Source organism: Sus scrofa, chromosome 8, assembly GCF_000003025.6.
Source record: "Sus scrofa isolate TJ Tabasco breed Duroc chromosome 8, Sscrofa11.1, whole genome shotgun sequence".
In the NCBI taxonomy this organism is placed as follows: Eukaryota; Metazoa; Chordata; class Mammalia; order Artiodactyla; family Suidae; genus Sus; species Sus scrofa.
The window spans coordinates 80,218,764-80,673,176 of record NC_010450.4 but is presented as its reverse complement, the minus strand read 5'-3'; the positions used below and the strand labels follow the sequence as shown (position 1 = coordinate 80,673,176).

At 40.6% G+C, this 454,413-nt stretch overlaps 1 protein-coding gene and 1 long non-coding RNA gene across 7 annotated transcripts; one reads left to right on the top strand and one right to left on the bottom strand.

Annotated features, from left to right (window-relative positions):
- Positions 4,127-370,005, bottom strand: NR3C2 (nuclear receptor subfamily 3 group C member 2). 4 transcript variants are annotated; one of them, XM_021100657.1, is made up of 9 exons: positions 369,580-370,005; positions 359,187-360,945; positions 176,999-177,150; positions 109,198-109,314; positions 76,011-76,361; positions 74,650-74,794; positions 42,073-42,203; positions 34,861-35,018; positions 4,127-6,571 (listed from the first exon to the last, which is right to left on the bottom strand). In XM_021100657.1, the coding sequence occupies exons 2-9, from the start codon at positions 360,941-360,943 to the stop codon at positions 6,416-6,418; spliced, it is 2,967 nt and encodes a 988-aa protein (XP_020956316.1). In that variant the 5' UTR covers positions 360,944-360,945; positions 369,580-370,005; the 3' UTR covers positions 4,127-6,415. The 4 variants fall into 4 exon arrangements, with proteins under 4 accessions (XP_020956316.1, XP_013834294.1, XP_013834293.1 ...); XM_013978840.2 differs by having other exon boundaries at positions 177,011-177,150; positions 368,872-369,957; XM_013978839.2 differs by lacking the exon at positions 369,580-370,005 and adding an exon at positions 366,522-366,886 and having other exon boundaries at positions 177,011-177,150.
- On the top strand, positions 368,918-426,895 carry LOC110261980. Of its 3 annotated transcripts, XR_002346406.1 has the most exons (4): positions 368,918-369,027; positions 382,440-382,666; positions 394,206-394,264; positions 395,458-395,862. It is a non-coding gene; the product is annotated as an uncharacterized LOC110261980 (long non-coding RNA). The 3 variants fall into 3 exon arrangements; XR_002346407.1 differs by lacking the exons at positions 394,206-394,264; positions 395,458-395,862 and adding an exon at positions 426,262-426,895; XR_002346405.1 differs by lacking the exon at positions 394,206-394,264 and having other exon boundaries at positions 395,458-395,860.

Genomic DNA, 454,413 nt, shown 5'->3' with positions numbered 1-454,413 from the left:
TGTTTTACACAGGCTGAACAGCTTCATGTCCCCAGAAAATAAGTGGGAGGTGGTCCTTTTTGTGTGTATTTTTGGTGCGTGGGTGTGGCCCATGCCCTGAGCATCTGCCGAAGGCTGCCTGAGCCAGGACCCTGCTTCCCTCATTCAGCACCAGCTGCGGCTGCTTGGACCAGGTTTCAGCTTGTGTTCATCCAGAGGCACGCTGTGGGGGCAGGGGGGCAGTTTGGGCAAAAGAGGGCATACAGATTTTGTTCTCTTCTTGCAGTAGGGCTTGCAGCCGATCGTGTTACCCAAGGGCTAGCCCTGGTGGTCTAGCCCTGGAAAGGAGATGCCAGGCTAGAATAGAACCTGGAAAGGAGATGCCAGGCTAGAATAGAACCAAACAGCCTATGGCAACTGTGACCCCCCCCCCCCACCTTCTTTGTAGTAATAGAAGAATCTGTAGGTGGGAACCATTGTGGGGAAAAAGCATTGGATTGTCTGTGCCAATGGTGGGCCTTTGACTCATTCTTTCCTTGCAGGGACGAAGCCAGGAGAATTTAGCCTGTTTTATTGGAGGCTCTCAGAGCAGGGAGCTTTGTTCAGGTTCAACAAGTCATGTTCTTTTGGTTCTACCATTTTGCCTCTGAGGGCTGGTGGGGGATAGTGGCTGTGATGAGTTGAAGTGTGCACCCCCTTCCAAAAGTCCTATGTTGAAGCCGTAACCCCAGTACCTCAGAGTGTGACCTCATTTGGAAGTAGATCATTGCAGATGCAATCAGTGAAGGTGAGGTCAGTAAGCTTGGGCTCTAATCCAGTGGGACCGGTGTCCATATAAAAATAGGAAATTTGGACACTGAAACAAGCATAGAGGGAAGGCAGTGTGAAGAGACACGGGGAGAAGATGGCCAAGTACAAGCTGAGGAGAAAGGCCGGGAATAGATCCTTTCCTCACGGCCCTTGGAAGGAAACCACCATGAGGACCTCTTGATCTCAGAGATCTGGCTTCCCAAACTGGGGGACAATAACTTTCTGTTGATGTTAAGCCACCCCGTTTGTAGCACCTTATTACAGCAGTTCTGGGAAACCAATACCGTGACTAAAAGTCCATGTTTTGAGTTAAAAAACAACATATTTCGAAGTCCTAGTTGCACTCCTTTATACCTTGCTGACCTCAAACAAGTTCGCTTGACCTCGTTAAGCTTCAGTTTCCATCTCTGAGCTGGAGAGAGTGGTACCAACCTCCGTGGGATGTTGTGACAAATGATGTTGCGTGCCTGGAGGGTACATGGCAAGCAAAATGGTTTCGTAGACAGGGAAGCTGGGAGGAGGTAGCCATAGGTACCATGGTAGGGGGAGGGTTAGTCTCTGCCCCCTTCTCATCCTCTGGCCACACCCCGTTTCCCTGCAGTGGACTTTCTCTAAGGCCACGCCTTGCTCGTTCCCTCTACCCTATGTTCTTCAGCCTTTCGCTGCCTCCCCAAAGGCACGCCCTGCCTCTTTCATCTTGGCCTTGTCTTCATTCCCTGTTCACTTAAATGCTGGGCCCCTTCTCACTGGTTCTCCCCTCACGTCTCTCAAAGCCAGGCTTGGTGACGCCTTCCTCAAACAGCTTTCCTGCGCCTAGCTCTGCACATGTCTTCTCAGATGCTGCTTGTCAGCACTCTTCTTCCTTGACTGGCTTGGGCAGTAATTTATTGCTAGCCCATCTGGGTAACCTGGCATGGTCTTCTAATGCTTTACTGTCTGGCTACAAGTATCTCAATCTGCTGGGAAGATGACCTTGGAGAATTCTTTCCTATCAGAAGATCAACTTGATTGGAAGGCAGACTTTTGGTTTTTGCCCAACGAGAGACCTGCACTCTAGACTTGGGCAGTAAGTACGTGGGATTTGAAGCCACTCAGTACCAGGTGTTAGTGTCTGGATTTTTCCTTTCTTGGAGGATTTAGCAGCTGAGGAAACTGTAGGTGGAACAGCTCATAAGTGGGCAGAGCATGATCTGACTCAGTTCAAGCCAGTTTTCAAAAGAACCACGATCCTCTCTGGACCATGTTGGCCCAGGGTATGAAGATCCAAAGAAATGGGTTTTTCAGACCATAGAAAACTTAGAAATCACTGTCTTGGCAACATAACGTCTATGAAAAAAACAGCTAAAAGTAAGTCATGCATTGGTTGAATGACTCCAAATTTTACCCCTCCCTGGAGCCAGGCCCTTCTGTGGAGCCCTCCCATGCCAAGTCTAGACTTGACCTTGCAACTGGCTTTGGCCATTGGGATAGAAACAAACTCGATGCAATCAGAATCTTGGCGAGTGCTATACTTCTCCAGTCTTAAAGCAGTGCTTCTACCACGAAAACAGGCCCAGGCTAGCCTGCTGGAGGAAGAGAGGCTACATGGAACAAAACCTTCTCAGACCACACAACCCAGCTGAGGTGTACACCAGATGGCTGTCTCAGGGGCAGAGACTTAGTTCTTAGCTAAAGATTCCTAAACGTGCAGCTGGATCCTTTGGCCCTGAGAGCGCTTTTAGACATTCTTAGAAATATAGTCACCCTTGACCCCAAAACAAGCCTACTCTATTCAGGGAGGGCACCCACTTTAACCAACAGTGCACACTGGTGGGGCCCGCCAGCCTCGGCACTCACAGCCCACGATGGCTTTTGTTTCAAGTTCAGGGCGCTCTGTGACAAACTCTGCTCCCTAATAAGTCAGAATGCGTAAATTTTAGGATGTAAAATTACCTTCAGTGTGGAGTTCCCATCGTGGCCCAGTGGTTAACGAATCTTACTAGGAACCATGAGGTTGCGGGTTTGATCCCTGGCCTCACTCAGTGAGTTAAAGATCCGGCATTGCTGTGAGCTGTGGTTGCAGACGTGGCTCAGAGCCTGCATTATTGTGGCTGTGGTGTAGGCTGGTGGATATAGCTCTGATTAGACCCCTAGCCTGGGAACCTCCATATGCCATGGGTACGGCCCTAGAAAAGACAAAAAAAGACCCCCTCCCCCCAAAAAAAATTACCTTCAGTGTCAATGAATGTCTTACAAATTGTGTAAAGTTTTTTAAGTGGCTTTTTCCCTGTGCTGTGTTTCAGTGCTATGTTGTGTTCTAGAAATTTATCCATTGTGTTCAAGCAAAGCTGTGTTTAACTCTCAAAGAGTCTTCTAGTTTGATCCCTGGGTTAAAGGACACATTAAAAATGTGCATGAATTTCTCTTGTGGGGAAATGTTTTCTCGTTTTAAAATGAGCTAACTGCTTACTGCTCTTTTTGTGGTATTGATGCATGAAATCAAGGAGAGCAGCCTGTAAAAAGTGTGAGATGCTTCATGACTGGCGGGGAACTGAGTTGATTGCCTACAAGGACCTGGGGTAAGAAGCAGACCCTACTTCATGGAAGAAGACCCGGGAATAAGATGGGGCATCTGGTCTACCCAGGTGAGTCTCAAAGTCTGTATAATGAACAAGCTTCTGTGTGGTTGTAAAGATAAATGAGGCAATATACAAACAGTGTTCAACAGCTACACTGGTAGCAGCTACTGCTATAAAATTGTTATAGGATATTTCAGTGAACCACATATTAGCAGTAAGAGACAAAATAGCTAACCAGTCCCCAAAGAGGATAAAGGATATATGGCTAACACAAGGCTTTCTAACATGGAGGCGGGCAGGTGTCTGTGTATGTGTGTTTGGGCCATCGTGGATGTAGACAGGAGCACGTATAATCAAGATTTAAAAGGGCACAAGATCCATGTGTTCCTATAGATGTTCAAATGAACGGTTTCCAAAACAACAAGTGATTAAAGTAAAGGATTTATTGTAATCTGCTTACAGTCCTTTGCAAAGACAGACATATGTTTTTGCATAAAGATATAAATTGCTTCATTTTAAACTAATTTAGTGTGTTTTTTAAATTATATGAAGACGTTTTGGTGAATTATGAATTGTACCAAACCAAGATTTATTTTTTAAGAGCAATATGGTACAAAAATAAGAGCAGACAGACAATTTGGACTGGGACAGGCATTCAACAGTGAATTTAGAATATGGCTTTGCTGTTTAATCAAGCAAAGTTACCCAGAGACACACAAAGAGCCAGTAACTTTGTTAATACAAAAAGCTGATGCAGACTGTCTCCATCCCAAACCTGGTTGCGTTGAAATTCCGATTTCATAAAAAGTCAGTCTGAGCTAAAAGCTGCTCTTGTTAAGCCATTTCTTCTCTTAGAAGCTCCCAGTCTGCATGCTGTGTATTGATCACCTTCCAAATGTGGCTTTCATATTGCTGTGCATGTAAGTTGGCTGTATTTAAAGATCTGCCTATAAATTAAATTCCTGAAATTGCAACTTATGTAAGAAAAACTCCTCCCTCTGAGTGCAGCTTTCACAGGTTTCCCCTTGCATAAGGCAGATGTCTTCTGAAAGACAGGGTAATGTTGCCTGCATGGTGAACCCTGGAGAAAAATGTTGATCCCAACGCTGCCATCTCCCGGCCTTGGGCTTCTGCAGCTACAACTTTTAGGTTTTGGAAAATAATGCGATTTCACTGAGTACCTGATGATTATCATCACTTTTACAAGATTAATTTGGACTCTATTCAAAGTAGTTTATTTAGTGCAATCATACTGTTAAACTTCCCCAAAGATATTTGTGATTTGGGGCAGAAAAATCACCAAAAAAAAGTGATTTGGAGAGAAAGCCATAAATTGCATCAGTTTCAAACAGATTAGTGAATTAAAAATTTAAGTGCCACTGTCTTGCTTATATGATCTGTAGTTTTTTTTTTTTTCCCCAAAACTGTTGACGTACAAAATTTATTTTTAAAACCTACCTTTTAAAAATCTAAAAACCCTCTAATTATTGTGCGGTCTCCACGCCGTCCTGACTGAACCGTGCCCACTTGCATCTTCCCAGTGCCTCTTGCCAAGACCTACGTGTTCCCATGACCGGTTCCAGGAGTGTAGGATCCCCCCCCCCACCACCCTCTTCCAAGACCGGAAGTGGACAGTTCACCTTTTGCAGACGTAGAGAGTGCACGGAATTTTTTTTCCTCCCTGAAGGAGAAAATTCAATTTTCAGAAATGGGATGAGGATATATGCTCTCTGAGTCGTCGAGGATCCAGTCTCTCTTTCCTAAAGCTGATTCTGCTTCTTGAGAGAAAAGAGGCAGCTTTCGTAAACCTGCAACCCTTCCGGGACATCCTCTGACAGCTGTGTCGTCCAATGACGCCTTCCCGGAGCTGCAGGCATCACAGCGCTTGTCCCCGATGGAAGGAGGATGAAAGCAGAAGCTGGAAAACGTGCTCAAAGCCCCACGAACACCCCGAGCGGGAGACCAAGGACGAAAGTACAGAAAAAGTAGAAAGGCTTAAAGACAACCAAAGAGTTAAGTTTTAAGGGTGGTTATTTACAACAGAGACTGTAAAATGGTAAATTAGATATGAAGCTAAAAAAGGCACAGCTTTCCCTTTCTTAAATACACTGTAAACGGTTCATGATGCATGCAGAACATTACACTTTACAAAAAAAAAAAGTATTTTTTACCTTGTTTAGACAAAGATAGTACTTAAATAGTCTCCAGCAAAATAGAATTCTTTCAAAAATACTTTCCCATTCATCCTATTAACCATTAAAGTTTTTTTTTTTTTGTATGTGTCTCATTTACAAAAGCTCCTTATACCTTATTTTTAGGTCCTTCACAATTTATACATACAGTAATGTACAGCACAGCAAAAGACTGCAAAAATTATTTGTAAAGCCAACACAATAGATACTAGAAATTGAAACCAAGGCATTTGTTTTAACATCTTACCATTCTAATTAAATAAGAAATGGACGAGAGGGGGTGTGGATACCAGTGATGCAGAGAGACACGGGCGAGGCAGAGCCCCCTGCCCCCCCAGGGGCCACCAGTCCCCGCCCCGTGCTCTGTTATTACACAACAGGAATCTGTATATATTTTCTTTTTTTGTTGTTTTTTTTTTAAATAACAAAAGAATATTAATGCCCCATATCAACTCTACGTTTTATGTGCAAACCAGGGGTGAGCTTGAAAAAGTTCGTTAGTCCGTGAACCCTTTTAAAAGGAGCGAACGATACCAGAAACTACACGGCAGAGTTAAAACCTCCATCTGTTAAAGTATCAAAATCAAGAGAGTTATTGACTAGATATGGCTTTTCATCCAGAGGAACGGGAGCGTGTTTTTTAAGCGCTGGGGCTTGGAGAGGGAAGAACCTTCCAGATTGCGCAGGTCTCACCAAGTCCACGTCACCCTGCTTGCCCTGCCTCCAAACCCTCGGCAGGATTTTCAACTTGAGAAACTGCTGGACAAGTGGGGATCGCCCCTCATGTGTTAAAAATAGGATTTCTTGGGTCCTTCGTGGGTGTGGAATAAACACGGGGAAACTTAAGGCAAAGTTCTCCTGGTGAGACGCCTCCCGTCACTTCCTGTGAAAGTAAAGGGTCTTGGCGTTCCCAGACTCCACCTTGGGCAGCTGGTCACTGATGATCTCCACCAGCATCGCGGGGAACTCCACTTTGAGGGCCTGGGACTCCCGGAAGGTGTAGAAGCAAAATTCCAACAAGTCGCTCACCAGCTGCAACACAGACAGACAGGGGCCATGACCATGGGGCCTGATTCTCACCCTGTCCCTGGGCCCCTCTGCATCTTAACACTGCTATAAGCTTACAACAACCTTCCCAGATTCAACCATGTCTAGGAAGCTGCCTAAGTGATGTGGCTAAGTCACCTGCTTTGTGGAAGGAAGAAGGATGCTGGTGTCTGCTGCATGGAACGTGCCTTTCCTGCAAAACAGATTCAAACAGGAGCTGTGTGCTTGTTGACTATTACATGTATCAGTGGCAACAGGGCCAGTAACAGAGTTCACGGAGGCGGGGTCACTGATGGCTCTTTTCAGATTCTCAATTAGAAATGTGTGAACTGGGTGGGACATGCCTGTAGCTTTGGACACTGGAGCTGGGCCTTCCTCAGCCCTGTAAGGGCAGGTGCTGTGCCCCCTCCCCCAAACCCCTGCCAGGCCTGGCTGGGCCCTGACAAAAGAGCAGTGGCCATGGTGGCAGCCAGCCTTCCACCAGCAGCCCCCCAGCCCTCATCTCACGACTGACCTCCTCCCTTCAGGCTCCCCGTCCTGAGCTGGGAGCAGGGCACCACATGCAAAGGGACCTGTGAAGACTCTTGCCCACCTGTGCACCTGGTATTATGCAGACAGACCTTGGTGTGGGCTCTGGAACTGGGAGAGCAGCAAACCTGCCCCCAACCCTTCTTGCCATGGTTGGGAAAACAGCTGAAGACTGCTGACCTTGGCAGATACCAAGAAGGGGAAATTGCAGAAATCCAGCTTTCCCAAGGGGAAATTCCAACACACCATTGGGACGACAAAACTAAATGAATTTGGAAATACTGCAGGTGAAAAGAACTTTACCAATGTTGCCCAAACCCCTGTGAGGCAACACTGCACAGGGCCAAGTTATAAGGTGGTAGCCACCTCTCCCACAGGGGGAAACGGAGAGTGAGTGCCCAATTACCCTAATGGTGCAGGGCACAGCTGGTAAAACCTTCTCTCCAGCAGTGCCCCAAGTACTGAGGGGGGGGGACCTCTATGACTGACAGAAAGAGGGAGACTGGGAAAGAGGCAGATAAAAATACTAAAGGAACAAACCCCTTGAGCTTCTGGGAGTACCATACCTAGGGGTCTCCCTATGGGGTCCACAGTCACCCCCCCAAGCCCTGAGTGCTAAATTCACACCCTCCCCACCCCAAAATCTGTGGTTAGAATCTTGTGCATAGTCCTGAGTGTTGTGGCAAGAGTTCCAGCAGACAAGAATTATGCTCAGAAAACAGGCCGAGATCTGTGGGCCAGGGAGAAACCACAAATTTGAGCCACCTTCTGTAAAACAAAAGAAGTATCCAGTAGCCATAGTGAGGTGTTAAAAACAAGAAGAGGCATAAAAGCTGAAGAATTCTGCCACAAGAGGAAGCAAAAAGAGTGGCACAGGTGTATCCATACAAAGGCAGATAACCCTCAGGTAATGATACCACTGATGAAGAGAGTGCCCTGTCTGAAGGCAACCGGCAAAAATTAAAGGTGGAACCTGTGACTTTAAGTGAAGGGGAAAAAAGCAATACAAAACTACAAGGAACACACAAAAAAACATGTCATCATCTCAAAATAATAATTCTCCAACAACTGAGGTCAAAGGCATGGAATTCTGCAATCTACCTAAATTTGAAATAGTTGTTCTGAAGAAACTCAATGAGCTATGAGAAAACTCAGACAATTCAACAAGATGAAAAAAACAAAAAACAAAAAAACAGGTTCAAAATGAGTTGTTTACCAAATAAATAGAAATTGTAAAAAGAAACAAGCAGAAATTCTGGAATTGAGGAGCTCAAGGAATGAAATGAAAAATACTATGGAGAACATCTGCACTGGACTAGAACAAGTGGAAGAAAGAATAAGTGAGTCAGAAGATTTCAAAATACCCAAGTTAAAGAACAAAGAAAAAAGAATGAAAAAGAGTGAAGAAAACCTATGTTATCTAAGGGATTCCATTAAAAAAAGCTAACATTAGAAAAATCAGGATTCTAGAAAGAAAAGAGATGGAGAAGGGGGCAGAAAATTTATTTAAAGAAATAGCTAAGAACTCCCCAAAGCTGGGGAGAGAAATGGACATCCAAATTCAGAAAGTTAATAGGTCACTCTGTTTTCTCAATACAAACAAGATTTATTCTAAGACATAATGAAACCGTCAAACATCAAAAAAAAAAATCTAAAAACATTAGATTTCTGAGACAAGATGGGGGAGAAGGACTTGAGTTTACCACCTCTCACAAAAACATCAAAATCACAACTATCTGCCAAACAACCACTGACAAAATAGACTGGAAGCTACCAAAAAAGATACCTTACACTCAAAGACAAAGAAGCCACAATGAGATGGTAGGAGGGCTGCTTTCACAATATAAGAAATACCATGCCCACTGGATGGGAGACCCACAAATGAAAAATGTGCCAGAGGCTCTCCCACAGCACTTAGAGTTCCAAACCCCACGTCAGTTTCCCCAGCCTGGAAGCCTGGCATTGAGAAAAGGCGCCTCCAGAGCATTTGGTGTTGGAGGCCAGTAGGGCTTGAGCTTAGGAGTGCCACAGGACTGGGGGAAACAGACTCCATTCTTGGAGGGTGCACACAGGTTTCATGGGCACCAAGTCCCAGGGCAAAGCAGAGACTCCATAAGAATCTAGGCCAGACCTACCTCCGTGTCTTGGAGAGTCTCCTTGGGATACAGGGGTCAGGTGTGTCTCACTGTGGGGGCTGGAGGTGGAGGTCTCAGGGAATAATCATCAGTGTAAACTCCCCTGGGGGCTGCCCTTTTGGAAAAATCTGGCCCCACTCAACAGCACACCAGCACCAGTGCTGAGAAGCCCCAGGCCAAACAACAAACAGACGGGCTGCCCTAAGTCCTCCCAGGTACCCAGCTGCCTCTAATTACACCCAGTGACACAGCCTGCCTACCAGGGGGACAAGACTAAGTTCTACTGGCAAGTGGGCAGGCCCTAGTCTCTCACATCAGGAAGCCTGCCACAAACCCCTGGGTCAACTTCACCCACCAGGGAGCAGATACCAGAAGTGAAAGAGGCTACAACCCTTGCAGCCTGCACAAAGACCACAAAGGCAAACATCTAGATAAAATGAAATGGCAGAGAAATGCATTCCAGACAAAGGAACAAGACAAAACCCCAGAAGGATAACTAAGTGAAGTGGAGATAAACAGCTGAAAATCTGCCGGCCAGAAGGAAGTGGCACAATATACTTACAGCAATGAAAGGAAAAAACCAACAACTAAGAATACTCTGCCCAGCAAGGCTCTCGTTGAGATTTGACAGAGAAGTCAAAAGTTTTACAGACAAGCAAAAGCTAAGAGATTTCAGCACCACAAGACCAGCTTTACAACAAATGAACTTCTCTAGGTGGAAAGGAAAAGGCCATAATGAAAGATCTTAGAGGAAAGCATAGGCAAAACACTCTCTGACATAAATTACAGCAGTATCTTCTGAATCCACAGCCTAAAGTAATGAAAATTAAATAAAAAATAAACAAATGGGACCTAATTAAACTTAAAGGCTTTTACATGGGAAAGAAAAATCATAAACACAACAAAAAGACAACCTATAGAATGGGAGAAAATATTTGCAAATGAAGTGACCAACCAGGGATTAATCTACAAAACATACAAGCAACACATGCAACTCAATATCAAAAAAAAAACCAACCCAATCAAAAAAGTGGGCAGAAGGTCTAAACAGACATTTCTCCAAAGAAGCACACAGATGGCCAAAAAACACATGAAAAGATGCTCAACATTGCTAATTATTAGAGAAATGCAAATCAAAACTACAAGGAGATATCACCTTACACCAGTCAGAATGACCAGCATCAAAAAGTCTACTTAATGCTAGAAAGGGTGTAGAGAAAAGGGAACCCTTCTATACTGTTGGTGGGAATGTAAATTGGTACAACCGCTGTGGAAAACAGTATGGAGATTCCTCAAAAAACTAAAAATAGAACTACCATATGATCCAGCAATCCCACTCCTGGGTATACATCCAGAGAAAGCAATAATTTGAAAAGATACATTACCCCCCCCAATATTCCCTGCAGCACTATTTACAATAGCCAAGACATGGAAACAACCTAAGTGCTCATCAATAGAGGAATGAATAAAGAAGATGTGGTATGTGTAAGAAAGAATGAAATCATGCCATTTGCAGCAATATGGGTGGACCTAGAGATTATCATACTAAGTGAAGTAACTCAGAGAAAGACAAACATCATATGATATCATTTACGTGTGGAATATAAAAAAAGGATACAAATGAACCTATCTGGAGAACAGAAACAGACCACAGACTTTGAAAACAAACTATGGTTACCAAAGGCGACAGGTTGTGGGAGGGATGCAATGGGGGTTTGGGATTGGCATAGGCACTGTGGTATATGGAATCATTGGCCAACGGGGACCTGCTGTATAGCACAGGGAACTCTACCCAATATTCTGTGATAATATATACAGAAAAATAATCCAAAAAAGAATGGAAGTGTGAATATATATAACTGAATCATTTTGTTGTACAGCAGAACTTATCACGGCAGAACTATACTTCAATAAAACTTTAAAAAAAAAGAATTCCAAAAACAGCCAGGGGAAAAAAAGAATACAATCGACAAAGGGACTCCCATTAGGCTATCAGAAGATTTCTCAGCAGAAACCCTATAGTCCAGGAGAGAGTATAATCACATATTCTAAATGTTAAAAGAAAAAATTGCCACCCAAGAACTATCTAGCAAAGTTAGCTTTCAAATACATAGGAGAAAGAGACCTTCCAAGACAGACAAAAGCTGAGAGAGTTCATCACCACTAGATGCGCCCTGCAAGAAATGCTTAAAGGTGTATTTCAAGCTAAAATGAAGAGATACTAATCAGTAAAAGGAAAACATATTAAAGTATACAATATTCTGGTAAAAGGTAAATATACAGCCAGACTTAGAAAATTCTAATTCTATAATAGGATGGTATGTTAGCTACCTGATTCTAGGTAAGGTCAAAGTACAAAGGTCAAAGAAAAAGAATATTAAAAATAACTATAGTAACTATATTGTTAAATACATAATATAAAACAGGTAGATAATGACATCAAAAATATAAAAGGGGTAGCTTGTGTAGACAATTGAAGCTAGGTTGCTATGAATTTGAAATGGACTGTTTTATTTATACAATGTCTTATATAAGCTTCATGGTAAACCCAAACCAAAAAACCCAGAGTAGATAAAAAAAGGTGAAGGAAAACAGAGCATACCACAATGCCATTTATGACAAACCCACAGAAAATATAATACTTAATGGAGAAAAGCTGAAAGCCTTTCCACTAAAATATGGACAAGATAAGGATGTCCACTCTCACCGCTGTTATTCAACACAGTACTGGAAGTCCTAGCCACAGCAATCAGACAAACAAAAGAAATAAAAGGCATCCAAGTAGGAAGAGAAGAGGTGAAACTTTCACTGTATGCAGATGACATGATACTATATATAGAAAACCCTAAGGACTCAACCCAAAAACTACATGAACTGATCAACAAATTCAGTAAAGTAGTAGGATATAAGATTAACATTCAGAAATCAGTCGCATATCTGTATACTAACAATGAAATATTAGAAAAGGAATAGAAAAATACACTTTAAAATTGCACCACAAGAAAATCAAATACCTTGGAATACACCTGACCGAGGACGTATATGCTGAGAACTATAAAACATTAATCAAGGAAATTAAAGAAGATGTAAAGAAATGGAAAGATATTCCGTGCTTCTGGGTTGGAAAAATTAGTATTGTAAAAATGGCTACCCAAAGCAATCTACAGATTCAATGCAATCCCTATCAAATTACCCATGACATTTTTTTCACAGAACTAGAACAAACAATCCAAAAATTTATATGGAACCACAAAAGACCCAGAATTGACAAAGCAATTCTGAGGAACAAAAACCAAGCAGGAGGCATAACTCTCCCAGACTTCAGGCAATATTACAAAGCCACAGTCATCAAGACAGTGTGGTACTGGTACCAAAACAGACATGCAGACCAATGGAACAGAATAGAGAACCCAGAAATAAACTCAGACACCTATGGTCAATTAATCTTTGACAAAGGAGGCAAGAACATAAAATGGGGAAAAGACAGTCTTTTCAGCAAGTATTGCTGGGAAACCTGGAGAGCCGTATGCAAATCAATGAAACTAGAACACACTGTCACACCATGCACAAAAATAAACTCACAATGGCTGAAAGACTTAAATATAAGACAAGACAACATCTAACTCCTAGAAGAGAACATAGGCAAGACATTCTCTGACACCAACCTTATGAATATTTTCTCAGGTCAGTCTCCCAAAGCAACAGAAATAAGAGCAAAAATAAACCAACGGGACTTAATCTAACTGACAAGCTTTTGCACAGCAAAGGAAAACAAAGAGAAAACAAAAAGACAGCTTACAGAATGGGAGAAAATCGTTTCAAATGATGCAGCTGACAAGGGCTTAATCTCTAGAATATACAAGCAACTTATACAACTCAACAGCAAAAAAGCCAACAACCCAATGGAAAAATGGGCAAAAGACCTGAAGTGACATTTTTCTCAAGGAAGATATACAGATGGCCAACAAGCACATGAAAAAATGCTCAACAGTCCTGATTATTAGAGAAATACAAATCAAAACTACCACAAGATACCACCTCACACCAGTCAGATGGCCATCATTAATAAGTCCACAAATAACAAATGCTGAAGTGGGTGTGGAGAAAAGGGAACTCTCTCGCACTGTTGGTGGGAATGTAAGCTGGTACAACCACTATGGAGATCAGTATGGAGATACCTTAGAAATCTGTACATAGAACTACCATATGACCCAGCAGTCCCACTCTTGGGCATATATCCGTACAAATCTTTCCTTAAAAAGACATATGCACCCACATGTTCATTGCAGCTCTATTCACAATAGCCAAGACATGGAAACAGACAACTGGATTAGGAAGATGTGGTGTATATATATACAATGGAATACTACTCAGACACAAAAAAGAACGAAATAATGCCATCTGTGGCTACATGGATGGAACTAGAGACTCTCCTACTGGGTGGAGTAAGTCAGAAAGAGAAAGACAAATACCATATGATGTCACTTATATCTGGAATCTAATATAAGGCACCCATGAACCTTTCCACAGAAAAGAAAATTATGGACTTGCAGAATAGATTTGTGGTTGCCAAGGGGGAGGGAGTGGGGTGGGTGGGGAGCTTGGAGTTAATAGATACAAACTATTGCCTTTGGAATGGATTAGCAATGAGATCCTGCTGTGTAGCACTGGAAACTATGTCTAGTGACTTATGATGGAGCATGATAATGTGTGAAAATAGAATGTGTACATGTATGTGTAACTGGGTCACCATGCTGTACAGCAGGAAAAAAGTATTGGGGAAATAACTATTAAAAAAAAACAATGGAAAATCATCCATTTACAAAGGTAGGCAGAAATAGGAAACAGAAACAATGGAAATTCAAAACCATCAGAGAAAAAAAATAGGATGGCATCACTCAGTCCTTACATACCAATAAAAACTCTGAATGTAAATGGGTTGAATTCACCATCAAAAGACATAGAGTGGCTGGATGTGTGAAAAAACAAGACCCAAATATGTGCTGCCTACAAGAGACTTATTTCAGTTTTAAGGACACACAGAGGCTCAGAGTGACAGGACAGAAAAAGATGTTCCATATAGGTGGAATCCAAAACAAAGTGGGAATCACTATATTTAGACAAAAGCGACCTTAAGCCAAAAATGGTAACAAGACATAAAGGTCAATATATGATGATAAAGGGGTAAATTTATCAAGAAAACATAACAATTGTACATATATTCACATGTTACACCAGAGTACCTAGATATATTAAGCAAACGCTAACATATTTGATGGGGGAAATAGACAAAATACAATTAAAGGACTTAAACAGGACTTAAATACTCTACTTGCAGCAATGAACACATTGTCCAGGCAGAAAATCAAGAAGGAAACCCTGTACCTTACTCATACATTAGGCCAAACAGACCTAACAGCAATTAATAGAACATTCCATCCAATAGAAGCAGAATATACATTCATGTCAGGTGCACATGGGACACTCTCCAGGATTGACCATATGATAGAACATAAAATAAGTCTCAGTATATTTACAAAGAGTGAAATTATACCAAGTATCTTTTCTGACCACAATGATATGAAATTAGAAATCAATAAGAGGAGTTCCCGTCGTGGTGCAGTGGTTAACGAATCCGACTAGGAACCATGAGGTCGCGGGTTCGGTCCCTGCCCTTGCTCAGTGGGTTAACGACGATCCGGCGTTGCCGTGAGCTGTGGTGTAGGTTGCAGACGCGGCTCGGATCCCGCGTTGCTGTGGCTCTGGCGTAGGCCGGTGGCTACAGCTCCGATTCAACCCCTAGCCTGGGAACCTCCATATGCCGCGGAAGTGGCCCAAGAGATAGCAACAACAACAACAACAACAACAAAAAAAAAGACAACAACAACAAAAAAAAAAAAAAAAGAAGAAATCAATAAGAGGAAAGCTGGAAAATCTACAAATGGGTAGTAATTAAAGAACACATTCCTGAACAACAAATGAGTCAAAGAAAAAAAAGATATCTGAAAACAAATGAAAATGGAAACACAACATATCAAAACCCATGGGATATTGCAAAAGCAGTTCTGGAAGGGGATTAGGGTGATACAGGTATTTATCAAGAAAATAGAGACTTCTCAAATAAATTACCTAACTTTAAACCTCAAGGAACCAGGAAAACAAAAAGAACCAACTAAGCCCAAACATATCAGAAGGAAGAAAATGACAAAGATCAGAATGGAAATTAAGACCAGAAAAACAATGGGAAAAAAAAAACTCTCAATGAAACTAAGAATTGGTTTTTCAAAAAGAGATACAAAACTGACAAACCTTTAGCTAGAAAGGTAAGAAAAAAAGAAGACTCAAATAAAATCAGAAATTAAAGAGAAGTTACAACCGATTCTACAGAAATACAAAGACTCAAAAGAGACTACTATGAACAATAATGTGCTTATAAGTTGGATAACCTGGAAGAGATGGATAAATTCCTAGAAACATACAACTTGTTCAGATTGAATCAAGAAGAAACAGACAATATGAATTAATCAATAACAAGGAGACTGAATCAGTAGTAAAAAATTTCCAAATATAAAAACCCTAGACCAGATGGCTTCACTGATAAAATTCTACCAAACATTTAAAGAATTAATGTCAATCCTCAAACTCTTCTGAAAAACTGAAGTAGAGGGAATACTTCCAAACTTATTTTGCCAGACCAGCATTATCCCAACATCAAGGCCAAAGACACTTCAAGAAAACTATAGACCAACATCCTTGATGACTACAGATGCAAAAATTCCCAACAGAAAATTAGCAAACCAAATTCAACATTACAGTAAAAGGATTATACACTGCAATCAAGTGGGATTCATCCCTGGGATGCAAGGATGGTTCAACATATACAACTCAATAAATGCAGTACACTAAATTAACAGAATGAAAAATAAAAATTATATGATAATCTTAATAAATTCAGAAAAAGCATTTGACCAAATACACCATCCTTTCATGATTAACAACCCTCAACAAATTTAGTATAGAGGGGAATATACCTCAACATAATAAATTTACATATCACAAACCCACAGCCAACATTATATTCCATGAAGAAAGACTGAAATCTTTTCCTCTAATATCAGGAACAAGACAAGGGTGCCCATTCTCACTCCTCTTAATCACTATAGTACAGAAAACCCTAGCTAGAACAACTAGTAAAGACAGAGAAACAAAAGGCATCCAAATCAGAAAATAAGAAGTAAAACTATCTGTTTGCAGATGATATGATCTTACATATATAAAATCTTAAAGACAAAAAAAAAATCCCAAAACTGTAGGAACTAATTTAAAAATGGAACAGGGAGTTCCCATTGTGGCTCAGTGAATTAAGAACCCAACATAGTGTCCATGAGGATGCAGGTTTGATCCCTGGCTTCTCTTAGTGAGTTAAGGATCTGGCCTTGCTGCAAGCTGTGGCATATGTCATGGATGCAGCTTGGAGCCAGCATTGCTGTGGCTGTGGAGTAGGCCTGAGGCTGCAGCTCTGATTTGACCCCTAGCCCAGGCTTCCATGTGCCACAGATGCAGACATAAAAAGAGGAAAAAAAAGTAAAAATTGAATAAAGTTGCAGGATACATAGTCAACACACAGAAGTCCACTGTATTTCTATATACTAACAATGAAACCTGAAAAAAAGAAAACTATCCCATTCACAATAGGATCAAAACAATAAATTAGGAATAAATTTAACCAAAGAAGTGAAAGATTTATACACTGAAAACTACCAAGACTATGTTGAAAGAAGCTGAAGAAGACACAAATGGAAAGACATCCTGTGTTCATGAATCAAAGAACAATATTGTTAATGTGTCCACGCTACCCAAACCATGTATAAATTCAATACAATTCCCATCAAAATTCCAATGGTATTTTTCATAGAAATAGAAAAAACAATCCTAAAATTTGTATGGAACCACAAAAGACTTCAAATAGACAAAGCAATCTTGCAAAAGAAAAATAGAGGCATCACTTTTCTTCATTTCAAACTATACTACAAAATCACAGTAATTAAATAATGTGGTAATAGCAAATAAATAGATGCATAGACTGGTGGGCCAGAAAGAGAGCCCAGAATAAATCCCTTCATTTATGATCAACTAATATTTTACAAGGGAGCCAAGAACACTCAATGGAGAAAGTATAGTCTCTTCAACAAATGGTGTTGGGAACACCGGACAATCACACATAGAAGAATGAAACTGGACCCCTATCTTATATTACTCACAAAAATTAGCTCAAAATGGTCTGAAGACATAAGACATGATGCTGCAAAATCATAGAAGAAAACACAGGAAAGAAGCTCCCTGACATTAGTTTTGGCAATGATTTTCTGGATATGACATCAAAAGCTTATCAAGTAACAAAAGCATAGTTCAACAAGTACAGCTCCATCTAGCTAAAAAGCTTTTGCAGAGCGAAAGAAACAATCAAAAGATGAAAAGACAAACCACAGAATAGGTACAGAATAGGAGACAATATCTTCAAATCATGTATCAGATAAGGGATTAACAGCTAAAACATATAAAAACTCATATAACTCAATAATAAAAATTTGATTAAACAATAGGCAGAGGAACCGAATAGACATTTTTCCAAAGAAGACATCTAAATGGCCAACAGGTACATGAAAAGATGCTCCACATCACTAATCAGGGAAGTGTACATCAAAACCACAATGCAGTATCAACTCATTGGTATTTCACTGATAACAGATGGTGACACCTGTTAGAGACAACAGCTATTAGAATGCGATCACCAAGAAGAGAAGAGAAACAGGTTAGTGAGGATGTAAAGAGAAGCGATCCTCTGTGCTGCTGTTCGCAGGGACTGCAAAGTGGTTTGGCCACTATGGAAAATGGTACGGAGGTTCCTCAAAACATTATAACCAGAACTACCATATGCTCCAGCAACTCCACTCCTGCAGATGTATCTGAAGGAAAGGAGAAAAGAGTATCAAAAAGATACATGTTCTCTACATGTTTGCTGTCCCTCCATTCACAATAGCCAAGATGTGGAAACAACTTAAGTGTCAACAGATGAATGGATGAAGCAGATGTAATACACACACGCACGCACACATGGAATTTTTCAGCCATGAGAAGGAAATTCTGTTTTTGCAATAATTTTGATGAGGGCATTATGCTAAGTGAGGTGAGCCTGACACAGAAAAACTACTGCTTATATGTGGAATCTAAAACAGCCAACTCCTAAAAACAGAGAGTAAAGTGGTGGTTCCCAGGGGGATGGGGGAATTAGGGACATTTTGTTTGGGGTACAAACTTGCAACCAGCAGTTAAGTCCTAGAGATCGAATGCATCCATAGTGATTATAGGCAACAATGCTGTTTTATAAAGCTGCTAAGAGACTAGATCTTAACTGTTCCTACCACAAAAAAGAAATGATTATGTGACATGACAGAGATGTTAACTAATGCTGTGGTAGTGATCACATAATCATTATGCAATATAGAAATGTATCAAAGTAATCATACATTTCTATCTTAAACTCATACAATGTTACATGTCAATTATAGCTCAATTTAAAAAAGGTACCATCAGAAAAATCTCTCAAAAGAATGGTTTTTATTTTTTTTTGTTTTTTAGGGCCACACCCATGGCATATAGAGGTTCCCATGCTAGGGGTCTAATTGGAGCTACAGCTGCAGGCCTACATCACAGTCACAACAATGTTATATCTGAGCCAAGTCTGCAACCTGCACCACAGCCCATGGCAACGCCAGGGACCAAACCCGCAACTTCATTTTTCCTAGTCGGATGCATTTCCGCTGCGCCATGATGGGAATTCCAAAAGACTGGTTTTTAAATCCTCACCAAAAAGCATTTCTTGGCCAAAAGCTTAGTGGTGACTATGTTCAGTGTATCAGCTAAATTCTTGGCTTATAGGAGGCATTTGGGGAACTTAGTGGGGTGTTCTGGGGCTCTGAGCTATTATCACTGGCAGCAAAGTTGCCATCTAGAAGGGGTATCTTTTGTTGATTCACTATTTTGAAAACTGCCCTCTGTCAAGGGCCAGCCCTCATGGACTCGGACATCTGGATTCACGTGTGCCCCTGAAGCAGGAGACAGGCCTCAATGGGGCTACTTGCTCTCAGGTGAGCTCTGCTGCAAATGCTGGGCAAATGGACCCCCTGCAGGGCTTTCCCATGTGGTTGCACAGGGCTTGTTCCCCACCTTAGGCTGGTGTGGGCTCGAGCAGGTGGGCTAAACCAGGTGCCCAGAAGTGGGCTGCTGTGGGAAGTAGGCTGCTCAACATCTCCTGCAAAGCCAAGGAGATGCTGCAAAGTTCACCCCCGCCCCCACCCACCAGCATCTGATTGTTATTTGAGGTTGCATTTTACATTCCTTCTTCATCACCATTTTTATAAATTCAACACCAGCCACTGATCTCTGGTCAGTGATGAATATTCAGTCTTCAAAATATGGTGCTTCACTGCTGTGCTAAGCAAGATGGGTTCAATTTCCTTCTAATTTTTTTTGTACTTAAATTTATTTAATTTCCACCCTGTTTAAGTTTCCTTGTGTTACGAGCCTCGTTCTAGATCGCAGTTCCGCCTTCTCGTGAATAAGGTCTATTGTACATGTGAAAAACACAAAGAAAAATGACACAATGGAAAAGCAGAAAGTAGAGCTTAAAGATAAAGGGATAATTAGAACATTGCTGAACAAAGGAAATCTAATGAAAGGGTTGTGTCTGAAATGCATTGGCATGTTACTGTATATAGAAGTATGAACTTTGGCTAATTTTGTTTTCAATATTTCCTAGATCCTTTGTGCAAATGTATACTTCACAAGGCAGTGGAAAAATCTAAACCAATTCATATTTAGAAGTTACCAACTTTAATATCTGGTTAAATCAAGATTAAGCTTAAATCAAGACTAAGCCATTCAATCTTTACTTCAATGTCTGAAAGAAAAGGAACACTGAGCAATGAGGTGCAGATGCCATTGGCCAAGGACCAAGGGCTCTTCTGAGCCAGGTAGGATCCTGCAGTAGAAACCAAGGTGGCCGAATTTCTTTTTTTGACTCCATCATGCCACTGAAGGAATGAGAGAGTTTGGCTAAATATGGCTTCCAGGCCAAATCTGTCCTAATAATGATTTTTGTTTTTTCCACTTTTAAATGGTTGGGGGCGGGGGAGGGGGAAGAGTATTTTGTGACATGTGATGATTAGATGAAAAAGTTTTACTGGGACACAGCCATGCCCATTCATGTAGATACTACCTGCAGCTGCTTTCAGGCTACAATGGCAGACCCGAGTAGCTGTGACAAAGCCCATGGGCCCACAAAGCCTCCAGCATTTACTACCTGATCCTTTGTGGAAACACTGCTGGCCCTGGACTGAAAGGCACACCAGGGATTTAGTAAACAGCTATGGGAGAGCGGGTTTTGGGTGTTTGCGAAAATAAATAAATCAGGAGTAACATGTCTCCTGATTTCAGAAATGTTAAAGGTGGTGGTGGGGAAAGTCTATGAATCAGGTGATATGGTGGTGGCGAGATCTGGTGTTCCAAATATTATACAGATCCTCCCAGCCTTTAAGAAACGCTTTAGAAAGAATTCTTGTCCATAAAGGGGTTGAACTAGGTAACTGAAGACACTGTCCTGCTTAAAGGCTCCAGCATTTGTCATTTACATGGAGAGCTGCCATCACTGCTTCCAGTTTGGGCCATGTATTCAGGAGTTTACAGTTGATTCTCATCGTTTTTGCGGTAGTTACTTTCTATAAAGTCGTGGCCAAGAGTAAATTAGCCAATATGGAACCTCGGCTCCTAGGGAAATGCAGGGTTAGGTTCCCACAAGCTACTGATCATGACATTTTTCATTAGATAATCAATACCTGACATTGTTTTATGTGTGTTTCTTTTTAAAGACGCCTTATTCAAAGTACGCTGCCAATTCCTTTACACAGAACTCATGCCTGAACGAAGCTTGAACACACTCATTTTCTCCAGAAGGCACATCATAGCCTCTTGTGCTGAGGAACATAAGACAGTGTGTGAGGGGGTACATTTAGGAACAATTTTAAACAGCAAAAATCACCAACAAAAATCCAAAAACAAACCAACAAAAGACATATGGCACTAAATAGTCCACGACAAGAACACTTAACTGTACTGAGAGCTGAAAGAAGAAGGCAGAATGTCACCTTGCTTGACCTTGTTGGCAACGTACTCATTTGATGACAAAGTTTTCACTGCTCTGTACATGTCTGTGAATGAGTGTGACAATGCCCTGAGTAGTGACTGATTTGAGGGTTACAAGTACATTTTAACGAGTCGACAAATTCATAAATACAGAATCTGCAAAAATAAAGATGACTGGCTATGTGCGAAATCATACACACTTTCTAATCCCATGAACCATGACCTTGATAAATAAAATTGATCCACTGGCATCTTCCCAGCCTTTTACATCTCAGTCATTTAAAATGATGAGCCCAGGTCTAAAACAATACTGGTAATAACGCTCCTCCTTTCTATTGCTTAACAGCATTTCCTTCCCTTATGAAATTTCTTCACTGCTGTTTTCTGGGTGTCAAATTCGGCCTTTGTGTTTAATGTGCAGTGATTTACTTTGAAAACTTCTATTAGTTCCATGTGTCTTTGGAGGTACAATTTTTTTTCTAGATAGTGTTTAAAATTGCGAAAAATATAAAAACATTTGTAATAAATGAAATGGAATTGGCAGATTTTTTAAGAGTGTTTAACCCTGTAAACTTTCCTAATGCTAATCTAAATAAGATATTCTCATTTAAATTTTTTTTCCCCAGACCTTTAGCCTCTCTAAGATTTTAGACTACTGTTCAATCGTGTTATGTAATCAATAATTTTTGGATACCTGGATAATTTCCTGATAAGAAAAATACACTGTATCCATGAAAAATAGCTTTACATTTCCCTTATTTACTTTCATATAAAGAGTGACTATAAATTAAGGAGATACACAAATGTCTTTTTTTTTTTTTTTTTTTTTTTGGCCGCCTCCACAGCATGTGGAAGTTCCCAGACCAGAGACTGATCCTGCCCCACTTCAGTGACAATGTTGCATCCTTAACCAGTAGGTCACCAGGGAACCTTGCAACTATCTTTAAATGATATTAAATACATTTAGCTTACCATCTTAAAACTCATTTAAATAAAATAAAAAATGTACGCTCGTAAAAATATTAGCTATGCTGACTTTGGTTCCTTCTAGATTTTTCTTGGAGCTTAAATAATGACAGTTAGTGAATTTTGTTAAAAGCCAAAAAAACCGCAAAACTGGCCTGAGTTTTAAGTTCCCTTTCAGTGTATCTGTGTCTTGTTCTCTTCGGTCCTCATGCCTGGATCCATTGATGCTTCTGCCTTTCACAGCCCTGCAACCTCCTCTCACAGACACATGTGTTCAGGCCCCACACGCTGCCAACTGCTCTTCATATGCATCCCCCCACTGATCAACACGATCATAAATAGATTACATGATGCTTGGGACAGGCCGCGTTATTTGTTGGGCGCAGTGCCAAATGAAACTAGGGGGCCCCTTGTTCAAAGTCCACTAAGAATTTCAAGATGGCATCAAACCAGAGCATCAAACCAAGAGGGAGGCTCTTTCATGTGTGGGGTCCCGACGTGACAGCTAAGCTCCCAGGAGCCACAGGGCTCACCAGGTGCAGGGCTGGCTCTGCACCGTTGGCCCCACAGGTGCTTCTCACCCTCGCCGGCGCCTGCCTCCTGGGCCTGCCTCCCCTATGCGCCAGGGAGAATGCATTTAGCCACTCCCTGCCTTAAGCCTTTTCTCTATAAAAAACATAAAAAATGAGTAAATATTACTAGTACTCCCTTTTTATAGAGAAAGGAATTAAGGTGAGGTGATGAGGTGTAAATAGTAACATTTACTCATCCTTACCTTATGGAGATAGTAGAAGGATTTAATGACAGAGCTTACTGAGAAAGGCACAAGGTAAATCCCAGGTATTATATAGTTATTTTAAATTGTAAGAAGTGGGATTCAGGCCGCATAAGAAGGGGGATTTCTTGACACAGGTGTTAGACAATGAGATAATTTTCCAAAATCTTCCCTAGGCAGATTTCAGATTAGGAGGAGATTTCTGGATGTCAGATGTGATGTTCTATGCACATGGCTTCTCCGACCTTCAGTGGATCTTAATCCTATGACATCATAAATCTCATGGAGTCAGGTGGAAATGTGCAGTTCCCTTAACCTTCCCAATCAAGGCAAGGTCTGAGTTTCTACCCAGCGTTCCTACAGGACTTCATTCTCTTGCAGATTGCCAAAACTAGCCGTAAATAACAGCACAGGTTCGATGGGTATGCTTAGGAAACTTATGAAATGAAATACAAAGCCAAAGGAGTGGTTATCATAACAAAAATGCCTTTGTCCCCGCTTGAAATAAATTGGGATCAGACACAACTTTTAATTCTGCCAGTTAAAGATGAAAAGAAACAAACTACCATTATTATAAGTTCATAGGAGAACAAGTTTGACACCAAGAAAAAATCCATGGAATGGGAGAAAAATAAACAAAATAAGGAAATATATTTTTTATCTAAAACAAAACAAAAACACTCATGCAATGGGAGAAAATACTTGCAAATTATATATTGGATAGGGGTTAAAATTCAGAACACATTAAGAATTCCTACAGCTCAACAACAACAACAAAAACCGAATTTTTAAAAATGGGCAAAGAAATTGGACAATTCTCCAAAGATGACACACAAATGGCCAATAAGTACATGGAGAGATGTTCAATATCACTAATCACAAGGGAAATGCAAACCAATACCACAACGAGATACAAGTTAAAAGCCTATTAGGGGAGTTCCCACTGTGGTGCACTGGGTTAAGGATCTGGCATTGCTGCAGCTGTGGCGTAGGTCACAGCTGCAGCTTGGATTTGATCCCTGGCTCAGGAACTTCCATATGCTGTGGGGGCAGCCAAAAGCAGAAAAATAAAAAAACCAACCAAAAAACCCCAAACAGATAAACCCATTAGGGTGGCCACTATCCAGAAACCCCAGCAAAAGTAACAAGCGTTGATGAGGATGTAGAGAAAGTAGAACCCTTGTACCCTATCAGTGGGAAAGTAAAAAGCTGGAAAAGGGTTTGATGGTTCCTTGACAAAATTAAACAGAGAATTATCCTATAACCAAGCAATCCTATTTCTAGGAACATACCCCTAAAACTGAAAGTAGGGTCTCAGAGATACATGCACAACCATGGCCATAGCAGCATTATTCATCATAGCCAAGGGGTAAAGCGATTGTCTGCTGGCAGACGAATGAATAAACCAAATGTGGTCTAGACATACAGTGGAATATTATTTGCCTTAAGATGGAAGGAAATTCTGACACATGCTACAACCTGGATGACAAAGGAGGATATCATACTACGTGAAATAAGCCAGTCTCAAGAAAACAAATACTAGGGTGATCAGATTCAGAGACAGGAAGTAGCAGGGTGGTTGTTCTGGCCGGGGGAGGGGAAACAGGAGTTACTAGGTATGGCGTTTCAGTTTGGCAAGATGAGTTCAGGAGATGGTTTGCACAACACTGAGAATGTACTTACTACTGAACTGTAGAGTTAAAAGTCATTCGAATAGTAAATTTTATGTTTGTGTGTTTTACCACAATTAAAAAAAAAAAGGAATGACAAACTCCCATATTGAAGTTTTTCCTCTCATTTCTCTCAAGTCACATAGAACAGCATCTCAGAATGCTGCCTGGTGATTGATCAGCAGTTGGTAAGCACTCTCTTTAATAGTCCAAACACTAGCCACTGAAAATGTTTAAATGTTTTAAATCAATCTTTTCTAAGGAGGTAAGGAAATAGCTCAGATTTTGCATTAAGTCAGCTGCAGAAAACCATGCCAAACACAAAAGAAAAAAGGAGATCAAGTTCGTGGCTGCAACTGGAAATTATTATTATAATTATGGTGTAATGTGAAAGGATGGGTGAGAAAGCACTCAGGATTAACATTACTGATAAAGGTTGACTTGAAATCCAAGATGAGCTCTGAAGCATCATGGCTGCCTCTGTTACCAAATTCTCATCTGTATCCACAGCTCTTCAGTGCCAAATACTCATATCCATCCATCCATCCATCCATCCATCCATCCACCTGCCTGCCTATCTACCTAGCTACCTGTGTGTGTATCTATCACCTACCTACATATCTCAATATAAATATTCTATACACATGTATATAGTACATTATATATGTGTATATAATACATAATAAAGCTTTCACTAATTCAAGATTACTCATACATGGCTCTAGGTCCGTAACAGAGTTTGATTTGGGGTTATTTATAGAGTTTGCTTTATTTAAACACAAACACAAAATTTTGCAAGTTCTCTCAACCACATTCAAAATGCTCACATCACAGAAAGACTCATACTTCTATTTTATTAAAGCAGTTTTACTAAGGAGATCTACTGGACAACACCTTGACCTTCTATAAAGTTTACTGTAGTCCTATTTGCTTTGTGGCTTCTGACAGAGTTCTTGGAAACAAGTGAGCATTAACACAGGCTGAAGCAATCAGTTATTCCTCACAATAACCTTCTTGTTGCTATGGCTACTGAATAGTTTCAGACTGTTTGCTAACTGACCTCCCTGCAGCTTCTGCCCCCTGACCCCTCATTTGCACAGTGGGGGACACTATTTTGTGGCTTGCCCCGTGCCCCTCTTTTTGCCTCCTTATCTCACTTCAGCAGCAGTGCCTGCCCAGACTTTCTGCAGATGCCTTCCTGTTTTGGGTCCCTTAGTGGTTATCTTCCTCTGGGTCCAGGTCAACATGGTTACATGGACGCCCACGTGGTACCATGGGCTCCAGGCATCAGTGACCACCACACACAGTATCTCCTGAGGCAGCATCGGCACTTTGCTTCATCATCCTCACCTACACAGAGCCCTGAGCTCACCTGACATTTGCCCTCGGATTCCACAGGGCACCTCCAATCAGTACATCCCAAACATGCTCCCTATCTCCCCTGACAAAGTTCCTTCCCTGCCTCCCCCTGCCCAGGGCTGGTGCTGCCCCACCCACCAGCCTACCTCCAAGCCCTGAGGGGCCAGTGTAAACTCCCTCCCTCCTCTCTCAACCCCCATGTCCTAGCCACCACCAAGAGCTGTCCATTCCACCATCTGAATCTGCTCTAGGTCCCCTTGCCCCTGCTTTAACTTAGCTCCCAGCCCCAGTCTCTTACTTGGACCACTGCACCAGCATCCTCACTGGCCCTTTGCTCCTCCTCTAATAGACTCTCTAGATCAGCCCTGTCCAATATGACTGCCTGCGCAGCCCAAGATGATGGCAATGGGCCACCTGTGGCTGCTGGGCACTTGAACTGTGGCTAGTGGGCCTGAGGAACTCAATTTTAAATTTTACTTAATTTACATGTCAATGGCCATGGGTGGCCAGTGGTTACCATGTTGGAAGGAGCAGCCCTAGATTCTCTACAGATGTGCTCAAAACCCCTCAATAGCTCCCTCCAGGTGCTCCATCCTCACTTTTCTCTGTCCCTCGCTGATGCTCTAAGATACAAGGAAATTCTCCCTTCCTCAAAATCACCATGCACCCACTCCCTTGGGACAATAATTCCTTTGGCTTGGGTTAGCTTCCCTCTGTCTGTCCAGCCAACTCCTACTTTGCCTTTGGGATGCAGCTCAGCGATCACTTCCCTGATCTCACGCCCTGGCCCATCTCCATGCGGCTGCTTCACCTTCTGGACACCCCAGCCACGGGCCTTACAGTCCATCTCGAGCACCCATCACACCGCTGCATTCTAATTCCCAGTTGACTTATCTCCTCTATTCCCCATCAGACCGCACACCCTGAGGTCATGGACCAAGTCTCCTTGGCTGCCACTGTATCCTCAGTGCCAGCCCAGTGCCTGGTCCAGTGGAGGAGGCCATGCCTGTGCCTGCCTGTCCAGGGCTCCTTGACACGGGTCTTGGCAATGACTTTTTGGACATGACACCAAAAGCACAAGTGACAAAAGCAAAGTTCAACAAGTACGACTGCATCAAACAGTGGCCTCCCAGGGCATCACGAGGGAGCCTGGAGAAACACAGTTGTGATCACTGAGCAGTGGTGCCCTTAATCATGAAAGTGGTGAGCAAAGGAACACACAACAGGCAAGGGCACCCTGGAAGTTACAGAGACTTGCGTCTTCCAGCTGGGCCTTGTGGGCCCAGCTCCCAGCACATGAAACACACCAAGCCTGGAACCATCTAGACCTTTCCGCACCATACCCAAAGTCATTCTTTTCCTTATTTATCCACAATATTGAAAAAAAAAAAACATTCTTACCTATATTTTTCCATTTCCCCCCATTTTTAAGTATATTTGATGCATTTCCTTCAGTTATACACACACACATTTTTTTTTTTTTCTAGATGAAAAGCATTCATGGGCACAATTCACCCAGGGCAATGCAGTCTGAACTCCACGCTGCCCTTGACAGGAGAACTTTATAAAGGCAAACGCAAAAATAGGGCTACAGAAAGAGATGCCGTGAACTGTTAATAATCGGCCTGTTGGTTTCACCGACTAGATAATGAATAAGATCTGCCACATCAATGACTCTGTTCATCTGAAATCTTTACCTATGAAGACTTCTTCTCCAGGAGGAATGGGTCTTGCCCCTCCCTGGTGCCCTGGAAGATGAGGCTTTGCTCACTTCGCTGACTCTGGCATAAACAACTCTTCCTTTATTTAGAATCTTTCTTAGTCACGGTTTTGTCAGAGAAGAAGGCAGTGAAATACCACTAAAAGTTGTACTAAATGGTTGTTTCACTCAGTGAGGACACAATATGATTTTGAATCTCAACCTCTCTCCTTTATTTTTTTGGCTGCGGCATGCAATGGCTTGATCTCAGTTCTCAGACCAGTGACTGACATGGGGCTGCAGTGGTGGAAGTGCTGGGTCCTAACCACCAGACCACCAGGGAACTCCCTTCTCCCCCTCCTCTCGTTCTCTCTCTCTCTCACACACACACCCACATACACACACACACCCCACTCTCGTACATACACACCTGGGGGTCCTTATTGCCAGCACTGAGTACTTCCTGTCACATAGAGAATCACACAGTCTCACTTCATGGTCACCAGAGCAAGAGAAAGAAAAAGAAATGTCCCTCTACACGCTGAGGCAGTGCGGCCAGGCTTCAGTGCTTATTCAGAGTGACAACACCGGGGCAAGGGTTTCATTCACCAACATTGCTCCCTCCTCATGGTGACCTCACAGCCGACTGCCCTTGTCTCCATCATCAAACACCTTTCATCCCATCAGTGAATCAGAAAGTATCTCAAGCACACCCAACATGTTCTAGCAACACCAGCCTCCTCTGGTAACCAGAAGGACACACAGAGCATTGGGACCGGAAGTGACTTGGAAAGGCTTAAGTCTATGTGATTCATGGCCAGATGACTGTCTTACACTGTGGAATGGCCTTTCCTGCCCACTGCCCTGCTTGGTCTTGCCCTCTTCAGGCTGTCATCTCCTTGAAGGCACCTGCTATGGGCTCGTTTGAATTGCCTCTGCTGAGGGTAAACTAAAACTGCCTGATGGATGATGATCTTTGGTGGTGCAGAGACACGGTTTTGGGGAAACTCGGTTTGGAAAAGGGGAAGCAAAAGGGTTAGCATTTTTGGGTAGGTGCTTGTTACACTGTGGCTTCCTTAGGACCTGGTATTTCATGCAACTTTCAAGTATTCCCTAGAAGATGAGGATTCCCATCTTACAGCTGAAGAAACTGAGGGCTGAAAAATTTAAGCAAAGCGCCCAAGTTTACAGAGAGAAATGTTGGTGCCGTAGCACAGACCATGCTGCTGGTCACCAATCTGCCTCGAGCTCTTATTTGGATCTCAGAACTTTTCTGGAGGAGACCTTGAGTGCAAAGAGGTGAAACACAATCAGCTATGAAAGCTGCAGGCACCCCAAATGGTGGATCCCCTCTACCTGGGGCTGTCATGTTTCAGGGTCGGGGGAAGAAAAAGATCTGCATCGCCCTCAAAACCACCCCGGGTGAAGTCAGAACAGAAACTGCCACTATCACCACCTGGATGCAAAAGCACCCGCTTGTTAAATGAGCAACAGGGATCCCAAAATAATTTCTTTCTAGTCCCAAGCGCATTCAGCGGTGTGTCTTTTGTGGGTGATCCTGTCGCTGCACGGTAACGCCCTCTCCACGTGGAGACTGGAGTCTCCCATTGTGCGCATGCGCGGGGCAGGTCCTGACTCACCGCTTGTCCCACTCTCTTTGTGCCTGCCTCCCCCTCACAGAAGGGAAGCTGAGCTTCGAGACCCTGGCTGGAGGACAGCTACCTGGGCAGTGTCACCGCCCCTCTGCAACCAGAGAAGGCAACCGCATGCGAACAGGATTCTGGTCATGCCAGGGGACAGGCCGGTGCCCACCCAGGCAATGGGTAGGTTCTCAGCCAGGTTTAATGATCACCAGCGGAGGTGAAAGCCTCTCCACCCAAGCTGCCTCAGACACGATATTTTGTTTTGAGAACTGCTGAACACATGTGATGTTTTAATATTACACCAGGATCGCTGCCTTCAAGCTGTAACCCTGCGCCTCACGAAACCTAAGAGATTTCCAAAAGATGCCAGAGAAGAGCCCGAGGAGACTGGGGAGCCGGGGAGCAGTGCAGCTGTGTTCAGTGTTGCTCATTCTAGCTTTCTGATCCCCAAAGATGTAGCCCAGCCTGAAACCCACCAGCTGCCATCCGCCTAAAGCCCTCCTTCATCACATAGGTAGAGTGGGCAGCACCAGTCAGTCAGTCAAGAGGGTTCCCGCTGCCACTGGCTCCTACGGACCTTGAGAAATCACTCCCTGGACTTCTGTCTCTTCTTCCATGAAATAAAGGCAACCCCACTCCGCCATCCCCGAGCCTTCCATGTCCGCTACCCAGCACGGCTGGTTCCTAGACCTTCTCCACAAGACTTTCCAGCAACTCAAAAGCAACACCAGTGAGCCCGCAAGTCTTGGTGTGCTCATCTCTGCAGAGGCCTCAGCCTGCTGCCCTGTCCAGTGCTGTTTGATTGAGCAGAATGAAAGCTGCTGGAGGCCAGCTTGGGTCTCTCCCGCTTAGTGCACTGCCTGATGCTTTTAGATACTTAACTTGTTTGTTGAATGGGAGGAACCTGTTTCTCTAACAAAGATAGGAATGGAAATAATGAGACTAATACCCATCTTAGAGGGAGGTTTTAGAGTTCCCATCTGCCTTGCGCTTTGCTCTTTCTAGAATCTAAGCAATCTGAGGCTGGGGTTGGTGTCTTATACTTATTTTGTATCCTCTGTGGGCTCATCAGTTTTTCGAGACACGAAGCACCGTTTATGGAAAGAAAGTCGATTACAACAGGAGGACCCTGAAACTATTTAACAGAACAAGGGCAATTTTTTCCTTCCAAGAAACACTATTAATATCATCATTTAATGTTTACTAGCTGATAATAACATAAATAGTCCTTGATTCCCATGAATGAATAGAGGGTGCCAATCAATTCATTAGAAATGTGCCTCTTACATTCATAGGAAATTAACTGCCATTTCAAGCAATGGCTAGAGGATGACTAGTAATTCTCGATTCTTTCTAGAAAAAAAATAAGGGATCTGTATTTACATATAATGCGCAAATATTCACAATGCAAAAATACACCTCTTCCTAGGATCCTGGCCCCAGCTGCTTTCTTGGAACCTTTTGGGAAGGAAAGATTGATGTTTGGAGGGCTTATGATTTAGTAAAGGTGCTGACCGACTCAAATATGGAACTGCCAACCCGTTGTTCTGTTCTTTCAGAGAATGTTCCTTTCAGCACCTTGGCACTGCTCTGCCAACACGTGTGTGCGTGCATGTGGGGAAAAAACCATGCATCTCGAGTGTTGTGCGCGTGTGACCCCAGATCAATGGCTACGTCCCCGAGGGCGGGCGTACTATGCAAGCTCTTTAAGCACAACTTTGATTTACATCCACGGGGTTCTTATTTGTGTGACCCTTAGGAACACACGCTCTTTTTCCACAAGGTGCCAGAATGAAGCTCTGAAGTACAGAGCTGGTCCTTGTGTAGCTTTTTGTTCCCTGGAAGAAAATTCCACAAATGTTGACTCACTAATTTACTCTAATGAAAAAGCTGTAGGCAGTCTCAAGTCTGAGTAAGCGTGAATGTTAGAAAGGTCCCTCTAGACTTACAATGCATTTTTCAATGTTCTGTCTGGGATGGGAATATAAATAGAGCATTCAAGATGCTTCTGTTAGGCTACTTCTAAGAGCAAACACTTTTGATGATTTAAAATAAACATTTTTAGAATTAAAGTCATTCCAATCATTTCCCCAAAGAATGTTCTCCTTCCAGCCAAAGTGGAGTAAGGTGGATTGGATTTACCCTTCCACCAGAAACAACCAAAAATGCTCAGGAAAAAATAGGTGAAAAAATGACTTTTGAGATACTATATATCGGTCGGTGAAGGACAGTGATCTCTAGAAGAAAACAGAGGAGAAAAGCTTTGTCACATTGGCTTAGAGATGGATTTCTTAGCTGCAACACCAAAAACATGAATCATAAAAGAAAAAAACAATCCACTGGACTTTGTCAGAATTCCTAACTCCTAGTCTTGGAAAGACATTGTTAAGAGAATACAAAGAGAAGCCACAGACTGGGAGAAAATACTTGCAAGTTATATATCTTATATAGGAATTATATCTTGAGTATATGAAGAACTCTCAACACTCAACCATCCAATTACAAACAAACCAGTTTTCAAAAACGAGCAAGAGCTGAACAGATAACTTCAGCAAAGAAGACATAAAGATGGTACATAAGCACAAGAAAAGATCATCAATCATTGGGGAAATACAAATCAATCCACAAGGACACATTACCACATAGCTATCAGAATGGCTAAAACTAAAGAGACTAATGGTCCCGAGTGTTAGCAAGGATGTGGATTTGAACTCACATACACTTCTCAGGGGAACGCACAACTGTCTAACGACTTTGCCAAACAGTTTGGCAGTCTTGTAAATAATGAAAACACACCAACCGTATGACCAAGGTCTTCCAATAGTGGCTTGAGAAAAAGAAGACAGTGTCCACACAAAGGCATACATGTGATGTTTAGTGCAACTTTATCAGTAGCAGTCCCTGATGTGGAAACCACCCACATGTCCATCTACATAGGTGATGGGACTACTGAACCTTGGAATATTTTCATGATGGGATATTACTCAGCCATGAGGAGTAATGAAGTACTGATATATGGCAACAGCATGGATGAATCCCTAAGTAATTACACAAAGTGAAGGAAGCCAGATACAAAAGACTTCATATATGATTCCATGTATAGGAACCACTACAATATCTAAACTCATCTACATTGCTAGAAAGCAACATGGAAAGCAACTGGGGAACAACGAGTAGGTAGCAGGAAAGGTTATAAAAAGACACAGGGAAACTCTAGGAATGATGGAGATGCTTGTCGTCTTGACTGCGATGACAGTTTCATGGGTGTATACGCGTGTCAAATGTCTCAAATGGTACACTGTAAATATGTTTGGCTTACTTTGTATCAATTATACCTCAATCCAAAAAAAAAAAAAATACTAAAAAGACACTGATTTGCCTTGGGGGATTTTGCAGAAAATCATCACTTAGGATCTAGCCATTTGGCCACTGAGTTCCTATCTTGTGCCAAGCATTGTGCTGGCGTTGAAAACAAGCCCGCAGAGGATGGTTTGAGGCCGTGGTTGCTGGTGAGGCCTCTGAGAGGTTCCACTGTCCTACTGTGCCTTTTTAAAGACCAGAGACCCCGGAAAGCTGCAGATAAACAAGTTTTAACTCCTGCTGTCAGTCTCATTACATGCAAACTACTTCAAAGTGTACCATCTCTTCTCACATGACGACCTTTAGGTACTCATGTCAAAATTGCACTTGTGTCCATGCCCTCATTTGAACAAACAGGAGAATCCATCCAGAAAGACTTGCACCTCCTACGCACTCTCCTTCCTCCACTAGGAAGAACTTTTGACCAAACCAGCAGAAGAAAGAAACTGTGCTCCTTGTTCTCTGGTAGACAGAGGATCTCTGTTCCACGTTTTAGCTTCCTTGCTTTTGGGAGAGTCGTGGAGAACATCATTTGCCGTGTTCTCCAAAGTCTGGTTGACCATCATCCTTCATCCCTGAGACTTCCCATTAAACCATACTTCTAGGCCACCGATAATTAGCAAAACCATCTACTGCTGAGTTTACCTTAAGGGAATGTGACTCCTATATGAAACGTTCAGAGAAAGCAAAGCCCAACGTGAAATGCACTGGGTCTTTGGTCTAAAAACCCTGGCAAGTGACATTCTTTTATCAACCAACTCACAGAAACATACCATTGCACTGGCTTAAATGAATCTCATAAGGATGGACCATTATTTCAAGAGTAATGCTATTATAATACTGGGCATCAAGCCTGTCAACATTTCTGTAATAGAGAAGTATGTGAAAGGGGAAATCATACAGGCTGAACTTGGGCAATCGATTTTCCAAAAGAAAGTAGGGAAACATCCCAAATATTAAGGAAAAAAAAAAAACCTAAATTAGCTTGACTGTGTACAACTTTTTTGAGCCAGCACTGGAAAAACTGCTTGCAAAATGAAGCATATTTTAAGTGACATAACAAGCCAAGTTATCCACGTCAGTATTGGGGAGAAACTGTTAAACTCCTTGACTACATCTGTAATTGAGCAAATGAGAAACAAACTCAGAGTTTATTTTCCATATTTACACAAGACAAGAGAGGTGACTCCTATGAGGAATAGCGAATATAAGATTCAAAATTTGGCAAAGAATGAGATGATCCCAGCTGGCCATGGACCACTAATAATGTTTTTGAAAGATTGGGTTATTAGATTAATGGTTGTAGAAGATGGATACTATTTATGCAATGTTGAAGCAAACATTCTTATTAACCAAACATTTCCTAAATTGCAAGCAGAAATGGGAAACTTGATCTCACACCTGTAGCCAATCTGAGGGCCTTTCTGGTCCAGAGCTTGGTGGGGGGTGGCGGCGGGGGTGCTTTTATGGCACACGTTTCTCTTCTGCTCCGCTCAGGAGGGAAAAGAGCCACAACTTTTACTTTATTTTTTAATTTTCTTACTGCTGCATGTGTGGCATATGGAACTTCTGGGTGAGGGGTCCAATCAGAGCTGCCACTGCCGGCCTACGCCACAGCTTGTGGCGATGCTGGATCCTAAACCCCTGAGTGAAGCCAGGGATCAAACCTGCATCCTCACATAGACAACACTGGGTCCTTAGCTTGAGGAGCCACCAGGGGGACTTGCCTATCTTTTACTTTAAATGAAGTTTGTCTCAAAGGTATTCTGAAGAAACACGTCATTCCAAATCAGGTTCCACCTCTTGCTGCCTCCCTTGCATAATTTACCCTTATTCTTCCCCAAGCCCTAAGGACTTTGTCAGCTCTCCAGTTTCTCTGGATCCACAGTGTGTGGCTGTGGACCCTTCATTTAACAGGCAGCAAGAAGCTCTACTTACATCATGCATGGAGTCCAGAAGCTTGGTCAGTTGGTAGAACCTCTGCCAGCTCTGTCCAGAGTTGTTGGGACACCTGGTTACCATCTTCCTCAGTTCTTTGATGTAATTTGTCCTCATTTCTTCAAATGCAGCCTGGCTTTTGAGGCCATCTTTTGGAACTGTGTATAAAGAATACAGTCATGTAAATCCTAAGATGGAAAACAGCTTTAGCATCTTTTAATGTTAGTTTCAAAGATGCTTTCACATCTTTAAAAGCATCGTTAAAAGGCTTAGACTATTTTGAGGTCATTAGGCTCGCACTTTTGGGCTGATACTGAATCTCAGTGACTGCATTTATGAATAATTATGGCAGTTTTACAACAGTTAACCCCCGTACACACACATATACAAAAGAATAATAATAACTGATTTATCAGGTATATGTTATAATGCACTCTGCTTATATTAGCTCGCTTTATCTTGATATCAATATGCATGACATAAGCATTCTATTATTCTCATTTTACAGATGTGGAAACTGAAGGCCGAAGGTTTAGTCACTTGCCCAAGAATACAATAAATAAATGGCAGAGAAAGGGTATAAACCTAGGTCTATTTCAAAAACCTGTTTTTTTAACTACAATGCTACCCTGCCTTGTGGCCTGTTATCAAAGTTTTATGAATCCTAACTTGCCAGTACCTCCAAGGTAGGAAAATATACTTTGATTTTCCAGGACAACTGGAAGAGCCACAGACCATTTAAGCTGGGGCTGGGATCAGAGAGCAACATTTTCAAGTTCAAATGTCAGAGACACTTGGCTGTCTACTAGGGGGAGGATATGCTGCAAGGAAGCACTTTCCATCCTCTTTGCTCCAAGATCACATGACCACGGGGGCGCTGTCATGTGACCACCCAGACAACCTGATGGCATGGCGAGTCTGTGCGCTGGTTTGTCTGTGTGATGGGTAACACCACAGCGCTCAGCATGCAAGGCCAGATCAAAAACTCTCAAAGACAATAAACCATGTTCATCTTTATCTTCTGTCTAATTAACCATGTTCATCTTTATCGTTTGTGGACAGAAAGTTAAGGATTATGTGTTCTTTTTTCCTTTTATGTGGTGACTAGCTTTTCTAAGTTAAATGAAAAAAAAAAACTCACTAAAAATAATACTTTGAAACTCAGCACTTGGAAGCGAAACAAGTGCTTCTGTGACCTGCTGCAAGGAGATGCTCTTCCTCAGGACACGTGGACACACTGCAAGAAGAAGGGGTGCACCTGTGCCTGCCCTCTGGGAGGAGATGCAGGGCAGAGAGTAAGCAGGTGTCCACCTGAAAACCTGCTTTTCATCCACGTTCGCTTCTTTTCACTACACCCAATGTGTACTTATGTTTTAACCTTGAGAAACGAAACCACTTACAACTTTAATTTTTGGAAGATGAAGACCAAAAACTTCGTCTGTGATATCAGTATTCTGAGTCTGAAATTGCTCTTACTTTCACTTTTTTTTTTTTTTGTCTTTTTAGAGCCACACCCACATAGAGGTTTCCAGGCTAGGGGTCAGATTGGAGCTGTAGCCACTGGCCTATGCCACTGCCACAGCCACAGCCACAGGGGATCTGAGCCGCATCTGCAACCTACATCACAGCTCACAGCAATGCTGGATCCTTAACCTGCTGAGCGGGGCCAGGGATCGAACCTGAGTCCTCATGGTTATGAGTCAGATTCGTTTCCACTCAGCTAAGGCAGGAACTCTGTACTTTCACTTCTTAACTGTACATCCTACTTGCTAATTTATCATAATTGGTATAAATAATAATTTACTTGGGCCATCAGCACTTTGGAATGGCTGAGTGACTGAGTGTTATGGGTAACCCTGGGGGTCAGGAATACCACCATTTCCAAATTCACTTCACATATTATGCTAATTGTCCTCTCCTGGAGTTTACTTGTTGAGGCTTCTGATTTGTGGTTTATCTATTTTTGGGGGGAGGACAATACACCCCTAATAGCAATTGTACAAATTTTAAGGCTGCCACAATATTAGTTGTGGTTTCAAATATTTGACATTAACATTAAGAGTTAAAGGACATCTGTTATGTAAGAAACGGTGTTTTTAATCTTTAAGACTAAACCCTCGCCTTAGATGTATAAAAACATAAAGAAGGATGGTAATAATAAAGACGTTAGTAGTAAAACTATAGATCCACTTTCTGCCAGAATTTTAATGTTCACCCAACACTTTCTAAAAGAAACTGAAGTTTGCATTTAAAAAACTCCATCAAAAAATGGGCAGAAGATCTAGACAGACAATTCTCCAAAGAAGACATACAGATGGCCAAAAAACACATGAAAAGTTGTCAATATCACTCATGATTAGAGAGATGCAAATCAAAACCACTCTGAGGTACCACCTTACACCAGCCAGAATGGCCATCATCCAAAAGTCTACAAACAATAAGTGCTGCAGAGGGTGTGGAGAAAAAGGAACCCTAGTACCCTGCTGGTGGGATTGTCAATTGGTGCAACCACTATGGAAAACAGTATGGAGATTCCTCAGAAAACTAAACATAGAACTACCATTTGATCCAGCAATCCCACTCCTGGGCATCTATCCAGAGAAAACCACGACTTGCAAAGACACATGTACTCCGATGTTCATTGCAGCACTATTTGCAATAGCCAAGACATGGAAACAACCTAAATGTCCATAGACAGAGGAGTGAATCAAGAAGATGTGGTACATATACACAATGGAATATTACTCAGCCATTAAAAGAAACAAAATACCGGCATTTTTAGCAACATGGATGGACCTAGAAATTATCATGCTAAGTGAAGTCAGTTATACAATGAGACACCAACATCAAATGCTTTCACTGACATGTGGAATTTGAAAAAAGGACAGACTGAACTTCTTTGCAGAACAGATGCTGACTCAGAGACATTGAAAAACTTAGGGTCTCTGGAGGAGACAGTTTGGGGGGTGGGGGGATGTGCTTGGGTTATAGGATGGAAATCCTGTGAAATCAGATTGTTATGATCATTATATAACTATAGATGTGATAAATTCATTTGCGTAATAAAAAATAAAATAAAATAAAATTCAAAAAAAAGACTAAACCCTCACCTTAGAAGTATAAAAACATAAAGAAGGATGGTAATAATCCAGACGTTAGTAGTAAAACTATAGATCCACTTTCTGCCATAATTTTAATGTTCACCCAACACTTTCTATAAGAAACTGAAGTTTGCATTGAAGTGTCTACACTGCCCACCCAGAGATAAATATTTATTTTTTTTAGTTTTAAAATTTTTATGGAGTAATACACCTAAAGTTTTTCAATACAGATACGTATGGATGTCATACGTTAAAGATTTACCTAAAATCAGAACAGAGTGAATACATTTCACTACCATATTTGAATGCTACTTGGTCTAGCTACTCAGATTAACCAAAGACCTTCCTATTTCTGATATTCATGTTATGGAAAATTCCCAAGATTATGAACAACTTGTGTAAAATATTACTTGTATTTTACTGCTGTGACTGAAATATATTGTACCATTTTCCCAGCCAGATATTTTTGAAGTTGAAACAAACCCACAAATAGAGAGAACTCAGGCAAAACCTCAACTTTTGGAGGTCTGCCTGATTTTCTGAATTTACTTATTAAATGCAGCGGGGCTCCTGGAAATCATCCAAAATGTATAGGCTGGAGAAGAGCAGCGAGACGGCGGGGTGGGGAGTTGGTCCTGCTTTCCTCTGTGAGCAAAAAGAACATGACCTTCTCTGGATGTCATTGCTTAAAAACTTCCCTGATACACTGGACCTCGGGTGGGTAATTTAACCTTCTAAATAAGAAAACTTTTCATGCATTCTATCGCGGATTTGCAAAATAAGTTTATACTAAAGCCTGTGGTTTCCATGATTCAGAAAATTCCTAACTTCTGTTCTCCTACTGTTGGATTTCACTTTTTCTGCCTCTACAAAAATCGTCATAGAAAGTACTGAGCTACTTGGAAGCTAAAACCTTAATGCAGGGAGCTTCAACATGCTATGAGAATTGATTACAAGCTGCCTGATTAAATGGGTAGAAAAGGATCAGACTCCAATTACAACCGAGTGGTCAAGATTTATAAAGGATTAGTATCCCATGCATTTTTAGAAAAAAATTTAAATTCTCTCATCTATCTGGTATCATTTTTTTTTTTTGCATTTTTCTAAGAGTTGATGACATAGCTTGGAAAAGGGAATAACATCACTGACACTGCATTTAAGGATTATTTGTTTCCAAAGTTATATTCTAGAGAGGATAACCTGGGAGCTTCAGAGGCCCTGAGGAACCGTGGAGCAGGGAGAAGAAGCTGGTTCTGTGGACTCTGCAGGCAAGGGGTGGCACACAGCTAAGTGCACAGTGAGGAGTGCTGGGGCTTGCAGCAAGCTGGGGGGAGCACAGGCTACCCCACAAAATTGAATGCAATGCAAATCAAACAAGACACAAGGCCAAAAGCAACTTTAAAAACCTTGCTGGCCAAACAAAACACAGCTGGGAAGTGCTGGCCCCATCTGCCTCCCAGGTTGCTGGAGTCCTGCCTGGCTGCTCACTCGCACCCACCCCTACTGTCCCTGCTGCTGTCACCTGCCACCAGCCTGCTTGGGGCAGAGTGGGAATCACTGGGTGCGAAGGCCCAAGCCCTGGGTTCGAGTCCTAACTCATCAGGGAGACTGCAAAATACACATTTGCGTGCCTCCGCCCTGTCTACTGTGGAAGGGGGCTGGCAATCTCACAGGGTTGGGGAACAGATGGGAAAAAACTCTTTGGAGACAGAGAGGTGCCAAATACACGTGGCGCAGACAGTGACCCACATCTGCCACTGCCTGCCCCCTTCCTGCTCTACCGGACTCAGCCTTGCTCTCCCTCTGACCTGATCCCTCCTCGCTGGGAAGAACATCTGATCCACTCTATCCTCCGTACGTGGCTGGTGATGCCACTCGCTTCCAAATGACTCTCCGGCAAACTGCCCCTTCTCAGAAGCTGCTGATTCCTGGGTCAGGGGGAGGACTGGGTGCGTCCCGGATGCTCTTTTCGGCTCCCAGGCTGACTCCCTCCCCTTTGAAGTCCACGCCACTCGCCCTGGCATCCTTGGCATCCAGGACATTTGTTTCCTCAGTGGCCACGGCGCTTGGCTCCGAGGTTTCCTCTCCATCCTGTCCCCTGTCGTCACTCTAGGTCTCACCTTCCTCTACGGGAGCATCCTCAAATTCCTTCCTGTCTGAAAAGGCCCGAGGCCCTGTCTGAGGAAGACACACGTGGTGTCCTTGGCCAAGGCTAATCCCACCCTCCCACGTCTCCTCTGGCACCTGGCACCATGGACTTCTCTCCTCCCATGCCTGCTTCCAGAAGCCTGAAAAAGCTCCCCTCCACATGCAAGTCTCTACCATCTGGCACCTGCCCGAGGCCAAAGGGGCAAACCCAAGGAGGCTGCTCAGTTTTCTCTGGAAGCCGTGTCTCTGTCACGCCCCTTTGGAAGCCTTTACGTCTTGGCCTCCGTCAGTGCTCTTCCTGTCCCTCAGCCTCTGCCGGCCCCTCTCATGGAGCTCCGCTGGGTCTCTCCTCTCCTCTCTGTACCAGGCCACCCCCACCAGCCATTGAGTATAGACTATCATTTCCTACTAGGATAATTACAAGTTTCTATTTCGATTACCCAAACTTGTCGTCTGAGTTCAAGCCTCCAAATTTCTCCCCCACTTCGGCCTCTCTATTAGGCACCTTGGGAAATCAACCCATCCAAGAGAGAAGTCATTTTATGCTCCACAACATCTGTTCCAAGTCCCAATGTGAAGATATTTCTCTTAATGGTATTACCACCATCGTGGTCATTTCTCTGCCCTCAAAATCCACGTCATTTCTGCTCTAGGCCACTTTTTTTTTTTTTTTTTTTTTTTTGCTTTTTAGGGGCACACCTGCAGCACATGGAGGTTCCCAGCCTAGGGGGTCCAGTCAGAGCTACAGCTGCCGGCCTACACCACAGGCACAGCAACATCAGATATGAGCTGCGTCTGTGACCTACACCCCAGCTCACAGCAACGTCAGATCCTTAACCCACCGAGCGATGCCAGGGATTGAACCTGCAACCTCATGGTTCCTAGTCAGATTTGTTTCTGCTGCTCCACGACGGGAACTCCTGCCCCAGGCCACTTTTATTTCAACCTCTCATCAGTGGCCAAGGCCAGTGCCATGGTGTTTCCTGAATGCATTCGCTGCTGTCCATCACGCCACTGACCATCAACATCCAGACTGTTATTTCAACAGCCTCGCAGCAGGTCCTGGACTTCCAGGCCAGCTAAGTTCTCTGTCTGGCTTTGCTTCTCTCCCTCCCCGTCCTGCTCCCTTCCATCCAGGGCCAGATGTGTCTTCCTAAAACCACGGAGGCCCCCTTGAATCCTACCAACCCAGAGACTTCAGCACTGTGCTCTTCTGCTCACGTAATAAACACGAGGTATCTTTAGCAGACAGGATCTTCTGGTCTGATCTACATGCCAACCTTATTCCCCACTCCTCCCAACCCCAATACCACCCGACACACCTTGAAAAATGGATACATAAAAAAGAGAAAGAAATTAGAATGTTACCAGGCTAAACAACTCCCCAGAACTCAGTGCCATGGCCTGGGTCTGCTCCCTGGCACCCCCGGCTGCCACACTCCCTCACGCTGTTCCCCGACGACAAGAAAGCCAGCTCATGCCTCAGATTCAATGCCTCACCCTGGCAAAGATCTCCAAGATTCAGCTTCACCATGAGTCCTTCCCTAATGCCCAGAGCCAAGCATGCCCTTCCCTTCCCTGAGCTCTCACGACACGCTTCATCTTTATCATGGCAGCTGATCCTTTTCCACAAGGTATTAAAATTACCTTGGAATTTATGTTATGGTAAAACTCCCTGAGGGTGGAGACTGTGCCTCACTCACCCTTGCAGCTCCTGGATGGCCCGACCCCACCATACACATAACAGACACTTAACAAATATGCAGTGATCAGATGGATGAAGAAATGAAGGCAGATGCTCCACCCAAAGCTTCACACTCTGCCAGTAACTTAGTTCTTCAGATACTAAAGCCCACCTCCTCCTGTTTCTTGTATACCGACTACCCAGCACTACAACTAGGCTACTTTCCTAAATAAGATGATGTGACGAGGTAGGCAAAGGGCTGAGGGGATGTCAATTTACTTGTGCTCAGCAGCAGCAGCACTTTCATGATGGTGTACTCTTCAAAGGTGAGCTGCAGGCGGACGAACTGCAGGCTGATCTGGTGCATCCCCTGGCAGAGCTCATACATGGCAGACTGGTGCATCTTCTCTCTGCAAAGGAAAAGCAAAGCTGTTGAGAGGGCAAGGTCCTCAGGAGTTCCTGAATCATGGCTCAGCAGGTTAAGAACCCAACTCGTATCCAGGAGGATGTGGGTTTGATCCCTGGCCTTGCTCCATGGGTGAAAGGATCCAGTGTTGCCGTGAGCTGTGGTATGGGTCGCAGATGCAGCTCGGATCCTGTGTTGCTGTGGCTGTGATGGAGGCTGGCAACTGCAGCTCTGATTCGACTCCTAGCCTGGGAGCTTCCACATGGTGCAGATGCGGCCCTAAAAAGCGAGAGAGAGAGAAGGCAATATTCAGGATCAGACCAGACCAGCAATGGACCACTGGATGAGAGAGCTGAGTCAGAGTTTTGCTTCTGGCTTCAACATGGAGCAGATGTGGATTTGAAAGACAAGTCAGCTGCCTCACAAGGTGTTTCAAAGTGTTTCTAGACCAGTCCTGCCAGGCTGTTTACTTGTCCCCAAGGAGAATGTGGCAGAAGCAACCGAAATCAACCCTTCTCAAAGTGTGTCATGATTTCCTTTTACGTCAAGAGTGGTATGTATGATGGCAGGATTGTCCATGCAGCAGAGAAGCTGCTGTGGTGCGGGGTGAAGCCCAGGGGTACCTGTTCCCTTTGGCCAGAGGTCCCAAGTGCCTACCCCTTGGAAGAGCTGTGTTAGATGCTGTGGACACAGGACCACGATGAGCACCCTTATTTCCACAAGGACCCCCTTACAGGGGTGCTGTCTGCAGCAGGGCACTGAAAAAGGGAAATCAGCCAACACTTTAAAAGGGGAGAATCTCAAATGGAATCTTTCTGGTTAGAGAAGAATGTGACATGGGGGTCTGCGCGATACATTCACATGTCCAAACAACCAACAAGGGGCTCCCTCTGCCAAATCCAAGCGTTTCCATAAAAATCCACACGATGCTACAACAGAAGTCATCATTTTCTCTCTTCCAGAGGGAAGTAAGCAAGACATTATTTAGTTGGTCAGATAAATGAATGAATCTTTTGGGAGGCCGTGGGTAAGTATTCTGTTATGATGACTAGAATGGAACTGATAAAAAAGAGACTACTGGTGAGGAACGGGAAAGGACTGGACAAAGGCCACAGACTCAGAAAAGGTCATGACAGCCGAACAGTTTCTATGAGCTACTGCACGCAGGTGGGCCTCTGTACGAGAGCACGATGCACTCCTGGGTTCAGACAGCAGAAATCTCTCATCTCGAGTCTGAAAGCCTTTTGCAAAGAACTCATCATGTGAGAACAAGAATCTTTCTATCTATATATAGACATATGACTGGGTCACTTTGCTGTACAGTAGACATTGACAAAACACTATAAATCAACTATAATGAAAAAAGTAAAAATCATATTAAAAATTAAAACAAAAAAGAACTCAACAGGGAACTCTACAGAGCATTCTGCTTGGTGTTACTGCTGTATGTCTTTCCTTTTGCAGAATAAGCTGGGAGCTATTTTTAATTAAGAAAATATTTTAAAAACACACACATGCACAAACACACACAGAGCCTATGGGTCTACCCTGCAGAACGATGCAAATAAACTGCTAATATTTTTGCCGCAGTTGCTTTAGATCTTTAAAAATTAAACACGGTCAAGTTAAGTGCCCCTGCCCCCCAAATCCATCTTCCGCATTCAAGAAGGGGACTGCCCACTCTGGGAGATGAACGTTTCCTCTCAGACATGCAGATTTTACGCACACACACACGCACACACACATATATTTATAATAACAGCACACAGTACTGCTTTGTTTTACGTAAATCTGAAATCAGATATGCACATCCTTCTGCAGCTTATTTTTATTTCATGTGATGATTCGGCAATGGGTCTGTTTTAATAGAGGTAATGCTGAGCGAAGTCACTCTCGCTGCTGTGAGTTTCACGTGTTTGAGTCCGTCCCAGCTTACGCATCCCGTCCCCTCCGGAGGGACCCTTGGGTTGTTGCCACTTAACTGCTGTTACAGATGGTGCCCAAGGGAACATCCCTGGGCATTTCTTTGGGATACAGAAAGGAAGCAGAACTGCTGAGTCATAGATGGATGGACATCTGCTGCTTTCATTCCAACCCGTCGGAGATGAGCTGTCCTTTTATTCCTCATCCCACCAATACTTGTCATTCACCAATTAAAACCATTTTTTTTTTTTTTGCCATCTGATGGGGGTTCAAAGGGTCGCCCCCACCCTTGCTTTTACTTGCATTTTCCCAAAGGTTTTCTGACCATGTGGGTTTCTTCTTTCATGATTTGTCTCTTCATTTCTTTACCCACTGTATTTTAAGCTTTTTGCCTCCTCTCACTATCATCATCTTTATTCATAATACTTTTTGCCTTAAAAATCCCGTCTGATGTTAAGATTGTCCCTTCCTTATTCCCTCTCTCCCTCCCTCTCTTTTTTCCTTCCTCCTTCTTTTGCGCTCTCTGTAGCATTTGCCTGGAATGCTCTTTTGAAAAAATCTCATTTTCAAAATTTCCACAAAATTCTACTTCACACATGTTGCTTATAAACAGCAAAAGCTGGAATAAAAAAAACCTGAGAGTCTCTGTATTACAGCAGCTCAGTTTAATCTGTTTTCATTTATCATGATTACTAATAGATTTGGATTTTTTTCTACCATTTTAATTTTCTCCTCTCCTTTCCTTCTTTCTTCTTTCCTTCCTTTGATTAGATGGAGCCAGCTTTTTATTTTTTAATTTTTTTTTTTTTTTTTTTAGCAAAAGAACCTCTCTTCGCTCCTGGACCTGGACAGGATTTAGAAGCTATATATTCCATTTTGACCCTTCAAATAATTATTAAGTTATGAACTTGCAAACTTAAAAGCCTATAGTTAATCAATAGCTTTTCCATGAGAAACAGCACTTTATCTTTGGTCTCCTGCTTCCCATCTTCCATGTTACTGCTCTTTAGGTTTTTTCTTTTTCCTTCTCTTTTTAGGGCTGCACCTGCGGCATATGGAAGTTTCCAGGCTAGGAGTAGAACTGGAGCTGTAGCTGCTGGTCTACACCACACAGCAGCGCAGGATCTGAGCCATGTCTGGGACCTACACCACACTCAACAGCAATGCCAGGTCCTTAACCCACTGAGTGATGCCAGGAATCAAACCCATATCGTCATGGATACTAGTTGGGTTCATTGCCACTTAGCCCCAATGGGAACAACTGTTAACGCTCTTTAGAATATACATTTCAACTTGTTTTCAAATCACACCCAAAGTCAGACTCCACGTCCCATGTCTGTTTAGAGTGGCAAATCTATTTCTCTCATCATCATCGTTTCTGACACTCCACTCCATGCTACTGGGTTCAATTTCTTACCTATCAAACAATTTTTTAAAATTCTTTTCAGCAGCAGTTATTGCATTTCAAATATGCCAATCTTGATATCTCTGAACATGTCTTTATGTCACCTTCATTCTTGCATGCTAGTTTAAAATGTGATAGATTTCCAGGGTGACAGGTGACTGACCTAATACCCTGAAGATAGTGTGTCCACTCCCCCTGGGCCTTCACTGCTACTCTGGGGAAATTTCTTCTTTGACTGTCATTCTTTTATAGGCCAGGGAAACTGCATTTTCTCTTTGGTAGCTTAAAAAAATCTCCTTTTTATTGTTATTTTTTTTTTTTCACAGCCACCCCTGTGACACATGGAGGTTCCCAGGCTAGGAGTTGAATCAGAGCTACAACTGTCAGCTTATACCACAGCCACAGCAATGCCAGATCCGAGGGGCACTGGACCTACACCATAGCTCACAGCAACACCAGATCCTTAACCCCTGAGCAAGGCCAGGGATCAGACCCGAGTCCTTATGGATACAATGTCGGGTATTTTTGAGGTCTGCAGTTTCAGTGTGATGGACCTAGGTACAGACTGACTTTTATTTCTCCATCTCAGGACTCAGTGTCCCTATTCGATTTGAACATGTAGCTATTTCTTCAGTTCTGAAATGTTCTTAGACCTTTTTTTCTTCAAATATCACTTTCGCCCTATTCCTGCCATTTTTCCTTTTAGAACTTTTATTAGCAGTGTGTTGGACCTCTTCATTATATCTTCCACATTAACCTCTGCTTCTTAGTTTCCATCTTTTTATCTCTCTGCACTGCATTCTACGTGATTTTCTCAGATCTGTTTTCTAATAATTTTTCCTGTTTCTGTGTCCAGTCTGTTGAATGTCTACAGTGTCTTTTAATTTTTATTTTTCTTTTTAGGGCCATACTTGTAGCATATGGAAAGTCCTAGGCTAGGGGTTGAATCAGAGCTGCAGCTGCCCACCTATGCCACAGCCACAGCCATGCAGGATCTGAGATGCATCTGCGACCTACACCATAGCTCACAGCAATGCCGCATCCTTAACCCTCTAAGCGAGGTCAGGGATCAAAGCCACATCCTCATGGATACTAGGGGGGCTCTTAACCTGCTGAACCACAAATGGGAACTCCCTCTACAGTGGTTTGATTTGAATGTTTTTCATGTCCAGGTGCCTAGAAATGTTCTATTTGGTTCTTTCTCAAGTATTTCTGTTCTCTTCCATGAGCTACTTCTTACTTTATCATCTCCTTTCTCTAAAGTATACCTTACCTATTACAACTGTAAATACTTTAAACATGTTCATTTTATGGTTTCTTTCAAAAAAATTTTTTTGGATTGTGGGCCAACACTTCTTTTTTTTAAATCATTTTTATTTTTTCCATTATAGTTGGTTTACTGTGTTCTGTCAATTTTTCTTTCAAATTTTTTAAGTTCATTTTTTTGTGACCCTCATCTGCTCACCTAACATGTATTGTTTTGGCATATATTGTTTTCTGGGTGAATCCCTGGGGCCCTGTCTGTGGGAGGTAATCTTCAGGAAGTTTCAGCACGTATAACTATCAGGGGTACACATGCTTTCCCCTTGTTCTGGGCCAGTTTTTATGCTCATCTCTCAGCCTAAATGCTTTTTTTTTTTTTTTGCAAGACTTGCATAGTTTAAATTTAAGACTGCACACTTGATGTGGTACAGGCTTGTTTCTCATTTCTTTGGGCTTCCCTGCCATGTCCCTGGGCTGGCTGGCTTGTTGAGTTTCAGTGTCCTTGTTAGTGGAGAGTGAAATCTCTGCAGAATCTGGCTTTACGCAGGGGGCTCCAGTTCAGGGTCCAGCCTTGCTGGAGTCAACATTCTTGTCTCCTATTCCTGTTGTGTTCTCATACCCACTTCTAAGGCATTTTCCTACATCCAACAATCTGTGGGCCAGTGTAGCTTTAACTCCAAGCTAAACGACTCCGGCTATGAATGCCATTCTTGCACCTGGTTTTTCTTTTTCTTTTGCACTTGGTTATATATTTAAGACTTTTTTTCAATGTAAAATTTCTATGTGTTTGGAGGGGAAAAAAGGCTCAGTTCACTTTCTCAATTCTGATTGCCAATGACCCTCCTTAAAGGTAGGCTCCATGTCTGACTAAGCTGAATGTCACCAAATGCCATGCATCAATCTTTGCTCAAAACTCTCTCATGAATGAATGAGGGAGGAGGAAAGAGGACAAGTTAGGACCACAAAATGAGCGGCAGCCATACAGGTGTGCATATGATGGTGCTGATTAGACCAAGGTAATGCTACAAATTTACAGAATGTAGGAGCAAATGGCTTGTGAAACAGATAGGATAGATGTGAAGTTCTTGAAAATGTTCTTTGAAAATAAAGTGGGGGGGTTTAGATTGTAACATGGTGTGAAATGGATTACAAATCTGGACCTCCATAGAATATAACCCAACACGCTTTTGACACCGTGCAGTTTATTTACTTATTTATTTTTTTGTCTTTTTGCCATTTCTTGGGCCACTCCTGCGGCATATGGAGGTTCCCAGGCTAGGGGTCTAATCGGAGCTGTAACCATCAGCCTACGCCAGAGCCACAGCAACGCGGGATCCAAGCCACGTCTGCAACCTACACCAACAGCTCACAGCAATGCCAGATCCTCAACCCACTGAGCAAGGCCAGGGATCGAACCCGAAACCTCATGGTTCCTAGTCGGATTCGTTAACCACTGCGCCACGACGGGAACCCCGACACTGTGCAGTTTAAAGAGGGCACTCCTATGCATTTGGTCCTTTCAGCTCCCTCGTACTGGAGGCAGGGTGGGCATCCTTGGTTTTGCCACAGCAGGGCCTAGAGACGTACGGCCCACCGGCCCCGCGGGGTGCAGCTTTGTGAGCCTGGCGTCGTGTCACTTCTGAGGCCCAGACGTATCCTATCATTTAAAATTGTGAAATATTACAATTTCCTGCTTTGCTGAGATGCAGGGACTGAAGGGATGGGAGCGCCTAATTTATAAAGTGCTGTCCAAAGGTTAGCTTTTGTTGTTGTGGATATCATGTGGAGAGTAAAATGCTTCTTGAGAGACCAATGGTCTTTTTGGTTAAAACAAACCAAGAGATAATCAGATTCTTAAAATGACGTTTTACAAAAATGATACTGTGTTGTTAGTATTACTAGACGTAGGATGGTAGATGGGGAGAGGAACCAGAGAGAAGGCGGATTTTTCAAGAAGGCGACGGACGTGACTCGCCCAGAGTAGAAAGTGAAACGCCTCTGTGTCAAAGTGTCAGGCGTGTTAGCCAAGTATCTGCACGCAGACTCAAGGTTCAAGAGAGACCTCAGATTCTACCTGAACACAGATTAGAGGGTCCGTGTGAAACAACACACCTAAAAAAAAAGCCCCCCTTTTTTTGGTTGCTTCAGTAGGAACAGCATCTCTTTGCCTCTTTCTCGAGTGATTACGACCTGAACAACCTCCAAGGCTTTCACAGCGACCATGGACGGGGGCGCCCACCATCAGCACCGTGAATTCTGCCTCTTGCTCATTCCCACAGCGCCTTGTAAAGTATGCTCCTCGGTGTCCATGCAAAAGGCAGAATTAGGTACATGATGTAGCCATGTACATAAATCCAGTTTTCTTACTTCAAAACCCAAGCCTTTTCCTCTCTCCATGCTGTGGGCTCCATCGTGTCTAGCTCTTTTCTCCAAAGAATCTTTTTACAGCTATAAAGAGAGATTTGGTACCTCAGATAGTTTGCTATTCGATTCACTCATTTGTTTATTTTTTGTTCCCCATTATGTCGTCCGATTTTGTCCTTTCAAATTCCATTGCTGCTTCCACTGCATGAAATTGAGTTCTCTAAATGAAGACTACTGTGTCCTCGATATAGCTTGAAATTTTCAGAAAATAGGCCAACTTAAAAACACATTTTACATCCCATCATTTTTGCACAATTAGATTAAATGCCCAGAAATGTACGTCCAAAGAAGTTGAAACAAGGACAATTTTGCTGGTGTGATACTGGGATTAATTTTGCAACATGACTTCACAGAAATACTCTTTGCTACACACTTTTGTTCATTTAATAATGTTACCTCATTTTGAGTAAAAAAAATGTAAAACTATACAGCCTCCTCTGGGAAAGAAATTTGTATAATGGCTTTATAAAATAAAAGTAAAGGCAAAAGTCATCCTTGAAGAGTGGGCTAATAAAAAGGCTGTAGAGGGTTCTAAAGTAGTAAATATTCCTGTATTAAACTGAACATCAGACTTAAATAACTTCTGAACATGGGTATATGCAATCCATTTATAAACATCATCTCATGTGCAGTAACAGCATAAACTCCACTTTTAAAAAAATAAATACAACAACCAAAATGGCTATAGAGGCCTAGTTCCTCCAATTCCAAAGACCTTGGGTTAAAATCCATGAGAAGAACAGATTTAAAATATTTTCAAAGAAACACTTCAAAAAAAAAAAAGAAAAAAGGAAAGAAAAATCTCAATAGTTCTGTCATTTTCTCAAACTAGGAAACCAATTTTATTCATAGCTGTAACTTTATCTGGTCCTCTCTTAGGACATCCATTATACTAAACTGCAATCGTATGATCATTCAGAAATAGTTTTAAAATATTGAATTAATCTTGGAACAAAAGTGAATAGTCAGAGTTAATGGGAACCCTTGTACACTGTTGGTAGAAGTGTAAACTGAGCAGCCACTACAGAGAACAATATGGAGGCTTCTCAAAAAACTGAAAATAGAACTATCATATGATCCAGCAATCCTCCTCATGGGCATATATCTAAAGAAAATGAAAACACTAATTTGGAAAGATTCATGCACCCCAACGTTCATAGCAGCATTATTTACAATTGTTAAGATACAGAAGCAACCTAAGTATACATGAACAGATGAATGGATAAAGATATGACTGACACACACACACACGCACATATATATATATATATTCCATGGCTCATATATATATATATATATATATATATATATATGAGCCATGGAATACTATTTAACCATAAAAAAGGATGAAGTTTTGCCACTTGCCATAACACAGATGGATTTTGAGGGTATTGCACTTAATGAAGTACATCAGACAGAGAAACACAAAATACTGTATCACTTATATGTGGAATCTAAAAATAAAACAAACCAGTGAATATAACAAAAAGAAACAGACTCATAGATAAAGGGAGCAAACTAGTGGGGAGAGGCAGGAGAGGGACAAAATAGAGGTAGAGGATTAAGAGGTACAAACTACTATGTATAAAATAGGTAAGCTACAAGGATATATTGTACAACAGGGAATATAGTCAGTATTTTATAACTATAAATGGTGTGTAACCTTTAAAAATTGTGAATCACTATTTGTATACCTGAAACTTATAAAATACTGCACATCAACTATACCTCAATTAAAAAAAAGAATCTATGCAATCTATGATTCTACCTGCCATACTTTGTTGGGGATTAAGAAACTAAGATTAGTGTTTAATTATGTAACTTCCTTTAGGGTTCAGGCTTTTCATTCTTTTTTTGTAATAGATAAAATATCTTCTTTCTTCTCTATTTTGGCTACTTGCCTTCTGCCTTTTTGTGTTTTGATGCATTTTGTCTTACTGTATCAGCGTTTTTACTGCAAGCTGTGTTAAATGCTTTTGAAAGCAGGAAGGGTGAAAATTCTTTCATATACGGTAGTCTCAAAAAGTCAGTTAGAAACAGTTCCTTAAAGGCCTGTATGCTGGAGTTGTGGCAGGTACCCTACGGGGGAAGGGAAAAGAGAACAACCTTTATCACCCCGTTCTCTTTCTAGGAACTCACATTTAATCAATGTAATTCCTTCACACTGGCTGATTTTATAAATACCAAAGCACAAGAGGTTCCCAGCTCTTCTACCTCTGGAGCCTAAGAAAGGGACAGTGACATTTTTAAACTTAAGATCCTTTAGCAATACTGCACAAAACTGTACCTTTGCTACCTAAACACCCTTTAGGTGTGTAGGACATCACTTTACTTAGTAAGGAGCTAGAAAAACAAACCTTTGAAATATTTCACTTTAGCCCTTCAATCCAAGGGCTATGCTACTGTTTAAGCAATGGGCAACAATCACCACCTGCAAAGTCTCTGTCCTTCTCCTGGATACTAAGGGACACAGCTTTCCATGATTGACTTTGGTACAGTGCATAGATCCAAAATTACCTGAGTGCTAAATAAGCATCTGATAGCTACAGAGAATAGGTAAATCCAATGGATTTCACAGACTTTTGACTGCTTATCAATTATAGATATAAACAAAGAAAATCAGTGCCCATTCAGGGCTGGGCTCTTTGAAGTCTCTGGAATCTCAAGAAGAAGCATCTTCATAAACCTGTTTGCTAACATACTATTCTTTCCTGAATCACCCTAGCAGTGTGTGTGTGTGTGTGCGTGTGTGTGTGTGTGCGCGTGTGCGCACACGTGTATGAAAGAGAAAGAGAGAGACATTGTTGGGATACCTACAGCAATAGTGTCAGTCCTACAGCAGAGTTAAATCATCTGCGTGGTGTGGTGCACACAGATAATCACAGCGGATCTGAAGGACCAGCCCTTACATCTGATCCTGCAAACCACATCATTATGTCTGAATAAATCTAACATCTTGTTACATGGTCAGTGTAACAGATGGTCCCCGTCTCAAGCTTGCTATTTTCCCAAAAACAGCATGCAGAAACAGTTCTTTTTTTCAAGTCTTAATTAGAATAAAAATGACCTCAATTTGAGCATTCAAATTATTCCAATTTATGGTTTTTGTGGTTTTTTTTTTCATAGTCTTATGAGAGTTTTCCTTAAATGACAAGCAGATATATCTGTAGGAGGACCATTTTGCTGGTTGCAGTTTTGATGCCTGTTCATTTTTATAGTATTTACATCATTTATTAATAGCCAGGGTAGAACTCGGCTGCCTGGGCATCGCTGGAGAATGCTGTGGTTTGTTTTTCTGGATGGATATGCCAGAGGGAGGGTGTACCAGCGGTCTCTATAACATGCATGTATTCTCTATGAATTTTACATGGTCTAATCTAGTAATAGTTAAAAGCGAGTTCAATGTTTTGTTTATTACCTTAATTGACGTTCCAGAAGGGATATGTCTCATAGCCCTGCCCCTGACTTAAGCATCACAATTTCCATTGACTTTAATGAATATTACGTAGATCAAAAGAATATGTGACTTAACAGATACACACTCCTATATATAAAACAGAAAAGCAACAAAGGCCTCCTGTACAGCACAGGGGACTCTACTCAATATTTGGTAATAATGTATCAGGCAGAAGAATCCAAAGGAGAACAGAAGTATATATAACTGAATCACTGTGCTGTACACCTGAAACCAACACAATATTGTAAATCAACTGTACTGCAATTAAAAAACATATGTGACAATCTAAAAATCTAGAAGGGGCCTGGTTATACGGCAACCACAATTTACCATCAACAACCCTAGAAATCTAGACTCTTTTAATTTTTACCATAAATTTGATATTTAATTTTGATAAAACATTCCTTTGTACCTTACATTTTTTTTTTTGGTCTTTTTGTCTTTTTAGGGCATATGGAGGTTCCCAGGCTAGGGGTCTCATTGGAGCTACAGCTGCCGCCCTACACCACAGCCACAGTAACGCCAGATCTGAGCTGCATCTGCGACCTACACCACAGCTCACGGCAACGGATCCTTAACCCACTGAGCAAGGCCAGGGATAGAACCTACAACCTCATGGTTTCTACTGGGATTCGCTTCCACTGTGCCATGACGGGAACTCCTACCTTACATTTTTAAATGCTTACAGAATTAGCACACTTTCTTTGGGGGTACAGGACACGTGTTTTTGGTAGCGGAAGGAAAATCCAAGCAACCATAGCCCAGTGTGAAAATGTCAGACTTCAGAGCAAGTTAAATTGGGGTATCTCTGATAAATCTCGTGACAAAAATGTTTCGGCATGACCCAAGGTTTAATCTTAGTACTCACTGCAATTGTGAATTTCCATAGGCCAGTTACAGTATAATTCATTTTAAAAACATCATTTGTAAGCAACATTTCATGCCTCTACCTATTGTGTCACATGAAATACACCTGTTCCTGAGAGGTGTGATACAGTAAAATGAGGCATGGAACACAGCAAACTGCAGAATGTTTATGGGAATAATGCTCTCGTTCTATTATCTATACCAGTAGTGGGAGCTTTGGGCTCAGGCAAGAGGGTGAATGTTACTGGTACTGCACTCTTACTGCCAGCAGCCACTCTAGCAGGGGCACAGGGACCGGCCTGATAACTTCCTGGACATTTAAAGACCGAGCGAACCACATGTTTCAATTCGTGGCTTCGGTAGGAAGTTTATCTATATCCTTGACAAAGGAGCAGACTGTAGTTCTTGACTTGACAAAGTGACTGACTTATTCCAAGTAAAAATAAGAAGCTCAAACCTCACTGCAAATACTGTTCTAGGATTTGAATCCAAGCAATCTGGTCTCAGAGCCTGTGCTCAACTGCTACACTAAGGTTACAAACCCAACAGCACGTTTGGAGCCTGATGAGACTTCATCTGTGCTAACCAGGTGAAGACTCATCACCAGAACTGCTCTACACAGAGAAAGAATACAGAAGAACAATGTTCTCTCATGCCAAAAATTTTTTTAAAAAATTATCAAGCCTCATTTTTGTAGGCTGTAGACTTTAACAGTAAACTTCTGGACATTTCACAGTATGTGGACTGCAAATGGTTCAGTAGAAGTCAGAAAACCTTCAGTGAGCTATTCTTGTTTCAAACAGGGGCATTTGGAGTATATACTTAAAGATAATGCTTATTTCTTTTTATCTTTTGCTTTTGCTTTTTAGGGCTGCACCCGTGGCATATGGAAGTTGCCAGGCTAAAGGTCAAATCGAGCTGCAGCAAACAGCTTACATCACAGCCACAGGAACACCATACCAGAGCCACATCTGTGACCTACACCACAACTCATGGCAACGTAGGATCCTTAACCCACTGAGCCAGGCCAGGGCTCGAGCCCGCATCCTCGTGGATACTAGTCAGGTTTGTTACCACTGAGCCATGTTGGGAACTCCCATCAATGCTTAATTTCAATAAATGACCACAGTTTGCTCCCTTGTAAAAAGGAGCTGTAGAAAGGCAAGATTCCCACTTGCTATCTACTGAATTTCAAGAATGTGAACAAAGGGAATTGCTGAATTTAGAAGTGTCGCCAGACTATTGTTTGGGTAAAGGGAGAAAGCAAATTGCTTTTTCCTAGTACAAGATAAGGTTTGCATTAAGCTGCAATTGATGGAGTTGCTTTCTTTTGCAGGCAAGAGCTGCATTATCCTGGCAACCAGAGCCTGGCATAGGGGAGAAAGAAGGACGTTCACCCGGATGAAGCCGGGTTTGCAGCTGTGCTTCCAAGGCAACAGCAGAGTGGCTCACCCCGGGGAAATGGTAGCCCCAGCAGTGCATTTTTAGGATGGGAATGCGGGAGGTGGGTAGCAACTGGATCACAGCTTCCCTTTTCTATCTTGAGAGCCTTGCATTGGAAGAAGAAAACAGCTAAACCTCCAGAGACTGTTATGACAGACCCTCTTCAATTCATTCATCAAACTGAGGGACCTAGAAAACATATTTGGGTGTGATGATGCTGGCTGAAAGGTAGTTTCTTTTGGTGGACTCATGCTAAAAGCTGATAGATCATCTACCTAAATTTTTTAAAAAAGATGATGTTCGGCTTGATTAATTTATCAGAGATTAGCCATGTGTCCTCTCTTATTATGAATTCTGAACATCTGGCACAAAGCAGATTTTGTTCAGGACACTGTGAACAACTGCATCATTCATGACGGGTGGGGTAAGTATCACGCCACCAGACCACCCCTCCAGTGGTCCACCCGTCCCCACAAGTGTCAACACTTGCACACACAGGCACACACACACACCCAATGACAGGCACACGACGCAGATTCAAAGGACAGCTGCAACAGGGCTTCTCCTTTTCATCTGCTTGCAGAAAGCTGCTAGTCAAGAGAGCCGAGGAGCACAGCTGATGCTATCTAGCCTCCTCTTCTGCTCAGAAATTCTGTGAATGTCTGAACTTCCTCTAATCAGAACAAAGTGGCCACTCTCTCTTTAAATGACCGACCAATGATTCTTTGGGTTTCTGTGTTCAAAGAGAGTTAAAGCCCACACTTCACAAGTGCTGACTCCCTGGGGTCTCCTGAGCCACCAGGACCACAGTCCCCAGCCCGCACCAGCACTGGCACCTGTTGGAGAGAGGCCAGGGCCAGTCAAGCCTCCTCCCTGTGTGCTTGGCACCGGCACTGCGAGTGCGGTTGGGGGTGCGGGCAGCTGGTTGGCAGCAACGTCCTCTGCAACCAGGACAGAGAGCAGCCGTCAGGAAAAAGAGAAAGCACGGTAAAAATTAGAAAAGCAAAGTCATTCCTTCAAGTAACATCTGGGGCAGACATGTCAACGATCCCAAGACCAAGGCTGGTGGAGCTCATGAGAAAAAGTTCTCCATGTAGGGCGACTGCCCCAAAGAAAAGAACACAAGGGTCACAGGGAAGTGAAAAAGCAAGTTTGTGCCCTCAGATTTCTTCTCCCTGAAAATGTGTCAAAAAGCCTTAATGCACTTAATTTCAGTGTTAAGACACTGGAATGCAATGTTTTTACTCAATAAATGCAGTATTTGGTGATATCAGTCTACGTGAAGGACAGTGAAAGGAGAAGAGAAGGAGAAAGGAAGGGGGAAGAGACAGCCAGGAGATGGGGAGGGAGGGAAGGGCCAGGCAGTAGTGGGGGGAGAGAGAGAGAGGGAGGGGGAGAAAGAGAAGGAAGAAGAAGGGGAGAAAGAGGAGGAGGGGAAGGGGGAGTAAGGGGGAGAAAGAGGAAGAGGGGGAAGGAGAGAGAGGGAGGGGAGAGAGAAGGAGAGGGGGCAGGACGTGTAGGGGGAGTTGGAGGAGGAGAGAGATGGGGACAGAAGAGGGAGGGAGAGAGTGTGAGGGTTTGGGGGGGAGAGGGAGAAGGGAAGGGCCAGGGAGAGAAAGGGAGAAAGAGAGGGAAAGCAGAGAAGGCTGATTGTAGGGGAAAGCAGGTGAGGGAAGGCAGAAACAGCCAGAAGAAGAGGGAGAAAGCAAGAGCCCCCTGCAACCCTGCACTCTGGAGGCTGAGCCCACAGCACTTTGGACCCCGTGGTTCCCTCACTGCAGCTCTGCACCTGAGCCCCTCTCCTGCTCTGGGGGGTTCTCAGGCCTCAACTGCAGGCACCCGCTCTGCACTGTCCCCGTGTGCTCCTAACTCCCCTGGAAAGGCGGACACGGCCTCCAAAGCTAGACGGTTCTGTTCTGCCAGCAGCTCTTGTTGAGGCGTCACTCTCTCCTTAACTCCTGGAGCACCCATGGTGGCAAGAATTCCTTTGTCGTGTGTCACTCTGGCTTCCTCTAGTCAGGATGCTATTCCTGTGCCTTTGTCTCCACCCCCACCTCCCCAAACAGACAACTGTTTATTGAAGTCAAGTGGATTGACCATGTTGTATTATTAGCTCCAGGTGCACAGCAAAGTGAGTCAGTTATACGTATTTATGTTCTTTTTCAGATTCTTTTCTATTGTAGGTCATTACAAGATATTGAATATAGTTCCCTATGCTATAGAGTAGGTCCTTGTTCTTTATCTATTTTATTTTATATGTGGTAGTATGTATATTTTAACCCCAAATTCCTAATTTACCTCCTCTTCCCTTTCCCCTTTAGTAATCATAAGTTTGTTTTCTATGTCTGTGGGTCTGTTTTGTAATAAGCTCACTTATATCATTGTTTTTAGATTCCACATATAAATGGTGTCATATGATACTTGCTTTTCTCTAACTTACTTCACTTAGTATGATAATTTCTAGGTCCATGCATGTTGCTGCAAATGACATTAATTCATTCTTTTTTTATGGCTGAGTAGTATTCTACTGTGTATATCTATCACATCTTCTTTATCCATTCCTCTGTTGAGGGGCCTTTAGGTTGTTTCCATGTCTTGGTGATTGCAAATAATGCTGTAATGACCACTGGGGTGCATGTATCTTTTCAAATTAAGAGCTTTCTCTGGATAGATGTCCAGGAGTAGATTTGCTGGATTAAATGGTAGCTCTGTTTTTAGTTTTTAAAGGAACTTCCATACTGTTCCCTATTGTGGCTGCACCAATTACATTCCCACCAACAATGCAGAAAGGTTTGCTTTTCTCCACATAATGTCCACCTCTTAACTCACCAACCCCATGATAGAATTCTGAACCATGACTGTCACTGTGTCACCAGAGAGCCTGGCACCTAGCAGATATTCTCAAAATTTACTCCTGACTAGCGAAATGCCAGTCATTTTGTTCATTATTTTCTTGGCTAAATGATAAAAAAATAAAGAGATTTATATTTCACTTTAGGGGAAGCGACTTGGATAGTCTTTATAATATCGTCCTCCTCCTTTTTAATCAACCTCATTTTAAAAAACTGAAGTAGAGTTGATTTACAATGTTGTGTTAATTTCTGCTGGACAGCAACATGATTCCGTCGTGCTGATATACATACATTCTTTTTCATATTCTTTTCCATTATTGTTTATCACAGGGTATTGGATATAGTTCCCTGGGCTCTTCAGTAGGACCTTGTTGTTTATCCATCCTACATGCAGTAGTTTGCATCTACCAATCCCAAACTCCCAGTCCATTCCTCTCCCACCTCCCTCCCTCTTGGCAACCACAAGTCTGTTCTCTCTGTTCACCAACATTGTTCTAACCACAAATTCTCATAGCTCTAAGTTATCTGACTGGTAAAGTAGAACTGCAGAATCATAAACCATAAGAGATTGGGAGGGACCCCTGAGACCCTTCCGTCTCCATTACTCTGTTGATGAGGGGAGGCACATGATGTAATGAAAACAGCATGAGCTTTCAGGGAGGACCTGGGCTCCTAGCTGAAGACCACCTCTCCAGGGCTGTGTGATCTGGGAGCATCTAATGAACTGCTCTCTGCCTGAGGTAGCTGCACTGTTTACAAAACTGTGATAATTGTGCCTGTTTTAGAAGAGGCTTGTCTATAAATCTGTGATCCTATAAAAGCACCAAATGGAGCTATTGGCACACAGCAGGCCCCGTGAGTGCCCTGCTACTGGAGAGACAGAGCCTTTGCAGTCCAGAGATTTTTTTCTGCTGAGCTCTGCCTCCCTGGAAATGCAGATTAGCAAAGGAGGAAACAGGTCTGGATCTCGAGAGAAGCTTCCTGAAAGCCAGGCTGAATCACTGTCTGTGCTGGGTTTTAAAGATCACCCAGACCTGATGTTCTCAAAATGTGGTCTAAGGACACAGGGGTGCTGCCAGGACCCTTTCCAGAAGTCTGTGAGGTTCCTCTTCTGAATACACATTTGGGTGAAACTGAAGCTTTTTCCTATGTTTCCACCAAACAACTTTTTTTTTTTTTTTCTGCTTTTTAGGGCCACACTTGCGGCATTTGGAAGTTCCCAGGCTACCAGTCTCACTGGAGCTACAGCTGCCAGCTTACACCACAGCCACAGCAACACCAGATCCTAGCCGCGTCTGTGACCTACACCACAGCTCACGGCAATGCTCAATCCTTAACCCACTGAGCAAGGCCAGGGATCGAACCCGCAACCTCATGGTTCCTAGTCAGATTCATTAACTGCTGCACCACGATGGGAACTCCACCAAACAACCTATTTCAACAGAGTGGATGTGAGAAGCAGATAAGAGAATGCAATTCATACAGAAGGAACTTACAAAATGGCAAAACAATGCCACTCTACTAATTGTTTTGTGCATTTGGGGAAAAAGAGCTCTTTCTCATAAAATATTTATGCTGTTATATTTACGTCACATTATTTATATAATATGTAACAGCTTATTGGGGTTTTTTTCTTTGTTTTGTTTTTGTATTTATGGCTGCACCTGCAGCATATGGAGCAGCATATAGAAGTTCCCAGGCTAGAGGTCAAATTGGAGCTGTAGCTGCCAGCCTACACCACAGCCACAGCAATGCCAGATCCTTAATCCACTGAGGCCAGGAATCAAACCTGCATCCTCATGGACACTATGACAGGTTCTTAACTTGCTGAGCTACAACAGGAACTCCAAGGTTATTGCTATTTTAAAAGGAATCAAGAAATCAGTATTTCTAAAAATTTGTTTTAATCTCTAATACAGCTAAATACCAACAAACATAGCTTACATAAACAAAAACTCTTTGGGGTCCTCGATTCTCTTAAGAGCATAAAGGGGGTCCTGAGAACAACAACCTTGTGAACCACTGACCTGGTTCGGTTCTCTCATTCTGCAGAAGGGTCAAGGGTCTAGTGACGTTTACTCACTCACTGGACAAGATCGACAAGATTGAGCTCCTTCTCAGCAAAGTTAGGGACCGAGCCCTAGGTCTTCAACAGTGGAGCTCTTAAATATTGGCATGCCATCGGAAAAGAAAGAAACAGATTTGGAGGATTAACTTACACATGGAACCAAAGTTCCACTTTTTCTAAGAATATCTTCTGTTCCATTTGTGTTCTGTATCCATTGGACATATTCGCACCCATTTTAAAGACAAATAAAAGATGAAAGATGAGATATGATTGATAGGTCAAAGTTCTAACTATGTAGTCTCTGAAACCACCTAATGAAACCAATATTAGAGCCAAAGGTCCGCTCTGTGTAACTGCTTGAAAAATCAAGTTCCGGGGTCACGGTTCAAGTCTTGATACATCTGAAAAATTCTGAGTTTTGGATGCAGAGACATCTCGGCTCAAAACTTGGAGCCATCTTTGAAAGCGGGGTGATAAAATCCCATATCACAGGACTATAAGGATGCAATAGGATAACGTGTGGGAGACAGCATATAGCATGATGCCTTTCACAAGCTTTCAGCATCAGCTCATAATCCTTCAAATTCCCCTCTAAACTACTTGATTAAATCTTTGCCCTCTAGTATCCATATAATGGAGAGTGTAATGGACTGAACGTGTCACCCCATTCATGTGGTGATGCTCTAACCCCAATGTGATGGCATCAGAAAGTGAGATTTGGGAAAGGTAACTGGGGTTAGATGAGGTCATGAGGGTGGAGCCCCCGTGATGGGATTAGTGCCCTTCTCAGAAGCAGCAGTGACACCAGAGCATCCTCCTTCTACCACGTGAGGGTAGTGAGAAGACAGCCCTTCCTCAGCAGGCCATGAAGAAGACCTTCCCAGGAGCAACCATGCTGGCATCCTGAGCTTGGACTTCCATCCTCCAGCACTGTGAGGAATAGACATCTCTTGTTGAAATCATCCCCCTATGGGGTTTTGTTACAGAAGCCTCCAGGTGCCTAAAACCAAGAGGGGTATCATGCCTATAGCACAAAGGGAATTGGGAGTTTATAAAGTACTCATTCCATTGATTCTATTGAGGCAGCATCTATATCTAGGTGGAGAGGAACAGAAGATGGGCCCAGCTAGACAAAGCTGGGGCAGCATTTCTGTTGCAGCGCTAATGACCCAAAGAGACAGATGAGCTTTAACTAAGGAGGCCGAGGGTCTCCAAACATGACCATCTTTTTTTGGTTCCTCTCCCTTCTCCACTTATTTCTTTCAGAAGACGATTATCAAGCTCACAACTTAAGAAAAATTAAATAACCTCTTCGGGGCCCTCCAGAAACACAACCCTATTAAATCAGCTTGGGGTTTCATGGGTGGAAGTGAAGGACAGAAAACTAAAATCATCTCTCAATGTGGTACAACAAAAATGGCCAATCGCGTGGCTCAGATTGGGTTTTAGAAGCATCTGAAAATACAAGTACAGAAAATATGTTATATATCAAGACACAGCAAGTGTTTTGTCCTCCTTCAATGCAGAGGGCCACCCCAAACTACCATCTTTGTGTCTTATGGCCTGTGTCAAGGGACAAAGCCTGGAGCCCTCCTTAGCTTTGTTAATTGATTATTACATTCGCTGCCACCTGCCCCATCTTGCAGTATAATCACTGTATCAAAACTCATTGTTCTCCATCCATTTTTCAATAAAGAAATTCACTCCAGTGATTTTATTTTATATTGAAAAGGAGAGTGTTTTGGGCTGAAGAGACCAAAGTCCATGAGTGTATTAACTGAAAATAAAGAACAACATGCTAATATTAGCCACAGTAAGCCTTTTAAACATAACAGATGATCTTAAACTAGTTTTGTCTTTATTCAAAACGAAAAACAGCTCCCTCGAGAGCTCTCCTCCACTGTTGGTAGGAATGTAAACTAGTGTAACCACTATGTAGGTCAGTACGGCAGCTCCTTAAACTAAATACAGAACTACCATATGGTTCCACAATCCCATTTCTGGTCATCTATCCAGAGAAAACCCTAATTCGAAAAGACACATGTACCCCAATGTTCATTGCAGCACTATTTACAATAGCCAATACTTGGAAGCAACCTAAATGACCATCAACAGAGGAATGGATAAAGAAGATGTGGTACATATACACAATGGAATATTACTCAGCCATAAAAAAACATGAAATAGTGCCATTTGCAGTAACATGGATGGACCTAGAGGTAATCATACGAAGTGAAGTAAGAGAGAGAAAGACAAATAGCATACAAAATCATTAATTTGTACAATTTAATAAGGAATGATACAAAAGAACTTACAAAACAGAAACAAAAATTTACAAACCAGCCTATGGCTGCCAAAGATAAACATGGGCGGGGGAGGGATAAATTAGGAGGTTGGGATTAATATATACACACTACTGTATATAAAACAGATGAGTAATAAGGATCTACTGTATAGCACAGAGAATCAACTCAATATTTTGTAATAACCCAGGTTGGAAAAGAATCTGAAAAGGAATTGATATATGTGTGTGTATAACCGATTCACTTGTTGTACACCTGAAACTAACACAGCACTGTAAAAGTCAACTATATTCCAATAAAAAAAATTTAAATAAAAAATAAAAGAACAACAAAAAAATAGCTCCCTCTAGATAGAATAAAGCTGGGACATATTTCTTGCATCATTACAACTCTGTGATTCCAATACACTTATAAATAGCTTAAACAGGTCAGTCCACTTGCAGTCTCCTATTTGTTTTGCTTTAATTTCATACTATACTGGCAATTACCCAGCTTCATTAACTGCTTCGAAAATTTCTCAGCTATACCACAAGAAACACAACACAAGAAATATTAACCTCCAGCAGTGCTCTTGAAGGAAAACTTGAAAAGAGAAATCCCTTATATTAAGCTAACAAATCCTTTTGATGTAAATCCTTCACATCAAGCCCCAAAATCACTGTGGTGTCACCTCACACCAGGAAACTTGTTTTTGACCCTTGTACTGGAAAGACGACCCATTAATAAACCCAAAAAACTGTCACTGAGTGCCAATTACGTAGAAAGCATTTTGCTAGATATTAAGAAAAATAATTAAAAATACACCTTGTATTCTAGTTCACAGTATATCTGGAATAAAAATGTATATACAAAGCACAAAAAGGGGAGGGGGAGGGAGTGGGATGGACTGGGAATTTTGGATTAAAACATGCAGACTATTGCCTTTGGAATGGATAAAAGCAATGAGATCCTGTTGTGTAGCACTGAGACCTGTATCTAGTCACTTAAGATGGAGCATGACAATGTGAGAAAAAAGAATGTATATGTGTATGTGTGAACTGGGTCACCTTGCTGTATTGTACAAAATTGACAGAACACTGTAAACCAGCTATAATGGAAAAAATAAAAATCATTATAAAAAAATGAAAAATTAAAAAAAAAAGTGCAAAAATCCCCAAAGGACTGATAATGAAAAAACTGATATAGGTCAAAAAACAAAAAACAAAAAACAAACAGGTTTGTGGGAAGAAGTCACTCTTGACTTTGATGGTAAAAGAAGTGATCAGAGAGGAAACATCCTTCATGTCAGGCTTGGTGGAGGGGGAAGGGGGGGCGGGGGGCGGCCAGAGGGAAGAAAACATTAGGAGCAGAGGCACAGCCATGGAAAGACAGGATGAAGGGAAGGGGAAGATTGAATTGCCTGGCCCAGAGCTGACGAGGGGGAGCAGCAGGAAATAATGTTGAAAAGAGCATGTTGAAATTAATTAGTTTACTGAGTATTTACTAATGCCAGACAGTATCGCAGGTGCTGGCCATGCAAAGGAGAACCACAGAAGCCAGCTTCCTCACCCCCTTGAGCCTAAGTTACAGGGTCAGGGGACTTGCTCTGGAGAAAATAAACATGCGACAAGAAGGACTGGGTAGGGGGGAGGGGGAGGGGTCTCCTCTAGGTCTGGTGATGGAGCAAAATCTGTCTGAATAGGAATATTTTGAGCTGAGACAAGATGAGAAAACACCAACGGCCTGCACAGGGCCAACAGCAAGTGTGATGGGCCTGAGGCAAGCATGACCTTGGGAATCTGAAAAAGCACGTATAACTGAATCACTTTGTTGGACAGCAGAAATTATCACGACAGTGTAAATCAACTATACCTCAGTTGTCATGGGTCAGCAGAAACAAATCTGACTAGCATCCATGAGGATGCAGGTTGGATCCCTGGCCTTGCTCAGTGGGTTAAGGATCCTGTGTTGCTGTGGCTGAGGTGTAGGCCAGCAGCTACAGTTTTGATTCGACCCCTAGCCTGGGAACCTCCAAATGCTGTGGGTGCAGCCCTAAAAAGCCAAAAAAAAAAAAGTTCATTTGTATCTTTTTTAATATTCCATATGTAAGTGAAAACATATGATGTTCGTTTTTCACTAACTTCACTTAGTATAATAATCTCTAGGTCCCATCCATGTTGCTGCAAATGGCATTATTTTATTCATTTTTTATGGGTGAGTAATATTCCATTGTGTGGAATATAACTTCCACACATCTTTTTTATACAGCATATATATGGGTCTTGTTTTTTGCATGCATTCGGCCATGTGGTTAGAGCATTTAGTCCATTTACATTTAAGGTAATTATTGATATGTATGTTCTTATTGCCCTTTTGTTAATTGTTTTGGATTTGTTTTTGTTGATTTTCTCCAGCCCTTTATCGCTTGGTCTTTTTTCTCACCTTTTGTTCTCTTCTCTTGGGGTTTGATGACTATGTTTAGTGTTGTGTTTGAATTGCGTCTATTGTAGATTTTTGGTTTGTGGTAACCATGAGGTTTTGATATAGGAGTCTATATGTACACACACAAGATTGCCTTAAGTTGCTGATCTCTTAATTGCAAATGCATTTCCAGGATCCTGCATTTGTACCTTCCTCTTCTCACAATTGCTGGTTTTGGTGGCATATTTGTATGTGGATGATTTCCTACCTTTACTAATGTTTGCCTTTACTGGTGAATGAACTTATTGCAGAACAGACACAGACTCATAGACTTTGTACACAAACTTACGGTTACCAAAGGACACAGATGGGGTGGGGGGAGGGGTGAACTGGCGATTTGAGATCGGCACATGCACACTGGGGTATACTGAATGACTGGCCAATGGAGACCTGCTGTACTGCACAGGGAACTCTACCCAATCAATATTCTGTGATAATCTACATGAAAAAGGATCTGAAAAAGAATGGATGTGTGTAGATGTGTAACTGAATCACTTTGTTGTACAGCAAAAATGATCACAACGTGTAAACAACTCTACTTCAATAAAATTTTTTTAAATGGGAAAAAATAAAGAAAAAGAAAAAAACTTTAAAAAATGAAAAAAAAAAAAAGAGAGAGAGAATGACCTTGGACTCTTTAAAGCACCAAGAGGTCATCCATGGGGCTAACCAAGGGCGCTGGCAAATCCTCCGAGAGAGCTCTCAGACTGCATCTTACTATTTTCAATACCACTTTTTTTGTGTGTGTGGTCCTACCAAAAAAGGTCCTGCAAAAGAGGATGATGTATGTTACCTGAGTCACACTCCCTGGGGATGTGGCAGGTGGGATTTCTTCATGACTCGGCTTTCACTTTTCCCACCTTTCCACCCACCTGCCACTAGAGCCTCAGCCCCAGGTTTTGTTTACTGTTGAACTCCCAGCACCTGGAACAGTGCTTGGTGTATTCAAGTTGCCCGAGAGATATGTGTCCAATTGATGCACTGTGGGGACAGCACTTGTCTCCTCCTCCCCAGAGTGGTCCAGAATGAGAGGCAGGGTTTGAACGCCCACCTGCAAGAACTTCCCTTCTCTCATTTACTCTGCTGAAATATCTGGAAGTAACTTTGGATTCCAACTCTGCCTGGCATCAACATGCTAGGTTGATAAAGGGGAAGAAATATTTTTTAAAAAGGGAGAGAAGGAGTTCCCATTGTGGCTCAGTGGTAATGAACTGGACCAGTATCCATGACAATTCAGGTCCGATCCCTGGCCTCACTTGGTGGGCTAAGGATCTGGCGTTGCCCTGAGCTGTGGCGTAGGTCACAGACTCAGCTTGGATCTAGCATTGCTGTAGCTGTGGCTGTGGCCGGCAGCTGTAGATCCAATTCAATCCCTAGCCTGGGAACCTCCATATGCTGCGGGTGTGGCCCTAAAAAGCAAAGCAAAAAAAAAAAAAAGGAGAAAAAGAAAGCATTTCTCACTTGAGCACTTAACTTTGCTCTGCTCCCTCTACACGACTGAATGATTCTTTCTTGTGTGTAGCTTATAAAACCTCCTCAGGCCCCACTGCACATGCCCCCCTCCCCCAAGTCCTCCCTGCCTGGCCTCCTTCGGGTGGCAAGATGTCCTTTATAACTACTTTTGTGCAAAAGAAATTTCCACTTTTCAGTGTTTCTGCCCTTTGCAGACCAAGAATGCCCATTTTCTATTTAGGTGCTGTTTGGAGGTGTGTGTGAGACAGAGAGAGAGATGGAGAGAGACAGAATGAGAGACAGAGACAGGGGTGGGGGTTGGGGGGAGGAAGGAAGCAAAGAGGAAGAGGTGGGAGGTGGACGGGGAGTGAGGAGGGCAGGCCACGAGGAACGGGGGAGGGGAGAGGGGAACAGGGGTGGCCGGGGGTTATAAACTACAGAAAGCACACAGTTCAGGGTCCCAGTGAGCAGAGGGAGGTAAGAAATCCCATCTGAAAGCAGAACTAAGGGAACCAAAGAGGGAAAGCGAGGCAGGGGACAGAGGGGCCGGCAGCAAACTGCGGGAGTGAAGAGGATGCTGAACCAGGTTCCCCCGCGCCCCTGGCCCCCTCATCAGCACCCCTGCCCCGTGTCTGTCACGGGTCCTTACCCTGGTGGAGCCAGGGTCCCGGCACAGAAGTCATTTCCTGTGGCTCAGGAATATCAAGCAGGCCCCTGGGGAGGCGAGGGTGGGGCCTGTCGAATGCTCCCTCCACCCCCCGTGGGCTCCCTGAGGACGCACTGATCCCAGCCCGGACAGCAGGGATGTGGCCTGGAACGCGCAACAGCTGGAGCTTTAGGACCTTAGGTGCAGGGGGACCTTAAGTGAACTGTCCCACGGGCAAAGTGGCCTGGGGTGAGCTCCTCCTAAGGACAGCTGGATGATGGCAGCGTGGTGACAGCCAGAGGGGACACAACACCGACAGGCTGCGCTCCCGGAAAACATGGCCTGAAACGACTGATAATGGAGTCCTGAACTTTTCTACTGGTGCTGCCAGTACAACCAGCACTGAACACAAAGCCAGTGTGGGCTGAGCTGCCCTTCCCTCCCTCCTGAGCAAGCAAACATGTTCCCCTGAGGTCACCCTGAACTGGCACTAGAGGCACTCAGACAGTGTCAGGAAGACCTAAACTCTCCCTCTCTCTTACCAACAGTCTCTGAACCCAAATAGTAAGAGGTTCAGAACTACAAGGACAGCAAAAGATCACCTCAAATACATTTTTAAAACTGAATTTTTTTTTCTTTTAAAAAAATTAAACTTAGTTTTTATTAGAGTATAGTCGATTTACAGTGTTGAGTCAATTTCTTCTGTACAGCACAGTGACCCAGTCTCATACACACATTCTTTTTCTCATGTTCTCTTCCATCATGGTCTAGTCCAAGAGACTGGATATCGTTCTCTGTGCAGTACAGCAGGACCTCATTGCTTATCCATCCTAAATGTAATAGCTTTTTAAAATTGGGCTCTGACTTGAAACAATATAAACATGCTTTTAAATATGCTTTGGTCAAGGGGGAGGGGTGGACGGGGAGTTTGGGGTTAGTAGATACAAGCTATTACATTTAGAAAGGATAGAAAATGAAGTCCTACTGCACAGCACAGGCAGCGATATCCAATCTCCAGGGACAGACCATGATGGGAAAGAACATAAAAAAGAATGTATATATATGAATCACTTTGCCGTACAGTAGAAATTGGTACACTGTAAATTAACTATACCTTCATAAAAAATTAAAAAAATAATAATATACTTTTGATTCTAAAATATTGGCAGAGGCTTAAAAGGGTGTAATACTCAACCTTCGTTTCAGAAATTCCAAAAAATTGAAGAAATTTCATTACAGGCGTAAATGGGAGTTTTAATATGTGTACTGAACTTGATAAGAAATTCGTATACTGGCAGTGATCTGGAGCCATATGTGATAAGCTGTTTCAAGGTAAAATTGAATAATGAATCATTTAATACATATTTGAAAAGTTTTGCATTTATAATAGGAAAAGTTCTATTCTAATTTAAAGTATTAACTCATGGCTTCACCCCAGTGTTTAATGAAAATCAGAAAGAGTGTTTTCCTTAATTATCCCTACTTCCCGTCTTCCCTCCAACTCCAATAAAGCCAGTACACAGCTGAAGGATAAGACCTTTGGGGATTTTCAGATCTGCTTCACGTCTGAAAGCAAACAAAAATGATCAACGGTCCAAGTTTTTGTCACCATTTTAAATAAAGCAACTCCTCTGATGGTGAAAACAATATGCTCGCACATCCCACTTCTTTACCAGCAACTTCATCCTTTTATGTTCCTCAGCCTAGGTCAGCTCTCCTCCTCCTCTATTTCCTCCCCCTGGATGTCACTAGCTGAACCCATTCCAGGGAAACCTTCCCTGTCTAGTCCAATACCTCCAATTAATTGCTAGCAAAGCACTCTTCTTTCTTTTTGCATATATATATATATATATATATATATTTTTTTTTTTTTTTCCTTTTTAGGGCTGCACCTGCTGCATATGGAAATTCCTAGGCTAGGGGTTGAATGGGAGCTGTCACTGCCGGCCTACACCACAGCTACAGCAACATGAGATCTGAGCCTCAGCTGCCACCTACACCACAGCTCATGGCAATGCTGGATCCTTAGCCCACTGAGCGAGGCCAGGGATGGAACCCACACCCTCATGGATGCTACTTGGGTTCATTACCTCTGAGCCACAAAGGGAACTCCTCTTCTTTCAATACTTATCATGATAATCATTTTAGGATTTTTTTGATAATTTCTGTCTCTTCTGTTCAACTATAAGGTCCATGAGATAGGATATAAATATTTTTCACTATGCTAAAATCACTGCTCAAAGAATTGACAGCAGTTAGTAAACATCTCCTCAATAAATACAGGATGAAGGATGCAAAAGAGATTAAACTTTAGTTGCAGCCCATCCTCTGCAACTAATTTGTTTCCCTACAAAACACAGGTCCTGTAACAGTACCCTGGGATGGAGGGACAACACACAAGCTCTATTCATTGGTGAGATTTTATCAAAAGGCTTTATGTCATTTCTAAATGTTTAATGGGAATAGGTCTCCCCTCTCCCTCTGAAAAATGCAGCTCTGTACCACTCTTTCTAGATGAGAAAAAACTTAAGTCTAAACTGGGGTTAAGAATAGAGGACAGACGCTCATTCTAATAATTATATCATATTATTTAACTACTTATAACACAAGTAGGGTTTTTGGGTTTCCATTTTATGTCAGTATTTACTAGACAAATACATGGATCTTATGTGACCTTTTTAATTTTTCTTTTTTTTGGGGGGGTTCTTACTTCCTGTTTATTTCTAAAACCCTTCAATGACATTAATTTTCCCAGGCTTCAAACATAAGGTACTGGAGTTCCCATAATGGCACAGCGGAAGTGAATCTGACTAGGAACCATGAGGTTGTGTGTTTGATCCCTGGCCTCGCTCAGTGGGTTAAGGATCTGGCATTGCCGTGAGCTGTGGTGTAGGTCACAGACATGACTTGGATCTGAGTTGGTGTGGATGTGGCGTAGGCAGGCAGCTGTAGCTCCGATTGGACCCCTGGCCTGGGAGCCTCCATAGGCCATGGGGTGCAGCCTTAAAGAGCAAAAAATAAAAAATAAAAAAAAAAAACAGGTGCTTTCTCCTAAGTTCCACTTGTTAAAGAGGATTCTTACGATTTTGCACTTTGAAACCTGTACACTTGGATGTTTACACACAATTAAAAATTAATGGGTGACACCAAAAGTATCAGTACCAACAACAAAAACAGATGAACTGGACTTCATTAAAATGGAAAACCTTATTTAAAAAGCACATCACAGGATACTATCAAGAGAGTGAAAAGACAACCCACAGAATGGGAGAAATCTGATAAGGGTTTAATATTCCAAAATACAATAAAAACTCCTACAACCTGAGGACAAAAAGACAAACAACCTAAATAAACATGGGAAAGGACTGGAATGGACATTTCTTCAAAGAAGCTATACAAGGAGTTCCTTTCGTGCCTCAGTGGTTAACGAATCCAACTAAGAACCATGAGGTTGCAGGTTTGATCCCTGGCCTCACTCAGTGGGTTAAGGATCCAGCGTTGCCATGAGCTGTGGTGTAGGTTGCAGACGCGGCTCGGATCCCGTGTTGCTGTGGCTCTGGCATAGGCTTGGCAGCTACAGCTCCAATTCAACCTCTAGCCTGGGAACCTCCATATGCAGCCCTAGAAAAAGGCAAAATGACCAAAAAAAAAAAAAATAAGCTATATAAATGGCCAACAAGTTATGAAAAGAGGCCCAACATCATCAGTCATTAAGGAAGTGTAAATCAAAAACACAATGATAGCACTTTGCATCTATCAAGAGATAAGTCAGGCAGGGAAAGACAAATATTGCATGATACCATTTATACATGGAATCTAAAACATCCAAACAGAGAGCAGAATTGTGGCTGCCAGGGGCTGGTGGGTGGGGGACGTGGGGGCAGGTTGCTTAAAGGGACAGAGTTGCAACTAGTAGACAAATAAGTTGTGGCAATCAAATGCACAGTATAGTAAACATAGATAACAATACTGTATTTTAATCAACAAATTGGTCAAGAGACTAAATCTTAATTATTCTCACCACACCAAAAAGAAATGGCAATTATGTAATGTGACAGAAGGGCTAACTACTACAATGACAATTGTGCTACAAGATATAAATGTAGCAAATAACATCTGTAGACATTAAATTTACAGTGCCATACGACAAAGATATTTTGTTACTTGACACAAAAATCCCGCAAATACTTTACCGGACTAGCATAGCTATTTAAAAAATGAAAAAAAACAAAAAACAAAACAAAAAACAAAAACTCAGAAAATAAGTTTTAGCAAGGATGTGGTGAAATTGGAACCCTTATTATCTTGTTACTCTTTTAACTTGCACATTGCTTGTGGGAATGTAAAACTGTGCAACTGCTGTGGAAAGCAGTTCAATGGCTCCTCCAAAGTTACATGCAGACTTAACCATATGCCCCAGTAATTCCATTCCTAGGTACAGACCCAAAAGCAATAAAAGCAGGGACTCAAACACGTACTTAGATGCAAACAGATAATTATATACAAATGTAATATATACATATAGAGCAGTATCATTCACAATAACCAGAGGCAGAAACACCCCAAGTCTGCAAATGTATAAACAAAATGTGGTCAATTCTCTTTATTTGGTAAAAGTAACCACGGTAGTCAAAGTATATAAAGTTGTTGCAGACACTGAATTAGCTCAACAGCTGCTCCTCTGAGGGGACATACAGGTTGAGGTTCATCAGGGTTCCTGATCACAACATTGTCACTGGCTGATGTAGACACAATCTTGTTTTATGTATGTTTTGTTTAAAGACCCTTATTAACATACATTGTTGATCCATTAACACTGAACTCACAACCAGCAGCACTGTCACTTGTGTCTGAAAGACGCTTACCTAACACCTGTATTTTTTCCCTAAGGCACATCATAGCCTTCTTGCACTTAGGAATAGAGTGCCTGTCAGCACTGCTTGCGGGTAATTTTAAAGAGTGAAATCACCAGCAGAAAGCACAGCAACGCAAGAAAGTTGGCACTCACTAGACCACAGAAAGTATACTTATTAAGAGCATGAGAGCTGAGCTGACAGGAGAAGGCAGAATCCCAGATGAAACATACAGGCTGGGTGACTTAAGTATACTGCCTCTTTGCGCTGCAAGTACTGACTTTTGGATTACAGATAAATGCAGCTGCAGGCCAATTCACAAGTATGGAATCTGGGAACAATGAGGTCAAGTCTATACATGTACAATGGAATAGTATTCAGCCATGAAATGAGATTCTGATACATGCTATAATAAGGGTGAACCCTGAAAACATTATGCTAAGTGAAATAAGATAGAAAAAAAAAGGACGCATATTATATGGTTTCATTTATATGAAATAGAATAGGCAAATTCATAGATCAGAGGTTATCAGAGGTTTGGGGACAAGGAGGATGTGGAGTTACTGCTAAACTGATCCAGAGGTTCTGTTTGGGATGATGAACCAAGTACTGCAGATGGATAGTGCTGATGGTGGCACAGCAGTGTCAGTGCAATTAAGGCTACAGAATGGTGCACGAGAAATGGTTAAAATGGAAAATTTTATATTGTACCTATTTGATGACAAAGAGTCAACAGAGTCACTGAATAAGATTAAACTACACTCTGGAGTTCCCGTCGTGGCGCAGTGGTTAACGAATCCGACTAGGAACCATGAGGTTGCGGGTTCGGTCCCTGCTCTTGCTCAGTGGGTTAACAATCCGGCGTTGCCGTGAGCTGTGGTGTAGGTTGCAGACGCGGCTCGGATCCCGAGTTGCTGTGGCTCTGGCGTAGGCCGGTGGCTACAGCTCCGATTGGACCCCTAGCCTGGGAACCTCCATATGCCGTGGGAGCGGCCCAAGAAATAGCAACAATAACAACAACAACAACAAAAAAGACAAAAGACCAAAAAAAAAAAAAAAAGATTAAACTACACTCTAATAAAAAAATTTTAAAACTATATGAGAGCTTAGTAGTAAGGCTGTCATTACAACTACTGTTTGGTAATGATATATCAATATAAAGTTAATAAGTTAAAATCCCACTCAAATCACTCTTCCTTTCAAACTCCTTAAATTCACAGTATTTTTGGTCCAGGATTACTAATTACTTCAGCCATAAAAGAGATTCTTAAAAGAAAAGAAAAGGATTAAATGGGTCACTTGAATCTTCTGTTAAAACAAAATCTAAAGGAGCCCATGCTGGATGGTAGATTCTGGTTTTTTTTTTTTTTTTTTTGTCTTCTTAGGGCCACCACCTGCAGCATATGGACGTTCCCAGGCTAGGGGGTCTAATTGGAGCTGTAGCTGCCAGCCTACGCCACAGCCATGTCAGATCCTTAACCCACGGAGCGAGGCCAGGGATCGAACCTGCAACCTCATTGTTCCTAGTCAGATTCGTTAACCACTGAGCCACGACGGGAACTCCTGGATGGTGGATTCTTATTTACCCACACTTCCTCTTAAAATAAAGACCCTCCTTAATGTGTTTGGGTTTACAGACTATATTTAAAAACAGGCTTATTATTTAATAATATCAGATGATGACTGTGGAAAATAGGTAAATTAAAATGTGCCTGTCAGTTGTTTGGCCTCACTTCATGCTTTTGGTGCAAATTTATTCAGCAGTAGGTTATTCCTTCTGATTATCTGCCAAAAGAAGGGTCAGCCCAAGAGCCAACAGCTGATGTTCCTAATCTGCCCTGGAATGAAACTGCCTCCAAGGTCCACCATGCCAAGGGGGGAAGGTAACTCCCAGGAAACTGCTACCAGGACAATTTAGGCATCTTGGCACCAAATGGACACTTTTCACCTTTTCCATCTTCCACTGCCCATCTATTTCTCATCTGCTTCCTTCCATGATGAAAACCCCTATTTTGATATCTCAAGGGACAGCCATCTGTTAGGATACAGCTGTCATTTCTGTCATAATTCAAATGTTCCTTTTAAAGTATTTCTTGACCCAACAATCACAAAGAAAGGTGCTCATGTCAAATGCAAACAATATGAAAAGGGAAAGTTAACACAGAGAGGAACTCACGGCCAGAGAAAAAGCTATTATAATTCTTTCCATCTTCTTTAGAAGCATCCTACTACGAAAAATGTCTCACTACTGAAGAAGAGTTTGGCTTCTTTTATGACTGCAAAGAGGGGTAATTATGATTGTCATGAAAACACACTGAGCAGCTGTATACTGTTAACAAAAGAATCATTATATGAATGCGCTCAAAACCTGGCACTTTATACATTCACATTTCCTAGAAATACGACAGTCTTCCCAACCAGAGTAGATACCAAAAGAGACTGTTTTGGATTAATTGCGGCTTTGTACCAACCAAGTTTTGGGAGCCAAATGAATCATTTTTCTTTGGGACAATTCTCACATAATATTATATGAGATCTACCTACACTGATTTATACATACTCAGACATGTGCACTGTAATTTTGTAAAAAGTAATTTTTAAGTTCTCAACTGATAGATTTTTCTTTTTTCCTTTTCTTTTTTCTTTCTTTCTTTTTTTTTTTTTTGGCTTTTTAGGGCCATACGTGCAGCATATGGAAGTTTCCAGGCGAGGGGTTGAACTGGAGCTATAGCTGCTGGCCTATGCTATAGCCATAGCAACACAGGATCCTAGCTACATCTGAGACCTACACCACAGCTCATGGCAACGCCAGATCCTTAACCCACCAAGGAGGCCAGGGATTGAACCCACATTCTCATGGATACTAGTCAGATTCGTTTCCACTGAGCCACAATAGGAACTCCAGATTTTCAACTCCTAAAATGTGTATCAGTGGAGTCTTTCACAAACAGACAGCTGTTTAGGAATCATTTAAAAAAAAAGCATAACGAATAACTTCAGCTTATTTTATGAAGGCTAATTAATAGGTACTTACTCATTAAAGACTAGGTCTGGTGCAAAATAGAGAAACTGGCTGTTCGTATGTTTGTACGATCTCCAGCTCAAGGCAAATGATGACAGACACATCCAAGAATACTGGATTAGGGTAATTTGGTCCTCGAGAGGCAAGTTTTTAAATCCTGAAGAACAGAACAATTAATCACAGAAATACACTTAGCATTTAAGTACATTTCAGGAAGAAGCTTCTTAAGCCAACCCCACACAACCCTGTTTCTCTAAGTGACGCAAATCAATTCCACAGTGATTTATAAAGCACCTATCGTGGGCCTGGCTCTGTGCAATGTTTCATGTTCAATTCACCCTAAATGCTCCAGGGGAAAGAAAACTGAGATGCTCCTGGGAGTTTCCCTGGGGATGGTGGCCTATGACCCTCTGTTAGACTGAATGAAGTGGTGTTGAGCTGTACGACTTACTTCAGCCTACTCACAATCAATAGTTTTCAAATAAAGGATAACTGAGTGACTGTCAGCTCCTAAATATCTGCAATACAGGTGGAAGACTTTAGTTCTCATGAGTTTGCAGTGGTTGCAGAAAGTACTTCTCCTTGCTTCCCCTTGTCTGGTGTAACACGAAGCTTCAACCAACTTTGGAGGCAGAATAAGCATTCCGGACACTTGTCTTCCTTTTGCCCATGGCCTTCCTTTCTGGGCCTCAAGCTCTTGTTTTGTTTCTTTTCTCACCCTCTGAATCCCCAGCATGCACCAGGCCATTCTTTCGTTTATATAGTTTCACCTGGGCAAGCTACTCTCCCAAAGCTTTCCCTAATCTTTTTCCTTATGGCTGCTCATTGACCACAGGTCATCTAAGAAATTGCTCTGGATTAAGCAACTGAGACCCTGCAACTGTAATTCTAAGTGATAATATTACCACAGATTAATAGGGGCCTTATTAATAAAATCCAGCAGCACAAAAATGGCCAGAACAGGAATTTCAAGGACAATTTAGAAGGTATTGGACCTAAGATGCTATTTCTAGAAAGACCAGGCTTCAGTTTGCCCTGCTTATGAGTTGCTCAGAATGGGCTCAGTCTGTGCTTCCACAAACAGAATGTGCTTTACCTTATTAATCTTACTGGGATGAAACTTTCCATTTCAGGCCTCAACATAAGGACTATTTATGCTATGTGCACACTCGAACTCCTAACTCTTAACTCAAGAGACATGAGCACATTCCCCAGAGTTTTTTCTACACACTTGATTACCTTGGCCTTGGGTGGAAAACTGGGTGTCAGGACTGAACAGAGAGCCAAGTTACTTGCACTGTGGCACCTGGTGCAGTCGCTGCCCTGACTCGCCTAGCTCAGGACGCAGAGCCTGAAAGCAGAGGCCGTCCTACCTGGAAGTACCTTTGCCCACTTCACGACCTGGATCATCTGTTTGCCTGCTAAGCGGTTTAGGGTGGAGAGCAGATTTTCGGCTGTATCTGGTTTTGAGCTGTCATAGCCTGCGTACACAATTTCGGGTTCGATGGTTTCGAGGACCATAGACGGGGAAGGCGTGAGCGCGCGTGAAATTGTGGAGAGCTGAGGGACCAGCGCCGAGTTGACCGAGGGCTCTTTTGCGGGAGCGATGTATGTCGTCCCCTCCTCTGGGCTCTGGGGGGGTGGGGGGGGAGGGGGGGGCTGTTGCTGCTGGGACTGTTCCTCGTGGATCCCTTTCAACTTTCCTAACTTCTTGGACTTTCGAGCTGTGAAAAGAAAAAAAAACAAAAACAAAAACAATAAGGGCCCATTATGATTATGTCTGGCATGATCCATATCATGTAAAGGGCAGCATTTCTGTATGTTATTTACAAAGTTGTAAATCCTGAGTTCTCACTGCAAGCAAAAAAATATTTAATTTTGTATCCTCATGAGATGCTGAATGGTCACTAAATTTACTGTGATAATCATTTCAATAATGTATGTAAGTCAAATCATAATATCGTACACATGTTTAAAAAAAAAAAATTCTTTTTAGGGCCGCACCCGTGGCATGCGGAGGTTCCCAGGCTCGGGGCTGAAGCGGAGCTGCAATTGCTGGCCTATACCACAGCCACAGCAATGTGGAATCTGACTCTCATCGTGACCTACACCTCAGTTCACTGCAATGCCACATCCTTAACCCACTGAGTAAAGCCAGGGATTGAAACTGTATCCTCATGGATACTAGTTGGATTCTTAACCCGCTGAACCACAATGGGCACTCTCACACTATGCACTTAAAAATTATACCGTGCTGTATGTTGATTACTATCTTGATAAAATGAATACATAAATAATAAATGGCACCACAAAAAGAGTTAAAAAAGATTATGTTTGTGATCCTTTACATGAGGTAAACTATAATGAAATTGACTTCTATGGAGTAAAACATCCTTTTTCTCTAAAGATGTCTTGTTATGCTAGTAGCTTAATATCCTTTCGTTGTTTTTCTGATACCAGACACTGTCCTAAATGCTTTGTATATATTAACCATGTTAATATTATGACTAGGTATTATTATGAGTCTCATCTTATAATAAGGTAACTGAGACCAGAGGGTAGAGAAATCTGTCCAAGGTCACACAGCTCCTATGTGTAAAATAAAGAGCTCAGAGAAGGGTAAATTGCTTCATATACTAATAAGTTATATATGCCTCAATTAAATCTTATGTACACCAATAATTCCCACCTATTATCCACCAAAGAGTTGGCAATGAGGGCTAGACTGGCCTGATTGAGTTTATTAGCGCTGTCTCTGCTCCCTTCTTCTGTATTTCCTTTTTTTCTTTGTAGGGCCATACGACAGCATATGGAAATTCCTGGGCTAGGGGTCAAATTGGAGCCACAGCTGCTGGCCTGCGCCGAAACCACAGCAACTCGGGACCCAAGCTGCATCTTCAGCCTACACCACAGCCCATGGCAATGCCGGATCTTTAAGCCACTGAGCAAGCTCAGGGATCAAACCCGAATACTCATGGACCCTATGTTGGGCTCTTAACCTGCTGAGCCACAATGGGAACTCCTCTGCTCCCTTCTGCTTTCCCGGGCCCTTTACTTGTTCTCCTTTGGTGCTTCTCCAGCACTAACTCTTTCTGGCACAGTCCTGTGCAACCACTTGCTAAGGCAGAGTAGTGATTTTGTACAGATGCCCTCAGACCAATATCCCTGCTTCTACTGTGAACTGCTGAGACAGAAAGAGTGGGTGTTCCTTCCCTTTCACAGACCCCACGGGGGTACCCTGGTAAATGCGATGCCCACACACAGTGATTTAAAATTTCTACTGACTAAAGGGGGCCACAATCAATGCCAAAGCATGGCAACAGAATGGAAGGAAACAAGTATCTGGAGGATTCCAAACTGGAGCCCTAACTAGTAAATGTACAGGAATTAATGCTATTAAAGAAATCATGTGCAAGTTACACCATTACAAATGCAATCTTTAAAAACCTCTCCTAGTCTATATTTTTAATGTAAATAAGCATCTCACATATCACATAGCCTAGAACTAAAAAAAATACCTCTGCACAGCGATACCACTTTAGATCTTTAGGAGGATGTATGTACAAGGGACCACATTCTGATTGACCCAGAAAAGTCCTGGTTTGTGCTTGCTTCCCAGCATAATTACCAGTAAGTTTACCCCTAAAAGCGTCACATTTTAGACAATAACGAATGTGTGCATCTTAATTAAAGAATCCACATAAACATTAATAGCAACTGCTTTTCTTTCACATTTCTTTTTGAGGACTCTTACAATAGATATGGGAAAGGAAAGACTGGGGAGGTGGGAGAATTGAGAGGTGAATGCGGGGGCTGGGGGCCGGATGGCAGGTGGGTGGGGTTGATGGGTAGATGGATAAATAATGGGGAAGATGGGTAAATTGTTAAATGGGGATGCATGGATAAATTGTTAAAGGATAAAGAGAGCTCAGAAGTGTCAAGTGGAGCTTGGAGCTGTGGTGATAAGTTACTCTGCAATTTTAGGGTCTTCCATTGTATTGAAGAATTTATTTTAAAATTCTTGAAGAAACAGACACCTTCTACTTAGTTCTAACATGCATGAGGGATTCGCAGGATACAAATTAAACAGCAAGTAGGGCTATGCCACGCCAATTAATTTGATTTTTAAAATAACCATTCATACCTATAATTATGGCATTAAGTATCTACCACCTTCATCACAGAAACACTTACTGCTTCAGATAAAAGACAAACCACTACCCACCAAAAGACATATCTGCCACACATTTGCTAAATACTGGAACTACACTTAAGAAATGAGCAAGATATACCTACTATCTTTAAGGAGTCTAAAATGAGCAAAAAATTAAAAAATTTCAATTATCTTAAATCATTTCATTTCTCACAGACTATCTCCTACTATAAAAGAGTTGAGGCAGAGATTTCCCACTGTGGCTCGATGGGTTACAAACCTGCCTAGTAACTATGAGGATGCGGGTTCAATCCCTGGCCTTGCTCAGTGGGTCAGGAATCCGGTGTTTCTGTGAGCTATGGTGTAGGTCTCAGATGTGGCTTGGATCCTGTGCTGCTGTAGCAGCTGCAGCTCTGATTCCACCCCTAGCTTGGGAACTCCATACGCCGCAGGTAGAGCCCTAAAAAGCAAAAAAGAGTCAAGGCAGAAAAATCTGAGTTTTAGAATTGTTTGAATATTCCATTCTTGTATGCTAATACATAGTGGCTGACAAAGTCCTGCCCAGCAGTGCTGGATGTACAGTAGGTGAGCAAGATGCTTCTGATGAGTGAATGAGCAAATGAACCAAAGAAAAAATAATCAGCACAGCACCTCAAAAACTAGGCAAAATAAAGAAGGAGAAGAAAAGACACAAACACGCAGATAATCCAAAATGCTGGCCAACGGCTGACTCCATACGAGCTTTGAGAAAACCCTCAACAGCACAGACTGGTCATTTAAAGAATCAGACACTTGGAACCAACTACCTCTGTGTCACATAAACTTTTCTCTAAGTCTCAACTGATTCACCTGAAAAATGAGAATAATAGTGCTTTTCTCTCCGATCTCACAGAGGGTTAAAGGGATGAGAAAACTAAAAACAATGGTTGAAAATCATTACTAACATCTGATTATGCTACTGTGTTACTTCTATTCTTTCACATAATTTTGCAGATATTAAAACGATTCCAGTTCGTTAAGACATCCTTATCCTTTCTAAGACCACATTCAATGATAACCATCATTTGATTGACGAGACATAGCCAAGGGTGATATTCTCAAATTTTATTAAAAGTGATATTTGCTTGCAAATTAATTAGAAAATCCATACTTGTTTTAGGCTTTAGGTCTATAAGGCTGTGTTTATTCTCATGGCTGATTTAAGGTCAGTGCTGTAAAATACCATGACGAAGAATGCTTAATATTTTCTTTAGCATTTAGACACAAAGCTGTGGCCTGTGGTAGAACCTACTGAACAGATTATCAATATTATGCTTGGCATTTCAGTTACATTTAACTTTATGCTGTGATGTTATGAATACATATGGTACGCTTGGAGTTGAGTAATTATCTCTATTTCATTAGGTAGTTCAAGATAAATAAATATTTTAGGTGTGCAGATTCTTTAGCCAAGTGCATGCGTCCAGTACCTTTTTCTTAGAGCATTGGGAGTACAGTTACATAATAATAATACTTACATTACTCAAAGTAGCCCTTCTAAGATGCCTGAAAATTTTATACTGTTCTTTTAACACATGCTGCATTCTAAAATTAAAGCTCCTGAAAACCGTTCATGTCTTATGTATTCCTAAAACATCACTTTCCATGATGCTTAAGGGTACTTAATAAATGTTTGTTGACTAAATTTATTTCATCTTCAAATTTTAATAAACTGTTATATAGGAAGCATTAATTTACTTCCGTGCAGGAAATGTAGGCACATTTCTGAGATTTTAAGATAAAATTTCTGGGTTGTTAATTATTATTCCTTTTTAAAATTTCTACTGTGCAATGATCCATCTGCAGCGCTATTTCTCTTAAAATGCCACTAACCAAAATAACAGTGAACTAAAACGTATTGAGCACTTGTGAACCAAAACACTTTCCAGAGGTCTTAAGCATCCCAGTGCTCAGCAGGACTCTATGATTAGGCAAGATGAGTTCCATTTGACAGGTGCAGAAGATGAAGCACAGAGAGAAGAGTACTTCTTCAAGGCTGAAGAGCTGCTAAACATCAGAGGTCAGTTTTGAATCCAGCCGTGCCTCAGTGCTCACACCCTTTTGTCCTTTTTTTGGGGGGGTATCACCGTGGTGTATGGAGTTTCCAGGCTAGGGGCTGAATTGGAGCTGCAGCTGCAGGCCTACACCACAGCCACAGCAACACGAGATCCAAGTCTCATCTGCAACCTACACCATAGCTCACGGCAATGCTGGATCCTTAACCCACCAAGTGGGGCCAGGGGTCCAGCCAGCATCCTCATGGATATTAGTCAGGTTCATTACCACTGAGCCAGGACACGAACTCCAGAGCTCCTACTCTTAACCTCTCGGCTGTGCAGTCTTCTCTGCCAATCCTTTTGTTTATATCTAATTTGTATTTTTTTAAACTTTCAGATTAGCACCAGCCTCAAATCCCAGTACATAATTAAGATGTGTGCTAATTTTACAGGAAAAATCTCTAGCCAAAGATACTTACATGAGCTTGTTTCCATTATTCAAAGAATCTGTGAACATAAATTTGGGGTCTTATCATTCACTACCTATCATCTTACTGAATTCAGATGGAGTTAATGGCCTTTGGGCTTGGGAACTCATGTTCCCAGGTAGCCTCAAGCTACATTTCATGTCTAACTGCCAGCAACAGTTGCAGGATGTGCGTGCGTGTGTGTGTGTGTGTGTGTGTGTATGAATACGATTGTGAGCGTCTCCCAGTCCCACTAAATTCCCAGAGGAGTTTGACTTCTACTTGGACATGACAGTAACAGTACCTGCTTAGTGGCTGCCCCCAGGTGTCAAGTCCTCTATGACCAGCAGCATCTTGGCAGCCGCTTTCTCGTGGCACAATTGGGAATCAGAACACTAAAGGTGCTCCAAGAACTGTTCCTCAGGAGCTGCGCAATGGGCAGGTCCTGCTTCCTATCTCAACTGATAAGCAGAACAGCAAGCAGGGGCAATGGGTGGGACCCTAGAAAAATAGTAGAAAATTCCTGATAGGATCTCAAGATTCACAGAGGCCTTGAAACATGGCCTGACTTCCTTTCTGCTTTGCTCCACCTCCTGAGGCTGGTCTGGTGTGGTGGGCTAGGCTGGGCTAGGCATGGCATATAAGGCCTGTGCCACAGCCATAGCAATACTAGATCTGATCTGTGACCTATATGGCAGCTCATGGCACTGCCAGATCCTTAACTCACTGAGTGAGGCCAAGGATTGAACCTGAAACTTCATAGATACTGGTTGGGGTTCTTAACCCACTGAGCCACAACAGGAACGTCCCTGAGCATCTATTTTCTGTTTCTACTGAGGTCAAGATAAGAATGAAAGGGCTTAAAGGGCAGTAAAGCAGGGATTTAGATGAGACATTAGGAGAATTTCCTCCAGGTTTTCTGGAATGTGTTATGGAGAGAGCCTGGAATGCATTACCAGCAAGAACATGTAATAATATTCTTTTCTAAAAACTCTCAAGTAAGAGGTAGGCAGGTTCTCTGCTTGCCTGAGCGCAGTTCTGCCTGCAGGAGGATGACAAAGTGAGTTACTGAGATCCAATGGCCCTAATGTGGAAGGAAGTACAGCCTCCAACATACACTCCAGCCTTCTGTGTGTGTGAGAGGAGCTTCCGTGGCTCATACTTGTCTGAAGGACAGGAATAAATCCCTTATATTTAGAAGTGTGTTAAGAGATCATTTCAGAAATGCTTTTCCAAAATATACTCCCAGGGTGAATACTGCGATCTCAAAATGCAGGCTGGGAAGAAGGTCCTGCACCATGAAAAAAAAAACCACCTGAAGTTCTATTCATTCTCTTCTACCCTACTCCCCAGCATTTGCATGCCTTTGTTTGTTTCTTTTATTTTTTAGTTTTACCATTTAAGGTACAGCACTATTTGCTCAAGTCTGTATTTAAAATGGGCTCCGTGGTTTATCCTGATCCTGAGATTACATAATTTTTTTTTTTTAAAGTGGGGAAGAGTTCATAGTAAAGAGCTATCATTAACAGAGACTCTGTATATCAGGTACTAGGATAATGGCATCTTTTAAAATAATACGTTATCCCATTCAATCCTCCTAAGTGCCCTGTGAGGTAGGTACCGTGGTCAGTGCTCTTGTACATAGGGGTAAAGTGGTTTGTCCAGGATGACAAGGATGGTATGCAGATGTTGGAGTCCAGTGAGGAGAAGGGGACTTCTTGTAATGATGTAAAAGAAGAAAAAAACCCCATTGCATGCAGAGGTGACATCAAATAGAAGGTCGGGGGCGGGGGGACGGGGGGTGGGGTGGTGGTGAAAAGGACCTAAAGGGCAAATGACTTTTCTAGATTATCAGCAGGGTTTCCGCTGGATCACCTCTAGTAAAGAGATTAGCCTTTTTAGCGGGAGGCATAGAACAGCCTGTACCAAGAAACATGATGTCTTTTTTGCCTAATTCCCTGGGCAGAATAGTCAACTTCTGTGTACTTGGGGGCTGTGGCTGCTTTGCTCCTTGTTTTGACACCTCAACTCTGATGGGAAGAAAAAATCAGAGGAGGCAGAAATCAAACCAGTCTGTATGAAAAAGCAGGATTTAAGAGCTCTTGCTGTGGCTCAGTGAGTTAAGAACCCAACTAGTTTCCATGAGGATGCTGGTTCGATCCCTGGCCTCAGTGGGTTAAGAATCTAGCATTGCTTCGAGCTGTGGTTCCAGATGCAGCTTGGATCCAGCATTGCTGTGGTTGTGGCATAGGCCTGCAGCTCCAATTCGACCCGTAGCCCAGGAACTTCCATGTGTCACAGGTGTGGTTATAAAAAAAATAAAAAAACCCAAATGAAACCAGAATTTATTGGAAGAACTGACTACTTCTGATTCAAAATAGTTTCCTTTTTTTTTTTTTTTTTTTTTTTTTTTTGTAGGGCTGCACCTGAGGCATATGGAAGTTCTCAGGCTGGTGGTCTAATTGGAGCTGCAGCTGCTGGCCTACACCACAGCCACAGCAACACAAGATTCGAGCTGTGTCTATGACCTACACCACAACTCATGGCAATGCCAGATCCTTAACCCACTGAGTGAGGCTAGGGATTGAACCTGCATCCTTGTGGATACTAGTCAGGTTCTTAACCTGCTGAGCCACAAAATGAAACCCCAAAATAAAGTTTCTAAGCTCCTTTGCAACAGACAGCTGAGTTCTTCAAAGAATTTTTTTTCCCCCGAATCAAATGAGCATTCCTTAGGAAATACAGATAATACATCTGCTTTGTAAATTCTTTGGGAATAATTATGCTATGCTCAAGACTGATGTGTGTGTGTGTGTGTGTGTGTGTGTGTAAAACAAAACACAAGCAAATAAGCAAAAAGAAGACAGAAAAGCTCCCTCTAGTTTTACTATCTACTTAAAGTAAGAAAAAGAGCACGAACAGCTGGGGCCACCCAGCAAAAGGTCCTTTCCTCAGTTAAAAAGTTAATTCCTTAATAGCTGAAAGAGCTGCCTTCTTGGCATACATTGGAGCAGAGAATTTATTTCATGAAGCACAATCTCATTGGTTATGCAAGGTAAATGGTCTCATTAAGGATGTTTTATGAAGAAACATGACTGTTCTAACAAGGTCAAGGGGTGAACAAGGCATGAGAAAGAGGCAAAAGGCAGTGACCTGGAAACAGACTACACAGCTCAGCTTAATTTACTGTGCCTTCCCCAGTCCTGGCGTGATTCTCCACAGGCTCAGGTCTAAAAGAACTGGTCAGATGCTAGAACACCTGCTGGGCAGAAAACTCAGAGGCATGGCCCTGAGCACACACACCTCCTTACACAGCCAAGTCTGCTCATCAGGATCCACCTTAAGCAATACTATATACAGGAAAATAAAGTTTCCCCAACAGCTAGATTAGGAGGGTGTTTACACTGGCTGTTTTTCGTTATAAAAATTTCAGTGGAAGATTCCTTCCCTAAGCTCTCAAAGAACAGATAAAACATAAAGCATGAACACTTGTTTGCACATCATTTTTAAGGTATGTTTCAACTATTCTGATGTCCCCTCTTAGCATTTGCTAGTACTTTACTGCCATGATTTTCTCACTTTGGTCCCTTTAATTGCAGCCCTACAATTTGGAAGTATCAGAGAATTCTAAAGCAATCAGGGAAGTTGCCTATATTCCATTTCAGAAAATTTTTAGTGATTAGTATTTGCATATATTTAAGACATTGAAGACATAGGAGTTCCTGCTGTGCAGCAGGACTGGTGGCATCTTGGAAGTTCCAGGATGCAGGTTGGATCCCTAGCCTGGTACAGTGGGTTAAAAGATCCGGCACTGCCACAGCTGCATGGTGGGTTGCAACTGCGGCTCAGATCTAATCCCTTGTCTGGGATCTCATCATACCACAGAGCAGCCAAAAAAAAAAAAAAAAAAAAAAAAAAAGGAGTGGAATGGAAAAATACATAGATGTAGAACAGTTTTATCTCCAGTATGCATTTTCTTCAAAATATTTCATCTCTCTTTGCTCAACAGTTTTTCTGTAAAATAATTACTTACAGCCACATTATAATTATTTTTTCAAAAACTCTTATTCAACAGCATTTTTATACAAAAGCATCTTAACCTTAATCAAATTATAAGTAGCGGGCTTTACCTTATTTACCTGCTAAGTAAACTAACAAGGTTGTCGTTGAGATTCCCAATGTTACGGTTATAACGGAATGATTAAAAATGATTAAAATCGCTTCTTAAGAAAAAAAACTGGTGCAGCAGATAACCAAATGTAAAATAATCATCCCAGGAATTGGTACAAAAACATTTTTTCCAATGTTTCACAACTGGTACAACACAGAGAATGCTCTGTATTTCTGAGTATGGTCACTCCAGTATTAAGAATGTTTGGCTTTTTTTTTTTTTAATCTTCATGTTAGAAGCTAACACCAATATCAAGAAGAATGAGCATAATAAGGACATGTTAATGAGTTGACAGGATGCCACTCAAGTTGGGGGAAAAAAATAAACAGGCCTGAGGAAAAAGGAAAGGAATGTCAATGTTTATAGCTTTCATGCATTTTAAGTAAATATTAGCCTGCATTTTATTCCACTGACATTATCAGAGTGGGTCTAAATTAAGAGTTATTAGTAGCCAGTGATGCACGGACTTGGAGGGGAAAAAAAGATTTTTATAGGCTGGGATCTCTTCAGGATACAGGCAGGATTGGTCTGGAAATTCCCAGAGAATGCTGAGCCAAACCAGATGGCCTTTTTTGAATAAGTGATTCTCTTGCCTTTGCGTCCCTGTTTTCATTCCAGCTTCTCTTTGCACAGAGGGTTCATGCTAGAACCTCTTAAGACACTGTGATGATGTCTTGTATTGGCAGGTGTCGGCCACTGCTGGGGAGGAGACCTCTCAGCTGCCTGGTGGTAAGCAAGGCCATGCCAGGGTCCGGCAGATGTCCAGGCCTGACCGCTCAGCTCTGCTCAGAAGACGAATTGCTCTTTCTTTGCTTGGTATTCTGCTGCAGTGTCAATCCCAAAGCTTTCGGTGACTCTCTCAAACCCAGCTCAGCATAGCAGGCTGAACAAAAGCATCTTTAAAAGATCATCCTTTCCATTTAGGTTGCAAAAGATTCTTCAGATGTACATTATTTGGCTGCATTAAAAAAAAAATAAAGGTCCAGGAAAGAATTTAGGAAAATTCTTAATATGATGCTAACCCGTTACAGAGAAATTTTTAGGGGAAGGAAACATGATATGTCTTTTTATTGACAGTGTATTCCTTATCATCTGTATTTTTCTTCCACATATGAGATGGAACCACAGACTTGGATGGAAACAGCCCTTCTCCATCAGAGCTTGCAGATGAGCTGTCCCGAGGAGGTCTTCTGGAGGCGATTTAAGTAGTTCAAGAAGGATAACTGGGCTATTTCTGAAAGCTGGTCTTTGGGGCCATCATTCACATTTAAGCCACTGCTGGTAATTTTTCAAGTAACACTGCATTTCCAATAGGAAGATTAAATAAAAACAGTTATTTGTTTCTTCTCACAATATTGCTTGCCATTTTTTCCTGTTAAAATGCCGCTTATGTTCCAAAGATAGGTTTCCCTTCATTTAAAACAAAGTTCGCGAGCATGCTGTGATTTCAGTACTCCTACATGTAGCGCTGAAGAGCGGATGCGCCATTGATGATGGATTTCACTGGTGGCTGTGCTAGTGTTAGAACAGCCTCATCTGCACTTGCAGGATGGCCCATGGTGGTCATCGCAGAGCAGATGTCTTGACCAGGAATTGGTTCTTCACTGCTGACTTGGGTTAAGGCCAACTTCATGCTATGGTGTTCAAATGGATGATGGTGTTCTAAGGTAGGCACCACATGTCACACAACTCTTAACCCCCATAATAATTTTTAACTTCCACGGTTGAAAGCAGATGACACAGCCTATAATATATTCCCTTCAGAGGATTTCTGCCCTTTCATGGTATTTTCTTTGGGTTCACAGTGAGAATGAGAAATTCTCTTTTAGATCCCAAGAGCCTCCCTTTACAGATATGACCATGGAGCAGCAAAGTCATGAGACCATGACCAACCTGATGAAATACTTGGTATTAACTGGTTTCATTTCTGCATTCTCGGGCTTAGAACTTGTCTGAACATCCTACTGCATGTCACATAGGAGGTGTTCAATAAGTGCTTGGTGACCAAACGGAAAGGAAGTGCAAGAAAAGGAGCGAATGAATGCTTTGCTGACATTCCATAACTGGCTCCACTCCTCAATGTGATGACAACAGCTTCCATTCTCTAACAAAGCTTTTAAGGGAAATGCAAAGGATGTTAAATTTCATCCCAAACCCCAATGAGCTAGGCTGTATTATCTGGGAAACAACTCCAGCCAAGATTCAATGCAGCCTTAGGTCACAGAGGCAGGTCAGACATCCTGCAAGAAGCAGCAGGCCACACAGAGCAGTGGAGGGCAGGTAGCCTACCATGTCTAACCTTGAGAGAGTCTAAAGAGAGATGAACAAGGGAGAAGCCAAAAAGAAGCTTTTTACCTCTTTAGATTCATGGAGGAAACTTACTCCAGAGATAGAATCCGGGAAAGAGTCACTCTACATCCATAATCTTAGACCCAATTAGTATCACTGCATCAGATATGTCAGCATGGGTTTGTTTTTGTGGGTGGGGTGGAGGGAAATGTATGTGCCCTTGATCTTGACCCATTCTTAGGGAAAGGGCAGGGATGCAGAGAAAGGATATGATCTTCCCCTGCCTCTAACGACTGTCATCAATGCAATATTCTGAAATCCACAATGTGAACACTCAAACAGAACCACAGGCTTGGAGAACCAGGAGGGGCATCACTAAACAACAAGTTTAACCTCATTGTAAATAGAGGGAAATCAAGTTCTAGAGGGTGAACTGGATTGCTCAAGATTCCAGTTGGTAGAGATGAAATATACTCACAGCCTCTTCAAGTTTAGTAGCCAGCACCAGAGCCGTCACAGAGGTGGGACTTAGAGAAACATGTGAAAACACATTTGCTCAGTGAGACAGTTACTTATGTATTTATTGTATAGAAGGTTAGAAGGCATCCAATGAAAACTAGAAGGGACAGGCTAGGGCCCTCTCCCCAGGTCATCTGACAACCACTTTATCTACATGGAATTTCAGCTTCCTCAAAAATAGTTTCCTTAGGATTGTCATGAGAAGCAATTAAAGGTGGATCACAAAATTATCTATGACTCTTGATGGTAAGCTGGTAACCATGTATGGTTGTGAGTGGTCTTATCCATGTAGAAAGACGTCTATGTGTTGATAATAACATGCCAGAGGATGGTTGTAATTTCAAGAAGACACATTAATTATCAAAACTCTGTGATTTGAGTTCAATACATTACAACACATACCATGTCAGACCTGAGTTGAAGTCCCTCTGAGGCAGGTACATACAGGGGTGGAAACACATAGTTTCCTAGGTGCTGCCCAGCATTTGGGAGAATAGTTCTTATGGACCCTACAGTGGCCCTCACCATTTTGCCCACATGGAATAGGGACATAGCATAAACTAACATCTCCTGGGACTCAATATTCTGTAACATATTATAAGCATCAGTGTGACTTAAGAAATCACTTACATGGATTATTGTATTTGTATTGTATTGTATTTTTGGCTATAATAGCACATGCCTTTTTTTTTTAACTAGTTCATAAGTTTAAAAAAACAAATTTTTAATCTTTCTGCTTTCAGGGAACCAGTATCAACTGATTTTTTTTTTTTTTTTTTTTTTTGGTGGGGAAAACACAAGGTATAATACAAAAAAATGGAGAAGAGACTAGAAATTTTGGGAAAAACTCTAAGATATAAGATACACTACCCAGCTACTTGGATAACTCATAAAGATCAAATGTGATTATATATACTTTCAACTCTTTGTTCATAAATACATTTAAATTTACTTATTTCCCAAAGGGTAAATACTTATTAAAAACTTAAGGGATTATTAAACAATAGGATATAATTGAGAAGTTCAACTATCATTCAAAAAGATACATGCACCCTTATGTTCACTGCAGCACTATTCAAAATAGCCAAGACATGGAAAAACCTAAATGTCTATTAACAGATGAATAGATTATGAAGATGTGGTACATATATACAATGGAATACCACTCGGTCACAGAAAAGAACAAATAAATGCCATCTGCAGCAACGTGGATGCAACTAGAGATTATCGTATTAAATAAAGTAAGTTAGAAAGACAAATACCATATGATATCACTTATATGTAGAATCTAAAATGTGGCACAAACGAACCTATCTATGAAACAGAGACAGACTCACAGATGTGGAGAACAGACTTGTGGTTGCCAAGGGGGAGGAGGGAGGGAGTGGGATGGACAGGGAGTTTGGGGTTAGTAGATGCAAACTATTACATTTAGAATAGATAAGCAATGAGATCCTACTCTACAGCACAGAAAACTATATCCAATCTCTTGGGACAGAACATGATGAAAGTTGGTATAAGAAAAAGAATGACTGGGTCATTATACTGTACAGCAGAACTGGCACAACATTGTAAATGAACAATACTTTAATAAAAATAAAAAAGAACAAAAATGGAAAAAAAAAAGAATTTCAAAAAGTGAAGAGAAGCAAAGGGCCTGAGATGATGAAAATGAAATGAAAATGAATATTATCACTCCATGTCTATAACTGTGGTCCAAGGAAGGTCTTCCTTAGAATCGCCTGGGAACTTATTCAACATGCAGAATCTTGGGCCATCCCATCCCGGGTCTGCATGTCAGAATATCTACAAGTGGGGGCTGGAACTCAATTTTTAACAAACTCCCATGTGATTTTTTTCTCACATTTTGAAAATGAGACCTACTAACCTAAAGGTTCTAAGAACCAAGAGAATCTTGGAAAAGTTTCTTTAAAAGAAAGACAGGAAGAAAGGGAGGGAGAGATGGACAGGGAAAAAAAAAGACATGGCCTACACCAGGGTTTCTCAGTCCCATCACTATGGATACTTTTGGCCATATAATTCTTCATTACAGGGTTCTGTCCTGCGCAAATGTAGAATATTTAGCATCATCCTTGGCCCTCTGGTCCCTATGTGCCAGTAGCATCCTCCTACGCCAAGCTGTCCCTGATTGAGAACCACTGGTCTACGCTAAGGAAGCTGATAAAAATAAGAACAGTTAGCTTGAAAGATAATTAAATCCCTAAATTATATAAAAAAACAATCAAATAAGAGCTGAGACACATGCTAATTCGTTAGGCTCCTCAACTTAGCTTCCTTGATAGCAGAAGTCATAAACTGGAAAGTGAGCTAAGGATAATTTCAAAATTTCATTTTCATCTTTCAGAATTTGGCATAGTTCATGCAAAAATATGTATTTCTGATACATCAAAAATGTATCTGCCTGGTCTCCTGGAGGCAACAACTGGCTGGAGCTAAGAAGGGGCTACTCCCTTCTAATGGAGCATGGAAGATTCTGCCTTATGCTTTATAGACAGGTCCACACAAAATTCCCAGTATAGGTCATGAGGGTTGTAAAAGATTAGAACCTATCCATATAGTTAACATTTACATTTAGTTTCCTTGAAATCCAAATTTTATTATCAGTGCCATGCTTTTTAACTACAAACGTAACTCACAAGCAAGGCAGGCACACATGTACAGCATACAGGAGAGGTTCCAGAAATCTAGTGTTGTCATAGCAACAGGTTTACGATTGATGGGGTAGATGGGGCAAGTCCTCCACCATCCACAAAGGCGTGCACCTGACTGACAGGTGCACATCTTGTATGTTATCATGCTTATAAACAAAATGGGTAAAGACTGACCGATTTTGACATTCTTACATTGAAATTCAAGCTGGGCTTTCTACAATAAGTTTCCTTATTATCATCCATTAAAAAGAATACTTCCTTCTGGGGTGAAACAGCAATCCCCACCCCTGGGGAGCTAAAAATCCCCATAATATTCTTTCAGTGACCATAGGCAGTGTGTCCTATGGTCGACTTCCTGCTGACACCACCTGGAGGGGAAAAAGTCTATAATTTCAGGTTTATAACCTGTTTCTCATCTTTGGAAGGTACACCTTCCCCCGCCCCAGGAATGATAGCTCTGCATCCAGCCAATATAAGTGGGTGATTAAACATGACTACAACGCAAAGGGATTTTCAGGTATGACCTGCGCAGAGGAGCCTCAACCATGAGCATAGTTTCATGCTATACGGTTATGCAGGCACTCATCTTTCTCATGAATGAAGGTCTTATAGACCCTCCCTGATGACACTTTTTTTAGCTGGTATAGGCTCCTTTACTTCCCAGAAATGGGGCTGCAAGACTCTCTTTGTGCTTATGGTCATGAACATAGCATTGCTAGCTTCCATGTTATTCAACCAGACACTCAAACATGGACAGAGGTTTCTATCAATCTTGGTGAAGAGTTCTTGGGAAGACAGATTCTTCTCCCACCTGAAATCAGTACTTATCCCTGACACTGACCTTGGGTTACACCTGGATTCCACTGATTTAGTAAAGAATCTTGGGATTTATTCCCCTAAGGTCCTCAGCCAAATCTTCATCTTAACTTGGATTTACCTCACTTCTTTGTTTTCTTGTCTGTACAGTCCTTCTTATCTTTTTTTTTTTTTTTAACATTTATTTTGGAGGCTCATTCTTCCAGCCCTTAGTCTAGGTCAACTCACCCTACCTACCCTTGACCTTGAATTTAATGTATCACTATGAACTATCAGACCAGGGCTAGAACTCTCACCTTAATAGCAGTTAACACCTGTTCTCAAATGCCACTCTCCCACGAGCCTGATAAAAACTGTGTGTAAATAAGCATAATCATGACATCACTTAAAAACTCTCATCCAGGAATGAAGAGATATGCAAAAGTTTTTCTTATCATTTCAGAAGTTGCCAAATTATACCGCAGAAGTCAATATAAGATCAAGATTTTTATGTTTCTTGGAAACTTCACCTTCCTGGTGCAGGAATGAAAAATATTTATACTAGATATTTCTTAAAATATCATCCTTTGAGGAGTCCCCATAATGGCTCAGTGGTTAACAAATCTGACTAGGAACCATGAGGTTGCAGGTTCGATCCCTGGCCTTGCTCAGTGGGTTAAGGATCCGGTGTTGCCATGAGCTGTGGTGTAGGTTGCAGACGCGGCTCGGATTCTGCATTGCTATGGCTGTGGTGTAGGCTGGTGGCTACAGCTCCGATTTGACCCCTAGCCTGGGAACCTCCATATGCCGCGGGAAGTGGCCTTAGAAATGGCAAAAAGACCAAAAAAAAAAAAAAAATCATCCTTTGAATCTTTGTTATGGTTGTGGGATTGGTTTTATAATGAAATCCATTGTGTCTTTAATACCTGTATAACCAACCTTAAACTTAGAGGTGTTTTTTGTTTGTTTTTTGCTAAATTTGGTTTAGTCATATGTGAACAAGGTTTGACTTCCTACTCACTCGTTTATTCATACAATAGGTATTTATTAAGCTTCTACTTGTGCTAAGTGCCTCTGGATATGAGGACAAAAGGATAACTCCGTTCCTGAGAAAAAAAAAACAAAAAACTATTTATCGAGAAATACCTATAAACAAATAGGTACAATAAAAATCTGTGAAGCGGACTTCCTGTGTGGCTTACCCTCAGCATTTCTTCTTCAGTGGCTGTGGCTCAACCCCTGGCTTGGGAGCTTCCATATACCAAGGGTACGGCCGCTAAAAAAAAAAAAAGACAAAAAATCTGTGAAGTGCTATAATAGAGGTTTTAAGCACAGAGGAGGTACAAATTAACCTGACCTAATGAAGTCATAAAAAGCTTTATGGAAGAAGTCTTGGTAAATTATATACATACACAACATCTTAAAACTGTGTAAAAGACTGATCTGTGAGGGGTACAATTTATGTAGAGGTGGAGGTGATGAGTTTTTTGAGGTTGGTCCAGGATGGTTAATAGGGATTTATTAGGCCAGGGGAGGGGTATATAGGCCATTGAAGAACAGTGTGGGCAAAGGCACAATTGGAAGGTTGTGAACCAGCCATCAGGGTGGCTTTTCATAAAGGAGGGGAAGTGAGTGTCAGCAAGTAAGGTGAGACAGGGAGGAGGGGTGGGTGAGTATGTTAAGAGAGTCAACATTAGGAAGGCACCCAAAAATCCCACAGTGGTGGCTTATATCCAGAAAAAGCAAAAATGCTAATTAGAAAAAATATATGTGCCCCAATGTTCACTGCAGCACTATTCACAATAGCCAAGACATGGAAGCAACCTAAACCTACCAAGGGAGGAATGGATAAAGATGTGGTACACACATACTATGGAATATTATTCAGCTGTAAAGAAGAATGAAAGAATGCCATTTGCAGAAGTGTGGATGGACCTATAAATTATCATACAAAGTGAAGTAAGTCAGACAGAAAGAAGAATATATAACTTAAATGTGGAATCTAAAAAAAGTGATATGAATGAACTTACAAATAGAAATAGACTTAAACTCATGGTTACCAAAGGGGAGGGATAAATTAGAAGTTAGGGATTAATAGATATAAGCTACTATATATAAAACAGATAAAGAACAAGGTCCTACTGCATAGTGCAAAGAACCATAGTCAATATTTTCAACATGTTCAATATCCTATAATGGCAAAGAATCTGAAAATAATATGTGTAACCAAATCACCTTGCTCTACACCTGAAACTAACTGATTTACATACTGTAAAGCAAGGATATTCAATAAAAATTTAAAAATTCCAGCATGGCAACATGTTTTTGTTGGACATAGGTCATTTCATAGGTGATGGGGTCCCAAAGGTGTGTTCTCCTAATCCCCAGAAACTGGGAATGTGTTCACCTTACAGGGCAAAAGGAACTCTGCAGACATAACTAAATTCAGGATTTTAAGATAAAGTAATTATCTTGAGTTGTTCAGGTGGGCTCAATATAATCACAAGGGTCCGTGTAAGTGAAAAATGGAGGCAGTATTGGCAGAGAAGGAGCTGTGACAACAGAAGCAGAAGTAGAAGTGATGCATTTAATTGGGCTTTGAATATAAAAGGGGACCAGGAGCCCAGAACTGTGGGTGGCCTCCAGAAGCTGGAAAAGGCCAAAAGGACACTGCCTGCTGACACGATGATTTTAGCTCAATGAGACTCAGTGAGATTTTGGACTTCTGACGTCCAGAACTGTAAGATAATACATTTGTCTTGTTTTATGCTTGCAGTGCTTTGTTACAGCGGCAGGAGGAAACTCATACACACAGGTATACAGGTGGCTCCCTCTTGGCCTTCCTATGTCTGCTGCAAATGAAAGGCTTTTGCTGTGCCTGAAAAAGGGAGGCCGGTCACTCGAACCACCAAGGGGGACTTGGCAGAACTGTCCCACAGCCCTGAACCAGAGGAAGTTGCAGGTAGAGAAGCTGCTGATGGTGGAGGGCACAGCAGAGCAGATGGCAGGACTGGACCCACAGGACAATGCCCAGGAGTGGCTCAGAACCCGAAGGGGTGTGTGTGAGATAAAAGCAAACCAGCATTGTGTTTCCTGCTGTATGATGGGTCATCGGACCCCGTTTATTTTGAATTTCAAAGAACCCAAGGGGAAGCTTCAGATTTTTAAAGAGGAAAATAAGTTAAATATTTTGAGAAAAACCAGCCTACTAGATACGAAAACCTGTCTGGGAACAGAGCAGTGGGTGAGCCTGAGACTGAATAAATCAAGGGCGACTAGGATCTTTTAAACTTTTAGTCCTAATGTGTTTTCGACTCCAGAGTATTTTAATCAAATCTCTTCTACAATACTTAAAGCCTGATAAGAACTGTCCTTTAACCATTAAACAGCTGGAAAGCCAACTAATATTTTCTGAAAATATTTAACGATGTGACCCAAACCAACTCTATTAAGGATGGAGAAGTGGGTCAAGAGGCAGAGAACAGGCTCAATTGAGGGCTTGGACGACATGTATACAGACTTCTCCTTCTAACCCCCTGAGCACAAGCGGGAGGGGGGACAAGCCTGGTGAGACCTGGGCACTGTGAGTGTGGGGACAGGATGCAGCCCAGCATCCTTCCCTCTGCACTTGCCACTTCCTGGGGGGTTGAACATCTCTACACCGGTCCAGAGAATGTCTAAAGGGTAGGGCGGAGGGAAAGGAGCAGAAGTGAGGTACCACTGAGGGTGGCATTTATACATTTGTTTCCTCTCCTGTGACAAATCACAAACCTCACGCTTCTTTCCCCCCTCCATTCCCTTCCCCAGATTATTCCCACCTTCTCTCTCTTAGCCCACTTGCATCTCCCCACACAGAACGTTAGGGTCATTGTTGCAGTACCTGTGCTCTCAGGAACCTACCTTCATCTTTGCATTCTGAACACTCTGTCCCAGATAGTTAAGTACACAGCTTATCAAATATACTTAAAGTTATTGCTTAGTAAGGCACAAAGCTCACAATGTCAGGGGGCTGAAAGCTAGCATGGCCCTCCATGGGGCTGTGTTAGGGTGGGTGAGAAAAATGGGAATACATTAACTTAAAATATTTTTAGGGACTTCTCCTGATGAAGAAATATTTACCAGATACTGATTAAGGATTTATTGGAGAGAAACAAAAATAACATTATATATATAGAGGAAAATATTAAAATGAAAGGGCTTGATACAAAAATCAATGAAAAGGTTTTCTTTCTTCCTTTTTTTTTTTTCTAATTCTTTTTTGCTTTTTAGGGCCGCACACGCAGCATATGGAGGTTCCCAAGATAGGGGTCAAAATGGAGTTGTAGCTGCTGGCCTACACCACAGCCACAGCAACTCGGGATGAGAGCCAGATCTGTGACCTACACCATAGCTCATGGCAATGCTGGATCCTTAACCCACTGAGCAAGGCCAGGGATCAAACCTGTGCCCTCGAGGATGCTAGTCAGGTTCATTTCCGCTGAGCCATGACAGGTACACCCAGATTCTTTTCCCATACAGATTATTAGAGAATATTGGGAGCTATATATATATATATATATATATACATTTTTCTTTTTTATGTTTTTCCATCATGGTTTATCACAGGATACTGAATATAATTCCCTGTGCTAGAGAGCAGGAACTCACTGTTTACCCATTCTAAATGTAATAGTTTGCATTTACTAACCCAAACTCCCAGTTCATCCCACTCCCTGCCTTCTCCCCCTTGGCAACCACAAGTCTGTTCTCTACATCTTTGAGTCCGTCTTTGTTTTGTAGATAGGTTCATTTGTGCCATATTTTAGATTCCACATATAAGTGATGTGATACGGTATTTGTCTTCCTCTTTCTGATTTACTTCGCTTAGTGTGAAAATCTCTAATTCCATCCCTGTCATTGTAAATGCCATTGTTTTGTTTGTTTTCATGGCTGCATAGCATTCCATTGTATATTATGTACCACATCTTCTTGTTCCATTTATTTGTAGTTGGAAATTCAGGTTGTTTCTATGTCTTGGCTATATCGAGACAAAGTTATAATTCAAAAAGATACATGCACTCCTTTGTTCACTGCAGCACTATTCACAAAAGATGCACTTTTTAAACACCTTGATCCTTTCCTCTATAAATCAATCTTAATACAAAAAATAATCACATCGTAACAGAGTAACTGCTTATCTTCATCACTATTTAAACATATTTTTATATTATTATGCTCTCAAAACAAATGCTGTACAAAATGCTGAGTGAGGAATACAGAACAATTAATTATATTTTGAAGTTTCCTGTTTTCATGACCTAACTGAGCAACTGGGTTTACGTTGTTGTTAATAGATTTTCTTTTCAAAAAAATAAAGCAGCATATTTGGAAGAAATCATTTTCATTAGCTCTGTTAGTTCAGCTTTAAAGAGCCTTCCCATAAAAATGTAAATCATTATTTTTTAATCTGCAAACATCTTGACTCTTCTTCCATCTTCATTCCCCCAATTTATTACAGAGAACTTTTTACTCTCCTTTATTAATCACCATAATGAGTATGTATTTTATAACTTCATAAATCAATAAAAATATTTCAAAAATCTGGTGGAATTGGGTTAACTGTTAAAAAGTGTGTCACCTGTCCCAGAAAAATCATTGCCAATGATATTAAATATCATACTGACTTATTCCTAAAGACTGAAGGCTTTTCAAAAAAATTATCTTATTGGAGTAGAGCTGATTTACAATGTATGTTAATTTCTAGTGTATAGCAAAGTGATTCAGTTATACATATATATATATCCTTTTTCCTATTCTTTTCTGTTATGGTTTACCATAAGATATGAATGGCTCTTTGTTAATAGGTAGTTGAATGATTTTCTGTACATTTCAGAGGTGAGAACAGACGACTTTACTGTAACAGAAATAGCCCCCTCCCCTCATGTGATGATCACAATATGTTACTGTAAAGAGGGGAGATGAAGACATTTATTCAGAAAGCCAAAAAGCAGCAGCTCACTAATCTCTAGATATTTCAAAAGAAAAGGAAAAAAAAAAAGACTAAGTTATATCCCTGCTTTTTGTTAATTGAACATAAATGAAATTCATGATTACAACTATGAGAAATCAGAGTCTGAGATGGATGATCCGCATGAATTGTACAGAATGGGCAGGGACTTTGTCCAGAGTGACAGATCAGACCTTCCTAAGACGAGCGGGTGCAGTTAACTCTGATGCTTCGTTTGCCCTTCCTTCCGTATTATCTCCACTTCCCTCATCCTGACTCTTCCATGAGCCCAGAGCTCCCCCTCAATCCTACAGCCTGGCGTTTAGGGGCAGAGAACAATTTGGGTTTAGAGAGATGTCCACCTGACACATTAATAGGTGATTTAAAAAAAAATCGACAAAGAATTGCATTATGTATGATTTTTGTTTTTTGTTTGTTTGTCTTTTTAGGGCCATACCTGCGGCATATGGAAGTTCCCAGGCTAGGGGTCGAATCAGAGCTGCAGCTGCCAGCCTACACCACAGCCACAGCAACATGGGATCCAAGCCTCATCTGTAATCTACACCACAGCTCAGGGCAATACCGGATCACCCACTGAGTGAGGCCAGGGATCGAACCTGCATCCTCATGGATACTAGTCAGATTCATTTCCACCGAGCCACGACAGGAACGTCTATATATGATTTTTGTGTTTCGTTTTGGTTTGTGTGTTTTCAAAGTAGCCATTTCAAAAAGTCTTGAACTCTAGGGAGTTCCCATCATGGCGCAGTGGTTAACAAATCCGACTAGGAACCGTGAGGTTGCGGGTTCGATCCCTGCCCTTGCTCAGTGGGTTGATGATCCGGCGTTGTCGTGAGCTGCGGTGTTGGTTGCAGACGCAGCTCGGATCCCGCATTGCTGTGGCTCTGGCGTAGGCCGGCAGCTACAGCTCCGATTCAACCCCTAGCCTGGGAACCTCCCATATGCCGCGGGAGCAGCCCAAGAAATGGCAAAAAGACAAAAAAAAAAAAAAAAAAAAAAAAAAAAAAAAAGTCTTGAACTCTAAAATAAAGCCTTAGCAGTTCTGATCCAAGAGGCATGAAAAGCTATAATTCTGTTTTGTCCATCAGCATCCTAAAAGTGGATACTTTTTTTTTTTTAACTTCTAAATATATGAATAACTTGTGTGGATAAAAATCAGGGTGTTGGAACAACTGCTATGATTTCAGGGATATTCCACAATGAACAAGGTGATGGTAACTGTTACAAGTTTGTATTGGATCTGCTATGCTCTGATCAGTCTCTACACTTAGAGCTACTTTCTAAAAAATGGGATCAAAAGGCTTCTTGTCACATGTTGTCATGTTCTGTGCCACAGAGACCTCTAACCAGCCATATCGGCCTGAGTGAGGTGAGGACAGCGGAGGTAAACGGCTGTTTGCTAAACCCTGAGGATGACTCAACCCACTCAGAAGCTCCGACTGGCGGGGACCTTCTTTGGGGACATTTGAATACAAGTCACTCAGGGGACAAGGAAGCTGAGAGACAGAGAAAGAAGGCAGTACGTAGAAGCATAGGTAGTGAATTCCCAAAGCAACAGGGTGAGGGAGGGGAGAGCCTGGCAGAAAGCAGCAGGTAAAAAGAGAAAAAAAGAAAAAATCAAAGAGAAGAAGCCCTAGAAATTGAAAACCTACTGTGTCCTAAATGACATTCCAGTATTTCCCAAAGACTAAATGTGAAACTAGCAATATTCTTATAATGAAACACCATCTGAGGAAACCTGAAAGACTATAACAATAATAGGAAGCACCGTGAGCCAAACAAAACCCCCATTATTTTACCAGGGTTAGAAAAACAATTGTGTAATTACAGAAAATACCAGCGAGGGTGTGGAGCTGAAAGGCAGCTGTAGACCAAAAGGGACCTGTTTGTCTGAGATGCTTCTCAGAAAGAGGAAGGATGGCTCTGAGTTCAGGACAATTGAGACCACCAAGGCCAAATGCAAAGATGCCCTGAACCCCAAAGGTGGAAAAGTTAAGTTCTCGAGCCCCTGGCCCCTTAAAGTCAGATTGGGATGACAACCCACTAGGACAGATTGCAAATGAAAACGGAGACAGAAGCAACAATGGGCATCAGTGGGCATCTATATACTCAGCAGATGGTTTCCAACATCCCTAGGTTTTACATCTAAAAAGTCTCAAGATAAGCAGCTTACTTGGGTAGGCTCATCAGGGTGCCAGTGAGCACCTATGAATATGTACATTCCTACGAGGGATGAACGGCTGCATCAAATGCCTGCTCTTGCTTCTCTTCTAAGATGTCATCAGTCACAAAACAAGACATCAGCTTAGAGTTTCAAAGGAAACCAACAAAAATTAAACAGACACATTGGTTGCAAATGATAATCACTACAGTGAAAATCTGAAGGAAAAAAATGCATTAGTGTTGAAGAAATAGAGTAAATCTTTAAATGCTATCTGCCTGGGGACCAATCCTAAACGCTCCTCTGGAAATTCTGCAGGATCAAAATACCCATTGTTTTATTCAAGCTGGATTACTGTGACAATTAATATGGCTTAACTTAGATATGAAGATTCAGAAAACATACTTTCACTGATTTATGGAAGTGTGTTATTTTCCCCTCCACGTTTACTGTTCAAAAGTCCCATTGACATTCTTCTCGTCTACAAGCAAGAACAACAGAAAAGCAAAAAAAAAAAAAAAAAAAAAAAAAAACCAAAAAACAAAAAAATGGTATTTCTTCATAAAACTCAGTACGCATGGGCTTTCTAAACTTCTATGGACTACTGCATTTCCGGCCTCAGGAGACCCTTAAAGATATAAAAATTGTTTCTCTTATTGGATTTCAGATATTAAACCTCCTTTCTCACTGGCGTTGATGCTGTGATTTCTCTCCCCAGACCTGTGCTGCATGTTGAGTTTTGCAGGTGACCACCGAGCTAGTCAGAGCGAGCTGCTGGCAGGTGAAGCCAATTTTCCTCAAGTAACATGATGGCTCTCTCTGGGCTTCCCTGTGTCATGGTTCTGTCATTCTGTGCATCCTGGGTCTTTTGTTTTCCACTCACTTCTCTACTTCAGTTTTTAAAGCATTCCCCAGCAGGAGACTTACTGATGTCCATAAGTCTTTTTTTTCTCTCTCTCTCCTGTTCTCCTTCTTCCTGTTTGTCTCTGTAGGGCTAATTCATCTGATGCTCAGTAGCACAATTCATCTTAGGTTTCCCTGTTTTTATTCAAAATGGAGAAGGCTATTTTCTTTAAATTTCATAGGATCTATAAGCTAGCAAAGAGAGAAGCAAAACCGTATCCGTCATATGACTTCACAAACACAAACGTATCGTATTCTCCCACTTCCTCCGGGTCTTCTGACTCAGGCACAGCTTCTCCTAAAGAGCTGTCATCATGGAATAAGGAATCTAAGTAATTGCGCATATTCATTTTTCATTATTACTTTTTTGCAGGAAGTATTCTGTGTTGTTATAAATTTTCATAGCCATAATTTTATTGGCTGATTAATATTGCATTATGTGGATGAATTTTCATTTAAATTTTTTCCTCTCTTTGGCTCTATTCCTTTTTTTTTTTTTTTTTGGTCCTTTTAGGGCCGCACCTGCAGCACATCAAAGTTCTCAGACTAGGGGTCGAATTGGAGTTATAGCTGCCAGCCTATGCCACAGCCACAACAACACCACATCTGAGCTGCATCTGTGACCTACACCACAGCTCACAGCAACACTAGATCCTTATCTCACTGAGCGAGGCCAGGGATCAAACCTGCAACCTCATGGTTCCTAGTTGGATTCGTTTCCACTAAGCCACGACGGGAACTCCTCTTTGGCTCTATTCTTATCAGGAATATAGGAGTATCCATTTCTTTGAATGGTTCCCAGCATTAACCTCACTTTTCTCTTCCTTTCTCGCCTTGCTGCCTTCTCTGCAGTCTCCAAAAGAGCAACCATGAGGTCTGCCATTGCTACTGCTTCCTGTGTCTGAGGGTCTTTTTCTCTTTTCACAAGACAGGATCCATTCCAAGGGAGAAAAAAAAGGTGGATCTGGAGTTGGCCACCTTTTAAAGGCTCCGGCTCAACCAAATAAAAGTGATGGTCGGGATTAAGGAAAGCTGTAGATAGCTTGGAAAGAAACTGAAACCAGAATTAGGAGTAGCCTGTGGTTTGTGAAATTGACATTTTTAAAGCTACCGGAAGAAAGAGTCTGCTATTTTGGAGTCTTTATGAAAGGAATGTGAAAGTGGACTTGAGCCTATCTGATAAAAAATGAACTGGGTTGGGGGGGGCTTGGAAAAGAGAAAAGACAACTGTATTAGACTCCTTAGGTTGTGTTTTTCAAGTCTCTGATGATATAATAATCTTGGATTCCAAGTTCCTCAGCTGTAAGCAGGAAGACTGGAACAGAAGATCTCCTCTATATTCCATGGCCGGAATGCAGTCAAGTTGAAACACCACAAAAGGACTCATTCTTCTTCTTTTTTTAAAAATTTTATTGTATAGTTGACTTACAATGTTGTGTTAGTTTCAGGTGTACAATAAAGGGAATCAGTTATACATATGCATATATATTTGTTGTCAGATTCTTTTCCCACAGAGGTTATGACACAGTGCTGAGTAGATCTGAGGGCCACGTAGCCTTAACGCTGTGCTGAAGACACATACAATCTAAAAGACAAGTAGAGCCTCCTCTTGAGATTATTGGCCTGTAACAGCAAAGTGATGAATTCCTTTGGAAGAGGCTATGCAAAGTAGTCAAGGCTCATGGAAACAGACCCAGGCCTTTTTGAGATGTACTATTAGGGGACTATAGGGGGTGTGGCAGGCCCAACCAGGGGCCAGAAAAACTGCTGATTTCCTTTCAGTTTCTCTGTGGACATTCTCACTTCTGCTCTATTTTCCTTTGCATGCAGCCTAAAGTACAGTGGGATTGTAAGGCAAAAGGACAGTGTCTGGGAGTTCCTGTTGTGGCTCAGTAGTTAACAAATCAGACTAGAAACCATGAGGTTGTGGGTTCGATCCCTGGCCTTGCTCAGTGGGTTAAGGATCTGGCGTTGCCGTGAGCTGTGGTGTAGGTTGCAGACGCGGCTCGGATCCCACGTTGCTGTGGCTCTGGAGTAGGCTGGCAGTTACAGCTCCGATTAGACCCCTAGCCTGGGAATCTCCATATGCTGAGGGAGTGGCCCTAGAAAAGGCAAAAAGACAAAAAAAAAAAAAAAAAAAAAAAAAAAAAAAAAAGGACAGTGTCTGTGACAAGAGGTACTGTGGAAGGCTTTTATTTCTGATACAAAGAAACCTGCTCCTCTTCTTCCTTCCACTTTCAAATGGAGTGGCCTATCTGGGGACACAGTTAGGTTGACATGCTAACCAGCTGATAGGATAGGAAGAAAAATATTCTAAAATACTTTGGATTCCCAAAGTCTTTAGAAAGGGGACAGGCTAATTTTGTCCCCGAAAATGGGCTAATTTTCCCTAACAGAAAATTAGCATTTATGGGGTTGTGTCTGCCTCAACTCCCAAGAGAGGTAGCTGGAAAGAAGGTGGATAAAAACTCTGGGAAGCCCTGCTTTGCTAGGAAAACCAGAGTGAGACTGGACCATGTATAAAAAGGTTTTCATTCAAATATTTAATTTAAAAATTTTTCACTCATATATTTAATTTCATTCATATATTTAATTTAAAAAACTGCTTCACAAGTTCCTTGGTGGCCTAGTGTTTAAAGATTTGGTATTGTCACTGTTGTGTCTGGGGTGTGTCCCTGGCATGCCCAGGGACTTGCACACACCATGGTGCGGCCAAAAAAAAAAAAAAAAAAAAAAATCACATTAAAACATTAAAATTCATATTATCTATTTTAATATAACTAAATCACTTGCATTACTTTTTGCCCAAATTGAAACAAAAAGCAAGGCTTCAAAATAAATTATAAAAGAAAAATAACAATATTATGTTACCACAACTGGAGAATTTGTGAAAGTTAATTATTTAATCCACAAACCAAATGTAGTTAAATTATAACTTGAACCTAAATACTTTCATACATATTAATTTCCACTGCCCATTTTTGACTCATAACTTTCAATGACCTCAAGGTTCAAGGGCAGCTTCTTCTCTAAAAAAGTTTACCAAACTCCATATAACCTCTTCTGTATATACAGAAACCAACATCAAGATATGTGAGTTCTGTATCATGTACTGTGAACAAACCTTACTTACAGGCCATCACGGACACAAGTAAGAAGCCTGGGTGCCACAGCTGCCATTAATAGGTCACCTGGGCTATTTTTAATATGCCAATCTATCAACAGTGGACCTGTGTCATACAGCAGAGTGATGCTGGGCACGAGCTTTGGTGCCAGGAACAGAGATCTCAGTTCTAGCTCTACCACTCCCTGGCGCTGTGGCCTTGGGCCAGCTCTTTAACCTCTCTGGGCCCCCCTTGAACTCACTTCTAAAACACACAGGTTACTAGTATGTATCCACACAGTGTTACGTGGGGTTTAAAAGGGATGATATATAGCTTTCTTTGGCTTAAGCAGGATGCTTGGAACACAGAACCCTCAAAAATGCCAGTTAACCATGCTTATATCCAACAAATAACTACTGAACACCTACTTTGTGCCAGGCACTGTTCTAGTCACTGGTGATAAAGCAATGAACCAAAGAGATCAAAATCTCTCCTCTGATGGAATACATATTTTAGTAGAAAATATCTCATGATTAAATAATGCTTACCATTATTTACTATTATTGCTAAACCGCGGGTCCCAATGCCACCCAGGGGATATTTAGCAAAGTTTGTCTCAAGTGGGGGGGAAAGGGGAAGCTACTGGCCTCTAGTAGGTAGAGACCAGAGATGCTGATAAACATCCTACAACACACAGGATGGCCCCAGGACAAACATCTATTTGGCCAAAAATGTCAGCAGTGCAGAGGTTGAGAAACTGTTTTAAAGTTTATGTATGATGAAAAAATGTTCAACATCGCTGATTATAAGAGAAATGCAAATCAAAACTACCATGAGATACCACCTCACACCAGTCAGAATGGCCATCATTAAGTTCACAAATAACAAGTGCTGGAGGGGCTGTGGAGAAAAGGGAACCCTCCTGCACTGCTGGTGGGAATGTAAGCTGGTACAGCCACTATGGAGAACAGTTTGGAGATACCTTAGAGATCTATACATAGAACTTCCATATGACCCCGCAATCCCACTCTTGAGCATATATCCGGACAAAACTCTACTTAAAAGAGACATATGCACCCGCATGTTCATAGCAGCACTATTCACAATAGCCAGGACGTGGAAACAACCCAAATGTCCATCGACAGATGACTGGATTCGGAAGATGTGGTATATATACACAATGGAATACTACTCAGCCATAAAAAAGGATGACATCATGCCATTTGCAGCAACATGGATGGAACTACAGAATCTCATACTGAGTGAAATGAGCCAGAAAGACAAAGACAAATACCATATGATATCACTTATAACTGGAATCTAATATCCAGCACAAATGAACATCTCAGAAAAGAAAATCATGGACTTGGAGAAAAGACTTGTGGCTGCCTGATGAGAGGGGGAGGGAGTGGGAACTTGGGCTTATCAGACACAACTTAGAATAGATTTACAAGGAGATCCTGCTGAATAGCATTGAGAACTTTGTCTAGATACTCACGCTGCAACAGAACAAAGGGTGGGAAAAAAAAAAATAAAGGTTATGTATGGACTCAGTTAATCCCGAACACAACCCTGTGAGGTAGGAATTGTAAGTATGGCTATTTGATAATAATCAATAGTAATTATATTTAATAAAGTGTGATTATATAATACTTGTATGAGATCACTTATATGTGGAATCTAAAAAAAAGGATACAAGTGACCTTATTTGCAGAATAGAGAGAGACCCACAGAATTTGAAAAAAAACTTATGGTTACCAGAGGGGACAGGCAGGGGGTAGGGATGGACTGGGGGTTTGGGATTGGCACAGGCACACTGAGGTCTACAGAATGAGTCGCCGATGGGGGTCTGCTGTGCAGCACAGGGAACGCCACACAATATTCTGTGATAATACATATGGGAAAAGAATCTGAAAGAGAATGGATGTGTGTATAAGTGAATCACTTTGTTGTCCAGCAGAAATTATCACAACATTGTAAGTCAACTGTACTTCAATAAAACTTTAAGAAATGAAAAAAATATAACTGATATTCACAATATATATACAATTATATATCTCTTATAAATGTATGAAATTTGCAAAGTTATATAAAATTACATAGAGATACTTAGCCACATACCTCAGCAGTGTGTCTGTGTGTTTAAATTCAGATGGTAGATTTTACAGACCTGATTTAGAGTTCATTCTATAACCAACAGCTGTACCATCCATGGTGCCATTTTGATTCTACATTATTAATCTCTTCTGATCCTCACACATAACGCTTCGGAAAGTGATCTTTGGTGTCACATTGGCGCTGATTCAGATGTTAGGACGAGGAAGCTGTGCGGTACATCGGAAACTCCAGACCAGGAATCTGGAGATCCAAGATCCAGCCTCATCCTCTCACTGGCTGTGGCATCTTGGGGCAAGTGGCTTCACTTCTCTGGGCATCTGATGTTCAGCATCACCAGCACATGGGGTAATCACACCCCTCGGGTCATGTATGAACGTGCTATGGACCTACACCACGGACGCACACTGAGTGGTGCCCTGTTTCCCACTGTACCCTGACTCATTTAGTCCTCATGACAGTCTAGGAAGTAGGTATGCTGATCAATGCACGTTGAAGAGAAGGAAGCAGGGGCACAGAAAGGTGGTAACTTGCCTCTGAGGTTACAAGGTCCGGAAGCAGCAGAACAAGGTTCCCCGCCCCCTCAACCCTCCCCTCCATCCGGGGAGTGTGGCTCCAGAACCCTCCCTCTTGACCAGCGTGGGCTGCTCTGGCTGGGCTCCAGGCATCCAGGATACGCTCTCACAGGAGCAGTTCTGGTCCGCTGACCACAGGTCATCCTCCTCTTGATCCCTAAGTTGCTCTGCTCTGCATGCAGCCATGTTCCTCCCTAGTCCTGACTAGCCCGTTGGTTCATTCATCAAAGCAAAGGATAATGTCTCTCTGTTTTTTCCCCAGTTATTTTATTCCTTTTAAGTAGGTCAATTGTGTATACAATACAGCAAGCAAAATTCAAAGGCACAGAAGAATATGCAGTGACAATTAATTGTCCTTCCTCTCCTTGTCTGTCTCCCAACTACCCAGTCCTTTCCACTGAGACAACCTCCAGCACTAGTTTCTTGTATGTTTCTTCAGAAATGTTCTATACTGTATATATTCTGTTTTCAAAGTAGATACATAACTTGCAGTAAACAAAACATACTATTTTGCAACCTGCCTTCTTTCACTAAGCTGTATTTTGGAAATCAGTCCTTTATGCGTATTAATGTCTGAAGAGGATTCTGTAATTTATTTAATCAATTCTGAACAGATAAATATTTAAATTATGTCTGATATTTAACAATGCTTCAATGACTATCTTATGCAGCTATCATTTCTTACATTGCCAGAATATACTTAGGATAAATTCCTACAGCGGAATTGGCCAAAAGGTATATGCCTTTTAACATTTTACTGAAATACCTAAATCACTCTCCATAGGGATTATATCAATTTATACTTCCACCTAAAATGCACGAGATCAACACTGAGTTTCACTTTCATTTCTAAATTCATCTATGTACCATAAAAATGTTTGATCTTTGCCATTTGTAAAAAATTACATCTCACATTTTAAATTTGAGTTTCTCTTATTAGGACTAGATTGAGAATCTTTTTCTGTGTTCCAAGAACCAACTTCATTTCTTTTATTATTCTTTTATCTATGAATGTTTTATTCATATTCTGTTCATTCTCATTTTTCTAATGAGTTGGTTTCTTTTTCGTACGGAATTATAGGAGCTCTTTATCTATGTGAGAAATAAACCCTTTGTCTGTAAGTTACATACATTTCTCCCCATTTTCTTATTATTCACCTTTGAAGTAATATTTAATTCATAAGCAATGTTGACTTCCTCAATTATTTTCTCTTTGAACTTCTGGGTTTATTTCATAATTAAAAAGTATGCACAAATGAACCTTTCCACAGAAAAGAAAATCATGGACTTGGAGAATAGACTTGTGGTTGCCGAGGGGGGAGGGAGTGGGATGGATTGGGAGCTTAGGGTTAATAGATGCAGACTATTGCCTTTGGAATGGATTAGCAATGAGATCCTGCTGTGTAGCACAGGGAACTATGTCTAGTCACTTAGGATGGAGCATGATAATGTGAGAAAATAGAATGTATACATGTATGTGTAACTGGGTCACCATGCTGTACAGTAGAAAATTGACAGATCATTGTAAACCAGCTATAATGAAAAAAATAAAAATCATTATATTAAAAATAAGTATGAAATACTTCACTTGCAGAATAGTAAAATAATCCATGTTTTCTTTTAGTACTTCTGTGTTATATTTTAAAGTTTAAATCTCTGAAAGAGCAAAATTTATTTTGGAAGATGGAAAGCATTTGGATTCAACTTTCTTGTTTTCTAGATGGCTTCCCAGTTGTCACAGTAATTTCTACTGAATAATCTATCCCTTCCCCACTGATCTGAAATGCAAACTTTATTACATACAAAATTCTCATATTTTTTGAATCTATTTCTTGACTTTCTGTTGATCTGATCATCAGTAAATAAACACACAGAGTATTTTAATTACTGAAGCTGTATCATATGCTTCACTAGGTGGTAAAGCTAATTGTCCTCATTATTTATCTTTTCTAGAATTTTTCTGGCTGTTCTTTAGGAACTTAGAATCACCAAGCGGTACTTTTGTTCGGCTTATGTTACATTATAAAATGACTTGAAGGAAACTGCTGTCTTTAGGATGTTGAATCTTCCTGTCCATGGACATTGTATACTTTTGTGTTTGGTTCCAGTCTTTACCTCCCCTACTCTTTTGGTGAGTTCCTGTAACATTTTAAACATTTTTTCCCCCTATAGATCTTCCTTTATTACATTTCTTACTAGAGTCAGGGGTATATTCCTATCTGGTTAATGTTATCATATATAGGTCTTATTTTTACACAGACACCATAATAAAACCTGTTAGCTACAGTTCTATATAAAACATCATTCATTTTTGTTTTTGTTTTGTGTATGCACCCAGTTCTTGGAACCTTAGAAAACTCCCCTAGGACTTGAAAATTCCCCTAGGACTGTAGGCACATCACATACTTCTTTTTAACTCCTTCTAAGAAATACTATTCTCCTACAATGTTTTAGCATGAATACAGAACTTACTAGATTTTTAGAAATCTTTGCTTCCTTCTGGTTTCATCTGCAATTTTGAGAATACATGGAACCTGGTAGTGTTGTATCATGTATTAACAATTCCTTATTGAACTGAAAACAAAAAACTCACCTCCTAAATTCATTCCAGCTTGAAGACACTTCTGAAGTCTGCAGGCAGGACAATTCTTCCTTCGAATCTTATCAATGATGCAATCATTTCTTCCAGCACATAAATAGTTGTGTTGCCCTGAATAAAATAATTTAAAAAATTGTTAAAATAAAGACTATTCTAGTACTAACTGTATTAATATGTATAATTAGATAATTAAACTTCCTATTTCTGGCCTTGAAATCTCTTCTTCAAAAAAGTAGAAGGGAAACAAAACTTGTAAATAATATAGGCACAGGAATGGTCAGTTTAGGTTACGGATGATAAGCTTTAACACTACATTTATTTCCAACGGGTTCCCATATAAGTAGAGCTGTGCTCCCCACCGTCTGAATTTCCTGGCATGCTCCCTTTCAGGTGATGGGGCACATTTCATTCAGACATCACTCAGCACAAATCTAAACAAAGCCCTGCTGCGGCTGTTTTTGATTTTTATTTTTTAATGTATTTAATTCAAGTATCGTTGATTTGCAACGCTGTGTTAATTTCTGCTGTGCAAAGTGATTCAGTTATACTATATTCTTTTTCATACTCTTTTCCATTATGGTTTACTACAGGATATTGAATACAGAGAGTTCCCTGTGCTCTATGGTGGGACCCTGTTGTTTATCCATCCTATATAATAGTCTGTATCTGCTAATCCCAAACTCCCAACTGCTGCAGCTACTTGAGCTTCTCTGCCTGCTCTTCATTTATAAATGTGATTTCAATGGGAAAACTCAAATCATACAACTGAACTATTCATACTGCAAGCCAAACTGGCACCAAGAATTCAGATATGGAATATGCTTTGAGAGTGACCTCTACTGGCAAAATGTAAAACTGCACCCTAGCTCTATTGTTCATTGGTGTATTAAAAAAATATTTACTGAACCTCCACTAGGCACCAGGCACTCTTAGACACACTGAGGAAACAGTAATAAATAAGACCAAACTCTCTGCTCTCCCTGCCTTTCAGTAAAGGTGAGACAGTCAACAGACAAGGTAATCAGGTAAAATGTAGAAATGTTGGGCAGTAATAGGTGCTTGGGAGAAAAAAGAAGGGAAGGGACATAGAACAGGGTGGGGGCGAGGGAGGGTGCTGACATTTTAGAAAGAGCTCAAGGAAGGCCTCACCTGAAGCTGATCTTTAAACAAAGGTCTGAAGAAAGCAAAGAGGCTAACAGTGTGGACATCTTGGGGACAAACTGTCATAGGGCAGAGGGACAAGCAAATGAAGGGAGGGCAGGGATGGGGGTGGGGGGTACCAGCATGCTTAAGGAACAGCCAAGCTCAAAAGACAGAAAGAATGAGTGAACAGTAAGAGCTGAGGAGGAAAAAGAGCTAACGTGAGTCAGATCTCACAGGGCCTTCTGGATCATGTTCATGACTTTAAGTGAGATGGGAAGCCACGGGGCCTAGACGGCTTTGAGCAGAGAAATGACTTGATGTGATTTACATTTAATAGGATCACTCCAGCTTCTGTGTAGACTGCCCTGGACTAAGGTCCCAGGCAGGGAGATGGGGTAGCAGGCTGTCCCTATAACTAGGGGAAGATGGATGGAGGGTTAGGTGAGTGAGGCAGCAGTGACAGCAATGAGAAGAAGTGGTCAGATTCTAGGTGCATTCTGAAGGGGGAGCTGCTAGAATCTGCGGAGCCATCTGAGAAAAGGGGGGGAGCTCAAGAGGCACTGGGATTCTTGGGCTGAACAAATAGAAAAATTGAACTGGCATGACTAAAACGGGAGTCAGGAGGAGTATGCGGCTGATGGGGAACTACCCCAGCTCTGGCCTGGACATGCTAAGTTTGCATAAGTGTCAAGGGGGTGATTAGACTCACGGGTCTGGAGTTTAGAAGAGGCAATCAGCTCGTGCTCATTATTTTCAGCCAGGAGGCTGGATGAGATCATATGGAGACTGGAAAGGGAGGCAGTCTGAGGACTGAGTCGGGGGTCACTGAAAACATCCGGATAGAGCAAAGGGAGTCTCTCCTGATGACAGAGAGGCAGGGCACAGGCTCTAAAGCCCTCCCTTCAGCCTAGCAGCGCTAGGCTCTCTCGGTTGAGAATTACTAAGTACATTACAGCAAATACTCAATAAAAATAATGTGCATTGCCTAATGATATTAAAATAATTTAATCTAGAGCTCATTCTCGGTTACATTATGGTAAACCTTAGGAATGATGATTGCAATAAAACTACAGGGATAGAAGAGGGAAATCTATCAAAGTGAAGAAATGAAACTCCACCATTACAATAATCTAATGACTTCTTAAAGAACTGCAGGCTCTTGGGGAATATAGGTAGGTGTAGATAATTACACAAAGGCAATCAATACCCATGGTAAACACTAGAACCGATTAATATAATATTTCATGTTGCTGTGCAATATCTTAAGTTACCACTTTAAAAATAAAAACGTAAGGCCCTATTACAGCACTATTTTATTTAAGCCTCACAACAACCCTACCTTAGAGGTAAGGCAATTATTATTGCCATTGTTACCAAGAAGAAATTCATGGTAGAACTGCCACTTCCCCAAAAGGTGGAACCGGAAGCAGAATTCAGTAAGTCTGGCAATGATGCTGTACTTTGAGGCCAGAGGCTTTTCTGCACATAGCTTGTAATGTGATTTAGTGGTGGTTCAACAGGATGTTTTAAGTGCTCTTTGGAAACAATAAGCAAAGGCAAAATGTAAAACTGTACCCTATCCCTATTATTCACTGATGTATTCAAAAAATATTTGCTGAACCTCCACTAGGCACCAGGCACCATGAGACACACTGAGGAAATAGTAACAAATACGACCTAACTCCCTGCTCTCATTGCCTTTCGGTAAAGGGGAGACAGTCAAAGAATGAGGCATATTCTACTTTATCACCCAGTATTCCACTGGCAACCAGCATTATGAGCCTTTTTTTTTCATGGTGTGAAATTAAATACAAAGCCAAAGATTTTATCTACACTTCACACTCAACTGAATAAACTTTCACATCCAAAGAAATAACTAAAAGTAGCTTTAATTGATTTCAATTCAGCAAATATTTACTGGAAACCTACTATGTGTGCCAGGCCATAAAACATTTGGCTGGGGGTAGGGGCAGGCCATAGTTCTTTCTATTCCTGTGAATCTGATAAGACATGACTAAGTCCCTTAGTTGTAGGCATACAGGAAGGCATAAGAAATGGCCGCTGACTTATGCAAATACTAGAAGATTTTCTTTTCTATGTGTTTAAAAACAGACTTGTACAAGTTAAGATTGTTTTATAGGGATTTTTTTGGGCCACACCTGTGGCACAGGGAAGTTTCTGCGCCAGGGGTCAAATCTGAGCCACAGCTGTGACCTATGCCACAGCTGTAGCAATGCCAGATCCTTAACCCATTGGCCTGAGCTTGGCAGTGACTCAAGCTGCTGCAGAGACAACATGGGATCCCTGACCCCTGTGCCACAGCATGTGTTTCTCTAAAGATTTTTAAAAATTGAGCACCATTCAAAAACCTATGTTACTGTTAATACCTGCAAAAAAATTCCTGCCTGGTATAATATCTGAAATAGTGCAGCTGGTTTCTACCAACCAGTGTGGTCCCAGCCACCAATTCATCTTTCACAAGCAGGACGGGAGGCTTGTAAGGGACAGCTGCAGGGATATCACACTAGTTTTAAGATGATTCTCCGTCATTTATAGTTTTAGCTGTGTAAACGTTAAAGATTTGAATTGCACCTACACAAACAGTTAATATGTTCTATCCTTAAGGGGTAAGCGATGATTTTCTATGTTGAAAAATTAAAATAACAGCCACCAAAAACACCCATAATGAAAACAAGGGAATGCATTTAGAAGACAAAACTTTTGATCAATTCTTTTTTTTTTTTTTAAATACTATGTTCTCCTAGGATAAAAGAGCTAATCCAGAATAAGTCACACCCCAGGTCTTCAAGGGCAAGTGATTTTCTACTGTAACGCTAACACAGAGCAGACACGCAGAATGCTGGGGACCTTTGAACGACAAGCTAACAAACTCATTTGATTCAGTGACTGAAGAAATTCTTGCTGACAGGATGTGAAGTCCTGAGCTGAATTCTATAAACATTCATCTGAAGGTGAAGCTCTACGTAGGCAAAGTGGAAGCAGAGGACACGCCTAACATTCCACTGGAAAGTTCTCCAAGAGGGCCTCCAGGCAAGTTAAAGCTATATGGTGGTCAGAACACAGAGCCTCGGGAACAATCCCATGGATAAAAAATGGCCGTGGCAAAGACAACAAAGACGTATTCGGATCACACGTCCACTGAGGGGAGAATTCCAGTTCTAAAAGTGGCAGAATAGCTTGAATTAGATAAACCTACAGAGAACAATAAAAAAACATCCACGGGAGTTCCCATCGTGGCTCAGCAATAATAAACCTAATATCCACAAGGATGTAGGTTTGATTCCTGGCCTTGCTCAGTGGGTTAAGGATCTGGTGCTGCCGTGAGCTGTGGTGTAGGTCACAGATGTGGCTCGGATCCTGTGTTGCTGTGGCTGGGGCGTAGGCTGGCAGCTGCCGCTCCAACTTGACCCGTAGCCTGGGAACTTCCCTATGCTATGGATATGGTCCTAAAAAGACAAAACAAACAAACAAACAAGAAACAAGCAAAAAAAAAAAAAAATTCACTGAAGGGGAGAAAAAGCGATGCGAAGGCATTGGGGAGCCACCAAAAGCAAGCAGAAGCTGGAGGATAACCGACTCTTGACAAAAGAGAATCATCCTAGACATGACTCATGTTTGAATGGCTTTTTCCCTGAGGGCCTTGGACTCTTACTCCATTTGGTGGAGGTTGGAGAGAAACCAAGCAAAATCCTCAGTCCTGTTGGCCGGAGAAAGCAGAGAACAGACTCTGGGACTCTCGGAACAGCGAACAATAGGAGGAGGATATTTATTCTGGAAAGGAGGGTATTTTGAGGGGTGGACAAATTAACTGCCCTCAAATGTGAGGCTGACCTCTGCCCCCAGCATGAGACTCCAATCAGTCCAGGCGGGAAACAATTTAAGGTTTGAAAGAGCTGGGCAGGCATTTCAGCTACTACTCATCACCGTGGACACAGAGTTTGAATCCTACTAAATTAGAAGGACTCAATAAATACATTGGGCTTTCTACTAAAATTCCAGAAGGTCCCTGCCTTAGGAGGACCACTGTATTCCAGGACTGAGACATTCACCTTAGGGTGAAAGGCACCACCAAAACAGACCTACCCTAAAAAAGCAGAAAGCAAAGGCCCTATAAGGTCAAAGTGACCTGTCTGTAATATAAATGACTCAAGTTCAACATTCTCCAGAGAATTCTAATAGAATCTGGAGTCTCCAGAATGTCTAGAATAATAATTACCAGGGAAAAAAAGAAGAATGCAAGCCAAAGTCGATAAAAAAATTAATTGGCAGGAACAAACTCACAAATGACCCAGAGGTTGAAATTACCGTTTTGCCAGGTACGGGGAACAGATACTTAGGGGCAAGCAGACTGAGGACCAAGACCCTTGCAGCAAAGAAAAAGAGGTTTTGGGATTTAAAATGAGTTCCCTGACCGTGAGTTAAGTCCATTCAGCAAAGATGTTTAAAGCAAGATATAGAGAGGCAAAACACGGTCCATTCTTTCTGAGACTTTATGTTCTATGGAGTAGGATAATTCAAATGCTTAAGAAAAATCATATGGTGAAGGAAGCCAGACAAAGACAAATACCTTACTTATATGTAGATTCCCCCAGTCTCTCCTAAATCCTACTGCTGTTCAATATTTTCTCCCCAATTTCAGGCTCTCTTGGTTCAGCTTCTAAATTATGAGGACTGAACTCTTGCTTACTATTCATGACCTCAGACACGTTTCTCAACCTTTCTATCCATCAGTTTCCTCATTTAAAAGAACTTTTTTTTTTTTTTTTTTTTTTCCTCTTTACAGCTGTACCAGAGGCATGTGGAAGTTCCCAGGCCAGGACTGAACCTGAGCCACAGCAGTGATAACGCAGAGTCTTTAACCACTAGGCCACCAGGGAAGTCCTCCATCACCTCTTTTTTTTCCTTTTTTCTTTTTAGGACTGCATATGCAGCACAGGGAGGTTCCCAGGGAAGGGGCCAAATCAGAGCTACAGCTACCAGTCTATGCCACAGCCACAGCAAGGTGGGATCCAAGCTGCATCTGTGACCTACACCACAGCTCACGGCAACGCCGGATCCTTAACCCATTGAGCGAGGTCAGAGATCAAACACGCAACCTCATGGATACTAGTCGGGTTCATTACTGCTGAGCCACAATGGGAACTCCCATTACCTCTTTTCTGGCTTCAGGAGCAAGTCCTATTTCTGCTCTTATTTGGCTCCATTAATTTCATATTCGGTGGTATCTAGGTATATGCACGCATAGATATTAAGTCTCCAGCAATGTTCTGTGCCTCTACCTACATCATCTAGAAAATACTCTCCCTTCTTTTCTCCCACGTGGCAGCTAAGGCATAAGCATGGCTGACAATAAAATTACTTTATTTTATCAAGTAAAATACTAAAGTTCTCAGGTCGAATTAGATATGGAAAGAACCAGGTACTAGAAGCCGTAAAACCATGGTGAACACCTAAAACTACCTTTTAGAAACTCTAAAGAAAGACACACGGAGAAGGAGGTGGTTGATCTTGATCTTATGAGCAGGCATTTAACCAGGCAGGAAATTAAAGGGATTTCAGATTGAACAGAATGCCCCAAATTCTACATCTTGAAAAAAATGACTTTTCTTATGATACTGAACACTGCCATTTGGTCCTGCTTAGCATCCTCCCAGCAAAGCTGTGCCTGGGACCCCAGAATGAGCACCCCCAAAGGGGTTCACTTCTGGCCCCCTCCCCATGTTTCGTCCCAGTGGAGGGTGCCCCACTTCAGGCCTCACTCCATCCTTTACTCACTCTGCCTTGACTAGTAAGTCTGAGAAGAATAATCTGACTTGAGTGCCTCAGCACCAATCTTGTCCTCCTGGGGGAAAACTCCCTCAGGGAGCAGGTACAGCCACCAGCTGTGTTTGTGTTGGCGGGGGGTGGGGAGGGGTGCCTTGATCCAGCACTACCTATAGCTGTATCTAATTCTGGGGCTCAGGGCCCAGGCCCCTCCCTTTTTGGTTTTTACCATTAAGCCTTATCCTTCAACTTAATTACCAAAAAAAAAAAAAAAAAAAGTTGCTATTTTATCTTGCATCCACCATCCCTTTGTTTTAGTTCTCTGTTTGCTCAGAATCCAGGTGGGGAAATGCAGTGCTAACTCACAGATCCCTTAGAGATGCTGAGAAGACCCCAGGAGAGGACCTGAGACCCAGAATTCAACAGGGACAGAAGCCCAGCGGGCTCCCACGTGCAAATCCTGCAACTGGGGGATCCTCTGGTTTCCTCTATCCACCTCCCTGGGATCTTGCTTCACAATTCCTGACTCCCCAGACCTGCAGCCTGGCAAAAGGCAGGGGATGCAGAGGATGTGATCACTGTGGGAATCCAAATCTTAGGATGCAATCCTCTTGGTGACAGTTAAGACAGATTTTAAGCCCTTTTCTGTTGCTGTTTTTGTTTCCCTTTTAAAAAACAATCCGTCAAAGAAATTTTACCCAAGAATCCTGTTTTCCTTTAAGACCTTATTTTCATGCATACTGTGTTATGTGAAATGTGATTCTCTCTTTCACACCTTGAAGCTACCAGAGAATTTCAAAGGGACAGTGGCATAAAATAGTTCAATATTTATCACTATCTGAATGATTCATCGCTCAATAATTGGTTATACACCCAAAGACATTAACAAATCAGATGGCTTTATCGTGACTGTTCATTAAAACAGGGGAACTCAGCCCTTTAGCAGTAAACCAAACTTAAGAGTCCTTTTCACTTAGCTACCTCTGCTGGATGCTGGAGAATAACCAGATCTTAGGTACAATGTAAGTTTCCCTTTTAAAAAAAAATGTCATTCATTTTCAGCAGGAGAAAGGAAATTTCACCAAATTCCTTTGACAATGAACTTTTTGCTTACATCTCTTTTTCATTTTTGGAGGTCCATTTGTTGTCCTGCTGGAGGATTTCTTTTTCTTTTTCTTTCTTTCTTTCTTTTTTTTTTTTTTTTAAAGCAGTTGACAACAGCCCAGCAACAGCAGCCTGTGTTTGCAGACACTATTTTGGGCTACATCACATGGCACTTACATAACCCTGTTTAACTGCTCTTGAACTGGTTTGAACAACCTGGGAAACAGATTAAGGCAGTCCCAGTAAATTCCCCCATTGCAGATTCTGATGGGCGCTTTCCCATCCTCCCCCCCCCCCCCATCTTCTAATGTTGCCTGGTAAGAGGGTGTCCAATCAGAACTGGTTATTCATGGTCAGAGCCAGCTAAAACATTTGATAATTAACTTCCTCTGCTCAGTTGAAACCAGTCCGGTCTGCTCTTAATAAACCAATGAACAATGATCCCCTGCTGCTGAGGTTTATGAGTGAGGCTGGATTAACAGGCTTTAAACTGCCGAGGGGCGGGGGGAATAAGTCACTTGAGAAGTAAGTATAGGTTGCCTTTGCCACCTTTAAACACAGATCTTTTGAAGTTATGATTTTAGGATTCGAAGATTTTCATTTAGAAGTTGGATTGGACCTATTTATTCCCTGGGGTGTTTTAAGAGTTCTTCCCACGTGGGTAAGCACAAAATTCCCAGATAAACATTCCTCTCAGTGTGAAAGGTGTTAGTTTTTCATTAAAAAAAAATATATATATATATATGTATATATATATATATATATAAAACTTCTAATTATCATGACTTCAATTTTAGGCATGCTGTATATTTTAAGGAAAGATAATCAAAGGAAAAAAGCCAAGTGCCGTAAGCCTTTAACCTTGAGAAACATTTCTTATGTGTAATAAGTTATCGACGGGGATCAAGGAACATTTTTTAAGGAGGAGTGACTTACATCCTACACATTCAATAGGAGGAATTTAACATAGCTGTACTTGACTATGCAAAAACATCTGTTATCTAGATAAACTAATAAGTTATTCAGGGCAGTGGGCAGAGAACTAACATTTGTTGAATTCCTATTACATAACAGGTGCTTTACCAATCATAGAATTTAATCCTTAATTTAAAAATTCTATGGGGGGTGCTGTATGAGATGGGTCATACTATCCCAACTTTGTCAATGAAGACACAGAGAGGTTCAATCACATGGCTAGGCTTAGCTGGGTTGCATACTTGGAGCTTTTTCATTAGAGCACTTACACTTTCTATGGCTTCAGATGCATTAGAAGTATGCTTCAAATATGTATATCTATGGGGTAATATGGAAAAGAAGCAGAATCTTTGCAGTGAAAAACATTTAGGCTGCCATATAATGAATACATCTTACACGAAAACATCAGGAACCACTCTAACACGTGGAAAAGGAAACTGCATGAATGGATGCCTACCCACAAGTCCAAGCCTCAAATGCAACACGATAGGATGGCAGACTTTTGTGCCACCTAACTCACCTCCTTCTGATGGATCCACATGTACCTCTAAGCCCCAGACCTCGAAGCAGACACGTGCACTGCCCCACAGGACTGAAAAATCCTGGGCGCTGAGTTTTTCATGATCCGATTTTATCCATTTTTGCCCAAGATCTTTTTTTCTTTTTCTTTTTTTTTTTTTTTTTTTTTTTTGTCTTTCTGCCTTTTCCAGGGCTGCTCTCATGGTATATGGAGATTCCCAGGCCAGGGGTCCAATCGGAGCTGTAGCCACCAGCCTACGCCAGAACCACAGCAACTCGGGATCCAAACCTCGCCTGCAACCTACACCACAGCTCACGGCAACGCCGGATCATTAACCCACTGAGCAAGGGCAGGGATCAAACCTGCCACCTTATGGTTCCTAGTCGGATTCGTTAACCACTGCGCCACCTCGGGAACTCCCCAAGATCTTAAAAGTAGAAAGGCGACCTGGGCAGACAGAAGGGACTCTTGTTCAGCCACTCTGGCCTCAAACTACTTAAGATCTGAAGGTCTCAACACAGCTCAAGAGGTCATTATGTGGCATCTCGGGGTCAGACTGGTTTCCAAATACCCTTAGAACTTGAAACCCAGATGAGCGCGAACGGGTGAGAAAGAGGACAAATGCATCAAAAATCTACTAACAATCTAAATTGTTCCAATCTAAATTATTCCAAGATAATGACATGATGGATAGGAGTTTGTTTTGCTCACACCCCCACACACATTACATACATGAGACCTGTTAGGTGTATAATAATTCAGCACAGGCACATGGTACAGAATTCAAGAGGCACTGGCAAGGTGCCTCTTGCCAGTGACAAGGTCCTCTGTCCTTCCTCTATCTGCCAGCCCAGTCCCCAGCCCTAGAGGCCCCATTCTCTGCCCTAGAGGCTACTGCTATTACCAATGTCTCTGTACCCTTCCAGAGGTTTTCTAGGACATACACTTTTTTTTTAAACCTTCACAATCATAATTTTTTTACATTATTTTTATGTAATGATTTTTTACATTATTTTTATATAATGATTTTTATTTTTTTCCATTACAGCTGGTTTACAGTGTTCTGTCAATTTTCTACTGTACAGCATGGTGACCCAGTTATACATACATGTATACTTTCTTTTTCCTCACCTTACCATGCTCCATCATAAGTGACTAGACAGAGTTCCCTGTGCTACACAGCAGGATCTCATTGCTAATCCATTCCAAAGGCAACAGTCTGCTTGTATTAACCCCAAATTCCCAGTCCATTCCACTCCCTCTCCCTTCCGCTTGGCAATCACAAGTCTATTCTCCAAGTCCATGATTTTCTTTTCTGGGATACAAGCTTTTTCACCACAGTAAATCTGTTTTGTTTGTTAAGTTTGGCACTACAAATTCATTGCCTGCCTACTCTTTTATTAATGAAATCAACAAATAATTATTGAATGGTTATTATCCTAGTCGCTGGGATCAGAGCAGGGGCAGAGAAGTCTCTGTCCATGGAGGAGTCAGACATGGCCCTGTGTGGGAGATGGGGTCCTAAATGCATCAAACCTTGGGACCAGAACAGCACCCGGCCAGAGAAAGGGCAAAGGGACTACTTAAGTCCAGGGGTTCAGATGACTCAGAGGAGATAAGAGATACAGTTTCCAATTAACCATCTGCATCTCTGCTACCCACTAGCCCCAAACATGTTTTTTCCATATCTCAATAGCTTCAATATCTAGTCATTAGCCAAATGAGAACAGCTGAAGCCATTTTCTTTTCTTTCTTTCCTTTCTCTTTATTTTTTTTAAGGGTTGTACCTGTGGTATATGGAAATTAGGGGTTGAACTGGAGCTGCAGCTGCTGGCCTACACCACAGCCATAGCAACATCAAATCCGAACTGCATCTGTGACCTACAGGGCAGCCTGTAGCAACACCAGATCCTTAGCCCACTGAGCAAGGGCAGGGACTGAACCCACATCCTCACAGACACTAGTCAGGGTTAACACTGAGCCACAATAGGAACTCCCAGTTGAAGCCATCTTAATTCTTTTTTTTCTCATCCTCTACACCAATATCCTACATCTTTCTGATTTTCTAACTCAAAGTTGTTGACTTCCGTTTCCTAGGTCCCATCATTGTCTCAAAGAAATAGATAATGCATATGCTTGAGATAAAAATGGCAGCCTCTGAATTAGCGCCGAGCTTGCCAAAGCAGAAGAAATATTTTACTTTTTAACATTCTACACTGGCCAGTCCCCCTTGATCTAATTATTTCCAATAGTAAGGACTTACTTTTAGTATTTTTGCACCAAAACTCTTGTGTTGATGAGTAAAAAGCGGTATAAGACATAAACTGCATATACTAGAACTTTGTCTAAGGTGACTTTACCACTTGAAGATTAGAATCAGATGAGAGAGGGTGGAGGGGAAAGGAACAGTGGGAAAATGGTTCCATGAAATAAGCTGTTGTCTGAGAATAAGAAAGGCAGGAGTAGGTGAGGGACCAGATTCTAGGTGTGGGGAGTAGCCACGAAAATATGGCAGCATGACATGGAAATGAAGAGGACTAATGTTTGTTGAGTGTCTACTACGCTCTAAGCAACTGGGCTTGGAAAGTTACATTCTCGTCATATTTAATGTTTCTGGTAACCTTTTGGTTAGGTAGTGGTCTCATGTCCTGGACTAGGAAGTAAGTCAAGCAGCTGTCCGTGGTACTGCACATGGCCAGTGGTGATGCCAGGATTCAAACTCAGGTCTCCCCAAAGCCCATGCTTACCTTGCAAGTCACTTACACAGAAGCAATCCTGAAATCTTAACGTGTGCAACAGTATCTCATTCTTGCTTTCCAAGAAAGCTTTGTACTTACACATGTTAACTTTGTACCTTTCTTCATTTGACTAAATTGCTTAGAATCAAAGAATTTTCCATTTAGATTTTAAAAATGTATGTGCTTAATTCAGGCAAACTATTTTTAAAAAATTTTTAAAACGGAAGTATAGTTGGTTTGGCAAACTCATGTTAAATGGCTCAGGTTTAACTTTTCCAACTAACTACTTTACAAAATAGGGATTCCTGAAGTGCCCTGGCAGCCTAGCAGTTAAAGGACTCAGTGTTGTTACTGTCGTGGCCCAGGTCACTGCAGTGGAGTGGGTTCAATCCCTGGCCTGGGAACTTTTGTATGTTGTGGGTGCAGCCAATAAATAAATAAATAAAATAAACCACAAAACAAAAGAAAACAAAAACATGGGAGTGTCCTAATTTATGGGTAAATAAACTGAAGTTTTAAAGAAGAAAAAAAAAGAATTTTCCATTTAGGAAACACCTTAGTCCTTATTTACAGCCAAAATTCAGAATAAGAAAAGTTCCTGCTATAGTTCCTAATGTAGTAATGGGGTTTGGGGTCAGAGACATGTGGGCTGCATCCAGACTTTGTCACTTACCAGCTGTGTGACAGTGAGCAAGCCATTTAGTTTTGTATTTTCTCACCCATAAATTTAGAGTGACAAAACTTATCTCACGGGGGATTATCAAGAATATATGGCAGCATATTTTAAAAGCATAGCATCATGCCTGAACAAAGCTTTGGGTTTTCTTCAAGGTCATGCCCTTAGGGATGGAGAGGAGGCAGTGGTGCACTGTTCCTGGAGCCCACAGCTGGGTCTCACCTGGTCTCCCTACTCCCTGACTGTGAGAGCCGGGCTTTGTCAGCCTCATGAAGACTTAGTCTCGCCATCTGTACAGTGGAGGCAAGAATGGTGCCTCTCCCCCGGGGCCGTGGTTACCTCTGTCCAGGCCAATCTTGACTTTAGGCAGGAAAGATCTAGTCCCTCTATTCTAAACCTGGCACCTCTGTGTTAAGCCACTCTTCTACGAATTATGCTGGTATTTAAGCTTTGCTTTCTATTACCTGGGCTTATGCCTCCTTCCCCTGTGTCCCACTGCTTGCTCTGGAGCCTGCGTGGTATCGCCAGCTCTTACACCCTGGCTCTCTCTGAAGTCCAGCCCAAGCTGGGGGCTCTGATGCTTGCCTTTCTTTCTCGAGAGCCCACCTGTCTCCTCCTGTACCCAAAGACCGTCAAGGTGTCCCACCCAGACCATGGGGGCTTTTGAACGCTGCCTTCTGGGCTGTGTGTTCTCACGGCACCTGTGTCCACACCCTAGCACTGTCCCACCTTTGAGGAGCAGGTCCAAGTTTACAGCCCAGGCCTTTCCATTTTGCCCTGTTATAACCTTAGCTAATTTCCTGAGATATATTTACTTTCTCTAATTCCTGTTACCATTTCTCTTATTCATACAGACACATATAGAAATATAGAATAACATCTAGTTTATCTACAATGATACTGTGTCTTTTTTTTTTTTTTTTTCTCAAAAGCAAGTATTTGTCATGAGGAACATACCAGAGTGCTCTACTGGATCACTAAGAGTGTACACAGACTTATGAGCTGATGCTCTAACTATCAGTGCAGTCACTTGTAAATGACAGAGACTTAGCTGTCTTAGTGGCCTAAGTACCTGGAAACCAGTTATGCCTTTTTAGCTCAGTCAGAGAACGTACCCAGGCTTGGGATGGTTGTCCCAGTCCTTCGCTCTCTGGGCTCTCCTCTGCCCCTCCAGGACTCCCAACTCTAGGTGTTTTCAAGCCTTAGGTCCTGGGATGATCCTGCCAAAGCCTAAAGGTTCTGAACACGTGCCAGGTCTGCATCCCGCCCCCGCCCCCAATCTTCAAATGTGGGCCTCTGAGTTTGCTCAGAGCTTTGAAGGGCTGCATACTGTTCTCTCTCTGGACAAGAGTTTCTCAGGCCTGAGTTTTCCCACCATGCCTCCTAAGTCAGCCAAGGCCTCTCTGTTCCACGTCCTCTTCTCCTGGGAGGAGGGTCTATGGTGGGTCAGGGTCAGCTTCTAGGGGGGTGGTCCCTTTGTACTGGCAGACAGTGAAGGTGGCCGTACAGAGGCTGCTGTGGTGGGATCCCTGACTACCTTCTTTCTTTCTTTTTTCTTTTTTTGCTTTTTAGGGCTGTACCTGTGGCATATGGAGGTATCTGGGCTGGGGGTCGAATCAGAGTGCAGCTGCCAGCCTACACCACAGCCACAGCAACAACGGATCTGAGCCGCGTCTGTGACCTACACCACAGCTCAAGTCAACGCCGGATCCTTAACCCACTGAGCAAGGCCAGAGACCGAACCTGCATCCTCATGGTTACCAGTTGGATTTGTTTCCACTGCACCACAATGGGAACTCCCCTGACTTTCTAAGATCCTCTCCAGCAGGGGCTGGACCCAAGCCCAGGGCACTGTAACAAGGTAATTTGCACCCGCATTTGTCAGCATCCCTATGCCTGCTACTAACGGGAGGAAAGGAACTGGGGTCCGAGGCAGGGTGGGGCCTTGGCCCCCCATCCGAGCTGCCTTCCCAGTCACCTGACATTGCTGCTGAGCCCTGACAAGCCCCCCAGTTTACCCCCGCATTCTACAACGTGGCTGAAGCTCCACAAACCATGGGTAACTCCAGTGTGCCAACCGTCTACCCGGATGCTTATTTCCAAGCCCTGGCCCTCTGCTCTGTGGTCTCTGAGGCATCTCACCAGCCATTCACCTGGACTGTGCCCAGGGACTGTCCACCCCTCTGACTCGTGGCCTTATTCCCGTCTGTCCTCAGTATTCTCTGAGGACAGTGCTGTGCTGTGGGAATGAAGAAACCCTAAGCTGCAACAAATGCAAGGCAATCAGAATGTGGTTTTTTCCTTTTGTTCTGTTTTCTGGCTGTGCCCATGGCATATGGAAGTTCCCAGGCCAGGGATCAAACCTGTATGTATCACAGCAGCCACACAAGCCGCTGCAGTGACAACACTGGATCCTTGACCTGCTTGACCAGGGAATTCCCACCCTGTGGGTTGTTGAGCCTTTTCTCTCTACAGGTACAACAAGCGATCCCTAGGTTAAATGTTTTCTTGTATAAGTTCCTCTGCAATGTCTGTACATCACCAACACGCTGGTTGTCCCGGGTCAGTTACAGCCTTTCTAAATCCCTTCTCTTAGCTGTAAAAGGTAGAGCTGGGACGAGATGATCTTTGATTCTATGGCCCTGAGAAGAGGAAGTGCTGGGGGAGAGATATTAGAGCCATCACTAGAATGGACAGGCAGTGAAGAGGGCAACAGAGCCGCACCCTGTGGGCTGTGTAGCTGGCAAAGCCGAAGAGGAGCAAACTGCTAAAGACAGGAGAGGGAGCTGCAATCAGTGTGCTGAGCCCACAGAAGGGTCTTAGAATTGCAAATTGGTTAAAAGCATTCTGAAGCAGTCACTATGGCCTTTGATGTGAAAGGCAGTCAGAGATAAGGGAAATTACTTTTTGGAAAGTAACTTCTAAGGAAAGTACTCCAGGAGATTTAAAAAAAAAAAAGAAAGAAAGAAAAAGAAACACAAGATTGTGGATATATGTGTACAGATATCTATTCACATATATATTTGAAGTAACTCCAACAGGGTTGCAAGTTAAAAAGGGATCACCCTATCACACTGCAATCTTTTTTTTTCTTTCTTTCTTTCTTTTTTTTTCTTCTCCTTTTGGCTTTTTTAGGGCGGTACCCACAGCATGTGGAAGTTCCCAGGCTAGGGGTCAAATAGGAGCTACAGCTTCTGGCCTATACCACAGGCACAGCAATTCAGGATCCAAGCTGCATCTGCGACCTACACCACAGTTGATGGCAATGCTGGATTCCCGACCCACTGTGAGAGGCCAGGGTATTCCATGATTAAGGAAATACAGAAATGGAAGGTTCTATCCTCCCCCCCATCGCCTCTGCTCACTGAAGTCTCAGAAGTTTTTAAGGAGGCTCTTTGTTTATGTATTTATATATATACAAATATATTTTCGTGTATCTTATGTTACAATTACAGAATTGATAAAAAGGCTTGGGGAAAAGTCAGGAAATAGTATTTTAAGCCAAAGAAAAATCAGAGATTGTTATACTTGATAAGCTGTGGCTTCGCCAGAAGAATAATAAAGAAAGAGGTACTCAGCCGTTAACACCTTACATCAAGTTCTGTGCAGTAACGTGCCTCTATGAAGCAGGATGGGGATAAACAAAATACAGCTTGTAGGCCAAAAACAGCCTCGTTTCTCCCAGCTCTGAATTCCATCTGCCAGCATAAGGTGGATGGCAGTCACCAAATACCAGCCATGTGCATGAAGCTAGACTGATTCAATCAACCATTATTTAAAAAATGGAATTTGTAGGAATGTTTAAGCAAAGGAGGCTGTGACATTATCTTCCGCCCCATTCTTCCTCCTTTTCTGGAGACTAAGGTCAAAAGACTTTCACACCCTTTCTACATGGGTCTGAGGGCCCAACAAACCCTCGACTTTCCCTGATACCTTCCCTGACCTTGGACAGATCCAGCCCCTCTCTCTGGAACACCCTCAAAATGCTGCATTTCAACCTCAGAGATCCAGCCAATGCTGGCTGGCTGAGAACTATTAGGAGTTGGGCGCTATAGCACCGTGTTACCTTAATGAAGATTTGCAAGAAACCATACACTATTAAGTGTACTCCCATGTTGTTCTTATTGCCCTGGCTAAATTCTTACTGGTACGTAGCGCTTTCTTCCCTACCTGAAGGTTGGGTGCACATCAGTTCTTCATAGGTGTGTCAGAACACCTTCAAGGAGGGGGCCTGTCTATGTCTCAGTAGAGCCCCATGTGCCTGGTGCAAGGTAAGGGTTACACATGCGTGGCTTTGGCAGTTTCACCCTTACTCTTAGAAGGAGAGCGCACCCCTCTCCTTTAGCAACAGGCTGGGACCTGGGGCAGAAATGCCACCAACTTCTCAGCTGATGCATGAACACTGAGCCTGGAACTATAGTTTCCTCCCAAACCTCGCAATGCCCAGGCTGGCAAAGCAGTAGGAGTCAATGGTTAAATTCTGCCCTAGAGGACTCATTTGTTTTGGTATCACCATGTAACAAGGCAAATATACTCAGGGGGCCAAGAAAATACCTGAAAACGAATAAGAAGTTCACCTGAATGAAAAGGAAAACATTTTTAAGAAGTACACTTCAACTATTTTTAGTGGTCTGTGACATGACGAATTAAAAATGAGGAGTTCCCATTGTGGCTCAGTGGTTAACGAATCCGACTAGGAACCATGAGGTTGCAGATTCGATCCCTGGCCTTGCTCAGTGGGTTAAGGATCTGGCGTTGCCGTGAGCTGTGGTGTAGGTCACAGATATTGCTCGAATCTGGCGTTGCTATGGCTGTGGTATAGACTGGCGGCTACAACTCTGATTTGACCCCTAGCCTGGAAACCTCCATATGCCACAGGTGTGGTCCTAAAAAGATGAAAAAAATTTTTTAAATTATCTTTATTTATAAAAAAAAAAGAACTGCCAAGGAACAACTGCCAACAAAACATGCAATGTCAGAAACATATTTCTTTTTATCCATTCTATTTTACATACATGGCACCATATGACTACAATACTAGAACACAACTACCAGTATGTTAACAAACTGTGGATCCAGTAGCTAAATCAAGATTATTAACCCCTGCAAGAAATTCACTAGAAATTCACTAATCAAGTAAATTAATCACTGAGAAGTTCAAGCAAACACTAACTTCTACCGATAATTTGAAAAGCCCAGGGTAGGAGTTCCTGTTGCGGTACAGAGGAAACAAATCCAACTAGGAACCATGAGGTTGTGGATTTGATCCCTGGCCTTGCTCCGTGGGTTAGGGATCCAGTGCTGCCATGAGTTGTGGTGTGGGTTGCAGACGCAGCTCAGATCTGGCATTGTTATTGCTGTTGCTCTGGTGTAGGCCAGTGGCTACAGCTCCGATTTGACCCCTAGCCTGGGAACCTCCATATGCCATGGGTGCGGCACCAGAGAAAAGGCAAAAAGACAAAAAAATAAAATAAAAATGATACGAAATGATTTGTGATAATAGAAGTATTTTCTAAGGGCTTGGTTTCAGGCTCTGGCCCTTTATAAGCACCTACTGTGTATCGAGCACATGATGGGGGTGTTAAGAAAAAATATCTATTCACAAGTTCACAGAACTATGTACAACTATGGTTAAGGTATAAAAAGTGCTATGAACCTCGTGCCACTTTGAATGTCTTTTATCAAAAATAGATAAAACAAGTGCTGGTGAGGGTGTAGAGAAAAGTGCTCTGTTGGCAGGTGTGTAAATTGGTGCAACTACTAAGAAAAACAGTATGGAGGTTCCTCAAGAAAATAAAAATAGAACTTCCACACCATTAGCAATTCACTTCCAGGTATTTATCCAAAGGAAATGAAATCTTTATCTTGAAGAAATATCTGTATTCTGATGGTCACTGTAGCATTATTCATAAGCCAAGGTATGGAAACCACTTAAATGTCAACAGAAGAACGGCTAAAGAAAATGTGAGATACAGACACACACAAACATGAACACACATAGAAGTGTTATATTATAAAAGAAGGGAATCCTTCCATTTTCAACAACACAGATGAACTTAAAGTGTTTGGCATCATTATACTATAAATGAAATAAATCAGAGAAAGACAAATCCTTCATGGTATCACCTACATATGGAATTCTTTTTTTTTTTTTTTTTTAAAGTTAAACACCTAGAAACAGAGTAGAATGATAGCTGCCAGAGGTTAGAAGCTGGGAAAAAAAAGGGAGGAGCTGGCAAAAAAAAAAAAAAAAAAAAAAAGTACCAATTTTCAGCTATAAGATGAATGAGGTCTGAGGCTCTACTATATACAATAGTGAATATTCTAGTTGATAATACAGTATTGTATAAATGAAATTTTCTGAGAGTAGAACATCCATATTCTCATCAAAAAGAAAAAAAAATTTAAAGGGTAAGAATGTGAGGTGCTGTAGGTGTCAGTGAACACAATGCTGGGAATCCTCTCACAAGGTGTAGGTCTATCAAATCATCACGGTGTATATTTCAAATATATTATAATTCTACTTGTCAATTATACCCCAGTGAAGCTGAAAAAAGTGTTATGAGATCACTGTGGAAGAAGAACTTAATGAGAAAAGGAGGGGACACGGGCATCAGAGAGGCTTGATGAAGAGGTCATCTTTGATCTGGACCGTAATGAAGAAATGCAGCTTCTCCAAACCAGAAAGGCAGAGGGGAGGAGATGCCACTTTCTTTCGGGCGAGACCACTCCTCTCTAGGCGGTGGCAAAGCTACCTCAACGTGGAGTTCCCGCTGTGGCACAATGGGATTGATGGCGTCTCTGGAGCGCTGGGATGCAGGTTCGATCCCTGGCCTTCCACAGTAGGTTAAGGATCCAGCGTTGACTGAGGTCACAACTGTGGCTTGGATCCGATTCCTGACCCAGGAACTCCATATGCTGTGGGGTGGCTAAAAAAGAAAAAATCAAAACAGAAAAAAACATTGTCCCACAGCACACACAGTGCCCTCTACATAGGACTCAGAACAAACCTGTAGAAATAACTGGATGGTGAAATTCAACGAGGTCATGGAATTCACTTTCAAACCACTATAATCAAGATATCAAAAGTATTCCTATGTGAAGACAATCATCTCGCCAAACCCAAGGAAAAGTAAAAGTCATTAGACATGAGTCTCAAGTCCAAGGAATGTCAAGCAGAAGGTGAGAAACTGCTCCCTTCGCCCCAATGGATGGCAGTCCTGTGTATGTTTGGAGTTACATGACAACTCACTAAAGAATCAGTTTTCCACTTTAATATTCATAGTATTCTGAGCTGAAAATGTTTATCTCATGTGAAGTTAAAACTGAGCATCAGATGCAGCAGTTCCAGAGGATGTGGTCTTTCACACGTACTCAACCTTTAAGTCAGTACGATCTAATAGTTTAAGAAGACATTACATTCCAGACAGCCATTCTGCCTAAAAACATTCTACATTATTGAAATTGAATTCTTAGGAAAGTTAAAATATTCTTCAATCGGGCATGCAAGGATCTCAGAACTTCTGCAAGTGAGATTTGTGTAATCTGATTCTGTTTCACCCAGTGAAACCACATAATGAATATGCTACTATAAACTATAGTCACTGAAACTGTGGAATAGTTTTCAACTCACACAGCCTTCCTGTTCTTGAACTCTAAAAAGGCAGGGGAAAATGGTACAAACGGTTCTCCTTGAATTCTGAATACTAGGTATTGCTTGGTATTGCTTTCAATTCTATTTCTTATAAAAGAAAATAGAGGGGTTTTTGTCTGTTTATTTGAGAAAATTATATTACTTTAGAGCTATGGGGAAACAGTTAATGCCAATCTAGGACTTGCCCAAAGTCGCAGAGATAACAAAGAGATGGTGGATATTTATTTACTTATCCATTCATTCATTTGAAAACTCAGCTTCCTCCATTTATTTAACTGCATTGAGTCTCAATTTCCTCACCAGTCAAATAATAAATACAATATGTTAACTTCATAGGGTTGCAATGACATAATGTCTATATATGCCTGAGATGGTAGACTTTAAATCAAGAGACCTGGGTTTGAAATCAAATTCATCTAGTCACTAGCTATGGGACTTAGACCAAATTACTTTACTCCTTAAGGGCCAATTTCTTCATCTGTGAAATCATAAATATATAATCCACCTTGCTCTTATAAAGGACAGAAAAACAAACATATTTAAGGTGCCAAGCTTACTGCTTCACAGGATAGGTTTGCAAACAGCTTAGCTATTAATATGGATTATAACGTCAAGGCTGGAACCAACCAAGATGTGCTGGCTTCAGTCCACCATATTGTCTGGGCTGTTTTCATTCTATTCTCCTGTTGAGAAGTTTAAAAACAAAATAAAACTACAGAGTAATATAACCATGTCCCCACTTCCTACAATTTGAGTTGTTTTTTTCAACCCTAGAAGGGAAATAAAATAAAAAGATTTCTCCAACGACAGTTCAGGTCAAAAGGAATGCATTTGGCTTTATGACTCTGCAGCATGTTGGGTGACAAGCGAAAATTACCTATAGCAAAGGTACCAGAGAATACTCTACCGAGAGCTGCCTGCAGCCCGTCTGGGAAAGGGGCGGGGGCAGCAACCTGCAGTGAGGCTATAGCCCCAAGCTGATGACCTGAGTTCGGCTGCAGGGGACTGCAGGCCCTGGCCCAAGACGAGAGCAGCTGCCACAGCTGCCACTCAAGGCGTGCCAACTGATGGCATGTGGGAATGCAGGGGCGGGAATGACAGACCATCCGTTGCTCCCAGAGAGGTTGGGTGTCCAAGTTTTATGTGAAATCTCCTGATTTTTAAATGTCCGCAACAAGTGAAAAAATGAAAAAAAGAAAGAAAAAATATAGGCCAAACAAAACACTTTGGCAGGCTGGCTTTCAATCAGAATCAAGGCCACTCTTGAAAGGGCAGATGCCCCCATGGTGGGGGCTGGGGCAGCCTGCAGCCTTTAACCACCGGACGTATGGGCTGGTAAAAGTGAAGAATGAAATCTCCACTGAAGCTCTGCTGGGCAGGAACCTGGCCTTCGGTATTTGGGTTTTTATTTTTATGCCTAAGAATTTGAACAACCCTGGAAACCAGTGTTAGGGTAGATAACAGAAAAGCTGTTCAGGCTCTGAGGAGGGAAAGCGGCATCTAGAACAGAGGCACAGCCCTGGATTTCGGTACCCTTGTGTCCTTGGGATCGACTGCTGCCTGCCTCTGGTGTTTCACAGAGTATTGGGAAAAACATGCAAATCGACTCGCAGTTCTCTGGAAAACCATTCCAGTTCACTAAGCTGCAAATGTTATTAAATGCCCCTGAGGCGTTTATCCCCGAACTGCTGGACGCTGGTGGGGACTGTGCTTGGCAAGCGTGCGGAAGCTGAACTGGGCCTTCCTGGTGAGGAAGCGAACGCTGTGGATAAACAATAGCGAGAAGGTGCAGGTAACTGATTAACCTGAATCATGGCAATGCCACATGTGACCAGAGATATGCATTTGTGACCTCAGGATAAAAAGACCTATTGAATCAGTGCTTCCTTCAACCTACCCTGGTAAAAAACACGGGACATCAAAAACATAGAAACATCAAGGCCAAACAGGTTTCTTCATTCTTTGTCCCATTTAAGAGAGGGTAGGACTGGATTAACCCACTGAGGTTTGTGTACTGCAAAGATCCAGAGCCGGGGCAGACAAGTGTTCTGGCAAGGGGCCAAAGTGTAAATATTTTAGGCTTTGTGGGACATGCAGTTTCTAATACAACTACTCAACTCTGTCGCTAGAGTGTGAAAGCAACCCAAGAAGAGATGTAAATCAATGAACATGACTATGTTCCAACAAAACTTTATTAATAGACATCAAAATGTGAATTTCATGTAATTTTTTTAGGTATCCCAAAATATGATTTTCCTTTTGATCTTCCCCTCCACCCATTCTTAGCTCAGAGACCACACAAAACTCACCAGTGGGCTGGAGCTGGCCTCTGGTTGGGAGAGAGAATCAAACGAGAGAAAACAGCATTTCCTGGTCAATTACCACAAACCATTTAATTATGACGATGACCCTATGAAATACTCTTACAATCTCCATTTTACATATCAGAACACTAAGGCCTGGAACAGTCGAATAACTTTCCTAAGGGTATACAGACAGGATTTGAACTCAAACACGCTGGCTGTGGGCTGTATGCTCCATGCGGAGGGGCAGATCTCAACCCTGGCTGGGCCACCATACCGGAGAATTTTCAAAAATACAGAAATCTGGATTCCTCCAATTTACTAAATCAGAATCACTGGACACAGAAACCAGACATCTCAATGTTTTTTTTAAAAAAACGTTCCCCACTAGTGTTTCTGGAGTACAAAGAGGATGACTACCTGTTAGACCCTTGCTTTGGGGGACCAGGTATTATCAGACACAGAGCTACTGATAAAGAGCTTTATGTATCTTGAATGTGGATCACCCCACTACTCACTATTTGGACCAGTTAATTCACATTCGCCGTTAGAGACCCGATCTTTAAAGGCATCAAATTACAGATCAGGCTCATAAGAAATTAAGTCCCAGATGGTGGCCGGAGTCTTATTACCAAAGCCATATTTGCTGAAAAATACTGCCGTGGAGCTGGGGCTGAGCCAAAGTTGAACTAAAACTGGATGCCTAAGCCATATTCAGAGCAAAAAGTGGCAAGATGGCTAGAAATGGCAATACGAATTACGTGAGAATGCTAAATAATACATTTAAACAGAACAGTCACTGCTAAACCAACTTGATTTGGGGCAAAGCACTGATTTGCATGACTGCAGTGAGTTCCCAGTGGTCAGAATTCCCTCTTTTGGCTCTGGAACGTAGTTCAGACTCTGGCTAAGAAAAAATTCACCATCTGAAGCTCTTATGTTCTCCCTCACTAGATTTAACCCAATGGAAACCACACGAGAAAGCAACACGCCCAGGGAACACGCTTCCGCCTCAGAACAAAAATCCAGAAAGCTCCTAGGACATGCCCAGGAAAAAAAGTCTCTGACGGCCCACAGAATCCAAGCTGCTAGTTTACACCTCAGAGATTTTCAACCCTGGCTCAGGGTCAGTCATATCTTCTTGAACTTCCCCTTGTCAGAGGCCACTGCATTCCTGCCACAGAGAATTTGGAACACACATGCGTGACGTGACTGACCCTACTGAAGCCTTCCTGGTGCGGATCCTGCTCTCCTCCTGTGCTTTTACCAGCCAGTGGAATTTCTGTCTCTGTCCATCTTTTCTTTGTGATGACCTGTGCTGCTATGCCTGCCACTGGCTCTGTTGACACCAGCCAATCGTTCCTGCCTTTTGTCTAACTTGCAAGTCTCTGACACCAAATATGGATCCAGGTCCCTGGGACCCAGAGTTGTCTCAAGTTGTCACCCTCTACCCAGGATTGAGGGCTTGTTGCTTATCAAGTACCCAAGGGGCTCAGAGCCATAAACAGAGAAGACAGAGAAGAACTATACATTTAAAGGGGCAGACAGAACCCGCGTGTAATGGGCTGCAGCCCTCGGAATGAACACCTGTTGCCATTAGCAAGAAACTTCAACAACGGTACCTCTGAACATAAAAGACAAATGAAAACTGCTTAAATCCAGCACAAATCTACTGCAGCGACACGTCTTTACACGCTGGGAGGTTTACGCAATCAGATCAATAGTCTTGTTGTCTTGTTTTAATTTTCTAAGGGGCCATGTGACTTCAGCAGAGTGGTACGAAAGAAAAAGTCACTGACATTTGATCTTAAGACACTAGGAGCCCAGTGTCTGCAGTGTTAAAGCTGTGAATTTGCTATAAGCTTAAATACCAATACAAGGGTAAGTATTGTAGTTACAATGAACAGGTATTGCAGTAATGAGAAAAAAAGGGAAATAAGAGAAGATTTTGATGATAAATGATAAGACTATGGGCACCACTGGAAATTATATATATGCTTTATATATACACACAAACACATAATGGCAACAACAAGGTAATACCTTGAGAGTGTGGTTCAAAGAGAATCTTCAGGCAAAACCATATTACAATTGAAAAGTCTATTATTCAAATGCATGATTCTACGGAACATAGGAAACACTACTGCCTACTCTTAGGAAGAAGTCGGTTATCTTGCAATCAACATAATCAACTGTATGGTCAAGAATTTGGGGATTCAGGGACAAAATGAATTTTATTTATTTTTCTTAAAGTACAAATGATTTACAATGTTGCTTGTGCCTGTTTCTGCTGTACAGCGGGAATTTGGGGTTCAACACACACATACACACACTTATATTCGTCAAAATCAAACATATTATACTATTTTCTGATTTGACCGTCAAAGCATGTCACGAAATCCGTGATTTTATGGATTTCAACTAACACACTGGAAAGCTCAGGGCCAGCAAGGAATAAATGCTGGTCATGTAAAAAATTTCTCTCTGCTTAGAAATAGGCAGCATCCCGCGGTGGAATCTGCACAGATATGGAGCCCAAGGTGGTCTCTCACCTGAAGATGAGTCCTACATTTATATTCTACAGTGGGAGAGCATTTTAAACTTTGTTCACATTTTAGGGATTTTGACATATTCTGAACTTCAAGCCACGCTGTGGCATGGGGAGAAACTACTTGGGCTTTGGACGTGAACAAGATGGGTTAGACTCTTTGTGCTGCCATTTTTTAATTTAATTTTATTTTAGTTTGTATTTATTTATTTATTTATTTATTTATTTTGCTTTTTAGGGCCGTCTGTGTGGCATATGGGCGTTCCCGGCCTAGGGGTCAAATGAGAACTACAGCAGCTGGCCTACCCCACAGCTACAGCAACGCCAGATCCGAGCTGAGCCGCACCTGCGACCTACACCACAGCTCATGGCAACACTGGATCCTTAAGCCCCTGAGCAATGCCAGGGATGGAACCTGCATCCTCTGATCCTAGTCGGGTTGGTTAACTGCTGAGCCATGAGGAGAACTCCCTCTGCCATCCATTTTAAAACTCTGCAGCTTCTGGAAGTCACGACTGCAATGTCCTCATTTCAACACGGTCATAATGATATTTAATGGGATTGTTATGAGGAGTAAACAGTACAGGTGATAGGGCCTGACCGAAGGACGGAAGTTCCTCTATTTTCTCTCTTATTTCAGGAAAGTTACCTTTAGAAAGGCACTCCTAGAGTGGATTCCAGCATCTCATATCCATTTGAATCAAGCATTTCCTCTTTCTGCTGAAGCAAGGCAAAAACTGATGAACAAAGAGGAACATACCACTAGGAATTAAATATTAAGGAATTATAACTTAAACAAGGAAGTCATGTAAAACTGGAACCTTCAATCTTCCTTCACTGAGCAGACTAGAAGCTATGAAAATATAGTATGTTGTTGATAAAACATCTATTTTTCTCTCTCCTGAAGGCCCCCTCTTCTAACTAGAATCCAATCTTCTCAAACCCACTACCCAAGCTGACACAAGATTCTAAAGAATCCTGTCACCAAATCCACAGGGCTCTGGCGGACACAGTGAGGCTTGATAACTGACAGAAATAGTCTGTCAAGTGATCAATAAAACAACAATCTATAAAATGCTGTGTGAGCTTCTAGAAAAGTCTATTCGCCGACACATTACAAAATCTGAGTTAATGTTTGCAAACAGAATTCATTATGAAACCACATCAAATCAGGCCTCAAAAGATAGATATAAAAACATAAATTCCCTCATCTCCAGAACTTTGTTTTCAAAAGTTTATACATAATAATTTTACGAATTCTGCAGGAGTTTAATTTTTTTTCTCTGCTGAAACTAACACAAATATTCATTTAGAAAATATTCATTCCCATCGGCTCCTAATGAATTACATATAATTTGTGAATATTAAAACTTGACTAATTTTGAAATAATTAGAGCTCTTCTGAAAAGAAAAAATTTCAATATCACTTCTGTACTCACAGATTTACTCAGTTCCAGAAAAATGCCACTTAAAAAAAAAAACCATGAAAAACGTTTTTATTAACAAAAAACCAACTTCCTGAGGAAATGAAATGAATGCAATGAATTTAAGAGCAGACTCATCTGGAAGATTATAATCCTAATATTTTTATATATATACTTAAGCTGAATTCTAACATCTGGCATTTCACTCTTTTACTTACTGGGTCCTTTTACCCCTTTCAGAAAGAATGTTTATGACTTATGAAGAAATGTCCTAGGCTTACACAGAGGTTTACTGAAATCTAAAAGTAGATCTTTTCAGATGACCACAATACATGATATAAGCTATATTAACAAAATTTAGATAAAATATGTCTTTATGCTTTCCTAAGATACATGTAATCAAAAATAACATGTAATAAAATTTCATAAGGTATCTATCATAGAATAGCTACTGAAAGCTTTATATTACCTGAAGAGTAACTTAAGGTTCCAGCTTTATTCATGCCATTCTTGCTTAAGCTACCAAGAGCTTATTCAGTTTCAGGCATTCCGCTCCATTCTGGGCTTTATATTTGAGATAAAATTTACTGTATCATTCAATAAAAGTGGATAAATATAAACACCCACCAAATCAAGATACAGAATATTTTCATTATCCTAGAAAGTTCCCCTGCTGCTTCCAGCCAATCCCCACCTATCACTGGACAATCACTATTGTGATTTTCATCACCATATTTTGGTTTTTGCCTTTTTTTGAACTTCATATAAATGGAACTGCACAGTAAGCATTCTTTTGTGTCTGACTTCCTTCACTGAACATAAATTTTTAAGATTCACCTGTTGCTGTGTATGTATCACTAGTTCATTCTTTCTCACTGCTGAGTAGTATTCCATTATATAAACATACATAGTCTATCATATTAAGAATAAAGATGCTATGAATATTTATGTACATATCTTTATGTGCATATGTGTTTTCATTGCTTTGGATAAATATGGCAGGCACAGGGTACATGCACATTTTGTAGGAAACTAAAAAACTGACTTCTAAAACAGTTGTAGTATTTTATACTTCCACCATCAAATTGGAGAGTTCCAGCTAATATATGACCTTGATGATATTTGGTAATGTCCATTTTTTTTGGTCGTGCCTGTGGCATGAGGAAGTTTCCAGGCCAGGGATCAAACCTATGCCATAGCAGTGACCTGAGCCACAGCAGTGATGATGCCAGATCCCTAACTGACTGAACCACCAGGGAACTCTCTGGGTTGTCTCTGTTTGTTTGTTTTTTGTCTTTTTAGGGCCGCACCCACGGCATATAGCATCTCCCACGGCATATAGCATCTCCCAGGCATCTCCAAGTGTAGCTGCAGCTTCTGGCCTACACCACAGCCACAGCAATGCAGGATCCGAGCCACATCTGTGACGTACACTGCAGCCCACAGCAACGCCAGTTCCTTAACCTACTGTGTCAGGCTAGGGATTGTACCTGCATCCTCATGGATGCTATTCAGGTTTGTTTCCGCTGAGCCACAATGGGAACACCATCATTTTTAATCATTAAGTTTTATAAGGGTAAAATGGTGACTCACTGAGGTTTTAATTTGCAATGTGTATTTCTCTGATTCCTAACGATGTTTACATCTTTTCAAGAGCTTATTGGCTAGCACTGTTAATGAAGTGTGTTCAAGTCTTTTTGCTAATATTTTTAAACTTTTAATTCTGAAATAATTTCAGACTTACAAGAATGTTGAAAAGAAATCCAGTGACTTCCTATATACTCTTCAGTCAGCTTCTCCAAATGCTGACATTTTATACAATCATAGTACATTCATCACTGAGTGATGACACAATACCATTAACTAATATATAGGCCATACTCTCATATCACCAACTATTCCACTAATGCCCTCTTCCTGGTACAGGATCCAATTTAGCATCCCCATTGCATTCTGTTGTCATAGGTACTTAGCTTTGTTCTCCAATATGGACAGCCACTCAGTTTTTGTTGTTCATGACCATGACACATTTGAAGTGTACTGGTCAGATATATTGCAGAATATTTCTTAGCTTGAACTGCCTTTCACGCCCTCATGTTTAAATTCAGGTTCTCAACTTTGGGCAAGAAATAACAAAAACCACATTGTTCCCTTCTCAGTGCACCATATCAGATGGTACGGGATGCTGATATTCTCATTACTGGAGATACTAACTTCAGTAACTTGGTTACAATGGTGTCTGCTGGATTTCTCCATGGCAGTGCTAGTATTTTTCCCTTTGTTATTAATAAATATTGTGTGGGGAGATATTCTGAGACAAGGCAAAACAGTCAGCCCTCCATACCCACAGGCTCCACAATCAACCATGATCAAAAATATTTGGGGCAAAAAAATTCCAAAAAGTTTCAAGAAGCAAAACTTGAATTTGCCATATGTTGGCCACTATTTGAATAGTGTTTACAGTATATTGACAACTACTTATTTTGCATTACGTATTATAAGTAATCTAGAGATGATTCAAAGCACAGAGGAGGAGGTGCATATATACATGCAAATAATACACATAAGGGATATATATTTTACATAAGGGACTTGAGCATCCACAGATTTTCATATCTATAGGGGCTCCTGGAACCAAACACCTGCAGATGCTGACGGACAAGTATATCCTCACCTTTTCATTTTCACCTGCTAACTTTGCATCCATTCATCATTCTTACTTGCAACAATTATTACTGAGGTGTTGGCCAAGTGGTAACTTCATTTCCTTCATTTCTTTTACATTGATTAATGGGACTGCACTGTAAGGAAGAATTATTTGTGTCCCCTAATTTATATACTTATTGTGGAATGGATATTTTATTTATGCTATGGGTTATATCCCATTTTTATCAGTCATTTTGTTGCTCAAGTTGTCCCAGATTTGCCACTGGGAGCTCCTCCAAATTGGCTCTTGTGTCCTTTCGACATATTTATTCTCTGTCACTTTTTTTTGAAGACCTCTTTTCTTTTTGGTGCCACAAGATGTTCCAGGATCATCTAATATGTTCCCTGCCCAGCCCTAAATTCAACCATTTCTCCAAAGACTCTGACTCTTTTATAGGAGAATGGCACTTATTAGAATTAAGATCTGGATGTTAGGTGTGCTTATTTCTGTATCACTGCTTCTGGGTGACAGTACAAGAAAATGTACATATGTATATATAAAGAAGCATATATAGCTATATATCTGGATGCAGATTAAAAGCCATGAATTCATAGTGCCATTTCCTACTACAGGCCAACAGAATAGGTCCATTCCTTATTTGTAACCAAGCTCAATTGTTTCTGGTTTATCTTTCCTGTACAAATATGTAGATGTATGCATATTAAATCTTATATTTTCATCCTTCTTAGGTGAACAGTGGCATTACATAGATGCAGTTTTGTCCTCTTCTTTTTCCACTCAACAAAATATCTTCCATGTCAATTCTAAGATCCTCCTCGTTCTTTCACAAAGCTGTATAGTACTCCTATGTATAGATGTACCATGGCTGACTTAACTACTTTCTCCTGAGTATGGACATTTACATTGTTTCCAATATTTTGCAATTAACAAGCAAACCTACAATTAATTTTTGCATTTTAAAAACTGACTACAGGTGTTCCCGTCATGGCGCAGTGGTTAACGAATCCGACTAGGAACCATGAGGTTGCGGGTTCGATCCCTGCCCTTGCTCAGTGGGTTAACGATCCGGCGTTGCCGTGAGCTGTGGTGTAGGCTGCAGATGCAGCTCAGATCCCGCGTTGCTGTGGCTCTGGCGTAGGCTGGCGGCTACAGCTCCAATTAGACCCCTAGCCTGGGAACCTCCATATGCCGTGGGAACAGCCCAAGAAATAGCAAAAAAACAAAAAAACCAAAAAAAACAAAAACTGACTACATAATATATATAGTCTATATACATGGTAGACTATATACAGTCTATATATAGACTACATATAGAATACATACAGATATATACACATAGTCTATATCTATATAGTGTCTATAGTATGTGTGTGTGTATAAACACACATATAGTCTACATAAATTATACATGTATCTTACATAAACAAGCCTTTTGTCAAATATGTAAGATTTATGATGTTGAAAAGATGGTCAACATCACTAATTATTAGAGAAATGCAAATCAAAATGAGGTACCACTTCATACTGGTCAGAATGGCCACCGTTAAAAATAAACAAATGCTGGAGAGGGTGTCGTGAAAAGGGAACCCTCCTACACTGTTGGTGGGAATGTAAATTGGCGCAGCCACTACAGAAAACAGTACAGAGATTCCTCAAAAAACTAAAAATAGAGTTATAATATGATCCAGCAATCCCACTCCTGGGGTACATACATCTGAACAAAACTATATAGGAATGGATAAGCAATGGGATCCTGTTGTGTAGCACTGGGAACTATATCTACTCACTTATGATGGAGCATGATAATGCGAGAAAAAAGAATGTACATGTGTATGTGTAACTGGGTCACCTTGCTGTACAGTAGAAAATTGACAGAACACTGTAAACCAGCTATAATGGAAAAACAATAAAAACCATTACAAAAGAAGATACATACACTCCAATGTTCAGAGCAGAACTAGTTACAATAGCCAAAACATGGAAACAACCTAAGTGTCCAATGACAGAGAGATACATAGAGAAGATATGGTACATATACACAATGCACTACTACTCATCCATAAAAAGGAATGATACAATGTCATTCACAGCAATATGGATGGACCTAGAGATTATCATACTGACATAAGTCAGAAAGAGAAAGACAAATACCATATGATATCACTTACATGTATGATCTAAAATATGACACAAATGAACTTATCTACAAAAAAGAAACAGATTCACAGGCATATAGAACAGACTAGTGGTTGCCAAAGGGGAAGGGGCTGGGAAAGGGATGGAGTGGGAGTTTGGGATTAGTAGATGCAAACTGTTATATACAAAATGGATGAACAACAAGGTCCTATTTTAAAGCACAGGGAACGATATTCAGTAACCTGTAATAAGCCATAATGGAAAAGAATTATAAGAGAATGAATATTCATATATATGAATATATATGTATATATATAATCAAATCACTACTGTACAGCAGGAATTAACACAACATTGTTAATCAACTATACTTCAACAAAAAAATGTATTTATAAATATTTTCTTCAGTCTGTAATTCCTCTGCATTTTCTTAATGGTATCTTTTGATGAATGGAATTCAACATTTTGATGAGGCCCAAATTTTTCACGAAAAGACAGAAAAGCAGAAAAAGGCTTTAAAGCAAGTCTGAAGAGTTACTGGATTTTAAATACCTATTTTTAAAACGTGGGTCAACTATACAAACTGTAAATATACAGTCAAACTGTAAATATACAGTTGACAAAACCTCATATTCAAGCCTATGTAACAACAGTGTTTAGAGAAACAGCATCTTTCCATTGGAGCCAGACTGCTGGCAGGAGGAGAAGGCAAGGACATAATCCAAGCCTCTGCATGATACCAGGAAAAGAGCTGGGAGGCCCAGAAGAGATGAACAATCACAGTGAAAGATCTGAGTACTAAGAGAAGCATGTTGTCCAGACTGCATGAAAAACACCACTAAGCCAAGAGACAAGGTATAAGCTGAGAAGCCACCTCTCAGCCTGTTGCTGAAAGTAAACCAAAGCAAGTGAGATTAGAGACCAGTGTACATGCAAATCCTGGCATGTGAAAGGGTCTCAAGAGCTTGATTCTAAAGAAACAAATGCTATCTGGGTGGAGGCTTTCCTGGCAGAAAGCAACGAGGTCTGGTTAAGAGAGTGTTGCCATTCCTGGCTCAGAGATGCATATCATGACAAGTCACAGAAACTCCTGTGATAGTCAGGTTGCCCTGCAAGAACGAAGAAAAAGGAAAAGACAGCAATGTGAAATTCACTGAGGTGACCCCTGGCCAAAGGTTCCAGTTCAAACAGAAGACAGGTGACTTTTCATAAGCTGCTTGAACTTCAGGAGACCTCACGGTGGTCATTACTGTAGTCCACACCCACCTGCTTCCTCTTCCTCCCTTCCCTGAGGGTCCTAAATATGCACCCCCTCCACCCTTCCCACACAGCTGATGCACTTCAAGGGTGCTAACTCCATTCTTGGCCCCAGGAAAATTCTTAATCCTATAGGTAATATCAATCCCTCTGCATACAACTGTCCACCAGTGAGCATGGAACTCTAAGGCCAAAGGTTTGCTGAGGACTTCTGGAAAAACAAAGCACTATTATTATTATTACTGTTATTATGACTAAGCATTCTCTCTCCCCTTCTGTAACAGAAATGAGAAAGACCATTGCTCCAGATGCTTCTGGAGATAAAACAGGCACTTAGAGGGGAGAACAGAAAGAAGAAAATAAGCCGGGTCCTGATATTGTTACTCCCCTTTATTTGCTAATCCTGACACCTGCCTTCCTGCATAATTTGCAATTATGTGAGCCAGCAATATTTGGCATGAGTGAAGTCTGTGCTGCGTTCCTGAAAATTATTATAGCCAAAAACATCTTAAATGAGGGAGTTCCTGGTGTGGTTCAGCAGGTTATGAGCCTGACTAGTATCCATGAAGATGTGGGTTCGATCCCTGGCCTTGCTCAGTGGGTTAAGGATCCGGCATTGCCGTGAGCTGTGGTGTAAATCACAGATGTGGCTCAGACCCTGTGTTGCTGTGGCTGTGGCATAGGCTGGCAGCTGCAGCTCTGATTCTATCCCTAGCCTGGGAACTTCCATATGCCATAGGTGTGGCCCTTAAAAAACAAAAACAAACAAAAAAAAAACCCAAAAAACAAAAAACCTACCATCCTGAATGACAGAATATCCTACTTACCATGCAATACCTCTGTCTTAATGGGGTAATTGTTCCTGCATTTCATTTGAGTTTTCATGCTCAGCCCTAACCATGCAGTAGTATGGACTAAAGGTAATAAGCATGAGTTCAAGCTCCAAGGAAAAATGGGAGAATATAATTAATTACACTTTCAGTCTTAGTCCTAAATTCTACAGACCCCGTGGTTCCCAGCATCACATTAAAGTTTAGCAACAGCTAAAGAATGAGAAGGATGTACTCAGCAAATTTTCAAAATTTAAATATCAGTTACTGAAAATAAGCTCTTGGAATATAAACTCGAAATAAATCCTAAGATGTGAAATTCATAAACAGACATGGTGGTGGTCATACAGCCTAACAAGTAAGAGAGATTTTTACCTTCAGTACTACTTAAAGATCTTAGAACCTGTCTGTCAAGGTCATTTTCACCCCTTGGTGAGTACTCTAATTCCAAGACAAATTAATCATCTCAAATAGTGTTTGGTTAGAAGCCTGTGGCCAGAAGTACCCCGTCCTAAAAGACAAAATTCTCTACTTTGTGTAAGCCCTAGATGCTAGGTGAAAAGAACACTAACAAAGATTTTGCACAACTACTTAAAACTTGTTGAATTCAGCTCTTTTGCCCTAAGAGAACAAAAAAGTAAATAATGCTTGCTACATCTACCAATAAATGCTTACTCATTGTGAGGCTGAAATAACCTACCTATAAACCACAGGAAATAAATGGCCCATATTTACTGAATAATTATGAGGTTGACCATCACCCACAAGCAACCCACCAAAAGCAATCTCCACATGCAAGTGTGGTTTCTGTTATGTACAGTCAAGAATTTTAAAGTATTCTGCCTACTGAATATATTGTACTGATAAGGGTAGTTTCTCCCCAGTAGGCTTTAGGAAGGTGACACAACCGTCAATGACTTTTAAAACAAACTGGACAGATCTGCTCTACATGGAAATATTTGCACAGGATATGTGGACTAAGCTGTATCTGCTGTTTTATGATATGATGAAAATATTTACAAGACCTTTGGTTATGGTTAATCAATCACATTTTATTACTATTATTATTAGTCTTTTTAGGGCCACACCCATGGCATATGGAAGTTCCCAGGCTAGGGTCAAATCAGAACTGTAGCTGCCTGCCTATACCACAGCCACAGCAATGCAGGATCCAAGACTCATCTGCAACCTACACCACAGCTCACGGCAATGCCGGATCCTTAACCCACTGACTGGGGCCAGGGATAGAACCCTCATCCTCATGGATACTAGTCAGGTTCATTACCACTGAGCCACAATGGGAACTTCAAAAACAATAAATCACATTTAAAATTATAACTCCTGGCCTTTAAGATCTTAATATTATGCTGCTTAGGACATTACAATTTGTGGAGTTTGGTTGATTCCTGATTTCAACAATAATTAATAATTTATGATAAGATACTAAGGAAATTTTCAATGATTATTCTTTTTTTTTCTTTTGGCTATGCCTGTGGCATGTGGAAGTACTAGGGCCAAGGGTTGAAACAACGCCAATAGCAGTGACCCAAGCTACAGCAGTTAAAACAGCAGAAACTTAACCCACTGAGATAACATTCCTCAGTGATTATTCTTTAGTGATAATTATGCTTAACATTTTAAGTGACAATTAAATTTCAGTTTTATATTAAAAATAATTCTGCCTCTTAAAGATACAAATTGAAGAAGTTATGGATGCCAGTGTGATGTCTTGAGACGGGATTAAGATGGCAGAACAGAAGGACTGGAGCTCAACTTCTCTCATAAAAACAACAAAATTACAATCAAATGCTGAGCAACCTTCAACCAAAAGGACTGGAAACTTTCAAAAAGATATCCTACTCTAGAAGACAAAGAGGAGGCCACATTAAGAGGTAGGAGGGGTAATTATGCGATATAAGCAACCCTATAACCTCCCGGGTGGGAAGCTCCACAGATTGGAAAGTAATTGATTCACAGAGACTCACCTACAGGAGTGAGAGTTCTGAGGCTCATGTCAAATCCCCACACCTGGGGATCTGGCACTGGGGGGAAGAGACCCCGGAGCATCTGCTATTTAAGGCCAGTGGGGCTTATGTGCTAGAGTTCCCCGGGACTGTGGGAAACAGAGACCCCATTCTTGAAAGGCGCACACAGACTTTCACGTGTACTGTGTCCCAGGGCAGAGCAAAGTCTCCACAGGAATCTGGGTAGGAATTGACTGGAGTTCTTGGAGGATCTCCTGGGAAAACAGGAGGTGAATGTGGCTTGTTGTGGGGGAAGGACATTGGAGGCAAAGCTCTTGAGAATATTCATCAGCTTGCTTTCTCTTTGGGAAAATATGGCCCCACCCATCAGTAAACAGGCTGCCTAAAGACCCCGAAGGCACACAGCCACCTCTAATCTCACCCAGAGACAAAGCCCTACCCACCAGAGGGATAGGAATCAGTCCCACCTACCAGTGGGCAGGCACCAGTCCCTCCCATCAGGAAGCCTACAGCAAGCCCCAGTATCAACTTCAGCCACAAGGGGGGGAGACACCAGAAGTAAGAGAGGCTACAACTCTATTGTCAGCAAAAAGGTCACCACACCAAAAACCTATAAAAATGAAAAGATAGAACTATAACTCAGAGAAGGGAGAAAGAAAAAAACCTCAGAAAAAAGGCCAAGTGATCAGGAGATTCTCAGCCTCCAGGAAAAAGACTTTAGACTGTTGATGCTGAAGATGATGCAAGACATTGGAAATAAACTGGAGGCAAAGACTGATAATTTACAGGAAATACTGAGCAAAGAAATAAAGATTACTTTACCCAGCAAGACTCTCATTCAGATTTGAAGGAGAAATCAAAATACAGATAAGCAAAAGGTAAGAGAATTCAGCAACACTAAACCAGCATTACAACAAATACTAAAGGAACTTCTCTAGGCAGAAAAGACTGCAACCCAAAACAAAAATACCACAAATGACAAGGCACACCAGTCAAGGTATATATACAGTACAGATATGAAATCATCCATGCACAATTATGCTACCAAAGTCAGAAGTCATGAGAAGAAGAGGGTACAAATGTAGGACACTGGAGATGCACTTGCAATTAAGAGACCAACAACTTGAAACAATCTCATATACACACACACACACACACACACACACACACACACACATATATATAGTCTCATATCAAAACTTCAGTGTAACTGCAAACCAAAAATCTATAATGGATACACAAACAAGGAAGAAAAATCAACTCAAATACAACACCAAAGATAGTCATTGAACCACAAGAGGAGAGAACAAGAGAAGGGAACGAAAAAGAGCAACAAAAACAAATCCAAAACAATTAATAAAATGGCAATAAGAACATACATATCAATAATTACCTTGAGTGTTAATGGACTAAACGCCCCAACCAAAAGACAGAGACTGGCTGAATGGATGCAAAAACAAGACCCATATATATGCTGTCTTCAAGAGACCCACTTATGTGTCTTCTAGGGACACATACAAATCGAAATTAAGAGGATGGAAGAAAATATTCCATGCAAACAGGGATCAAAAGAAAGCTGGAGTAGCAATACTCATATCAGACAAAATAGACCTTAAAATGAAGAATATTTTAAGAGAAAGGAAGGACACTATATAATGATCAAAGGATCAATCCAAGAAGAAGATATAGCAATTTTAAATATCTATGCACCCAACATAGGATCACCACAATATATAAGGCAACTGCTAACAACCTTAAAAGGAGAAATTGACAATAACACAATAATAGTGGGTGACTTTAACACCCCACTTACAGCAATGGACAGATCATCCAGACACAAAATCCATAAGGAAACAGGCCCTGAATGAAGCAACAGACCAGATGGACTTAAAACATATTTATAGGACATTCCATCCAAAAGCAACAGAATACACATTCTTCTAAAGTGTGCATGGAACATTCTCTAAGACTGATCACATCCTGGGCTACAAATCAAGCTTCACTAACTTTAGGAAAATTGAAATCATATCAAGTATCTTTTCTGACCATAATGCTATACGACTGGAAACCAACAAGGAAAAAACTGCAAAAAACACAAACATGTGGGGACTAGACAATATGCTACTAAACAACCAATGGATCACTGAAGGGGAAATTAAATTTCAAAGAGGAAAATAAAAAATATCTAGAATCAAATGACAACAAAGATATGACACTCCAAAACCTATGGGATGCAGCAAAAGCCATTCTAAAAGGAAAGTTTATAGCAATAGAAGCCTACCTCAGGAAACAAGAAAAAGCTCAAATAAACAACCTAACTTTATATCTAAAGCAGCTAGAGAGAGAAGAACAGACAAGACCTAAAGTTAGCAGAAGGGAAGAACTCATAAAGATCAGAGCAGAAATCAATGAAATAGAAATTAAGAAAACTATAGAAAAGATCAATGAAACGAAAAGCTGGTTCTTTGAAAAGCTCAACAAAACTGACAAAACCTTAGCCAGACTTATCAAGAAAAAGAGAGAGAGAGGACTCAAATCAATAAAATTAGAAATGAAAAAGGAGAAGTAACAATGGACATCACAGAACTACAAGGGATCATAAGAGACTACTATATGCAACTATACACCAATAAAACAGAAAACCTAGAAGAAACGGACAAATTCTTAGAAAAGTACAATCTTCCAAGACTAAACCAAAATGAAAGAGAAAATATGAATGGACCAATCCCAAGTACTGAAATTGAAACTGTAATTAAAAAACTTCCAACAAACAAAAGTCCAAGACCAGATGGCTTCACAGGCAAATTCTATCAAACACTTAGAGAAAAGCTAACACCTAACCTTCTGAAACTATTCCAAAAAACTGCAGAGGAAGGGACACGCCCAAACTCATTCTATGAGACCACCATCACCCTGATACCAAAACCAGACAAAGATATCACAAAAATAGAAAATTACAGGCCAATTTCACTGATGAACATAGATGCAAAAATCCTCAACAAAATACTAGCAAACAGCATCCAACAATACATTAAAAGGATTGTATATCATGATCAAGTGGGATTTATCCTAGGTATGCAAGGATTCTTCAATACCCACAAATCAATTGGTGTGACACACCACAGTAACAAACTGAAGAATAAAAACAATATGATCCTCTCAAATAGATGCGGAAAAAGCCTTCGACAAAATCCAACACCCATTTCTGATAAAAACCCTTCAAAGTGGGCATAGAGGGAACCTACCTCAACATGATAAAGGCCACATATGACAAACCCACAGCTAACATCATTCTCAATGGTGAAAAGCTGAAATAATTCCTGCTGAGATTAAGAACAACCCAAGGATGTCTGCTCTTGCCACTACTATTCAACACAGTTTTGGAAGTCCTAGCCGTTGCAATCAGAGAAGTTAAAGAAATAAAAATAATTCAGATTGGAAAGGAAGAAGTAAAACTATCACTATTTGCAGATAACATGATTCTATACCTAGAGAATCCTAAAGAATCTACCAGAAAACTGTTGAGTGCAACAATGAATTTGGCAAAGTTGCAGGATACAAAATTAATACACAGAAATCAACTGCACTTCTATATACTAACAAGAAAAGATCAGAAAGAGAAATTAGGGAAACAATCCCATTTGCCATCACATCAAAAAGAATAAAATACTTAGGAATAAACCTACCTAGAGAGACCAAAGACCTGTATTCTGAAAATCATAAGACGCTGATGAAAGAAATCAAAGATGACACAAATAGATGGAAAGACACCATACTCTTGGATTGGAAGACTCAATACTATCAAAATGACTATACTACCCAAAGCAATCTACTGATTCAATGCAATCCCTATCAAATTACCAAGGACATTTCTTACAGAACTCAAACAAAATATTTTAAAGTTTGTTTGGAAGCACAAAAGACCCAGAATAGTCAAAGACATCCTGAAAAAGAAAAATGAAGCTGGAGGAATCAGGCTCCTGGACTTCAGACTATACTCCAAAGCAACAGTCATCAAAACCGTATGGCACTGGAACAAAGACAGAAATATAGATCAGTGGAACAGGATAGAAAGCCCAGAATTCAACCCATGCACCTACAGCCAACTAATCTATGACAAAGGAGGCAAGAATATACAATGGAGAAAAGACAGCCCCTTCAATAAGTGGTGCTGGGAAAACTGGACAGCCACATATAAAAGAATGAAATTAGAACACTCTCTAACACCATATATAAAAATAAACTCCAAATGGATTAAAGACCTAGATATAAGACTAGACACTATAAAACTCTTAGAGGAAAACATAGGCCAAACACTCTCTAACATAAATGACAGCAACAGCTTCTCAGATCCACCTCTTGGAGTTATGACAATAAAAACAAAAATAAACAAATGGGACTTAATTAAACTCAAAAGTTTCTGCACAGCAAAGGAAACTGTAAACAAAATGAAAAGACAACCCACAGAATGGGAGAAAATCTTTGCAAATGACTCAACTGACAAGGATTTAATCTCCAAAATTTAGAAACACTTCCTTCAGCTCAATACAAAAAAAAAAAAACAAAAAAAAAACCAAACAAACAACCCCATCAAAAAATGGGCAGAAGATCTAAACAGACAATTCTCCAAAGAAGACATACAGATGGCCAAAAAATACATAAAAAGATGTTCAACATCACTCATGATTAGAGACATGCAAATCAAAACCACTCTGAGGTCCACCTTACACCAGCCAGAATGGCCAGCATCAAAAAGTCTACAAATAATAAGTGCTAGAGAGGGTGTGGAGAAAAAGGAACCCTAGTACCCTGCTGGTGGGATTGTAAACTGGTGAAACCACTGTAGAAAACAGTATGGAGATTCCTCAGAAAACTAAACATAGAACTACCATTTGATCCAGCAATCCCATTCCTGGGCATCTATCCAGAGAAAACCATGAGTTGAAAAGACACATGTACTTCAATGTTCATTGCAGCACTGTTTGCAATAGCCAAGGCATGGAAACAACCTAAATGTCCATTGACAGAGGAGTGGATCCAGAAGATGTGGTACATATACACAATGGAATATTACTCAGCCACTAAAAGGAACAAAATACTGGCATTTTTAGCAACATGGATGGACCTAGAAATTATCATGCTAAGTGAAGTCAGTCAGACAAGGAGACACCAACATCAAATGCTATCACTTACATGTGGAATCTAAAAAAAGGACAGAATGAACTTCTTTGCAGAACAGATACTGACTCACAGACCTTGAAAAACCTATGGTTTCCAAATGAGACAGGTTGGGGGTTGGGGGGATGCACTGAGGATTTGGAATGGAAATGCTGTAAAATTTGGTTGTGATGATTGTTGTACACTATAAATGTAATAAAAATTCATTAAGTAATAAAAAATAATAATGATAATAATCCAGTGAGGCAGAAAATAGGATATACTGATAATTATTAAACCTGGGCAATGGATGCATGATGGTTCATTTTACTATTTTATTTATCTTTGTATATTTAAAAAATTCTCCATAATAAGGTTAAAAATCATTTGTTTTAAAATATTAGGAATTAAAGCAGAATGGTTCAGTGGACTTTTTTAAAGATATACAAAACCACTCTGAAATCTGATTTTTTTTCACTTTTAACTGCTTTATTGAGCTATAATTTACATCCATACAATTCACCCACTGTAAGTGCATAGTTCACTGATTTTTGGTTAGTTTATATAGTTGTACCACCATTTGAGGAACGATTTAATTTTGAACCAGAAGAATTTTTTCTTTTTTCCGTTTGGGGAGAATTTTTTACTTTTTATTGTGAAACAAAGTTCTTCTTAAACAATGATTAGTGTAATAGCTTAGTTATGTTCCAGAATCATGCCTGTTTTTCCGTTCTTGAAATACCAATAGTCCTAAAAAAGCCAGCATTTATCAGCAACCAGAATTTGAGACTAAAGTTGTCTTTTTTCTCCATCTTTATTGACATATTTCCTCCTTGCCAAGTTATGAGGAAGAAATACACATTTTCTGACTTTTCCATATAACTTCTTTGTTGGCTGACGGCCACGGCCAGCAGCGGTGGGCAAACACGAGTTCTGAATTGACTCTTCTGTGTTTCCAAGGCTAGACCAGGGCAGCTCTGGGGAGGGTCCACACCCCACATCTCAGGTCCCCTTGGGAAGTGCAGAATATAATTGATCTTTCCCCCTTCTCAGGAAATGGGAAAAAATTGAATATACAAAAGCAGGCCAGACAAGAGATGTACCATCAATTAGGTGGGCCAATTTTGTTATTTCTCCACCACCATTCCCACCCAGGCTATGAAGGTCAAGGTAAATTATCACCCAGCTAAGACTGGCTTCTAATACCTGTTTCTATATAACTCTTTCTTTCTTTCTTTTTTTCTTTTGCTTTTTAGGGCCACTGGTGCAGTATATGGAAGTTCCCAGGCTAGGGGTGGAATAGGAGCTACAGCTGCCAGCCTACACCACAGCCACAGCAACTCTGGATCTGAGCAACGACTGTGACCTACATCACAGCTCACAGCAATGCTGGATCCTGAACCCACTCAGCAGGGCCAGGGACTGAACCCATGTCCTTCCGGATACTAGTCAGGTTCGTTTCCGCTGAACCACAATGGGAACTCCTCTATTTAACTATTTCTGAGTTACTTTACTGTCCCCTCCAGGAATCAGCAATTGTGCTCTCATTTTCAAATCTCCAGTCTCAAATGAAAAGAAATGGCTGCTTTGTTTAAGGAAATCCTACAGGCTTTCATATAGGCAAAAACATAAAATGAGAACAATTCACTTTGGATGTATACCATTAATATACAGAACTAGCAATGCAGTCCTTAAATTAAAATCTCCAAAAACTTTTAGTTGAAGGTTGAGGGATATCATAAACAAAATATATAAAATTCTACAATCCATAATGATGCTCATATTTCATTGTCTGGAGCATTTTAAAAATTAAATGATTTGGGGAAAGTGTGGCACACAGCTAGATACTTGTGGAAACAATTATAATGCAAACACTTTTGAGTGAGAAAGGAGGTGCTATAAAAAATTATGCCAGGGCAGCAGGCTTAAGCCAAGCTGGGACACATGATCACCCTAGCTATAAGCATTACAATACAAAACATTTATGGTTAATAAGATTTAACTATTATTCCCAATTCTTTGTGGGCTGTAATGAAATCACCCCTAGTTATTCTCAAGTTTCTACCCTTGGAAAGCTTGAGCGATCAGTAGAGAGCAGCTAAAACGATCTTGTTTCTAATCCCACCCCTTGACTCTGATATTTTACATTTGTAGCATTACCATTCTTACCTTTATATTTATAATATATGTTGCTGAACTATGAACTTGAATGAACAATATGGAAGACAGTAAAACAGGTTATAATTTATCAAATGAGAATTATGACAATCACCTAAGTGTAAAATTAAGAAAACATCCAGTCCTAGGGAGTATACTTCCACTTCCCAAATGGATAACTTAATTGTTTAAGAAATACTGTCCCAAATCATTAGGACTGTAAAATACCAACAACGATTTTGAGACACTGAGTACACACTTAACGTTAGAAATCCAAAATATTAAAAGAGTGAACTTGGAGGTGTTCCCCACATTGATCTCATCTGGATAGTCCTAGAATTTGAATAACATTTCAGTTTCTTTTAAGGTCTCCTCCCCTTAAAAATGTAATTAAAATGCGCAGCAGCATTTATATCTGTGATCGTTAGAACGCAAATCAAACTAAGACATTAAAAACAGCTGGAATTTATCAACTGAATGGCTTTTCCACTTTGGTAAAGAGATTATAATGAAGTGTGGCACAATTTTATGAACTTATTAGTCCAACTAAATGAATTTACATTCTGCAGCGCTTCAATAACTTTGCAAGTGGGAACACTGCCCAAAAACAAAATGGGAAATGTTCTTCTTGTTGCTTTTTATGCAGAAGTCAAAATGATTTACATTTAAAAATTAAATTACAGAATAAAAGACATGACATGAAAAATCAAGTTAAGAATACTAATGCATAAAGGATACATTTTATAGAGCAGAATAGCGTGATACATCTATTTTGTGAAGCTAAAATTCTTTATAGGTAATAGCAATGTGAATTTCCCCATCAAGAAACAAGCAATATACATGCTAAAACTATGTCCCAATGAACTTCCAAAACTATTAGTATCATTCATTTAAATACTCTGACACTAGGAAGACCCCAGCTTACATATGGGTCCTGACGGTTTACTCCATCTATACAAGATAGCATAAGGAATAATTTAGATACATTCTGATGATCCCGAGTGAGAAACCTCAATGCAACTTTCCTACTAATATTTAGAACAAACCATCTGAGGGCACCGTCAAATATATTTCCCTTTCCCTAATCAATCACAATAATTAATGCCAGTATTATTTTATACTTTTTTGAAAATTACAAACTGTATTTGCAAAAGGATCAACTTTAAGGCACCCTTACTTGGTACATTGAGTACATGAGTCAAGAAGAAGGAGGAGGCCCTGTTTAGCCCTTTCACCCCTCAGCACAAAAGCCACAGAAGAAGTGATGCTCAAATTTATCTTTGATATCTATTTCCAAAGGCTAAAACCATGTTTTCCCTCAGCTGAATTTTATCACTGAGCTGATCCTTAAGTCAAACATAAGATTTGCTTCTTTATGTCATTGTTAGAAGAAATGTGAGGCATTTGAGCAAATCCCTGTAACTAATGCCGGCAACAATAACAACAAGAAGTCATTTTGCCAGAAGAGGTCAGAGAAACCAACACAGAAAAAGGAAAGGTCAGAGAAACCAACACAGAAATGGAACTGAAGCAAGCTATCAAAAGAGTGAATAATTTAAAGATAGTAATAGGTAGAAATTGCATCAGAAGATCATTAAATGTTCAATGACAGTGCACGGCAGGGATCCTGTTCAAAAGATAATAAGCTTCCATTTTTCTCCTACAGTTAAACTTTTAAGTACTGTATTTTCCAAGATCTGATATAACACAAACATTCAAAAACTGCTTATGATTTTGAGCAGACCTTGGTATCTGGGTTTCCAGCTCATCCGGTCCTCCTGCTACAGTGCACTAGGTACTGCGTTACGTACAGGAATAAAAGAGGCAAGCAGGTGCATCCCAGCTCTTCGCTGTCCAGTGGGAAGACACAAATGCACCATTTTAAGAGCCGTGATGGGGCAGGCTAGGTGTCATGGGAATGTGAGAGTCAAGGGAGCCTCCCAGAGGCAGTCGCCTCTGAACTGAGAACTGAGGCTCTAGGAGGATCCAGTTGGCATAGATCAGAGAGAGGGAGGATGAAAGGGCAGTGCAACAGAGAACCATGTGCAGAGGCCATGGAGCGATGGGCAACCAGACACATCTGGGCGGGAGGCACGCTTTCATGAGCTACATGCCGCTGGGGGCTGGCCTCTGAGGCGAGAGTGGGAAGTAACGAAGCTAGGGAGGTAGGAAGGTCCCAAAGCACTTTTATAATGTGGAGAAATTCTGGGGAACCTTGCAAAGCAAAGCCATGTAGATGAGTGAATGCGAGGTGGGCTCATTTGCTCTCCCTGTTTTCTGCTCCCTAGTAACCCCCCGGCACACACACAAATGGTGCTTCTGCAACATTATTAAATGCCATGCACCTTTCAACAAGGCCAGGCTCTCAGCCTGGTGAGATGAGTTTGGTCAATACAGGAATGACATTTGGGACCTGTAGGTCTTTTGCAAGGCAGAGGGGCTTCAGTTTCATACCAGGTCCCACCTTTTCCTTCTCCTGGCTGCTTACAAATTCCATACCTACCCACCTCTGTGGGCACCTGAGACCATCTCCTGTTTATAGACTCGTGAGAGCAGGACCCCAAGGGAACAGGGAACATCAAGAGTCTGCTGTGACCGCCACGTTTTTTATGATGTGAAAAGTACCATGACAACTATACAGCAGCAGAGGATGGGCGACTGCTTAGCTGTCAGGAACTGCCACTCACGTCTTGAGGAGTTGTCTTTCATCATACAAAAATATTCTTAATGAGAACATTATGCTAACCGAAAGAAGCCTGGTGCAAAAGGACAAGTACTGTATGATTCCACTTACCTGAAGCACCTACAGTAGCCTAATGCCTAGAAGCAGAAAGCAGAATGGTGGCTGGCTGCCAGGGGCCAGGGGAGGGGGAGTGAGTACTTAATGGATAGAAAGTTTCAGCTGGGAAAGATGAAAAGTGTTGGGGAGATGCAAGGTGGGGATGGTTGTGCAATCATAGGAATGACCATCACTCTGCTGAACTGTACACTTAAAATGGTTAACATGGTAAATTTTAGGTTACGTGTATCTTACCACAATTCTTTAAAGAGTAACAATGATATACACTTATCAAAGGAGAACAAAGTAAAAGGTGTGGTAGTCCCTGTTGCTGACAGGGATGGAGGAAGGGTACTCAGATATACTGTTGGTGGAAACATGAATTTTTTCAACCTTTTGGGAAATAATCTGACGACATTTCTTAAATTGAAAATCCTCATTGGATTCAGAAATCTTAGTCTGGAAACCTATCAGGTCTAAAAAATATGAGAATATATATAGGAAAAAAAATCTTGGAAGCATTCTCCCAAGTTGGGAGAATATATGTATATATGCTCTGAACTTATACACACACACACACACACACACACATTTAAAACACACACACATTTAAAACACACACACACGTAGTACTCTGGTGAGTCCCGGATTTACTGGCTCTCATCTAATTCCCTGTTATGCTTAAAGCATAGATATTTTCTCTCTGTCTTCCTCATTCATTTTTTTTCTAATATTTTTCAGAAAATATTTTCTTCTATAAGCAGGAGAGAAGACTACTTATTAAAAAGCTGGTTAACCAATGAAATTTTATCATCCAATCAACTACCCTTTAAAGACAAGAAGTTTAAAAGTCTATTACAACTAAAGCAATCTACAGATTCAATGCAATCCTTATAAAATTACCCAGGACATTTTTCACAGAACTAGAACAAAGAATCCAAAAATTTATATGGAACCACAAAAGACCCAGAATTGACAAAGCAATTCTGAGGAACAAAAACCAAGCAGGAGGCATAACTCTCCCAGACTTTAAGCAATATTACAAAGCCACAGTCATCACGACAGTGTGGTACTGGTACCAAAACAGACATGGAGACCAATGGAACAGAATAGAGAACCCGGAAATAAACTCAGACACCTATGGTCAATTAATCTTTGACAAAGGAGGCAAGAACATAAAATGGGGAAAAGACAGTCTTTTCAGCAAAGATTGCTGGGAAACCTGGACAGCTGCATGCAAATCAATGAAACTAGAACACACCCTCACACCATGCACAAAAATAAACTCAAAATGGCTGAAAGACTTAAATATAAGACAAGACAACATCTAACTCCTGGAGAAGAACATACGCAAATCATTCTCTGACATCAACCTTATGAATATTTTCTCAGGTCAGTCTCCCAAAGCAACAGAAATAAGAGCAAAAATAAACTAATGGGACCTAATCAAACTGACAAAGGAAACCAAAAAGACAACTTACAGAATGGGAGAAAATAGTTCCAATATGATGCAACTGACAAGGGCTTAATCTCTAGAATATACAAGCAACTTACACAACTCAACAGCAAAAAAGCCAACAACCCAATGGAAAAATGGGCAAAAGACCTGAAGTGACATTTTTCTCAAGGAAGATATACAGATGGCCAACAAGCACATGAAAAAATGCTCAACATTCCTGATTATTAGAGAAATACAAATCAAAACTACCACAAGATACCACCTCACACCAGTCAGATGGCCATCATTAATAAGTCCACAAATAACAAATGCTGAAGTGGGTGTGGAGAAAAGGGAACTCTCTCGCACTGTTGGTGGGAATGTAAGCTGGTACAACCACTATGGAGATCAGTATGGAGGTACCTTAGAAATCTGTACATAGAACTACCATATGACCCAGCAGTCCCACTCTTGGGCATATATCCGTACAAATCTTTCCTTAAAAAAGACACATGCACCAGCATGTTCATTGCAGCTCTATTCGTAATAGCCAAGACATCGAAACAACCCAAATGTCCATTAACTGATGACTGAATTAGGAAGATATGGTATATATACACAATGGAATACTACTCAGCCGTAAGAAAGAATGAAATAATGCCATTTGCAGCAACATGGATGGAACTAGAGACTCTCATACTGAGTGAACTAAGCCAGAAAGAGAAAGACAAACATCATATGATACCACTTATATCTGGCACAAATGAACCTTTCCACAGAAAAGAACATCACAGACTTGCAGAATAGACTTGTGATTGCCCAGGGGGAGGGGGAGGGAGTGGGGTGGATGGGGAGCTTGGGGTTAGTAGATGCAGACTATTGCCTTTGGAATGAATTAGCAGTGAGATCCTGCTGTGTAGCACTGGGAACTATGTCTAGTCACTTATGATGGAGCATGATAATGTGAGAAAATAGAATGTATACATGTATGTGTAACTGGGTCACCATGCTGTACAGTAGAAAAAAAGTTGTATTGGGGAAATAACAATTAAAAAATAAAAACAAAAATGTAGCATAGATTAGAAAAAAAGTCTATTACAAAGTAAAGAGAAATAGTGCTAACATATAAGTAGAGGAATGTGAATTACAGTAAGTTTCAAACATTTAATTTTCCAAAAACATTCTGCAAAATCACAAATTTTATGTCTACTCAAAAGACTAACTTAGGGCATGAAATAACTATTAAAATGATTCTAACACAAGTAGGAACATTAACTGGTTACAAGAAATTTACCCTTTAGGTAACATGATTTTCTCCAGATGTTTTTTCTTTTAAAATAAAATAGGTAGCTGGCTATTTCTTTCTTTCCAGGCTTTTTTTTTTTTAAACTCTGGGAAAGAAAATGGTCCCATGATAAATAGGATCTTCTCGAACACCACTAATAAGCTGATTACTGTTAGGTAAACCAACTCAGAGCAAAGTTAATTTTACTTCATTTAACTGTTTCAATTATTAGTTTTAAAAAGGATTTCCAGTATCCATGTAGTATCCTGAGTTCTGCTGGAGACCAGACCTGTCTTCCTGGATTTCTAAGGGCTCCCCACACCTCCTTACATACTGAGGAGTAATAATACCAATGGAAGATTCATTGATAATTTATATCATTTCCAAGTCAACAAATAGAGACTTTCACAGAGTGAGCTTTCTCTAAATGGGGGTATACCTGAATATTTCCAAGCAGGAATCCTGACTGGCTCTGTGTTGCCCTAAAACCTGCTCCCCAAATCTACAATGACCTATTGATAACTGAAAACATGAAGCCATTCTGATTTCCTACCATGGTGCAGAACATTTGGAAGGTTTTTTTTTTTGTTTTTTGTTTTTTTTTTTTTGTCTTTTGTCTTTTTAGGGCTGCACCTGCAGCATATGGAGGTTCCCAGGCTAGGAGCTGAATTGGAGCTATAGCTGCCGGCACAGCAATGCAGGTCCAAGCCACATCTGCAACCTACACCACAGCTCACGGCAACACCAGGTCCTTAACCCACTGAGCAAGGCCAGGGATTGAACCTGCATCCTCATGGATACTAGGTGGGTTTGTTAACCACTGAGCCACTACGGGAACTCCCCAGAAGTCTTGAAAAGCAAATCATTTGTTGATTTTAACTGTGTGCCAAATGTGACATTGATACCCAGTTTATTGAAGAAGAGTGCTGTATGATTACTACTGTAACTTCTGCAACAGAAACGTCTCCTGTGGTTGGACCATTTACAACTGGCACTGTGGACCTTATTAAGACGGGTTGGTTTGAGGGACAGGCTTTGATGTAGCATAGCGAGTTTGTATCATAGTAAATTCTTGCTGATTTGGACCAAGACGGTCAGCACCTGTATGGGTGGAGATGGCAGTTAACTCCTGGCAAAAATACCACCTTGACAGGTGTCCTGAGATATGTATTGACTTCTGTGCTTTAAGAGGCCAGTGACACAAACACCATCCTTGGTAAATAGGACTCTCTTAATCTTAAGTTTACATACTTCCTTCTAAATGGTCAGTTATAGGTTTGGGGATGAGAGTCCTGGGCAAGTATTTTCTTAAAATTTAAACCAGAAGTTGAGCAAAGTACTTTGGGACAGGCTCAACTCTAATTAAAATTTTTTAACCAAGGGGCACTCCCTCTTTCCACTTTTCTCCAATATTCCATGCTCGCAGCTTTGGCTACTTTGTCAGGGAATGGCACTGGCTTTGAAGTCCAACATAGGTTTGAGTCTCAGTTCTGTCACTGGTGAGCTGTGCCGCGTGCAAGTGTTTGCTGATATGAAGACGTGGGCAAATACAAGCAGCTGTTATTGCAACTGCCTGTGAAGAAATGGAGGGGAGTGTCTCTGCACAATCCTTCTTAGGAGCAAAGCCCCCAGGATCGTAACTTTACCTGCCAGCATATTCTGGTTTCTGCAGATGCGGTCTTCAGGGAAAAGAAACTGGCTAATATTTTAAACAACTATTGCATTCCCTTCTTTTTCTTCTAGAAGTTTTTGAAAGGATCTCTCTCTGTTAGGTCTATGTGGGCACAGTTTTAGTACAAGTTTGTTTCAAGTTAGAATTTAAATTATTCCTTTTAGAAAAATGACAGGTTAGGACTTTTGATCTGGGCCCACACCTAATATCATGCAGTGAATCTCTTTGGCAAAACAGTATTATAGCTTTTAATGTCATCCATCACCCGATTTGATAATGAAACAGAGCTATACAGAGCTATTTTAACAACTGGAAAAAGCAGCCTGCTCTATGTCTACATCCAATTTCAGCAGTATTTATTCTCACCAGGATTCAAAGCAGCCCCTTTACTGGTTTCAAATACACATTTTATATTTAACATGTGTGCAGGGGGCTTTGGAATTGGATATATACAATTACTATGCCCCTAACATCTTATGTATTATTCCATCAAGTAGCCACTTAGAGAGCTCTGCATACTCTGTAGTATGTGTCTGGTCTGACAAGTAATAAGAGTACTGAGAACAGCTATTATTTCTTTAATGTGGACAACGTGACAAGTGGCTGGCACACGTCACTGCCCATCACCAAAACATCGTCATACACAAGTTATCACCCATTTCCATTTTATGGCAAGGAATCAGGGAGAGCTGGGACCTCATCTGCCTCTCAGGGCTAGAAGTGCTCCATGGTAGACTTGGACAAAGCAGAGTCTGGAGTCAGGAAGGCCCGCCTTCCATTCCTACCTCTACGTTTCACTGTGGGACTGCGGACAAAAGGCTTAATTCCTCTAATTAACTTCATCATCACAACACAAGGCTACTACACTTGACTCCTACAGAAAGTATTCAGAAAAAAAAAGCAGAGGCTGTCCATTTCAGTGCTGCGCTCACTCTCACATTTAATAAATGTTTACCACGGCCAGTATGAGGGACAGTAACATTGGACTTGGAGCAGAGGTTTCTAAGGTTATGATCCCAGCGATAACATGGTACATCTACACTGAATCTGGACACAGAGATACCATCGTCTAGTTTCAATTACCATTAAGATTAAACAAAAGCATAGGTTTCAAAGACAAAATATACAAAGGCAAAGTATAATTGTGGTTGAAGGGGCTGTGGGAGGGGAGATTGGGGAGTGACTGTTTACTGGGTACAGAGTTTCAGTTTTACAAGATGCAAAGAGTTACCAGGGTAGGAGGTGGTGACAGCTGCACAACCATGTCAATGTATTTACTGCCACTGAACTGTACATTTAAAAATGGCAATGAATTACTGTTCAAAATATATAAACATCTCATGGAATTTTATATCAATACCCCCCAAAAAAAACCAATAAAAAATGAGCAGAAGATCTATACGGATATTTCTCCAAAGACAGACAGACGGCCAAAAAGCACATGAACAGATGCTCAACATCACTAATTGTTAGAGAAATGCAAGTCAAAACTACAATGAGCTATCACCTCACACCAGTCAGAATGGCCATCGTCAAAAAGTCTACAAACAATAAATGCTGGAGAGGGTGTGGAAAAAAGGGAACCCTCTTACACTCTTGGTGGCAATGCAAATTGGTAAAACCACTATGGAGAACAGGATGGACATTTCTCAAAAAAGTAAATACAGTGTTGCCATATGATCCAGCAATCCCATTCCTGGGCATACCTTCAGAGAAAACCATGACTCGAAAAGATACATGCACTCCAATGTTCACTGCAGCACTATCTATAATAGCCAAGACATGGAAGCAACTTTTAAAAACAAACCCCAAAATAAACATTGAGCTTTATGAGACTGAAGCTGGAAATACGGTCTTTGTTGGAAATTTTTGTATAAGGAAATGGAGTTATGATCTATTTTAAATAGATCATATTTTATTATACGACCTTAGTAGAATCTTAAACAGTGGGAAGAATACTGATCCTATGATTTACCTGTATAATGCAAATACGGAATTAAATAAGTCATTGCCTAGGATTAATTTCCAATCTGTTTCTTAATTAGTCATTCAATAAGAATGAGTGGCTACATGCAATGTGTTCTAGAAACCTGAAAGTAAAAATAAGAACAGCTGATTTCACCTTATTAAATGGGATGAAGAAAGCAGAGAGCGATTCTAGATGCAGTAATTTCTATTTTAAAAGAGAGCCTGGTCTATGGTCAGCAGCACAACTGCCGCAGAGGTACACGCCTCTCTGCAATACGGCATTTTCTTGGGTTACTGTTTTTCCCAAAGCAAACCACATAGAACGTATTACAGAACAAGGTCATAGTGCAGTTACTAAAGGGAAAACTATTTACATTCGAGAAATACTAATGTCTCAACTTATACATATTTCAGTAACTATAAAAAAATCTAATACAGTTATTTTTTTAAAAAGTCTTTACTGAAAGCAAGATAATCACAAGCATTTGGAATGGCATTCTTCCGCAGCCCAGCTAGCAAATGAGGGTGTTCAAAAGGTCATTACCACATATGCTGAGTACATTTAATTTAATACACTCAAAGGGAAAGCTGATTGAAGATTTTTTTTTTTTTTGATCTTTTGTCTTTTTAGGGCTGCGTTTGTGGCATATGGAGGTTCCCAGGCTAGGGGGTGAATAGGATCTGTAGCTGTAGCAGCAACACCAGATCCGAGCCGCATCTGTCACCTACACCACAGCCCATGGCAATGCCGGATCCTTAACCCACTCAGCGAGGTCAGGGATCGAATCTGCATCCTCATGGATACTAGTTGGGTTCATTAACCACTGAGCCATGATGGGAACTCCTGATTGAAGAAATTTTATACCTAAAACACATAGTTACATAATTATTTTCCTAGCTATTCTTTTTCAAAACCAGTAATTTTTTTCATCAATGTCTACTAAGACCCTTTTTAGATCACTATTCTTTTTTATTTTTTATTTATTTTTCTTTTTAGGGTTGTACCTGTGGCATATGGAAGTCCCCAGGCTAGGGGTCGAATCAGAGCTGTAGCTGCTGGCCTACACCACAGCCACAGCAACATGGGATCCAAGCCACATCTGCGACCTACATCATAGCTCACGGCAACCCGGATCCTTAATCCACTGAGCAAGGCCAGGGTTTGAACCTGCATCCTCACAGAGTCAATGTTAGGTCTTAACTCGAGAGCCACAATGGAAACTCCAGATTACTATTCTTTTTTAAATTGTAATTTCAGACCATAATGGATAGTTAAAAAAGAAAAAAAGAGCACAATTAGTTGTGGTAAAATATGGTAAAGACAAAGCAGGCAGTCTGCCCTGTCTTCTTTCATAAATGAAGAAACACACTTTTATGTTAAACTTCTAATAGTCTCCCCTTGCTATAGGAAAGACAATTTGCTTGATATTTCAAATAATTTAAAAATCATTTTCATTTCCTGCTTTTACAAAGGATGTGCTAATAGCTTAACAGAGGTTAATTTCTCCGACTAAAATAATTTCTTTTCTTTTGTTCCCACCCCCAACCTCTGGGTCAGGACTATAAATTACAACTTAGCCTACTAAAGGAAAATAGCCATCAGCCCTTGAAAACTCCAATTTTCTACCTAGAAAACTGAGCTCAACAGTGAGAATCTTTGTCAAAAGGGAAATTTTTCCTGGTTCCAATCGATTTTTGCACAATTTGCACTGCTTCAACGGAAAAAGACAAAGCTCATTCTCAATGATGACTTTTGCATTACAGATAATTTTCAAGATACAACAGAGGATTAAAAAAAAGTGTGTATCGCTTAGAATTTTAAAGAAAGGGTGGTATCTGGATTGTCATGCCTTTCTGTTAATAGGAATGGACTGAATCACACACTCAGCCTAGGACACAGTAAGAAACCAACAGGTGCTGGCTAAATTGAAGGAACGTGTCCGGCTTCTGCCCAGTTCCATACTGCGGACACACATACAGTATTTCCCTTTGCATTTTCAGTGACCACTTTATCCAGCATTGGCTCTGGTCCTTTTGATTTCTGGCTTTTTCACTGTCTTCTCGCACCGGCTCCTGGCTTGATTCTCCAAGTTCTGGACCTAGGTCTTCATATTTCAGTGATTTGACCTTAGTCGTAATAAAGCTCTCTTCTATGAAATGCTAGTTAAGTCAGGGATAGGTTAGCGATTCAATATTTGGGAGAGACACATATTTTGAATTTTAAATATTACCAACGATAGCAACTCAAGTTCTTTAAATAAATCTATATCTCAGTCACGTGGATCAGAACACATTCAATTTGAAATAATGAACGGGAAGAGCATATGAAAGACCTTTTAATCTGTTATAATTTAACGATGACATTCCTGTAACAGTTTCTCCACTATTAAAAACAGTGGTTTTTATTTAAGATTTCTCATTAGTGGCTATTTATACTCTTCATCCCTATTCTTTTTCTGAAGGCAACTGCAGTTCATACTGGATCGGAAAAAAACAAAACAATTAGTACTCATGTAATACTAGCAATATCAAATTGCTGAGCCTGATTCAACTGGGAAAAAACTATGGCACAGGCCAGACGAAAAACAATCAACCTAGACTAATTCTGCACCGGTTTTCCAATTAAGTCCTTCAACATGAGTGGGATGTGTTTTAGAAATCCTAGTACAGGAGTTCCCACCGTGGCTCAGTGGAAATAGAACCCGACTGGTGTCCATAAGGATGAGGGTTTGATCCCTGGCCTCACTCAGTAGGTTAAGAATCTGGCATTCCCATGAGCTGTGGTGTAGGTCACAGACTTGGCTTGGATCTAGCATTGCTGTGGCTATGGCATAGGCCGGCAGTTGCAGCTCTGATTTGATCCCTAGCCCAGGAACTTCCATATGCCAAGGGTACAACCCTAAAAGAAAAAAAGAAAAAAAAAAAAACCCTGACACATTTACTTATTTATTTATATTAGAGTGCAGTTGATTTACAGTGATGCGTCAATTTCTGCTGTACAGCACAGTGACCCAGTCATACATATATGTACATTCTTTTTCTCACACTATCTTCCATCATGTTCTATCCCAGGGGACTGGATATGATTCCTGTGCTGTATAATAGGACCTCGCTGCTTATCTATTCTATAGTTCTTTAAAAAAAAATTAAAGAGTAATTGTGATCTTCTAAATTGTTTAACATAGAGAAAGAGTGTGAAAACTGTCTCTGTTCTTTGTCTGATTCTGTACTCAGGAAAGATTAAATTTAAATTGGATCTTAAATACAAAGGTTTCCCCACCGTGGCCCTTGGATACGATCCTTATGAACAACACGGACCCACCCAAACCAATGACAAGCAGGTCAAACCTCTGAGCTTTACTTAAAGTGAAACATGCTGTCCTTTGATTTTTACTCTTTCTTTCCTTCAAAGCAAATATTTAACATGTACAGAAAGCAGCTGGAATTTAAATATTCCACTTTGTATTGAGAACCAAGGCATACTGATTCAACTACTTGCTAAGGAGGGGAAAATTCATTTTTAAATGTAATGTTTGTAAAGCAACCCTTTATTGTTTTGAAAGCAGTTTAAATTTATGTGTTATGTGTACTGATTATCCTCCTAATTCTGAGAAATGGGTAGGGCAGATACTTTTAAGATTTATTTTCTTTTGTGTACACAAGAGGAGACAGAAGTTCAATTATTTGCTCAAAGTCTCAGAGTGGGCAGGGTCATTCTGGACTCAAGTCCAGGCTGTCTGCCCCCAAGGGCATTTTTCTCTCTAGACCCACAAACTATACCTTAAAAATGACCTTGGAACCTGTGTGGGTGATGTTTTACTATACAGCCTCTTACTGGTGAACTCTCGCAGTGAGTGTTTAAATTGTTGGATATGATCTTTCACTAAAAAATTAGATGGTCAGTATGGCTTTGAAGAGGTTGGCATGAATCTCCAAACTCAAGCCCTAGTTCTTCCCATTGAGAAAGAAAATAGAGAAGAGTTTAGGTGGGAGAAGGAAGTATTTGTGTGTTTTTCCCCCAGATTCTATAGCTTTGATTCCTTCAAACCAAATATAATTTAACGAGCCTGTATGACATCTCCAGGCTTCATCCACAGAGAAGTATGAATTTCTAATAAGCATCCTAAAAACCTCATCCCACCTACTCCCCAACTAATTTGCTACAAGTGGACTTTTCAAATCTTGTTGCCAGTTACCATGCGCTTCTAGATTTTGAGGCTTTAATCTTTTATTTCATTTGCTTTGTGTTTTTACCACTAGAAAAGTAAAGAGAAGCTTTTAGTAAAGCTGCATTCAGTTGTCAAAGGCCAGTGATTTAATGGAGGCTTTCGTCTCATACCTGTGAGGGGCAAATGCATTTCATTTCTTACTCTTCCTTAGGGACTGTCTTTTGCTAAGTGAGGTAGGAGAGTTCAGTGTTAATTAGCGTCTTAGCACATACAGGAAGGTGATGCTTTTGTAACATGTAATGTTAGAGTCAACAAATTCCAAACACTAGCACTGATGAAAGGGCTTCAAACAGGGCTGCGGAGGGCAAATGGAAACAAGCTACGTGCTATGAGGGGGTGATTTCTATCCCTCAGCGTCAACCTGCTCTTCTCCAGACGTGGATTTGGTCTAGGATATCAGAGGGAGGAGGCATGTGAGCATGAGAGAGACAGAGAACGTGAGCAGGTCCGCAGACGCTTTTATGATAGTTTCAAGTGGTTCTGAAGTCTTCTTGCTGACACTCAAGGTCTGCCCTCCTCCTTAGAACAGCAAGCTCCGGTTGACTTGGGGCGGGGGCAGAGTTCTGAGAGGGTGTGTCTGTGTGACAGGTATTTGCTTATCTTTAAAGAAATCATTAGCAGCCTCTCTTTTGGATCTAAGAGTTTAGGATGGACAGTGAACAAAGCTACCCAGGAATAAGGGTCAAAGAAAAAAAAAATACAGCGAAAATCGTGGAGACTTGAAACACTGGCATCTTTTTTTTCTTTCTTTCTTTTTTTTTCCCCCTACAGAATTGTTTTTCCTTCTCAGGCATCAACAGCTTCATGCTGTGGCTTCCTACAGTGTCCGAAGCTGCTAAAACCATCATTTAGTACCTCAGATACAACCAGTGTCAAGGGTACACGTCTCCCAACTGTCACCGCACCCTGTAGGCCTGTTTCTTTCATTGGTGCTGTTGGCTCAACACCTTTGCCAGGCTCTCAATTTCTTGTTTCCTTTTTTTTTTTTTTTTGGCAAAGTTCTTGGGGCCAGGGATCTAACCTGAGACAATGCTGGGTCCTTAACTGCTAGGCCACTAGGGAACTCCGGGCTATTGATTTCATTGCGTAACTTCCCACATGAGGCACTGAACAGCCAAAGTGGCCACTGACAATGGTTGCCTAAAACTAAGCTGATCTGCCCAACTGCCTTTTATAGTTTCATTATTTCAAAAAGTGCGGGAAAATATCTCCAGGTAAAAAGTGAATTTTTCGGAATTCTGTCTGCTTTTCTGTAGAGGTTGCTTCAACCCTTTTGGTGACGGATCTCAACACTTTCCTTTTTTTTTTTTTTTTTTTTTAATTTCTTTTTACCATTGCACCTGCAGCATATGGACGTTCCCAGGCTAGGGGTCAAATTGGAGGTGCAGCTGCAGACCTACACCACAGCCACAGCAACAATGGATCCAAACCATATCTGTGACCCACACCACAGCTTGCAGCAATGCGGGATCCTTAATTCCCTGAGCCAGGCCTGGGACTGAACCCAAATCCTTACAGAGGCAACGTGAGGTTCTTAACTTGCTGAGCCACAACGGGAACCCCCTTCACATCTTCTAAGACTCTATTTTGGCACTGATTGCAGTCAATTTAGCCATTTTCATTTTCAGTGTCAAATCACTCTCAAGAGGATGGAATCACATAAGCGGTACAATCCTAATTACATCATAAGTGCAGGTTCCCTGAGAGGAGTCCTGTGTCTCCTTGCTCTAGGGTCAGTTTCTAAGCTGCCAGGTCTTCAGCAGACAGCAGGGCTGAGGGTTAGGGGCTCACAGCTTTGGAGGAGGAAGGCCCTTCTGGCAATGGTTCTCTGGGCCTGAAAGGCTACATCTAATTTTTATCACACACGGGAAATGAAACATGGGGAGATAAAAATTTTAAGTAAAGTTTTAGATTAATTTCAGGATTTTAAAGAGGTACTTCAGGACGGTAATGGCAATTTTTTAAAAAATAGGGAGTTCGTTCCTTAAGAAAAAAATAGAGACTACCCCATTTCTTTTCCATTAGGGCAACAGAAATTCAAATTAGTGTTTCGACTTGGAATGGCTAGGAGTTAATTATTTAGAGTATGGCAGGATAAATGTTAAATTATAATGTGCTCTTCCTAAGGGATGTTGCCCTACATTTTTGAGGGGTAAAAATAGTTGGTATCTGATATAAGCCTGGGAGAGGCCCTACAGCTTATATGCTAAGTACGCAGGGTCAAAATGCCTGGGCTTCCTGGGTTCAAATCCCAGTTCTGCCACTTCCTTCAATCTGGGTGACTTTGGACTAACCTACCTCCTCCAGGTCTCAGGTGATGGATTATTAACATAAGGATAGATAATAACCGTACTTAATTCACAGGATTATTATGAGGATTAAAATGATAATATACAATGAAGTCCTTAGCATAGTGAACACAAAATAAGGATACATATGTTTATTATTATTGCTATTAATCTTAAGAGTGGAAGCATCATACCATTCAGCCTTGTTAAAAAACAGGCAATGTTTTCCTTGTCACCGCAAATGCCTAGAGGGTTCAGATTTAAAGATATTACCTTGCAAAACTCACTGAACTTCAGATTTAAGAAGGCTGCTATGAGGGAAAAAATCAGATAAAACACGGGGTACCTGGCACAGTGTTTGCCTGGCATCAAGTAACTGTTCCATAAATAATAGCTATTAGTATAGGAGCACGTGGTTGGCAGAATAAAGTATATTGCTTGTTAAGATAAACCAAACTACATGGAAACAACCTAAATGTCCACTGAGAGATGAATAGATTAAGAAGATGTGGTATATATATAAAATAGAATATTACTCAGCTGCAAAAAATGAAATAATGCCATTTGCAGTAACACGGATGTAACTTGGGATTCTCATATTAAGAGAAGCCAGAAAGGAAAAGACAAATACCGTATGATATCACTTATATGTAGAATCTAAAATATGGCACAAATGAACCTATCTACAAAACAGAAGCAGACTCAGAGACATAAGAACAGATCTGTAGTTGCCAAGCTTTGGGGCGGGGGTGGGGAGTGGGATGGACAGGGAATCTTGGATTAGTAGATGCAAACTACTCCACTTAGGATGGATAAGCAATGAGGCCCTTCTGTACAGCCCATGGAACTATCTCTAATCTCCTTGGATAGACCATGATGGAAAATAGTATTTTAAAAAAGAATGTGTATGTATCTATGACTGACTCACTTTGCTGTGCAGCAGAAATTGGCACAACACTGTAAACAACTATATTTTAATTTTTAAAAAAGATGACCAAACTACTCCATTAATGTAAATGGGAGAGTTACTTTTTAAACATCGAGTTACAATTCACATGGAAAAAAACACAGGCACACTGCAACCAAGCAGCTCATGAAAACATACTCCTAAAGAGGCAACCCCCTCACCTAGTTTTTTAGAATCATCGTTCAGTCACGTGACTCACCACTGTCTGTGGTTTGGAGACTAGCAAGTCAAGGAAGTGGCCAGTCTCTGCAAAGGCCAAAGGGCATATTTTCTCTATATTATCCCCATTGCTGTCGCTATTGTTCCTACTTGTTTTCATCTTCCCTTGGTCCTATTTTTCATTTCAGTTATTAGAAACTTCATCTTACTTCATGTGAAGCTGCAAGTGTCTTTCGATTCTCTTCTGGAATAGGATAAGTTGCAGACATGGGAATGCTTGAGAATTGCTTATTGTGCTTCTAATGGACACTTCAAATTTGCTATGCAAGGTGCACTTTCATGGGAAATTTGAAGCAACAAAAAGCTCTCTTTTGCTACTAATAATTTACTTTTGGTCTACATGTCCCTATGTCAAATTATTTTCTAATAAGTCACTTCAACATATTTTTGACTTCAGAGAAACAGTGACAGAAACAGGGGGCAAACCCCATACATACACTTAAATAGCAACGCATGTTGCTTGAGCGTCCTCTACCTGGGTGGCATTCCCTCTGTCAGGGTTAGCAAGTCAAAGCCCCTCACTTGCTTGTGGGTTCTAGACCAGATGAGATTCAATAAGAATTAAGCTTAATGATAAATCAAGAACAAAAAATGGGATTGAAAAGTCAGATGTAATAATGCTGCAGTTCAGCTAAGCTTTTAAGAACCAGAGACCAAGTAACTAAGGATTTTCCATGTACAGCTTGGAGGAAAGAGAGAGAAAAATATTCACTCACCTGTCTCTCTCTCACACACAAACACACACCACACAATATCCTAGATTAAGGTTCTAACCTTTGCTTATTCCTTGTCTCTCTAAATACCATTCCCTGGGCAAATGCATCTACTTTCATGGATGATGATTCTAAAACCTTTTTCTTTTTTTGCTTTTTAGGGCCACACCTGCAGCATATGGAAATTCTGAGGCTAGGGGTTGAATTGGAGCTACAGCTTCCAGCCTACACTACAGCCACAGCAGTGCAGGATCTGAGCTGCGTCTGTGACCTACACCACAGTTCATGACAACGCCGGATCCTTAACCCACTGAGCGAGGCCAGGGATTGAACCCTTGGCCTCACGGATACTAGTCTGGTTCATTACCACTGTCTGCCACAATGGGAACTCCTAAACCTTTATTTTTCAATCTTACCCTATTCCCTAAGCTTCAAATTCACTCATCCAAACTTCCTTTTAGTCACATCTGAATGTCCTTGAGACATTTCAACCTCATTGTCCTAAACGGAATCTCATTTCAATCCCCTTCATCCTGGCAGTGCTTTTTTTCAATAGCAACCTACGAACTTTTCACATACTCCACCAATAACTCATTGACTATGTTTAATCTATCCACCACCCCTCACTAGAATGTGAGCACCACATGGCAAGGATCTTTATTTCGTTCACTTGCTCTTCATCCAAGAAGTCCCTAGGTATGCACAGAATGGTACCTGGCATTTAGCAGATTCTGAATACACATCTGTTGAGTGAATGACCTCTGCCCCCCACGCCAGTGTTCCCAATCTCAGCAAAGGGCACCAGAAGCCCAGCCTGAGGAGTCAGCCTTCATCTCTGCTTCTTCACCTCCAATACAGAACCACCAGCGTGACTTCCTAGGCAGTCCTGGTGGCTATCCTCTCCCCTGTCTCACTAATGCTGCTGGTCTAATTGTCTCTCTGGTCATCTCGCACCAAAACAATTTCAAAGAGCCAGGGGAACTGTCCCCCTTTAAATGAGTATGCCTCCCTGAAGCCAGATACTAAATGCAAACCTGAGCTCACCATACTGCTGGATGAAAACATCCAGCGGTTCTGTTTGGCCCGAGGATTAAGTTCAGTCCCATTTCTAGAGTCCAGGACCTGGACCCGCTATGCCTCCCCTTCTGTCTCCTCACACCTCACATGGTCCCAGTGGTAACACGAGGTTGCTTCTGGTCCCCTGTGCAGACAGCCTGTCCTTACTCTCCACTTAGCACTGCCAATTCTAATCTTTTGAGATTCAGCCTGGGGAGGTCAATGCTTTAAGGAGCTTCCCTGACCTTCCAGGTTGGCCTAAATGTCATGGCTCTGTATGTTCCCATAGCAACCAACTGGATGAATATAAAACATCTGGGCAAACATTTGCAATTAACACTAAAGCCCTGTGCCTATGTACAGAGGGAAGGAGTGTTTATGAAAATCACAGATATGATTTACCAGGAAGGTATTTATTTAAGCTCTTACTATATATATATATATATATATATATAAGTAGTTAGAAAGAATCAGGTTACCTGGTTCCTAATTTCTTTTCTTTTTTTGTCATTTTCTTGGGCCACTCCTGCGGCATATGGAGGTTCCCAGGCTAGGGGTCTAATCGGAGCTGTAGCCGCCAGCCCACGCCAGAGCCATAGCAATGTGGGATCCAAGCCGCATCTGCGACCTACCTATACCACAGCTCACGGCAATGCCGGATCCTTAACCCACTGAGCAAAGCCAGGGATCGAACCCGCTACCTCATGGTTCCTAGTCGGGTTCGTTAACCACTGAGCCACAACGGAAACTCTCCTCGGGTTCCTAATTTCTGGTGAAAGGGAGGGGAAAAAAAAATTACCTTAACCTTTAAAATGTTTCATGAGAAAACTGTCAGCTACAACAGTTCCTGGTTTCCTGTCTCTGACTCAGCAGTTTTGTAGGCGTGACCATGGCCTCTGATGCCCATTAGCTTTCCGCACATGGTGCATGGGGAACACGGAAGGCTATATCATATCATGAACTGAGGTCACCTAGTAAGTCCATGGTCCTTCCTTGGTTTACCATTTCCTTAGCTTTAGATTGCCAATTAGGAGGGGATCGCACTATTTCAGGTGTTAGGTGATACGATCCCAATTTCACCTATGTCCACTCGATTGCCGTCCTCATCCTACCGGAATTGCACTGCCCATCGCCCCCCAGACCTCATGCTTGCTCATACTCATGCTTGCTGGTCCCTCTTGCCCAAGAGCATACACAGCACTGATGGGATAACTCAGGTCCATGACATGGTGAGACACACCTTCCTCTGGAACTGTTTTTCCTCTGGATCTGCACTCATTCATTCAGAAAAGTGAAGAAAATAAATTATTAATCCACCTTTACATGGCCTTAAAAACATCCCCCCCCAAAAGAATAATCAACCTATGAATTTAAAGATTCTCTCTGATATGCTATTAAGTACATGTGAAAGGAATGATGGGTGTGTCCCCAGGTACCTTTGAGGACTCGTGAGATCAATCTAAAATTGGAGCTTTTAAAGCAATTTCATTCCAAGAAATGGATTTATCAATCTCTGACTTGACAGGAAAGGTCTGAGTGTGGAAACAGACATCATTTCATTTGGATGACTGTACAATGATACGGATTCTTTAACCTAACAGGTCTGCTTGCAAAAATATAAATCCAGTTGACTTTACTTAATAATGAACTTTCCTCTTCTTTTACAGCCTGGTAACTCTTCAGTGGTTTGTGGTAGCTGTGTCTTCCAGACACTGCCTGTACACTGAATATCCTGAAAGAAAATGAGATTATAAAACAGCACACTGAATGCAGTCAGCTCCATCCACTGAGGGATCACAGAGTAAAATGTACATGAGATGGTGCTAATGGCAATTTGCAGTTGGAAGGAGACTGAGGTAGTAAAAACAGACCAGAGTTAGCAGCTGCAGATGAGAAGTCCAAAGGTTTGCATAAATTCTAGGGCCAGTTTCATTGCCAATCTGGGGAAAAGTTATTTAACCTGGAATGCTCTGATGCCATCCATATAGGTACTTTCATGCGTATATTCAAACATTTGTTTAGTGGCTCTAAATATCTCTGGTGTTGCTAGGTTCTATTCCTACATCCTTTGAGAACTTTGAGAATTGCCAGTGAAGGATCTTACAACATCAAAGGGCAGCTTTATGGGCAAAATAATGTACTATAAGAAAAATGAAGATCTAATGAAGAAAAAGTGAAGACGTAACGGCACAATGGCACTCAATCATTTACACAATCTCTGTGTACACACACGGCCAGAAAACTTCAGCATCTGTTCCTAGAGAAGAGTCGAGATCTCTCTTTATGACTTATCAAATCTGCAAAAACACTGTTTTCATGTGATTTTTTTCATAGCAAAAGGCACATCAATACTATCTTTTCCATTTACATATAAAGAAACTGAGGCCAAGGTGAATGAAAAAGCATGCCTTAATCCCATACCCAGCGAGAGGCAGAGTCAGAAATTAAAACCATGTCTCTTCACCCTAAAGCCAGTCCAGTTTCTCTCACAAGATAGAAATCTACTTAAAATATGCGTGTGTGTGTGTGTGTGTATGTGTGTGTACATGCACGTGAATGTGCCCATGCACACGTATGCATATTCTTTTTCTTAAGACAGAAAGGTCCTGTCAAATCTTCAAGGCAAATAAGCAATGTAAAGGTTTTTGTTGTTGTTGTTGTTTTTGATTTTTAGGGCCATACTCTTGGCATATGGAGGTTCCCAGGCTAGGGGTTGAATCGGAGCTGCAGCTGCCAGCCTACACCACAGCCACAGCTGCGCCACATCCTTAGCCCACTGAGCAAGGCCAGAGATCAAACCCGCATCCTCATGGATCCTAGTTGGGTTCATTAGCACTGAGCCATGATGGGAACTCCAGCAATGCAAATTTAAAAATAAATCAGTAAGTTTCCATTGTGAGGTACAGTAATATGGCTCTAAGCAGACATTAATGGCACAAAAGTTACTCTGGATGAGACCTCTAGGTGTTTTTATATTAAATGTTAAGAAGAAAACGTAGGCACATCTGTATGTCCCATTAGAACACAGAGAACATAATTCACACTCAACATCAATGACGTGTAGGATCCCCATGGAGTCACTGCTACCCTTGCAACCAAGCTTTGTAGCGGGGTGCTCTAGGGCAAAAAGCTCCAGGCCAACAAGCTCAAAGCCCGGACTCTCATGTTTTTCTGTCTCTTCTCTAGTGGTCCTTTCCAGTTCCACCCCTGTGTCACTCATTCCCTTTGACTTGAACGGACTCCCCTCCTCTCTGCTCCCTCTACCCACTCAGGAGCCTCTGTTTTTGTAATGTGAGAAGGATCTTAAGGTTAAAACCAGAAAACACCCTTAGTAAATATTCAAATATCAAAACACACACACACGTTTGTCTAAGTGTGTATACGTACACACTCAGTGACACACACACGTAGATACACACTGAGGGCATCCCACGGAGCCTTCTCGATGCTCACACCACTGTCTTCATTGCCACCGGGCAGACATAAACAGAAGGACACAAGGAGGAAGATTTTCATGAACTTGAGGATTGTGGAAAATGGAAAGAAGAGATGATGAGATGTAGAGTTATAAGGCCTTAGGTTTAACTTTGGAGTCATAAGACTTTAAAATGGGTCTAGGTTTGGCCATGTGACTCTGAATAGATTAGCTGACTGGGTCTGATCCCCAAAGTCTTCATCTGGAAAAGAATAAAAATAACATCCACAGACCATAATTTTGTGAAATTAGTGACTCCAATTACATAAAATATTTTAAAAATTATTTCTTATTAAATTAAAAATTCGGATACAAAGACAGTCCTATTTCTCACATCTTCCCTCTCTCATCTCACACGCCATAAAGCAATAAGCAAATAGAAAGTGCAAAACAAAAACAAATATGTTACTACTCCCATAAAGTCGATATTTAAAATTTATAGCCTTGTTTCACACAGATGAGCACTAAAATTCTAATTCCCAAATAAGCAGGGAGTAAGCTAAAAGTCTGAAAAGGTGTTTGATTAAAATTCTAATACCCAAATAAGCAGGGAATAAGCTAAAAGTCTCAAAAGGCGTTTGTCAAAGTTCATTATCCATTATTGATCAGCTCTCCAATGAAAGAAAATGTGTGTTTCCCCACTCATATGTAGTTACAGCAACAAATCTCTCCTCACTTACTTCCAAAGAAACTACTTAAAACAACAAAAACTAAGCAAAAACATCTAGAAAGTCTTTTTGCTTCAGAAACAGAGAAGGTTCTATAAAAAGCCAGAATGTGGGTTCTGATGTAAAGGCTGATCCATAGGAAGGGCAACAGAGAGGCACTCATTCCAAACGTCCTTCTCCTCATGGCTTTATTTTTACTTACTGCCTTTGTTCACGACTTAGTGAGCCTGGGAAGGATCCTTATATTGGAAGGTATAAAGTGGCATTAGAAAGACGCCAGAGGTAAATCATAAATCTTATCTATTTCTCTTCTACTGAGCCAATCATATCATTAAGGAGGCAGGGAAAATACCTTTAAAAAATTAAATTGATTTCAATATTCTACAAACTTCCTTCCCCCATTTCCTGGAAATCAGCCTTCTGGATACAGAATCCCCCTCCCCCTTTTATTCTCGGGGGAGATGCCTATCCCCATTGTTGGTGGAAGTGGTTCAGGTTGGCAGATTCCAGCCAGAGCTAGCTGACCAGTCGCTGTACTCCTCTGGCCACAGTGATGGGTGTGGACAGGGTCCCAGGAGTCAAGCTCAGTCTACAGAGTTTCAATTGGGGGCTTTTTAAACAACCCGTGGGAACAGAAAACCTCTTCTTAATGGAGGCCCAGTGGCTGTCTCATCACCATGAGAGAAAAATGCATGAGAACCAGAGCCAAGTCAGGCAATGGCAAGAATGAGATTGAGTTCAGATGATTCTGCTTAAGACTGTGACTTGCCCGAAGCCACACCCACACTCGGACTTCCCAGTTATGGGGACCAACGAATTTACATTGGTGCTTAAGCCAGTCTATGGGGAATTTTCTGTCACCTGTCACCCAAAGCCCATATCCCAAGAAAGAAATATGGGAACTCCTATGACCCGTTCCACGCTGGGTTTAGGGACTATTAAATAATTAATAGTGTCAATAATATAAAAGCATGTACTCTCCGTTAAATAAGGCAGAATCAATCCCAGATGCACAGAAATAACTACTTAATGTTTTTCATCCTAGAACTAAGGACATTTCCTTGTGGTCATCAGCAAAGCAGAGATGAAACATTCAAGTCGTTTTATGCTTAAGCTTCTGAAGTACCAATTCATCTCTCAGAAAAATGTACGGAGAGTACACCTGCAGAAATCTTAATGCTGAACAACTTAGTGAGAATAAGTGTCAATTACACAATACTTCCACTGATGGCAGCACAGCCTACATTTTGACCAATCATCGTAGTCATCACTAATAAAACCATCTGGCTTAAAGGCGATGTTAATTAATTGCTTGTAGGTGAGGCTGGAGGAAGGCAAAAACAAACTAAAAGACCACTTCTCCTTAGGAAGTACAATTATTTGGACAGAAGCAAAAGCTAGCCTAAGTAGACTTAAAGAATCTCAGTCCAATTTTTCACTTAACGCACTGGTTTGGAAACCTTCCATAGGAACAAAAGTAGGGCTCAAATGGGGACTTGGGAATCTCACGTAGCTGTTAAATGACATTACTCTCTAAGAAACACAAGTTAAATTACACACATGATCCTGATACGACTGTTTTAATTTGCCACAAACACATATGTGCGTCCAAAAACATAGGCCAGGGCAGACATGCTGTATTCTGCACATGCCTAGTTAAACCCACTCTTCCAGATCGTGCACATTCACTTTACAGTAACAAAGAGTCATTTTTCTAAGTCTCGGGATCCAAACAAACCGAGACAAACGAACAACATACAACCAGTCTTTTGGTTGATCTCCACTGACAATGTCAAATTTTGGCCATGAAATACTGCTCGGTTGAAAAATCTCTAAGTGGTTTTTAGACAAGGCATCATTACTATTTTTCATGGACAGATTACATCCAAAACCAAGTTTGAATTATTTCCCCATAAGGGTATCAGGTTAATTGTGCAGGTAAACTAGAGAGGAAAAAAATGTGTAAAAGGAACACCCACATGAACATTTACCTTCCACTGCTCTTTTGAAGAACACTTTGCAGCTGCCACAGGTTACCACCCCATAATGACATCCTGAAGCCTCATCTCCACACACCAAACATATTTTGGAAGGTCTTGAGGATCCAGTAGAAACACTTCGTAAAGTAGAGCTGGGGAAAGAAATCAAGATTTAAATAACTATGCTGTAAGGGCATATTTGACGTGCTATACAGCTTAAAACCCAAGATCTGTCAATAATTGTGGTTCCATAAAAGAATTCAATACGGTCCCATACCACGTGACTAAGTAAATGAAGGTGATGTGTCAGGAATTCTCCATAGCAAAGACTCTTCTCCATATTAAGGAAGTGTAAATAATCACGTCGACTTTTTTCTTTTTCTTTTTCTTTTTTTTTTTTTTTTTTTTTGTCTTTTTGCTATTTCTTTGGGCCGCTCCTGCGGCATATGGAGGTTCCCAGGCTAGGGGTCGAATCGGAGCTATAGCCACCGGCCTATGCCAGAGCCACAGCAACTCGGGATCCGAGCCATGTCTGCAACCTACACCACAGCTCACGGCAACGCCGGATCGTTAACCCACTGAGCAGGGGCAGGGACCGAACCCGCAACCTCATGGTTCCTAGTCGGATTCGTTAACCACTGCGCCACGACGAGAACTCCTCTTTTTCTTATTTTTGAGAATGCTTACTGAAAAACAGTATTTGCATTTCTAGGTGAGCAGGGAGGAGAGAAACCTTGAGCTGAGTCATCATGGAAGTATTTTTGGCATCAAAGGGCTCTTATAATCCTTTTCAACTCTCTTCACCTGGACTCAGACTGAATATCTCAATTATGCCAGACAAAACACACACACACACACACACACACACACACACAAAACCCCCAAAACTCTCCTCTCTCCAAAACAATCCACTAATTAAAATAAAAGTAATTCTTGCCTCTCCTACCAGCAATTTTACCCCTCCTAGCTCCTGCATTTGTTCCCATGTTACCTTACACAGGCACGGTCAAATGACTTCATTTTGCGTACTAATTTGAAAGGGCATAGTCGGGACTAGAAACAAGCCATTCAGATAACTCTCTCAGGTATGTTCTATGGTAAGAAAAGGAAGGCTTCAGCTTTTAGGGACACATTTAACCTTAGTAATAATCTGTATGAATATTTTTTAAGGAGATTCTTCTCATGATATAGTCCCTCTGACTGTGCTGGCTCATGTATAATCTGAGCAAACTTGCTATTGATTGATTGACTGATTGCTTTTTAGGACCGAACCCACAGCATATGGAAATTCCCAGGCTAGGGGTCGAATCAGAGCTGCAGCTACTGGCCTACACCACAGCCACAGCCACACCAGATCCTTAACCCACTGAGTGAGGCCAGGGATCGAACCCGCATTCTCATGGATACTAGTTGGGTTTGTTACTGCTGAGCCACGATGGGAACGCCATGAGCTACCTTGTTTTAAATTCTAATCAGGTCTCATAGTTCAGTGACACGTGTTCCAAGCATGCAAAGAACTTTATTATTTTCTTCCATGCCTCATTCACATGCACGTATTGCATATCTACCCATAGGTCCTGTACAAGGCACTGAGGAAATAAATGTAGACAGCCCAGTCCCTATTCTCCAAGGTGGTGGAGACATGAACTATTACGGTACGTGCTTAGGTGCGAGGTAATATGGCAGCACAGGGCAGGCTCAGCCTTCCCTACTAGCAAGGGTGGGAACACACCCACCAGAAAGCTTCCCAAAAGTTGACAGCTGAGCTGAGCTTTGAAGCCCAATTAGATGACAGCCAGACCAAGAAAGGGGGCAGAGGAAGCAAAATGCACGATGGCTCCAAGAAATGCCAGCTGGATATGGTCAGGAAACGCTGGATAGGAGTTCCTGTGGTGGCTCAGTGGTTAACAAATCCGACTAGGAACCATGAGTTTGCGGGTTTGATCCCTGGCCTTGCTCAGTGGATTAAGGATCCGGTGTTGCCATGAGCTGTGGTGTAGGTCAAAGATGCAGCTTGGATCCCACGTTGCTGTGGCTCTGGTGTAGGCCGATGGCTACAGCTCCGATTAGACCCCCTAGCCTGGGAACCTCCATATGCCGAGGGAGCAGCCCTAGTAAAGGCAAAAAGACAAAAAAACAAAAAAACGCTGGATAGGTTTGTTGTATGTCAGTGCCATTTCTTTGCTGTCCTGGCTTTTTTCTCCATGTGAGACAGCAGGAACGTGGGAAAAAGACTCAAGGAAAACATACCAAAAGGCTAGACCGACTATCTCATGGAGACGATTTCTCTGTTTAGCAAATGAGCTAAAATGTGCTAAGATGGCCTTGATGATTTTTCTAAACGATTTTCTGTGTTTTAACTACACTCACCAAAAATAGATGAGGTATCAAACTTTTCAGCAGATCAGAGCACTGTGACATGACTGACTTTCGAGAAAATGACTTCTGAAATCAAGGACTGAAGCAATGTTCTCCAAAGTTGTTTCTCCTTCCGAGAAAAGTGCTCTTTATTATTTTTATTAGTGTCCTTTGACTTCTTTATGGCATTCAAAACATTCCATTTCAGCACCAGTAACTTCTTAGGCATATGAGCCAGAAAAACTCAATCCATACTCGGACTCTCTGTGCTTCACAAGGAAATACCATGACTTCATAAACAACTAGGATATAACTTAAAAATCATCAACACGCTACTTCTTTTTCACAACTGCACACATATATGGGATTTGTACTTAACTTTTTTTTTTTTTTTTTTTTTTCCGAGTCTTGCTCTTGGTCCCCAAACTTAAGAGTCTCTTAACTTTTGTCTTTGGGACTGTCGCCTTCTATTCAAACTGTCGCCTTCTATTCAAACTCCCTTTCTAGGCTCAGTTGATGACAACTGCTCTGGGCCAAACTGTTTTCCTCCTTCAAATTCCTATGTTGAAGACCTAGCATCAGAGCATGACCTTATTTGGGAATACGGTCACAGCAGATATGATTCGTTAAGTCAAGGTCGGTCTAGAGAAGGGTGTGCTCCTACTCCAACAGGATTGGTGCCCTTATTAGAAAGAGGAAATGCAGACATCGACACACACACAGGGAGAGTGCAGTGTTAAGATGAAGAGAATGATGCTTTTTAAGTCAAGGAAGGCCAAAGATGGCCAAGAAACTACCAGAAGCTGGGAGAGAGGGATGGAACACCTTCTCCCTCAAGGACTTCCAAAGGAACTAACTCAGATGACACATTAATCTGAGAGAAGCCTACAGAACCATGAAACAATACATTTCTGCTGTTTCAGCCACCTGCTTGTGGTACTTTGTTACCCAGCCCTAGCAGACCAATACAGCAACTTGGACTCTGCTTTCTCTCCTTTTTCTTTCTCAATCTGTTAAATTCTATGTACTTTGTCCTTAGAAAACAGATTTGGATCACTTCCCACACCTCCTCTGGTACCACTCTGGTCTAAGCCATCATCACCTCCTCGCAGGATGTGCGAATGCCTGCAGGCTGATCTTCCTGTTCCTCCTTGCCCCCTGCCTTCCCCTGGAGCCAGAGTGAGCCTTATTCATTCCTTTGCTCATAACCATCCAAAGGCTCTCCCTCACACTCAGAGGAAAACCCAAAGTCAATCTATAACCACAGGCCCCCAATCTGGTCCTTGAGAATTTACTAACCTCTCTTTAGTGCCCCTGGCCTCCTTTCCAGACCACAGACACACCAGGTGTGCTCCCACCCCAGGGCCTTTGCATGTGCTGTTCCCTATTCACTTAGATATCTATGTTATCCACCCCCCCACCTCACTTCAGTGCTTTACCCAAATGTCACTTTCTCAGTCAGGCCTTTCCTGACTCCTCTTGAAAACATCCCTTCTCCAAAAACTGCCCCCTGTCTGCTTCATTTTCCTCCCTAGCACACACCACCACAGTGCATGCAAGAGTCCCTGGTATGCAGTAGGCTCCCAAGACAAATCAGTGATCTCAGGTGAGAGCAGTCACAGTAGTCATCACTTTTTTTTTTTTTTTTTTTTTTTTTTTTAGGGCCACACCTGTGGCAGGTGGAAGTTCCCAGGCTAGGGGATGAATCAGCTATAGCTTCCAGCCTATACCACAGCCACAGTAATGTGGGATCCGAGGCGCATCTGCAACCTACATCACAGCTCACAGGAATGCCAGATCCTTACCCCACTGAACAAGGCCAGGGATTGACCCTGAATCCTCAGAGTTACTAGTCAAATTCATTTCCTTGAGCCAGGACGGGTACTCCTAGTCATCAGTTTTGAACTTCTACAGCATTCCTGCCATAAGGGAATGTGCTTCCTCTTTTTTTTTTCTTTTTTTTTATGCTGCATCTGTGGCACATGGAAGTTCCCAGGCCAGGGGTTGAATTGGAGCTGCAGCTGCAGGCCTACACCACAGCCACAGCAATGCGGGATCCAAGCCGCATTTGCGAACTAAGCTGCAGCTTGTGGCAACGCCAGATCCTTAACCCACTGAGTGAGATCAGGGATTGAACCCGCATCTTCATGGATACTGTGTCGGGTTGTTAAGCTGCTGAGCCACAACAGGGTCCCTGGAATGTGCTTCTTTTGGAACTGTCTTGAGTGTGAAAAGTATATAGTGGGACTGACGCAAGATAAATTGAAGAGAAAGTGTAGCCTCAACAAGATGCATTGTGAAATCTCAATTAAACCATTAATATGGCTCAATGACAAAATTAAAGCAAACAGACTATTTTCCCTTCTTATTCACTAATATCTTTCAGTAACAAAGGAGCACAGTTGACTTTCCCTGCTCTAGGCAGCCCTCTGCTTCTTTGGTTCTGAAAAGGTGTATGGAGCTCATTCTCTGTGTTGCAGGCTCTTTCTCATTGTCTCGATCACCCAGGTGGATTTTCTTCAGCCTTTGGTCATTTTTTCCCTCATTTGTCCACTCTCCTTGAATATTCTTGACCACGATCCCAGCGCAAACAGCTCTGTGGTGAATGACTTCCTGGCCCTCTGCATCCAGCTCCAAGCTCTCCCAGATGTTCCCATTTCACGTGTTCACTTCCTTTACATAACATCCCTGCCTCTATGTTCCACTGACTTCAGAAGGGTGCTGCCACCTGCCAGGCACCCAGTGGGTTCAAATTTTCACTATCAAATCTAATCAGTTACCAAGTCCTGCTCATCCAGCCTCTCCCATCACTTCTCTTCACCCTGTTGGGGTCAGACCCCATCACTTCTTCAGGGATCTCTCCCAACCCCAGGACCCTTCCCTCTAATTCATTCTATGGTGGCTGACGAAGGAAGTTTCCTGTTCCCGAGTTCCGATTCTATTCCTTCCCAGTACAGAAACTGTCCATCATTCCTGCCTAATGCCACCAAAAACAGTAGCATTTCAGTCCCTCCTCCTTCTTGGCTTCCCCCTGCAGGTCCTCTCACATTTGTACTAATCACATTCTAATACCCCCATGGAGGGGCCCTGGGTATCACCATCTATACACCTACCCTTACTTCAGCTCCTAGAAAACCTGTCCATCCTTCAACCTCCCTGATGCTCTGCTGGCAGGAGGCACTGCTCTCCCTTCCCCTGAATCATGTTTCCATTTTGCTATTCTTCTCCCCCCCCACCCCCCCACCCCCGCCCTCAGCAGCCATCACTTCTGCCCTGACATCTGGGACTTGTGCACTTATCCTGATCCCTTGAGGGCAAAGACCTTGTCCTCAGCCTCTCTGTGCTCTCTGCTGCTCTGGTGCAGTGGTGGGATGATTTAATGAATGAATGAAAGCACACTCTTAATCTCATCACACTAGAACATAAATTCCTAAAAGGAGATTCTACAGAAGGTGAATTAATGAGGCCAAGGTTATAGGTTCAATGTGCATACGGTTCACTTAGCTTTGCACAGAGAGGGGGGAAAATAGCATCCAGGGAGACAGACTATTCTCAAAAGCTCAGTGAACTGTCCCACAAGCATATGCATTATTAACATAGGAGACAGGCCACAAAGTGGGGACGCGTCATAAAAACACCAATCTCTGCTGACACCCCTGACATCACATGATTATCTCTGAAACTGTGAAATGGCACAAAGTTTGGAGGGCATGTGTCTGGTTTTAAGACATTATTTCTACATTTTAGAAGAGGGAAAAGGGTGCAGACTTTGAAGTCACTTCTTAGATGTTGCATTTTATCAAAATATGAAGCTTATTTACTGGGTGTCAGAATTGACCTTTATAGTGTGTATAATTTATCAGCTAAGCATCTCCATTGGATGCGAGGCCCAAACATGCAGGGGTAAAGGAAGGAGGCCCAGTAAAGGGGTTTGCTTCTAGTTCCAGTTCAGCCACTAACCGGCAAAACCTTAACAAAATCACCTCTTCTCTTTGGGTCATAATTCTCACCATAAAAGTTGAATGGATGATCTCCAAGATCCTTTTCAAGGTACTCTTTGAAAAACAAAATGGGTACAAAAGATGATGGAAGAGCCTGTCATGATCACGTTTTATCCAAACTGGATTTCATGCTCCAATTAAAGACAATGTATGATACACAGTACATAGCTATTACTTGATCTGGATCAAGCATAAAACCATCTACATGTAAAAACTTATTCTTTTAGAAGAGCTCATCAAGTGGTACTTAAAAATCATTCTTGCATCTATATGATTGTGTCCGTGCTGATTGTGCTTACGATTTTTGCAAAAATGTATGCATTAAAAAACGGTATTCTACACCTTAAAAAAACATTTTAATATTCACAAGTTAGGACAAACTACTCAAATTGGTCATTTTTGGTCTTGGTAATCAGAGAAACATTGTTCACAGAAAGAATTTTATAATCAGCAGACAAAGGTAGTTCATAGGACCTTATACAAATGTTAAAACAGTATAAAGCAGAAACAAGCGAACATTGTATTTCTACTTCTGACAGTGTCTCTCCTAGGGGAATGCAAGTAAGATGCAACTCTTTTTCAGTACCAAATAAAATAGGTCTAATGACTCAGTGACGAGATTGAAGAGATTAATCAAAGGTTGATGCTGATTTGGGTGACAACTGGGAGGGGCTGTACTAACCAATCACCAAAAGTGCTTTGTGGGCAATCTTTTCCCTCAAACAATTGGATGCTTACAGCGAAGCAATAAGAAGCTATGTGAGAAAAAATGACTTTTACTCATCAAAAAGTAACTGGCGAGATGGACCAAGAGTCTATAAGGCACCATGTTGCTCCAGGAATTATTTGTGGAAAACTATCTTTCCCAATATTTATATCAATTATCTAATAATACAGTAGTGATTGATCTAATCTCCACTGATCAGAACTTCTACATATGACAAGAATTCTTATCTCATGTCTTAAACTCAAGACAAATGAAACAACCCTTTCTTTTGGACTATTGTTTCATCAGATGCTTCTACCACCACCTCCAGCTGTTGAGAAGGTTTTTTGTTTTTTTGTGTTTTTTTACCACATGCAATCAATTCAAGCACATATTCTGTTACCCTAGGCAGAGGGAGAATTTGGAGGAATATGCTGATAATACATCAGGAAACATCCTTTTCTCTGAATATTCTGTGTGTTTAAATCATTCATTTGTTAAGCCACTCATTGAAAACCTTCTAGGAGCCCCACGGCTCTGGCCACTCAGATGAATAAGAGAGAGAGTTCCGAGTCTCATGGAGTTTCCACTGTTGTGGGAGAGGATGATATGACAGAAGCAAGGAAATTAATTCAGATAGTGCTTAGTGCTATGAAGAAAATGATAGTGACCAGGACTGAATGGGGTGGTTGGCGGGTTAGGGTTGTGTAGAAAGGCAGGCCTGGGAAGGCATCTTTGGGGAGACTGGAGATGATGAAGGAGAGAGTCAAGTGAAGATGCCAACACAGGGAAGGGCAAGTGCAAAGTCTCTCAGAGAGGAATGGATGTGCCACACTCCAAAGATGGAGACAGGGCCATGTGGCTGAAAAGGAGGAAGTGGGGATGGGAGGAGGCAGGGTGGAGGCCCAGGGAGAAGGCAGAGATGGACCACATGGGTCTCTAGGGCTATGGTAAGGACGTAGGATGCTATTTTAAGAGCCATCATGAGTGATGTGAAGATTGAGATGTTTTAAGCAGAAGGGTAACACAATCTGGGTGACATTTAAAAATCTTACTCTGGCTGTTGCCTGGAGAATGGACGACAGGAGTGATGCTGAAAGTGGGGAGACCAGCCAAGTTGGCTCCTGTAGTTACCCAGGCAGGAGATGGCAACTGCTTGGCTTAAGCTTAAAGTAGCAAAGATAGTGAGGTGGTCTTAAAAAAAAAAAAAAAAGAAGGAGACAGTACCAGCAGGACTTATAGAAAAAATGGATGGTGGTGCTATTTATATTTACATATTGGAGCGAAGGGCAGTTTGACAGTTCAAGGAGTTTGTTCTGGACATGATAGTGATAAAACATTATTGGTAAGGTTATGTTTCTATTTTTGTAAATAATATGATTGTAATAATATTAAGTGACAGTTTATTCTAACTGTAGGAAAAACTGGGAGCAATATATATCAGTCCTACTTAACCTTCCTGGGCCAGTTTCATCATCTGTTAGGTAGTGATAACAAAAGTCCTTAAAAGGTTCTTATAGATTACTCAATATATTAAATTACTCAATATATTTAACAGCACTTCCAATTGTGCCTGACGCATATTCATGACTACTTAAAGTCTGACTATTATTAATCAGTATTACTGCTGGGTCTACAATTCTTAATAGCGACTGGCACAGTAGTAGAACCACAGACAATTTTACTTTTCTTTATTATAATTTTCCGTACTGCTTTAAATTTATATAAAAATGTATAACATTGGTCAGCAGCAGAAAAAAATTGAAGTATAGTGTAAGAGAGTGGCACAACAAGAGTCATACTGTTTAGTTATTATACAGGCAGCATCCTGTGTGAACATGGATTTGAGAATCTCTTGTAAGAATTCTGATTCCTCTGGTGTCTTTGGCACGTAGGTTGGGAATGGCCACATTAGCTCATTAGGATAAACAATTACTGAGATTCAAATATACTGATATAAAGAACACAATTTAAGAAACACAGGAATTTGGAGAACACTCAATAGACAAAAAATACATTTCAAAAACAAACCAAACTTTCACTACTAGTTCACTGAAATCTTTCTTTTTAGCCACACATAAACTAGGCACAAACAAAAACAAAAAAAACCCTTTTGCTGACTACTTCCTTTTGGTTTGATAAGTATATATTTTGAGTCTAATATGTAATCTGAAGTATCTCATTTCGGTTTTCTCATTATTTAGGGGGAGTATTTGGGAGTGATTCTTGTGCTATTTTCTTTTATGCTATTATCTTTGATGATAAGTGAATTGTTAATGTGTTGTGGGATAATTCACCAGTAAATAAGATTCCTCCTCTTAAGCCACAATTCATAAGTTGCCATGACAGGAATTAAATAATACGTATCTTATAATCTTAGATGTATGAATAAAGTTACAGATAAAGTTACCCAACACAGAAATTTCAAGGACATAATTAGTTTGGAAAATGAAATTTAAAGCACAGCAATGGTTGATTAGTCTTTTCCAATTTACTTTGTTTGTTTTCACAATATTTTATACCATTAGCAGTATTTATTAGAGTGGTTCTGTTTAAAAGTGTTTTCTATACTCTGAATTTCACATAAGTGAAAGCAATTTTCCCATAAAAGACTTAAAATTATAATCAACAGAGTAAAGCTTCAGCACAGCAGGAAAGAATCTTGACAGAGATCTAAAAGGAAAAAGAGGAGGAATATTTTGGAGCCAAGAAACTGAAGTCCACCCTAGCAGGCACAAATTTCATTTGAACAATAATGATCTATGCTAGAAGGGAAGTTAAGTAACTTTTCTCCTTAAGCTATGGCTAGACAAATTTGCATTTAATTAAAAAATGCAAAACCTATTTTTTGGAAAGTGGGCAAAATACATAAATCTAAATGAAAATGTATTTTTTAACAAAAGAAACTGTCAAATGTAATTACTGGCCACTGTACTGTTAATGAATCATTTTAATCGAATGATTTTTACTAAACACAAGCTATGTGAAAGTCCTTTCGAGAACACAAAGATAACAAATGGCTTCTACTCTCAATGAATTTATATTCAAATAGGGGAGGTAAGACCTGAAGGTTGGTAAGTATTAAAGTTACTGCGTGATAGAAGGAGTCCATGGCTTGTGGTTGCCAAGAGGGAGGGGAGGGAGTGGGAGGGACTAGGAGTTTGGGGTTTGTAGATGAAAACTATTGCATTTGGAGTGGATAAGCAATGAGATTCTGCTGTATAACCCAAGGAACTATATCTGATCACTTGGGATGGAACATAATGGAAGATAACATGAAAAAAAAGAATATATATATATATATATATATATATATATATATGAATATATGAATGAATATACATATATATGTGTTACTCTCCTGTATAGCAGAAATTGACAGAACATTGTAAATCAACTATAATAAAAAAGAAAAAAATAAATCAGAATTCATAGAGCCAAATAACTTGTAGTTGGCTTGAAAGAAAGCTTCAAGGAGGAGTAGGGCAAGGAGAAAATGAGTTGGACCAAGAAAAAAGTCCAGATAGGGGCAAACGCATTGGAATCCAGAACTCAAGGAGTTGTGCTATGACAAGGATGGAAAAGGGGCCAAATCATGGGTATCTAATACCAGATTAAGTAGTCAGAGATGATTCTAGGACAATGGGTTGAACGATCTGGTAGACACCTGAAAATGTGATGTAGAAAATGAAGAGAGAGGATACAAGGGGGATACAATGGGGACTTATTCCAGCCTTTAATATGTACAATACAGACAATGACAGCCAAAAGGTCTGATAAATTGAATGAAAACTAAGGACCATGGAATAGGGCAAGCAGGAAAAACATACTCAACAAGAGAAAGGCTGGGACATCACTTCTAAGAGGTAGGTTACTCTTAGAGAGCAAGGACTCTAGATTTTATTCATGGAACAGTGGATGAGCTCACCCAAGCAAAAGGTGAAATGATGAGAAAAGAAGGTCATAGATGGAAATCTACAGAAAACATTTCTGGTTAGGCAGGGAAAGAACTTGCTAACAAACCTGAGGAAGAAAGACCAAAGAAGCAGGAAGGTAAGATGGTGCAGAGTCTTGGAATCAAAGGGAAGAGATCAGGAATGGGGGACCAACATGCCAGATGCCACCAAGAAGACAAGGGCTTACAGTGGACCACTGGGATGTGGTCATTGGTGACACAGTTGACCTCAGCAATGGCTATTTTTTCTGCATATGTGAGATGCTTGTATAAGCCATATTGAAGTAAGATACTCATCTTCTCTATTGAGAAATTTCAGGTACACAGTCCTTGTCACAAAACAACTACCAGGGAATCTGAGTATATGCAGAGTCTCTAAAAAGATCTAACATCAAACAACCACCAGAAATGTTTACTGAGCACATATATGCCAATTAACCATTGTCAATATAAGGACCAAATACATGTGCTAAAAAAATGCCTCCCCATTTTATTTTGCCTCTGTAGTCACTGGCATGTGGGTGTGTACATCTATACATTATAAGTTAGTTATTTAAAATCCCCTGGGAAGGAATCATGAGCTTATTACATCATCTGTGGGTCAGTACTTTATAAAGTATGTTTTAAGGAGATTACCTCTAAATACTGCTTGGGTGCATAAAGTATGTTTTAAGGAGCTTACCACAAAAGCTTGCTTGAGTGTTTTTAATCACAATGACTTTGCTTTTGAAACATACAGTATATGTCAAACATGACTGAACGTTTTCCCCTGAACGTTAACTATCCTTATGTTAAGATGCAGACAAGATGCCAATGCAGATGGCACAAGATGCTGAGCATGAATGGGCACTGGACTTAGATTTGGACCTTGTACCTGAGTTATTTAGAAATGACTGATTTTAGCATGTTTTAGGTTGATCACATTTTTAAGAAGTAGTTGGCAAACCTGCTTCATCATGGCCTTTCTGAGCAATAGAATATGGCTTCTTTCTATAAATTTGACTATTGGGTCAAAACTCCAAATGGCTTTTTCCAAGTTGTTTGTCTTGCATTCTACAAACAGTTAAACGATTATTACTTGCCACTGGTATTGCCCTCTGATTTGCCAGCCTGACTCAGCTATCACTGCTACTACACATGGCTCCTACGGTAAGATTGCAGAGGCTCTGTAACTGGTATTCTCTATCCTACCTGCCTTAACACTCTGGTTGTCTCACATGGGATAAAGGGGTAGCTGTCTTTATTTCAGGAATTTACAAGTGGTAGGTTCAGAGAGGCTCATTCTCAAGTCCAAAAATTAATGACATGAGTGAAAATGTCCTGGCACTTTTGCTGATGGGACAATATGCCATACTTATTTCAAATCCCCTCAATGTCTTATTTTGGGCAGAGTCACCACCCCTCCAAATACTAAAAATAGTATCTTAATAAGACAGCAAAAGTCCTAAAGAATTCTTCTATTACTTGACTCAAATAATTCACTTTTTACCACCTCAGTTTCTGAAAAATCAATAATGTATCATCACTTCAGAGGCAGGGGAAAAAAATTGAAAAAAAAAATTTCCCAAATAAAATAAACTCATTTTCTTAGTGTTAATTTCTTTTCTCCTTTTATGGCTGCACCTGCGGCACATGGAAGTTCCCAGGCTAGGGGCCGAATCAACGCTGCAGCTGTCGGCCTACACCACAGTCAAGGCAACGCCAGATCTGAGCCACATCTTCGACCTACACAGCAGCTTGTGGTAATGCCAGATCCTTAACTCATTGAGTGAGGCCAGGGATCAAATCCGCATCCTCATGGACACTATGTTGGGTTTTTAACCTGCTAAGCCACAACAGGAACTACAAATTAGGGTTAATACTTAAATTGTGAAATAATATCACTATGCTTAAGTCAGCTAAATACTCTGAAAAGATCTATTAGAAAAAAAAAATTTTCCATGCACATGCTAGCATGTAACAGGTTAAAAAAAAAAAAAGTCCCTTTTCAAAACTTCAGGGAATTTTTCTAGTTATGAGGGTTTTCTTCACAGGAGCCTACAGTCTAACCACCACCCCCAAAAAGCCACCCTGTCCTCATTCTGCTTAAAGGTGGGGTGACTCCCCGCTGGCTCCCGTTGGCAGGCACCACCACAAGGAATTGTTCTGTCAGCAAAATATTACTCAGAGAAATGACCAGCCTCACTGGTCAGCTCCGAAAAGAAGGCGCGCGTGTGCACACGGTGGAATATGCTGGAACCTTCTGCAGTGTTCTCTTCGGTTCTGTGGGTATTTTTCATTAGGAATTCCCTCTGAAGAAAATGGCAGAGGCGTTAGAAGGAGCAACCACAGGGCGCTGGTCAGTGGATGCGGATGATGGAGTCTGCGAGGAAGTTCAGAGGCGCCTTTCGCCCCCACCCTCATGCCCTTCAGGACTGAGGAATCAATACCATACTGTTCAGGCAAGAGCCGCCTATGCTCAGCTTTAAGTTCCCCACAGAGCTCCCTTTTAAACAGCTCCCACTTAAGCACCATGTGGCGGATTAAGCCACATGAAATTGCTGTTTTCCAACTGTTTCTGACCTGCAAAATCGGAAATTTCTTAAGGTTTCATTTAACACATTTCTGGCCACAGGCTTTAATGATCAAACTAGAGTTCCCATAGGACGGCATTTGCAAAGCAATACAATGATTATCCTCCAGGAGGAGGGCAAGAGCACTCAGTAAGGCGGCCTCAGGCCTTCAAGGCAACACAATGGCCTACTGGGGTGAACTTGAACCTTGCTTTTCCCGCCCCCCTCGACTGCTGAGTTTCCTTCCATTACCACATTCTCCAGCACCCTTGGCTGTCATTTTAAAAACTGCTGTTATATACTTTATTTCCTCTGATCCCAATTTCATTACTTCTCCTTTTAAGTGAAATGCTCATTTAAAAAAAATTAATAAAATTTTATGTTCAGAGTTCCCACTGTGGCTCAGGGGGTCAAGAACCTGACATAGTGTCTGTGAGGATGCAGGTTCGATCTCTGGCCTCACTCAGTGGGTTGAGGATCCAATGTTGCCACAAGCTGCAGCGTAGGTCACAGAGGTGGCTCAGATCCAGTATTGCTGTGGCTCTGGTGTAGGCTTGCAGCTGTAGCTCCAAATCTGCCCCTAGTCCAGGAACTTCCATATGCCACAGGTACGGCCATAAAAAGGAAAAACAAAACTGTACACTCATTTGCTGTGTTGACAGGCAGAACAATGAAAGAATCCTGCATACTTTCTTTGAGTCTATTATTCCTAGGGTTTGGGGCTATTACTTTCATTGCTTTCCTCTAAAAACATCTGAAGCCCAAGATTTCAGAAAGGCTGGGTTTGGACTAGCTAAGACTGTCCATACCCACATGGCTACATGCTGACTGAGTGTGGCTCCCTGTGGCCAAGACAGGAAAGGTGCATGAAAAAAGCAGTATTTATTTCATGAGTTACCATCTTTTCCAGATATACTTCACCCTGCTTTAAAGTGAAGAAAAAAAAAATCAAGAAAAAAAATCTACCAAATACTCTGTTGCTTCTTCCTTCTCTTCCCCTCAGAGGTCCACTTCCTTCTGGCCCACCCCACCATCATACATATTTTGGCTTTGAGAAAAAAGCTACCACTACAATCGGAGGTGTGGTCATATTTGGCCCTTGTAGAGCAAACATTAAAAAAGTGCTTAAATCTTTAATTTAAATTGCAAGGACCACTTGGATATCAGCCTGTAGTGGACCCACCTTTTTTCTACTTAGCTCACTTGAACCTCCTTCCATCACTGCTGCTAAAGAGTAGGGATACTTGCCTCCAAATCTCCCTCCAAGCCTAGAAGTTGTGTGCTCTGAGCAGTAAGCAGGTGCTCAAAAAGATGCCTTGTTCCACTTTTCACTTAACACCATTACTGAGCACCTAGCATGTGCCAGGCACTCTTCTAAGTCCATGACACATGTTGGCTAACAGAATACACTAAAATTCCTATTTGTTTTATTATTATTATTACTATAGTTGATTTACAATGTTCTGTCAATTTCTGCTATACAGCAAAGTGACAGTGTTATACATTCATATGTGTGTGTGTATATATATATATACATACAATGTGTATATGTGTGTGTGTGTGTGTGTGTGTGTGTGTGTGTGTGTATACCACATACATTCTTTTTGTTACATTATCCTCCATCATGTCCCATCACAAGTGATCAGATGTATTTCCCTGTCCTCTACAGGAGGATCTCACCGCTTATCCACTCCAGAGGCAATAGTTTGTATTTGCTAATCCCAACCACCCAGTCCATCCCATTCCCTCCCCCTCCCCCTTAGTTGGAGGTCACAGTCTTGGGCCAGGATGGGGGTGGTGGGGCCAGCGGAGTGGACAGATCCCTACTGGAAAGTAAAGGAACAGTGATAGACGTATGCACTTCTGAAACAATTTTAAATTATTTTCCTCACTCTTACAAAACAGACCAAGCCTGCTTAACAGAGCTCTTTGTTCAAAGCAAGAAAAACCGAAATAAAAGGTCTAGATATAGTGAACTCAATGTAACTTCTATTTCTTATAAATGAGATGAAAGTCATGAGATTAAAGAAAGTCCCCCCAAAAGTACTGAATCAGGATTTAAATACTTTCACTATTTAGCCCTGGTGTGTGTGTGTGTGTGTGTGTGTGTGTGTGTGTGTGTGTAAATCACCCTTGGAATTTATTACGTAAATACTCCAGTCTTTTCTTGCTTTCAGTGAGATGTGGTAGCCCTTCAAATGAAAGGTACTTATATTTTTACAACTGGCATCAATACTCAATTTAATTATCTTCCAAGGTTGTGAAAATCTGTACTTATGAGAGACAATTGTTGACTTGCACCAACATAACTTTCATCATCTTCCTGACATTCTTAAAAGCAATTACAGAAGCTTTTCCCAAAAGTTTAAAAACTTAAGTTAGGCTTTTGCCTTTGGAACGGATCTGAGAAAAGATGAAAAACGTTTTTAAAACAAGGAAAATGGCATAGATATCAAAGCAAAAATGACATTGTTTGGTGGTCAGAAGTAGCTCCAGTGGAGCTCGTGAAAAAAAGTATAAAGAGAAAAAGATTTCAGAGTGCCTATAAATAGCGATGAAAGATGGTGAAGTTGAGGAAGGGCGTGCCTTTGGGTTTTACCGGCAACAAGGCAAGACACAGCGGAGAAGTCACTTAGATCTACCTTGTTTCAAAAATACCTCCAGCTACTACTGCTGCCAGGGGAGAAACAGGACGGCCATCTGATCCCACCCTGCAGGACCCACCACCAGAGATGAGGGATCTGGAACTTCATTTTTCTATTTTATTACATGGATTTACCTAAAATAAGATTTATGAAGCCTCCTACGTTTAATCGCAGTGCCTGAAGTAGGACTGCCAGATGTCCTGACTTGATTTCAAGGACACTGCATACAACCTCTATTCAAATTGTACCATAAACACCTGTTTGCAAATAAAATTTTGAGAATCTGTACCAATATTCTCTTTTCAGTGTTTGAAACATGTATATACTCTGTATGCTCTTTGGGGAGGATGAATATAAAATACTTTCAAATAGAGGGAACATAATACAGATGTATTTATATCTAGGCAACTTCTACCTGATTTAGAGAAAAGGGTCACCGACATAATTTTTTTTTTTTAATATAGTAAAATAGTCGTCAGGAATCAAGATGAAATCTTGACCCATTCCCCCAACCCCCTACCCTGCCCAACTCCCTTAATTTAATAAAACTTATCCAAACTAATATTTTGGGGGGGGTGTCTTTAAATTTTATTTTTTTATTGACGTATAGCTGATTTACAACGTTTTTTGTTTTGTTTTGTTTTTCATCTTTTTGCTATTTCTTTGGGCCGCTCCCGTGGCATATGGAGGTTCCCAGGCTAGGGGTCGAACTGGAGCTGTAGTTGCCGGCCTTCACCAGAGCCACAGCAACTCGGGATCCGAGCCGCATCTGCGACCTACACTACAGCTCACGACAACGCCGGATCCTCAACCCACTGAGCAAGGGCAGGGATCGAACCCGCAACCTCATGGTTCCTAGTCGGATTCGTTAACCACTGCGCCACGACGGGAACTCCCTGATTTACAATGTTATGTTAATTTCTCCTGTACAGCAAAGGGACTCAGACACAGTTATATTTTTTTCATGTTCTTTTCCATTGTGGTTTATCACAAGATACCGAGTATCGTTCCCTGTGCTGTACTGTAGGACCTTGTTTAGCCGCCCTGGATACTTTTTAAAAATCAGTTACTAGTTATTTTCTAAAAATTTGACTGGGGTAAAGTTGATTTGCAATGTTGTATTAGCATTAGATATACAGCAAAGGGAATCAGTTATATAAATTCTTTTCCCCCATATAGATTATTACAGCACAGTGAGCAGACCTCTCTGTGCTGTACATTCAGTCCCTGTTAGTTATCTCCCCTATAATAGCAGTGCGCATGGGCCAACCCCATTCTCCCAATGTATTCCTCCCCATCTCAGTTTCCCCTTTGCTAACCCTAAGTTTGACCTCGAAATCTCTGAGTCTGTTTCTTTCCTCCAAACAAGTTCTTCTGTATCATTTTTCAAATTAGATTCCACATGTAGGCAATATCATATGATAATGGAATGGTTAAGGACCCAGAAAAGAAGGAGTTGGCCCTGAGGGTCCTGTGATCCCAGAAGGGTGGTTCACAGGGACAGAAGGCAACTTTCAAGAGCCAATGTGGACACCTGAGAAGGGACAAGGGACTGGGACAAGAAGGTGGTCAGGAGGCAGGAAGAGAAGGAATGAGAGGCTGAGAAGGCGTACTGGGAGAGGGGGTACCTGTGAGAGCTAGTGGGTGCAGAGATGCCCAAAGGCACGACAAGGAAAACTTCCAAGGCAGGGGGTCACTGGAAACTAGCCAATAGAATTACAGCCTTCTGTGCAGCTGGGCACAGGGTTGAGCTATGGAGCAAGAGATGAGGTGGCTGGCAGAGGCCAGGTCAAGTTGGGGGACAGATGTATATCACATTGGGGCACATAAACCTTGAGATGCCCAAGTCTGCCCCATCCCCAGACGCCTCCCCAGCTTGCCCAGTGCCCGGGGCCTTGGCTTCCCTGGCTGCCCTGGCCAGTGGGTGTGCTCAGCCTAGATGATGTTACAAGCAAAAAGGCCAGCATGGCCGGGAGGCAGCAGAAAGTTGGGACATTTGAAAAAAGAATGTTAATGCAGGTGAGAAAGGAAGGAGAGAAAAACAGACCTTAAACATAAATAAATAAACAAAAAACAGGTAGCCAGGAAGCGTAAACTTTCTCAATATGTTAAGTATTCTAAGGGAAATGCTGTTAAGAACAGATGCTATTCAAAGGGACAAGTGACAAATAATTTATTGGGGTCTTGGAAAGGTGGATGTGTACGAGTTTAGCCAGGAAAGTTACCTAAAAATGGCCTGTATTTCCAAGGAGGAAACAGAAAGTAATGGTAGAAATCAATTGGAAATAGAGGGAAAAATAATTCTGAAGTACGCATTCAAGTTCACCATTTATCTTTTGGGCAGAGAAGACTATTTACTAATTGACCTAATTATAGCGCCACTAAATGGAAAGATCATTACAAAGTGCTAAGTGTAAGAATTTGAAGGTAGAAAAATGATTTGTTAGGACAAAGGAAAGAAGCTTCTACTGCATGTCTGTAGAATAAGAATATAACTTGTTGAGACCTAAAATTAAGCTAAAAAGTTTTGTTCCCTTTGATTTACAAAATTTATAGAAGCAAATAGAAGTTTATGAGGAATTAAATCTGCTATAATGTAGATTATGCTAACCTTATATTATAAACCACATGAAAATGTAAGATATGATGAAAATAAATAATATGACCGTATGTCATTCATACAACTAATAGGAAAAAAATCTGGATTTTCTAAGAGTCAACAGATATAAAGCAACTCTGAACAAATTTCTAATTCAATTTACAATTCCAAATAGGGAAAAATATTTCCACACAGGCTTAGTTAAATAAACACATTATGTATGAATAATCTAAAATGTGATAGTAATAAATACAGGAAAATGTGGGCTGTGAAATTTCATCGTACAACTTTATTATTCATAAACCTTTTTCCTTAAAACAAGTATAAAAATCATTCTAAAGTATAGAGAGCATCGTGAACTCAGTGGAAGATTTTCATCTCACGCAGCACCCTAGAATCCTTAGGGTGAACATTTTATGAAGTCTCAATACGTTTGACCTGGGAATAGGGATTGGGGGCGGGGTGCAAATGCAGGGCATGGGTACCCCTGGAGTCAGGGGCTATATTGCTGATGATTTCCTATTAACTACCGGAATTCTACATACAAATTAGGAATTGTAGGCTCTGATTAACTTGGATATATTTAAGTTTACATAGTTATATATTTTAAATATATTTACATATCTAGGAGTGCTTTTCAAATACACGCGACTCTGATGCAGTGGGTCTCATGATGGGCGTTTTCTAAATCTTGACGCTGACCCAGAACAGCAGAACACAGTAATGAAGGACCAAAGATGGGAGAGTTTACTCTTACTATTCACAGATTGTAAAGTTTAAAGACCTAGCATAAGCACTGAGCAAATGATGGCATTACAGTCATACAGGGACAGGGGTTTCATCTTCCTAATGATAGGTACAGTCCTAGAAAACCTATCCAAAACGAGATAAAGGACTACTGGTTACAATGGTATTTGCTTAGCAAGTGGAATTGGATGAAATAGATGAGTATGGGCACTCTTCCTTTCCCATCACTGGTAATAGGCTGTTCCTGAGAAACAAATGTCAATCAAGGGTGTGTGAATATAGGGGTACCACAATTTCCTATCACTGTTATAGAGAAAATGGAATAAGACTTCAGAGGTTTAAGGGAAGGTAATAGTTTTACTATTTTTCATTTACACCATAGGATAATTTACTGCTAAGTTATCACATTCATACTGTAACTGAGTGATAACTTTCTCTTTTATAAACAGTTTCAAGGATACTGACAGCTGTTTTTTTAACTCTAGTTAAAATAACTAATTCGGAGTTACCGTCGTGGCGCAGTGGTTAACGAATCTGACTAGGAACCATGAGGTTGCGGGTTCGGTCCCTGCCCTTGCTCAGTGGGTTAAAGATCTGGCATTGCCGTGAGCTGTGGTGTAGGTCACAGACGCGGCTCGGATCCTGCGTTGCTGTGGATCTGGCGTAGGCCGGCGGCTACAGCTCCGATTCAACCCCTAGCCTGGGAACCTCCATATGCCGCAGGAGCGGCCCCAGAAATAGCAAAAAGACAAAAAAAAAAAAAAAAAAAAAAAAAACAACCTAATTCCATGTGTTTGGGCACTATTTCAAGCAAGATGAAGACTGATCACAATTTACTGTGTGTTTAGTGAATTCATAAAACCATTTAATAGATTTGTTTCTCTTGATCTGTAGAAGCACATGTTCAATTTATAAAAGGAATGAAAATATTAATAAATATTTCCATTTGTACCATTCTTTAAAAAAATCAAACCTTTTAGGGAAACTAGATCCCTAGTAGCAACTTAAAGATCAGCATCACCTTACTTTTTAAAATAAGTATTAGTGGAAAATCCCTAACAAATGGAATATTTTCACAAATAAAAGCTTAAATTTCAGCTCTAAAAGAATTCCAGTCTGTTACTTTGTAATATAAAGCAGGATAATAAGCACCCTAAGAAGACATTTAAAGACTATTAAAACAGTAGGGCGGAGGGAAGCTCATCGGTGAGGCTACGAGCTGAGTGCATTTAAAGACTATTAAAACAATATGAATTACTGCTGTATAAAAAATAATATTCCCTGGAATCCTCATGGCTATGGATCATTCTCATAGGCATATAAGGACCACATAATTTTAACTATTACAATAAACTATCTCAATCCCCCCAAATTAATCTGCATTAAACATATGTGCGTTCTAACTAGACATTTAGAGCACCCTGTATCTTTCCAAAAGAAATGATATGTTGCATCTATGGGTGATGGGAGCCTGTGCAAGTTACCTAACTCCTTGTGCCTCAGTTTCCTTGTCAGTAGAACGGGGATAATAATGGTACCCATCTCACAGGCTGGGAGGAAGGATTCCTGAGACAGTGTGGCTACGAGATCAACCCTCAGCTCTGGTCATTTTTACAGCTTTACAGGCAGCTAGGACATGAAAGTAAAGAAGTCTAATTTAATTACTCAGCTTTTCAGAAAAACCCCATGGCAAAAGAATACGTACTACTGTATTAAAATAGATAACCAACAAGGACCTATTGTATAGTACGGGGAACTATACCTGATATCTTGAAATAACCTATCATGAAACAGAATGTTTAAAAGGAATATATACATTTATATTTACACATATAACTGAATCACTTTACACATGAAACTAATACAACATTGAAATAAGCTATATTTCTTTTGGGGGGTGTCTGTGCAATTTCCTTCTTTTTTTGGTAAGATTTTTATTTTTTCCATTATAGTTGATTTACAATGTTCTGTCAATTACTGCTGTATAGCAAAGTGGCCCAGTCATACACACACACACACACACACACACACACATACACACATTCTTTTTCTCACTTTATCCTCCATCATGTTCCATCGCAAGAGACGGGATATAGTTCCCTGGGCTATACAGCAGGATCTCATTGCTTATCCACTCCAAATGCATCTACTGACTCCAAACACCCAGCCTTTTCCCTCCTTCCCCCTCCACCTCATCAACCACAAGTCTGTTCTCCAACTCCATGAATTTGTTTCTTTTCTGTAGATAGGTTCATTTGTGCTGTTTATTAGATTCCAGACAAATCAGCTATATTTCAATAACAATATTTTTAAAAAGGCAAAAAAAAGTATATGTGTTCTTTTATTCATGACATAAAGTTCAAGGGAATAACAGGAAATACAAGTTTTACAAATGAATTTAAAATAATCCACACCCCAGGAAGGCTGCCCCCCATTCCCTACCCCACCCAGAAATCCCCTGAGCTTTGTGGCAATGGCTAATCTAGTCATCAACACCCAAAGCCAACTGCAAAGATCAAGACTTAGGAAGTCAGAAAACAGCTCTACACCTATAGGACCTCATAAAACTGTATTTTTTTTTTTTTTTTTTTTTTTTTTTTTTTTTTTTTTTTGCTTTTTAGGGACACACTTGCAGCATATGGAAGTTCCTAGGCTAGGAGTTGGATTGGAGCTGCAACTGCCGGCCTACACCATAGACAACAGCAATGCCAGATCCAAGCTGCATCTGCGTCCTACTCTGCAGCTCATGGCAATGCTGGATTCTTAATCTAATGATCAAGGCCAGGGATCAAACCAGCATCCTTACGGATACTGGTCGGATGCAGCTTGATCTGACGTTCCTGTGGCTATGGCTGTGGCATAGACTGGCAACTACAGCTCCAATTCGACCCCGGGGAACTTCCATGTGTTGCACATGAAGCGCTAAAAATTAAAAATTAAAAAAGGAAAGAAAGAAAAGAAAATTGGAGTTCCTGCAGTCGCTCAGTGGATTAAGGATCTGGCATTGGCTCTGAGGCAGCATAGGTTTGATCTCCAGCTCTATGCAATAGGTTAAGGATCTGTTGGTGCAGCTGCGGCGTAGGCCACAGCTGGGGTGCAGGTCGCAGCTGTGGCTCAGATTTAACCCTTAGCCTGGAAACTTCCATATACTGTTCGAGCTGCCATTAAAAAGATAAAAATAAAGAAAAATAGGAAACTACTTTTTAAAAATCTTCTGGCTTTGAAATCAACCTTGAATTTTGAACCCAAGACTTGTCAAAGGGAAAAAAAATCCAAGCTAGTTTCTTGGCTTGTAAAAGAGTCAAAATTTTACCCTATCATGTTGCTGGAAAATGTTCAGAAATTGTTACTCTAAAACAAAAACAAAGTGATCCATTAGACCAAAACTTGGTGGAAAACAGAACTCTAAATGAACACAATCTTTAATTCTTTTTCTTATTATTGGAAGTGCTGTAACTAACAAGAATATGCATTTTATGCCAGCCTTAAGGAAAGAGGAGAAAGCACAGTCAAAAAACCCATGATTAACAATTCAAAATCAAAACACGAGCAAGGCCAGGCCCTAAGTTTTCCAGCTCAGAATATCAACCAGAGGGGCTCAGAGTATTTACCAAAAAGCAACAAGGAGGTTAACAACCTCATATACAAAGGTAAAATGTACCTATTACCCTTGATGTGGGGTGAACTAAGAATTTAACTTAAGTCAAATCAAGCATTGCCTCCATTCCTTACCCCACTTTGTAAAGTAGTAATTTGAGCTGGCTTCAAACTGACAAAAATATCTTATTTTCACCTTAAAATAATGTTTACATCAGGAAAAACGAAAACTTAGTAACAGTAGATAAATGTATCTTTTCACAGAATTTTACTGAGATCCTATGGGAGAATAAATCAGTTTTCAACAACTGTTCAAAGACATGGTAAAGAATAATGTAGCCTCACATTTTTTTCGGAAGGGCACCTTTTCCTAACTACTGTAAGAGCTAATGTGATCCTACTGCCTCGGAGAAATAAAAATGCCTTGTTCTGCAATTTTTCAGTTTATAAATAGTTACCTGTTCACCTACAAGGGTTAACAGGGAAAGAAAGTTATGACAAATACCAAAAAGAATCTCAATGACGGCAAAGAAAAATTCAGTGTGACTTAGAAATGACAAGAAGAGGACAGGGCTTTCAGGTTAGAGTGTCAAAAAATAGAATTAAGTCTGTTTTAGAGCATGGATGTGTGCATGATATTTTCTTTGGCAAAGCCATATGGAGGAAAGAGAAACAGACTCATGTAAGTTAACTCCCCTTTAATGGTTATTTTCGATGGTTAAAATGTGCTTGAGAGAAGGTATGGAAGCTAGGTGCAGAAAGCCTTAAACAGGAAGCCGCATCTTTAGGAATTTCCTTCATCTCCCAATGACGCCTCATTCCTTCCTGCTCCCCAGCCCTGTAAGAGCGAGCTAACCATGGCTTTGACATTCCCTCCGTTTGTTTTCCTTTCGTCCTCTTGTTTAATTAAAAGCCCCAAAGGAGAGGAAACAGACTATGACACTAGCGAGTTGACCACATGGGAAAAAAGTGGATGAAAAGATGCGAGAAACCATTTTTTTTTTAACCACGCCCCCAACCCACAGAGATTCCTAGGCCAGGGCCTGAACTCAAGCCACTGCAGCAAAGCGAGTCATGGCAGTGATAAAGCCAGATCCTTAACCCACTGAGCCACCAGGGAATTCCAAGAACATATTTTTTATTTTCCTGGTTACATGAAAATGCAAGGATAACTGCTGAACTACAGTTAATTACATTTAATTGAAATAAATGTTCCAATTCATTCCAACACTGCTGAGCACACTTTATGATTCTAGACATTATTACAATGATTCTATGTTCTTTCCTAATTTAAAAACATGAACACACTAGAGTTCCCTCGTGGTTCTCTGGGTTAAGGACCTGCCATTGTCAGTGCTATAGCTTGGCCAAAACCAAAAAGGAACCAAAAACAAACAAACAAATAAAAACCAAAAAATGAATATTTATGTACATTTACATACTTTCAATCATTACTAAATGTTTTACTTTCATTTCCTCATTCACAATTAAGAATATTCAATGGTAAAACATTCGAATACTCATATATTTTAAAGCATCAAAAATCAGTGTTTTCTCAGATACTTCCAACACTTTCTGTTTTCTCGTTAAGTTCCAATCTCTGCCCTAGATTCCACTGCTTCTTTATGCCTTATGAAGAAATTTGGTTCAATAGCAACATTCTCTGAATTTTCATTTTCTATGCTCTTTATACCTCTTTATGCAGCTTAAAATTTTTCAACAAGTATCTGTGCTAGTCGGGGTTTCCTGCTAAATATTTTGAGATATGGAAAGATGATTCCTGTCCTTTCAAGGAACGAATAGATGAGCATAAATATGTGTAAAGATAATGATATACTTTGACACTATAATATTTGTTAGGCCTGCCTGCAGTATTATTTAATATTTACTAATGCTATAACATTTATAGAAATTGTGTCATAGAAATAAAATGGGAAGAGTTTAATCCATTTTCGAGGCTGTAATACCTGAGGTGGGCCTCGCAGTATAGATTTTACCACCTATGCCTTTTCGCTCACTTTTCTGAATACCTCTTTTAGATTATTTGTTTACTACATGGTAGGCTCAGGCAACAATTCAAAACAGAACCATTTTATGTGACAGAAATATTAGAAGAAAATGGGTTCAGGATAAATATTGCAGGCAAGCCCAACTTATATTATAGCATCAAAGTAGACACAGTAGGGAATAAAAGTAGAAAAGTCAAATAGCTGTTCCTTCAGGAAACAGTCACTGAGCAGGTTCTCAGAATACAGAGAGGATGGCGACAAAGTGCCTGCTAGGAAGGAGCAAGGAAACAAAGAATGAAACCCCAAACTAAATCGTGTGTGCATGCGTGTGTGCGCGTGTGCGTGCGCACGCACATGCACGCACATGTGGGTGTAGATGACCAAAGGCACAGAAATATCAGGAAACTGCCTAAAACTCACTTGGCAAGAGTAATCTAAAGAATTCTAAGAGTGGTGACGAGGGAAGGAAAATGAAAGTCAAGGTAGGACTGGGGTGGGTGAAAACCCAGTAGCAGGGGAGTTCCGTCGTGGCTCAGTGGTTAACGAATCTGACTAGGAACCACGAGGCTGCGGGTTGGATCCCCGGCCTCATCCAGTGGGTTAAAGATCTGGCGTTGCCCTGAGCTGTGGGGTAGGTTCACAGACGCAGCTCAGATCCCTGCTGCTGTGGCTCTGGTGTAGGCCGGCGGCTACAGCTCCGATTAGACCCCTAGCCTGGGAACCTCCATATGCCTCAGATGTGGCCCTAGAAAGACAAAACCAAAACCGAGTAGCAGGGAAGGAGTAAAGGGTCCATAAGTGAAAGATGGCAGTAATGGGAGGAGTGGGATATTCAAAACTGAATATTCAAGAGACACAGAGAGGATGGTCTGAAAGGATGAGCGTTGAAGGACGCCGAAGGGACGGTGAGCAACAGAAAACAACAAAGCAGTGAGAGACAATGGCAGAAGGAAAAGGACGGAAACGCAGAGCTGAGAAAAAAAAGTCACACCTACAAATTATACGAAAAAACGCGTGTAAAAAATATTGTCTGGGCTACACGTGCAAACATAACAGCGTGTGAAAGAACTACATGATCAGAATAACTGGGTCATGTTAAAGATGAGGAGGAGCAGGCGAAGGAAGAAGATACTTGTAAGAAAAGTAAATGGGAATTAAAATAACCTTGCTACAGGGCATGGTCAGGCAAGCCAATTTTGGTCACTACACGTAACTAAAGGATCAGAGAAAGGCAGGCGCCACAGGTCAGTCTTACTTCTACAGAAAGAACATTACGAAATGGATGAGGTTTTTCAGAAGACTATTAAACTTTTCAATAAATAATACTAGGTTTATCACATTTCACTTAGGATTTATAAACAGTGTTTCCTTCAGGCCAGAGGATATTTCTGTCGAGGATCCATCAGTAAGAGAACCACAAGAGTGACTGGGACATCAAGAATCCTTGGTGTTCTTCTCTTTTGCTTGCTGCTGACAAGCATTCTAGGATTTCTCAAAGACTACAAAGACATTTTAAAGGAATTCGAAACCTTAAATTCAGATGATTGTTGTTGTCTGGTTGAACTGCATACCTCATCGCCTTCCCTTCTTTAGCCACCTCTTTCATAACACAACTGGCAAAGGTGCTTAAAATTTTTCTCCACATTGTCAGAATTGACAAGAAAACTACGAAACATCACGAAATTGATGACAATTAGAACACAGCAACTTGCAGTTCCATTCTTGGTTAATTCCTAACTGCTGCTTGGACAACAAATAACTTAGTTCATGAATTCATATTTGATTATATCAGTTTCTGGTAAATCATTATTCCCTTTTTAACAGTAGGAAGCACAGAAGTTCAAAGGCATTTGAACCCCTTCATGTCACAAGACAACCGCTTAGCATACAAGCTGGTGAAGATGGTTATCAGCCCATCTCTACTAACATGAGTAACTTCCCAAATATCCCCCCACAACAAATGCACTTTAGATAATATTTTAGTGCTCTCCTACCAGGTGAGAGACAATGCTGTAAAGATGGTTAGGACAATGCAATAGTGAAGGGACAGGGACTAAAGGGGTGGCAAGGAGGCCTCAGTGGGGACACCTCTCTCTCTACTAACACTCCCTGGGACTCTTCTCTGCATACACCACCCGCGCCCCCACCTCCCAGAAGCCTTGAGAGTACAGGCTGGCTTTCTAATCTTTGGGTCCCCAGCCAAAGGTCTGACATATCTTAATCCTCAATACACGTCTACTGACGTGTATCATGCATTTATACATGAACGAGTGAAGCGAAGGACCGTGAACTTGGCCGAGTCTTCGTGGACACGCTCAGGGCAGAATCAAGCCCAGGTACCATCCAGCGATCTTTACTTTCGCCTGGTGGAGTCCTAGATTTGTCTCTTTTTGCAACCTATCAGATAAGTGAATAAATACATTTGGGTAATTTATATAAGGACTCCTGCTAGCCCATTTGGCTGTCAAGAATCTTACCGGGCTAGCCTTCTGACCGGCAAAGGAAGACAAAAGGCGCCATGACAGCGCACCGCGTGAGCCCAGCTTTATTTGATAAGGACCTGAGAAGCTCTCATTCATGTTTTCTGCCATCAGATGGCACACTGGCCCGCAGCACCATAAGCCCAGGCCAGCGTCCAAACCTTCTGACGTTCAAGGGGCGGAGGAAGGGAATTAACACATGCTGAACTTAAAAAGCACTCAAGGGCTAGGGGTCTTGACCGGCATTCCTTTTCTTTTCTTTCTTTCTTTCTTTTTTTTTTTTTTTTTTTACAACTTGGTGTTTTTCCCCCATTTTTCGAAGTTTGATTGAAGTCTAGTTGATTTACAATGCTGTGATAATTTCTGCTGTACAACCAAATGACAAAATGTTTCAGTCATACTTGTATACATATCCATTCTTTTTCAGATTCTTTCCCCACATAAAGTATCACAGAGTCTTGGGGAGAGTCCCCTGTGCTATATGGCAAGTCCCTATTGGCCAGGCATTCCACAGACCACAGCGTGCATATGCCCATGCCAAACCCCCAGTCCATCCCTCCCCCAGACCTGTCCCCTTGTCATGCATTCTTTTATTTAATTCTTCAAACAATCCTTCCAGCTATAGATAACTGTACTCACTTCACATATGAAAAACTCAGGCCCAGGAAAAGGGGAACGTAACTACCCTGTGGTTATAGAATGGGTGCCTGGGTTCACTTGAACCCTGGTTAGTAAGACTCAGAAGCCAGATCTCCCTTGACAGTTCTCTCTGGATTGTCCAACCTAGAGTTCATTTCCAGAGCCCAGATCTCTTGATGGGAGCCACAGCAATAGGACTGTCATGGGTTTATTTCAGGGCCAAAAAAGTGAACGGAGGTTGTCAGAAGAACCCAAGGCCCTGGATGTTTGCTGCTCCAAGAAGGAAGTGGTTTTCCCCTCGTTGCAGCCTTTTTCATGGAACGAATGCGTTAAACAACAACAACAAAATGCTCAGAGCTTTCTCATGCGTCACGTGTATCATGGAAGACAAAGAAAAACTGACTCTCCCTACAGAATGAGGCTGATGTTGTGCAGATTCTCGCAGCGTGAATGAGAGAAGTATCACGCTCGGTGTATAGAGAAGGCCAAAGAGGAAGCATATTTCATCTTCTGAAATTAAAAACCTCCTCTGTGGCCACACTGCTTTACTGTCCCTTAAATATAGAGATAGGAGAAGGTATCACAGCCACATATAAACTTGAGTCTAGTCATACACAGTGTCCCTGAGGAAGTCTGATGTTTTCTCATGTAATTTCTATCCAGCTCTCTCATACATGTGGAATGCTCTAAAATATACTTCTCTCTCATCGAAGTTATTCTAGAGGAACATATTAACATGTTAGTTCTATTCCAAGAATGATTTTACAATGTGTGTTTTAAAAGATGATTAAAAATAAATTACATTTTATACATCATTTGTTTTATAATTAACACATGACTGGGAGAGTTGGGAAGCAATGGGCTAACAGGAATAACTGGGAGATTTTTGCTTTATCTGAAGTGACACTGCAGGACAAGCCTGGGTGTGCAGCACACACCTAGAAAATTTTGTTAGATTTCTGCCAGCAGTTCAGACTCTATCAAAGACCACAACACAGTTTTGTTGGGGTAGGCTGAACTATTAGGATATAGCATAATGAAGACAGTTGATAATAGTTTCAGAGCAAACCAGGCATCAGTTTTCACAACCCAGCTACAGTGAATGGCTTTTAAGTCTGCCTGTCTTTTTTTTTTTTTAGTCTTTTGAGGGCCACACCTGCAGCATATGGAAGTCCCCAGGCTAGGGGTCCAATTGGAGTTGTAGCCACCGGCCTACGCCACAGCCAGAGCAATGCCAGATCTGATCCGCATCTGCGACCTACACCACAGCTCATGGCAATTCCGGATCCTCAACCCACTGAGTGAGGCCAGGGATCAAACCCACAACCTCATGGTTCCTAGTCAGATTAATTTCCGCTGCGCCACGATGGGCACTCTTCTTGAGTATCCACCCCATTTAAGTGCTCATGGATATAGTGGTCAGTAAAAATCAGGTTGCACAATGCTGAAGAAAATAATCTGTTTATATGAACCAACTGTTTAGATTCTACAACAATAGAAATTCTCTGTTATTCACTTTTGCAAAAAATGGCATAGATTGATTGTCACAAGGACCACATGGTCACCGAAAAAAGTAGTTCAGTCGAATCTACTATTTCATGAAATAGCCTGAACAGACTATTCAAGAATGAAATGGTCATTCTTGGCTCATTCAACAAATCTGGATGAAGGAGTGAATGTACCTCTTTCCTCAATACATCTGTGAGATGACCATAGGTCATTCAATGAAGATAAAGATACAGCGATCAAGTACAAAGATGTTTTTTCTCAATAGTGCATACAGCCTTCTTAAAGGATGAGATGGACTGCAGGGTTAGAGAAATCTATGTCCAATCATAAAAGCATTTTAATAAATTCAACTTCTTATTTTATAGATATCAACATAAATCCACCAACTGAACTCTGCTACAGCAAAAATCGAGCAGCATAATTTCTACCCATTATTACTTGACAATCATGTACAAAGGGAGTCATGATTCTTTTCTGAATGGGAAAGTCATTGGAGAATCAAGGGCTCTAAAACTCTCCTGCCTGCAACCACATTCTTATTCTGCATCTGTATTTCCTGCTTGCTGGTGGCAGAATGCTAATTTCAACTAATTTAAATGAAAGCCCCACAAAATGGGGCACTTTCCTTTTATTTAAACAAAAACTAGAGATAAGGAGCAAGTCAGGGATGGCCCAGGAGGCTGCTCCAGCCAGCTTTCCATTATTGGACAGAATTATTAGCGATGCATGGTAACCACTTTTTTCCTCCAATGTTTCTGAATTCCGATCAGAGCTGTTACTACTGTTTCTAACTTTGTACCCTCTTTTGCAAGCTCTCACAAGCCCCTTATTAAAGCACTGGGAAGGCTTCCTATCTGATACTCTGCCAGGCACTGTCCTTTTGGACACAATGCATTCAGGTTATTAGCTTGATGGACATCATTCAGAAGCTGTCTTACAATTTCACTGATCATCATCTAGTAAGTCTGAATTGCTGCCTTGCCCATGGCTTTTAGATTTATATAATTAACCAAAATTAGCTTGATGTTTAAAACACAATGCCAGCCTACTCATTTATTTTTGGAAGAACACTTTAGTGAATACAATGAGTGGGCTCATGTGGAGTTGCCAACTTAAACTACCAAAGTTTTCCTATGAAATTACTATACTTAAAAAAAAAAACTGAATTCTACTAAGATGAATATTGGTAAAAGAAAACTATGTGATAAAATAATCAGGTACCATATTATTTTCATTTCAGCTCACTGTGACATTCAACTAAGTTCCAGGACACAATATTTCACATAGTTCCTTGGGTGTGTGCTGTAAATATTCTCTATACATAGTAACTCCTGGAAAGGTGGATCATGGGTTACCTAGCCCTAGAGAAATGAAGCATGCACCAAATGTATACATACACTCTGTCATTCAGAAGTTATTGTCAGATAAAAAATTTAGAAGTGCCAACCACATGTTATACATTATAATAAACAGTCAATAATACCTTGGGGAAGGGCTTGAGTTTTTTCTAAAACACTTTCGCTTCATGACATCAAATTTACCTTCATAACTGATCTATGAAAACATTTAATTACCTACATTTTCCATAAATGGATTGAAGAAGAGAATGCTGAAATGATTTCCATAAAATGAAACTGTCTGTAAACAGCATCAAGAAAAGCTGAAATGGGAGTTCCCGTCTTGGCACAGAGGAAACAAATCTGACTAGGAACCATGAGGTTGCAGGTTCAATCCCTGGCCTTGCTCAGTGGGTTAAGGATCCGGCGTTGCCGTGACCTGAGGTGTAGGTCGCAGACGACGCAGCTCGGATCTGGTGTTGCTGTGGCTCTGGCGTAGGCCAGCAGCAACAGCTCTGATTAGACCCCTAGCCTGGGAACCTCCATATGCTGAGGGTGTGGCCCTAAAAAGACAAAAAGAAAAAGTTGAAATGAAAATCCAATTCTCCTGGCTATCTCCAGTGCCACTAAGGCCAATAATATGTGTTTTAGAATTTGCCAGATCTTGGTTTGAATAATTTTAGACAAGCTCAAACTTCTCTCTAGCTCAAATTCTTTCTATGGAAGATGGTGACAATAATAATATCTAGCTTATAAGGATCTAGGAATACATGAACAGCTTCTTCATTATGTGAACAGCATGAAGCCTAACTGATGTAAAATAGGGGCTCTGTAAATGTTAGTTCATAGGTAATTCATTTAGATCTAAATTTATTTATAGTCAGTATTAACTGAGCAGACTTGAGTGTCGGGCATTGTGCTAGGCACTACCACCATGAAGCCATCACTCTGTTAGGAATAATTACAAGAGATTGGCTTGCAGCATAAATGCCAACAGGTGGCCCTTCAGTCAACTTGGTCTCACCCTTCCTTAGACTAAGCACACGATTCCTGGGTACCCAACTGCCCTGGAGCACAGCAAAGGCGGTAAGATCTGAATCCTGCTCAGCCACTTTACTTTTTCTCTCTTGTTCATTCTTTCCCTTTCTTTTCCTCCTACTCTTGTCTTTCAGTTTCAATCACCTATGATTTAAATTGCTGAGTTTCAAATTGTGCCAGATACAGCAGTTCAGCCAGGAAGGTGGCCAGGAGTAGGGAAGGGGGTGGCTTGGGGAGACAGGCCTCTTTGCCTTGCCTTCATCAGAGCAGATGTCTCTATTTTATTGGTTTTATGTTTTCTTCTTAACATACTAGGCTTCCAGTGCAAGATTCTGGTATGAATGAATAACTTTAGCACAAAAGGGATAAATGTTTGGGGAAAAAAGAAAAAGGCACCGATTTAAATTATATCCCATTCTTTCACAAGCTGCTATACAGAAAATGAAGTGAGTGTGGAATGGGGTTCTAGCATACTAAAAGAAACTTATGAGACACAGAAACCAAATGGAATAATGGTTCTTGACTGGAGCCTGGTTTGGGCAAGTCAGCTATAAAAAGGCATTTTTATGACAAGCAAGGAAAGTTTAAATATGAACGATGCATGCAGTAATTTTTAATTTTGTTATGTATTACTCTGATAGTACGTTATGTGGCAAAACATGCTTTGTAATGGTTGAATGCTGAAATACTTAAGAGATGAAAACCCATAATGTCTGTAATTTTACTTCTAATATTTATAGCCATGAAAAGGTGATACAAATACGACAGCCAACAACTGTTAAACCCTGGTGATGAGTATACATTATATGCTTCTCTTGACTTTCTGTACATCTGATCATTAAAATTTTATTTTATTTTATTTTATTTATTTATTTTGGTCTTTTTGCCTTTTCTAGGGCCGCTCCTGCAGCATGTGGAGGCTCACAGGCTAGGGGGCTAATCGGAACTGTAGCTGCCAGCCTACACCAGAGCCACAGCAACTCGGGATCTGAGCCTCATCTGCGACCCACCCCACAGCGCACAGCAACACTGGATCCTTAACCCACTGAGCAAAGCTAGGGATCGAACCTGCAACCTCATGGTTTCTAGTCGGATTCGTTAACCACTGAGCCACAAGGGAACTCCAATATCACTAAAATTAAAAAAAAAATATGGCATATGCAATGCTTCTTGGCATTTATTGGCCCTAATACGCCTTAAACCACTCTCAAAAATATAATTTAAAAGTTAAAACTACACATAGATTGGTAGTTTTGCACAAAAAGTTACATAATCCAATTAAGGCATATTTTTAAAATATCAAAATGACTCACTAATCACTATAAAGAAGAGGTGGTTTACAAATTACATAGAATCATTACTGTGCAGTGGTCTCTACCCATGTATATTATTACTTTCTTTATTACAGAGATAAACTTAATGGCAAATATATGCTTAGGAAGACTCTAAAACCTTCACATGACCAAGTGTGGCAGGCAGCCCCAAGGAGCCCCATCTTCTGTGTTCACCCTTCTGGAGTCCCCTCTCCATAAGCATTGGGCTAGACCTAGAGATGGCACTTTTAACAAAGAGAACATGGCCAAAGTGATGAAATAGCACTTTGGAGATTGGATTATACTAGGCTGGGGCTTCTGGATCCCCCTCTTCTCTGGGTCTTTCCCTTCTGGCTGGCTGGCTCTGATGAACTGGGCCACTGTGTTGCAAGAAAGCTGCCCTTAGAAAATGCCCACGTGGCTTCAGAATAATAGCTTATGAGGAACTGGAGCTCCCAGGTCAAAAGCCTGCAAGGAAGTGAATCCTGTCACCCACCCTCAAAGTGTGCCTGGACTCAGACCCTTCCCCAGCCCATACTTGAGAGGCATGTAGCCTGTGAGACCCTGGGTTAGTTTGTTAGGTCAGCCAGCATGAAGTACCACATGCTGGGTTGCTCACACAATGCACCTGCTCACAGTTCTGGAGGCTAGGAGTTCGCTAGCAAGGTGTGAGTAGGTTCTTTTTTTTCCTGAGGCTTCTTTCCTTAGCTTGCAGATGGCCACCTTCTCTCTGTACCATCACAGGGTCTTTCCTGTCTGCATACAGCTTTCATGTCCAAATTTCCTCCCTTTATGAGGACATCGGTCACGTGGGATTAGAACCCCACCCCAATGGCTTCATTTTAACATGATTACTTCTTTAAAAACCTTATCTCTAAACACAGTCACATTCTGAGGTTCCATATATGAATTTGGGGCAGTACACAACTCAGCCTACAACAGATCCTAAAGCAAAGCACCTCACTAGTAGATTCCTGATCTACGGGAATTGTGAGATAATACTATGTCGCTTCAAGCCAGGAAGTTTTGGAGTAATTTGATATGCAGCAACTGATACCAATGTACTAGGTAGATTATTACCATTCATCTCTGGGTCCAGTGAAAACTACCACAGTGAAACTTTTCATATGAACCTACACATAACAAACTCAAATTTTTATTCCATATTTTCCTGGTTGGGATGGCGTATATAATTAAAATGATCAATGCCCTTTGAATGCAAGTAATTGCTTAACTACTGCCATGGACAAATCTGGAACATATCCATCCAGTAAACACCAATTCCAGATTTCAAGTACCAGTCTACCAGGTTCAAATTTATTGTTATTTCTGTTAGTTCCTGGACTCCATTCAGAAGCAGTATTTTGAAAACTCTGAGACCATTTGTTTCAAGAGAGGATAGTCATCTTCTATGCTCTGTCTTTGGGAAATATTTTCATTTTTAGATTTATAATAACCCATTAAAATGAACAATACAATCTTCAGTATCTCTAAATTTGTATGTCCTTTCATTCAATTTTATTTGTGAATCTGCCTTCAATGCTTGTCCACTTACAAATCCTATGAAGTAAATTAGCATTTTACTGCAAGATGATACACATAACACATTAGCTTTTTAGACTGACATCTACTCTTTATTCTATTTGTTAATGAACATGAATAAAGGCCAATTTAAATTCAACTCTTCAATTGTGAAATCTTTTCCACTTCAATTTTATTTCTGCCCTGCTAATTATAAACCTGTAACTAGATTACGGCTTAGAATTTTTTTCCTAACAAGTTCAAGAAGGTCTTCACTCATTTAAACCTTTATGTCAGGAATTTCTAGTTTGCTGCAAGGCAAGAATTATGGATGGCATCCTAAATTTAGCCTTTTGACACAGTAGTTTCCAAAAATACCTCTGTGCTTATGTTTTGGGAAATAAAATCTATCTTGGAGGACTGCTTTGTACACTGCGCCTTATATATATATCATTTTTACTGATCTTACTTTTGGGGTCTGGAAAGCATTTATCTCTTTTCCCGTGACTATCAATATTCTAGTAGGGTACTGAACATTAGAGTCGATGAAATCCAGTTCTTTTCCACAAGCATTACCTTCTATTCAGTTCTCACCTGTACTTACAGATAGGGAAGTGATTCGGCTTGCCTTCTCCTTTGACCTTTTAACTCTGTGATCAGTGATAACTAGTTACTGAAAAAGTATTAAAGCATTTTCAAAACATCAAGTTTACCACTAAGCAAACTTTCACTGGCACTGCCACTCTCAGCTTTACTTTGTAGCTTCCATGTATCTCTTCTTGATTTGGAGTAGCCTTAATTTTCTTTAATATACTTCCCTATTTTTCCAAGTCTTTCTTCTTTTGGTCTCTATTACACTCTGTCACCACTATTTCTGGAATGTCATTTATAGCACAGAAAGGATCACCTACTTTATTCATGTAAAATCAGCTGTCACCCTGATACACTCTGGAAAAAAACTGTTACTCTAGTTCTAGATTTACCTCTCCTGGTTTCTTAACTGATATCCTGCCTGGCATGTATTGACACCCACTAAGTAAGTATTTGTTGCTTTATGTAATCTTCCTTTAAGAATCTTCCTTAATAACAAGGGCCATGTTATTTTTTTTTTTTTTTCTTTTTATGGCTGCATATGGAAGTTTCCAGGCTAGGGGTCAAATAGGAACTATCGTTGCCAGCCTACGCCACAGCCATGGCAACGCCAGATCTAAGCCACGACTGCGACCTACACCACAGCTCGTGACAACACTGGATCCTTAACCCACTGAGTGAGAGGCCAACGATCCACCCCACATCCTCATGAATTACAATCAGGTTCATAACCTACTGAGCCACAATGGGAACTCCGTGTTAATATTGCTAAAACCCTTATTATAATACACAATATGTTTCTTTTTGTCTTGTTAGGGCCCCATCCACGGCATATGGAAGTTCCCAGGATAGAGGTCGAATCAGAGCTGTAGCCACCAGCCTGCATCACCACAGCAACACTAGATCCAAGCCGAGTCTGCAACCCACACCACAGCTCATGGCAACACCAGATCCTTAATCCACTGAGTGAGGCCAGAGATAGAACCTGTATCCTCATGGTTACTAGTCAGATTCATTTCCACTGAGCCACGACAGGAACTCCTTCACAATACATTTTTAAGAGATCTAATATAGAAAATTCTAGTGATTCAGACATTTTGCTATGCTGATTAGTAAAGTTGGAAAGTAAAGACTTACATACAAAAAAGATAGCGGTTCCCCCACTCCCTGTCCAATCATGTTTTCAGCCAAAGGGATCCACTCCAGGTTGGTGGCCAGGGAATGGCTGTGGTTTGAGTGAGGGTCATGGGATGAGAACACAAAGAATTTTAATAAGACCTTTCCAACGTTAAACAGCTGAGCTCTTGACTATCCGGCATCTCTAGCTCTCACAGGTCTTTGAACTAGTCAGGGCTACTGCCAGATACTAGGCAATGGAGCATAACTTTGATATGATAGGTTAAAGTCTATTTTTAAAAAGGATTGGACAAGTAAACTTTTAGAATGTAGTTATTTTATATATTATGTTAAACAAGCAATTCAAACTACATTCCCTGCCTTCCAAACACCAGGGCTGAGACAGGTAAAAGGGATACAGAGAGGATATTGAGTAACAGCTGTACAGGACAGTAAACTATATACTGACTTAGAGCTTTGGAAAGAATGCATGATATGAAACAAGATTAAAAATTAACTTCAGGAGTTCCCGCGGTGGCCCAGTGGTTGGTGAATCCGACTAGGAACCATGAAGTTGCGGGTTTGGTCCCTGCCCTTGCTCAGTGGGTTAACGATCCGGCGTTGCCGTGAGCTGTGGTGTAGGTTGCAGACATGGCTCGGATCCCGCGTTGCTATGGCTCTGGTGTAGGCTGGCAGCTACAGCTCCGATTTGACCCCTAGCCTGGGAACCTCCATATGCCGCGGGAGCGGCCCAAAGAAATAGCAAAAAGACAAAAAAAAAAAAAAAAAAAAAAAAAAATTAACTTCACAGAGTTCCCGTCATGGCTCAGCAGTTAATGAACCTGACTAACATACATGAGGATGTGGGTTTGATTCCTGGCCTTGCTCAGTGGGTTAAGGATCTGGTGTTGCCATGAGCTGTGGTGTTGGTCTCAGACACGGCTAAGATCAGGGGTTGCTGTGGCTCTGGCACAGGAGGGCGGCTACAGCTCTGACTGGACCCCTAGACTGGGAACCTCCATGTGCTGTGGGTGCAGCCCTAGGGGAAAAAAAAATTACCTTCATGGTTGGATGACCTTGAGTAATCTCAAAATAAGAACAAATGAATGAACACATGGCGAGAATTTTTCTGTCACTTATTTTAACTTCAAATTAAAAGAAGTAAAATTTCACACTCTTTCCAACAAATTCAATATGTAATACGTATAATATATGTTATTCACATGTAATATGGATGATATCAGAACGTGGGCCATAGAGAAGATCCAACTAGAGATGAAACTGTAATTGCAATGTATACATCTAAGGATAACCTGACCCCCTTGCTGTACAGTGGGAAAATAAAATAAAAAAAAAAAAAGAAAAAAAAAAGATTTTGCAAAAAGAGGTGAGTCAATTTACAAGCATTTATTGGGAAGATCAAATCTCTTGCTTGGGTGTATGAAGGGATCTCATTTTGTTACACTCACCCTCAGACCAAACTCGGTATCAGAAGTCACTGGATGGAAGGGCATCTCAGGAAACGGTGCTGTGAACACTTGGAAAATTTAAAGACAGAGATTGCTCTGAAAGCCCTGGGCACTGACTCTGCTACAGATGCTATGGCTGGAGCCTTTCTGTCCTCCAATCCCCTGCTGATCAGAAATGTCTCAAAAACAATATATATTCACCTAAAATGCTGACCCTTTAAGTTCTTTTTTGGCCACACCCGCAGCATGGGGAAGTTCATGGGCCAGGGATCAAATTCACAATGCTGAGTCCTTAATTGCTAGGCCACCAGGGAACTCCTACGTTATTTTCTTACAATCCCAATTGGTACTGCTCTTTAGGCTGAGAAATCTCCGTTTCCTGTGAGTGCTTTCTGTGTCTGTCCTAAGCCATCTGGAGGCTGACTTGTATACTCTTTCAAGAACTGATCCAGTGAAATTACTGGTGGGTACAAGCATCAGCTCGATGAGCAAAGAGAGCCAGGTTCAGACGTGCAGTGCCCAACTAGCCTTGTGATCATGAATTAAATACGTATACAGCCTCCAAGCCAGTTTCCTCAGTGGGCAAATGGGGACAGTACCCCCTTTACAGTTTTGTGGACTGAGACCAAGGCTTGGCATAGCATATGGACACAGTCAGCACTCCGTATTAACCTCCCATTACATGTCATAAATTTGGACAAGGCCTGCAGAGTACTGCCAGCCTTTAATTTTAATGACTTGCAGGTGATTCCAACTATATTATAGATACAACTACTTTGTCTTTTCCATGTATACACAATCTATGCATAGCTATTGTGGATAGTATTGTGTTTAAATTGTTTGGAAATATTTTGAGCATATCATGACCCACTCATTGACAAAAGAGCCCCTTGTCCTGTATTCCAGTATAATTTCATGCAAGTACCCCAACTGTGGGTCATCTGAAATTTTAATCTAATACTACAGTACTGGTACCTTCGTCCTAGTGCCAGAACTCCTTTTAGAGTTCCTTATTGATAGAAAAATATGTTGCTCTGTAATACCAACATGATAAGCATTCTCATGTTGCTTAAATACTGATAAAACAGGAAATATTTTAAAATCTATTCGAAGATATTCATTAGAAAATGAGAACTATAGGGAGTTCCCTAGTGCCCTAGTGATTAAGGATTCAGCATCATCACTGCTGAGGCCGGGGCTCGATCCCTGATGTGGGAACTACATGCCATGGGTATGGCCAAAAAAGAAAAAAAAGCAAAGAAAAAAAAGAAAGAAAATTAAATCTATAAAAGAGAAAAGAGAGGAGAAGGATCACTAAATTCTACTTGATTTTATTTTATATGTATTTTTTCTTCTTAAGGCCATAGCAATGGCATACGGAAGTTCCCAGGCCAGGGGTCAAATCAGAGCTGCATCAGCCGCCCTGTGTCACAGCCACAGCAACACTGGATCCAAGCTGCATCTGGGACCCACACCACAGCTCATGGAAACACCAGATCCTTAACCCACTGAGCAAGGCCAGGAATTAAACTCAAACCCATATCCTCACAGAGACAACGTTGGGTCCTTAACCTGCTGAGCCACAATGGGAAATTCACTGCCTGATTTTAGACATTCCATAAGATGAAAGTCTCTTTGAAATAAGACATATTCCAGGATCACCTTTTATGGAACCCAGTACCATAAAAAAATTGATAGAATCAGAAAAAAAGTAGAAAAATTAAGAAACCAGAATGAGTTGAGAAGCACACCTACGTATGAAAATAAACACTGTCCCCCAAAATGTCCAAAAGCCACATCCCTGATTGAAGACTGTCACAATGAGGCTCCAGCCATTGGAGAGTAAGAGAAAATTTCCACATCCTCATGAAGCTTAGTATCTGGATACAGGCACTAAGCAAACAAACAAGAAGGTGAACAAAAACCTGACAATGAAAAGAGCTACAGAGAAAAGCAGAAACAACCAAATACAAACATAACACAGCTAAGTAATGCCATAAACAATGTCTGGTGAACCAATTTGATCGAGTATTCAAGGAAATCTTTCTTAGGTGGCTGGATTACACTGAAAATGGAAAAATAGCAAAAAGATTAACTTTTATAATTGTGCTTATCTTTTCTGTTTGAATACCTCTAAGTATAATATTTCCATTTTTGTTTTGCTATTTAATTTCTTCATACAAATAATATCCTCTGACTACATTTGATAACTTATGTATAAAAACTGCTATAGCATCAGATCCCCTCCATCCTCTTGCTAATTTCCTGTACCTACCCTCTACGCCAGGGATGACATGCACAGACTTTTCAGGGATTTTTGATTCCGACCCATCACCCATACCACACCCTGCATCTAGAATGCCTGTTCTTTCCATCTTTGCTCACCAAAAATCCTGCCCGTCCTGTAAGGCTGTGCCTAAGAGGCCAGCATCCACATACCAAGGTGGATGGGCTCTTCTCTTCTTCCCTTACTGCGGGCACCGCCCTGATTTCATGTGACACCTGTCTACCCTCTTCTCTTTGAACCTCAGCTTAATAAGGACATGAAACAGTCCTATTGCCTACTCATCTTCACTTCCACTGCATACCCCAGCAAAGGTACTTGCACAAAGCATCAGCAGATGCATCCCGAAGAGTTTAACAGTGGCCGCTGTGCAGTCCTGCTTTCCTAGCCAGCTGCTCATCTCCATGCCGCTCCGAACACACAGACTGTGGCCTGAGAGGAGCTAGAAAAGGTGCATTTTTCACCTCAGAATCAACCCTTTTCGTGTAGAAATACAATAAGCACAAAAAACATAGGACAATTTTGTTCAAGTTAATACTTTGCTTCAAACAGAGGTTCTTTATATGATCTGGGGCAGGGGGGTGCAGTTGGGTCATAGGACAGGGCTATGTAGACCTACCATGGGCTTGGGAAGGTCACAAAATATCTCACTGGACTACTACTATCCTCCTTCTGTCAGTAATCAAAACAAACACCTATTATTTAAAAGATTATTCTGAAGAAGGAAAAAGGAGTATTTTCACTATCAACTTACTTATCTGCGCTGCAGCATCACTTAAAAAAAATGCTACCACATTTCTGGGAACTAACCCAAAAAAGTATTCCTTAAGAATCCAGACTGAATAAAAAAAAGACAGTAACAAGTAATATTTTATGTTGTCCCATTATATTCAATAGTAAAAGAGAACCCTATCTAATTAGAATCTTTTATTTGTTTTCTTTTTTCACACTAAGACACTATACCTTTTGGAATAACATCATCATTTAAACCAAATTACTTTATTCTCAAGAAAACTGGATTTTTAAAAAATAATTCATTGTCTTTATAAATCTCATCTGCTCAATAATGAGCCAACCAATTAAAAAAGCATATGTGCCTATAACATAAATGGAACATATGAAAACTTTCCAACAACATAAACAGAAGGAGGTCTGAAACAGCCGCCTATTTCCTTTTATTCATAGAAACAACTGACCAGTAGAATGAATGCTTTTATAGGTTGCTACTGTTCTATAAAAGCTAAGTATTACATCAAGTATACACAAAATATAACTTCACAGCACTTGGAATTTTGAGTTTGCTTGTATCTATATTGATGTTCTGGTTGTGATATTGTATTGTAGTTTTAAAAATGTTACAAATGAGGGAAAGTGAATGAAAGGTATTCAGAATTTTTTTTTTGAAGTATACCTGCTTTACAATATTATATTACTTTCAGGTGTACAGCATTGTGATTCAGTATTTTACAGATTATATGCCATTAAAAGTCATTACAAGACAATGAGCACAATTTCTTATGCTATAGAATATATCCTTATAGCTCATCTATTTCTTTCTCTCTCTCTCTTTTTTTTTTTCTTTTTAGGGCCGCACCCAAGGCATATGGAGGTTCCCAGGCTAGGAGTCTAATCGAAGCTGTAGCCTCCAGCCTACACCACAGCCACAGCAATGTCAGATCTGAGCCACGTCTGTGACCTACATCGCAGCTCACAGCAATGCTGGATCCTTAATCCACTGAGTGAGCCAGGGATCAAATCTGCATCCTCATGGATGCTAGTCAGATTCATTTCTGCTGAGCCCCGAAGGGAACTCCTATTTGTTTTTTTTTTTTTTCTTCTCTCTCTCTCTCTCTCTTTTTTTCCCCTTTCTACAGCTGCACCTGTGGCATGTGGAAGTTTCTGGAAGTAGGGGTCAAATTGGAGCTGCGGCTGCCAGCCCATGCCACAGCCACAGCAATGTGGGATCCAAGCCACATCTGCCACCTACACTGCAGCTTGCTGCAATATCAGATCCTTAACCCACTGAGCAAGGCCAGGGATTGAACCTGCATCCTTGTGGATACTATTTTGTCTTCTTAAGCCACTGAGCCACAATGGGAACTCCTCTTATCTATTTCATACGTAGTAGTTTGTATTTCTAAATCCCCTACCCCTAATTTGCCCCTCCCCTGTTCCTTCTTCTGGTTTGCTAACTCCTAGTTTCTATATCTGTGAGTCTATTTCAGTTTTGCATATAAATTTGTTTATATTATTTCTTAGATTCCACATATAAGTGATATCATACAGTATTTGTCTTTCTCTGTGTGACTGACTTCACTAAGCATAATATTCTCTAGGTCCATCTGCATTGCTGAAAATGGCAGAATTTCATTTTTATGGCTGAGTAATATTGCATTGTATGTACATGTGTATATATATATACACACAGACACACACACACACCATCTTCTTTATCCATTCATCTGCTTATGGACACTTGGTTTCCTTCCGTATCCTGATTATTGTAAATAGCGCTACTGGGGCACATACATCTTTTCAAATTAGTGTTTTTTCTTTTTCCAGATACATACTCAGGAGCAAATTGCTGGATCATACGGTAGTTCTATTTTTAGTTTTTTGAGGAGCCTTCATTCTATTTTCCACAGTGGCTGCATCAATTTCCATTCCTGACAACATTGTACAAGGGGTCCCTTTTCTCCACATTCTTGTCAACACTTGTTCTTTGTAGACTTTTTGATGACAGCCATTCCTACAGGTGTGAGGCATATCTAGGTGTTTTGACTTCTCTAATGTTGAACCTCTTTTCAGGTGCCTGTTGGCCATCCACATGTCTTCTTTGGAAAAATGTCTATTCAGTTCTTCCCATTTTTTGATTGAGATGTTCATTTTTGGCTATTAAGTTGCATGAGCTGTTTGTATATATTGGATATTAACCCCTTGCTGGTCATAATATTTGCAAATATTTTCTCCCATCTGCATGTAGGTTGTCTTTTCATTTTGATGATGATTTCCTTTGCTGTACAAAAGCTTTTAAGTTTAATTAGGTCCCATTTGTTTATTTTCGCTTTTATTACTTCTGCCTTAGGAGTCAGATCCAAAACAACACTGCTGTGATTTATGTCAAAGAAGGGTTCTGCCTATGTTCTCCTCTGGGGCTTTTATGGTTTCAGGTCTTACATTTAGGTCTTTAATCCATTTTGAGTTGAATTTTGTATATGATTTAAGAAAACATTCTAATTTCATTATAAATAGCTATCTTGTTTTCCCCACACCACTTATTAAAGGAGACTATCTTTTTCCCATTGTATAATCTTGCCTCCCTTGTCAAAAATTAATTGATTATAGGTGTGTAGATTTATTTCTGGGGTCTTTATTCTGTTTCATTGATCTGTGTATCTGATTTTGTGTCAAAACCACCCTGTTTCAATTATTATAGCTTTGTAATAGAGTCTGAAGTCTTGGAATATAGTATCTCCAGCTTTGTTCTTTTTTCTCAGGATAACTTTGACAATTCAGGGTCTTTTATGATGCCATATGAATTTTAGGATTATTTATTCTATTTCTGTGAAAAATGCCATGGCTATTTTGATAGGGATTGCATTAAATCTGTAGATTGCTGTGGGTAGTATAGCCATTTTAACAATATTAATTCTTCCAATGCAAGAGCATGGGATATCTTTTTTTCCTTTCTTTAAATTTTTAATGATTTTTATTTTTTCATTATAGTTGGTTTACAGTGTTCTGTCAGCTTTATACTATACAGCAAAGTGACCCAGTCACACATACATATGTACATCTTTTTTCTCTCGTTATCCTTCATCAGAGCATGGGATATCCTTCAATTTCTTTATATCACCTTCAATTTCTTTCATCACTGTTTTAGTTTTTAGAGTAGAAGTCTTTAACCTCTTTGATTATGTTTATTCCTAGGAATTTTATGCTTTTTGATGCAACTGTAAACAGGATTTATTTAACTTTCTCTTTCTGATATTTCATTATTAGTATATAAAAGCAACGGATTTCTGTATATCAGTCTTTTATCAAGTAACATGTCACCTGCAAATAGTGACGGTTTCACTTCTTTCCTTCCAATATGGGATCTGGGATGAACCAAAGAAGTTTTCCTCTGTCATTCCCCTCAATATAAAACACAACTTTCTTATAAAGCCAGTGAGGAGAGACAGCGGCCATAGCTGAAGAAGCAGCCAGAGGCTGAAGGAGGTGCCTTTCCTGGTGGAGCTAAATACAGCCCCGCCTGCTGTGTGCCACTCCCAGGGATGGGTGGTGAGGGGTTCGGTGCTGGGTTCCAGAACTGTGCAAAGTCCACCCGATCCTTTTGCCAAGTATCCCATTCTTTCTTTTTACAACTTCTGAGACTCCTCTGAAAATCTCCAAAATGAAGAAAAAGGCTACAATTTGGGGGAACTTTAGGACAATCTTCACCTATAATTGTGCACATAAAAGCATTGAGCAAAGCAGCACTTTAGGTATACTTGAGTATGTATGCCTCAGAGCTAGGAAAAAACTGGGGCTTGCAGGCAGTTAACTCAATTTGGGGATGCGAAATTAAAGAAATGTTACTACTATGAAAACAGGTGAACGTTCTCTCAGTAACACGAGTAGCTTATAAAAAATTCATAGAAGTTGTAGATTCAATATGTGTGCTGGCTATTCCAGCTGCTTTTATTTTACATGCCAAGTAAGAAGTTGCTCCTGGAGTTCTCAGAAAAGACAGATTTGCAGGAGCTGGAGTGCCATGGAAGGGATTCTGAGGATGGACTAATGAAAGGACAAAAGTTGATAATATTTTAAAATGAAATAAGCCCATGAGGGCCATCTGGTTAACCACGTGCACCACACCACTGCCATGTATTTGTCTGTACAAGCACTTTACAGTTTAATGTGTGTTTTCACCAACTATTATATTTCTGCTGTGTATCACCACCTGACCTAGTCAGTTCTACCTATATTTTTCCCACAAGAGGGTGGGGGGCATAAATCCAGTAACTGCACAAGGAAGCAAGAGGTAGAATAAAAGCTTAGATGGAGAGGCTTTTTCTGGATTGAATGAGAATTTTCTTTCTCCTGTCACACACTTAAGTTACTCTTGGTGGCATATTGGGACTTAGGGAAGGAAAATCATTTCTTGTGTTGATTTTTAAGATAGGTACCTGGGACACTTGAGCTTTTCCATTTGCTAAAGTTGGAACTGGGGTACAAGATGCCATAGGTATTAGGAAGCCTAGATGACAAAGAAAATTGTGGGAATCCTAGATGGGTCTCATCCACTCTGAAATACTGAATAAACAAAAGCTGGACCTCCCCTGAGCAAGAGAGAATCTGCCAGCTTTCAGATTTAAACTGTGACCTCAGCTCTGCCTGACTCTCCAGTCTGACAGTCTGAGGACTTGACCTGCAACATCAGGTCTACCCCGGGTCTCCAGGCTGAAAGTTCACCTTGCAGATGTTGGACTTAACAGCCTCCATAGTTATACAAGCCAATACCTTAAAACCAATTAATCAATTAATCAATCAGTCCCTCTCTCTCTTTCCCTCTCCATTCCCCCTCCCCCACAAACACACCCACACACAAACACAAATGCATGCACACACACACACACACACACACACACACACACTCTACTAGGTCTGTTTCTCTAGACAACTCTAATAATATAGTTTTTTCTTTCTGCTGAAATATGTGAAAATACATGTAAACAGCATAAAACTCTTACCTCATATACTCAATGTCTATCTTCTCAGATTAAGACCATTCTCCTACATAAACATAATTTTACTATCACATCTACAAAAACTGGCATTAACAAACATAATTCTACTATCACATCTAAGAAAACTGGCATTAATTCAGTAATACGTAACATGCAGTCAATATTCAAATTGTACAACCATCTCAGAAATGTCTTTTATACTTTATTTTGATAAGGATCCAGTCAAGGACTATTTATTGCATTTGGAAAAATCTCTTTTAAGCATGCAGACTTTTTAAATGGGATCCACGTTGTGGTGACCTAGGGTAAGCCAGGTTTTTTTTTGCAAGAATTCTACATAGGTGATGCTGGGGCTTCTTCATGGTGTCACATCAAGAGACATGTAGTATCAGTTTAACATATCTCTGATGATATGCATGAGCAATTTTTTTACACTTTTTTTTATTAACGTATAGTTGATTTATTCATTTTTGTTTGTTTTTTTTAGAGCCCCACCCACGGCATATGGAGGTTCCCAGGCTGGGGGTCTAATCAGAGCTGTAGCTGCCAGCCTACACCAGAACCACAACAACGCCAGATCTGATCTACGTCTGCGACCCACACCACAGCTCATGGCAATGCCGGATCCTTTAACCCCCTGAGTGAGGCCAGGGATTGAACTCGCAACCTTGTGGTTCCTAGTCGAATTCCTTTCTGCTGAGCCACGACAGAACTCCGTGGTCATCACTTTCTACATAGAATCTCCACACATGATTTTCACTGAAAAAATATGAAATAAGAGCCAATATGGATTTTGAATCAGTGGCACTCATGTCTGTCTCTCTCGCTTGTTTGAGGTTGTACAGTGATGGCAGAAGCTGAGCCTAGAATTCTTGCACCAGGAGGCTGCTCTCCCTACTCACTCCTAACATTTTACAGTAACTCAATGAAATATTTGCACCTACAATTCTTGAGGGAGTGTTTATTTTAACACTGGAAGTCATCTATAAACACTCCCACAATTGGGGGAATGAAGGGATTTAATATATTTTCAAAAAATAGAGGAGTTCCCGCTGTGGTACACGAGGTTAAGGATCTGACTGCAGTGGCTTGGGTTGCTGTGGAGGTGCAGGTTGGACCCCTGGCCTGGTACAGTGGGTTAAAGGATCTAGGCATTGTCTCGGCTGTGGTGTAAATCACAGCTGTGGCTCGGATTCAATCTCTGGTCCAAGAACATCCATGTGCAGTGGGTGTGGCCATAAAATTAAAAATGAAAGAGAGAGAGAGAAAATTTCCTAAATTATAAAAAAGAAAAATTGAGAGAAAAGACAATACATCTGATTAAATGGATTCATTTCTAAAGGGATAAAAGTCAAGGAAAGGCAAGTGGAATAACTTCCTCAGGGCCATTACCTATAAATTTACGGATGACACGGAAACAAATTCTGATCAATTTGTACAAAATTCTTACCCCTCTCTTTTGAGATTCATTACACCACGTGGTCATGAGTTATTAAGCATATTATATAGCTCTGTTACGTCTCTTTAAAATCAGGGACTCTGTTGTATTCATTTTTGAATCTGCCCCCTACTGCACCTTTTCCAACAGGCTAAATGTTTTTTCAAAAGATTCATCATTCCTATATGTGAGGCAAGTCTATCATGAATACCCCCTCCAACATATCCTGAATGTTAAACACTAAATTATTATTAACTTGACATCTTTTTGCTGCCTTGTGAAATCATAAGTGTTTATTTTTATGACACAATGATTCTGAAATACGACTGAATATGAGGCAGTAAAGTTTGAATCCCCTTGTGGGAATAAAAGAGAACTCATTTTCATTTCAATGTTTCTCATTCTTTCAGTTGTGGACTAGGAAGGATAATATTGAAGGTTTAAGTCCTAAGCAAACACATTAATAAAAGTTTCTATTTTCCAGTAAGTTCTAACAGATGGTTTCCAAACACATACCAGAGATTTAAATGCAAAATTTCACCCTATAAATATGAAGCAAAACATTAAAAATAGATTATAGCATGCACGTCTTATGGGGCAAATGAAAGGATAAAAGGGATTCTGTAGTAGACAAACTCACAGTTAAGAGATAATACTTGTTTATAACTATGTGTCCCTTATAATAGAATTAGTGGATTAAATGTGACAGCTTTTGACGTAGTTATTCCAAACATAGCCTAAGAGGGAAAGTTTTCCTTCTAACAAATATTTTTGTTGCAGTTTAAGATCTTTGAATTTAATTTTTTAAAAAATATTTCTGCCTCTCTAATAAGGAAAAAGTTGCATTTAAACACAAGGAGAGTCTACTACTGTATTACATTATATTAGGTAAAAAAAACATTAAAAGATAAAACTTGGCAAAGAGAAATGACAACTATATTTGAAGGAATTTTCCTCCTTTAGATGATTTTCTCTGTTGAATTCTCTCTTGGAGCATTTTTGACAATGTCAGATCTAACTGCAGTTAAACTGGACTGTCTACTAGAAAGTGAAAACCAAATGGCAAGTGAAGAAATCAGTTATTCTATATTACATTTTTATCATACTTCATGATTTTCAACATAATTGCCTGAAGATTTACCTTCCAGAGTCACATGAGGATGAAATGAGATTGGTGCAACATTTGACAAATGAAGAAACTAATAGAATGTGAAAGATGTGTGCATGACCCACAACTACTAAAATATATTTTACATCAAAATCACCAAGAAGTTGTACTTTATGAATGCCCTCATCCCCAAAGCCCAAAGGCAAACATGACTGGGTGTCTCTGCATCAAGGGCTTGTATTTATTTAATCTGCCTACTGATCTAGGGATGGTGCTGGCACTACTGTGGGACAGAAGCTCAACTTACCTGGGAAACACCTGGAACAAACTTCTTCCCCAAAGAGAAGAGTGACAAAAAAATGACAATTCACATGCTTTCTAAGGATGGTGGACATTCTTTTTTGTGTGTGTGCCTGTGGCATGCAGAAGTTTTTGGTCCAGCTCAGCAGGGATCTGAGCTATCGCAGCAACAATGCCATGTCCTTAACTCATTAAGACACCAGGGAACTCAGGATGGTGGGCCCTCTTGAATGACAGTAAGCTATTTGTCTTAAATAAGTTTGTATATGGCAGCAGAGCTAGTATAAAGCTAATTTTAAAAATGTATAAAATAGAAAAACAAAAGCGATGTCAGCCTCTTTAAGCTCTATGTTTAACACTGATGTTCCTATTTAATTAAACATTTACTGAATATTTATGGTTATGAACAAAATGCAATTCTGCACTTAAGGGACCCATAATCTAATAAAAAGTGAAACACATGCACATGGTAAAAGATGTAGTGTTTACTACTCACAATAGCCAAGACATAGAAGCAACCTAAACATCCATTAACAGGTGAATGGATAAAGAAAATGTGGTATATATTTACCATGGAATATTACTCAGCCATAAAAAAGAATGAAATAATGTCATTAGCAGCGACATGGATGGACGTAGAAATTATCATACTAAGTGAAGTCAGTCAGGAAGAGAAAGACAAATACCATATGATATTACGCTTATGCGGAATCTAAAACACGATGCAAATGAACTTATCTTTGAAACAGAAACAGACTGACAGACACAGAATACAGACTTGAGGTCGCCTAGGAGGAGGGGACACAAAAGGTTGGATTGGGAGTCTGGGATGAACAGATGCAAGTTATTATATATAAAGGAGATGAACAACAAGGTCCTACTGTACAGCACGGAGAACTATATTCAGTATCCTATAAATCGCTACAGAAAAGAATATATATATGGTGTGTGTGTAACTGAATCATTTTGCTGTACACGAGAAATTAACACAACATTGTAAATCTGCTAAACTTCAATAAAAAGATGGACTGTTTAAGAGAAATCGTGCCTAATGGGTATAGAGTTGCTGATTAACAATGATGAGAGTTCTAGAGATGGATAATGACAGTGGCAGACTGTGAATGTATTCAATATCACTGACATGGATACTCAAAAATGGTTAAGATGGTAACTCTTATGTTTGCGTACTTTACCACAATAAAAAATCGGGGGGGGGTGTAGTGTTTTTATAGCAGGAATAGACTTGGAAATCTTTATATCAAACCTCTTCATTTACAGACAGCCTTGGAAGATCATGGCACTTGTCCAAGTTCACATGTAGTCACGTGGTCTGTGAGGTTTTAATCATTCGATTCCTTATTTATGTCTTATCACAGTAACCATAAAACCCATAGAATGGGTTTTCAACTGGATGACACTACCTGACCATCACAACAATTTAATCAATACAAGTTTAGTGAGTGATACATGAACAAACATATGAAGACTGCATGATGAGGTGGCAGGCAGGGTGGAGGAGAAAGTTAGAAAAGGACTTATGAAAAAGGTCTTATAAAAAAAATCTGTCTTTGCCTTAAGAATGACAAATAAATGTGATATTATTATTCACATTAATAACTATAATGGTTTTTACGACAAAAATTAACAAAAATGTTCTGAGCTGCCTCCCAAAATACTTACACAGACTTATGCTATTGTTATTTCATTCCCTTTTATTTTCATGGCTCCTCTTGCATAAATCCTCAATTCCTCTTGTTAGCTAGGACTCATTTTATCACAATTGCCTGGCAAAACCCTAACCCTGCTTTAATTCAAGTCCCAACCCACCAACTCCACACCTGCATCCACACTGCTGAACATGGTGGCTAGAAAAAATGCCATGAGGAGTTCCCGTTGTGGCTCAGTGGTAATGAACCTGACTAGTACCCATGAGGGAGTGGGTTTGATCCCTGGCCTCGCTCAGTGGATTAAGGATTGGGCATTGCTGTGAGCTGTGGTGTAGGTCACAGACATGGCTCAAATCTGGCATTGCTGTGGTTGTGGCATAGACCTGACGCTGCAGCTCCAATTCAACCCTTAGCCTGGGAACTTCTTATACCACAGGCGGGGCCCTAAAAGGACCAAAAAACAAAAACAAAAACAAAAAACCCCCCAAAACCAACCAAACAAAAAAAAACTCCACTAAGAAGATGGGTTTCATTTAATCCCAACGCCAAGTGTGTTGTGAACCTTTAAACACTGACCACCAATCTCCTAGAGGCACAGAGCAGTTCCCTCCTCTATTCACTCTCACGTGGACCTAGACACCTATTCATACGTCTCCTTTTAACTGAGAAAATAGAGGCAACGGGAAGAGGTTCTCCTGGGTGTCCCCAGTGCTCCCGCCTCCTGCAGCCACAGACTCCGCCTTCCCTCCTATTTCCACAGATGATCCAAAGCTGCTTCTAACTAATGCTGAGTGTGTCAGAGTCCCTGGTGTGTCAACTTCCCACAGTCTCACCTTTGCTCAGATATGATGCCTGCTGCACGTTGGTTTTCTCCTTTTAGTGCATTCCCATTAGCATGCAAGCACACCATCTTTTTTTTTTTCTTTCCAGAAGGGGGAAGAAAGACCCACTTTGACTCCATTTTCCCAGCCAGCTCCCACCCATCTCTCTTCTCATTCAAAGCAAAACTGGCAGAAAATCCCTTTGCCCATGGTGTCCGATTTCTCCCCTCTCCTCCTCCCATGAACTCACTCTCTGAACATGGTCACAGTGCAAGTACTCTCACTGGGGTCACAGCGACCCCCACACTGCAAGTCTACTGCAGGATTCTCGGTTCCCATCTCACCCGACCTATAACCTGCAGCATCACCTTTATTTGGTCCCTCTCTCCTGGAAACATGCACTTCACTTGCTCTCCCAGCGCCATGCACTTTGTTCCCCATCTGACACCCAGGCTGTGCTGCCTGGGCTCCTTCGCCAGCACCCCCTCCCCCGTGCCACGGGCTGGGCTTACTCCCAACCTTTCCTCCATTCTCTTGGTAACCTCATCCATCTCTCTTCTCGGGACGCTCAGATTTCTATCTGCAAACGAAATCTCTCCCCAGATCCTTGAATCCAACTGTCTGCTCGACAGACCTTCTTAAATGCCTAACTGGTACCTCAAACTTAACATACACCCCCAAATACTCTCTCTTCTAAACCTGTGGCAGCCTCCTCCATCTCAGTTCATGGTAGCTCCATTCTGCCAGGCACTGAAGTGCAAGCCTTGGAGTCAGCTTCTCTCTTAAGACCCATCTCAGCAAATCCAATCAACTCTACCAGCCAAACAAATCCAGAAACTGGTCTGCAAGATTATAATGTATTCTCATTGGGCAAGTCATACACTGTTTTATATGCACTCTCTCTCTTAAGTAATGTCACATTAATTCCATCACTACCATCATGTCCAAGTGATCATCCAATGACCTTTGCAATAGTGTCCTAACAGGTTTCCATGCTTCTGCCCTTCTCCCCTAGAATCAGCAGCAGCCAGAGTCATCTTAGGACAACCCGAAACATGTCAATCATCTGCTCAAAGGTTTCCAATATCTTTCCACCTCGCCCAAATAACTGCCCACATCCTGCCTTTGGCCCACAAGAGTCTACATGACAAGGCCCTATGCATGGCTACCCCTCACTTGGTATACACCAGCCCTGATACCCTCCATAAAGATTCTGGAATGTGCCAAGTCAGTCCTGCCCAGGGCTTTTGCACCTGTGATTCACTCTGGAGCGCTCTTTTCCCCAGAGGTTGCAAAACTGTCTCCTTTACGGCCTTTGGAAAGTTGCTCAAATGTCAACTTCTCAGTGAGGCCACGACTGATCACACTTTTTAAAGCAGTACACAAGCATACATGTGTACACACACACAGCAATCCCCAGATCTCCCCCATTTTGGGAGGGGGCTTAACTTTCTGATAATATTTAGCACCTTTGAACAAACCACCTTTTATTATTATTTTTTTCGGGGGACATACCTGTGGCATATGGAAGTTCCCAGGCTAAGGGTCAAATGGGAGCTGCAGCTGTCAGCCTATGCACCACAGGTCACATCAACTCTGGATCCTTAATCCACTGAGCGAGGCCAAGGATCAAACCCGCAATCTCATGGATACTAGTCAGGTTTGTTCCTGCTGAACCATGACAGGAACTCCCATTTTTTTTATTTTGCTTATTCTTTCTCAGTGTATTGGAGATAGCCTGTATGGGGTCGTGAAAGCCAATTCCTAAATTTTCAGGAATTCTGCCAGTTGGTTGTTACGTTACAGCTATGATTAACAATGACTTTCTGTAAACCTACAATGAATTTACCGTATTTGAAAAGGTAATATATACTCAAAACTCATTGTTGCCTAATTACTTCCTCTTTCCTCTCTGTTCTTTAGGTGGAAATATTATACAGCTGCATACTCCTTCGCACCTTTTTCCCAGCTTCACATTTGGTACAGTTGTGGTGGAGTATTTGCACCACAGAAATCAGCAAACACTGGAAAGCAGGCTTTTCTTAGCCCCCAGAGAGCCAGTTGTTAAACGTTTACCATGACCACCAGCTCAGCACTGACTGTCTGCTCTAATACACTACAGTTCAGCACCTGTAGAGTGCCTGGCGCACAGCAGGCACTAAAATATTGAAGGGATGCGAGAAAGAATGTCTCTGAAAGTCACTTGCAAAAGTGAGATAAGAAACTGCAAGACTGTAATGTATTCTCACTGGGCAAGTCACACGCTATTTTATATGTACTCTCTCTCTTAAATAATGTCACATTAATTCAAATAAATGTCTCATAAAAATGATGATTCAACTTAGCTACAGCTGTTATTTTTCCAAACAAATAATCAGACTTTTTAAATTAATCCGTTCTTGCCTCCGAGTTTTGTTTAGTTTGCATTTCAGCAAATACACAAAGATTTTTTTTTTTTTAAAAAAGAAAGCATGTGTTTTTAGTTAAAGATCTGTAACAAATATTACAGGAAAAAAGGTTTTTTTTTGTGTTTGTTTTTAGTATCCGAATGATTCACCTTTGAGCTACTGGAAGCTGTAAACAGAGACAATACATGCTTCATTAACCCACAACGAATAAAATTTACACTTTTCAAAGGCAAAAAGTAGTAAATGGTCCTCTCAATTATGTGTTTAAATGACCCAGAACTCTCATTTACTACAAACTACAATAAACCATTCCAAAATAAGATAAGAGATGATGGATAACTTACCAGAGAAAGGAAACAGTTCAAGTTTTAGAAAGCCCTTTGGCTACAGTCCAATACTGTTTATCTTGTGAGCAATACGCAGATTTATTAGCACCCATTAAAAAAAAAGAACCTATAAAACGTGACCACTTTTAATATGCTTAGCCCTGAAGAACTTAAAATCTGTAACAAGTCCATTTCACTCAGCGCAAGCTTTGACATATAAAAATATTTTAAGTCATTCAACATATTATATTTGTGAGAAAATTTATCTGGTGGACAACAATAATATACCTGGGTGTGGTTCCTCCCAGACTTTGTACTGATTTAAAAAAAAACTTTCAATTTCCATTTTGTAAACTAAAAGTAATAAAAACACCCTTATTGTAAATCCAGCCAAATGCCAAAATCCATTTAAATCTGAGGACAAACCTCCCAGATAATTATTTTTGGCCCCATTTTAAAAATGAAAGAAAACGGAACTGAAATGGCTTAGCCAGGAGTACAAACTCAGTAAGGTGTGAAAATGGGGCTCCGTTTGGGCCCCGAATGCTCTGTTCTTGCTATTGTGCTATACTGAGTTTTCAAAGGTTCTTCACACACCAGATTTTACACTTTATTCGCTTTGACCTTACCTACTGCACTAAGCAGACTGGCTTCTCCCTCTTCTTTGTATTCTGTCTTGCAAAATGGGAAACATACCCCCAGGTGAAGCAATTTTCTTGTTAAACAAGCTCAATGGTAAAAGCAGATCCCGAAATCCTAGGGCAAGCCTTTCTTGCCAGCACACACTTGCAGGTTTTAGGGAAACGGCTAAATATAACCTGTGTTGCACATCTTTGTTAGGAGGAACGCAGGTGACTGGAAGGGTCTCATTTACAGAAGCTGCAAATATTCCTACTTCTACTCGAAAGAGGTGCGTTTTGCTGTAAGAGCAAGGGCAGGACATTGCACTTCCCAAACCTGACTCAGGAGCCCAACTCTGAGAGTAACTGAGGATGGACTCAATTAAAAGAAACAACTAAAGGCCCATCCGGGGGAAAGATCTTCAAAAAGTAATCTGATCACAGAGTCTGAGGTGGAAATGAAAGAGCAAGTGTGACAGGAGAGAGAGGAAGCATCCACCTGGCCACGCTTCACCAGAAATCAACAGTCTCAGATGCAAGTACACTATTTTTAGCCTAGTGTTAAACTTCGCCATTATTTAGTTCTGCGAACAACAGCATTGTTCTTTCAGATATCTAACTGCGCTTAAAATACGAGACCTTTTTATATATAAGAGCTTTTTTCAGTATCAGTCACAGAAAAGGTGATGTGAGTTTACCATGCACATAGTTTTACATATGTTTTCCCACAAATGGCCTAATTGGTACAATATATAGATGGATATGTATATATATATATATATATATAAAATCCATGATATATTATAATATATGAATATATAACAAGTACATATATATTTTCTATAAGTATATATTACATATAATAAAATACATAAAATATATATCAAAATATATACTATGTATAAAATACTATATAATATGTATAATATAGCATATATTATATTTGTTTTATAATAAACATACCATATATTTATATAATAAATATCTATGTATAGGTATATATGTTACATATATAAATGGTATATATTCAATATAATATTGGCATACATATTTTATATCTCTATTTACAATTTACATAGTAATGATGAGTGCCTAAAAGCCCTCATTCAATACGGTATTTTAATAAAATACTATAAGACCACCTACATGTCCATATATTTTAAACATGATCTTGATGTTATTAATTATCACTTGCAAGGAGTTCTGCAATTTCCTAGAAAGGATAACTCATTTTAGAAGTAAATAATATCCACATTATTTACTGAAGTGAAAACTATGTGTCCGACTGCCTAATAATCCAGAAGATACTAAAAGCTAAAACCCAAAGCCTTCCATCACGACTCATTTGTAAAAACAACTGCAAACTCTATACCTACTTCTGATATCAAAATAAATTACCATAATACTCTCATAATAAAGAAAACATAGATCCAATAATTACATACAATCTTTAACATGTTAAACAATTTGTGTTTGATACAATGAAAGGACGTAAAATCTCTATTATGCAAAATCCTCACACCGAAAAACAGCATCCTGCAAATATTATGAAATAAATGACAATTCTCTACTTTTAATGTGGAAAACTCTTGATCACCTAGAACTCAGACAAGTGAAAGTCTTAAGTAACCATTGTTTTGACAGGATCAAAGTTGCTATGAGAATCTTTTAGAAAACAGCTTTGGTTCCTGCTGTGGTTCAGCGGGTTAAGGCTGATATCCATGAGGATGTGGGTTCCATCCCCGGCCTGCGTAGGTCACAGGTGTGGCTCAGAGCTGGTGTTTCCTTGGCAGCATCTGCAGATCTGAGTCAACCCCAGCCCAGGGACTTCCATGTGCCGCAGATGCGGCTGTAGAAATAAAAATAAAAAATTAATAACATAAAAACTAAAATTGGCTTTGGCAGCGAGTCATGGGACTGAGGTCAGCACTCGATTTCGATTTCCCCTCCCTCATGGCTCCCTGTGCAGACGCTTCCATCAGCCACTCACTCCCAAAGCCCAGTTGGGTCTTCCCAGGCTTGTCTGTGTCCGCTCTCAGTCACTCCGACACTCTCTTCACGGCGAACCATAGCCAGTCTGGGTGATTTGGAGCTGACACTGTGCCTGAGCCCACCTGTCATGCAAAATGACCTGAGATGTCATCTCTGAGCTACCACGTTGGATTGTTAGTATTCCCGATGTATCCATGTGATGCCTAAATACAACTGGAGCAAGACAAAAATAAACTCTTTGGAAAACTGAATGCCTCACTCTCTGACCAACAACCTTTATGTTGCTTTACAACAGTGCTTTCAGGCTATAAGATCCAACAACGCCTGAATAGTCTTTCTTGGTGAGGCTTCGTAGAAAGATGTCTTGCTTTCACAGGACTCTGAAATATGAATGCCGATGGCAGTGGAAGGTGTACTACATTCATAAAAACAGCTTTATGATATACTCTTTCAAAAATTCTCAAACTCTTTGACCTTACAAGCTCCCCTTTTGGAATTCTTAAAGTGTCAGAATTCAGACAGAAATTTAAAGGCAAATGTACACTTTACACGAGTTCTATGTGGAAAAAAAGAAATTGAACGGTCAAAAAAAGAAAAAGTGAGCACACTGTGATACATGATAAAGGCTTTAACACATTTTTACAAGCACTAAAAATATTTTCCATATTGAAAATGCTTACAATATGTTAACAGAAAAAGGCAGAAGACGATCGTAACATGAAACATGTTCACAATTATATTCCATATATGTGAATTAGTACACAAAACACACACACACAGACAAGACTGGAAGGAATTTGTAATGTATTTATAGTGATTGTTTCTGATGTGGCTGAATAATATTGGTTTGCTTAACCTTTAGTTATATATAGAGAGAGTTATTACATATAATAATTAAAAAACTATAATACTTGTAGTGAACTTACTTTTATTCCCTCTTTAAGGGGTAAAATTATTTATCTTCTGGGAACTATAATCCATGTAAACATGACTTTAATTTGATGTACACAAATTTCTGTAAGGCACTGACTTAATACAAGTGCCAATTTTTATGGAATATGAGAGTAAAATATTCTTACCCACCTTAACAAAAAAATAGAAAGGGGAAACATAATTTAACAGACAAAGTGTTAATCAGAATTTTGAGAAATAAAAATCAATAGATATTGGTGAAATTTTCTCTTTTCAATTGGTTTTAAGAAGGAAAATTTATAATTTCAAGTTTATAAAATTTGCAATTTTAGCCAAAATTATGCTTATAAATATATAGGGGTTTGATTTATTGATATGATCCCAATTTGACATTATATTTATACTTCACATTATTTTAGGAAATGTGCATTTGGGGGTTCTAACACCCCATTTAAAAAATAAATTGTTCTCTACTAGTATTTTTAAAAGAAAAATCACACTCTCATGAATACTTAGGAATGTAATGACCTAAGACACTAGAAATTAAATCCATATATAGAAAGATGTTCAAAAAAGATAGTTATCTGAGTGGAAAATAGAGTACTTCAAAATTTTCCAGTTATAAAAATTGAGACAGTATCATCTTATCAGTTTTCTTTATAACTGCAGTAGCCAACTAAATATAATTAAACCAGGTTGCTTTGTACCTATTTTGAGTAACTCATAAAAAGGTTAAAAGCTACATAAAAGAAAATACAACTGGTGTAGTTATAATAAAGTTGTGGAGAGAGACCATGAGGATTTAAGGATAATAAACATAGAAACAAGCCAAAAAAAAAAAAAAAAATGATCTCAGAAAGGTATTTAGTTTTAGTTTTCCTTGAAAGATACATCATAAATCATCCGGGCATTATTTTAAATATAGGTACAAACAAAGAGGTGTTACTGTAAAAAATGGAAAACTCATGGATCTCCAGGAAAACTTAAAAAAAAATGAAATTGTGCCTATCACATTTTTGAAAAAGTCTTCCAACCTGAGGTTTTTCTAAACATAATTTTTAAGTCTGCATTTGTTTCCATTTCAAACATTACTCATTTCCAGCCTCTACGTGGTTCTAACAAAAACAAATCTAAATCCCAGTGCAGAATGACAACCAGCTGTTAAGACCAGCACCTGTGACAGCCCTCTTATCTCCCTATATGCTCCATTATTAACCAGAGGAAAAAAATAGCCTAACTCTGAGAGGGATTAGCTATCTTTTAATTGAATAAAGAAGCATTCTAACATGCCTTAACTACTATAGAAGTCTCTCTCTTTTTAAAATTGTCACAGGCCAAGCAAATTCAAGATATAAAGGCACGGCTTTGACAAAAGCCAAACATGATTTCAAAAAATGACAGGGGCACGAGTGACAAAACCAGGATCCTACTGCAGGGCCAGGTACAGATTACTGGGTCATTTGTATAAGCATCCGTTTACCAAGATAATTCTCAAACACAAGCATCGCGAGGTTGGCGGCTGTGACTAAGCAAGGAGAATGGGGGTGCATATACCTGGGGAGGGGATATGAAAAAGGGGGTACACTTCTTCACACTCAAATCTCTCAGCTCTGCCACCAAACAGCTTTGTAACCCTGAGCAAGTCACCTTGGATCGTGGTATCGTCGTTTGTCAATGATGTCCTTATATTACTAGATATTATGTGCTACCAAAATTACAGGAGCTGGGAGAAAAATAAGCAGACTGAGTAAAGTTGCAAAGCAGCCTGTTGGTGTGTGATGGTGTGTTTTAACATCCCTCTTTTCTCTCCCTATTGTTTGCTTTCTCTAGAAGAGCAGAGGTGTTACAACACATAAGTGTGCCATAGAGCACTGAGAAAGCATGACTGGACCTTTGGCTAGAGGAAGTTGCGACACGTAAAGAACAGTGAGTCTGCATGAAATAGGGGTATCCTCTCATGACAGTGGAGGGGGGTGGATGCGACACATGTGATGGTCATCCACCAAGTGTGCTATAGCATAAAAATGGCAAGGTCGAAACAGGTCTAACCAATAGGTACTTTATTCACCAGGGAGAGAGAATCCAGAACTTCACTGTTGCTGTTACAAAAGCAAGCGGGCGGCAAGTGATTTTCCCCAATGACTCTGTCAGCAAAGCGAAATACTTCCCCTACCTCAGGAATAATCAGAGCCAAGGACTGATGTTCCTTTCATATATTCAAGAGTGGATCCTTACAACAGTAGATGGCATTGAAGATGCTTTAAGGTTGTTCTGTCAAGTAGGAAATACAAATACACACACGTGTGCTAGTTTGGCTGCATCAATCCGGATTCTGTACGTTTTGGTTTTATTTTCTTCGGTTCCACGAATCATAACACTATTGATGAGGTTGTGAAGGAATAAAGTTCAATCCTTGAAAATATACTCCATCTCTAATATACAATCAAGGTTAGAAATGAACTCCAACCAGCAAAATCCCTGGACCCAAATCATCATGAGAGCTACAGCTGTTTCGTTTCTAAAATGTATTTTTTCAAAGCATCTTTATAAGCTTTATGTTAAGCTTCAAGCTTGCCACTGTTCGGACTCCAAAATGAGAGAGGTCTTCATTTTATTTTTTTTTGGCATTTTTAAAACTTTTATTGTAGTATAGTTAGTTTACAAGGTTGCAATAATTTCTGCTATACAACAAAGTGACCCAGTCATACATATACACATATCCATTCTCTCTCAGATTCCTTTCTTTGCATAGATTATCACAGAATACTGGGTAGAGCTCTAATGGGACCTGCTGCATGAAAGATATCTTTAGAGAAAAGAACTGAAGAGAAGGTTATACATAGCTAGAGTTGGTCCGGGCAAGGGTTTTCTTATTATCTGTTATTTGTATTGTCTTAGTATGCTGACAATCTCTGAAAGACGTGAGCTTCTCCAGTTATTTTCTTTAGGGCTTGAAGGATCTTGACATCAACTGTTTATGTAACATACAGATTGGAACAATACATTTAGAAGAAAGACTGACAAAACTTAACCTTTGTGACAGTGAAGCTTCACCAGAACTAATAATGTTTACCTTTCATGAAGGGAGCCTGTGCCATGGTGCTGAGAAATCCCCGTCTAATGCTTACGATCAAATGTAAACATTTAAAATTTTCCTTTAAAAGAATATCTGGTTTGTAAATTAATACAAAGGCAAAAGTGATCAGAAGACATAAAAGCTCAGTAATACCAATATCACCAAGAATATGTTATATTTATAAAACATAACTTAAATGGGTCTAAGATACCACTTTAAGTAAATTCTCTCTTTTTGGCAGCACCCACAGCATGCAGAAGTTCCAGGGCCATGGATTCAACCCATGACCTGGCAGTGACAATGCCAGATCCTTAATCCACTGAGCCACCAGGGAACTTCTTCAGATACTTCTTTACAGACATACCATCTAAAATAAGTCCATTGTTGAGCAAGAATTACGTCTGTCTGATAATCCCAGTTCTAGATTTTTGGGTCTGTATTAGGAGAAGCTACATAATGGAAGAAATTAAAATTAAACTGGAAAAAAGATGCCAGTGGAGTCATCTTCAACCATCAGGGTAGCTCAGTAGGAACCTAAATAAAAAGACCTAATTTCCTCAATTTAAGTCACAATCTATAGCAAAGATGCAGCATTGAAAAAAATCCTGTATGACCTGTTTCTTTGTCTGGAATGAAACCTATGTGACCATGTTATTACTGACTGAAAGAAATATCTCAACTTCTGAAAGTTCAAAAGCAGATGGAAGAAAAAATACATTTTTGCAATTAAGGATATGGAGCTAACTTAGCTGAGAACATGTGCATCTTCAAATTCAAGTTCAACCACGGAGAGCCCTGATCTCAGAAAGAAAAAAATACCCTAATCACAGACATTCTTACATTCTCTTTAAGCTTGGGATCCCTTGGGGCCCCTTAGAGCATGCTGAGATCCCCAGGAGCTTTTACTGTGGCAAAAACGTGTCTACAATCTGAGTACCTCCAAATATACCATAACGATGGTTTCTGGAACGTGTCTTCTTCCCTGTAGTCATTCATCAGCTGATACGTCAGTCCCAGAGTCCCTTCCTGTGACATCTTCCTGATGATTTTACCAAAGTGAGTAGAAAAAGTGATGGGGTGGGAGTGGATACACTTGGTCAAGGGACAAGGTGGATGTGCTCTGTTAGCAAATCAGTTAAAACCTGTTGTGGTTGCTAGTGCTGGGCCTATTGGTATTACCTCTTGGTAACTGGGACTTGGTAACAGGATGAAATTGTCTGGTCTCCTCTCTCGGCACAGGTTTGACTTGCTGGACTTCACCAGACCGGACTTTGAATTTGTCACACACACACTCTTACCTGCATGCGGGGCCCCAGCTTAGCCAGGCAGAAGCATGGGAGCCCACCTGTGCCTGGCAAGGTGTGTCCACCCTACCACACAGACTCCCCGTCTTTGCAGTAGTCCTTTCTTACCTCATTGCCATGCCCCAGCGTGTCTTCTGTCAGAGGCAATAGGGGGACCCATCAACTTAAAAGTATTTATTTCAACATCTGGCTTCTTGCCAGGCTCTGCCACTTGTAGCCAGGGCTGCCTTTGCTGCAGAAAGGACGGGAGGGATGACGAAAGAAAGAGGCGGCAGCAGCTGCCGGGGGAATGAATCGTTCTGCTTCCCTTTCTGCCTGGAGCAACATAAGCCTGCAAAGGGCGGTAGCCCAAACGGGCTGCAGATGGAAGGTTCAATTTCCCACTGGAGGAAGAGGAAAGGCGCCACTGAAGGGAGGAGAGCCAGCCTGCGCTGAACTGAAGGGAAAGAGAAACCTTCCCGTGGCATAATCACACCTGCTCCCCACCTGAACCCTCTCCAGATTCTCTTCCTGGCAAGGTGGACACCTATGTCCACAGGGAGAAAGGAGACAATGCCGAAGCTGTGCCTGGAAGGAGGTCCCAGCATCTTCCTTTGTCATCTTCTGCCACAGAAACAGAAACGATGGCCAATTTTGGACAATTTATTTATTTATTTATTTGCTTTTTAGGGCCGCACCCATGCTATATGGAAGTTCCCAGGCTAGGAGTCTAATCAGAGCTACAGCTGCCAGCCTACACCACAGCCGCAGCAACGCAGGGTCCAAGCTGCATCTGCAACCTACACCATAGCTCACGGCAATGCTGGATCTTTAACCCACTGAGCGAGGCCAGGGATGGAACCCACATCCTCATGGATCCTAGTTGGATTCGTTAACCACCAAGCCACAAAGAAAACTCCAATTTTGGACAACTTAAAGAGAATGAAAAGAGAATAAAAGAGAATAAAAGAAAAAGCCTCTCCAGTCGGTAACAGAAACTAAGCTACCAGTCCTCAATTTTCAGAAGTTCTCCAACAGCCAATCCAACAGTGTGGATCCTTCGGTCTTGAACAGGAAAAAAGAGTGTTGTTAACACAGAACACTATTGAACTCTGAGTGAACAAAGGCAAGAAACTAACCACCAGTTCACCATCACCCAAGAGCCAGGCCCGGGCTGATGCCAAGAATATATCCAAACAGCTCACGATCCATAAATAGTGGAGCACAAATTCTAACCCTGGGTTTTCTGATCCCAGCTGAGTCCTCGGTTATCTCAGAATCTAACTTGGGCACGCAGTCTCACCCAGTCTCCCACCACGCTTCTGCCAGATTTCCTGCTCATACAATTCGTTTTTCTGTTCTTGCCTTTTATTCTTTATACCTGTACAAACTGTAAACCTCTCAAGTCTACACAATAAGATGATGAAGGTCTAAACTGCACCTACCTTCAGGGGCCTGGTGACCTGTCACACAAATGACATCACTGGGCTGAGGCTCCAGAGGGTGTGGCCCCATGTCCCCTCAATGTCCACAGGCACGGGACGACAGAACCTTTCCATTGTAAGGACTGTCTTGTGTCATATTTTTATTCTTTCTCTTTTTTCACACTTCGTTTCTATTCTGCCTCCCCCATTGCTGCAATATGATTTAGCCTTAGAAAGCACTGTACTATAGAGAATGAAGATATATATGTACATACACATGCATTTGTGCATATACAGGTGTACACACACCCCTGCATATGTCCTACGTTGGCTCTTTTATGTTTTCAATACACTAAAGCCCTATCTCTGAATTTTATAAGAATCATCTAAGATGGGACGTCCCCATTTTTCAAGTTATTCAAAGTACAACTATGACTTCTTTCACTGACACTGCTTACAAATCTTATACTTTTTGGTTCTTTGTTCTAAAACATCAAGTCCTCTCCTTCCACAATAACTTGGGATCACAAGAGATTTCTCCCTTAGATGGTAATTCTTTTGCGTAAGAAAAGAAGGTAGAAAGACAACTTCTGTTTGCTCAACACTCACCACGCCCTCGGTGGCACCCACAGACTGACCTGCAATAGCCTGAAGCAAGTCAAAGACAAACTATAAGTTTCTAGAACCTTCTCCATTTTATAGTAAGGAAACTGAGGTTGAGAAAACTTAAGTCACTTGCCCGAGGTGGGAGAGGCTGGGTTTGAATTCTGACAAGTTCTAAACTCAAGAATTCATTCAAATAAAACTACTGAGTGATTCTTCTATGAATGTGAATCTGTTAACTGGAAAGTTTTATTTAACTGTTAGTAAAACTAGAAACCTCTATCACAAATTGGTGAAAATGGCTTCCTTTACAGGCCTGGCAACCGGTCATCTCTTACCTATTTCTGACTGGGAGACTGTTTTCCAACAATGTAGACATTTCTACAACCCTGATTTGAGGGCAAGTTTAAAAAAAAAAAAAAGAAATGAGTGATTGAGTTTCTCTCAGCCCCTAGAAAACATTCTGGTGCTAATGTATGTGGGAAAAATTAATATGCCTCTTAGCGCCTACATGTGCTTCTCATCTTCATAAAAACCAGCAGATAATAGCTAATTAATCCTAGTGAAAGCCCCACAATATGCAGAAGGTCGGATTCATTCTCAATAGGCATTTATAAACTAAACAAGTTGTGGATTTGAAATTTACGAGGTCTTCAGCTCCCAAACATTATGAAATATAGACTTAGCTTCACAAAGGGCCCATCCAAGTCCTGATACAATAACACACTTCACCCATTTATAACCCAGTGTTTCCTAGAGGTTCCCCTGGGCTATCCCCTCACCTCCAACCTCATGGACACCCAGAAAATAACTCCTGTGTCACAAGCAGAGCCACCCAACTCAGACCTCAGCCACTGAAGCATAGCTTCTTATTGTATATAATCTTTCTGTATTTTATTAATAGCATTTTTTTCTCTGATTCTGCCAATTAAAGATTGAAGAATAAGCCACATGCTTTTTTGTTTGTTTGTTTAAATTCTATCCTTTACTCAGATGTATACCCTCATGAGAAATACCCAGATACTCCTAGTCTCCTATTTGACTTTATTTCCAACGTTCACTTACAGTATATAAATGAGATACCCATACGTTCTCCAAAACTGGTCACCAGAAGTGTATCTAATCCTAACCTCAGGCATTCATAAGGTTTTTTGACAGGTACAAAGGGGGAAAAAAAAGATCATTCTGCTAGTAGTAAAAGTTATTATACCTACAAGTCTTTGGAATATTCTCTTTATATGAGAAAAGATGGGTTAAAAAACCAACAAACCATTGCCAGAAAAGATTATCCCAAACATGGGAAGGATTAGCAGAAGAGTTTAGAGTCCCCTCAGCCAACTATACACATCAACATAAGGGGGCAGCATAGGGGTGATAACGTCTTTCAAGAGGAAACACTACTTTTCAGGTCCAAGGTAACTCTCCTCATTCGAAAAATAAATCCATGACAGGAAACAGTTACCAACCACGGGTATGACCAGGGTGCACAGTACATCCACAGATTATCTGCGAGGTTTCTAAGCAATAGTTTAAACCTCAGTTTTCTTCTACATGTAAACCAAAATTCTATAAATCCAATGAAAATGTGCCTTCTCATAAATAGAGAGACACTTTGATTTTAGAAACAAAAGAAGGTAAAGACGTTCTAGTAAAAGAAGAGTAGTCACTCTGCAAAGAGATAATAATCTCTGTTAGATACAGTAACATCCATATTCTAGATATAATAACTTCTGTATTATAGATACAACACTACACTGTAGACATAACAACATCTATATTGTAGATACAACAGCATTTATATTTTAGATATAATAATATCTATATATTTTGATATTCCACACCCAGCTGAACAGAAGGTGTGAGAAAATGAAACACGACACTCTATAGAGGACATCCGACCTTGTCACATACAAAATACCATCTTTTATTACTAAATAATAAGTTCAACTGTCAACTCTCCCCTCGGGGCTCATCCATTCGTCCTCATAGCTCCATTTCACGATGTTGGAGCGCTGGGGAAAAACATTTGCTTTACACATAAGTTGTTTTAAAAACAAAACACAGAAAAAACAAACCTCTGAAAGCTTGATGATAAGCATATCAGAAGAAAATTTAGAACTGTTCTATGAACTTTGGGTTAGAAAGAACTTTCCAAATCTGTCAGTAAAACCAGAAATCATAAAGGTTGACAGATATTATGCTTCAGGAAAAAAACACTCTAGAAATATTGACAATTTACAAACTTGAAAATAGTATAAATGGAACATACTGTGATAATTAAATTCCAAGCTCTTTCAAATCATACTGAACAAGAAATTTAATAGGTCAAAAAAACTATAAAAAGAAATTTTGTATGATGATTACACATCTGTGAACACACTCAAAAACATGGAATTATACACTTTAAATAGTAAACTGTATGACATGGAAGTCAGACTTGAACAAAACTCAAAAGAAAGGAAGGAAGGAAGTAGGGAAGGAGGGGGAAAGGAAAGGAAATGAAGAGGGAGGGAGGAGGGGAAAGGGAAAGAGGAAGGGAAGGGGAAGGAAGGAAAAGGAAGGGGGAAAGGGGAGGGGAAGGGGAGGGAAAGGGAAGGGAAAGGCAGGGAAGGGAAGGGAAAGAAAAAGAAAGGAAGGGAAGGGAAGGGAAAGAAAAGGAAAGGAAGGGAAGGGAAGGGGAGGGGAGGGAAAGGAAGGGAAGGGAAGGGAAAGAAAAGGAAAGGAAGGGAGGGGGACAGGAGGGAAAGGAAGAGAGGGGAAGGGAAAGAAAAGGAATGGAAGGGAGGGGGAGGGAAGGGAAGGGAAAGGGAAGAGAAAGGAAGGGAAGGGGAAGGAAGGAAAAGGGGAAGGAAAGGGAAGCGAAGGGAAAGGGAAGCAATAACCATTGTTTGCCCAAGATTACAATATTTGCCACACCTATTGCCACTGGTAAATTAATTCAATCTTTTAGGAGGCCATTCTAAACAGTGCTTTAGTATTTAAACCATTATAACCTCTGAGGCAGAATCCCACTGGAAATGTCTTTTTTCTTAACACTCAGGTGATATCTGTATGAATACACATACCATCCCATTTATCAAGTTTGGAGGACTATGGACAAATATTTGCTGTAGTTATCACTGGGAGGTTTGTTTGCTCTGCTGATTTTTGTCAAAATGTCCTGTATTAAAATGACTGGCAGACTGTCCTCAGTATGCTAATACCTGTGGCATTTTACCTTAGTCAAAGTATCACGTATTTACAGCGAGACAAGGTCAATGTCGCCCTAAGAACTTAAAGCCTCACTGCTCACAGGCGCATGCAGCATCCCAAAGGGAACGACAGAGAAACAGCCATGGGACGTGGTGGTGTGTCTCCCTGGGACATCAACTGTGCTCAGTTTTGGAGAAAGTTTTCATTGCTTTCCAAAGGGCTGGGTTTTTATGTGGGGTTTTCTGTTTTTCAGGGTTTTTCCCCTTGGTATTTTGTTTTTGTTTTGTCTTAATTTCTGGACATAAGAGCACAAGTAAAACCTATAGCAACTTACTTTTTCCACATGTACTTAATTTTGTGCATTTCTCAAAAATTAAACTTTGGGGTTAAGAAAACATTATATACGCTGTAAACAATCACAAAAGATGGCATTTTGTATCATCAGTCAATATCCAATACCTGGTGTCTTGTCTTAGTAAAAGAACTCTGACCTTAAACTGGGGACACTGCTGCCTACCCAAAGGCTCTATTTCCCAGTCTTCTCTGCATCTGGATGTGACCACGTGGCTAAGTTGTAGCCAATGAGCTAGGAGCTGAACTATTTAAGTCTCCTGAAAATCTCCACAGTGATAGAAGAATGAAAAGCTGGGTGGACCATGAGTCTTTGATGACTCTGTAGAGCCAAGTGATAGCTCCTAGGTTCTTTTATATGAAAAATCTTATTTAAACCACTATATTTTTGGTGTGTGTAGTTATACCTAAACTCAGTCAATATAAAATCAGGAAAAGCAAGGCAGTATTAATGTTAAAGTTGATTTAAAGTGAAACAAGTACACCTTTCCTGCAAGAAAAGACTGTGCCCAGGACTCTGCCCACTGGCCCAGTCCTAGTCCAAAGCAATCAAAAATCTGGAATTAGTAATTTCAGCGCTGGTCCTAAAATACCAACACAGCTCGTGCTCTTTGAAATGAGTTTTGAAAAACTGCATAAATACCAGTTTTTATTTCTGACTGTACACTTTAAAAAAATCCAAATAGTTTAAAACTGATTTTCAGTTGAGGATACGGTTTGATAATTAGAAAACAGAAATTGGGAAGTTGAAACAAGGGAGAATACCCAATACAGCAAGGTGTATTTGCAAAAACTTGGTCATGAAATGCTGTAATTGACCTGGGCACCGTGATCATACAAACCTTCTGGAAAAATTATGAAGAAGACTAGGAATGTTTATGCCTAAAATGAGAGAGGCTTTTTTTTTTTTTTTATTTAGCAAACAGACAAAGCACATAAAAAAGTGCTTAAAGGATCTTTCAAGAATGGTAACAGGAGTTCCCATCGTGGCTCAGTGGTTAACGAATCTGACTAGGAACCATGAGGTTGCGGGTTTGATCCCTGGCCTTGCTCAATGGGTTAAGGATCTGGCATTGCCATGGGCTGTGGTGTAGATTGCAGATGCGGCTCAGATCCCATGTTGCTGTGGCTGTGGTGTAGGCCGGTGGCTACAACTCCAATTGGACGCCTAGCCTGGGAACCTCCATATGCTGGTAGGAGCAGCCCAAGAAATGGCAAAAAGACCAAAAAAAAAAAAAAAAAAAAAAAAAAAAAAAAAAAAAGAATGGTAACAGAGTGAACATAACTGGGGAATAGCACAAAACAGAAAGTTTGGCATTGATGTGACCATCATTTGCACTACATGACAAAGAGAAGGTGCAACCAGCCTAAAAGGGGGACAAAAGTATCCTTGGTTATCAAACAGATGGTGATAAAACACTCCTGGAACTGGTTTATTCGTTTGCTAGGGCTGCCAATGTAAGTACCACGAATGAAGCAGCTTACACAATAGAAACATGGTCTCCCAGTTCTGGAGGATGTCAAGTCCAAGATTAAAGTTTCTCTGACTATATCCCAAATGTCTATGGGATGAGTCACATCATTCTCTTTCAAGTTATGAGGATGGAGACCTGCTTCATTAAAAAGCTGGCGGGTGGGGGGAGACATTTAACAACACAGGGGACCTGTGAGGGGAGTCCCCTTATTTCTGTTTTGCATATGAGGAGCCCCAGAGCACCAACTGAGGCTCTCTCATTGTGTAAAAATCTTAGGAAGATTCTTCATAAATGTTACTAGAGATCTTATCACTAAAAGAGACCATCGTGGTTGGCTTCTTCCGAGTGCTATGAGTCAGCTCCAGCCTCTGCCCTAGCTGCTGGCGGCTTCCTGGCAAACCCTGGCATTCTTGGCTTCTGCGGCATCACTCCGATTTCTGTCTCTATCCTCACATGCATCACGCATCCTCCCGTATGTGCCTGTGTCCAAATCCCCACCCTCCCCCTTATTTTTTTGGCGGTGTCCATGACATGAGGATGTGCCTGGGCCAGGGATGGGATCTGAGCCCCAGCAGTGACAATGAAGGATCCTTAACCCATTGAGCCACCAGGGAACTCCCCAATCTCCCCATTTTATCAAGACACCAGTCCTAATGGATGAGGGGCCCACCCTACTCACTCCATATGAATTCATCCTAACTGATGACGTCTATGGTGACTATTGCCAAGGAAGGTCACATTCTGAGGTTCTAAGGGTTAAGGTTTCAAGCAGGTGGATGTTGGCAGATCACATTCTGATCCGTAACAGCAGATAAGAGACTCAGGTCAATCTGAGCCATTCCCCACTACAGTTGGATAAAAGCAAGAAGGTGCTGACATGCCCGCTGTGGCACAGTGGGTTAAGAATCTGACTGCAGCAGCTCCAGTCACAGCAGAGTCACGGGTTTGATCCTTGGCCCAGTGCAGTGGGTTAAAAGGATCCAGCATAGCTACAGCTGTGGCTCAGATTCAATCCCTGGCCCAGAAACTTCCATATGCCACTGGTGGGGCCATTTAAAAAAAAAAAAAAAAAAGGCAAGTGGGTGCTATCAATTGTGCTTTTTAGTATTGATTTCTATTTATTTATAAGCATCTGTGAAGCGTGTCAATGCACGAAGTAACTGAACACAAAATAAACTAAAATGATAATGAATACACTTGTTAGCTAAATAAGAGCTCTTAGTGGCCAGGACTAGAGAAGGTTGTGCGGCGATATGCACAGATGGGGCCACATCTAAAACAGGCAGGAGCGCGGGAGTGATCACCTGCAGGAACGCTCCCATTTAGCCCGGACACCGGGGTACCCCAGCTATTCTCAAGTTGCTCAGGGCGCTTAGTCAGTTGCCTGAAATTGGCAACATTTATTAAGAGTAAGCATTAGAATTGCTCAGATATTCATCATTGTGGAAAAATATGACATGAAAGGGAGAATGACTTTGAAAGCCTGCTCTCCTCACTACACGGCTGCACCGCCCCCAGAATGATGTTCTACTCAGTTTTCTGTTTTTTTCTTTTTTGCTTTTTAGGGCTGCACCTGCGGCATATGGAAATTCCCAGGCTAGGGGTCAAATTGGAGCTACAGCTGCCAGTTTACACCAGAGCCACAGCAACGCCAGATCCGAGCCACGTCTGCAACCTACACCACAGCTCATGGCAACGCTGGATCCTTAACCCACTGAGTGAGGCCAGGGATCGAACCCGCATCTTCATGGATACCAGTCGTGTTCTTAATGCACTGAGCCACTCCTATTCTACTCAGTTTTCAAACTTAGCGTTAGAAAGCATTTTGGTTCTACAGTATCTAACGAGTCATAAAAAATTCTCTTCACAACCAGAAACGTTACTGCTGAGGATTCACCCTAAGGAAATCATAAATAGGGAAGAAAGCGGACCCACAAAAATGTTCACTGCAGTGTTATTTATAACACAGAAAACATACTGGACAACACGTGCCTGAGAAAGAGGGCTGCCTAGCCAAGTACAGCACAGCACAGCACAGGTACATATGGGGGCATCGTATGTCCCTCCACTGCCTCAGAGCCCGAGGCCACTGCTGCTGACAGATAATGGGACTTCCTCAAATCTTCTAGAAGCCCGTGTTCCTCAATGGGATTAGACCAAGCGTGCCTGTGAGTGGCAGTGGAAGAGAGGAGCATGCCTTAGAGAGCTGCCAGATGACGGCAGCCGAGGCGCCGCCTGGCCAAGTCAGGCCAGGCCTCCGCGAATGGGCGGCCTGCTGGGAGAGATGGCTCTGTAGTGGCGCTACGTGGGCAGAGGTCCAAGATCCAGAGGCTGCCGCCCTGGGATTCGATGCCCGTGAAGATGTCGAACCCACAACTGTTGAAGGAGCATGGTGACTCGGGTAACTGGTTTATTGGTGGTAAGGGTGTAAAGACTCATAAGTGGGGGGCTCCACTGGGCGGTGGCAGATGCCACATGCACACCCCAGGATCCCTGCCCCTCCCCTCCCCCCCAGGAGGAGAGGCTACAGCTGAGAAACGTCCCACTCCCCAGCCTGTCAGCGCAGAGTCTACCACGTTTAGAAGTAAAGTGTCAGGCTCCTGCAGACCCTAGTTTTAAATTAAGAATCCTATGTGTTACTTAACCATGAGAATGGTGCAAAAACATTTAATTATGCCAAGAAGTGTTTGCAATATATTATGGGGGAAAAAAAGGCAATAAAAATATGTGAAAGTCTGATCATACACATTCTCTCTCTCTCTCTCTCTCTCTCTCTCTCTCTCTCTCTCTCTCACACACACACACACACACACACACACACACACACACACAGAGTTGTTGTTTGAAAGCACATAGGAAAAAAAAAAAAAACCTGTGAGGAAATACATCAAAAGCCAAGAGGCGCTGTTTCCTCTTTTTCAGCATGGGAAGAGAGAATCCTGTGTCTTTTTTTTTTCTAAAATATGATTACATTACTTCCTTTTTTGTCTTTTTAGGGCCACACTCATGGCATATGGAGGCTAGGGATTGAATTGAAGCTACAGCTGCCAGTCTACACCACAGCCACAGCAACGCCAGATCTGAGCCGCATCTGCGACCTACACCACAGCTCACCGCAACACCGGATCCTTAACCCACTGAGCGAGGCTAGGGATTCAACCTGCGTCCTCACAGATTCGCTTCCGCTGAGCCACAACGGGAATTCCGTGAATATATTACTTTTATAATGGAAAAACAGTTCAAAATAAACATGTGGGATTAGAATACTCATTCTTTTAAAACCCCAATTATATCAGTTTTTAGTTCACCTGGCCATCTACTGATGCTTTTTGTGATTACTAACTTTTGGGGAATCTCCTATTGATACAGAAGTTACAGTTGAATGGTTGGTTTACTGGATTTTAAGCAGCACCACTGTAAAGTAAAAACATTAAAAAGAAAGGCCTTTTTATTAAGGTTTTATGTGAACTTTCCAATATATTTAGGAATTAAGATTTGCTACTGTTAAAGTCTAAACATAATCTATCGGTTTTTAGAAAGAATTTAATTTGGTCTGAAAAGCTCTGGTTTCATTACTCGGTAAATGTTTATGTTCACTACCACAACAATCAACATTAAAAATGTTCCTTCAGACAGGAAAGAAATGGTATAGTTCCAAAATTCAGCAAACATTTCAAGCAAAAAAAAAAAAAAATCAGTATTTTCATGAATACACTTACAATGCAGTGATTTCAGTATACAAAGTGGAAGCTCACTTTCTGCTTTTTTTGTATTTTTGAGGGAGGGGAGGTAAAGGAGGGGTGTCTCCCCTTTTAACTGTGGGAAATATCCGGTGGTCCAATGCTTATACAGAAAACCTAGATCCATAGCTTGGATTTCTCACCATCCTGGTGACTTTGGTGACCAGGTCTGCATTTTCTAAACTTTGCATATCTGTATCTGTAGGACTGGGATGATATAAGAATTGGCTTCACTGAGATACTGTGAAGCTTATTCACAGAATCTCAATCAAATTAAATACAGTATCTTTATTTGTGAAGTACACAGGCACAATAGGACTCCACTGCTAGGTATGAGCACTTGCAGACGGAAAGCTTCCCTTCCTTATGGGGAACAGCAAAACTACCATGCAACTCACCAAAGTCACTTTCCTTTTCGAAATTGAGATTATTATTTCTTATAATCTTAACTACCTTAGAAGGAAAATACGTTAAATTATAAATCGGCTCTTCTTGACTAGAATATTTAAGATCCAATTAACTGAGAAAGAAATACAAATGACAAATTAAGCAGATCCAGTGCTCCATGATTTAAGCTATCTGGTATGCTGGAAGTATTAAGTTTAGACAAGGCATTTACAGACTAATAATCAAAAGACAGGCTATCTAAGAGCTAGACATAATATGATTTTTAAAATAGTGTTTTCTCAAAAAAAAAAAAAAGAAATTTCAAAGATTTTATTTTGAAATAGTGGATATGAGGGAATCTTAGTTATACATATTAGTTTGCTTATGGTATAAAAGCTTTCTCATGATTGGTTTATTTGTGTCAAAATTAGGGGTCAAAACTCAAATGGTTATACGAGTTAGGTAAAATAAAGAGGGGTGGGGAGTTGTCAGACTGGAACAGGAGAAGTCCATGGCTGTCTAGCAGCCAACCCCTTGGTCTTAGCAAGGAGCAACAGGGGACTGTGGCAAATGCAGTGACCTAAGGACATGAGTCCCATCGAAAGAAGGCAGCTGCTGCTCTGGACAAGGCAGAATTCAAACCTCGTAGCGCCAGACAGCCTGGTCTCTGCCAACCTCTGTCCCTGACACGAAGAACCAGAAATAACTTGATTTTAAAGAGTGAGGGACTAATTTAATTTTTTTAATGGAGAGGCAAAACAAAACACAACACACTGCAGCACCAAATCTGGCGAGTGTGCCAGTTCACAATCTATGACGTAAGTGTTCCCAATCACCTGAAACATTTTCAGTAACGTCCCTTGTGGAGTGTTTGAAATAGGAAAAAAAAAAAAAACTATTGTTTTAATTTCAAAACTGCCTTCTATATGTACACGTCCCTTTTAATATATACACTTATTTTTAAGTCTGAAAAAAGTACCTGAAAACCCGGATAAGAAGTCACGTATATGTAGCTGAAACATCCCCAAAGATCGCCTATGTGCAGCACAGTCAAAAGCCAACCGATAAGCAAAATGGCTTCCGAGCAGAAAACCCTGTCATCACCATGTCATGCCGTGGATTTACATGGAAACCTCTGATGCACCCACGTCATTTTTTTTTTTTTTTTACTCTGGTTTTACATGTTTTATAATCAGCCTGGGAGGAAAAGGGTCCCACTGATAAGAACAGACTGGATGGTAAAGGCATCAAGATGATAGGAGGAGTTGTAGAGGGTAACAGCTCCAGCAATTAAGGTCAGAGCCTAGGATCTTTGGTGAAGGGTCATGTTGCTCAATACAACCCACAAAGCTCAGAGCACCGCAAGGGATTTTACCAAAGAGCCCTGACGGCTTTTCCATACAGTGCAACAGTTCAAACCAGTACTACACATAACACATTGCACACCTGCACACGCACGCTCGCACACAGGCACACATGCAAACAATACGCCCCCGGTTCCTAGGACGAAGGCACATGATGGCCAGCATTACATTCCAGAAGGATATCTGTTTAACTCAATAAACATTTAAGGAAATCTATTATGTGCAGAGCCCTGGGCCATTATAAATACTTGATAAGGATTATTTTAAGAGCTGATGTTTCATCACAGGCTAGACTCCATCCCTGAAAGGCCTCACAAGTCCAAAAATCAGCCTTTCTTCTAAGGGGTTAAATACTCAAGCTTTCCTGAAAATCAGATTTGAACCTGTAAGAGTTCCTAATGGTAGAGATAAGTGGTTTTGTTTGTATTAAATCAGAATTGCGATTACAGATAACAAGTTACTTATATATGTATGTGTATATATATATATATATATATATATATATATATATATATATAAACCTCTCTGATGTTTCAGGATTTTTAGCTCTCAATAATATGCTCAAAAACAGGTTTCCAATAAACAATCACACACATAAAGTTTGCCCAGTAACAAGGATCAAAACTTTTCTGTAGATGGACCAGATTTTAAGACTGACGCTGCCATGGCTGATGGTACATTTTGATAAGTAGGAGGAGGTGCCATCCTCTCCCCTCTTTGCTAACACTGTCAAGGAAATAAGTAGCAGCAATTAACCTTGAGCCCAGTGCACCCAAAGCATTGTCGCAATCAGACGGCCTGGCATTGCTTTGCTGAACTTACAATGAGTTAGCATTTAAGAACTGATGCTGTCCATTTGTGGTTATTTCTCTAAGACATACCATTTCTGAGCCTGGAGGAAAAAAAAGCTATTGGAAATGTTAAGTAAAACATATCTAAGTGACTTTTTAAATACATTATTTCTAAATCTACTCAATATTAGCTAGGTATTCTGTTTCATTTAAAAATCTTGGTTCTCTCAGTTTTTAATATTTAGATTTAGATTTCAAAGAAGTTGAATAAGGTGGGGAAAGCCTGCATGTCCTGTATCACTAATAACCCCAAGTGACTTTCAGAAGCCTAAGCTCAAAGGTTACAGTGTATACCAAAGAAAGCTTTTTCTAAAGTGTCAAGCTCTATGACATATGCAAGGAGCCAGCAAGGAAAGCGGGGAATATTTTTTCTTAATTGAAATACAGTTGATCTATGACAATGTCTTAATTTCAGGTGTATAGCAATGTGATTCAATTTTATATATTTTCTTTTTCATATTCTTTTCCATTATGGTTTATCACAGTATATGGAATATAGTTCCCTGTGCTATATAGTAGATTCTTGTTGTTTATTTTATAAACAGCAGTATCTGTCAATCCCAAACTCCTAATGTGGCCCTCTTCCCTTTCCCCCTTGGTAACCAAAGGCTATTTTCTACATTTGTGAGTCTGTTTCTGTTCTGTACATAGATTCATTTGTATTACTTTTTAGATTCCACATACAAGTGATAACACAGTATCAGTTTTTCTCTGACTTCATATGATGATCTCTAGGTCCAGCCATGTTGCTACAAATTATTTCATTCTTTTTTATGGCCGAGTAATATCCCACTGTGTATATATGCCATATCTTCTTAAAACAATTGTCTTTTGATGGACATGGGTTGTTTTCCTGTCTTGGCTATTGTAAATAATGTTATGAACATAGGGGTTCACGTATCTTTTCAAATGAGAGCTTTCATCTTTTCCACATATATGCCCAGGAGTGGGACTGCAAGGGCACACTGGAAGCTCTATTTTTAGTTTTTTAAGGAAACTCCACACTGTTCTCTACAGTATCTGCACCAACTTACATTCCCAACAGTGTTGGGAAGTTCCCCTTTCAAGAGAAGAAGTGTCGAAACAGAGTAGAAACAGCTGAGGAAGTGAATGAAGGGAAAGGCTTATAAGGAAAGCTATTATACCATTTCTTTAAGGTCGTGGCCACCTAAAAGTACCAACTAGCAAGAGTTGGTAATATAACAATATAATAATTAGAATAATAATTGAAATCATATCAGAAATTTCTCTCTCCAGCAGGGTGCTCCATATATGTATCAAGTAGACCAAAGTAAAACAACGCCGAGAATACACCTGTATTTCACACCTGATGAGGCTGCGGTTGCTGATCCATAATAAGCCCCTTAAGAGCTAAGCTGTGCTTTCACGATAATCCTTCCCCACATATCCCAACCTGCTGCAGGATTCTTTAAAACTGCTATTAGCAGTGACTAAAACTTCTAATCCCCTGCTATACCTTTATTATTAACACATACAATTATGATGCTGCAAGCATTAAAGAACTTTGAAAAACCTTATTTCTAAATCTCACCATTTAACAAAGAATAACAGTACGATTTTCACAGAAATACTGTTTCAGTCACTTTGTCTGTATTTTGGATGATAAATGACTTTTAGCTATAAGGTTAATTGACATCACTGAAAGGCTGGGAGAAACTTCAAAGTACTTGGAATGATTCCATGACTAATGCAACTACTTCGGATACAAAGTAATCTTTCTTGGGTTTACCACAGACAAGGGCAGGTTTTCAGCCTATTCCAGGACAGAAAAATAGAGCCCGTTTTGGAGCTTAATACGGCAGTTCCATACAGAAGGGAGTTCATCTAACTTCATGGTAATTATTAGATCAAATAGCATGTCTGTCTCTCTAATTACAGCTAGGAAAGATTATTCAGCAGCCAAAAACTCTGGAAGCTGCAAAGCAGACAGACATCCACCAGCCCAACACCTATAGGTTCTGAGACCACATTAACAGCCTTCCACCCCTGACTGTTCCCTGCCTTTCTTCCTCTCCCTCAGTCCTTGTTATTTTATCTCAAGTTCAATTCTTTTAGCTTCAGTAGCATCTGTGTCATTGAAGGAAGTCTGCTAAGTAACTAAAGAATTTAAACTCTACTTGGGACCAAACTCAGGCTCTCTGCATCTCTCTGATTCAACTGCCAAGGCACGAGGGGGGCCTTCAGGGGAGGGAGAGAGAAATGAGAGTTGAGGCTGCCTTCTCCCCACAGACACACACCCTGTCTGGCAAGCTTTGGGTCCCTAGGTTTTACTAGATTTGTTTCTTTTAATTCTCAAAGTTTGGGGGTGCTGGTAGGAAACCCAGATTTTTCACTGTGTTGTAGAGAACGTCAACCTACACATTTAGAAACTAGGACTGAAACTTCCTCCTATAAGTGAGAAAAGTCCCCCACTTTAAAGATATCTCTGAGAAAAGTTAAAGTCAAGTGAGGGAGCAAAAAAGTCACTGAATGATATAAAACCATGGACACACAAACATACACTCCAAAGAATAAAAAGAGCAAATGAAATTATGATAATTAAGTAGTAATCTTCTCCTCTGGAGATCAGGATATTTAGCAATCGGGGGTTACATTCTGATTTCTCCATAGAAAGACAGGTTGCAGAGCGGCACCTGGTTCAGCTACAAAAACTGCGAGGCTGGTTGCCTTCTTGTTTGCTGAGCCTCAGGAATGATAAGTAGGACTAAAGTTGTTGACAATTCCTGATATAGCTTTAAATTGATTGCTGAATGCCAACTAAGGCATAAGCTTTATCTAGGAACGGATAATGGACCCACGTTTTATTTAAAACTTCACAAAGAATAGTTCTAAAGCCCATATTTTCCGTAGGATTGACTTTGCTCCAACAAGGAAAAGAAACTTTCATCCAGTTTCTCCCTTAAAGTAACAGAAATGGGAGTTCCCGTCGTGGCGCAGTGGTTAACAAATCCGACTAGGAACCATGAGGTTGCGGGTTCGGTCCCTGCCCTTGCTCAGTGGGTTAACGATCCGGCGTTGCCGTGAGCTGTGGTGTAGGTTGCAGACTCGGCTCGGATCCCGCGTTGCTGTGGCTCTGGCGTAGGCCGGTGGCTACAGCTCCGATTCAACCCCTAGCCTGGGAACCTCCATATGCCGCGGGAGCGGCCCAAGAAATAGCAACAATAACAACAACAACAACCAAAAAGACAAAAGACAAAAAAAAAAAAAAAAAAAAAAAAAAAAGACAAAAAAAAAATAATAAAAAAAAATAAAGTAACAGAAATGGCTACCTGCAGGTCAATATCATCAGAAATATTAATAGAGTTTACAACCTTCCTAAAAACATCTGAGGCATCCCTTAGATCAAGCTCAATGAAAATACTGTAATCATGTGTAATACCATGCAACTTTGGTATCGTCAGCAATGACAAAGCGAATAATGTAAGAAATCTAAACAACACAGAGCCAGTGTGGCTGGAAGGGGCATAAATCTTGAAAGCCAGATGCCAGGATTGGAGGTCAAACTCCACCGGGAGCTACATCAACTTGGCACATTATTCGATCTCTGTAACTTATGAAATGGAGATGCCCCTCTGTCCTCAATGAGATCACATACCTACAGCACCTAGCGCCGTGCCCTGCACCTCACAGCACCTGATAGGCCCGAGATGCCCTTACCAGAGAGTGGGCATCTGAACACCTTCAAAGTCCAAGTTTTCCCACTGCTTCTCCCTCGCTAGTCTGAGGTCAACATGGCTGCTCCTGCTCAACAGGATCAACATTATTAAGAGGTTTAGAAATTCTAAAACTAGATGATGCAATTTGGATTCTCTTGAGGAAGAACTGGGATAACACACATGATCAAGATTTGCTTCTCTGCTAGGTTTGCAGCCAACTCTAAGAGTGGAAAGAAGGACGATCGACCCAACCAACCACCTGTTTCTTTAACATTATTCCAGGGCCATACAGGCTGAGCAATTCTGCCAGTTTACTTTCCACTGATTAGCAAAAGAATTAAAGACAAACAAATTCAAATTGGTTTTTAGCTGCGCAAAATTAAAGATTGAGAAAACTTGGTATTTTCAAAGCATGCACCAATGATGGATTTCCTTTTCATTTTAATTGTTCTCTCCACAACTTTTAAACAGTCAGTGAAATAATCTCGATTTGCTTTGCTTTGTTCTTTTCTCTCAAATACTGTAAATGGCTGGATTCCAGATAGAGTAGTTATCCTCAAATGCCTTCCAATGAGGCCTGCCAGATTCTGTGGTTCAGAAGTAATTTAAAGGCAGAAATGTGTAACAAATGAGACCTAATGGAAACACTGGATGCTTTATGGTTAGAAAGATCACTTTCTTTCTCAGGCGAGAAATGGACAATACACATACACACATATGAACCCATATACACACAGACATGTAAACCAGACAGAAAGCGAATTGACATGTGTTTCATTTCTCTTTGCTACAGACAGTAATTGGCAAGAGTAAAAAAAAAAAAATACACACACACACACACACACAGAGTTCTGTTTTTCAGTGAGTGGAAAATGGAATTCATAATGCAACTATTAACCAAACTCAACAATAACACTTAAGTCAAAATAGAATATTTAGGATAATACAAACTTTATCTCATGGTTTTCTTTGGTGGGGGGGGTATAAAGCTTTAAAGTTTACAAACCACTTTCTTACATAAGACAAATTCTTTCTGTACATAATTAAGCAGTTTTTTAAAAGAAGATGTGCCCAGCTGGTTAGTGAGATCTCCACCACTAGCATTCAAGCAGAGGCTGGGATGTTCCAAAGGGAATTCACATACTGGGTAAAGGTTAATTAAACCTGGAAACCAGTACACTCTGCTCTTCTTGGGTTTGTTCATTCATTCATCCTGCCAAATATTTTCTTTTTTGACTTTAATGGAGTATAACTAACTTATAATATGACATTAGTTTCAGGTATACAGCACAGCGGATGCTGATATTTTCAGAGATCTCGCAAAGTTGTAAAACAGACGAACACGAAGTTAGCATAAAATATTGACTCTACTCCCCGTGGTGTCCACTACAATCCCTGTGACTGACTTATTTGATAACTGGTAGTTTGCACGTCTTAATCCCCTTCACCTATTTCACCTCTACACCCCTTCGCCCTGTAACCACTAATTTGTTCTCTGCATCTGTGAGTCTCTTTCTGTTCTATTGGTTCATTTGTTTCATGAAATGCCCACTCAACACCGGGTGTGTTACTACACACACAACCGAGCAAAGGACAAACCTAGTTCCTCTCTTCCTGGAGCTCAAGTCCCCTAGGGAAAACGAGATAGAAAGGTCCATAGGCAGCATCAGAACCATGGGATGTTCATGAGAGATGTGGCCTGGGGTCCGGAAAGACTTCTCTACCAAAGCCATCGGAAGGACAAGGTAAAGTTAATGCCCAAGAGGAGGGAGAAGAATTCTCCAGACAGGGGAGTTACTATCATGGCTCAGCTGAAATAAAGCCGACTAGGATCCATGAGGATGCAGGTTCGATCCCTGGCCTGGCGCAGTGGGTTAAGGATCTGGTATTGCTGTTGAGCTGTGGTGTAGGTCACAGAGACGGCTTGGATCTGATGTTGCCATGGTTGTGATCTAGGCCGGCAGCTCTATCTCTGATTCCACCCCTAGTCTGGGAACATCCATGTGCCGTGGGCGTGGCCCTTAAAATAAAAAGAAGAGAAAAGAATTCTCCAGGCAGAGAAAAACTGTGAGTGAGAAGTGACGGAAAGTCAGGAAGGCTGAAATGGAGGTGTGTGGGAGGAGGAGGGCAGCGGGGGCAAAGCCTGGAAAGGAAGGCAGGAAGTGACCTTGATGGACACAATAAAAATATCTGGATTTTATCCCAAATCAAGGGAAACTACTGCAGGCTGGAGGGACGAATGGAATCAGGCAGGAAGCATGGGCAACACTGTGTCGTGGTGAGAACGGAGGCAGGATGGCCAGACACGGGGCTGTTACCAAAGCCCAGATAGGAAATGATGGTTACATGGTCCAGGAAACTGGCAATGATGATGAAGAACAAACTGATGCAAAGACGTGTGGTGTCCCACGTGATGGGACCAGATGTGTGGATGAGGGAGAGGGCAATGCCAGAGAAAATGCATGCGATTCCGGGTGGGCAGCTCCATAGTGAAAGTATCTCCATGGAGGTGGATGCTTGAGGCAGAGCAGGTTAGCGGTAGGAAGGGAAGCGGGGAGGCTGAGTCTCAGATGCTTTACTTGTCTAAGGGGGCCTAGCGCGCTGTGAGCATGTGTCATCTGTGAGCATATACAGACCTGCAGGAGCTGGAGTGTGGCCACGAACCACAGGTGTCCATGGGGCACTTGGGATGTGGCCAGGCAAGAGTGAGATGTGCTCTATATAAAACAGGTGCCAGGTTTCTGAGAAATCTATATGAAAAAGAAACGCCAGGTCCCCTTAACAATTTTTATATTGACACTATGTTGAAATGATAATACCTTTGATATATCTATTTAAATATGTTATTAACAGAGATCTCTTTTGCTTCTTTCTACTTGGATAACATGGCTACTAGAATACATAAAATTATATGTGACGTTCACCCTGTGACTTATGTTCTATTTCTAGGGGCAGTACTGATACAGAGGAGTCTGTAAAAGTACAGAAGAGTGCTAGGGAGGGTCTGCTCTGTGACGGAGCTGTAGGTTTCAACGCACGTGGGATGGGTGGGATGCGCAGGAGGTGAAAACCTGGATTAAGGTGGGAAGTCTGGACAGTGTGGGGCCACAGGAGACAAGAAACCAAGGGTTCCGAACAATGGAGAGTGGACCACAGCATCAGAATCTGTGGGTAGGAGTTCCCATCATGGCTCAGTGGAAATGCATCCAACTAGCATCCATGAGGATACAGGTTCGATCCCTAGCCTTGCTCAGTGGGTTAAGGATCTGGCGTTGCCATGAGCTGTGGCGTAGGTCACAGATTTGGCTTGGATCTTACATTGCTATGGCTGTGGCGTAGGCCGGCAGCTACGGCTCTGATTTGACCCCTAGCCTGGGAACTTCCATATTGCCGCAGGTGTGGCCCTAAAAAGACAAAAAAAAAATTGCCGGGAGGCCAAGTGAGCAAAAGGACTGGAAAGCATATTCAAGCTCGAAAACAGGTAGAAATAAATGGTTTCTAAAATACCAATGTATTAAAAAAAACAACCATAATTACTGTAATTATTTTTCCCACATTTTAGGTCTACTTGACTACAAAGTTCCAAGTTCTTATTGCACCACCTTCTAATCGGCATATTGTTTAATTAGACTCTAAAATTTTTCCCTTTTATTCATCCACACTTCTCACCCCTACCCCTTAAATACTTCAATACTATCTGAAATCCTAGATATCAAGAATTTCAGATATCACAACCGAATACGAACGTCAATGGAATAAGAGGAACAAAACTCCACTGTTTTCAAACTACATCCCCCCTCACCCCATCATTCCAACACAGCCTCTACTGGGTCATGCTTGCTTTGCTCACCACTACAGAATCACTGATTTAGAGAGCTATAAAATTCCTCAAGTTCTATAATGATATGCATCTATTGTTACTATCCCCCATGATTCTTCACTCCCTCCTCAATAAAATTCCTGCTCTTCCCAGAGTCAGTGGCCTCACTAAATGTACCCCCTATGAATAAGCATCTGCACATTTTCCCTACTAATTTTCTCAAAGTACTTATTCCATAAATATTTCTTGAGCGCCTACTGTGGGCCCCAACGGGGACACGGCAGTGAACAAAACAAAGTTTCTGCCTTCACTGAGCTTAGGAAACAATAAATGTCATTGTTCCCTAGTAGTAACAGCAGTAGATAAAGAAATGACCATCTCAGCAGCAGTGGTTTATAAGGCTTACAACTGCCAATAACACGAGGCCCTTGGCATTAAATTACTTATTTAATGCTTGCAATTAATTCAGGAATTAAGTCACTCATTGGGCAAAAAAAAAAGGGTGTTCCCATCATGGCCCAGCAGAAATGAACCTAAGTAACCATGAAGATGCGGGTTAGATCCCTGGCCTTGCTCAGTGGGTTAAGGATCTGCCATTGCTGTGAGTTGTGGGGTAGGTTGTAGATGTGGCTCGGATCTGGTGTGGCTATGGCTGTGGTGTGACAGCTGGAGCTCTGATTCAACCCCTAGCCTGGGAACTTCCATATGCTGCACCTGCACCCCCCGCCCCCCAAAAAGGCAGAGCAGCCAGTCCTGAAGCCACACTCCACCTGGGTAAATCAAGCCTCTTGTTTGGGCATCTGTGTTACACTGCCCTTTCAGGTGTATCAGCCACAGGCCTGATGTTACAACAAACCCTGCCCAGCATCCACCATGGGGGCAGCATCCACCAAGGTGATAACTTACCCTATGGGATTTACATCTGATTCCCCTCCTGTTCTGTACGCTCCATGAAGGCATGGGCTGAATCTAAATCAAGGATGTGTATCCTCAGCACCTAAAATAATACCTGGGATGCAGGAGGGCCTCAGAAAGCAGCAGTTAAATGGATGAAGGTAAGCATTCCAAATTCAGGAAATTTATTCACGTACAGATCCAATGATTGTTTTCTTAAACCATTCGAGAAAAACTCTTTTATCCCTGTCTGCCTTCTTGTACAGCACAGAATAGATGTAACTATAACTTGTCAGGGACATCATTATGGACTCTAATATTTGTACTTGGTTGTAAACGCAGTGATGGCATCGGGGAGCTAATGAGGTCTGTAGGGTCGTTTGCCCGGATAATAGATAGCTGCCTAATTGCTGTGCTAAGTGCTTGGACAGGCTTTAATGTCCTGTCCTACCACTTGCGATATGTTTGCTCTCATCCCCTAAATTGCTGCTTCTAATATATGATAATCCAAGCAACTGGATACTTGTGTCTTGGCCTTATCAAAAGGGCATGGAGTTTAATGCAGAGATTTTTGTCACATCTATTTTAACTACAGAATGACTTTTTTTTTTTTTCCCCATTCTGCCTTCTGACTGTTCAACCATCTTCAGGCTTTAAGGTTAACCTGCTGCCTGATTTTTGCTCCATTCAGAGCAGTGTTATCAAGCACATGGACAATAACTAGAAAGAAAACAGAAGAGCTGAACATATACTAAGTTACCTTAGCCACTTAGGCGTTTCCAACGGGGCACGGTGGGTTAGAAACTGACTGCAGTGGTTCAGGTCACCGTAGAGACCTGGGTTGGATTCCCAGCGTGGCACAGTGGGTTAAGGGATCAAGTTGGTGCCACAGTGATGGTGTAGGTCACAGCTGTGGCATAAGAGTTGACCCCTGGCCTGGGAACTTTCATATGCCACAGGTACAGCCATTAAAAAAAAAAAAAAAAAAAAGTTCCCTTTTAATTACAGAGACGTGGCAATAACTTTGAAAGGCCTGAAGCGGATGCTTCCTTACTAACCTGGACCCTGACTCAGACAGAACAATGAATTCAAAATATACCTCCTTTTGGTGCAGAAAATTTCATTACATAGTATGCCAAATAATCCATCATTTTTCTGCTATTTTTAAGAAAGTGTTCTCCCTCATAAGAGTTTTTCCTTTTCACTGATTATTTTGTTTGGCTGTCCCTACAGTTTTTTTTCTGGTTTCACTATGTCTCTCTTGTACGATAACTTGAGTCTGAGATACAGCAGCTTTCCAGGAGAGCTCACAATGCCATGTGTTGGAAGGATTGTCAAGGTCAGCTAGAAAACAAGGCTAAAAGAAGTTAAACTCAGAAAAGGAAAGGCATATGACAAACGCCTACCATCTTCTTTAGGGTAGCCCCATTAGGGTTCTTGCAAAAATAGGCATCACCAACACTTCCTGGTCTAAAAGCTGAGCAAACCTTTTCAATGAGAATGAGCTCCCTTCCATGAAGGTTCTGTTGGTTGCTGGGGAAAAGAGTTCATAACAACCAAGTCCCTGAGTGTTTTACAACACATTTGATTGCTTGTTGCTGATGTTAACTTAAGATACACAATATCCTAGTTAATTTCATGACAACCATTTCCCATTAGACAATTTTTCATTATTTGCTAAATTTCTCTGAGTCCCCAGAAAAGTGTAAAAGAAAGGCTTATGGTGTATATTGTTGGTATCAAATAACACTACAGTGTACTGCTCCCAAGGCAATGTTAGGAGGCGGAAGGAAAACATTTGGAGGAAGAAGATGTAGAAACATAAAACTGAGGAAATATGCAAACAAGGACCCGATTATACAAGTGGCAAAATAAACCAGGTGGCCCCAAATTACAACACAGTTTTCTTTCCTGAAAGACAAGTACCCTGTCATGAATAAAACCAAGAAACATTGACTTGTTGCTTAAAATGTGAGCTAGGATTGTGCTTTGCTGCTCCATGTTCAGGGTCTCCTTAAGCCTTGTTAACGCTACACGCCAGGGAATCAGGCATTGTGCTCGTTTTCAGGAGGAGGATACTGAGGCTGAGAAAGATTAAGCTGCCCGAGAAACACAACTGCCCAGTACAGAAGGTCTCTTTCCCTCCAAAGTTAGTGCCTTTGGATGCTGACCCTTTTGAAATCATCTGTACCTTCCATGGCTGCACATGGGAATTTACAAGAAATTTCCAGTGCTGGGTCTGAAACCCCATATTCTTAACACATGAATAAGACTTTTTTTTTTTTTTTTTTTCTTTTAACCGCTGTACCTGTAGCACATGGAAGTTCCCAGGCTGGGGGTTGAACTGGAGCTGCAGCTACAGCAACACCCAATCTGAGCTGCAACTCCAACCTATGCTGCAGCTCACAGCAACACCAGATCCTTAACCCAATGAGCAAGGTCCTTAACTCGCTAAGCCACAACAGGAACTCCCTGTAGAAGACATTTAATTACAATATATTTGGATAGATAATACCAACTCACACCCTTTACTTAACTTCTCAAATAACTGGTACTTGCTGATACATTAGTGGAAAAACCTCCAAGGTTTAGAAAAGTCTCCAAAGAACTGCGTTTTTAAATTCTGAAATTCAATTTCCAAATTATACCCTCTTTCAGGCCACGCTATTTTTCTCAGACTACTGGATTAGTATCCTAACTGATCCCCTTTTTTTGGCTTAAGATTTTGTTAATGATTTGGAGTACCTATTCGATTGAACTATTTTAATCAGTCATCTGCTGGTCATGTCAATGAGCTGCTTTGACATCATACAATTTTAAAGAAATTCAAATAAGAATAAATGAATCACCTAAACTGGGATCTGGGTGCACTCTACAAATAACTACAGACAACATTTTCTTGCTCTTATTTTCTTTTTATGGCTGCACCTGTGGCATATGGAAATTCCCAGGCCAGGGGTCAAATGGGGGCTGCAGCTGCCGGCCTACACCACAGCCACAGCAACGCCAGATCTGAGTCATATCTGTGACCTATGCCATAGCTGGCAGCAACACCAGACCCTTAACTCACTGAGAAGGGCCAAGGACTGTCCATCCTTATGGACACTAACTCCGGTTCTTAACCAGCTGAGCATAATGGGAACTCCAGAGACATTATTTTCTATTAGCGGAAGAATGAATAATCTGAAAGACGCAAAAATGAATTTTTCTACTCTTTTTTAAAAGGTAGTCATCATACTAAATTATCTAAAACACAAATCCAAACTGCCTCTTCTCTTCTCAAAAGCCTTTGATGGTCCCCATCATCTGTGGCACACACTCCGATCTCCTCGGCATGGGATATAGAGCCCTTAGTGATTGGCACTTGTCACTTACATTTCCTAAAACAGCTGTGAGCTCAAGGGCAAGAAAAAAAAGCTTTATTAGTTCCATAAATGTTTATGGGTATGAATTAAACTAGCAGCCTTAAACTGGGCACAAGATTCTTTATCCTTCTGTTGCTCTTTTTTCTTGTCTTATTCCTTTTTTCCCCTTCCTGAGATAAATACATGGTACTGTACACATCTCTGCACATCAGAGTAGCTGGCTCACTACAGTAGGTGCTCAATTAAAAACATAATTGATTATAAACCCCAAACCCTTAGCAGGCTGAGGTTTTGTTTTATTCTTCCCTGAACATTAAAAAAGCGCTGCACATAAGGAGGAAATCCAAGTCCTCTGTGTGAACAGCAAGTTCACGTTCTAGGGCAACTCGTCTTTTCTAGCATAACCTTTGCCTGTTTCTTCTCCCTGGCCAGGAACATTGACCACTTGCAGTAGGATGCCTTTCCTTCCCCTTTCTCAGTAGTGACAGGAGCTCTGCAAGGCCATTCTTGAATGATGAGCTTGCAATGCTTTCAGCCACCTGAGGGCAGGGTGGCAGCTGGTTCTCAAGGCAGTTGGCAGGTGATCAGCAAATGCTTATTACGTAAATGAGTGAACAAAAGCAAATAAATTGACTCATGGTGACCAGCTCTGAGTCCAGGTTTCCTCAGTCATAAAAGGGTGATAAAGGCCTACCTATAAGGTGACATTAGATATTACTGGTGATATGACTGCCTCACAAGAGACATTCTCATTTTCAGCCCTGCTCTTTTTTTTTTTTTTTTTTTTTTTTTTTTTATGACCACACCCGCCAGGGATTGAATGCAAGCCACAGCTGCCAGATCCTTTAGCCAGGGATGGAATCCAAAACTCCGAAGCGACCCAAGCCGGTGCAGTTAGGTTCTTAACCCATTGTGCCACAGTGGGAACTCCTGTTCCTTATTTTGTTAATTGCGATATAACTGACAATATGGTATTCATGTGTGTATAACCTAATCACTTGATACATGTATACACTGCAAACTGATTGCCAGAATTATGTTTAGTTCATCCATCTCCACAAGTAGTTACAAAATTTTTTTTTCTTATATTGAAAACTTTTTTTTTTTCCCTTTGGTCTTTTTGCTATTTCTTGGGCCGCTCCAGCGGCATATGGAGGTTCCCAGGCTAGGGGTCGAATCGGAGCTGTAGCCACCGGCTTACGCCAGAGCCACAGCAACGCAGGATCCAAGCCGTGTCTGCAACCTACACCACAGCTCACAGCAACGCCGGATCGTTAACCCACTAAGCAAGGGCAGGGACCGAACCTGCAATCTCATGGTTCCTAGTCGGATTCGTTAACCACTGCGCCACGACGGGAACTCCTTATACTGAAAACTTTTAAGATCTACTCTCTTAGCAGCTTTCAAATACATGGTACAGTATTATTAACTATAGTCATCAAGCTGTGACATTACATTCCTAGGATTTATAACTGGATATTTGTACCTTTGAACCACCTTCACCCATTCTGCCTGTGTATCTATGTCAGTCTGCATTCTGACTTCAAAGCCTTCACTGGTCAAGCACCATAAGATATGTATTCTCAGTGTCCTAAACCTGGAACATCATAAGGGTGGATAATCTGTGGTTGAAAAAGAAAGGAATTTTAGAATCTTATTTTTATTAAATAACCCATGGAAGTATATTATTTATTCTTCCTGATTTGCTGGAGAATGAGGGCTGATGGGGAAGCCCTGAGAACGGATTCTGCAATACCGGTCCTGGGACAACAGTGTCCTACCCATTTTCCAGCAATAAATATTTGAAGATATTTTTCTGGACTTCCGTTTTTGGAAGTCATCTTGAGAAAAGGTGATCTGTGGAGCGATACTTATGGGGAGTTAGTTCATGCTTTTTCTTGAGGTCACTCAAGAGTATTTGATTTCTCTTTTCTGTGTTAATTAAAATAACAAAACTTTTAACTCTACACAACTATAAAAATATCCATCCTTGTTCATCTAGCCAAAATGCTGCTTAGCATCTACGAGATTCTATTCAGTTAGGAGTGCCAACAATATAGTCACTCATGTAGGCTGCTGCTCAGATGGCATTAAGAGGCCCTATCCCAGGACCAAACCACAGGCTGTCCCCTCCTGGCATCCTCAGGGCATCAGGAAATGATGAGAAACTGTGGCCACTGATCTCTATTTATCTTATTCCTAATATCAATCAGCAACAAGCTTTCTCCACAATAAACCCAGTTGTGAGCACACTATTCTCAAAATCCTATCCTGGAGTTCCCATTGTGGCTCAATGGAAATGAATCCAACTAGTATCCATGAGGACGCAGGTTCAATCCCTGGCCTCACTCAGTGGGTTAAGGATCCAGCATTGCCTTGAGCAATGTACGTCACAGATAAACAGCTCGGATCTGGCGTTGCTGTGGCTGTGGTGTAGGCTGGCAGCTATAGCTCTGATTCAACCCCTAGCCTGGGAACTTCCATATGCTGTGGCCCTAAAAAGCAAAAAAAAAACAAAACAAAAAAAAAAACAAAAAAAACCCTATCTTACTAAATGTTTTGCAAATGCCAGGCAAGTAGGGATATATAAATAATGGGAATGCTATATGAAAGTAAACCCCTGAAAAATAAAGATTCTTATATAAATGTGGTTTAAAAATGCAGAGTAGCTAACAAGGTACTTATCACATTTTTTGAAATAACGTAAAATACAAAGTCAAACAATGAATGAATAAACATTGAGAACATCGGAGATGACACAGCAGGTCTTAACATTAAAACAAAACAAAACAAAACAAAACAAAAAACTCCTTAAAGATGATTTGCGGAGATTACATGTAGCAAAAAAGTGAAATAGTCACTATAGGGCAATGTTTCTATTTTCACAAAACCAGAAAGATTTTTTTCTTTTTTTTTTGCCTAAATAAGTAGACTCAACCTCAAAATGCTCCCAAGATATAATTAAAACAGATAATGTATTTTAATATATATTTATATCCTGCTTTATTCCCCAAAACTTGTAAGGAGGCTTATAATGAAAGGGCTAGTTAAATTAATTTCAAAACTCTGGTGAAATACACAACTGAAGCGCCAATATGTTTTTATTAATACAAAATCATTATCTTTTTTTTTTTTTTCTTTTTAAGGCCACACTTGCAGCATATGGAGGTTCCCAGGCTAGGGTCCAATTGGTGCTGTAACTGCTTGGACTACACCACAGCCACAGCAACGCCAGATCCTTAACCCACTGAGGGGGGCCATGAATGCTAGTCAGATTGTTAACCACTGAGCCATGACGGGAACTCCAAATTCATTATTATTTTAAATGATGGAACTCTCTTAGAGTCAGTGCTAAATTTATAGCCTGCCAAAACCACAATAAGAAACAACTTGTTTAATAATAGAGGACTAAATATACCAACCTAATTATATACGCATCTTTCAAATATATGTATACACACACATACACATACACACACATATTTTTGAATATATAACAACACCAGAAAATTTTTAGGAGATACAGTAAACGCAAGCAGTTACAAAAAGACTGTTTGCACAAAAGTTTTCTACAAAGAACTGCTTTATTTTTACAAAGTAGAAAACTATACTTTTATGAAAAATGCATAGTTTCTATAATTACATTCCCATAGGAAAAGACCCCTGCTGCTACTCAAAATAGTAGACTTCGAGAGATGAGTAACAGCAGAAGATGTATTATCACTCTTCTTGCGGACTTAACATGTCTTATCAAGATTTTATTGTTTTATAGGATAGTTTTACCCGAGGCCAACCCATGTACTGTAAATAAGGAACCATATCCTAGTGATGTTTCTCTATATACAAACAGGGTTCAATCTAGTGGCATCTTAGGGACCAAAACCTCTATTCCACTCCCTCCCTAAAAATAGTATCACACAGCTTGAAAAATTAGCATACAAATCCTAAGTTACATGTTATACTTCTGGACATGGGCAACTTATTTTAAACCTACAAGACTTGGCAGATATCTACTCACCCAATTAAGAGAACTAATCGAAAAAGGAAAAACTATAATGCATTTTTCAGAAGGACTGCATGACAAAATACATTATATTATTCTATTGCATAAATGGCTATAAAGGCATATTGTTTTCTAAGCCTATGCTGGGTATTTTAAAATAAAAAGACCCTGACATAAAATAATGATACAAAGTTAATAATCAGAGCACAACAGATTTTTTTTTTCCCCAGTGTTACGGGGGCACAAGGTATGTCCCAAGGAAATATAGTTTGTGAAGATATTTTATGAAAAAGTCATAAAATGGCACAGCACCCAACTATGACTGAAATGAGACAGGTTCATCTTAATCAAGGATAGTTTCATTTTCAAAGTATAAAATTAAACAAATCTTTTGGCTGGAAGGAACATAAACCAAGAACAAAACATTATACTTTATTAGCAATGGAAATTAAGAAGTGATTTGATGATTTTATACTGAGTTTAAAATGTGCTATATTTTAAAACATACTTTCATCACATAATTAATATCCCTAATTATTTCAACAAAGGGGGGCAATTAACAGTTATTTTTATAAATTTTATTAAAGTATAGTTGATTTGTAGTGTTAAGCCAATTTCTGCTGTACAGCAACATGACCCAGTCATTCATATATATGTGTGTATATATATATTGTATATATATTATACATAATATATATATACATACAGTCCTCTTATATTATCTCCCATCATGGTCCATCACAAGAGACTGGATCTACTTCCTTGTGCTGTACTGTAGGACCTTGTTGCCCATCCATTCTAAATGTAACTTTACATCTGCAACCCCCAAAGTCCCAGTCCATCCCACTCCCTTCCCCCTCCCCCTTGGCAACCAAAGTCTTTTCTCTATGTCTGTGAGTCTGTCTGTTTTGTAGATAGGTTCATTTGTGCCATATTTTAGATTCTGCATATAAGTGAACCAGCAATTAACTATTTTTAATAGAATTGAGCAAAATTAAACTACCACATATTGAAATAATCAAACATTTAAAGTGGGAGAAATTGTCTAGATGTCAAGGTTCTGCCTATAGTAAGGATTCTTCTCACTGTTCCCACCCCCTCCGCAATTTACCAGTAAGGTTATCTAACATCACGCTTCTCAAGGTGAGGTAGGTGGGCTGTGCCAGAGATCAGAAATCCCAAGAAAACCTAGAGCATGTCAGCATGTCACCTTAGGTGTTTGTATTAGTAGAATGCTTTCGAAGAAAAGCATCTCAGACAAAAGCCCCAACATGCTGATAGGCTCTGCATTCACCGTAAAGCTTCTGTCTGTTCATCTTTGTTCCTTCTGCCCCTTGCCCAGAACATCTTGCTCAAGCCCCACCCACCATTCTCTTTAAGAACAATGACTCTTTAACTTCAACCCTGGTGTAACAGTCAGAAGAAAGCAAGCCTTCCTGCATTTCCCAGGCAGGGCTCCCTCTGGAACAGTGCTCCAGGGACACCTCAAGACAGGACTGCCTGAACACCTCCCCAGGGCAGGCGCCCTCCCCACCCCTTCAGAAATCTACTGTGAGCGGATGGATCACTGGCAAACAAGAAACGTGGTACAAACTGCTCTAAATCACAGAGGTCCATCGTGATCACTGGGAAGATACCGGCAAGCTACCTACCAAGACACAGGATGGTGAGAATAAGGCTTTGAAGAAAGAGGTTTCTCATCAGAAATCTTAAGAGGAAACACAATTTTTCGGCTTTGGAGATCCAATCCTGATCCTGCTACCTGACCTTGACCAAATCAGTTAACTTTTCCAAGCCTGTATTTCCTTGTTTTTAAAACAGGGACAGGACTGATTCCCATCATACTGGCTTAAGTGTGTATTAAATGATTCATGGGCATGAGCATCTAGCATAGAACCCAGTTGGAAGTTGGCGTTTCCCCAAGGACCCCTATCCATGCGGGTCTTCAATGTGAAACTCATATCATGTTCCCATGCAAACCTCAGACATACGGACTAAAACTCTCACTGTGCAAGTTCACAGCATAAGCAGGTATGATATCAAGTGAAATAAGTCAGAAAGAGAAAGACAAATACCATATGATATCACTTATGTGTGGAATCTAAAATACAGCACAGATGAACCTATCAGCAAAACAGAAACAGACCCAAGGACAACGAGCACAGACTTGTGGTTGCTGGGGAATGGGGGGAGGCAGCGGGATGGACAGGGACTTTGGGGTTAGTAGATGCAAACTATTTATAGAATGGATAAGCAATGAGGTCCTACTGTACAGCACAGGGAATTATAGCCAATCTCCTGGGACAGATCATAATGGAAATGAATATATAAAAACCAAACTGAGTCACTTTGCTGTACAGCAGAAGTTAGCACAACACTGTAAATCAACTCTAATTTAAAAAATGAAAGAAAACCACAAACTAAAAAAAAAGGGGTTTTATACATCATACTTATCAGACAATGGAAGCCACTGTCACTGAAATAAGGAAGCCACGTTCTCTGTATAGCTGAGAAAATCTTACTCCGAGTACTTAAAATCCTGATGAAACTAAAATCTGTTGGAAATGATTTTGCGAATTCCATCAAATTTTATGCGTCCTATATTTACATAACTTTGAAGAAAACTGTATGAACATACAAAATAGCAAATTATCATTTGAAGATGGTAATCTATGAAACAGACATCCAAAGGGGAAAAGGAATATAAAAAGGTTGTAGATCTAGGCTATACCTAATTGAGCCACAATCTTCTATATGTAAATACATTGGGAGCTCAATACAAATCTCTCCACTATAAACTGGGATTTGCTAAAGCAATACTTAGAACCCATGTATTACCATGACATTATTTCACAAACAAAAAGATCACTTCCCGAGGTAGTTTTATGTATGTGGCACATCTCTCAAGAACAGACACATTTATAAAAATGCTGTCACAGTGGCCTATGTGTGTGCTATGTGTCTGCAAAATTAAAGCCTTGTTACCCAGATAAAACTTTGACTTTCCCACAGCTCTCTGGACATCACTTCCTAATTCTGGACAAATCTTATTTGCAAATCTTTAAAATGCGGACCCAGTCATTTCTGCAGTGAAAACGTTGCATAAAACAAGCCTGTTTATCAACTGAAGAAATACCTATGCTCTTAAATATCATCATCATCGTCATCATCTTCCTCTACAGGGAGAGGACTGAATTCGAAGGTACGCTTCCTGGCAGGAATCATGTACTTTTAAATGACTAGACCAGAAGTGCATTTTTCTGTCTTTTTTCAGGGCTGCACCTGTGGCATATGGAAGTTCCCAGGTCAGAGGTCGAATTGGAGCTAGAGCAGCCAGTCTATACCACAGCCACAGCAATAAGAGATCCCAGCTGCATCTGCGACCTACACCACAGCTCATGGCAACGCCAGATCCTTAACCCACTGGGCGAGGCCAGGGATGGAACCTGCATCCTCATGGACACTAGCTGGGTTCATTATTGCTGAGCCACGATGAGAACTCTGACCAGAAGGGTTTTTATATGGTAACTAATAACATGGAAGGCAAGTCACAACTTTATCAAAGTTAGGCAAATATAAAACAGGTATAAAAACATGTTTGTAATACCTAAAATTTTTTAATTTCTTTCTTTCTTGAAGAATATAGGAAAACGCTAACATGATGAACCTTTATGTTAAATACAATAAAACTTCCAATAAAAGGCTCTTTTTGCACAGAGAACTCTACCCAATATTCTATGATGATCTATGTGGGAAAAGAATCTGCAAGAGAATGGATACATATGTATGTATGACTGAATCACTTTGCTGTACAGCAGAAATTATCACAACTCTAAATCAACTATACTTCAATAAAACTTAAAAAAGGCTCTTTTTAATTTAACATTATCACTGCTAAGTTGTAGCATACTGATGGTTAATTTTTCTCTGTTTATCATCACATTACATCCTTTCCTTTCCAATTGTTATTTAAAAAGAAAATGCAATGAAAGTGTAACCCACTGTAGTGCTTGGCATGTTAAAATTAAAAGTAAGGCAAAGGCCTAGAAGGTGAGGAATGGGTCAAAAAAGGGGTAAACACACAGAGATCAGAAGTTTTTACTTCTAAGTTTATAGAGCATTATTGTAAGAGAAAACCACAAGCAAATATCCTTAAATTATGAAAATGCACTGAAAGGGTTTTCTTTCCAAAGGGCTATATTTATTCAACTATGTGTTTCCAATACAAGGTAAACCCCTTATTAAAATGCCATGCCTCAGTTCTTTGTTTCCTAAATTTAAATTATACAAAACTGCTTAATCACTGAGGTTTCTAAAAGCAGCAGGTCTTAGAATCTCAAGGAAAAAAAAAGTTTCCATTTTCAAGACACTTATAGCTATGCTTATACTAATCCATTAGTATACTTGGCCAGTAAGTTAATGTTTAATTAGTAATTTCCTTTAAACATGATTATAGCAGACCAGTGACAGTATTTCCATAAATGAAAAATCTGGTCTAGAAAAAAGGGAAAGCAGCTACAAAAACTGAGCAGCTTGTGAAATAAGCTAAACAGGGAGTTCCTGTCGTGTCTCAGCGTTATTAAAAAAACCAACTAGTATCCGTGAGGATGTGGGTTCGATCCCCAGCCTCGCTCAATGGTTAACGATTCGGAGTTGCCATGAGCTCTGGTGTAGGCCACAAATCCGGCCTACATCAGAGCTCATGTGTGTAGCTCCGACTCGACCCCTAGCCTGGGAAGTTTTATATGCCGCAAGCATGGCCCTAAAAAGCAAAAAAAAAAAAAAAAAAAGCTAAACCATAACACACAAAAAGACAGAGAAAAAAATCTAAAATGCTATATATGTGATTCACTTGCTAGGTCATAAAAGATATGTATTTTTCAGGCCTCATTCCTTTGGGTCATTGTGCCAGAAGAGGCTGCATAAAGGAAGAAATCACTTTAGAATGAAATGATAAATGAACTGCTTTTGCTAATTTTATTTATTTAATGTTGAGGGCTGCACCCACGGCATGTGGAGGTTTCCAGGTTAGGAGCCCAATCAAAGCTATAGTTGCCGGCCTGCACCACAGCCACAGCAACGTGGGATCCAAGCTGCGTCTTCGACCCACACCACAGTTCACGGCAACGCCAGATCCTGCAACCTCATGGTTCCTAGTCGGATTCGTTTCTGCTGCACCATGACGGGAACTCCCAGAGTTTGCTAATTTATAATTTTGGTCCTGTTCTCTTACATAGCTCTCTCTCTTTATTAGTTTCCTTTTCTGGACCGTTCAACTTGGATATCATCCGAAAAGATGATAAGCCAGGGGTCTTAGAACAACCACACTCAACATCTGACCAAATGTGTTGAGCTCGCTGCCTTGCTTTCACCATAGCTATTTAAAGAAAAGAGAGAGCTAAGAATTTGAACTTGCCCTAACGAGAATCTATTGCACCACACAGTTCTTAAACATTCTGACAGAAATTAGGATTTTTATCACCTAGACTTTTTCATCTCCTCAGGTCACACATAGGATCTGGACCTCCCCACCCCCAACCAAAAGGATGCTAGGCACCTTCTGTTTCACCACTCAAAATTGGCAAATACAGCTGTAAAGTTAGAGAAGGAACAAATGGGTACCAATACATTTCATAGGTGCCAAAAGAAATTAGTCATCACTATAGCTGTTTGCGGCTATAAAAACCAAAATTTATTTGTTTATTTATTTTTCTGAAGGCTATGGTGACATGGGGAGATTTAAGAGTCTGCTCCCATTTTTTTCATGTTTTGGGGGGCCTAACCCTTTGGGAAACAGCTGAGAACCCACTTCTTCCTCATATGTTCATATGTACAGAATGTTTGTTATGATTTCAAGAAGCTCATAGAGGCCCCCAAATTCATATTTTATAAACTGTAAAAATGGCAATGGCGTGTGTACGGGGACCTAAGTTTTACACACAAACAACTGAATTATCCTGTGTACCTGGTTACAGGGAGGGAGGGATGAAGACAGGTGAGTGCTAAGGATGAGGGACTAAGGCAGGTAGGCGTGGCCAAGGAGCCAATACGATGCTCAACGGTGTTGCTGAGCCCCGAGGTTTGCTCTGTTCCTGTCTACCCAGGAAGCAAAGGTAGCCAAATAAAGTGAAAGGAAGTTTTTACTGACAGTGGTAAGAAGAAATGGAATTTTCTCGGGCAGCCTGTTCAAGCACAGAAATATAGAAGGCAGATCACAACTCACTTAGTAAAATCCTGGCAACACAACCGGTGTCTCTCATCTCCCCCTGCTTCACACTTTGTTATCGTTTTGCTTATTTAGCATCCAGCACTAGTAGGGAAGAAGTGGATAAAAATAAAACTCACCATCAAATTAAGACTATTAATTTATACATACACATACGCATAAGTAGACAGTATATATGTTTTTATCCACGTCACAGTGTGTGCTTTCTTTAAACAAAAACCAGAAATGAGCTTTAACAGAAATTAGATTGTAGTAACACAGGCCAAGATCCATACGCTATGTAACTGCAGTAAGGATGCTCATTAATTTCCAACTATATAGGCTACGGGTAGTAAAGGATCTTACTGTGAAGCTCATAGGAAAGGCAAACAATTCAGCCAAAAGCATCAGAAAAACTGCACTGTAATGAGAAGTACATTGTCCTCAGTAACAAACCCACTTTTCCCTGAAGAATTTTTTTTATTTATAAGCATCTGCCATATTAACTGAGGACCCATCATCCCCATTTGGTTTAGGATGTGTTAGGGTTACAAACAGAATCATGTTTTTGGGGGTTTTTTTTGTTTGTTTGTTTTGTCTTTTTGCTATTTCTTGGGCCGCTCCTGCGGCATATGGAGTTTCCCAGGCTAGGGGTCTAATCGGAGCTGTAGCCACTGGCCTACACCAGAGCCACAGCAACTCGGGATCCGAGCCGTGTCTGCAACCTACACCACAGCTCACGGCAACGCCGGATCGTCAACCCACTGAGCAAGGGCAGGGATTGAACCCGCAACCTCATGGTTCCTAGTCGGATTCGTTAACCACTGCGCCACGACCGGAACTCCAGAATCATGTTTTTGAATCGCTGTTAGGATACTCTCAGATTCTGTAATATTCCAATTCACACAGTAATCGACTGGGTTTACAAGAGAGAATTTTAAAAACTCTTAAGTGCTATGTGCCAGGTATTTCGATAGGCACTCTCGTGTCAGTTTTTAATATAATTATAATGCTAACATCTTTTATAACAATATTAACTGTAGACTGAAAATGTCTTATATTTTAGGTCCACGAAGGCTGGGGCTCCCTTGACAACGGGGTGTGTGACCTGGGCCATGGCTGGCACCCTTGTAGACAGTCCACCAGGGTGCTACTCGATTCCAATTGCAGCATCATTGCCCTAGGGTTGCAAACATCTCTATATATGCCTTTCTCCCTCTCTGGCCTGTAAGATCCTAGAGGGCAGAAACCATACGTTAACTAGAGTTCTCTGGCGCCTGACAATAAACCTCTGCTGAATTAAAATGAAGTGTTTGTTTACAGAGGACCCCACAGTAATTAGATATTTAAAGAATGCAAAGGCAAGACAGATCAAGAAGGAATTTTTAAATGAAAAGAAAAGACTCCCTAAATTGACAGCCCACATCAGTTACACAGGATCAATTTTGACACGAGCATCCTCTGTAACAAAATTCAAGCGCTAAACCTTTACCGCTTTGAAGAAAGATCCCTACATTATGGTGTTCTTTTCTTTCTTAAATGTAATATAATTCAACATTCTGCCAATGGCTTAGTCATTACTGAGAACATCAGTTATCATCCAGAACTCCAGAGGCAGCTGTAGGTACAGATAACAGAAGCCAAGGAATGGGAGAACCACACTAAAACTTGTCCCAGCAGTGGCTCTGCCAGGTGATGTCCTTTGAGGTTTCTGACACTGTCCTTTTCCATGTTCTTCATATATGATACAATTATTAGAAAATCATGGGCTCTAGTTTGGGGAAGTTTGTCTTGGTTGCACCTGCGGCATGCAGAAGTTCTGGAGCCAGGGATGCGACCCATGCCACAGCAGAGACACTGCCCATCCTTAACCACAAGGCCACTGGAGAATTCCATGGGCTCTAGCTTTGATCTCAGTTTTGACACCTCATCATCTGAATCTCTAATAAATTCAATCTCTCTGGTCCACCATCTCTTCAACTGTTATGAGTATGTTAACACCACCACTCAGGGCTACTGTAGAGCTACAGTGAATACTCACTGCCGTTGGGGCCCTTCCTTCTCCATTCTTACAAGGTACATCTTACCTTTAAGGTTACTGTGGTACAGGTGACCATATTTTCTGAGCCAAAAACTGGGGGACATAATCACACAAGCGGACTCATATTTCAAATACGCATTTCCTGGAAAATTCAGGTCATGGGATGTTCCCCAAGACTGCAAAGTGTCTGCCCTATTTCCTTTTATAAAAAGTCCTTCTGCGTATCTTCCCATTGGCCAATCTATTATTTCCACTCATTGATAACAGTGTATTATCATAACAAATGCTATGTTAATAAATTTATGTAAATAAACACAAATGAATAAAAATACACATACTAAAAGTGTATTCATCACTGCTTTGACCAAAGTTGCACTGCACCAGGCATTATGCTCTGAGACTACAGCAGGGAAGAAACGGGCACCATTCTCAATGCTATTTATAATCTAGACTCTTCTGGGAGAAAGAGGGATCTTTTCATCGACACGTAGTTGATTTACAGTATTACATTTGTTCCAGGTGTACAACGTCGTGATTCAATACTTGCAAAGATTATACACTCCACTTCAAGTTACTATAAAATAATGGCTATATTCTTGTGCTGTACAATAGATTATTGCTGCGTACTTAATTTTAGGCTAGGGGTTGAACTGGAGCTGTAGCTGCCAGCCTATGTCACAGCCACAGCCACGCCAGATCCAAGCTGCGCCTGCGACCTACACTACAGCTCACAGCAACGCCAGATCCCCAACCCACTGAGCAATGCCAGAGATTGAATCCGCAACCTCATGGTTCCTAGTTGGATTCATTTCCGCTGCGCCATGATGGGAACTCCCCATAGTATTTTCTACCTCTTAATCCCCTATCTCTATTTTGCCCCTCCCCACTCCCTTCTCCCCACTGGTAACCACCAGTTTGTTCTTGTATCTGTATGTTTTGTTATATTCATTCATTTATTTATTTTTTAGATAAAGATGATGTGAGAGACACACATCCACACAGAAAAGAGGTATTTATTGCAACAATTACCAAATAAATAATTACTAATTGTAATAACTACTGTGGAGGACAAGAGAAAACCAGATTTGGCAGAGGTGTGGGCTGAGGAGCTAGGGAGGCTGGGAAGGGTCTCTGAGGGATGCTCATCCCAGCAGAGGGCTGAAGGAGAACCTCCCGGTCCCCACTTCCAGGCTCCCACGTTGCCTCCATTTGTCACCTCTTCTTGCATTTCTTTCCACAGCAATTCATTCTCTCTGAATCCCTCTCCCTTCCCAAAACCGCACTAATGGGATATGGCTGAAAGGCGATGAGATTCTGAATCAGAAGACCCAGCTATTAATCTCCACTATAAAGCTGCCAGAGGTGCTTCCCCTGCCCAGGCTCCACCTGTAAGATGGGGAGGACCAGTACCCTGAGTGCCTCGCACCGAGTTCCTGGCAACAAGACTAATGACAGATGCCAGAGGTCGTGGGGACTCTAGGGCTACTTAAGGGTGTGAACTTCTTTTTCCGACGACATCTTCCCTTTCTCTTATCATTCTGTCTTCTGATCATTAGTGGTCTCTCCCTGCTGTTAGCTCTCTGAACCAACACACTTTTGCAATATTATTCCCAAGTCAACTGTCAGCCAGGATTCTGACCCATCACAAACATAATATGCCTTCTTTCCACTTTTCAGGCACTTGTTCACTTCATAAACCTTCAAAATATATGCTTGTTATGTATCAAAGTCACAGGCATGACGGGATAGATGTTAAAGAACAAAAATAAGCCACTAATCATAAGAACTAATGCTGATTTTTCATATATCTCTGTATCAAGTCCCATCTATAATTTCAAAGGGGTATAAATTACGCTCCAGTGCTAACTGTATATTCAATCTCAAGCACAAATGAAAAAAACGAATGGTGCATCAGAGAGAGAAAATTCTGACCAAAAAAAAAAAAAACCCCTTCACATTCCAAAAATGGATGGCTAATTAATTTATCTTGGTAATTATACACACACACACATACACACACACACACATACACACACACACATATATACACATATTTCCTTTCTAGGGCCACATCTGTGGCATATGGCAGTTCCCAGGCTAGGGGTCGACTCAGAACTGCAGCAGCCAGCCTACACCACAGCCACAGCAATGCTAGATGCAAGCCACATTTGCAATCTATGCTGCCGCTTGCAGTAACACCATATTCTTAACCCACTGAGTGAGGCCAGGGATCAAACCCATATCCTCCCAGGTTCTTAACTCACTGAACCTCAATGGGAACTCTGGTAATTAAATTTTAATAAAATCAGTCAAGCGGCTGTACAATTAGCCTTGAATAATAAGCTAAGTTTGCTAACTTCTGAGTCACATGACCATTGAATAAGGTGATACCTATTTGTTTACCCACCTGTTCAATGGCATAATACTTACAAGGTCATCATAAAAATAAAACTGGAGTTCCCGTCGTGGCGCAGTGGTTAACGAATCTGACTAGGAACCATGAGGTTGTGGGTTCGGTCCCTGCCCTTGCTCAGTGGGTTAACGATCCGGCGTTGCTGTGAGCTGTGGTGTAGGTTGCAGATGCGGCTCGGATCCCGCGTTGCTGTGGCTCTGGCGTAGGCCGGTGGCTACAGCCCCGATTCAACCCCTGGCCTGGGAACCTCCATATGCTGTGGGAGCGGCCCAAGAAATAGCAACAACAACAACAACAACAACAAAAGACAAAAGACAAAAAAAAAAAGACAAAAAAAAATAAATAAATAAAAATAAAACTTTTATAAAACATCAAATACAATACCCCATACCTTTGTTCTCGCCTACTCCCATTTCTTATATTTCTTTTTTTTCTTTTTAATGGTTTTTTTATTGTTCTCCATTATAGCTGGTTTATAGTGCTCTGTCAATTTCCTACTGTATAGCAAGGTGACCCAGTCACATATACATATGTACATTTTTTTTCTCACATTATCATGCTCCATCATAAGTGACTAGATACAGTTCCCTGTGCTACACAGCAGGATCTCATTGCTTATCCATTCCAAAGGCAATATTCTGCATCTATTAACCCCAAGTTTCCAGTCCATCCCACTCCCTCCCTCTCCCCGCTTGGCAACTACAAGTCTGTTCTCCAGGTCCATGATTTTCTTTTCTGTGGAAAGGTTCATCTGTGCCAAATACTGTACTCCACATATAAGTGATATCACATGGTATTTCTTATATTTCTTGATTAATAATATTGATTAAACAGAGGAGCATCACCATGCTGCAACCTGTTGGTTTGCTGGAAAGGAAGCATGCACTTTTCTCCTGGCTTTGCCTGACACATTGCTTGGGGAGCTATGGAGCCCACTGGTTTGGATTAGAGGACTGGAGACTTTAGTAATCAATTGGAAAAAAAAAATACTTTGGGAAAAGTAATCCTCTCTGCTCCTGTGAATGGTACTGTTTCTGGAGCTGTCTTGAAACGGGTTGTGGCCCTGTCGAGGTTCACTCTAAAGAGAAGTGATGCTGAGTTCTACTCTGAAACGGCACAGTGAACACAGAAATTATGAGATGTCCCGCTTATGCACGCAACAATTAATAATAACATACACATGTTCTTACAAAGGCCAAAAAACCTCCCCCCAAATACATGCAGTAACTCTTCTGTATGCATAATAATAAAATTTTCAAAACTATTTCCCTTGTTTTATCTTTGCAGTGATTTCTGAAGTCAATGGGTGTTGTCGTTTCATGGCACATCTGTGAGGTTTTGGTAAAGGACACACAGTAAGATGCTGCCAGAGTAGGCTCTAAAATACCTATCTGGAGTTCCCGTCGTGGCGCAGCAGAAACAAATCCAACTAGGAACCATGAGGTTGTGGGTTCGGTCCCTGGCCTCGGCTCAGCGGGTTAAGGCTCCAGCATTGCTGTGGCTGTGGTATAGACTGGCAGCTGTAGCTCCGATTTGACCCCTAGACTGGGAACCTCCATATGCTGCAGATATCGCCCTAAAAAGACAAAAATAAAAATAAAGTAAAAACAAAATACCCCTCTGCCCAGAGGCTTTTATTTGTGCCATGGATCCTTCTGGTAAATCTATGAACCCCTCTAAGAATAATGATTTTTTGATGTATAACTGGATGGCATAAAAAACAAAGAGACTGACAGTTATCAAAATATTTTAAAATGTGAAATAGTAATGTACTGCTTTATTAATCTATTAAGTAACAAGATATAATAAATAGTGTAGTTTTAAAGAAGTGATGAGTGTAAATATTTTGAAGTATTTACAACAGCTATAATGTGGCATTCAAAATAGCTGTGATTTCTATCAGTGGCAAAGTCACAGGCTGTCAATACTACTACGGTGTATTGCCTGCAATCATAATCTAGGTAAATGTTCTATTATAGTTAGATATTAGCGAAAATGTAAGTGTAATTATTTCCCTCATCCAAGCTCACAAACTCTTGGAGATTCTTTCCATCACCTGCACTGGGACCCTTGCCAATCGTAAAAACAAAGTTTGTCAATTTATAAGGTGGTCGCAGGAGTTTCAAAGTATTTTAATATATGACAAAACAGCCGTCCTTGATATCAATATCAAAATCTAAAGGGAAAAGGGAAAAAAAAGGCAGAAAAGTCTATGTTTCATAAATTCAAAGCCGGTATTTCCCAATCTTTATCAATCTTAATTTCCTAAATCTCTACATGAATCTCTTTTAAAATTTCAGCAATTACACAATTTTTAAAAAACTAGTGTGCCGAAAACCTCTTTGGAAAAACGTGCTTTGGTTCCAAATCAAAGAAAACGGTAACACAGCAGGTGTATCCACACACAAGGCTATTAAATACGAAACAGGACGCATTTGTTGCCATGTCTTTTTCCCAAATCCCCTCCCCTGGGCACCATCCCCCACTGTCTGCACCATCCCCCAAGAATTTTGTAACACACTGACTTCAGCATCATCCTGTGCAGCTCTACCAAGGTACCCACGGAGGGAGACCTCAAAATAGCTATTCATTTAGATACCGAGACCACAGTTTCTAAACCCAAAATAAGGAGACATGGTAAATACTTGTTATCAGAAGGCTCCTGGAAAACCCATAAGGGAGAATGCAATGCACAGAGGCAAGTTATTTCTCCTCCCAAAAATAAGGTTGACCTCGCTGTACTGTAACTGGCAGAGACACATGCTTGACACATGTACAGTGAAGAGAGATGAGTAGGTCTTTCACCAATTATACAACTGGAGTGTTTAAGAGTTTTTGAAGTAATTTCAACTACTTTTTTTTTTTTTTTTGGCTGCCCTGGAGGCATATGGAAGTTTGGTTGGAAGTTTCCAGGCCGGGGATTGAATCCAAGCTATAGCTGCGACCTACACTGCAGCTGTGGCCAAGTCAGATTCCTAATCCACTGTATTGGGCCTGGGATCAAACCCACATGGTGGCAGAGACAATGTCAGATCCTTAACCCACTGCACCACAGCATGAACTCCTACCTCCTTTTCTATAGAGTTGTTTTTTACAAGCATTACAATATTCTAGAAAAGTTACTGGCTCTATAATTCACTTATGAATTTCAAGATACAAGTCCTAGTTCAATAAAATCTAAGTGGATAAATTCAAACCAAAGGAATGTCTCTATTATTTCTCATCCACTCAGACGCCTCCTCACATCTGATGCAAATATGATACCTATCAAACCATTAAAAAAATTCTGATTTCCTTTTTCTCCCACGTACTTAAATCCAGAGTGATGACATTCCAAACTGAATATCAAAGCTAAAATTACAAGCAAACAACAACAACAACAAAACCAAAAAATACCTAAGAATTATAATAGAAATGAATTTTCTAGGAGTTCTCCTGTGGCAGAGTGGGTTAAGGATTCCATGTCACTACAGTGGCTTGGGCTGCTTCTGCAGCCCAGGAATTTCCATATGCCAGGAGTGAGACAAAAAGAAAGAAGAAAACAAAAAAGAAAGGAAAACAAAACAAAAATCAAAAATAATAAGAAAGAAAGAAATTTTATACATCAAATCAGTGAAATGACCTTCTATTAGTTATATTCAGATTTTATTAATAAAACAATAGATAGATGTACAATTACACTAGCAAGGTGATTTCCATGATGCCAAACTACAAAAAACACTTCACTCTTATGTTTTATGTATGGCAACTTATTTTCTATAAGGCTATGCTCACACTGCATGATCTATTATTAGTAAGTAAAAAAACAGCCCTTATAAAACTCAGAAAGTATGGTATATTCTATGAACCCAATCTTGAGTTTTTTCACCTCCAAGGTTATCCATTTTAAAAAGTTCATGCTGGAAAATTCCATGTGGTTCAGCAGGTTAAGGATCTGGTATCGTCAGTGCAGTGGCTTGGTTTCACTGGCATGGCATGAGTTTGATCCCTGGCCTGGGAACTTCCACATGCTGTGAGTGCAGCCAAAAATAAAAATAAAGTAAATAAAAAGTTCATGTCACTCGAAAAGTGCAGAAAGGTTCCAGGACCTCTACATTTGAGAATCGCTGGGCAAAAATATATGGAGATAATGAAACAGATGAGTCATGAGACTTTCCTCCATTTCAAAAGCTACCTAAAAATTAAGTGATGATTTTCAGTGAATGCAACTGTTTGAGCAGATATGACAACCCAAATATTAGACATAAATTTCCAATATGCTGTAATTATCCTGTTGGTCTAGATCCAGATTATATTACATACTCTCATAATGTCAAATCAACAATGGCATCATTTAACTGGAACCCGTAAAATATTAAAAAGGTTAAAGGTACTCTCCAACCGGAAAAAAAAAAAAAATGTCAATTAAAATTCAGCTTGGGTTTAAAATGAAAAATCTTAATGTACCCAAAGAATTCCAGCTAAGCAATCATGTATACACAGATATTAGCCTGAAACTGAAGACAAGCTATTGGATTGAATGATGAGACCATCAGCTTGAGTTCTTCAGTTCATTAGCTTAACCACAATCCCCACCTAATATCCATGAAGGCACAAAGGCAAATGTAATATACCTCCTAAGTTTAGAGAATGACACACATTTTTCATTATCCACATTATGCAGGATTTATGCTCAGCACTACTTTAGTGATAGTGAAGAAGAAACCAGAAAAGTCTTTGAGGAAGAAGTTGACTTAAAAAAAAAATTACCCCATTTTTCTCAGACTTACAGACCTAGAGAACAGACTTGTGGTTGCCATGGGAGAGTGGGATGGATGGGGAATTCGGGGTTAGTAAATGAAAACTATTCCATTTAGAATGGATAAGCAATGAGGTCCTACTGCACAGCACAGGGAACTATATCCAGTCTCTTGGGATAAACCATGATGGAAGATAATATGAGAAAAAGAATGTATATGCATATATGTATGACTGGGTCACTTTTCTGTACTGCAGAAATTGCCACAACATTGTAAATCAACTATATTTTAATTTTTAAAAAATCTCATTTAAAAAAAAACCTGTTTTTTTATGTTCAATGCCCGCATTTTGAAAAAAAGAAATACATCCCTCTGAAAAAAAGAATACAAGAAGGAAGGAAGGAAGGAAGGAAGGAAGGAAGGAAGGAAGGAAGGAAGGAAGGAAAGGCCCTGCAAACTGCCCAGTATTCATCCACCAAGAAACACACCAAAGCAATTCTCATTCTTTGCTCACAAACCTGCCTCCTATTTCCTTTCCCATCTACCAGATGCCAACACTGGGTGGGTCCCAGGTATCATCCTGAACTCTCCCTCCTCCCCAAAGCCCTCCATCAATCACTCACCGAGTCCTGTTGATTGCACTTGTGTCTTCTAGATTCAGCACTTCACCTGACACCCCTGTCTTAGGGGTGGACACACCTCTTGCCACCCGAGGCCAGTCACCTGCCTGCTCCCTCTTCTCCGGGCTCACTCGGTCACCACCAGCCCTGCACAGGCTCTGGCACGGTCACCTCTGAGCCTTTGCACACTTTGGGTTTCCCCTTAAAGTCACTTACTGTCCGGGGAAGGAGAGCTCTAATTTCTCTGGCTGGGATGTGCTTTTTAACATTTACAAAGTGTTTCAACTGAATTGCTACTTCCTCAAAGAAGAGACTCCCAGGAAGGGAGCACAACCCCAAGCTGTGCAGTAGCACTTTAAATAGCAGTGCTTGGAGTTCCCGTTGTGACTCAGTGGTTAACGAATTTCACTAGGACCCATGAGATTGCAGGTATGATCCCTGGCCTTGCTCAGTGGGTTAAGGATCTGGCGTTGCCGTGAGCTGTGCTGTGGGTCACAGACACAGCTCAGATCCCATGTTGCTGTGGCCCTGGCGTAGGCCGGCAGCTACAGCTTAGATTGGACCCCTAGCCTGAGAATCTCCATGTGCTGCAGGTGCGGCCATAGAAAAGACAAACAAATAAGTAGCAATGCTTATTTCTAGTAACCCCCTCACACCCCCACCTGTCTCTCCTATTGTTATTACTACATCATCATTAGTTTTAATAACAACTAAACAAAGGTGGCAGATTTTTGTTATTCATAAAATTCACGTGGTACTTGAACATACATACTCCCAAAGTTAATCCCTCCATGGTCCTAGTTACACCAAGGGCAACCAGGAGTCCTTATATTCTGTCAGTATATAGTGGCTCATTAAATGTGACTAAGGGAGGGGCCGCCTCACACCAGTTGTAACAGCAAGTATCAAAAAGTCTCCAAGTGGAGTTCCCATTGTGGCACAGCAGAAACGAATCCGACTAGGAGCCATGAGGTTGTGGGTTCGATCCTTGGCCCTGCTCAGAGGGTTAAGGATCTGGCATTGCCATGAGCTGTGGTGTAGGTCAAAGACAAGGCTTGGATCTGGCATTGCTGTGGCTGTGGTGTAGGCCGGCAGCAACAGCTCCCATTATACCCCTAGCCTGTGAACCTCCATATGCCATGGGTGTGGTCCTAAAAAGACAAAAAAAAGTGTACAAGTAATGGGAGTTCCCTGGTGGCTCAGTGGGTTAAGGACCTGGTATTGTCACTGCTATGGCTCAGGTTGCTGCTGTGGCATGGATTTGATTCCTGCGCAGGGAACTTCCACATGCCACAAGCATGGCCAAAAAAAGTCTATAAATAATAAATGCTGTGGAAAAAAAGGAACCCTCCTACACTGTTGATGGGAATGTAAACTGGCATAGCCACTATGAAGAACAGTAAAGAGCTTCCTTTAAAAACTAAAAATAGAGCTACCATGTAATCCTGCAATCCCACATCTGGGCATATATCCAGAGAAAAACATAATTTGAAAAGACACATGTACCTCAAGGCTAACTGCAGCAGTATTTACAATAGTCAAGACATGGAAGCAACCTAAATGTCCATCAATAGATGAATGGATAAAGAAGGTGTGAGATTGGGGCAGGGGCAGGAATATTACTCAACCACAAAAAAAGAACAATGCCATTTGCACAGCAAAGGAAAACAAAAAGACAACTTACAGAATGGGAGAAAATAGTTTCAAATGATGCAACTGACAAGGGCCTAATCTCTAAAATATACAAACAACTTATACAACTCAACAGCAAAAAAGCCAACAACCCAATTGAAAAATGGGCATAGGACTTGAATAGACATTTCTCCAAGGAAGATATACAGATGGCCAACAAGCACTTGAAACAATGCTCAACATCACTGATCATTAGAGAAATGCAAATCAAAACTTCCACAAGGAGTTCCCGTTGTGGCGCAGTGGTTAACAAATCTAACTAGGAACCATGAGGTTTCGGGTTTGATCCCTACCTTTGCTCAGTGGATTAAGCATCGGGCATTGCCGTGAGCTGTGGTATAGGTTTCAGATGCGGCTCGGATCCCACGTTGCTGTGGTTCTGGCGTAGGCTGGCAGCTACAGCTCTGATTAGACTCCTAGCCTGGGAACCTCCATACGCTGCAGGAGCAGCCCAAGAAACGGCAAAAAGATAAAACAAAAAACAAAAAACAAAAAACTTCCATGAGATACCACCTCGCACCAGCCAGAATGGCCATAATTATTAAGTCCACAAATAACGAATGCTGGAGGGGGTGTGGAGGAAATGGAACCCTCCTTCACTGTTGGTGGGAATGTAAGCTGGTACAACCATTATGGAGAACAGTATGGAGGTATCTTAGAAAACTATACATAGAACTACCATATGACCCAGCAATCCCACTCTTGGGCATATATCCAGACAAAACTTTCCTTAAAAAAGACACATGCACCCACACATTCATTGCATGTTCTTGGCAGCACTATTCACAATATCCAAGACATGGAATCAACGTAAATATCCACTGATAGATGACTGGATCAGGAAGATGTGGTATATATACACAATGGAATACTACTCAGTCGTAAAAAAGAACAAAACAATGCCATTTACAGCAACATGGATGGAACTAGAAACACTCATCCTGAGTGAAGTAAGTCAGAAAGAGAAAGACAAATACCATATGATATCACTTATATCTGGAATCTAATATAGGGCACAAAGGAACCTTTCCACAGAAAAGAAAATCATGGACTTGGAGAATTGACTTGTGGTTGCCAAGGGGGAAGGGGGAGGAATGGGACAGACTGGGAGCTTGGGGTAAACAGATGTAGAATGTTGCCTTTGGGATGGATTAGCAATGAGATCCTGCTGTGTATCATTGGGAACTCTGTCTAGTCACTTATGATGGAACACGTAATGTGAGAAAAAAGAATGTATACATGTACATGTAACTGGGTCACCATGCTGTACAGTAGAAAAAAAAATTTATATATAAATAAATGATTAAAAAAAAGAAAGAAATACCAATAAATAAATAAATAAATTAGAAGTCTAAGCTGAAAAGGAATGGATATACGTCTACGTATAACTGATTTACTTTGCGGTATGCCTGAAATTAACACAACTTTGTAAGTCAACTATATGCCAATAAAATTAAAAAAAAAACAAATTAGCATCCTGGTTTGCACAGACATATATAAGTCAGCTTCTAAAGCTCTTCATCTGCACTTAGCCTCGTTTTATGACATTCGCCTGCAGAAATGTAAATGCCCAAGTGGAAGCATTATCAGAAACAGACACTTGACTTGAAGCACAGAAAATTAGTTGAACAACAATAAAAAAATCAACTGACAAAACTTAACTGGTAACAGATCTGAAAACCGACAAGCATTTTTTCTTCAGCATGAATGTAATCACCACGCTCACCCTTCCTCTTAAATCCTTCACAGCTTCTCCAAATTTTATTTTTATTTATTTTTTATTTTTATTTTTTGTCTTTTTGCTATTTCTTGGGCCGCTCCTGCGGCATATGGAGGTTCCCAGGCTAGGGGTCCAATCGGAGCTGCAGCCACCGGCCTACACCAGAGCCACAGCAACGTGGGATCCGAGCCGCGTCTGCAACCTACACCACAGTTCACGGCAACACCGGATCTTTAACCCACTGAGCAAGGGCAGGGACTGAACCCGCAACCTCATGGTTCCTAGTCAGATTCGTTAACCACTGCGCCACGACAAGAACTCCGCTTCTCCAAATTTTAAAGCATCATGTGCCGTTTCTCCACAGCACATGGACTGTGCCCACTCTGATGTCACTATAGAAATCCTTATTCTGAGTCACTCATTTTCCCCTCTCGGCAGGATCCTAATGAGGAGAACAAGACAGACGGGGGCAGGATGATGTTGCGGGTGCAGGGCGCAGTAAGCTACTCTGTTAAAAGCCACACGACTTCCCTGGGAGCTCAGGGCTAGCTAGGATGGCTGGCTGTCTCTCCAAGCACCCCGCAGAAATCACACAGAATCAGATGCAAAGGATGACCCTGAGGGGCTGGAACCCAGCACAGCGTTTTTAGAAGCAGTAACTTTCTAAATTGGTCACAGCCTGCTTTCCTGTAGACCTCGATGGTGCGGCCAGCCCGTCCTCAGGGTGGCATGCGCTTTGAAGTGTTTTGCTAGCAGTGGTGATGGATGGGAAGATCTGCCCCCTGGGGATGGATGGCCAGTGACAGGTGTGAGACAACTGGCCAGACTCAGCCATGCAGTCTGACCAGAAAACAAGGCAGAGCTCCTGCTGTTTAGGGAAGGAAACCTGGATCTGGGGCCCCACATACTGCAGGACTGACCTGGTCAGACAGGCTACCAAAGGCATGAAAACCGACAGGAGCGCTCAGAGGACAGCTTTTTCTGTCTACTTGCTACTTATTTTCTTAGGGCTCAACATCTGGAGTCACCTCACTGCAAATCAATTAAAATAACTTGACAGTTAAATGACAGCAAAACCCTGACTTGGTAATGAAAATTTTATTCTGCTACGGATTTTCTTTTTCTACTTTTTTTTTTAAATTAAAGTATAGCTGATTTGCAACATTGTGCCACTTTCTACTGTACAGCAAAGTGATCCAGTTATCCATACACTACATTCTTTTTCTCATACTATCTTCCATCATGTTCTACCCCAAGAGACTGGATACAGTTCTCTATGCTATACAGCAGGACCTCACTGCTTATCTATTCTAAATGTAGTACTTTGCATCTACTAACCCAAAACTCCCTGTCCATCCCACTCTCTCCCCTCTCCCCCTTGGCAACCACAAGTCTGTTCTCTGTGAGTCTGTTTTATTTGATTTTTCTAACCATACCACTTTCAGGATTACCTTCATAAGAAAAACCTTAGTTTGTTCTTAGCTTATTCTGCTAAGATTTTTCTTATGAAAGTAATTCTGAAAGTAGTATGGTTAGAAGAATCATATAATTAGCCTTCTATGTAACATTTTTTTCCAATGTCTGTGTGTGTGTGTGTGTGTGTGTGTGTGCCTGTGTGTGTCAGTAAGCCTTACATGTGAAAGAAACAGATGTGTATTATTTTGGGTAAAGCTACATGGAATTCTGCCAAAATCAATAGGTTTAGATAGGGGTTTCCCTAATTATGCAGTTTATAAGAAATAGAAATGGATGAATGGGAGAGGGTGCTAAAGTTTGGAAAAAACAAGATATGCTCACAGTCTGGTTTACTTTAAAATAAAACAGAAAAAAAAACCCTCAATCTTACCAGTAAGTATTATTTAGAAAGTAAGTTATAAATGTTAAGTTTCCTTCATTACTTTTAATTCTTATAATCATGGGGGACAAAGGATAGCTGGTAAAAACTTCTCTGGACCTGTCTGCAGAGGGAAGTAGATAAGGGCCAAGGACCCTTTGGTTAACGACTTTCTAATTCTACAATTCTATAAATATACAGAGACAAAAGAGGCTCCCAAAGACACTATTACATCACAGAACTGAACAGGCATATCCTGTGTTACAGAAAGTGAAAATTTTATACCAATAATCTTGTGTATAAACAGTCAATTTAAACAAAGTCTCTAATCCATGAGAGAGAAAACAAACAGAAAAAAAATTTCAAAAGCACCAAGAATTTTAGAGGGATGCCAATTTTAGAGGGATGTTCAAATTTACACTGACCATTTTTCTTAAAATTTTGCTAAAATGAAAACATGATCTACCTATCACGTGAGAGATAGGTACCACAATAGAAATTATACAAATGGAGAAACGAAAGATTAGATACAAATGAGGTCATTGCTTAAGGGCATAAACCAGTGAGTGACAGAAAGATTAAAAGGACAAGGAAGAGGAAGTCAACTTCTTAAGTTCTTCCATGAAAATGACTACTTCTGTGTCCTTGATTATTCATTTATTCATTCTGAAAACATCCTCTACTATCTCATGCCCACTACTGTTGGTGCCCTAGTCAGAAAAGAAGTAACAATGGGTGAATACTGCTCAGGTACCAAAAATCCTTGGTCATGATTTCATTAGAATATACCTAAAACGGAAGCAAAATACATCTGGCATGATGTTTTAACAAATGAGGACTAACTAGTTTTTCAACCGTAAGGCACTTAAACTAAGATCTCGTCTCTGATAAAATAAAACATTAAATATCATATTCCGCCTCCAAAAGTATTCTATGGATAAATAAACCAGAGCAGAAAAATGTCTCATTTTCTAAAAATCTCCGAGACTCACTCCTAGACTCCTTAAGATAGTACAACTGGTAATCTCAGCACTGCCCAAAAGTGAACAGATGCAGTCAAACACTAAAGAAAATTTCTTAACATGTAAGAAAATATTTAACTCAAGTTTAAAAAAACATTTCCTACTGGTAATTAGAAAATACAATGCATCTAAAAGCAATCTAATTCATACTAGTTTATTTTAAATAATATATTTAATAATCATACATATTTATATCTATATGTATTTTATATAGTTTATATTATGCATATTTTATAACATTAAAAAATGGTCTGTTACCAAAGGGAAGGTATATGGAAGGAAAAAGCTGATAACATTTTATTCTTCCAAGTCCATAATACTTAAACTCAGATATTCGCTGGATCAATTCCAAAGAAAAAGTTATTAAGTTATAGGCATGATGTGAGGCGATAATAAGATTAAACATGCCAAACCTTCCACTGATTTCTGAGTATGCTTCAGATAGTTTAATCCCTTTAAAGAACTTTTTCATTTTAATTAGTTCAAAAGTCAGAAGTACAGCCTTCTCTTACTGCTAGAGGAATTTATATATTACTTATAATTGAAAGATTTTTTTAGTAATATCTGATTTTATATATATTCATATATATGTATACTTGTTGCATGATTTGGAAAAAGGATTCAAAGAAAGATGATGTCTTTGATAAGACATTAGTATAAATAAGTACTCTATGTAAGTTAGAATAAACCAGCACTTCATGTAAGTTTCCATTTTCTATGGGGATTAAACATGATTTCTTGCTACATAAAGCACTGCTATACTTCATTTCCTCCTGAAGCAACTTCTATTTGTCTGTCTTTCCTTCCAAGAGAAATCAAATTCCATCACCACACTAAGGCCTCCAGCGCTGATGGCTCTTCCTCCTGCCTGGAAGCCCCTCCTGACTCTCTCTCTTCTCCCACTGGTAAAATCCTGCCCAAATCCACCTGCTTAGGCAGCTGTGCACAGTCTTACCAGCTGAAATCTACCAGCCCATCTACATGACTGCACCCTCATGCACCTGTTTTACAACTTAACTTTTCCATCATGACTTTCATTCTTGTGATCCAGGTGTATCTATGCTTCCCCTGAGCACAGTACCTTAAATGCCAACCAAAATTTGCCAACTCAGACTGAAAGAGGATATTTTAAAAATGTTAAAACTGAAGTTGAGGGTAGCCACACACACGATCTAATTTAAACTCAGTTAATATGCACAATGTTATCTATGGAACTGTCACTGACATGCTCATTTTGAAGACAAGGAAACTCAGAATCAGAGCATTTAACAAATTATGCCAGGGATGAAAATTTGGGGTAACAAAATCAGGATTTAGATCCCAGGGTCTGGGCTCAAAGTCTTATGGATGGTGCTTCCGAGGCTATCTCTGAAGATATGAAACGGTAACCCCCACCCAGAAGATTTAGTATCACTGGAACTCTTCAAAATCACCACGTGCCTGAATCTGTTAAGCCATTTTTTTTCACATTCTCTCATCAAATGACAAACTATCATAAATAAAAGAAAAAGGATTGTAAAATCAGTAGGAACTAAGGTATTACGAAAACGTTCTTCAAATTATACAATGTAAAATTATACAACCAATATCCTAGGAATATAAATGAAATATTGCCTGTATTAGAATTTCATGTTCTCATTATTCACAAATTCCAGTTTATAAACAAGGCAAAATAATCCCAGAATGTTATCTACACTCTTCATGACAGAAGAAACATCTAAGACCATCTAGTTCTACTGATTATTTCACAGATGAGGAAACTGGGCCCAGAACAATTCAAAAGCCTCAAGGTCATATTATTATTAATAAAAGGCCAAGGTAAGAACAGGGCCCCTAAGTATCAGCCTAATTGCTTTGTCTACTGGCTATTCTAGAATTATACTATGCTGGTGTCATTATATTCCATGTTTCTAGAAGAACAATGAAAGTAACTCATTAATTATATATGTCAATGCCTAAAAGAACCTTAGTATAACAACCTAAATTTCCATATGAGAAAGGTGAAGCACAAATAAACCAATGTATTTTGCCCAAATTTTATACTTATTTTTAATCAGTCCAATGAAAATTCTCCATCAAACAATGAAAAATATATTAGCATATAAAGTTATCAGCATAACTGACAGCATCTTGCAGAAGCAGATTTCTTATTAATCATCTGTACTTTCTTAGATCCTCCACATATTTTAAAAAGACTGTTATAAAACCCACCAATCGTCAACATAATATCCTCTACTGTAAACTGTATCCTGAAACAAGACAAAATCCTCCGATTACGTCCAAATGAAATTTCCTTTAAGAAGCAAAGATTAATGAATAAAATGAAAAAGTAAACATGTTGACATGTGCCTATCATATGAAATACTTATAATGTCAGTGAAGTAGGCAAAGAAGGCAAAGATGGCACCTTCAATCTTAGTTTGATTTTTTTTTTTTTTGAAAAAGAATCATACTATATGTTTCATTTTCACTTGGAAGTTTCTTTGTGCAAAATCAACCAAATCCATACAAGTGCAAGATGCAGAAGTTTTGACAAGATGTTGTTTATATGGAGCAAGTATCTACCTCTTCCTGGCATCTTGCTTTTAACATCAATGGCAAACAATCCTTTCAAAATACATTTCCAAGCTTTTTCTTCTTATATTAAAAACAAAGTTTCAAAAGGGACACACCCTGCCTGCCAGTTGAAAGGCAGAACTCCACACCCTCCATTTCCCTCCACCTCTTTTCAATTCAAGCTGCAGCCACACAAATTCCAACACAAGGGGAAGGCAACATGGTAACGTCAGAGATGCAGCCGGCGCATTAAAAACTCCACTTGAAAACCCAAAATACCCTAGGACACCGAGCAGCAAAGCCGTGATAACAAAGAGAAGTAGGAAGACACTGCCTCCGAATCCATTTTTAACGCAGCAAGGGATTCAGCAGTGGTCTGCCTGCGGCTCAGCTCGCCCTGCTCCACTCAAGTTTTTTTCGTTTGTCATCAGAGGATGTTAGTTATGCTTTTCAAAGTTAAGAGCAATAAAGCGATTCTGCTTATTTCATCAGAAGTCTACCCGAGGTTAGGAGGAAGGCAGAAGAAAGAAGAAAAAAGAAAAAAAAAAAATGGATTGCTTGGGCAAACTTTTCTCCCCCTGACCACAACAAGTGTTTTTCTATCTTCTGATGGATGAAACTCTTCAGGGTGGAAGGAGAAAGTAAATAAGAGGAAGAACTGTAATTCTTGAGCCTGTGCCAGTTTACAGTATTTAAAAAAAAGAATCTGCGCCACAGCTTGGCAGGCGGCCATATTTACAGTAAGCTGTCTAGTGTTTTGCCCAACGCGAAGAACAAAGCGCTCAGTGTGCTGCTGCCCCGCTTGTGTGCTTCAGATCTTGTGGGGAGAAGGAATGCAAGCCTGCATGCAAGAGACCCTCTCTTCTTTACGGCTCCCTCTCCTCAATGACTCTCCAATTATAGTCCAAAGAGTCTACACCAAAGGGTCAGAGAAAACTGACTATGCAGAGTTTCAGCTTCAACTTGAAAGAACCATTTGCTTTACTTGCACAAGAAAAAAAAAAAAAAAAAGCCTATCTATTCATTGAAATTGAACTTGAAATAAAATGCCCCAAGCTTGGAGTTCCCATCATGGCTCAGTGATAATGATCCTGACTAGGATCCATGAGGAGGCAGGTTTGATCCCTGGCCTCGCTCAGTAGGTTAAGGATCCCACATTGCTGTGGCTGTGGTGTAGGCCGGCAGCTACAGCTCTGAGTCGACCCCTAGCCTGGGAACCTCCATAGGCTGCGGGTGTGGCCCTTTAAAAAAAAAAAAAGGCCAAAGCTTAAAAGCCCATGATGTTGAACAATACAGGTAGCTCGTCTCCTGAGGACAACTAAACCTGAAAGAGGAACCTTCATTACAATTGTCTTGATGTCTAAAGTGTCATCATAATTGTCTAAATAAGATTTAGGATCATATACTTTCCATTAATTATCGCTGATTGTTAGCAAAGAAAATGGACTTAACAACACCAGGAAAATTATATTAGGGACTCAATGACTTTTAATAGTGTGTGTTCCTACTTTATTTCCAGAAGGAAATAAAAATTTAAAGTGACAGCTTTATGGCCAACATATTAAAATCAACAACAAAAACTCTTTTCCTCCCAAAGTTACACTTCTTTTGAAACGTTGCCCAAATACAGTGTAAATTAAAATTCAGTGTACTGAAATGTCTCTTTTTTTTTTAAAGCTACCTAATGTTAAGTATTTGCTTGCGTCCCCCAAAATGTTCATCTGAAACCTTCATGTGACAGACAACCCACCTCTAATTTAACTTTTAGATCCTTCAATGACATTTTGTTCTAGTGGGGAAGGAAGACAAAAGATAAATAAGTGTAACAGAAGATTAAACAGGGAAAACTGCTGAAGAGAAAACATCAAGAAAGAAGGAGGATGTATGCGTTGGTTAGGCAGGAAGAAGCGTGTATGATTTTAAGGAAGGTGCCTGGGAAGATGCATGTGGAGGTAGCAAGGGCTGGGGTTTCCTAAGGAAGGAGTAAATGTTCTCCATGATTGTGAAGCTCTTCCCCAAGGAGGTGGGGGCGGTGGGGGTGGGGGGGCAGCAAAGAGAGTTTTCTCTAAACACAGATGCTGTTCACAAAATGAGAAAAGGAGCTGGTTCGGAGAACAGAAGGAGAGCTGGAAGGAAAACCAGCAGCTGGAAGGAATGTGGAAAAAAAAAAAAAAGAGAGAGAGAGAGAAAGAAAGCAGATGAACAGGGGAGAAGCCAAGCAACGGACAGCTGGGAATGATGTGATGAGAAAGGGCTTGGAGGCAGTGCTCTAAATATTAATGGTAATTATCCGAATAGCTGGGGGTTAGACATTTGTAAAGAGAGTTTATAAATTCATACAGTCTGGAAAAGGCTTCTCCGGAGGGCCTGGATAGCTACGTAGAGGAATCACCAAGACAACGTGGGACACTTCTACAGCAGGGTGGTTGATTGAGATTTTATTTTGGTTCTATTTCCACTGTCCTGTTTTGTTTTGTTTCCTTCCTTGAGTGGACAGATGGGGGAAGGAACTTCTCTGGGATACAGGCAGTGGGGCCTGCCGGTGCCCAGAAAATAGCAGGACCTGAGAAATAAATGGGTGTGTGGTACAGATGCAAACTGTACAGGCCTGGCATAGAAGTGCCACCCTCACAGAGTTACATGGATTTGGCCAAGAGAGACCCCAGATATATGAGGCGAAAGCACAGACTGACAGCCAGCAGGACCTCCTCAAATGTCCTACTCTGTGTATAATCACTGGGTCGTTCACATCAGCCATGGAGGCGGTTAGAGGAATAACAATGACAATGAATTAGGAAGATTAATTTCCCTCCAATATGGTTGCTTACGGCCTCTTTGGAAAGAAGAAATAACTGAAAGGCAATAATAAGAAAACATTCATACCCATCAGAGTGGTAAAAACTTTTTTTTTTTTTTTTTTTTGCCATTTCTTGGGCTGCTCCCACGGCATATGAAGGTTCCCAGGCTAGGGGCTGAATCAGAGCTGCAGCCACTAGCCTACACCAGAACCACAGCAACGCGGGATCCTTAACCCACTGAGAAAGGCGAGGGATGGAACCCACAACCTCATGGCTCCTAGTCGGATTCGTTAAAGACTGAGACATGACAGGAACTCCCTAAAAACTTTAACTTATCATTAACAGTGATGACAAGAATCTGAAACCAGGAGGACCCTCATACACTGTTGGTAGGACTAGAAATTGTACAACGAGCTTAGCAACCACTAGAATAAAATGAAGGTAGGCATACTCCACACACCTTCAATTCCATGTACTGGAATAGATCCAGGAAAACGGCTGTGTCTTTGCACAGAGAAACAAATGAAAGGGTTTATTGCACCATGGTTTGCACCAAAGAAAAAATTCAAACAACTTTCATCAAAATAAAATGAAAGAAACAAATTATGTTCATATAATAGAATATTAAATAACAATGAAAATGAATTCACGGAATCAACTCGTACCAGCAAGAAAGGAAAGGAAAGGAAAGGGAAAAGGAAAAGGAAAAGGAAAACAATGCAAGTTACAAAAGAATACACAGTATGATAATAGCGTCAAGAGGGAAACCTGGAAAACAACACTAGCAGGACAGTAAGCATCTAACGAAAATGGATTTGGAATTAAAATGTATCTCATAATTTAATTATGTATCTAAATTTAACTGTATAGAAAAATCTAGACGCCCCTTTCGGAATATGCATATTATTAGTTTTCACATAGGATTTATTTGGAAATTCAATTTAAGGATGTAATAAATCAAATATTCTTTACACCTTAAGTTCTCAGATGGAGATGGCCAGGAAGTCAGCAGGGGATTCAGACAGGGGCAGAGAGCCTCCCTATCTCCCCATGAGGGAAGAAGGAAAGAATTCAATCCCCTTGTGCAAATGGGCAGAGCAAAACCGCCCAGCATAAAAACGACCTGTGTGGGAAGCTTCCCCCTTGCCCCCAGAGCCCAGTTCTCCGCTGTGGGAAATGAGGTCCTGGAGAAGCACCAGTAAGGAGTCAGAAGAGTTTCCCTGTGCAATTTTCAAATAGGTCTAAGAAACCATCATTTTGTAACCACTCTTTGAGCTGCTATTCAAAAACAAGAGTTGACAAGCGATAACAGGCCAATTTCAAAATACAAGAAAAACCAAATTTTATAAGTATTCTCCCATATTACATACACAACTTTGATTTTCTACGGATGCTTGTGATAAAGAGAATGATGAGATGCAGTGAAGGGTTCAAAGAATAATTGGAAAATCTATTTCAAAAGCTCAAGGATATTAAGAAGCAGGATAACATTAAGCCCCTGGCCTCTGTACTTACTCTTTCTCACAAGATGCTCCCTTATTAAGGCCATATTTCAGTATGAACACACTTTAATATCAACTGATCCTCTATTTTCACCTAATTTGGAAAACTAAAATTAAGGATTATATGAAAAAGTTCATAAAAACAGATTTAGATTTTTTTATGTTATTCAAAATGGCATATGGGAAATTAGAAATCTTTTTAAAATGTAGTGATTTAGAGGAAATATACAGCCAGTGGTACTCTGCATGAACATGGACTTTTTTCCTCTGTTTTTTATTGAGATAGAGGTCACATGCCATATAATTCATGTTTTTAAAGCATGCAGTTCAGTGATTTTTAGTATATTCACAGTTATACAACCACCAGCTCTACCTCATGCTAAAATGCTTTATCACCTCCCAAAAACTCTGTACACACTGGCAGGCACTCCCCATTCCCACCACCGACCTCCTCCACCCACCCTCACCCCCCACCCCCAGCCCCAACCACCACTACCCTATGTTCTATGTCAATGGACTTAACCGCCTCTGAACACTTCGCATAAATGGAATCAGACAGTATGTGGCCTTTTGTACCTGGCTTCCTTCATTTGGCATGATTTCAAATTTCACGTATCAGTACTTCATGCCTCTTTATAGCACTATAACATTCCACTGTATTCTATACCACACATGTTTATTGTCAACTGATGGATATTTAGGTTAAATTTTTGGCTACTATGAAATAACACTTCTATGAACATTCATGTGCAAACCTTTGTGTGAACATAAGTATTTTCAGTTTTCCTGGAACTGCTAGGTCATATGGTACTTCTATGTTTAACCTTTTGAGGACTGCCAGACTATTTTCCAAAGCAGGGGCAATATTTTTCCATTCCTACCAGAAATGTATGAGAGTTCCAATTTCACTACAACTTCATCGACACTTGTCATTCTCTGTTTAATTACAGCCACTAAGACGGTATCTCACTGAGTCTCAATTTGTTTTTTCCCCACTAATACTATTGAGCATCTTTTCAGCACAGACTTTATAGTTTTCCCACATTATCTTATATGGATCTAACAAGTGCTATAACAATAATGAATTAATTTAACTCTCTCATAATATTTTCCTTATATAATCAGACCTCACTAATAGACTTATATACAGTCAATGAGTATTTACTTTATGAATAAGGAAACCCTTAGAAGATAATCAAGGAGTAAATCTTTAAAAAGTACATACACTGATAAAAGATTTTATACATTTATGTACTTATGAAGTCTTATACATTTATATGCTTATAATATACATGTACTTTGTCCCTCTTTAGTAAAAATGGTTGATCAAAGGAACTTTATGATAAGAATAAAGTTTGGGAAAAACAGTTCAGTATCTTATAGCAAAGTAGTAAATGGTGGCAAGGAGCTGGCCTAGTTGTCCAAATGCATTTATTATTTATAATTTATTATTATTTATTATGTATCATTTAAATAATATATTTAAATTATTTATTATTTCATTCATTATTTCTCTAGAAAAACATGATTCTAAGTAATCACTAGAAGTTTCATTACTTGTTACAGTTTTAAAATTGCTTTAACCTTACTCGTGTGTGTGACCTTTCCATGTGCTAGACCAAAATAAAACATTAACTTATACTATATTCAGAAACATTACAATATTAAGTACTAGAAGGTACACTTTCTCATAGGACAAAACACATTATTGCCCACACTCATGACATTTAAGACCCCTGCACAATAAAAGTTCAGATGGAGACTGATGTTTAAAACATGGAAAATTCAATCAAAATGTTCTGATTTTTTAAAATCTCCAACGAGAAGTCAAAAGCTCAAAGTACTGCTGATGGCAACAGTTAACTCATTCAAGCTAATGATCTTTAACTCATTCAGGATATGCTCACTTGATCATTCAGTAAATGATGCCATTATTTTTTCCACTGAAAGTACCAAACCCACTTAGTGAAAGTACCAAACCCACTTAGTGAGCACTTACTATTTTGTGGGTGTGTTTCAAATGTTCTGGTCTAAGCACTAACTCTCCCCAATAAACTCAGTGCCTCCAGCTTCAAATACATTTCTTCATGTAAGTCTCCCTCTTTTCTCCACTCTTCTTTCTCTACACCATTGCCATCTAACCACATCCAATACAAGCTCCATAACTTACACCAAGCTGTCCCCGACCATTCCCTCCACTGAACAGTTAGTGGGGGCACATACATTCATCGGTAGGTAAAAGGAGCTGGATTTTGAAGAATCATGGAGGACTGCCAGGATTCCCGTGTGTTTGACTGTGTAGGTCACATCCCCTTCCCCGTAAACATTTATGAACACAGAAGTCAAGTCAAAAAGAACCACCACCAATGGAAAAGACACAAACCTAGCTGCAATCTGTTCTAGGACTTCTAAATGAATTATTATTTATTGGTTTATTTATTCGACATTTATTCCACCTTTTCCTAAGTGGACCCTGACCTAGGTGCTAAGGACAAGAAGATGGTCCATGCATTTAATAAATACCTAATGTTAATCAAGCACTTAGCCCATAATAGTTGCTCTGCATCTGCACTATTAACAGGCATACCTCAGACAAAGTACAGGTTCAGTTCCATTGGAAGAAGATAAGTGAGTCACATGAATTTTTGGTGCTCAAGTACATATAAAAATGATGGTTACACTACCCTGCAGTCTATTAAGTGTGCAACAGCATTACTTCTAAAAAATGTACATACCTTAATTTTAAAATACTTTATTGCTAAAATACCTTAATTTAAAATATTTCTTTGCTTAAAAAAAATACTTCATTGTTAAGCCTCATCTGAGCCACCAATGAGTTTTAATCTTTTTGCTGTTGGAGGATCTTACCTCAATGCTGATGGCTGCTGGCTGATCAGGGTGGTGTGTGCTGAAGGGTGAGTGGCTGTGGCAATTTCTTAAAAGAAGACAACAATGAAGTCTTCTGCCTCAGTTGGCTTTTCCTTTCATTCTTTCTTTTCCCCCATTTTTATGGCTGAACCTGTGATATATGGAAGTTCCCAGGCTAGGGGTCAAATTGGAGCTGCAGCTGAGACCTACACCACAGCCCCAGCAACACTGCATCCGAGCCACATCCATGACCTATGCCACAGCTTGCAGCAAAGCTGGATCCTTAACCCACTGAGCAAGGCCAGACATCAAACCTGCATCCTCATGGATACCATGTTGGGTTCTTAACCTGCTGAGCCACCACGGGAACTCTGACTTTTCCTTTCACAATTTCTCTGTAGTGCTGTTTGATAGCATTTTAACCCACAGTAGAACTTCCTTCAAAATTAGAGTCAATCTGACATAATATTATAGATTTGCTATATTGCAATTAAAAAATGGAATCACTCCTTTCAAACTCTACCACTGTTTTATCAACCAAATTTATGTAATATTCTAAATGCTTTGTTGTCATTTCAACAATCTTCGGAGCATCTTCACCAGGAGCAGACTGCATCTCAAGAAACTGCTTTTCTGGCTCATCCATAAGAAGCAACTCCTCATGCATTCAGGTTGTATCATGAGATTGCAGCAAGCCACTTCCACCAGAGCCCCTGGGTGACCAGGTGCACTGTCAGTGAGCAGTCATACTGTGAAAGGACTCTTCTTCTCTGAGCATCAGGTCTCAACCGTGGGCTTAAAATATTCAGCAAACCATGAGGAAAACAGATGTGCTGTCACCCAGGCTTTGTTGTTCTATTTACAGAGAGCAGGCGGAGTAGATTTAGCATCGTTCTTCAGGGCCCTAGGATTTTCAGAATGGTCAATGAGCACCAGCTTCAACTTAAAGTCACCAGTTGCATTAGCCCCTAATGAGAATCAACCTGTACTTTGAGGCTGTGAAGCCAGGCACTGCCATCCGCCTCTCAAAGTCTTAAATGACATCTTCTTCCAGTGGAAGACTGTTTAGTCTACACTGAAAACGCATTCTTAGTACAACTACATTCATGTACAATCTTAGATCTTCCAGGTAACTTGCCTCTACATCAGTACCTGCTGCTTCACCTTGCACATTTACATTACGGAGACGGCTTCTTTCCTTAAATTTCATGAACCAACTTCTGCTAGCTTCAAACTCTTCTGCCTTCCAACTTGTCTTCTGTAGCATTCTCACCTCTCTCAGCCTTCACAAATTTCCCAGTTAGGGCCTTGCTCTGGAAGGGAAAGTTGCGGCTGCTTTGATCTTCCCTCCAAACTAAAACTTTCTCCAGGTCAGCAATGTGGCAGTTTTCACTTTCTTATCATTTGTGTGTTCACTGGCATAACACTCTTCATTTCCTTCAAGAGCTTTCTCTTCGCATTCACAATTTGGCTGTTTGGCACTAGCTTTTGGCCTATCTCAGCTTTCGAAATCCTCGCTAAGCTGAATCTTTTCTAGCTCTCAATTTAAAGGGAGAGACATGACTCTTCTTTTCCCTTAAACACTTAGAGGCCATTGCAGGATTATCGATGGGCCTAATTTCAACACTGTTGTGTTTCAGGGAATAGGGGGGCCTGAGAAGGAGAGGGGTGGGGGAACGGTAGGTTGGCAGAGCAGTCCAAACACAACATTTACAGATGAAGTTTAGTATCTTATATGGGCGTGATTCGTGATGCCCCCCCCCCAAAGAGTAACATCAAAGATCACTGATCACAAATCACCATACATAATAATGAAAACATTTGAAATATGGTGAGAATTACCAAAAGGTGACACAGAGACATTAGAAAATGCTGTTGGAAAAAACTGCATCTATAGACTTGCTCAACATAGGGTTGCCACAAACCTTCAATCTGTAAAAAAAAAAAACATAGTATCTGTGAAGGGCAATAAAATGAGGCATGCCTGTACTGTCAGTCTTCACAAAAGACCCTACTATTTTATCCACTGCGTAGAGAAAACATCCTTAGAAGTAAAGTAGCTTGTCCAAACTCAAAAAACCAACTGGTACCCAAGCCAAGATCAAAAGACAAATCTGTTTGCTCCAAAGTCACCCAATCTCAATGTTACAGGCAGCTCAATGACATACATTAAATAGTCTAGGCTAGGTACTTTATTCTAAATGATAACAATTTCTCTTATAAAATATTTTATAATGAGTTCCCATCATGACTCAGTGGTAACAAACTCAACCAGTACCCATGAGGATATGAGTTTGATCCCTGGCCTCACTCAGCAGGTTAAGGATCTGGCATTGCCATGTGTTGTGGTGTAGGTCCCAGACACGGCTCGGATCCCACGTTGCTGTGGCTGTGGTGTAGGCCAGCAGCTGTAGCTCTGATTTGACCCTAGCTTGAGAACTTCCATATACTGTGAGTGCAGCCCTAAAAAGACCCCCCCTAAAAAAAATGGATAAAATGTTTAATAAATCTTCTGTGAAATTATGAGTAGGCTATGAATGGCAGTAGTCAATTTAGTAGTGTTTTTTAAAATATAATCTATTTAGAGGTTACTGACTTGTTATTACCAATCAGGAGCTCTGTTCTGGAGAAGAAAGTAAAGCAACAGTCATTCTAAGTAATAATAAAGATATAGATAGGCTCTTAAAATAAAGCAGGTCTGTGCATAAAGTAATGAAAGAGTATTACCCATTCTCTCCCAACCAAAAAACCCTGCTACCTACTAATATCCTTAAAGAAATGTAAAGGATTAAAGAAAGCCTCAATTTCCTCAGAGACCATATTTTCAAATCCAGTTTGTCACCACAAGATAAAGGTAATTTACCCAAAGTGTAAATAAAAAGGCCTGTAAATTAGATACTAAACAAATGCTCAGATTATTCTCAAAGTTAATCTGTGAAAAGAACTATAATATTCACAACTTGATTATTTTAAAGAACATGTTGGGTAGCCTGAAATATCAGGCTGCATGTTTCATTATATTATATAAAAAGTGGTTATAACAATATGACCTGGAGCAGCAATTCTTAATGATTTTCCAGCATTTTCCTTTCTGAGCGGAGAAAACCAAGCCTCAGGCAATAAGGAGAGAGTTAAATCTACTGTATTAAGAGGCGTTTTACCTCCATGTAAATCAAGACAACACAGTTATAATTTTCTTATGCTCCAGTTTAGAGGAGCAGAGAAATCTAGCAGATCTTTGTTTCTTTTAGAATGATTTCATACTCCGGCCTTTGGTTGACAATTATGGGTTTTCTATATTTTGAATGTGCCTGAAATTAAACATGACAGCTCTGCCACAATTTTCTGAAGTTTTATAAATGTTAAACAACAGCTGTTTGACTAGGGATTTACCACGCCAAAATGTAAACGAACATCACCAGTGCAAAGGGTCTGAGTTTATAACTTTAACCCCACAACCGAGGACACAGTTTGACTTCACAGAGTCTATAAATAAGCACCTTTTAAAGCTGAATGACAGCAATAAGGAACTACACACTTAGTAAAATGAGAGGGGTTTTTGTTGTCTTTTCAGAACCAAGATCCACTGGCAATTTCTGGGAAGGAAAAGCAATAAATTTTATGTAGACTACACTTGGCATCTATTGTTCTAATATTCAAAACAGAATTCAAATGATCATGTATGGTAAACAATGCATGTTTTCTATTACCCCAACTATTAAGAATATAAAAAATATTTCCTACATGTAATAATAGAAGCTAAAATTTTTCACATCCATTTGTGAGCACTTGGAAGTCATTTTCTTTTTCTTCATATGTATGTTTCATATATAGTATACACTATTATTTTTATTTAAAAGCACATTGGATTCTCTTTGCCAATAAGAAAGTATCACAAAAATTGTATTCCTCATTCATCTTTTTTTTTTTTTTTTTGGAAAGTTACTGACAAAGACATACCAGGTGGCCCCATTCACTGAATGAGGTTTTTGTAAAAATCCATTTAATTTTTTAAATTCAAATAGGTTTACATAAAACTTACTAATATTCTGCACTTCAACACCACATGGTTTTCAAATTACTCCTTTTCGGTCCTAAAATTCAGTACACATTCTAAACAAACAAGAAACTATATTTGCTAAATTTAACTTCCCTAACTGCAAACAACAGGTTTTCCTTTTTCTATTTGGTGAAAACCACAGATTTTCCCTACGCTCTCACCAATTCTGCAGCCAAAATATTCAATTATCTGTTCTTCAGAAGATGCAAGGTATACGAGGAACTGTGAAGGAACACAACATTTCATTGCACTGGACTGCTGCTTTTAAAAGTCAATTGTAAAAACTACCCAGAACTAGGCATATTGTTAGCCAAGTCTGCAATCACAGGTCCTAGAGTCACTGCTAAGGAAGACCAAAGACCCAATAGTAATAAAGGCCATCAGGGCAAAGTCTGCTCAGCTCTTTTCCTGGAAGAATGACCTCCCAGAATGACATTTTCCCAAGGGTAGAAAGGAGATCCTAGCTTTTTCTGGGTCCATTTGATCAAAGTGGACATGCTCTGAATGCTCACGTGGTCTCTGCAGAGGTTAGCAGGTATCTAAGCACAACTATGACTGGGATTCAAGGAGCTTCTGAGAACCAGCGATCTTCCTCTAGGACAGCAACACTGAGAGGGCCTGAGATAGGACCTGAGAAAGAAGCTGCCACTAGAAGGAAAGCACAAACTCTCAGGAAAACAGGCTTATCACATCACCATTATATAATATGAAGAAACCCTATGCATCACGCGGCTTGTGCTAAAAGGCTTAGTGATCTCATGCTTACCAAAACAAATGATCTGCCAGAAAAGACCTTCAAGGTCAAACCCTGGCAACAATTAAAAAATAATGAAAAGCATTCATCCCTAAGGCAGAATTAGAATGTTTTAGTTTGAAGCAATGTGTTGTATATTTTATTAGCTATAACTTGTTTAATTATTCATTGCAACTCTTCTTCTATTCCATACAGAAACCTCAGGTTGCTCAGATTTCTATCTGAACTCCTTTCTTATTTTTCCCTTATTCAAGGGCAAATGCCTTAAGAGACCAAAATGTCTACCTGCGATTTTCAACTGCACACAAAGATCTATTTGTTTAGAATAAAATGCTAAATTAAAGCCACAAAGAGATGGAAAAGGGGGTGGGGGAAGGAAGGAAGAGGAAAAGAGAAACAAGCAAGGCAGATGCATGACTTCATTATCACAAATCACAGAAACATCTTGACCAGGCTTTCCTCAGGATCTTTTCCTTCATGTCCCGCCTGTGCCACCTGCGAGCTTCTACTTAAATCTCATTGTCTGTTTCCACTTAGGTCTCCTTAGATCTCATGCATCTGTACTGTTCTTAGCTTCCAGGACCTTCTGCAGCCTCAAAGGTTGACTAAAGCACTGCTGGGTACTTTTCACAAGCCTCCATGTGGGTCCTGATCACTGATGTCACTTGTCCCTTTGAGGTGCTTCCTGGCACCTTGTGCCCATGAAGAGACAGAGCTATTGTCAACAGTTTAATCATCTCTCAATTTCTGACACACAGGTGCACCAAAGGCGCTCTCTGCTGGAAGATGGAGAAGCATGGAGCACTGCTACAATGGGATGCCAACATAGGTGATGTCTGCAGTCCGAAGCCAGCCTGATGAATGCCTGAAAGCAAAGTCCCCTCACTCACATGACATTGAAGGACCCCACCCCCTAGCCGCCAGCTCTGAACATGAGTCCAAAAAATAAACTGCAACTCCCACACCACAATTCACAGGGCCACTCCCTCGTGCAGGCACAGATCTGAGCCACAGGTGAGCCTCAAAGAGGTGACATTCTGGAAAAACAGCGTTACTCAGCTTTCCGTACAAAGGAAAGCCTTAACAAGTAAACTGATGGTCACTTTTCAGAAAAATAACCACCAGTAATATACACACTTAATCAACCTCATGCGCAGGGATGTAAAAGAAAGATAGATTTGGAGTCAAATTGAGTAAATTGTCAGCAACAGGCGCAGACAATCAAAACATCTTTTACCTTGGAGGGACCACAGTGATTCGTTCCACTGCCTCATTTTAGAGGCCAAGGGAGGAAACTCTTCTGCCTAAAAGAATGAAATGGCTTGTTGAGTGTTGCATGGGCAGGTCCAGGGCCAGACCCCGGGCTCCCCTGACACCAGGTCTGGAGCATTTCTATTTCACTACAAATTGCTGGAATTTGAGAACTCCCTGCAGTCAATTTCAAAAGAAAGGACTATAGAATGTTAACATTTTTATTCTATTGTTCCTTGGAGCTTTGTCTTGTTCCTAAATCAATGATTAAAAAAAAAAATGTATTCTCTCATGCATGCCATTTTCCAGGGCTTCGTCTTGGCCTCTCTCCTGTGGCACTCTCTGCACACGTGTGTGTGTGTGTGGGGGGGTGTCCTTCTTCCTGCCTGGTCAATCCTAATCTTTTTCCTTAGTAACTCAACCCTTGTTGAGCAGCAGTTCCCAGCTAAGAAACCACATATCCCAACCTCTGGTTCAGCTATAGATGGCAAAGATCCAGCTGTGGCCAACGAGATAGAAGCAGAGGCCTCCCATGAAAGCTTTTCCTGGGAACTCCCAGGAAAGCTCTTCAAAAAGGAGATTTGACTGGTTTATGCCTTTTGCTCCTTGCCTTTCACCACTTTTGTTACTAGGAGGATCCTGGAGGTACAGCAGCCATTTTGTCACCATGAGGCAACAAGCATGAGGACGAAAGCTACACAACCAAAAGGAGGGCCAAACCAGAAGTCAGAAAGGTCCTCAGAGCTGATGACACTGTAAGGCCATCTACTCTCTTCCAGGCTACCTTTCTCTAGATTAGAGAAAGAGAGCCCTCTATTTGATTAAGCCTCTGTGGCTTGAGCTTTCAGTTACACACAACTGAAGTTGCTGCTGATGTATATATCAGGTGTCAACAAGAGTCACCATGAACAAGAAAAAAAATTACGATTGTATATTTTCAGTTGTCTATTTCAAAAAAATGTTTTATGGCAGCATGTTTAGACCAACCACTGACTTACTGGAACAAATATGTGCCAACACTGCTCTGTGGAGGGTGGCATCTGGAAGACCGATCATTGTGACCCAATATAAAAAAAAAAAAAAAGAGTCATCTGAATGCACAAGTGCTAAAAATGGTTGCATCCTGAGAAAAGTCTAGGTAAAATGGGTCCGTAACTTGAGGTAATCTCTGTGAATTTAACAGTGACAGCAACATCTAAATGAACTGGAGGTGTTATTTTCTCAAAAGGATGTTTTAATTCTGTATAGCTGATCCCTCAATGTCCAAATTCTGATTTTATTTTTATCTTTTGGCTGCCATATACTCCACAGTATATGGAGTTCCCAGGCCACGGATCAGATCGGAGTCATACTTGTGACCTATGTTGCAGGTGTGGCAAAACCCAATCCTTTAACCCACTGTGCTGGGCCAGGGATTGAACCTGCATCCAGGTGCTGCAGAGACACCACCAATATCATTGTGCCACAGTGGGAAATCCCTCTAAATTCTGATGTTTAGAGCAAGCAGTATTTTATAGGTAGTGCAAAGAACATCTAGGCAACTGGATGTTCACATCCTATCAAATACTTTGTGGCCAGAAACACAGTCAGAATATGAGCTCACCACTAAAAATCACACCACTGCATTTCTTTTGCTTTTCTTTTTCTTTCTTTTTTTTTTTTTTTTTAGGGCCACACCCATGGCACATGGAAGTTCCCAGGCTAGGGGTCAAATCGGAGCTGCAGCTGTTGGCCTATGCCCCAGCCACAGCAATGCCAGATCTGAGCCCTGTCTTCAACCTACACCGCAGCTCACAGCAACGCCGGATCCTTAACCCGCTCAGTGAGGTCAGGGATCAAACTCGTGTCCTTCTGGACACTAGTCAAGTCTGTTACCACTGAGCCACAATGGGAACTCCCTGATACTGCATTTCTGAGAAGTCATTTTCTCCGTCCGGATTCCATCCTGAGACTACCCAGGAATTCTCAGCTGCTACTACCTCTGCCAGACGCATTCATTTTTATTCTTGTCTCATATGCAGATTCTAATAAGCAGAAATGAGAAAATGGCTTCAGAAAATAACTTCTATGCTACAGTAGTTTTCTTTACTTTTTCTCAGAATATCAGGCAAGTAAATAAAAGTCCAATATGGTAGGACAAAACAATAAAGTACTGCAAGACGGCATCAGCCTTAGATAGTCACTCTTTTGAATTTTAAATTACACACATTTTACTATTCCAAAAGTGTATGTGTATCACATCACAACTTCACATAAAAACACATCCAGTCAGCACCAATCGCAACGTATAAAACCAGATAGAAAATGACAAAATGCCTAGCTAGAAGCAGAACATTAAATAGTCATTTACTTGGAACTAAACAAATCTACTTCTTAAAAATCATGTCATTTTGTTGCTGTGTTGCCCAAAGACTTACTGAAATAAGTGGAAGAACTTGGCAGGGATGACTGACAACCGAAAGGCACTCCAGTCACAGGGCTGGTGGGTGACTCGGATGAGAAAGGGGAGTTCCCCTGGCTCTCTTCAAGCTTGGCCATCCTCAGGCAGGGGACTCGGGGGACAGAGATGTGTGGCCAGGAGGCTGGAGAGTGACACAGAAACTCATAGGCATTGCTTTCGCAAGCATCCTGGAGCACGTTGGCTGACAAGAGAAAGCTTTGCTTGGCTGAGATCATAGCTAAGCTATGTCACATGTTAATACTGCAAAGACGTACATGATACCTCAATGGATTCAATGTTCAATTTCCAGGTCTATCTTTCATCTAAGATTTCCACCTTCATCTACCAAAGCATTCCATGTGGCTCTTCCTAAGACTCAAGGAAAGCCTCCCTCAGCTGTACCCCCAGATCTCTGAAGCCATCCAACATGGAATTAACAGCAGCCATAGGCCTGGCCAGATCCTGCAGAAAGAACACAGCCCCAGGGGATAAAGAGCTCACTGAGGAGAGAACCTGGCCCACCTGTAGATGAAAAGAAAGCTGGTTGCCATGATTCTTCAGAGCGCAGTTACAGAAGTAGAGCTGCAGGGTTCAAAAGATGGGTGCTTCCATTGTAAATGAAATATCTTCAGGATATTAATTTGGTAAATTCAATGATCTCTCCTCTTTACAGTGTACTTTTAAAATACACTGTTTTGTAGCCTTAGAAGTCTCTTTGTCCTTTGCTCTTTTTCTTTTTCTTTTTTTTTTTTTTTTTGTCTTTTGTTGTTGTTGCTATTTCTTGGGCTGCTCTCGCGGCATATGAAGGTTCCCAGGCTAGGGGTCTAATTGGAGCTGTAGCCACCGGCCTACGCCAGAGCCACAGCAACTTGGGATCTGAGCCGTGTCTGCAACCTACACCACAGCTCACGGCAACGCCGAATCGTTAACCCACTGAGCAGGGGCAGGGACCGAACCCGCAACCTCATGGTTCCTAGTCGGATTTGTTAACCACTGCGCCACGATGGGAACTCCCTTTGCTCTTTTTCTTTCCTCATTTATCTCTTAGTTTTATTTTGTGAAATATGAGGCTTTCTTCTCTTCATAACTATAAGAAAAATCCCTCATTTGGAGAGGGTGCTAATTGACCTTTTAATGAGACAATCTTTGTAGATAAGTATTAAAAAAAAAAACTAAACTGTACTAACAGTACATTCCTTGGAGTAACAGAGAGAAATCTTGCCACTTCTCTGCATTTTATAGTGATTACACAGAGATAATCAAGATATACCTGTACATTATGTCACTGAAACATCCAGAAGACATGCTACCTGTTATCAACTATAACAGACCTTTAAGAGCAAACATATTTAAAGGATGAGGGATACTGCTGAAGCTCAAAATCTATATTCACGAACTACTTTTTGTATTTAAAACGAATTAAGAAATTTAAATGCTAAACAAAATACTGAACAAATTTCACCTGTACGTGATACAGGGAAATGTCAGAACAAAGAGATAAACTACACAACTATTAGAAATGCTAAAAACCAGAATACTGACAACACCAAATGCCAGCAAGTTATGGGGAGCAACAGGAACTCTCATTCATTGCTGGCGGGAATGCAAAATGGTACAGCCACCCTGAAAGACAGTTTGGCAGTTTCTTACAAAACTAAACTCTTCTTAGGGTAAGATCCAGCAATCATGCACTTTAGTAACCACTGGAAAAGAATTGAAAACAGTTTTTTAAATGATTGTTATTTTTTCCATTATAGTTGATTTACAGTGTTCTGTCAATTTTCTGCTGTACAGCAAAGTGACCCAGTCACACATACATTCTTTTTCTCATATTATCCTCTATCATGCTCCATCACAAGTGACTTGATATAGTTCCCAGTGCTATACAGGAGGAGCTCATTGCTTATGGAATGGAAAACTTATATCCACAGAAAAACCTGCACAATTTTTAGAACAGCTTTATTCATAACTGCTCTGACTTGGAAGCAACCAAGACGTCCTTTAGCAGGTGAATGGCTAAACTGCAGCACATCCAGACAACAAAATGTATTATCCGGCACTAAAAAGAAATGAGCTACCAACCCATGAAAAGACACAGAGGAACCTAAGTGAAAAAGCCAACCGTGAAAAGGCTCCATCCTGTATGATTCCAACTATCTAGCATTCTGGGAAACGCACAACTATGGAGATGGGGAAAAGATCAGCAGTTACTAGGAGCTGAAAGGGGTGGGAACATGATGAAGAGGCAGAACGAAGAGGATTTTGAGGGCAGTGAAAATACTCCGTGTGATACTATGGTGATTGAGACACGTTGCTATACATTTGTCCAAACTCAGAGACTATACAACAACAGGAGTGAGCCCTAATGTAAACTACCAACTCTGGGCAGTAATGATTGCAGGGTCCTCCTTGGTAACATACATACCGCTCTGATGGAAGATGCTGATAATGCCGAAGAAAGACCACACATGTCCAGGGGAAGAGGCCATATGGAAATCTCGACACCTCCCTCTTTATTATGCTATGAACCTAAAACTGCTCTCAAAAAAAGTCTTAAGCAATTCACCTGTAACACTGTGCCTCAATCTTTCAATCATTACCTTTTACATATGCCAGATTATGAATGTGTAATGCAAGAGCTTGCACTGTTTGTGGGTACATAGGAATATGATAAAGGTATAAAATATATGCTAGACAAGGGACTCCCCAGTGGAGTGGTAGGTAGCATGTGGGAAAAGAGAAGAGGAATGTGATGAGGAACCCTTCAATTACACATCCCTTTAAAAAAAAATGAATTGCTGTTAAGTATGCAAAATGTTGACACTGCAATTGGAGAGGCAATTTTCTTAGTTTGATGGTTTTTCTAGTTTTTTCAGTGTGGGGAAAAAAAACAACAACTTGGGGGGTGAAATTATGATAGTCTCAAGTGAAAACAGGACCAAAGGTTAGTTTATTCGATTGTTCTCTAGTTTCTTTCTAGAACAACTTTATTTTTTTTTAAATTAAAGTGTAGTTGATTTACAATGGTGTGCCAATTTCTGCTGTACAGCATTGGGAGTTTCTTCAGTATGATTTCACTCAGGATGAAACTGTAACATTCAGATAGGGAACATGTGACCAAGTGGGATCTGAAGTGGGGTAAGAAGTGTCAAGACTAGAGAATGAATCCACATGTTTTGAGAGAGAGGAAGGAAGAGAATTTAGAAGGGTCAAAGGGTAGGGCCAGACCCACCTGAAAAGAGGACGAGGGAGACAGTAGACTAGAGGCCTTGTGTGAATGGAAAACACAAGGTCCCATCCAGGTAGATGCTGTTTACCGGGTGAGGCTGTAACCCTGGAGTCTAATACGGCATATATATCAGCTACTATGAACCAAACAGGAAGATGCCTGCCTTGTTGAACAAAACGAAGCCTTAAAGAGAGAGGAAACCACTCCAATCTTGCTAGGAACGACAATCTTGAACTGCGATTTTGACAGCACACACACACACAAATTGTCATAAAATACATGCTTACCTACAACAGCCAAAAAATTATGCCCACTTGTAATATGACTTTTAAGAGTGAAGTCAGGAATTTATTTTATCTGGTACACACAGTAATGTGCTATAAAGCTTTATGAAACAGCTAAAATAATGTTACAGCCAGGTACCAATTGTTGCTAAAATGCATTCAGTTAAAATGGAAAATATAGGGAAATAAAACACTGTAATTGTCTCTCAACCCACATTGTATATTATGTTGCTAAATTATATACTATTATATTTTCTACATTTTAATAAGCTTTCCCATAGAGGAATTGATCACATAAGGAAATGATTCACATAAGGATATTATTTCTGAAGACCTAAATAATATCCCACACGCATTTATAAACCAAACAGGGCCTTGGTCTCTCATTAGATCTCAAGGCTTATAAAATCCATTTCACAAAACCACGGCATGTAACAATACATGAAACAGCGAACACAAATGGTTTTCTGTTCTACTTCTTACTTTGATTCACAGTTGGAGAGTTATATATTTAAAGTGAGCTATAATAATATGTAAGAAAAAAAAATCAAGGTTTTCTTAATTTTAGAAAATCTTTTAATAGTGTGTTGTATAATTCATACAAATATTGTCTTTGGCCTTGGTAAGATTTTGTTTAAACGTGTCCATCCACCGAATAATTGGCTCAAGTAAAGCAGAGACTTCTGCCCAAAGAGACAAGAGAATTTCATGGCCCTGATCCAAATTTAGCAGGATGCTGACAAACCATATACTAAGAAGTAATATGTCCATACTTAAATAAAAGGTCAAATGTCTCCTTATTGAGAATTTTCTAAATAAAAAATCATCATAATTAATAAAATGGTAAAAACCTTTGAGGAAGTGTAAGAAAGTGTCACATATTTCAAGACAGTGAAAATCATTTTCTAAATACAAAGTTAATAATATCAGGTGCTTGGTTTAAACAAAGAGTACTAAACCTGAAATTTGGGGCAGTATTTCTAAGGCCTGAAAAGAAACTGGTTAGCCAAATATACTGAACGTACATAGCTTCAAAGATCAGATCAGGAGAAATAAGATGCATTTACCAAATACTGACAGAGAAACATCAATCATAAGAGACAGACTTTGTTAGAAATGTTAAAGAAACCACTTTATAACTTTACGGGTCATATTATCCATTCTGATTTTCCATAAATAGATTAAAATGTGAAACAGGAAAGATAATAAATAATGTGCTTACCACCCCATTTTAAGGTTCGAACCTCACTGAATTCATTCTAGGGAACTCATGTGTTTTTAAAACATTAAATAAATACATATATTTAATGGCCACACTTGCAGCATATGGAAGTTCCCAGGCCAGGGACTGAATCCAAGCCGTACCTGCAACCTACACCTCAGCTGCAGCAATGCCAAATCCTTTAACCCACTGCATTGGGCCATGGATCAAACCTGCACCTCCACAGTGACCCAAGCCCTTGCAGTCAGATTCTTAACCCACCACACCACAGCAGGAACTCTGGTACGAGCAAGATTTAAATTGCGTTTACCCCCTTTAAAAATTAAATGTTATTGGAGTATAGTGGATTTACAATGTTGTGCTTGTTTCAGGTGATAGAGATTATCATAAGAGAAATAAATCAGAAAGAGAAAGACAAATACCATACGATATCACTTATCTGTGGAATCTAAAATACAACACAAATGAACATATCTATGAAATAGAAACAGACTCAGAAATAAAAGATGATATACATGTATGACTATCTGCTGTACAGCAGAAATTAACGCAACATTGTAAATCAACTACACTTCGATAATTTTTTCTTTTTTTAAATAAATAGTGTTTTTCCCACTGACTCTAGCAGGACTCTCTCTTAGGGGATTTACAACATGCTGGAACTTCCTTCTTCCCTTTCGCTCACACTGGGCAGGCATGTCTGGCCAGTGTCCTCAGGATCTAGCTTAGCACTTGCTTATGACTCTGTCAGGATCTATGACACAGACAGAGAAGGTGGGCTGGCAAAATTGAGAAGGTGGGTCAAGGGAAATAAAAGCTGACCTTAAAATACGGTTCTTTTGAAAGCACCTCAAGTGAGCAGTGACCATGTCTAAAACACCATAAAATTTTATTGTGGGAAAGTAAAAGCATTTTACTAAAATAAAATACCTTAAAAGAAATTGCTTTCTGAGCCACACAGGAGAGGGGAGATATAGTCTGTGCGGTTCCTCATCCCTTTAATATAATTTAAGGCTCTACCTTAATTTCAAGGTAAATGGTACTATTTCTATAGCATCTTCTATAGGTAACCAGCAGCTACGAACAGTCACAATTCCAAAGATATCTCTCAACAGGTAGATATTCAAGTGCTAGTAAAAGGATCACACTAAAATTTACTGTTTCTGTTTGAGTCTCCTATAAGTGGAATATCCCTGAAGATGCAATAAATGCTGAAGTTGGGGAGGGAGGTTAAATATGGAGAAGGTCAACAAAATTAAATTTCCCAGCAACTCACAAATTAATTTCCTTACCTTCGTTTCATCAGAGAAGTTATGAGGGAAAATGAAATAAATGTGAAAGTGCAGGACATTTTTTAGTCGAGAAATAAGTAAATTTAAAGTACAGTCATTCCCCAATTATTCACTATTATGCACACATGAGGGAACCTTAGCTTGATTCGGTGGCTCTTAAAGATGGAGGGTTATTGGAATCACGTGCAAAGCCACGTGAACTCAAATGGACCCAGACTCTGCTTCCCAGAGAATCTAATTCAAAGGGTTTTAGGTGGTGCCCTGGACTCTTGTCGTTTTAAAAGCTTCACAGCCCTGGTAGATGATGAGCTGTCAAAAGCAGAAATGCCCTGGAAGCTGAGTGGGTAACCTGGTCTAGAAGGGGCAATGGTGGGGACAGTGAGAAACTGGAAGAAAACATCCCCAACGTCGCCCCTGCTTCCTGGGAACTTGCTAGAGGCAAGCCCGGTTTTACCAGGGCTTCCTGTTTTGTTCCAAAGAAGAGAGAATTCGGGATTCCGTTGAATGTAAAATCTCTTGAGTTTTAAATGCTGAGACACACCAGTGCCGACACGGAGGCCCTGGCAGTCGGCCTGGGAGGCCGGGTTTCAAAGAGCAACAGTACTAAGTTTTGCTCCTCAGCTGGAGTGCTTTGGAGGTATGTGATAGTGGGGGTGAGGGGGTGTTTGAAAAAACAGGAACAGTCTTTTGCAGCTCATTTCATTAACTGATGGGGTCTGTTTCCCCACTTCTTGAGACTTATTTTGACCATCAGAAGACAGCAAAGTGGAGTTCCCGTTGTGGCACAGCGGAAACGAATCTGACTAGGTTGTGGGTTCGATCCCTGGCCTCGCTCAGTGGGTTATTTGGCGTTGCCGTAGCTGTGGTCACAGATGTGGATCCTGTGTTGCTGTGGCTAGGTGCAGACTGGCAGCTGTAGCTCTGTTTCGATCCCTAGCCAGTGAACCTCTGTATGCCATGGGTGCGGCCCTAAAAAGAAAAAAAAAAAAAAAACAAAAAAACAACACAGCAAAGTGACACTGTGTGTATTCCAGACCTGGGGCCTCAAGGGCCCTTCGCAGCCTTCCTTGGTCCCCTCTTTGAATGCTGCTTCTGCAGGTAAAGCAACCTGGGATAGGCTACTGCATAATGAGAGACCCCCTGCCCCATACCCAGCACCAAGCACCCCACACAGGGGTGAGGTTATCTTAAACTCTCCAGCCCCAGTAGGCAGGGCATCAGATGACCAGAGCCAGCTTAGCCCAGCTAAGACCAGAAAACTGCCTAGCCCGGCCCATCCAAAGTGTGGAATCATGAGCAAATAGCTATTGCTTTGGCCACTAAACTTGGGGAGGTTGATTCAGCAGAAACAGAAAACCCATATAGAAAACTGTGCCGAAAGTAGAGTGCTGCCATCATAAAACTTGATTAATAAAAACTCGTAATCAAAACTAGAAACACGTAGAGTCGGTTTTCAGATGGGGTGGTAGACAGAAGCAGGGGAAATAATAATTAAAGACTGGGAAAACAGCAGCCTGTTATGGCAAAATTAGTGACCATATTTTTGCCTGTGATAACATGGAAGATAAAAATGTACCTAATGAACTTGTTGATCTGGCCAAGAAGATTTCTAGAAAGAATGCTGAAAATATAATTTAGTTTCCTTAAGCTGATAAAGGCATAGGGAAAAAAAAAAAAAAAGAGCTAAATAAGGAATCGTTCAGTTTGCAAGCAGAATGTAGAGGAAAAAATAGAGGGCTAGGATTTGATGGGTTGAAAATAAACCTCTCTCTCATCTTCAAAGTTTTCAATGTGATAGATGATCAGAGTGTGTGTGCGTGTGCGTGCACACGCATGCCTGCGGGTGGGGTTTAGGGGGTTGGGGGTATAATACTTGAAAACAAGGAGTTCCCGTTGTGGTGCAGTGGAAACAAATCTGACCGGTATCCATGAAGATGTGGGTTTGATCCCTGGCCTCGCTCAGTAGGTTAAGGATCCAGTGTTGCCATGAGCTGTTGTGTAGGTCACAGATGTGGCTCGGATCTGGTGTTGCTATGGCTGTGGTGTAAGCCGGCAGCTACAGCTCCAATTTGACTCCTAGCCTGGGAACTTCCATATGCCAGAGGTGTGGCCCTAAAAAAGCAAAAAACAAAAGAAAGAAAAGAAAAACAAGACTTCTACTAAAATGTATACATGTGTACCTATATGCAATGTTCTGCCAGTTACTTAAAATAACGTTTTACAATAAATACAAATACAAATACACTATGCATAGATTCTGAATTGGCATCTTTTTTTTTTTTTTTTTCTTTTTAAGTGCTGCACCAGCAGCACATGGAAATTCCCAGGCTAGGGGTCAAACTGGAGCCACAGCAATGCAGGATCTGAGCCGCTTCTGCAATCTACACCATAGCTCACAGCAATGCTGATCCTTAACCCACTGAGCATGGCCAGGCATTGAACCCACATCCTCATGCATACTAGTTGGGTTCATTACCACTGAGCCACAATGAAAACTCCAACGATTTTTTTAAGATAAAATGTAATACCTCAAAGGAATTTCATGCTCGTGGCTGGTGGTTGTGAGATACCCCCAAGCCCTCCAGGAAGGGCACTCCTCTTCTACCACATGGGGGGGTCCCTGGTGGGGCGGGCAGTGAGATTAGCCACCCAGGTGAGTCCTCAATTCCTGAGTTATGGAAACTTGGCATCAGTTACTGGTCCCACACCCAGGTGGGGAATGTGGCAACAAAGTCCGTGGGATGACAATGGAGCACAAGGGTTATCCCAACCCCCACAGGTCCACTGCTCGAAAGGAAAGGACCAAAGCAAAGGGCAGAAAAACTACAAAAAACAGACCTCTGTGACTGCAACAGGTTGACCCCAAATCTCTGTGCTCAAGCGCCCCTGCACCATGAAAGGCAGTCAGCTCTTAGAACCAGCGTGTTCTCACGGTAGAGTCCTGAGCAGTGCTCAAATTTTCCAGACTCATGACGAAAAGAACAAAGGTATTTAGGATGAGCTTGACAAGCGAGACAAGGTTATAGCCCCAAACAGGAAGCAGCGACATCAGTCTGAGGTCACTGATTCTGATGGCAGAGTACACTAAGTATAATCAGTGGGTACCGAGGGCCTTGTATTTGAGCACAACAGTTTCAATCACTCAACGAAAATGACAGACCATGTGCCCTGCCGGTGTTCATCCCCAAAAACGTTTATCTTGTCCTCCGAGTACTTACAAGCGAGTACAGGTGGTAACCACACCGGGGTTAAGGCGTTCTACTACACTAAAGCAACTAAGCTCCCAAGAAGCTTAAAATAAACCTTAGTTTGATCATTCATCAAGGAAAGGTTTTTGCTCAGTGCAATCTATTTAAGAAGACAGGAAAACGGGCAATTTATTTTAGACAGACTTCTATTCCAAATGTCTAAAACAAAACAGTCTTGAATTTTAAGCAAACTCTCAGCTCTCTGGAACCATCCCAACGCCAAAGTTGTACTGAACATATCATATGCAATATTTCACGATACATCATATAAATATAAAGCAGCACATAAAATAAATTACATATATAAACAGAGACTAAAAATTCATATGTTAGTACTTATGAGTAATAAAACTTGAAATGGTTATGTTTTCCCTGGGGCAGAGTTTCTTCATTTTATCCATTAAAAGTTCAAGACCATTTGAGAAAAATTTATATCCAACATTCTGTACACATCTAAATTACCCTCAGCATTGTACAGCTAAGCACCTCTCACTAACAAAGGCTTGAGAAAAATGATTAAAGCCTTATTTGAATTTAATTGCACAAAAATGAAGAGATTATCTTCCTTCCATAGCTAACTGAATAAGTTGATGGAGACAGTTTCATTAAACTGTAAAAAAAACAAACACAACTTTCGAACCATGAATTTGGTATTTTTCAACCCAAATGATAATATAGGGACAAAAACGTCTAAGTCCCTGGGAACAGGTTCCCATAAAACTACCTCCTTAGAAAACACTGTAGGTACTAAAAGATATTTTTAATTTATTTAGAAATCACACCATAGCTCATCTGATGTATTCCATGAAGTAAAATTTACTCTTGATTAGCTGCAAACTTAATACACTCTGATAAACTTTGAATAACTTTAACGCAATTTATAATCTTTTCATTAACTTTCTAAACTTTTCCTGACAACATAATGTACAAAAGGCACTGTTGTTCTCTCTAATCGCTACTTCTGCCTAAAAGACAAATCAATTTATAAAAGTCGGTATTTTCTTTCTTCCCTATTAGACATCTAGGAACCTTTGTTTTTGAAGGATTCAAAAGTTTCAAGTGTTGGAGTTCCCATCGTGGCTCAGTGGTTAACGAATCTGACTAGGAACCATGAGGTTGCGGGTTCGATCCCTGGCCTTGCTCAGTGGGTTAAGGATCCGGCGTTGCCGTGAGCTGTGGTGTAGGTCGAAGACTTGGCTCGGATCTCGCGTTGCTGTGGCTCTGGGGTAGGCCGGCAGCCTCAGCTCCGATTCAACCCCTAGCCTGGGAACCTCCATATGCCGCGGAGTGGCCCTAGAAAAGGCAAAAAAGACCAAAAAAAAAAAGTTTCAAGTGTTAAATATAAACGACCATTTACAAATGTCCTCTAGAAGTTCAAAGATCAAAATTTCTGACCAGAACCCTACTGAGGTTTACGGTTTGAATAGTTACTCAGGTATTTTACCTTAAGGATTGTATACCATGTTACAAAGCTTTTCACTGAACAGCCCTCCCGGAAGCCAGGGTGGGAAATCAGTGAGGATCAACCTCTCCCCATCCCCCTCAGCGGGCTGCCCTGAAGCCTAGGTGCAGCCTTGGATCCCTGAGGGGTAGGGCAGCCCCACCCTTGACCTTGGGGAGCTGCAGGCTTTCCTCAGGATCCCACTGCAGGCAGCGTGGGGCTGTGAAAGTAAGAGCACTTGTGGAGCCAGAGAGTTCTGAGTTCTAATCCTGGCTCTACCACCGAAGAACTACATGGCCTTGGCCCACCTGGTCAACTCTGTACAGTGGGCATCCAGAGCAGCTCAGAGACGTCACCAAGACATACCGTCACATTTGCAGCCACATCACATAAATCATTTACAACACGTAATCTGAGACGAGACCCTGAGGCCTAAGTATTCCAAATTCATAAATGAGAAAAAGAGACGCAAAAATAATGGTTTGTGCACAGCCACTGGGCTAGCGAGGAACCCTGCTGGGGAAGGAGTTCAAATTCCGAGGCATTCATTCAAAAATATTTACTGAATGCTCCATGGATGGCAAAGAGCCATAAATCTGTAAACACAGCCCATCTCTGCTCTCATGGAGACCAGCAGTTAAGAAATTCACAATAATTACCTACTAGGATAAGCTAAGAAATACATACACAGAATGATGCGGGGGGCGGGGGGGGGGTTGGAGCGCCTGCGGGGAAGGCCCTTTAGGAAGGGGAGTGTCAAGCCTTAGGCTGAGAAGGGGTGAAGAGGGGTGAGGGAGCCTTAGGAGAAGATGGGGAGGGACATTCTAGGAAGAGAGAACAAAGGCCTGTCTAGGACAGCACAGACAAGACTCTTTCTAAACCACGTCCTGCTTATTGCTCCAGCGTCATCCTTGCCACGCTGCCCAACTCAAACCCCGTGCTTCAGCCCTCCTTTCAGAAGCATTTTCCATTCCTTAAAACAGCCACCCGCTCCTGTCCCCGGGGCCTCTGTGGAACTGTCTTGCTATGACTACTTACACTCAGTACTCATGTATATATAAGATTATTCTGCTGTTATACCGCGAGCATTCACCATACTGGTATGAGCTTCAGGATTTTGTTAAAATGGCAACACAGGAATCTACTGCATGCCATGCCATAATTTACTATTGTATTATTCACTTCCTTTTAATACCTAACATGGTATTTTGCAAGTCTGGAAGTATCCAAAATGGGGCACAGGCTATGTGCAGGTGTTTAATCTTAGCCCAGTGGAGTGGTCAGTGTTCATATGTGCAGAGAGAGCCAGTAACTACCTTCTGGGCTTTGTATTCTTCACCATGAACTGCTAGACTAAATTATGTGTCAGTATATTATTCTGAGCTCTAAGAATAACTGGAGATAGGTGAAAGAGAAAGAGCTAATCAAGGCAAAGCTGTTAATAACAAAGCCATCTACTTAATAAGGGAAAACATCAGTTATCTACATTACAGTAGATGACATATGAAAATGAAATGTCTGGCCAGGATACTGTTTGTTATGTTCAAATCAATAAGCTGGCATTTACTGGTTTTCAAAAACTTTTCCCACAAAATTCACAAGTATCAGGGAGTAAAGCACTCAGAGACTCAACAGGACACCTCTTGATTAAGACTTGCTAAATTTGCAGTAAGAAAGTATCTTCAGTATCTACATTATTTCTGTGCATGAACACAAAACGATCACTGTATTATCTTTGAGGTCAGGGAGTTATTACCTTCATTTAAATATCCTTAGTATCTCTTCAGCAAATGACAGGTATTCAATAAATGTTTTTTTTTTTTGACGGAATAAATGGTTCCAATGTACTTGTTTAAAAGTTTTTAAGAGGTTTCCGTCATGGCGCAGTGGTTAACGAATCCGACTAGGAACCATGAGGTTGCGGGTTCGATCCCTGGCCTTGCTCAGTGGGTTAAGGATCCGGCATTGCCATGAGCTGTGGTGTAGGCTGCAGACGCGGCTCGGATCCCGCATTGCTGTGGCTCTGGCGTAGGCCAGCAGCTACAGCTCTGATTAGACCCATAGTCTGGGAACCTCCATATGCCATGGGAAGCGGCCCTAGAGAAGTCAAAAAAAAAAGTTTTTAAGATTGAAACATACATGCACTGGAAAACAAAACAGGCTTTAAGGCTTTCCTGACATGGAAATAAGTACAACATTTACTATTACATTTAAAATGGTAGTTGCAGACAAGCAAGTGACTGGTAAATATATTGATAAAAAATCTCTGAAAGAATATATACCAAATAGTGGCTCTGCTGATTTTGACAACAGGTTTTGGTAGAGGGGAGCAATAACCAACTTTCTAGTCTATAGAATTTTGCATTATTTCATGTATTTGTATATATGTATGTACACATATACACGCATAGAAACATATATAAACATGTTTTTAAAACACATATTCTATAATAAAGCACTTTTAATGATTTTTAATTGCTTAAAAAATCAAAATGAAAAGATGAGCATTACTCAGTTTGGAAATCACAAAAATAAGAGTCTCTAGTATTAAATCCTCGTATTTCCTCGCTCATATTGTTATAAAACTTCAACTGCATCAATAAATTACTATTTTAGATCCAAATAAGATACTAGATGCTGAAAAGGAAAAAGAGTTCTCTATTCCACCAGTTCTTAATTTTTTGTACTTCGTTACGGTCTGCTTTCCATTTTCTGGGTAATAATATCATTATTGCAGACTAAATCCCTGCTGGCTTTAAAAGGAACGCTTCCATTAGAAAGTAGTCAAGTGTTGAAAGGAAGGTGATCAGGCCCAAAGGAAAATAGAAATTTAGGGAGATGTTCTATTTTCTAATGACTGGAAGAAAAATATGTACGTCTACCAGATTTCAATGCTTACCCTCTCGATATAACAGTACTCAATTTTATTTCAGAATATTACTAACAAATTAGTCTCATTCTTCAGGAAACACATTTTTTTATAAAGAGCCAGATACTGGTTACCAAATGAGACCGTGAAATTAAGACAAACTTTTTACTATACTAGATTTGATCACAGTAATTTGCAAAATTAACTGTTCTAAATAATATCAAGTGGAAAATAAGTACCAGTGTGGAAGTCGAGGATGCTAAAAATTATGAGCACTTTTCATACTTCCTCTAATAACCAGTTTCTTTATGTTTTAAGTGAAGGTATATTTTCTGAAGTCTTTTCAAATGCCAAAAAATGTTGTCAAGCGCTCTGTTATATATTTTTTATGTTAAATGTACCAGGGGAACTGTTTATCAAGAGGAGGCCAGTAATAATTTGTTAAATTTAAAAATTTTCACATTCTATAACAAACTTTACATAGTTATTCGTCTATTCTTCCCCCCACCCCACCCATTAAAGGCCATACCTGCAGCATATGGAAGTTCCAGGCTAGGGGCTGAATCAGAGCTGCAGCTACTGGCCTACCACAGCCACTGTCACAGTAGATCCAAGCCATATCTATAACCTGTGCCACAGCTTGTGGCACTGCTGAATCCTTAAGCCACTGAGCAAGGCCAGAGATCAAACCCACATCCTCACAGATACTAGCTGGTTCTTAACGTCCTGAGCCACAAGGGGAACTCCTATTTGTCTACTCTTTTTGGTGTTATCTTCAATTCTTGGACAGACATGCAAGAGTGAAAGCAGTTATGTATTCTGCTCAGGCTCAGATTTTAAACTCAAATATATCTGATTTCAGAAACCTGTGCGCCTGGTGCTTTACTCTTAATTATTTTGCAAAGTATAAATTCATGTCTAATTTGCCTTCATTTTATAGCTCAGGCTTACAACCTGGTACACTCACATAAAATAACAGAAAATTTGAGTTCATAAAAATTTATATTTCAGAACAGAAATTATCTGCTGATTATTTACATTAGTTAACATATTTCTTTAGAATGGGATCCTAAAGAATTTAAAATTGAATTCTTCTGAATAAACGTTAAATATGGCATATGGAACTTAAGTTCACAAACGAGAAATAAGAACACATTTATTAAATGGGGTACACTAATATTTAACAGTCAAAATTTTGTTACTGGCCAAAGATCATCTCATGGCCCCCAGAGCTTCTGTTTTAGTTTTTGTTTGGATGGAGGGTGAGGGGAGGTGGGGGAGGGTGTTTGTGCACAAAAATGCAAACAGAAAATATTTCAGATTTCTTGCCGTAAAGTATGATGCTAGTGTAATGCTCTGTTAATTTCAAGGAATCATTTTCTGAAGCTTATGATCTGGCATCTCATCCAGAAATTCAAATTCAAACTAATATACACACAGATCTTGATGAATTTTGGGGAAGGCAAATGATAAAATGATTTTAAAACATAATACCAAAGCATAACATAATAATAAAAAAGCAGGAAATGTGCTTAGGGGCATATTTTCAGTAATGATGAAAGTCGATGTAATGTTTTTCATTTACATTCACAATTTATTTGTAATATTTGCTTCTCAGAATGTTACCTGAAGGAAAAAATTATAATCAAATTTAACTGACTTAAAATAACCAGAAATAAAAGCATATACTTAGCAGAATCTTCTAAGCTTGTCGACTAAAATGCATGTGAGGAATTAAATGGTTCCAAGTTCATGTATGGGATTTTTGAGCCAATTATCTCAGTCAGTACTATTATTCAGTACTGTTGTATATATATTTCAGTGCTAAGTTCCAAATATTTCATATTCTTGAAAATTAACTTCTAATAAAGATAGTAATGTTTTAGAAATTGTCTTCTATACATACTACTGAAAACCCAAAACAGCCATATTTTGCTTCAAGTAAACTCAGTCCACGGAAATAACAAATCATATCAGTAACATGCACTATCAATGTGACATGCAATACACCTTTGGCAGAGGGATACGCTACTCTCGCCAAAAGACTAGATGAAAGGCATCATATAAAGCCATCATCCTCTTCTCTCCAACTCTGAGGAGTGAAACTATTTTGCAAATCTTTCACCAGCTACACACACGTGCAATACACACACACAAATCCATTCCACATATTCTCAAAATGGGAGTAGGCAAGGGAGGAGTTTCAGGATGGACCTGCCAGCCACCAGCATCGCATCAGCTCTTCCTACAGACATGTTCATAACAGAGGCGCAAAGACTTTCCTTACTCTCTTCTCCACCACCCGGAGACTTCTATTTTTTAACTGAAGTATAATGACTTAAAACAGTGTATTACCTTCAGATGTACAACACAGTGATTTGATATTTTTATACTTTACAATATGATCACCGCAGTAAGTCTAGTTACCATGTCACCATACAAACCCATTACGGTATTATTGATTCTATTCCTAATGCTGTACGTGACAGCCTTGTGACTTATTCACTACATAGCTGGAAGTTTGCCCCTCTTCATCCCCTTCACGGTGTCATCCATACTGTCACCCCTATCCCCTCTGACAACCACTAGTTTGTTCTCTGTATCTATAATCTGTTTCTCTTGTGTTACCTTTGTTTATTTGTTTTTAGATTCCACATCTAGGTGAAATCACAGAGTATTTGTTTTTCTCTAACTTACTTCACTTTGCATAATACCCCATAGGTCCATCCATGTTGTCACAAATGGCAAGATTGCATTCTTTTTTATGGCTGAGTAGTATTCCATTGTAAATAACTATCATATCATCCTTAGAAGGACTTTGCTTTGGGAAGTTTTTGAGGTTAATAATATTCCAATGCATAAAAATATTTAGTTCTAGAACTAGGCATAATTGGATTTCACCTACACTAAAAGGAATCTGCTTACCTCTAGCCAAGTTTGAATGTTCTATATTCATAAAAATTTGAGAGACCTTTGGAATTATAAAGCGTTTGACAAATGCAAGATCTCTGGTGGGGAGTTAAAGAAGGTCTTTCAAGGGCAGTTCCTGCTGCCTACAAGGGCAGGCAGTGAGGCACCTGTGTGCACATCTGCTCGTGTAACAGCTTCCCATGAGGCACTGAGTCCCCCCAGCAGTTGTCACCCCTATTCTTCAGCTCCGAGGTTTCCACCTTTCCAGTGCTCAGCATGGGAAAATAAGAGTGAGCAAGAGAAACTCAGCACTGTCTTCCTGCAGGCATGCATTCTAGAAGGAGGACAGCTGAGCAAGAAAAGCAAACTGACCTGACAGGAGTAATGGTCACGGTCACAATACTGACCATTTACATGCTTGACAGAGAAGTCTCAAGAGCGGTGAGAACATAAGATCACAGAGTTTGAAACTCTCTTGATGCAACAACGGCAAGCTAAGCCCTAAGTCCAAACAGGCAGGACACACATGTGAGGCAAGGCAGCTGTGGGTTTGGGAGGCGTGCAGAGAAAACTCCTCACTATTGGAAAACTTGGAAGAAATTCAGCACAGAGGGAGTGGTGTTGTGAGAGAGAAGGTAAGAGATGAGATAAAGGGCTATGGTCAGGGTTTTCTGGGCTATATTAAAGAGTTTGGATTTTTGATCCTAACAGCAATGGGAAGCCACCAAAAAGCTGAACGAGGGATCTTGACGGACAGGATCCTTGATATTGACCTTCAGGAGTTTTCAAATATTCAAGTCCAAGAACCTTAAAATAAGACATTTCATTATTACGCAATTTAACTGTAAAGTTAAATTTTTTTTTCGAATTCTTAACCATCAGGATGAGTGATCTGGAAAACACAAAAGAGATACATATCTCAGTGTGGAAATCTGACAGTGGACTGTCTCAGGGAGATGTGGCTTTAAGGTGCATAATGACTAGACTGAACACGTTTTAGTCTAAGAAAATCGATACCAAGTATTTAAAACATGTATCTTAAATAATGACAACCATTTTCAGAGTTAGTACTGACGTCGGTGCCAAGCATTGTGCTAGGGGTGGTGCATTATGCATTCACTCTTCACAAACCCCCAATGCATTAAGTGGATTCTCACAAACAGAGAAACTGAGGCTTAGAGAAATTAATAGCTTTCCCAAGGTCACAGTTTTAGCAGCCAACCAGAACCAGAATGCAAATGGAAATGAGTGCAATTTCAATTCCCACCACTACACAGTAATCAAAGTCAGAGAGGTCTGTTAGGAAGATGATATCAGTAACACAGGAGAAATACAGCCTAATAGCAATAGCAACAAAAACCCTGTTACCCACAGTTCACTTGGTTGCACTGTATGCAACGAAAGCAAGTCTTCTAATCAGAGTCGATGGCCATAAAATGCAGAAGGATGGTTATAAAAACATATCTCTTGCACATTGTTTTCCATATTAAAATGATTTTATCATGCCTCCCCAACATATAATTAGTTTTGATGGGATGGTTTACTTTTGTGAAATTGTATTGATCCATTCATTAAACAGCTTATTCTTCAAAGAAAACAGTATTAAATTCTGCATAAATTACCACTGATAGACAGGATTTCACCAGACTTCCAAGCACGCCAAATGTCTTTTTTTTTCCAGAGTTCTAAAATATGATTTGCAAGCATATGCACATAATGAATCTAAATGAATGTAAATCACTCAAATCTATCAGAGGTCCCACTTCATTAGAAATACACCCTTCTCAAGAAATTAGTTCACCACCCCATTTTCACATTAGTTAGCAGCTCTTTTAACTAGATGAGTTATCACTAGAGTATTTTTTTAAGTGCCACTTATTTTCACAAAAAGATCAATATCCTTGCCCCATCCTATTTGCCACATTCAATCTAAAATGTTAAAAACTGATATTATTTTCTTCTAAACAATTTACATTAGCAAACTGATGTAAAGAGAATTCCAGCAACCTGGTGACAGTCCCTCAGTTATGCTGTCCTGAAAATTAAAAAGCAACAATTTTTAGATTAAAAAAAAAACAAACTTAAAAGAATCCTCCCTCCCACTTCTTCCTTCTGCTATTATGCTTAGCAGGAGGTAAGCCAACATGTGGCCAAATTAATACCCTTAGCTAAAAAATAAGAAGGCTCTTTTATTAGCCATCCCATATGAACCAGCAGGGATCCAACACCTGTAAGAAAATTTTTTAAGTTTTAATCTTAACATGAAAAGGAGAGAGGGGTGGGTGTAATGTGTTATCACAGAGGGGCCAAATCAGGCCTCAGGGAATTAGAGTGAATGATCAAAATTAATGCTTCTATTAGTCACTGCTAGTTGTCTGGTGGTTATAAGAACATAAACTAGATTTCCATCCTCTGTTTCAATGAAACAACAGAAGGAGGTTCTGAAAACTCAGAGGACTAAGGGAATTTTCAGCAGTTTTCCTTGTCTCTCTCACCAAGCTTTATACTCCTAGAAGGCTGTCAGCATACCATATTTCTGTATACGCCACAGCACCAAATTCAGTAATTTATACTAGTTGAAATAATCCAACTGTGCATAAAAACTTTACAATTCAAAGAATAATCTTTTTAAAATGCCAGATAGTATCTTTTTTTTACAAAAGGGAAGCAGCCAGCAATTTACAATAGCCAAGACATGGAAGAAACCTATGTGTCCACTGACAGAGGAATGGATAAAGAGAGTGAGATATATATTTATATGCAATAGAATATTACCCAGCCATAAAAAAGACTGAAATAAGGCCACCTGCCTTATAAGGAACATGGACCTAGAGATTCTCATACTAAGTGAAGTCAGACAGAGAAAGACAAATATCATATGATATCACTTACATGTAGAATCTAAAAAAATGATACAAACAAATTTATTTACAAAACAGAAACAGACTCATAGACATAGAAAACAAACTTATGGTTATCAAAGAGGAAAAGGAGTGGGGCAGAGGTAAATTAGGAGTTTGGGCTTAGCAGATACCAACTACTATACATAAAACAGATAAACAAGATCCAGTCTACAGCACAGGGAACTATATTCAATACCTTGTAAGAAACCATAATGGAAAACAATATGAAAAATATATATAAACTGAATCACTTTGCTCTACATGAGAAACCAACTCAACATTGTAAATCAACTCTACTTCACTAAAAAATTTTAAAAATAAAAGGGCAGCTGTTTTAATTTTCTGATTATAAAAATAGACTAATGATAGATAATGGAGAATTTGAAAAGTGTTAAGAAAAACGTAATCACTCAATATCACAATCCAGAGAAATAATCAGTATATTTCATCTTTGAATTCATTTCATCTATGAATACATCTAAGAATGTATATTTTACATATATGGATATATGAAAAGTTCATGCTTTATAAATTTTTCCATGCTCTGCGTTTTTTACTCAGGATTTTCCTATTTTTTGAAAATTACTAGGAAACAGTCAAAATATTTAAAACATAAGGAGGTCCCATTGTGGCTCAGTGAGTTATGAACCCAACTATTATCCATGAGGATGCGGGTTCAAGCCCTGGCCTCACTCAGTGGGTTAAGGATCCGGCATTGCCGTAAGCTGTGGTGTAGGTCACAGATACGGATCGGATCTGGTGTTGCTGTGGCTGTGGTGTAGACCTGCAGCTGCAGCTCCAATTCAACCCCTGGCCTGGGAACTTCCATGTGCCGCAGGTGTGGCCCTAATAAGAAAAATAAAACTAAAATAAAATATTTGTAACTATAAAGTCCCAAATCATAGGAATGTACCAAACTTCATTGACCAGTTCTCCTATTAGGTTTTGTTTTCTTGGCCTTGCTAATACTGCAATAAATCATTATAAATATTTGTCCACATTTCTCATTTTTCTCTTAGGATAGTTTCCTAGAAGTGGAGATACTGGGTCAAAGGGTAAATAAACAGGGCTCTTAACATATTGCCAAACTGCTTTTCAGAAAAGACATCCCAGTCTGCAATCTCATTAGAAGCATATATGTATCTCCCACTTCAAAAACATAACTTAACTTTAAAATTTTTATCAATATGGAAAGCAAGCAATGGATTCTTAGTGTCTTATATTTCCTTGACAGTAGACAAAACATCTCATATATTTATTAGCCGTTTATATTTTCTCTTTCTCTACCGAAGTGTTTTTCCTTACTATGAACCATGAACTGTCAGTACCTAGTATCAATAACTCATGGGTTACCATCTTCAAGGGTAACTGTACATTCCCAAGGATTTATCCACTAGCTTTAGCCCTTATTTTTATTGCCACAAAACCTAGACTCCAACGTTTTAGATAAAATGTTTTTCCAGTCAGAGTAACATATTTTAAGTGTTTTATTTTCCAAAGAATTACCTTAAAAAAAATCCCCAATTATCAAGAAGCCAATTTCTAGGCTAGTATTTTGTAAACTGAGATTACAAAATGTTGAAACTGACATTTTAACATTGAAATACATGCACATTTAAACTTCATATAAAATATCTGATTCTCTAAGTGGTTTTTGAACTTTCAGAGCCTAAATGAATTCATGGTATACTGTCTCCTGGAAAGTAACTTAGTCCTAAGTTCTATTTTTTTTGTTGTTGTTGTTGCTGCGGTTGTTGTTGTTTTAAATAGAGGTATAGCTGACATATAATGTTATATTAGATCAGGTGTACAAGATATGTGTATATACTGTGAAATGATCACCACAGTCTAGTTAACAGCTAGTACCTTATATAATTACACAGTTTTTTTGTGTGTGATGAGAACTTTTAAGATCTACTCTCTTAGCAACTTTCAAATATGCAATACAATACTGCTAAATATAGTCACCATGCTGCCATTACGTCTTCAGAACTTATTTATCTTACAGCTAGACGCCTGTATCTGTTGACCCCCCCCATCCATTTCTCCTACTCCCACTCCCCTAAAGTTTGTTTTTTTTAAAGCAATAATTTTTTATGACTTTTATTTCTTCCATTATAGCTGGTTTACAGTGTTCTGTCAATTTTCTTTTTTTTTAAATTTTTTAATTGTTATTTCCCCAATACAATTTTTTTCTACTGTACACCATGGTGACCCAGTTACACATACATGCATACGTTCTGTTTTCTCACATCATCATGCTCCATCATAAGTGACTAGACATAGTTCCCAGTGCTACACAGCAGGATCTCACTGCTAATTCATTCCAAAGGCAATAGTCTGCATCTATTAACCCCAAGCTCCCAATCCATCCTGCTACCTCCTCCTCCCCCTTGGCAACCACAAGTCTATTCTCCAAGTCCATGATTTTCTTTTCTGTGGGAAGGTTCATTTGTACCATACATTAGATTCCAGATATAAGTGATATCATATGGTATTTGTCTTTCTCTTTCTGACTTACTTCACTCAGTATGAGTCTCTAGTTCCACTCATGTTGCTGCGAATGGCATTATTTTGTTCAGCAAAGTGATCCAGTCACACGCACACACATATATATACATTCTTTTGTCACATTATCCTCTATCATGCTTCATCACAAGTGACTAGATATAGTTCTCAGTGCTATACAGCAGGATCTCATTGCTTGCCCATTCCAAATGTAATAGTTTGCTAAATATTGTTTCTATCCATGATTTTCCATAGGACTTTAACAAAAACAAACATTCTCTTTATTAAAACTTCCTCTCTAATAGAGGGTTTAAGAATGTCCCTGTAATCAATCATAGGAGACGGATGTTATGAATCTAAATGACATGATGGCTATAAAGCCCTTTAGACTACCTTACGTAAAAAATTTCTACATAAATTCCCCAAACTAGCATTTCACATGATGTTTTCTATATAAACCATCAAGCAAACAAAAGTCACATTGAAATTTAGATGCTTTTAAAGGGCTACCTCATTTTTAACACAAAGAAAAGAATATTCTTTAAAGAACATTCTAAATTTATGGATTGTCTAATTCGAAAACCATTGCAGAAGTTTCATAAAATATGCTAATAATTTTATATAAGGAAGCATGAACTTCCTGTTACTATGAAATATAAGCAGTAACCAAATTACTTCCTGAACTAAGCTCATCTCAAACTAGCCAGCTGCTTCTCATCCACGCTCTTTCAAATGAGGTGACCTGCGCTTCCAATAAATGAAGCAGCACTTAAATCATCTATTAATGAAGTTTATACTAAAAGTCCATTCTTAAAATAGGGCAGTGGCCAGAGAAGGCACCAGGAAATCAGACCATCCTCCACAAGATAACAAGTCAGATCCCCTTTTTTTTTTGGCCACATGTGCAGCTTGTGGAAATTCTGGGGCCAGGGATTGAACCTGTGCCACAGCAGTGACCCGAACCACTGCAACGATAATGCCAGATCCTTAACCTGCTGGACCAGGGAACTCTGCAAATCAGATTCTCCCACAATTTCCATTCACAGATCCTCTTCCTTTAATTGAGCAGTAACAGAAGTCAATGGGCTTCAAATTTAGGAAGACAATTCAGGGAACTGTTAACACAATATTTTAGTTTAATAGCAGAAGCTTTAATCAAAGTTTAAGTACAGATAGAAAATTAAAATGCAAATAGTGTCTTGTGACCTGCCAAAATGGTTGGGGAACTTTTGCTCTCTATCAAAGAAGCTGGGTCTCTCAAACGATTTTTCTTACCTATCTGTGAGTTACACGAGTTAACTTGACCAATTCAGACTCGGGGTGGAGAATGTCACTCCGAGCAGGGCGTACGTGGAGTCTGGCTGTTCAGATTTCTTTCTCACCTAGAATAATGCAGGTGGTACTTTTATCATTTATGTGCCCACAGAGCACAATAGTGTCACACACCATTTGGCCAGGAGTAATGACAAGGTGTGCTTTACAGATCGCTGCCACAGCTCCCAGAGATCCAGACCATATACAGCCACCAAAACCACAGACCAACACATCCAAGGAAGCCTTGAATAATCTTCAGTATTCCAGCTCGCAATTCGCTATCACCTTACACAATGTGGGGGCCTAAACTGCAGTTTCTTAATACATCCCAGCTACATTTTTTTTTTTTCAAAATCATGCCATGGGGTTTTTATTTCATTTATTTTATTTTGGCTGCACCCACAGCATGTGGAAATTCCCGGGCCAAGGACTGAACCTGCACCACAACCAGGAACCCGAGCTGCTACAGTGACAATGCCGGATCCTTAACCTGCTGTGCCACAAGGGAACTTCCCTAACTATGTATTTTTATTCTGGGCAAGAAGAGTTTACTGCCTCCTCTCAGGCTCTTTTCAATGGCCCAAACAAAGAACCAAAGAAACTCTTTAGTTCTAGGTTCGAAAAAGTTTTTTGGGGGGCACAGATATCAGTAGAAATCCTACTGGCTGATGATCATGTTTTTGCTGTGATGATGACTGTGGGGATAAAATACAAATACAGAAAAAACAGAAGCAAAAAATAAACATATAACAAAGCACTTATATACCTACCACTGAGATTTCTAAGATGTTAACATTCATGAAATCCATTTCAGATCTTTTTCAAATATAAAATGAAAAAATTACATAGGAGGAGTTTCTGCTGTGGCTCAGCAAGTGAAGAATATGACCAGTATCCATGAGGATGCAGGTTCAGTCCCTGGCCTCACTCAGTAAGTTAAAGGATCTGGTGTTGCTGTGAGCTGTGGTGTAGGTCACAGATGAGGCTTGGATCCTGCGTTGCTGTAGCTGTGGCATAGGTCAGCAGCTGCAGCTCTGATTCAACCCCTAGCCTGGGAACTTTCACATGTGTGGGTGCGGCCCTAAAAAGACCAAAAAAAAAAAAAAATTACAGAGAAGAGTGACGCGATGTCTCTGCCCCTCTTGCCTCAGCGGCAAGCACTAATTAAAGGTTGGTTGATATCTTTGCTCCATATGTTTACACTTTATCGTATACACACACATATGAAAACTACATGGATACATCCTACGTGCTTTAAATGCTTTACGCAAATGGCATCGTCATGATGTATTTTTGCTCTACCACCTACTTTTGCTTTTTCCTTTAGAAAAAAAACACACACAATGCTATTGAGACCCAGTCTCTAATCTTCTGCACCATGAAGCTCTGTCTTCAGACAACGTCACCTCACAAGACACTTATTAAGAGTACCATCTGCATCCATATCCAGGACAAGCACTAAGATTAACTACTCAACAAGCAAACATGAGTCTCCAGGGTGGCTGGAATAAATATTCTCCTTTCCCTTGCCTTGCCTCTTCCACAGACACACAGCGAGAAGGAACCCCATGGTTCATCCTTGTCCAATCCACCTCTTTCCAAGTAGGAATTTGAGAATCCACTTGTACCAAGGCACAAAATCATGCAATTCTAAAACCCCCTCTCATTTTAATAAGATGGTATTGATAAGAAAAGGGGTTTTGGAGTCTGATGGAGTGGGGTTGGCAGCCCAGTTCTCCACTGACTGTGGGATCTGGAATAAGCTGTTCAGCCTGGTAAAAGCACCCATCCCCCATCAGCAAAGCAGGGGTGGCACACCTGTCCCCTGGGGTCACTGCAGAGACTGATCCTGGGAAAGCACATGGCAGATGAGACTGACGCTGCGTGCCCACTGCCAGGGGTAGTTTCTCCTCCGTGGTGAGGGGTGGGTATGGCAACGCCATACATACTGTGACAAACACAAGGAACCCTTTATATTTAATCACTTGTTTTCTTAGGACTGACTTATTCCTAAAAGTGGAGTTCAAATTAGTTACATTTCAGAAGACTGAATTTGTGTTGGAATATATAAGTGAAATAAAAAAAGATCAAGCTGGAATTCTAACTAGTTTCTTGGCTAAGGAGTCACAGTTTGGGGATTCAGATTTAGCCCTTCGATGATAAAATGCAGGCAGCGTCTATCGGTAATTTAAATTGAAGGGAGAAGGCAGAAACAAGAGAAGTAGAGAAAGACAGTAAAAAAAAAAAAAAAAAAATAGGTTCATCTGAGAGCCTTATAATGGCAACACCAACTGTAGCCTCAAAAACTCAGTTGCCAGAACCTTCCAGTCGTATTTTTACTTATAGTTTCTAAAAATGTATAATTTTTGTCTTTTGACTTTATGACAGCGCTTCCCTCTCTGACCTAGACCACACCACTGTGCATATAAGTGTCTTATTTAGAAACGATGCCCAAAGGGCTAGTGACTACCCCTACCATATATCAGGTGACAAACTATGTAAAAAGGGCCCGAATTTTTATCACTTGAGCTTTTCCAGTCTGTGTTGCCTTACATTCGTCTCCAAAGAAGTTTAATAATCTAAATCTACACTGAATAATTGGGATTGATGAAAAGAACACATTTCCTCTATATCATCTTCTTACACCCACACATTATTTTCACAAATATCTGAACCTCAAGACCAAATGAGAAATAGACACAAACCTGACTTCTGGGTTTTAACTTGTGTTTATGGAAAAAGCTTCTAAATAGCTATGTAGCTGTCACCCTTGCTAAGTCAGTGGGCAACTGTTTTATGTTCTTAACTCCTTAAAAATCTTTGAAGATTATTTTAGAGGATGGTGGGAGCAACACATTATCTCCTAGAGTGACCACCTTTCTGAAAATTAAATTCTTCTATCATCTAGTGCATAAAAAGTTTTGAGAAAAAACAAATATTATAGAAAGCATGTATCATAAAATGTCTTTGTGAATAGGGAAGGATTTCTTGGGTCAAGCATATAAAGCACAAACCTTAAGGAAAAAATTAAAATCTGCATCAAAAAGCAAAGCCTCTGTATGAAAAAGAATACCATAACAAGGTTAAAGAACAGGCTACAGACCAAAAGATCATATTTTCAACTCACTTAACCAAAGATTTAAGGTACTCATTCATCACCTTTATAAATCAATAGACAGAAGTCAAAAGAAATCTGGGTAAACAAGATACAAACAGCAATTTACAGAAGAGGCAGCCCAGTCTAATAAACCTAGGAAAATATGCCAACTTCCCTAATAAAGGGGAGATTCACATTTAACTACAAATGAGACACTATTTCTGACTCACAATACAAAGTGCCCACATGGAAGTGAGGAAACCAGCACTTTACACTAAACCAGACTAGTACAAATACACTGCCCTGCATCATGTAAAGCTTGCAAAATCCAAGAGACATATATTCTCCATTACCCAGAAAGTCTACTTCTGATTATATATCCTACAGAAATTTCTGTTCATGTGCCTAAGTAGGCATTTACAAAACTAGTTTTGCAGCACTATTTTTTATTAGCAATAACCTCAATGCCCAGTAATAGTGAGCCAGATAAGCCACAGAATACTGTAAAGCTACGAATGCAGAATGAACTAGATCTAAATGCATCAACACACATAGAGCTCAAAAAACATTAGATATTTTGCAAGGGTAAGATTCCCTTTCTGTAAAATTATTAAATATAGGCATATATGTGTGTGTTGGGGGGGATAAAAATAGGAGCAGAGAACACATATGACATTTTTGACTTTGAGAGTCTGCAAAGACAGAGAGGAAGTGGGGGGGGCAAAAAGGACTTGAACATCAGCTGTAATATTTTGCCTCTAATTTAAAGAGGATCAGAAACAAATGACTAATATGTGTTAACTCTGGGAGTCAAACTATGGATGTTCTTAAGGCCTTCAGTAATTTAATTTTTAAAAATTAAAGTATCGTTGATTTACAATGTTGTGCTAATTTCTGCTATACAGCCAAGTGACCTAGTCATACACACACATATATGTGCGTATACACACACACACACACATTCCTTTTTTTGTATTATCTCCCATCATGTTCTATCCCAAGAGATGAGACACAGTTCCCTGTAATATCCAGTAGGACCCCACTGCTTATGAATTTTTAAAATAAAGAAAGGGACAAGTGAGGCATCATGTGAAAATTCCTAATCCCTGTGGAGATGATCTGACCTCTGTTTGGTTCAACTGATTCAGCTTCCTGGGAAGTAACTATAACTCTACTTTGATTGCTGCCTACCTTAGTAATTCTGTTCTGAACTTTATGCCATTTTGGAAAAATTCACCACCCCAAATTACCAGCAGGTCAAACTTAAATACATGAAAGTCTTTTAGAAGATAATTCATGATTTATACTGATGTTACACATGAATGATTCTGAAGGGAAAAGTGTGTGTTAATTAATTTCTCATAAAAATTTAGCTTTTACTACTAAGAAATACAGCTTAACAATAACGATAAATAGAAACCTAGACAAGTCACTGCTTCCACGGTCATCAGAGCCTTGATGAACATAATATCTAGTCAATAGACCAGTTCCAAACCATGACATTAACAATATCAGGGGTTGTTTAAACAATAACAATTTCATACTTTTACATAAAAGTCTGTCTTCACAAATGTTTTTCAACTGATTAGCTTACCAAAAAAAAAAAAAAAAGGGAAAGAAAATCCATGAGGCCTACAAAGTGGCCAAAGATCACCTAAATTCAATTAATATATAAAAATCACCCTATTCATTCACATTTAACTTTTCTTAGAACAGCGCAACTTAAAAAAGATGGGGACATTCCCGTCATGGCTCAGCGGTAACGAGCCTGACTAGTATCCATGAGGATGTGGGTTCGATCCCTGGCTTCGCTCAGTGGGTCAGGAAACTGGCACTGCTGTGAGCTGTGGTGTAGGTCACAGATGTAGCTTGGATCCTGTACTGCTGTGGCTGTGGTGTAGGCCAGCAGCTGCAGCTCTGATTCAGCCCCTAGCCTGGGAACTTCCATATGCTGGAGGTGTGACCCTAAAAAGAAAAAAAAAAAATGGGACCCCGTAGTGGAACGAGAGGAACGGTCAGTAAGGAAGAGGAGGAATAAGGGTGAGGATAATGGATTTTTTATGCAATATTTTTATTCTGCCCTAATAGCTCTCAAGCTCCTTTATTAGCTTAGAAAATAAACCGCATTATGAAAAACTTACTTTACTCTTCATGCTTGCTTATTCAGATAATTGTAAGCATAACAGTTTAATTTACTCTCAAGTAGTTTTAATGGATATTACGACAAATGGTCCTGCAACCTTCAAGATTCTGGAGGAAGCAGGCAATACCTGCAAGAAACAGACAGACATCCTGATGGGCGTGTGCAGGGCCCGCCCACCTCCTTCCTCCCCCATCTTCCTCCCCCATCTTCCTTCCCCACCCACCTCCTCTTCTCAGGCTGGTCTGGGAAGCGAGGCCAACATGCCCATGAGGCACAGATCATAATGCAACACAATGCCCAACAGCCCTGAATTCTTTACCACTCTGAAAATGGCAGTGCCATCTGGAGGCAGAGATGATCTTGTTCTTCTAGGTGAGAGATTTATTATGCTCCCGAGATCATTACTGATGCTCTCTTTATATATATATTATACATATATATGTATATATTATATATATATATATACACATATATATAGTTTTTTTCACTGTAGAAATAGCACATTCTCATTGCAGACGATCTGGTAAACATGAAAAAAGAAAAGCTAACAGAACAGAAATCCTATTATTCAGTGATAACTGCTTCTGATTTTAAGACTTTTCCTTTCACTGAGAATGAAACATACACACGTATGTTCACTGGGAATGAAATATATACATATATATATGCACAAATTCTGTAAATGCACATATAATATCATGCTGCACATATAATATTAAATGAAAAACATTAGCTTTTGAGGATTTTCCATGTTATTAAATTTTCTCCATACAAATGACTGTATATATCACACCCTAATAATGAAAATAAATTTACCGTGATTTGGCTAATACCCAGTTCACTGGGAAAAAGCTATATAAATTTTTCTGCATTATGCTAAAATGAACCCCATTCTGCACTAACCTTTGTCCACCTGCATAATAATTTCCTGATGATACAGTCTTAGAAACTAGGCCCTCTGAAATACATAAAGGCAATGATGATTAATAATAATAACAACAAAGCAAACATACTTATGGAGGGCTTACTTCTGGCCACGTTCTTTTCTAGCACTTTACATAGATGAACCCAATGAGCCTTTACAACAATTCCATTTGATCAATTCAATGATTACCTCCATCTAACAGATGGAAAAACCCAAGCTAAGCAACTTGCCCAAGATCACGCAGCAGCTCGTAAGTGGTAAAGCTGAGGTTCTTACCTTCTTCTGATTGGAGAGCATGCTCTGGATTACATCATGCTCCCTCTGATGGTCCTGCTGCCAAGTCACCTGTCTCTCTATGTACCTACCCCTGCTGACCTCCTTCACAGCAGTATCCCTCTCCCCATCACTCGTCCTCCTCCCTGAAAATCTGGGCAATGAAAATGCTATCTGCCCGTTGCTTTCATCTCCATCTCTCTTACCAGCATGACTCAACAATTTAGAAGTTCACACATTCCATCTGCACTGGCTTTTCTATGAGCTGTTGGTTCATATTCTTTGTTTTTTCCCACCCTGACTGGAAGTCTCCATGGGCTTCTTCTTTATTTATTTATTTATTTCTGGGTTTTTTTTTGTCTTCTTTTAGGGACGTACCCACAGCATATGGAGGTTCCCAGGCTAGGGGGTCTAATCGGAGCTGTAGCCACTGGCCTACACCAGAACCACCACCACATGAAATCCAAGCCACATCTGTGACCTACACCACAGCTCACGGCAACGCCGGATCCTTAACCCAGTGAGCGAGGCCAGGGATTGAACCCATGTCCTCCTGGATGCTAGTCGGGTTCACTAACTGCTGAGCCATAAGGGGAACTCCTCCTATTGATTTATATTAGCTTTTTCATTCTAAAGAATTTATGTGTACTTGTTTACCACCTCATTTTGTGACATAAGATAATAAAGATTTAAATACATATATAATAAAATACATAAAGGGAATTTGTGTATTGCAAAAAAAAAAAACCCTAAAATGTTATATTGTTCTGCCAATAATCTTAAAACCCGATTAAACCTATATGTGTGTGTGTATATATATATATAAAATATATATATATAATATATTATTTTTCAGATCCTTTTCCCTTATAGGTTGTTACCAAATACTGAGTTCCCTATGCTGTACAGCAGGTCTTGCTGTTTACCTATTTCACATAGAGTAGAGTATATCTGCTAATCCCAACCTCCTACTTAATCCCTCCCACTCTCTCCCTTTTGGTAACCATACATTTGTTCTCTAAATTGCGTTAGCTATTAGCCCTTAATATAGAGATAATTAACCTAATCATCATTTCCCATCTTTTGTCTTCATTTTATTTGGCACACAGGCGTTTTGAATTTCTTTATCACCAAAATGCTCGGTTTGTGTGAGTGTGTGTGTGTGTGTGTGTGTGTTTTCTCCCACTACTCCAGTCTTATAAAAGCACCTCTCCCCCCACCCCAGGAGTCAGGTATGCATTCAACAAAATTTTTTTCTCAGTTGAGGTTCTCTTTCAGAGAACCTGGAAACTATCTGGTGTATGGTGCTGGCATTACATCCTCAGCAGAGTGGAATTGTAGAGACTTGATACTATAGATGGTTTTAGATAGTATGTTTTTATCCTCATGGAGTTTTTAGCCTAGACAGAAACATATGCTGACTTATTACGGCAGAATTACTCAATCTGAGGAGAAGTCATAATCTAAGACACTTCTATTCTGGTTAGAGCCACATCAAAAGCATCTCAGATGTGAAAATTATTCTTACCTTTAAAATCTCACAGAGTGGAAACTGTCATGGGCCTTCGCTGAACAATAATTTTAGCCCAATGTTTAACAATAACGAAGTCAGCAGATTTTTCATAGCTGATCTAAATCCCTAACAGCATTTCTTCCTGTTTTATTTTGTGGTACAAAGAAGACAGTAACTATATATTTGGTGTCACCAGCTGAAGAGTTCTATTTCAATGGCATTATTATAGTCAGTGATTTTAACGGTGTGGAGGAGGAGGGGGGATTGCGGCCTTTCTACCGACTTCTCCAGCTCTCCTTTATACCAGGGCATGATACGATATATGATAGAGCATGATCAGTTGTGAGCTGTGTGCCAAGTAATTTGTGAATAATAATGAGATTGATGTCTGTGAATTATTTACTTTTAAAATAGAAACCCAGAACAGGTCTATGATTCTTCCTACAATAAAGCCCCTCACTCGCTTGCATCCTAATGTTTGCACAGGTGAGAAAAGAGATGGAAGTTAAACCTATCACAGTATATCACCATGCAGCCTGTCTGATCTATGCTACAGCCCATAATAAGCAACTCTTAGTGAATAATATTTTTATGCCGAGTATTGATTTTTATGAATACCACAAAAACAAAAAGCTCATGGTGCTATTTGCTTTGCTGCCCACACACACATACCCACACAATGCTTTTAAATCAAATCTGCCATGGAGTGTGTGATGTATGCAACTATTAATCTTCATTTGTATGGCTCAAAAAAAGAGTTGAGAATCACTAGTCTAAACTATCTTCATAATAATCTCTATTTTTGGAATTCAGAGAAGAATAGGGTTCTCAATTAAGGATCTGATGAGGGCACAAAGAATTGGAAGGATTTCCTTGCTCTAAAATAATGTTAATTTTGTGGCTGAATTTATTAAATCTACATTGCTAATTCTTTTCACCATGGAATCTCTTAGGTCATACTTTCACATGAGCAATTATTTACGCATGTAGCTCCTCTTTGTTCCTATTCCTCGATACCAACTCTAATTGAAACTATTAATAAAAATCAACAATAATGGTGAGAACTAGGATTTCCATAGAGCACTCACTGTATGCCAGCACTTCACATGGATCAGCTCAGATAAACTTCCCACTGACACAGGAGGTAATAAGGACTCCTACTGTCACCCTTTTGAAGGTGGAAATTCACCACTAGAGAGGTTAGGGAGCTTGCCTAAGGTCATACAACAAGCAAGCGAAAGTGTGACCTCAAAGCTGGCCTTCCTTACCCACCTCCATTCTCCTGCATATTCATTTCCTACACTTTCTCCTGTTTACCAAGATTACGATGGTTTCTGATTATATCCTTCTTAAACGATGCTATCTATGCCTGCAAATACCTGCAAGTTTACTGATCCTCATCTTTTTCAACTTGACAAATAGCAACTAATCAGATCAACTGATACCTCTGGCCTGTTTATACTAGCCATTCAACAGTCCCTAGTTCATGGGATTCTTTTGCCCAAATGGCCATCTTGCAGAGATATTTACCACATAAGATGACCTAGCGCTACTGCTGAACATACAATGCAAATTGCATTTTCAACTATCCATGTCCCACTGGTCGTTGATCATTGTGGTCCTCTTTCTGTAGTTATGGAATATTTTAACAATGACCAAGAGGAATGGTTCTTACTCTGAAGCCCATGGGTTCAGCAAATGATCCATGAGTCCTCTGACGCCATATGCAAAATTATATGCCTAAGTACACATGTATCCCATACTGGTGAGCAGGTATAAGTTCATTTTATTAGTAATCTTCCCACACAAAGGAAATATCATTTGTGCCAAGAATGGAAAAAGCACCCAAGGAACAAGCCAAAGAAAATACAACACAAGACACTTCTTAGGTGCGCCCAGGTGGGCAGTGGTAACTAGTTCCAGATGGTCTAGAGCCATTTATGATCCCCATTTGTTAATGAGCTCAATTTAATGAACTTTTTAGAGTTACATTAATGCCAGTTTACCCTATTTATCAGAGAGTGGGACTGAATCGTGGCACACTGTTCTTGGAACACATTCTGGTTACTGCTAAATTTTCTCATCATTAAAACATCTGTAAATGTACTCCACAAAAGAGACTATCAGATCTCCTCTCCCTCTGAAAAAAATACTGCACTGGTCCTTTCCAATCATTGTTTTTATATACTAGTTCTCAATATTACTACACAGGTTCACTTCAATACTAGCTTTATTAATGATAATGCTTAGAGAATCAAGCATTGGGGTTAACCTATTTAAATAAAAGATAATTGATAACTGATTATATGATCAGTTTTTGAAACTACTGATATAGAGTACAGCTTTTATTTGTCCAGAACATTCTGCAGACCCATCCTGCTGTGTTCTCAGTCCACAGGGTTGGGTGATGCCAAGAACTGACACCCCCCACCACCACCACCTGCATACATGTACACACACACCATCTCTACTCAAGGCTGGATGTGAGACCCAAGCCAGGCCCATCAGAACCTATCAAGAAAGAGGCTGTTTCTCCAGGATCAATAACAAATGAAAATATAAGCCTGGAGTGAGGCTGGCCATAGCTCCGCAAAACAAAGTTGAATGAAAAGAGAAAAGCTCCAAGAGATGGAGAGACAAAGAAATTTATGACATCACCATCGGAAACCTGGGATCTAGCCAAGCCTGAGGTTTATCCCCTGAACTTCTCTCATTCTGTGAGCCAAAAGATTCCGTTTTGTTTAAGGTCCTCCGCCATTTACACAACAAGGGTTCTGAGTAATCACATGAAATTTTCTTAGGGCCATCATGTATTTTTATTCATGAAATTAATATTTATTGTCTAAGTATTCCCTCCCCAGGTTCTCAAAACACTACTTGGCACCTCCAGGAAAATACCACCATGTATTTGCGATGAGATTACAGCTGTATCTAGACTGGGTGTCCCAAAGGCTGGGGAGGTTCCCATTCTTGCTCCAACCACACACCCAGGAATCTGCCCTGACAGAATCAAGTGCTAAATAAACGCTTGGAGGGTGGAAATCAGTCCTGAACACGGCACGTATATAACACTGTACGTGTTGGTGCAAAAACATCAAAGCTTACTGTAACACACTCCCTGCCACCTCTCTGCCTAGACAGGCTCACACAGGCCCTTCACTGCACCTCAGAACCTATATGGTGTGCCCAATTTCATTAGTGCAGGGCAACCCCATTTTTGTTGGGATCAGGTACTATTTTTATTGTGATAAAACATGTACATTAAATTTACTATTACAGCCATTTTTACGTGTGAAATGTACACTCACACTGTTGCACATCACCCCCACCCCCACCTCTAGAACTAGTGCCAAGGCAGTGCTTTTAAAAATCTAGAGATACATATTCTCTTTCAGATTATTTTCCATTTTAGGTTATTACAAGATATTAAATATAGTTTCCTGTGCTATCGTGTAGGTCTTTGTTGTTTACCTATTATATATATATAGGAGTGTGTATCTGTTAATCCCAAACTCCTAATTCATCACCCCGTCGTTCCCATCATCTTTGGTAATCCTAAATTTGTTTTCTATGTCTGTGAGTCTAATTCTGTTTTGTAAATAAGTTCATTTTTATCATTTTTTTTTTTTAGATTCCACATGTAAGTGATACATAAATTTGTCTTTCTCTGTCTTGCTTCATTTAATATGACAATCTCTAGGTCCATCTATGTTGCTGCAAATGGCATTATTTCATTCTTTTTATGGCTGAGGAATATCCCATTTTATGCATATATATATATATATAAAATATAAATAATATATATGGTATATATACACACATATACACACGTCTTCTTTATCCATTCATCTGTCGATGGACATTTAGGCTGCTTCCATGTCTTGGCTATTGTAAACAGTGCTGCTATGAACACAGGGGCGCATGTATCACTTTGAATTAGAGTCTTCTATTGATATATGCCCAGGAGTGAGATTGTTGGATCCTATGGTAGTTGTATATTTAGTTTTTGAAGGAACCTCCATACTAAACTGCGCAGTAGCTGTACCAATTTATATTCCCGCCAACAGTGCAAGAGGGCTCCTTTTTCTCCACACCCGCTCCAGCATTTATTATGTATAGACTTCCAAGTAAGTGCTTTTAATGGGCATTGCTGTTACAGATGCCATGGTGTTTAGTATTGGTACTTCACGGAGTTACTTATAGGCAGCTGTGCATGCCTCTTATAAAAATCTCCACATTTTCAGTCTGGTATAGTTTCTCTTAGACTAAGGAGGAGGGAAGAGCACCCCCTTTTAAAGCCAAACAACTGAAATATCAACACTAAGAATAGTATGACATGTAAACTGACTGTTCTTCATTGAAAAGCCTTAACTAACTCAGGGTTAACGTGCTCTGCATGAGTTACATGTCTGGAGGACTCCAACTACACAGGGACCCTGACACAGTCATGGAAATTGAGGCATTTTCCCCATAAAATAAAACACCGATTTCTTAACATTTGTTTTATGTCTACTTTCCCTAAAACCGTCATAATACTAACTTTGATTATTTCTGCTGGAGCAGAATTGGCAAGAATTACATTTCTTAAAAAAGCATATTTCATCAGTGTTATGAAATCATAGAGGCTACACCATGTCCAACTCTTAAGATTTCTATTCTTTACTTCTTGCATCCTCGGTACTGGCAACCAATCCATCCTTCAAAAAATGCACCGTTCCTGCAATTATACCCACTTACAAAAATCTTTGGCTTTTTCAATGAACAGTAGCTCAAAAAGGTGTGGTGTGTGGGGGTCCCTGCTCATGGACACCCCAAGGAGTCGATGTCTCAGAAGTCAGGCAACTGTAAGAGATATGGGCTTTAGATTTTCACCATGAAATCCTGCTGGGTTTAGAACTCCTCTTTCTCTCTCCTCCAGGCATCTGTCAATTTCTTCAGTTCCCTAAAACACAGTACTTAAGAGGGGGGAAAAAGTGCTGTTTTCACCTGAATCATAGCAACCAAGTCCAAAATACAGGGTATATGTCAACAAAATTATCATATTTCTGCCATATACAGAAACTCCAAATGCTTCCAGGAGTCTCAAAGGAATACTTCACACGTACACGCTACCTCAACTGGGTCTGCAAATGACAGAGAAATGGAGGAAAAAATACTTTGCATGGCACGACCATAAACTCTATAAACTCTCAGTCATACCTTCGCATTTCCAAGAACAAAAAGCCTCTCTGAAGACAATTGCCATTTCAAAAATAGAACAAGCCTTCGAACTTGAGTAAATAAAAGAATAGCTGCCCCCCCACCACATCCCTAACACTCCCCAGCTATGCACTCAGAATCTCTTCTCAAACTTTATCAGAAAAGTATTTTTTAAGTAAATACAAACTCTACCATGTGAGGAAGGAAAATAAGCACATTTCCACTTTTGGAAAAAGCTCTGTATGTTCAAACACCAGTGACTTAAGGACACAAGAAATGGACTTCCAAAGAGCTGGGATTCTTCTGTTCCTCTATATCCCGGTGCGCCGAGCAGAATTCCCTCTGTCACTATTTCTAATTCATTTTCATAATCCTTCACCAGTTTGCTTTCCAACTTTGTCCAACCAGGAGCTGGCTCTTCCTGTTTCCATTTCCCGGTGGGGGGGAGGGGTATTTTTTTGTAGTCTAGTAAAAACTTTTCTATTTAGGTATCAAAATGATCAGGTTCTACCTTCATCCAAATCACAAAACCATTTCGCTCCTTTTCTCTTGTAAGAGTCCTAATCATGCTGAAACTTTCTCCTTGTTACGCTGCACTTTCCCTCCCTGGGCTCGCTGGCCACCTACTTTCTGTGGGGCTGTTCTCACACATGGCTGGGTGGTACAGGGCAAAGAAACAGGCTTGGGGTCAGATTATCTGGCCTTTGATGACTTCTTCCCATAAACTGTCTCTAATACTTATCCCCTGTCCACCATTCTAAGCACTCAGCCAGAAGTGCAAATACAACAGCCTCCCAACTGCCTTTGCAAATTGGTTTCTGCCACTATTTCCTATCTCCCTTACCAGACTGACCTTTCTACTGTTTCATGTCCTTTCCAGGCTTAAGAGAAAAGAAGTTTATTTTACAAGTACTATATTAAAAATGTTCAACCCTCCTTTTTTGCATTCACATATTTCCAGAGTCTGGCTTTCCCCAAGTACCATTACACCCCACCAAGCAGGCCTAGTTTGCCCTGCACCCACTCATGTGCCCTGTGCTTTGCCTTCTCTCTGCATGTGACCAAAGACCTCCAATCTTCAAATGTCAGCTGACATCTCATCTCCTGCAGGAGGCTCTCCTTGACTATTCTAATCCACATAAAACTCTTCTATCTTTGGTTATCTTTGGTAACATTTCTTATCTGCATCACACAACCAAACACACAATCAGGGAACAACCAACAGAAGGTGAGTCACACTCCCCCCCCGCCCCCACACACACACACCCCAACCCCAGCTAGATGGGAGTGCAAGGGAGACGTGTGGTTTTGTTTCATATTCATTTGGTTGTTCCCTCATATTAAGAACAGAGTAGGTACTAAATAATTGGAGAGTTGCCCATTCTTTTTCCTTCTGCCAACACAGAATTTCAAAAAGCTAGTTCTCTCTTAGTTCCAGATCTTCTATCAAACAATGCACTGATAACAGAACTCAAAAGAATCAAGAAAACAACCCAGTAAAAATGGGCAGGAGAGTTAACAGCCCTGAAAGGGGGCCTACAGATGGCAAGGGAGCACCTGAAGAGATGTTCAATATTGTGCAGGCATTAGAGAAATGGCAATGTAAGTGACAATGAGTTATCTGTCATGTCATAATGTCTAAAATTAAAAAGACTGACTCTGTCAAGGGTTGGCAAGGAGGTAATGGGACCAGAACTCACACATTATTGGTGGGACTATAAAATGGTACAACCACTTTGGTGGGAAATAGTTTGATCCTTTAAAATTAAACCTACATCTATCATACCATCGAGCCACTCTACTTGTAGGTCTTTAATGAAAAAAAGATGCAGCAAACGTCCATACATAGATTTGCATGTGAATATTTACAGTAGCTTCATTTGAAATAGGCCAAACTGGAAACTAACCCAAAGGTCCACCAACAGGTGAATGAATGAAGAAACTACTGCATAGCCATGGATGAAATACTACTCAGTGCTAAACAGAAACTAACTACTAGTGCATGCAGCAACAACCCTGATGAATCTCAAATGCATCATGCTAATGGAATGAGCCAGGAATCAAAAGGCTGTATAAAGTATGACTCCATTTATATGATAATCGAGAAAATATAAAACTATAGGGATGGGGGAATATAAATGGTCACCATGGTTTGATGGTAAGGAGAGGGGCTGAACCATGAAGCGGCCACACAAGGGAATTTCAGTGGGTGGGAGAACTGTCCTGTATCTTGAGTGGGCGGTGGTTACATGATTCTGCACTTGGCAAAACTCACCGAACTGTACACTGGAAAGAGAATAGTTTTTTGTTTATAAATTAAAACTAAACAAATGACCTCACAATGAAGACTAAGAAGGCCACTGTATAGCCTAGACTATCTACCCTCTTACCAATTACTCTGTTATGCTGAGATTAGAAAAGATAGCAACAGCACCTGTTGATTGTTTTGTGAAAATCCTTAAAAATATGCTGATAGAGGGAGTTCCCATTGTGGCTCAATGGTTAATGAATCCGACTAGGAACCATGAGGTTTCGGGTTCCATCCCTGTCCTTGCTCAGTGGGCTAAGGATCCGGCGTTGCTGTGAGCTGTGGTGTACGTAGCAGACACAGCTCAGATCCCATGTTGCTGTGGCTCTGGTGTAGACCGGTGGCTATAGCTCTGATTCGACCCCTAGCCTGGGAACCTCCACATGCCACAGGAGCAGCCCTAGAAAAGGCAAAAAGACAAACAAACAAACAAACAAAACCATGCTGATAGAGGTCACCACAATTTCTGCTAAAGAAGGCAGAACTCTCAGTTACTTTAATAATCATTTTATTAGTCTTACACAATCACCAACACTTATCTCATCACCCCCCAAACACCTGTCCCTCAAGCCCCTCTGCTCACCAAGGCATTTGGTCCATCAGGATTTACTGAACAGCAGCAGCTGATGGCCCTGTGTGAGGCATGGCGAATGTACTGGTAAAACAGGGCAACTCAGGCCCCTGCTCTCAGGGAGTTTACACTCTGATTAGGGAAGCGAACAAAGATAATTCCTGATAGAGGTGTGTGCTCTGAAGACCATGAAAGAAGGCAATATGTTAGGAGGCGGGGGTGTCACCACTTTAAATAGAATGGTCAGGGAAGGCCTCTTTGAGAGGGTGACAAGAAGGGGCAGGAAACCAAGATCTGGAAGCAGAGTCTTCTTGGCAGAGGGACCAGCAGGCTTGGAGGCCCCAAGCAGGAAGGGGGCCTGGCTGGTCTGAGCCACAGAAAGGTGTGGGAATGAGCACGGAGGAAACAGATATGAAAGCAGGTAGTCAGGGGCCTGGGGACTTGGTGCTTTACAGATCCTAAGTGATTTTACTTTAAGCTGCTCGCAGGGAGATGCAGTCAGCGGGCTTTATATCAGCCACCCAATCTGATTTAGGTTTGTAAAAGACCCGTCTGCCTGTCATCCAGGCCATTCCACGCTCCTCGTCTCTAGCTCAAGAGTCTGTTTCTTCTTCTACCTTAGCTCTGTGGCCTTGGGCAAGTCCTGTGTTCCTGCTGAGTCTCAGTTTCCCTGTGTGCAAAATGGTGACACCAGCCACCAGCAACTACCTACACACAAGGGTTCAAGTTGGTAGTTAAATACTGACTCAAAGGCTAACTAACTGCAGGCTCTCTTCTCCCCCCACCTTTCTGGGACACGACCCCCATCAAGTAGCCCCCTCCCTCTGATCTTTCAACCTCTATCTCAGCAGAGGTCCACTGTCCTCTGTAGACCTTACCTGTCCAACAAAACCTTCACTCCAATCCTGTTATTTCTTGGTGCCAACATCTCTTTCCCCGACCCCTTCGCCTCTCCCACTGGATGGACATCTCCAAGAGGCAAGTGCCATCCTCTTCATTCCTAACTCACCCCTCAGCTAATCACAGCCCAATGCCTGTTCCCCTCTCTCTACTCTTCTCAAAAAATCAAATATCCAGAGAAAACCATAGTTCAAAAAAATACATGCACCCCAGAGTTCCTGTCTTGGTGCAGCAGAAATGAATCCAACTAGGAACTGTGAGGATGTGGGTTCGATTCCTGGCCTTGTTCAGTGGGTTAAGGATCCGGCGTTGCCGTGAGCTGTGGTGTAGGTCGCAGATGTGGCTTGGATCTGGCATTAGTGTGGCTGTGCGTAGGCCAGCAGCAACAGCTCTGATTAGACCGGTAGCCTAGAAACCTCCCTATGCCGCAGGTGTGGCCCTAAAAGGACAAAAGACCCAAAAAATTAATTAATTAAATACAATTTAAAACATTCACTGCACCCCAACATTCACTGTAGCACTATTTACAACAGCCAAGACATGAAATCAACCTAAATGTCCCTCAACAGAGGAATGGATAAAGGTATGTACACATATACAACAGAAAATTACTCTGCCATAAAAAAGAACAAAATAATACCATTTGTAGCAACATGGATGGACCTACAGATTATTGTACTAAGTCAGAGAAAGACAAATGTCATATGAGATCACTAATATGTGGAATCTAATTTTAAAAAATGATACAAATGAATTTATTTACAAAACAGAAATAGACTCAAAGAAACCAAACTTATGGTCACCACAGGAGAAATAGCAGGAGGGAGGGAGAAATTGGGAGGTCGGGACTGGCACATTCACGCAACTATCTACAAAATCTATAGTAACAAGGACCTCCTGTATGTCACAGGGAAATCTACTCAATACTCAGCGATAGCCTATATGGGCAAAGAATCTGAAAAAGAATGTGTGTGTGTGTATAACTGATTCACTGTGCTGTACAACCTGAAATTAACACCACACTGTAAGTCAGCCATACGCCAATAAAATTTCTACAATAAAATAGGTAAAAAATCAAACCAAACCAAACAGAAAATCCCCAGTCCCAACTCTCCAGCCTACTTCCTGGTCTTCCCAAGCCTCTCATTGGGTTTGAAGCCACCGTCTCCTACTGGAAGGAAAGGATAAGGAACCAGACGAAAGGGCAGGCTGTACCCCCAGCTCTGTTACCAACTGTTCTGAATGAGACTGGAAGATGCGCACCATCTCTCTGGGCCTAAGCTGTAGCCTCTGGGCTCAGGGCTCTTCTGGAAAGTCTAAGGCCACAGGACTCCTCCCTTTGGCATCCATGACTCGGCACGATCTTGATTTGCCAAAACAACACCCTGCCTCCTTTATTAGCATGTGCTGTTCATCTCCTAAATGGGGTTCTGTTCCTCCTACATCCTAGCAAATGCCCTCTAAACTAGACTTGAGACATGTAACCGTCCTCTCCTTGGAAAGCAGCCACACTACCCCCAGCACCACCGGGGAGGCCTCCCACACCCCCCAGGCCAATATTTCTACCTGCCCCGAGAACTCGTCCCATCAGAGGTGGCCTGGAATGGAAAACTCACGTAACCAAGATAAATGATCTCTTCTGGTCGACCTCTCCTTTTCTCTTTACTGCTCTCCATTCTCCATGAAAAGTTGAGGCGAGAGTTTCCACTGATTTTCCACATACTTTATGCTCCACTTCCACTGCAACATCAACTCCTCTCCTGCTCCCACCTTCATGAATTAGTCCCAAAGCCATTAGGCTGGACACAGCAAAGCGAACTCCGCAGTGGGTGTGGATGGCTGTGGGGGCCCTGGCTGGGGTAGCCAGCCCAAGGGTGGCCCCAGGTGGAGAGCCAGGGTCCCTGCATTCCAGCCCAGAGATGGGGGTGATCCACCTGCTCACTTGATCTAGTGCAGCGGGTCAGAATCCAAGTAGGGTGGGGACAGCCCATCAGGGGGCATCAGTGCCTGAGTGCAGAAGGAGGGCTTCGGGTGTGGGGGAGGGTGGCCCTGTGGCCCAGAATGTGGAATTGGACTCCAATCACAGATAGGAGGGTGTCTGTGGGGATGGGGGGCACCCCTGGGAGGAAGAGCCAACTCAAGGCCTGGGGCAGGAAAAGGCCAAGATAGGCTGAAAGAAGCAAGGAAGCACTCAGAGAAACGATGGGAGCAAAGCCAAAGGGCACAGAAACCAGCTTGAATGGGTTCCCACTGGCAAAATCAGGAAACGAGGGGAACATAAAAATGGCCAAAGTTTGGAAGACATCTGACAAAAAAGAAGATATCAAAATAAAATGCATGGAATAATGAAGGAAAAATACAGATGGGATCAAGGAAAATACTACAACATTAGGAGAGGTGTTTGGTGTGAAAGTCTTTCAATTTTGTTATATGCCTCACATTTTTCATAATAAAAAGACTTTCAAAAGTTCTTCTGAAATTAAAAAAAATTCAGGGAGGTAACAGGCTATACTTACTGCAGAAAAGAAGAAACAATGATGCCAGAAAGATATAAATAATTCAGTGAACAAACAAAGCATGATGAAGACTGGGATGTTTATACGACTTCAAAGCACCGCCCCCCACAATAGCTGCTAACTGCAAAGGGGAAAGAGTAACTTTTACGGTGGAGAAGCCTGGCCCTCAACACCTGGGGCAAGAGCTACAGATGGACAGTAAAGGCACAATAGCACGTGGTAGGAGGTGATGAGAACAAGGCAGCATCCTTTCTGTGATGTTCCTGCCAAAGGGGTGGTAACCGAATGGAAGCATGAGGAAACCCCCCACCCCCGCCACATCCAGGCACTTCCCACTAAAGGCCAGCCTTTCATCCTCCAAAGTATTATAAAGTCATGAAATCTGAAAACGACTAAGGAAATGTCCCGGGCTGAAGGAGACAAAGGAGTCATGACAGCTCCAAGCACAAAACACAATTCTGAATTAGGTCCTTTCACTGTAAAAGACATTACTGGGGGGGAGTTCCCATTGTGGCGCAGCGGAAATGAATCCGACTAGGAACCATGAGGTTGCAGGTTCGATCCCTGGCCTTGCTCAGTGGGTTAAGGATCCGGCATTGCCGTGAGCTGTGGTGTAGGTTGCAGACACGGCTCGGATTCCGCATTGCTGTGGCTCTGGCATAGGCCAGCAGCTATAGCTCCAATTAGACCCCTAGCCTGGGAACTACCATATGCAGTGGGTGCAGCCCTCAAAAGACAAAAGACAAAAAAAAAAAAAAAAAAAAAAAAAGACATTATTGAGACAATTGGCAAAACCGGAATAAAGATGTCAGTAACATAATATTATTGTCTGGATTTTTGTTATTTTCTGTATTGTGCTTGTGTGGGAGAATGTCTTTGTGGACGGTCCTTTTTAATGGCCTAATTTTTTTCTAACTCTGCTGATTATTTCAAAATGAAATTTTTATATGAAAGTCAAATTGCTACAAAGTTGTCTTCTGTAATAGGTCATGTCTGCCCCTTTTGTTCCACTACCCTCAACATCCTCACTCCAGATAATCCAGTTCCCCTTCTCCTGCACTGTTAAAATACTTTTTTTTTTTTTTTTTTTTTTTTTTTGGCTGCCTCTGTGGCATGCAGAAGTTCCCAGGTCAGGAGTTGAACCTGTGCCACAGCACAGACTCAAGTTGCTGCAGAACCCCTAACTCACTGCGCCACCAGTGAACTCCCTACAGGGATCAGATCCCAGCATAGTTGCAACCCAAGCCGATGCTGTGGCAACGCCGGATCCTTAACCCATGCTGCCACACCTGGGATCGAACCTGCATCCCAGCACTCCCAAGACACTGCTGATCCTGTTGCACCACCGGGGAAACTCCCGTAATAACTTTTTAACAAGGTTCTTTCTGCTCCAATCCACCCTCCACTACAACCACTGCTTAATTAAGGTTTTTCTAAAGTGCACTTCAGCTCAGGCCGCTTTCCTGCTCCCACGTTTCAATAACTCCTCATTACCTACCAAATTAAGTACAAACTGCTCAGTGCGACGTTCAAGTTCCACTCGCTTCTACTTCTAACTACTAAGCTCTTCCAGGCCTTCTTTGCCCCAACTCCCTGTATCCCAGCCCGCCAGGCAGCCAGACCACACTGGGGGTTTTCTGCATTTCAGAGTTCTGCCCACAGGGCTCCCTGCACCAGGAAGTGCCCACCCCACCCCCTGCAAATTTTTCAGAACTGAGGATAACTACCCACTCTGATCACCACCTCCTCATCTCCCTGTCTTCAAAGACACACTGTCGGGATAATCCTTTTCTGTCAGAAACCCCAAGTCGATTTTGACCCTTACAAACCTTATTTCAGTCTATTTTAGGCTGCAATTTTTGTATATCTGTTTTTCAACAACTCTTAATATATAAGGTGAGGATTTTTGCCAACGAAACAGTCATCACTGATGAAATTTAGTCATGGCCACAGTTACGAATTCAGAGAGCTGGTTATTATCTCACTCTCTCTCCCTAGGGTATAAACTTTGTCAGTATTCAAATTATTTTTTGTTTGTCCTCTTTTCTTTCCTTCAACAAGCGTGTTCAGTTTCTTAAGTAAAATACAAGCAATTTTTATCTCGTTCCTACATAGGCATTTTGGCCGTGGCCATACCACTAACAATCATAAATCCAGAGGTTTCCAGAGCATCAATTAAGTAACACGTGCTTGTACATAATTACATTTTAACTTCATCATTACTTTACTATATAAAGAACAAAATAAAAACTCTTAAAACTGAAAACAAAGCCTATACTTGACAAGTTTAAAACTAGAAAATACTAAAGATGAAGACATGATCCATTTAACACACATATTTTTCCCGGATTTTCACTAATAAATTTTGGGAAGCATTCCACAAAAATATACAATTTAATGGCCATGTTCCATGTAACCAAGAAACCAATATTTTTTTCCCTCAATTCAAATTTAGTCAATGAGAGAAAAGGATAAATTATGTAGCAGCAGAGCTGAAACTTTATCAGTAGATGAGGAGCATGAAACTACAACACAAGTTGAGCGTCGGCGATGAGCGTCGGCGAGGGGGGAGTACTACTCTGGAGAAAAAAAATTAATGACATCAGGGGGAAGTGAAATGTGACTCCTAAATTACTGGAGATCAATGTAACATCTGCTATTACTCGAAACATTACAAGGACAGAAAAGGTCCGACACACCCAGAATTTCAATATTGCAAAAAGCATCGAATCTGTCAGTAAGAAACTTCCAGGCCCTAGTTTCAGTGTGTCACTGATAAGTATGAGAACTGCCTTAAGTTGAATAATTTGAGTTATTTAACGGAAACCAGGGCTTTTATCTCCACTGTCTTTTTTTAAGTATGAAGGAAGCAGTTTCAAACATACTAGTACGTTAGACAGTAAAAGGTAGACATACTGACACATAAGTCTAGGATACTTACGATTGAAAAGCCAAAGGTGTAAAAGGAACACTGTACTTAGTGATTTGTTTATTTAAAAGCAATAAGCGTTTTTCGTTCAAAAATTATCACTCTTACCAGACATACTATAAATGAATGAAAGTGAATGAAACATCAGAAAAAGCAAATTTCTTTTCAATCATTTCTAAAAATATTACTTAGAATGCTCACCTGGAGAAAATTCTAGGTACACAAGCAATTTCAAAATCAAAATATTGGGAAACAAATAAGAAAAAGAAAGTTCCATGTTTTCACTTCCAAATGAACTAATTCTGTAATGGATTTATTTATCAAACATCAATACACAATTTCCCCTTGCCAAAACTCATCATTATTTCATACTTTGTTTTAAATAGAGATATTTACATCTCAACGGTTTATTCTGAAAGTAAACTTAAAATGAAAAGACACAGGGCAAAATGTGTTACCAGCTCCTTGAATTCCGAAGCTTTCAGTGTATTACAGAAGACGAGTTTTGAAGAACTCCACGGACAATTGAACCTTTTTTTTTTTTTTTTTTTTTTAAATCTGCAGGCTATCACTAAATTGTTTCCTTCTATCATGGTAAAAGTGCAGCCTATATAAGATAAACCCCTGATTACGTGTCTTGAAACCTACCAGAATATGCCCTTTGAGACTGTGAACTTTATATTCGAAAGTCTAAGTCAATGTTAGCACTGTGTTATGATGCTGTCAAAGTGACTGTGACCATTGCCATAAACACCCAGTGTTATGTCAACAAAAAACCCTGTTTCCAAAAGGAGTTGGGTAAATTCAGAAGAACAAGAAACTCATAGCCTAAGTGTCAAGTTTTATGAAAGGAAAGATCGGATAAACAAACACAAAAATGCTGCTTTCCCAAATAAAATGATAGGGACTCCCTACTTGCCCTTCCTTATAAACGGTCAAGACATTTTTCTATCCAGACTACCCTGGAAACCACGGAGCTAGACTCGGGATTGAGATATACTTGAAACCAGACAAGCAGATATGTTAAGGGAGACTTCTATTTTTGTTCTTAACATACACGACTCCAAGGAAACTACGCAGCCGTGCGGTAGCCTTGCTGGCAGACCTCAAAGAGCATCTGGGTCAACTTGTTTTCTTTGCAAGGAAGAAACTGAGGCTGAGAGAAGCCGCAACTCACTCCAGGTCGCAGCTTTGTTTGTGCCCCAGTTGAGGAGTAAACCCCAATCTGCAGGACCCAAGCAGGTCCGGCACCCACGGTAGAGCGTTACATCCAGCTTTTGTCATAACTGACTTTACAGTGGAGCATTCAGAACGTCCACTCACTGGAAATGATTAACAGATGCGACTCTGCTTAGCACTCTTGCAGAAAGCCCACAGGCTCAAACAGACACACCCTCCGCCTCTCAGCTTGAAAAATTCACCTGGATGAGAATCATGTTTCTTACCTGCATGGGGCACCCCTAACTCAGCATAACATCTGATAAAAGTTAACACAAGTCATATCCTCTTTCTAGATGAACTTCCAAAGGGTGTACAGGATTGAACAGACCAGCAACCCTCAATTTTAGGGTCTCAGGCTGCTTTTCTACTCTTACCAATGTGTTGAGCTGAGGATAACAAAGAGCTTTTGTGTATATGCATTCTATCCACTGATATTTACCCTAACAGAAATGAAAACCGTATTTCTTTTAAATCATTTAAAATAAGTCACTACACGTTAACATAAGTACATGGGAGGAAAAAAATCACAATATTTTCCAGAACAAAAAACTTTAGTGAGAAGAGTGGCATTGCTTCACATTTTTGCAAGTCTACTGTCTTTCTTAGAAGACAGCTCATATCTGCTTCTGTGGACAATGTCTGGTGATCTGTTTTGGTAACAGTATATGAAGAAAAATCTGGTTTCACACAGCTATGCTGCTGGAAGGAGGAGAAGCACTGGAAGGGTCATTTCAGATCACGGCAAATACGACCCTTTAATACAACCTTGAAAACAGGCACTGAGTGGCTTCTTAAAGCATAGCTGCCAAGTAGAATCTGAAGTCAGATTGGTGAACTTTCACACACTATTACATGAAAACTATTCCTTATCAATCTTCCATTCTGAGGGACTCTTTTACTGATGTGTGATTAGACTTCCTGCACCTCCCTGAAAAGGACTGGAAATCCCAAACTATACCTTGACATCTACTAGAAAATAGTCAAGAGTTCAACCTAAAGATATAGACTATTATGAAACTCAGAGGCTATTACACACGCTGCCTTCATCCTTTATAAGTTTAAATTCGTTAATTCAACATTCCCTGGAATTGGGATATTACCCTTATAAATGATGAAATAGGCAGAAAGGTTGGATTTTGGCCCAAAAGATACAAAATAAGAGGCCAATAATGCAGCTTGGATGTGATTAAATTAACATACAATACTCAGACTGAAACCCAAGGGGGGAAAAAAATCTAAATTTATTCTGAGAATGATCAAAACAAATAGATTTGGATCACATTCCCCAGGAAAAGCTGCAAAGAATTAGTAATCTACGAGAGACTTTGAGTAATATTAAAGCTTTGAATTAAGGTTTTTTGGAAAACTTATTAACTGGCACAATACCAGTATACATGTAAACAAAACAAATCCCCTCAGGCTGTGTTAAGAAGCCTATCAAGAATTTTGGATGCTCAAGAGTCACCAGACAACACCTCTAGTTCCCATAAATGCAGAGCAGGCTCAAGGTCACTGATTCATAGGAATATGTAAGGCTAAGGGTCACTGGACCACCAGGAGGGGCTTCAGGAGTTGAGTGTGAAAACAATTAAAACAGTAAAAATAGGACACAGAACAAACAGAAGAGAGTTAGTGATTTTAGCTAGTATCGCTCTAGTATTTCTACCAGAAATATCCTTACCCAAAGCAACAGCCTTCAAAACTAAAAGAGCATAAACGGAAATACAGGGGCCCACGTTAGGGTACCTAACCATAAAAGAGTAGAATTTAATTGCAAGAATTTATCAACAAATACTTCCTTCAACTATGTCTATTTCTTTTAAAAGACTTTATGGAATTTCATATAATGCAGAAAGAGAACACTAAAAGAAATGGAAACTGAAAGTTATAAAAACACTGAATTGAATTAAATGTTGAGAGCAATAACTGAACTCTTTATAATACTCTCTGATGCATACTATATTCCAGATGATATTCAAAGTGCTTCTGACAAATTAACTCACTCAACTGTCTCCACTACACTTGAGGTGGGTACTACCAAATTCCCTTTTTACAGATGAGAAGACTAAAGGCCAGCGAGGGGTCACAAAGCAGTTAAGTGGCAGGGCTGGAATTTCAATGAGGGCAGCCATGGTCCTAACGACCAGGCTATCCTCCCTGGGACGAACCCACCACAAACATCTCACAAAATCATTGACCTCATGTGCAAAATGTCCTTTCTCTGACAGTAAAACAAAGCTCTCGCAGGAGAACACACGCTGAGCTTGGTTCTGACCAAAGCCATGCCATCTCAGCACTTGTGCTAAAGAGTTTAGAATGTAGGAGAGAGGGGCAGCCTTAGAATAGGACTGAAGAGTCACGCTGTGGAGAACTGTAAGAACACAGCAGTGTCCTTTATGAAACATGGGCTTCTGTAAAAGCAAAAGAAGCAAGGTATGCGTGGATGATGAAGAAAGGAACACACACATTGAAGCTTCTGCTTTGGGTTCCAGAAAAAAAAAAAAAAAAAAAAAAAAAACTGAAGGAGACAGAATGAGGACTACATAGAAACCTTAGAGCCTGTTAGTGAGATGGACCTTCTTCCCCGAAAATAAGTTTTTAAGGAAAAGAGCCACATATTCCTTGATGCCCGAGGGAAATGTATCGAGGAAATCTACTCTTTATATGTTCAATAAACCACAACCATGTAATAAAAGCAGTACTAAAGCAAAGTCCAATGCAAGCATTCACTGTATAACTTAGAACCACCCTTTATCGTCATACCTAAAACCTCTTCCTTGTTTTTCCTAAACATATACAATATGCTACCTACAAGAAGGAAAGGCAAGAGATATTTTACAGTAAGCCAAGTACATCTTTCAGCAGATCTTAAGAGTTACACATACACCAGTTCAAAACTACTCCGTGACATACTTCACTTCCAATGAGAAAGTGATCCATTTAGTAATTTCAGATGCGCTGAGTCTTTAAAAGCCCTCAAGAGGTAAGGAAATGATTTATTTGTACTGAAAACCACAACTTACATACAATTAACCAATGCAGAAAAAGCTGAAGAGGGTGAGGAGCTTGTGGGTAGCAGATTTGGGGTTTAATGCCTTTTTTCACAACCACTGAAGTGATTAATTCTGAAAACTAAGGGGGTAAGTAAAAAAGACCATGACCACACAGAAACCAATCTAAAGCAATTTTTAGTGAACCACTATACAGCTAAAGAAAAAAAAAAATCTGGCACTAGTCTGCTAGTAAATATAGTAACAGGCCATAGAACACAAACTTTTTCTGAACACCTACAAAAGGCAATGCAGAGGAGGAAACACCTATAAACACTCCTTCGAAATCAATGCAAGTATTTTCCAAGAGAGTCTCAGAATGTTTTGTTTCTCTGTTGCAAAAAAGTCGTAAGATACCAACAAGCAAAGAGGTGAGCATTAAATGACTGTCCTGAAAGTAAAAATAAAACAGGAAATGGAAATGTGCTTGTATTTATCCACTGTAAAGATAGCGTTCACCTTCACCATTTATAAAGCCACGACTGTCAAAATCAGAGACAAAGGCCAGCCTACCTTGATACGTTTTCTGGAATGTATTCTAGGACCGGATACCCATCACTTCTTCTCGATGACAGGTCACCGTGTGATTTCCACGACTCCACTAAAGTGTTGACCGGAGGAAAGGAACTCAGGTGTTGGAAAGACTGGTCTCTAGCTGATCGTGATAAAGATATTGTACCTTGAGCACCAATCCTGTAGTGAAAAGACTGTCCACCTGAATTCACACCGACAATGGCAGATGAAGGGATGCTGGCCTCTGGATAATAGCTCCCGTCATCCGGTTCTTGTTTAATCCCCATTGGGAACCCGCTGCCTTCACAGTTCCCATCAAAGCCGGGCACAGGTGGTCCTAAAATTCCTGACAGAGAATAATAGTCTTTATCATCCATAAAGGAAAAATACGAGCCATCCATGAATGGAAAGGGGTTGACAGTTGGATTCCCTTTAAAAGAGGTTCCCGAGCACGAATGCTTGGTTGATTCTTGTTTGATTGGTACTGAGAATGGGGAATCGGCATTTATTTTGCTATTTCCTCCTAGGCATGAGCTGCTGAAAGCTCCATCTGGCTCCGGCTTTATGTACTGGACGATGTTAAGCTGGCCAGTCACACCATTGGGGATGGCACTCTCTGTTTCCTCAGTCTTGGGAAAGGGGGCCTCTTGAGCACCTTTCTCATGAGTGTCTGGACTAGGAACCACATCCCTGGCACTGCTGGATCCAGCGGGAGTGCCTGAAGCAGAGTAGCTGAAGGCATTGCTTATGGGGCTACAGATAGACCCCACAGTGCTAGCAGATGGGCTGGACAGCGAGGATCTGTTATTTGTGTTGGAAGGGCTGGAAACGGAGCACCTTGAGTTGTTGATATTTGCAGGGCTGGATACAGAGGATCGCAGAGTGATGTTATTTGGACTGGCGACTGGAGATTTGACACTGCAGTGGCTGGGGGGGCTGGAAATCGGGGACTTCATGCTACTCAGGGGACTGGAGAGGGGAGAGCCCACGTTGCTGGCATGGGCTGGGCTGTGTGACCTGGAGCCCCGATTCTCCACATTAGGGGAGCATGTGAGAGGAGTGCCCTGGGTGAGGGGGCTATGCACGCCAAAACTGCCAAAGCTGGCTGAGCTGGAGGACACAGAGCCCATCCCTGCAGGGCTGCAACCCGCAGATGTCATGTTCAGGGGGCTGCACACGGACGGGCTCTTTTCGTGACACAGGATGGGGCTCTTCACGACAGCGCGCATGACCCCACCGTTCACCAAGCTCCCGGAGTCAGGCATAAATGGCCTCAAGGGCCTGCTCACACCCCCAAGAGTGGAAGGACGATGGCCATTCTCTTTGTAAAATTTTACCAGCTGCTCCACATTTTGGTAGATCTTGGCTGGACTGGCGCTTCCCTGCGGGTGCTGCTGATCGTAAGAGTAGTCGGCGTCTCTCACGGAATCCATGTACAAGCCCATGGACTCCGCCACGGTGGCAGACAGTTCCTTCGACTCCAGCTCCGTTTTAATATCAGAGGTTAGAATCCCAGGCCGATTGTTGTCTTGCTGAAGGCAAGGGAGAAGTTCGTGCTTTTCTTTGCTGCTTCCTTGAGTACTGTTGTTTGGAATAGCACCGGAAACACAGCTGACGTTGACGATCTCCATGTAGTTACTCTCATCCGTCCGCTCCGTGGGTCCCAGGGAAGAACGCTCCACAGTCTCAGAAGCTTGACCCCACCGTCTTTCCATCTCGAGACCTTCAGGGAGACTGTGGTAGCCTTTGGTCTCCATCGCTAAGAAATAAATGTAGAGTAAAAAACTGAATGAGAGTCCTGGATGGCAGGATTACTCTAAACCATACTGCAAAAGGGCACTGACTTCGCCTAGAAGTATACACTCTACGTATTATAAGCAATACTTCCAGTTATATTCAAAGCATTACCTTTTCAGGTGCTGATATAAGAGTCCGGACTATAACCGGTCCAGAAGCCAGAATATAAGAAGCAACCATATAAAACTATTTTGCATCTAAAGAAATGTAACCTGGAGTTCCCGTCGTGGCGCAGTGGTTAACGAATCCGACTAGGAACCATGAGGTTGCGGGTTCGGTCCCTGCCCTTGCTCAGTGGGTTAATGATCCGGCGTTGCCGTGAGCTGTGGTGTAGGTCGCAGACGCGGCTCGGATCCCGCGTTGCTGTGGCTCTGGCGTAGGCCGGTGGCTACAGCTCCGATTCAACCCCTAGCCTGGGAACCTCCATATGCCGCGGGAGTGGCCCAAGAAACAGCAACAACAACAACAACAACAACAAAAGACAAAAAAAAAAAAAAAAAAAAAAAAAAAAGAAATGTAACCTATTTGCTAGAATCCAGCCTTTAGCGTTTGCAAAGGATATTCAAAAATGTTAACTTATTTAATATGCAAAGTCGTTCTGGGGCTGATGGGGCAGGCAAGGAGGAAACAGAGGACTGAGTGAAGTGGGCAACTCGCCCAAGGTCAAAGGCAGAATAAGAGACAAAGTCAGGTTGAAAACTAAATCTTCTAACTCCAAAACCTTTAGAGTCTTCAGGGCCTATGGAAGCTGTTTTCCATATCTAATACGTGGCTTTATAAAAAAACCACAAGGACGTGCCATTAATGTTACCATTTCCTAATATAAAGTCATCACAGGCAAAATAACTTTACTTTTAAAACAGTAAGATTTTCTTAAAAGGGATAAGTGATGAAGATAATTTCATGTCAATTCTGAAAAGTGAAGAGTCACACAGTCTGATTAATTAAGCTGGTCCAAATTCAGAGAGGCTGTATGACAACTCAAGAATGTCAGGACTCTTAAGTCTGTATTCTAATCTTGGCAAGGACTTTGACAGGCAGCCTGACCTAGTGGTACTTCTGCTAAAAAGACTTCAGGCAGACAGTTTCATTCTCAACAGTTAATGGAGGAAGTTTGAGATGAGTCCTGACAATTTACCTGTTCATTCATTCATTCAACAAATATTTACCAAGTGTGTGCCACATCCTGGGCCTACGACAAGTCACTGAATCTATTGTGATAAACAAAACAGACACAGTTCCCATCCTCACAGGACTGTTTTAGATGTACAATCCTATCCACTGGCTGTCACTATCAATTTATTTCATGGATAGTATAATTATAATAGGCTCCATGGATCTATGGCTTATACATTATATCATTCAATGCAGTATTACAAGACTTTCACATGTATTACTTATCTACCCTTATAAACAACCCCACAAGACTGGCAAAAAGTATTATCTAAATGATACCGCTGCAGAAACTGAGGCCTGGGTTACACAGCAGAGCTGGCATTTGTTTTGATTCCATGTCTCTATCTACGCCAGGGTACCTCAACCTTGGCATTACTTTGAGGCCTGATAATACTTTGCTGAGGAGATGTGCCCTACGCATTATGAGACATCCAGCAGCATCCCTGCCCCCTGCCCGCTCCATGCCAGCAGTATTCCTCCTGCCCCCCATGACAGCCCCAACTGCCTCCAGGCATTGCCAAATGTCCCTCCCCGGGGGGGAGGGGCAAAATCACCCTGGTTAGAGAACCATCACTCTAAAGAAACATCTCTAAGACAATGAGCTTGTTCTCAATAAAATTCCATTTGTCCATTTTCATGCATAAAGCTTTTAAAATCTCTAGGTATGCATTTTATTTTCAAATCCCTTCAGGTGTGTAAACATTCCCTGACCCAAATAAAGGTCCTGATCTAAAAGATGCAGTTTCTGCAGTTCTGAACACAACTGCTACGTGAGGCCTCTCATCCTTTTCTTCCCTTTGCCACTCACTGTCTCCAACCGCCCTACCTTCTGCTCATTAAAAAGAGACTAGGAAGCCTCTCTGCTCTAGAAATTACATTATTAACATGGAAAATAATATAATGACTCTACTAAATAAATCTGCACTAGATATTATGGGGCTCTACAACAAAACTTAATGTCCCAATTGTCCAAGTAGCGTAATTACCTCTTACTTTTCTATATTCTACACTTGACTTTTAAGTTCCCAGAAGGCAGAAACTTGATCAATTTTACCACTGTATTCCAAGCAGATGGCATAGTGCAAATAAATAAATTTTAACTATTCTAACATAATCAATACTCAATAATGTGTGAACATTAAAATCTCCCAATTATACGGTGTTCTTTTACTTAAAGAACCTAATTCTACAAATGCCTAATCACAAATCAATCCCAAACAGTGGAAAGTAAGTCAAACTATCAAGTTTGAGGAGGTAATCCAGTAACTGCTGCTGAAAAATTGGGTGTGGATAAAAGCCAACTTAAAGTTAAAAATATATATATATATTGACATGGGACCTAAACAGCTAATATTGGCCTTTTCCACCTTACTGAAAAACCATTTAGTCATAGCCATGGGTTAAAAACACCAGTAAATAGTATGTGTTGCTACTACTTCTATGTAGGAATATCGTCCTCCCCATACCAAACTCGAACAGATACAGATATATATCTAAGGTATAGGCATTTCAGGTCCAAATTCATTGACCACAACAAACAGGTCTATTCCTGTTCAAAACTGAATACCTTCTGTGCATCCCCCTTCCCCCAACTCACATTCCCTGTCTTGGTGAACCGCACCACCCTCTACCCCAAAGCCTGGAAGTCTCCCTTGCTCGGCACCCCCACTAAAGGCTTCCACAGGCTCACCCGCCCACACACTCCCACACCTACCTACCACCTCACTCCATGCCCCCAGGGCAGGACCACCTGTCTTGAGCCTGAAGGGCCATCCCCATTCAGACCTCTCTCCAAAAATTCATCCTCCAAATCGTCTTTAGAAAAGGATGATCACTCACCCCCCCCACACACATTTTTTTTTAAGTTTCGAAGTGGAAAAGTGCATGCTAAAACTCCTGGGAAGTTCTACCATACTGAAACCTGTTTCGTTTTTAATCCCGAGTTCCCTAAATAACTTGGCCACTACACCTTTTTTTTTTCACAGAACACCTACTTATACACAGAAGGGCACTTTTCATCACGCTGCCTCAAAGTAGGATCCTTATCTCTGTATTGTGAGGCTTTATGAAGATTTGAAGAGAATCTATACTTGGAGAGGGTGGGCACAAACCATCCTAAAGTGCTTCTACAAGGAAGCACCTTATCAGCTAACATCAGGCAGCTGATCACAACTTTCCAAGTGCTGTTTGGCCAGCCTTGAACCCTTCTGACCATAACATAAACCAGCCTGCATTTCACCATATTATTGACAAGGCTACCACTAGAGAATTTGCAAAAGGCTTTGCTGAAACCTACATGAGCTTTAAGGAATTCTCATCTACCAACCTAATGCACCTCGCAACATAGAAAAATAAAAGCTGACCACAAACAAGAAAGGATAGAGGGCATCTACCACCTGTATGGCTTCTCCTGCAAATTTTTTGAAAGATCAGGTTGTTTCTTTCTTTTTTTTTTTAAATATGATTACTGAAATATTTTATGCTGAATTCTCATTATTATTTTAATTGATCTTCTCTGTAAACACTCAGATCACATTAGGAATTTATTTCCTATGTTGTCCAGGAAATTCAGGTTGTCTTTTTGGAGCTGGCATAAGGACCATGGCTTGAGCAGAATTTAAGTCAACCTGAACTTACTAGTGAATACTGAAAATATCAGTTGTTGAATATGATCCTCATAGAAAAATATCCAGAGGGAAAAGGGAAAGTTTTTGTTACTGAAGTATAAAATGAAGCAGATACTGGTATACAAATCTAGCTGATATAAGATCAGACTTGCCTCCCTTACAATGGAGACTATAACAGAGACTCTCTTGGGACAAAGACAAAAACCATTAATTTTCATGCAAATGGCCTCCCCCCCAAAAATTTTTTTTGAAAGGCACTGATACTTCTACCTTAAGCCATATATATGCTTTTAAACACTGTTATGCAAAGGAAAAACTTGACTTGAAAATTTTAAAGGCTGTGTTAAATTGCTCTTTTCCATGAGGAAGTAGTTTTTGTTTTGTTTTTTTTTTTCAGGAATATTAACAAGGAATCTGGCAAATTTATATTTTATCTGAAAGCACTTTCACTTTTGCTACCAGAAAAAATATAGTCCCAGTTCGAATGCATCATTTTCTATAGTTATTTGACTATAATACGTCTTAAAGACAGAACCTTAAAAATTTCATAATTGGCACTGGTTGCCTCGTTGTAAAAGTTCAATGTATTTAACTTTTTTCTGTCATCCCCACTACGGAACTATTATTACCTGCCTCTTTTTTTACAGATGAGGTAAATGACAGAAATCAGCCCAAGGTCACCTAAGAGAGCCGGAGACCAGTTAGAACTGAACACACCTGATTTCTATTCACTCTCCTAATTCACTGAGCCACCTGATCTTTCCAAAATCCCCAAACTACTTCTCCCTTAAAGGAAAAAGCTCCTCTTTAGATTATGTTTAAAAACTTCTCTCCTCAAGCATTTCCCTGATAGCCTGCCATGAAGTCAAATATAAAATTAAAACTTTCCAGAACTTCCCAGATGGAGAACGCTGTTATCATTACTATATAAATATCATCAATAACAGCACCTAGAGAAAACGCAATTCAAATTCTAAAAAGCATGTAGTGCCTTTGAAATTCAGTGGTTTCAACAACTTACTGGTTATTAAACAAGTTTTCTTAACGCCTATGTTTTAATAAATAGTTAAAACTTCTGGTGCCATAAACCATTAACGACTTAAATCTGGTCTTTTAAAATCTATTAGGAAAAGCTATGCACCTAAATTCAGTAACAGGGTTCAGATGCCACCAAAAGAAGCTTCATCCCTTCTCCCCTGCCTTTAAAATTCCAACTGATGCCACAGAAAGCATAATCTCTTTCAAGAGTTTCGTGAATACTAAGGAACTGGAAATGCACGAATTTCCAGAGCCCCTTTCATACAGGATCTACCAAGATCTATATCTCCTTCAACTGCCCTTTTCTCGCTATACCTCCAGCTGAGATTTGGGTGCTTCCGCAATTGATAGAGGAAAAGAAATATTGTTCAAACGTCCTTCAAAAACTGTACAAGGAAAACGATCCGAAATCATCGTTGGATAAAGGGAAGGGTGGTAGATCTCCCACTGCCAAAGGCGGTGGAAAGCTGCTCTTTAAGAGGGCATTTATCCAAAGTGGCCAAACTTTCCCAAAATAGTCCTCTGGCGGCCAAAAGGGGGAAAAAGTGGAAAACCAAAACAAAACAACAAGCACACAGCACCCTACTGACTGTGCCTCCGGATTACGCAGCCACTTCGCCCTGCAAAGTGCACGCTCCCGCGCCGCGGCCGCACGCCAAGCCGGGCAAGCGGTGCCCAGCCGCGCACCTCTACACACCTGCCTCGGCCGGGGTCCGTCTCTCGGCGTCTACCTGTTGCAGCGCTCGCCAACGCCACGACACCCCTGCTGCGGAGCCCCACTAAATCCAACCACATCCAGGCCAGCCAGTGCCGCTCTCCCTGCAGCAGGAGAGCCGGAGGCAGCAACGCTCTTGCACCCAGGTGACTGCACGGGTTTCCTCCGAGCAGCCTGAAGTTGGCTTGCTTCTCCCCAGTCCAATGACACCCCGGGCGCGGAGGGGCGGAGAGGAGGGGGCAGGGGCAGGGCCAGGGCCAGGGCGGGCGAAGTAGGGAGAGAGCGCAAGAGGGCGGGCGAAAGCCCGGAGGGGGAGTGGGCCAGCTGGAGGGCCGGCCCTTTTAAAAGCAGGTCACATGTCCAGATAAAAAGTTCAGGTTGCTATCCCGCCCCCCTGAGCCCTTCCCATTGGCCCGCAGGGAAGCAAGGTTCCACGCTTCGCGGGTCAGGCTGGCTTCTCATTGGACAACCCTGGCTGTCAGTCACCAGGAGGACGACATGACTGATACAAAGTTGCTGCGACACAGCCTGGACTCGGCAGCTCCCTTAAAGCCGCAGAAGCGGCGGCCGCTTAGGGTGCAGGGCAGTGTCTACGCCACTAGGTATCCTCCAGACGCTGCCCACCCCCCTCGTCCCCTCGCTCGACTGTCCCAAACCTGCTCGCGCCCACCTGGCTCTCCTCCTGGCTAACCCTATGATGTCTGGAAAGAAATAAAAAGTCTGGTGACGCGGAAGAAGTCGCTTTTTCCCAAAGCCGGTCAAGGTGTAATCCCCTGAGGCTCTCCACCTGCAGCGCCAGGTGAGCGGCAGCCCTGGCCCAGGCGCCGCCCACAGCGTCCGCGCGCAGCGGAGGTCTCTTAGTGGGCTTCTCCCGACCCCCGAGGTTCCGCTCCCCGCCCCTTTTCTCTGCCTTCCGAGTTACCTCTCAGCAGAGCAGCCGCAGCGTCCACTGCCAGCGAGCAAGAGGATCACGTTCCCACTCGATTTGAATTTCCTTGTTTTAACCGTGCCGGAAAAGCGGGTGACTTCAGCGCAGCCAAAGCCCTTTAAATACAACTTCTCTCCCACTCCCCCCCCAAAAAAAAGTGCGATGGTGAAAAGCTGCTGCACCCCTTCTTTATAATTTTGTTGCTGTATTACTTTCGTACTGGATTTTTCCACTAGTTCAGTTTGAAAAAGCCCTACCATGGATAGTCTTTTCTTTATAATAGGTGGGAGGGGGTGCACATAATTGGGAGAAACAAACAAGAGTGGCAAGGAAACAAACTGTTTCCTAAGGATCAAGTGTATGCAAGAAGAAATTTCGGTTTCCCTCCAACCGCCTCCACCTCGACTCTCCTCCCGCCCACCCAAAACATTGTAGTTACTAAGCAAAAGATGAGCTTCTTAACTTTGATTTCTAAGGACTGTGAGGCTCCGCGTAAGAGGCTCCGTTTTAGATTCCCGACTGGCCCACAGTCAACACCAGTGACGTACACACCTAAATCTGGTCCCCCGGCCCTTCGCGACCCGCAGCCCGGCGGCGGCAGCTGTGCTGCCTCCCGCCTCACCCTTGCCGCACACCAGCCACACTGGGAAGACTGGTGCACTGGGGTGGGGGTGGGGGGGGCGGTTCTCCCAGTGCCCCAAGGCCCCTCCTCTTCTTACAGTTAATTAAGCTTCGGGATTCCAGACTCTGAACCCAGGAAGATTCGAACTCCCAGCCGCCCCAGGTAGGGAACTCCCTGGCGGCGGGAGTGACAGCAGCAGCGCAGGAGAGCTGGTCCCGGCCCCTGATTCAGGTGCTCGCAGTCCTCGCGCTGAGCGCCCCCGGTGCCCCACAGCCGGGAGTCCTCGCAAGTGTCCCAACTTTCCCGTAGGGCCCTCAGTTTTGCGCACTCTCCCGGCCAAGCGAGCTGCCAGGCATCGATCGCACTCGGGGCGGAAAGCAGGCGGCGGGCAGAAGCGAGGGGGGAGTCTCAGACCCAGCGCCTGGGCACGCGAGGAGACGGCGTCTCCGCCTGCGCTGCCGAATTATTCATTACTTAAGGAATGGACGTGCCTCTTTTACTAAGTTTTTACCTCCCTTACGGAGGGCTGGTCTTGCCCTGGATCTCAGCTTCTTGCAAAATCTAGGTTAGAATCTTGCAGGGACAGCCGCCGCGATTGCTCGCCTGCTGCCCAGCACCCCTGCCCGAAGGCAGCCGCGCGGGCACCTAGTCTCCTGCCCGCAGCCCACCTCGGTTTGCGAACCCGCGCTCTCTGCGCAGACCGTGCCTTGCCCAGGGCCGCCTTGCGATTCCCGGGCCCCCTCCCACCGCTGTCAGCGCAAAGTGACTGTCGCTGCACTCACCTTTTCTAGGACATGGTGGGGAGGCTGGGGCGCGGGGCGGGGGGTGGGTGGGGGCAGCCACACTCCTGCTGCCTCCGCCGCCAGCAGCAACTCCAATATTAGCGGATTGGCAGTAAGGATGGAGAGGAAGATAATCCGGCAGTCGCCCTACTGACGGTGGGTAGAGCAATAGAGCAGTAGTGTTGTTACCCCGCAGGAGGAGGCAAGGCGGCGGCGCCAAATAGCGCAGAGGAGGACGCGGGTGCCTGCCCGCCCCCAGCAGCGGCGGCCGCGGCTCTAGCGGGCCCCTCTCCCGAGGCTGCTGGCCTCCGGGCGGTGACGACGGTGGCTCTGTGAGCCGGGAAGTCCGGCGGGATGACCCCGCGCCGGTCTCCCCGCAGCAGGCTCTCCGCGCCCCCTCCCCGGGCCTGGGGTGACCGGTGACAGCTCCGGCTACGGAGCGTGTAAGTGTGTGTGGGCGAGTGTGTGTTGAGGGGGCGGCTTCAGGGGGAGCCCGCGGCGCCGCAGCCCCCTTCTCGGGTCACACCCTCACCAGCGGGAGGAGGCAGCAAAGCATCCAGACACCGGCTTGCGGGAAACAGGGGCTGGGGGTGCCGATGGCCGCCCTCCCACCCTGGCCCCTGGCTGTAAGGAGGCCGAGGGCAAACGGAACCCCAATGCACGTCACCCAACACCCCTCCCCCCGGTTCCCCAAAGCCCGGCCCTGACCTCGCGCCCCGGCCTCAGGTGCAGTTCCCAGCCGCTGGGGTAGACGCGAGCTAGGGACCACGCGCGGGGGGCGGGAGGGAAAAGTTTCTTTTCCTGCCGCCTGGCTGCCCACCCGGCGAGACGGCTCCTCTCCCCCCTCGGTCTCCCGCTCGCCGCGCCTCTGCCCCACCCCCACCGTGGGGGGGTGCCGAGGAAGGACCGGGTGTCTGCGCGCGGGGGCGTGTGGGGAGAGCGGCGAGGAGCGGCGGCCGCCACCGGTCCCTTCGCGGTGACAGCGGCTCAGAAGCCGCCGCCGCCAGCTCCGCGAAGCGAGCCGAGGAAGGGGCTGGGAGCCAGGCCCCCTCCCATCTCCGCTCGCCGAGCGCCGCGCGCCCCCGTGCCGCCCCGCGCGCCCCCGCGGCCCGGGCAGACACCTACGCCGACGCGAAAGTGAAAGGGGCGACGGAGCCAGGAGGGCGGCTGGCGGCGCGCGGGCGCGCGGCGGGGGGCGGAGGGCGGAGCGGTGACCCGCGATCCAGGGATTCTCAGGCTCCGGCTGCCCTGCGGAGCCGCAAGCGCCTCCTGGCTCCAGAGAAGTCCCACGTCCCCCTCCCCCCCCGGCCACACAAATCACCCCCATCGGAGCAAAAGTGTGCATGTGTGCGCGTGTTCAGGAGCACTCACGTGTGTGACAGACGCTTCAGCCCCAGCCTTTTCTACCTCACCGTTACATTTACACTTAGTGGAAGATTGGGGCGGGGGGAACTTGTGGCTATCACTACCGTTTACAGACCCCTGCTTGCTGTCCTTTACGACTCAGTTAAACCCCTTGAACTGACCACACATGCCCTTTTCCTGGCTTAACACTCTTTTTCCTACAGACTTTATTGACCCCCTCCCCCTGCCCTTTGCTGGTTCTTTCCCATTTTCTTTCTAAATAGCTGTGAAAGTTGTTAATCCCGTCCCACACAAAACCGTGTTAATCACGGAGCTGCGCTGTTAAAACAATCACTGCCTCTCTTCAACCACGTTCCCCCTCGATCCTAGCCTTGAGCTGTCCATTGCGTTGTCACCCACACAGCGTTGGCACTACCCCGTGGCTCGAGGTGGCATTTGGCCTCTAGCAAAACAACCTTTCTCCTGTTCCCTTATGTGGAGAGAATTTAAGTTCATAAGGTACTATGCTTTAGGTGAAATCAAGAAAATAATTAAATGATAAATTTTCAAAATTAACGTAATAAATATCTAGCGAACTTTTAAAAAGAACCATCATTGACAAGTGTACTGATTGCAAAAACTGAATTTTGAAATTCATCAAAAATAGATGGTTGGCGTTGATTGATATAAATGGAAGGATGGATAGATATGTGATTAAAACATGTTTATGGTACAGTATTCATGGCAGGATCTAGGTACGTATACAGGTGTTCACTGCAAAATTCCTTCAACTTTTTTTGTATGTTTGTAATTTTCATAATTAAATGTTAGAGAAAAAGACCCTTCATTTAATGTAAACTTTATAATGTAAATTCAGTTTACAAAAGTTGATAAGTTAGGCATTGATTATTCCTTTCCCCTTTATCAAACTGTTTTCTTCAAATATTCTTTACATAGGTTCTCCACCACTCTTTTAATCAGTAATTTCCATTACAGACAACCACTCAGGGATCAGACTCTGTTGTAAAGTGGGGTTATTATAACTGCAACATTTTAGAAATCTAGAAGATTTCTTCCTGCATTTTCTCTTGTCCAATCTCAAATTTTAATCTTCTGTGCTTCAAAATAGTTTGGGTTTATAACACTGAGCTTTTAAACATATTCTTTTGAAACTTTTTCACACTAAAATAGCTTGCAGGGAGGTCCATATTCCTGAAGGTATATCAGCATCTTTCGACAGAGATGTTAGGAGAATCTTGCCATGACTAATAGGCAAACCTTTATTTGTTTGTGGATATTTGAACCATTAAATTTCTCTCTTCTCCCAATTTCCTTTTGCTGGCTGTAAGAGGTGGTCTTGTGCCACCCTAAAAAGAAATCAGCTCCACGATCAATCTTCGGCTCCCTCATCTGAAGATTTTGCTGGGAATCACCCCACAAAAGACGTCTCTGCAAGACTCCATCAGAGATGGAGATGCGGGTTTTTCTAGTTGTTCAGAACTCTTTGTTCCAAAGGTTCCAATGGCCATTACTAAAGAGCCCTACCAGCTTTAAAAATGTATACCTAGAAATGTCATCACTTGCTTAAGCTGTCTCTTAACAAACTTTGTTCTTTTCCTCCTTTTAGAAATATTTTTTTCTTTGCAAAAGGATGGAAACAAGCTTTTAAGAAAAATAAAAATCAAAACAGGAAAAGCACAGAAAAGGACCTTAACTTCATTTCCAAATAGCTGGAGACTATTTACAGCTGCCAAATAGTCTAAAACCTGGAAGCAGCATCCACTATCTCCCTTTTGACAGTTGTTCACCCTCCTTTTACAGTCGCTGTACCTCAGGACACCTCCCTCCTTCATCCCATTACTGTCAAACTCCCTGAAGCTTGCTACCATAAGGTGCTTGGCTCAGCTTTTGCAATTTACATGTGTGACATCATATCCTCTATTATATAACTTCAGATACAAAGCCTAATATCATCTAAGTTTGTGTTGGAAAAAAATCCTCCCTTGCTCTTTATTTCAGCTTTAGCAGAGCCACCCCTTAGTTTTCTGATCCTAATCCCATAGTCTTCAAACAGCTGACACTGGGGGAAAGAAAAAAATGCATGGAGTTGCTTAAGCTGTGAGATTATAAGCAACTCCCCCCAAATTGAATATATTTTGAAATGTATTAAAATACTTCTCCTTTATATCTTTATTTACTGACAAGAAAGTAAACCCCACAAGGTGTCATATAATTTAATTGTATTCAGTAATTTTACAAAGTTAAAGGCTATGCATTTGGTCATAGATAACTTCATTAATAAGCCTAGCCATGCTGGCATTTTTTTTTTCTTTCTAAAAAGATAGACTTCTCCCCACCCCCAGCTCTTTTCTTACCAGCTGTTAGAAAGAGTTGAGAAAGACAGAGAGTCAGAGAGAGAAAGGAGGGAGGGGGGTTGGAGAGAGAAGATGAATAGAGGAATAATATAAGATAGAACTTCTTTGTTTTTGGAAAACACACATGCTGCAGTTTATAAACATTGCAAGCAAATAAGAAATTGTGGACCAGAAGAGAAATACAAAACATATCAGGGTTTTTGTTAATATCCACAATAGAAACAAACTCAGTTTTCCGGACTATTTGGAATATTTTTATTAGCTTTGGTTATTCATTAATCTCCATATTTGTTTACCTAACTATTTATTCATCTGTCTATCTTAATTTCATTCGTAGTCATTTTAAATAGAAAACACACAAACCTAATACATTTCTATGACCAGATTTTGAGATGACAGAGGAACCAAACAGCACATGCATCACAATTAGTATGCCATATTATTAGAAGCAAATCAGATTTCACTGTGCCTACACTGATGTTCTAAATTTAGAAATAATGTACAGTATTTGAAAAGGGGGGGAGGAGCTTAGAGCAGTGTATTTTAATAAAAATAAAGATATGTGCAATTTCTTTTCTTCTTTTTCTTGGTTTACTGCAGGAAATTCAACACCTTTAAATAACTGTGCTAATCTTACATAAATAACTGCATGGTTTGTGTACTCATTAGAATTATGCATGGAGGCTGTTTCTCTGATATTATGTGCAGGAAAAACTGCAGAAAAGTGAAACAATCCAGTGGGTCAGGTGTGGGAAATAGCGTCTCTGTTGAACTTGATGAAAAACTCATTTAGAATTTCTCATTAGGACTTCACAGGAGCAGTTAGCTTTTCAGTAGTTGGCACTATATTTTTAGCAGCATTTTAACAGCTGTCAGTAACAACTAAGACAACATTTTGATCAACACTATTTTTTTTAATTCTAACAAAGATGATTGCAAAGAAACAAAATCCTTCAGAATTTAAATGATAGCTCTGAGAACAAAAACAAAAAAAATATTTTCTAGTGACATAAAATGTTAACAATGCCTCAAGGGCAGCAAAAAGGTATCCACATAAGATGAGACCAAGTGAATTCTTAACTTTTAATTTTCTGATGCCTATGTACGTATAATAAAGATGACCTTAGTCTTAAAAGGTACATTCAATATCAGAAACAGAAACCTTAAGAATAAGAGAACATGCACTGTATATTGTTATATATTTGCAAGTAGGTCAAGAATAGCCATATGGGCACCCAAAATGAACACAATTTTTTCCCTAACGTTAGAGTTTATAAAGGGAGGTTATCACATGTCAGATATATGACACTGGAAATAGCAGACAAAAAAAATGTAAGAAGCTTCATGACAGATGTCATCTTTATTCCTAAAGATAGAGGTGAATTTGCTGTGGGTAATGCATTACAAAGCAAACTAAAACTAATCTCTGCAAGTGTCAAATTTCCCTTTCACCTGCAGTCTCCCTAAATTGAGTGATTTTTGTTCTAATGGAAGGAATGGTATATTATTATAGCAGCCTACTGAATTATCTTATTCAGAGGTCATCTGCTCATTTCGAGGACCTAATCCAAGTTTTGAGTTTGTCCCAAAGAAGGCAGCTGAGTATTTCCCACTTCATCTAGCTGGCACAGTGGAGAGAATGAATGCATTCTTAGATCAAGTGATATTTTTATTATATTGCATGTGTTTTTTTCCTAATCCTTTTGCATGCACTTATCTATTAGTGCTTTTGATATGAAGCACTTTTAATTGCTTGGTAGAACTTTCTTCAACAGACATGGGCAATTTTAGTACAAATTGAGGTAGATAGACTTTCTTGTTTTCCCAACCAGATGCAAATCTTTGGGCATTGATAGGCTTTCACAGAGCATTATCTGGTTTGTTTGCTGCATAAGATTTTGATATTAAATATCCATGTGTAAAAATGAAACATGTATAAACACCTCAGATGTGGAAGGGGTATGCCACGTCAATTATTAACATTTAAACCACAATTTATTTTGAGTGCTAGTGCTAATTATAGCTAGTCTTTAATATTTTATCAAAACAAGTAAAAATTTAAACTAGTTCATGACTTAAAAAAGAAAACACAACTTTTTCATGACCTTCTCCATGAATGTGGTCCTCTAAGTAGAAGCTGAGTAGGCTCCCGATGCCGCTTGTATGACAGTACAGATTGCTTGCTTGTATGACCAAAGTAAGGATCTAAGTTAACTCTTAGGATTTTTTTAATACATTTATGCATGTAACTTTCATGTGGTTGTTTTGATTAATACAAAGCACTTATTTTCATAATAATTATATATCTCAAAAGAAAAAAAAATCCCACAAAAAAATATTTGCATACCCATGCCAACTTAATATACTATTATCCTATTCATTTATCAATTATGTTGCTTTTATTTCAGATTTGAATGACATGAACTGAAGTTTTGTTTGAAAACATATGGTTTTGGAATTCCCGTCGTGGCTCAGCAGAAATGAAACTGACTAGTATCCACGAGGGTGCATGTTGGATCACTGGTCTCCCTCAGTGAGTTAAGGATCCAGCGATTCCCTGAGCTATGGTGTAGGTCGTAGATGCAGCCCCGATCTGACATTGCTGTGGCTGTGGTGTAGGCCCGTGGCTACAGCTCCGATTCAACCCCTAGCCTGGGAACCTCCATATGCCACAGGTGTGGCCCTAAAAAGAAGAAAAAACCAATTTTTAATTACCTTTATTTATTTAAAAAAATTATTGTCATTCAATAAGAACTGCCAAGGAACAACAACAAAAAATGCAATGTCAGAAACATATATCTTTTTATCCATTCTATTTTACATGGATACCATATGATTATAATACTAGAACACAACTACCAGTATGTTAACAAACTATGGATCCAGTAGCTAAATCAAGATTTTTTTTTTTTTTGTCTTTTTGCCATTTCTTGGGCCCCTCCCGAGGCATATGGAGGTTCCCAGGCTAGGGGTCTAATCGGAGCTGTAGCTGCCAGCCTACGCCAGAGCCACAGCAACAGGGATCTGAGCCGCATCTGCAACCTACACCACAGCTCACGGCAATGCCGGATCGTTAACCCACTGAGAGAGGCCAGGGACTGAACCTGCAACCTCATGGTTCCTAGTTGGATTCGTTAACCACTGTGCCACAACGGGAAATCCAGCTAAATCAAGATTATTAACCACTGCAAGAAATTCACTAGAAATTCATTAATCAAGTAAATTAATCACTGAGAAGTTCAAGCAAACACTAACTTCTACAGATAATTCGAAAAGCCCAGGGTAAAAGAAGGAGCCACAAGATTCAATCTTCTTGAATGAAAAGTCTAAGCAGTAACTTTCAGCCTGGAAAATCTACTTCACTACCCCTTTTCACAGCAGCAGCAAATCAAATAGTACAGTAATCTTAGTCTGCATGGCTTTGAATCCTGGCTCCCTCAGCTACTAACCATATGACCCAGGGCTAATTACTTCATCTTTCTAAATATAGGTTTCCTCATTTGTAACATGAGATAATTGATATCACAACAGGATATGTACTTACCACGGTACCTGGATCTGGTAAGGGCTCTCCAAAAATCTTGACTATCTATCTTCAGAAATTTGTCATAGAAAATCAAGATCAATTCATTTGAGGCTTCAAGATCTTGTTTCCAATTCGAAGGGTTTTTGAGGTCCCTCAAAAATCAGAGCTTCACTGGAGGTCTTCCAGCCCTTCTGATTTCTAACAATTCTCTTCCCTAGAACAGTGGTTCTCAAATTTTATCATGCGTCAGAATCACCTGGAAGGTCTGTTAAAGGTATCCTAGGCCCCACCCTTAGAGTTTCCCATTCAGTGGGTGAGGGGTTGGACCTAAGAATTTGCATGTCTAATAAGTTCCCAGGTGGGGGTTGCAGCGGCAGCTCCAGAAACTACTCTTTGTGAACAACTGCCCTAAGTACAGAACTGGAAGCTATTGCTCCCAGGCTGTAGCTTTGCAAGGTTCTTGCTGGCAGGGGCTGATGGGGGGGGAGAGAGGGAGGGATGAGAAGCACAAAGCAGGAGACTGAAGAAGGGGAGTGGCAGGTAGTGATGAAAGAGAGGTGGTGCTTCCCAATCATATTTGGAATAATGAGGCTGCCTGGCTGCTTTTGACCGAAAACTCTCTTTCAATACAGAGCCCTCAAACTGTATGTTGATTGTCCATAACCTCTCCAGTTCTTCCCCTGACTCAGTATTTGGGAAGTATGTTACCACTTTCAAGCTCTTAAAGTTCCTATCATTTTACCATTCTGTTATCTTAAGGCACTAACTTTGGTTCATTGCGGGGCGGGGGTGGGGTGGTAGAGGTTGAGAATTGATAAAACACATCCCTTCAGTTACCTTTTCACACATAGTTCACTGTGGTCAAGTCCAGATCACTTTTCTGCTTCTGTCCTGTCATGAAGATGATCCCATTACTCTTGAATTTGATTTTAACTGTTTTTTTTTTTCAGATTTCATCAAATTGAATAATCAATCAGATGTGATGAGCTTTTGACAAAGTCCTGGTGGTCATTCCTAGTTATTAGCCAATTCTCAAGAGAGGAGATTTCCAATATTTTCCTTAGGAATCCAGGCCTCCTCTTTACTTCTATAACAATCTCATCCCTTTATTAAGAAATGATGCTGAAAGAGTTCCCGGCACTGGTGCAGCAGGTTAAAAAATCCAACTTCAGTGGCTCAGGTTGCTCTGGAACCTTGGTTCTATCCTGGCCCAAGGTGCAGTGGGCTCAAAGGATCCAGAGATGCCACAGCTGTGGTGTAGGTCGCAGTGTGGCTCAGATTTAATCCCTGGCCCATGAACTCTCACATGCTTTGGGTGTAGCCATAAAATTTTTTAAAAAAATGATGATGACGTAAGATTTAACTTCCTTAGGAGGTTGAAAAATGCAATTCGACCAAGATAAATGAAACCTCTGTATTTAGAAAAAGATGGACCTGAAGAACAATCGAGAACGAATGACAAAAATAAAATAACACTGCATTCCTAGTGTTACTTAAATTGAACTTGACCTGGGGTGAGCAGGATTAGAAAGGGCAGAGTTGAAAATGTTACTTATGAGGAAACTCCATGATCTTCTTTGCAGTAGATCCTCATAGGTGATGGAAAACAGTTCCAAAAGAAAAGCAAACATCATTAACAGTTTCTCAAAGTAAGAGTTACGAGAAAAAATTAATTAGATTTCCCTAACCTGGTAAACAGTGACATGCTACAAAACCAATTATAATGAGTCGGTTAGCCCATTGAGTTCGTTTGATTTTTTGCTACTGTGAAAGTCAGAGTTTTTGACGGCTTGTTTTTTAAAAGTGTTATATTAATATTTAATTATAATATTATAATGCATAATATATTTCATACATTTATAAATGTTTCATAAAATATTTCAAAAAATAATATAAGCTTCCATGTAGCCAGTACCTTCCTATTACGAGGTAGGATCATTCTGTCGTATTTGCTGTGGAAGTCTAAGAACTTGCATGGGCGTGAAACATTCCTATTTCTTGATGAGGTTACTGTTGGAGAGGGAGGGAGACAAAAATATAAGGGTTAGTCTTTCATCACCTGGGAGTTTCACGTCCATTGTCATAAACCCTTGCTATTGCATTCTCTGCCCCAGATCTTAAGAAGAAGGAATTAGTTCTTCATATATCCAAACAACACTCAAAGTGGGGATAGTGGATAATCCCAGCTCATCATTTCCATTGAAGGCAGGGCTCTAAAAGTTAAACTATTCCCTCTGAAATCCTCAAGAGCAAAGATGACTTCAGGGTAATGACAACTGCCCACCTAGGAAACGACAGATCCTTGGAAAAGAGTAATTCAAATTCAGTTCCTTTCAATAGTACTGCTCTTTGGGTCACTTTCCAATCATCTTTCTTCCCAGCACAATTCATTCTAATAGCTTTTACTCAATGAAATTCAGGGCTGATATAAATCATTACAGGCTGATCTTAAATCATTAGCAGAACTATTCTAACTGGTTGGCCTATGTCATATGAATTGCTAAGTGTTTTGACTCTAATCCTAGAGAAAAGTATTCAGTCTAATTTGGACAGGCGTCTTAGGCTGGTGTGGCCTCTATAGCAAAATACCACAGACTGGGTTGTTTATAAACAGCAGAAATTTCTATCTGCAGTTCTGGAAGCTGGATGTCCAAGATCAGGGTGCCACCAAGGTTGAATGGGTCACGGACTTCTCATTTTATCCCACGTGGTGGAATGGGCTGGGGAGCTCTGGGGCAACTTTATTAAGAAGGCACTTATCCATCTGTGAGGGCTGTGCCCCCAACCCCCCAATACCATCACCTTGGGAATTAGGGCTTTAGCACATGAACTGGGGGGAGGCAGGCAAGAACATTCAGACCATAATGACAGGGCCTAAGAACTCAGCATTTAACTACTATTCGGCTCACTTTAATTTGGCAACATCTTGGCCTTTAACCTAGAAATAATCTTCAGAAATAATTTTTCAATTATCCTGATGTATCAGCCAAGTACAAACGAAGCTCCTCTACAAAGACACCCCCAAAATACAGTAGCTCAAATGAGAAAGAAGTTTAATTCTATCTTCCACCAAATCAACAAAAATGAAGGTGATCCAGTGTAGAGAGGCGGTTCTGCCACAGGAGATCTTTAGGAACCATGTCCCTGCTGCTCCCCAATTCCCCTGAGTATTGTCCTCATCTGTAAGGTGGAGGCTTGTCACCAGCATCACATCCATATTTTTATACTAAAAAACAAAAACTTTGACCAAGTAATTTACACTTTTTTTTTCTTTGTCTTTTGTCTTTTTAGGGCTGCACCTGCAGCACATGGAGGTTCCCAGGCTAGGGGGTCAAAATGGAGCTGTAGCTGCCAGCCCATCCCAGAGCCATAGCAACGCCAGATCCAAGTTGTATCAGCGACCTACACCACAGCTCATAGCAAAGCTGGATCCTCAACCCACTGATCGAGGCCAGGGATTGAATCTATAACCTTATGGTTCCTAGTCGGATTCGTTTTCTCTGTGCCACAATGGGAACGCCTTTTGTTTTTGGGTTTTTTTTGGGTTTTTTGACAGTTTTTTTTTTTTATGGCTGCACCCACAGCATATGGAAGTTCCCAGGCCAGGAATTGAATCCGAGCCACTGCTGTGACCCAAGATGCAGCTGTGGCAACACCAGATCCTTTAACCTACTGTGCCAGGCCAGGGGCTGAGCCCACGCCTCTGGCAGTGATAGAAGTCGCTGCGGTCAAATTCTTAACCCACTGGGCCATAGCGGGAACTCCTACACATATCACTTTTGTTTACATCTCATTACCAGAGCACTTTTCAAGAAAGTTTGACTTGGAGTTCCCATCACGGCTCAGCAGGTTAAGAACCCAACCAGCATCAATGAGGATGAGGATTCAGTCTCTGGTCTTGCTTAGTGGGTTAAAGAATCCAGGATTGCCACAGCTTTGGGATCACAGACACAGCTTGGACCTGTGGCATAGGTCTGCAGCTGCAGCCCTGATTTGACCCCTAGCCTGGGAACTTCCATTTACCACAGATGTGGCCCTAAAAAGTTAAAAGAAAAAAAATAAAGATTGACTGGCCATGTGCCCCCTTAAAACTGGAGTTGTGTTGCTAAAAGGAGGAAGAGGTTGGAGTTCCCCAGTGGCTCTGTGGGTTAAGGATCTGGTGTTGCCACTGCTCAAACCCTGGCCCAGAAACTACCATATGCCATGGGCACAGCCAAAAGAAAAAAGTGGCGGGGGGAGAGAAGGATAAATAAATACAGGGAACAATAACAGTCTTTGTCAATTGATGATCAGCTCCCCTGAGCAGAGTAGAAAATGGGATGGCCTTAAACTGTAGCTTGAAGATCTAAGGTTGTAGTTAAGAAGGGGTGCAAGAAATGATGAGTGGGGCCAGGGGCTGGGATATAGATGCTGAGATCAGCTTTTCCACTCACAATCAAGGGGGCCGTCTTTTGCCATAAACTGAAAGAGTGGAATTGGCCTATTTAGTTTAGTGAAAAGGAGCAAATCCACCCACATGGTTAAGCTTGCAGCACAAGCTATATTCAATCAGTGATTTTTGCAAGTGAAACGAAATATGTCCAGTGCAAACCATTCTCCAGAAAGAATCACTGAAATAGTACATGAATTTCACCTATGGGAGATATATCAGCTGAGTCTGAAATACAAATACCGCTATTCCATGGAAATCCAAAAATGCTAAGCCTTTAACCTGTGCCTGGCCCAGAGCGAGAGCTCGCATGTGGTCTCCTGTGTGGATGTTAGTGCAGAGAGGATGTGCAGAGCCGTCTCCTTTAGCATGCCTGCTGCCAGAAACCACAGAACAAGGTTAAGGGCAGGACTGATGTTCTGTGGATCAGTACCCAGACAATTGGACTCCGCTTACAGCCCTTGTTCATTCTTATTGGCTGATATGCAGGCCTGGCTGGTCTGTGCTGCTCCACACGTCCTTAAATAGTATCAACGTTACCCCTGCTTTCAGGGGCTATTTAGCATTTCCCTGAGAGCTGTTCAGACCACAAAGGGCCAAGGAAGAAGGATTCTGAAGAAAGCAGTTGTAGTTTCTTCTTCTCCAGTCTGCAAAAACTGTGCATATGGGAGAGATAAAACAGAGAAAGAAAAAGACATCACCCAGATTGATTTGTCAGCCAATCTTTAAGGGTGGAGGAGCTGCAGAAAGCATACATTTTGCCATTTTGATTCATACGCTATTCACAACTTATTGGTTTTTCTGGAAATTTGAAGAACTTCAGATTTCCCATACTTTCCAGATGTCGTATAACTACTGTACGTACCGATTACAACGTCGTGAGTCAGATGACAAAGGAAGCTGTGAACTTCCTACACTGGAGGAATTTAGAAGTAGGATTTCCTCTGACCTGGAATGGCAAAGGCAGGGTTCTGTAAGCAGGGTGATGGAGTAAGTCATCTATCAGTGTGTGTAGCCTTTTAAATAATTACTTTGCAAAGAGGAAATGAGATCAGGAAGAAGGAAAGTCTCAATATAGCCTGATGAATCAGTAGGTGATAAAGTACATTGGAACTCTGACATCCAGCCTTTTATGTTTTCTTTTGAAAAGTTGCCTCTAAGTCATAAACCAGGTATCATATAAAAGAAGAAATCCAGCAGTGTTTGTCTTTAAGAGTGGCAATAAAGTATAAAGATTACAGGCATAGACTCTGGAGCCAGACTTAGACTGGCTTAGATCCCAGCTCTACCTCTGAGTAGCTCTGGGACTATGGGTAAATTACATAAATTCTGGAGCTCAGTTTTATCACTTCTAAAATGAGATAATACAATTTACCTCATATGGTTATCATGAGGATTAATAATCTATACAGTGCCTGGCTGTAGTAAATAATGAACGTTACCCATGATATTTTCACATACCCTTAATGCTAAACCATTTACTCCTACTCATTCTTTGAGGCATATTCTTTCCTGCTCTCCATGCTTGGCTTCTGACCTTATTGGATCACTTCTTTTTTGGTATTTTCCTTCCTGGGCTATTTGATATTCGGGACTGTTGGCCTGACTTCCTTCCACTAACATTTAGGAACACTTTCTTTTGATATTTCAAGCCTCTCATCGCAAAACATGCTACTCTTGTGGTACAGTTCCCTACCCCCTTTTATAACCTGGTGTTCCAAAGGTTGACTTTGACCTTTACATAAAATTCAGTGGGTCTTTTTGATATCTGAAGAAATAAATTCCCTTAAATGATGTGGAAGAGACAGTGTTAAGGGTTTGCCAAATTCAACATCATTTTGTCTCTTTCTGACTGGACAGGAAGGCCACATATCTCAACTTCTCTTTCCCTTAGGTTGTGTTCATAAGACTGGATTCTGGTGTATTGGTGGAAGTGATGTGCTCCACTGGTCATAAAACTCCTTGGATGATTGTCTAAGCTCTTACTTCCCTTACCATGAATGCCTGGGAGGCCTCAAGTTTAAGATGCAAGCATCATAGAATGGAAGGAGACTAGATCCCTGAGTCATCTTGTGGAGGAAATCTACCAAGGAGAGTTGCCCGACAGCGCTGGACTGTGATGTAAGTGATTAATAAATCTTTATTGTGTGTACTCCATGAGATCTAGGTACCTTACCCTGATTAACTCAGATGGTACAGAAAAGGGATATTTGTATGGAATATAAGCCTATAGTGAGTAGATTTAAAGTTTGAATGTATTCATACCCTAATTTTTCCTATTCCAAGATTACCGAATTCATCATAGAGTTTAGGTAGCTGAGCAGAATGTTGTAGAGAAAATAATGTGAACTGTAGAACTCCACTGAATTAGATTCAAATGCTGTCTCAGACATTTATTACCTTGACTTTAAAGTGTTTTCTTTCTGAAATCCAATACTTTCTATCTACTAGCATTATTAAGTCAGCTAAAACCTATTAGGTAACTCTCTTCCATTCCTATACCCTTCTAATATTCTAATATTTCCAATCCAGTGTTTAATTTCTGTGGTTCCCCATTCTACACTCGATCTTCGCCAAAAGGCTGAGAAGTGATGGTTCTCCATTCTAAACTGATTTTCATAAATTTGACTTTATAGTAGTACCAGACTAAAGGCTGGACAACAAAAGCAACAGTGGAGCCCAGAGAAAGTAGCCATGTCCTTAATTTGTGCCCAAATAAAAGAAAATCACTACAAAATTTTATGTGTTGAAAATAGTGCTTAGTAGAGAACAATTTTCCCTTTATTTAGTACATTATTCAGGAAGTTCCCAAGTTAGAGAAAGACTATGCTGTGCACTATAGCACAATTTTGAAAATACTGTATTTAATTAAAATGGGAATTTCTGAAATGATTGCTATAGAATTTGTCTTTCCAAACCTGAAGTAAAAATTTTGACCCATGCAATATTTATGAGTTAATTTTCTTTTTTTCCCCATCTCATCTTAACAATCTGACGAATAGCCTCCATTTCAAATTATTGAGGGTGGACCATTGGCAGAATATGTACCAGCAAAGACAGAGATAACTAGTAACAGCCTAAGTTTTCAATCTGTTTACACACATACAAAGCCACTTTGTAAACACTGACTTCAAAGGTACACCTGTGAGAGATGCCTTTGTTACTTGCTGTTTAACATTTTAAAAAATTGTTTAGCATTTATAGCATATATTTGGTGGCTTTTTAAATTAAAAAAACAAACACAAGCTGACATATAACTTATTAACACAAACATGGCACAATTTTTATATTATACTCCCTCAGAAAAAGAGTTAATAATCGAACAGGCATTACATTGTGAGTTTACAGAATTTGATCCTACATTGTGCAGCAATGTCTTTAAAAGATCAATATTGCAGCAAACTAAGCTCTCTGTGGCATAGCTTCCCTTTTATAAAATGAGTGTTTCCTTTCAATTATCAGCCATGTGTCCCTGAAAATTGTTAGAGTAGCGAGGTACTCTCTTGGGCTTCTTTGCCTCTCTGATCTTAGGTGATGATTTCTTCTTTTCTTTTTGGTCTCTTCTCTCCATCCCAACTTCTAATTTCTCTCAAATCTCTATCCCAAGACCTCTACTTCCTCACCATCGCTCCCATAACATGGAATTGCATTTTTGCATAGAGTTTGATTCTAAAGTCAGTGAGTGGATCTCCCGTTGTGGCTCAGTAGGCTAAGAACCCAACATAGTGTCTGCGAGGATTTGGGTTCAATCCCTGACCTCCCTCAGTGAGTTAAGGACCTGGTGTTGCCCCAAGCTGTGGTGTAGGTTGCAGATGTAGCTTGGATCTGCTGTAGCTGTGGCTGTGGTGTAGGCCTCAGCTGCAGCTCTGATTCGACCCCTGGCCTGGGAACTTCCATATGCTGCAGGTGCAGCCATAAAAAGAAAAATAAAAAAATAGAAAACAAAGCCAGTGAACAAGGTTGAAAAATCATACCAAGTCAGAAATACCCTAGAAAAAAAATCTCTTCATTCCCCTGGAAAGTACAATATACATGGCCCTTTTTATGCACACTTGAGGCTGCTACAGCATCCAACTCAGCCAGTTTTTCCTCCAGCGTTGGAACAGATTGCTGTTTTCTCAGTGAAACACCTGATGAAGTAGTTGGCTTGCATTTAGGGGCCATGTTGTATCAAAAAAATGTATCTTTAAACACTTGAATCACACTCAGTATGGTGAGATGCTCATACTATGAGAGCGATTCAGGAACTGAGACAAACTGAAGGAACATCAGATTCACATCTCCCGCCCTGCGCTCCTTTAGGGCATATGCTCCAGTGGAACGTGGGACAGAATCACCCACACTGTTTACATTCTTCTCTTTCTCTCTTTCTCTTTCTGGCAGAGTAAGTCGAGTTGAGTATGGAGGAGAACTTTCTTCTATATGTATTAGGGAAAAATTCTATTCAAAACCACAACTTTTTCTGAGAAGGGCAGCTTGTGGTAAAGGAAATTTCAGGGTCTCTGTGGCTCTTGAGTGTCATAATGAGAATCAGTGCCCCCATCAGTTTAATAGAGGGAACTGCCTTGTAGCTTGTGGTCATACAAAGATCAGGGAGCCTTGGAGTCTGGGATGTGCAGGTTGGAGAGGGCGGACTTGCTCTGGGCAGTGGTTTTACAACCTTGGCTCTATTGACATTTCGGATGGGACAGGTCTCTGTTGGATGGTGGTTGGGGTTGGGAGGGGGGCTTTTCCGTGCCATGTAGGATGTTTAGCAGCATCTCCGTCCTCAGCTCATGAGGTGCCACTAGTAACCCCCATCCCAAAGTTGGGAAAACCAGAAACATCTCCAGACATTGCCAAACCAGCCTTCAGGAAGCAAAATCACTCTTGATTGAAAAACTTGATATAATAGAGTAGAAAGAGTTTGAGATCTTGGGGGAAGTTTTTCAGTGGAACAAGTGAAAAGGAGACATGGGGTCAGGGAGAAGCAATTTTCTAGATAGTGCAAGGCTGGACACTACATAAGGTAAAAAGGCCTCTGAAAAACTCTTAATCGTGGGATGGCTTTTCTTATTTTTTTCTTATTATTTTATTTTTTACAGCCACACTTGTGGCATCTGGAAGTCCCTGGGCTAGGGATCCAAAAAGAACTGTAGCTGTTGGCCTATACCCCAGCCATAGTAACACTGGCTGGTCCCAAGCTTCATCTTCAAACTTCACCACAGCTTATGACCATGCCGGCCCCTTAACCCACTGAGTGAGGCCAGGGATTGAACCAACATTTTTATAGAGACAACACCGTGTTTTTAACCCACCGAGCCACAAATGGAACTCCATGGGACAGCTTTTTAAAAACAGATAAATGCAGTTCCCATGGTGGCTCAGTGGTTAACGAACCCAACTAGTAACTATGAGGTGGTGGGTTCAATCCCTGGCCTTGCTCAGTGGGTTAAGGATCCAGTGTTGCCGTGAGCTGTGGTGTAGGTCACAGACGTGACTTGGATCCTGTGTTGTTGTGGCTGTGATGTAGGCCAGGAGCTATAGCTCTGACTGGACCCCTAGCCTGGGAACCTCCATATGCCACAGGTGTGGCCCTAAAAAAAAAGACAAAAAAATAAAAAACAAAAAACAGGTATGTCTTAAATCCCATTTGAGGCTATTTTCTGTTCTATGAATGCCCTTCCATTTCCCCAAAGCTTCAATAAAGTCTATTGTGAATACCAATGCCATGGTTAGCGCGCAGCTGTCAAGGACAAGGGGAATGAGTTGTCAAGTTGACACCGTGTGGAACAGGGACAGGGCACAGGGACAGGTTACTTAATTCAGAGGAAAGAGCATCTTAGAGCCAGGGTAAGCATTTTCAACATGGATTGGGCAAAAATCTTTGGATATCCACCAGGTGTGGACTGTGCATTTGAGCAACTCTCATCTGGATCTGAAGGGGCACGGGCCTTACTGTGGCACCATCAGTGGTACTCTAAGGTTTTAGGACCTGTGGGGTCCATATAACACACAGGAGCACCACCAATTTTTGTGAGGGATTGTGTGGGAGATAAATACTCTCTTCTCTTCTCCTGTGTCTCTCAGGGGATCAGGATTAAAAGCCTCTAGGAGTTCCCCAGTGGCTCAGTGGGTAAGGATCTGGCATTGTCACTGCTGTGGCTTGCATGTATGGTTCCAACCCTGGCCTGGGAATTTCCGCCTGCCATAGGTGTGCCCCCCTGCAAAAAAAAAATTCTGGTGCCTCCAGAAATAGGAGGTGATCGCTTCTCATTGTGAGGATGCTCTTTACTCTGCAATATACACCTGCTTTGGACATTTCTAAGCCCTCTCCTCCCTCATCCTCAAAATCTCAGTCTGGGAGTTCCCTCCATGGCACAGCGGAAATGAATCCGACTAGGAACCACGAGGTTTTCTAATAAACAATCTTAGATCTAGCTCTTTAGAGCTAGATACAGATTGGGTAGGGCTCCACTGATCTTGGCCTACTCCCCTTTTAGGGTCAGCTGCATCCTATCAGATAGAAACTGTTTCTCCAACATATTCTGTTCCTTGTTAGTCCATGCTATTCAAGTTACTCCTCTCCATAGAAAGCCTTGCATTGTCCTATGTTCAGGCCTTAATTTGATCTACTCTGTTCTACTTGAAAATATCCATTCAACAATTCCACTTCAGAGTAAGGAACTCTGAACTCATAGACTTTTATTTATCCCTCCTTAGTGGCATTTATCATTTTCCATCCACAGCTATTTGGTACATTTACTCCTAGACTAAGAATTCCTTGAAAACAGGAGATAGGCCTTAACATAATAATTGGTTCATAACCAATGTTGACTAAGAGATTTTAATTTTATTTTCTATTTGCCCCAACAGAATTTATGGAGACTCAGAAGGGCACGCAATATTGGCTAATGACTTAAATTACAGGAAAGTGGGAGTTCCCATCATGGCTCAGCAGGTTAAGAACCTGACATAGTGTGCATGAGTATGCAGGTTCGATTCTGGGCCTCACTCAGTGGGTTAAGGATCTGGCATTGCCACAAGCTTCCGCGTAGGTCACAGATGTGTCTGGGCTCCAGTGTTGCTGTGGCTGTGGTGTAGGCAGGCAGTTGCAGCTCCGATTCGACCCCTAGCCTGGGAACTTCCATGTGCTGAGGGTGTGGCCATAAAAAGAAAAAAAAAAATGAGGCAGGGGGAAAGAGAGAGCTAATAGAAACTTAAGAAGAGCAGATTATCCATAAACGCTTGCTAAAAAATGAATCAGTTTTTTTCATGTAAGGTTTCCTAGTGGGTCCAACCTTAGACACCAGCTGTATTTGCTTCCTGACTCACATCTGTCTCACAGCAGTGATGTCCATGCCTTAGTCTCTTTCTTTACTCCCTGTTTTCTCCCCTCCCCAAACCTGGGGATGCTTTAGTATGTGCTCCATTAGAAAACGCCACCTTCTTCCACAAGCTGACCTTCCTGAGCTCAATTCTAGGCATGGGTCATTATTTCCAGCCAAGCCAAACAGAAGGTCAGGATCCTTCTCTTAGATTTTCGGAGCTGTAGCAAGAGGTAAGAGTCTTTTCTCCATGGATGGGGAAGCCAAGAATTTGCTGAATCACCACAGACCCTGGGTAGAGGAAGCTGATTTTCAAGAGAAGTGATTGAAGCCAACCTACAGAAGGAAGCCGAGACCAGAAACAGAGAGTTCTGATAGTATTTGAATCCCTCCTTCTTCCTTCTGACCCCCTCCTCAAAGCTTCGCTCACCTCCTGCCTCCCAAAGCATATTCGTTAGAGCTTCTTTTGATTTTTATTGGAATAAGTTCAAACCCTTGAGTCTGGCAATCCAGCATTTCTAGCACCCAGTCAGCCTTATCTTGCTTCTAAATTCTCAGCTGAGAGCTGCCTGCTCCCAGATGCCAGGATTTTTCTTTCCTCTGTGGCTTCCTTACAGTGTTTCCTTACCTTGAATGACCTCTTGCCTCCTCTCTCTGCAATACTAATTCAGGCCTTTCTTCAGCAACCAATTCAAGATCTATCTCCTCCATTACAACCCTTCTTGATTGATCTTTTCCTTCTCTGAATGACTGTCACCCTCCCCCACCCCAGCTTATGCCATGAAGTCTGAAGCATATTTATTTTTCTGCCTTAGTTTCTTCTCCTTTGTGTTTTCTGGGTATGAGAATGCAGGGACTGGCTTATTACTTATACACTTAACTGTCATTAAGAAATCATATTTTCCCCTTCGTTAGCACCTGATTTGTTTGGGTATGACAGTGTGGGACAAGGATTTTTTACATAAAAAAGGGAGCCAGATAGGAGGCTCTTGTAAGCAATTCAGAACAGAAGCAATGAGAAGCAGAGAGGGGAGACTGGGAGGGAGGCGGGAGCAGCAGCCAAGGGAAGGTTGTGCATAGCCCGCTGTGACCGTTTTCCAATGATCCTCAATTGCTCAGGAAATTAAAATAAACTCATAAACTGCTTGGAGAGCATGTGTATTTTATGGATGTTGGTGAAGGGGTAGAGTTTGGGGTATAGATTGTCGGGGGTCGGCAGGGGGACTGAAGCAGCACATAGGGAAGCAGGTGCTATAGACAGAGTGATCAAGAGAGATAGGAGGCCCTGGGGGTTTGCGGGAAGCATGAGAAAGGTACTGACATTCAACCAAGTCTGGATGTGGGCGGGATGTTCAAGCCAAAGGGCAGCAGGTCCCAGCAAACATGTGAGATATAAGTGTTTATTTGTTTATCGTTAAGACATATCAACTCTTGCCTCCCACGTTGACCGAAGTCTCATGATGTTGGGAAAACCACACCATCTTCTGCCTCAGGAGCTGTCACTTGGTGTCAGGCTCAGCATAACTGTGTCCATCCCTTCTCTCTCCACTTTCCAGTGCTTCCTCTATATCAGTGTCAGGCTCTTAACTCTCCTAAGTTTGCTTTAATCACATCAATTTCCTGCTCTTGAAAAAAGGCGAAGGAGGCAGTAAAGGAGGAGGAAGAGAGGAGAGTCTATATCTGGTCTCTGCAGCCACGTTAAATTCCTCCATTTTCTGACCTCACCTGATTTACCCAACCTCACCCTCTCTTATCCAACATGATTCTCTTTTCCAGGAATGTTGAGTTCCCCTGTATGTGTACATCGCTTGGGGAATCTCATCTATTTCTTATGTTTATGATGCTGTTCTCACCTAAAACTCCTTATGTTCCTCTCTGCTTACAAAATCCCACTTGTCCTCAAATTCCAGCACAAGACGCAGTTCCTCTAGGAAACCTATTCTGACTCTCAATCCATCTCCAATTACTTTTCTCCTCAAAACTTTCATTGCATTTGTAGTTTGGACCATGCCACATAGCATGGATTCTGGCCCTAGTGATCTCATGATGGTTAATCTTCTCATAAGCACTTTGAGGACTGAAGGAGTGATTATAATTTTTATCCAGTGGGTGCTCGGTACTTATAAAGCATTTCAGAAGTCCATCCCCCAAGTGGATTCTCAAAAGGCAGCAGTTTTACTTGGTTTCCTAACCTTCTCCCAATGCCAGAACATCATCTGGAAAATAGTAGGTCCTCTGTGGATACTTGTTTAATGAATGAATGCATATCTGTCTGCCAAACTCTACCACTCCCGATCGCTTTGTTGTACAGCAGAAATGTTCACAACACTGTAAATCAACCACACTTCAATAAAACTTTAAAAATGAAAAAAATAAAAAATTAAAAAACCCACTTAACTGCTCCCAATAGGGAAGACTGGTCTTTTTATTTTGGCTTTGTGACCTAATGTTTAAGGCCATTTTATCACTCTCATGAATCTAATAAGTGTACTTCCTTTGCTGGATTTCTCAGCCTTTCAATAATTTCAAATGCTACTACCTAGCTTCTTTACTATGGCACCTGCCATTCTGAAAGCACTGCATTTGTTTCTAGTCACATTTGTGCCAAATTTAATCTATTTACACTGAAAGCAAAAACAGGGCAGCAGGGTGTGTGCATAGCCTGCTCCTCCATATCCAAGCTCCCTTGGGTGAATCACACTATTGAAAAAGTGGGACTTGGACATGTTTATGGTGAAAAAGAACCTCTCTACAGACATATCATTTTCATAAATCTAGGTATGCAACATCATAAAGATATCAACTATCCTCAAATTAATATATAAAAATGTCATGCACTTCCAATCAAAATCCCAACAGAGAACTGTATTTGGCAGAAGTTAGCAGGTTGAGTCTAAAATTCACTTGGAACAAAAGGTTGAGACTAGCCAAGGTAATTCTAAAGAAGAACAAAGAAAAGTGACTTTTCTTTTCAGATATCAAGATTTGTTGTAAGACCATAGTAATTAAAGCCAAATGATGTTAGTGCAAGGATAGACAAACAGACTAAACAGAACAGAAGGCCCAAGACACACACACACACACACACACACACACACACGATATTACAAATTAATGTGAACATCAGTTTAAAAAAGAGGCTTTTAGGACAATTGATTGACCATATGAAAAAGAATTATATTACTGTATCAAAATTCAAATAAATCCCAGGTGGATTAATAGGTCAAATGTAAAAAGCAAAGGCCACAATACTTTCAAGAAAAACATAGAATACTTCTAAGACTTGAGGACAGTTTTTCTAAAGAACACAGGAAATGCTTAGGCCATAAAGAAAAGAAGATAAATAAATTTGACTGCATTAAAATTTGAGCCTTGGAGTTCCTGTTGTGGCGCAGTGGTTAACGAATCTGACTAGGAACCATGAGGTTGTGGGTTCGATCCCTGGCCTTGCTCAGTGGGTTAAGGCTCCGGCGTTGCCATGAGCTGTGGTGTAGGTTGCAGACGAGGCTTGGATTCCAAGTTGCTGTGGCTCTGGTGTAGGCCTGAGAACCTCCATATGCCATGGGAGCAGCCCTAGAAAAAGGAAAACAAAAGACCAAAAAAAAAAAAAAAAAAAAAAAAAAAATTTGAGCCTTGGCGTTCCCATTGTGGCTCAGAGGGTTAAGAACCTGACATAATGTCTGTGAGTATGCGGGTTTGATTCCTGACCTCATTTAATGGGTTAAGGATCTGGCCTTGCCGCAAGCTGTGGTGTAGATCACAGGCGTAGCTCAGATCCCACTTTGGTGTGGCTGTGGCATAGGCCAACAGCTGCAGCTCTGATCTGACCCCTAGCTTATAGGAACTTCCTTATGCTGCAGGTGCAGCCTTAAAAAGAAAAAAAAAATGAGTATTACTTATAAAACAAAGACATAAAGTTAAAAGGCAAGTCACAGACTGGGAGAAAATATTTCAAACCATACATCTGACAAAGAATAGTATCAGGAGTGTACATTTTTAAAACTCATTTAGAGAAAGATCAGGAATTCAATGGGAAAAAAATGGGCAAAGAGATAAACAGGTAATTACAGAAAAAAATGGCCATGCAAGTTCAATTCTAGCAGTATTCAGGAAAATTCAGCTAATAAAATTGAGACTGTACATACCCTATTTTATTGTAATTCTGCTTCTAATTTTATATATCAGAGAAGCTCTTGTATATGTGAACAAATAGATATGTAAAAAAGAGTCTCAGCAAAATTATAATTATAAAAAAAAATCAGAAAAAAAAATCTCCTTAATAGGAGGATACCTAAGTACACTGTGGTGTTTTCCAAAAATCAGTTAAAATAAATTAGGGCTACCCAAGCCAAAACGAATAAACCTCAAAAACGTAACCTCAAGGGAGAAGCATCAAATTGTAGAATGTGTGTAATACAATCCCATTTACATAAAGTTTAAAAACATACAAAACGACATTTCATATTATTCAAAGACCTCTGTTGTATAATATGGTGTACTGGGTTCCCCATAATGCAGGTTCTGAGCTAGAGATGACCCAGCAGGAGTTCTTTAGGGATTACCTTTGGGGACATGTTTTGGAAAGGAAGTGAAGGATGCTGGACTGGGCAGAGGGAGAGTTTGGGCCATAATGGGGTCTTAACGATGGCCTCAATCACCTCCTCTGGAAAGCCTGCAACACTAGGATTGCTGCTCAGGATTATTCTGGTCTTTGAGCATCTGTAATGATAAGTCACCAGATATGGAAAAGTGCTTGGGGGGAGTTAGCCGTCCTCAGCCTCTGTGTAGTCGTTAGGGACATTCACACGAATATTCTGATTTTCTCCTTCTGGACCTATGATAGCATTATACATCCCCATAACTTTTGAGTTAGGTACGTAATGTGCTTTGGTGAAAGGAATGTGAGCAGAAGTTGTATGGGTCACTGCTGGGCATAAGCGTTCAATAGTTCCCATGTGATTCTCCACATTCCCTTCCTCTTGTGAATGTCACTGTGATCCGTGACACTCCAGATCTATGGAGGCCTATAGATCATAGATCTATGGATCTACGCCTGCCTGCTTAGTGTGGAGTGGTGCACTCAGCCTTCCTGTTACCGACATTAGGCACAAATGAAAAATAAATGCTGTTTTGTTTTTGTTTTTTGTTTTTTCGCCTGTGCCTGCAGCACTTGGAAGTTCCCAGACCAGGTATCAAACCCATGCCACAGCAGTGACAATGCTGGATCCTTAACCTGCTGAGCCACCAGGGAACTTCCACTATCTAATTTAAATCAATAATACATTGGATTTTATTGTCACTGCAGCACAATAATCTAAGTTTCCTGACAGATACTAGTTCTTGATTCCAAATACCACTTTCGCTATCTTTGATCTCTCCTCTTCTTGCTACCTAAATCTACTGAATAGCCTTTCTCATCTCGTTTCTTAGATCAGGGTTTCACAAAATGAAAGTGTTCTGCAGAAAACTAGTCATCTGAGCTGCTCTCCCAAATCATGGTTTTTATGGTCAAGTAGGTAGGAAACCATATACTTTATCACTCTCTCAGGGACTTATAATTGCTCATTAGCATATTACATTGCCAGAGCAGTCTTTCCATAAAGAAACCTGCTTTAACTAATTTTAATCTTCCATTGCACAAACTCATTTGACTATGGAACCCTAAAAATAAAATCTATTAACATCTGAACACATTTTTGGAAACTATGCCCTAAGCAATCTTCCTCTTTCCATTCCAAATTAAACACGTCTAGCGGGGGTGCTTGGAAGCAAAGAGAATGGATCTGGGACTTATATACAGTGGGTTCAAGAGCTAAAAGCCTTCCCATAAGCATAAAATTACAATAGAATTGATGTATAAAGAAAAAACAAAACATTCATTTGGCTTCAAAATCAATCAACACACAGATCAGATATATAGTCTAGGAAACACAAATATGTATGGGTTATGCAATCCTTAATCAGGTAAATCATGTAAGGCATGTGATAGGTTTGCAAACTAACATGTAGACATGAAGAGAGGAAAACAATATAAGTACTTAATCACTGTCAAATGGGTGGGTTGAGATAGAACTTTGAGGATGTCTAAGATCACACAAGAGCCAGAGCTGACATCTATATTCCATGTACTGGATCCAAGAATCAAGGATTCCCTGAGTCATGCCATATTCACTCTATAATATTACTCTGAATCTCTTACCTGAAGTGTGATATAAAAGAGCTTAAATCTTTTTTTTATTAAAGTATAGTTGATTTACAATGTTCTGTCAATTTCTGCTGTACAGCATAGTGACCCAGTCATAGATATAGATATTCTTTTTCTCATATTATCTTCTATCATGTTCTCTCCCAAGACACTGGATATAGTTCCCTGTGCCATACAGCAGGACCTCATTGCTTATCTATTCTAAAGGTAATACTTTGCATCTACTAACTCTGAACTCCCAGTCCATCCCACTCCCTCCCCACTTCCCCTTGGCAATCATAAGTCTGTTTTCCTTGTCTTAGAGTCTGTTTGTATTTTGTAGATAGGGAATTTAAATCATAAGCACAATCAGAATGATTAGCATTTCTGTATATTTCCATCATGGCATCAGAAAACAAAAGAATACTTGCCATTTTCCAATCTGGCCAAGTTCATAAAATGCCTGCCCACCTGCCTGCCTATGTTATCAATGTAGAAAATTATAGCACTGCTTGTTGGCTGAGCAAATGGCCCACTCAGAATGAGGGGCTGGCTGACGGTTGCCTGTGCCTTTATAAATTTTTTTTCCTTACAGAAGAGGGTAAGGAATTACTTCTTTCAAAGAAAAACTCCATATTTTAATAAATTAGAGTGGTCGACAACCTGGAATAGATGGAGCAGAATGTTACCTCATTTCTAACCTCCTCCTCTTCCTTTTTATGTGCTCTGAATGAAAAGGAAACTATTTTAGCAGACAGGAAGGAAAGACAAAAAACTTTAAAAGAAGCATAAAACTACCAAAGTCTTGCTTTTGCCTACACATATAAGAGTTTGAGATAGGATTAAAATTCACAGAGTAATGCTTTAGAGACTCAGAATACAGATATTTTGAGAGTCGATGGCTCAGCAAAAACACAAATTACTTTTAGACCCAATCTATTATTTATTATTTCAATGTATAAAAAATGCACCCAATGCATCTTTGGGATGAAGAGTTCAAAGTCATTGTGATTGTTTAGTTGGCTTATCTCTGGCATAGAGAAATCTGCATATTTTACGTTGACCTGAAGTTGTGTTCTCTATGAGACTGTCATGTCATAAAAACAAAAAGTAATTTTCCAAGATAAAATTCACAGTGTCATCATAAATATATTACTTTTAAGTTACCTATCAAATGCCTATCAGCAAGAGTTAAGTTGTGAGGGCTGGCTGCTCCGATTTGGAGCCAACATTATTTTTATCCCTATAGTTAATCATTCCTACCGCCTTCAAGCCAGAATAAAAAATCCTCGCAGAATTAAGTGTGAACCCCACTATTGGTAAATAGAGGTAATTAGTGTCTTTAGCTGGGTTTTTTGGTGCTTACATTAAATTACTATTTCTAACACCTCCCTTCTTTCTCTCTCCAATGCCATCTCCAGGGCTGTTCCAAAAGTCCTTGGTCTGCTAAAGTGACCCAGCTTTCCAATTTGAAAAAAGAGGAAGACGTTATGCTGAGCTCAAAATTTTCCCATATCACTCTGCTTGGAGATTAGTAACAATTCATAGAAAGTTCTCATTTTGATTCTGAACTTCTTCTTTCTAAAAAAAACTAAACAACTTATAATGTTAAAAAAATGGTGTTTCTTATGTCAAAGGTTAATTTTGTGCTGCATTTAATGAAAAGATATTACTTCGAAATCAACTTCTTGCTTTCTTCTTAAAATGTACCCTACGTACATAGATAAGGAAAATTAAACTGTCTTTTAAGAGCTGAATTGTAGATCCTGCCATACATAAATATTTATATCTTGAATCTGGGTTTTGTGTTCTATGTGATTTTTTCATTGTCTCTTTCTTTTCTTTTCTTTTCTTTTTCTTTTGTTGTCTTTTTGTCTTTCAGGGCCACACCCGGTGGCATACGAAGGTTCCCAGGCTAGGGGTCCAATTGGAGCTGTAGCCATGGGCCTACACCACAGCCACAGCAACGTGCCATCTGAGCCTCGTCTTCGACCTATACCACAGCTCACGGCAATGCCGGATCCTTAACCCACTGATCGAGGTCAGGGATCGAATCCTCATCCTCATGGATGCTAGTCGGGCTTGTTAACCACTGAGCCATGACAGGAACTCCCTCAGTCTCTTTCTTATGTAACATTGCATATCTGAAGGGGTCCAACTATTTTCAAACACAGTAAAAGTAATCAAAGTTTAGCTATGTAATAAATATAGTTTCTTGTTCTCTTTATGAAAGGTGAATGAGTTTAATACATTTATAAATTCATAAATCAGCAGCCAGTTTGGCAAACTTCTTATATTAAATTAGACAGCATTTAATTATTAAGGAAACTAGGCAATGAGTGAGATGCTAATTAAAGCCCCAGCAAACAGCTACTCTCCAGTCCTGACTTATAATATGGTGTCCATCAAAAAAGTCAAATAAATGTCACCATATCTTCTCACATATGAATGTCTAAGAAAGAAACCTGGCTCTTGAATCTAGCATCATTAGATTTAAATCTGAATATAAAGAAATAAGCATGAAAAACAACCCGCCAAACAAATAAACTGAAAAACTCCATAGAGTAAGATTTCAAAAATGATTAAGAATGTAATGCAGGCTACTTGGAAGACTCCATTTCACATTTTTGTATGAAAAGTGAAAGCAATGCAGCGTTCTCAAGTAGCAGGTAAATAGACATTTGTGTGGTTACATCACCCGTTCAACATCTCTGTAAGGCATAAATAGGATGAATAAAGCTATATGGTACCGAAAAACGTTCTTTAAAATTGAGTTCTAGTTTTATCTTGCTCATCACAAGCAAGTGAATGAAAATCATTCAAAAGCTTCATCTGGACAAACTCCTTATCAGGGAGCACTTAATGAAATACTGCTTTCAAGCGACACTTAGGATATAAACTCCAGGATGAAGAATCAGAGATCCCATTACCCAGTACAATGAAGTATTTATGAAGCTACTTTAATTTTTTCAATCTCTAGTTGATAAAGATGGTTAGACCACCTTCCAGGAGGAGGCTGGGTGATTTCCCATAAGGCTGTCTACCTAGAAATCTCTAGGGCCAAAATGTGTATCATAACAGACATGCTGTTGTGTTCTCTGCATTGCCTTCAGCAAAGCATAAAACAACACCATGTTATTGGAAAATGCCCAACTATCCAGCGAAGAGAAATGGGAACTTAAAAGGACCGTGCCCATCTTTGTTCAAGTTTCAACTTTGTGTTGTGTTTCATAGAATTTAAAAGGAGTGAAAAATTTACTTAGTCTGGTTCACCTGATCAATTAAAGTAACCCTAAAGTAGTAGGATCATTTGTGTTTATTGAAATTGCTACTGAAACACTTTTTGGTGAAGCCAAATGCTATGTGGTTACTTACAGCAGCCTCCCTGTACTCTTGTTCCTACATCCCTGCATCTCTGTACCTCTCCTCTCACCAACGTGCTTTGCAGGTCTGTTCATCAAAAGCCCATATTCCCACCCCTTTAACTGGCATTCTCCTGTAAGAATGTGGCAAAAGCGATAGTGTGCCAGTGCCCAGCCTAGCACCTAAGAAACTTTGCAGGCTTGTTTTTTCCGGGGAAGCAAGCCTTCCTCCATCAGGTGAGCAAGCCCTGTCTGTCTAGCCAGGACATGAGAGGCCACAAGGACCTAGGTTAGCCCAGTTATCCCTGCAGAAGCCCCAGACAGGTGAGAGAGCCCAGCTGAGATCAAGACCTGACCTAAAGCTTCCGATCTATCCTGAAACTGATCTACAGCTGATCACAGACGCATGAAGGAAAGAGGCCAGCTGAGCTTAGCCTAAATTGCCATGAGCAAAATAAATGGCCAGCTGATACAAAAAAGTTGTGAATTAATAAGTAGTGTGGTACTTAGGAATTGAGTCAATAAATTCAAGACATAAACACATGAAGCTTCTATACAGACTATTATCTTTATTTTTTGGCACTGCGTTTTTGCAAGGCTACACACAAATCAGATTGAGAGTCACTGACCTACAGTAACTTTTAAAAATTATTTACCATCTAAAACACATTGGGAACCCTCCTACCACTGTTGGCGGGAATGTAGATTGGTGAAACCACCATCGAGAACAGTGTGGAGCTTCCTCAAAAAACTAAATGTAGACCTGTCATGTGATGCAGCAATCCCACTCCTGGGTGTATATCCAGAGGAAACCATAATTCAAAAAGACACATGCACCCCTGTGTTCATTGCAGTACTATTTACAGTAGCCAAGACATGGAAGCAACCAACATGTCCATCAACAGAGGAATGGGGAAAAAAAAAAAGATACAGCTACATATACAATGGAATGTTACTTAGCATAAAAAAGAAGGAAATAATGCCATTTGAAGTAGCATGGATGGACCTCACTAAGGGAAGTCAGACAAAGACAACATCATATGAGATTACCAATGTGTGGAATCTAATAAAAATGATACAGAAGAACTTATTCACAAAACAGAAACAGACTCAAAGGTTTTGAAACCAAACTTATGGTTCCCAAAGGGGAAACACTGGGCGGGGAGGTGGGATAAAGTAGGAGGTTCAGATTAACATACATAAATTACTGTACCTAAAATACATAAGTGGAGTTCCCATTGTGGTGCAGCAGAAACAAATTTGACTAATATCCATGAGGATGTGGCTTTGATTCCTGGCCTTTCTCAGTGGGTCGGGGATCCGGCGTTGCTCTGAGCTGTGGTGTAGGGCACAGATGCAGTTTGGATCCTTCATTGCTGTGGCTGTGGTATAGGCCAGCAGCTGTAGCTCTGGTTTGACCCCTTGTCTGGGAACTTCCATATGCCATGGGTGCAGCCCTAAAAAAAATAAAATAAAATAGATAAGTTACAAGGACCTACTGTATAGCACAGGGAAGTCTACTCAATACTGTATAATAACCCATAAGGGAAAAGAATCTGAAAAGGAATGGATATATGTATATGTAAACTGCTTCACTTTGCTATGAATCACCCAAAACTAATATGTCATAAGTCAACCATGCTCCAATAAAATTTTTAAAAATTCATATTTCTTCCATTGTGTAGAACTATACAAAAATGTTTTCTTGCTTGACTAATTGGCATGTTCCATACATTAAATAATTTAAACTTGAAGCCCCTCCCCCCAAAAAAGATGAACCCAGCAAGCCCTGCATACCGACTAAAATCCAAACAATAAGGCTGTGTACATGTGCATAATATGAAAAGTCATTAGTTGCCCTCTACTTGGGCATCTCAGATCAGTCAAGGACCACTCTATCGAAGCAGAAATGTAAACTCTCCTCCCCCATCACCTCAAACCTTTCACATTTCTCTCATTTTATTCTGGCCATTATAGATCAATGTCCAAATTCGTCATGAGTCACGCAGCAGACAGATGATAGAATTTTAACGTTAGAAGGAACTTCAGAGGTTACTGAATGGGGCGGTGAAGAAAGCAATAGTATACTCAGAATCCTCTTCTACTCCTGGCTGTGCCACCGTACCGTCTTTCCTCAATAGTTTTGATCAATGAAGGGGAGTTTTGTATGCATAACTGCTTTGTATGAGGGCGATGAACGCAATTCCTCTCTGAATTCTAAAGGATGGGGAAGAAGAGCTGAATTTCTGAGGACAAGACATAAGGTTTTTGAGAGACTGAGTGGGGAAATTGAGAGAGGGTAGATAAACATCTACTGGGGGAATCTGGGCAAGTTTCTTTGGGATAGCATGTGAATTTCCCCATATATATATATATATATATATATTTTTTTTTTTTTGCCTTTTAGGGCTGCACCTGAGGCATATGGAAGTTCCCAGGCTAGGGGTCGAATGAATGGGAGCTGTGATGGTAGGCCTACACCACAGCGGTAGGACCGCCAAATCTGAGCCGTATCTGTGACTACGCTGCAGTTTGCAACAACGGCAGATCTTTAACCCACCGAGCAAGGCCAGGGATTGAACCCACATCCTCATGGATACTAGTGAGATTCTTAACCCCCTGAGTCACAATGGGCATTGCCAATTTCTCCATAAATCTTGCTAATACTTTCAGAGTTAGAATACATCGAGGTAGGCTGGGAAGGGGTAGTGGACAGACTGAGAAGTCTAACTGTGTCTAGAGGCTCTAACATGTACTAGAAGGGAGAAAAGGAGTTGCCTCCAAAAACCCAGCCATGTTTGGCTTCCCTAAGGTTCTCTGTATGTTGGAAAATCTCTGGCTGGAAAGGCTGCCCGTGCCTCACAGCACTGATACGAAACAACAGTTCTCTCTATTCTAAATTCTCTAACTCAGAACTTGTAAAATTGAAGGATGGTTGATTTACAGTGTTGTATTAATATCTGCTATACAGCCAAGTGATTCAGTTATACATACATACATACATACATATATACATATACACACACACACTTTTTCAAAAATATCCTTTTCTGTTATGTTTTATCACAGGATACTGACTCTAGTTCCTAGTACTATAGAGTAGGATCTTCTTTATCCATTCTATATATAATAGTCTACATCTGCTAACCCCAACCTCCCACTTCATTCCTTCCCCAAGCCCCTCCCCCTTGGCAACCACAAGTGTCTTCTCTGTGTCTATGTAACTCAGAATTTTCGATGAGCCATTTGGGACCTGGCTGATGTATATCTCCGTGTTTTATATATATAAAGGATTTGTCAGGGAAATAAATGGTACAAACAAGATCATAAGAATGACACTCAAAATGCTTGAAAGGGTAATTTTCGAACATCCTAAATACCTTAGGAATACAGCTTAATCAAGTGCCCTCCATTAAACACATGAAAGTCATGAGCGGTGATCTCAAAGGATGCCTCTATATGTTTTCTCTAATTTTGCAGAATGAGGATGAGAAGACGTTGCCTTTTTAATGTGTGAATTATTACAAGATTTAGGGAAATTGGCTAATAATTTGGCAGACTGATTAGATGAATTAGTAAATTAACCCAAGCTGTTGCTGTACATATGTAAGTCCTCTGAGATGGGAATTTTTAATTGATTCCTCAAGGGTGCTTGTTAAATGGCAAGATGGCTGCTTGACTGTTCAAGTAAAAAAAAAAAAACAAACAAACATCAGTTAACTTCCCACTAACTGCTAGTGGGAATGGACTTTACACCATAACCACAGAAATGTCAAAGTTCCAGTTGAAACTCAAGGCTGGTTAGTTTCATTTGTGCTGCTCCAGTTCACCTCCCAACTTCTTATATCCTCAATGTCATTAATCAGTAAGGGTAGGTCCCTTTTGTTGGCTACCCTTGCCTGTGCTCTAAACTCCTCCAGCTCATTTTTCCTTATCTTTTGCCTCCATCCTCCACTAGTTCTTGACTGTGCATCATTCTGTCAAGTTCTCATTTCCCCTTTAAAGCTCTGAATGCATCAAGGTTTAATGTAATGGCATAGAGAGAGAATGGCATGCAATCCACCTGAGATGGGTTCAAATCCTGACTGTTGAATAACTGTGCAGCCTCCAGAAATGTACTTACCCACGGTCCCTATTTCCTCATTTGTCACGTGAAGGTAATAATATCTAACTTGCGTGGCTGCTGTGGAAATTCAGGATGATACAGATGAAGCTCCCAGAACTTAGCTCATAATCAGTAGCTCAAATGATTTTCTTCGCCTGTTTTTATTTATTTTTTTTTACTGAAACCCATCATTTATTTCCAGTGATCCTACTGCATCCCCCACAACACTCTAGGTGTTGCTCCTATATTTTGGCTTCTTGAAAAGGACTCAACCTTATCCTATCTCCCCGCAGCTTCTTCCTGGCAACTTTTGTAGTTTTCATTTAACAATCTCTCTTCCCTTCGAAGGAGGTGCCGCCTACTTTTATCTCCGGGTTCCCAACAACAACGAAATGTGTATAATTATCCATTTATTTGATCTTCCCAAGAGTGCTGAGTGGCAGGGAGAGCCAGTATCATCTTGATTAAGCACACAGGGTCTTGTGAGTGTTACTTCTGGGTCATTTCTTCTTAGTCTTCAAGAACTTTGGAACTTGGCTTATAGATTTGCTCTTTCCTCCAGCATCTGCTGTCATCTTAAGTGACTTCGTGATACATACTGACGAGCCATCTAACAGCCCACCTCACACTGACCATCCCCTCCATCCCACTTTACCAACCCCATTTATAGGAGCACAGTTTGGACCTTTTAATCACTTGGAACGGCTCCTCTGAAAATTGGAATTCTGAAAGGATTCTCTCTGCCCATAACCTTGTACCCTTGCTCTTCTCAAAATCTTGGACTCCTACAAAACCTGTTCTTTGGCCTCATCCCACACGCCTGTTGCTCACAATCGTCCTCATCTTTTCATCTATTAACATCCTTCCAGTATGTACATTCCCCCAAACCAGGCTGATGTACACAAGTGCTCGTTCATGATCATCTACTTGTTCAATCTTTTCTTCACGCATTCATTCTGCCTTGATGAAGTGTCTTTCATGTGTGGGGCGCTGCGGTAAGAATTGTAATAGACTATGATCCTAGCGCTGAAATGACTCAGGCTGGGCTGGTCAGCCCTCTTCACCACTTGTGGACTCCGCATCCCCTTTTCTTTCCTTTGTTTCCACCTGGCAAAATGTTTCATTTGCTTACCTTCTGGCTCCAAGCATGGCTGGAGAACAGCTTATCTCTTCTGATTTCTTGCCTGTGCTTGGGCTTCTGTGCAAATCTAACCCCTCAGACAGCTTTCTTTCTCTGAAGCTACCATCCCAGGACTGGACTCTCTTCTCAAGCTTTTACCTGGATGGTCTCTCACTGGATGTCCCAGCCTGGCTTCACCAAGAAAATGAAGGCTGTCAGTTATGAACTACAATATACCTCACTCTTCCTCTATACTTTATCCATGTTTTTTTTTTTTTAAACAAAAAGATGAAACAAGACGTGATATGATTTACACAGCAGCTTCTTCATAAATACTTTGGTCATGTCTCCAACTTCCACTTTGATTCCTTAAATTACACACTTGCTCAATTTTCCATTCTTCCTTCTTCAAAAGATGCTTACCCTCAGCCAACAATTATCCCAAACAAGCCTTTCTCATTTTTTAAATTAAAAAATTTAATCGAAGTATAGTTAATGTACTATGTTGTGTTAATTTCTGGTGTATAGCAAAGTATGTATATATATGTGTGTATATATATGTGTGTGTATATAAATGTATGTATATTCCTTATCAAATTCTTTTCCATCATAATTAATTACAGGATATTAAACATAGTTCCCTGTGCTATATAGTAAGATCTTGTTGTTTATATTGTATATAGTAGTTTTTATCAGCTAATCCCAAACTCCTAATTTATCCCCTTTCCCCTCTTTCCCCTTTGATAATCACAAGTTTGTTTTCTATGTCTGTGAGTCTGTTCCTGTTTTGTGTCATATTTTAGATTCCACATATAGTGACATCAAGTAATGCTTGTCTTTCTCTGTTTGACTTACTTCACTTAGTATGATTGTCTCTAGGTCCATCCATGTTGCTGCAAATGGCATTATTTCATTCTTTTTATGGCTGAGTAGTATTCCATTGTATATATGTACCACATCCTCCTTATTCATGTGTTGATAGGCACTTAGGTTGTTTCCATGTCTTGGCTATTGTGAATAGTGTTGCTATGAACATAGGGGGGCATGTATCTATTCAAATTAGAGTTTTCTCCAGATATATGCCCAGGAGTGGGATTGCTGGATCATATGGCAACTTGATTTTTAGTCTCTGAAGGAGACTCCATACTATTCTATTAGAGGTTTTACCAATTTACATTCCCACCAACAGTGTAGGAATGTTCCCTTTTCTCCATACCCTCTCCAGCAGTTATTATTTGTGGACTTTTTTTTTTTTTGTCTTTTTAGGGCCACACCTGTAGCATATGGAGGTTCCCAGGCTAGGGGTCGAATCAGAGCTGTAGCTGCTGGCCTACACCACAGCCACAGCAACACCAGAGCTGAGCCATCTGTGACCTACACCACAGCTCACGGCAATGCTGGATCCTTAACCCACTGAGCAAGGCCAGGGATCGAGCCCACAACCTCATGGTTACTAGCAGTATTCATTTCTGCTGAGCCACAACAGGAACTCCTATTTGTGGACTTTTTAATGATGGCCATTAGGGCTGGTGTTAGGTGATACTTCAGTGTGGTTTTAATTTGCATTTCTCTATTAACTAGCAATATCGAGCACCTTCTCATGTGACTGCTGACCATCTATGTCTTCTTTGGAGGAATGTCTATTTAGGTCTTCTGCCCTTTTTTTTTTATTGTGTTGTTTGTTTTTTCACTATTAAGTTGTATAAGCTCTTAACTCTGCCTGCTACCCAGGCTTTCAGCACAAAAGTCCATGAAATTCCATTCCATCTTCACTCACTGCCTTCACTTTCTAACCCCCTCTTTACTCCGGTGCTGTGTGGCTTCTGCCTTCCAAACCAACCAAGTTGATTGAACATCTAATTGCCACCACACCCCCTCCCCCGTGGCCCTTCTTGTTACTGGAAATGAATGACCATCTCTTATGTTTATTCCGACCCAGTCTATCAACTGGTCTGAACTTGCTAAGAAGGAACTCTGGTAAAAATCTTGGACCTTTTTTGCCTTTTTCCTGTCCTAATCCTCCCCTTCCATGGTTCTGCATTTACTTGATGTTTGATCTCTCGCTTCATCTTTGATTTCCAGCCAGTGTTTATTGCTTGAATCTGATGACAGATTTGCCTTCCCTGGCAAATCTTTAGAACATGCCTGCAGAGTCAGATACAGCACTAGGGCCTAAGGTCCCACTGGATGACCAGTTAGCTTATCTGTTTTTTGTGCGGGGTCTGGTCTGAACTCTCTCCTGTGTGGGTAGGAGTCTCAAAGCCTCTCCTTGCCTGATTTCCATGATATTCTCTTCTGATGCTTTTTATACTCTTCTAACCATTCTTTCAAGCATCCTGTGAAATCTCCTCTTCCTTTTCATCTCACTCTATACACATTTCTTGGCAGATTTCATCCATTCCCATGGCTTAACCATCATCTCTGTGTTGCCAACTCCCAAATTTATAATTCCAATTTTGAATTTTTTTCTGAGTTCCGCATAAGTAATGCAAACAGCGCACTGGATAGCTTCTCGAATTTGGACTTCCACATTTTAAAAAGCAAATTCTTTGTTTTTTTCTTCTAACCGGTATCTTCTCTCGTGTTCCTCACCTCAGTTAATATTAATTTCTACATCTAACAGTTACTTGAAATTTGTGCTTTTGAAATGCCTCCTCTGTTGAGTTTCTTGTATCTGTTTTGGGGTCAGTTTCTTCTACTGCAGCCTAGATCAGCTCTTGCAATATCTCTTGCCTAGATTTTTCTGATAGTCCTGGTAACTGGTCTCTTTCTCACATTTGCTTCCCTTTCCAAGTTATTTTCCACACTGCCTCAGTTTATCTTCTAATGGAGAGTTTCCTTTATTCCACCCTGCAGCTTGAAACCTTCTCTGCATTCTACCGCCTATACTGTAAAGGCTACCCACTCGCTTGACACATAAGGCCCTGGATAATCTGACTCCACCTCTGTTTTTTCTCAATGCTCAAAGGTTCGCCTGTGTTTTACTCTGTGCTCCAGTTACATTAGACAACTTGTGTTCCTGCAACTTCACCCAACGAGTTTCGCATCTGAGTCTCTGTGTATTCTCCCTCCCCTAGGTGACTTTTCTTCCAATGGAAACTTTACTTCAATGCCATTCTCTGATGTAATGATTTCTGCATAGCCTTTCCTAAGGCTTTCAGCTGTGCTCCCCCAGCAAGCATTTTTCTCCCACAAATGCTGACTCAGGGACCCAGGCTCCTCCTCTTGGTGGCTCTGCCACATCCTGGGGCTCAGAGTGTCCTGTTAGATTTCTGCATCCAATTGGAAGATGAGGGCAGTAAATGGAGGATCACATGTATGAGAGTTTTATGCTATACATCACTGCTGTTTTTTTTTAAATTATTTTATTGAAGTATAGTTGATTTACACTGTTGTGTTAGTTTCTGCCATAGGGCAAACTGATTCAGTTATACATAGATATATTATTTCTTTTCTTTTTTTTTTTTCTTTTTGGCTGTGCCCATGACAGACGGAAATTCCCAGGACAGGGATCAAACCTGTGCCACAGCAACAATCCGAGCCACTGCAGTGGCAATGCTGGATCCTTAATCACTAGGTCACCAGGGAACTTCATGTATACGTATATAACATTCTTCATACCTTGCTGCTGTTGACAAGCCAGTGATAGAACTCAGTCATATGGCTGCAGCTAATTGCAATGGAGGCTGAAAGTAGTCATTTGCTGTGCCCAGGAGGAAAGGGGAAATGGCTTGGTGGACGATTAGCGATGTCTTTTCCCACATCTGTACATGGGAGATGATTAGTATATATATTTGTAAAATGAATGAATCAACTTAATTATTACAGAATGGGCATCTGCTGAGGTAAGTCTATATCAATGTTCCTGCATTTCAGATTTCTTATTGGCTGCCAACGTTGTAATTCAAAAAAAAAAGAAACATTATGCCGTAGGACCAGTTATATCACTGGTCAGGAAATTGATTTTACTGCTTAACCAAATATTGTCATTGATATATTAATTATATATAACTATTACTGACATTTCAGAGCTAGACCACTATCCTAAGAGCACTAACAGTGTAATGAAAATAATTTAATGTTATTCTCCACAATTGACAAGTCATTCAAAATCACTTTATGATGTTGCTGTGTATTTCAAGGTCATTAGTTTTATTTATTTATGTATTTATTAATGGCTGCACCCACAGCATATGAAAGTTCCTGGGCCAGGGGTTGAATCTGAGCCACTGAGGCAAGGCCGGATCCTTCAACCCACTGTACTGGGTTAGAGATTGAACCTGTGCCTCCTCAGCAACCCAAGCTGCTGCAGTAGGATTCTTAACCCACTGTGTCACATCAGGAACTCCAAGGTCATTCGTTTTTTAATCTATCACTTTAACAATCTGTTGGGAATGGCAGACCATGTGCAAAGTGTGGTCCTACTGCAGGCAGTAGAAAATGCCTTGGTGGGTTGGAGGTCTGACTGTACTGCTTCCTGGCTGGGTATGACTGAGAAGTCAATTTAGCTTAAATTTCTTCATCTTTAAAATGACGAGTTTCTGGAGTTCCTGTCATGGCTCAGCGGAGACAAATCTGACTAGTACCCATGAGGACACAGTTTCCAACCCTGGCTTTGCTCAGTGAATTAAGGATCCAGTGTTGCTGTGAGCTGTGGTGTAGGTCACAGATATGGCTCAGCTCTGGTGCTGCTGTGGCTGTGGTGTAGGCCGGCAGCTACAGCTCTGATTCGACCCCTAGCCTGGGAACCTCCATTGCTACAGGTGTGGCCCTAAAAAGACAAAAAAAAAAAAAAAAAAAAAAGAGTTTTTAATGGACAATTTAGGCTTCTTGCTATTTAAATATTCACTTCTAGGATCTATTTGAAAGTGCTAGTTAGGGGATAGGTGGTTTTAGGAGTAATAGAATGGCAGTCATGGAGATTTTACTATTTCTAAGTGTTTAGTATTAGAAATATATTAATCATCCTTAAAAGCAAGGGAAAAATACGATATAAAATTATGTAAGGTCCTCTTTGTTGCTATACTTATAATAATCAGACTGGAGCATTGCAATTTTTAGCCCATGTGCAAAGACTGTTCCTCTCTTCAGCTCTCATGTGATATCATGTACCTGTCATGCTGCTAAATGGTCTAGCACTGAAAGTAGCCAATAGCTTTCATTATCTTAATAGCATCACTTCTCAAGATGCTGTTACTATAGCTGAAATAATTGTTTGCTTACTGACAGAGTGCTTCAGAATGGTTTTCAGAGTCTGCTCAAGGACCATGTAAATAGGATTAGCACCCAAGAAAATGCATCAGTTCTGAGATGCTGTACCTACACTGCAGTGTAGACATCTTCCTCCCATTCTATCCAGTGTCAGGAAATGTCGTGGCTTCAATTTTTTTTCTGCTCCAAAGCACACTCATGAGATGATAAAAGAAGGTTCCAGATTTTACCTTGTTCCAGAAATTTACACCAGTGAAGTCGATAGTGTAGATCAGTTGGTACAACATCTCTGTGACGGTCTGGAAAATGTAATGACAGAAAGAGACTCACGAATATAAAGAACAGACTTGTGGTTGCCATGGGGGTGGGAGGGATAGGGAAGAAATGGACTGAGAATTTGGGATTAGCAGACGAAAACCATTATATATAGAATGGAGGAACCACAGGGTCCTATAGTATAGCACAGGGAATTATATTCAATATCCTGTAATAAACCATAATGGAAAAAAAATGTAACAAGACTTGGCCTGAACACCTATGATCCAGAAGCTAATCTGCCACTCACGAGGTGTACTATGGTGGTCAAATCTTTTAAGCCTCCTGTTCCTGGCTCATTATTTGTGCAATGGGAATAGTTCATTGATTCATTTATTTATTGAGCATCTGTTCTGTACTTGGCACTCTGTTGAGACTGGGGAAATAGGAGCAAGAAAATAAATTCCCACCTGCATAGAGTTCACATTCAAGACAGAAAGACAAATGGAAACCACATCCTGTCAGAAGGCAAAACGTGCTATTGGGGAGGGAGATATTATTTTATTTGGGGAGTTAGGGAGGGTTCTGAATAGGTGACAGTTAAGTGAAATTTGGAGGAAGTGAGGGAGAAAGACATGTGACTATTAGGGCAAAGAGTATATTTGTTTCAAGAAAAAGGGGGGACACTTATAAAAAGCCTGAGAAAAAAATAGGGTATTTTTTTCCCCTACCTTCATTGTATGGCTGCTATGAGGATCAAATGAAATAATATATGTAATCTGTGTATTGTTATGTATTACATTCATCTCAATTGCTGTTATCGTTAGTATTTTTGTAGCTTATTGTAGCATAATGAAGTATTTTATGTTTCAGCAAAAGAAATTCTCTGACAGAAAACTTAAAGGCTGTGAAGTAATTGCCACAATCTCGAGGTTCATAGTGAAAACACACTTTCTCTCTCTCTTTGAAGAATTTATAAACTGCTAGAAGAAGTCACTGGGAAAAAAAAGCAGAGTATAAAGGAAAATAATGCAAGGCGGGGTCAGGTTGATGTGGCCCTCAGCAATCTGGTGTGTGATCTCTGAGCTCTGATCAATGATCTGATCAATGATGCTTACAACATCAAGATCAGTTTCTCTGCGAAGGAATCCTCGCTCCATCATTTCCCTCATCTTCTCTCCTCTTTTCTTTCTTTCTTGTTTATCCTGCCTTTTGCACACAAATTTTTAAGTGGCTTATAAGACCACAACCAATAAATAGTGGTTAAGTAAGAGGGACTTAGCACACAAATAAAACTAAGGATCATCATGCTGTACCGTAGAAAAACAATTGTATTGGGGAAATAATAATTTAAAAAAACATGCAATATGAGAAAAAAAGAATGTATACAAGTAAGTGTAACTGAGTCACCATGCTGTACAGCAGAAAAAAATACACACATAAATAAAAGATAAAGAAAGAAAAAAAAGAAAAATTCAACTAAAAAAACAAATATAATGAAGAATACATTTCTTTTTTTTTTAAGTTTTTTAAGTGGAATATAGCTCACTTACAAAGTTGTATTAATTTCAGGCATATAGCAAAGTAAATCAGTTATACACATACGTATATCCATTCCTTTTTCCGATCTTTTCCCGTATAGGTTCTTACATCCACAGTACTGAGTAAATTTCCCTGTACTATACAATAGGTCATTGTTACCCATCTATTTTATATATAGCGGTGTGTACGTATCAATCCCGAACCCCCAACTTATCCCCCCACCACCTCTCTCCTTTGTTAAAAACAAGTTTAGTTTTGAAATCTTGGAGTCTGTTTCTGTTTTGTAAGTTCTATTGCATCATTTCTCTTAGATTCCACATATTAGTGATCTCATACGAAATTTGTTGCTCTCTGTCTGACTTACTTCACTTACTATGACAGTTTCTAGGTCCATCCATGTTCCTGCAAATGGCATGATTTCATGCTTTTTATGGCTCGGTAATATTCCCTTATGTGTATGTACCACATCTTCTTTATCCAGTCCTCTGTTGATAGACATTGTGGTTGTTTTCATGTCTTGGCCATTGTAAACAGTGCTGCAGTGAACATTGGGTTGCATGTATCTTTTTGAGTTATGATTTTCTCCAGATATATGCCCAGTAGTGGGATGACTGGATCATATAAGTAGTTCTATTTTTAGTTTCTGAAGGAATTTCCATAGTGGTTGTATCAGCTTACATTCCCACCAACAGCATAGGAGGATTCCCTTTTCTCTACACCCTCTCCAGCATTTACTATTTGCAGACTTTTTGATGTGGCGATTCTGACTGGTGTGAGGTGATACAATGTAAAATTCAAACACTAGAAGAGTTTCTCTTGTGGCTCAGCAGGTTAATAACACAACTAGTATCCATGAGGATGTGGGTTTCGATCCCTGGCTTTGCTCAGTGGGTTAAGGATCCAGCATTGCTTGCAAACTTTAGCATAGGATGAAGATGCAGCTTGGATCCTGTGTTGCTATGGCTATGGTGCAGGCTGGTAGCTGGAGCTCCGATTTGACCCCTAGGCTGGGAACTTTCATATGTCACAGGTGCAGCTCTAAAAGGAAAAAAATACTCAAACACTATTATAGGTATTTTCATGACAAGTTGGTGCAGCTCTAAAAGGAAAAAATATTCAAACACTATTATAGGTATTTTCATGACAAGTTAAGCAGCATGCTAATTTTATAATTTTCTCAGATAAACAGGAATGCAGAGAAGCTGGCTCCTAGGTTCTGCTTCTCTCACGAGGAGCAGTTGGCCTGAGTACAGAAACACACTTGACACCTACTTGCATTTGTTTCTATACAAACGTGGAATAAATAGTCAAAATCCTTTGTGCAGTGAGGCAGGGTATAAACAAATATATAGACAAATAACTTGGAAACCAAAAAACAGAACTGAAAAAAAGTGTTTAGAAGGGTACACAATGAGAGAGAAATCCTGTATGGTGATTATTTAGCGTTAGTTGAAATACCCATTCCTAGGGTAAGTCATAACATTTTGTCATGCACATTTATACATAAAATCATCACAAATTTTTAACTCATGAAAAATTATAAATATATTCCCCATCCTCAACACTAACCCTTACCATGGTCTGAAAATCAGAACCTCTTTTGTAATGCTTCGTAGACCATAAGTTCTTGTATCCTTTCATTTACTCATTTCTTTTTTGGGCCTCCTAAGTTAACTCTGCTTTCCATGCATCTGCTTTATAACGTGAAGTCATGGTTTTAGAGTGACTGGGAAAAGAAGCAAGTTCTGGAGATATAGAACACTGGGCTTTTAATTGCTTTAGTTGGCAAAGGGAAAAGGATTTCTGCCTGAGTTGTCTCAGGTCTCTTTTTCTCAAGTTTATGCCAAAAGCTACTCCCATCCCCCATCAAATTGTTCCCAGGAGACTCATGATTGTTAAACTTGAATGTGCTTAAGGCACACCTGGAGTGCTTGGTACAAGCATAGAGATCCTGATTCAGTGTGTCTGGGGTGCTGCCCAGAATCTGTATTTTCAGGAAGGACCCAGGTGCCTCTGCTTCAGATGGTCTGTGGACCACACTGCAAGAAACACAGTTGAGCCCAATTTACTCCAAGGTAAAGAAGTCTTTAAAGAAGATGAACATTGTAATGAGAGACAGATGGTTGGCAGGTGATTCTGCTTGAGCAGGAGCCAGGAAGTCCTATGACACTGCTGAGGGTGGGGAGAAGGATTTTCTTAGATAATTTAAAAAAAAAAACTTCTAATAAAAGAATTATGAGTTGATCTGGTTAGTTGGAGCTAAGGTGGCTACTAGAAAAAGGGATGTTGGTCAATTAGAGTTAGCAGAAGCTTGGTGATAAAGGGAGCACTATTCCCAGGAAGAGATGAGGCCCAGAAGAGGAACAATTCCTAAAGAAGTTATTCCAGTTACTACAGCTATACAACAAACTACCCCAAAACTATATTGTTTAACAACAAGAACAATAAAAAAACAACACAGTTGCAAAATGGGCAGAAGGCCCAAATAGATATTTCTCCAAAGAAGACATACAGATGGCCATCAGGCATGTAAGAAGATGCTCAATACTGCTAATTCTTAGAGAAATGCAAATTGAAACTAACGGAGGTATCGCCTAACATCGATCACAATGGCCATCATTAAAAAAAAATCTACAAAGAACAGATCCTGGAGAAGGTGTGGAGAAAAGGGAACCCTCCGACATTGTTGGTGGGAGTGTAAACTGGTACACACACTATGGAGAACAGTACGAGGGTTCTTAACAAACTAAAAATCAAGTCGCCATATGATCCAGCAATCCCACTCCCTGGGAATATATCCAGACAAAAGTATAATTCAGAAAGATACATGCACCTTTATGTTCAGAGCAGCCCTATTCACGATAGCCAAGACATGGAAACAACCTAAATGACCATCAACAGATGAATGGATAAAGAAGATGTGGTACATATACACAATGGAATACTACACAGCCATTTGCAGCAACATGGATGGACCTAGAGATGATCATACTAAGTGAAGTTAGAAAGAGAAAGACAACTACCATATGTTATCACATATATGTGGATCTAAAATATGACAAAAATGCACTTATCTACGAAACAGAAACAGACTCACAGATATGGTGAACAGACTTATTGTTACCAAGGGGACAGGGAGATGGAGAAGAGATGGATTGGGAGTTTGGGGTTAGTAGATGCAAACTATTATATATGTATAATGGATAAACAACAAAGTCCTACTGTATAGCACAGGGAACTATATTCAATATCCTATGATAAACCATAATGGAAAAGAATTTGCAAAAGAATGTATATATAGGTATACCAGAATCACTTTGCTGTACAGCAGAAATTCATACAATATTGTAAATAAACGATACTTCAATAAAATAAGTTAAAAAATATTTGTTTAAAACCAAATCCATTTTATTGTGCTCAGGGATCAGCAATTTGTATAGGGCACATGGGGGCCAGCTAATCTCTGCTGTAAGATGTCTGGGACTTCAACTGGAAAAACTCAAAGGCTCAAGGTAATTCAATGGATGGGTCTGGAATCCTTAGCAGGCTGTTTCACTCTTGTGTCTGGTATCTGGACTGCACTGATTGGAAGATCAGGGTTGCCAACTGGAGTTTTCACACATGGCCTGTCCGTATAACTTGGCTTTCTTGCGCTATTGTGACCTCAGCATAGCTGGACTTCTTTCACGGTGGTTAAGAGCTCCAAACATGGCTGTTTCAGTAAACAAGGTGAAAGTTGCATCGTCATACGATTATGGCCCAGTCTCAGAAGTCACACAGTGTCACTTATGCCAAGCTCTATTGGTTAAAGCCATCACAAGCCCATTGAGATTCCAGCAGAGAAGAATTAAACTCCCACCATGAGGGAGTGGCAGATTCATGTCATAAAAGAGCACATGGCAGGAGTGATATTGATGAACCATTTTTGGAAATAAATTCTTTTGGAATCTTGGGAGTTGGGTGGCTGGCAGAATAGGAACAAAAAAGGTACATCAATGGTAGTAAGTTTATCCAAATGCAATACAGCATAGTAGTGAAAGTGAGCAAACTACAGCTACTCACATTAGCACCACTGAAGCTTAGAAACACTGTGTAAGTTGCAGAATATTTATAGTATGCTACTATTTTTACAAAGTTCAAAATGGTTAAAAAATAAGCGACATATTTTTCTTGTTTAGGTTTACCTACATATGTGGTATGAGCCTAAGGAAAAAGCAAGCTGGTGAGGAAAAATCTTGGAAAGCAAACCTTGGAATAGTGGTGACCTCTGGGTGTTCTGGGTATTGAGATGAAGGAGTGGAGCGGGATATACTGGGGAATTTTGAGGTTCCAAAGCTGTTCTACTTCCTCCACTACAGGCTCGTCCCTACTCTGAACTGCCACAGTATTTGGTATCTGTACTATTCAGTGGGCATGCATCCTACATGGGTTTGCATTTTTAACCTTTCATCCTTATCCCAACACAGGTTGGCTGTAAGCCCTTTAGAGAAAACAATAGGTGCTTTTGTGTATACCTTGTAACCCTTGGCAAGGCTCCCTATACCATTTAATCAATAATTCTAGAATGAGTGTATTTTTTCATCAGTGGGTCTCCAAGATTAAGGTAAAATAAAGGGTAAGAGCCAGCCACACTGCCTCTTGCTGTTTCTCTACCCCATTATTAGACTATTAAGGCAGGGAGAGTTGCCACTGGGGTTTGGTTTTAGATTCTTGTCAGAAGTACAGCTGCCAATTGACAGGACCTCAGAGAATATTAAAACAGCATGAGCTCCAGTTGGCATTAGCGGACACAAGGATGTTATTCCCCAAAGCACCACTCTCAGGGGTAGCTGACACACCCATCAGCTTTCACAATCATGACAGAACACAAAAGAGCTTGGTTCCCTGGGGATTTTGAGCACTTTGAAGAAGTTGAAATTTCCTGGATCACGCTGATGTGTGTCCAATGTTCGCTAGTAAAGTTATAAGTTTACCTTTCTATCATATTTATTGTTGGTCTTTATTTTCCATAAGGAGTAAATTCAAGTTTGAAGTTTCACTTCCTATTTTCAACTTTTTATTGCAGAACATCTGAAATATATGCAAAATGTAGAGAGAATACTATAATGAACCACTGTGTAAACACCACAAAGCTTCTAAAATTAATATCCCGTGGTTGGTCATGTTTTATTTCTCTTCCAGTTCTGAATTATTCTGAAGTACATCCCAGAAATCATATTATGTCAGCCTTTACTCCTTTTAAAAACATGACAAAGTCTTTGACAAAAGAAGCTTAACATGGGAAAATTTAGTGATAACATTTTTTAACATGACAATTTTTTTTAATTATGACATTTGATTTATATTTTATTTTTTCAAAAAAATAGGTATGCAAAAACATCTCTCTATGATGAAAATCCTGAATGTAGAAATCCTGATTAATGTTAAAGAAGACAAAAATTAATCTTGTTCGCCTATTGTAAGCTAGCTGGCAGAAATAAGTAAAATATTCAACTGGTACAAATGTCTATCTGGTGTCTTAAAACACTATCAAGTCTGTTTAACTGATTCAGTTCTGCCAACCCAATTCCTCAGCCACACATCTGTAGAATTTATTTGACTCCAGAATGGTCACTGGATCTTTGCGATTTCCCCAAGTGCTTTTTCTGGGCTTTGGATCCAATTAGAACAGAATCACATGTGATGCAGAAGAATGAGCTAGCAGCAGGTTACACTTCTTCCCCCATCACCTCTCTTTTTATGTCTGTCTTCTTCTTGCCTCGAAAGAGACTCAAGGCTCATTTGACACTCCTCACATACTCAGAAGGCAGGGCAGGCAAAGAAAGTAAAACATAGTTTAAAAGACATCTAAAGAGCCTGTAATGAAACTCATTCCATTTCTTTCTCTTTTTTTAGTTTATGACATCTCATTGTCTCTTAGAAAGGATTCATGCCCTCTTCCTGGTTGCTATGATGAAGCTTTTCATTCCAGATGTGGAACTTTTCATTTTCCTGGATTGTGTAGACTTCGGCTGTCATTCCAGTGAATAAGTCAGCCTACAAGGCAGCTCTGTTCAGGCTCTTTGTTATTTTTTTATTTTTGTAATAGTAAAAAAAAATGACTGATGTAAAGGGAGGATTGATTTTCCAAAGCCCCACTGAGAGGAGATCTTCTGCAGAGGAGTAAAGGATGAGGCAAATACAAGTGCTGGGCTGGGAGAAGGTGCAGAATCTTCTCTGAATCTGAGAAGGGAGGCAAGCTGGTGGTTTGGGGAGCTTGAAGAATGGTAGAAATCTCTGCACTGTGTCTGCCCACCCCAACTTTGGATCCTTAGGGGGGTAGGACCCCAGGTGGGTGAAAGCCCCCCTTCTCAGCAAACCCTGACTCCACATCTTAGCTCTGAAGCCATCATGTGGTTTGAACAATGTGCAGCCTGCCCGCAATGATGACCAGAGTGGGTTAAAAACAGTGGGGTTCTCCAAAAGTTCTCGGCCAAGTGAGACTTTCATGATCAATATTTGATGGATGAAGGGGGGATGATAGAGCCCCAGTAATAGCCACAATCGATTTTTCTACAGCCTGTTGGTTAGATTAGATATTATTTAGAAAAATAACATGGCATTTCTTAAATTTGAGATGTGGAATACAATTGATGACAGCTGCATTTTATACTTTGCCTAATTTACTGTCTCCGAGGTTTTGAAAGAATCCTCAGACGTATTAAGGAAAGTTTCTTTCAATGGGTTCATTATATTCATGATTTTGAAGGTTTTTTTTTTTTTTTTTTTTTTTTTTTTTTTTTTTTGTCATATGCTGCAGACTGGAAACTGTGTCCTCCACTCCCCCCCAAAAATTCATGTGTTGGAGCCTTAACCCCTCAATGTGACTGTACTTGTAAATAGGGCCTTTATAAAATCAACTGAGGTAATAAGTGTGGGGGCCTAACTCAATGTGACAGATGTCCTTATAAAAGCGAGAGAGACACCAGCAGTGTGTACACAGAGGAAAGGCCATGTGAGGTCAGAGCATGAAGCCAGCCATCTACAATCCAAGGACAGAGGCCTAAGGAGAAACCAACCCCATCAACACCTCCATCTTGGGCTTCCAGCCTCCAGAACCTTGAGAAAATGAATCTGTTGCTTAAGCCACCCAGTCTGTGGTATTTTGTTATGGCCGTCCTAGCAGACTAATATACCATCTGTAATACTTTTATGTAGAGGTCTCTATTCTCATAAAAAATCTATACTATTGTACTCCAGTAAAAGTTCTCAAGCTGTATGGAGTTGATTTATTCTCTACTGGTTAAAATGATTCACTTTCTGAAAAGAGTGGCACAAGGACATACCAGATACCATTGACCAAACACACAGAAAAATACTGCTGCTCAAACACTGACCAAAAGCAATGGGCAGAGGGAGTGTACATGCAGGATGGGGAGGTTCCACCACTGCAAGTTAAAACAGGAAGTACTTTCCCCAGAGAGCATTGCATTAGTTGTTGTTAATAGGGACATGCTGAATCCATGCTAGTTAACCAGGGAGACAATATTCAATTACAAAAATATTTTCTTACTGCTCTATTTGCCTGTTTGCTGCCCCTACAATTCTGCTTAAAATCTTTTTCTAAAGACTGAGAGTCAATCTGCTTCTGATTTTATAGGCCTCTAAAATTGCTAGTTAAATTTCACATGTGCTGTCAAAAAAAAAAAAGGAAGAGAAGACAAGAAAAATACAAAGACAAGAAATAAATATTACTAAACTGTAAGTTCCTAGAAGTCAGGGATATATATAGCATCATCTCTTTGAGATTATCAAACACTCTAATTTGCACACAGTTGACATTTATGGGTGGTTTATTAAACTGCATCTCTGATACAAAGTAAAGCACGCAACTAATATGATTGTAAAGATTAAATTTTGCTTAGGCCATGTGAAATCAATTTTATCACTTCGCAGTTATATACTATATAGGAATGAACATATGTGAATAGGTTTCAGCTGGGCTAATATACTGACAAAAATGGAGGTATTTCTGAAGTTCTAGATATTTCCAAATATCTGTGGTATTAAAAATGGTGAAAAACTAATGAATTCCTTGTCTCAGTGGTCACTTTTACTTGGTTTGCTTTTTTTCAGCTTTATTGAGGCATATTGAGGACAAATAAAATTGTAAGATATTTAAAGCATACAATGTGATGATTTTATATATATATATTTATTTCATTTTTATATGTATATAATGAAAGGAGTCCTCCCATCAAGCTAATTAACATATCTATCACCTCACATATTTACTTTTTTTTGGTTTACCTTTTACAGAAGTATTTTATATCAAAAACTTCCTCCTTGGTTAAGAACAAATAGTAGTGAAGAGTAACAGTGTCTAAGTTTCCTGAATTTTTCAACCTAGTAATGTGACCATTTGGCTTGTAATTTGTCATAAATCTGTATATATGTTATTAAATAACAATACATATCATATATTAAAACAAAAAGAAACCCATTCTTTTTTTTTCTAGGTCTGGTAGTCTCTTTAAAAAATTAAAAAAAAAAAAACCCTGCTGTGTAGCACTGGGAACTACGTCTGGTCACTTATGATGGAGCATGATAATGTGAAAAAAAAGAAAGTATACATGTATGTGTAACTGGGTCACCATGCTGTACAGTAGAAAATTGACAGAACACTGTAAACCAGCTATAATGGAAAAATATAAAAATCATTACATAATTAAAAAAAAGTTTATACAATTTTTAAAGGTTACTTTCAATTTACAGTTATTACACAATATTGGCTATATCCCCATGTTGTACAATGCATCCTTGACATATTGTATCTAACATCCAATAGTTGGCATCTCTACTTCCCTAGCCCTACATTGTCCCTCCGCCCACACACTGGTAACCACTAGTTTGTTGTCTGTATTTTTGTTTGCTGCCTTTATGCTATAATCAACTAGTTATATTTTTTAGATTCTGCTTATAATCAAAATCATACAGTATTTATCTTTCTTGGACTTGTTTCACTTAGCATAATACACTCCAAGTCCATCCACGTTGTTGTAAATGGCATTATTTCATTCTTTTTATGGCTGGCTAATATTCCATTGCACATACACACATTTTCTTTATCATTTCATCTGTTGATGAATGTTTAGGTTGTTTCCACATCTTGGCAATTGTAAATAACGTTACTATGAACATTGAGGTGCGTGTGTCTTTTTGAATTAGTTTTTTTTTTTTTTCAGATATATTCCCAAGTGTGGAATTGTTGGATCATATGGTAGTTCTATTTTTAGTTTTTGAGAAATCTCCATACTGTTTTCTATAGTAGCTATACCATTTTATATTTGCACCAATAATGCAGAAGAAAACCGTCATTTTTATACACGGATAAACACAGGTTTCTACCTGAAGTCATTGAGAACGGAACAAAAGTACAGTTCTTTATCTGTAGCACAACGAAACACAGATACATTTCTCTTCATCGATCAGTCACATCACCTCTCTGACATGTACCATAAAGTTTCCACTGTGTGTCAAGGTACAATTGGAACACGGGGTTGGGAGGGTTGGTGGTGGGGGCGGAGAGAAGGGCCTAGGGATGGGCAACATGGGAGTGATGTCAGGGCTGAATCTGAGCTGTCCTCTCTGCAGGCTCAGCAACCCAATCATGATAACAGCAATATCATCAGAAAGGTTTTACCCAGTGTAGACAAAACAGAATCTTGTGCTAGAAGGTTTAATTCATTATGTTTAACCTTATCAAAAATTCAGGACTAAAACAAAGTCTAGCTTGTTTTCTGCTAGGAGGGAAAATTCTAGCAGGGGGACTTTCTTAACCAAACGATGTAAGAAGTCCTGGAAAAGAACTTTCACCCAGCCATGGATTAATTTAACCAGATGCTAAAACAGCTCTTTGAGGTGGTCACCTTGGAATGAGGTGTTGGCTCTAAATGTTTAAGGAAAAGACACTGGGCACTCAGGACAGAAGGAACCAACTTGAAAAGAATCTAGACATGAAACATATTTCTCTAATAATTAGTGATGTTGAGCATCTTTTCATATGCTTTTTGGCCATCTGTCTTTCTTTGGAGAAATTTCTGTTTAGATCTGATCATTTTTAATTGGGTTATTTGGGTTTTTTTGATATAAAGCTATATGAGATGTTTGAAATTTTGGAGATTAATCCCTTGTCATCTCTTTGTTTGCAAAGCTTTTTTTCTCATTTCTGTTGTTTTGTTAATGGTTTCCTTTGTTCTGCAAAAGCTGGAATGTAAGCTGGTGCAACCACTATGGGGAACAGTATGGAGGTTTCCTAAAAAAACTACGTATAGAATGGCCATTTGATCCAGCCACCCCCTCCTGGACATATATCTAGAGAAAACCATAATTTGAAAAGATACCTGCACCCTAATGTTCACTGCAGCACTGTTTACAATTGCCAAGACATGGAAACAACCTAAATGTCCATCAACAGAAGATTGGATAAAGAAGATGTGGTACATATACACAATGGAGTATTACTCTGCCATAAAAAGAATGAAATAATGCCATTTGCAGCAACATGGATAGACCTAGAGATGATAAATAAGTCAGATAAATAAGCAAAATAAGTCAGACAGAGAAAGGCAAATATATGATAAAACAAACATGGAATCTAATAGAAATGATACAATATAACATACAATACAGAAACAGACTAAAAAATTTTAAAACCAAACTTATGTTTAGTGAAGGAGAAATGTTGGGGGGGGGGATAAATTAGGAGTTTGAGATTAACATACGCACGCCAATATATATAAGGTAGATGGGTAATGAGGATCTACCGTGCAGCCTGGGGAAATTTACCCAATACTGTGTAAAAACCTGTACTGGAAAAGAATCTGAAAAGGAATGGATGTATGTTTATACATAACTGATTTACTTTGCACTACATCTGAAATTAATATAACTTTGTAAGTCAACTATACTTCAATAAAATAAAAAAAATAACTTAGGCATGATACAGCACCACACATTCAGGGATGACTCAAGCCTCAGGATTTACCAGGACCGGGTACATTTCTCTTTCTCTCTGAAAAACGAAAACAAAAAAACAAAAAACGAAACCCACTGACATGATGCTTATTTTTTTACGGAGTCCTTTCTATCAGCTATTTGACTAGGTGTTTTCTTTGTAAGAGGCCCCATTAGACATTCTAGTTTATAGGATTGTTGGTGGGTATAACTTTCATTTTTTATTCTAGAAAATCTCAATTAAGGTTTTTATAAATTGGGTGGTCTGATTAAAAAAGCGATTGCATCTTTTTTTTCCATTTTTTTATTACTCAAATGAATTTATCATATCTGTAGTTGCATAATGATCATAACAATCTGATTTCACAGGATTTCCATCCCCAGCCCAGGCACATCCCCCCACCCCCCAAACTGTCTCCTCCAGAGACCACAAGTTTTTCAATGACTGTGAGTCAGCATCTGTTCTGCAAAGAAGTTCAGTCTGTCCTTTTTTTCAGATTCCATATGTCAGTGAAAGCATTTGATGCTGGTGTCTCATTGTATGGCTGACTTCACTTAGCATGATAGTTTCTAGGTCCATCCATGTTGCAAAAAATGCTGGTATTTCATTCTTTTTAATGGCTGAGTAATATTCCATTGTGCATATATATACCACATCTTCTGGATCCACTCCTCTGTCGATGGACATTTAGGTTGTTTCCATGTCTTGGCTATCATAAATAGTGCTGCAATGAACATCAGAGTTCATGTGTCTTTGCAAGTCGTGTTTTTCTCTGGATAGATGCCCAGGAGTGGGATTTCTGGATCAAATGGTAGTTCTATGTTTAGTTTGATTGTATCTTATATTTAAAAAATCAATAGGAGACAAAAATAAACAAAGTTTGAGGTATCTATTTTATCTGCATACAGCTAATTTATTTTCATTTTGTAATTTGCACAAACTCAAAGGATGGTAAATTTTGGGCCTTAACTCTCTCATTTTTATTTTTATTTTTTTTGTCTTTTTGCTATTTCTTGGGCCACTCCTGCGGCATATGGAGGTTCCCAGGCTAGGGGTCGAATTGGAGCTGTAGCTGCCAGCCTACGCCAGAGCCACAGCAACGTGGGATCCGAGCCGCATCTGCAACTTACACCACAGCTCACAGCAACACCGGATCGTTAACCCACTGAGCAAGGGCAGGGACCGAACCCGCAACCTCATGGTTCGTTAACCACTGCGCCACGACGGGAACTCCTCATTTTTATTTTTATTTTTATTTTATTTCTTGTCTTTTTATGGCTACACCCACGGCATATGGAGGTTCCCAGGCTAGGGGTCAAATCAGAGCTGTAGCCACTGGCCTACACCACAGCCACAGCAACACAGGATCCGAGCTGCCTCTGAGACCTATACCACAGCTCATGGCAACACCAGATCCTTAACCCACTGAGTGAGGTCAGGGATCGAACCTGTGTCCTCATGGATACTAGTTGGGTTCATAAACCACTGAGCCATGGCGATGGGAACTCCAACTCTCTCATTTTTAAGAGAGCAAGTAAAATCAGATGATTTTTTGCCTTCAGAGGAAGAAAAGAAATCTTTGCCATGATTATATCTAGGAATTACTGGTTTTCTTTTTTAAATCCCACAGAGATAGCAGCATTCAGTTTTAAACTGTTTAGTAATATTAGGACACCCTAAAGAATGAATTGCATTTGAGAAAGAATGTCATCCGTGACTCCTAATTAAAAAAAAGAATTTCATTATTGTCTATGAGAGAAAAGTCCACCTCCTTTTTAACATTCCACATGAACAAAACAAGGCTGAACATTTTTTAGTGTCAAGCCTGTTTTTATGTGAAGCTATAATGTGCCAAAAAAAATTATGGTGGAAGACTGGGAAGTGATGCGGACTTTGCTTTCTTCTTCATGAAAAGGGAGCACGTCTACCTGTCCTAGACTGAAGCAACATTGTGCAATCACACTTAATTTGCAAAATCTGGCTTTTTCTTGAAAGAGCTAGTTTTAGGGCACAGGTCCCTTTAAGGGGTTGCAGCTTCAGTTAACAGCATGGGTGTGGTTTTGCCCACAGGATGCTAAGGTTTTGAATCTTTCTTCTTTGTTCCTCAGTGTCTTTCTTATTCCTGGAAGGCTGCCTGGAAAGAAGGGCATTGTAGGAACCACAGCAGCCTGTCCTTCCACAGTTCTGTTTCATGAAGAGGGTCAAGGTCAGTTCCTGGCCAGAAAATGCAGACGCTGCCCTCCAAACCAACAGGAAGTACCAGCTTTACAATTGGTCCAGGAAACTCTAATCTCAATATTTCAAAGATGTACACGCCTGATAGCCTTTTAAACATCAACTAGGTCAATGAGTGTATTCGGTGGTAACTACTTTGCATAGTTCTACAATGCAATGCACTTTGAAAGTTACTGAATCAATGGAAAGAAAAGATTAGCATCATTTTAGTAGAATTTCATATAGTACCTCAGAAGTCAAAACTCTCGTTGAGCAGCAGTGGAAGGTGAACCTGGCACATATGTCCTGGTTGACTCAATAAAGTCTTAAAAGTGCAGTAAGACTATTAGTTTAAACAAATTTGCATGTAACAGGTCCAGTAACTGGGGAATGCTCAAACGATCCGTGTTTAGTTGTTTTGCTTTTGGCTCTGTCTGTTGTCTCTGCAGTTTATTTGCAACTGTATGTGCTGAAGAATGTATAAATCATGTTATGTCTTTTCCCGGGGAAACCAAGTCATTTTCAGAGTCACAACACAACTCCGATGATATTGATCCAATAGTTTCAAGCCACAAAGCACTTTCGCTGTTATACTTAGCCACGTGGTTCATTTGTGGCAGAGATTCCCAAACACGTTTGGTCCTGACAAACCCCAAATTGCCTAATTTGCACAGCAGGCTGGAGTAAAGGGCAAGAATGCTCAAGGTGGTAGGGTCAGGATGCTGGCTTCCCCACCCTTCCTACCACAAGCCCTTAAGCAGAGAGCCTTCAAGTCTTGTACCTTTACAATCCACTCCTAGGAACCTCAGTTGATCTATTTAGAATCACTTGATTAGCCCATCTGCACAGTCCAAATACCCATCACCTAAGTCAATCATCACATTTTAGAGCTGAATGGGACCTACCAACACCTTTGGAGGGACCATTCAATTCAGTTCACTGATAAGACAACCTAGGAAGAAAGTAGCAACACGACAGAGTGGGGAAAGGAAGAATTTTGGAAACAGAACTAGGTCTGAATCTTGAGGGTTTCTGTTTAGTAACTTCTGCTACTAAGCTATTTGGAGTCTCATCTGCAAAATAGGGATAGTTATACTTACCTTGTTATAATATTTTAAGATGAGAAATAACATCTGTGGATTACATACCTAGCACGGTGTGTGGCTCATAATTAATTGCTAATTTGCTAAATGACTTGCCCAGTTTAGAGACAAGACAGAGAGCCTGAATGAAAATTCTACATCTATCTCCCAGATCAGTGCATCATTCATACATTGCGATGTCAGATATTTTAAAATATTTTGACTCCTTATGCTAAGGATGAATGTTTGTGTGTCTCTCCCCTGACCCCCAAATTCATATGCTGAAATCTTAACTCCAAAAGTAATGGTTTTAGGGGGCGGGGCCTTTCAGAGGTAATTGGGTTTAGGTGAAGTCATGAGGGTGGAACCCCTGTGATGAAATTAGTGTCCTTTTAAGAAGATGAAGAGACCAGAATTCTCTACATCATGTGAGGTTGTAGCAAGAAGGCAGCCATGGCAAACCAGGAAGAAAGCCCTCACCAGATACAGATCTGCAGGCGCCTTTACCCTGCACCTCTCAGCTTCCAGAACAGTGAGAAATAAATGTTTGATGTTTGAGTCACCGAGTCAGTGCTGTTTTGTTATAGCAGCCCGAGCTAAGACACTTCCACACACTTGAGTTTCTTACTGTTGTTGTTGCTTACCCATTTCGTGGTTATCAACTCCCATTTTATTGTGGCAAGTAAACCTGAGAGAAAAGAGATGTTTTGGTAAGCATCCTAAAAGCAACCAATATTTAGAGAGCACTTATAATTTTCAGAGTGTTTTCACAGACTCAGAGCCTCTGAATAACCTCAAGGAATTGAAACCATAAACGTTTTCACCACCCTCTATATACAGATGAGGCAGCTTCAGTCAAAGAAGCTAAGGATGGACGAGACCTATCATCTCTGTGTGGTGGGACTCAAATAGAATCTGTTCCAAATCCTGTGTTTTCACTGCTCTGTTTCACCACTAGATTTTGCAGTTGACACTAGAAGAAGGTATCAGTGGTTCAGACCCCTAACTATACCCAGTGGATCAGGACATGAGTGACTAGAGAAGCAGGATACAAACTGTTAATATCTGGACTGGATGGGCAATGGGCTCCTACTGTATAGCACAGGGAACTGTATGTGATTGGGTCACTTTGCTGTACAACGAAAATTGAGGAAACATTGTAAATCAACTATACTCTAATTTAAAAAAGGAAGAAAATTAATTAATAGGGAAAAAAAAGACATTCAATGATGCGGAGAAGCCAGTTATGATGGAGGCGGGATGAAAGCGTACGTGGGAGGAAACTGTAGGGCTGGGAGCTAAAAAGGGCATGAGCTGAAGGCTTCTCCAGATGTTTCCAAGCCGTCCGGGATAATTTTGATTTGCTAAAAAGAATATTGTGATTTGAGGCCTCTGTGAAGTGGCAACATGCCACTCACAGTGTTATACCACGTCTTAGGCAAAGACTAAGTTTTTCCAGTGTTTCGATAACATCAGAGAGTATTTTACCAAGTATTACTGAGCTAAAAAGTGGAAGTGATGGATCAAAAAAACAAAAAAATCAAGTCCAACCAATATTTGTGGTATTTGTGATGATCTAAACTGATGTTAAAATCAGCAGGAGAACGGATTAATCATGTAAGACTTCTAAGTTGACCTTGTTTCAAAGACAGAGGTGCTAGAAAAATATAAGTGGCTAAGATTGATATCAGAAAAGATTACAGGAACTAATCCATGCATCTTTAGTTTTGTGGGATCTAAGAAAACAGGCCGAATTGACTGAAATAGATGTACAATAAAAAATAGAGCAAATTCTAAATTCCAGTGAAATCTGCCTTCAAATCCTTTAGCAGGAATTAATACAGATTTCCCCCCATCAAAGAGCACTGTTTTTTGACTCTTTAACAAATCACTTGTTTTTAGATTAATTTTTCTCGCTTATGAAAGCTTGTACTAGCCTTTGGCCTAGCATTTAATTTTAAACTTAATAAAATAATCCAGGTACTAAATGATAAAAAGTAATTTCAATTTATTGGACATATAATGTGTATCAGATATTCTGTTGGATTCTGTGCACACACACACACACACACACAAACACATTGTCTGTAGTCTACACTACAGCCTGGAAAAATGAGTAGTGTGAGTCTCATTTTATAAGAGGGCGAACTGAGGCTCAGTTCATCAGGTGATTGGCTTAGATTAGAGTCCAGCCTTGTCTACTTGTAAGTCTCATGTTCGCTTACCACACACGTTCCGAAGGGGTGTACAGATGTTTTATATTCAGGACAGTTGAAATACACAGTACAACCTACTCATTTATTCTACAAATACTCACTGAAATTTTATTTTGTTGCAGATACTGTGATAAGAGCTGAATCTACATTGAGGAACACAACCCCCAGGGGGCTCCTACCCCTTGGAGTTTTTCCATCTTGTGGAGGAGTTTGGTGCTAACTCGTGGTAAGAGAAAAACACCAGTGGTTGCTCCTGATAGGTGCTATTTCAAGTCTCCAAATGTCCACTTTAAGAAAAGCAAAAAATAATCATGATGAAAAATAAGAATATCATGCACCCTTTTTGTCTTTAGAGATTGCAAAGAAATTTCTTATAGGGATATTCTTTCAACTCTTTCTTCAAAAGATAGAGAAGCCGTTCCTCCCTGGGTAAACGTATACCCTACGTCTCCTTCTGAAGACATGCCATGGGTAGTCTCCCTCACGCTAGGCCTCTGGCTGCAACTGGAATTTAAAAATAATTTAGAATATTTCCTTTTTTTGCAAAGAAGCCACTTTAAAAATACTGATGGCATGAGAGGCACAGGGATGCCATTTCTAGGAAATGACTTTTTTTCTGGCTTAACATTTTTAACATTGTTGTTAGCTAGAGGGGAATTAAACAGCTCTGTGTATGTATTTACTTTGGGAAATGTGAGCTAATTCAGAGTAAGATTTATGTCTCTAATTAATAATTAAAATTTATGATCCTCCCAATCTGTTTTCTTTCATTTCAAAATATAATTTAGCAGACTCTACTGTTCATTGTCCTACGTTCGGATTAATGAGGTTTGTGGTCTCTAATCTATCTTTGATCTCATTTTCCTGACAACCTCTCTGCCTTACTCAGACTGAATTTGGTCGCATCTTGAACCTAATAGTTATTATTCCTAACCGCAACCTGGCTGGGCTGCACCTGTTTCTATTTTAAAAGAAAGTCAAAGTGAAAGATGGTCATATTCAAATTCCACTCTTCCTGAGAATGAAGATCTTGCAGTCAAGTGGAGAACTTGACTGTGGAACTTTCAGTTTCCTTTAAATGGGGGGTAGTGTAACTAGACTTGCTCAGATGTGCCCGAGAAAGAGTGTCAAAAGGAAAAGATCAAAATAAAGGCACTAAGGAAGCCAGGAAGAGTTGCCTATTGTTCTTGACTCTCCCATCCTTTCTCTAAAATAAAATGCTTGACTGACAAGGATTCAAGTGCTTGCCTTTCTTGACAAAGGCTAACTCAATGTTTTGACATAATTATGGGAAAAGTGCCTTACTAAAGTGCCAAATAAAATAACAAGTTATAAGCCTCAATCGATGTTACATTGACCAATACAATTCAATATTTCTGAAGAGTTTGCAGCTAGTGCAAATTATTCCTAAGAGATTTAGAAATTGAAATCACCTGAGCCAAATCCTGCCTTCCCATCTCTTGATGTTTTCAGGTCTTGATGCCAGCTATTGTGTCAGCACTTCCATTACGTGCTCAACTCATACTCAGATTCTTATTCTCCTATTTACCCAGCTCTACTTAGAGCGTGAGGCCCGCAAGAGTGGAAGGAAGCCTCACACTCAGGTTAGGCCAAAGGGAAAGGTCATTTAAATAAAACTTTCAATAGCCCAAGTTCCTGACTTGTGGGTTGGAGGTTATTATGCCAACTTTCTCCAAGTCTAAGAAGTGACTTCAGAGTGAAGAGACCATTGTCATTATATTAAAATAGATGATTCACACTGTGTGTATTTCCAGGATGGTGTGTTAGTTCCTCCTGCATTTCTTCCCACGTAGGCAGAGCAAGAGTCCTCCTTTTAAGTCTCCCTGACTTCAAAGGAAATGTTATATTCCTGTCTCCTCCTAGTGTCAGGACAGGGGTGGAATTAGAGAATTTAGGCAGGCAAGGTCTCTCCTCTCTAGAAAAAAAATGTAATATATGTGTGTGTGTGTATATATATATGTATGTATGTATACACACACATATATGTGCATATTACATGTATAGAAACGTACCCTAGATCTCTATAAGTAGATTGGTATATAATGCTTATCTACATATTGTACATGGAAACATAAAAGAAACTTACATAGACATAATTACTCAGAAACATGTATTTTCATACATATAAATTTTGGAAAAATACAGTAGCAACTGTCCAATTTTCATCATAGAGAAAAGAATGCTGAACTCTGCGTTAGTTAACCTGAACATCTCCTAAACATGGGATGTTGAGAAGCACATGAAATCTCTAAATCCAGATTAGTTCCCTCACTGGTACACTAACTCCTGTTCTACTTACCAAGTTTTTGTGAGCACAAAAGAAAACAACACATGTCAAAGTGCTTGAAGCCCTGTGATGACCTATGCAGTGGTAAGGTATTGAGTATGACACCTGCTTTTACTTGCCTGCACTGGTCCCCATCTTAGCTTCTGTGCCTCTTAGGACATAAGAGGAGAGTGCAAAATTTACATTGGAAGCCAAAAGAAAATGTGACTTGATCTAGAAAAATATTTGTTTTGTCTGTAACATTTCCAGCTAAAGGAGCAAAAAACAAACAAATGAAAAAACAACAAAAAAAATTTGTGTGAATATGTATGGAAGAATGTTAGCAAATCAAGTAGACAGAAAAGGTTAGCATGTCCTAGTCAAGGAAGGAATTACACATTTCGGGGTGAAAAGTGCAAGTCCAGGGAGATGCCTATTCATGAGTGTCAGTTCAGCTGTGGGTTTAACCTCAGCAGCCCAGCCAAAGGGTATCAGCTCTGCTGTCACTCATCGCCTGCTTGTCTCACCGAGAAAGCCATGGAGACTCGAGGTACCCATAGCAAACTGTGTGGATCTCTTCTTATCAATATATCAGCAAGCTGAGATGACCTCAGTTAAAGTAAACACTGAGGCAGAGTAATTGATCTGAACTGATCTGAGTTCACTCCCTAAATATCAGGAATAGTACCTATTTTCATGCCTTGGTTAGTGCCTGCCACACTGGCTTCACTAGTAAACGTCCACGGCTGTGTCCCCTGGAATAACCATCACGCTTTTGGAGTGTTCAGCTTTGCTTGGAATCATCACCTTAGCCTGCTTTCTTTCCTTCTTTGGCTAAAGACACCCAACAGTGTTTGTTGGCATGTCTACCTTTTTTTTTTTTTTTTTTTTTGTCTTTTTAGGGCCACACCATGGCATATGGAGGGTCCCAGGCTAGGGGTCCAATCGGAGCTGTAGCCGTCGGCCTATACCACAGTCACGGCAATGCCAGATCCCAGTCACATCTGCAACCTACACCACAGCCCATGGCAATGCTAGATCCTTAACCCACTGAGCGAGGCCAGGGATTGAACCCACATCCTCATGGACACTAGTCAGATTCATTTCCTCTGAGCCACGACAGTAACTCCCATGTCTACAATTTGAGAATCAGTCTGTACAAGTGTGCACAGCCTGCAGGCTACACTCTCATTCATAATGTTAGCCGGTTACACCCAGACACCACCCACAAAGGCAAGTCCCATGCTCTTCTTCAAGGTCCAGTTCAGAACAGCCAAGAGCCACGGGCCTTCTTACTTTCTCCTGTGCTGGTTGGTGCTATATTTACATGCTGGTCTGTTTCCTGAAATTCTGCCCAACCTCTGGAGGTTGTGTTTTCTCAATGATGATTTCTGGGTTTTACACTGTGTATATGTTTAGGGCTTGGAGCTGAGAAGAATTATTGGTATTTTTATAGTTTTGTACTACTTCAAAATCCAATTGCATATTAATATTACTCAGGTCCTATATATCTGAGTTTGTTTCATTCTCTTGTTTGAAAGAAGGGAATTAAAACATTTCCACAATAGATAAGTGTACAGAGACCACCAGAATAAATTTGTGACATTTCCCTCCCAAACTAGTACCAAGAGGTCGCTTATTAAGTTTAACTGAGATTGAATGGAGTCATTTTAAAATTAGCAGAACAGCAGTAAGTAATAAAATTATGTTAGCTTATTGGCACATGTTCTGGTAGCCATATAGTCAAGCCTACCTTTCACTTGCTGAAATGGCAAATGGTGACTATATCGATGATATATTAATCATGTTTATGTTTCCTAGAACCACAAATTCAGGTCCAAGTATGCTTGGTTAAGTCTTACATCTTTGGGAGAAAAAATTAATATTTTCCAAAATACCCAGGTCAGAAATTTTGCGTAACATTTACAAAATGAATCTGTATTTCATCTGTGATAGGAATGTAGTGGGAATTTTCAGAAAGGTTACATTCTATTTTAATGTTCATGGGTAGAATTTCTGGAATGCCAGTACAGATCTTAAGAAGTATTTCTTACAATCATGTTTAACATGTATGCGTTTAGAAGAATTTTGCTTCGTGGTACTATCAGATAATAAGAGAAAATATATTCATAGCTGTGAAAGAAAAACCTTGATATAATATTTGTATTCTTGAAAATGTGCATATTTTCACAAAATGCAAAATTTTTAGAAATGCAGTATTTTCCATTGACTTAATAGCAATTTCAGAAATATGCTTTCATACAGACTTATCTTTTGAACAACATACAAATCATTTTTCAGAATGGGATAAATCTCTTTTCTCCTTTGTACATTTCCTTAAATCTGCAATGGATATGAATTGCTTTTGTCATGGGAAAATATATTTAGTTATTGTATAAATTTGATAACATTTCAAGAAATATATAATATGAGATTAGCTACTTAAACTGTGCATCTCATACAATGAATTAATATCCAGCCATTAAGACTTGCAAGAGAGTATTTATGATATGACAAAATATAAGTACTATATTATATGATAAAGGTCTATTGCAAAATGGAAAAAAAATAAATTTTGAGGGAAAATGAAGTGTTATATGTGGATAGAGAAAAATGCACATGAAATATTCACTGTTGCCTCTGAGTGGTAGGAAATGGGATGCTTTTGTTCTTTTGGGAAGTTTTCTACATCTTACAAGTCTCTGAGCATTGTATATTCTTTTATAAGTAGGAAATATATATATATGCTTTAAAATTAATATGTATTGCTTCTATAGATCTTTTCAATTCTATGTTTAACAGGCATGGCAGAGGGGAGAAATGAGATCTATGTATAGGGATCAGAACAAGCAAATGCACAGAAGTGTAAAACAGGACATTTCACTTGGTGAATGGCAGGTAGATCTACAGAGCTGAAGAGATAGGGCCAGAGCATTTAAGAGCTCTACACCAAGCTAAGAAATTTAGACTCTACACAGGATGACCATAAATACCGGTTTAACCTGAGAGCCTCATTTTAGTCCTATTGTAGCAGCGTAATTATTAATAGCATCCTCCTCTGTTATCAGCATTGTTTGGGTTTAGTTGATAAATTATGTGATCCTCTTATATAGCTACTGGGAAAGCACTGAAGGGTTATTTCCAGAAGATTGACACAACCAAATGTTATCTTGGAAAGAGACCTTTGGTTGCACTGGCAAAAATGAATTTGTGGGTGTTATGCAGGAGTGGGCAGGGAGACGAACTGGGATTCTATTGCAAAGTTAATTCAAATTAAGTATTAAGGTTAGTGTGGAGGGTATGGGAGAGAAAATACATATGGAAGAGTTGTTTAGACATTCATATAAGAGGTATTTTAAGTAGAGATTTTAAAATGTCATTTGTAGGATGTTCTAGAGCAGCACTGTCCAATAGAATTTTCTGCATTGATGAAAATGTTCTATGCTTATGCTGTCCAATATGGTAGCTGCTAGCCACATGTGGGTAGTAAGAACTTGAAAGTGAATTTTAAATTGTATCAACACTTAACTATTTTAAATGTGAATTTGAATAGCTCCATGTCTCAGAGCTTATGTACTGGGCAAAATACCTCTAGATTTTCATGTGTAAGGTACGAGAGAAAGATCTGGCCTGCAGTTGGAGCTTTGTTAGGGATCTGTTAGGTGCAGGTTGAGTCTGTGTATTCAGATGGCAAAGCTTATATATTGAGAAAAAAAGATACCACCTTTAAGGGGTTGGCAATGAAGAGAGCCTGCAAAGAGTCTGGGGAGGCTCAGGAGAGTGTGTGGGTTTGGTTGTCAAAGAAATTGAGAGTGTCAAGAAGGAAAGGATTAACAGTATTCAGAGTTCTTATGCTGTAGGGTATTCAAGTTAAATGGAGACATTTTGGAAGAACTGAAGTTAGGAGATAATAGAGGTAGGGAGACCTTTGGAGGTTTATTGGAGTCTAGGTCTCATAGAATTGATCAGCATCTGAAATAGGATAATGCTGTTGAAACTCCACCCTCAAAGGCAGTGCATAGGGAGAGAGTTCAGAAATAAAAGCACTAGGATTTGACACCTACCTAATTCAATGTGCTAGGAGTCTAGGGGGTGAGATTCAGAAATGACTAAGAGGAGCAGTTCCCGTTGTGGCGCAGTGGTTAACGAATCTGACTAGGAACCATGAGGTTGCAGGTTTGATCCCTGGCCTCGCTCAGTGGGTTAAGGATCTGGCGTTGCCGTGAGCTGTGGTGTAGGTCGCAGACGCGGCTTGGATCCTGTGTTGCTGTGGTGTAGGCTGGTGGCTACAGCTCCGATTGGACTCCTAGCCTGGGAACTTCCATATGCCTCGGGAGCGGCCCTGGAAAAGGCAAAAAGACAGGGGAAAAAAAAAAAAAGAAAGAAATGACTAAGAGGAGACACTGTTAGTAAAAAGGCAAAGTTTTGCTCTTCCTCTGAGACAGAAACTATAGTATCTATAAAGTTTGAAACATGAAAACTCAGCCTCATTCCACTCCCTATCATGCCATGTTCCAATCCTTAAGGGATTTCTCCATGAGTTTACTTTCATAAGTATTGTTAGCTAGTGCCAGCCAGGAAGGAAACCTGTTTCATGAGTGCAAGGAACTGCTTTGGCTTCTTCTTCTTTTTTTTTTTTTTTCTTTAATGATATCAGACAAGAACCTGGAAGTTTGTTTATCATTTCAGTAGGGTAATGCAGCAAAGGTCTGCAGATGAAAGAAAGGTGGAACTCAAGAAAAGAAGATAGAACCAAACACCCTGTCCCCAAATAAAAAAGAAGAACTATTGAAGAAAAACTCAAAAGCTTATTTTAAGAATATTAGGACTGGAAAGATGCAAATAGTCCTGTGTTTATCTGTAAACTGCTTTTAGGAGAGCAACTGAACTGGTGGTCTATCCAGTAGGCTTAGGTTCTATGTTGGTTCCATTGTTAATTAACTCTATGACCTTGGCATGTATGTCGTTTAACTCTTCTGGGTAACAGTTACTTATTAAACTAGATTAAGTGTTAAGCTTATGTTGTTCAACTTTAAAATTCTATTAGTGTAAAGGCCAAGTTAAAATTATATCTAATGTGCTAGAATAAATCTGGATGCATAAAACCATACTAAATTTTGTTGACCTGTGTCACAAAATTTCACTCACTACTTCAATGGATACATTTCAAATGACTTTTCACGGCTGTGTTGGCCATCCTTAGAGAAGATCATTGATAAAACAGATAGTACAGAGATAAGGTGAGTTTTGCAAAATTGAGAAATCATAAAATGTGTAAGGAGTTATTTTCAAATGAGAAAAAAAAAAATGACTAATAAGGTTGTATCTAAGCCGAAACCCTGTATGACAAATTTAAATTCAAAGAAACTGTCGAAAACTTCTTAATGGGACCGAGAGGGCTGGACTGAAAGTGTGGTGGGTTAAAGAAGGCAATACTTTTCATCTTTGGCTTCAATTCTTATATGAAAGAAAGAAAGAGAGAGGGGGAAGGGAGGAAAGGAAAGGAGAACATAAAGGTAAAAATGAGAAAATGAAATTCATTGTCTATTGTTGCCAGAGAAGTTTGGATTGGTAGCACATAACTAGAGTTTCAGCCCTTAATCTTCCAGTAACTGTGTGGCCTTGAGCAAGTAATTACACATCTCTGGACCCCCATTTCTTCATCAGTAAAATGAGGGGTTTGGGCCAGAACCTTTGAAAAGTCCCTTCCAACTGTCACAACATTGACCTTGTAACTCACGTGGCCTGGGACTGTTGGTTTGTGTTGTTCAGAAAAGAGCAAAGTATAGTATTAGGAAAAAAGTCGTCTACTTATTACTTCATTTTAATGCTTATATTCAGCTGCAGGAAACTGTTTTCAGTTGACTGAAGCAGAAAGGAAAAAAAAAAGAAGTCTTACTGGTTAGTCATCGCCCTTATTCCAACTGAAGTGGAGGGGAGTGCCTAGAATCACTGTATCTGCCCAGGGGCGAGGCCTTGAGGATTTATTTACCTCTTCCATTCTCTCTGCCAGCCCCTCCCCATCTCATCTCTTCTGCAAAAGGCAAGGAAAAGTCTCCATTCTAGAGAAGGAATATGGAGGAGAGCTCAAAAATACTTGCAACCCTGGACCTGTTGAATTCATGTATTTTCTGCAATTAAAAAGTATGTAACATTTATACATGTAATCATGTATAAATGATTAGTGCCTCTTTGCACCCATATTGTTTGCTTAAGCCTTGGAAACACTGAGGTTACTTTGCAATAACATGAGAAATATCTTCAAAATCTTTCTTTTTGGAGCAGGGTTGGTCGATAACTTCACTATCAGAAGCTTTAGGCTTATCCAAGTGCTATCGGAGTTGGTGGAATTAGGACTGGCTGATGTGTTTGAGATTTCCAGATATCCCTCAAGTTGCACTGTCCTTTAAAACAGAGTGAGGGTAACAGGAGTTCACGCTGCTTAGTTTCCCAGGGTGCACATTACTTCCTTGTGTCATGTAAACACGGCTAAAATGATAGCATGTGATGACTCTTCTCAGAGTTGTTGCATTTTTTTCTTTTATTACAGAGATGGCTAAAACCCTTTAAGTGATACAAGGAGCCAGAAGAAAAGCAGTGCTTTCTTTTAATATTAAATCTTGTGGGACCTTAAATAGCAGGTTTAAGGAAAAAGAGGTTGTTGTTTGTGTTTAATGTTCTTGACCTTTGGGTGTGAGACCTAGTTCCTTGTAACTGCCTTTTATCCTTCTTGCGTCTTGATTGGTGAGGCTGCAGTATAGAACTTTGCCTTTCTTGGCACAGAAACATTTTCAAAACCTCTTGACTACCTGGCACCGTGGCCATTCAGTATGGGCGCTTCTTTAAAATCAGTGAAACAATCTATCATCCACATTTTCTGACTACTTCCTTCCTTACTGAAGTTTATTCCTTTACTAAAATGATGTCCTTAAATGTCACTTAAAAACAAATGATCTTTTGATGGACATTTGGGTTGTTTCCACGTCTTGGCTATTGTGAATAGTGCGTCAATGAACATGTGGGCGCATGCGTCTTTTTTAAGGAAAGTTTTGTCCAGATATATGCCCAAGAATAGGATTGCTGGGTCATATGGTAGTTCTATGTATAGTTTTCTGGAATCTAATATATGGCACAAATGAAACTTTCCACAGAAAAGAAAATCATGGACTTGGAGAATAGACTTGTGGTTGCCAAGGGGGAGGGGGAGGGAGCGGGATGGATGGGGAGCTTGGGGTTAATAGACGCAGACTATTGCCTTTGGAATGGATAAGCAATGAGATCCTGCTGTGTAGCACTGGGAACTATGTCTAGTCACTTATGATGGGGCATGATAATGTGTGAAAATAGAATGTATACATGTATGTGTAACTGGGTCACCATGATGTACAGTAGAAAAGAAATAATAATGTATGAGGGAAATTAAAAAAATTTTTTTTTAAAAAGTGATTTTAATCAGTCTTCATTCTCCAAGACCACTATCTCAACTGGGCTTGGCTGACCAACTCTTTCCTCTTGAAATGTTCCTTCTTTGACATGTCCAACATCATCACTCTGGCTCTTCCTAATTCATTTTTTTGTTGTCAGTTTCTTTCCACTTTCCTTCCTCTTCATACTTGGCACTTTGCTATCTCCCTGTTTTTCCAGAACGTCAGCTCTTTTCTATGGCTTCATCTTCCATTTCTAGGCTGATACCTTAAAATTTAAATCTGTCGCTCTGATTTGTTCTCAGAGTTGCCCTCTTGAGTCTCCAGTTGCTTCTTGTATGTTTATAACTTATGTAATTAGTCCTAGGTGAGGTGGAAGTAGTTAACCGTGAGTGAGTGACTTGCATTGAAAAGTTACTAGTAGCTTTTAGCTGTGGAGGCAGAAATTCACTTTGAAGCAGCTCCTCACTTTCTTAAGTTGTACAAATATAAGGCTAATATTTATGGTGGCTCTGAGTGATAGCAAAATTATCTATGTCAGAGATGTCAAGTGTTCTCTTCAAGAAGATCAAAATATTCCCTTGCATCAATATGGATACAGCAGAAAAAATTTTATGACAAATTTGAAATTTCAAATTAAAATACTACCTCTAAAACCACAACTTATTAAAGCTGATGCAAGAAAAAAACATCTGAATTTTTTTTTTAAATGGAATTTCCCTTTAAAATCGTCTCAGAAAGAAATATCCAGGCCCGGCAAGTGCTCCAGATATGTAAGGAGGAAATGTTACTAATGGCCAATTACCAGGCCACTACCAAACAGAATTAAGAGGTCAGTGGCACTCACGAACATAAAAGCAAAATTCCCAAATACAATATTATTGAAGAGAATCCCCCAGTATGTTGAAAGGATGATATTTCACCAGGGTTGCAGATGGGGCCTTGGGAGGGCCAATCCTACCTCTGTGTTCGCATCTCTTGCCTGAGGGCTTTCTGGAGCTGCCTAAGACCCTCTCCCTCCAGGCACAAAGGCCATAGATGCCAGAGAATTAACACTTTCCAGGAACAGTCGTCAACAAATGATTGATTGGCAGGAGGTGTTGGTTTATACATATTCTAGTTCCCTCACCCCTCAGGTGGGATAACGTTGAGAATGTGCCCAGCATCATTTCCCAGGGTTTCTTGGTTGCCATAAGCACCAGTCACCCAGCATGGCCACAGGTTTAACATGCAAAACTCAGTTTACTTAATGGAGTAATGGATTAATTACTTTCACAGAATGAAGGAGAAAAAATATCATAGCATTATCCCAAGAGATGCAGTAAAAATATATTCTAAAAACCAGTACTTATATATGGTAAATTTTTTTTGGCCTTGTCCATGGCATGTGAAAGTTCCTGGATCAAGGATCAAACCTGTGCTACAGCAACTGCCCGAGCAGCTGCAGTGTCAACAGCAGATCCTTAACCTGCTGAGCCACCAGGAAACTCCATATGGTAAAAATTTTTTAACAAACTAGGGACAGAAGGGATTTGCTTCATCTGACAATTAGTATGGGTAGAATCTTACAAGAAACATAAGAGTTATAAAATATTTACATTTATTTTCTTAAGATAAGTGATAAAGATATTTGATCACTTCTATTCAGCATTGCACTAGATGTTCTAGACAGTGAAATAAGGCAAAGAAAAAAAATTATAAGGCTTGAAAAGAAGCAAACTGTCACTATTCACAAACAAAATAATTGCTGCTATAGAAAAATCCGGAAGAATGTGCACACACATTATTGGAATTAATAAGTGAATTTTGAAAAATCACTGCATATATGGTTAATATAAAAATAAATTTTAGGAATTCCCGTCATGGTGCAATGGAAACAAATCCGACCAGGAATCATGAGGTTGCAGGTTCGATCCCTGGCCTCGCTCAATGGGTTAAGGATCCGGTGTTGCCATGAGCTGTGGTGTGGGTCGTAGACTCAGTTCAGATCCTGTGTTGCTGTGGCTGTGGCTAGGCTGGAAGCTGTAGCTCCGATTAGACCCTTAGCCTGGGAACCTCCCAGCCCTAAAAAGCAAAATAAAATAAAATAAAATATTTAAAAATAAAAATAAATTTTAGGATTTCCTGTTGTGGCTCAGTGGTAAGGAACCCAACTAGTATCCATGAGGACTTGGGTTTGATCCCTTGCTCAGTAGGATAAGGATCTGGCATTGCTGTGGCTGTGAAATAGGTCGGCGGCCTTCATTTCTATAAACTAGCAACAAATAATTTAAAAACAAAATTCAAAAACACAATACCATGACAATAGCATCAAAAGCAACAAATATCTGGAAATAAATCTAACCAATACTGAAGAAAACCTCTACACAAAACTAGAAAGCATTATTGAGATAAGTTAAAGAGCTACATAAATAGATTTTCCATGTTCATTAATTGGAGACTCAATATTGTAAAGGTGTCAATCCTTCCCAAAAATGTCTGTATATATAATACAAGTACAATTTAATCCCAATCGAAAAGTAAAAAGACAAAAAAACCCATAAAATTTTTAGTTACTTTGTCTTGAAAAATCAGACGAGTGGATTTTCTATTTATGCGGAAATGTAAAGGATCAAGAATAACCAGGATTATATGATATGAAAAGAAGTATGTAGGACTTATGTGATCAGGTATCAAGACTCACTCTAAAGCTAGAATAATTAAAATAGGTATTTACATACGGATAGATCAAAAGGTAAAGAATAGATCAGATTCCAAAACTTACTACAAATATACAGTAAGCTGATTTATATTAAAGATGCTCCTTGCTGGGGGAAGGAGGGAAGAGCCGAGCAGAAATGGGGTCTAAGAAACCCTTTTTAAAAGTGCTACAGGAATGACCGGATATCCCAATGGAAAAAAAGTAAATATTTGTCCTTAGTTACTACTGATGCAAGAAAAGAAAGCATGAGCAGTTCTATTCAAAGAATGGAATCTCTAACTTAAGACCTACTTAGAAAAAAATGCCTAGGTCTAGTGAGTGCTCCAGAGATTTAAGGGAGAAATATTACCTACAGCCAATTTCCAGACCATTTCAAAAAAAAAAAAAAAAATACCAGGCTAATCTCACTTATGAACAAATATAAAAAGCCTAAACTTCATGTTAGCCATCAGAATGCCACATTGATCATAGAAAGCATGACACCACACAAAGAGTAAACTGTGAATAGTCTGTAGACCTAAATGAGGAAGGCGACCTGATAAAGGTTCTAGAATATAACATAGAGAACACATCTATATAAACCTTCTTTTAAAAAATGCTATTTTCCACCATGGTCTATCCCAGGAGACTGGATTTAATTCCCTGTGGTATACATTGCTTATCCATTCTAAATGTAAGAGTTTGCATCTACTGACCCCAAACTCCCAGTCCACCTCACTCCATGCCCTTCCCTTTGGCAACCACAAGTCTCCTCTCAATACAGAAAAATTTTTAACGGCTAAGATTAAGTAAGCAAAGATTTCCCCCCACCATCCCTGGCTTTATTGAGATTTAACTGGAATATAATATTGTGTAAGTATAAGGTGTTGATCTGACATACCTATATATATTGCAATATGATTGGCAGCGTTGCATTAGCTAGCACCTCTATCACTTCACGTAACGACCACTTCTTTTTTGTGGTAAAAATATTTAAGATTTACTCTCTTAGCAACTTCTAAGTATATAATATAGTATTATTAACTATATATACATCACCATGCTGTTCATTACGTTTCTCAAACTTACTAAACTTATAGCTGGAGGTTTGTTCCCTTTGACCATCTTTGACCCCGCCTCCCCCGTGTCCCTGGTAACCACCCCTCTACTCTCTGTTTATATCAGTTCTGTTTGTGGATAGCTTATGCTGTTTTTCTTTTTTGCAGGGTGGGGGTGGGATGGGCAGAGGCTGGCGTCTCCTGTGTCACTGTTTTGGTTGGCAAAGCTTTCTTCAATAGGATGGAAAAAGCTCTAACCATCAAAGAATAGCTTGATGGTTGGAACTATATTGAAATGAAGGCTTTTATTTACTAAAAGATATCCTTGAGCGAGTGAAAACTGCTGTTAAATTATAGCTTTTAACAGAAAAATCATAAAGAATAGAAAACATTTATGTTCCCATGACCCAGCTTAAGAATAAACCTTTATAGGATGTATATTGTGTATATATCTGCTGTGTCTCCAGTTTGCCATTCTCCAATCCAATTACTCTCTCTCCCATCCCCCGGGGGTCAACTACTCTTCTTCTGAACGGTGTGTTCATCTTTCCCCTGCAGGTCTGTGTGGTTTTAGAAGAAGCGTACATCCAAATAACACGTATTGCCTTATTAGTCGGGTCCCAGCAGGAAAGTGAAGGCACACTCGGTTAGGTAAATGGAAGAGAGTTTATAGAGAGACTGTTTGCAGAGGTGTCATTGAGAGCAGGAACCCTGAAAGGAGAAATAGTACTCTGGAACTAGCTTCGGAGTTCCATTACCATCCCTAGTTTCAAGAGCTAAGAAAAGACTCTCAGAGAATGTGTTGAGAATCAGGCTGCCTGGCAGGAGTCTAGCCCTTTGGCAAGGCAGGCTTCCTGCCCAGGAGACCTTGCAGGGAGGGAGCCAAGAGAATGGACTCTTCTGAACTCACTCTTCTGCCTTGTGATGCTCCTTACTGGCAGATCCTAGCTGGAATCTAGCACGCAGTGGGGGTTAAGGATGCAGCCAGAAAGAAGTCAGCCTTCTAGGGCACAAAGAAGTGCAGAGGCAGGAGGAGAGTGCAGCTGGGTGCAGGGGAGCCGTGCTCCCCGGCCAAACATCAAACATGCAGCTTTCATGCTGTTGACATATTTAGCTCTTATATTGAATTCATCATGATCTCTATCCTCTAGCCACTCGCTTTTCTTCCTAGTCTTCTAGAACTTGTTCTGAACTTAGTATTTTTACTAATGTATTATCTTTATTTATTAATTTATTTATTTGGAGTATAGTTGATGTACAATGTTGTGTTCATTTCTGGTAAACTGTAAAGTGATTCAATTATTCACATATGTATATTCTTTTCAGATTCTTTTCCATTATGATTTATTATAAGATAGTGAATAACAATAAGATATTTAATATAATTTCCTGTGCTATACAGTAGGTCCTTGTTATTTATCTATTTTTTATATACTAGGGTGTATCTGCTAATCCCCAACTCCTAATTTATCCCTCTCCCCACCTTTCCCCTTTGGTAACCATAAGTTTGCTTTCCATGTTTATGAGTCTGTTTCTGTTTTGTAAATAAGTTCATTTGTATCATAGTTTAGATTCTACATATAAATTATCTTGCATGATACTTGCCTTTCCCTGTCTCATTTACTTCGCTTAGTATGACCATCTTTTGGTCCATCCACGCTGCTGCAAATGGCATTATTTCTTTTTTTTACAGCTGAGTAGTATTCCATTGTGTGTATGTACCGTATCTTCCTTATCCATTTCTTTGTTGATGGACATTTAGGTTGCTTCTCTGTCTTAGCTATTGTTATTTTGTTCTTTTAAACAAATATTAAGTTCTGCTCTTGTCAGTCTGGTCTCTGTTAGTCTATAACTTATTCTTATTTTAAGCAGAATAAGGAATGTATACGAGGATAATGTTTATGTCATAGAGTCTCTGCAATGGCCAGAGAATCAAGCTTGGTAACCTTGCACTCAGGAGCAATCTCCAAACTGCAGGCTTGCACAGCTTCACTGGGCACAAGGCTCTGAAGTTTGCAGGGGATGCTCGAGCCAGGATCCCTGTCACTGGGGCCTCTGAAGGCTGTCTGTCCCTGCCCATTGCCAGCATAAATTTAACGCCACACTCTTTCATTCACTCCACCCTCTTCTCTACTCTTGGCTTGTGTGAGGTGCTTTGATGAGACCCAGGTCACGAGCCCATACACTAGCTTCAAGGGAAGCTGGGGAAGCAATGTTCTAGCTCTTACTTTTGGGAGAGGAAAACTCTCCAACATAGGAAGGGTGCTCAAAGATTACTGGACAGCTATGGAAATGTGACAAACGTCCATCCATGGCTACCAGCCATCACTATCTTGCTAGGTCCTGCCTCAGTGTCTCATATTATTATTTGAAGCCAAAGAGCCCATGTTCTGGGTGCAACTGTAAAAATATTGTCCCTCTTCCAAGAGTACTTGCTCTGTGTGAAGCAGCTGGGTTACTCAGTATCTCCTTGTCTCTGAATTCCTTTAGTACTAATTAGTAGTACTGTTCAATGAACTATTGACTTTGCCTTTTCAATGGTATCTGTGATTTTGCTAAAATAGTATGAAATGCCATTTTGTTGTTGGCCTTGTGTTTCATTATTTTGTCTTCTCTTTTCATTAAAATTCTAGGGATTCTTAGGGGAAGGTGATAATCATTTCCTTTTCGTGGGAATTAGCATATTGGTGGGAACACAGGAAGTGCAAAATAAACTCTTACTTTTTGCTTTTTCTTTGTTTTGAGCCTTGAGGGATAGAGATCATAGTCAAGTAATTTTAAACAATATGTTCACATGCATTCTGCTGTCCAGGTCAGGATATGGAACAATGCACACAATCCTAGGACCTAGGTCTCCAATAGTATACTTTATTTATTTGTTCATTATTTATTTATTTGTATGGCTGCACCTGTGGCATATGTATGAAAGCTTCCAGGCCAGGAATTGAATCTGAGATACAGCTGTGGCCTATGCAGCAGCTGCAGCAATGCCAGATCCTTTAACCCATTGTGTCAGGCTGGGGATTGAACCCGAACTTCCACAGCGACCTGAGCCACTATGGTCAGATTCCTAACCAATTGTACCACAGCAGGAACTCCGCTATAGTTCTTATTTATTAATACATTTTTGAGTTTTCTTCTTCCACTCCAATTTTGACTTAGATTATGTAAAGAGTAAAAGCTGGGGAATAACATGGTATTTGATAGTACAAAGGGAAATTAAACTTAGGTAATATAATGTTCTACCTTTTTGAATAGAAATTTAGGAATATAACCAATAATACCTTCTTGGGGGGAAATTTACATTGAGTAAGAAATGTGAAGTTGGGTGGACAGGCTATATCAAAGACCTTTCATAGTAAGAATCCATCAGTAGCTCACTCTGGGATTCCTGAAATATAGTCTAGACTAAATAACCAACTGACCAACAGATTTCTGAGATGCTTGAGCCAGTGGCCACAGAAAGAAGGTAAAGGAATGATTTACTTATACTTGTGTTGACCCCCTACTTGTGATGTGTTTTACCTCCAGCTGATGTGTGTGTGCTGGTGAATACTAGCGCTTGAAAAACATACATAGATAGAAGATGAGGCAGCATAACAAGCCCCAGACAAACCTCCTGAAATCCATGCCATGAACACATACTTGCACATACAGAAGACAGCTGAGGGACTCAGGAAAAATGCTAAAATAATTATGGAAATCTTGGCAGAGTAAATATTGGACCATAGGCTTGATATTAAGTTTGAGAAGAACAAAAGCATGTACCACTTGCAGAGAAGAAGCAATGTAGCCTGTTAATTATTTTTATTGGGAAAGGAGATCTAAAAGCCATCATGATTTTTGTTAGCTAGGCAGTCTGAAAACCAAGAGATCCAGTGAGCAAGAGTGGAAAATGGAATCAATCAGAAATTCAGGGTTCTCCAAGGTTCCCTGGCAGATAAGATGTGTGTGTGTGTGTGTGTGTGTGTGTGTGTGTGTACATGTGCCCATGCATGTGTACATACACACACACACACACACACACACACATACAGTCATCCTCTGCATCTGCAGGTTTTGCACCTGAATCCAAGAATGTTGAAACCATGATACAGAAGGTTGACTACACAACATCATTTTATTTGAGAGACTTGAGCATCTACTCATTTTGATATTGGAGGAGGTCCCGGAATCAATCCCCCACCCATACTGAGGGACAACTGTACTTAGTAAGACTCCAGCACAAAGTGAGTTTTTCAAGAATTTGGACCTGTCTTATCAGCACTTATTAGATGTGAAACAGTGGTTTAAATGATATTAAAGAAGAGGTGCTAGGAGTTCCCTTTGTGGCTCAACAATTAACGAACCTGACTAGGATCCATGAGAATGAGGGTTTGATCCCTAGCCTCGCTCAGTGGGTTAAGGATGTGGCGTTGCCGTGAGCTGTGGTGTATGTTGCAGGTGTGGCTCGGATCAGGTGTGGCTGTGGTGTAGGCTGGTGGCTGCAGCTCCTATTTGACCCCTAGCCTGGAAACCTCCATATGCTGCAGGTGCGGCCCTAAAATAACAATAAAAAAAAAAAAGAAGAGATGCTAGCTCTGCTCTGAGGTCAGAAGAGTACTGCACAAAGCTGCGATACAAGTTCTGCACTGTTTATTGCTGTGTCACCAGTGCCTAGAATGGTGCCTGGTGCTTCAAGAAGTAAGTGTCAATGCATAAATTATTTCTTGAATAGGTTCATCAGTTCCTCTTGTGAGTGATAATTTAACTTCAAATAGGCAAGTCAGATAGTAAGAACCTAAACTTTGCTAGCGAATGAATATTTAGGGAAGAAGGATGAGGCTTTGAGACCAGGCAGGTGTCAGGAATATATGGCAATGGGAGACTCACATAGATGCTGTTTGCTAAGCTGAACTGTGGCAAGCAAAAAAAGAGTGAGCAGAAGAACTCTAGGGATCCCAGAAAGGAAAACTTGGCATGCATCAGTGTAGTTCTGGAATTCCCAGTGATAACAGGCAGAACACCTTTACTTGCATGAATTAAATGTATAACATTTATGAATAATGGGAATGGGCAGAGTATGATTTTAAATGGTGGAGATGCAAATAGCTGTGGGCTCTGCAAATAGGGATACAGCTGCCAACCACAGAATAGCCTTTCTGTGTGTACAGTGTGGAAAGAACAGTTGGTCAGGCAAAGGTTTTTGCAGCCACACCTGTTCACTCAGATAACAATCGCCACCAGTAGTGTTATCTCTAAACATAAAGATAAATATGTATCTTATACGTCTATAACTATCACACAGCTTGTAAGTTAGGTGAAAGTTAGATTGGCTGATTTTATTCTATGAAAAGTAGAATACAATCTATTGTAGATCCTGGGTAGAAATTGGCTGACATAGAAAGATCTCTAAGTAGACATGATTCTTTCAGAGTCATTAGCGTGGTTTCATGTATGAATACAGCACTGGTAGAACCTTGTTATGAAATGACTCATTAATTATATTGAGTTAGTTATATCATGGGTCAAATCACATCTTATGAAGTACAGCCACCATATATAGGAAAGTCTGAAACAATGCAATTGGCCCATTAATCATTCACTCACTCAATAATTCATTCACTTGCTCATTCAACCAACGCCTATCAAGTGCTTCCTAAACGGGAGGGATTATGGGTGATATAGAGATGAATAATTCATAATCTTTGTTTATAATTATCCTAAGAAAACTAGTTTTATCTGTGAGGTTGATACTTTAAAAGAATTCTTTCAGTTTTTTTTTGTGGTAATAATTACATCTATTATGAAATATTTTCATCCTAGATTTTTTGAGAAACATCTATGGCCTCCTTCTCAAAATAGTTTTTTTTTTTTTTTAGCACACCTATTGGATTTTAAACTAAAATCATAGGTCGGGAATAAGTGTCAGTGTGCTATGTGGATAAAAAAACCTGATTATGTGCCTTTATAACAATTACGAAGTTTAAAAATGGGTAAGCTATTGGCTGAAAACTTGGTAGAGCTTCCTGTCTCTCAACTGAGACTTAATCCAGGCTATTAACTATGATTAAAATTCAGGACACTTAATTGTCATGTTTTGGGATATGTCTATGCCTTCTAAAACATGCTTAAGTGGAGTATGTTTTTCTGCTTAAAGTCATAGAAGAGGGGGTTTGCGTGCTGTGAGATTCTCTTCTGATATCAGAGATTATAATTGAGAAATTACTTTAAACAAATTACATGATTTCTTTTCGAACTCTAGAAGGTGGTAATGTCAGGAATATCTTGCTGCATAAAGAATCATCCCCAAACTTTGCAACTAAAAACAATAATTGTTTAACTTGATCATAGTTTTCTGGGTCAGTTGGGTGGCTCTTCTATTGGGAATCAGTTTTGCTAATCTCTGCAGGCAGCAGTAACCCTCCTGAAGCTGGGTGCTCTAAGAGGGTTTCACGTGCATGTCTGTCAGCTGCAAGGTTGGGTGGTCTAGAGCCTTTTAGCAGGGTTAGCTTATTTTTGTGTCGCATGACCTGTCCAGTAGGCTAACCTCGTCTCCTCCCCATAGTGGTGGAAAGTCTCCCAGAAGCAAGAAAGGGCAAGCCCTCAACTACAAGCTCTTTTAAGTCTCTGCTGGCATCATGTTTGCTGATGATGGTCTTTGGACCAAACCAAGCAAAAACGAAACCTCCAAACTCAAACAAGCCAAGATTCAAAGAGTGGAGTGAAGATTCTCCCTAGTGTTGGGAGACACAGAAAAGGCTCATGGTACAGTGCGGTTCTTACAGAAATGGCAGGAAATTGCATCTCTTTTTTCATAATCCAACATAGACTGTTCTGCAATACAAAGTTTTACTCTCCTCTGTCCGTGAATGTCAGTGAATATAATACATGAATGTTACAGATTTACTTCAGGTTCTTGAAGTAAAGAAAAGTTAAGCAAATATTATCAGTCCAGGAGCTGATTTTTTTTTTCTTTTTAAGTAATGCTTAATTATAATTAGAGATTAAGAAACATACTTCATCAAGAAAAAAAATACAAAATTAAAAAATTAATTTGAGTGAAATAACCAGGGCAAATTGACTAGGACAAAGAAAAGCTTAACTCTATTAACACAGCATCATAAATCAACTATACTTCCACCGAGAAAATGATTCAAAAGAAAAGAAAAGCTGAACTCTACCTTCGCTCTTAGGTGAAGCTCTTCCAGTTCCACTAACCAGGGCCCTCACTATCTCTTTGTTGGTATAGTGTGAACAGGTCTCTGTTCTTTTCTTTCCTCTGCTTATTCTCTTTGTTCTACTCTCTAGGCTCTGTTTTTATCTACACTCACTATATTACAGTGATTCCTAATCTATATCTGCAGATATGACCTGTCTCTTGAGTGACCAACCTAGTGCATTAAATGACCCTTTGATTTTCTCTAGAAGACTGTCCCCACAGGCGTTGCAAACTCAGCATGTCCAAACCTGAACCCACTGCCTTCTGTCCAAACCTCTCTCTCCTACTGCAATCTCTCTTGCTTAGTGAGTGGTAACACCAAACTTCATTCCAGGTCCCAACCAGAGCCTGGGGAAGTGGCTTAGGCCCTTCCTCCCCTCCCATCATTGCCTCCTTCTTATCAATCACCAAGTCTGTGGGGTTTGCCCCTTGACTATTTTTGGATTTCAGCTCCTGCAGTTCTATTGCATCTGTCTTGACTCCTCAGCTCAGTCCCTGTTTTTAAGTTCTTTTCCCAAACCCTCCAATCCATCTAGGCAAGTGTTTTAAAACATGAACCTCATCATGTCATTCTAAAGATTCCATCAAAAAACCCCTTATGACCTACAGGATATGAGCCACTTCCTTATCTTGGCCTACAAGTCTCTGCAGGATCTGACCCTTCTGCTCCATCACAGGAAACTCTTTCTTGAATGATTTGTGATATCTCTCACCTCTTTGTCCAAACTGATGCTCTGTCCTTATTATTCTTCCTGATCCCTTTCCTCTTCTACTTGGCTAATTCTTACTCATTCTTTAAGAACTCAAAGGCCAGTCTCCTTGGGAAGTATTCATAAGTTAATGTTGGGCTTGGGTGGGTAGTCCATTGCTTTCCCTTGTAGTACACAACTATCATCAATCATATCTCATCATTTTTAATTGGTGATTTACTTAGGTCATCTCTGTTGTTGATCTGTGGGATGTTAGCAGTTACCCCAGTCTCAGGACCTGAATGATTACTGAGATTGAATGTATGGATTAAATAATGAGTGAGTAGATGAAAGATAGAGGAGGATAATAATTAGATTAGAGCTGGCCATCTGTCCTGGCTATACCTCCATCCAATGCATTCGTACTGAGAAGTAATTTATGTAAGCCTGGGTATTGGAAGGGAGGCACTTGGAGTTTAAGTCAGGATGCAGCTCAGGATAAGAGTGGAATCAGGTTGAGAATGGGAACAGCTCTGCTTCTGAAAATTTAGGGATCAATTATTTATCAGTTATTTCATAATAGTTAAAAATTTGCCTCAATGCAATGGAGGGGATTAATTCTGTTTTGTTTGTTGCTAACTGGTAATCTCTTAGATTGTGTCTAAACTCTGAGCATCTTCTACCTTTGCTATCACTGAGTATTCTCCTGGAGAATGCAAACTAGTTTTAATAATTGCCCAAGTGAGGCAAATTGGGAATGCAAATTTAATGTAAATAATTATGTTTTTCAAAACCCAATTTAAGTCATTTTGGAATATCTGCTGTTTTAGATTATTCAGATCAATGCTTCTAGCATCTAACCATAGATAATGGAATTGTAAATGATTAGTAAACTGAACTGGATTCTCTGCATTTATAAGCAGCTGGGGTGTAGCAACTGATTTTCCTGGACTCTCATTTTATTTTTATTTTTATTTATTTATTACTATTATTATTTGCTTTATAGGGCCGCACTTTTGGAATATGGAGGTTCCCAGGCTAGGGGTCCAATCAGAGCTGTAGGCACTGGCCTATGCCACAGCCACAGCAATGCAGGATCTGCGGCGAATCTGCAACCTATACCACAGCTCACAGCAACGCTGGATCCTTACCCCACTGAGGAAGGCCAGGGATCAAACTAGCAACCTCATGGTTCCAAGTCAGATTCGTTAACCACTGAGCCACGATGGGAACTCCTGGACTTTCATTTTATTTTATTTTTTTATTTTTTATTTTTTTGTCTTTTTGCCATTTCTTGGGCCGCTCCCACGGCATATGGAGGTTCCCAGGATAGGGGTCTAATCGGAGCTGTAGCTGTCAGCCTACGCCAGAGCCACAGCAACGCTGGATCCAAGCCGCGTGTGCGACCCACACCACAGCTCATGGCAACGCCTGATCGTCAACCCACTGAGCAAGGGCAGGGATCGAACCCGCAACCTCATGGTTCCTAGTCGGATTCGTTAACCACTGCGCCATGACGGGAACTCCTGGACTTTCATTTTAGAATATTCTTCTTAGAAGGAGGCATTGTTCTTCCATACATGGAGTTCTTTTGATTTGCATCTTTATGATACATCAAAAGTGGTGTTAAGATATTTCTATCGTTGGTGTACAAGTGTATATGAAAGCGATCTCCCATTAATTTAAGAATACTTACTTGGTGAAAAAAAGAACTAGATCATTAACTTTTTGTCCAACTGTCTTTTTTTCCCAGACACATTGGGTTCCTGGTCAGCTTCTTCATTCTTCCCAGCAGCCCAGTTCTCCATCATTTACCTAGAACCACTAATAGATACATTTTCCCCTTTATGTTCTGGCAATTGTTTTTCCTTCTATTTCACAAGAAAGGGAAGCTATTAGACCAGACACTTTGCACTTTCGGCCACGAAATTAATAAGGTTGTCAGCAACTCTACTCTTTCTTGTCTCTTTTTTTTCCTTTCACAGATCAGGAGGCGTTCATCCTCTCCAAGACCTGACCTGGCACTTTTGTCTAGAATCCATCTTTCTACTTCCCTGTTAGCATTTAAACACATTCAAGAGTGCCCCATCTTCCAACCTCCCATTCCAGCCCCATCTTTGCACTCTCTCTCTCTCTCTTGCTCCAGAGCCAAATTTCTTGAAAGGGTTGAATATATTCATTGTTTCTATTTCCGTCTCCTTGACCCACTTCCTACAACTCATTTCCTTCTGGATTCTGACTCATCTCTCTATGTAAACACGTTTACCACTATCCTTGTCTCTAAATCCAATGGGCGTGTGGAAATTTTTATTTTACTGTCTTGAACATTCGCACAGCTAACCATCCCCTGTCAGCAGAATGAGATTATCCAACAAATAGATTAAGCACATGTTTGAAGTTCTTTCAAAATCAAGGAAGCAATGAAGAAATTTAGCTTTAATGAACCTACCTAAATTCTCCCACTGGAGAAATTTAGAAAGAAACCATTTCGATTTCAACATATATGTGGAATCCATGCCTTATGAAAGGATAAATATGTTCTATATAGTAATTTAATTCTAATATACATATCTTATAAATATATGTTTAAGTTTTAATTCCCTATTGGAGATAGAATACTAAAATGTCTCTAAAAACCTCAATGGAGCCTCCACTTCCTGGAACTCTCTTCAGTTACATCTGTGATACCACCAACCCCCAGTTTCTCATGAGCATCTCTGATTGCTGTCACTTCCTCATAGATGCTGTTGTTCTTTGGGGTTCTGTCCTGACTCCTCTTCTCTTACCCTGACCACACTCTTTGGATGAGCATCCACATCTTAGCTTCAGTTTTCACTTTTGTGACAATATCTCCCAGATCTATATCTGGGAGTTAAACCTATCTCCTGAATTCTTTATTAGTAGTCTCAACTATCCGCTGGAAGCCACTCCACTGCTCGGATATCTCGCAGATGATTCAAGCTCCATGTGGACCTATATGATCTCAATATATCTCTATAACTCTCTCTTCTCTCCCCAGTGCTCAATCTATAGTCCAACTTGGAAATTCAGGATTCTGACTTAACTCCTCCTCTTCCTTCACTATCACAACCAATCAATCACCAAGTCCTAGGATTCTGCTTCCTTTTACGCCTCGACTATGCTCTCTTCTCTCCATAGCTACCATCATTGCTCCATAGTCACCAGCATCCCTCTAGGTCACCATTATTTTGCTTCCCAATTACAACAATATTCTTCTTAATGGTCTCTCTCCAGTTTATTCTTCCATTTAGAACTAAAGTGATTTTTTTTTTCAAGCAATGTGATCCTGTTTCTCCCTGTAAAATCAACATTTTTAAGATGACTTAAAAACCTTCTGTGAGTATCTCCAGACAATGGAACATTGTTCATTGTTCAGTTCTTAAAAGAAATGAGCTATCCAGCCATGAAGAGACACAGAAGAACCTTATATTTTTAGCATACTTCTAAGTGAAAGAAGTCAATCTGAAAAAGCTACATACTGGATGATTCCACTTACGTGACATTATGGAAAAGGCAAAACTATGGAGACAGTAAAGAGATCAGTGGTTGCCAGGGGTTAGGTTGGAGGGAAGAAGGAAGAGCAGAGCACAGAGGAATTTTAAGGCAGTGAAGCTATAATGATGGCTATATGTCATTATACATTTGTTATAATCCTTGGAAGTAAAACACCAAAAGCGAACCCTAGTGTAAACTGTGGAATTTGGGTGATAATGTAGGTTCATTGAATGTACCAAACCCACCAGCCTGGTGCAGAATGTTGACAGTGGGGGAGGCCATGCATGGGTGAGGGCAGGGAGTATAGGGGAGCTCTGGACTTGCTGCTCAGTTTCATTGTGAAACTAAAAATGCTTTAAAAATTAAATGTATTTAAAACAAAGGAAAAAGCACAACATTCCTTGGTCTGGCTTTTCTAATTGTTATTTCCCCAATACATTTTTTTTCTACTGTAGAGCATGGTGACCCAGTTATACATACATGTATACATTCTATTTTCACACATTATCATGCTCCATCGTTAGTGACTAGACAGTTCCCAGTGCTACACAGCAGGATCTCATTGCAGATCCATTCCAAAGGCAACAGTTTGCATCTATTAACCCCAAATTCCCAATCCACCCCACTCCGTCCCCCTCCCCCTCCCCCTTGGCAACCACAAGTCTATTCTCCAAGTCCATAATTTTCTTTTCTGTGGGAAGATTCATTTGTGCCGTATATTAGATTCTAGATATAAGTGATATCATATGGTATTTGTCGTTCTCTTTCTGACTTACTTCACTCAATATGAGAGTCTCTAGTTCCAAATAATCCCTCCCTCCCCTCCTTCTCTCTCCTTCCTTCCTTCCTTCCTTCATTCCAACTTTGTTTCTTTGAACTAGCCATGCTTCTGTTCATCTCTGAACCTTCACCCAGCTGTTCTGACTTTTCTTCACTTGCTGTCTTCTTGCCATCTTCCATCATTTATCATACTTCACTGTTATCGCATTTTCACTTGTCTGTCTTCTTTGCCAGACTCTTAAGTTCTGGATCCATCCTATGCACCACAGTATCTCCAGTGCTGGGCATATAAAACACTAAATAAATGAATGAGTGATATAGGGCTGGAACTATTTTCTCCCATTGTTCACGTAGAGCTATCCTGATTTTGTTTTCAACTGCTCTGTGCTCTTCATAAGAAAGCACTCTAAAAAAAATTATAATCACACGCCTAGATTGCCAGGTTTAATGAGGACAACAAAAGTAAAAGACATTCAGATAAATTTGAATTTCGGGCAAATAATGGGTAGTGTTTTAACATAAGCATGTCCTTAGATATGCAATATTTTTATAATATTTAATTTAGTAATATATAATACTTTGGGACATTTATATTAAAAGTCTATTCACTGTTTGGAATCCAAATATAATGGAGCTTCCTATATTTTATCTGACAATCCTACTTAGGCCCCAAGAGCTGTTTCCTGTTCCTGGAATCACTTGTTTAAATGCAAATAATAACATTGGTAACTGCCTCCATCTTGAGTTCTCATCAGTAAATTTCTAAGGATTCCCTTTCTTCTCATTTTATTTTTCAGTGCTTTCAGAAGAGCCTTTCTATCTCTGCCATGGGGGAAGTTTTTGCCATTTACTGGAAGGAAAAATTTTTGCCTTTAAGCTACTGCCCTGACTTTGGAAGTGGTGTCATTAACATATAATTCACCTACCATACAATTCTCCCATTTAAAGTGTACAATTTAGTATATTAACAGAGTTGTGCAACTGTCACCACAATCTAATTTTAGAACATTTTCAGCACCCCTAAAAGAAAGCTTGTACCTATCACCAGCCACTCCTTACCAGTCACCCACTACCAGCCTTAGGCAATCACTAATCTATCTACTTTCTGACTCTCTGGATTTGGACATTTTATTTAAACAGGATCATATAGTACATGGTCTTTTGTGACTGGCTTCTTCCCCTTAGCAAAGTATTTTCAAGGTTCATTGGTATCATCATTCTTATTTACTGCTGAATATTATTTCATTGTGTGAGCATACCACATTTTGTTTATCCATTCATCAGCTGGTGGACATTTGGGTTATTTCTACTGTCTTTGGTAAGAATAACTTTCTAAAACTGATTTTTTTCAATTTTCTGTTTATTGTCTATGATCAAGCTTTAGGAGAAAAGCAGAGAAAATATTCAGCCTATTTTAACATCTATAGGATTTTACATTGCTTTGGAAATTTCAAAAGGCATTCCTTGATTAATCTTGTTTTTTGTTTGTTTTTTTGTTTTGCTTTTTAGGGCCACACCCAGGCATATGGAGGTTCCCAGTCTAGGGGTCTAATTGGAGTTACAGCTGCCAGCCTACACCACAGCCACAGCAACTCGGGATCCAAGCCACACCTGCGACCTACACCACAGCTCATGGCAATGCCAGATCCTTAACCCACTGAGCAAGGCCGGGGATCGAACACTCAGCCTCATTGTTCCTAGTCATTCCTTTCTGCTGCACCACACCAAGATGGGAACTCCTTGATTAATCTTGTTTTAATCTAATCTTTCACATGGGAATTAAGTTAATACAAGTGGTATATTGGATGTTGTGATAATCAACTGCAGATTTCATCAGTCCATACATTCTGAGATGTCTCAGAAATTTTAATTTGAAAGTTCGTGGTGCAACAGGTCTGTTCAATGTGATATTTTCCATGACTGCAGAGAATATATACTAGAGCATCTGGAATTGATCATTGTAGGTCTGGTAAAGATGTATGAAATTGCGGTGTGAAGCTGTCATTTTTTATGTTATATATTGTTTTTATGAATTATATTATGATCTGTTCTGTGATTTTTTATGATCTGATCTGTGATTTCATGCAGGATGGTAAAAATATACATATATATAAAATATAAAACCAAAACATATCAAGACAATAAGAATGTTTGAGTCTTCATGGATATAGAAATGTCATCTTAACAACATAATTTCTTAGAGGAGTACATGAAAGTCAACACCAATTATTATGCTATATAAGAATATTAATTATGCCATGGGGAGTCACATGGCCATGCTTATATTAACCAAAACTAATGGAAGATTTGTAAATTTAAATATAAGCTTTTGTATTTATAACATCAATGTAGGCCTACCTGCCTTCCTGCCTGCCTGCCTTCCTTCCCTCTTTCCTCCTTCCCTCCCTCCCTTCCTTTCATCTTTCCTTCCTTAATGATTTCCCCAAAATCACTTGGGTAGAATGAATAGTTGGAAATTGCTTAAAGGAACCATAAAAACTTTGGGCATTTTTACATAATCATTGGTGAATACCAGGTAGTGATTTTCAAACTGTTTAATGCACAATTTCTAATAGATTAAGACATCATTCAAACTTTACACCAAGTTGACATCCTTATAGTTTTTGTTACAAATCTTG

Excerpts from the sequence above, each read along its gene's own strand:
- NR3C2 (XM_021100657.1), bottom strand. The coding sequence starts at position 360,943 with ATGGAGACCAAAGGCTACCACAGTCTCCCTGAAGGTCTCGAGATGGAA. Across the intron at positions 177,151-359,186 it reads ATTCCAGAAAACGTATCAAG|CTCTACTTTACGAAGTGTTT; the intron begins GTAGGCTGGCCT and ends TTCTTTCCCCAG. Across the intron at positions 35,019-42,072 it reads GCTGCTGCTGCTGAGCACAA|TTCCAAAAGATGGCCTCAAA; the intron begins GTAAATTGACAT and ends CTTTATACACAG.